This window comes from Cryptomeria japonica, chromosome 5 (genome assembly GCF_030272615.1).
Source record: "Cryptomeria japonica chromosome 5, Sugi_1.0, whole genome shotgun sequence".
Taxonomy (NCBI): Eukaryota; Viridiplantae; Streptophyta; class Pinopsida; order Cupressales; family Cupressaceae; genus Cryptomeria; species Cryptomeria japonica.
Window position 1 is genome coordinate 597,131,759 of NC_081409.1, and position 407,500 is coordinate 597,539,258.

General features: G+C 38.0%; 1 protein-coding gene across 5 annotated transcripts; it reads right to left on the bottom strand.

The window, feature by feature from the left end:
- Nucleotides 1-69,842: 69,842 nt before the first annotated feature.
- Nucleotides 69,843-368,456, bottom strand: LOC131068759 (uncharacterized). 5 transcript variants are annotated; one of them, XM_058004017.2, is made up of 14 exons: nucleotides 368,270-368,456; nucleotides 326,970-327,064; nucleotides 275,462-275,557; nucleotides 255,189-255,364; nucleotides 254,830-254,965; nucleotides 254,641-254,742; nucleotides 254,358-254,414; nucleotides 253,432-253,559; nucleotides 253,110-253,311; nucleotides 204,986-205,172; nucleotides 132,820-132,875; nucleotides 79,499-79,582; nucleotides 78,594-78,690; nucleotides 70,451-70,579 (listed from the first exon to the last, which is right to left on the bottom strand). In XM_058004017.2, the coding sequence occupies exons 1-13, from the start codon at nucleotides 368,358-368,360 to the stop codon at nucleotides 78,628-78,630; spliced, it is 1,473 nt and encodes a 490-aa protein (XP_057860000.2). In that variant the 5' UTR covers nucleotides 368,361-368,456; the 3' UTR covers nucleotides 70,451-70,579; nucleotides 78,594-78,627. The 5 variants fall into 5 exon arrangements, with proteins under 5 accessions (XP_057859999.1, XP_057859998.1, XP_057860002.1 ...); XM_058004018.2 differs by lacking the exon at nucleotides 78,594-78,690 and adding an exon at nucleotides 79,367-79,408 and having other exon boundaries at nucleotides 70,457-70,579; nucleotides 368,270-368,455; XM_058004015.2 differs by lacking the exon at nucleotides 78,594-78,690 and having other exon boundaries at nucleotides 69,881-70,579; nucleotides 368,270-368,452.
- Nucleotides 368,457-407,500: the final 39,044 nt, after the last annotated feature.

The window sequence follows — 407,500 nt, forward strand, 5'->3', positions numbered from 1 at the left end:
GTTTTATTCATGCAATTTGTAATTGTGGAATTACATTTTTAGTTTGGTGTAGCTAGTAATAAAAATATTGTGGTTGTACCTTGTTTTTGTTTATCATTTCAAACCTAGTATATCATCATTCATTGAGTTTTGGTGTGTTAAGTGAAGTTTCATTAAAAAATAATGTAGTTTTGTAGTGCCTGCTAGCACCCTGTTTGAGAATATTTTGGGTTTTCTTGTAATATAAGTTGCAAGAGCTAGATATATAATTCCATGCATGATATCAATAAATCAAGATTTTGGAAGTTTGGTTAAGTTTGCTTGAAAATATTGTTGGTTGGCAATGCCTGATAGCACTATTTTGCTTCCAATTTCTAAATATTTGATTGTATAATCTTATCTTTTGTGTGAACCATCTTATAATACAAAGCAAGAGTTTATTTTTTGCTGCAAATCTGTACAATTATTTTATTTCAATTTGTATGAAGTTATTTGTGTTCTGGTGTGATTGTTCAGTCACTTTCTTTGGCAATGTTGAAGCAATTTCAAAATTTGGCAAAGATAAATTTATTAAGGTTTTAAAAGTATTTTTCAAATCTGATACAAATTATTTGCAAGCAATATTACAATTGTATCAGAGCCTTGATTCTACCAGCTGAGGGTTTACACAATTTTAAAAAGAAGATTTTGCTATCAGAGCCTTGATTCTACCAGCTGAGGGTTTACACAGTTTTAAAAAGAAGATTTTGCTATCAGAGCCTTGATTCTACCAGCTGAGGATTTACACAGTTTTTAAAAGAAGATTTTGCTAGCTTGCAATTTTTCTAAGTTATTGATTATTTGAGGTTTTCTACAAATATATTTTCAAGGGTCTGGAAAATGATATTTTAAATTCCCAAATGTCTAATTGGCTCAATGTATATTTAATGGAACCTAGAGTTTTTTAGGAAGCCAATACATCTAACATATTTGTAGAGCTTATAGAAAAACTCATGCCTCAATAAGGAGAGGTTTTCAAAACTTTTGAGTACCGTTTTGAGGGCGAAGTCGCTACCTGACATAATAGCAGGAACTACTCCTTTCCAAAGCATGAAGAAACCAAAGAAATAAGACTTGTGTGAAGCGCCCCTAAAAGTGAGTTCTAGAACTCAGAGCGAAGCTTGAAAATACATTTGAAACTCCCATAAATTAACATGATGGTGCAACCTTTCCAATTTCAAACTCAAAACATTAATTGTAGGAGATGATATAGGTGTGCAGATGTGCATTGATTATACTTACAGTTATGTATCTCTATTTTGGCCCTTAAAGAAATCATTCAAAAGATCAATTGTGATCAAAAGGAGAATTTGAAAAGGAGTAAATTCAACAACTCGAACAATCATTTCCAAAAAGGTGAGTAATCTGGAACTAGCAAAGTGCTTGTATTTCATTCAGAATTAAGGCGATATAAGGTAGTTGCAGTTGAGAAATTTTTCAGTTGATTTACATGAAAGTACTATATTTTGAGAAAAATGAAGTCTAATTACATACATAGGATATCAACATTAAGATGGGTTGGCTAGCTTGTTACTAGCAAATGGAGATACGAAGCTCATGCAAGTTAATTTAGATGAATTGTGGTAGAGAATGAGAAACACTAATAGACATGTAATCACACATAGGTTAGCAGAGAGAGGATAACTCGAAGCAGCTACTTTTCCAGTTGCTACACAATGCGCTGATAACAGGGTTCACATAACCCTAGACTGTGCCACCATACAAAATTATTTTCGGCTCTTGAATATAGTAGAATAATCCCATTGGGACTTCACCTTATCATGGTGTGAGTTCAATGAGAAGAAAACTCATTGGAGAAATGTGATTTGAAAGGAATGGTTTGTTGTACCTAGGAGAGGGCAATCAAAGCTTCCCAAAACCATTCACAAGCCTTAGCTCAAAGCAAAAATTGTAGACATTATTGACCTTCATAAAATGGATTTTCTTCTTCATTCAAGTTATCTATGCTGGGAATAAGTCTTTCTACATATCATTATATTTGTTTTATGCCTTAGCATGCACTATATTTTGGTCAAGACTGAGCTATGTCGAGGAATATGAGGATAACATTCAAATCAATGATTTTTATCTAGATTTTTAGTTGGAGAAGAGCCAAGATAACTTTAGAAGGGTAAATAATGTTTTCATAATGGGCTTGGTAAAGGATCTTTAAGGGCACCCAAAGTGGAGAATCTCACTTGAAGATGCAACTCTAATAAATACATATGAGAGATTCTTCATACGATTCCCTACCTTTACTTACATCCGAGTTAGAGTCTTTTATGGCTTTCCCTTGAAGCTACCTATGCATGTCCGAGACAAATGGGTTATTATCAAACTTTGTAGATAATTTTTTGAGTTGAATAAAAGTTGCACTAAGATGAAAAAGATAGGTATTGTAGGACTCCAACAATGGGTAATAACTAGGCATAACACCTCAACTTAGAGACCAGATGTCCTCACTAAGTAGCCATCAACCCCATTATTAAATCTCATTTACCTACCAACCTAGGGACTTAAAATTTAAAATGGGACAACACTGTTTGTGCATTAAGAGTTTCTCAGACTGTTCTATCCTAATCCTAATGATAGGAGATATTAAATAAAATAACATGAGGCAAAAAAAACTAATAACCATTAACTACCTCCAATAAAAGAAAATGTTGCAAAAACTTGTCCTAGAATAACAAAACTCTTAATAGTAGAAAAAAACTGATCTATTCTATCTTGGTTGCAAGAACAATCACAAAATAAAGTTTTCGTGGCTGCAGGAATAGTCAAGCACTTAAAGCTATATTATGAATAGAATTGAAAACAACTAAAAAACTAAATGAATGGAATCATCACTAAGTTGGCCCCCTTGGATGATTCTTCCCAACGATTAACTTGAGGCTCAAATACTATGTGTTCATAATTTCACCATCCACTCATACTGATAACAGAGATAACATAAACTTGTTCTTTATTTCAAAATACACAATTCAACCAAACAATAAATTGCATCTCTTTTTCAACCAGACCTTTTGAGGAAAGGCTTACTGAATTTATAGAAAGGCAAGGCTATGATTAAGTAAGTATTGTAGTTGCTCCACTCCTTATAATCAAGAGGATGGCTTTTATTGAAAGCATGAAAACTAGGAACAAAAAGGTTGAAACAGAATAGGACTTTGCTTATGGTGATTAATCTTCATTATATTGTCCTCCTATATCTACTCTTCCAGAAAACATGGTGAGTAAATGAAAGGATAACTATTCTTCAACTAAATTAAAGAGTCCTTGATTGCCAGTTGGTTTATTTGTAACTATTTTGACTCCTTCCAAGTATGATTTCTTTGATTTTTTCAAAGCTCTAAAACATATTGACAAATGTATTTAATGCTTCTTCAACAACCTAAGACACCTTCACGATAGTTGCATTCAAGACCTGTTAACGTGCAAAGATCCTTGTACATTCAAAATCACTTAAAACATAGCATTTATCATCATTCATAACCAAAAACACATTCATTTGGCATTCATGACATTCATTAAAAAAGGCTTCAAGACATAACAAGTTTGCTCAAGGTTGTGGTTTAAAACATATATAAGTTATATAATACAATGTCTTTTAAAAACATGAAGGAGTCTTAAATAATATAAAAGGTCTAAATAAAACATCTAAAATGGAGCTCATCACTCCCCCCGACTTAATCTTTTGTTGGTCCACTAGTAGGAGGATTCTAATTCTGCTACCAAGTTGAAAGTCTAAAGTCCTCCACAATTGCTTCCTATGTAATCTTTACAATGGGACTCCAATAAAATCCTTTATCTTTTCTGATTAACATCATAGGATGTAGGATCCTACCAATATGGAATTGGCCACCAAAGCAGTGGTGGCTAAAAGATCAAAGGTGTCCATTTTTCTTGCAATGACCTACCCAAGTGTATGTATGTGGCTTCCCTTTGAAGTGTTGCATGATAGTACTATAGAGAGTGAGGCTCTACTCGCTTCAATTCATTTGACAACAAATTCCACCTCCAAGCTAGGTGGCCAAAAACTGTTATGGTTGAAGTATCTACCATTGCTTCATATTCCTGGTGAGCCTCTTCTCTCAGAGTCATGACTCTGCCCTTCTCTTCAAGATAATAGATTATTTAGTTCCATTTATAGAATATCCTATTAGGGTCGCCTACTTTAGCTCGCAAGGGTAGTGGAACAATTTGTTCCATCTTCTAGTAGTCTCTAAATTGCTTGCCCCTGCTATTCTCATTATGAATATAGGACATAAATGCCCTCAAATAAATATTCCCCATAGTAAATAATGGGTTTCATTGTGGATCATATGGGACAACATAATTGTGCAAATGAATTTCACAAAGAAGGTTTCTAAGTTGAGGAATGGAGGTTTTATATGCAAATAGGAAATCATCAAGGCTAATAAGAGATAAATTTAAACTTGAGAACTCCTAAGATAGTTTGTAAGAAAAGTATAACTCCCTTAGGTATAAGGTATAGACCCGAAGTGGTGGTCTACATTGAATAAGTTATGGAAAAAGATTAGTTACCTTTTCCGTTCTGTTTTTCAAATTGTTTTTTTCTGCATTTTTCTTCACAAGCTCTTTCTGCAACTACTCATTTTATTCCTTTCATGCTATCTCTTTATCCTCCATTAGCTTCGATAATTTCATTGCAATTGAAGCCCATGAAAATGGAGGTGGCATATGTATTGCTATCATGATTATGTTTCCCTACTATTGATTATTCCCTCATTTATTACCAGTTGCTACTTGTTTTGATGTTGTTGAAATACTTTCTAAACCATTAGCTAGTTGTTCCTCATTCTTATCTTCTTGTAGACTGCTTTGCCTCTGATCAACCTTAGTATCTGGCTCATTGTTAAGTTCAACTTGTATCTCTCCAGAATGGACTGACACTTCTCCTACTTCCTCTGATGAACTTTCCTTTGCACCTTTATCTCCCTCAATATGATGAGAAGATGATGAGGTTGAAGGTGTTTGAAATAATGGAGAATATATATTAGGGAATTGTCCTTCCTTTCCATTAGTTGAATGGTCTCTTGTGTCAATACTCAGAATAAGAATTTCCTTAGTTGTCTTCTCCTTACTCTTAGACATCTTCCTAAGCCTATGACTTCTCCCTACACCCTTCTTAACCATTATTTTTACATTCTTTGTGGGTTTCTTTACTGGTTTAGTAGCCTTCTTCACTTTCTTAGTGGTTTCAAGTTGCTCATATTATTTGGCCTTCCATTTTTTATGCTTAGGACTCTTAAGAACAAGAGTTTGAGTTTTAATTTTCTTTTACTGACTAAAGGCTTTGGATTTACTTATGAGAAAATTAAAAAAATGTCCTTCTACTATATTCATCAATGAATGATATGAAATACATATATTTTGAAGTTGAAGGAACATTAACAAGACCAAAAATATCAAAATTTATCAAATCGAAAAACCCAAAAGATTTGTGAGAACTAGAGTAAAACTAAACATGATTTTGTTTACCATAGATGTAATGTTCACAAAAATCAAACTCAAGATTACAATCATCAAGCCCCTTTACGAGGCATTTATTTTTTAGGGTTTTGAGTGCAATAACATTGTCTTCTATGCAAAGAGTTTCATCTCCAAGGCATTGACACTCTTAGGTACCGAAACAAAATGACCATTAGAAGTAGAAGCAACAATCCTCTTCATAGCTTGAAGGTGAGGATGAAGAATCTAGAGCCCTCTTCTTAGACTCTATAGACTCACTATTGCACTATACAGTGCATGCATCCACACTTATACAAGGTTCCCATCTAAACACCCTTAGCAAGCACCATAGAGCCTCTAGTCATCTTGCATCCACCTTGCAAGAAAAAAAATTGCACACCCACATCACTCAACTTACTTATAGAGAGGATATTTTATGCCAAATTTATGCATTACCTTTCTTTGAAATTGTTGTAACAATTTTTTCAAAATCTTTCTCTACTACAACACTATTTTCCTCTTTCTCCATGTCTTCTAAAAGGCAATTTTCAGCTACAGAGTCTTTGTCCTTTGCATTCACATCAATATTAGAAAAAAATATAAGAGATTCATCTTTCCCATCCTACAACAAACTAATTGCCGTAAGATTTTATTTAAAAAAATTTCTTTACCACAAAAGAGATCGTCAAACAACTCAACCTTCACCTGCTCATTCTCTTCCTACTTTCAAATGTATCTTAATTTTCCAATGTGTTCATTGCTACAATATCCTCTCCTATGCAAATATTATCATTCTCAAGTAAATTAGCTTTAACAAAATTCTCACAAAAATCAGATTTTACCTCTTCTTTCTCCACCGAAACTTTCATTCTACCCACCTTGAATGCATTGAACACTACAACAACTTGCATGAGTAAAACATCATATTCATTCTCATTCTCTTTTACTAATTCTTTAAGTCCATTATTCAAACAATTTCCAGTGCTACTAAAGACTTTTCCTTCTTTATTCAAAAGCTTCAACCTGTGACAAACTTCATCCTTTGTCAAGGTATATGTGTTTGCATACCCATCATAAAATTCACACCTATCAAACTACCATGGTCTTCACAATTACATATGACAAGCATCCATAGACATTATATCACATAAAACCTCACCATGATAATCTCCAATCTTAAATTTAACTAAACATTATTCATTTACCAAAACTTTACAATCACCTTACAACCAAGAAATCCTATATGGAGGTTTTGGCCTTCTCCTTTCTAACTACAATTTACTTACTATTTATTCAAAAACAACAGTATATGTTCTTCCACCATTACTAATAAAATTGCATACTTTACCTTCACACTTACATATTGATTGAAATTAAAATTTCCTTTGAGTTGATTCTTGCATTCCTTTGTTCATCAGGACCTTTTTTGCAACACATACTTCTCTACTTTTCGCATCTTCATAATGCAATGATTTTGCATCTTCTTCATTTACATTTGTTTCTCTTGGTTGATTTTTAGATATTCTACATATTCTTCCTTCTTCGTGATGGCATTCATAAGTTCTATGACCCTCTTCTCCACATTTATAACAAGTTCCATGGAAGCCACCTCTTCTGAATCCTCTAATTGATATTACTTTTCCTTTGAAACGCTAATCATGGAAATGATTTGAATCATTAACTTTATGATTTTTTACTACTACTAGAGTCTTCATTATTTTGAATTTTTTAGTTTTTATCTCCATTCTTCTCTTCATATGATGAAATAATATGAGCATCAAAGTCCACTTCAAAGAACTCTAATGGAATCTAAAATTGCAATAAATGAAGAAACTAGCACAAAGGAAGAGTCTAGAAATAAGATGTTAGTACCATAAAAAAATGATGATGAAGATATTTCAAAAGAAACTATAGAAGAAGAATACTTGATCCCTCTTGAAGAAGATAACATAGAGCCTCCTTGTGAACAAGATCCAGATCATGGGAAGAAATGCCTAAACAAAAAGTTGAAAGTAACTTTCAATTTTTATATTAATCCACTCTTTGAGATGAAAGATATATAATATGATGACCCACTTTATGAGGTAGAGTTGCAAGAGATGTGTAGGAAAAGGGTGCCTCATTTAATATTAATGATGCTCTTGAGTACATTGAGATTTTCAAATCAACCATCATTGATAAGTCATTTGATCATTTTGGAGGTGTTTATCTAGGCAATGAGAATATTTTTTTGAGTCATAAAAAACATATAGGTTTGGTTTATAGAAAAACTTTGTTGATTAATATGCACTTGAGAAAAAAGTTTGGTTTGATCCTGTTGCAATTTTCAAATCAACAACTAAAGGTAACTGATTTGAAAATATTTTGTCTTACTATACAAAGCATGAAAGTAATCATGTGAGTAGAAAATTGATGTTTTATACTTTTTTATCACAAAGAGGCCTTCATCAAGAAATGCATCATAATAGGGTGAAAGAACCCATCCATGTCCATACACAAGAGTACAAGATCTGGGTGATTCGTTAAGTGATTGGATATCGAGAATAAAGGGTTGTCTACCATACAAGAGTCACAGTTTGCAAGTTAAGACAACACCATATCTCTCATCTTGTCATGGCATTGAGTTCAATTTAGGTCAACCTTGGAAGATATGTGATGTTGCATTTGGTATAAGTGGAATCACTAGTATAATAGCTCCAACAATACCTTATGAGGAAATCCTTTTAACTAATTGTAGAGAATTTATAGGGGTTGGATCATTTCAACAATCCATTATTATTTAGAAAGGTAACTACACTTGAGGTTTTTGCAAAATTCAATTTTGGTTACATTATGCTTGATACTACGAGGAAACAAAGTTTTTTATGTTTCAAATCTTCCAGGCTACCATTAATGATGTTCATACCAAGGCTATTATAACCTCCATACACTCCATCATGTCATTAATTCTAAAGTTGTTTTTCATGGGATATTATGTTGTGCGAAGACTTCATTGTCTTGAAAACATCACCACTAGATGGCCCATGGAATGAGATCATGATACATATGATAGATCTAAGTACTCTATTGTGGAGCATTTTTGCAAAGGTTCACCAACTAGTTATATTGAATGTTAATAATGACAAAGGGCCTATTCTATGGAGATCTATGGGACAAAATTTCAAATTTGGTGTAGGTGTCATCCTTTCAATCAACCATTACATCATTTTAGTTTCTTGCATACAAGTGGATTAGCAATTTTAGTAGTTAAGGAATGGGGAATTTATTTGTTGGAGTTTAGAGATAAATAATTTTTTATTTTTGAGGGATTTTTTCAATCGTTTCTATGCTCACATCTTCTATGCATATTAGAACTATTCATTATTGTAGTTGTTGTCCCAATTTTGCATTGTCGATTTTCATGAAAGTAGCCAATGAGCTGATTTTTTTAGGACATAAAAGTAAAATGGCAAACATTGGTGTACAAGGTACTTGGCTCAAATGTCATAACACTATTGATGAGTTTTATAAGAATCATTAGTAGGAGGCATTACCTAGTTGATATTTTAGTTTTCATAACTAGGTATGGATGGTGCTTGTGATCACCACAAGAAGAGGAGTACTATTATAACTTTGAGGTTGATGGGCATTAATGTGGTGAAGCCACTTTGGAGGGGAGTTTCTATGCCCAAGATCATACACATAGGTTGTTTAAAATTAAAGATGATAGGAAAGGCATACCATGGGAGATTATGGATCAAAAAGGTGAAAGGAATGTTGTTATTACATCTCTTTATAGTCATCTTGTGAGTCCATTTGTGTTCACACAAGTGGATTGGAGAGAGATTTTGAGTAAAATTTGGTATGCCACTGAGTTGATGACTCTTGGGAATGCATTTTGAGGTAAGAGAATGATCAAAAAGTATATTTTGGCTAATGATTTTGAGTGTTGTAGAAATTTTTCTTTTCTTTGAGTGAGGAATTTTTAAAAATTAGACTTGAACAACTATAGGCCTAAGCAATTTCAGCCCATTCATCCACTTGACTGGGTTGATTTATGGCCTAAGTTGGAGGGAATGACAAGTTTTGCCACCCAAGTTTGGTGTTGCATGGGTGTTTAGGCACCAAAAAGTTGTTATTTTTTATTATCATCTTGCACTTATGGTTGGGACAACAAATTAATTTATAGTGACAATCATTATGTTGAAGTGCAAAATGTGGTCCATAATGAGTTAACATTAACTTTCTCAATCTTACTCCTATTGTGTGACAAATTTGTAACTACCGTGATAAATTTTATAAGGAGATGAAAGAGATTTTCTAATGCTTGATTGCTCTTCTTATAGGAGGATTTCAAGAGTTTAATTATGCGCTTTTGCCCAGTTGTGTAATGCTTTGAGTAGATGAAGCTACGAACCATGTAGCCTTATTTGGAATCCTAGAATCACATAGATATTTATCCTGGATCATTTTGTTTATGAGATAACATTGCTTGAGGACAAGCTAGATCATTTTGTTTATGAGATAACATTGCTTGAGGACAAACAATCTTTGAGGAGGGAGGACTGTAATATCCCTATTTTTATGTCATACTATTTTGTGAGCATTAGCCAATTATCAATGTTTCTCAAAGGTCTCCAAGCGAACTGGGAGAGTTCTAGCTTTTTGGGAGAGCTCAGTATAGGATTTTCTTGGCATCCACTAATGGTTTGGAGTTTAGTTGGGGCTCTAGTTGCTGACAACACTCTTTGTATAATTCTGGGTTTTTGTAGGTTTGTTTTTCTAATTCCTTAGAGAAAATTACTAATTATAGTAAGTTCTTGCTTCTACACTAGTCTTTCTGGGTTTTTTAATGTTCTCCTTAGTCCTTTGAGAACACTACTATTAATAGTCACTACTCATTTTAGCACTAGTCATCATCCTTCAACATAAGTCATGTTTTGACAATGATCAATTTCAGTTTCTTTTGTCCTGGTGAGTTTTGTGTAAGGTGCTTAATAATATTTTTAATATTTACACTACAGTAACAAAGTGATGTTTAACTATTAAGTCCAATGTTTAAATATTAAAAAGGTATTTTTTTGTTCCCTAAGTTGAATGCCTAGGAGATGTGGGGGACTTAAATTGTTTTAAAATATTATGAAGTCTTTTTTAAAGAAACTAAAATATCTAAATTTTAAAATGTCCCAATTTCCCCAAAATACTATAAATTGAAGTTTTAACTCTCAATTTATTTAATTAAAGTTGCACACAGACTAAGATGTTGCTAGAGTGAACAAAGAAGTTCTCTCAAAATTGGTTTAGGATGAAAACCCTCACCAATATTCATTAGTTTTAATGGTGAAAGATCCTTCCTAATTGATTTGGTGTTTTCATAGGAAACACAATTTGTAGAAAAAGAAAATATGCAAGGATTTTAGGATGTAGATTTTAGGTTTGTTTGTTGATGTTTGTAGAGGTTTCTTCATGCAATTTCAAGAATTGTCTGTACATCTAAAGGTTACAAGATCCTTAAGATTTGATGACAAATGCTCATATATTATGGGTATCAAATATATTGATTTCAGTGCATTGGGCAACTTGTTTATGCCTAATTTCAAAGTGATAAATAGCAGATATAATTCCTTGTAGGGTTCGTACAGGCACAATAGTTTGTTCATGGTACTTTTGATGCATGGCATGAGGGTCTTTTCATGTTTAGTGCTGAGTTTGGGGCTTATTATCTCTCCCAGGGTGGCGCCTAGCCATTAGTTATTGATTGCAGGTGTTATATTGAATATTGGATGGTTGACAATGGAGATATGAATTTCTGAAACCGATCGCTCATGTTGGTAGGTGTGTAAGTCCAGATTTGTACAACTTTTGTTCCCTAGCTTGGAGGCGTCACTTTTGAAGGCGGACTGATAAAATTAGTAGTTGTGGGTGGCTCTTATACCGTTTGATCTGCTACAATAGACCTGTAACTAGTTGTTCATGCTTTGTTTAAGGTATGAAACTAGAAATTAACCCTTTCCTTTCATTTTCATTAACAATAGAGGGGAAATTTAGGTTCTTGAGTATAAAGGATGGTTAAGCTAGCTTGCTTACAGCCTTCTACTTTGCATTTCTATATATAGCAGACTAAGCCATCTATCATGCTTTAATATAAGTTGTTTGTGTATAATTTTATTGGTTCTCTCTTTAATGTCATGTTATATCATTTTTATGTTTTTATTTTTCCAACATGTATGAATATGCATGGAAATAACAAATTTATCAAATCTATGAGAGAACAAATTTATCAAATCTGATAGAAACTAACTTGTTACTTGTTGCATGTGCATTTGTTGGTCTCATTTGGAAAAGAAATAAATGCAAAACTGTAACAATCCTCATGCAAAAAGTGTATGTTGTGGTTTGGTAAACAATTTCAAAAAAAACTAAGGTGATGTTGTTACACATTATCAAATGAATAAATTATGACAATCTTTAAATTGATAGAAAGATGAACAAAACCATTCCAAGAACATTAGTTAACTTATATCTTGCTACCTTTGTTTAATTTATAAGTGAAAATATAATTAATTTATCGATAGAGATTCAAATGCTTTTTTGTAACCTTACTATATAGTTAGAGTATTATTAAATATGAACAAGATAATGACATGTTGAATTATAGAATCAATGTATATTTTAAATATTTAATTATCAAGTGAAATGATTCTTAAAGTAATCCTACCATTCATATAAAAAATAAACATTAAAATAAGAATAAAACAAATTTGAATAATGTTGCTAGGTAGTTATATAATTATCTAGTCGCAATTAATTAGAATAATCATAGATTTATATCATATTTTTAAGTGATAGAAATTGAACCACGGTTGCATAGTCTTATGTATTCTAATGGCAATTTTATGACCATGATCTATTGATCACGTAGACACTTAAAAATGTCTCATAAATCATGCACTAATTATTCGTCTTATTAATTAAATAATTTTTTAATTTTTTCATTAAACTAATTAAATTCTTCTGAATTAATTTTAATCATTATTTCATTTTTTTTAATTATTCTATTCCTCCTCTAATCACCTAATCAATTAATCCCCTTTCTTACATTAATTAAATATTTATTATTTAATTAATTTTGATTTAATTCTTTTAATTAAATAATCTTTTTTATTTAATTAAATTCAATTTCAAAAAATTAAATAACTTCTTTAAATTATTTAATTAACTCTCTTTTTCAATTTCAAATTTCAAATTCTCCCAAATGCCAATTTCATCAAATTTCAATTAATTACATGTGCATTTCACTTTTCAAAAATCAAAATTCAAATTGAAATAAAAATGAAATGTGAATTTCATTTCAAAATTGTATAGCAAATGTTGAAAATCATGATTGATTAATCAAATCAGTTAACTAACCAATTGACTCTCCAATCTCTCCTTTTCACTCTCAATCAACTTTTTCTGACTAATCAATCTATCACTCTTCTCTCAATCAATTCAGTTAACTAGCCAGTTTATCTAGTTGACTAATCAATCAATTGAGTTATCTTTCCAATCTATCCTATTAACAGATCAATCAATCACTAAAAAAATCAATCAAAACCAGTCAACTATCAATTAGAACTTTAGTTCTATTTCCCACCCAATCTGTCCCAAAAACCTATAAATTAAACCTCATTTCTCCTGATTTCAATTGAATCACGATCTTTGAAATAATTGTGTCAAATCTATGTAGGTTATAGTTGCAATATCAGAGAGCCAACCACAAAATTTTGGAGAAGAACAATGGAAGCTAAAATGCGGAATAGGGGGTTTATAATCATTTTGATTATTTGATTCTATTTATGCATTTATTTCTATTGCTTTTGTTTAGAATTAGCTTAATTAGTTAAGGGATTTCATGATTGTTCCTTATTTCCTAATTAGCTATATTTCCTAATACGATTTTAAGCATGAAAACAAATGGTGAACCCAACATAAACAATAGCTTTTTAACCTCTTTGGTGTGATTTTTCTGTTTTGTAGGTTCTGTATGAACACAGGAAGTGCTACGCATTTGACCACATAAATTCGCTTTCACTCACATCACATCGCATTCGAGATGACAAAAATTTGCATTCGCATACACACCACCAGTTCGTATTCGATGAGAAGATTATACACATTCGCAAGGATTAATTGCATTCTCTGTTTCATTCATCCTTTTTGTTTCCAATTTGTTTTCGCTTCTAAACCACAAATAGTTTTAAATTCTGGAAAATGTAATTTTTTTCTCAAAAATGCATTAATTCTCATGGCAGGAAGGGTAACATACAAGATTTCTGGTGTAAGAAGAAGGTTAGAAGACAAAAGACAATAGAAATCCTATCAACGAATACTCAGAGCAGAGGAAAGGATCCAAGACCTAGAAGATGAGGCTTCCATATCCAAATACTATACCATTGTGCACAAATACTTATTGAAGTATAATGTATTTGATGAGATTGAAGTAATGGCCAATGTCATTTTGAGCTAATCATTTATTTTGCAGGTTTCTATCATTTCACAAACTTTTTTTTTCTTCACACATTCGATTTTACAGAAAATTCACATTCAAGTAGAAATCATACTGGATTTGCCAACACAAAAATTCACATTTGGTGACACATAAATTTGCATTCGATCTAAACCCGATTTGCATTCGTTAACTATTTTTGAACCTTCTCTGCTATGTAATATCTAAAATATCTCTAATATTCTGGTCCTGCTAATGTTCTGTGTTTCGACAAATCTGTCACGGACAAAGAATAAAATCTTTTGTAACCCGAAAGGAAATATAGGCTTGTTAGCCCACAATGTTGACTAATGCTTTTCAAAGGGTTTTGCAGGTGCTAACACTTGTTGCAGGTTTGAGGAGTTAGATTCAATTTCTTTTATATCTTGCAAATGGTTTATTATTGCGATATTGGGGCTTAAAAAGAACATTCACATATTGCTATTTGGGTTAAAAAGAGCACCATGTCTATTGGAGCAATACCTCCAAATAGCAGTTAGATCACATTGTGATGATGGGATAAAAGGAACAACTTTGTCTATCGCGTTTTGAAAGTGATAGGTATATGCTCTCCCCTTCAGTGGGTGATCAAAAAGCCAAACTCACTCTTTATGCTTTCTTTATTTTATTGTAATTAGGATAAAACCTTTAGCGGGCATGCCCTCCTCAGAAGCCCATAAGACCGGTGAGAGGGGAACGACTAAACCCAAGTAATCCAACCCACTATAATCAAATGTGGATGTAATAAAAATCATGTTCAACGGTAATTTTGTATTGATAGCCTTCACCCAGTATCCTTGAGATACGTAAAGCCTTTGTTCTACAGGTTGGGAAGCCTCCTAAGGGAGTTTATCTTTGACGCACCGAATGAAACCCTTTCTAAGAACCTTAAGCATAGTAGCCAAGATGAGTCAGTATCCAAACATTTGTAATATCATAGTGCAAGAGTGGGGAAGAATCCGCCCCTAAGGCACTCACCATACATCTCCCAAGAAAATGATCCAGTTGAGAAGAAATTTTCTTTGGTTCAACTTTTGGCGAAAGGCAATAAAATGGGCGCACCTTAGGGTGTGACAGAGTTGTTTGAGCTGAAGGAGTATCAAGATGTGGGTTTAAAAATATCCTAGAAACAATGGGAATTTGAAAAGATCCTATAAACGACATACACTCTTTTGTTGAACACAAGATGCCATTGAGAAGGGGGGGTGGGTGAATCAGTTATTTCCAAACTTAACCCTTTTCAATCCTATTTGTGTATATCGCAGGGATAACTTTAAGAAACCCCCCCCTGGGCAACTGTGTAAAATCCAAGCGAATCAGACATTATTTTCAGGGGGAAATTTTCATATCGATGGTGAAATTTTATTTTTTAAATGATGAAAAAATTATTTTGTATTGGTGAATTTTTTTCTAGTGTGCGAAAATGCCATAAATTTCTGGTGAATAATACCTTGTTCTATGGGGAAAATATTTATTGTGGGAGGCGAATAATTATTGTTAAAAGGAACAAATATATAATTGTATGAGCGAAAATTTTTACTCCGAAGGAAAAATTATTTAAATGTATTGGCGATTTTTATCCACCACTTGAAAATTATTTAAATGTATTGGCGAATATTTTGTTATTTATGGTATAATATATAATTCATTGGTGATTTCATAAATTCATTGCCATTAATAGACAAGGCACATCACATCACATAATACATTGAGTCCGGACTCTGCACAATGTATCAATAAGCGCGGCCTCTTTGACACGTAAAGGGTGACACATACCTAAAATCTATCAATGATTTTAAACCGTTCGATGATCGTATATCAATGGGTGAAGTTTTATTTTGGCCCAATTTTCTGAAGAGAACATAGCTCACCAGAAAGTGCCCGAAATGGAATTGGATTCAATAGACACGTATCAAATGTCACGAATCATGATCCATAATTTCATTCATTTAATATATATCTTTTCACTTACGGCAATCCACTCTGTCCCCACGACTTCCAATGTGATACTTGCCAATTTGGTACTAGTTCATAGTTGTTTCCAATTTCGCACACTCGTGCATTTATGGGAAAGATTTGCAGAGATACGAAAAATTTAAATTTTTTTATAGCAGTTAATACTATTAAAGAAGTAATTATTACAATCAAGAGCTTCAACAATTTATATACGATCTTTGCTTCTTTCATCTTCAATTAGCCTTTGCCATTTAGTAGATAAATCGTCAGAGCTCATGGTATTTTAGGTTTATAGGCTCACTGCTTAGTGCTCAGGTTGTTTAATTTGTTAATCTATTTTCTCAAGATGGACACTCCCATCTTCTTGAGAAGCATTTCTGCAGAGGACTAGAGGGCCTTTCTAGGCTTTGTTAGAGACCCAACCCTCCAATTAGTCTGCAAGGAGGTTGGGTCATTCACCAATGAAGTTGTGCGGATGGTGTTGGGCAGAAAATTTCTGCGAAACGAAAATAGGTACCGTGTTAACATAGACATTACATCCCGCTTCTTAGCGTCTCTTCTGGACTTGGGAGGAGACAAGGTGGATATGCTGATGCTGTTGAGGAAGGTTTTTAAGGAAGACTTCCTTAGAGACGACATTACTCTTGTCGTTCTTGCAAAAGTAGGGGTGGGGATCCCTTGGGCGAGTGATTTATCTAAGCTTCTCCTCCCTGACCAAACACTGCCAGTGGCCAGGCAACTGTTTCTCCTAAACCTGAATGCGGAGCAGCTGACGCGTCACAGAAAATGGGTGCAAATTGGCAGGGACTTCCTCCAGAAATGGCTCCTCCTGGATGACTTTCCAAACTACATGTGGCTTGAAGAATTCTCTCAGCTTATGCTGTCTGAAGAATTCTACGTGGAAGGAGGGCCAGATTCATAGGGAAAAATTGTAAACAATTCCACTACCTGTAGTTTTTTTTTCCTATGTCCTTGAACCCTAACAGGCTGAGTGCCAGAGGCTCACTCATTTTGGCTTTTAAGTTTTTGGGGGACTCAAGTCTCTAACAAAAAAATTGTAAATTTCAAAAGCATAAATAATTTAATGATAATTTTTCAAATTCCAGTTTGTTTCACTTTGCCTTTTACATTCTTATGGATATAAAAATGCTTTCTATAATTCTATTTCATTTTTATTAATTAATTTCTTTCAAATGCTTTTTGTATATGAGCTACCGGCTACGTTATTTCAATTATTTGTTAAACAATGGAAATAAATTTAATACCGTGATCTTTTTATGTAATGCTATAAAAAAAAAAATTCAATTCGTTCCATTAATTATTTGTACATTGATTATGGTTGATTTTTATTTTATAAATATATACTATTACTATATAGTCATTCAAAATACAAAATTTCAAAAGTTGCAAGATACAAAAGTTTATCGGTCAAGGTTTTTTCATTCAATTAATTAAAATGTTTCAAGATACAAAATTTGTCCACAGCTTATAGCAAGCAGACAAAAAAACTAGTTCATTGTCGATAGGCCGCTCACTCAGTCTCACTATCCCCCTAGTCCTCCCAGTCCCTTCCCTCCTCAGAGGTCGATGCTTTAGCTTTCCCTTTTGCCGCTTCAGCTTTCATTTTTGGAATGCAGTTTAGGAACCCGAAGTCGGGGTCGCACTCCAAGCTTGCCAGTAGCTGTATGGCCCTTCCTTCTTTAGCCCTATCTCTCAATGCCCCACCAACCTCCATCCTTGCCACCACATGCAAAGCATTCAGGACTTCATCCACCCTCGTTAATTTAACAAAGAGTTTCATCGCTTCCCACCCCACTCGGGCTCGTTCACGGCACTGGTATTTGATTTAATCCTCTGGGCCACAAATAAAAGGAAGCAATTCCTCCTGGTCATCCCCTTCCATAATTCGAATGCCAACTCCCGACACCACCCACTCCAAGATTGAATCCAGGTTAATCAAAAACTTCCCATCAATCAATTTGACCAATGTGAGTTTTACCTTTTCCAGCTCCGGTTCAAATTCACAGGCCCATGCCATAATCAAAGAGTAAACCTCCATGTTAGTTCGATACCGGTGACTGATATGTGCCACCTCCTCCGCAAGCATCAGTCGAGCTGCCGCCCACAACTTCTCCTCCTTAAACCTGAATAGTCCTTGCATTCGTTTATCAGATACTTTGCCCAAAAAGGGCACCAACTTCTTGTCTGTTCGAAGTGTGAAATTGGCCTCCATTGTCTTACAAAAGGTATGATTCTACGAACTATGAACTACAGATTTGTTCTGCATTTGCAGCTGTTTCAAAGCAAAAAGTGGTACACAGATGAAAAGGTAAAAAAATTTGCCTCCGTCTTAACTCTTATAGGCCAGGTAATGAATGTGCACAATAAGACATTAATGCCATGAGATCACGAAAAAGATTTCCTGCCATCCTCCCCTTCCTCCTTTCGTGCGGCATGCCATAGACAACTCCTTTTGCAACAATTAATCGCCACCTTGGCATTTTTACTTTCCAAATTTTCTCGCCTTAACAAGTTGAGGACTGCAGTTGCACATTTTTTTAAATTAATAGACTAAATTTATGTTGAAATTTTATATATATTTTTAAACTATTTTTGAAAATGATATATCGCAAACATATTTTCAAAGAATTTTGTTAAACGTTAAATTAATATTTTAGATTTAATATTGAATGTTTTCTTTTTAATATTAAACTTTTACCTTTCAAATTGCAGATCAAAATTTATATTTTTATTTAGTTATTTGTTTTATTCTAGAAACTAAGTTTCATGTTTAATACTATTTTTGAATTTAAAATTTTTACAAATAATATTAACATTATTTTTAATAGTTATCTCAAACTATTGTCCAATGCCTGGAATTGAACATTTTAAATTTAATTAAATAGAATTAAGTGAAAGTCTATACTTAATACTTATAGTCTATGACTCTATAGACTATAAATCTCTTTTTCGGGAGGAATTTTAAAATGATTTAGTAGACTTTAAAAACAGACCAGAAAAGTAACGAGTATGGTGACGTGCTAGAAAAAAAGGCAGAAGTCATGGGACCCACTTCATCGAAAAAAAGGTACCATCGACCGTTGGATGAACAAAGATCAACGACTAGGGTGGATTTCGGCTCGAATGTGGGAAGCGAACACCTTTATGAGAACTTCGCCTGGAATTGGACATTTTAAATTTAATTAAATATAATTAATTCTAAAAAGCTCTTTTTCGGGCGGAATTTTAAAATGATTAAATAGACTAAAAATCAAACCGGGAAAGTGACGAGAGTATGGTGATGTGCCAGAAAAATGGCAGAAGTCGTGGGACCCACTACATCTTAAAACAGGTAAGATCGACCCGCAACCGTTGGATGAACAAAGATCAACGGCTAGGGTGGATTTTGGCCCGAATGTGGGAAGTGAACACATTTGGGAGAACTTTGCCCGGAATTGGACATTTTAAATGTAATTAAATACAATTAAGTCTATAAGGCTTTTTTTCGGGTGGAGGTTTAAAATGATTAAATAGGCTAAAAATCAAACCGGAAAAGTGACACGAGTATGGTGACGTGCCTGAAAACTGGCAGAAGTGATGGGACCCATGACAACTGACAATAGGTACCATCGTCTGTTGGATGAGCAAAGATCAACGACTTAGGGTGGATTTCGGCCCGAATGTGGGAAGTGAACACATTTGGGAGAACGTCGCCCGGAATTGAAACGTTTTAAATTTAATTAAATTTAAGTAAGTCTGTAAAGCACTTTTTCGGACGGAAGTTTAAAATTATTAAACAGACTTAAAAAACTCACCCGTAAAGTCACAATAGGTACCTTGGTCCCTCGTCCATTGGATGAGCAAAGATCAATGACTTAGGGTGGATTTCGGCCCGAATGTGGGAAGTGAACACATTTGGGAGAACTTCGCCCGGAATTGAACGTATTACATTTAATGTCCTTAGAAATTCAGAATTTATACTGAAGTATTGAATGTTTTGTCCTTCGGCATCGAATAATTAATAAAATTACAACATGATTCTTAATGTCCTCGGAATTTATACTGAAGTAATGAATGTTTTGTCCTTCGGCATTGAATAGTTATTAATAGTAATTAATAAAATTACAACATGATTCTTGATATTTTGTCCTTTAGGTTTTACTTTTCTACTTTTTAGAGTTTTGAAAATAAGAGACTCGTAAATCATAATCGTCTTTCATTTCTTGGATAAACTTGTAAATCGAGGGAGATTCATAAACAACTACTAGATTGAGGAATGCAAGTTGCAACAGAGACGGTCTGTGCCAATCTAGTGAAATAGAAATTCTAATTTTTGGGTAAAATCTAGAACACCTACATCCCACCTTTTTGCTTTTGGTAATCTCGTGGTCCAATTTGAGGGTTAGCATTTTCAAGTTTTTATCTAGCTGCCTAGCATTGTTTTGAATTATTAACAATAATAGTGATGGGGAAAACGGGAAGTAGTAGTTCAACAAGAAGCCAAGTGAAAAACAAAATGTACCTAACCAAACTGGTTAAAACACCAGGTTTCACTGATGAATACCATGATATTTATGACCCTGCTATCCATGGTGAAAAGCGTATCATAGATATTAGATATACATTGTCTAGTAAGGCGGCAGATGCATCCAGGGCAAAATTTTCTGTTTTCAACCCAATGTTACAAAAAATAACAAATAAAATTGCATCGTGGGATGTTGGATTGGGAAGCATGGTGTTACCTGAAGTATTCCCTTGCCCTGATTTTGTCATGGTCTGTGCCAAAAATTATGATGAAGATAAAAAAGCAATTGTCAATAAAAATACAAAAGAGGAAATTCTATCCATAAACGAGGGAGAATTTGCTCGTTTGTTGAACCTAGAATTTGAAGCCCAAAATTCAAACATCCAAATTGACCTTGAAAAGCTAGTAGGGAATTATGAGAGTCTCAATCCAAGTCACAAAGATTCATTTATCAAAGGTCTAATAAAGATTGGTACTGGTATTGTGCTGGATCAGAATCATAAGCCTCCTTATGATTCTAAAATTTTTGTTCCATGGGTTGAGGACAGTATTTCCTTCTTGTCATTTTGCCTGGGATTGGAAAATGATAGGGAAGTGGGTGCAAGCCTTCTTGAAATGATTTATAATATCCATTGTGCAAGTCAGCTAGTAAGATATAATTTTATGGATCACATTGTAAAATCCATGCAAAAACAATTACTTATGATCAAAAAAGGTTCCTGTAAGACATTTAGGTTCTCATCCTACTTGTGCTATCTCCTTCTATCCAAGTATCGTGCAATATTTGAGACCAACAAGCTTCAAATTGTGAGCTATAAGATTGATGAGAAGACTGGGAAGAGAACAGACTATCCAATATATGATTGGAGCCCAAAGATAAGGATGCATGATAATAGAAAGAACTACAACCATTTTGTAGACTTCTTTTTGGCACCAATGTATAATGAAATTACAAGCACTCCAATGCCTAGGTTGCCTATGTCTTGTAGAGATTGCATTCAACTCGGAAGTCAAATAGAATTGGCTGATTGGTTCTTCATGGAAGAATTCACTATGTTAAGGTTTTACGGATCGACAATAAAACCATACAGACTTCCAATACATGTGACAGAGAGGGTATTTGTATTAGAGTATGTACAGCAATTGGAGAGCACAGATAGGCACTTCCATGGTCAACAAAAGAAGAGCATATTTCCTTCCTTGCCTTTCTCATGTGGAGGGTTCACATTTGAGAGAAAAGCATTCATTGTGGCACATGATTTCTTGACAGTTTTTAACTTTGGTGACGAGGGTCTCTAGCAATATGATCCAATTGGTGTAGTTCAAGCAAGGCTTAAGAAAAATGGGAACTCTTCAGCGTTATGTCAACATGAAAGTAAACCATTGCTAGAAAAGCTTAGAAACAAGGACTCCTGGGATGAGGTTAAAAAAGAGATGGAGAAAATTGTAGCTGACAATAACATTTCAAATGAAGAAATTTCATCACAAATTATGGAGGGCCAGGGCAATGAGGGCATCCAAAATAGGAGGTCCTACAATTTCTACATAAAATCTGCTAATCCATCTAAGAAAACTATTCCCAAATCAATTCTGCATGAATGTAAAGAGAATTGCTGGACTCAAATGAAAATAAATGATTTTTGGACTATGAGGAGGAATCTTGGTGAACCAAAGACAAGTGCAGAATTTGAGAGCATCGACGAGGATGCAGAGTTTGGCAAATTGTGGGATATGGAGCATGGTGGGACTGAAGGTGATGATGATGAGCATGAGTTTGTCATTGAGCCCCCTCCAACAACTACTATAGTGCCTAAAATATTAGGTGGAGTCAATGAGTCCATGAAAGACAAATATAGAAAAGGGGCAAACCTTGTGGAAAAAATGGGTTTTGAAGTTGGTGGTCTAGGTCCCAGAGGAGAGGGCATTTGGTATCCACTTCAGGTACAACTTCCATCACAGTTAAAATCAAAAGGTCCTTATAAACCAGTCATTGGACTTGATTCTTCAAATTCATCAGGGATAGGTACTACTCATTACCCTCAGGGTCCACCTACATTTGTTTCTGGTTCAAATCCACAACCACCACCACATCATGGTATTCCCATTGGTGGTGAATTAAGTGCCACTGCCATTGGTGGGGAATCTGGGGATAGTATTCCTATTATTGTTCAGTCAAGTGCCATTGTGATTGGTGATGTTGGCATGGGTACTACGACTGATACTAGTTGTCTTGGTGTTGGACAAGGGCAACAACAAAATATCTCTCGCAAGAGGCCACTAGAGGTAGATACTCAATCTCATACTATTGAGAATCCTATATCAAGTGCCACTGACACTACAAATCAATCATTTGCAGCTTCAGATCACACACCTCAAAAGACTATGAAAACTACACATGAAAGTGTCAGTGGGAGTGGGAAAACATTAGGAACTGTTGTTGGTAATCCTAATCCTGGTCAAGCATTAGTTAAAACCACAGGAATAAGTGGAACTGGAGCCTATGGTATTCCTATGTCACCTTTCAAACATTCAATTGCTTTAGCAAGCCCAGATTTTCAATTTCGTGATTACTATGAAAAATATGAACACACAACAAAAACAAATAAAGAAAAAAAGAAAGCATTTGATAGGAATTCCATGTCTGAAGTTGTAAATGAACAACCTGCAAGGAACAGGGTATTTCCAACATATGACCCACAGAAAGATATGATGGAGTTCATGGTTGTTATGCCCCCAGACACATCTAAAGATAAAAATCCACCACACAGTCAGATAGATCCCTCTCAATTTCAAGTTAGCACCCTCCAAATGGATTTTTCCAAAGTACATAATGTGGACAAAATTAGTGTGTCAAAAAGGACTAACGAAGTGGTCTACACTTCACTGCTAAAGGTGGAGAGAGAAAAAAATAACTTGGAGAAACAAATAGAAAAGTTACAAGCAGACCTGGAAAATGAAAAATCAAGGAGGAAAGCAGCAGATAGCAAGTGCAATGAATTACAAAAAAGGATAAAAAATTCAGGCTCTACAGTAGAAATTGCAGAGCAGGACAAGAAGGATGCAGAATTGAAGGACCTGACAGAAAAACTGGCTAAAAGCGGTTAAAAAATTATTGAGGAAAAAGCCAGTTTTCAAAAATTATACAGAAGTTATGAGTCTGTTGCCTCCAAAATGAAAAAATTACAGGACCTATTGGATCATGGGAAGGAAAAAGAAAAACATTTGCAAGAGGAAGTAGAGGAAGAAAGAAAAAAATGTGCACAAATGAAAGAAGACCTGCACAATGCAAATGATAAAATAAAAACTTTGGATGATAGATTCAAAGATAATATGAAAAATACAACAAAGTATATACAAGAAAACATTTGGCGGGAAATAATGCAGATGAGTGAGAAGCTATGTGAATGGTTTCAATTGACTGAAAGTATGAGACAATTTTTTATAAAAATCAAACGGCACTATGAGAAGAGCACACATGTTTATTCAAAAGAGGAAATGGCAAAAAAGATTCTGAAAGTAGTCTACAATTCCTGTGATAGCTACTTAGCATCTAAGGGAATTAAGAGCCGCATTGATGCCACAGTTAAGACATCATCTATCATTCAAAATTGCCAAAAGCTAAGGGAAACATCAGAAGTTATGGACAGTTGTGGACAAAAGATAATGAAGCTGCAAGAAAAGAAAAATAATTTGATTAAACTTGGTTTGCCTAAGCTTGTTGACATAGAAAATAAATTCATTGGAGAAGAAGCTTACAAAGAAATCATGGAGAAAAAAATGAAGTCTGATTTAGACTTGCTTCCAAAGGACACAACTCCCAAAAGCTTTCTGGAATTCATCCAACCATTTACAACTCTAAATTCGCTATTGGATGAAACAGTGATGTCAAGTAAATCTTCTAAATATGGAATGTTGACGAAGTTGGAGTTGACTTTCCATAGTTTACAGAATATTGACCTTCCATCAGACGAAGAGTGGAGCACCCTACAAAAACTGGCACAAAATTCTTAAGAATCATAGTATGTATTGCACAATTTTCTTCTTTTATTCTTAATTTCAAGGTTTTTTTTTTTTCCTGCTTGCTATTTTGCTAATCCAGCCTATGCATCTATGATGCACACTGCAAAACTTCAGCCAGTAAATTTGTATTCTCAAATTCTCCCTTGCTTTAACATTTATGCATTTCTCTATTTCTGATTAGTAGGTTTTAGGCACTCCTATAGCTAGTATCTATGTTTAATTTGTCATGACTCATGGCGTGAATTAATATTTAATTTTGAACTCTATTTTTTGAATAGGAGACATCAAACATGTAGCAGATGTTAAATTGCTAATACGGCCTGTGATGGCCATATAAATATGTGCTGAGTTTGTGATTTTGATGTTCAGTGTTCACATGTTGCAAATTTGCAATTTGACCTGAAGCTGTTGTTGCTCCCTTGTTTCTATAAAAGGGAATTCAGGGTCATTTGCAATTTTGCAAAGGGTTCTGAAACTTTGTATTCACTTTTGCATGGACATTGGAGAATCACACAGGAGTTGTTGTTTCTCTCTTGTTTCTATAAAAGGGAATTCGGGGTCATTTGCAAAGGGTTCTGAAACTTTGTATTCACTTTTGCAATTGGCATGTAGAATCACACAGATTGGTGTATTACTATTGAATGAAATGTATCATATGGCTATATTTTGAAAGAATTAATGAAAATCTAAGTTCTCGACATGTGTATTACTATTGAATGAAATTTATCATATGGTTCTGAAATATATCACACAGATTTGAGACTCAAACATGTATAAATAAACAATAAACATCTCTGTATCAATAAACACATTATGGTTTTTTTTTACTATGCTATTTTAAATCTGGAAATAGAAAGTTGAAAAATAAAATTACAAATCAATATTAAATTCTAATTGCAAAAAGTAATATGCTTTTGTAATATGAATGATGAGATACAGTAATAAGATTAATAAATACCAATCTCTTACAGTTGCCATTCGTCCTCATCAAATTCAGTGCTTTCTTGATTCTCGTATGTGGTTTCTTTACTTTGAGACTGAGTCTGCATATCTTCGCCGAACAGCATCTCAATGCTACCAGTAGGTCCACTAGTCCCACTGGCACTTTGGTTTGAAGTGTTGCCCAAACCTCTTCTTTCACATTTGGACCTCCAGATTTGCCGTGCCCTATCATAAGGAAAAGTGTGGACATCATACCTAGATGTATAGAGCCTCAAGCAATTTTCCAAATTTTTGTCTAGTTTGTTTCTTAGCTTTGATTTTAGGAACCCCAAAGCATTGAAAACTCTCTCATCTTCCATTGAACCCAATATCATGGTAAGGCATAAATCAGCAAGCTTCACATATTCTGGCATTGAATCACGCAAGGATGCATTCTCAGCTATATATTTCCAAACCCTTGTTACCGATCCCTCTTCGCGGGGGTTCTCCATTTTGGCATATTGTTGTTTCATAGTGTATGCAAAATGAGATGATTGCTCTCGAAGATGAGTTTCGTCTAATATTCCATTTATAGTTACTCCATTCAATTCTCTGGATGTGCAAAATTGTTTTATCAAAGTCAGTAGCTTAATTCGAAAATCAGATGCACTGTTGAGGCTCCAATAATGAGGAAACACAATAGACATGGCTTCGAGTAGGTTGTCAAGAGGGAATCTCCTTCTAATTTCTAAGGAAAGATCATATGCAATTTTCTTCACAGAAGTAGTTACAATCTCAACAATCTTGTCGAAATATTCCTTTGTAACTCTTGCTAGTTTCTTCCTAGGGTGCTTTCCTAGTTCCTCAGGGTCAACCATGGCATAGAAGTGCATTGGTATCTCAACTCCCCGTACATTGGCACATACCTCCCAGTATGCACCGATTTGTAAAAAGTTATCAGGATTGTTCAAATCTGTGAGTGTCCGCCACTTAACAAATTTTTCATCAGATAGTGTTGGTTCATTTCGATAGAGATTGTCGAGGGTCATGCATGTCATCTTACACATCGTAGCATATTCTGCAATATACAGAGCTCTTTTTTGGGCAGCCTTCATAATATTCCTCATTTCCTCTAGCATGGGCAGAAGAGCTGCTAAAGTTAAGAGTGTCTCTAAATTACTTAACTTGCCAAGAAGTTCAGGAAATTTTGGTTGATCTGATTCGTCGCGAGTTGTGTGAAATAGTCCAATCAAGGATGGATATTCTGAAAACACTCGATGTGCTGGACCATCCAAAGAGATCCATCTGGTATCATTATCCTTGAGAAGCTTGTTCCCATTAGTTAATCCATCAGCAAAGTGTTGAAATTCCATAAATCGCTTGGGACTTCGACAGAAGTGTGAGTAGAGCTCTCTGACTAAAATTTCAATTTTTTTAACCAAAGCAAACTTGCTCACAATTCCAAAAGCTAGATTCATTCTGTGAGCCATGCAGTGAATTGCAGTAATGTACGGTGCAAATGAAGTTTCAATCTTTGTACAAAGACCGTTCCTGTGACCTTGCATTACTGAAGCTCCATCTGCTCCAACACAAACCAATTTTTTGGCTACCGTCATGTCATCCATACCTCCATATTCAATTAAACTTCTCTTTACTAGTTGAAATAAATTTTCCGTTGTAGATGAGGTTGGCAGGTATGATTCTCTACAGTATAAACATGCATGCATACCCATGAAGTATTGTCTACTGCCGTAACTTCGTCTAAAGAAAATACAATGAAGTTTGACTCTCTTATTTTTTCTTGTACATCTTCTATTTCAACCTCAGCAAGACAACTTGTCCATTCCCATCCACTGTTTACTATTAGGATAGTTAGGAACTTTCAAAAAGTGTAATAAACCACTAGTTGATGGGAAATCTATCATAGAACGCCCTCTGCTCAAAATATGAAAAACAACGCTTAACTGAACAACTTTTCCCAGTTGTTCTATTTGCATTGCTTTTCCAAAAATAGCTTCAATAGAACCTTTAACTTCAGAAGGCTTCGTCTGTAATTTCTCATGAAAATAATACTCTTCGGCATTCCTCACATGCTTACATTCATTCTTTGTTTTCCATCTTATCACTGATTTTTCAACCCTGTCTATCATTTGTTTTTCATAAACTTTACCCATATGCTTTTCTATGGTGTCAAATTTTAGCTGCAACCTAATTTCCTTCTTATTTTTCCAAGTGCAAATCTTACACCTGCATTCTATTGGAGGCTTGCCTTCAATTGGATTCTCCACTAGTTCAATGAATGGATACTTCGATGCCCAATTAATTTGAAAATTCCTGACTGACATATCCCACTCTCGATCCTTTTTTGATTGTGGTTCACCATTTTTTGATATGGCTTTTCTTTTCCCCTTCCGTGCATTATCATCAATGGAATTATCACCCAAGTCGATTATATCGTTCCGGCTAACTTGGGTATCTACCAGATAATCTTCTTCAAGATCATCCTGATCTGAGATATCAGGTTCGCCGCCATCTTCAACATGTGGTGCAGGTGGCAAATTTTGTACTTGTACTTGTGATGATGTACCTTCCTGATTTTCACCAGTACCACAATCTTTTCCAATGCCAAAGTATGAAGACAATGTTCTGCTTTTTGTTGGCCTCTCCTGGCCTTCCCCACATTTAGGTTTCCTACCCCTCTTCCTCTTCGACATCTCCAATGAAATAAAGGCTGCCAAAAAAATATCAATTTGTTGAAGAAGCAATAATAGACTATAATGTATAATATACCAGTTCAAAAATATGATCACTCACCTTTAGGCTTTAGGTAACAGGAAGTCGCCAATATAGTCAACAACAATGATTTTCCTTGGTCTGAAACTTCGCTATTGATCAAAATTCAGAGCCTAGAACCCACCAGATTGTGTTGAGATAGATTTGATCTTTGCATGTATTTATACCAATCCTTATATGGTGAATTCCGCGGGAATTTACCAGTATAAAAATATTTGGCGAATCCTATGTAATTATAACATGACTTATGTAATTTTTGAGGTGATTATAGGTCGTCCAAATATGACTTATGTAATTTTTGAAGCGATTATAGGTCATCCAAATAATAGGCGAATAGCGAATACAATATAGTTGGCGAAAGTTGGGGTGACTGGAGACACACGTCGGCAAGATGTCGGGCGAATTGGGTCCCCCCGGATAACAAATCTTCACATTCCTATAGGCGAATTAAGGTCATCTATTAAGGCAACCTCGGAGAGTGTAGGTGAAATAATTAAATTTACCGTGCGTCCACCATATATTGTATTGGCAAAATCATCGCATAGAAACATTTAATTGCATAAAACATATGGCGATTGGGCCGTGACGTTGACGGAAATTGATAATGTTCTAGCAACATGGCCACCCCCATATGGTACAAAATATTCACCATTTCCGACAGGGCCGACATGAAAAATTCACCATTGGCGAATATTCGCCACTAAAGTAATCGCTCGTATATTGATTAACTAATCTAACATAAAGTAGACATATCAGTTAGATGAGAGAAAGACACAAAAGAAACCAAACATAAAAGGGACATCTCATAACATCAGATGTACGAGGAAACCCCAAGATGGGAAAAACCTTAGTGAGAAATGCTGCTGGAGACTACTGCTCCAATCTAGCCTCACAATGAAACATTCAGTTACAATATTTAGGGAACCAACCCCTGCACCAAGCTCCAACTCAATTATATATAATGAACACAGTCAATTACAAAAGTAATAGCCTTGTTACAAAAGAACTTTGTAACTCTTATGTAAGTCTCTTCACTGATTCTCCTCTATCTAATTCACCGTCGGTTCTCTGCTCACCTTCTCACTATTGCAACCTTATCTCCTACTGCAACCTTACTCTCTATTACAACCCTTATCGGTTCATCCTCTTCTTCTTCTCTATCGGTTCTTTTTTCTCTTTGTCACACTGTTGCTAGCCACTATCGATCTTCTTCACTTAGTTAGTTGTAAACTATCTGATTATTTTCAGTTCATAACTTACCGATGCTTCATTGCAATATTCTCTGCAATCTTCTATGGCTCTTCTCTATCGGTTCAGTCACCACCGGTGTACTCCTCTGTCTGACTCAATGATATTTTACCGGACACCTCACCCTTGTCAGTTTACCTCTTCTCACTAGTTCTTTCTCATGCACACAATCTCCTCTGTGATTGTTGATGGATTCTTTGCTGCTCTTTCACTCACTATCTTTCATCACCCAGCTTGCAACATCATCAATCATCTTCAGTCATGGGTCGACATACTTATACTTGAGTTTTCCTGCCATGGGCGACATTCAAACTTCTGGCTCACTAGGGTTTCTTCATCAACCATGAGGCAGACCAAATCCAATTAGATCTTCATCCAAAGATCGACCACCTGCAACAAATCAATCACACTCTGCTAATCCTGTTGTGTTCAGAACACATTTGTCCTATTTGGAAAACACTACACCATCTTCAATCTGCACTTGCCAAACACCTATGAAGTGATCATATAGATAGCTTCACCTACCCTAATGAGCACCTTGACACTCAGCCTTGACCATGAAGTCATCAAATCAGATCTTTGTCCTTTGATCAGTCTCGAGCTGCACCCTTCTTCTCTCGACCTGTGAAACATGCTATTGACATTAATGTCGACTAGTCACCACTTACCTCATCGACAACTCATCACCAACCACCATATGAATGACACCTATCTCCTATGTGTCATCATAGTCGACATCCACCTCTACTAAGTCTTTTCTATCGATCAAAACAAGATTGATGGTATGATGAAAGAATAAGGATCCGGTCAACTACTAAGAGGGGGGCTGAATCAGTAAATAGAAAATTGACATAAACTTTCACCAATCACTAAAATAACCTCTCAATGCAAACTCTAAACTGGCTAGTTTAAATACTGAACTTCGAATGCAATAATACTGACAAGTTAAACCGGTTGACTGTTATAACAGACTAACAGTAAAACAACTCGAAACTCTCAAAACCTTTTAACCAAAATATCCAAATACTTTACTGACATAAGTAAAACATATTTCAAATTGTTTCTGGTTAACATAACATATCAAAGTGGATTTAACAGTTAAGAAATTCAACCATAGTAAACATAACCACAAAAACATTCACCACTTGACACAATATTTTAGACATGGAAACACAAATGGGAAAAACAATGGTGGGGATGAATACCCACAAGTATTTTGAACTCTTCTAAAGCTTGCTCTGTTAGGAGCCAAGTCTGTTAAATCTTTACAATAAGTCCTATTAAGAACAGATCCTGTTAGGGACCACCCGGTTAAGGGATTGACTATAATGCCCTATTAGAAGCAATACCTTGTAAGGAGTAACCTCGGTAGAGGATTTGAAATCCAAGCTAATGGACCACCTGGTTAGAGGATTTGAATAACACTAATCTTGTTAAAGCTTACTCAGCTAGGGGATTTAACTGTTGTAATTGTTAGAAAACAATAGGGGTTTGCTGATCTGTTTGAATAGCACTACACTTGCTTGTTCAAATCCTTTTCATGCTCCTATCTGCCTTTACACAAATTGCAGATACATCATCTGGTTCGGCAACCACACTCTCTTACTCTCAACTACAAATTGCCAACTCTTCAACAAAACAACTCATCGACCTTATAAACAAAACAATAGGTCGATAACACATCATAAACCTAATTCTCTCATAGAGATACAAACAAATCGGTTCAAGTATGACCATTGGATTACATAACAATCACTAAACATCATTCAAGATATCCTCGACCGCTCCTTGATCACCACTTCATCGAACTCTATAACTCATCATGTGGTTTACATTACATGCAATGAACTTTCTCATTCCCAACATAAAAACCATTATCTATACACACCAAAAATCATTTGAAACTCTTCTCATACAACATGCATGCGTGTCATAATCATTACCGCTCAATATTAGATCATAAACCAATACAACTGATTCACCAAAGTCCATCAGTTAGGGTTTATCATATCAAGAGGTAGCATTTACCAATTGATCTCACTTCTTCTCTAGTAATATCGGTTTCCTTCACAAGCTCACATACCAGTTGCAAAAAATATTATAACATCATTACCAGTTATAATTGACATCAATGACAACATAACATTTCATTAATGCAATCTTCATGCAAATGCCAACAAAGATCATCGACCAGCCACACAACTGAGTTCATCTACTGGTTTACAAACCCTGTCGGTTATACCCCAACCGGTCTATCTTCACCCTTACACTTTGCTTCTCTTTCAATGGAACACTTAGACCGGTCAGCACACTTGCCAACCTACCTCATGCACATCTTCAATAGATGGGAGCCTTTCACTTCTGCACCTTGTCAGCATTGTCGGTGGACATCCTTACCAGTAGCCACCTTGACGACACCATGCCATCAATATTTAACAACCTCCATCTTCAATCCAGTTGCATTCTCTATGTGCAACTGCTCAACCTTTCCTTCTTCATCATTTGACTAGTTCTCAGATAAACTAGTTTGTCAAAGTGACAAAAACATCCTTCAATCTTTGTACCCGTAACTCATCATGTCTACCCGACTGATCCGATGCATATCTTTGATCTCATGCACCTAAAGAAACTTAGTATTTCATTCGTTGATCTGGTGTGAGCCTTCAATCACTTGTCTTTAATGCTTCTCTCTTATCTCAGAGAGATATGTTACATTCCATACATATTTGGAGATAAGATCAGTATTACCACATACCGGTGGGAATGGATCCTTGTCATCTCATTTTTCTTCCGACATTGCACTGACAAGCCTTAGCTGACATTGATCATATACATCTTCAATCAGACATACATGATCTGATTGAGAACATTCACTATTAGACATCTCTTCATTCGGTGACTGCATCTTTATCTGGTGGGAGTCATGTTGTTTCACATCCACACATCATATCGGTTGACATTTCTGCATTAGCTCACCCTGTAGATCCATTTGTTGATTGACAAAAATGCACTACCAACATGTCACTTACCGATTGTTATATCATATCGGTCTCCAGTCCATGTCTTCAACACAAGTCAACACTAACTTGTATATCGGTGGTTCCAATGATCATTATGTTGGATGACATTAATGACACCATTTCCGGTATGCATCAATGACAACAATGCTCATCAATCTCCCATACCAGTTGCCACCTTATACTAGTTGACATCAATGACAACACAATGCCAACAATGTCCCCCTTTGGCATTGATGTCAACACATGTAGTATCTGACATACTATAGATTCTCTCTCTCCCCCTTTGTGTGCTCCATGAATTATCACACATGCAGTATGCAGCATACTACAAAATATCTCTCCCCCTTTGACAAAAATGGCAAAGGGCACTGACAGGGTTTCTCTCCTCCTTGTGTGTATCGGGAACTGACATATTTTTCTCTCCCTTTTTCTTTACCAGATGCTTCTCCTCCTTTTACCTTCATACTTTGCATCCTCTCATATCATGACACTTGAGATGGAGGGCTCAACCACCAACTGACACCAATTTCTCAGCAACCAAGTGTACATACAAACTAGATGCCAATTGCATATACACGACTGAAACTAATGGAAGGAACATGTGTCAGTGAATAAAACTTACCTGTCGATCAGACTCTGTTATCTCCCCTTGATATAAAGAAGCCATTCTAACCTCAATTTTTTGATATCAAGTGTGGGAGCTAACATTGATACCAATTGCATCTTCTTTGATACCAACTGTATGTTCTCCTCTGCAGGCAACTCTCCTTCTTTTCAGGCAACTCTCCCGATGGTCCAGTTGTAATTTCAATTGGATAAAATTGAAATATCTCACAACCCCAGACACTTCCAAAGACACAATCATACTAGTACAACCATAGAAATTTTCACTCCCTCTCTGTCCAGCAAGTCTGATAACAATCAAAAGATATGGCTGTCAACTCCTCTCGAGTCATACGTCTTAGGTTCTCATTGTCTATCAGGTTCAAAATAAAAGCTCCAATATGCACCATATACTAGTTGAGTTGTGCATATTTGATCAAGTGATGATCTATCCACCACATTATATAACATCATCCTAGATGTACACAATGCCATACTATATCATTATCATGCCATATATCAACCAAGTTAGCCCAAAAAGATGCATGTATACATGATCAACTATCGGGCCAACAAATATCATTCAAGACTTTTTCAGTACCACCTGAGACATATAAACTTCAATCCATGCAACCGGAGTTACTGCAATGATCCTAGACCTCATTGACTTACATAACCCACACTACCGGTTACATACTACACATACCGTTTTCCTACACCAGTCCATTATATCTATCAAAGCATATTCCTATAACTCCTATCCTCTTGTGTCAATTTTCTTATGATCCCAAATGCAAACTAGCCATCTATAGACACATGCAGTAGTGATCCATCTCTCATCTGTAGGTGTGTAGCCAAGGCAACCACTACACACACATGTCATCTCATTTTTCTTCTTTCTTACCGACAAAAACCTATCTTCTCTTTTGTCCTTATCAATCATGGGGGTGAATGATCTGATCAATATGTTACTCCCCCTAAGGTCCTACATCTCCTTTAAGCCTTAGGAGATATCACCTGTGCATTGAATGCATAGTGTTGATCCATGGTCCTACTCTCTTCCTTCTTCTTCCATACGTGCTTGATCTCTTTCTTCTTCCCATTTGTTGTCCTAGGAGAAAGTATTACCTTCTTTTGTCGATTTTTCCTTGCTCTATCGGATTCTGCCACATGACAATCACATGATTGGAGGACCTTTTGTTAAACCGGTTAGACCATCTTCTTCTAATCATGCTATTGTAACCAGCTACCAGAACCGGTGGACCACTTGATCTTGCAAGAACAAAACCTCTTCTCCTTTTGTTCCACTTGATTTCCATATGCTCTATATCCATTTCTATGTTGAGCATATCTGCTATACTGACTGCCATATGATTGCACGTTCATCCTTTTGCAATCATGACTTTTACGCCCAAAACCATTACACCTCCAACAGACAACAATATTGTCTCTAGGAAGAGCAAACTATTTATTCCTATACTTCATTTAGCATTCATCTACCCTATGGCCATATTCTTTGCATGCAAAACAATAACCAGAGAAAGGAGGCTTGTGACCTATAATTTTTTTTTCCATGCATGAGGAGATCTTACCGGTTTAGTATTTTCATTTTTGCTTCTCCGAGGATGGATCTTGGATTGTCCATGCTCTACAACTCTTCCATCCAATCTCTCCTTTTTCCACACTTGCTTTGTCTTGTGGGCAGTAGAATTTCCTTGTCTTCTACCAGTAGGAGGTCTTCTTTGTTGTCTTCTTATGTTCTTGCTTGCGATGAAGCTGCCTTCTCCCATCTTCCCTTTTCCTTTGGGATCTACATTGTTTCTCCTTCTTGCAGCACTAGTCTTCGTCCTTAGCTTTATGTCTTCACTAGTAGTGGTTAGATCAACCTTCTTCCAGGGAGAATTTCAGACATTGAAGGTACGTCCCTTGTTGTCTTCATTTGAGGAGACAAACAAAATATCATTGTGAGGGACATTCTTGCTAGTGGAGCATTCATCAACACCACTTCCCAATCCTCTGATATCCTTGGAATGCTTTTTCTTCTTCAACATTTTTTCCAAGGCATCATTGCTGCCATCAAACCAAATTCTTACCTTGAGCTCATCTTGACATTTCTCAAGGTCATTTTGGAGATTCTCCATTTCTCCTTCTAGCCGTCGAAACTCTTTATTCTTGGCCTCTATCTCAAACTCTTGGTCTTTACACCGACACTCATTGGTGTCTTTATGTTGAGTCTTCAACTCTAAGATACATTTCTCAAATTCTTCAAGGCATCTGATCAATCAGTTTTGATCCACAACTACAACATTCTTGAATAACTTGTATTCATTCCTCACTCTACTAAGCTCTTCGAGTGCACTTACAAGTTCTCCTTCAAGGTCAACTTTTGCTTCATCTTCTTCTTCACCTTCACTATCACTGCCAAACACATCTTGCTAGTAGGAATGATATGCATGATCATTCACAGATGTGTGCTTCTCATGATCTGACGCTTGAGCCATGAAGAGGTTGGTTCCTTCTTCATCATTGTTGTTGTTGCTAATAGATCCGCCTTCATCACCTGCAGGCACATGAGTTGTATTTCTCATCTTGTCTTCACAAACAAGTTCTACAGTGGTAGACTCATTTTCATAGAATTTCTTCAATCTGTCCCATAAACTCTTTGCCTATTTGCATCTGTCTACCTGTGAGGAAACATCATCTGATAACCCATAGAGTATAGCCTTCATTTCTATATCATTACACTGGTATCTTCTTTCTTCTTCGAAATCGATGGGAGGACTCACTTTACTAGGGCAGCCATTTACAACTAGCATCCATACATCAAACCCAAGGGAGGACATGTAGACTTCCATCCTATGACTCAAAATAAAAAAGTTTGAACCAACAAACACTGGAGTAGGGGGTGACACTAAACAGGCCATTGTGCTCAAATACTAGAATCTACCCAAGCTGGAGAAAGCTTATCAATCGGGAACTTGGGCTTTGATACCAATTGTTGAACACAAGATGCCACTGAGAAGGGGGATGAATCAGTGATTTCCAAACTTAACCCTTTTCAATCCTATGTATGTATACCAGTTAACTAATCTAACATAAAGTTGACATACCAGTTAGATGGGAGAATGACACAAATGCAACCACACATAAAAGGGACATCTCATAGCATCAGATGTACGAGGAAAACCTCGGTGGGAGATGTTGCTGGAGACTACTGCTCCAATCCAACCTCACAATGAAACATTTGGTTACAACATTTAGGATACTAACCCAAAGAGTACCACTCCTGCTTTAGGGCACCAACCCAAGGAGCACCAACCCCTGCACCAAGCTCCAACTCAGTGATCTACAATGAACATAGTCAATTACAAAAGTAATAGCCTTGTTACAAAAGAACTTTGTAACTCTTATGTAAGTCTCTTCACCGGTTCTCCTCTATCCAATTCACTGTCGATTGTCTTCTCACCTTCTCACTTCTGCAACCTTATCTCCTACTGCAACCTTACTCTCTATTGCAACCCTTACCAATTCAGCCTCTTCTTCTTCTCTGTCGGTTTTTTTTTCTCTCACATTGCTGCTAGCCACCACTGGTCTTCTTCACTCAATCAGTTGTCTACTATCTGATTACTACCAATTCATAGCTTATGGGTACTTCACTGCAATCTTTTGTGGCTCTTCTATGCCAGTTCAATCACCACCGATGTACTCCTCTATTTGACTCAATGACAGTTTACCGGTCAACTCACCCTCATTGATTGACCTCTTCTCATTGTTTCTCTCTCATGCACACAATCTCCTCTGTGATTGTTGATGGATTCTCTGCTACTCTTTCACTCACTATCTTTCATCACCCAGTCTGCATAATCATCAATCGTCTTCAGTCATGAGTCGACATACTTATACTTGAGTTTTCCCGTCATGATCGACATTCAAACTTTTGGCTCGCTAGGGTTTCTTCATTGACCTTGAGGCAAACCAAATCCAATCAGATCTTTGTCAATAGATCGACCACCTACAACAGATCAATCAGACTCTGCCAATCCTGTTGCGTTCAAAACATGTTTTTCCTATTTGGCAAACATGACACCATCTTCAGTTTGCATGTGTCAAACACCTATTAAGAAATCATGCAGATAGCTTCACCTACCCTGATCAACACTTTGACACTCGACCTTGATCATCCTCTAATCAGTCTCGAGCTGCACCCTTATGCTCTCGACCCGTGAAACACACTATCGACATTAATGTCAACTAGTCACCTTCTACCTCACCGACAACTCTTCACCGACCATAATATGCATGACACCTATCTCCTACGTGTCATCATAGTTGACATCCACCTCTACTTAGTTTTTTGTTTCGGTCCAGATAAGATCACCAACCAACCACACAATCGGGTTCATCTACTAGTCTACAAACCCTGCTAGTTATACCCTAACCAGTTTGTCTTCACCCTTGCACTTTGATTCTCTTCTGGTGGAACGCTTAGACCAGTCAACGTGCTTGCCAACCTACCTCATTCAAATCTTGAATAGATGGGAGCCTTTCACTTCTGCACCTTGTCAGCATTATCGGTGGACATCCTTACTAGTAGCCACCTTGACGACACCATGTTATCAATTTTCAACAACCTCCATCTTCAATCTGGTTGCACTTTTTGTTTGCAACTACTCAACCTTTCCTTCTTCATCATTTGTCCGGTTCTCCTATCAACTAGTTTATGAAAGTGACAAACACATCCTTCAATCTCTGTATCGGTAACTCATCAAGTCTACCAGGTTGTCTGGTGCATATCTATGATCTCATTTACCTAAGGCAACTTAATGTTTCATTGGTTGATCTAGTGTGAGCCTTCAATCACCTGTCTTTAATTATTCTATCTTATCTCATAGAGATATGCTGCATTCCATACATATTGGGAGATAAGCTCAGTATTACCACTTATTAGTGGTAATGGATCATTGTCATCTCATTCTGCTTACGACATTGCACTGACATGCCTTAGCTGAAATTGATCATATACATCTTCAATCAAACACACTTGATCCAATTGAGCACACTCACTGTCAGACATCTCTTCATTTGGTGACTGCATCTTTATCCAGTGAGAGTCCTATTGTTTCACATCCACACATCATACCAGTTGGCACTTCTGCATCATCTCACCTTGCAGATCCATTTGTCGATTGGCAACAATGCACTGCCAACATGCCACTTACTAGTTGTTATACCATACAGGTCTCCAGTCCATGTCTTCAACACAAGTCAACACTAACTTATGTACTGGTGGCTCCAATGATCATTATGTTGGATGACATTAATAACACCATTGACGGTATGCATCAATGGAAACACTTCTCATCAGTCTCCCATACCAATTGCCACCTTATACTAGTTGACATCAATGACAACACAATGCCAACATCTTTTGTTTGGATTATATCAAACTGTCTTCTTACTTGCTGTTGTGTTTTAGTCATATTTTTCAAGATCAGCTATCAAACAATCAAACATAGGTCAAAACACAACCAAAAAATTAGTCAAAACATAATCAAGTTTTGTCAACAATAACCCAACAAGTTGGACAAGTTTATCACTTTCAGAAAAATGGAGGAAACATGTTATCCCTTGTGATCTTCAATCTCTTACTTTTGCATAGTCCATGCCTAGTCACAATTTGTGTCCTCATATTGCACAAGTCTTTGCACAAGTCTTAGACATTCTCGGTCTTAGTCCAAACCAATAAAGAAAACATCATGGAATGGCATTATGCATTTCATAGGGAAGGTGGTGAATTCATCCCTTCCATTCCTATTCCATCATCATCTGTAGAAATTTTATCTCAAGAAATTAAGAATTTGCAACAACAAACGATAGACATGACTAGTCCTAACCACCATAGGGATTGGTTAGAAAAAATGATGATGGAAGTGATAGCCACAATACCTCTAATCAAAAGGGAATCATTATTAGGCCAACCTTCCTTCTCTTGTGAGACTGTTCAAACATGCGAATCTTCATTCTGCAACAAAATTATTCCTACTTCAGTTCAACCAACATTAGAGTCATGTCAACCTTATTTTTCTTATGAGACTATACCATCCTATCAATCACATCAACCCAACATTCAAACCCCTTTCAACCAAAATCAAACCCCATTCAACCAAAGTCCAAATCAAAAATCATTCAACCAAACCCAAAATTAAAACCCAACCATGTCAAAGCCTCAAAACAATTCATATGATCATCCAAAGAAGAATTAAATACTAAAGATTCTCACAAGAGCTTCCCAAGTCATGTTTTCCAAGCAATATCAAAATCATATACTAGTGCCTAGCAAGGGAGTGCCCTTTCATGAAGAAGTTGACCCTCAAGTAGCCTCCATATCTTCCATCATTTCATCATCCCTTGAAGTCACACAAGAGAAGTCCACACCATCTCTATCCAATAACACAATCTCCCAAGGACTATCCATGGTACAAATCAAATCTAATCCAAGTCATGTTGTTAGTCCCTTCTATATTTCAGAATTTCAAGATTCAATACCACCATATATTCCATTTCCAAGAAAACCCAATTCAGAGAGTCTCATTAAAAGTCATTTCTCAACAAGACAAAGTGTTGAAACCTTCCAAGAATCTCCCATGCATATCCAATATCCTTCCCCATGTCAAGAAGATAATCCAAAATTAGAAGAAATGAGTCCTGAAATAAATCAAGATCAAGATCAAACCCTACCATCCTATCCAATTTTTGATCAAGACCCACCTATCAAGAATCTTATGATGATCCCCTCATTCTTTTCTATTCCATTCATAATGATACCCTTTTACCTCAAGAGAAAAGTGTCCTTTCAAGTCCCATCCAACATCTACCTCCTAAGAAAGATCAAGACATCCCTTCCATCCTTCCTTATAATCCCTTTCCATGTCAAGATCAAAGTATCCCTTCACCTTCATGTCCTAAACAAGAGCCCATTATTTCTCTAGATCCTTAGCAAGATACATCCATCCCTTCATCTCCATGTCATAATCCTCCAGTTCCCTCACAAGATTCCTTCTCACCAAATGAAATTACCATTTCTCCTAGTCCCCCTCATGATTCCAATGCCTCTACATAAGTTGTTCATGAACCCCTTATCAATGAAATCACCAATATAGATCATACTACATAGAGTGATTTATCAATGATTGTATGTGCATCATCATCACATACCAATGTTGTAACACAAACAAGAGTAGCACCAACTAATGAGATCAACACCTGGTTGGCTTCATCATCATCTTTGAGTGCACCAACACAAACAAGAACAACATCAACAAATATCACAAGGCTAGAATTCATCATTTAAGGAACGAGCGACATCTCAATAAATGAAGTAGGATCAACAATCCAGGCAAATATTACACTCATCATCAACACTGTGAAATTTCCTCTCACTCCAATTGAGGAAACATTATATGATGAGAGATCAGATATATACACCTATGTGGAAACCATAACTGATTCACATGAATATGAATTCCTATCTCTTCACAACAATAACACTAGAGACATAGATAGATCTTATGGCTTTCTCCCACCCGTTGATGATGGCATCGCTTACGAAGATAAGGAAATAGATCCAAATTCCTTGAAAATTTGTTATGATAACCAGGCTTGTATGATATCAACAACCTCTCCTTCTAGAGAGGATAGAGATATTTGCCCATACACTCCTACTTGATAGACTGGGGGCAAGAAGATCTACCACAACTGGATTGGTTTGAAAATAATGAAGCTATAACAAAAACTGGACATGAAATACACCCAATTGAGTCTTTATATCCTCTCGAAAAAGAAAGGTTTATCCAACTCTTCAAACACAGACCAATGAACTACTCACAAAATGAAGGAGATCCACTCTCTAATCCTATGAACAACATGCATCTTAAGAGATATTACATCTAAGGGATGGGTTAAGTTTAGACTTTACTTTCTGCACTTGCATATCATTTTCTTTAAAAGCATTGCATTTCATATAATTAATTTCTTAACGCATCGCATTGAAATCTTCATAGCATATAGTTTTTGCTTGCACATATAGTTGCATCAATAAAATAAGGCGATTGTCTGAGTCATTCACCTGTCTACACTGAAAGGAGCGAAGGTTGTCTCATTTCATAGATACTCATGCATGAAGTTTTTAGGAGGTCTTAGGTCATTCATCTTCAACGTCACCTTGTGATCGATCTTTATTCATGGTTGGGTAAAATTTTTACCATTGAGTCTTGTTAGGCAAAATCTATCAATTGTTATATCTCACACATTAATCAAATTCTCTACATCATTACGGATACCTAGTTGGTCATGTGGCTAGTGAAAAATCCAAAATTCTACTTCGGCGTCATTGTAATTGTCACACCCAAGTGAGTTTCATTACTTAGAAGCCAAGGCAAGAAAATAAAGAAAGAGAGAAAAAGAGAAAATAAAATGGCTATGCCTAATCACAATATCAAGGTAAAATAGCAAAATGATATATATCTGAAATATCATGCATACAAGTGCAATAAAGCTTGGCTATGGGAACATGCGAGTAACTCCATCAAGGCTATAGATGCCTACTAGAAATGGAGCAATATTCAAGAGATTATAGTGTATAACCTCATCAAAGCCCTTAAATAATATCAAAGTTTTGTACCTTTATTTCCTATTGAACAAGGATGATTGTAAGCGCTTAATATTTTGTACTACACTAATTGAAATAAAAGTAGGATTGAACAAGGATGATTGTAAACACTTAATATGATGCAAGATGAGGATGAATTTTCTATTGAACAAGGATGATTGTAAGCGCTTAATATTTTGTACTGCTCTAATTGAAATAAAGGTACGAAACTTTTCAGAGATAGGAGTTCAATCTGTTCTCAAAAAGCCCTAGGACCATCCAACTTAACACACTATGTAACTAAGATTTATAAATGGAGACGCGAAAAACTTCCCCACTGATTCTTGAAACTTTGATATTCTTTTTCTCATATGTGTGCAACTAAATTTATTCTGACTCTTATGTTCGTCAAAGATCCTTGGTATCCTATATGACTAGCTACGTGGGTTATTCTAACTTCAAAAGCGTCTTGGATAGAGCCTCACTGTCAGGTACAAAACTTTGAGATTATTTAAGGGCTCCGACGAGGTTATACACTATAATCTCTTGAATATTGCTTCATTGCTAGTAGGCGTCCATAGCCCTGATGGAGTTACTCGCATGTTCCCATAGCCAAGCTTTATTGCACTTGTATGCATGATATTTCATTTATACCCACATGCATTATGTATATCATCATATCATAACAACTTTGCATACTAGGGTCATGGCTAAAAAAATCCTAAAAAACAGATAAAGTCCTGAAAAATCCTAAAAATCAGATAAAGCCCTAGAAAATCCTAAAAATCGTAAAAAGTCCTAACAAATTCCTAAAAATCAGACAAAGTCCTGAAAAAATCCTAAAAATCAGATAAATTCCTAAAAAATCCTAAAAATTAGATAAAATCTTGAAAAATCCCTAAAAAGTGTAAAGAGAAAAACCAAAAACACAAAAAACAATCAAAAACATCGAAAAAGCTCTTTAAAAAGAACTAAAAATTGAAAAATCAATCAATCAGAGAAATTAGCAATAAAATGTCTCGCAAGAATCAAACACCTTGGCAGATATCCAACAAACACTTCGCACGAAGTTTGCAAAGGATAAAACTATCTTATCCAAATCTGCAATCAAACTGACCAAGTTGTCTTATCAATCGAATCAATATCCATATCAAGTGATCATTATCATGTCTTAAACATAAATGGATACACTTGAAACCAGATAGCTCAGTCTTAAACGGGGTCCACACTTTGTGAGATCAAACATTATTAACCATCACATCAAACAATCAAAGCAAAGGCACATATCAGTATGGCTTCTGAATTTTGTCCTAGTTGGTCTTTATTTTTTATCAATTGGCGATAGATCATGTTACTATGCTACTCAAGAATGTCCACAAGTGACTAGAGAAGCTATGATGGGCATGATCATTTTCTTTGTTTTTTGTTTGCGGTATGAACCAATGAAGTTCTAGGACAATAGTTCCAATGGGTGTCTATGATTGGTACGTTCATTCGGCAAGTATCCTATGCAAAAATGAAGTCATGAATAACTATGCTTGTGACTACCACACATACCTCGACCCTTGGTGTCATTCCCAGAATGAAGGGTTAACTCCTTTTCTGCTACATGTTTGTTCTTTGCAATGAGATATCTTTACATCTTGGTTCCTAATACCCTGATGTACACAACTTCATTATTACATAATAGGGCTTCGAGATGAATATATATTGTGCTATGAATAAAGGCACAAAAGTTCATGTATCATCATCAATCATTTTATTTCAATTTCTACTCACATCTTTCTAGTTCCATCTCAAATTTTTTTCTCACATCAACTATTCTATCCATCAATCAATTCTATTCCCTAGAATTCTTCACTTCTTACTAGTCATTCTTCACTTTCATCATATTTCATCTCTCATCCAACTTTCACCTATCAATTGTCTTATACAGGATGTGTCCTTCCTGAAACCAGACGCAGTCATCTATCTTCGTCTTATACAGGATATATCCTTCCTGAAACTAGACGGTTTGATCATCTTTGTCTTATACAAGATGTGTCCTTCCTGAAACCAAACTTGATCTTTATCTTATCAATCCGATCAATCTTATCAATCCCATCAATCCTATCAATCTTATCGATCAATCAATCTACAAAGCACTCTAGCCATTTCTTCTATCCAATCAAACCCATTCATGTTATCAACTAGCCATTCTTCCTTTTCTCATATAACATTCTTCTTATTTCGAGAGATCATTCATGCCTTTAATGCACAAACAATCCCTCAAGGGGGCATCCTACCTCCATTGTTGGGGCATGATTTTTTTTTCATTTTCTTTGAAACGACGTCTTTCAGACATTGTCTCAAAGAGGGGAAAATGTAGACACCTAAAAAATGTCTCATAAATCATGCACTAATTATTCATCTTATTAATTAAATATATCTTTTATTATTTAATTAAACTAATTTAATTCTTCTATATTAATTTTAATCACCATTTCATCTTTTCTAATTATTCTATTCCTCCTCTAATCACCTAATCAATTAATCCCCTTTCTTATATTAATTTTAAATATTTATTATTTAATTAATTTTGATTTCTTTTAATTAAATAATCTTTATTATTTATTTAAATTTAATTTCAAAAACTTAAATAACTTCTTTAAATTATTTAACTAACTAACTCATTCTTTTTTCAAATTCAAATTTCAAATTCTCCCAAATGCTAATTTCATCAAATTTCAATTAATTACATGCACATTTCACTTTTAAAAAATCTAAATTCAAATTGAAATAAAAATGAAATGTGAATTTCATTTCAAAATCATGACTGATTGATCAAATCAGTTAACTAACCAGTTGACTCAATTAACTCTCTAATCTCCACTTTTCACTCTAAGTCACCTTTTTTCAGACTAATCAATATATTCAGTATTCTCTCAATCATTTTAGTTAACTAGCCAATCTATCTAGTTGACTAATCAATCAATTGAGTTATCTTTCCAATCTATCATGTTAATAGATCAGTCAATCCACTTAACAAATCAATCAAAATTAGTCAACTATCAATCAACACTTCAGTTCTATTTCCCACCCAATCTGTCCCAAAAATCTATAAATTAAACCTCATTTCTCCTAATTTCAATTGAATCACGATCTTCGAAATAATTCTGTCAAATCTATGCAGGTTACAACTGCAATATCTGAGAGCCAACCACACAATTTTGGAGAAGGACAATGGAAGCTAAAATGCGGAATAGGGGGTTTATAATCATTTTGATTATTTGATTCTAGTTATGCATTCATTTTCATTACTTTATGTTTAGAATTAGCTTAATTAGTTAAGAGATTTCGTTCTTGTTCCTTATTTCCTAATTAGCTATGGTTCCTAATACGATTCTAAGCATGAAAACAGATCATACTAGAAAATATTATTCTTCAAAATATAACTCATATATTTTTATCTTAATAATAAAACTAAATAATTTTTGAAATGCTATCAAATCCTAAATGAATTATGATACAATACATTTGAATAGCAAAATTTGATTTTTATTAATTGAGAAAATTCAAAATATAAATATTTAGTCATCCTGAAAAATGATCGAGGGTCATTAAAAAGGTGCAAATGAGATTAATATTGTTTCAATGCAAACCCTATTTAATTTTGGCATTGCCACTAGTTTAAGAAACTTGGATTCCAACGTGATCTATTTTATTTAGGGCCATTAGATGGATTTCCAAGGACATCTTAAATCTTAGATTTATGAAATTCCTTAAGATAAAATATAGGCTACTGCTATATGTGACTTAATGGGCATTAAGGGAAGAGTTATTGATCACAAACCATTGGTATGGTAAACTATAATGTTTCCTCTATTGTCATTAAAATCATGTTAGACCTAGGTGAGAAAAAATATATGTTTTGTGATTTGGTCGTGGAAGTAGTAAATAAAAATTAGTGGCACGTTTGGAGGACCACTTATTGGTGGGGTTTTTGGGTTTTCCTTTAATATGGGGGATATGCCACATAATCCAATTACTCTCCCATCATAGCTTGGAAGACATCAATTCTCACAAAGAACCCTACAAGAGAAAAATAAGAGGATGCGCAAGGAAAAGAAGGCAATTAACTTCCTCAAGCTTGTGATGGGATTGATAGAAGGGTTTGGCACCAAGTGGATGCTACCACTATTGACAAATAGGTCCAAAAAATGAGGAAAAATGGTATATTGGTAAATTATGAATAGAGTATTTTTTACTTATTGTTGTAGTTAAAATTGCTACTAGAGATTTTGAAGAAGGATAGTAGAATTGGGGGAGCACTCTGTAACTGGTACGATTCCATGAATTTTGTCTACTCACCTTCCTTGGTATTTAGACCTGGCTTGTTGGCACTCATTTGTTATCCTTGGTGTCCTGCATCATCTTCTTGTGTGATTGATGTATTTCTCGTGTCTTTTCCTTGGTGTTTGATTGTTTTGTTTGGTGACTTCCTTGCTTGTGTTTCTTTCCCTTCCTTCTTCTTGCCTTTGTGCTTTTTCCATGTTTTTCGACAGGTGCTCTTGGGCTTAGGTGGTTGTGACCCCTCACTTAGGTCGCTTGTGTGAAGGTGGATGGGTAGTGTTAATGATGACGAACCTAGTTGCAAGAGTGATAAGGTGCATATAATTGATAATAGTGGGAGTTTGGAGAATGAGATTGTTAATCCGCAGAAGGGAAAGCATGAAAAACCCTCATACAAAGCAGTGGTCTCGGATCAATCGGCCATGGTTTTCCTTCCTTCTGCTAATTTTGATGGAAGATCGGTCTAGGAGGGCCCCTTAGCCGATGGAGATAGATTCAGATATGGTGGTGGCAACACAATTGATGACCCTGGAGGGGGAGGAAATGGTAAGTCTCGTCCTCTTGGGTTAAAGACCCTCTCCTTGTCTCCTAATGAAGATATGATTAAAGCCATTAGATCTAAGCAATCATGTTTAAGAAATATTGCAATTTTCTTCGTTTGTATGGACAGAGAGTCTTTGCCCTCACAAAATTTCTTTGATGATTGGATTACTAATGTCTGGGGTAAGAAGTTGGGTATTCATGTTAACTTTTGCAGAATGATTTAGAAGGGATTATTTGTGGGTTTTTTTGAAATCCCATAATATGCAAGATAGGGTTTTGAAGAAATGTTTTTGGAATGTGGCACACTCTTTGTTTAGGGCATTTCCATGGTCCCCTAAAGGGAATGTCAAGCAGGTTATTGCCCATTCCTCCCCTAATTGGGTAGAAATTAAGAACCTTCAGCCCGAATTTTGGCCATTCATTCCTCAAATTTTGAAACCTTTGGGTTTGGTTCTGCAAGTTGAGGAGTCAATAACCACTCTCCCTCACTTGAATGTCAGGGCTTTTGTAGTGTTTGATCCTCAAGTTATCTTTCCTAACATTATTTCTCTAGATTTTGAAGATGAGAGATTTTCTTGGGAACTGTCCATGTTGGGCAATTTGGGGACCTGTTTTTTCTGCAAAATTAATGGGCATATGAGGAAAGATTACCCTTCTTTGAAAATTCTCACAGTGCTAACTATAGACGTATAAAAATGACCATATTCCTAAATGAATATTTTATGTTCATTTCTCTATTTAATTAAATCCAATTTAATTAAATTATCCACATTCCTCTATTTAATTAAGTAAATTACTCAATTTATTTAAATTAAATTCACTATACCCATTTAATGAATAAATCATTTTATTCAATTAAACCCTCCCTGTCCACTTTTAATTAAATAGTTATCCTAAATTAAATAAATCTAATTTATTTAATTGCAACCAAATTGAATGAAATTCATTAAATTTAATTAAATCCTATTATCCCTCCATCCACTTGCATTTTCCTACATCTCCCACTTGCCTTCCTAAACCTATTTCTAATCCCTTCTAGACTCTTCTAATCATTTCTAATTAGCCTAACCCATCTTCTAAACTTTGTCACATCCCTAAGCAAGGGGAAGTCACTTCTCAAATCCTCAAAGTCTTTGATAACCATTAAAGGCTTCAAGTCTTCAACCACTTAAATCCCCAAAGTCTTCATAACCATTAATGGTTAACTCAAACCCTCTTACATGGTTAAAGAATTTCTTTTAACTCAACCTTCATCCAACCCAAGGGTCTCATCAAGCCTTTAATGCTTTGACCATGATTATCTCTTAATCATTTGCACAAGGGTTTATCCTTGGATTAACTCTTAATTCAATGGGTAATCTTAGCTTAAGCTTGACCCTTACCCTCTAGATAACCATGAGGTCTTCTCAGGCATTTAATGCCTCCAACCCCTTCTCTCAACCCAACCCTATGTTGACACTTGTCACCATTTCATTGGTGCCAATTGCAAACATGGATCCCCAACTTTCAAACTCATCCCTTGATTATATCTTTCAATCCTGACCATCCATTGCTCTGTTTTTGCTATAAATAGAGCTCTCATTCCTCCATTTTAGATCATCCTCCAAATTTGTAGTATCACACTTATGCTCAAATACATTCAAGCTTTCATATATCATTTTTATGCTCATCATTTTAGCCTCTTTTAAATTAGGAATTAGTCTAAATATGCATGTTTAGAATATTTTCTTTATCATTTAGCTCAATCATAGACTAATATATCATGTTAGGATAGTACTCATACTAACCTTGTCATCTTATCATCTAGTTTATTGCATTTCTAAGATCATGCATAGCTTAGGATGCATTCCATTCTAAAAATCTATCAAAGCATCCCTTGTTCTTGCATTTGCCATCCCAAAACCATTTTGCTCAGTGATCTAAGAGCAAAAATATTGGTTTGAGGGACATTGTAAGATAGAGAACCATGGGACCCACCTTGGGAAGCCGAGTTATACTTTATGACTCCATAGCTTGCACCAAGAAGTCCTGTGTGTGTGTGTGGACAAGTCTTTTGGAATATTTTCACATATTGAGTTCTATCGACCCGCTTTTCCCGCATGCACTAACTTTAACATTGCTTCGAAAGGCAATATGCGAAGTGATCCTAGTAAAGTACATAACTTTGTTAATAATACTAAAGAAGGTAATAATTTACCAATGGACAACACCTTTGATATTGGCATTGAGAAGGTTAAATCGGGTCTTGATTTCCTGACTGATGATACTAATGGTAACAGATTTGTTAGCCTCTCTAATCCTTTGACATGGATGCCCCTTCCAACATCCTAGTTGGGTGTCATTTAGTATAGGCTAATCCTTCTAATTGTGATCAAGTTAAGGTTGATAATCTCCCTCCCCCCCAGACTGAATGCTCAACAACTTTCTCTTGCAAGTATTAAGGAGAAAGGTGATTTAATAAGGAATGCCTTCCAAGTCCCCTCTGAGTTGAATATGAGTAACTACTTACCTAGTATAATGGATTCCATGGTGGATGCATCTTCTGATAAGCAGATTGTGCCTTTTGGAGCAGATGGTATGGCTATCAGCAATTCTGAGCAGTTTATAGAGGTTGTTAGTAAAAAGGGTAGGAAGAAAAGGAAAACATCAGACAAATAATCTCTCTCTAATGATAATATTAAATAAGATAATGAAGTGCTAGAATGTTTTAATAGGTTGTACAAGAACCAAAAACCCTCCACTAAATAAATTTATGATGATGCACATTCATAGTTGGAATGTTAAGGGTTTGGAGATGCCTGATAGAAAATATGTGGTTAGGAAATGGTGTAATATTATCAAGGAGAAAGGTATTATGTACCTCCAAGAAATCAAAGTGGTAGGGTTCCATGCTTATACTATGTTGAAATTTTTGTGGGGTCAGGCCATTGGGTTCCACTCTAATCATGATAGGGGTAAAGGTGGTACTGCCATTTTGGTTGGTCCTAAGTGGGCAGATAGGATCATTGATAATGGTGTATCCCCTTTCCAAAGGGCTTTGTGGGTCACTTTCAAAGAGAAGGACTGTGTTTTTGGTATTTGTAATATATATGTTGCTAATGACTATAGAGGTAGAGCTAGTATTTGGGATTGGCTGACAACTGGCCTCCCGAATGCTCATTGGAGTTTTGTGGGTGATTTTAACATGATTGAGCATGGTGAAGACAAAAGTGGTGGCAATAAGTATTGTTGCAAGGGTAATGAACACTTCTTTTGGGACAAGTTCAAGAGGAGATTTAATTTGGAAAATCCTTTGGAGAGGAAAAAGATCTCCTTTTCTGGTATTTGGTTCACATGGTGTAATAATCAAAGTGGTAGGCAGAGAATGTATTGTATATTGGATAGATGCTATGCATATACTTCTCTTTTCTCCTTTTCCTCACAGGGAGGTCAGGCCCCTATTTGTGTTTCTCCTGCTAGTATTTCAGATCATTCTCCTATCTCTGTCATTGTAAATATGGATCTTTGCCCCTCTTTTGTGATCAGGCCTCAAAGGGAGAATGGATTCAAGATTAATGTTTCCTTACTTAAGGATGAGGACTCTGGGGATTCTATTCAGATGGTTTCCCATTTGGCCAAGCTTTGTAATCCCAATCTCAAACCTAGGGAGCAATGGGAGGCTCTCATTGTTACTTGGAGGAAAATGTTCAGATCATTGGTAAGAAATATGCTACGGATAGGTCTAGGGAGGAGTCTTATCTACATAATAGGCTCAATGGTATTGAGAAGGAGCTTCAGAGTAAGGGGCATGACTTGGCCCTAGAGGGGGAGCTATCTTCGGTCAAAAATATCTTAAGGAAGTTACAACACTTCAAGATCCAAGGGTAGAAGGCAAGAGATAAAATGAATTGGCTTAAAGGTGGTGACAAGGGAACCAATTACTTCTTCAATATATTTAGAGCCAAGAATATAAGGGAATTTATTGAAGATTTTCAAGTCAATAACACTCTCACCAATGATCAGGTGTCCATTAAGGAGGCTTTCTTCAATTTCTATAGTGGCCTATTTTCTTTTGAACATGGTGTTATGAACCAAGAGGCTCTTGAGAAATGCTTACTGTTAATCCCTAAGAAAATTTCCCGTGAGGAGGCCAAGGATTTGGGCCAAAAGATCTCACTTGAGGAGATTAAAGCTGCTATCAGTTCACTGGCCAATGGTAAGTCCACAAGGTTAGATGGGTTACCTGTTGAATTATATAAGATGCACTCAAAATGGATATGCTTGGAACTATTTGCCCTATATGAAGATGTGTTTAATGAGGGATCTCTTGGAGAAAACATTAATAGAGGTGTCATTAAACTGCTACCTAAGGGTGGGGATAAGACTCTGGTTAAAAATTGGAGGCCTATTACCTTACTGAATATCTCTTACAAGATTGTTGCAAAAGTCTTAGCAAGGAGGATTCTTGGGTTATTAAACAATTTCATTTCTGCTACTCAAGCTGGATTCAATAATGGTAGATCTATCCTAGAAAATTTGGTTACTAGTTGGGAGGCCATGCATTGTGCTAAAGCTGACAAGCAAAATGTTGCAATGATTCTTCTGGACTTTGAGAAAGCATACGACAGAATTGAATGGCCCTTCATTAGAGGGATGTTGCATTCTTTTGGATTTCCCTCTTATTTTTGTAGATGGATTGATATTCTCTTTAAGGACTCTTCCACTGTCGTTGAGGTTAATGGTGAACTCTCTGAACCTATCCCCCTCAGAAGGTCTATCAGGAAAAGTTGCCTCATTGCCCCGACCTTGTTTATCATTGTCGCTGATGCACTTTTCTACATTCTGAGAGCTCCTGCCTCCGCTCCTTCTATCAAAGGGGTAACCTTACCAAATTATGAAGATCTGATCAATGCCCAATTTTCTAATGATAGTACTTTATTTTTGGTTTTGAATGAGAAAAAACTTGATAATGTTATGAATACATTGCAGTTTTTCCGCTTGGCTTCTGGAGAAAAGGTAGCTCCCCACAAATCTATAGTTCTTGTGTTGGTCCAATGTTCCTCCAAATTGGGTCTCTTGCAAAGTTTGGCAGTGGGTCGGACCGAACTCTATTGTTAGATATCTTGGTATTCCTTTTGCTATCAACCCTTCTATTCAATATATGTAGCTTTGGTTATAATTTAAAATTGAGAGGAAACACTTAAAATGGTAGACTCATCTTCTCTCTTTGGTTGGAAGAGTGCAAATTGCGCAAAAGTTCTTTCCTCTCATCATATTTATTGTGCCTTTGCATGGTTGTTTGTTAACTATCAAACCAACAATATTGAGAAGATCACAAGGGACCTTCTATGGTTTAATGGGATGGGTCATAATAAGAGACATTGTGTGAATTGGGATTGGTGCTGCAGACCAAGGATTATGGGTGGATTGGGTATCAAAGACCTCAGGGCCCATGGCATTGCTATATCTTCTAAATGGATAGTCAAAGCTCTGAATGGTAATGAACCATGGAAGGTGCTGATCATAAATAATTTTGAAAGGTTTGTCATTAAAAAAGGCAAAAAATGGAAGACCATCCCTTTATGTGATATTGTTTTGGGGGACTATAATATGAAGGTGTTTGGTTCTAATGTATTTGATTCACTATGGAAGGCATGGTCATAGGTAAGGATTTTACTCCCTTCTAAGGATGCTACAAGTAATTCTCCTTCATATGTTGTTAGGGGGGTGAGTTTAAATAATAAACCTCTTGCTCTGACTCAAAGTTGCTCTGCTAAAATTTGGAATGATAAAGATATTTCTCTAATTAGTAATGTTTAGTTTGACAATTGGCTAGGGTCTTGGGCCGATCTCAGCTCCAAATATAGGATTCCTCCTTCACAAAAGAAAACATATTCTCTTATTGTTAAAGCTACTAGTTGTTTTTTCTTTGAAAGATTTTGGATACTGATTATTTTTTGAAGCAACTAAAATGGTTGGATGGCTCTCCTTTTTTGGACATATCTACTAAGCAGATCTACATGACGTTGAAAGATGATTACTCTATCTTTACTCGAGTCAATCAGTGTTGGGGTCTCGACTAGCCTAAGTCCAGGTGGCAATTTGGTTTTGATTTTTTTTGGCACTCCCCCATTGATCCTAAGAAATCTTGTTTTAGATGGCTTTTACTTATTAAAAAGTTAGTTGTAGGTTCTTTTTTATCTATCGTGGATCCTAAACCAATTAGGTGTAGAGTGTGCAATGTTCAGGAGTCTTTTGAGCATTTGTTTTTTGAATGTGATTTTTCCTATGGTGTGTGGTCCATCTTCCTTGGTTCTCCCATTGTTTGGAACCATCGGCCTGGTCCTTCTTGGAATGAAATCCTTGTTGGTTTTGTGGAGTCCTTTGATCTTAGTTTGAACCGGTTCTGCTTTGTTTTGTCTTGTGAAATCCTTTGGTTTCTGTGGAAAGAAAAAAATGGAGAAGTATTTCAAAACAAGAGGAGGAGGCTTATTGGGTTTAATATTAAACTCACACACTTTTACATTATGTCTCAGGTTTTTGTTGTTCTAGAGATCTCAAAAGATAGGTTCATGATTCTGGTCTGCGAGGGTGTTCTTCAGATTTGCAAGGCAGATATCCAATCTATTCAATATTTCAAGAAGCACATGGATATGTTACACCCAAAGGAAATTGATGCATTGGTACAGTATATGCAGAGACTCAAAATTGAAGATGCAGACGGTCCTTCTTCTAGGACTTGGGAGAACTAGCATTGTGGGCTATATTTATACTGACACAGGAGGCAATTTTGTTGTACAAAACCTATTCTATATTGTATATGATGTAAACCTAAGCGATATGACATAGGGCTATGGCCATTTTTGAATTACATGTAATGACACTCTAGATAGTGACTGCATGACACCAGTCTGATTACATCATCGAAATGGAGATGATGTATATGTTTTGAACTATTTCAATAAAAAAAAATTAGTACTAGATGGAATTTTGAATAAAAGACCTTGTAACCATATGTAATATTGCAGTTAAAAGGTTGAAAATATGCACATTTTTTTTTTCAAACTCCTTAGTATTCAATGTCAAGAATTTTTTTATAGACCAAACTCCGAATATATAAATTTAATCACAATATATAATAATAAAAGAAGAGGTCCCTAAATCATATTTACCTAGCAAAATAAAATAAAATATTTTATTTATTTGGTTATTTAAATGGATTTGAGTCAATAATTTAAATAAATCTTATGTATTTAATTAACCATACCTAACATTTCTTCTTTAATTAGATTAATTAATTAGATGAAATGTGTGCATTTAATTTAATATGCTAATCCATTCCTCTAATCTCTCCTACTTTTCAATTTAGTAAATTATTTTATCTTCTTGTAACCTTGACTACCCATTATCCTAATAATATCCACATCTCCACACAAATTCCCATGTTCTCTCAAATGTATGAGACCTTCAAATTATTATTATTGAAAAAATCATCATATTCCCACATGTGGAAAATATTCCACTTTTCATTGTCACACAAATACCCACATTCTCTCACATGTGTGAGACCTTCCATTTGTTGTTTCATAATACATTCCTACATTCTTTCACATGCGCGATTATTCCATTTCTTACACGCATCCTCCCATATTTACAAATATTCACCATCCACCCTAGATCCTAAATAGATCTCCACCCTCCATGCTCACACATTTGTGAGAGCTTTTAATTGTCACCATCAACTTAGTCTCCCTCCACTTATTGAAAGGAAGAAAGGTAAGTGGAAATTAATTCCTATATACATTGATTTAAGAAGGGGGGTCTGCAAATTTTATAATTATTAGACAATTATAGTGAGAAGATGCACATTCAAATAAAATAAACAAATACAATATATAACCTAACACTAGATTTACATAAGAGAATTCCTTTTAGGAGAAACCCCACTTCAAAAGTACAACTTAATGAATTATTTGTAAATAAATACAAATTTAGAGAAAAGCACTTTTCATGACTTCAATAATGACAATATTTTTGGAGTAATTTTAACAAAATAACAACACCAATAAACAACTTGATATTCTATACACAATTGCACAAGTATCCAATATATAATATTTACATTGCAATGAGATACATCTAGAAAGTGTATGCCAAGGATCACCACATGACAAAGACCCAATGATTGCATGCTAATTAGATTTTTTTCTAATTTCTTCACTTAACAAGATATCAATAATATATTCTAGTTTTATTGACATAGCATTACTACTAATAGACATAATCAAGTTTTCCCATGAATCTAGTAAATAACTGATATAACACAAAGAACTTGTCCTGTTCATAGATATATTGATGGTGCAAAGGACCTATGTGGATCAACAAATCACAAACCAAATATCAAGGCAAGTTTCAAAGGCTCAAGGCAAAATACACCCATTCATCCATTCACTAGGCAATACTTCCTCAACCCAGTTTGTACCAAACTTAGCATAACTTCACAAAATGACCAAGGAACCTCGGGGAAGGATTATAAATTTTATTTTGACATAAAATACACTCTCAATGTGTAATGGTTCAGTCCCAAAACACTTCCCTATGAGGGTTTTCCTTGTAATGGCTCTTATACTCTACTAGCCCTACGATGAGGGTATTTTGGCAATAACCTACAATCCCTTGATCACAGACACAAAATGTAATCCTTTTTAGATACCCTTTTCAGAGTTACAAAAAATATGTCAAAACCCCTATAGGTTGTTTTAGTACATAGGGCTCAAATATTGACTAGTAATTTTGTCCTAAGGCCTAATTAGAGCAGCAACAAGTGTATTTTGGCCATAACTTTCAAATAAGAATCGATATCCCAAAAATTAAACTTTATTGAGATACCCATTTAGACTTTATAAAACATATATCAAAATGGGATATGGTTTATTTGGAAGGTATGCCTCAAAAATGGACTTGTCCTAGTCCCAAATAAGCCTAATTAGGTCACTTTTACCAAGCAGGTGCCTCCAAAAAATTATGAAAACAATAAAAAAATGGATCCAAAAAATTTATTATGTATCCAAACCATCAATTCAACCAATTTTAGGTTCCCAAAAATTCAAATTTGTCCCATACCTACTTCAACCCTCACTTCCATGCTTACTTGGCCTAACACATGAAGATGTTAGGAATTCATTGCTCCAAAGATACATTCAACCTTGGTCCCTCAAAAAATGAATAAAAAACCATCTGTAAAAGACCTATCTCTACCATTCCACCAATTTTCATTAATATTCCTCAATGGAATGGAGAGATTTTTACATTTCTTTGATCAAACCCTTAGAAGTAGGGTTTCAAGTCAGATTTTAGAAAAACGTTCACCAAATCCACAATAATCAACCAAATCTCACAAAATAGGTATTTAATGAAAGCTGGTTCACATATATTTCTGAAAGTCCAACCTTACATTCCTATCTATTTGGACAGATAAGTTATGACCAAAATAGCAACAAATTTTCTGGAAAATTGTAGAGAAAACCTTCAATTTTTTTTTGATTTCTTCCTCCAATTACCACATACAATGCCAACCACCCCACCTAGACCAAAATGGGGGTATTTAAACTCCTAAATTCCAAAAATAACTTCCACCAACATACTTTTGAAAAGGGATAACCATTGGAAAAACAACTTTCATTAAAAGATATAAAAGTTGCTTAAGCAACTTTTCCATCTTTTTGACAATTTTTAGATCTACTCAACATATGAACCTAAAATTTCACAAATGACTTCAAAACACATTCAAATATACCTTAGAAAAATTATTACACCATTTCCACTCATGTGGATACATTTGAGTAAGTTTGACCAACTTTGACCCAACTAGAACCTTATAGGCTTACATGACTCAAATGGCACCAATGGCCTTACAAATTGATTTGAAGTGATTACAAATGATTGGAATTGATAAAAAATAGTCCTTAGGACCTTATTATTCTTCCAAAAGACACATTTAAAGAAACCATTACAATAAAGCCTTCATGAGGCATAAGAGTGACTAGGTGCTCTTGCACCAATTGATTCCTATTTGATCTAAACCTCTTCTAGTTAAATCTATTGTATACTCCTAAAAATATTTAAAACCATAGAATTTGATAGACACAAATAGATAATGCTTTTTATTTTCTTATACAAATTCACTTAATCTTTATTAAACATTCCTAATAATCTGATCAAAGATGATATTGTAGTTCACTGATCTCTTTCCATAAGATGATCCCTTATCTTCAACTTCCACAGTCTAAAGTCCTACTCATTGAATCTCAATTTTAGATCTCAAGATGCAAGCCATGTATTTAATTTTTTTTTCTTTCTCATTGAATATTTCAGTCTTCCTTTCAATCAAATTACACATAAACTACAACAAACCAATTCTTATGTGGTTTGTCACTACACATCCTAGGATTTGGACTCTTATTAAAGTAATAACCACTAGAGCATCAACATACACTATGACACATGACATATAAATAACAATGCTAAAAAAATTAAATCTCCCACTCATGCTCGCAAAATTGTTTTGAACTCGGCTCCTACCCATGCATCAAGTTTGAAACGAAAACCTTTGAAACAGATACTTCACCTCAAAGGTGTTTTTTGCCTTGGAGATGTCTAGTTTTGTGTCCCCTATGTGCTCTACCTCTCATTCTAGCATTTCTATGCCCTCTAGTTCAGTTGTGTCATGCCCAAAATTTAGGGCAAGAATGGAATAATTTTTTTTTTTTAAAACCATAACTTTTAAAAGCATTAATTCAACGAGTATAATATGCTACAACGTGTTTTGTCTTAACTATGTTTAGAGTTAACTTTATCTACTATCTCAAGTAAGTAAAATTAATTAAAATTGAATGCGGAATTTTAATTGAATGGTTTTATTGTCGCATCGCTCCTAATCGATAATTAAGTCAGTTAAATAACGTGGAAAAAGGTAAATCTCCAAATCCATTAATTGTCCTTAGGACCTAGTTAAGCTAGTCCTAGCACTTAGTATTATAAGTGTCTATATTTTACTTAACAATAGTTAAATAGTAGATTAAACTAAACCAACAAATAGGGTCAATTTTATTCACAAATGGATATTTCTCTACCAGGTTGAACCACATGCATCTATGTTAAGGAGAGTCAAAAATTAAACCCTTTAGATCAATAAAAATAAAATTCCCTTATTGTTTAATTTAAATCGTCTAAATTTAATAAATTAAAATTTAATATTATTTCTCAAAAATTATATTTAAATCATCTCCATCTATTTAAATTTTAAAATTAAATAATTTAATCCATAACACCTTTAATCTATTTAAATTTCAAAATTAAATATTATCCTTACTAATATTTAATTTGGGACAACTCCACCTATATATATATATATATATATATATTTCATCATATATATATTTATATAATTATAGAACACAATATATTTATATATATATATATAAATATTACTATATTTTTAAGCTTTAGGGTTCTACCCATGCAAACCCTACTCATCATTTTATATTATAAAATAAGTCTTCTATTTTTTTTTTTATACCACTATTTTCCCTAGCCCTAACCGGGCTAGGGTTTTCTCCCTTTTTTTTTTTGTTTTTTGTTTATTTAATAAACAAAATATATCAAGAAAAAAAAAGGGGGTTTCTAGGCTATCGGCGTAGCACAGTGGATGGCGCGGCCGGGAGCCGCCACTGTGGGCGACCACAGTGGGTGGTGCCACTATGGCGTTCCATAGTGGACGACCCAAGGGCTGCCACTATGGGCGTCCACAGTGATGTTGCCATTGTGGGAGTTCACAGTGAGCGGCACCCGGGGGTTGCCGCCCGCCGAGGTTGCAACCTCCGCCCCGCCATAAAATATGGTCGTCGCTCCACCCATAAACCAATTCGCCCCCCCCCCCCCTCAAAAAAAAAAACAGAGCAACAAAAAAAAATGGGAGAAAACCCTAAGCCCGGTTAGGGCTAGGGAAAATAGTGGTATAAAAAAAAAATAGAAGACTTATTTTATAATATAAAATGACAAATAGGGTTTGCATGGGTAGAACCCTAAAGCTTATATATATATATATAGTTGTATAAATATATTGTGTTCTATAATTATATAAATATATATATATGATGAAATATATATATATATATATATATATATATATATATATATATATATATATATATTTATATAGGTGGAGTTGTCCCAAATTAAATATTAGTAAGCATAATATTTAATTTTGAAATTTAAATAGTTTAAAGGTGTTATGGATTAAATTATTTAATTTTAAAATTTAAATAGATGGAGATGATTTAAATATAATTTTTGAGAAATAATATTAAATTTAGACGATTTAAATTAAACAATAAGGGAATTTTATTTTTATTGATCTAAAGGGTTTAACTTTTGACTCTCCTTAACATAGATGCATGTGGTTCAACCTGGTAGAGAAATATCCATTTGTGAATAAAATCGACCCTATTTGTTGGTTTAGTTTAATCTACTATTTAACTATTGTTAAGTAAAATATAGACACTTATAATACTAAGTGCTAGGACTAGCTTAACTAGGTCCTAAGGACAATTAATGGATTTTGGAGATTTACCTTTTTCCACGTTATTTAACTGACTTAATTATCGATTAGGAGCGATGCGACAATAAAACCATTCAATTAGAATTCCACATTCAATTTTAATTAATTTTACTTACTTGAGATTGTAGATAAAGTTAACTCTAAACATAGTTAAGACAAAACACGTTGTAGCATATTATACTCGTTGAATTAATGCTTTTAAAAGTTATGGTTAAAAAAAAAAAAAATTATTCCGTTCTTGCCCTAAATTTTGGGCATGACAGCCCTCTAGTTCAGTCGTTGGGTTTTTACTTGCCCCCTACTACTCCTACCTTTTTGGTGGTGGGTGACACTGCTACTTGTGAGGGTGCTTTTCCCTCTGGCGTTGGGGTCCCTCCTCCTCCAGGGCCTTTTGTTGTTGCTGGTGGACAAAGATTTTCTTGTGTTGCTAGATTTGTTGCTACCCTTCCGCTCAAGGGGAAACCTTGTCCTCTTGCTCGTGCAAAGACCTCCCCTATTGTGGTTTGTCACCAAGATGTAATGGAAAATGTGGATTTCTACCAACATTATGGGTTGGTGTGTAGATTTGTTGGGTTTTGGATGCCTCTCCAAGATCTTCATCAATGGGTGACTGTTTTTTTGAAGTGTTTAGTTGTTGATAACATTGAGCTTTTCCCTTGTGCTAAAGGCTTTTTTGGTGCTTATTTTGTTTATTTTGATGACTATGATTTGGTTCTGATCAAGCAATGGGCTTGGGGTGTTCACTCTCTTGCCCAAACCATGGACAACCTCCTTCAATCCTCTTACTGAACCACTTAGTGTACGTCTAGTGTGGTCATCTTCCCAACCTTCCCCTTCATTTTTGGGAGAATTCTTATTTTGAGGCCACTGGCAACTCTATAAGCCACTTACTAAAGGCTGATGATACCACTTCCTCCATGGGTCTTTCTACATTCACACACATTCTGATTGACATTGACATCTCCATACCTCTTCTTGGGGATGTGGTTCTTATAGTTGGGGATAGGCCATGGAATCAAAAAATGGATGCGAGGGCCTCCCCTTCCTTTATCATTGTTGCTTCTCTATTGGCCACTTTACCACAAATTGTTCTCTTTCATGTTGTAAAGGCATTGTCACTTGGTGGGGTGACACTCATGGTGATCACCTGATTGTCCTGGCTTCTTATTCTTCCTCTGATAAATCTTCAAAGGATGGTGATGATTCCTCACAAGATGATCCTCCTACTAGTGTGTCCTCTGTAGACCTTATGGATCCCACTTCACCTCGTGCTACTGGTGTGTTCCCATCTAGACCTGTGGACCCTTCTCTACCTATTGCTCCCATTCTTCTCTAGCCTTCAATGCTAGATTTGCCACCTGATCAACATCCTACTCATGGTGCTTGCAGTCCCACTAAGGGGATTCCTCCCCCTTGGGTGGGTGTTCCAAATGAAAGTGTTGTGTGGACTATTGTTCATCAATGAAGAAAATATCGTTCTTCCTCTTCTTCCCAAACTCTTCCTTGAGTTGTGGACGAAACTTCTACCCACCCTTGATGTGGGTTACTAGTTTCTATGCTAGCGTGTTGTAAATGAGTCATTTTGGCCTTTTCTATCAGAGGTCTATTCTTGATCAATTGTATGTAGCCTTTTTGGCTTGACTTTATATAGTTTCAGCACCCTTGTTTTGTTGCTTTATTAATAAAAACATACACTATGATAGCAAATGTTGAATATTTTAATCCCTGTCATAAACAATTGATAGACTCAAATGAAGAAAACTAAAAATTGTATATTCAAATAATAGTTAAGAAAATAGAAAATATTCTAACATATTTAGAAGCAATTCGAAAAACATGCATACATGAAATTGCACAAGACACAAATATCTATGTGGGATATACTTTTAGGAGAAAACACACCACCATAAGTTATTTTTTGTTATATTATTTATAATCAATAAATATCTAATACAAAAAGGTCTTAAGAATTTTACCAAGTCCCAATCTACATCATACTTCTTGTATAGTTGCTCTAATTACACATGAATGATATGTCGATACAACTTATACATAGTCTAACCTTCCTAACTTGAAAAATTCATAAGTGGCACATATATGCTTTCACATGTGAACAACAACTATATAAATACCCAACCAAATTGAGGAATACAAAGAGTCATGTGGCTATAATCTAACCATAACATGACGTTAGCCTACCACATAAATCACCAAGTTAGAAGTCTTCATATGGATAGTCACATTTGACACTTTGCCACTATTGTACATTGAATCAATAGTTGCAACCTTAACACTGTTGATATATATACATCTTTCTAGTATAACCATCATTATCAACTCCTTACTCATGTAGTAATCGATGCAACCATAGCACTGCATCTAACTGCTTGTGGTAGCTTGTTTCATCTTCCAAAACATTATCCGTGTCTCAAATGATGCTACATGAATTAGCATGGTTGCACAAGTACTCCTTAATCACTATTCATGCTTCCAACAATCACTAATTTCACATGCGGTTGTGAGTTCTTCCAAATAACTTGTGATTACCATCATAACACCACTAAAAGGAATCAAGGTACATGGAAACAATTCCTAAATTAATTTTAAATGAGAGTTTATGCAAATTTTAGATTTTTACAATTATAAAAAAGAGAGACAAATAAAACATAAATAAAATTACATGTGTACATGGGAAAAACCCTTTCAAGAGAAAATTTCCACAGGTATAAAACATGAATCAATTATATTGTTGACAACAAAGCTTACAATATAATTTTAGGGTCATATGCTCTTATAGGAGTATCATTGACAACTTTGGAGTAATTCCAACAACATAACAATGCCTACAAATTAACTAGCAAAGTCTCTATCTCAAGCGCCTAGTAAATAAGAAAGACAATTAAAATAAGCTATTAAATGGTGATTAAATAATCATGAACTAAGATCACTTAAAATGTGGTGCAAAAATACCTCATGAGAAATCCAATACCCATATCCCAAGATGAGTCCATAGGCTAAAGATAGCACATTCCTTCTACCTACCATAAGCTCATTATAATCCACTCACCAACTCAGATTCTATTTTTCCTTAATCATCTCCATTAAAAAATGTCTTATGGTTTGTTGTGTCACACATCATAAGTTGGTCAAGTTCTTAAAATTCTCACGTGTCCTAGAAGTCTTTACATTTCTAATATAGGAGGCCCAATTTCTAGATTTCATATTTTTTTATTCAAGATGCTGTTGGGACTTGTTTTTTTTCTTTTCAATTATATAAATTTTAAATATATACACAATATGACATTGGGAGTGATACCAAAAAACTGAAAAATAAAAAAATTGGGCAAAAAACCAACTCTTTAGTCCAAAAATTGAGTTCTTTTATGTTTCATAATCTAAAAAATTACATATTTACATTCTTAACATTAGAAGAAATTTTGAGACATCTTTTCTAGTATTCTATGTTACTTGTTCAATAACTTATAAGAGCTCAATACTATTAAGTAATTACTAGAGGCTAAGAGACCCATAGACTCGTAGAATCACTTACACTTTTATGTGCTCACTAGCTTGATCAAAACATTTGTAATACTCTACAAATTGTCAACTTTCTTTACCATCACCCTCGTATCCTCTACCATGTAAGAAGTAAAAGAGTATTGAATATCAATACACTTTCTCCTCAAAATAGAAGGTTGAGTAATTTTGGAAGCACATGTCACTCTAACTATCACATATAACTATAATAGCTTCTACACTTATCTCCACACCTAAACATAATTGTTTTTACCAAATGGCCTCCTTATAGTCATGAGTGGATGCAATGTATTCTAATTTAGTAGTGGATAAAGTTACCACATCCTATCACTTTCTCATCAAGCTAATGGTACAACCAAACACAAGAAGAACATGTCCACTAGTGAATCTCATCCTATAAAAATCTCCAACCCAATATGAATCCACAAATCCAAGAATAGTCACTAGTATTAGTACCTTATACAATTAAGTCATGATAAATAAAGGAGAACTTGAAAGTACCCCACAAATACCTAAATACCTTTACTACATCCCAATGTACTCATCACAAATTAACCATGAATGAAATAAGAATTCCCACTACTTGGAAAATGTTTGATCTTGTGCACACTATAACACACATGAGACTCTCAACTACACTAGCATAAGATAATTCAACACTATCATCCATCTCACTAAGACAAGTCCAATAATACCCAAATAATAAATTTGATAGGAACATATGAAAGTTTGCAAACTAACATGATGAATTTCTCCAACACCAAGTTGAAATATTTATTCTAGCCGAAATAAATATTTATATTATCTCTATCTCTTGTGATCTCTAATCCAAAGATAGACCTTATACCACCCAAATCCATTTATTTCAAAATGTGATAAAAATTGACACTCCAATTCATAATTCATACTCTTCTTGTTATTGAATAATGTCATATCGCCAACATATAATGCAATACTCAGAAATCAATAACATCTACCTTATAAATATGCAATGATCTAATTTGGACTTTGAAAATCCGAATCCCGACATAAATCATGAATCAAACATTTGGTAACACATCCTAGGAATATACTTAAGACCATATAAAGATTTCAACTTACACACCATTTTTTCTTTACAAGTTTCAATGTATTTCTTTGGTTGTAACAAATAAATATTTTCGTCCCGACTATTATGAAGAAAAGTTGTTTTCACATGCATGCATTCAACCTCAAGATTGAACACAATTGCAATAGATAATAGAAAGTAAATGTATGCCATCTTACTACTTGGGGATAAAATATCACCTTAATTGGTTCCCTTGACTTAGAAATATCCATTTGCAACCAATCTCATCTTGCACTTCTCAACATTGTCATTTAAAATAATTCTCTTTTTGAACACACATTTACATCCAATGGGCTTATGTCCATGAAGCAAAGGTACTCATTCCCATGTGTCAATTTTATTTAATGCAACCATATGTTCATTCATGACCACTTTGTAGGACCCTACATCACTCATATCCATAGTCTCCCTTATAGTTCTAGGTTCACAAAACAAAAGTACATCTCTAATCAAAAGTGTATACATGTTTGGTTGTTGCCTTTGCCAAGCAAATCTCCTCATCGAATTCTTCATGAGCTTCCAATTCAACTTTCTTGGCATTTGGAGGTACTTGAACCAAATCTTTCTTTTCACCATTTTCTGGTAGCCCAATAGTGGGAAAAAGCTTAAATTCTCTAAGTACAACACTTATATTATACAATCTCTCTTAGTCATACAATCTCAAAGCCTTTAGCCTTTTACACCAAAATTATAACCAATGAAAATATTTTTTATAGCTTTCTTCTCCAACTTTAACCTCTTCTCCCTAAGCACATGACCATATGCCTCAACCAAAACCTCTAGAATATCTTAATAAATATTTTTTACCAACCACGCCTCTATAACTATCTTACCAACAAGAACTAATATAGGAGATCTATTTACTAGGTGACAACTTGTAGCAACCAATTCTGCATAAAAAAAATGCCATGTTGGTCCCACTAAGCATACTCTTGGCCTTTTGCATCAATACACTATTTATTATTTTTGCAACTCCATTTTGTTGAGGGGTGTAAGGAGTTGTCTTATGTCTTTCTGTTCCATTATCCTTATAGAACATGTTGAAATTTTCCAAACAAAACTCACCACCATTATTAGTTCTCAAAATTTAATCTTTTTACCAATTTGATTGTGTACAAGAGCCTTAAACTTTTTAAACTAGTTGAAAACTTTAGATTTAATCCTAAGGAAATTACCCATGTTCTATTGTAATCATCAATGAATCAAACATAATAAACAAATTTTAAAAATGTAACAACAATAACAAGACCAAAAACATCAAAACATATCAAGTCCAATAACCCCCAAAGAAGAATAAATTAACCATACTTATTTTTCCACACAATGTTCACAAATATTGAGCTCAAGGTTATAATAATTTAGTCCTCATCAAGTCTTTTATTTTTCAAGGTCCTTCGCCATTTTTTACCAATGTAACCTATCCTTTGATACCATAATATAGTTTTCTCTATAGGAAGCTTAGTCTCCACAGCATGAGCAACTTTAATTACCTAGAAAGCATGACCATCATAAATGGATGCAACAGTCATCTTTGCTAATAGTTCTAATGGTCGAATGACAAAGATTCGATATATCTCTTCAATGCAAAAATAGAAAACTTACTGTAGTGAATCATGCTTGCATCCAACTAAAATAGTGTCTATTTAAATACCTTAGCAAGCACCATAACACCTCTTAACCATATTACACCCTCATTTTGAGTGAACAACATACACAAATCATTCAATTTAATTAAAGAAAGTGGGATCCATGTCAAACCAAGGATATGAGTACAAAATTTATCCCCTTCACCTATCCATTAAAGAATTGAATCAAGAATTTCGATGGCCTCCTCACCATTATATTCTTCATATTTTATCAATCAAACTAATGTGAGTTCATGAGAAAAGATGCATTGAATTTATCCACTATGCACCTTTTGATGCATTTGTAGACGAGGTCATGACAAAGGCATCACCATCATCCTCGAACTTTTTGGACTCATCATTAGAATCCCTTTTTAAAACTTTCCTCCTTATAGTATCTTCTTATGAAATAGAAGAGAATGTATGAATAGGACATATAAACATATGTATAGTCTTCCAATAAGCGCTTCCTTGCACACATCTATTATTTTAGGGATCAAACACTCCGAAAGGAGATTATGAGGCTTCACACTTATATCCACTAATTCATTTCTTCCTTTTGCTGCTAGAAGCTTTAATTATAGGTAGTGGATCTTAAGTTTAATAATGACTCATCTCAAACATGTTAATACTATATCTCATTAATACTTTCAAGAAATAATGACATCTACTATACCATGATTTAGCAAATGGACTACAACAAGCTCCACTCAATAACACATCTAATTGACTTTTTGAACTACTTGTTGAAAGCAAAAGGCATAACTATCAAGCCATTAAAAACATGTAACGTTAATAAGAATGACAAGAATGAACAAATATGATTTTCAAATTTTTGTTTGAAAGTGGCTAACTAGGTTGCTCCATGGCATCAAATTGAGGACCACCTCAAACATTTATCTTAAATTTCTAAAGCCTTCAATAGTATCATGAACTAAGCCAAAAAAATGTTGACTCTGTTGAACAGACCAAAGTACTGAGAGTGGGGGTAAATCAGTATTCCCTTTAAAAAATTATAATTGTACTTTTGAAACTTGGCTTATTATCAATTAACTTCAACCCAAAAGAAATGTGTGCAACATAATTGAAATGCAAGAGATACACAACCATAAGAGAGATGCCATATTTTTGTACATGGAAAACCCAAATGGGAAAAATCACAAAGAGGGTTAACTCTCAAGATTACAACAATTTACTAGCAAAAGTCTCACTGCCAAGAGATAGAGACAAAAATGAACTGAGAAAATTGCATCTTCATATGCATGGGTTCAATTCTTGATAAGCTCAGATATCTAAACAACTGCTTGCAACATATCCAGTCAAGAATCTCTGCAACTCTATTACAATCCACCTGCACCAATCTATTGTCGCACCAATTTTGCCTTTCTCCTTCAACACCTGAACACACTCAACAACCACGATACATTTCACACTCTCTCACATTTCACACACACTTCTTATCGGTTTTCTAAATGATTTCTTTCAAGAATCTTCCAAGAATCAGATCACACATTACAAGCACCAAAGCAAAACATGAACAAAAACATTCAAGGTCGGCTAGATCCAGAATGATCATATTCTCGAACTTCCACATGAACATTTCCAAAGCACAAAAACATGTTCCAACTTGACTTAAGGAAATTAAGATTGTAAACAACGTATTGGCAAAAGATCATCATTAGAAACCAAAATGCCACAAATTTCGAAGCACCAAATCAATTGCCACAACTGAATCCAAAACTTGGTAAACATGAAAAACATATCCACATACCAACAACATACATTTTTGTAGCAACAACCTTTCAGAAAACACATATGCAACAACTGTAACAAGCTTCCTGATATAACAATAAGGTTCCTCATCTTCATACATACATGCCTATCTTCCAATGTTCTGCAACAACTTCATACATACATATCACTACTTTGCAACACCTATACACACTTCTCTGCAACACCTTTACTCTATACACTAACTTACTATATCCAGACCAATCTGGATCACCGGGTTTGACATCAATGACAACCAAACATATATTTCTAATAGACAACAATTTAAGCCACAAGGTTCCTCGACCTGCATGTTTGACTTTGGTCGCATTGAGTGCTTCCTCACAACTCTTAGTCTTGTCTTGAGGTCGCTAATAGTTTTTTGCCTTGTCATCTTGATGTCCCCCTTTTAGTTGTTGTGGATACACTGGTGTGAGGGGGTGAGGGGGGAGGGTGTGGTCACCTCTTGTTCCCCCTTGCAATGGGGCCTTGGATTATAGTATTGCTTGGATTGTAGTTTGTAGGAGGAAAGGTCCTTCTTCATCACCCCATATTCCTTTGGGTGTTGTAAAAAAGAAGTTTGTTGAATAGGGTTGGGACACATGTTTCCCATCGATTCCTTGCTTAGGTCAAAAATATTTTTTGATTGTTTTTCCTTTTTATTTTCCTAATCTCATTGCTTGTGAGATTTTCTCTTTTTGCCTTGATGGTTGCTATGTAATGGGATCAAGCTCTTCTTGAGATTATCTAATACAAACATTTTAAGCCCTAAGGCCCCAAAAACATTAAACAAGCATAAGGGAACACCATTGCTTCACAATCCATCTTTTCTTAGTGTATTTTTACATAACATTGAACACACAAGTCAATTGAAATGAGATAAACTATTAGGCTCTACCCTGGTTTGGTTAATTCATTACACCCAAATCACAATTGTTTAATAATATCATATAGTCCAACTTATAGTTTCTAAGCTCATAGAAATTTGAAACATCAAGGAGATTCAAGCCCATCTTTGAATTTGTTAGCTATGATCCCATCCCTAAGACTAATGTTTACTTTATCAACCATTATTTTCCAAGTTCTTTCTACCAAAACAATGTCTTTGTTAAAGAAAAAAATTATTTATTGCATTAATAAAATAGCTATACAATGCATTTGTTAAATTGAGGAAACTATTGATACAGTGATGTTAACCTTGTCTCCCCTTGGTGTATATCTCTAAGTTCTTTTAAAACAAGCTACCCATGTAATCCCCTCCTAAGAATGTTTCTTGTACGCAATGCTTTAGTTCAAACAATCCTATTGAACAATACTATATCATTTTTATCCATTTACATGACCATTAGAAAAGCGAAATATCATTATTTTCCTTCATGCACATTCAATAAGCAGAGTTAATATTTCTATTCTACTTTTGAACATGTCAATGAATGTTGTTTTCCTCTTCCATAAAATTAAAAAAGAAAACTGCTATCAAGCTTAAGAACTATTTTCAAAACAAGGTCATATACCAAAGGAGGCCACTTTCTTTGCTTAAGTACAACAAAAATATAAAATCTAGTAATAAATCAAGACTAATTATGAGGTCCTCATAATCCTCTAATAGAGACCTACCGACCACATGATAGATGTGACTCATAACACCTATGTTCTCTAGTAATTTGACCTCTTTTTATTAATATAAACCTCCTTTTGATGAACATAATTTGACCTCTTTTTATTAATATAAACCCTCTTTTAACAACCATTAGTAACTATGTACTATTGTTCCTCATATATATATGTACACATACATGCATACATATGCATGCATGTGTGAGCTCACGTGCATGGATATGTATATATAGAAAGAGATACTTTTACTCTTAACCATAAACACAAAAGGACTACAATTAAACAAAAGTTTGAATATGAAGCAAAAATAAGCATAATCTAAAGAATTTAATAAAAGTAATTATATTAGACCTTTTCGGTGCTAGTGAAGATAGAAGGCTAGTTCAACATCCTAGTATCCTCCATAAAATGTGATCTACATGGATAGCACATAAGCAAATTCTATAAATAGCACTTCAAGAACCACTTGATAGTGGTTGGATAATAGGCATTTATCTAATTTTATATTTATTTACAATAAAAAAAGTTACACTTACATAACAACAAATATTATATAGATAGCACTTAAATAAATTCTATAAATAGCACTTCAAGCACCACTTGATAGTAGCTGGATAATAGGAGTTTACCTAATTTTATATTTATTTCCAATGAAAAAAAATATTTACACTTACATGACAAATAACGAAAGATTATCTTAAATAAATCAGAAAATCTAGGTTCAACCTTATCTCTCATATGTGAAAATATGGAGGAAATATTACAAATATGTCATTCCTTATTGCAAACATCAAGAGAACATGCTGCACAAATGACTTTTGAATAAAGTCATTACAGAGCATATATAAGGATCGTTGGAAAATATAGCTAGTTTAGAACATTCAAGAAAGTGACAGCAAATCTACATAGAAAAGATTAGTAGAAGTTGTACATAAAATAAGTAATTCTTTAAAATTCTTTCCATTGCATGAAAAAAAAACCAATGACTCGTTAAAATCCTTACATGTATGCTGGTCCAATAAGTAAAATCTTCACATGCCATCACATATTAGAGCAGAAAAATGGAAAATAACAAGGGCATGGCTAAGAGAATGAGTATCACCAAGCCACCAAGGACAACACAGAAGTTACTGAGTAAGGTTGGGTTGATTGTTAGAAGACAAATAAGTAGCCTGGTAATTAGGTGTGTTCTATGCCTTGAATGGTGGCTGTCTAAATAGAAGGTGTATTTAAAATTTTAAATGGTTGCGTAGTCCCAGAATTAATGAACAAAAATGTGCTTCAAAGAGAATCGCCTTGTTCAAAGAATGATATCCAATGTTCAGTTTAATAAAGGTAGGAGTTACAAGGGTGCAACTGCAAACATATGTGAAATTTATAATGTTTAGCCATCAAATGAGCACAGGTCATGAATAACCAAAGAATACCTAATTAAGGGTATGAATGCCTAAATGAACTTCTTCATTACTTATTGTCCCCTTTAACCATGCCATTTCCAGGAATTTCTTACTCTTTTCTTATTCCCTCTGATTTTGAGAGCAGTTAATCCAAATCAATACCCATCCCACAAGACTGAAACTTGGTGAAAGGGATACCACTGATGGAGAAGCGAAGCTGTAACTTCATGGTTTGCTTGGCCATACGCTTGTGAGAAACCATAAACATGTATAACTTTCTGTTCAGGGTGATGCTCGATTCGTCCCCCACCTAAGGGATCAGCCTGCCAAGAGAGAAAAAAAACTATTAGCATCTATATAACTCTATCCTACGAATTTCTAATCATGCTGCCATTATCAAATTATAAATTACAAATTTTCATTAGAAAAAGTAATCACAACATAGAGGGGTGTATCCAATCTAACAATAACGAAGTGTGGGATATCAAAAAAGCATGGAACATATATATTCATGAGTTTCATATTGTAAAAAAATTTATGAGAGGCTTGGAAGAAAGAAGAAAACTCAGGCTACCCATAGAAGATGGTGGATAGCTGGTGGTAGGCGTTGAAGGAGCACATAGAGTGTATCCAACTTGGGGTATAGAGTACATTTAAGATTGTCATAACCAAAGCTTTGTGTTGAGTGTTTGCTTTGTTATATATGAGTATGTATGCCATATCTACTGAAATAATTCCTCCTAGAGTGCAGCTATGTATGCCATACCTAAGGGATCAGCCTGCCAAGATAGAGAGGAGTGCGCATGCTGCCAGTTGAAGAAAAATCTACACAAAATGGAGAGGTAAGATCTAATCTAGAAATATTTTCATGAGCACATTTTCCATTCTAGATCACTATAATTTTCATGTTTTAAAAATAGGCATTGCACGCATGTGTACCAATGCAGTTGCAACTCATCTATATGTCAAATTCATTTTCCATTCTAGATCACTATAATTTTCATGTTTTAAAAATAGGCATTGCACGCATGTGTACCAATGCAGTTGCAACTCATCTATATGTCAAATTCTTCTATCTTTAAATGTTTTGATGGATGTTCATACCGTGTGTACACCTGCTAAGTTGTTTTGCTTGAATGTTGCTTAAATATTTTTAATCAAATCCAATTTCTGCTTTCTTTTGCTGATCATAACTACATGAAAGTTTCCAAGGCCTTTAAATTTGAGTTGTTCTCACACTGTGCTTTGGATGTCATAATTGCGGTTGCATTCTGGCTTTGCCTCGCATATTTTTCTTCCTCAAGTTTATTGCTAGCAGGGGGTCCATGGCCAAATTTCTCTTAATTTAAAGCACTCCATGTGTAGATAAAGGTACTAAGAAATGGCTACAATAAAGAACATTTTATTCAACCCCTGGGTGTGAAGCCTTTGAAATGTATTGGAATGAAATTTTATGCGCTGAAAACAGCTTGCTCAGAAATAAGCACCTCAACCCTCGAAAAAACATATACTGCTCCACCTTATAAACTTTGATAGCTGAACTAGCAGTTGCGTCAATGGTTCCCCCTTTGTTTTAACTTTGAAGTTTCGTTTAGTAAGTAGTAATTGAATGTCTAGAAATAATGGGATGCAGGTATGGCAAAAATTTGGTTCAGATCTCTGTAAATGGAGATTTTAAACATTTTGTTAAAGCTAATTTCACTGGACCAAACGATATCCTTCCGTTAGGCTTATGAGAGGATCCTTCAAAACCAAATAATTTTAATTTTCCCATGAAAATAGATTTAGATTAGATATTTTGTAAGTTAAGCTATAATTGAGTTCTTCAGCCTCATATTGCTGTTTGGATTTTCGAAAAAGCACACTCAGTTTTTGTCATATTTTCTATTTACTATTTCTTGTGATTTGGGTTTCTTATATTTAGGTTTTTCTTGTTCCATAGCTAACAAAATCCTTTTTCATTGGTGGTTATACGGTTTGTTGTAGTATTTGTTTACAAACACAGTTTCTATGGCCTTGGCTCCATGTTTACTAGCTTCTCTCCTTGCATCTTGCATTCTTGTTCTACTCTGTTTGTTTCATTGATTTGTTCAGCAAATGGAGATGGAAATGATAGATCAGTTTAATTTTTTTTTTTCTTAAGTACTCTGTACTCTATAAAGTTTGTTTTGTCAAAGATTTATTAATTACTGTATTCATCTTGTACCTTAAGTTTTAAGTGCTTGCTTTGTTACAATTAATTGATTATATAGAATCTTCTCATGTTTATTAAAAATAATTAAGATTCAAAATGCAAAGTACAATAATTGGTTAATATTTCTGATACAGAACCAATGATTGAGTTTGGATGACAAACCTTTGGGTTTTCTCAACAACCTCTTACTGCCAAGAGATGCTATGATCAGCTTGCAAGTATTCAAGTCATTAACAACTCTAAAACCCAAAGCATTCCTCAAGTAGTTATTAGAAGAAATAATTGTGACAGTGATGGCATTTATCACAGACGTTAAGCATAGAAGGTAATTAAACTTGTGTTTTAAATTTTTTATGGAAGTCAAGTTCAACTATCTTCTTATTCAGATTATCAGAAATGTTAAATTTTTTCATAAACTTTGACTTCATCAATTTGGCTCTTTTTTTTAATAATTATTTAAATTATAGAATTATTTTATAATACTCTAGTTGGACTATGTTTTTGGGGTATGCCGAATGTTATCTATTGCAACTGACCAAAATGAAGATTCACAAGCCTTTTTAGGCTCTAATATATTATGTCAAGAGCTAATAGTTTTGGATTTTACCAATGAGTCATATCATTATGTTTGACATATATAACTTCAAATATAACATACTTAAAATTGAAACTGCTGTGCGGACATGTTGGTGCCAATGACAGTAAGAAAGAATTAATAAAAATTATTCGTACTTTTTTGGCCTCATTGTTACACTAAGATGGTGTTATGTTGTACACATACTTCAAAGTTCATGGAGACACCATTTACTAGCATTGTGGATGACCATATTCTTGAATATATCATAGATGGGTTCCCCATAAATAGACTTATTTTGGATTATTATGAAGTATTTGTTTAACTCTTCGAAATGAAAAACCCAAAAGTATCTCTAAGGACAAGAGCAAGGATGATTTAGTCTACATATTCTTGAAGTTGATAATACAAAAAAAATTATGTTTTTAAATTTTGACGAGTATATGTTGTGACATCTCATGTCACTAATTGTATTTTGAAAAAAAAAATTAGAGGTCAAATCAAGTCAGAGATTGAAAAGAGAGTTGAATGGATACCAATGGACTATCAAAATTACAAGGGTGAATGACCTCAAAGAGAGGATGTTAAGACTTGAAAGCCAGCAATACAATCTAAAGACTTTCTTAGAACATTCATTATTATTTGTGTATGATGGCATTCTCCATCCCTAGTGGAATGTTACTTAATGGTTGTTACTCCTTTGGGGCTTTCAATGATGTTTGGATTCCCATTGTAAAAGCGTTTGGGCCCCTTCAAAAACCCATCTTTTCCAATAATATATGAAATCTAAAAAACCCACGTTTGGATTCCCTTTTCACAGTGGGAATCCAAACATCATTGAAAACCACAAAGGACTAACAACCATTAAATAACATTCCAACATACAAATAATAATAAACGTTCTAAAAAAGTCTTCAGATGTATTGCTTGCTTTCAAGTCTTAACATCCTCTCTTTGAGGTTATTCACCCTTGTAATTTTGATAGTCCCTTGAAATCCTTTCAACTCTAAATGGCCCTCTTTTCAATCTTTGACTTGATTTGACCTCTACTTTTTTTTGAAAATACGATTAGTGACATGAGATGTCACAACATATAACTATCAAAATTTAAAAACATAACAAAATTTTGTATTATCAGCTTCAAGAATATGTAAACTAAATCATCTTTGCTCTTGTCCTTCGAGATCTTTTTGGGTTTTGCATTTCGAGGTGTTAAATAATTATTTCACTATAATCCAAAATAATTATATCTATGGGGAACCCATTAGTGACATATTCAAGAATATGGTCATCCACAATGCTAGTAAATGGTGTCTCCATGAACTTTGAAGTATGTATACAACATAATACCATCTTAATGTAACAATGAAGCCAACAAAGTATGAATAAATTTATTAATTCTTTCTTATTGTCATTGGAACCAACATGTCCACACATCAGTTTCAATTTTAAGCATGTTTTGTGTGAAGTTATATACGTCAAACTTAATTGACCAACCATAATGATATGACTCATTGACAAAAGTCAAAACTCTTAACTCTTGACATGATGAAGAAGCAATGGTGAGATAGAGAAATGGAAGTAAAGAGTGAGGTCATCAATAATGAGATTCAAAAGTTGATCATCAAAACCAGAAGTGGAGGAAGTTTGTCATTTCCAAGTATCATGTAATCTCTATGGCATCACGACACCTAAAGTTTCCTTGAATCTCTTTGCTTCTCCTCTAGGTCAAAGAATTCCTCAACCTTAATATTAGCTAGGGCTCTCTTAACTAATTGGCCCATTATAACTAGTCATACTTTTTCTTTCTAAAACACTAGGAACTCTCTTGAAATAAAATCCTTAATAATATTCATGAAATATTCATTTCGTGGAAGATTTTAGAACTGTAACACATTTTTCATTAAAGCATCAAGGGAGAAAGGAGATCTAGACTCTAATCTATGCTACTACCATTTATCCTATAGATGTTCCATCTCTATAGTTGTACTAGATTGTGTTTAAATAGACTTTTATCAGCAATTCTGAGGTCAAAAAAGTTACAAGTACTAGATTGAGAAAAGATACTTGTAATGGGTATCAAATTTAGGATCTGATAAAGCATGAGAGATAATGACTTTGAGGATAATATGCCAACTACAACACTAGCAGAGGTGTTTTAACATACCTTGGTATGCATAGACATGTTTTTTGTCAAAGAATGACATTAGACCACCTTTTCTATTGTGATATTGCTTATCCTCAACTGTGACCTTACCTAGGCATGAAACACTAAAAAATAAAACTCAATTTGCACTACTCAAGAGATTGGTACGGAAGGCTGAAAAGGGCATAGTGTAGTGGTCAAATCATAACATTGTTGTGTTGGCCACCCAAGTTCAAACCCACACTGGTCTACTAAGATCACACACCATGTGCCTTCACTAGGTCATTGAGCTCACAATTTGAACGTGCTGATAATGTCTTGAGCTAAATTACCGATTCGCATACAGGTACAAGTATGGAATCAAGTACAAAATCGCACGTACAACAAAAAGAATTCCTTGAGTGCGTCTTTATACACACACATACATATATTATATATATGTTCAAACATCAAAATTATAAAATATAAACTACCACTCCCATTATTACAATGATACAATCCATACAATGTAACTTTCCCATACATAAATCTATAATTGCCAATAAATGTTCATAATATCGTAAATGTATTATCATATTCATAATTTGCAAAAATGATAATATTCAACTTTTAAGTCTCTAAATGTCATGACACAATGAAAATTCAAGTTATGAGCCATATGGGATTTAATCTCCATATTCATCTTCATCTGAAGCATCAAGCCCAAAGCCCAAGGTCATCATTTGGTTCAAATTCAACATCATTTGAACCACAATCCATTGGAATACCACTCCCACTAGCTATGTCCGTGTCAAGCACCATAGCTGCCTCATCTGTAGAGAATTGGGCAAGCTATGCAACTGCAGCATCTAAATCAGCACACTTAGGGGCTACATCCCAATTCCTTGCTGCACCCACATTATATTCAAGTTTCTTATGTGACAATAGACGAAGGTTGGAGTGTATGTAAACCAAATCCCCTACTTTTTTTACACCCAAAAAAATAAGCTTGATTGAGCGGATGGAGTATGTACTCCAATTCTGCTCAGCTAAAGAAGAACTTGCAACTTGTTAAAACATAATTATAAATTTATAAATTATAAAATAAAAATATTTTAATATGATAGCATCGAGTGGAATTGGAAAACGATAAAAATAAAAAATAAAAAGATACATACTTGGGAGAGAAGTTTAATTGCAAGAGGCTGCAAGAAAATGTAGCCTTGACCATGTACATACCACCACTCATCAGCATCCATCTTATATCTAGCTTGAAGAGCTATAGCATGACGATATTTTGTAGATACGAATTGACAAAACTCCCTCAAGACAATAATTCTAGTCTCCTCATCTAAATATATCTTTTTAAATCTAGCCCTATAGCCCGCAACAACCTCTATATCTCTATATGGTGGTACCCTCCTTAGCGATGCAAGCATCTTTGCGCTATAAAACTTTGGCGTCAAAGCAAATTCTAAGAGATGTAAGGGGGTGGTCATCTTGTTCCAATGGTCAACAACAATTTGTTGCACAACTTTGAAAAATGTTTCCATTTGGTCATTTTCCTTTTTCTATAATATTTCTGTCATTTTCTCCACCATGCAATCCATGCCATCATAAATTTCACCCAAACATGGTTAATCTGTATTGGCATACCTAATCATGCTCATGGTGGGCTTAGTGAAACTCAAAACATATTCCACACCACCCCACCATTCATCATCAAGGATCAATGCTCTTACTTTTTGAGCTCTTTCGATGTTTGATTGCTTCCATAAACTCCACAAGGTGTTGATGACCATAGCACTCAAGGCCTCTCGCACCTTCACAAGTCGTCTTAAGATGAGTGTGTGAGATGCAAATCATATTTTGGAAACCTAACATGTCATAAAAAAATACACATTATATATTAGCAATAAAAAATAAAAAATAAATAAAAAAGTAATAAATAAAATTTAAATTACCTTCAACTCCTCCAACTTGGAGAAGGTCTTGAATATGGCTTGTGGCATATGATGATTACTCACAAACATTTGAATCTCCTCGCCTCTGTATACACTTGTGTCAACCAATCAATTTGCATGCCAACCTTTTGCATGATTAAATTGAGTGGACTGCACATGGTGTCCAAAAAATGTGACCATATGTAGCCTCCACTATAGTCCCAGATGCCCTACAATTTTTAGCATTTTCCATTATGACTTGGACAACATTTTTAGGCCCCATCATGTCAATGGATTCTATGAGGATACTAGCAATGAAACTTGCATCTTTCACTTGCCCCTCACAATCCACCACTTTAAAAAACATCGCCCCTTTAGGGCACACTGCTATAACATTGATTAATGGCCTATTTTTACAATCATTCCATCCATCAGAAATGATGGACACACATGTTTCCGACCATGTATCTTTGAAGACTTTCAATTGTGTCTCTATAGAAGCTTTCTCCTTTGTCAATAAGGTGGTTCGCACCCTTTCATACCCAAGACAAACATAATCAGAAGGTGTATTGGAAAGGGTATGCACCATGTCCTAAAAAATAAGGTGATCTAACAATGTTGAAAGGAAGCCCATTGCGATAAATGCAACGAGCAACTCTTTGATTGACAATCTCTCTAATTTCATTTTTGAAGGCAATCTCCAATGGGCCTCTTTTTCGTGTAACCACAACATGCTCTGGTTCAAAAGGTGGTGGCATTGGCATGAAAGGATGTGGGCTAGCCGGCTTGTGGATCCACTACAACTAGAAGGCCTCTTCGAGCTTGCCTTGGCAAGAGGATGATCAATCTTTGGTTTGTTTCTTATCCTATCAGCTTCCTCTTGTTCTCTTATATATTCCATAACTAGAGCTTTTGGCAGCCTTTTGCCATTTGACCCCTCACAAAATTTTATTCCACATCCACGGATGAGGCAAAGGTGACATTTCACTCGATAGTATGAGTTGGTATGATCTTTGCCACAATGGTTACACCACCAAAGATGACTCCCACCACCAGACATTTGCTTGAACATTGTTGTATAATGCCAAAGTGGTGAATCGACATAAATTTTCAAAGGGTTTTGTTGAGTTCAAGGCTGGGCAATTGAACTAGAGCTTGCACTTGCACTTCCAAACTGAGCCATTATGTATGAATAATGAACCTAAAATAAAAAATGAAAAACTCAACAACAAAAAATTTTAAAAAATTCGGGCTTGCACTTGCACTTGAACTTCTAGATTAAGCCATTATGTATGAATAATGAACCTAAAATAAAAATGGAAAATTCCACATTATTGACAATATTTTTTTAAAATTGGCATTATAACCCCCTATTATGCATAAAAAGTGTAATAGAATATTCAAAACATAAAAAAGTAAAAAAAAATTGAAAATTAAAAAAAAACTTGAAAATCTTGAAAAAATTCTTGAAAACTTGAAAAAAAAGAGAGGAATCACTCACCTTTGATGGCTAAATCTGCCTTCTCCAATGATTCCTAAGCCTTTGATGCGTGTCTCACACCTTCATAGCCTTCACCTTTGAAGAAAAATGCAACCACCTTCAAAACAAGATTGGAAGAAAAAAAATGGTGAAAAATGCAAGTAAAATCTAGTTAATGAGAAAATAGAAGGTGAAAAATGTCTCATATGGGCAAAATTAGGGCTTCAATGGTTTTGAAAAGCAAAAAAACAGTTTTTTATTATTGGTGGGGCCATTTTTGGCTGCACATGCATCTAGGTACGTCTGGGTTCTCTGTGGGTCTGGCTTAGCCAGACCCACAGAGAACCTGAGCACCGGGGATGCACTTGAGACAAACCCGGGTGCGAGCCTGGCTAGCATTGGGACTCGGCTCGTACCGGTATCGGAATCTAGGGAAAAATGCAAGAACCCAGTAACTTAGGTCTTAAGGATTGAGGCCCCCCAGTAGTGGTTTTGGTGACAAGGCCACTGGGAAGAGACTCCCCAAAAGGTGGTCTCTCTGGGCTTGGACTAGGCTAAAAACCTGATTTTACCAAATCAAAAACATGTTACAAAAGAAAGACTTCCAAGTAGCAACCAAGCAGCAGCAGGAATTCTTCTCAAAAACATTTGAATAATGAATAAAAAATCAAAACTATAAATGAGATCCCTGCTGGTACTCAAACAACAAATGGTGCATAGAATTCTCTAGTCTAACAATGCTAATAAAGATAATAATACAATAATACATGGCTGTCTTAAGTTCAAAACCTTACCTAATGTATAACTCATGTTGCTTTAACACCTTTCAATCTCATCTGAGAATCAATTAACTGAAGTAAAAATCTAAGCATTTGATTTTGGAAAGAATTTCCTAATATATTAGAGGTCAAGATAAATTGGCATACATGAAATCCTAATGATCCAATTTTGTCCCGTACTTCCTTCAGGATATCAGCATGATATGCTAAAGCAGAATTTCCTCTCACTATCTGATAAGTGCAGCACAAAATTGCATCCAAAAAGAGGATCATCAGTGAATTATGACTGCCAAATATAAAACAAAGAAAACAAATTACAATATTAGAAAGTCAATGTTACAATATAGAAGATAAAATCCCAACACGCATAAAAGATATGCTTTCAAGGTTGTTCCGCAGCATACTCAACAACATGCAGTGGGCAAATTTGAATTTTATGTGCAAAATCCAAATTATAGCATAGGCATGCATCAAAATTTTCAGTGAGAAGCAAGATATTTTCATTGGTATTCTCTAATTTACTCTAAGTCAGGATTATCCCTCCAGTACCAACGAATCTAAGGACAAAGGGAAATGTCCAATACAAGAAACAGAAATAGAGCCAAATATTAGGATTCCAAGATATTTTCATTGATAACTTTAAGAAAAAATTAACCCTCCAATCCCAACGAATCTCAGGACAAAGGGAAATGTCCAATAAAAAATGGAAAAGAGCCAAATATTAGCATTCCAACTTGAAATAATGCAATGCCTCCAAGCAGTGTTTCAGGTGCTTCTACATGTATGGTTAACGTGGTTCCCAGTCTTATCAAACTAGACCAAGATTATGTCTCAGATCATCCGGATCATCCAGAAAAAAAAATGATTAATCTCCAGAAGCACGTTGACTGATTGCTAGCCATCTTTTACCATTTAGATATTCTTCACACATCCCAACCAGAATGGTGAACATAACTGACAATCTCAAGAAACTATGTATTTTATATAATCTGTGTATTCAAAGTCAAACTATGATTTTTGACTAAGTTAAGACACGTCAACAGATCATAGCAGAATCTAGTTCATTTGTCTATTTCCTAGATAAGATTGATATGATGTATCAGCAAAGCTTAATCTGCCTCCTATTGTGATTTATTTTATGCCAATATATATGTTCTTTTTTCTGATAACAAGAATCATAAATGAAGAATTGTGCTAACTTCTAGAATATTATGTGTTTCTCTCATGTAGTATAAGAGCAATCAAACATAAACAATAGAGGTTTCATATTTGAGAAAGTTAAATGAGCTTTACTCTAGTCAGTCAACTGTTATCAAATTTTATATCATGAACTGCACAGCTTAGCACTTATGAATATATTCATGCCTCAGTATAATATGCTAAAGCATGCCCCAAAATTTACAACATTCATTATTGTTATGAAGTTATCTTAATTGAGAAAGCTTCTGGAAATTGTTGCAGCAGTTTTTGCAACAATAATATTTAGATCACACTTTATGATACATCATTAGGATGAAGAACAAATTAAGTATTGGATTGCAAACTTAAGTTTCTAAAGAGAAGGGTAGTGGAAGAATGAGAAAAGAGGTAATGGAGGACAAGAGAAAAATGAGAGGTTAAATGAAAGAAAATATAATCAATCTTCAAATACTAAACCAAACAGAGAATAAGCGCAATAAATGCAAAATTGCAAATATACAATACACAAATGCTCAACATTAATCTATGTTCCCACTACTCTATCTAAATAAATAAATAAATAAATTCTATCTAATAAAAATATTATAGTGAGCATATTGTGTTTGGGAAAGTGAATATGTTAATTAATGTAGATTCTAAACATTGATAAATGCTTGCTATAATTAAAAATAAAATATAAATGAACAAATGTTAAGTGATAATCTATACTTCTATTTAATAAAGGTAGTGTCTGTGTATAAGTGAATAGAGAAAGCTAATAAAAATATAATAGTAAATATTATGTGTATGCACGAGTGAATATGTTGATCTGTATTATGATAAGTGCTTGTTATAATAAAAGAGAAAACATATATGAATAAATGTTATATAACATATATCTTTATTTTTTCTAAATACAAAGAGAAATTATTTAGTTAGTGCATACAATATCTATACAAGACTTGAGTAAATATATAAAATGTGTGTGTGAAAATTATTATTAAGGATGAGATACAAATTATTCATACAGTTCATCTTCATATTATGATAATATATTATAAATATTCAACTAATAACTATATAAATAGAAGCCCCCAAGGGTTAGCTCAAGTGGTGCAATCACCACCTGTTATGTGTGTGATTGTCTGCCCAACCAAGTTCAACTCTCGCCTAACATGTTGCATTGAGAGTGGAGCCTCTCCAAGAGCTGTTAAAAGCTTATAGGGGCTCACCCTATAGTTTGAGCCATTGTTAAAAAAATTGCTCAGAACTCACAAAACTTACGAGCACTCACGTGCCAAAACTAGCGGTGAGTCACTCACCAATACACTGACAAGTTATGTTGTGAACTCGCAATGATTTATAGTAAAAAAATCGCTCAAATCGGCCAAAAAACTTGGTAGGGAAAACCCTAAACTTATAAAACCATTTTGATGCGATTTTGGACTCGATAGAGAGCAAGGTTGCACGACAAGACGACACCATTTTGATGCGATTGTTCCACGTTGCAGAAAAGAAGGTTAATCCCATGTTTATTCTAGGAGGAAGAATAATAATTGTAAGGTTCATCCCACATTTATGTCACCTATCAATAATATTAATATTATTCTCACCTATTTTTATGTTGATACTAGGTGTATAGTTCTTATTTTTAATAATAAATGTCATTCCTTTGAGAATAATAATATTAGGAAATTAGGAGTTATAAATTTATGTTGATAATATCAATATTGTTGGCAAGAATAATATTAATCTCAATAATTAAAAATATTATATTAAGAGTAATAATATAATTGATGATCGTTTATTGGGAAGGGTGGGAAACAGGCTGAGTTAGATAGGAAGCTAACAAAATGGGCTCCCCCCCGAAAGGGCTGGGCTAAGCTAAACTTTGATGGCGCTTCCCGTGGGAACCCTGGTGTAGCAGGTATTGGGTGTGCTATTCATCAAGATAACGGAGATCTAATAGCTAGCATTAATAAGCCCATAGGTATGGCTTCAAATAACATGGCTGAGTTTTCAGCGTTGCGGGAGGGACTGATTATAGCTAAATCACTCAAGATTAAATATCTGGAAATTGAAGGTGATTCGACATTAACTATAAATGCAGTCAGGACTAAGGAAGTGTCTAACTGGAGATTGAAAGCGGAATTAAAAAGAATTCTGGATTTGATCAAATACTTTGAGGAAACTTCGGTTAAACATATTTATAGGGAAGGTAATTCTATAGCAGACAAGTTAGCAAATTTAGGGGCAGATGGTAATTCGTCTGTCTTTAGGAAGGATACTCCCTCGGATTAATACTTTGGCGTTGGCCATGTCAACAACTCATATCACTCCTCTCCAAGTCCTCTCCTTGGCCCTCATGTATAAATTCTAGGATATGCGGTCACCGTTTCCTTATAACAGCATTTTGGTATACTAAGTTTCAGATAAATATATATATATATATATATACAGATATATATATATATATGCTCACATATATATATCTGTATATATTTGTAGTTAATCCCATATGGACTGATTCATGTTATATGGTGTACTCATATAAATACAAATATATACATATATATATATATTCATATATATAGATATATGTATATATATACAATCATATATATATACATATATATATATATACTCATATATATATATATATGTGTATGTGTGTGGGTGTAAATAGAAACACATACAATTACACACACACATATATACATATATATATATACAGATACTATATATATATGAGTATGTGTATATGTGTACAAAAAGGTATTCATTGATATCCTTATTCGAACCTTCATATATGCTTGTATTAATCTCTCCTCACCTGACCCTGTGTGTGGGTGAAAGGGGTGTTTCAGGAGTGTTGAAAGGAGATTGGTAGATGTCGGGTATTCCTGTTCTGGCTCATGCAGGTCTCCCCTCCAATGCAAGTTATCTGTGTTTAGACTGTCCTGGGCAGCGAGGGTATTGACTTCAATATGGCATATATGATGTCTTCTATTGACAATTAGAGTCTGCCAGGCTATGTGTATTCATGCTAAGGTTACTCGCTTTTTGCATTCTGATATTCTTGATTCATTGCATCGGATAGTGATTGATTTTAGCCCTGTGTTAAATAGGGGACAGATAGCACTGGTTTCTGTTGCGATGATTGTGGTACAGCAGTGGATTCTATAGAGTATCATAGTATTGGACTTATCTTGGTTTTTAGATACCCCTTCTCTATCGGGTGGGGTTCATTCGGGTTATTACAATCTACTGAGAAATGGATGGAATGTTTTTTTTGTAGTGGTTTTGTGGAGGGAAGTAGAGGTCAGTCCAGGCTTAAGCATTGATTCAGATTTGTAGAAGGTTCTATTGGATTAGACTCTGTACAGGTCCTTTGCTCTTTTGTTGTTTCACTCCTATCTCTAGGCATATATATTTCTGTGTGCATTTGTATATATTCATGATCCTGGCAGACTCTATGATAATCTCGCATATTGACATTTAAATGTACATACATATGCATATGAATTTATTTATGTTATGGAGTATCAGATGTCTGCTGTGTTAAAAGTAATTAAGGAACTGTTAGAAATTGATCCTTTCCATTAGTGTAGGCAGAATTCTAGCTTGGATAATCTCTTAAATTGAAACCTAAAAGGTTAAGATGGTTTCAAGCTAAGGGATATCCAGGCTACAATCCTCTTACATAAAATAGAAAAGATGTTATTATTCATTGAATGATTGTTACAAATTATCTTGTTTACTATGCTACTAACAGTCTGGCAAAGTGAGTTGCAATAAGGTTTTGCAGATTCGGGATACAGGACATAAGTTAAAGCTCGAAGTATTAGTGGATTCGCCATATTTGTGAAGATGGATCCAACCAGAAAGTGTTGCAAGATTTTATGTACAAAAAGAAACTAAAATGTCTTAATAAGACAGCCACCATCCTCAGATGAGGAATTGTAAAAATTTACAGTTGTTTTTGTTATCTGATCCCATAAGGGATCTGGGCTAGACCGGAGGTTTTCTTATCTCCATTCTTTCCTACCGGTGCCCACACTGAATGGAGATGTAATAATTTTATAAAAGAAATAAAATTTGGCTTCGGCCTTTTATCAATCAAAAAAAAATAATATAATTGATGATATGTATTTAACTCAAATTATGATGTAGTAATATGTATTTAATAATAATATTAAGGTTTTTAAGAATATTTAAAAAAATATATATATTTTCAAATGTCCAATAAACTTGCCAAATTATTACCGATTTTTTCCTAAGTTTTTTGGCAAGTCCCAAGTTTTAAAAAAAATTGGGCTAGCCGAGTCTTTGCCGAGTCTGAGTTTTTCAACTATGGTATGAACCATAGTTGAAAAACTCAGACTCGGCAAAGACTCGGCTAGCCCAATTTTTTTTTAAACTCGGGACTAGCAAAAACTTGGGGAAAAACTCGGCAACTTTATCAAACATTTGAAAATACTTTTTTTTTAGATATTATTCAAAAACACACATTTACACCAAATTTATAGAACATATACTGATTTCCATGACATATAAGTCAAAGTTTGAGTTCAATACATAAGCATAAAGCCAAAAACAAGTGGATTATGCATAAAAAATAAAAAATGACTTATATTTTGTTTAAAATTTTAATTATAAAAAAATGGCTGTCAATATTAGGCATGAAATGGTTGTGCATTTGATGAGTTTTATATTGATTAACGCTGCATACATTATTCTTATGAAATAAATCGATGCTATTAAGGATAAGTATATAGTTATCGGGTGTTGCGCTAAACAACCAAAAATGTCTCCGTAATGGGTTGAAAGGTGGGTTAAATATTAGGTTTTCGCAAGTTTGTTGTTTTTTCCTTTTTTTACTGACGTGTTTTACCCCAGTTTCATGCGAGTTTTGGCGATTTAAAGCACAAAAAATCGCAGCAAGTTATTGGGCGAGTGATTCGCGGTGATGGAAGACCCGGGAGTACTCGCGAGTCTTTGAAAAAAGCGCAAAGTTTTTCATCTATGGTGCATACCATTTGGAATTTGTTGATTGCACGTTGCAGTGTATGGTTAGAGTGAATTTATCTAAAAGCTTAACTTCAATTGCTTTATGCTCATTGTTCATGGTGTTGATGTGCATGAGTGATATGAAAATCATTTGCTTAACCTTAGGAGATTGCACCATCTTTGTGTAGTTGTTTCCTCATGGCAAAGCAAAGCTTGGTTAGCTTAGATTTTCCAAGTGAGTTAGATTGGATTCCACGTTCCAATTGTTTTGCAAAATGTAAGTCTCTTTGTGTTACTAGCATAATTACATCATAAACACTGAGTCTATCCAAAATTTAAAGTCAATTGTTCACATTGTAAACCTTGGAGTTGTCTCATTTGATCATATTATTTAGCATACGAGGTGTTGTGACCTTTTCACACATTGCCCCATTGCAAATGGGGACCCCTCATTTTCACTCACCTGATAGTTTGCTTTGAATCTCTTGGTAGTGTTGTGGTAGCTCTCCCAATTTCAAGTAATAAAGGGTAATGCAAATAAACTTAGTCTCTCCAAGTTTAGAGCGTCATCATAGGGTTTTTGTCCTACCAATTCTAGAGGAAAAGTCTTGCATTGAAAAGAGAAGCTTTCAAAGGGCTTATTAGTGAAATTTGAACGTTTTCTGAGAATGTTTCACTATGGACCCAATTGGTCAAATTTTGCATTTTGGCAAACTTTACCCTTCAAAAGGCCTCCCGGTAAAATTTGAGCGTTTTCTGAAAACTTTCTATTTTTAGAAAGTTTCACTATGTCCCCAATGGACCCAATTTTGCGATTGGACAAACTTTCTATTTTTAGAAAGTTTATTTTTAGAGAGTATATTTTTAGAAACAAGTGAACGTTAACTACAAGTGGAACAAATATCCAAATTCAAGTCAAGAAGAATGAAGATGAAGTGCACGAGTGGAAATTCTCAGCAAAGGAGGAATTTGGTGAAAATTGAAAATCCTCGTCCAAGCCAAAACTCCACCCACGAGTGGAAATTCTCAGTGAAGGAGGAATTTGGCGAAAATTGAAAATCCTCCTCCAAGCCAAAACTCCACCCACGAGTGGAAATTCTCAGCGAAGGAGGAGTTTTCCGCAAAAAAAATCCTTCTCCTAAGCAGAAATGCACCCAAGGAGAGATATTATGAAATTGTTGCTGAAATACTGCCAAGATAATAATAATTTATTCGTTGACTCTATGGTGAATATGTGTTGACTTGTAGTCGCATGGTTCCCTATCCTTCAAGATAGAATAGAATTTGTTTCTTTCGAAGTCATTAGTGAATGAAAGATCTGATAGTGTTGACTAATGGTGAAATATTTAGCTCATACCTTTAATGAATAGATGATTTCATTTCATTGCATAAGGTTAGTCCGAGCCTGTTTTGTGGATGTTTAACTTCTATCCTTTGATAAATATTGTTCATTCTAATAGTAATTACTCAAGGTATGAAAATCATAAGCACAACCTTTGAAGATATCACCCATTTAGTCTAGTTGTTTCTTTAGGTGAACCTAAGTGTGGTTTGATTTCACTCAATCATTCACCGTCTCTTGAATTCCTAGGAGTAGAATAGAATTCTTAACCCAAATCCTTTTTCCATTTTTTTTAGAATCCCATGATCCTAAAATCCAGAAAGAAGAACCTTCATTGCTAAATCTTCCATAGCATACATTTCATGAGAGCACATCATTCCAAATCCTCATTGTGATCGAAGAACAACAAAAGCATAAGTTCCCCTTGAATTACCAGCATACATCAGCCAAACGAGCTATATCTGTCATAAAGTCACAAGTTCGCATAGGAACCTTGGAATCAATTCTATGAACTTTTGCAATCTTAGCATAAAAGGTGATTTTGCTCAAGAGAGGATAAAGTGTCTTTGGCATTTTTATTTTGTGTTGGTTTGGTCATAAAACACCCATCAACACGAGGTTTCTTTGTTCAAGAGAGGATAGAATACTTTGTATTTTATTCTATGTTTGAGGTGTCCTAAAAACACATCAACACACCCCAGACTCAATCCTATTAAGGAAGGCAGGGAATCAGATCCGGATGATTGATTACTTAATTAATGGTATATGGATAGCATATATAACACATAAAATTGAGAGCAATTTTTTTTTGTATTGATTGCATCCATATAGTATATCATTTACACCCTTATATCTCCTTATACATTCAAATTATGTCCTCTCATTTTGATACATTCTATTTATTCTTCTTCCTCTTGTATATCTCCCTATGTTTACTCTTACTATTGGTGAATCATGAATGTATCTTACAATATATTTATAGCTACAAGATGAGACGTCACTTGTACATTGTACCCCTAGCCTATATGCTATGTTCTAATTCTTGTGCTCCGCGGTCTTGATGTAGTGAGATGTGGTATGATTCGCAAAAGTTTGTCTAGCTATCTTGTTCCTGCCTACATCATATCCCCTTTTGTACTTTGACTTGTTTGCAAGTCAACTTTGTTGTGCCAAAAGGGTATCCTTGTATATTTCCTAGAGGCTCTTAACATTATTCTCCCGCTAAATTGAGGCTAACTGGAGCTGATGGATGTGGGTGTGGAGCAGCAGTAGTTGTTCTACTTTTGCAATGGTCGTGAGAATTTGGAGGGTCTAGGAGAAGTGTTGGGCATCTTGGAGTATGTCGGTGATATGCACATGTTGTAGATTAATGACTTCCTATAGCTGATGAAACCTATGTCAAGTCTTATCCTTTTGTTATTGTAGGTGTTGATATTGGCCATGCAAGGTTTCGATGTCTACTTAGGCCTTCCCTTCTAGATCATGTAGCATAGCATAGGTAGTGGATTTTTTTGGTGATCTCCAACTCCAATTTTTCCATCTCAGTTTTGAGTGGGGCCACTACTATTGGCCATTGTAAGCAAAACTAGTATAGACTACTTACATCCCCTTCGATGTTCTTCATGGTGTTGATATGACTCTCCAATGTAGACTAAGAAGTGACACACTGTTGTGCGTATTGCACACCCCACCTTGTCGTTGACAGGAGACACCCCCCCCCCCCAATTTTGTGTCTGGTCTGTCTGCGTGACAGATAGGAGGTCCCAATTGTGCAGAGTAATTGTTGCTAAGCATCCTTTTAAAGCCGTCAAAATTCGCCGAAGGAAGTCCCAAATGCCAACGCAAAGGGCAGGAAGGAGTCTTGGGCATTTTTCTCGTTAAATCCAAAATAAATCCTCCCATCATGCCTTCGAAATATCGAGGACGGCTCTAGACTTCATGCAGAGGTGATAGGGCAGGAATCTAAAATGGAACTTCCGACACTTTCACCAATTTGCCCAAAGTTTGAAGAAAGCTTCAAAGGGAACATCACGCATAATAAGCCCATGAGCCAAAAATGAGAAAGGAAGACTGAAGTTCGCTCAATTTGCCTTAGTTAAGCGGAAAATGAAGCAAAGATCTAAGTCGTGCAAAGTTACCCCAATCAGGCCGATAAACCAAGCCGTCTAAATTCACACAAGGCATCCTCATTTGCTCGAAAGTGAAAAAGAGGTGCAAGCTCACAACTCGGCTGAGTAGGCCGAAATGCAAGCAAAGATTCACAAATTGACCTAAAAAACCGAAAACTTTAAAAAACCTTTTACATCGTGCATTTTGGCCATAGAGGCCGAGAATACCCTGATTTTTTATAACTAAGCGCAAAATCTTCCAAAAACCCAAATTCACTCATAAGCTCGAACTTTTGCAAAACAAAGTCGACATTTGTCCAAAATCTCGAGTGTGATGAGCAAGACGAAATCAAAACATTTTGAAAGTTCACGCAAAACACCAGGCGATACAACTTAAGTCAAATTCGCACATTTTGGGCAAAATGCTCGAAATTTGCAAGAAAGGACGTTTCGACTTGAAATCAAAGAAACTAAAATTGGGCCAATCGGGTAAAATACGTGAAATAGAGATGAAGTTCGCACTTTTTTAAATGTGGCCGAAGTTGCAGAGTGTAAATAGGATGAAGTGAGGAATCAAACAAGTCGCGAGTTTCATAAAATGATTTCGGCAACTCCCAGATCATCCATTTGGCCCGAGGCTTTAAATTAGAGCGTTTTCAACTTAAAAGAATCTCACATGTTAGCTACTTTGCCAAAAAAATTTAAAGCACGACAAATGGAGTGTAAAGCCCAAAACGTCTCTCAAAATGTAGATCCCGCTCAAAGTTTGAAAACCAAGGTAAGAGTTTGACTTAAACAAATCTCTCCAATCACCTTGCAAGTCCAAAAACTCAAAGGAGCTAGGCGTTTTAAAATTTCTCCCAAAACGTTGAGAGGCTCGAAATTCGACTATGAGAGAAAGTAAAACATGAAATCAAGTCTCTCAAGATGCCAAAGTCGGCCGAAAGTGAAGGTGAAGACATTTTATAAACTTGGAAACATCTCTCATTTCAGCTCCAAGGGCTGAAAGTTAGGAGAGCAAATAAACATAAGTTAAAGATCATCTCTCATTTCACCTGTTGAACCCGAAATTGCCAAAAGGGGGGGTTGTAACCTAAAATGTAAATCTCTCAAAACCCCCAGTATGCCAAAAATTCCAAGACTTGGATGATTAAAAAGGTAAAATCACACGAAATTTCACAAGGGTGGTGTTCAAATGGAAAGCCCAAATCTCACATTTTAGGTGAAGCGTTCGAAATTGGATATGCTTCTTAAAAAGGCTCGAACTTAACATCTCGCAGTTCACCTCTCATGCCTGAATTTCATCTAAGTTGGAGAGTGAATCAGGACAGAGGATCCGATTTCACGTTTGAGGAGAAACATTTAAAAGATACATTTCACAAAGAGCTTCTCAAGCTCGAACTCCACCGAGACAAAGCTAGACATTAAAAAAAATTTAATATTTGTCAAATTAATTTAATTATTTTTTTTCAAATTGATTGATTAAAGGTAAAATTGATTGTTCGCAAGAAAAAGACATCGGGAGGAGCTAAAGTGACAACTCAACACAAGATCAAAGCCAAGCGTTGGAAGCTAGAGAAGATGCAGGAGCGCGAGATCGGAACCTAGCATTGGGAATCGTGTCGTTGAATCAAAGTTGAAGTCCACCAGCAAGATTGAAGACAAAAAGGCAAAATAACACTCAAAATGTGCAGAGTCAGAAATGCAAGGCTGGAAGTAATTCCAAATCAGTTTAAAGTTTAAAAACTGAAATACTTTATTGTACATGATTGCCTGTGTGCCCAACCTAATGAATTTAAAGTAAAGCGACACAGGTTGGTTATCTCTAGCTAGCTAATTGACCAAATTGATGTCAAATAGTGGTCGATAGCTGAGGAGAGTGGTTGAGGGGATAACTGAGAATTGAGTAGGCATGGATAAAGGCTGCCAAGGTTCTAGAAGGTAGATTGCAGCTGTTTAATGCTGCCCATCCTGGCCTCTAATTTAGTATGTAAAATCTATAAAAGGCAAAGGCCTTTCTTTTGTACAGGCTTAGATTTTTAAACAGTTAGACTGTTAGATTTCAATTAGAATAGGTTAGAGTTTTGTAGAAACTTAGATTTTAGGAGTAGCATAGAAATGCTGCAAAAATTGTTGTAAGGGCAATCAAAATCAATATATAAACATTGAAGAATGGTCTTTGTTATCTTGGTTTTCTTCTGTTTGCATGGTTTTCTTCAGCAATTTAGAAATACATTTTTTTGGTGTGCACGTATTTGATGGATTCAAGCTCATACCATTGAGGATATGTTGATGTGTATCCTTGTGTATGGTTAGCCTAAGCCTTTAAATCATGCTTAGTTCAATTGCAGGTGTCTGTCTGAGGTATGTCAGAATTGGGTGCTTAGCAAAATCTTCCAAGTACCCTTGAAGATTGCACCGTTCCTACGAGCTTGTGAGTTATTCTGGCCAAGCAGGGATTGGTTATGTTGAATCTGTCTACCCGCATACCAGTCTTATTAATTTTAGGTTTCCTAAACCCTTCTCTTTTTCTTTTATTTCCCAGTTCGAGAATCAGATACAGACTATCTTGTTGCAAAACGTAATGCCCCTTGTGCTCCCAACAAAACACATCAGACCATTGAGTTATCCTGCAATCAAGGACTGACATTTGGAACCTTGAGGTTGTTCCCTTTGATCAACTAAAACAGCATTATGGATTCCTTATACAAGAGAGGATAGGACGCTCGGTGAGTAAATTCTATTATGTGTTGGCCGGATAGAGTTGCAGCGATGCGACTTTAGACACGTCAACACACACTTTCACCACTCTTCGTCCATTCTGGCTTTGGTAAGCTCAATAGTCATGTGTTCTCGCAAGATATCCTTTTGTGTTGTGGTATTCTTAAGCACTTCCTCCATTAGGATCCTTATCCTTTAGTGACCAAGTTGGTCACTCACATTCGGCCCAAACCAATATATCATCTGGAAGCACAAAAGTGCATCATAGCAGCATAAAATGAACATAAGGGTCTGTGCCACGGTAGCATAATATGAACATGAGCATCAATATCAAAGTAATATATTACTGAGGATACTACAGTAGCAAATTAAATTGCATATCAAAGCCAAAATTGAAGATTCATCAACATTTTCAAATCTAATTGTTTCAATCTTCATCATCCCCTATCTGTTACGAATCTTTCTTTCCACTGTCTTGGTCATCAACATCCTCTTCATTTACCTTTGATTTACCCTTTTCTTTGTCCACCACCTTTGACTTTGTCCTGCTGATCTGGAAGGAATCAAATGCCTAAGTGGAGGAGAGATTTTCTAGTGGTTGACTTCAAGGCCTCTAACAGCTTCATCTCTCATCTTTTCTTATTGATGCAACTTGCAACATTTGTTTTGAAAGTCAATATACTCCTAGAACTTTTTGTCAATCTTCCTTAGATCTTGTGGCCAAAAATCAGCATCTTGTATATCCTCTTTATATATTGAGGTACCTCATTCAATCACCTTCATAAATCTTTCAACCGGTTTTCTTAGCATGAATGTAACATATTCAACAATCATAAGCACAATGAGTCTACAACTAGACTCGTTAAGAGTCTTCTCCTTCTCTTGGTAGTTGGTACACATGCTCATTCCTTCTCTTCCATAACAGCCAAAGGATATTAGTAAATAACACAAGCCAAAACATATTAGAGTTCTTACACAGACCCGGAACAAAACCAGTAAGGACCTCTGGCCAACAAGACACATTCATAATATCCCAATCCCTAATATTACCCATAAACAGAGACCAGACACTTTTAGCATACTGACATTGAAAGAAAATGTGAAGGCAGCTTTCTATATCACCACAAAAAAGACAATGGACAGGAGTAGGGCTAAAAACAAGTTTTTGGATAAAGAGTTGCCATCTAAAGCAATTCTTATTAGGCTCAAGAAAATTACACCAGCAGGTTTTAATTGATTTCTTCCACATTTTATTTGTTCAGATTTAAGTTCCATTTCCTATTGACATGCTCAATAATGCTCTATGTCTGAGTGAGAATCTTATACAGACCCCTAGACTTGTTGGTGAGAAGAGGGGTCCCATCAGCCCATCTTATTCTTGGAATAAGATCATCTTCTTTAAGTTCTTTAATGGGTTGCTAAAGAGGAGTAAGGGACTTAGCCATAACAGAGTGTGTGCTCTTATTGATGTTTGACAGTCTAAATTCTGCCTGTAGCAGATCCCAACCCTTAAGTTGGTTATTGCTAAACAAGTTTCCAATATCAGTTAAGCCTGCTAGGTTCCATTTCCTAGTTGAACAACCTTGCAAGAGAGCAAGTCTTTTACCTTTATGATCAATGTTCCACCAAATAAATCTGTAACCAAAGACTTCACCTTCTTCATAATTAGTGGCTTCAGCTTGCTTAATGTACCTCTTACATTTTTCCCATGCCCTCCATATACTGCAAAACACACTAGATCCTGTTGGAGTAGCACTTAAGGCTACTGAACAGGATGTCATGCATATGCCATCCTTTCCATTTTTTGGCACCTCTGAGACTGGCATCCTGAATGTTCCTCCTAATTAGGATTTTCCAAGGCTCCTTATCCTCAAGAGCCTTAATGATCCACTTAGTTGCCAATGCCACACCCTGTTTTCTAAGATCGTTTAATCCTAGTCCTCCTAACTCCTTACTCACACAACACCACTCCCAACACACAATATGCCTCCTTTGCTTCCCTCTACCATCCGACCACAAGAGATGTCTAATTACTTTCTGAATTTGGTTAACTTGATGCTCTGCAAAATACCAGGCTAAGGCATAATATATAAAATAGGATGATAAGATCTTCTAGCACACCTGAAGTCTACCAGCCAATGATAAGTAGTTCCTATTCCAGTTATTCAATTTCCTATAGAGTACATCCAGTCCCACATTTTTGGCAATGAGGGAGACACCAAGAATGGGATTCCCAGGTATCTAAGAATCTCATCCAGCCCACCCCATTGCCATCCAAAAGAACTTATCCAATCAGATTTCTCATCAATCCACCCATGGAGGATAGATTTGGTTTGAGAGACTTTAGAACCAGATGCATTGCAAAATAGTTCAGGCCTATTTACCATATTTTCTACATAGTCTTTATTAAGCACAAGGAATAATGCAATGTCATCTGCAAACTGTATGTTGAGGAGAGATGTAGAATTAGGTAATCTAATGCCTTGTACCTTGTGCCCAACTAACTCAGATCTGAGAGCATAGTATAAACCTTCAAAGGCAATCACAAGTACAGCAGGAGCTAGTGGACAACCATGTCTAATGGACCTGCCTAACTAAAATGCCTCACAAAGTTCTCCATTAACGTCAATATGTGCATTAGCATCTTTAAATAGTATGTAAACCATCTTGCAATAAGCTTTTGGAAAGCCCATAGCTTCCATGATAGTTGTAACGAAAGACCACTCAACCCTATCATATGCTTTTTCAAAATCTAGGAGCAACATGCCCACTTCCTGCCCACTCCTTTTGGCCAAGTGCAAGCTTTCCTAGCTAGTAAGTAAATTCTCAAGGATATATCTTCTTTTGATGAACCCTGTCTAAGTCTGATTTATAATGTTTGACAAGATGTCAGTGAGTCTTCTAGCAAGCACCTCTGCAAGAATTTTATAAGACAAATTTAGCAATGTTATAGGCCTCCAGTTCTTACTATCGCTTCTATCCCCGTCCTTAGGTAGCATCTTAATGATGTATCTGCTAATTTCCTCTCCTAGAGATCCATCTTCAATGGCTTCTTGGTATACCTCAAATAGATCATCTACCACCCAGTCAATATTAGTTTTATAAAACTCTGCTGGCAGTCCATCAGCACCTGGGGACTTGCCCTTATCGAATGCAAGAATAGTCTTGTGTATTTCATCTTTAGATATCATTTTGGCTAACTCCTTAGCCATTGCTTGGTTGATCTTTTTTGGGACAATTTTTCTAAACACCTAAGCTTGTTTGCATTTACTATCCATGTCTCCAGCCGTGAATAAATTTTTGTAGAAATTCAGAAATACTTCCTTATTTTCTACATTGTTGAAACACCATTTATCCTTTTCTTGAATTGATCCAATGGCCTTTATGCTTTGGTTCTCTTTGAGAATATATAAGAAATATCTTGTCCCTCTATGTCCTTCAAACATCCAGTTCATCCTTGCTCTAACTCTAGCCCCTTGGGCCCTGTTGCTTTGAAATTTTCTAAGATTGTGCTGAACCACTTTGATCTGATTATTAAGGTAAATGTTTCCAGGTCTTCTTAAATTCTATTTTCCACTGCAATCAATTCTTCTTGTCACTTACACTCCCTTCTCCTCTTTCCAATAGCTTCTCTTTTCCCAATTGTTCTAAGAAGCTTCTATAGATTGTTGGTTAGAGAGTTCCAATATACTCTACTTCCTTTTTTGCCATTCACTGCTTTTGTTATACATCTCAGGGTGTGTATCCCATCAATATAGTATTGCTTCTTTAATAGTTCTATGTTTAGTTTGAGTAGACCTCCTTTGGATATTTCTCTATTATGATTGCTCTTACTAAACATGATAGTGGTTTTAATGGGGTGGTGGTCTGAGAGTACCCTAGGTTCCACTTGAACACTGTTGTTGTCTTCCCAACTATCAAAGCAAAAATTGTCTCTATGACCATAGAACCTGTCCAATCTGCAATACACTCTCCTCCCATCTCCTTGGTTGTTACACCATGTATACCAAATCCCTTCGCTCTCCTTCCTTTTCCCTTCTATTGGATGAAAGAGTTTGAGCACTTCTTCATCCTCATCCAAAAAGTCTCTTCATTGCCTTTGCATCCCCATGGATTACCACCCTTTTATCCTCCCTGCTTTCTATAATGTTTAAGTCTCCACCTATCAGCCATGGTATCTTAGGCAGAGTATCAGCTATCCACTTTCACGGGACAACTCTATCATTATGGTCATTTGGAGCATATACCAAACTTTAAATTATCTTTAGCAACTTCCACCCACAGACATCTGTTACAGGGAGAACTACCATCTTTTGTAATGAATTCGGCGCAAGCTTGGCTTACTAGCATAGTTATTCCCCCTCTACCTTTCTCATGAGCAGTGTGGTACAACATAGCCTCTTTATAGATGAATTTCAAGTTGTTGATTAGATGAAACCCTATAGATTTTACTTATTGGAGAAGAAGAAAGTCTATCTATTTATTCTGATTACAAAGAGATTTGACTACATGTTGTGACGTTTCACACATCACCCCATTACAAATGGGGCAATGGGGACCCCCACTTATTTGCTTTAGGCTTAGGGTTTTAGCTTAATTGTCTTAGTTAGGTGTCGCTCTTAGTCGTTAACCTTTGCTTATGAAGAGGTTGGTTATGTTGTATTGAAGCTTGCTCGATTAAGTTGTTTTGATGATTAGGTCATCAAGGTCTCACTTACATACATGAGGTAGACCCAAAGGTTTTGGGATGTCAAGGGTAAGTTTGAGAATGGTGGTCATAATCACCCCTAATGCTGAAGTATGAAAACATTGAGCTCATCAAAGTTTTAAGGTAAAAATTTGGCTAAGGCAAAACTTTGCTCAAGGAGTGGTCTTGGCACAGGCTTGCTCATAAGGAGGTATTTGTGCAAATGAGAGGTGAAATTGCACCTAGGATAAAAGATGAGTTCAGGCAAAGATACATCAGATTAATCATCTAAATGAACAATTGGTCTAAGGCGAGGAGGAAATGCAAGTATTGCTTTGTGCAAATGGATAGTGAAAAACCACCTTGTTTGTACAAACAAAGGTCAATTTGCTGCCACCCTTGTACAAATGGAAGCCAAAATACCACCAAGGTTGTGCAAATCAACCACAAAATGCTGACCCCTCCAAGACATCTTCAAGCCTTAATGCAAAGTCGGCTATGCCATGAATAAAGATGAAGCTATAAATGCCACCTAGCAAAGTAGGTTTGTGCATGTGAAGGATAAAATTGCGCCTAAGTATGAGTAGGAAAACAACATCCAAGCTAAGTCATTTGTGAATACAAGGCCTTAAAAGCTGACCAAGCAAGTTTATCTTGTGCAAATGAATCATCATTTACCGCCACCGTTGTGCAAATGGAACACAAAATGCAGCCACACTTGTGCAAAGGAAAGCCTAAAAGCTGCCACACTTGTGCATAAGGGACCTAAAAATCCAACCTATTTGTGCACACAAGGACTAGATTTCCAGCCTTGGCAAAAAGTTGTGCAAGCACCATCATGGTGACCGACTAGCAACATCTTGTGCACATGAAGCTCAAAATGCCGACTTAAAAACTTGTGCATAGAAGACCAAAATTTCTGCCAAGAACATTGTACATACAAGGGCAAAAATGCCGACTTGATTTGTGCATGGGAAGCTAAAATTTCCGATCAACTGGTGCATAGAGAGGGGTAAAAGCCGCCATCCCTATGCAAACCAACATGAAATTGCCGCCATGCTTGTGTAAACAAGACCAAAATTACCGATTTCATTGCGTAAATGAGGGCTAAATTGCTGACTTGGTTGTAAAAGGGAGCCTTACAATGCCGATTCAGCTGTGCATGCACACCCTAAAATGCCGCCAAGGAAGATAGGGGTAAGGTGGCTAATTTAGTTCTGATCTTCAAGCATGTATAATCAGGTTCAAAATCAGACAAAAGGCAAACAAAATCAAGCCTCACAAACTCAGGAATCACACTTAAGTAAGGGTCTCAGACCTGCAACCAAATGATCAGACCTTAAAACATAAATATCGGATCTAGAATCAGACCTTAGGACATCATAAAATCAGATATAGGAGAAGCAAGATCAGACTTTAAATGTCATCTAATCAACAAAGAATCAAGCATATAGGGATGGACAATAGGCGAAGTAAGTGAGTTTTATGATGTTTGATATCTCCTTGTTTATTTTGCAGGTGAATGTTAAGGGGCGGTTTGATTGTGGCAATATCATATCAGCACTTCAAAGGAGGACTCCACCACGTTAGTGATACAATCACAACAAGGATTAATCAATAGGGCAATAGCACAAAAGATGGAGACTACATTGAAAAGGAGCTTTGCTAATTGGGGCGGAGGTCAAATTATTCCAAGAAAGTGGATGGGTGACTCACCAACAACATTTCAAAGGGAAAGAGTTCTACTTGATCTAGGCATCATCACGCCATGATGAAGATCATGAATTCAAGTTGAACGAGACAAGTTCAAAGACCTTCAAGAGGAAAATATGAGGATGAAAAGGGGAACTCAAGCAAGATCATCATCGGGGATCTTTACTTCATCAAGGCTCTCACCACATCAATGGCAACAAAGAGGACATTCAAGGTTAGCATTACAACTTGAAAGGATCTATTCAAAGCTTTCCTCACATCAAACTTATATCATCAAGGTCTCTACTTGATCAAGATATCATCTCGACACTAGGAAGTCAAGGCCTTAGGGCATTAAGGAAAGATAACTTACATGATGAAAGGATGTTTTACAATCTTGAATTCCCTTCGGGAATCCAAGAATCATAGTCAATACATTGAGGAGTTAAATCCAACTGGGTGTATCATTCATCAAGGTAGAATCATGAACAAGGGAAGATCAATCGAGGGCATCACATAAATTACATCTAGTGTGATCAAGGAAGCAAATAGTGTCAGAAGAGTTAAACAAGGATTGACTTGATCATGATGATGCTTCCCTTCCTCATCATACAATTACAATCAATCAAAAGGCTAGAGATGTTGACTATCAAGAGATATTGCTCGAAGCATCAACACTCGCTTGTGGTGAGGTATTGAGCCTACTTCCATCACAAACACTTTGTGTTGATCTACCAAGTACAAGCAAGTTGAGGTGGCATCCCAACCATCACTCAACCAATCAAAGGGTTCCACATCAGCATGTCCACATGTATTGTACTTGACTTACCCATGGAGGCACAACTTTGAGATACCTAATCTCATATTTTATTGGTTCACATTTAAAGATGGACATGTGTCCAAATATTGTAATTATTTCATTGGCCATCTTGTAATCTCAGCCCTTGATCATGAATCAATATGACCCATTCACTATAATGAGACCTCTACATAAGGCTCAGTTTTCTCATTTGTAAGGGGTTAAGACAAAGAGTAGTAGAGTAAGAAGAATAGAGTAGAAGATAGAATAGAAGTTAGATTAGGAGAAAGAAAAGATTGTTGCCAAGACTTTGTTGTAAAGGGCATATGATTTCATTGAAGCTATGGTGAATTTGATGTGTTATTTCAACAAGTTGCATGGTCTCTACTTCTCATTTGCTTTCATGTTGATTAGATAAATGAAAGGAATTGTGAATGATTAATGGTGAAATTCATATATCCATACCACTAGCGATTTGCTGATTGTAAGTTTGCCTTGTGTGGTCAACTGGGATCCTTAAATGAACTTAACTTCAATTGCTATTCATACCTCGATATGCATCACCTTGATGGCATCCTTGTTGTTAATAGAGATTACAACATCACGTGCTTACCTTAGAAGATCGCACTAGCTTTGTGTAGTTGTTTCTTGATGGCGAAGCAGAGCTTAGTTGAATTTCACCTAATCGTTCATTGTCTCTTGCATTCATAGGAGTAGCGTAGTCTTCTTAAACCCTTATCCCTTTTTGCTCTTTTTCCCAAATCAAGTAATCTTCCACATTCTAGCAACATCCAAATGTTCAGCATTCAAGACTCAACGTAAGTTCCCCTTGTGATTCCAGCAAATCACATCACAACCATTGAGCTAACCACACGTCAAGACTTGACTATAGAAACCTTGGAGTCATCTTGGTTGATCATATAATTCAACATCCAAGAAGATTTTGATCAAGAGAGGATAGAATACCTTTGGTATTTTATTATGTGTTAGAGGTGTCTAAAAAGCACATCAACACTACATATTTTTCGTCAAGGGACTCCAAGCCCCTAATGTGAAATATTCCCCTTAATTTTTTCCCAATTATTTCTAGTTACAAGCACCACAAGCACCCGTTAGGATTAGAAAATGATAATCAGAAACACTACTGAAAGTAACCCTTCCACTTTCTGATCACCAAGAGCCCAATGTGGAAAGGTGAGAGCATATGGTGATAAGGGGATCGTTAGCTCAATGATCTGCTGGAAATTACAATACAAAGCACAATACTAGGTGGCAAGCCATCCCCTTCTGCTTATCCAGCGGGTGATAAAACTTCCACAGCAGTTTGGCAGTGCAACCAGCCAACTACAAGATTACCAGGAACAGAAAATACCAACAATCACTCGACCACTTATCCAGTGGGAGGACTGAAAATGGAATTGCAATCTACTCAACCGCTTATTCAGCAGGAGGACAATGTTACAATAATAAAAGAAAGGTGGCAAGCCAGTCTCTTCCACTTATTCAGTGGGTCCTGAGCAACAATCCAGAAATAGATAGCTTTTAGTGCTACTAATTAGCTTTACAATGCATAATATGGATTTTCTGATTATGAGATATCGCTGTCCAAAAGATAGGCAACAAAGCCAGCCTCTTCCACTTATGCAGTGGGACTAAGAGTAATCGAGAAACTTGTTGTTAGTACTACTAAACAGCATTACAAGATGAATATGAATGGTAAATCAAGTGTTGATAATAAGTCCAACAGCTGCAAATAATAAGGTATACACTCCCAGAACCAACATAGACCTACCACACCAAGAACACTCTCCACACTAACAATTTTCAGACTCTAAAATGCAAACCACACGCTGGAAAAACGCTGACTAGCAACCTAAGAACTCACCAGAATGCTCACAATATTGCCCACACTCAACGAAAGGACCCCAAAACAGTTGCAAATGAAAGATATAAGACATGCGATTAAGCTAGACCAAACAAATTGCATCGAATACCCCCAAATCAATTCTTGCACACATTCCCAAGGAGCCTAGCATGGTATGGCTAGGGCAGAAGTACGATTTGCATTATAAAAATGAATACACAAAATTAAGCACTATAAACTTACAAGAATGATCGCCTAGGACATAGGAAGAGAACGAACCACTACCCAGAATGAGCAAGCACCCAGACAGAGAGATATGAATGAAAATAAGCTACAGCCATACCAAAACCAGCAACCCGCAACACACACACCACGCTCCAAAATCAGGAAAACTCGAACACACTTGCAATGAAGCCATTCATTCTTCTAAGTGAAGAATAGTCCCAAATCTCAACTAGTCGCTATCTTTCAAGCAAGAAGCCAAGCATTTAATCTAGGAGGAGACAATCCTCGAAGCATTCAATCAGCATTCCAATAGCACTTCGTTATAATATTCATGGATACCCAAAATGAGAGCCTATTGACGTGCGTTTTGTACACAATCAAACACAGAATAAAATACCCAAGGGTACCTTATCCTCTCTTGAATAAAGCCTCTGATTGCTGAAGATGTCGCAAAAAAAGGATCAATCAAGATGACTCCAAGGTTCTTTGATGTAGGGTCTCTACGTGTCGATAAGCACCAGTGGTCATTGTGAATGTTGTTTCATCAAGGGGCCTTATGTTTCCGTATTGCAGGAACAAAATTTCCTAAAACTAACAAGTTCTCAGAAAAGGATCAAAAGGTGGGGTTTACAAGAGATGAATTCTAATCTAATCCTAAGAATAACTTAATGTAGGCTAGCTTTGGTAAGATTCTACCAATTTCAGTATCGCCAAGGAATAACAACTCTACTGGAATTGATGTGATCTTCTAAGGTGACTAATGATTTTTCAATTCATCAAGAATCATGGACACTACCATGAAGGTACATATCAATAGTTCAATAATGATTGAAGGTTAAGCAATCCAAATATCTCCAGTTGACCACACAAGGCGTCCTTACAATCAGCAAGAAGCTAGTGGTTTGGAACGTGAATCTCACCAAAGATCAAGCTCAACACTTAGTCCTTCAAATTTAAATACTACTTCGACCAAGAATGATTCAAGAAAGTAAGCAACCATGAAAGTAGCCACAAGAATTGCAATAAAACACCATAACTTCAATATTTTATTGATCTCAAAGCCAAAAATAGACAACAATTGCTTAAAATTCTCTCTTCAATGCTCAATCTTGCTACAAAATAACTTTCTTCTCTCCAAAAGCTCTAATCTTCTAATTTCTAACTTACTATCCCAAAAATGAAAATGAGTGAGGGTATATATAGCATCCTCAATTACAATGAACGGCCCAGATCAAAAGAAGATCAACGGCTGAGATTCTGACACCTAAACCCTAATTAGGGTTTATTACAAAAAGTTCCCCTTTTATTGAACAATATTAAATGCATAGCCAAATATTTAATTGGCACAAAAATCTAGGAAACATAGACCAATGATAATTAAGGTGCCACATCATCTATAACAACCTCTCTTCTAGAACCTTGTTCCCTTTCCAATGCTCCTTCTTAGCATATGCAATGAATCTGGACACAATTCCTTCAATCTCAGCAATAGGAATCTCGGGAAGATTCCTCATTCGTTCCTCCAAGTGGATAACTTGATCGAAGGCCTTGAGAAGAGCTACATCCCATCCAGGTTCGAGTTCCTTGATTTTCTCAATTAGGAGCATAGTAGCGAACATTTGATCCCTTTGCTCATCTGTGATAATATTCTCATCTTTGCAAAAGATGACTTTAACCTTCTCTTCCAACTCTTGAAGATTCACATCTGTCTCATCTTCAATCCTTCTGCCAAGAATAGAACATAGCACCTCAAACACCTTGACCTAAATTGGATGGATGACCTCCTCAACTTGATTGCATTTGGTGCTAATGTCTTCGAAAAGAACTTCCTTCATCTAGAGTAGAGTTGACCACTAGAGTAAATTATGAGCTCCTCCATCCATTATCTTTTCTTGTGCTAGGATCTTCCTTGCTGTTTGCCTGATTACTTGCAGAACAGGAATGATAACATCTCTAGTGTGGGCAAAGGCGGCTACTGTTATCATTAGGTTGTGAATGATCTCAAGGACCTGGATAGCTCGATGGGTGGTCTGCATCATTCTTGTTGCAAATTCAACGGCTACGGTATGGGATTTGTCAATCCAAGAGCTCATAAGCTGAACCAAGCTCTTAACTCTTTCTGCCTCGCCAACCGATTCAAGGGGAAGTGCTTGCACGGGAGACACTGCTGGATCCTGACGTCCCAAACGCTGATTGAGATGGCTAAAGTAGCCTCTCCAAGCACCAACCTCTCGCTCAAGCCTTCTATTCTTTTCCATTTCTTCTTTAAGCTTGTCTTTAAGTGCCTCAAATGAATCAGTTGCCTCATCCAGTGTCTGCTCGGCGGTGAGTGGACCAAGTTCAAATGTTTCTACATCATACTCCTCTGCAAGGATTTCGCCTTCATATTTGTCCACTGTCGGTGTAGCTATCTGTAACTTCCTGGACCCTGTTTCATCTCTGATCATCTTGGACATCTTGGTGGCCTTCTTCCTTTCTGTTACTCCCTGAGAATTTCCTACAAGGCTCTCTAAGTCAATTACATTATCTTCATCTTCGATCACAATCACCCTTGTTAGCCTCTCCTTCAACCAATCTGGAATGGCGGATCTTGTCTCTCTAACTTGTATCTCTTTAGGCAATGGTTCTTCTTCTCGGAGAGGAGATGTCACTTCATCATTATTCTTGTCTTCATGTAGCTCATTAACTTGAGGAGATTGACTTGATGAACGTTGAGACGCCTGCCCTTCTTCGTGTGTATCATTCTGTACCATTGATTCCATAGATTCCTCAACTTCAGGTACCCTCTTCTCTTGTCCTACATTCTAACTTGTCCTTTTTTCATGTCAAGAAGATGTACCGGATGAGCGATCTCGATTGGCCTCTTGTTTCTTCTTGGAGGGTTCTCTTTTCTCAGGTCTTTCTTTCCTCTTCGCACCTCTAGGATGAGGATTGCCTTCACTTGCGCTTCGAAGATTACCTTCACTTGTGCTTCCAGGATGAGGATTGCCTTCACTTACACTTGCTCTTCCTTCCCCTGGTCTTTCCTCCAAAGTAAAAGTCATAGGTATGTTCTGTTCTCTCAACTTTTGATGTTGCACATCAACCCATCTGCGAGTACAAGACAAAACTGAAGCCATCAAAGCTTTTAAGTCAAAAACCTTAGGCTCATTCCAATCTATCTTCACTGCTTTGTCTTCTCGGTCATAAGATGATTGGAGATGTCTGCCACTGTCCTGAGCTTGATCAGCCACTCTGTAAACTTTGCATTTCCTGATGAGATCTAAAGGTAACCTGGAATGCATCTTTCTTTTCACTTCTAAATCATCTGAGAGATTCATCCAAAAGTCCTCTATCTGAAATTCGTGCTTGTACTTTCTACCAACTGTTTCTTCTATATACCCATAAGGATCAAAATTCTCCCTCAAGGCAAAGAATGAAAACGAATATAAGGCCAACTCCTTCTCTGCGTCATCCATGGCTAGAGCATTAGGACATACCTCAACTGAATTCCCTAGTATGATAGGCACAGGAATTCCATTTCCATGCCTGTGTCTAAATGCCTTTGCATAAGCTGCCAACTGCCTAGTCACCACAAGTAGCACTGTCCTGTCTGTCGGATATCTTGGCAACATATAGGGAGGCGAAGGACACCCATGAACTCTAATATATGTAAATTTTTGGAATTGGATGAACCAAGCACCATACCTCTTCACAAGCTCCTGTGCATCTTGAGATAGCCGATTGTGAATCCCGCCTTGCAATGTCCTGGTGATGTTCATCGTGAAGGTATCATTGACTAACTTGTAGTCACTTCCAGGTGGATGGTGCAAATGGACATAAGAATCACAAACTCTGACTTCTCCGGGCCCTCTTCCGATCACTCCTCTGTGAGGTAGTCCTGCATATTCAAAACTCCTGATCAAGGCATATATGATGTATGAGCTCATGTAGAATGACTTGGTAGCCTTCAGTCTTCTTAACTGCACATCCAAGCAATGGCTAATAATTCTAGCCCAATGAATTGTTCCTTTTCCTTGAACTATCACTTGGATGAAGTAGAACATCCACTTCTCAAAATAGAAGGCTTGAGGAGCCCCTGTAACTCGATTGAGCAAAGTTATCAAATCTCTGTACTCCTCCTGGAAGTCGATCCTACGTGGTGTGTTAGGAATCTTGCTCAGGCGAGGACGACTTTTGAGTAACCAATTCTTATTGATGATGCTCAAGCAAGTGTCTGAATCATCTTCATACATGGACCTTGCTCCTTCTAAGCTTTTGTAAATCATATCCCTATGTTCTGGAAGATGAAGAGCCTCACTTATAGCCTCCTCTGAAAGGTAAGCCAAAGTGTTTCCCTCCTTGGACACGATCGATCTTGATTGTGGGTCATAATGGCGTGCACACTCGATCATCAGCTCATGGCACTGGACTGCTGGAGGGAAACCGGCCGCCTTGATAATGCCACTTTCAATTATTCTCTTTGCGACAGGTGATGGCTTTCCAATGTAAGGGACCTCTCGAAACTTCTTCACACTAAAGTTTCCCAAGTTGGTATCTCCAATGTTGCTCCATTTTGACACGATCTTGGTCTCCAATTCTTCATTCCTTTGATCTTCCTTCATGAGAGCTGGACGACTAGTGGATGCTCCTGCCTTTGGGGTCGCCATCTTGACACCTACACAACATTTCATAATGAGTAATATATTTTGCAATTTAAACATATAGAGTAGAAAGGAAGATTGAAGCTTTTAATTTAGGAAACTTCATGATAAATCTTTGAATTATCATTTCCTAAATAACTACACCATTTCAAAAAAAACTTGAAGTTCAAAATCAAAATTACAACGTTGGGACAAGGATTATCAAGTCATACCTTCACTTGAGAATTAATTATAAGATATGATGCAAAAAAAAAAGGCGAATTTGCTAGGCAAAATGTGGGTCGAGGCTCTCCCTTTAGCAAAATGCTCTTCCTCTAGACTTCGCAAGTATTAATTCTACCACCTTTATCCTCCAATAAAATTCGCTCCTCTTAAATCATATTTCGCGCTCCTCCTTGTTCTTCCAAATCGCACTTGAAACAATAAGTGAATGATTTGAATAATGAAAACACACCCCAAATATATAGAGCGCTCACCATTTCAATTTCCCATAGGCCGACTTGGAAAATAGGCCAAAAATAAATAAAAATTAAAAAAGAAAGAGGCCGACTTAGCAAAAATATTAAAAATGATACCTTAAGCGCTTTGTTTTTTTTAAATTTTAATTTAATAATAATTAATTTTAAATGGTCTTAATAATAATAAAAATCGATTTTCCAAGGCTTAAAAAAAAATTATTAAATACCAATATATCTTTATTATATGCCAATTTAATTAAAATATTTCAAGGTTTTAGTGAATTTGGCATTTAATGCGATTTGTTTGAAGTAAGCGCTCAAGCCTGGGGAAAATAATGGATATCAATAACATCGCTCTGGTCCCTTGGAGAGGGACAGGAGCGCCCATGCATTTTAGACCTTGCATTTCTTATTTTCACGTTCAAAACCTCACCTTTGGCGTTCAAAATGGCATTTTTATTGGGAACTTTGAGTTTAATTCATTCGTTCTTCAGGAGGAGCGTACCTTAAGACATTTTTGCCCTGGTCCCTTGGTGAGGGACAGGAGCGATCTCACCCTTTGTCCTTGGTCTTTGTCTTTCAAATCGCCAATTCAAGTTTGGAGGTAAACAATGATCTTCATTCGTCCCTTCAGTGCATGTTCAACTCGTTTTCTCAAGGCAAAATAGACTCTCCAAAGATTTTCGCCCTGGTCCTCCAGTGAAGGATAGGAGCGATTTTTACACTTGAGCCTAAGATTGTCGATTCTTGGGGGCAATTCCTTGTTCATCATCTTTCGAAAGATATTTCTCACTTTGCACAACCTTGTCCTGGCGTGGTTTTGGAGGATATTGTTGATTTTATAGAAAATCGCCTTGGTCCTTCAGTGGAGGACAGGAGCGCCTTTTAGTTTATTGTACAAATTCCTTGACCACATCAACCTCCAATTACCCTCAAGGCATAAAACATGATTCTCCATTCTATCTTGAGTCCTGGAAACAAGAAATAGTATTTCAAACGTTAAGTGTTTAGGCATACTTGAAGATTTCGCTCTGGTCCCTTGGTGAGGGACAGGAGCGCCCTAGCCCATTTTCATCGAATTTTGTGGTCCTTGCAACTCCATTCTTCCTTGAAGCATTTTTAAATATCACTCCAATCTTGTGCCTTGACCTGGATTCGTCCCAATTTGGGGAGGAAGGCTTGTTAATGTGTTTTTCGCCCTGGTCCCTTGGTGAGGGACAGGAGTGCCTTGGCAATTATGAGCTCACTTATGTTTTGCTAACTTTCAAAATTATCTTCAATGGACCGATTATGCCTCCCTTCATTCATCTCAAACATGAAACTTGCTTTACCTTTGCCAGAAATTTGTCTTGTGAGAAAATCGCTCTGGTCCCTTGGAGAGGGACAGGAGCGCCTATTGCCATTTGGGTTGATTCTCTTCTTTGTACTCAAGTTATATTCAACGGGCAAAACATACTTCCCTTGACCTCTTCAAATCGCGAAATCACTTAAATCTTGCAAGGATAATGCAAATTTGGAATTCAAGCTCCAGTCCTTCAGTGAGGGACAGGAGCGCCTTTTGCCCTCTAGGCCAAATCATTACAATTTTCATCTCAAAATTCCTTCGCCGAAGAAGATATCATCCTTTTACAAGCCATGAACGAGAGCCCAAGTCCAGGAAAGGTCCCAAAAGGTGTGTGTAAAGAAAATCGCCCTGGTCCCTTAGTGAGGGATAGGAGCGAATTCATCTTTCTAGGCAAAAGGTCCAACCTTTCATTACTTTTAACTGAGTCTGGATGCTCCATTATGCTCATTTCATCCTTCATTGTGTCCTTAATGCTTCAATCTGATCAACCAAGGCCAAAAATGACCAAAATAAATCATTTCGCCCTGGTCCTTCAGTGGAGGACAAGAGCGAATTTATCTTACTCCTTCAAATTTCATCATTTTCAAATCTTCAAAATCCTTAAAATCTTCAATTCACGTCCAATCATCTCCCCTGGAGACCCTGCACAAAACAATTTAAACAAGTCAGTAACCAATATGCACCAAATAACATTTTCGCCTTGGTCCCTAGGAGAGGGACAGGAGCGATTTCACCTTTATAAGCCAGAATATCCACAATTTAAATCTTCAATCACTTCACCAAGCAGGGTTAGGTCATCTTCAAGGCCAGGGACCAGTTAGCAAGCCTTCAACAAAATTTTAATCAAAACTTACCTAGGCAAGAATACACAATTCCATCATCAAAATGCTAACACTTAGACATAGCTTGAATTTGCCTCAAAATCCTGATTAGACCTAACCTGAGACATACCTGACTTCCTGACAGGCTCATCCTATTTCAAAAATTGCAATCTTCGAGAGGATGCTTAATAATCTTCAAAATTTGACTGGACTCGGCTTGAAAATATCCAAAAGAAACCCCTAAAGCTTAACCCTAGTCCAGACAACTCACTCACTTACTCAAAACCCTAAAAGCAGAGAGAAGAACAGGCAAAACAAAAGCAAAAAGAGGGGGGTCCCCATTTTAATGGGGCGATGTGTGAAATGGTCACAACAGAGCCCAAGGCCTTTATTTATAATCTTCTCTCCAAATTGAACTTTCTTTCCCTCCAATATGGGATTAAATACTAACATTCAAATTTCTTTTAATTTGCCTTTCATTTCATTTCATTCCATCTCATTCCCAAATCACCCAAGTGCATAGATGAGTCATTTTATTAAAATTGCCAATAATATAATAAGTGAGCGCTCAACATAAACTTAAGGAAATGACTTTTAAATGTTTTATTTAGCAACAATGTATTTCTCCCTTAAGCAAATATCGAATATACTATGTCATAATCCCTTTAAATGAAAAATACCTCCACGGGCATCCAAACTTGGGCTATAAGTTGATAAATTAAATATCAAATTGACCCCCTTTATACCATACACCATTTACGCCTAGGCCAAGGGGAAAATAATAAAGTATTAAAAAATACTTTAATTGTCATATACCGAATACTGCTCAAAATAATCTGAAGGTTGGAATCCTAAAAACTGCACTACCTACCTGTTGATGTGTTTTTTATGCACATAACAATACAGAATAAATTACCAAAGTAATTTACCCTCTCTTGAACAAAATCACCTCAGATGCTAAGAATGAGATCAACTAAAATGATTCCAAGGTTTCTACATGTCAGGTCTTGATGAGTGGGTAAGTTCAGTGGTTGATGTGAATTGTTGTGTTTCACTTGGGGACTTACGCAAATGTTTGGATTATCATGAATGATGTGGAATAGGTGTGCTGACAACTTAAGATTTATCAATATGGCTCTGGATTTACTTCTTACTAAAAAAGGGGGAAAAAGAATAGGGTTCAAGAAATCTATTCTAAAACTAGGAATGTAGGAAATGATGAATGGATCTAGTGGAATCAAACCAGGCAAGGTCTCACAATCAGGTATTGACACAAGCTTAGTGCAATCATCTAAGGTATACTTAAAGATTTTCAGACTATTACCATCAAATGTAGACACCATCCAAGTTGATGCTTGTCAACGGATGCATAATAGTTGAAGTTATGCTTACTCAAATTCCAGTTGACCACACAAGGCGCACTTACCAGTGGCAAGAGGCTAGTGGTATGGTTTAAGGATTCCACACAAATTAATTCAACAAATCTTTCACTCAATCTAACATACATGAAAATAAATTCCAATCTAAATTCTAATCTAACTTGGAGGAATTGAGAACCATGAATGTAAATACAACACTTGAAGAGCAAAATCACCAACAATTGAACAATGATTAGGATTCAAATAGCTGTAGCATATACCAACAATTCTACAAAAACTCTCTCTTACAAATGAGAGACAAAGGGGCATATATAGAGTCTCTTACAAAAATGGATGGCCCAGATTGATCTAAGATGAACGGCCGAGATCATGCCAACAAAACCCTAGAATTGCCCTAATTAGGGTTACATAAAAATTGGTGCCACCAACATATGGCCCAATGAAAAGATACCTAGTCATCATATAGGGAATCTTCTAGAAGATTCCTTCCTACATCTTTCTCTTTCCTAGCATACTCCAAGAATCTAGCCAATACTGAATCTAACTCCTCCATGGAAATGCTAGGCAAGGTATCCTGCTGTAAATCAATCACATCCAATGAATCCGAGCAAGCATTCAAAGTGTTCTCCCATTCAAGCATGAGCTTCTGCGAATTATGAACATGAATCAACAAAGAGACCAAGTCATCAATCTGACTCTTCTTCAAAGAGTCCAACTGGCAAAAATACATAAATTTCATCTTGTCTCTTAATTCGGCTAAGTGTAAACCACTAGCATCACTAACATCAACACCCAATAATTCCTCAATCGAGGCAAGGATCTTCATCTGAATGTCCTGAATTAATCCTTCCATCTCCATACAACTCGACTGGGCGTTCTCATAAGCTGATTTCTTCAAGGCTAATGCACAATACCAGCCATGGAAATCGTATCTGTCTCCACTGTGCATAATGTTCTCGTTGACCAAGGTGGAATTAGGAACCTTCTTCAATGCCAGGAGGCGTGGAATAGTCTTGTCTTGAATAGGCCGGAATTCTTCCCAAACTCCCTCCAAATACTGGATTCTGAATACAAGTGATGTTGTCTTATCATATGCTTGAACAAACTGAGTAAGGAAATCATCTGCCTGTTTTCTTGTGCTTTCAATCCACTTTTCCACCTCCGAGTGTGTGCCTCTCACTACCTCGCAGTGTGAATGTATTCATGGTCAACTGCAATAGGGGAAATAAGGGTGGGATCCCCACGCCTTGTCCCTGCAATATACTCTCTGAGTCTAATATTTTCTTCTCTGTACCTTTCATTCTCCGCAATCGCTCTGTCTAACCTTGCATTGATTGCCTGGAGGTTGTCACCAATCTCCTGAAATTCCTGCCCTCTGGATGGACGACCAAGGCCGACTGAAGTGATCTGGAAATCCATGGGAGTAGCAGTGTCCGCTGCCACGCCGACTCTAGGAACAGCAATCTGCGCAATCCGCATTCCTGTCTCATCTCTAGCTATGTGCGACAAAATCTCCGCTCTCTTGGGCTCCTTCTTCTTAGCACTCCTAGTTAGGTAGTCATCAATATCATCAATAAGTTGTACCTCTATCATTTGTTTACTTTTCTCCATGCTTCTCCTCAGCCATTCAGGAATAGCGGTTATCTCCATACCATCATCGAGACATATTTCTCGATCAAGTCCTTTCAATACCGAGATAACATCCTCATTGCCATCAGGATTATTCCTGGTCCAATCATATACCTCATTTCCCAAGCTAACTTCCAAAAGGACAGAAGGGGATTCCGGCTGATCATTATTCTCATCAGGAGGTACAAATGTTGTTGTGGCATGAAACTCCTAAATATTCTCTGGTAGTATCACTGTGTTGGAACACTGCTGAGTCTCCTTATTCTGTTTTGTTACTTCAATCACTTCGATTGATGAGACACTGGGAGGGGTGAAGGAATGATAAGTGGAGTGATAGTCTTTTGTTTCTTCTTCACCTCCTCAATCTTCTTCCCTCTAGCCTTGACTTCTCCAGGCATGTTCTTCCTTCTCTCGAGAGCTTGACTCTCTTTGTCTGCATGAATCCTGACATCATTGACAGTCCTCTGATCATCCTCGGAAGTAGATTCTTCTAGCTTCATCCTTTCATAAGTGAAGGGAACACCCATGTCAACTAATTTATTCATCTGCATATCTACCCGTGCGGGAGAAATTCAAGACCTCTCTCATCAATACATTCAGGTCAATCTCTTCTGACTCTGACCAATTTGGCAATAGGATTGCCTTCTTCATTTCCTTCTCATAATGTGGGTGTGTATGATCTCTATCATCTAATACCTGATCAGGGATGAGGAAAAGTCCACACTTCCTCATGAAATCCATTGACATTCTGGACCACATTCTTCTCTTCACTGCTTGTTCGTCCATCAAGTTAGCCCAATAATCTTTTATGTCAACCTTATGAGTGAACTTCTCTCCTCTGATCCTTCCGACCTTCTTGTCTGGATCGAATCTTTCTCTTTTCTTGTATGTTGCAAATCTGTAGAATGCAATCTCCTCACCTGCAGTGCTGGCGGCTATGGCGGATTGGCAGACCTTTGACGTCTTCCCAACTGAAATAGGGAACGTCATTCCTGTCCTGTGCTTCTCTCTTTGGATAACATCGAACTCTAGAAGCTGTCTTACCACTTCCAACAATATCATTCTGTCGGTTGGATACCTAGGAAGTCTGTAGGGTTCAAATTGAAACCCATGAATCCTGAGGTATGTGAAAGTGGGGAACTGTATATACCACGATCCATATTTCTCTATTAACTCTGTTGCCTCCTTGGACAATCTTCTGCGGATTCCGCCCTGCAGCATCCGTGTGATGTACATAGTGAATGCATCATTCACTCTCTTATAGTCTTCAATTCTGTGCATGCTCAGCTGGGGGAAGCATTCATAACTCTTAAACTGTCCTTGCCCATTCCCGACTTCACCTTTGCATATTAATCCTCTATATGAAACAAATCGTGGAAGCAGGTACACCAGGTAGGAAGTCATGGCCAATGACTTGGACCGCTCTACATTTCTCAGCTGGAAATCCAGGTTGTCACTTATGATCTTGGACCAATTCACTAGTGTTCCTCTAAGACAATCCTGGATGAAGTAGAACATCCATCCATGAAATATTGCTCCCTGCGGCATTCCCATCACTCTGTTGAGTAGGAATATCAAATCACTATATTCCTCCTTAAAATCGATGCACATAAGTGTCTTGGGAGCCTTGGAATGATGAGACCTAGGTTCAATCATCCACTCTTTGTTAATTAAATTCTTACATACACCCATCTTCTTCATGTATCTGTCCGCATAATCCTCCTTGGTCATGTTCTTCATGTCTGTTCCGCATGGAATTCCGAACACCTCAACAATGGCATCCTCAGCAAGGTAGGCGATGACAACGCCCTTAGGACTCTTGATCATTCTTGTGAGCGGATTGTAACATCGTGCACATTCCAGGATCAACTCACTACACTGTATGGATTGTGGAAACCCAGCAGCATGGAAAATGCCACTCTTCATAATATTCGCATATGCTGGAGAAGGAGCCTGATCTCTGACTCCGAACATCTGACGCTACATCTGGTCGAAGTCTAGGAAATGCATGTTTGTATCAGCAATCTCCTTCCATCTGGATGAAATCTTAAACTCTAGATAAAATCCAGTCTTCAGCAGTTCTTTTCTTTCCTTGTATCCTGACTTTGACATCGCACCTATACGAAGCTCGAAGTTAGACTTAGGAAAATATCCGTAATAAAATTCCTGACTTTTTAAAGATTTAGTTAATTCAGAGCATGGAATCAAGAAAATAATCCATACACTTGGTAAATTTTAGCAATTAAGTTCGAAGTGTGACAACACTAAGGCATGGAAGCCTTCCATAAAATTCATTTAATACCTCCTTACGCTTAGAAAATATGCAAGCAAAAAATGCAAAGGAGTATACAGGATAAGTGATGACTAAGGAAAGGTGTGAAAGGTTGTGTTTTCACACAATGAATGTCTGAAGACACCTTCCGTAGGCAACAATGGAGGTCAAAATTCTGAAGACAACCTGAAAATTCAGACTTTCAAAAACATGTTGTAGTCTTCAAAATGTGCATAAAATCAATAAAAATCAGTTTTATTGATGAAAACAATCATTTTCTAGAATGTAAGTATGGCTGGTAAAATTTAGTTTTCTAAGGACAAGTCTGAAAATTGAACACTTCAGACTTACCAGCACCTTGCAAAGTGGTTTAAATCCCTGAAAATGATGAAAAATTGTTAAGGAAACAGCCCCAAGCAAATTCGCCAAAATTGGTTAGGGGGCTGGAAATGAAAATTTCTGAGGACAACCGCCTAACAATGGTGTTTCAGACCTGCAACAGCGATAAAATGGTCTAAAAAATGCATAGAAAACTTCATAAAACACCTCCAAATGCTAAATGTTTAAGTTGGAATTGGCTGGGCAATAAAAACTTAAGTCTGAAAATTAATGGCAGCCATTAATGGAGGTCAAAATCTGAAGCAAACCTCAGATCTGAAGCGAATCAGCAGGCTGGAAGTGATGGCAGCCACCAAACATGCATGAAAATCATCAAAATATGGCACCAAAACACCTTCCAAGCAAAATCGAATTTTTCCCAAGTCTAGCGCCAAAATGGAAAATCTGAAAATTGTTGTCAATGCCAACAATCTGCAGCAATGAAGGTTTGAACAGCAAGCACAAATGGTGGAGGAAAAATCACCCAAATCTTCAATCATGAAATTGCCAACTTTCACCAAAAAATGTTAAATTTGGAAAAAATCGCCAAACTTAGCAAAATCGAAAATCTGAAACTGGTCTTTAATGGCAGCCAAGAGGAATAGATCAGCAAGCTAGGAAAAATGGAGGAAAACAAATCCTCAAGACCACACTTCACAAAAATGCCTTGCTAAAAAATTCGCCCAACTTGGAGAAAAATCACTTTCATGGAGACACCTGGCAGAAATAATAATAAAATAATGTTGAAGTTCCTCTCATATACTTGCTTTCACCTCTCACTTTCACCACACAAGCAATGTGGGATAAAAAACACTTGTATAAATACTTGCTTGATGAAACCCTAACTTGCTTCTAGAAGGTTCAAACATTTAATAATTATTGCAAGTTATTAAATTTGCTTTTAAATTTTAAATAATCATTTAATAATTATTTAAAAGCAATCAAAATGGGGCTTATTTATTAAAATATTTCAATTTAAATCCAAAATAAAGCCTTCAGGGGAAAATCGCTATAGGTTGGGATTGAAAAATCCCTTAAAAAATCACTTAAGTGTCAAAATTTGCCCCAAGGGAAATTCGACCCATGCTTGGATAAAAATCCATGCTCAACTTCATCAAAATGCACATAAAAACCCTCCCAGGGGAAATTTGATGTGAGTTTGGACAAAAATCCAGACAAAAATGCACTCATTTTGCAAAAATCACCCCCCAGGGGAAATTCGATGTGTGTTTGGACAAAAATCCACACTCAAAACTCACTTAACTTGAAAAAAATACCTCCTTGGTGGAAATTCGACCTTAGCCTGGATAAAAATCCGAACTCAAAACTCTCCATAATGTTCCCAGTGGAAAATCGATCCCTGTTTGGATAAAAATCCGGACAAAAATCCTTACAAAAATCCTCAGTTGTCACAAAAATCCTGGTGGAAAATCGACCCAGGCATGGAATTATCCTTGCACTCCAGTCCGCACTCCCAAGGGAAATTCGATGGCAGTCTGCATAAATCCTGACACTTAGCCAAATTTTAACACTTCCAGGGGAAATTCGACCCAAGTGTGGATAAACAGTGGGGGAAATTAGTAGCCAGTTTGGATTTCAGGGGAAACCCATGTGTAGTATGGATTTTGAGTGGCGGAATGGGTTGGGTAGTCTGGAATGTGAGGGGAAAATTACCTCTAGCATGGATTTTGACCCTTTAACCCTTGGAATAAGGATTTCCCTTAGGCTTTTATTATTTTAACCATTTAAAAATCACTCAGCGACTTTAAATTTGACTGGACTTGTACTAATTTTCCATAAATATGAGCGAAACGCTAGGAAAATATTGGAATAAAGTGCGAAACCAACTTAAATATTACCTTAGGAGTGAGAAAACAACTCCAAAAGGTCTGTGAATACCTTGGCACTTTAAAATCATTGATGTGCGTGTTTAAAAACACGTTAACGTTCAATAGGTCGAACACTTAGCAAAACTTAGGATCATTAAAATATCATCTTTTGCAACTTGATCCTAACACTTAAAAAACCCTAGACGGCACTAGGCATGATCAAAATTCCGAGACTCGAGCACGGGAAACGCAAAATTGCCCACTAAGCAGCCAAAACCCTAACCTAACAACGCAGGAAGTTGGCAAAGAGGGGGTCCCCGTTAGCAATGGGGCGATGTGTGAAAAGGTCACAACACTACCATAGCTTCTGAACTAGACCACAACAACCTGCCAAAAATAGCATTGCCAAAAATAGTACTTACTATACATAGCACGTTGCTAAAAATAGTAAGTGTTTCCAAAGTGATTTTTACCACATTCTGAGTAGTCATCGCAACTTACTAAAAATAGTGTTTGGAAAAAGTCTTCAGATTCATTTGCATGTTACACTATCACGAAGCTCTCTGAAAACCAAAAAAAAACCTAGAGAAATAAGCTGCTCTCGCCTCCACTTACTAAAAATAGTAATTTTTCCCAACTCTGTTGCTTGCTATGCATGTATCATCATTGTGAAGCTTTCTAAAAGCCCAGAAGGAATCCAGAACCCAAACTGACAAACTCCAACATGCACGCCACCAAAAATGCCGAAACATCCTCCTAGGAAATAGGAAACCCTAATTCTGCCTCTAACTGATCAATGGGTCTCAGAATTGCCCAACAAACCCCAAAACAAACTAGAGTGGAAAAGGGGACATTACATAATGTTCCAGCCTATACATCTAATCATGGTTGACAGTTTGGTTTACTATTTTTATATAGATTATTGATGTTTGCCACATACGAGTAAATGATTAAATGCAGAAAGTAAATGCACAAAACATAGTGGAAATATATTAAATAACCAGTCTCTGTATTAATTCAACAGTCCATGTACATCAAGTGCTTATAACATTAAACCCAGATGCAACTATCATGATGATACTTCGAAGGAAAGGTATGCAATATATAATACCCGAAGGGGTGCGACCAACCGTCGCGTCCAACTGCCCTTTGGGACAACTAACTAACTGCCGAAACTCATAATTACCGATGACAAAATAACATAATACGACAACATGACATAATGATTATTCCCGGCAACATCATCCCCCCCAAGAAAAGAAGTCGTCTCCGGACGACTTAATACAAAATAGAGATGACATTAAACAAAACCAAGGTAGAGAACTGTAGGAACTGCGAACGCTAGTCAAGCGTGGAACTCATACATCTGCTGTGTCCTCGCCTGAAACCCTTTTCTGCTACCATCTGATGCTCAAGTGCGGATTTCACCATTAGTGCTTCCTTTGACATCACAGTCCTCCTGTGCCTAAACCAAACTTGTCTGCAAAACATGCTTTTCAGCCTCCACCAACTGCTACTCAAATGACACTGGCTCCCTAGCCAATTTGTCCTCGATAGCCACCCGCGCTCCCCTCTGGGCATCCAACTCTTGGGTACGCTAAGGTAAGTCTCACGCTACTACTGCCTCCAACCTAGTGGTTAGCTCCTCCCGAGCCCTCTGTGCATCCACTAAGGCAACCTCTCGTCCAGCCGAGACATACTCTGAGTTCCTCAAAGCGTACCATTCATGCCGGGAAGGGGCCACAACCTTCGGCCACAAAGGCTAGGAGACGCCTCAAATCCTCCATCACACTCCCCAAAGGTTGATAACTGAATTGAATAACTCCCTGGTGCCGTATGACTTCGCGTGCCTACAATGCCTTCCCTCAAACTGTGTTTGTTCGCAACCTCCAAATCCATCTCCCTCTACGGCTTACAGCTTCCCGCCAATGCTAAGCTTCAGGCTTCTTTCTCACAGTACGGGACAACCCAACACTTACCTTGCCTTCTCTAATGCCCTTTGCCCAACTCAAAAAGTGTATTGTAGCTCAAAAATAAACTGGGGGTCTGGGGGCAATGCCCCTAGCGAGGTTGAGGGGCAGCGCCCCTCACGGGGTCCTGGGGCAGCCATGGCGCACATCATTTTTGTGATATTTTAAGATACCAAAAACCTTCTTCTCCACTCTAAGTTTCCAATGTCCTGCTCCAGACTCCATCGAATGATTTTAAATCTGGTTGTTTTTTTTTGTTTTTCTAACGTGCCAGCACCAATGTTTATCCCTACTGTGCCATGGTATTTTCCCTTTCACCCTCTTTTAAACCGTCGCCGCTGTGCTCCTTCAAGCCTACGGACTGTAATATCCCGAGCCCGTACAAAGGTTATCTGTCGTACGAGGAAGTGGTCTGTCGTACCATGGCTGAGCCGTACGACGACTGGGGTCACCCGAAGCTTGGTGTCGTACGGTGTCTGGGAAGGTCGTACGGTGGATGCTGTTTGGCATACGGTAGATGAACACCCTATGAGGCCAGTGACCTCCGTCGATGGTGGTCCACCGTACGGTGTCTCGCCGTATGGTGTTCCACTGCACGGTGGTCCCACCACCTCTTCTTTATTTTTCTAGTCTAATTGTCGAGAGAGTCTTCGGGTCAGGTCCCGTGTCACTGGAATCGCCCTTCATCCTTCTCGGTTTTCCCCGCCCAAGAGTCTCTCGCTTTGGTCCCATGCCTCTCGAGTTCCCTTCCATCCTCTCGGGTCCCCCTCCGGACTCTTGGGTGTCCTTCTAGCCTCTTGGGTCCCCCTTCAAACTCTCGAGTGTCCTTCTGGCCTCTCGGGTCCCCTGCGCGCTTCTCGTGGTAGGGTTTCTATTTGGACCCATTGGTGGCAAGCCTGTTTTCAATGGCCATCCAAAGACCTGGAACCATAAATTATATAGGAACCACGGTCTCCTTCCCGTACATAAGAAGAAGAATAATAAAGATTTTGAAGGTTGCGGCCTTCCACACAGGGTTCCAATCGTTGCTGACAAGAATGATCTTGGGATTATCTACGTCACCAAGGTTTGGGGCGTCTCCCTTCCAATATTCTCTGTATTGTGGCAAGTACAACTCCTCTGTTACTTGCTCTGGTTCCTCTACTTCGAGCCTGTAGCTCTGGAACATTTCGTAATCCTCCATCTGCCAATGGAAGAGCCCGTTCAATAACCCCGTCTCATCCTCGGAGCACTCTCCTAGTTTGAGAATCCCGTCGTCGTTGGGCTCCCTGCAGCCCCGTCCTTCGTCCCTTAGGTCGCCTTCTCCTTCACCCGAGCACTATCCTAGTTTGAGAATCCTGTCATCGTTGGGCTCCCTGCAGCCCCATCCTTCGTCCCTCAGGTTGCCTTCTCCTTCACCCTCCGATTCTGAAGATGATGCCAGTTCCTCACTAACCAACTGCGTCCCAAGGTCTATGATAAACTTCCTTCCTCCATTTTCCATAGACAGAGTGTTCTTCTTCCTGTTGTGGGTGGCCTTAGCTGCCACTAGCCACCCTCTCCCTAAGATCGCATCATACCCTTTTTTCCTTAGTGGGATTACCACTAAGTCCAGTATGAAGGGTTGCGCCCCGATGGTAACTTGCTGGCCCATCAGTGTCCCGATGTGTTTGATTCCATGTTGATCTGCTCCCAGCAGATTGAATGTAGATGGCCACAGTGTTGGCTTCCCCAGCTTCCGCTAGGTTTCTTCTGGAAGAGCCTTCACTCCTGATCCACCATCAACAATGGTATCGATTAGAATGGTGCCAAGGATACCAATCTCCACAATGGTCGAGTTCCTTTCAGTGTTAACTGCCAACAGCATGGGGTCTATTGCAGACCCCCCAGGAACATTTGTGCGGTGGTTGGTATTGGTGTGTGGTTGGGAGAGATTATTCAACAACGTTGTTCGTAATTGAGGCATCGTCTGGAGGAGGTCGTGTACCTTCACAGGCACCTCCAGTTTTAAAATTTGATTTAGTATAGCCTCCTCCGCCTCCGGTTGGCTGGAAGTACCCGCCGTACCCTTCGCCTTTGCTCTTTCTCGTATCTGTTTCTCAATTTCTTCCCGTGCTTCCCGTACCCTTCGCTACTCCGTCTCCGGGTCTAGGCACATTGCGTGTCTGGCTTGGGCGCGGGTTACGACCAGCACTTCTTCTTCTTTGGTTTCCTCAATATTGAGCAAGTTGACGTCAGACTTCGGGCAGGTGGCGTCTTCGTGGTCTCCCGGTCCGCACCATTTGCACAAATATTGTGTGGCCTCTCCCTTTGGGCAGTCTCGGGCGAAGTGCCCCCACTGGTTGCACGCTCTACATTGTACCATCGGTTGGCCTTTGGAGTCGTATTGGATCCGACTCCTTGTGTTGTTATTGTTGTTTCGTCCTCCCCACCGGTTATCTCGGTAGCCTCTCAATGTTGCATTGTCGTTCCCCTGGGAGCTACCGGTACCACCCGATGTAGTTGGTTATTCCTGCGTAACCAATACTTGTTGGTTTCGTGTTTTCATGTTTTAGGGGCATTCCCTGGTGGGATGCCCCATCAATTGGCATATATCACAATGGGCCTTCTTTGGGCAGGAGCCTTTTGTGTGGTCGTCCGTCTTACATTTCGTGCACTAAAGCTCCCATTCGTCGGTCTTGCTCGGACCTCCTTTCATAGCCTTCAACTCTTTCATCATCCTCAGCATGTCCTTCTGCAGGGCTTGCACCTTTTTGCCAAACTCGCCATCACTGTTGCTTCCCTCGGAAGAGTCATCATCCTCGGACGAGCTATCCTTCTTCTTTTTCTTCTTGGATGTCTTGGTCTCGCTCTCGAGATCCATTGCTCTATTATATGCATTGTCGTACAAGGTTGGTGGAACAATTTTCATCTTCTTCCGGATGGAGTGTTTCAGTCCCTCCACGAACCATCTCTTTTTCAACCCATCCGTTAGTTGACTCTCCATTTTCCCCAACAGTTCCTTGAGACGCCGACTATAGGCTCGGATAGTCTCGTTCTTGTTCTGCTTTGTGCCATAGATTTCGGCTACTATTTCATTGTCGTCTCTGAGGAGGCGAAACTCTATCCCGAACTCCTCCTTCAGGTTGGGCCATGTGCCGACTTTGGTCTTAACCATATCGGAGTACCAGTCGATGGCCACTCCCCTTAAGGTTGCTGGAAATTGTGTTACCCATTCATCCTGGTCAGTAACACCATTCGTTGACCATATGGTTTCGCAAGTGTGGCAATGGCGGACGGGATCTTCCTTCCCGTCGCCATTGAACCTTGGCAGCTTCTATTTACTTGCCATCCCACCGCTGGGTCTCGCTCCTCTAGTGCCTTGTGTGCTTGTACCTGGTGATCCTCCGCCTCCGCCTCCTACACCTAACCCTCCACTCATGGGTCCTCCAGAGAAGGTTGTTGACCCCGAACCAAACAAATTGCCTCCCGTACGGTACCCTTGTGCTCCCTCGGCACCATCGGCCATACCGTCACCTTCGCTCGTCTCCCTCCGGTTGTCCTCCGAAATGGACAAGTTCTTTAGTAGGTCTCTGGTAGCGTCAATTAGGTTTAGACTTTGCCTTGTTTGTTCCACCAACTCTTCACGACTTCTTACCCTATGGTGGTATTCTGGCGAACTGTAGAGTTCTCCTTCGGCACCCTTCGTGACTCCTAGGTTCCCTTCGGGCAACCCTACGACAGTGTAGAGAGTGTAACTCTCTCCATCTATCTTTGCCTCCACAACCTCCGTCACACCTCCCGAGTTCCCTTCGAGCAACCCCTCGGCTGGTCGTCCTTCGGCAAGCTGTCTTAGCCTACGCCTTCGTTCTATTTGCTATCTAAGAATCAATGCTCTTTGTGCCACTTCCCATTCGTCACTTTGTATCTTTTTATTTTTGTCCTTATTTAGTATATTTGGCATAAATCACTTCCGTACATAGCAAGCACACACCATGTACACAAAAAAAAAAAAAAAAAAACTTTTTTATTATTTTCCCTTTCGGCCACAATTTATATCAACATTGTGTCGGAATTATTACAGGGTTCAATTTCCCCTTTGCCTCTTGCCATCACGCTCTACATCCCAATGACGATTGTTTTGTTTGTGCGTCGTTGGCCTCTGGGTTAATCTCACCGACGGGTAGGCCCATCGTGTCCGTACGCCATCCGCTCCTTCCTTTCCCGAGTATGTCTAGGCAACGACGCCAAATGTTTGCCACATACAGGTAAACAATTAAATGCAAAAAGTAAATGCATAGAACATAATGGAAATATATCAAATAACCAGTCTCTGTATTAATTCAACAATCCATGTACATCAAGTGCTTATAACATTAAACCCAGATGCGAATATCATGATGATACTTCGAAGGAAAGGTATGCAATATATAATACCCGAAGGGATGCGACCAACCGTCACGTCCAACTGCCCTTCGGGACGACTAACTAACTGCTAAAACTCATAATTACCGACGACAACATAACATAATACGACAACATGACATAATGATTATTCCCGGCAACAATTGAAACATTTAGGAAGGTCCTACCCTTTCCCTTTATTTCCTTCTTTAAAAGCACTATTAAACCTGCTTACAACTTTCCTTTTCCTCCTTCCCTTACCAAAGATACTTCTTTTTCCTTTTCCCCCTTCACCCTTGTCCAAAGATATGGTGAGTGGGTTGGGACATTCTAAATCTATAATCATCTCTTTCTCCTCACTATCTCTTAATCCATCTTCAGTCCAAAGGATATGTGGAGTTTGTAAGATCTGAGGCAAGGCGTTAACATTGGTAGGCTCATTGTTACTAATGACCAAATCAGAGAACTTCACTTCTTCACTTAGGGTTGAGTTCCCATGGAGATCTTTCTAAGGATTCACATTATTAATGACTTCATTCACATGATCCAACTAGTTAGCTTTCTCAATTTCTGTGCTAAGTGCTATCACATCATTATCCAATGTGTTCACAGCATTTGAAAGGTATGGGAAATATTCTTTAATTCTCTGTCTAGCCTTATTCAATTCCTTTAATTTTTCCAGAACAAGCTCTTGAGCACTTATCTTACGAGGTAGATCAGTTTTTCCGTTCTGATTGAAACTATCTTTATTGTTAGGGCTGATAGAGAGTTTGAAGGGCAGCATCCCAATTATGTTGTCTTCCTCCTCTTAGCTGCGTTCCAACATAAAGCTATTCTCGGAAATCTTTCCCTTTAGGCTTGTCACCTTCCTATTGGATATAATCATGGAGTTGTCTACCGTATGATGTTAGCAACCTTTGTTTGATGTGGTGTAAACCATTCATAGAGGATAAAGGCGAACCATTATTCCAAACATCATCCGAAAAAATTGTTTTCCTCCCATACCCCACTCTTCTTGCTCCTTGCCTCCAAATATTTTGAATTTATAAAATATTATTCCACATGACCAAGCCATAATGTAAGTCAGTGACAAAAAGAAATGACCCTTTGATCATCATTATTCAAGTATTTAGCTTTCAAATTTTTAACCCAATCTTAAGCTCCTAGAAATTGCCATCCAATTTTAGTAAGGAGACCTTTATCAAAAAATATTTCACCTTCTAATACCAAGACCCCCAAGCTGTTTTGGGACACAAACATTATCCCAAATAACTAATGCAATCCAAGAACGCTCTTCAATCCCTATCCACAAGAATTTCCTTTCTATCTACTCAATTTTATCAGCTATAAAAGTAGGAATTTTAAACAAAGATAAATAATAAACCGGTGCATTCTGCAATGAAGACTTTACTAATTGTAACTTCCTTGTTTGACTAAGAAGTTTTCTTTTCCACCCTGACAACTTTTGAAACTTTTCAATAATTTGATTCCAATAATTATTACTTTGTTTCTTAGAAATTAAAGGAATGCCAAGATAGGAAGCCGAAAGAACAACAGACTATACGCCACAATACTGATAACTCTTTCTTTTAATAAAAGTAGGAGTTTTAAAACAAAGATAAATAATAAACCGGTATATTTTGCAATGAAGACTTTACTAATTGTAACTTCCTTGTCTGACTTAGAAGTTTTCTTTTCCACTCTGACAACTTTTTAAACTTTTCAATAATCTGATTCCAATAATTATTACTTTGTTTCTTAGAAATTAAAGGAAGGCCAAGATAGGAAGCCGAAAGGACAACAGACTATACGCCAAAATACTGAAAACTCTTTCTTTTATCAACTAATCCGCATTACTTTTGTTATAATTAATATATTGACTTCAAGCCTTTACATAATCCTCTCGAATAGTCTTCTAATTCTTAGCTTCAATAAATGACGCTTCTCGAAAAGAATTGTATCATCCACAAATTGTTGGTGAGATTCCATAGGAAGAGAAGTAGCAACCTTTATCCCTTTAAGTACCCTCTAATCTAGCATCTTTTGAATATTTCTCCCAAGAACTTCAGCCACAATGATAAACAAATAGGGAGAAAGGGGATCACCCTATCTGGTGCAGGAGCACCACCTATGAAGGTATGGATCAAGGTCATGTTTGTTGTCAACTAGTCTAGGATGAATGTAATGAGACCCCATGGGTCATTGATGTAATCAGTGTAATAGGAGTGTGACAAGTTTTGTCCAAGTGTGGGTCAAATTGTCACTTAGGGTCTTGTAGAGCAATTTGGGTCAATAAGAGTCACAATGGTCTAAATTGTGAGACCAAGTGACCAAAGGGTTATTTGAGTCATTTTTTATGAAATCAAATCATATGTGATAGCTTTAGGGTCCTAAGGTAGTCCGGAGTCTAAGTTGGTTACAAGTTGCAAAAGTTGTCCATTTGTTGTCATGACAATTTTGCAACTTTGGTTGGTTTTGTACTCCAACGGTTAGTTCACTTGAAAATCAGTTGGAGATGGTTGTGGTCGTTGGGGAAGACCCTATAAAGGTCCCAAAGACCGAAATATGTAAGGTTGTTGTGAGTTGGAGCATAATACAAGCATCAAAGTGTTGGAAATTTTGAGAACTGTTTGATTTTATGTTGATTCCGCATTGAAGGTGGATTGGCAAGCATGATTATGATATAGATCTTGAAACTATAGTGACTTACCTTTCTTTTGCAAGTGGTTTGAAGTTTTGAAGTGATCTTTGTTCTGCTGGCAAGCAATACTTTATCGGGTGGTCTGAAACCCTTAAAACCCTAGGTTTTGACTAATGTAATGGACTTTGGCCTATCAATTCTCAGTCAAAACTCTTGAAACTAGAATATGATAGGCCTCTGTATGATAGGTCAAAAACTAGTGCCCAAAGGTTGCTCCAACATTTTGGTGTGTTTGATTAAGAATCCATAGGTCTGGCATCATCATGTGATAGACTGGTTGAATGAGGACAATAAGTGTGAATTGAGTTGTAGAGCACAAGGAAGGGGTTTGAATGTTGTAGAAGAGTGATTTGGAGGTTGATTTAACATTCCATGGTCAGAAAAAGTCATCAAGCAGGAGGATCATACAAGATTTTGGAATGTGTCCAATCAAGAAGGCCTAATAGCCCTATTAGGTCAGTTGGTGCAGCATATGTTGGGATATCTGCAAATCGGCTTGGAACCTGAAAGTGAGATATTGTTGAGAACTCCTAGAAGGGTGTCAGGAAATACAATTTGTTTGTCTAGATCCTTTGGGAATCAAAAGTTATTACCCGATTACCCCAAAAGGGGGCCTAATTGCAATTAGGTCTGTCTATGAGCAAGTGAGTCAATATTGATGGTACGGAGAGTCTAGACCATGGAATCCTATTTCATTTGTGTCAAGATGTTGTAAGAACACCCCTCCAAGGGTTGTTGTGTTGAGTTGGTCAAGTGGGCCCTTCAAACCCCTAAATCCTAGTTGTAGCCCACTCTTGTAAGCAAAGGTGTGTGTAGTCACTCAAGACTTGTGAGTGTTTTGTTATTTGGAAGGGGACATAGTGGAGCCTTTGAGTCTCCTAAGGTATTGTAAGGTGACATGGAACTATAGATTGACTGGGTGTTGTGTAGGACCCTTTGGTAGTAGGGTTTAGGTTGAGTTATCAACTTTAGAGGTTGATTGGTTCAAGGTTGTCCTTTCAATCTAATACCTTCTCGTCACTATCTTAACCCATGACCACAAAAGAAAAATCCCCTAGAGACTCCATTAACCAAAACCAAACATCTAGGATTGCTAACCCAAGTAGTTATCAACTTACGAAATCTCCCTTTAAATCCACATTTTTACAACACCGCTAGGATGAAAGGTCATAACACCCTATCATAAGCTTTTGAAATATCCAATTTTAACACAATGCCTAATATTTTACTTAATTCTATAGAGTGAATGATTTCATCAGTGGTTAAGGCAACATCCAACATATGTCTTCCTTTAACAAAACATTTTTGGTTATCTGCTATCATCTTATTGAGAACATCTTTTAGCCTTTACTATAAGTTAGAGAAAATCTTGTACACCATATTACATAATCTTATAGGACGATAGTCTTGCATAGTGGAAGCATCTTCATGTCTAGAAATTAAAAGCTATGAAAGTAGAATTTATTTGATTTAGCGAACGACCCGATCTAAATAAATCTCTGGCATCTTTTAGGAGATCTAAGCAGATAATATCCCAGAAGTCTTGGAAAAAAGGCGAGGGAAATCCATCAAGCCCTAGAGTTTTAAAAGAACCAAATGAGAAAACAACATTTTTCATTTCCTGAAGAAAAAGAGGTTTCACCATGTCCTTGAGGTCCCAATTAGTAATAACCTCGAGAATGACATCAAGTAGGTCCTCCATCTTTGGAACTTCAAAACTTGAATCATTTACTTCTTCCTCCATTTTGGCCTGTATCTTTTTAAGACTAGCTGAGATAAACTTTTTTCCATGAAAGATGTTACCAAAATAGATCTTATTCCATCCTTTAGCCTTCTCTATTATCCTCTTTATTTTTGAGTTAAACAATACATAAGTGTACCATTACAAAGCATATTCCACTTATTTTCAACCAAACCTCTAAACTCTGGCAGGAAGGTCCACATAATTTCATACCTGAAAGGAAAAGGACCTTCAATAGCATTGTCTTCCCAACCAAGAAGAAGAGCATTATGATTTGAGCCAAATCTAGTCAATAAGGATAGCTTAGCCATAATATCCCAATGAGATCAGGAATTTGTCTAGTTTTACTTGAATTAAATGATCTCCATGTCTTCTATTGGACTAAGTAAAATGACACCCTAACAAATCAATATCAATTAAGCCAGTAGATGAAATAAAATCAATAAGATCCACCATGTTATCAGTAAAATCCTCCAAACCTCCTAACTTTTTAGAGGGAAACAACAGGGAATTAAAATCTCCTCCAAGCATCGAACAATCATTTTGTCTCCCCAACAACCTTCTAGCCAAAGAATACCACAACCCAACTCTAGCAGCACAAGTATTAGGGGCATAAGTATTAATAAGGTTCCATCTTTCTGAGGTAATGACATCTTCCATTGACACCATAAGGCTGTTCTTACAAGAAAAAACTTTTATCCCCTTAAACCTTGCAGGATTCGACGGAGTTGCAATACCACCAGATGCTCCATCAACATCACTAACAAAATAGTACGCCGTAGGCCAAACATTTTAACAATCTTATCAAAAGTCACTTCTTTCATCTTAGTTTCTTGAATTAGCAAGATGTCCACTTTAGAATCCATCAGACAACTCTTCAACAAATGTTGTTTGAAAGGACAATTCAGCCCTGGAAATATTCTAAGACAAAATCTTCTTTTTCACTCCAACATCAGCTTTTTTCTTCCTTTTTTGTCTTGCATTAGCTTAGGTCCAATCTTCTTCTAACGAGTCCTATAATTCTTAGAAGTAGTTTGAGAAGTAGTAATACCAAATCCCAGCAATTCAAAAGATTCCTGCAAATCTTTTCCTTCATTCCCTTGAATGTTGAGGAGAATTGAATCTCCTTTAACCCCCATAACTAGAGTCTTAATCTCATCTTTTAAAGTAATTAGAATAAATTCTCCTTCTTCCCAATCTTCCAACAACTCTTTAGGCCAATTAATTTATGAGATCCGTTTCCCCTTAGTCTTCATAAATTGCTGTTTTTAAATTGAAGATCAGCATCTAAATATTTATCCTTTCCCTCTTGATCAAATACCCGTCCAATCTCCTTAACAATAGTTTGGGACTCCTCTAGTGGCACTTCCTTTACATTTTCAGAAATAGCTTTGTCTTCTTTAATAGATATTTCAACTTCTGGCTTGTCACCCAAACCAACTTCAGATACTTTGGCCTCTTTTGTAAACTGTCTTTCTGCATTAAAAAGGCCTTTTTTCAGTCCTTGTTCAATTTGACGATCAACCATAGATTTAGGACCCAAGACATTAGGGTTTACATTTTCCTTACTAGCTTCAATGGCCAGAGGTTCTTTCTGCTTGCCCAAAACAGTTCTACTACTTCTTGAAGGTTGTCTTTACAAGTATCATTGAAATGCCCACAAAGTCTGCAATTTTGGCAAAAGGCATTTGCATTCTCATATTACATTGGCTGGATCCAACTCAGTTATGTTAATTTTCTACAGCAGCAAGTATATCAGCAATAAATGAGATTATAAATGCAGGAAATAGACGACTAGTTTCAACATTAAATATAAATGCATACCTTGCAGAATACTTGCGGAAGGAGGATCTCATACACCATATTGATGTCTCACTTGTAAATAACCTAAAAACCTACCTTTTATATTTTCCATTTTGTCACTAGTACACAAAGTTCTTTTCTTAGATTGTCAAGTTGGTCTTATGACAATATCTTGCTGAAGATATTATTATATCACTAGCAATCACAAGTATAGACAAGGATGGGACTATGTAGTCAACATCATCTCTCATGATGCCTATCACCTCTTTCTCATAGTTGTTGGAGCTAATCACACACGAGGTTAATGATTTAGTCACACATGAGATTACTCCAAGGTTGCATGGGTACGGGGGTTCTTGGAGACGCCGGGTACTAGTACTAGTACTGGTACGGCTATTTTTTCAAAATAGGAGACGTGGGTACTTGGAGACGCCAAAAAAAAATTTTTTAATATAATTTAATAATTTATAGAAAATCTGAAAATCTGATGACATTGAACTTTCAAAACAAGAAATAACATTAAGTATTAACTATGACGTTTAGGATCAAAATGCCATACAATCATTGTGTCATAGTTTCAAACTGATTAGTGATACTGATTACATATTGAAGATAGCTTGATAAACAGCAAGCTGATACGCAAACCAAAAACTGAAAGCAAAAATCAGAAATTTTATATTTATAATCTACTCTTCTTCACCATGATCATCCATATCAAGGTCATCAGCTATGAGGCTCTCCAAATAGTCATCACTCTCGAATTCAGGTTCCTCTGATGGTAGAATAACAAGGGGTAAATCAGCTAGTCCATCTGCTTCAACCACTTCATCTACAATGGCTGCAACTTCTCCATCAGGGGAAATTTGATCCCATTTTGCCGAAGGACTCTCATTGTATCCAGGATCTACACGAGAGAGAAGATGAAGTGAGCTATGAATGTACACTAGGTTCTCTGCTTTCTTTGATCCTAATCGGTTCCTCTTTAGTGAATGAATGAACCCATAAGTTCTCCAATTTCTCTCACAAGATGAAGAGCTAGCCACTTGTGAGAGCAATCGTATTGCAAATGATTGCAATTCAGGGGCTTCACTTCCATGATTCCACCACCACTCTATAGGATCTTTCTTTACTTCCATATCATATATAGCTTCCACGGAAGCAAAATCACCTTGCGCACGTGAAAAACTTATTCCATTGAGTCCTCATAATTGAAGCTTCCTCACCTCGGCCATAGATCTTTTTAACCACAACCCAAAAGTCCTTCATTACCTCTCTATCCTGATGTGGAGCTCTCTTTTTGGTCACTTCTATATCATACCATTTAGGATTAAGGGCATAGGCAGCACAATGAAGAGGTGTGTTAAGTTTGTTCCACCTTCCATGTAACTTTTCTTCTATCAAAGGATATAGAGAAATATCTTTTGCATCAGTTATCTTCTTTACTCTTTCACACATGGAATCTATTGCTTCATAAACCTCTCCCAAACATGCCTTATCTGAATCTGCAAATTTGATAACCTCACATATGGGCTTAATAAAGTCCACAACAAACTTAACATCAGCCCAAAAATGCTCATCAAGGACCATAACTCTCACCTCAACTGCAATATCTGATGTAGATTGTTTCCAAGCTGCCCATGCATCACTAACAACCGTGGAACACAAAGCTCCTTTGACTTCACAAAGGCGGTCCAAAAGAATGAAGTAAGAAGCAAAACATGTGTCAGTAGGTTTGAGAAGTTCCACCTTGGCAAATTTACGATAAATGGCTTGTGTGTGGTGATGGTTACATATGAACATTTGTATCTTTCTGCCCTTCTCTATGGGATCTGAAATCCATTGGAACTTGCCAATATCCTTGAGAGCATTATTTAATGAATGCACACAACATGGTGTCCAAAATATCTGACCATACCTCTTTTGCACCAACATGCCTGCTGCTTTACAAACAGGGGCAGCATCAGTAACAACTTGGACTACATGTGATGCCCCCACCTCCTCAATGTTGTCACATAGCTGGCTATGAAGAAATTTTGCATTTTTTCTTGCCCAGAACAATCTATTGCCTTCAAAAAATAAGGCCCTTTACTACATGTTACCATGATATTGAATAGTGGACGATTCCTAGCATCTCCCCACCCATCCATCACAATACTACATCCTTCTTAAGCCCACACTCTTTTCAATGGTGCAGTTTGTTCCTCTAATCAACTTTTTTCTTTATCAACAAGAGTGGTGTGAAGCTTCTCATACCCAGGTGGTTTATAGCCTGCTGGTGCATTATTGATAGCATGAACCATCTCTTCATAAAATGGAGAGCGAGCAACATTGAATGATATTCCATTTGCATAAAAGAATCATCCAATGGCTACATCAACTGCTTCTCGACCTTGCACATCAAACAATCTTCCAATGGGGTTTGAGCTGCCAATGTGTGGTCTTTTGTGAGTCGGTTCAGTTGCTACACCTCTAGAAGTCACATCCACCTCTGACTCTATATTATGACTATAAGCTTCAGTAGTTGCCCCTGTTGTTGAAGCATGAGAGCTTCGCATAACAACTTTCCCATCAGCCCTTTCTTGTTCTCTCACAGCATCATATCTTTCACACTCATTTGTACAACCTTCAACACCATTACATGGCAAGTGAAGGAAATGAGCCTTCACCCTCGTGTAGATATCTTTCCATCCCAAATTACAAAGTTTGCATTTGATAGTGGTTGTTCCGCATGATCCTTTCGGCCCTGGAACACGATCAACATACTTCCAAAGTGGGTCCAACACTTGTCTTCCTCCACCCAAAATCTGAATAGAAATTTAAAATTTAAAACAAAATAATATTAGATTTTTTATTTTTTTTCTTACTGCTCAATGTTCATACTTCATATACTTGAAAATAAAAAATAAAAAATTAAAATATTATTATTGCCCTAAAAAATGAAAACAAAATTGTACTCACAGTATATACTTGAAAATAAAAAATGAAAAATATACTGCATCCAATGGCGACTCACATTCACATTTAGTAAAATTGAAAACAAAATTGCACTCACAGTATATTAAGATTGGACATTCATAGTTAATAAATTAATAATATTAACTGTGAATGTTCGATACTGATACACTCACATTCACAATATATAATACATTAATAATTCGATAATTTAATTATTAATATTATAAATATAAATGCATATTGATATAATATATTAATAATTTAATAATATATAATAAATATTAAATATATTATATTATAAAATAAAAATATAAAGTTAAACTATACAAATTAGAAACACTACTTTGAAATTTGACGGAACCCCAAAAAATGCCAAAAACACAGACTATGAAACCCAGAAAAATAAAATTCGAAATTTTTTAGCCTATAACATGAAAAATATAAAATCGACGAAACCCAGCAAAATGCCAAAAACGCAGATGAAACCCACCAAAAACGGTGAAAAATTAAATATTCAAACACCGAAATGGAAGGCGAAATGAAAAAAACCTGTTTTTTTTGCTGCAAATGCCAAATATTAAACGGTAAAAACTAAACCCTGGCTGCAAATCGACGATATGTTCGCGCAACGTAGCAAATCGACGAAACCTGTGGCTGCAAATCGACGATATCTTCGCACGACGCTGCAAATCGACGATATCTTCACTCAACGCTGCAAATCGATGAAATCTGTGCTCGTGGCTGCAAATCGACGAAACCCGTGTTCTCATGACGAAAATTTGTTCGCGTTAGGTTTTCTTTGACTTTTTGGCTGTCGTATGTGTTATGACGTCACGACTTTTAGGGTATTTTTAGTTTTTTTTTGCGTTTTTTGATTTATTTATTATTTTCGGCCTGGAGACATCGGGAGATGCCTTGCCGACTCTCGCCCACGTCTCCTGTAACTGTAAACACGTCCAATGGGAACTCCCACGCGGGATACGTGAACCAATATCCGGTTCGGGTCTCCAAGGGTCTAGGGTACGTTTCCCTACAACCCTGGATTACTCACATAATGGATTTTTTATGGTTATAGAATTAATTTACTTTATATGGTTAGTACAACACCATACTAAACTATGAGTACAAAACTTGTAGAGTTTTAAAATTAGTTTTCACCATCAGTTCTTTAGTTCAAAAATTCAATTGATATAGACAAATACTCAGGTTCTAAAAAATCATTCACAAGAGAAATAAGAATTTTAAATTTTAATTATACTCAAAATATATCAGACATACTCAGTTTTCAATTATGCATAAAGATGTCCTAATGTCATTTAACTCATTTAACTAGTAAACCTTTAAATCATAAAAAATGTGGAAGCATTGTGGACTTCTCCAAAAAGATTACAAATTTGGAATTCACTCAGTCAACATATATTTCATATTCAAAATCATATTTCCAAGCAACGAGCACATAATAGCTAGCTTTCTACTGAATTCAATTGGCATGCATTTTATGAACCGACTCCATTTTTCTGTCAAAATATAGAATATTTGAATTCAACAGCCTAACCAGTTTATTGTGTCCCTTGTCATCATGTATACGGATAAGAACATACTTGAAGACTCCTGTGAAAGCAAGTGAAAAAAAAAGGCTCTATAAGAAAAATTAAGAGAAAAAGAAATCATAAAGAATGATAATGCATCAGAAACATCAGAATGTCAATTTTGAAATTTTCTCTCATCAATAGTCAAATATTTGACAGTAAGTTTATCAAAACAAGAAACATATGTATTTGTGGGGATGAGTGCTTGACAATTACCATTTTAGCTTAAAGTATATTACTAAAAATTTAAACAAAACATTGACGTAAATTTACATTCAAAATTATAATAGGAGACTTCAGCAATATATTACCAAATAAATAGTATTACAAAAGTATTTTAAAAAAAATTATAAATGGACAAACATGAAAATATGTAGTGAGTAAGAATAAAAGATAGATTCTCTTATGATGCTCAGTACACACAAAAGACTGTAATTACGAAGTAAATCAAAATCCTTTATCACTTCTGCTACAAGCTAATTGATAGAACTAAAAATGATGAAGTCTGCAAAGACTTTTAGATACTGAGCTCCAGTTTCTATTTATAGAGAAAATATTTTATAACAAAGATGAGAAAAACAACTTGTTTTTTAGGACGGTGTTATCAACCACAATATAGAAAAATAAAGAGGCACATTTATATTTTTCAAGTAGTAACCAATGCAGCCTGAAAATCAATTGTCAACTTTCATCATATGCATGACTACCAATCCTTACGGTTTCGCATTAAGAAAAATAAAAAACCCATTGAATTTTTTTATTTGTTTTATAGAATTAATGCAAACCTTAAAGAAGAACTCAAGGAATTGAGGCAAGAGCAGCAACACAGACAAGAATGCAGGAATCAAACATAGCAATATATATAGCTAGGGATACTTCAAGCATTCTTTATGACATAATAATCCACACCTCACTTAAAAAAAAATTTAGAATTCCTCCTTTTAAATATGCATGTAACAAGTATTTCTTTGGTTCCAAATAGAAATCCAATTAGTTTTGGTTATCCAAGCTTTATTACTACTATTAGATGTTGGCAATTATATAACGATAAATTACAGTACCATCTAGCATGTTTTCTCAAATCAAATGTAACCAAAAAGCATCTACAATGTAGAAAGAAATGAAAACCAATTAAAGTGCAATTACTATTAACTTATAAACAAGATAATGATTGTATGCATATAAATTATCATAGTGAATGATGATATGACTAGCTTGTCACTCCCTTTTAACTTATATCAAGATAAACTTTCATCTTAATAAGATAATTTTTTATTATTGTGGTGCTGGGAGTTTCTGTGTCCACCAATTGCTGTTTTATTCTTTTTATATCTTAGATTGATTACATATAAAGTTCCTCCGCCATGCTTCCCATCCTCCATCCCCTCCCATCATTTATACTTCAAATTATGTAAAATACTGCCCCAAAATATTCTACCAATATTTGCAGTCTTTCACAAGATTTGCTATGTATGCATTTCGTCAATTCTTTGCATATGTCATAACCCAATTTCAAAACATTTTTAAAATATTGAGAATTGTAGAAATTTAATTAGCATTATTTAGTGATTTGACTATAACAGAAAATTTAAATGAATTGACAAATTTTAAATTAGAGGTCAATATATTTGATATGGATTTTATTCTGAAGGGAGTGGAGTCATGGAGCCGCCCCACTCTCTGAACTAATCTGGCTTAGTAACTGAACAGAACACATAGCATTTGTCACCTTCAAGGCTTCAAGATGCAATTATTGAGGGAAAAGGCTAATTTTAACCATGTGATAAGGAAGATTGCAGCCCACTCACTTGGAGCATTAAAAACGCATTCTCGATGAGGAAGGGGTGCAGCCATTTTTCTAGAAGTACGAATGCAAGGAAGAAGGAGGTCGACAGAGGAGGAAGGTATCAGCGTGGAGATTAGCTTTAGAACAAGGATGCAAGAGCCAGACTTGGCTTAGGCAATGTTTGCAGGAATAAGAAGCTTATAGTTGGTATCTCATTCAATCATTTCTTTCCATCATGTGTCACTGAACCAATCTACTTTGTTTAATCTTTTTAAAACTCTGCCCATCTGAAAGATAAAGGAGTCATTGATATTCAAAATGAGTTCCTGTGCTTGAATGATAGATCTGAGATATGGAGATTAATGATTGAACGAATCTCTTCAGACTCAATTCGAACATTAGTTTATAACTCTCTCTTTTGCATCGGTTTCAAAACATCTCAGGTCGGGTCAACTTTAACATACTACGAGAATTCAAATCGCATGTGCAAAGAGCCTCAATTCGTTGCTCCTTAATTTGTCCAAATCATTAGATTATCTATAGTGTTATGACAGAACGTGATATATCAGCTGCTGAGATCATCCTCATAGTCTGTTAAATTGTAAAATTAATGAAGTCTCTAATTCTATTATGATACAGATTTGTGCATACGTAAACCATGGTGACCTTATCCTATAGAATAATGCTGAATAGTTCATCGGCATTAATATTTTTGTTAGATAGTTAAGTAACTATTTATTTGTGCCTTTTTTTATTATATGCATGGTATTTAATTTATAGAAAGATCAATCAACTAATACAGTGAGTCTGAAAAGAGAGCCTTTCCGCTTAGAAAATGAAAGAGCTTTGCGCTAGGATTTTTTACTCACCTTACCAAACTCTATCCTGTCCCAGATAAAAAGGTTAGTCTTGTCTTTTTGACCGATAAATTATGCGTAGGAAAATTTTAACCTTTTCAATATTTTGCTGTGCACTTATCCATTTGTCAAGTTAGTATTGGAAGGAAATCAAGTTTAAGGATGAAATTTGGAGTCAATTGAATTAGAAATTCAGTCGATCTTTAATAAAGAGTTCATTCCCCTTTAATAAAGATCTCTTATTAACTGAAGTAAGACCCTTTAAGAAAGATCTCTTATTAACTGAAGTAAGACCCTTTAATAAAGATCTCTTATTAACTGAAGTAAGATATAAGGTAATTAATGATAATATTAGGAAGAATTGACAGTTCCAAGCATAGCAGCATTAATCTTTTGGGGAAAAAATGGGCAAACCAAAACTATAAGATTTTTTGAAAAAATGGGGAAAAAATCGACAAAAAAGGGGGAAAAAATCAGATTTATAAACAAACAAAAAAAATTGTAGAAGAACAATCAAAAACTACTTTTTTAATATATTTAAGGGCATTTCTATAGCATAGAGATATTCAAAGCAAATAAAATAGAGAGTTCAACCCATGAATTGTAGAAAATAGATTTTCGTAGTTTATTATTCAAATTGCTGATTACATTGCACAAAACATACCACAACGGCATAAATAATAACTAGATAGTGACAGTTGTAAAAATGTCAATTATAATATACTATAGTTGCTTCTGGTTTTGATTGTGTGCCTTTTTTTACATCAATGTTTCGGACAACACTCTGTGATTCATCATCACATGATGTCAATTATAATATAGTTTGTGACTTTATAAAGTCACAAACTAAGTACAATGTTTGTGGTTTTTCTCTATGCATGCCTTTTATGTTATGAACATCTACAGACTAGACTAGAATAGATGACTTTAGGAGATGGCATACTATCAAGTTTGAGGTTACATTTATTGATTTAGTGATATGTCAATCAGTTAATCAACAAAAGTATTATAAAATAGCTAAGTTGCTAGTGCAGATACAAGTACAAGATCCCATAAATTAAGTGGGGGTTTGGGAGTGGAGACCTTAATGGGTTTGAGAAGTAGAAATGATAATTTGCACAGGGTATTAGATGTGAGAAAAAACCCAACGATAGAAGAGGTGTGGGGAAACGTTATGTTTCCCCATGGGCCGGAAGTGGGGGTAGCCCCCGAAAAAAATATTTAGACAAAATGATAAAAGAGAGTGGAGAGAAAAATGACATTTGTATTGAACGAAATGATGCTTTTAGAGGCATTTAAGAGTTTTTGTACACCAAAAAAAAGTAAAAAATGATCAAAATTGGACGACAAAAGATAGATGGCAGGTAAAATTATATCTAATATTACAAACTTATGAGTTTTGCTATGAATACTATCACGTACAAACATCAAAAAGAATCTCATAAGCTGTTGAAACCAATCATTTTCAACTAAAACTATTGATAATGTCTAGCCCATATTAGGCTTTAATATAAACACTTGGAATGTTATCGTGTTTTTTGGCGAAAAGAACATTCGGGTATTTGTTGGCCAATTAAAAATAACCATAGAAAAATAATAGGGCACAAAATAGAAAAACAAGGGATCCTTCAACTGAATAAATAAATCATAGAAAAATGCAACAAAGAAACAGCATTGACAAATAAGAATACCTGGAATTTCTATCTATCGTGTCGCTAAAAATCCTCTAATTTTCGTCAATTCTCTACTCTTCCATGACCAAGAACGCACTGAAGATGTCACGTGACATCATTTATAAGGCATTCACAAGGCTTTTTCACTATTTTGAGGGTCTTTTGTGGGTTTCACGCCGATTTTAGATATTTCATGATTTTTTGCAACCGGTTATACTCGGAATTTAATCGTGATTTGAACGCAAGAAATCGTGGAAAATCATTGACCGATTTTTCAACGATTTTTTGGGGAAACAATCATGCCTTTGCTCAACTCACGATTAATCGTGATCAGTCGCGATGTTTTAGTGACTATTGCTTCTTTGGTATCAATTATAAACTATAGGGGTTCACTCTTTCCCCGTCAAAGTGACATCTATAATAGTGCATAATAGTAAATTTTAAAGCTAGTGTACAATATTAATTATATACTTGTTCACAACAGAATCCATGGGGTGGGGTATGCAAAGAGCTTGAGTCATACCAAAGCCGCAATTTAGAGCAGATTTGCCAGCTATTTCAACACTATCTTATATGCCCCACACGATTTAGGATGATTGAGGCCCTTTCAAATTCGGTTGGTGACCACCATTGCTCCTCCCACTCCTTTATTTAAGGATTTTCAAAGGTCGAAAAGAAAACTAAGGGACAAAACAACAGACTGTTTCAACATTGATTCCACATTGACTTTGATTTCGTCCCGGATCAACTTTAATTTTTAGTGACTCAGTAATTTGACGAGGTTTTCTAGGGTTTTGCGAGTTTTAACAATTTTTTTCACTTTTTTTGCCATTTTTGGGGGTTTTTTAAATGACTTAAATGCGAAAAATTGTTCAAAATTGGGTCAACAGTTTTTTGGTGAAAAAGGATTTTTTCAAGGAATAAATCGGCTAGCTCCAACATTCAGGATTAATCAGGTATAATCACGATTTTTTGCAAACTATTGCTTCTTTGGTTCCAAGTATAATGGATAGATTTTAAAAAGGATATTGAAGTAAAGTGGAACTATGTTAGTATTATTAGGGAAAATTAAGCCAAAAGTGTAGTTTGATTTAAAAAATCTCTAAGACTTGAATAATTATCCATTATAGAAATTGGCTTTCGTAATATATATATATATATGGAGTTTATGATGTGTGTACTTATTTTCAAACTTACATTAAACCCTAGTGCCCATTTTGATACTATTTCATGCATATCTTAGTAAAGAAAAGTATATTTAACATCAGCTTTTACACTTTGGGTTATAGATAACTTATAGCCAATCAAAGATGTTTAGTTATCATGAGATTTTAGCAACAAAACATAAAAAGAAGCTAATAGTTGTTTAACCTTTGGCGTTATGTTGTTACGAACTAAGTCAATTCTATTTCGTGAAGACAATGTAAAAATTTAATGTTTTGAGTTTATGAGTTGAAATTATAAGCTATCTTCGTAATTAAGTAAATATTATAATAACTTTGTTGATAAGATGAACAAGAAGTAATTGGGCCATGTTATTCTTTAATTAATTCATAGTATATCTTATTCTAGATAGTTTGTATTTCATCTCAAGGGCATTATAGAAATGCATTTGGCATGTTTAATAGATTTATGGATAATATAATAGTTTTATTCTTCATTTGAAACCTTCAAGTAGTTTGCATATTGAAACTAGGAAGGTAATCATTAGAGTAACATATGCTTAAGTGTGTCTTCTACATAAGAGTATTATATTGTGATCATTGTTGATATTTAATCTTTATCTTAATGATCCTAGATTTAAAATTGTACCAAGGGAAAGCTATTTAACCTCAGTGTCTCAAATGTAGGTCATTATCACAATAACTTTGATGAATACTATAGTTTATTTTCTTTAATGTATTTAGTAAGATAATGGTTACCCTTATCCTATCTTGTGGTTTTCAATTATTTACTCACATTTATTGGTTATGAAAAAGCTCTTGGAACTTGTGTGAATGAACTTTGTAATGCAAGGTATATGCTTATGTGAATGTATAATTGCTATTAGTTTACTTTTGTAATATTGTGCTTGAATTGAAAATCCTGTTTGTTCTTAATTATCGAGAAGATATGCATGGTTGTATTCTTGTGTCTTCTTTTATTCTTTCATGTGAGATTGGACAAGTGCCAAATATGGTGGAACAAAGAAAGATGGATATCCACCCTAAATCTATCTGCTAACAAACAATGAAAAAGATGTTTCGACCAAACCTTGTTTGATCAATTTTTTAGTATATGCTTACTAAGTTGATCCTTATGTTTCATACTCTTTGTCATATTATGATATTGTTACATTAGCATCTAGAATGTAGATATATCATGTTGCACCAAATTCCATTACTCCTACAAGTTTCGGATTGCTAGCTAACCTCGTGCAAGGTAAGTATTCTTCATGTTAGGAAGGATTTCGAAGAAGTGTACAGGTTCCAAGTTGGGTTATAAAGCATTTCGACGATGTTCTCACCCATTGTGTGCTCAAGTGAAGATTATATATGGAGAATACCTCTCAAGGTTATCTTTAGTTTTGTGCTCTAAGTACTCTTTGTATTTGACCTTATGGTCTCATGTAAAGAAAATAATTTCCTTATTTGTTGCATGATCTTTGGGCTTATGTATGCCTACATTATGTTTAAACCTAATATCATGTCTCTATCCTTATATATTTGAGCATGTCGCATTAATTCTTGATTAATTATGTGTAATATGTTATTTACAATTATGGAAGACCTTAGAGGATATAATCAAGTATGAGGTATTTCTATGTGAAAATGCTAGGAGTTGTTGATAGTACAACTTAAAACTAAAAACATATCATAAAATCATACCATTGCTTATAGAACTCACATGGAATTTCATCAAATAGTTTGCAGTCAACAGAGTTTTAACAGATTTTCACAAATAATTACAACAAAAGAAGATCCCGCAGCTCCAATTGCACAAAACAACTTTTCTTTACAAAAAGCATTGATTGATGACTATTCGAGCTACAAATGACAAATACATATACTATTGTTGTGAAATATAATATTGAGATATAACAAACAAAATGTGTTTGTATTCACGAAATTACAAATTTTCTTTTTTTTCTTTTTGCTGATCTCAAATAAGCTGATTAGCAGTCTACATAAGAAATGAACATTAGATTTGATCATCCTTGAATATATTTGGCACCCCAAACCATAGTACAATAGGTAGAAGAAACGTATGCAGCCTTGAATTAATATGGCAGTCTCAAAAAGAGTGGCGCCTCCCTACAAAATGTTACAATGAGCTTCGAAAAGCCTTAATAACGCCACATTTGCATGAAATAAAGGCTTCTAATCCTTCAACAATATGAATTCACCCTCTTTCACGCTGCCTAAAATGTATCAATGGTTTGATTTCTTTAGGTTGTGCAATGGTACGGCTGAGTACCAATAAAGCCTATGAATTTTCTATTTTATTCACTTCTCCACTGCACACACACCACTAGAATGTTTGCATTTACCCACTTGCACGCACAACACAAATTATTTCATTTCACCATTTGCACACACCACACTACAATTCTTGGTAAATAAAATTGCTTGCAAAACTTTTAAAAATTTATCACCTCTAAATTTGGCAAACCCTGAAAAGATATATCACTTTAACTCGATCTTTAACATTCAGCACATTTATGAATCCACCTTTGAATCCCTTGTTTAGTCCTTAATGTGAGGTTGGTAAACTCACGGATAAAACAAGGATTTCCCACACGTACCAACTATTCATGTAACAGAACATTCATATATCAAAGCATAAGTAACAACAACAACAAACAGCTATACCAAAAGAATGATATCTTTATTGAATTCTCCCGAATATGTCAGTACAATACCATCCATGCCGAGGTTCCATCCGAATCATATATAGACTCGACGGTTGGCCAAGTTGCCAACCGTCACTAACTACCAACTACCCCATGGGAACCTCTCGGCGACTCAAACATAAATATAAACATAAACACCCATCCCAACTACAAACTAGCATGTGTTATTGACCCCTAACATCAGACCCCCCAGAAAAGTAGTCGTCTTCTAGACGACTAAGACAATAGGAGCTGGAATAGAAAACAAAAGACTAGGACTGAGAAGGGGGAGGAGGCGTCCCTATAGTGGTCGAAGAAGAAGGTTGTTGCCCTGTGTGGAGTGTGAGGGTCTTCTCTGCCATCAGCTGCCGTTCCTGTGCCTTCTTCACCATGTGTGCGGCCTCCAACAGTTTTTAGTCTTTTTGCTCCATCTATAAGGTAAGCTCGGCCACTTTTGTTGCCAGTACTTGCACCTCCTTCTTCTGCATGCTGCAATGGGCCTCATAAGTAGTCACCTTCCTTTCTAGCTCAACCCTCAAGTTCTTCTCTACTGCGACTAGCTGTGCACGCTTCTCCCCTTCCTTCTCTAGTTTTGCCACATACAACTGCTGAGCCTACTACTCTATCAGATTCTATCGCATCTGCAGGTACACATCCCGAAAGGATCCTTCCATACTGCGCAAGGTGGCGCCCAAGGTGCCCACTCCTTCCACTAGTCGCATGCGCTTCCATTCCTGTACCATCTCCAGCATACTACTGGCTGGCCACCCCTGCTGCTCGAAGTGGCGCGCAAACTCGTATACACATCCAGAAGTCATGAAGTGGCGCAGTTTCTCAGCATCGGCGGAGTTGTCGGCATCAATCTGCCCAATCAAGCGTGCCATTCCACGTGCTACATCTGAAATCTCCTGTAGCTCCCCAAAGACCGCTGGAGTGAGCCTGTTGGACAACTAGGATCTGGTGGAGTGAGGTGAAGTCCTGCCAGTAGTCCTTCCAGCCTGCTTTCCCCAACATTGAGGATCCTCGAGCTCTATCTACCACTTCCTGTTGCTCTATTCTGCTCCTCAGCAGACATCCTCTCATCCTGATTTGTGATAGGGGTGGTCCTGTTTTGTGTCTAGTTCGGTCCAACGGCCATGGCGTGTGGTGAAGGCGAGGGGGGAGGGTGAGGTGTGAGTGCAAACTGCCCCAGCCACCCATCCAACGATGCATCTATACCCTCATCCGTCAGTGTCTCCAGTACTGCCAACTCCTCCAGACCATCTCCCATCATCGATACATCCCCTAATTCATTTTTCTTCGCTGGTACCATACTAGTACATGTCGGTATCGTACTAGTACATGTCGATAACGTACTAGTACCTGCTAGTACCATACTAGTACATGTCGTACTAGTACATGTTGGTATCATACTAGTACATGGTGTACTAGTACCCTGCTGGTACCATACTAGTACCTATCGTAATAGTACTTGATGGTACTGTACTAGTACATGTCGTTCTAGTATTGTACTAGTACCTGCAGGTATCATACTAGTACCTATTGTACTAGTACTTGTTGGTACCATACTAGTACATGTTGTGCCAGTACCTGAAACTATCGTACTACTACCAATTCCCTGTACGACTAACTCTTCTTCCCCTGGTATAGCTGTCTCCTGAGCTATTTTATTCGGACTATGTTGTAAGGCCTCCTCTGCCATACTAGTACGATACGCGGCTGGTACAACTTGCGACTCAAGTACAACAAAACTTATCTGCGGCATTGACACTCGCCGTTGTGCCGGTGGTTTTCCTTCATTGATTTTTCAGAACAACACCCCTACTAGTCATACGTCTCCGACAGGACTGGCTATTGTAAGTGCTTCCGATGGTACCAAGTGTGCTGAAGAGGATAATTTTGAGGGTGTAAATTTCACCCACATATTCTTCCACTGTGCCAGTAGCCCTCCATGTTGCTCTTCCTCTTCCTCCTCTTCCTATTGTTGTGATTCCACTTCCCCTTCATCCTCTCCTGTTGTGTGTGGTGCCATACGGAACCCATCATCGCCACTCTCCTGCTGCTCAATCTCTTTAGCCACTTCCTCAGAATCTTCGGTATTGTTGTCATCTTCAACCTCTACAGATACATCCAACTTCCTCCTCTTTGTCGGTTGCGCGGTGTCACCAAGTGTGTCCAGATGGGCATAATAGTACATGGTCGGCTTATTAGGTTCCACCCTTCCATGCGGTTCGAAACTCCCCCACATTTCTGGCAGTACTTGCAAACGTACGGCATCCAAGAATAGGCTAATGGCATGGTGGCACATGTAAAATGTCTTGTTTTCCAGCTTGAGAAAATCATGAATTCTTTCCACCAAAAGTTGCCCCCAATTGTACACTTTGCCACACTTAATCCCGTTCATTAACCCTATCATCCAGACGGCTATGTCGGATGCCCGGTTGGCTCCTGTGAGGCGATTTTTTACCAAGTCCATCAACATTCTCCATTCTCCTGGTGCGATAAATGCACGCTTCAACCCCCTACTGTCAGACCAGACACTTTTCCATTGCTCTTCTTTGAGGTCATCTCTGCATACCAAATCGAGCAACCACTTCTTCTTTTCCTTGATGAGATCCTTGGCTAGTTTCGCTGCAAATGCTCCCTTCTCGGGTATACCCAATACCCTCCTGAAATCTTCCGGTTTAAATGAAACTCATACCATGCAACCCTGGAACTAAATGATGGAAACCCTTTCCTGGTGGTTGTATCCGGATACCATAGTCCGTAGCATCGGCTCAAAATCCTTAATGTTGAATGTCGACATCTGGATGGCATGGTCTACCTGAGCTTTTCTGAGGGAGTCCTTTATCACATTGTCGGGGGAAGTTTCCTCCCACCAAATACGACATTCACTGCCAGTCACACTCTCAAAGGCTACATTCTCTATCGTGATTCCCTCTGGATCCTTCTGTGCTTTTGGCCTCATTTTGGCCTTCTTGCTGCCGCTGGCTAGATCTATAGCTATCATGGTTGCACTGCAACTGCTTTGCCATGTTGTCCTGTCTTTGTCTCGTCCTTGACCGTTATTATAACGGTCTGCAAGTGTGACCTGCCAATTGGTACGGACCATTGGACCAACTGCTGCCTCTACAACATACGAATTAACTCGTGCACTTCCATTCCCTGGTCGTACAGCCTCTTCAACCTGCGCCAACTCTTCACTCAGCTTCACATGGATGGCACGAAGCTTTGCACAGATACCCTCAAACTTTTTATACAACTGCTCCCTGTGTGTATGGACGCCGTGAAGGAGGGGATTGTATGGATCTTGCACGTACGATATGTCCATTTTCTAACCGTACAGTCTTTCTCCTTTATCCGCTAGTAACCGTACAAGATCGTACGACTTAGTTTCCTGTGGGTGCAATGTTCCACCGTACGATATTCCTCTTCTGCGTACGGATTCCTCCCCTCGCAGGTCGTACACCGTATGGGCTATGCCAGACTCCCTTCTTTGTCAATCGTACATCGTACGAATAACTCAGACACTCCCTTGACTGTCGTACGTCATACGGGTGATCAACATACCCCCTGTCTGCAGGTCGTACTTCATAGTGCCTTTTCCCTATCTCGCCTAGTCGTACACCGTACGGGCTATCACCGTCGCACGGACTCCTCACTCTTCCTTCCTCGAGACGTACGTCGTACGATCTGTCCAGGCCATATGGATTTTCTGGCTTTATCTTGCGAATTCCTTCTGCCTCCGCCGTCCATACGGTTTGTGCTTGTACTGGCGTGATGTGTACAAACCTGTACGACCCTGCTTGGCACCTGCTTTTTTCTCTGCAATTTTCTCTTCGACAAGCTCTTTCTCTATCCCGATTCTGCCTATGTGCTATGTACAAATAAGCTCTATGGGGTTTTAAATAATCATTTGGTCTTTTCAGGGTTAGGGTTAGGCTTCAGTATTTCATTAATTTTTTATAAAACAATTAACTCGTTATTAATTATATTTTTTCCTTACTTATTTCCCTTACTTTTGCTTTGCACTTTAATTTTCTAATACTCGCCAACCCTCGCCTTTTTATCTCCTTCATATGCTCTTTTCTTCTTATTTTTAATATCCCGTCTCTTATCAATTGTTTTAATTCTTTTATTTGACAGCACTTTTTAAATGTTTCCACTTTGAATATGATCCCAGCCTCCAACATTTTGTTGATTTCCTCATTCACCTTGGTCGCATAGTTCTTGTTCATCCTGTACAGTCTCCCCCGTACGGGTTGGGCTCCTAGTACGAGGGATATGCGATGTATGCACAATTCCGGTGGTACCCCCTTCAAGTTCTTGTAGGTCCAAGCAAAGACATCCTTGTACTCCAAAAATATCCTGAAAGCCGTCGCCTTCAGTACAGGGTTCCAATCATCCCCTACGAGTATTACCTGCGGGGCCTCGTTCTTGCCTAGATTGATTTTTTTCACATCCCTTTCCTCATACTTGATGGGTTTGTCTCGTTCAAACTGGTGGGCTGGTGTGTCATCCACCCGTGCCATTCCGTCCTGGTACCTTTCGTACTCTGGGGGAAATGACTTCTCTTCCATACCGCCATTTGATTCCCCAATCTCGCATATTTGCAACATGTGGCACGCCAGGTGGAAGACCTCGTAGTCCTCCATCTGCCAATGGAAGAGTCCAGCCAGCGAACTAGTTCCATCTTCAGAGCATCCATCCAGTTCCAACACTCCTTCGTTGGGTTCCTTCCCTCCTTTGTCTCCTAAGGAACCCCACTCCCATCTATTTGAGTCATCCGATTCGGAGTCAGACGACGCGAGCCCTTCACTAACTGACTGATTCCTCAGGTCAATCACATACTTATGACCTTCACTCTCGATTGAGAGTGCATTCTTCTTCAAATTATGATTGGCTCTAGCCATGATCAGCCATCCCCTTCCCAGGAGGGCGTCGTATGCTTTTCTATCCAGTGGAATGACTACAAAGTCCAGAAGGAATTTTTGTGTCCCGATCACCACCTTTTGTGCCATGAGAGTCCCGAGGGGTTTGATGTCGTGCTGATCCGCACCAACGAGATGAAATGTTGGTGGCCAGAGGGTAGGCTTGCCCAGACCTCTCCAAGTTTCTTCTGGTAGCACGTTGACTCCAGACCCACCATCCACAATGGTGTTTGTGAGCTTTTGTCCCATTATGTCCATCTCCACCACGGCAGGTTTCCGTCCAATGCTTACCGTGAGCAGCATAGGGTCCCTAGCATCCGTACCAGGTTCCTTCACCGGAGCCGTACTATGTGGTTTTGTCATCATCCGGTGTTCCTGGCCGACAGTAGTGTCACCGGCTGCATTTGTCAGGGCCATCCTCAACTGTGGAATGGTTTGTAGAAGGTTGGATACTCGTACGGGTATAGTGGTCTGTAAAATTTGTTTAATGATAGTTTTTTTTGGTCCTAACCGGAGTGGGGTACTGGCAGCCGGGTGCGAGGCCCTCCGTTCTTCGGCCATCGCCGACTCAATATCTACCCTGGCTTCCTGGAGTCTTTCCTTCTCCGTGCGAGGGTCAGGATACATGGCTTTCTTGTTTTGCAATCTTGTGATTGCCAGTACGCCTTCACCTGGTTCTTCTACCTCCAGCATATTCACCCCTTTTTGCTTTGGACACTCTATGTCCTCACGATTCCCCGAACCACACCATTTGCACAGCAAACTTCCTGCATCATCTCCATTTTGACATTCCCGTGCAAAGTGACCCCATTCATTGCATTTTCAGCATTGGATCATGGGTCATCCCTTTGCGTCGTATTGGATTCTACTCCTCGGCATGTTATTATTGGACCTGTTGTTACCCCGCCGGTTGTTTCAGTACCCTACAGGAGAGGCGTCAGAGTTTGTTGTCGGCTTCGAAGGTGTCGCTGGCAGTGTGACTTGGTCGGGTTGGGCGTAGAGCACTTGTGTGCTCCATGCTTTCAAGTTGTACGGGCATTCCTTAATGGAATGTCCCATTACTTGGCAGATGTCACAGAAGGCTTTCTGAGGGCAACTCCCCTTAGTGTGCCCTTTTGTCTTACAGTCAATGCACCATAGTTCCTTCCCTTCCTTGCCACTTTCTTTATCAGCCTTTAGTTCTTTCATCATCCTCATCATATCCCTTCAGAGTGCTTGCATGGTTTTGGACTCCCGATTGCTATCTACATCCGTACTGTCACCATCACTCACCCGACGCTTCCCTCAGGATGTCTTATTTTCACTTTCAATATCGATCGCACGGTTGTGTGCTTCATCATACAAGGGCGGAGGGACCACCTTCATCTTCCGCCTGAGAGACGGTACCAGTACTTCAACAAACCATCGCTTCTTGAGGCCATCAGTCGGCTGGTTCTCCATCTTGTTGAGCAGTTTCCTCAACCCTCTATTATATGCCTACACACTTTCACTTTTTCCCTGCTTGGTATTGTAAATCTCGGCCACAATTTCATTGTCATCTCGTAGGAGTTTAAACTCCTCTTGGAAAGCCTTCTTCAGATTGTTCCAAGACGTTTTATACTAGGCATCCAGGTCTGTATAGCAATCAATTTCTATTCCTCGTAGAGTGGCTGGAAATGCCTTCAACCAGTAATCCTGGTCATCCTGGCCATTTGCCTCCCAAATGGTCACGCATGTGTTACAATGTCGTACGAGATCCTCCGACCCGTCGCCCATGAATTTTGAAAGCTTTTGTTTCTCCGGGGTGTGTGCCATTTTTTTTGTCTGGAGGGTTTTATGTAGCGCTTGGAAGTTACTATATGCCCGGAAGGTATTATGTGTGTGGAAGGTACCGTACGCTCTTGACCTGGTTGGACCCCTGTCCGCAGGGCTTTGGTCACCCTCGCTCCCATAGTCCCTCCTTCCCAGGGTTTCTGGATCTGACCCTCCTATTTGGGTTTCCTCTGACAAGGACAAATTCCTGATGCCGGATAATGTTGCTTCAAAAATATTGGCGACCTCTTCGGGCAGGTCTCGTACCGCCTCCTCTCCTTGTTCAAAATACTTTGACGGGTTGCTTTGCAACTCGGCTCTAGAGTCTTCTTCACTCAACGTCGAGTGTGGGGCCTGGTCAGCGAGATCTTCCTCCGCTACGTTTGGAAGTGGCAAGTTCCTGGCAACCTCCGCCAACTCCTTCCACGTACACGGCCTTTGTCTCTCCCGACTCACACTCCGACTTCTGCTACGTTTCTCAGGGCTCTTCGATTCAGCAACCTCCCTTAGTCGTCATCTCCGCTCAACCTGTTCTTTTATACGGAGAGTTCTCCATACAATTCCCTCATCTACTCCTTCATTGGCAGTGGTACGTTTGTCTTTGTTTGGCCGTAGGGGCATTAAGTGCCAGAGGTACGACGTCGGCTTGTCTCCCTCTCTTGCTCCCTACGGTTCCACTCTTCGTACCTTTGGAGTACTTGCCGACGGATTTCCCGTGCAATTTCCTCCATTCGGTCTTGAAGTGCAATCAGATTTCTGGCGAGTAACCTTGGAATACTTCCGAGCAGGTCAAAGACGGGAGTGCTGACAATGAGTTCACCACGTATCGTGCCTTCAGAGATGGCTCTCTCTTGAGCCTCCCTCTCACGTACTGCGTGACCGACACGTCCCACAACTCTACCAAGTTTGTTGTCAACTGATCCTCTCATGCCTCTTCCGCGGTACTTTCTTCGTGTGTGTCGTTGTCCACGACAATTAATTGTTGGTTGAATGACCGGCCCATTAATTCCTTCCACCTGCCGCCATAGTTATCTCCAGGTTCGTTCAGGCAACGGGGCCAAAATGTTTAGTCCTTAATGTGAGGTTGGTAAACTCACCAATAAAACAAGGATTTCCTACACGTACCAACTATTCATGTAACAAAAGATTCATATATCAAAGCATAAGTGACAACAACAACAAACAGCTATACTAGAAGAATGATATCTTTATTGAATTCTCCCGAATATGTCAGTACAATACCATCCTTGCCGAGATTCCATCCGAATCATATATAGACTCGACGGTTGGCCAAGTTGCCAACCGTCACTAACTACCAACTACCCCACGGGAACCTCTCGGCGACTCAAACATAAACATAAACACCCAACCCAACTACAAACTAACATGTGTTATTGACCCCTAACATCCTTTTTGCACACATTGTGACTTCGAATGAATCAGACAGTATTCAGTATTGGCTAGGAAGGAATCTTTTGCAATCAAAAACAATCTACCTTAGGGTTTCATCTAAGGTGAAAGAGATCAACAACATTCAACCTGGAGTAAAATGAAGTATCCCTAATGAGCTTCGTCTCTTCTAAATTCCCTTTATAAGAACTTTTGGAACTTTTTCTAAAATTTATGATAAGAAAACACTTTTTAATAATACTCCTTCAGCACCATAAAGTGACTATATTTTATTATTTGTTTTTTCGAGCACTTAAGTCACTTCTTATTCACCTTAATAAATAATTAATATAAGATGTCTTTTAATTCACCCTTGTGACAACTTAAATATTAATTATTGAATGTGACAACTTAAATATTAATTATTGAATGTGACAACTTAAATATTAATTATTAAATATTTTAATTATTTTCAACACATCCACCCAGAGTTGTAGAAAATATAAAAACAATCCAAAAGTGAATTTTGATATCGCCCAACATTTTCTAAAGCTCACTTAAAGTCCAGCTTAATAAAAATTGGTACTTCCCAAAAAGAGAATACTTGTCTAAGAAGTGGGAAAGCACCCTAAATGTCGAAGTGCTCTCAGAAGGAACCAACAAATTCAACTTGATGTCCCTACACAATGTCACTATTTGAAATCCATTCTAAAAGGCTAGCACTCTCCATGGAAGTTGGAGCTTCCAAAGATGTTGGAAAGGCTATAAGAAAGGGACATTATAGTCTTCCCTCCCCAAGATTGCTTGTCTTCAAACCATGCCAACTCAATCATTGATTGGTCTTAGACAAAACTCAATATATTAGACCTTGCTTTGCTGTACCACTCTAATTAAATTTGGAATACTAATGTGTAAAATCTCCATTTTCATTTTTTGTAGCCCAACATAATAGCCATCCTAAAAATAACCAAGTTGAGATACCTGCAAGATCGAAATTCTTCCTCTATGAAATAGAACACCTCATACAATAGTGCTCAATGAAATCCTTTTCCTACCATATCCAATGCAACATTTGGAACCTGCTCAAATTACCTTTAGGTGAGCAATAAATGAAGAATTGTGTATCACTCACAATTTTATTAATGAGATATTTGTTGAACACACCATGGGACTAAGAGGGGGGACGGGGGAGTTGAATCAATCCGGACCTCAAAAGTAATTAATGCCTGATCTTCGAACTTTTAACCACAAGCACATAGTCACAACATAAATAAATCATGTAAGCATAAAGCACAACAAACATATGAACACCAAATTTGAGTGGAAAACCCAAGCAGGGAAAAACCATGGTGAGAATCAGACACAATATAAATCATAGTTTTAAGACTCGTGCGACTCGCCATGGACTTGCGAGTCCATTGGCGGGCCAAGTCGACTCGCCTAGGACTCGCGAGCCAAGTCCTGGTGAGTCTTACCAGAAGACTCGCGAGTTTTTTACATGGACGCGATTTTTTTACAAAGACTCACGTCACCTAGCATGCACGCCCAGCCACGTTTTAAAGTGGTTTTTTTCATTTTTCATTTGGCATACTTGCTAAAAACAGGTTTGTAGGGTTTGAAGGAGAGGAAACATATCAAAAACTTATCTAATCTTTTTATTTCAAGTCAATCTAATTCTCTCCATCAGAATATATACATAAAATATAACATTTAAGTATAAAAATTCTTATACTTTAAGTTATATTTCATGTATATATTGGCAGGATGTTTGAGAGTGGTTTCAGATCTCTAGGAGTTATAATGCAAATTCTAGGTTTTAGAAGATCTTTTAAATTTCCAGACTTGGTCAAATTTTAGTAATCGATAGGCTCCTATTAGCATTCTCTTGCTCAATCTATCTCACTCACTTTATCTACCCCGAATTTGAGACCTATCTATCTCCCTATCACTCTTCCTCTATCCCCTCTCTCCCCCAAGATCTAGACCTATCTCTCTACCCCTCTCTCTCTCTCTCACCCTCAAACCCTAGCAAGTGGTGCTACCCTCAACCTAATTTTGGCGAGTTGGAGAAGCCACATCGGACTCCTAGAACTAGACCCTCTAGTTCTATCTCTCCCTTGGTTTTCACTAGAGCTAGACGAGGAAGATGTAGTCTTCTCTTTAGTTTGTTCATTGTTGTTTTTCACATTTGGACAAATCATTATAAGTAATTTCGTAAACATTTATAAACTTATGCTGCTATTATACATTTTAAAGTTTGAAACTATGCGTATAAATTACGAAATTTCAAATATTTAGTGTTTGGAGATCATATGACTGTTATGACATGTGTAATGTTTCAATTATGGCTCTTATGTTCTCTAAATGCATTATTTTTTTATTTTTTTGTAAAACTATGGGTTTCTTTTTTTGCCGGGTCCTTTCACAAGTCCATGGCGAGTCCAAGTCCGAGTCCGAGTCCAAATTTAGGGCTGCCAAGTCCGTGGTTAGTCCGAGTTTTCAAACTTTGATATAAATATAATATGTTACAATGTTGCCTCTGGAATCCACTGCTTTTGAGAGGACTTGCAAAACTAAGGCGCACAACCTTAAGGCAAGATACAAATGACTTGCAAAGCTGAAACACATTGTTTCGAGGCAAGATCTAGAAAGTTGCCAAGAGACTATCTTCTGGTAGAGAAAGGAATAGCTGAATTGAAAAGAACAAGATATCCTAATCATAAAATTGTCCTTAAGCCACTATGTCAAGCGACCAATATCATAGCAAACATATCTAACATCAAACACTATCTTTCAACACTATCACATTGAAGATATCATCATCAAGGTTCTTCACAACAGTCTTTCGCACAACTACAATACCAAATCTACTTGCAAATCACTCACACCCCCTTCACATCAATTCACACACATTATGTACCTTCACTCATACATCCACACTCCTTTATATACAAGATAATCATCAAAACCCTTAACTAAGTCGGCAACAAAAAGAATGAACAATATTACATAAATTTGGCCACCAGACTAATAACAACCATTGCGGCCCACTCCAAGAGATAAAGAGGACCCAAAAACATCGTAACATATCCCTTTCAAATGATTCCAATGAGCCGTACATGCTAATACATCTTCCAAGGTTGGCATCAAATGAAACGTGTAAATAAGCATTAAAGCATGTTAGTTAGTCAGCCAAAAAACAGATCTCCAATGCAAGTTGCACAATGTGGATCTACACACGCCATGGTAAGACCCAAAACACTAACCATACTCATCCTCCAAAAAAAACACTTACCAGAAGAATATGATCCAATTAGGATACAACATCACAGTCAATTGAAACCAGACTAGCTAACACCGAACTCAAAACATTATAGCTCCACTTGCCAATCAAATTATCACCAGAAAAACTCAACTGGAACACTACAAAGACCACATGAACAAATCCTCCAAATCATAGGACATGAATCCACATATTTGAAAGCCACAAGGCATTCTCCGGACCTATTCTGACAAACAACCTTACTATCAAAAACATCAACAACCAACTTTGCCAATTAAGCAACAAAAGACCTGAAAATCTAATAGTGCAATATACACAAAACATAAACATTATTCAGAACCATAGCACATAATCTTCACATACCAAAGGAATGCAAGTCATTCTTCCATTGGGACATTGTTTCCTACATATTGAAAATTCCGTTTTACCACCCTTCTAGAAATACTTCAACATCTCCACAAGACAATTCAACAATATCAAAACACATAAATACTCTTTCCTACATATTGACACTTCCACTACACCATCCTTCAACATCAACGGCAACACAAGCATCAATATCAAAACACATAAATACTCTTTCTTACATATTGGAACTTCCACTACACCAACCTTCAACATCAACAACATAGGATAGGTTAACATCAATGACAACAAGGCACAACAACTTCCATTTCCAACAAGATTACCTCCAACTCTTCTATCAATCATGATCCTTGGCATTTGGAAAAACAAGTCATTTATCGAATGAGCATAGTACTCAAAACAAATCAGCTCATATTGATCTTTATCAAGAATGCTGAAAATTGTTCTCTCAAAGAAATGACAAATCAATTTGAACTGAAAAATACATTTTGATAGCCATAGTTCATTTGGATCTCTATCCAAACTAAGGTATGTGAATTGGAAACTTTATTTTCTTCAATTGAAATTGTTCACCAACATGAATCCATGATATAAAAATTTAAACATTGCATTTGTTCAAAACTGAAATCAGCAACTCATTGGTTTTGAAATTGAAACAGCAACTGCAATAATGAGTTATTCTTATTTGCACAGTAATTGTGAGCATTGAAATGAATGAAAATGATCAGAGACTGGAAACGCTTTACAACTAATCTTCAACTGAAAAATACTCCATTCCTTGACTGAAAATATTTGTCAATCCACCCATATGCAAGCAACTAAAATCATGTAATGGCTGTTTAAAATTATGACAGCTGCACCAAATATGAAATTTAGTCCCATATGGAACAGTCATTTTGCCATCATAAACCTGCAATATACGTAGCACATGAACTTCTATATAAATACTCCACAATAAAGTAGCTCCACAATGAAAATATACCTTACTAGATCCAACATATTGCATGCCTTAATTTCATTCCATGAGTTATCTAGAGGCTGTCTTTGGAAAGTTAGGAAAGATGAAGCCTTCATGTATCATCATATTCCATGTGGAAACTTCATCTTCAATCTCAATTATGCACCCTTTATGAGGTGATCCATCTGGAGGATTACGAACAAGAAACTTCTCATCCTTGACCACAAGACTTTGCATTTCCTCATGATATGATCTCTTGTCCTTAAAAGGAAAACCTGCTGTAAATAAATTAATGGATCATGATGGGAAAATCTCTCCATTTACATAGCAGTAGCAACCTCTGATGGTTCCTTAACCATAACACAAGCCATTATCTTAACTCTAAAAAATTTCACCTGGATCCCATATTTTTATGTGCAGATATGCTTGAATTCTTTCACCATTCTTATGATGCTTCCTTTGATGAAAACAAATTTGCAACGAAAAAGTACAAAGCATCAATTCTCTCCTCTCATGATCACTTTCATGCCTTAGGTTATAGTCCCAAAGATAATCAAATTGCTTACCTTCAATTACCAGTTTGAGAATTGCAACAAGCTTAAACCCAACATTCTGCTCATAAATTATTTTATGCACATTCACCCAGACTTGCAGAAAATATAAAAAATAGCCTAAAAGCAAATTCTTATACCACCAACATACTCCTAAAAAGAACCAATGGATTCAACTTGATCTCTTGAACAAAATGCAACTATCTGAAATCCATTCCGAAAAGGTTGTCACTCTCCAAGAAAGTTGGAGCTTCCAAAGATATTGGAAAGGCTATAAAAAGGGGACATTACAAATTAGGACAACAGTCACTATATCAACTTTTACATTTCAGCTTTCATACTGTTTGTAAGCTAATAACTTGTATTCCATTTTAGTGGCCATTCTTGTTAACCAAACAACTTTCCACTCTTCACTCCTTTCAACCCACATTTCTTTGTAAATTTTCATCATATCCATCCTCACTACAATAAGAGTCACAAATCTTCTTTGCCTTCAAAAGGGCTTCCGCTTCTTGACTTTATTTAATCTTCATCCATCAATTCAGTATTTTATATACAAGAATTTTATTTAAGGGTGCAACCAATTCTAATATATTTGTGCAACAAAAAATCAGTACCTTGTGCACCATATATCTCAGGAGTCTAAATCCATCTACTTAATACCCCTCAATGTGGATCAATGCTCCATTTCTTCTTTTGATTTAGCATCTCAACCAAAATTTCATTACAACTACATACAACTTTCAATTAAAATCTTTTCTTTATGTTATCCTATTTTTAGAATTTTTAGCCAAAACCATCTATACCACCGTTGGTGGGCTTTTACAATGTAACATGAAACGATGGAAGAAAATATTTTGACCCACTTCTTTGTTTTCCATCTACTAGTTTCACAAGCGTTTTCATGTCTAAAGGAATTCTGCTTTGCAGTTTCTGTGAAAAGTGGGTAGCCTCATTCTCATTCTTGGTAGCTTTAGACTTTTCCTTATTTTTATATCGAACTCCACCTAACTAGAACTTTGTCTAGCAATTGTTTGACTTCTCAATATGTCTTTGCCTCCACATGATATTACATATTGTTCTCCTCATAGCATCCCACAATCAACCTTTGAAACATGCCTTACCTTCTATTTCATACTGACAAACTCCACAAGATGCATTTTCAATAGATATGTAATTCATTCTTCATCATTTTCCAATGTAAGAACCCCTACCACATGTTATAGCAATTTACCATAGTTTGACAAGGTTTCTTCACTAAGAATTGTTGTTCTATTTGCGCAAGTTAAAAAATAACAATACAAAGCTTCCAAAGCATAGAAATTTTCAAAGTAATCGACTCAAAATAATTTTAAGTACAAATTTTGTTTCATAAATAGAGCATATAACCATATTCAGAAATTTCAACAAGCAAATATTTTAAGTCTGGCCTAAATCTGGAAATCTGATTGACAACAATGGTAGGGAAGTACATACAAATCTAGGCAAACCATTGGCAAGCAACAAGGCATCAATGTGTTGTCTCAATTTTTGAAAATTCAAAAATTTGACAACCCTTACCAAATCTTGGTTTAAAAGTGTCGTTTTTGTCTCCAAGGCAAGTTTTACAAGGTGCAAAATTCATAGTTGATAGTATCAAATCATCAAGGGGTGTGTTTGCCATTGTTGTCCAAGTTTTGGTGAGTTTTGGCCTTCATTTTCCTAGCTTTTTCTTTTATTTCGAGTTTCAGAGCAGTCACTGCAAGTAGGAGATTTTAATACAAAATTAGTGATTTTAAGGCCCTAGGGCACTGATGCAGGAGCATCCTCGGTTCATAGCAATCATGCATCAACCAAAAATATTTCCTTTTTGTTTTGCTTTTTGTTTGCAGTTTCAGCATTTCTTTCTGTGTTCCCCAGATTTGGCTCACCGAAACCTGTGGAGTTGGATTTTGTTTGAAGACTTGATCATCTTCCTTATTCCCAAACCATAGAGCATTTGGATCATTTTCCGACAAGTTATCGCTACTAGTTTCCGAGACAGTTTTATGTTACTGGTTGCTTGGACCTATTTGCATTGGTGATCTACCAGATCCTTATTGTATCTTGCGGAGCCCTGAGCGTTGATTCCGATGTTCCTTAGCATGTGGCTGACCTTTCCCCGTGATCTACACTTCATCCTTTGGGTTTTCCAGAGGAATTTCTTTGGCCGACCTTGTTGGTTTTACACGTTAGGTCTTGTTCTTCGGGTTTTGATCCCTTTCTGGGCCGGCCGGATCCCCTTGGATCATATAAATCATTGTAATAGAGCATTAGAATACATAGGAGTTAGACAGAGTATAGAAGATATATCTTAAGATTTGAGGTCTCGGTTGTGACATATTCTGTATTTTGAGCATGTTTTAGCAAGTCTGTGAGCCGGTTACTATAACCCAGTTGTTACCGATTGTTGTAATCAGTTTTCATGATATAATTTTCTGCATTGCTTTCATCATGTCCTTGTGTTTCCGTTGTGTTTACTCTTGCTGACCGATCTGGACTGATCTCTTTGAGGTCCCTGCTAGCTGGTGACTGCTTCAAGTGGTATCAGAGCGAACTTTCGTTCCGAAGATTGCCTTGTCTTGAAAAATTTTTGTTGTAGGGTGGTGGACTGTGGATCCGACCTGCAGCTGCAGAGGCCTAGCGTAAAGATGGTGCAAAGAGGAAATAGGAATGGTGGAGTGCGTGGGAATGCAAACCTTGGTGTGATGGAAATATTGAGAGGAATTGCAGCCCGGTTGGAAGCTGTGGAGACAACCCAGAGAAGAGGCCGACACATTGAAGATGTAACTGAAGATGAAGGAGAAGAAGCCCTGGCAGAACAAGTAAGCCCACCAACAATTGATCCGGATGAGGAAAGGTTTTTGAGGGTTTTGAGTAGGGCGAATACTAAACCTCATTTTACCCCACCGGAATATAATGGAAAGTTGGATTCAAATGAATTGATGGATTGGATCTCAAAGCTGGAGAAATATTTTGACTTTGAAAACACTGCAGAAAAAAGGAAGGTGAAATATGTCTGTACTCGATTGAAACGTCATGCATCTCTTTGGTGGGAGCATTTGCAGGTTGATAGACAGAGAAGAGGTAAAGACAAGATCAAGACATGGGATCAGATGATTGCTAAGTTGAAATTGAAATTTATGCCAGCTGATTATCAAGTAAATCTGTTCCGGAAGTTGCAAAATTTGAGACAGAAGGAATCTAGTGTGAAGGAGTACATCGAAGCATTTTACAAGTTGAATATCAAATCCGGACATGTTGATGATGAAGTTGAACAAGTTGCAAGATATTTGAATGGATTGCGGGTGTCTATACAAGATGAACTCAATTTGATCAAATTGCAAAATGTTGAAGAAGCTTACCAGTATGCCTTGAAAGCAAATGAGAAGCTAAACAAAAGACATGAGAAGAGGCAGACAGGCAGAGGTGGAAGGTTTTCTGGAGGAAGATTTCAAGGAGCAAGAGGGGATATACTAGAGGTAGAGGAACCTGTACAGATCAAAACAAGGACAAAGAAGTGAGCAAAGAAGGTAATTCATACCACAAAGATGAAAGAAATTTCTACTGGAGGAGAGAACCGGATGGCTACCGGAATAAGAATTTTGGAAAAGATGACAGAAAACGAGACAAGAGAGTGTTTAGAATAACTTGCTATAAGTGTGGAGAAGGACATCGTTCTTTCGAGTGTAAGAAGACAGAGAATAGCAGAAGAACAACAGTGGTGGAAAAAAACCCCATCGGATCAGCTAATAAACCGGAAGATGGAGAACTGTTGATGATTTGGAGAGCTTTGTGTCATACCGAGAGAGATGAAGAACCCTTGCAGTGGAAGAATTTGTTCAAGACCAGAAGTAAGGTATCTAGTAAGTGTTGTAAATTTGTCATTGATAGTGGTAGTTCAGATAATCTTGTTTCAGAAGAGATGGTGAATAAATTGAAATTGGAAAGATTGAAAAACCCTAAGCCTTATCAGATAGCATGGATTCAGGATGATCATAATTTGTTAGTAAGTGAGCAATGCTTGGTGAAATTGAAAATTGGGAATTATCATGATGAAGTCTTGTGTGATGTTATGCCTATGGATATTTGTCACCTTTTGTTGGGTAGACCTTGGCAGTTTGATAGACAAGCAATACATGATGAGAGGAAAAATACATACACTATTGTGGCCAATGGGATGAAGCAAACCTTGTTGCCCTTGGAGGAACCTTTGAAGAGTGAAGTCTGTACAAATGCTAGAATTTGTTTGGTGGATGGAAGGAAATTCCGAGATAGATTAAGACATGAGAATGTGTGTTTTGCCTTAGTTCCTAAAAAGACTGAGAATCCGGAGCATGAAAAAGAACAACCGGAAGAGATAAAAGATTTGCTGACATAATATGAAGACATCATTTCAGATAATGTGCCTGATGGATTACCACCTGTGAGAAGTATCAGTCATTGCATGGACCTGGTTCCCGGAGCTAGTTTGCCTAACAAAGTTGCACATCGAATGACACTGATAGAGAATGAAGAGTTGAATAAACAAGTGCAGGAGTTGAGAAAGGTTTGATCAAAGAAAGTTTGAGCCCTTGTGCAGTACCAGCAGTATTAGCACCTAAGAAGAATTGAGAATGCAGGATGTGTACCGATTCCAGAGCAATAAACAAGATCACAGTGAAATACCGGTTTCCTTTGCCTAGGATGGATGACATAATGGACTGTTTGAGCGGAGCCAAGTACTTTACAAAGATAGACTTGAAGAGTGGATATCATCAGATCAAGATCTGAGAAGGAGATGAGTGGAAGGCAGCATTCAAGACAAATGAAGGACTGTATGAATGGTTGGTGATGCCTTTTGGGTTAACTAATGCACCGAGTACTTTCATCAGGCTAATAAATGAAGTATTGAATAAATTCTTGGGTAAGTTTTTTATTGTATATTTGGATGACATTTTGATTTTCAGTAAGACAAAAGAAGAGCATTTGTTGCAATCGAGACGAGTTTTGCAGAGGTTGAGAGAAGAAAAGTTGCTAATAAATCTTAAGAAGTGTACTTTCATGAAAGAAGAATTAGTCTATTTGGGATTTGTGATATCTGAGGATGGTTTGAAGATGGACCTTGAGAAAGTAAAAGCAATTGTTGAATGGCCTACACCGAAAAGCATTGGAGAGGTCAAATCATTTCATGGATTGGCTAGTTTCTACCGGAAAATCATCAGAAATTTCAGTTCAATTTGTAACCCTATGACTGAGACAATGAGGGGAGATCGGAAGGAATTCAAGTGGACCACCGGAGCAAACAAAAGTTTTGAGCTGTTGAAACAAAAAGTGACTGAACAGCCTATGTTAGCTTTACCAGATTTCAATAAAGTATTTCAAGTATATTGTGATGCAAGTGGAACAGCAATAGGAGCAGTCTTGAGTCAGGAAGGGAGAGCAATAGCTTATTTTAGTGAGAAATTGAATGATGCCCAGAGGAGATATTCAATGTATGATCAAGAATTTTATGCCATAGTTCAAGCCTTGAAGAAGTGGAGACATTACCTATTGCCTAACGAGTTGAGGAATTGAAGGAGTTTGTGTTGTATTTGCTGACAGAGATGAGAGTAATAGTATTAGGATTTGAGGAATTGAAGACCTTGTATGATGATGACCCAGATTTTACAGAACCTTGGAGAGCATGTAGAGAACCGGTCACGATAGTGTTGTGACATATTCACACATCGCCCCATTGCAAATGGGGACCCCTACCTTTTTTGCTTTCTAGGGTTTGTTTTCTAGATCTTTTGGGTTTTTGTCTGTTAGCCTTTGCATGGTGAGTGCTGTCAGGGGGATCATTGGATAGCAGGCTTTGCTTAAGTCAGGGTGAGTCCACGATGCTCCAGAATTAGGGTTTCATTGAAAATCTCCCTTAAGCTTAGTTTCTGCTCTTGTTACTTATGGTGTCAGGAGGTCATTGAATCTTCATTGGGGAATTTTGTCTTTTGAGGGTTTGAGTTGAGAAAATTGGCGAAAGACATGGAAGGAAATGTGTCTAGGATCATGTCCAAGGCAAAGATAAGTAAGTTTGAAGGAGAATCAAGCCTAAAACATGATTTTCACTCCTGACCCTTCCAAAGGGTCCAGAACGAAATTCATTTTTCTCCACTTTGCTCTTGATGTGATCAAGTTTTTAGACTTTTGGGGCATAGATGAAAGAGTTTGATGCATGTTTGCCTTAGGGAGGAGGTTTTAGACCTTGGGAGAATGAAAATCAACCTAAAAGAAGAATTTCGCTCCTGACCCTTCCAAAGGGTCCAGAGCGAAATCTTCCTTTTTTGCCTTCCTTTGGCCTTAAAACCTAGTTTGACCTTGCCTAGACTCAGTTGGATGGAGGTTTGTATTGATTGCGATGAAAGGAAGTTGAATTGACCAAGTTTGTATGAGAATGAGTTGAAAGGAAGATGAAAATCAACCTGGGAAGTGATTTTCGCTCCTGACCCTTCAAAAGGGTCCAGAGCGAAAATCCTTGGAGACCTCAATTTCTTCCTTGTCTAAGCCAAGTTCTTAGTTTCTAAGGCATGTTTGGAGGTGTTTTTGAATGTTCTATCCTTGGGAAGTGAGTAAAGGTGGAAAAAATGAAGGATTCTAGCCTAAAGGGTGAATTTTGCTCCTGACCCTTCCAAAGGGTCCAGAGGGAAATTCTTGAAAACACTCATTTATCCCTTAGCCAAAGTCAGGATCTTGGTGGAGATGCAAGAGGAAGGATCTATATTTGCCTCCCAAAGAGGAATGGAGTTGGAAAAGTCAAGAATCAAGCTTAAAACATGATTTTCGCTCCTGACCCTTCCAAAGGGTCCAGAGCGAAAATCCTTGTAGGTCTTATTTTCTTCCCTGTTTTGGCTAGACGTTGGCATGGAGGATGAATTGGTGTGTTCTTGCCTTGAGAGGGAGTTAGACGTTTTGAAAGATGAGGATTTAGCCCAAAAGGTGAATTTCGCTCCTGACCCTTCCAAAGGGTCCAGAGCGAAATTCATTATATACTTCATTTTTTCCCTTGTTTGGGCTTGAAACCTTGCTCCTTAGGTGATGAATGATCTATGTTTTTTCCCAAAATAAGATTGAAAGTTTGAAAATTGAACAAGCAAGCCCAAATCATAATTTTCGCTCCTAACCCTTCCAAAGGGTCCAGAGCGAAAATCTACCTAGACCTCATTCCCTTCCTTGTTTGACCAAATTTTGATTTGCAAGGCATGTTGAAAGGAAGAATGGACATATTTTTGGCTTTGGAAATGTTTGGAAGCATTAAAAAGTGAAGGATTTTAGCCAAGGTGAATTTCGCTCCTGACCCTTCCAAAGGGTCCAGAGCGAAATTCCTTACAAACCTATTTTTTGACCTTGCTCAGGCTTAAAACTTTGTTCCTTGGATGAGAAATGATGAAATTTATCTTGTAAGGAGGAATGAGATTGAAGAGATGAAAGATCAAGTCAAGAATGAGAAATTCACTCCTGACCCTTCCAAAGGGTCTAGAGAGAAATTTCACTAAACCACCTTTTTTCCTCAATTTTATGCCAAGGCAATTGCAGACTAAAGTGATTTGAGATGGGAGAGGTCCTTAGGAGTGGCTGCAAGTTGCTAGAAATCATTGAAATTGAAGGAATTGAGCTAAACCAAGATTTTTGCTCCTGACTCTTCCAAAGGGTCCAGAGCGAAAATCCTACAATCACCTACTTTCTTTGCAAGACTAGTCAAATTTTAGGTTTTTATAGCTTGGATGGGTGCGAGGAGACATGTTCTTGCCTTTTGAAGTTAATTGATGTTGAAAGAATGGAGGAAGAAGCCTAAAATAGGATTTTCGCTCCTGACCCTTCCAAAGGGTCCAGAGCGAAAAACCCTAAAACCATCCTTTTCTCCAAATTTTGAGTAAAGTCAGGCCTAGACTAGGGTGAGAGAAGCCATTTGGAATGCCTTGGAAAGATTTTTGACCATTAAAAATGCAAATTTTGAGCTAAAAGGTGAATTTCGCTCCTGACCCTTCCAAAGGGTCCAGAGCGAAATTCCTAAAATCCACCTATTTCCTTTCATATTTGTGCCAAGCCAGGCCTAGACTAAGGTGATAGAAGCCCTTGAGATTGCCCTTGAATAGATTCTTGTCTCCAAAAATGATGATTTTGGGCTAGAGGAAGAAATTCGCTCCTGACCCTTCTAGAGGATCCAGGGCGAAATTCACCAAATGTCCTTTTTCTTCCAAATTTGTGCTAGGCCAAGACAGTGATCAAGGTAGATTGGGCTTAAAGATTGCCACAAGCATGTCTTAAAAGGGGTTGTGAGTGAAAGAAGTGAGTGTTTTGTCCATGATCAAGAAATTCACCCCTGACCCTTCCAAAGGGTACAGGGCGAAATTCATTATTGGTCCTGTCCCTAGCCATGATTTCTAGCGAAATTCTCTTTTCTAGTCATTTTAAGGTCAAACAAAATGTTGCAAGCATGGGAGAGGGATCCAAGGATGAGATTCCAAGTATAGAAAGTGAAAAAGATGGACCTTGGTGAAGAAAAACAAGCAAAGAGAGAAATTCGCTCCTGAGCCTTCCAAAGGGTATAGGACGAAATTCTCCAAATCAACCATTTTCCCCTTGAGTGAAGCTAAAACTTTGATACCTATGGCATGGTTGAAGGTGGAGTGAGGTATTCTTGCCTTGTAGGGTGAATTGAGGTAAAGGAAGTGTAAGATCAAGCCTAAAACTTGAATTTCGCTCCTGACCCTTCCAAAGGGTCCAGAGCGAAATTCCCAATTTCACCTAAATTGCTCATGATGAAGATCAGGAGAGGGAGTCCCAGACCTTGGTGGAGAGAGGACTGGTGTATGCTTACCTTGGAAAGCATTTTGGAGTAGAGGCATGATAGATTTTGTCCTAAAATGTAAATTTCGCTCCTGACCCTTCCAAAGCGTCTAGATCAAAATCTTAAAACCTCTCTTTTGCCCCAAATTTACATCAAGCTTGGTGTTGGTTGAGAATGAGGACATCCTTGGGCATGTATCTAAGCAAGTAAGGTCACAAAGTGAGAAGAATTTGAGCCAAGAATGCAAAATTCACTCCTGACCCTTCCAAGGGGTCCAGGGCGAGATTCTTATAGAGCCTGTCCTTGGAGAGGATAATTAGCGAAATTCCATTTTGATGTCTTCTCACTAATAATTTAAGGTGGAAAATGCTTTGTTGAAATGAATATGTCATATGTGCTTAATCACCTTTGGTTTATTTTGCAAATGGAGAAAACCAGGCCAGGGCAAGGACGACCTCTTCCAGTCCATCATCATCAAGGACGTTCCACGTACAAAAAGGGAGGATTCAAGGCACTTTGAAGCGTTGGAAGACTCAATGAGATCAAGGAATTGCCAGCTACCTCCAAAACCTTCACTTCGCCACACCAAGGAACCACAAGATGACAATGAAAGGTGTTGCCAGCATTTCAAGGAAAGGTACACCACCCATCCATCACGTCAAAGACAGAGGAGAATCAAATAAGGTCAGTGCAAGAGTCCGTTGAAGAAGCAGATAGTCTCAGAAGAGTTAATCAAAGTTAGCTTCTCAGTGTCATCAAATTCAACATCAACCAAGTTACAAGTGTCAAACAAGGTAGCATCTCAGTCATCACTCCTCCAGTCGGATTGGTCCACCTCAGCATGACCAAATTCAATGTAGCTAATTTACCGGAGGCGGCACAAACTTCGAGGCATCTACCCCTGCTTCTTATTGGTCCTCACCCTTGGAATGTAATTTTCTCATTGGCTAGAGGAAGTTTGTTGTAACAAACCCTAATTAGGGTTTTTATCTTGTAATCCTAGCCATTGATTCTAAATCAATTAGAGTCATCTATTTGTAAAGGGCTCCCTATATAAAGCCTTGGCTCCTCATATGTAAAGGTTAATAGTTAGTTCATAGAGGTTAGAATAGCTATTGATAAATAGTGAATAGAATAGAAATTAGGGTAAAGTAGGAAGAGAAGGCAAGAAATTGTTGCCTTGATTGTAAATGAACCCCCTTTTCATTGAAGATATGGTGAAATGTGTTGTTTCTTTGCAATACGCATGGTATCTTGTTGAATCTTCATTGTAGATGATAAATGATTAGATTGAATGAAAGAATTTATTGAATGTACTTGCATGGAATCTACCTAGTCCAAACCACTAGCCTTTTGCTGACTGTAAGAGCGCCTTTCGTGGTCAACTGGCATAGAACGAGCTTAATCCCGAGTCATAACACTTCTATTGTTCACGCATTATCTTGAATGGTGATCAGTATCTAATGGTGTACGATTTGGATATATTTGAAACATCCCTTAGAAGATCGCACTGAGTTGGTGTTGAATTGTTCAACCTGATGGTGAGACCCAGCCCAGTAGGACTCCACCTAGTCATTCATCCATCTTCTCGCATTCTAGGTAGTAGAGTAGACTTCCTGAACCCTGTATCTTTTGCCATTTGTTTGTCTTCCAGTTAGTAAATAGGACTTGTGATTCCAGCAAATCAGACGTTCAGGTCATTGAATGTAAGTCCCCTTGTGATTCCAGCAAAATCACATCATACCACGAAGAGCTTATCCACGAGTAGATATCCTACATAACAGAACCTTGGAGTTACTCCGACTGATCCTTCGGCGAGATCTTCAGTAGTCAGGAAACTTTTTCAAGAGAGGATAAGGTACCTTTAGGTATTTTATTCTATGTTTGGTCGTGTACAAAAGACACATCAATAGGTAGATAGAAGCAAGTGGTTGGATTACTTCATTCAGGATGGGATGTTATTCAGAGGAATGCAGTTGTGCATACCTAAGAGTTCTATGAGGGAGAATCTGATAAACGAGAAACATACTGGAGGATTTGTTAGACACTTTGGTGTTGACAAAACAGTAGCAGTGGTGAGTGAGCATTACTTTTGGCCCCAGATTCATAAGGATGTTAGGAAATATGTGCAAAGTTGTAGAGTTTGTCAAGTTGCAAAGGGTAGTAGTCAGAATGTGAGACTGTATAAACCTTTGACAGTACCGGTAAGACCTTGGGAGGATATAAGCATGGATTTCATACTTGGATTGCCTAAAACGCAGAGAGGGAATGATTCTATATTTTTGGTAGTGGATAGATTCTCGAAGATGGCTCATTTCATACCTTGTAAGAAGACATCAGATGCATTACATATAGCAGACCTATTTTTCAAGGAAGTAATGAGATTGCATGGACTACCTAAGAGCATAGTTTCAGACAGAGACACTATGTTTGTTGGCTATTTTTGGAGAACACTTTGGAAGAAGATGAAGACAGATTTGAAGTTCAGTTCTACTTTTCACCCACAGACTGATGGACAAACAGAAGTAGTTAACCAGAGCTTGGGAAATTTGTTGAGATATTTAGTTGGAGACAAAACCGGAAGTTGGGATTTGATTCTTGCACAAGCAAAGTTTGTCTACAATAATTCAGTAAACAGGAGTACTGGACAGACACCTTTTGAGATTGTTATCGGAGCACACCCTAGAGGTATATCAGAATTAAGAGATATTAACAGTGAAGACCGGAGAAGTTCAGAAGCAGAATAATTTGCAAAAATCACAAGGACTTACATATTCAAGTTAAGCAACATTTGGAGGACATGAACAAGAAGTATAAGGAGAAAGTAAATGAGAAGAGAAGACATAAGGAATTTGAAGTTGGCGATGAAGTGATGGTGTATCTGAGAAAAGAAAGATTCCTGGTTAGAACTTATAACAAGTTGCAGATGAGAAAGTTTGGACCTTACAAGATTTTGAGAAAGTTCAGTTCTGGAAATGCATATGAATTGGAGTTACCGGATAGTCTGAGTATTTCACCTGTGTTTAACATTGTAAATCTTGATCAATATCATGAACCAGAATTCAATGAGAACAGTATTGCAGACTTGGAGAAACAGTTGCCTCAGAAGGAACCGGATCAGATTGAAGACATTTTGGATAGTAGGATTGGACGTAGTACCCGGAGCAGTCAGTATAAGGAGTATCTTGTGAAGTGGAAGGACAAACCAGTTGAAGATTCATCTTTGATTTCTCAAGAAGAGGTACACCACCTTGGTTTTCCTCTAACCCCAGCAAAGTGAGCGACTCACTTTTTCAACAACCCTGGATGTTTGATGCAGGATCATCCCTGGTTCATAGCAATCTTGCATCAACCAAAAATATTTCCTTTTTGTTTCGCTAACTGTTTGCAGTTTCAGCATTTCTTTTTGTGTTTCCCGAATTTGGCTCACTGGATCCTGTGGAGTTGGATTTTGCTTGAAGACTTGATTGTCTTCCTTATTCCCAAACCGTGGAGCATTTGGATCATTTTCCGGCAAGTTATCGCTACCGGTTTCCGAGACAGTTTTTTGTTACCCGTTACCTGGACCTATTTGCATTGGTGATCTACCAGATCCTTTTCGTACCTTGCGGAGCTCAAAGCATTGATTTCGATGTTCCTTGGCATGTGGCCGATCTTTCCTTGTGATCTACACTTCATCCTTTGGGTTTTCCGGAGGAATTTCTTTGGCAGAGGCCGACCTTATTGGTTTTACAAGTTAGGTCTTGTTCTTTGGGTTTTGACCTCTTTCTGGGCCGACCGGATCCCCTTAGATCGTATAAATCATTGTAATAGAGCATAAAAATACATAGGAGTTAGACAGAGCATAGAAGATATATCTTAAGATTTGAGGTCCCAGTTGTGACTTGTTCCGTATTTTGAGCATGTTTTAGCAGGCTTGTGAGCCGGTTACTGTAACCTGATTTTTACCGGTTGGTTGTAATCAGTTTACATGATATAATTCAATTTGTTCTGCGTTGCCTCCATCATGTCCTTGTGTTTCCGTTGTATTTATTCTTGCTGACCGGTCTGGATTGATCTCTTTGAGGTCCCTCCTAGCCAATGACTGCTTCAAGCACGCTTCCCAAGGTGGAAAGTCTACATTTCTTAATGATAAATCAATCACGAGCTACTCTAATCACATTAGTGAAAACATCATGCCAAAACTGCACTATCCTCCCTTGTGACTCCAAAATGTTACCATCCATGATACTCAAACTGAAAAATCTTGAAGGACTGAAATCAATATCATGCAGCATCTCATGCCCATAAAGCTCTAAGTAATCAATATCAACAATGCCACTGTCTATCACGAGCCTGGGCAATAGGAAATAAAATCTACTCAACTCACGATCAAACTCCACAACATATCTCCCCAAGGTGTCAAGCAGAGCCATGACTGTAAATGTGATTTCTCGAAATCTTCCTGCAAGGAGAAAAACAATCCTTCGCAGGAGCTCAACGAACTCATTCTCATAACTCCACATGAACCTACTAAGCCTCAATTGAATTATTCTAATACAACCATGGAGACTTCTGAAATCTCTTATAGTTCCCACTCCAAGCACCTCAAAATGATGAACCATAGAAAGCAAAGGTTCGTTGTCCCAATCATAAGTAGAAGAGAGGGCATAAGAATAACCACTAGTTAGAGCTTGAACACTTCCCATGCACAGATACTAATTGCCCCAACTCGCCATACCTCTCATCGAAGACCATAAACCCGTCCTGCTAGGAAACCGTGAAGTTTGAAAAAGAGTACACCAGCAGCCCACCAACTCTAAAATGATTGACTTGAGATTTGATTTTAGGAAAACCAGCATCCAAGAAGATGAACAATTGCTGCAACACAGAAAATCATCATCCAAAACAACAAATCTGCTCACATCCAAGGCTGGAAATTTCCTCTCTAGTGACTCCAACTCTACATAGAACCATCCTTTGCTCAGAATATCTTCCCAATCCACTAGTTGATGAGCAAAAGGAACCATCAAATGGCTGGTAAAGAAGGGAGCAACACCATCAAGACTGAAAAATGTGCTCCTTATCCCTCCAAAGATCCTTCTTTCCACATGTAATAAGCTCCATTAGACCATGTTGACGATCTCGAGCCTGGGTACCCAACCAAAAGTGATCTTCAACACACTGAAAAGAAAACTCAACACATCCCCAAGTGCTAGTAAGGACCAAGTGCATACTTAAGAAATTGATGTCTCCTCTAGTAAACCCTTGAAGCCTAACCATGAAAACTTCAACAACTTTAGAGTATGGGACAAATGTTGTCCTCAAATCCAACTCCCAAAATGGACTAGTATGAGCCTTATTATTATTCAACCCAAGGAATAGGTTATCAAGCATGCAATCACCACGTTCTAGTCCTTCTTTCTCCCCTACTTCATGAGTAACAAGTCTGAAATCTTCACTCCTTTTTGCTCCAATGAAACCATAGACGGCTACTAAACAGTGTTTAGACAACATCTTGATGCCAAAGATGTTGAAATCATTCGGATACAACACTTCCCAAGTGGAGTCTTCATCCTCAACCCCACTTATGCATTCAGTATGAAGGAGCTTCGGAAGATTACTATTCACAAAACGTGGCACATCCTCATGGTTTAACATCACATCATCCATACTCTGGAAACCATACTCAATCTCATGTTCGATCACTTCACCACATGTTTTATCATCCATCACGAAGAGAGGGTTTTCATAACTTTTCTCGATACCCACTTCAAAGAGAGGGTTGTCAAGAACTTGGAAGCCATCCCTTTCCCCTTGCTCACTTCCATCTTACTGATCCGAATCTACACATGCAACTTTTGTTTTTCTTGTGAAGTTCTCGAGATCAAACTCTTCTCAAAGACTATCAAGCTCACCAATTACTTGCTCAATTTCTTCAGCTCTTAGTGCATTCTCTTGCTCCCTAAAAAGTTTGAAATCAACAAACTGACCTTCTACCTCCCTTAGAGCCAACTAAATGTTTTCTAACATGTAGTTTGTTGATTCAAGCTCAAGAGTAAGCTCATTAACCTTTCTCTCTTTACCTTGCAATGCACTAGTGGTCTTCCTTGCAAGTTCGAAGGCATAATCTCGATCTTCAATCAAGTGTATGAAATCTGATTTCAATATATCTAAAGAATCTTTGATAAGTTGCAGATTAGGGAGACTAACTTCATCTTTAACCCCTTTCTGACTCTCATCCATTTGAGCCTTCTAATAGAGTTGTTCAATCAAACTATGTGTGTGATCAAATTGGGATAGAGCTTGCATTTCTTTTTCAACGGACACCTTGAATTGACCATCCCACTCATAAGAATGTCGAGATGGTGTACTACTGGTAGGCAGCAAGAAAAAAACATAACTTTGTTTCTTGCAATCGCTGCCCCCATAGCTGCTCCAAGACTCTTGTCTAACTCCACCAACTAGCTGAAAATGCTCAATATCATTAATAGGATTAGACTCCACTAGTTCTTCTAGATGAGTTTTATTGAGTTTTGAAGTTTCCTAGTGATTTTGAGTAGAAAAATCATCATTTTCTAGATGAAAATCCATATTGTAAGGGTTAAAACGTCAAAATTCCACACTAGAGGTACTTTTCCCCTCATATAGTCACCCATGGTTTTTCCCACTCAAAATCCAAACTGGACATGGATTTCCCTTGGAATCCAGACATGACCCATTTTTCCACCATTGAGAATCCAGTGCTAGGAATTTTCCTGACTACCTTCGAATTTCCCTTGGGGAGTGTCGATGAAGTTGCGGATGACTTAAGTGAGGATTCTTGATGACTATCGATTTTCCACCAGGACTTTTGTCACGAGATTTCATGGATTTTAATGTGGATAGTGATTCCATACTTTAGGCGAATTTCCACAAGTGCTGATTTTGACAATTTTGAGTCCGGATAACTCTCCAAACAAGGGTCAATTTTCCCCTAGAGGCAAATTTGTGCAAGTTTGCTGAACTTTTGTCGGGATTTTTATCCCACATGGGGCGAATTTCCCCCAAGAGCATTTTAATGATTTTAATGAGTTTTTATTAGGACTTTTATCCCAACATTGGGTGATTTTCCCCCAAGGTTTAATTTTGATATAAATTATGGAATATTTTAAATAAATTGACCCAAAATTTAATTGTTTTACAAGTGTTGACGGTTATTTAAAAATTAAAAACAATTATTTAATGACCTGCAATGTTTTAAAAAATTAAAAAAATATTATTTCCAAGGCAAGTTGATTTTCCCACAAGTGTAAAAGAGCAAAAGTTTCATCCCACATTGCTTGTGTGGTGAGAACTCAAGGTGAAAATATGTTTAAAGAGAGGTGACCAGCATTAAAATATCATTATATTTGCTAAGTGTGATTGCTAAGTTGCTGATTTGGGTGATTTTTTCCAGCAGCGTAATTTTGGTGAAGTGTCTACTTGACACATTTGGAGCTGAAAGTTAGTTTTGTTGTTCATTTTCTATCTATTCCCAGCTGGGCGATATTTCTTGGCAGCCATTGGAGCAAGTGTTTTAGAGTAATTTAAGATTTGGGAGGCGGCAACATGGCTGAAGTTGGGCGATTTTATTTGGGAGGTTGATTCCTCCATATCTTGATGAATTTTGGTGATATTTTTGAGTGTTAAGGGGCTGCCATTATTTTCAGACCTTGTTGGGTGCCATTCCTGGGAGTGATTTGACCTCCATTGTTGGCTGGGAACACATTTTCAAAATTATTCTTCATTCCCCAGCTCATCCACACTAAGGCGATTTTGGTTAAGAGTTGTTTGGAGGCGTTTTCAGTGCATTTTCAAGGCCCGCCATTGTTGTGACAGTCTGAAACTCCATAGTTGCAGGTTGTCTTCAAACCGATTTTCATTTCCCGCCACTTGCCAACTTGGAAAATTTTCTTTGGGCATCATTTCTTATGAGGTTTTTGGGCATATGGTGGAACTTCCATTGTTGATCTAATTCTGAAACTTCACTTTCAGATTTGTCTTCAGACTTATAAAAAATTTTACTAGCTTTTTGTTTGTGTCCAGATTTGACAAACTTCACTTTCGGAAGGTGAAATTCATCAAATACAGGTGTTTCCTATACCAGGTTGTCTTCAAACAGAAACTTCATTTTCAAGGACATAGTTGTGTCCAGATGTGACCATTTCTAAGTTTTGAAGGTCAAAATAATTCAAATGCAAGCATGTGACAGGGCTGTGACCACTTCCAGCCATTGATATTCATCATTTTCAGTGTGTCTTCAGACTTTTTGGAGCCATTTTCAGACTTTCAGAGGGTGTATTGAGACTTAAGAATCAGAAAATTAGACTTCAATACACCATTTTCTGAGTATTTTCAAGCATTGGAGGGCATATTCAGACTTTGTCCTCAAAAAATCAGACTTTTATTACAACTTTGATATAAAATATCAGTCAATTTCTGAGTGTTTTCAGACCCCCAAGTGATATCTCCAGACCTGGACATTTATTTTTGGGCTCCAAATGCTTGATTTTCTGAGTTTACATGGGTGTCTTCAGACTTAGCAATTATGATCAGACTTATCATAAGTCTGAAAATCGGGTTTTCTTGAGGAGAATCTTCCATCTTTCAATCTGGACCATTATATTTTGCAAAATTGGTGTTACAATTTTCTAAGATTACCTATCACATGTTCGGACAAATGTCAGGAATAAAGTCCCTATGAGGTTCTAATTTCCACTCAACACATGATGTTCAACGACAGTGAGTCTGGATGAGAGTCGGATTTCCACTTGAGTACAGAATTACAAAGGAAGGAAGTTGTCCAAATAGGCATCAAATTTCCACCAAGTGAAGAATGGACAAGGATAATGCAGATGGTTTTGAGGAATGATCAGTCCATATGAAGATAAATTTCCCACAAAGGTTGAAATTAAGATTATCATACTAGTGTTTGATTCAATGATTATTTGTTTTGCAGGACTGTTATGAGAAATTCAGGATAGAGATTTCAGAAGGTGAAGATGAGGACTAGATCAATCATGAAGAAGACTTCACTTTGATGGTGAACAAATGAAGGAAAGAAAGTTCAAGACATGAGCATAAGGGATTTCACATCAAGAAATCCGGAACTAAATCAAGGAATTCCAATATCAAAGTACACCAAGGAAGAAAATAATTCAAGATTCCAAGATTAGAAAATTTTCCAAACATAAGGAGGGAACAGTTCATGGAATTCCTTAACATAAGGATGGAATGTAGAGTATCATAAGGGATTCCAAACATTGTGAAGATGAAGAGTGAACAAGGCAAGAAAAGGTGGTATCCTAGTCACCATTCGTTCAATCAAAGGGTACCAAGTCAACATTCATTCAAGGAGGGAATAGATCACACATGGGGCTACATCAAATATTATTTATCTTACCTACCCTCGTTTCTTATTGGCCAATGTAATGATGGTTGTACAAACCCTACTTAGGGTTTTATCTTGTAATCTTGGTCGTTGATCTTGAATCAATCTGGGCCATTCATTTCTTTTGAGGCTCTATATATACCTCATTGTCTCTCATTTGTAAGAGAGATTTTTTATAGAGTTGTTGGTATATGCTGCAGCTATTTGAATCTAAATGATTGTTCAATTGTTGGTGATTTTGCTCTTCAAATGTTGTCTTTGCACTCATGGTTCTCAATTCCTCCAAGTTAGATTAGAATTTTACATTAGAATTTGTTTTCATGTTTGTTAGATTGAGTAAAATATTTGTTGAATATATTTGTGTGGAATCCTTAATCCATACCACTAGCTTCTTGACGCTGGTAAGTACACCTTGTGTGGTTGACTGGAAATTTGAGTAATCTTAACTTCAACTATTACGCGTCCCTTGACAAGAGTCAACTTGGATGGTGTCAACGTTTGATGGTAATAGTCTGAAAATCCTTGAGTATACCTTAGACGATTGCACTAAGCTTGTGTCAATACCTGTTTGTGAGACCTTGCCTAGTTTGATTCTACTAAATTTGTTCATCATTTCCTACATTCCTAGGCCTAGAATAGATTTCCTGAAGCCTATTCCTTTTGCCCATTTTTTAGTAAGAATAAAGTCTGGAGCTTCATTGCCAAATCCTAAGTTATCGGCATACCTATCCTGATCAATGATAAGATTGAGCATTCATGTACAATGTAAATCCCCTTGTGATTCCAACATTATCACATCAAACTACTGAACTTATCCACAAGTCAAGACCTGACATTTCATAACCTTGGAGTTGTCTCATTTGAATGCGAAGCATAGCATATGAGAGACTTTGTTCAAGAGAGGATAAGATACCTTGGTATTTTATTCTGTGTTTGCATGTGCATAAAAAACACATCAACAAGACCAATCTTTTTTTTTTTTTTATCAGTAAAAGGCCGAAGCCTAAAAAATTTATTAATTAAAGAAAATGATTACATACTCCATTCAATGTGGGCACTGGTAGGAAAGAATGGAGGAAGAAAACCTCCAGTCTCGCCCAGATCCCTTAGAGGATCGGAATTTAATGATACAGTTAACAAGAATAAGAACAAGATACAATAGTCCTTGGGAAAATACCAGCAGGCTGAGCTATATGACAGAGAGATATCATTCTAAAATTTTGAATATCTGAAATAACTGCTCATTCCTAAAAAATGATGTCTGCATCACCCTTTATTGCCTGGATCTAGTCTCTCAGAAGCAAGTTACAAAATGATCTCCTGATCTGCAAAAGATCTTACGGCCAAGATCAGTATCATGAAATACACTACAAAGCTTAAATGAAAGAACAATGTCAAGAGACACCCTGAATGAATAATAAAGCTCCAGAACCCTCAAGGGGAAGTCCTTGCAAGGCTAATCATGACCAAACCTGCATAAAACCTTCAGACTTATCCTACATCAATCACTCCAAGAGATGTTAGCCCGGAAAAACCGCACAACTGGTGGTGCCAAACCTTCATAATTAATCTACAACATCCTCAAAGACTATCAATAATGTTAAGATTTTTTGAAGCCCAAATCATAGAATAGCAATATCATAGCATTATATTAGGAGATAGAGCCATTCGAAAAGGACAATAAGACCAAATCTTATCAAAATTACACCTGATTTAATGAAAGTAGGTCTTTGTGTTTTGAGAAGTTTATCCATTTTCTTGGTATTGTCTTCAAATTTCTGAAGTTTCTCCAAGTCTTGTTTTAAGGAGACGATTTATGATTCTAATTTACTGCATCCTTCCTCTTTACTTTTAAGCTGATCTTTTATCTCTCCCTCATTCTTCTTTGCTTCCTCTAATTGTATTTTTAGGTCTTCAATGAGCTTGCTTGACTCTTATAATTTTGTCTTATATTTTGAAACCCTTCCTTTTAGCTTTTTATTTTGTTCATAAGCATAATGTAACTCTTCTTCTAGATCTACATCTTCTTCATCACCCATAGCCTCTTGTTCTTCTTCTTTTTCATCTTCATCATCCTCAACTTTCACTGCCATGAAAAGAATTTCTTCTCCATCACTGTTGGACATATCTTCAGAGCTTTCTTCTGATGAACTAGAGCTTTGTTTAGAGTAGAAGCTTTTCTTATGCTTTGAGTAGTTCTTCTTGAAGTATTTCTTTCCTTTTTACTTTGGATAGTTCTTCTTTTCCTATTCACTACTATCGCTTTCATTTTGAGGACACTTTGAAGCATAGTGCCCTACCTTACCACAATTGAAACATTTAAATGGAAATTTGCCTTTATATTTGCCTTTGCCCTTTTTGAATTTCCTCATGAAATAAGCTTCAGCCTCATCTGATTCACTACTTGAGCTCTCCTTTAGTGCATGGTTTTTGTTTTTGCCTTTCTTCGATATTTTGAAAGTTGGTTCCTTTTGAGAGGGTTTGTCATCTCTTCTCATTTCATAGGCTGTGAGAATTCCAAACAATTCATCTTTTGTCAATGTTTTCAAATCCTTCATTTCTTCTATAGCTGATACCTTAGGATCAAATTTCATTGTCAAAGTTTGTAGCAATTTCCGAACAAGGAGTGTGTCTTCAACTTCTTCTCCCAATGCTGTGATTGCGTTCACAATTTCATCCACACGCAAGAAGTAGGCAGCGATGTCTTCATCTTCCTTCATTTTAAGACTTTCATATTTCATTCTAAGTGATTGAAGCTTGGCTTCTCTTACTTTTTCATCCCCTTCATGGATACCTTTTAATTTGTTCCATATCTCTTTGGCTGATTTGCAATGCATAACCTTCGTAAATTCAGAATCTGCCAGACTGCATAGAAGGGCATGTTCTACTTTAGCATTATTCTCACTTTTCCTCTTTCCTGTTGTATCGGTGGGAGGAGTTGACGGAGGTGTGTACCCATCCACCACGGACTGCCAAACATCATAACCAAGTGCGTTGAGATAGGCTTTCATTTTAATACTCCAAAATGCATAATTTGTCCCATCGAAGATTGGATTCCTAACTGCATAGTTATCCACCATTGTGCTCTTTTGGGGATCTACCTTCAAGTAGTAAGGCTATCTCTGAAGGAACCTCGCTCTGATACCAATTGAAGAGCACATGATTATACTGAGAGGGGGGGGGGGGGGGTGAATCAGTATAATGAAACTTTTCAATTTAATATGATTAAGTTATTCAAAACAATTATGCACATAAATACAATAACAAAAGAATTTGAGTGGAAACCCAATGAGGGAGAAAACCACTAAAATGAATATTGTATATTTATATTTCTTTTACAATGTTTGTAAGCACCAACCCACTGGAAGCACCAACCTCCTAATTCTGTTTTGTGAGCACCAACCCACTGGAAGCACCAACTCCCAAATCTAAACTTTGTGAGCACCAACTCCCAAATCTAAACTTTGTGAGCACCAACTCCCACTTTTGTGAGCACCAACCCACTTCACATATATCTGATTTTCACCTTTACAATGTTGCTGTACCAACTGATGATGGATTATATTCTTCTCAAATTTCCTTTTTCAAACTGTTACAATGCTAATCATGAATCTGTCACAAAAACTGATTATAAACTCTTATAAATCTAAATGCTTCATAAGTCTGCTAAACTCTGCTTCATAAAGTCTTCACAAATATACTCATAGAATATTCACAAATCTGTACATGGAGTCTTCATAAATCTCTTTTATATCTGCATATACATATTCATATATTTTCCTGTGTATAATTGATCTTCACACGATCACTCTTGTGTCTGATTATATTTCCAGAATTACACACTCTATTATGTCAGTAACTTATTATATTTCCAGCATCATACACCTTGCCAACGCTACGACACACTTATTCTTTCCACCCTCTATATTTTTCACCATAAATCTGAAATAGCATTCATACAATTGTCTTACCTAATCCGGTGCACATATTATATTTGATTGTCTTCTTCACACAGCACACCTATAAGCAGCACTCTACACACATCCACCTTACACACTTAACATATTCTTCATACAGATATAGCGATATTCCTCCTTATAACATTATAAAAAAAGATTCTCCTCTATTCTCCTCTATTTTTTTTAGTCACACTTATTTTTCCAGCATATATATTTTCTCGCACACTTTCACAAGAGGTGTGAACTCTTTCCAAAGAGTGATCCTTATTCAAAACAAATTTAACTTTATTTAATATCCTCTAAAACAAATTGCACCTCTTCATACGTATTGTTGCCTTAACCGAATGGGTTGTCCTTTTAGAAGCTTGTTTATATTATTTAAATCGCTGCTTCTTATAATGGCTATTAAAATAACCAATACCTTTTCATTAAGCGCTGCCTCAATAGGATTTGTTAATGCTTTTAATTTTAAATTCAAATCACCGCTTTGTCTTTGCCTTTGAATAAGACAAAATCTATTTTGTCTTTTAGGAAACTACATTTGCCTTTATTCACAAGATAAAGAGATCGTAGCTTTCTATTTTTACTTAATCGCACCTTTTACAATTTCACTTATTTCCAATTTCGTCTCATGTGCAATTTGTCTTATTCTTTCTTTGTCTTATTCATTTTTTGTCTTGCGTTGAATTAAGTCACCCGACTCCTTGGCCATGTCAGCGTTATCACTTGATGAGTCGGTTGTGTAAGACATATACACATGACTTGATTATTATCGGGTTTCTTCTAAACACGATTTTTATTATAGACGTATCTATAAAACAAATTTAAATCACATTCTCCTTTACAAAAATTATTTTTTCTGTTTCATACATGTTCAATGTAAGTTTGAATCAAATCATATCTTCTGTTTCTACAAACTGCTGGGCATTCTGTATCCATTGTTCGAATACTCCTTCTATAGATATCGATCATACATATAAGTTAATACACCAGTATGCATCATTGCTGTGTGAGTCCCTTCTTGATATGCTGTCATTGATACAGATTGAGACTGTATTATAATCAAGCCATACACAGAAATACAGTCATTGATAAGTCACTGATACACAGTTTCTGAGAACATTGTGGCTTTATCACTGCACACAGTATAGATTCATTAAATAGCCTGATTGCTGTTGATAATAATCCTTTGTTTTTGCTGCATATTCATATCTTGAGAGGATGGTTGAACATACTATAAAGTATAAACTAATATGTAATGTACAACATACTTAATTTGATCATCATCAACCGGCATAATAATTCAAACTTGTATAAGTTAACAATCATCTAAGCATCATCCAATATGTTCATCATCCTCCAAATTCCTTTGACATCAATGACAACATTTCTATCAAAATCAAGATGGCTTCCACCTTTCAAACATAAACAAACATCCTGCGCAAGAGAGGAGGAAGAAGGAGAAAACCCTGAACCGAATGACAGAAAGAAGCTTGCATAATCAACATAGAAGCTTACAGATGAAGTAGAAGACAACCACCTTACTGAATCATCCATCATCATTCAAAAGAAAGCAAAGGCCAAACACCGTTTAAAGGAAACCAGACAGATATCTCTATACAACTAGATAAGAAATTTTACTTTTATATACCCATATATGTGTATATACATATATATATATATACAGATATCTCTCTCTCTATATATATATATACACATAGAAAATAAGATAGCAACTGAATAAAAGCTTGGAACGAACTAAAACGTGTTTCCAGTCATAAAGGACCATCAATTCACACAAGATAAATAAATACTACCGGAGTAAAGACGATAAGCTTAATATACTTAATCCATAAACACTTTCAAAAATCTAAGTCCGAGTTGCGAAGGGATGACCCAGCTTAAGGGATAGAAGCAAAACTAAAGTTAGAGTAAAAAATCCTACTTAACAGCCATATGTCTAAAGATAGATTTGACTAATCTAGGTCAAAAACAAACTATAAACAATTGAGAGTCATAAAGAGCCGGGAAGCCTGAAACAATAATGGACCCCTCTAACCAGCCCGACATCTCCTTACCCGCTCTTGTGGAGCCTTTTCTCCAGAGCTAGCTGGCAAATTAGCAGGGGAGGAAGCATGGGATTTAGGGATTTCCACATCGTCTGAAACCACTTCAATATTCTCCGCTTCTAGATAGTTAGCCAACCACCTATTGCACGTCGCTTTCCTAACCTGCAGAAGCCACATGAGGAAGAAGAGATTCCTTCACCTAATTGGGTTGTAGACTTCAAAGGCTATCGGATCCTCAATTGACAAAATTGGGTATATAGGCACCTGGTTATTCATCCTGATGAGAATATCATAGTCATGAGACTTCGGAGCAGAGAGCTCCTCGTCAATATTAACCACCACCCGGTCCAATTCTCCAAGTAGTTCCTTCTTGAAGAGCTTTTTACAAAGTTTCATTACCACATTCCTGTCATTCTCAAAATGCATAGCCACTACCAAGAACATTGTGGCAATGTTTGAATTGGCTTTGGTGCGGTCTTCATTCATAATATGATCATTCCCGAGCATTTTCATAACCGCCCTAATGACCATGGGGTTCGGAAAGACCATGATGCCTTTCAATCTCTCCTTAATTTCTCCTACAAAAGCCATTTGCCACTTGAGCCCTATTAATCTTAGCAGGGTATCCATAGGAGCTGCTAGAATATCAAATAAGCCAGAGCCCAAGCAAGTAAAAACTTAAATAGAACTAGTATTAAAAGGCATCATGAAATACAGCTCATCTTGCCTAAGAGGGACGATAGACACTAATGGATCACAAAGATCGAAGGGCCAAGATGCAATTGAAACAATCTCTAGGATCAAGGTAATTAATATCACCGCCTCTCCACGAACGGGATGCTAATCAATTGTTGGCTATTGCAGTAAGGGAAGTCACATCAACACCACAAGTATGTCGCCAAGTTGGTACTAATCGAGGGGAGTTACTGACAAAAGATGTCCCGAAAAGGTATCGACTGCCTCTAAAATATGGCTAAAAGCCATAGAGAAATATGGTTTAAATCGTAGCTATAAAATGCATATAGAATATAAAATAAATTAATAGATAATTCTAACTCTTAAAGCACCATAATCTCTTATTACTATTGGTGTACGATATATATATATATATGCATGTCTATATAAATATGCATATGTATACCAATAGACGTAAAATCTTATAAGGCTCTAAGAGGAGATCTAAAGAAGATATATGAAAATAAGTTGTCCACGAAAAAAGACCAGAGAACCTGTTGTGATGTATTCACACATCGCCCCATTGCAAATGGGGACCCCTACTTTTTTCCGCTTTGTGGAGTTTTGCTTTCTAGGTTTTAGAGTTTTGTTTGTTAGCCTTTGCTTTTCGAGTGTCGCCAGGGGGATCACTAGGATGGCAGGCTCTGCTTGAGCCAAGGTGAGTCTTTGGGCCCCCGGAATTAGGGTTTCTTTGAAAGTCTTCCTTAGGGCTTGGTTTTTCTCTCGTTGCTAATTGTGTCTTGTTTGAGTTTGAGGAGGTCAATGAAGCTTAGTGAGTGAATATCCTCTTTGAAGGTCTGAGTTAGGTCAAGTTGGCGAGTGATGAAGTCTAGAATATCATCCTGATCTTCAAATGCCCTGAAATTTGGCTAAGTCTGGAATGTCCTGATCCTGAAATTTGACTAAGTCTAGAAAACTGAAGAATCCTCCAAAAACTAGATTTTGCAATATAACTCCTGGACGTCCGAAACCACTCTCAAACATCCTAACAGTATATATGTTCTTTCTTATACTTAAATGTTATATTCCATAAAATGATCCTGACAGAGAGACCAAAATGTCAAATTTTGCTCCTGACCCTTCCAAAGGGTCCAAAGCAAATTTCGCTCCTGACCCTCCCAAAGGGTCCAGAGCGAAATTCTCCATAAGACATTCTACTTTGACCAAAACCTAGAACTAACGTATTCTCAGGCTTGAATGGAGGTAAAAATGCTTGTTTGAATGAGGAAATGTGAAAATGAAGTCAGGATTTGAGCCCAAGGATGATTTTCACTCCTGACCCTTCCAAAGGGTCCAGAGCGAAATTCATTTTTCTCCACTTTGCTCTTTGATATGACCAAGTTTGTTGACTTTTGGGGCGTGATGGGAAGGTTTTGATGCACATTTGTCTTTGAGAGGAGATTTGAGGTGACAAAATGATGGAAATTAGCCTAAAGTAGGAATTTCACTCCTAACCCTTCCAAAGGGTCTAGAGCGAAATTCTTGAAAACCTCATTTTCTCCCTTGTTTAGACCAACGTTCTAGTTTTGAGGTGATGGTATGTGAAAATGTGAAGGATTTTGGCCAAGATTAGGAATTTCGAGCCTGACCCTTCCAGAGGGTCCAGAGCGAAAATCCTTATACACCTAAATTTCTCACATGTCAAGACCAAATTCATAGTTCCTTAGGCATGTATAGAGGTGTTTTGACATGTTCTAGCCTTGGGAGATGAGTAAAGGTGAAAAGAATGAAGGATTCTAGCCTAAAGGGTGAATTTCGCTCCTGACCCTTCCAAAGGGTCCAGAGCGAAATTCTTGAAAACACTCATTTTTCCTTTAGATAGAGTCAGGACCAAGGTGGAAATGAAAGGAGAGGGATCTATGTTTGCCTCCCAAAGAGGATGAGAGTTGGAAAAGTCAAGCATCAAACCCAAAACATGATTTTCGCTCCTGACCCTTCCAAAGGGTCCAGAGCGAAAATCTTTGTAGCTCTTATTTTCTTCCTTATTTTGGCTAAGCTTTGGCATGATGGAGAAGGAATTAGTATGTTCTTGCCCTGAGAGGGAGTGGGATGCTTTGGAAGATCAAGATTTTAGCCTAAAAGAGAATTTCACTCCTGACCCTTCCAAAGGGTCCAGAGCGAAATTCACTATAAACCCCATTTGCTACTTGATTTGGGCATCAATCCTTGTTCCTTAGGTGGAGAATGATCTAAGTTTGCTTCTTGAGGTGGTTTGAAGTTTGAAAAGCGAAAATCAAGCCTAAACTAAGATTTTCGCTCTTGACCCTTCCAAAGGGTCCAGAGCGAAAATCCTCCTAAGACTCATTTCCTCCCTAGTTTGACCAAATTTTGATTTGCAAGGCGTCTTGAAAGGAAGGATGGACATCTTTTGCCATTGGAAATGTTTGAAAGCATTGAAAAGTGAAGGATTTTGAGTCAAATAGTGAATTTCGCTCCTGACCCTTCCAAAGGGTCCAAAGCGAAATTCCTAAAAACACCTATTTTTCTATTGGAGGACATCAAGTCCTTGGTTTTTTGTAGCATGGATGGAAGTGGGATAGCATGTCTTTGCCTCTTGAGGTGGTTTGGAGTTGGAGAAATGAAAAAAATCAAGCTCAAATCATGATTTTCGCTCCTAACCCTTCCAAAAGGTCCAGAGCGAAAATCTTCATGGACCTCATTGGCTTCCTTGTTAGGCCAAGTTCTTAGTGTCCAAGGCATGTTGGAGGAAGGATAGACATATTCTTGCCTTGAGGAATGATGGAAAGTAATAAAAGATGAAATATCAAGCCTAGAATGTGAAATTCGCTCATGACCATTCCAAACGGTCCAGGGCGAAATTTCACCAAAACCACCTTTTTTCCAATTTTGTGTCAAGACAATTGCAAACTAAAGTGAATTGGGATGGAAGAGGTCCTTAGGAGTAACTTCAAGTTCTTAGGAATCATTGAAATTGAAGGAATTGAGCCAAATCAAGAATTTTGCTCTTGACCCTTCCAAAGGGTCCAGAGCGAAATTCTAAAATCCACCTATTCCTTTCACATTTGTGCCAAGCCGGGCCTAGACAAAGATGATAGAAGCCCTTGAGATTGCCTTTGAATGGATTTTTGTCTCCAAAAATGATGATTTTGGGCTAGAGGAAGAAATTCGCTCCTAACCCTTCCAAAGGGTCCAGAGCGAAATTGTGCAAAACCTATCTTTTCCCTCAAATTTATGCCAAGTCTAGTGTGGGTCAAGATTAGAGGTGTCCTTAGGCATGTCCTTGAATTGCCAAGAGTCATCAAATATGAAGAAATGAGCTCAAAACAAGAAATTCACTCCTGGCCCTTCCAAAGGGTCCAGAGCGAAAAACACTAAAACCATCCTTTTCTCCAAATTTTGTGCTAAGTCGGACCTGGACTAGGGTGAGAGAAGCTATTTGGAATGCCTTGGAAAGATATTTGATCACCAAAGATGCAAATTTTGAGCTAAAATTGGAATTTTACTCCTGACCCTTCCAAAGGGTCCAGAGCGAAATTTTGGATAGGTCTTGTCCCTGGCTAGGTTTTTGAGCGAATTTGACTTTTTAGGCCTTGTGAAGATCAAACCAATGATGCCAAGTTGGGAAGGGGATTCAATGTGAGGGAGTCCAGATGAAGTGAAGTGAAGAAAATGAAATTGGGTGTGGATAGGCAAGCAAAAAGTGAATTTCGCTCCTGACCCTTCCAAAGGGTCCAAAGCGAAATTCCCATTATCACCTAATTTGCCCATATGAGAAGCTAAAAAGTTGAATTCCTAGGCTTTGTTAAGCCAAAACAAGCATATGCACACCTTTAAGAGGATTTTGGAGTAAGAAATGAGACAATTAAGGCAAAATCAAGGAAATCGCTCCTGACCCTTCCAAAGGGTCCAGGGCGAAATCCTTAGGGAAGCCTATTCCTCACCTTGTTTGGGCCAGGCAAAGTGCTAGTTGTGAGGTAATGTTAAAAAGAAGTCTAAATTGGCCAAGAATGCAAATTTCACTCCTGACCCTTCCAAAGGGTCCAAGGTGAAATTCTTATAGGGCCTGTCCTTGGGGAGAATCTTGAGCAAGCTTCATTTAATATCTTTTGTTGATGATTTAAGGTGTAAAATACTATGTTGAAATGAATTTATTATGTCCTTAATCATCTTTTGGTTTGTTTTGCAGATGAAAGAAGACTAGGCCAGGACAAGGACGACCTTTTCCAGTCCAGCATTTCAAGGAAAGGTACACCATCCATCCTGCACATCGAAGACAAAGGAGGTTAAAGCAAGGGTTCGTTGAAGAAGCAGACAGTTTCAGAAGAGTTAACTAAAGTTAGCTTCTCAGCATCATCAAATTGAATATCTACCAAGTTGCAAGTGTCAGACAAGGTGGCATCCCGGTCATCACTCCTCCAGTCGGATTGGTCCACCTTAGCGTGTCCAGATTCAATGTACCTAATTCATCAAAGATGACACTAACTTCGATGTACCTACCCTGGTTATCCGTTGGTTGAATATTCCAGAGAAGACATGTGTCCAAATAATCCAATTATTTCATTGGCCAGAATTGAGTTGGTTGTAACAAACCCTAATGAAGGTTTTCATTGTAAAATCTTGGCCATTAATCTCAAATTGATCTGAGCCATTGAATTGTATTGAGAGCGCTATATAAGCCCTGGCTCCTCATTTGTAAAGGCTAATAGTTAGGAGGTTAATAGCTAGTTGATAGAGGTTAGAATAGCTAATGATTAATAACAAATAGAATAGCAATTAGAATAGAATAGAAAGAGAAGGCAAAGATTGTTGCCAGGATGTTGTTGTAAAAGACTTGTAAACTTCATTGAAGAAATGGTGAAATCTATGGGCCGATTCAACAATTTGCATGGTCTCTATACTTCTCAAATTTGATTTCAAGTTATTAGATGAGTGGAAGAAATGTGTTTGATTGATGGTGAAATTTGTATATCCACACTACTAGCAGTTTGTTGATTGCAGACTTGCCTTGTGTAGTCAACAGGAATCATTCAGCTTAAGCTTAACTTCAATTGTCACTTCTTCATTGACATGCATCAGCCTGATGGTGTCTATGCCTGTAGCGATGGTTTGAACATCATAAAACTTTCCTCTGAAGATCGCACTAACCTTGTGGAGATGGTCCTGGGATGTCAAAACAAGACTTAGTTAGAATTTCATCAAAGGTCATTCATTGCTCCTACATTCTTAGTGTCAGAATTAGATCCTTTCCTCGCCCTCATCCTTTTTTCAAAAATCTAGGCTAGTGAAGTCCTGTGTTCCAGTAATATTTAAAGCAAATCAGACATTCAGGTCGTCAAAAGTAAGTCCTCTTGTGATTCCAGCAAAATTCACATCATACCGCGAAGAGCTTATCCACGAGTAGAGATCCTACATAACAGAACCTTGGAGTTACTCCGACTGATCCTTCGGCGAGATCTTCAGCAGTTGGGAACTTTGTTCAAGAGAGGATAAGGTACCTTTAGGTATTTTATTTTGTGTTCGCATGTGCATAAAAAACACATCAACAGAACCATAAATATATTCTGAGAGCTTAGTGACAGACTCACTAAACTACCCCAGCTTAGAGCGATGATAGGAACACTTCCTTCCATCTTCAATCTAGGATTAGCCCCCTAAGGTAGCAAAGACTCACCTCCTTCAGAAGAAGGGGATGGCCACATTTTAGAAAAAAAAAAAGACCCCAGGGGGACCCCAAGCCAACCTGAACAAGACCAGAAGCCTAGGATAACCAACCAATTAGCTAAAACAGAGGAGGAGGACTCCCTCCTAACTAATGAACAGCCAATCAGCTCCTGCATTAGCTAATTCATCTACCCTAGAGTTTCCTTCTCTATAGATATGGTTGAAGGTTGTTTTCTTGAAATCTTTAAGGAGACCAAGAGCTCTAGACGAGCGCATTCAGCTTCCAATTAGGTAGAAAACCTTTTCTAAGGCCATTGATAATAATGGCCGAGTCTCCTTCAATGGCCAGTTTGCGAATACCCCTATTTTGACAAAGAAGGAGACCTTCAATTAGGGCTAAGACTTCAGCCTTGTTATTGGATTCAAACCCTATAGGTTTTGCTAGCCTAGCCAGTTCCCTCCCACCCTCATCATGCAGACAACATCCGATACCTACAGGACCTAGGTTCCCTCAGGAAGCTCCATCAAAGTTTAGCTTGACCCAGCCCCTTATAGAGGCTTTCCACATGCAGGCCTTTCTCAGCTTCTGTTTGTTAGAGTTGCCATCTCCAACAAAGGGAGGGATCCTCAAATCAAACCACAACCCCCTCATCTTCTCATCCTAGTAGGTCATCTCTGAGAGATTACTAGGAAATTTAGAAGTTCTACTATTTAGAGTCTCCACAATTGAGGCTTCTATTTTATTCACCAAAAGGGTCCACTCCATCTTCTCCTCTTTAAAGAGTCTCCTATTGTGTTCCTTCCAGGGTTCCCAGATAACCAAAGAAGGGGCCAGGTTCCAAACACCTCCATATAGGGAGTTCTTGAAAAGGATTGGCCATGCCTAAAACATCCCAAGGATGGAATTGGGAAAGGCTGAGTACCACCCTAATTTGTTGCACAACCAAAGCCAACACTTAGAGGTATAATTCCAATTGAGAAGGATGTGGTCTTTATCTTCTTCAGCCTCTTCACATAAAGGACATCTACTAGGGCCTTCATAGCCCATCTTTCTAAATCTCTGTGTTGTTAAAATCTTATTCTGGAGAGCAAACCACGAGAACAATCCTGCCTTTGGTAAGCACATATTATCCCAACATAAGGCTGAAGGGACAGAAGTGGAAGAGGAGAGATGCTGACTCAGGAGGAGATTATAACCATCTTTTGAGGTATATTCTCCCGATTTCGACCCATCCCAAACAAGAGTATCTGACCCTAAGTTGAAAGTGACCATCCACTTATTAAGGATGTCTTGAAGCAACAATTTCTCCCTTGCAGGGATGTCCACCTGATCAAGGGATCTCCAAAACCATCTCTTGGCTAAGTCTCCCTCAGAAGGTGTGATGTAATCCTTAACATACCTACCCCAAACAGATTCTACCACTACTCTCAATGATTCCAGGTTAACTTTTTGCTAAAGGACTGGGAAACCTCCCCAAGAGTCTGACCAAAAAAGGGCTTTATCACCCTTGCCCAGATTCCATGATAATTTGTCTAAGATGATATTCCTAGAATCCAGAATAAAGTTCCAAATACGCGAGCCTCTCAGCGGGGAGGAGTCCCTGAAGAGGCTCATATAGTCCCTGCCTCAGAGATATTTATGGTAAAGGATTTGGGCCCACTTAAGATGAGGAGATCTAAACATTCTCCATACTAATTTGGCCCCTAATGCCCTACTCTGAACCTTAATATTCTTAATCCCAATACCCCCTGCTGACTTGGGCCTACAGATCTTATCCCAGGCCATAAGGGAGATTTGTTTCTTCTCTTCCGCCCCTTGCCAAAAGAAAGATCTTAGATGTCTGTTTAGCATTTCCCTTTTGGATTGGGGCAGGTTAAAACATGATAGCTGATAGATGGGCATAGCAGCCAGAACCAATTTGACCAGAGTAGCTCTACCCGCAGAGGATAGCCACTTACCCTTCCAAGTTGCTACCCTGCTTCTAATCTTATCTACTACATCCCACAGATTTGACGACGCAGAGCCCTTATCCAGGGGCAAACCTAGATACTTACTGGGGAGACTTCCTAGATTGAAATTCAAAATGCCACAGATGTCTTTTTGTAAGCTTAACTTAGTGTTGAAAAAGAAGACTTCAAATTTAGTTGGATTGATTTCCTGACCCGAGGCCTTAGAGTAGGAGTCCAAGATTTGCTTAAAAGCCCAAGCCTCACCTAAATCACTAAGCCCATATAGCATAGTGTCATCCACAAATTCCTGATGCATTATAGGGTCAAGGTTGCTGGTAATTCTAATTCCTCAATCTGACTATTCTCCCTGGCTCTAGAAATCGATCTCCCTAAGGATTATGCCATAATGATGAAGAGAAAAGGGGATAAAGGATCTCCCTGCCTCAAATCCCTAGAGGAGCTACAAAAACCTTCAGGCGTACCATTGACTAGCACTGAGAATTTAGGCATAGAGATACATTCAAAAATCAAGTTAATCCAGGCAGAGGGGAATCCAAAAGCTTCTAAGCATCTACGTAGAAATATTCAATTCACCTTGTCGTATGCCTTCCTAATGTCTAACTTTAAGAGCATACTGGGAGTTCCATTCTTCTGGACAAAGTGGATAGCCTCCTGAGCTATAATAACTCCATCGTAAATAGATCTTCTTGGAACAAAACCTGTTTGTTCCTCGCCGATCAACAGGGGAAGGAGTTTTTGAAGCCTATTAGCTAGAGTTTTAGAAAAAAGCTTATAGATAGTGTTGCACAAGGCTATGGGTCGAAACTCATCTAAACGCTCAGGTTTATCCTTTTTTGGGATAAGGGCCAAAAAAATGTTATTGATTTCCTTGAGGATATTACCTGAGTTCCTCATCCCTTCAAGAGTTGTCGTCACTTCCTCACCTAAGAAGGGCCAACATTTTTGAAAGAAACTAGTCGGAAAGCCATCCGGCCCAGGGGATTTGTCTGGGCTCATCTACATAAGAGCTGCTTCTACTTCTGCTAAAGAAAATTTAGCAATCAGAGAATCGGTTTGGTCCTTACTCAAAAGCTTTGGGATACACTTAATAAACTTGTCTTGGACAGAGCCATGAGGGCTCCAGTCAAAGTTGAGAATAAGAGAAAATAAATCTACAGCCTCCTTCGCAATGAATTTAGGGTTAGCCACCTTAGAGCCATCACTCAACTTAATCTTGGAGATATGGTTAATGACTCTTCTCATCCTCACACTACTGTGGAAGAATTTGGTGTTCTTATCACCCTCCTCCAACCAAGTTTCTCTAGATTTTTGTTTCCAAAAGACTTCTTCTTTGGCAAGAATAGATTCATGATCCGCAAGGAGTTTCTTTTCTCTCAAGAACAGGGCCTCATTCATCCCATGTCTCATCACTTTCTCATTAACTTCTGCCAACTCAGCTTCCACTTGGGCCTTATTGTAAAAAATATTGCCAAAGTGCTCCTTATTCCAATGGATGAGATTTTGCTTAATAATTTTAAGTTTGTTCACAACCTTGTAGATCCTAGACCCAGAAACCTTGGCCGCATTCCACCATTCCTTTAGAAGCTTAAGGATATTGTCGTCCTTTAGCCACATATTCTCGAATTTAAAAGGGCATCTTTTTTGGCCAACCTCACCCTAAATGCCAAGTTGAATAGGGAAGTGATTCGATCCTGAGAAAGGTAGAATAGAGGCATCCAAGGTATAGGGAAAGTTGATGAGACTACCCAATACAAAGAATCTATCAAGTTTCTCTGCAATGCTGCTAAAACCTAACCTCCGGTTATTCCAGGTAAAGGCTTCCTTTACCATATTGATCTCTATCATGCCACAACGATGGATCCAATCTGCAAAGTCAAGAGAAGCATGGGAATTTTTACATAAGCCTCCTTGCTTCTCATGATGATGCAAAATTGCATTAAAGTCCCCTCCTAAAATGCATAACTGATTAAGGGTGCCCATGAAATTCTCAATTTTCTCCCATACTCTCTTTTTATCCTCATTAAGGATTGGCCCATACACATTAATAATGACAAAATCTAGACCGTTTTTCAAGCTAGTAACCCTCCCGCTCATCCAATTGTTATGTGACTCCATAAGTGAGAAGAGGGGATATTGCGTGGGTTCCATATTATAGCAAGTCCTCCAAAGGCCCCATTGGTTGGATCCCCTTTAATCTGTCTGAAGCCTAATCGCTTGCCAAAGGAGGCTAAATCCTCATTCCCTAATTTGGTCTCCTGTAACAGAGCTAATTCTTGACTATAAGAGGATAGGCATCGCTTGACTATCCTTTGTTTGTTAGGGGCATTTAAGCCCCTAACATTCCATGAAACTACTTTCATGATGCCTTGGGAAGGAACTTTCCCTTCCCTGCATGAAACATGTCCGTGAGTTTAACCTGACCTTCCGTAGTAACATCATTAGCTCTTAGCTCCGATAAGGATTTCCTGCCTCTCTTTTTGCAGAGCTTGGCACACTCTGGAGTAGATTTGTCATCTGCCCAGAGTTCGATACCCAAGATTTTGTTTTCCTTGTTGTCTAAATCTAAAAAAAGTTCCTCCATGTCTGAGACCATAGGGGGGGGGGAGAAGCCCAAAATCTCTTTTCTAAGCATATTTTTCTGAAGATCGAGCTAATCCTTGCCTATTATTTCATCCAATAGTTTCTCCATAATTTCCTCGGTAACTGAATCACATAAATAATCTATAATGCAATTAACCCCTTCCTCTTTGCGGGCTTGATCCTCCTCTTGATCAGCCCTTTCCGATCTAATGGGGCCTTCCCTCAGATGGGGAGAGCCATTAGAGTTGCTCTGACCATCCAAACTAGTAACCTGATCAAAGGAAAGAGGAAGGGCTTCCTTCTCCCCACCCTTCCCATCCTTAGAAGCCGGAGAAAGTTCTCCCTTCTTGACAAGGGGTATCTCTGGATAAGCAGTCCTACCTAGCTTATCCAACGACATTTCCTCAAGGGTGTGAAGAGAAGAGGGGATCAACCAATCATCCTTGCTCCGGTCTGCTATAATTTCCCCCTCTTCTACCTCCTCAGGTTGCCTAGTTGGCAAAGAGACTTCCTTGATCACAAACCCTCCTTGCTCCATATTGAAACTAATGTCTACCTCAGGAATCGTTCTAGGTTTTGATTGAGAAGAGAGGAATTCTAAGATCGGATCAGGAGCAAGGTCTAAATCCAGAAACCCTTTATAAAATTCAGGGTAGATAAGGAAAGACAACACCCCTATTCTAATTTCAATGGGCCTTAAAGATTTAACACTAATATCCATGTTAATTGTCATTACACAGTTCGAATAATTCCTATTTTTATCACTAATCTCTATAGATTTACCCAAGTGATTACCTATTTTCCTAATTATTTCTCTGTCCATTAATTCTACTGGTAGGTTAGGGATCATAACTGGTCTATCTACCTTAAAAGATTTCAGTTTATTTAGGTTAAAATCCGATTGCCATTCTAGAAAAATAAAATCAAAACCTTTGAAAGTTGGAGATTTACCTGTTAAGAATTCCTCCTTATGCCTCGAATTTCCACAATCAATATACAAAAAACCCTTAGTGAAGATAGCTATACTTACTATCCATTTGAAGGAGGACTTGAAACAGTCTACAATAGCCTCTGATGGAATTCCAAGTCCCCACCATCTGGCGAAAACCCCAAAATCCTTGCAAGATTGTTGAATCCTCTTAACCAAATTGTCATTAATCTCTAAAATATTTGCCAAATCTGAATTAGGGCTTATATTTGTGACCGGCTCAGCCCCTGAGGGTTTCGGAGGCATAGAAAATTTCTTGCCCTTACCCTCAAAAGCCTTAGGTCTGGTTTGAATACCAACCCACCTTCTGTAATTCTTATTTCCTCTACTTCTAACATTATCGGAATGAGATCTGACCCAGGGAGCTGGTTTTAAGAAACCTTCCTGAAGATTCTGCAAATGGTTAAACCTATTGGAGATGACCGGCATAGTGCCTTCTTGGCAGCGGTTCCTCATTTTACTCTGCTCGCCAATTCCAGCCATTGGAGGCTTTTTTATAGCTGCCATGCGAAACCTCCTAGGTTTCACCACTTGCCATTCCGAATTAGCCTGAGGCAGGGGAGCCCTATTCCCCGAGTTGCAGACCATGGGCGCATATTTGGTTCGTTCGAAAAACCACCTCTGTTGAACAAGGTATGGAGATTTCCACAGAGGAAATCGCGATGACAAATTCGCTCGGTTCATTCGCTTCATTTTTTCATGAAATTAATCTCTAATTAAATGTATCAACAGGACCAATCTTAATTTAATGAGAATCTTCTAAAGTTAAGGCATAAGAGATATTCGATTTTTGCTATTGCCGTGAACATTATGTTGAATTCGATATATTTCTGGAATGGCTCTGCAAAATTACGGGAGTCCTGTCACTGGGTCATTCATGTTCGTCGGTGTTTAACATTTCTGGTCGCCATTTAGTCATCTACTCCTCCAGGCATAAGATTAAGTGTTCACACAGAGGTTTAGACTACTATAGCTAATGTAACGAATGAATTTGAGTAGTCACAGGCATTACTGAGGGACGTATGTCTGAGTTATTCCCTTTCTGGGTCTCAAATCAGAAATTTTGAGTTTACATTTAATATTGCAGATTCTGACATTATAAGTTTGATATAATTACACAGATCTGCAAATAAGTTCAGATATTCTCATTATTGGTTTGTAATCTGCATATATGTTATATCTGCAGCCACTATTATTTCAATATATTTATGTTCTCTCTTAAAATATTGCGAGGGCAACAATGTTTCCATGAAATATGAAAGGTTGTTGATTGTGGACAGCATAATATTTATTTTCTATGCATTTCTATCTGAATTGGCAATGGATGTTAGCCGCATTATTGTATACGGGAATAAGAATAGTTAATTGAGTCGTAATTGGGTTTGTTAGTTGGCACCCGAGGGGTGGCAGTTGCGATGCGACGGTTGGCGCTCACACCCCCTCAGTGTCTTTATATACTCCTCATTGTAACTTGTAAAGGACACACAAATTATGAATGGAATAGCATATCTGATACTTGTCTGATATTTATGCCATTGTTCTGCATTACGTACTTTATGCTTTAAGTATTCACCTGAGAGGGCAAACATTTGGCGTCGTTGCCTAGATGTACTCGGGAATGGAAGACACGGATGGCGCACAGACACAATGGGCCTACCAGTTGGTGAAATAAACCTAGAGGTGGACGATGCGCAAACAGAACTTTACACAAGTGAAGACACGCCAACGAGAGAATTTTCAATTCTAATCCAGGTGGCCATTCAGACCTACGTCCGACGAGGGGCGGCGAAGGTGGAAATCCCACCAAGTGTCGTGTGGATAGCTCTAGAGGTTAGCCCGGTAGTAAACCGGTTGATGAACCACATCCCCCAGTTGCTTGCACAAGCATCACTGGCACAACAGGCGCACCTGGAGGAGATTGCCCAGGAAGAGCGACGCCAACAGATCCTTTGCAACTACGAAGAAAACAACAAACGGGAAACGGAACGGGATGGTGCCAGGACAGGAGGGAATTGAACATTAAACTTTTTATTTTCAAATAAAAGTGTCATTGACACGAGTTGTACTTGAGCAGATGAATCAATAAAGACATTTTGATTTATGAAGTGTGAGTTATGGAAATGTGAGACAATTAATGCCAAACCTATTGAATAAAGATAGAAATAAAAAAGCAGAAACGGACGAGTGGGAGGCTGCGCAGAGGGCCTTGATTCTAGAGCAGCAAGTAGAACGCAGATGGAGGCTGAGGCAACCTGCCGAAGGACGACCTGCCGAAGGGGGGCCCGAGGGGAACCAAGGAGGAGTCACGGAGGGTGCAGAGGCCGATGGAAATTTCTACACATCGCCAGATCATCGTAGGACGCGGAGCCACGAAGAGTTTCTGGAAGAAACAAGGATACGGTGAAATCTAGTCGAGGAGACTCAGGATCACTTCAGAAACTTATCCCTTACGCCACGGAGTGAAGATCACCAACAGGAACCAAGAGTGGGCATGTGTGAGAGCGAAGGGGAGGGCAACTGTACGGGTGTAGGTGCCACACACGACAGGCAAAACACCGTACCTCCACTCGCCCACGTAGGACACACCACCAACGCCACCGGAGGAAGCAGCACAGAGCCACAGACAGAGACAAAACCGCACCCAGGAAGACGACCCGGGATGGCGAGTAAACAAAAATTACCAAAGTTCACAAGGGACGGCAAGGAAGACCCCTTACGGCACAGTCGTACATGTGAAACCATTTGGCCTACCAACGAAGTGACAAACCAGAATGACTGGGTACAGCGGTTCCCAGCCACATTACGTGGAGTTGCCATAGATTGGTACTCCGATGTAGATAAGCAAAAAGTGGCCACGTGGGCCAACCTACAGAAGGAATTCACGGAGGAGTTTCGGTTGCTCCGTGATGACAACGAAATTGTAACAGAGATATACAGTACCAAACAAGGTACCAAGGAGACAGTACGAGCATACAGCAGGAGACTGAAGGAATTGTTGGATAAAATGGAGAGCCAACCGGCTAAGGGCTTGAAAAAACGATGGTTTGTGGAAGGATTGATATCCTCCCTACAGAAAAAAATGAAGATTGTACCCCCGACGTCATATGACGATGCCTATAACAGGGTGATGGACCTAGAGAGCGAATACAAAACATCAAGGAAGAAGAAAAGTAATCAATATTCATCCGACGATGATGAAGATTCAGAGTCGGAATCAGACGGCAAAGGTGGAGTTGACAGAGGAAAGTACGGAAGGGAACCGAACGAGGAAGGCGTTCTCGGAATCCAAGGATGTTCTGAGGACAAGACCGATTCCCTTAATGGGCTCTTCCACTGGCAAATGGAGGACTACGACTTGTTGTATGGGTGTAACATGTTGCAGGTTGACGAGGATCGGGATGAGAACGAATTTCTGCCAGCGTACGGGGAATACACCAAAGGGGATGCCCCGGTCAACGAAGTACCAGCACACAAGTTTGACATGACAAAACCAATCTGATATGAAGAATTCGTAAAACCTACAAACCTCAGCACGTAAGCAGAGCCAAGAAACATCCTGGTTGGCAATGATTGGAACCCAGTCCTGAAAGCCGCTGCGTTTAAAATATTCATGAAATACAAAGATGTATTCGCTTGGACGTATAAGGACCTCAAAGGGGTGCTGCCAGAACTGTGCGTACACAAAATTTCACTCGTACCTGGGGTCGTACCTATACAGAAGAGGCCATACAAAATGAATAAAAACTATGCGGCAAGAGTGAATGATGAAATTGAACGTATGCTCGAAGCCGGGATTATCTTTAAAGTGCAGACCAGCAAGTGGGTATCGCCCATAGTGATATCCCTTAAAAAGGAGGCAAACCAGATACGAATCTGCATGGATTTCAGATGCCTTAACGCGGTCACCATAAAAGACCCGTTTCCAATACCATTTACAGATAGCATCTTGGAAGAAGTGGCCGGTCATGAAATTTATTCATTCATGGATGGATTTTCTGGGTAAAACCAGATATCCATCGCCGAAGAAGACAAATTAAAAACCACCTTCATAGTGGAGGATGGCGTGTACGCGTATAATCGAATGTCGTTCGGATTATGCAACGCACCAGCGACCTTTCAACGGATAAACCTTCACATATTTGAAAAGATGTCAGTAGGGAACTTCAGGGCGTTCCTGGACGACTGGTCCATCTACAGTAACCAAGATACACATATGGCCGCACTTGGCGAATGCATGGAGAGATGCAGGCGAGCTCGCCTAGCACTCAACCCCAAAAAATGTAGATTCATGGTGCCTCAAGGGAAGCTGTTAGGACACATAGTGTGTAAGGCTAGACTCAAGACTGACCCAGACAAGATTCGGGTGATAGTGGAAATGGAGACACCCACAGATGTCACGGGAGTCAAATCCTTCCTAGGACACATAGGGTATTATAGGCGATTTATCAAAAATTTTGCTCGAGTATCCTACCCTCTGGACAAGCTGACAAGGAAAGGTGGACGGTATATATGGGGGACGCCTCAAGAGGAGGCCTTCCATGAACTGAAGTCACGGTTAGTGCGTGCGCCAATCCTAACATATCCTGACTGGGACAAAGAGTTCCACGTACACGTTGACGCATCCAACTTTGCCATAGGGGCCACACTGGCACAGGTTGGCGACCACGGGCTAGATCACCCCATCTACTTTGCAAGCAAACTCCTGTCGAAGGCAGAGAAAAATTATAGCACCGCAGAAAGGGAAGCAGTCGGGATGGTGTACTCCGTCCAGAAATTTTGACATTACTTGCTCGCCACCCCATTCACATTTTATGTGGACCACCAGGCTTTAATGTATCTGGTAAACAAGCCAATTATCCAAGGACGAATCAGCCGATGGCTGCTATTGCTGCAGGAATTTACATTCAACATTATAGTAAGACCTAGGAACATCCATGTGATAGCCGACCAGCTGTCGAGAATCCAGTCAAGAGAACCAGCCGAAGGAGTGAACGAAGATTTTCTAGACGCTCACTTATTTCGCATCGCGGTTCTCCCCGCCTGGTATGCAAGCGTGGGGGAATATTTGTCGACATCACAGTTCCCGAGGGAGATGCCACCAGGAGAAAGGAGGACACTGGTACTGAGGAGCAGGACATTCCAACTCATTAATGGCCTATTGTATAAAATGGGGCCTGATCAGATCCTACGGCGATGCGTCCTAGAAGAGGAAATTTCGGGCGTCTTAAGGGAAGCACATGAAGGGCCCGCAAGTGGACACATGGGGCCCAACACCACGGCGACGAATGTTCTGTTGGCAGGACTGTGGTGGCTGACACTACATAATGACACCAAGGAGTGGGTAACAAGCTGTGATACATGCCAATGGGCCGGACAGCCATTAAAAAGGGATTTTATGCCCCTCAACCCATCAAATGCCCAGGAACTGTTTGAGAGATGGGGATTGGATTTTGTCGGACCGTTAAAACCAAGTAGAGCTCGACGATGCAGATACATTGTAGTGGCAACAGAATACTTGACCAAGTGGGTGGAGGCACGGGCCTTACCCGACAATTCGGCGGTCAATACAGCAAAATTCATCTATGAACACATCATTACGCGGTATGGGATTCCAATCCAACTGACGAGTGACAGAGGAGGCCATTTTGTAAATCACATAATCCGATTGTTAACAACGGAGTTTAAAATCTTCCACTCCTTATCAAGCCCCTACTATCCACAGGCAAACAAGCAAGCCGAGGCGACCAATAAAATAATAATGTCGGTGATATATAAGTCTTGCGGAGTGGAGAAGGATGACTGGGAGGAGCGCCTACCGTCAGTACTTTGGGCATACCGAACAACTTACAAGGTAACTACTGGACAGACTCCCTTCCAGCTAATGTATGGGCAAGAAGCCGTGGTGCCAGTTGAATTCATGGTGCCGAGTCTCCGAAACGCCATCGATAATCGACTTGGCGGCATGTAAAGCCTAAGGGAGAGATTGTACGCTTTGAACAAATTGGACGAACGAAGGATGATGGCTCAATGGGCGACAGAGACAACCCAGCAAAGACGGAAGGTTTGGCACGACAAGCATCTCCGGCGAATGAAGTTTACTCATGGGCAATTGGTATTGAAATTCAACGGAAGGAACGAAATCAAACCTGGGAAATTCAAAGTGCATTGGCTAGGACCATTCAAGGTACGCGAGGTCAATACCAACGGGGCAATTAAGTTGTGGACGCTAGACGGGGAAGAGATACTAGATGCCGTCAACGGGTCGAAATTAAAAATCTACCACGAACGGAGGGAGCCCAGACCATGACGAATGCTTAAAAGACTGAAAAAGAAAAGTGGGCCCACCGTACGGTGGAAACACCACTGACGGTGGAACCACCGTGCGGTGGGGCCACCGGCAATGGATGCCATCGTGCGGTGGTCACCCCCAACCGCACTCAATAAAACCCCACCCGCACACTTGCGCCAAACACTTCCACAGCCCGCACAACTCCGAAGCCGCACACTCCCGCAGCCCGCACAACTCCCGCAGCCGCACAGCGAGCAGCCCACAGCCGCACAGCCCGCAGCCCACAACTGCACAGCCCGCAGCCCGCAGCTGCACAGAGCCGCACAGCAGCGCAGCCGCACAACCGCGCAGCCGCATCCGCACAACCCCCTCACGCGCAGCCGACACAAGCCGCACGAGTCTATGCCGTTACGGGCAGACGGTTTTCATTTTCGAAAAAAAGAGGGGTTATAAAAGCAGAAATGAAGAAGTAATCTGTACTAATGGACACAAACAGGAACAAGGCAGATTGGCGGAAGCGGTTGCAGCCGTTAGAAGACAAGTTGCAGGGAGGGCAAAAAGGAACCAGTGCAGAGACAGGCAAACGGATTTTACCATCTAAAGTGCGCATTGCAGGTAGTCTCGGTATGAGCAGCAGTCAAAAAAGCAAAAAGCATCGTCCCAAACCCTTGGCAACAAATGACAGAGATGAAATAACCGCAGATAATATTATGTTCGAGGGTTTGAATGGAATCGACTGTCGAAACTGGTGGGCAAAGACACCTCAGGATGATTTAATAAAGAAAAGCCTTCGCCAAGCACAGGTACACTGGGCCGTCCAGATGCCAGTTTTTTCAATAAAGGACTTTGAGGTGGTTTTGCGTGCCATGATTGGCAGCTATGACAGACATCACCACCAGTCGGTATTTGATTATCAACATCAGAGGATAACAGTGTCATTCACGGCAGCCGAGTTCACTAGGGTATTTGGCATACCAAGGATAAAAGGAAAGAAAATAGACACTTCACAGAAAATATCCCCAGAGAATCGTGCCACACTGCTCCAGTTGATGTTGCACGATAACCTTACCCAAGGCGAGAAAGATAGCCTCAAGAGTGCAGGCAAGAGTCGGGGAGTGAAGAAACAATTTTTTGCCAAGGGAGTATGGCGATGCCTATTGTCGATGGTGAAGAGTCGCCTCACAGGTGCCACCCGCGCGTCGAACATAGCCATTGCACAGATAGTGCTAATGAACGGGCTGCACAATGGAGTGGTATACGATTGGGCATCACTATTGGCAGATAGGATGGACGAGTTCATGACGCCGCAATACAAGAAGTTCTACATGCCGCATCACGCCATTGGATTATTCCTGGACGCAATCCGCACACAGATCACCCCGAGCTCACAGCCATTGGAGCCACCAGGTCGTGTTGCACCAGACCAGCTGCCCATATTCTATTGGTCACACTTAGACGTCTTGGCACACGGCACGGAGGCACGTTTGGGCACAAAACGAAAGAAGGCCGCCATGTCCGATACGGAGTCCGACACGAAAGAGTCTGAGGCTGAGGATGCAGACAATGGCAGGGAGGAATCCGCAGACACCTCCCAGGTAAGCGGAGGGAGTTTTCGACTGTCAGGGAGAAGGGGCGACCAGTTGCCTGAAGAAGGGGTAGTGGAGTCTGCAGGTACAGTAGGGTCTACTGTAGCATCACAGGTGCAGGTCCACTTTACACCAGCCCGCTTACCAGAGACTTGTCAGTTGGCGGTGCCGCAGTCCTTCGGGACAGTGAGTGTAGTTACCACGGTACCAGTTCCTAGTTTCGGGCAGCCTCGGGCGACGATAGCCATGACACCACCACGGGTGGAGACCTTGGCGAGTGCAGAGGCTTCCATGGTGCACAAGGTGCCGGATGTGACAGGACAGAATGTGCCAGGGTTACCGGATATATGCAGGAGGCAATGATGACAGCAGGCACTCTTCATGATGACCTCACTAGCTGGTTGAGCCGTTACCAGATGGCACCCGTGGCACCAGGAGAGGCCACTCTATCCCCAGGGCGGACCACGTATTCCTTGGATGTCATTGATCTCGAGGAAGGGAGTTCCCCGAGCAGCAGGGCAGTTCAAAGGGTTGCTTCACCCCCTGTGGTGGCAGTAACCAATCCGTACAGAGCAAAGGAGGTGCCAGTGGGAAGTGAGCAGGGTGGAGAGTTGGAGCAGTTTATTACTGAGATGACTCTGGGAGCACAACGGCTTGTGTCATCTCCCACCCTCCAGGCCGATGCGACCATGGTTGAGCGGATGGAAGGGTTGTTGACCTTTGCTCGCACGGGACGCCGAGCTGAGTTTGAGAGGTGTTTTGAGTGTGCCGGGTGGCCAGACACGGAGAACTTGGCGATGCTAGAGGCTTGGCACCTCACTGGGGGGGTTGGCGAGACCCAGATGCAGTCGTTGGTGAGAGAGGTAGAGCAGGCCTTCCATGAAGGTTATCTGGAGCTTCGGAGGTCACAACAAACGGCAACTGCAGTTGAGGCTTTGAGGGTGGTAGCAGTAACAGCTCGGGAGGAGCTGGCTACCAGGTTTCGCGAGCTAGAGGCTACCATGGCACAGAACCAGGCAGCGGTGGACATTTTAGTAGCAGAGAAGTCTGCCTTGCTGATACAGTTGGAGGAGGAGAGGGCCTCGAGGGAGTTGTTGGAGACTCGGTTGGTCAGTGCCCTGGAAAATGTGGACAAGAAGGATAAGGAGGTGCTCGAGGCAGCCTACATGGTAAAGACTGCTATGGAGCGGCAGATGGTCGCGGAACGGGATCTCAAGAGGAGGACGGAGCAAGTGTATGAGCTCCGTGGGCGCTTGGCGTCCACTGCTACACCACCACCGGCGACTTCTTCATCAGGGACGCCTTCTGCACTTCCTTAGTTTTTTTTCTTCTTCTGGATTTTGCGAGCTCCATGTATTCTCCATTTTGTTGTAAGTCGCCTGGAGATGACTTTTCTTTTTGGGGGGGATGATGTTAGCCGAATTATTGTACACGGGAATAAGAATAGTTAATTGAGTCGTAATTGGGTTTGTTAGTTGGCACCCGAGGGGTGGCAGTTGCGATGTGACGGTTAGCGCTCGCACCCCCTCGGTGTCTTTATATACTCCTCATTGTAACTTGTAAAGGACACACAAATTATGAATGGAATAACATATCTTATACTTGTCTGATATTTATGGCATTGTTCTACATTACGTACTTTATGCTTTAAGTATTCACCCGAGAGGGCAAACAATGGATACAAACCCCAAAACATAAACTATAATTAGAAATCAGATAGCAGTGGGTTGTGGGCCAAGTGTTTGGCGAATGTCAAACCTACCTATCTGAAAAATTAAGGGCAGAATAAGAAGGGATTCTTACAATAATGGACCCCTCCTTACAAGATTTAATTTGGTATGTATGCAAACCATTGTTAATTTTTGGCATTGGCAAGCATATTGTTAAGATACCATATTCAGCATAACCTTACCAAAAGTTACATACAAAGTATTGTCTAATCAAATCTTCATTGTCAAAATTATTGTGATTACTTGAACAGAGATTTTTGTATGTTGTTAGTTGTTTTAAACTGAAGGTACATGTGTAATACTATTAGGAGAATATTTGGTGCATTTTAAACCATTCTGAACAGTTTGTGTTATTTTTCAGTCCCCTTTCAATATGATTTTTTCTCTTTGCTACAGTTGGATCGTCTATTTTGGAGATAATTATTTATTTTATAAATACACTCAAGTAGACATACGCACAAGCACACAGACACACAAACATACAATCAACTATACCATAAAGGAACAGACATCAGTGTACATCAACTTGAGAGTTTGGCTCATTCTGTTTGGTTATTTAGGTCATTTAAATCACTATATTTGGAGTTGTTCTATCAGATGAAGGCTACCCTATCACTGGTTTGAAGTCATCTTCTACTTCCACTGTTCAAATACTTGTAAGCCATAGTCATCAAGATACATGGGTATGGATGTGGGTACACAGATGGGAAAAACAACTTCAAACTAAACCCTCACCTGTACAAATTTTAAATTTTAGAAGTTAAAATGAACTGTAGCAAATTGAATTAAAAATGAAACCAAGGTTGTTAGTCTCAGTTGCACTATAAATTTGATTGCATTGTTGCAAGTCTATGCTTGCCAAATCTGCAATTTTTACTTTTTAATCTTCCTTTTCCGCCAAAATAGGAAATTTTACAAGTTAAATTGAAGAGATAACATTTTTGTTAATCTCCTACTTTAATTGATAATAGGAGACTACAATTTTTCAAGACATTACTACTTTGCAGGATCTAGCAGCGTATGACAATCACAGGAAGCTTACTCACTTCAATTACAATATGCTTATGTAGTGGAGTAATAATTTGAAGCATAGTTTTAAACCTCACTAAGCACTCACAAACTCAAACTCAGGGAGTACTTGCAAGCATTTCTTGAAACCAAGTAACTCACATACAAACTCACCACTCAGCAAAAATAAGTTTCCACAAGTCCATGGTGCAAACTCAATATCAGTACTCAGTGACTTTGCCACACGGACTCACTAGCAGCAGGAAAAAGTTTGATATGGTGGAAAAAGAAGAGAGAAATCACTGCAAATCCACAATTATTTGGTCTTTTGAAGCAGCTTCACCCATATCATACCCTTACAGAGAGTACAAGTTGCATGATAATGTCAAATAGATGGACATATAGGAGAAATTATAATCATCAAATCTAGGCACTATGATTTTGAAATCAATGGATGAATCAATTAGAATCAAATCAGTGCAAGCACCATTCACTTTGATGAGGTGATGGTTGAAGTGGGGCCACAACTTATGGTCCAATTTATTAAAAGTGATGTTGTTGCTTGTATTCCTCCTAAGAAACATTGATAGACAAGTATTCCACTTTGTTTTAGAGCCTATGTGTGGCTCATTGTTTCAATTTAATCTTAAAGACATTAGGAAAACTCAATGGTTAAAATCCATATTGGACAAGGCCAAAACCATCATGAAACTCATCTAGAATCACACAAACTTCTTCAGCTAGGGTTGACAAGATTTGCCACCCACTTCCTTGCAATATAGACTCTTTGTAACCAAACGATGAATTTGAAAAGATTGTTTGCTTCAAATGAGTGGTTAGAATCTAGCTTGTTAATACCATTAATGGTCAAATTGTGGCAAATTATGTTTTTTCCACAATTTCTCGGACTGAAGTAGAGGATATTTTTTAGAGCTTTTAGTTAGACTTTTGTGGCTAGTCAATGGGAGAAATTCCCATTGGGCTACTTGTATGAGGCCATGAATAGGGCCAAAGAGGACATTAGGGTGAGGATGACCATAAGAATGACAAGTACATGTCAATATGTGAGCTCATCAATGCAAGATGGGATCAAATGATCGCACCCTTGTAATGTCCCCATTTTTGTGCCTCCCTAAGCATCAGTCATTCATAGGGGTTAGCCAATGACTTTGGTCCCCATAGGCTAATGAAGTGTTTAGGGGACCCTTTGTGGGTGTTCCAGGGTTTTCCAGCTGACCTTTGGTTTGTTCATTTTAGTACGTTCCATCTCAGAGATTCAATTTTTTGGTGGACATGCTTGCTATTTTTAGTAAGCCTCTCGAGCATTTTGGTCCCCTACTTCCTATTTATAGTAAGTTATTTGGAAGGTTGGACAGTACCCCAGCTATTAATGGGTAGTGTGCAGAAAAAATTAAATGTCTCGATATTGGTATTTATTGGAGTTAAGGATTAATATTAAATTATTAAAGCCTCCACTTTAATAATATTAATTAAATGATTAACTTTATATTATAAGGGGATATAAGGGGCCTTTACTGCATAAATTATATTAATGATATAAAGTCAATTATTAAGCCTAATTGGGATGCCAACTTTATTAAATGCCATTAAGTGAAATGAAATGCAATTTATTAATGCATTTAATTGCCTAGGGATCATGGGTTTTGAAGAGGCATATAAAAGATTAATTGAAGCCTTTTTTATTCATTCATTCACTCATTCATTTTGAAGAAAATCGTTGGAGAGCAAGGGTTTTTGCTGAAGCTTCAAGCTTTTTGAGAACGGAAACTCTACTTTTTCAAGAGCTGGTTGTATATTCCAAGGCTGTGTGGGTTTTTTTGAGGTGAGTTTCAGATCTACCGTGGACTCCAATAATCAGCAAATTCCATCATTCAAGGAGGCAATAGGATTTGTGCATTTGATTTGTATTTTCATAATCGATATTATTATCTGTAGCTGATAGGAGTATGTACTGTTAAATTATTAAATGCAATTTGGAGTAAGGGTTTAAAGTAATTAAATTGTTAAATCATTTTGAAGTTTTTTTTTTTCATTTCATAGCATTTCTCTTTCAGTTTATATACCAAAAATCAGGAAACTCAAAACAAAATAGAAAAAAGCAAAAAGATAAAATATTCCAAAACCCAAATCCAAAAGTAATGAACAAGGTAGGATATTTCAAACCTCCATGTCATTAGATACTACCTAAATGCAACGTTATTCAATAGTGGCTCATTTAAACTCACTAAACAAATTAATGAAGGCATCTTCCAATACATTGAGAGACTCTCCTTGAATAATAGGATTTGTGGGCCATCATCACATACCGACAAGGAAAGGATTTTTTGCCACTATTTCTGCCATAGAAGGTAGGACCAATTTGAAACAAGGTATTTGGAAATTTGCAATCAGCTTTTCCTTTTCTATCTCTAACAAACTTTGAAGTTTTGAAATTCTCTAAATAAATGGAATGCTGATAAAATTTGTTTTTCGCCAGCTGACTTGGAATTATTTTGACAAAGATGCCAAAAAACTCACAATAAAGGGCAATGTGCATTCAAAGCCATCCCTGTAGTCCATCTAGTTGTGAGTCTTCTTAGACTGTGTTTGAACACATAAACTCCAAGAAACACAACTAATTTGTCTTAATATTGAAACAATGATTTAGTTTTTGTCCACAACAGCCTCTACATTGGACAAATAAAATCTTCAAAGTAAGGAAAATTTGCATTTACATTTGTCAATTCTAATTATCGCTTTCCTACAATTTGCAACAAGAATAGTTATTTTCTATAACTAATAAACTAATGGGTTCAATTTTATTATCTCAAGAAGCATCATGGGCAATCAGCCAATTGACCTTAAGAGACCATTCCAAACTCTAAATTGATCACAGATGAAGAGGAGTCATTTTCTGAGGAGGAAAAGTTTGATGTCTTGTGAGAGACCAAGGTAATTGATGAAGAACACTCAAATCAAATTAGGAGAGAGCAGAATGCTAGAACTTCATCAGTAGAAACTGCAGTCCCTAGTGGATTGTATTTCGTAGCAGCTAGCTTTCATTGGCCCCATCCACTGTGTTATATGGTAGTTTGTTGTAGGTTGACACTTGTTACCTGAAGTTTCTAATTGAGTTTGAGGTTCAAATTTTGAAGTTGAACCATAAAGCAATGCACTATGCATTGCACACGCTAATCAGCAGTCCTGTAATTAATGAGAAAAGTCCATATTTTAAAATTCATGGCATACACTCATTTATTTTCACTCTCACTCTAGGCAATCAGGATGGCTTTATATATCAAATAATCTCAGTTATTTCTCTCTTTTTTCAAATTTTCTACATTTTTTCACTTACCGATTTTTTTCTTTTTCAATCCTGATTCCTGATTTAATTCCAATAAATTGGAAAAATCTCTCTTTTGGTTTGCCAAGAAATTCCTGGAAGAGATTTTTTTACTTCTGTGCATTAAACACTTAGCAGAAAAACAAATTTGAGGATACAAATGCTTTAATTTCCATAAATATTGCAGTGTACCATGTATGTCAAATGCAACTTAGGAACAATAGGTAAGCATCATCTAAAAGACTGAGTTGATTCCTTCACCAATTTGGTAGCTTTTACCCAGTTAGTTTCAAAATTAGATTTATAAAATGGTAAAATATCCTCAAAATATAAACCAATTATTTATGTTAAATTTGCCAAAATTTAATATAGTTAGTAAAATTTATATGTAATAGCAACTGTCAGTAAAAATGAGTCATCTGAACTTCTCGATTGCTATGATAAGTTTGTAACCCTAGATAAAACTTGATTGGATTTAAGGTTGAAACCAGAAGCAATAATTCCAAAATTTCAAGAAACTTACCCTCCACAGATTCAACATAACAGCATCACAAGAAAAAAACCAAGAAATATGTAATTACCTTTATCAATCTCAACAGTTTCTATATCATCTCCTGCCCATTCCACACATCTTGTTTCAGTTATCCACTTTTCCATCAAATGATTAGCTATTGCATGTTTTCCTGGAACATGAAACTCTACGCCAAAAGGAAGAACCTTTCCCAAAAGTACCGCTCTAAGAAAATCTTTGTGTATCCATCTTGCATCCTGTTTGCATGCACAATTAAAATTTCCAGTTACACATGGTCATATATAGCCTATTATGTATTAGGTCTTAGTTTGTGTGTGATTTCCCAAATGACATGAATATGCATGAAAACTTTAAATAAGATATATAGCAATATCAATATTCACAAATAGAGAAATAAACTCAAGAAAAAATTTGTTGGCACATCTGGATAGAGTTGAGCATCTGGTATGTATATTCTAGTCAATCTTTGGCATTTTCCATAATCAGTTTGAGATGACATCATTTCACTAATAATATCAAGTTAAATAATATCTCTTAGTAACTTCATTGCACGAAAAAAAAAATGAATTCAACTCACAAACTTAAAAATACATGTTATTATAACACTTTCAGATAGTTATTTGATACATAAATGCAAAACTTCAACATAATTAAGGCACTAAGGAATAGAAGATAGCTACAAAATTTATAGTTAGAAAGCAGGTGAGAAAACATAACATACTAATCTCCTTGAATGGTCAACAAGAATGGAAATTAAAACATGTATACAAAAAGAAAGAGGCAAATCCATCTTAGTTTAAAGGAAAGAGGTAAATCCAGCTTAGTTGAAGTTATAAATCCTAGAACCATAAAGTAAAAGAACAGATCTAAATACAATTGACAAGGAATACAAAGTTGACTCCCCATCTCAAACTACTATATAAACTCTCACAAACTGTCATAAATCTCTCTAGCCCGGTTCTTAGAAAATATATGTATATAAAAAGTTTGTTATTAACATTGAAAAGAGGAATAAAATATTTAGGCTGAGTTACTGGTTCACTGCCAGGAGACTCCAGGTCCCAATCTGGTTCGAACCTAGTTCAAGGCACGAGTACAGTCCATTGTGGGTCCGGACAAGGTTCCGCCCACAGATTGTGAGTTTGATTTCGATAGACCCGAGCAAACCCAGAACATATTTCACTTGTACACTCGCCATTACGCCATATTCAAAGATTTTGTTATATTTTTTAATTTTGTTAACTTCCTTTTTACTCCAAAAAGCTCTATTTGCCCCCCTAACCCTAAAATATGACATAGAAAACATCTAAAAGGCAAAAGCCAGACTCTTTTTTCATATTGTGAATGAAAAAATGAAAATATTTTCCTCCATTGCTGAACTTATTTTCTTGCTTGCCATTGTAATGAACAGAGACTTGTAGAGTTGAAGATTGATCATTGAACTCTCCAAGCTGGTTGTTGTGCTATTCCTACGCATTTGCAAGTGTTCATTTGTTGTCAAGAAGATCATAGAGGAAGATTTCTTCAAAGGAGGTAGGTCCTTTGAAGTTTTTGATTTTTTTCCATACACCTTTTTTTAACAAATGAACTCTCTTGTTTTGTTTTAAAGTGTTTGGTTTTTTTTTTCAGTCTTCTAGGTATCTATAAACATGCTTATTTCTTAAAATGAATTAACTATTAATTTGTTCTTGTATATTTTTGTTTTCAAATTTCATTTGTTCAATTCTCCAGATATGTTGTTTATTGAACTTGTCGCCTTAGGTATTACAACAGTAACCTTTTCTAGCTCCATGAAACAATCCCAATTCAAAACAGACCCAAACTCTCCCCTCTGAAAATATGTTAAAATGTATAACTTTCAGATGGTGGAGGTTATCTTTGGATTTGTGGTCATTGTAAAGTTATATATTTGAGCTCATACAGTTGAGTGAAAGGCCATCTGTGCAAGATTATTGGACTAGGTATCAAATTTTGTCCAAGTGAAGATGATAAACACCTTGCAAATGCACAAGTCTTGGCATATGTTGAAGTGAAAGAAAAAGAAAAGCAAGCATTAAGCCATAAATCAAATCATCCTTCTGTAAAGAAAGCATTTCGAGGGATCAAGCCCCCTCCACCATCTTCTCAATTTAAACCTACAAAGAGCCATCCATTTTTGTCTATAGTCGGCATAAAATGCCTATCGTTATGTTTGATAATACTTGTTGTGTGTCAATGAATTAATTGTTTGTATTAAGTGGGATGTCACTCTCGGGTAGTTAATGTGTCGGTTGGTTGATGGTTTTTGTACCTCTCGGCAACCATCGAGTCCTTTAAATATGTTGTGTTTGCCAAGGAAGGGAGTAGGGGATAGTCGGGTGAATTGAAATCCTTGGTCGACCACCTCTGGTATTCTTCTCTGTAATAATTGCATGTGTGAATAAAGATATATTTTATTGTTGTGTCTGGTATGCACTGCCATGTATGTTATTATGTCATGTATTTAATTTATCAGATATAACAGCAAACATTTTGGCGTCGTTGCTTTAAAAGAAATCGGGTCAGCCTTGAGTGATTCATCCCCGTAGACCCCATTAAAGGTGAGAAGAGGCTACAAGGTGGTCAAGACCAAGCGATTAGGTGATCCGTCAACCCTTGGCCGAAGGGAGCACAGGGACGAAAGGGGAGCCTGGAAGTACCCAGAGTGTTGGGAAATTGGAGGTGGACGTGTAGAGGACACACGCATGGCCGAGAATGCACGGAAAGCACCGAAACGTAGCGGTTGGAAAGGTCCACCTAGGTCCGACACACCTGTAAGTACTCAAAGTGTTGGGGATGCTAAAGGTGGACATGTAGAGGACGCCTAAGTGGCCGAGAGTGCAGGGAAAGCACCAAAAAAATAGCGGTCGAAATAGGCCACCCAAGTCCAGCACACAAGGCAAATACACATGGTACCTTTCGAGTGAAAACAATGATGAACACCCAAGAGAAGTAGAAACTCCTGAAGTTTACAGGGGATGGATCAGAGGACCATGTATGCCATTGCAAGACATGTATAACGATATAGGAGGCGAATGGCCAAGATGAAAAGGACTACTAGCTAAAGGCATTTCTCGCCATCCTTCGGGGGATTGCCATTGATTAGTACATAGACCTCAACGCTAAGAACAAGGCAACATGGACTGATGTAAAGAAGGCATTCGAAAAGGAATTCAAACTCTTGAGGGATGACAACAAGATTGTGGCCGAAATCTACATTACCAAGCAAGGGAAAAGTGAGAGTGTATGGGCTTACAATCGTAGGCTCAAAAAACTGTTGAACGAGATGGAGAACCAACTAGCCGACAGGTTGAAGAAGAGGTGGTTCACTGAAGGATTGATTCCTTCACTGCGCAAGAGGTGAAAGTAGTGCCTTTGTCCTCGTACGTCGATGCCTACAATCAAGCAATGGACATCGAGAATGAAAACAAAACATCCTCTCAAGGGAAGAGGAAGACTGATGACGAGAGCATTGAAGGTAGCATTGATGAAGAATCCAAAACCGTCCACGCCCTTCGTCAGGATATGTTGAGAATGATGAAAGAATTGAAGGCCAAGACGGGAACCAATAAAGAAAGTAATAAACTATGGTGTACAAAGTGCAAAATTGAGGGGTAGATGAAAGATAATTGTCCTAAGAAAATGTTTTGTGAGATTAGCCAGGTGATGGGTCATTCAATAAATGAGTGTCCATATAATTTGAAGACTAGAAGTACACAAGTACTACTCACACAGGGAGAGTCTAGCCCATCGACACCACAAAATGTATCGCCTAGTGGCAATGGAAATCAACGAGGGCGAAACCAAATACAACACGACTCTAGAGGACATCCTATCATACAATGTCGACAATGTAGTGAATGGTGACACTTTGCGAGAGATTGCCAAGAATAAGGACAACATACAACTATTGCGCAAATGGTGTGGACCCGAGAATCATGAAGACGCTGTCATAAACCCTCCTTGGACATTGGATTAAATAAATACGATAATTAAAACATTTATTAATTAACATTTAATAATATTGGAAAATCGTCTCATTTATGAGACTTCACGATTTTCCTCTAATATATAATTATTAATGTTTATTATTATTTGTTATGATTATTATTTATTATTATTGTTATATATGATTATTATTTATTATTATTTATATAATAACTACCAAACAATTATAATGGAATAAGGCAGCAGTCATCAAAGATATGAGGAAATAAACATTAATGATATTAATTAAGATTAATAAATTAGTAATTCGAATAAGACACACATAATAATTAAGACATAAGACATGGACAACATCCACGATAACTGGTGATAAGACACTTGTTTTATTTTATTTAATTATAATCCTCGTTTATTGTTATAAACTCCTATTATAATTCATTAATATCTTTAATTATGTATCCTTCTTTATATCATCAAACACCATATGCAGACTCAAGGATATCGATAATGGGAAGGAACGATGAGCATCATACACCGATCTATATTCAAGAAAAGTAATAAGGAGTGAGTACGATTGCATACATTCAAGATATCTAAATATTAGTGTTGACTAATAATTCCCCATATTGATCAAATCATAAGATAATCTGCTGTTAAGATAGTGATTGGGGTGATTAATACTAAACAACGAATACGATGAGACAAAACTGGTTGCTACGAATAGATGTGACTTGTTTATGGAAAGGCATAATTAAGAAGGGACATGTCTCTTAGAATGCCACCCTTTCCATTGTGCATAATACTTAAATGAGTTCGAACTCAGTCAATCAAGGGGGAAAAAGGTAGGAAAAGGGGGAGAGTCACCAGCAAAAGGAGTCTGGAATAATTCCGAAGAAGGGCAATACAGAATACCCCAGCGTGACTAAATCTAATGGTACGCATAATAATAATAATGCCACGAATAGTGGTAACAGAACTCGGTGTATGATCAATTAGATTCACATTCTGGATACCTGGTAGACAATCATATATGACATACAATTATAATGAAATTATGATCTGTTAATAAATACTTCTGGCACACTGTTAATACAACCTGTTAAAATACACAATAGTCTCCAGCAATATAATGAACACTGGAATAAATAATTAATAAATTGCAATACAGCAATTGGTGAAATTATCGTAGAAATAACATCTGAACAAATGTAATAATCTGTAAATTTGGAAAGAAGGATGGTAGATAGGTAAGAGGGTTAAGGTTCACCGTCTTAGTAGACCACTTATTGATGACAAAGTCTGCAATAAGCCAGGAGGGCTGAGATTCGCTCCTGGGCTTAGATTGGTGGAACTGAGAGCTCCACTATGCTAACCATACCGTTTCCACCTTAATAACTTATAAGGGTAAGAGTATGATCAGAAGAATAAGACCCACGCCAAGTAAGTAGGCCAAGAGGGCTTAGCATGGGTTGGATGGGCAACCCAATCATGACTCAATTCCCAAAACAAAAATCTGCAACGAATTCTTACAATTTAATCAAACCATAAATAACCAAACTTAATATGTAAATAAATTATGTACTCTTATTTATGGTATGGGAGAGGAGGCTCTAACGTACATACACCAGCCAATGTGTATATAAATTATAAAGAGAATAAATAATTCAAACACAGATTTACAAAGGGGATACATATGATGGGGAACCACCAATCAGAACACATCAGAATAGTATTGACCTTGATGGTATGCGTGGGGATATACTTTTACTATATGAAATAATGTTTCCATGCAGAGGTTAATATTAATGAAAATATTAACATAGAGTGCAATATATTTAATAAGGATATCAAGTCAGTGGCAGACCAGATCTGACATGCATCAGATCTGTCTGCCAATATCAGCCCCTAAACACATTACTAATTAGGATTGTTTATGTGTGTTGTGACCATTTCACACATCGCCCCATTGCAAATGGGGACCCCCTTTTTTTTTGCTCGTTCCTTTGCTCGTTTTTCGCTTCGTTTTTAGGATTTTGTTAGTCAGTCAATTGTCTGGATTTAGGGTCAAGCCTTAGGGTTTTAATTACCGTCTTTTCAGGTTAGAATCCAGTCAGTTTTGAGAGCTTTTGAGCTTCTTTGTAGAATGCAAATTTTGAATGCAATGATTTCGCCAAAGTGGTCTATTTTCAATTGGAATTTTTGAGTGCTGAGCTTAAATTTGTCTAAGTATTGATGATGAAATGTGATTTTTGTCCAATTGAGTTTTTTTGGACCAAATTTTGAGTTTTTTGATTTTGATCCCGGGCATGGGGAATGATTTGTTTTCGCCTTGCGAAGAGATTAAATGTGCAAAATCATGATATTTTGGCCTGTAGGAGCAAAATCGCTCCTGTCCCTCAGTGAAGGACCGGAGCTCGTTTTCAAATATCTTACCATCCCTGCAGAGTCAAGATGAATTTCGAATTGCAAGTGATAAAGAATGGCGTGATCTTTCCGTTGAATATAAATTGAAGAATTTCACGAACACGGAAGTACCTCCAGGAAGCAAAATCGCTCCTGTCCCTCAGTGAAGGACCGGAGCTACAAATCAAATATTGCTTTGTCCTTGCAGGATTTTGACGACTTAACAATTTGAAGATGTCCGAGGAGATATGTTTTATCAAATGAATATAGCTTGAAGTGTCGACATGAAGGAGAGTGGTCCAGAATGCCAAAATCGCTCCTGTCCCTCAGGAAGGGACCAGGGCGAAGTACATTGTAGCTCCCGTCCCTCTCCCAGGGACCAGAGCGATATTCTTCATAGGGCATGTTCTGGACGAAAATCAAGCAAGTTATAAGTTTGAAGGCAAGAAACAGGGTGAAATGAACTCATTGAAGATAAATTGAAGATTACCAAATGTCAACAAAAGACCTAAATGCCTAAGTTCGCTCCTGTCCCTCTCCAAGGGACCAGAGCGATTTTTGTCTAAGACAAATTTCTTGCTAAGTTACAATCAAACCCAAGGCATGGATGAATGGAATGGAATGTTACGAATCCGTTGAAGATAATTTTAGAGGTTAGCAATGTGATGTGGAGCCTACAAGAGCAAGATCGCTCCTGTCCCTCTTCAAGGGACCAGGGCGATATAATGGTTATATTGTCGTTCCTCCAAGTTCAGGACACTCCAAGGCGAAGAACAAGGTGGTGTGGACATTTTAAGACATCTCCATCAAGCACAAAGTTACAAAGGTCGCCAAGTTAAAGAATTTGCATCAAGACACTTAATTCGCTCCTGTCCCTCAGGAAGGGACCAGAGCGAAATTTGCATAAAGGCATAGATTTCGAAAGATTAACAAACACCAAGTGATTAAGGAAGATCAAGGGATCACGTTTTACCCGATGAAGACAATTGCAAGTTGAAGAAAGCAAAGACAAGTACAAAACCTTGAAGTTCGCTCCTGTCCCTCAGGAAGGGACCAGAGCGATGTCTATTATATTGGCCAAATCTCTCAAAAATCACGTAAGGTCAAGGTTTTGCAAGGTCGTAAGGGGTCCAAGACATGATTAGAAGGTGATATACAAAGACTTCAAACGTTAAAAGATCCTCAAATTGAACAAGGAAGCTATATCGCTCCTGTCCCTCTCCAAGGGACCAGGGCGATTTGTATGGGATCCTTCATTTTCCTTCAAATTCATGCCAAGTCAAGGTTTTTCGAGATCACACAAGGTATAAGGTGTCTTTTGAAGATGATATGCAAGAATTTTGAACGTCAAAGTGTTACCAATTTGTGCAAGGAACTCATATCGCTCCTGTCCTTTGGACAAGGACCAAGGCGATTTCATTAAAACACTCATGATCCTTTAAATGCATGTCAAGGCAAGTGCACGTGAGATCAAGGACGTCCTTCAAGAGGCAATGAACGAAGAATCAAGGTTGAAAGATCACACATTTTGGCTAGAGCTTCCAGGTCGCTCCTGTCCCTCTCCAAGGGACAAGGGCGATAATTTTTCTAAAGTCTAAATGCCTTGTAAAAATCAAGTGGAACCAGCATGGAATGAACAAACAATGTTATTATTCGCCCTACAATGAAGATTAGAGATTAAAGATGCCAGGTCAAGGAGAAATTATTAAGTTCGCCCCAGTCCCTCTCTAAGGGACCAGGGCGATATTTGCCAAAACACATGTTATCCTTTAAAGATCACCGCAAAATAAAGTTGCACAAGGTTTGAAACGTCTTCTAAAAGGTGATGAAGGAGGAGTTGATATCAAAAATGGAGAATTTCAAGTGAAAATATTTGGATCGCTCCTGTCCCTCTCCAAGGGACCAGGGCGATAATACATCCAAAGGCACTCATGCACACATGCAAGTCGATCTAGTTTGAAGGACCTAGCGAAAATGGTAAATCCAACGTGGGGATGGAGACCTTGGACGTAAAAATTGCAAGAATCAAGACAAAAGTGATGGATCGCTCCTGTCCCTCAATCAGGGACCAGGGCGATAAGGTTAGTATTTTCCATATTCAAAAAATTTGGCGCTCAAGCAAACATTTTTTTTATTTATTTTAAATGCTAAGATCGATAAGTTTGAAAATCCTATTAAATTAGCATTTAAATATTGCTCTTAATATTTATTAATTATTTTGCCTTTAAAAAATCGAATTTGATAATTTAAAAACAAAGGCATTTAATTAATTATTGATTAATTAATAAAAAATCAAAAGGAGCGCTAAGATATGGAGGTCGGCCTTTATTACTTATTTAAAAAGGTCGTTTAAAAATTGCTTTATTTCACAAAAGTCGGCCTTGGGGTGAATGGTGAGATGAGCGCTATAAAGGGAGAGGTGAAAATCATTATTTTCACATTATCATTTTTCCATCTCATATGCGATCAAAGGGAGAAGTGCGAATTTATATCCAAGGAAGTGCGAAATTGTGTTTGAAAGTGCGATTTGGAGTTTACAAAGCTAGGTGGTGCGAACTACTATCCAAAGTGGTGCGAGTCCAAGTTTCCATTTGTGCGAACTTGTCAAATCCATTGGAGATCACGTCAAAAACTTGAAGGGTGGCGAACTCGATAAGAGGAACGCGGCTTTGAAGATCACATCGAGGACATATCAAAAGGTGGTGAAATTGATATTTTAAAGGAAAGATTGCGTTGAAGACTATTTATACGTCAATTTTGCCTAGGCGAATCCTTTTTATTTTGCATTCTAGAGTTAGCTCTCGATTTGAGGTATGGCGATATTTGCTTTATTGTTTTATTAGTTGATCGTCATTACCTAGATTTTGAAATTTTGAATTTTGAATTCCTAGCTCAATCGTTTTATTTTAGGAAATGATAACTCAAAGACTTATCATGAAGTTTCCTAAAATACTCTCTAATCCATGTTATTTATTGCAAAATCTAGCTTCTCATTATGAAATGTTGTGTAGGTATGGCAACCCCGAAGGCGGGAGCATCCACCAGTCGTTCAGCTCTCATGAAAGAAGATCAGAAGACCGAAGAAGTGGAGACCAAGATCGTGTCGAAGTGGAGCAACATTGGAGATACTAACTTAGGCAACTTCAGCACGAAGAAGTTTCGAGATGTCCCTTACATTGGTAAGCCATCACCTGTCGCCTGGAGAATAATCGAGAGTGGCATCATTAAGGCGGCCGGCTTTCCTCCAGCTATTAAGTGCCATGAGTTGATGATCGAGTGTGCTCGTCATTATGATCCACAGTCCAGAACAATCGTGTCCAATGAGGGAAACACTTTGGCATACCTTTCAGAGGAAGCTATAAGTGAAGCTTTCCATCTTCCAGAGCACAGGGACATGATATACAAGAGTATAGAAGGAGCCAGATCAATGTACGAAGATGATCCAGATGCTTGTCTAAGCATTATCAATAAGAACTGGCTACTTAAGAGCCGTCCCCGTCTGAGCAAGGTCCCGAACACACCGCACAGGATTGATTTCCAGGAGGAGTACAGAGATTTGATTACCATGCTCAACCGAGTTACAGGAGCCCCTCACGCCTTCTATTTTGAGAAGTGGATGTTCTACTTCATCCAGGTGATCGTTCAAGGGAAAGGTACGATACATTGGGCTAGGATGATTAGCCATTGCTTGGACGTACAGTTGAGAAGACTCAAGGCTACTAAGTCCTTCCACATGAGTTCATATGTCATCTATGCCTTGATCAGGAGTGTTGAGTACGCAGGACTACCTCACAAAGGAGTGATTGGAAGAGGACCCGGCGAGGTCAGAGCTTGTGATTCCTATGCCTACTTGCATCATCCGCCAGGGAGCAACTACAAGTTGGTTAATGATACTTTCACGATGAACATCACCAGGACGTTGCAAGGTGGAATTCACAACAGGTTATCTCAGGATGCCCAGGAATTCATAAAGAGGTACGGTGCTTGGTTCATTCAGTTTCCCAAGTTCACTTATATTAGAGTGCATGGATGTCCTTTACCTCCATACATGTTGCCGAGATATCCGACAGACAGAATTGTGTTACTTGAAGTAACGAGACAGTTGGCAGCATATGTGAAGGCATTCAGACACAGACATCAGAATGGAGTTCCAGTACCTATCATTTTGGGCAATTCAATTGAGGTATGTCCTAATGCTTTAGCCATGGATGACGCAGAGAAGGAGTTAGCCTTGTATTCTTTTCCATCTTTTGCTTTGAGAGAAAGCTTTGATCCACATGGACATTTAGAGGAGACAGTCGGTAGAAAGTTTAGGCATGAGTACCAAATAGAAGATTTTATGATGAATCTCTTAGATGATCTTGAAGTGAAACGGAAAATGCATTCTAGATTGCCTTTGGATTTCATCAGGAAATGCAGGATTTACAGAGTGGCCGACCAAGCTCAGGATAGTGGCAGACATATCCAGTCTTCCTATGATCGAGAAAGCAAAACAATAAGGTTAGATTGGAATGAGCCCGAGGTCATGGATCTAGATACTTTGATGGCACCAGTCTTGTCTTGTACTCGCAGATGGGTTGACATACAACATCAGAAGTTGAGAGAACAAGGCATAGCTATGACTTTCACTTTGGAAGAGAAACTAGCCGAAGGTGGAGCTAGTGTGAGTGAAGGCAATCCTAATCCTGGAAATTCAGGTGAAGAAAACCTTCGATGTGCCAGTGAGGGCAATCTCCATCCAAGGGGTTCGAAGAGAAAAGAAAGAGTCTTCCAAGAGGAAACAAGAGGCGAACAGAGATCGATCATCCGGTACTTCTTCTAGACCTGAGAAGAGAAAAATTCAAGTGGAAGAATCCATGGAGTCTATGGTACAGAATGACAGGCAGGAAGAAGGACAGGCACAGCATGGTTCACCAAATGGATCTCTCCAAGATTATGATTTAGATGAAGATAAAGAAGACAATGAAATGACATCTCCTCCCAGACAAGAGGAAATAGTGCACAAAGAGATTCAAGTTCAAGAAACAAGGTCAGCTATCCCAGATTGGTTGAAGGAAAGATTAACCAAGGTGATCGTAGTTGAGGACGAGGCTAATGCAATTGATTTAGAGAGCCTTGTTGGACGTTCACACGAAGTAACAGAGAAGAGAAAGGCTACCAAGATGTCCAAGATGATTCGAGATGAGACTGGATCCAGAAAACTGCAGATAGCTACACCGGCAGCAGACAAATATGAAGGTAAGATCCTAGCAGAGGAATATGATATACAGACATTTGAGCTAGGACCATCCACAGCAGAGCAGACTTTAGACGATGCTACCGACTCATTTGAGGCATTGAAGGACAAGCTTAGAGAAGAAATGGAGAAGAATAGAAAGCTTGAGAGAGAGGTCGATGCATGGAGGACATATTTCAGTCACATCAATGAACCTTTGGGACGTCACGATCCAGCTAGATCACCAGTGCAAGCACTTCCACTTCAATCAATCAATGAAGCAGAAAGATTCAGGAACATGGTTCAACGTACAAGTAATTGGATGGATAGATCTCATACAGTGGCCATAGAATTTGTAACAAGGATGATGAAGATTATTCATCAAGCTATCCAGGTTCTTGAGATAATCCACAATTTGATGATAACAGTAGCTGCATTCGCCCATACCAAGGATGTTATCATTCCTGTCTTGAAAGTTATTAGACACACATCAAGAAAAGTTTTAGCGCAAGAGAAGATCTTGGATGGGGAATCTCACAGTTTGTTTCAGTGGTCAACCTTACTCCATATGAAGTGTTTTCTTCAAAGACATCAGTGTTAGATGTGGCCAAGTTGAGGAGGTGATCAATCCGATCCAGGACAGAGTATTTGAGGTACTTCGTACCATTCTTGGCAGAAGGATCGAGGTTGAGACAGATGTGGATATGCAGGAATTAGAGGATAGAATCAAGGTCATCTTTTGCAAGGACGCAAATGTTACAGATGAGCAATATGATCAAATGTTTGCCACCATGCTCCTGATTGAAAGAACAAAGGAACTTGAATCTACTTGGGACGCAGCTCTTCTAGATGCATTCAATCAGGTCATCCACTTGGAAGAGAGTATGAAGAATCTTCCCGAGATTCCAATTGCAGAAATCGAAGGAATCGTGACAAGATTCATTGCATATGCAAAAAAAAAAAGAACATTGGAAAGGGAATAAGGTTCTAGATGAAAGGTTGTTATAGATGACATGGCATCTTATTTGTCATTGGTTTATGTCTCCTAGATTTTTGTGCCAAATTTAATATTTGGATATGTATTTAATATTGTTCAGTAAAAAGGAGGCCATTTGTAACAAACCCTAATTAGGGTTTAGGTGTCGTGATCTTGACCGTTGATCTACTTTCGATCTGGACCTTTCATTGTAATTGGGGATGCTATTTATACCCCCATTTTTCATTTCATTTGGTAATAGTCAATAGTTAGATTTCAGAGAGTTTATTGTATTAGAGAGATTAGAGTTAGAAGCAATTTTATTTTGTAGCAAGATTGAGTTTTGAAGAGAGGAATTCAAGCAATTGTTGTACATGATGACTTGGAAATCAATGAAATATTGAAGTTATGGTGTTTTGTTGCAACTTTCTTGGTTATCTTCATGGTTGTTTAATTTACTTGAATCATGCTCAATCAAAGTAGTGTGTTAATTTGAAGGACATAGTATGAGACTTGATCTTTGGTAGGATTCATAATCCAAACCACTAGCTTCTTGCTGATTGTAGGAACGCCTTGCGTGGTCAACTGGAGAATACCTTGAATCCCTTAATCTTCAATCATTATTGTATCTTGGATATGTACCTTTGTGGTAGTATCTTTGACCTTTGATGTATTGAATATCATTTTATTACCTTAGAAGATCGCATCAATTTCAATTGAGTTGTTATCTTATGGCAAAATTAAAGTTGGTTGAACCTTGCCAAGTCTTGTCCATACGAAGTCATTCTTAGGGTTAGGTTAGATTAGACCTCTTTCAAACCCTACTCTTTTGTTATTTTTGAAAAGTTTCTTTAGTTTAGTAAAACCTTGAACTTTCAGAATATGTAAGACCCCTTGAAGGAAACAGCAAATCACATCATACCGCTGGAAGCTTGTCCACACGTAGAGACCCTACTAACAGAACCTTGGAGTCTTCCTAACTGATCCTTTATGCGAATCTTCAGCAGTTAGAGACTATTTTCTCAAGAGAGGATAAGATGCCTATTGGTATTTTATTCTGTGTATGATGGTGTATAAAATACACGTCAATAATGTGGTAATAGTACAGTAATAATATAAAAGGATACTAGTAAATCCATAAATAATTGGTAATACTATTTAGTTGTATAGTAATAATATAAAAGGATACTAGTAATCCATAAATAATTGATAATACTATTTAGTTCATATATATACTCAAATCAGAATAAGAGTAATATAATGATGAGTAAATATAGATATTGATAATAATAGATATTAATAAAATAGTTAAGGTTACATAATACTTTAGAAATTACTTTATATCATGCAATAATTTATACAAATAATAATTAATAGATGCGTAAAGGATTTATATGAATCAGAATGAGATTGGTTATTTAATATGGTAAGTTAGCCAGTACTTGATAGACTAAAGAAAGATTAAATATCACAGTTTTGACTCGTGTAAGATAGACTTGATTCTTAATCAAGTTAGTTTAAGTCATTAGTATTTTGAAAATAGATTGATTATGGTGAAATTAGACCAAATCCGATTAGGGGACATCACAGACACTAACTTCCCGAAGCAAAAGGGTATTAATATGTTGGATGTAGAGGAACAAGATGAGGCAGTTCTGGCAATCACAAGAGCACAGATGAAGAAGGCGATGTACTCAAACACTTGTACAGAGAAGGAACAACTTGAGAAGCCAGAGCCGAATTAGAACAAGTGTTGGTGAAGGAACGAGTAACCTCCAATGGAATTGCAAGTACGTTATTGCGGGAGTCAGAGAAGAACATAGTTCGGCAGGTGCTACAAACAACCATAACCATCAAGGTGGCAGACCTTCAAACTATGCCACAACTGAGAATGGCAATTGCCAACACAATAAGTGTCGACACAGTCATCCAAAAACAATGTAAGCCACAAGGGGAGGAACTGACAGGAAAACCACCACCCAAAGGGAATGAGGCCAGTGATCCAATGTTGTTGACAGTGAGCATCGGGAGGAAGCCGGTTGTTGTCAAGATGGAAATAATGGGCCAAAAGTTGGCAAACATCATCGTTGACAGGGGCTCGAGAGTTAATGTGTTGTTGGAGGACACTTGGAAATGTCTAGGAAAGATGACACTCTGGCCGCCAACCTTCCACTTGGTAGGCGCCAACCAGCACGACATCAAGCCATTGGGAACATTGATGGCACAAAAAGTAATGATTGGGACAACAATTTTCCCTGGACTTCATAGTCATCCCATTGCAAAAGAAGGCATACGACGCACTCCTCAAAAGGGGATGGTTGATTACTGCCAAGGCAAATCATAATTGGAAGCGAAACACTCTCTATTGAGAGTGACAGGAGGAAGCATGTCATCAACTTGAGGAACCAGGCGGTGAGTGAAAAACTAGCATCCTCCGACCTAGAGTTCGAGAGTGGAGAGTTAGGTATGACCAAAAGGAGGAAAGACATGGAACCCAACGACAAAGGGGTGCTCAAGTTGGAAGACTACTCTGACAATGAGATGAGTACCTTGAATAGATTATTCCATTGGCAAATGGAGGACTACAAGGTATTTTTGCCAACATGCAATTTTCTTGAAGCCACAACTCTCAATGAAGAGCAACCGACGAAAGTATGTAAATTTATAAAGGATACATCCGATAGTATGAAGAGCAAAATATGTAAAGTGGAGTGTACAGATACTTGTCAAGGAAAATCAACGACAAAGGAAATTAATGGGGATACTTGTAAGAAGATCAATCATACTCCTAACTTCCTCATATGACAGTTTCAGTTTGCACCCGTACGATAGTTTCAGGTTGCATCCGTACGACAGTTTCAGGTTGTACCCGTACGACAGTTTCCTTTTGCACGTGTATGACATTGTGTATGATGGTTTCATCTTGCACCCGTACGAACTCCCTACTATTCCGTACAATGGTAGTTTGTTTCATTCCACACCTTACGGTGGTGGCATGTAAGCATACGGTCACGTCCATTGAATTTTGTACAACTTCATTGGTATTGTTTCCAGGTACGGCAAGACGGTCATTTCCAAGCTAGGCAAGATATTACTAAACCCATACGATAGTCTGACATCTTGGCACCTTGGCATCCTCTTGGCATCTATCACATACGACATAACTATCGCGTACGACATGCATCACATACAACATCCCCATCTTCTGTACGCCCATCCCATCCTCCCGTACAAACCTTGCAGGGACTATCCCGTACGATCAACAGTCAACCCATGTGTACGACATTCTACTTATAGAGTACAGCATTCAAGTGTACACACCGTACGACATCTTATCCTGCAATCCATACGGCATCACAGGTCCATTCATCCTGTACGGCACCAGGTGCATTGTTCCATACTGCCAGTGCAAATTTTGAAGTTCCAAGGTGTTATTGCCATACATCGATTCGATCACGTAGGAACAAAGCATATTGTCTACACCATATAGCAAAATCTTGCACAGCCTGAACATTTCGTTATCATCGTACGACAGTGTTTGCCTCCTATATAGGCAAGCCAATCAGCCATATGCCATCAGTATTAGCCAGCATGTAGAGTTCTCATCGATTGTTCCATACGAAAAAAGTTGTTTCTTCACAACATGTTGCATACGTTGGTTAAAGCTCTTCTTTGGCTTCATCAATATTGCTTCTCGCATCTTAAAAAATCAGAACACATAAGGAATAAACGATAAATGAAATTGGGTATATGTTATGTGTTTGATACCATATTTATTTTGTTTTGCAAATGTGAAAGGAGGATGATGCAAATTGCAAAGAAATGCTGTGAAGGAATAAGAGGAGGATTGCAAGACCCACACCACCATGCAACTTCAAGGGGAAAACTTCATCGGCAAACACAAAGGTATCAAGGAAGGTGACTACACAAGAAGAATTCACTTATATGAGAACATGATCCACACATCCAAGGATGTGGATGAAAGAATCAACAGCATGAAGGGAATCACAAAGAAAGAATTTCAAAGGAGAGAAGAAGCAATTATGACATCAAGGGCTCATTCCAAGGCAATGTTAGGATTCAAGACTAAAAGGGAGTCAACATCTACACCTTGCACCTTCATGGCTTTCAACATTGAGATATTCAAGAAGATAGTTTCAAAAGAGTTAATCAAAGTTAGAAGATTAGCCCAAACAGCATGATACAATTTGGAAACATGCCTCCATCATCATCACCACATTAAGCAAGTGACTAACGTTGAGTATCAAGGGATATTGCTTGTAATGAGATATGAGATCTACAAGTGTAAATTGAGTTGGCATCCCAGTCACCACTCCACCAATCAAAGGAGGTCCTAGATCAGCATGTCTTGATTCAATGAACCAAACTCACCCATGGGGGCACAAACTCTAATGCACCTACCCCCACTATCTATTGGTCGAATACTCCATAGATGACATCTGTCAAAATGTTGTAATTATTTCATTGGCCAAAATAAAGTTTGTTGTAACAAACCTTGATTAGGGTTTCATTGTAAAATCTCGACCATTGATCTCAAATCAATCCAGGCAATTCATTGTAAAATGAGCTCTGAATATAAAGCTCAAGCTCTTCATTTGAAAAAGTTAATAGTGAAGAGAATAGTTAGTAGCAGATAAGTTAATAATAGGAAAAAGATACAAAATAGGAGGTTAACAATAGTTATAAGTTAGATTAGGAGAAGGAGGAATTGTTGTTAGAACTTGTAAATGGAGATACTCTTTTCATTGAAGTTATGGTAAAATGCGTTATTCCAACAAGTCCCATGGTTTTTACTTCCCATTTACTTTCATGTTGATTACATTGAATGAAGGAAATTGTTGAATGCATTTGTGTGGAATCCATTTAGTCCATACCACTAGCCTCTTGCTGATTGTGCCTTGCATGGTCAACTAGAGTTATATGAGCTTCACTTCAATTGTTATACATCCATTGTTTATGCATTAATTTGAATGGTAATCAATGTTAGATGATAATAATCTAAACATCTTTGAATTGCACCTTAGAAGATTCCATTGAGCTTGAATCAAACTGTTCAGTTTGATGGTGAGACCTTGCCCAAAAGGATTCCATCAAATCATTCACTCTTCTCTTACATTCCTAGGAGTAGCGTAGTCTTCCTAAACCCTTCTCTTTTTCTCTTTTTTTAATTCTCCAAGCAAGTAGATAGAATCGAAGTTCCAGCAATTCAAGTATTCAATGTAAGTCCCCTTGTGATTCCAGCATTATCACACCAAACCATTGAGCTTATCCACACGTTGTGACCCGGCATATTAGGAACTGTTATCACAAAAGCTTGCACCCTTGTTGAACTATCAACTCAGCAACCTCGTGAAACATGGAAACAACCCCGATGTGTGGGACCTTGTGCAAGGGGGTTGAATCTCCGGAGAAGGCCGACTTCCTTCTCAATCCAGGTGTAGGTGTTGGACCAACTCAACACTTCAAAACTTACTCCTAAGCCTATCCTAACGACTTGCAAAGGAAAAGGGAAGAGAGAAATGCTTTAAATAAAAGGAGGTGATGCACCAAGAAGAGATTGTTTCTCTCCCTACCCGAAATGACACAAAGAATCAACTAAAATACCCAGGAGATGCACAAACTTCAATTGTATGAGTGACCCCAATGCATGTATGGAGGTTAGAATTCGCTAAATGTCAAGACGGGAGAAGGTTCCCACAAGTCACACTCAGAAATAGATTAACACAGCATATATGAGAGAAGAGCCACAAAACATACACCTATGATGAAGGTAAGGAAATACACACAGCATACATAAGTTGAAGGAAAGCAAGAATGGTGATTTCAATTCATTATAAGGCCAATGGCCAAACTTACAATTGCAAAAATGCAAGATAAATACAAGAGAAAAGAAAGAGCATAGAATAGCTCAATCCAGTAGGGAGAGAACCCTTTACAATGAGGCTTAACAACCTTTATATAGAAAATTGGTTACAAGAGTGATCATGACCCCAGTGTGTGCAAGGAAATGTCAGTCTGGGAGTGCAGGGAAGTGCAGGCACTTTACTTCTGTACATGCAAGCAACCTAGCCATACCCTGAAAAGGCAACCCTGAGAAGGGTGGATTGACTGAACTTCCAAAGTCAAAGCATGTAGACATGACATAAGTCACCACAACAAGCATGGCCCCGTACCTCTCTTGATGGAAATTCTGCCAAAAACATTAAATGCACCCCTGTGGCTCCACAAAAGAAGGTGCACAAGTCACAAAAGTTGTCAAAGCTTTTAAAGCTTTGAGTGTCGATCACACCATCCGGAAGTGTTGCCAGCTGGAAAGAAGTCCAAGGACTTCGGAAACTCGGGTTCCCGAAGTGGGGAAGAAAAGGAAAGAACTTCAAAACCTCGGGGTTCCGGGAAGGAGAAAGGAGAGCAGCAGGGAACCCCGGGGTTCCGAAGTTCTAGGAAAAGAAAGGAGAGGAAGCAAAGGGAAGGAACTTCAGTACCTCGGGGTTCCGGAGTTCCAGGGAAGGGAAGAAAATGAAGAGGGAGGTTCCGAAGTTCTGGAGAAGAAAAACAAGAGAAGGCAAAGAGAAGGAACTTCGAAACCTCGAGGTTCCAGAGTTCCGGAGAAGAAGAACAAGAGAAGGCAAAGAGAAGGAACTTTGGAACCTCGGGGATCTGGAGTTCCGGGGAAGGAAGAAAAGGCTAAGGGAGGAACTTCCTCTGGGCAAGGCAATACCTCACACTTCATAATTCTTCTGCTTTTCTCCTTGATCAACTGGGGTAGTGTTGGTCCATGGATCGTATCTCTAATCGGTTCTTATTGATGGACCAAGGGTGTCATAAAATAACAACAGGAACCTTGGAGTTGTCTCAAGTGATCCTTATGCGAATCTTCAGCATTTGAGAGACTTTGATCAAGAGAGGATAAGATACTTTTGGGTATTTTATTCTGTGTTAGATTGTATCTAAAAAATACATCAACAAAGACAAGCTTCCATTACCCTCTAACATCAAAGGTACATGTGGCTTCTTCTGGAGTGAGGTTCTCAGTTGGATAAATGATGTTTGGGTTTATAACAACAACGCATGCCAGATCGGCATGATTGGTTATGCACCTAGGATAATTTGGGATCCGGGCATTGACATGACTGGTGCATTGTTTCTTATGGATCATGGTTAGTTGCCTCACAACTCCAATGATAGTGAAGTTGATATCAAAGTAATGCAGCAGATTGGCAGAGCAACATTCTTGCAATTGATATGGGATACAGGTATTTGGGCTTCTGCATGCAAGTGCAGATTGCTTGAGGGCAAGCAATCTTCAGGAAGAGAGCACTGTAATGTCCCCAATTTTAAAAGTGACGATTAATAAATTAAATTTATAAAGTTGTCCAAAAATAAATATTATTTTAAAGGATGACTTATTATCAATTAATTTAATTAAAAAAAGTAAAATTAAATAATAAATGTCACTTTATTATTTAATTTCCCTAAGTTCAAATTATTATTAGATGAGGGGAAATTTCACTTTATTTTCCTGAAGCTTCCCGAGAAAATTAAGGCATTTGGGGCCATTTCAAATAATATCATATAGCTCACTTTTTCTTCTAGGCGATTTCATGAATGGATGAATTAATTATTATAAGCCTGTCAAAAGTTTTAATGTCACATGAGGCGACTTCATGGGGGCGAATTGTTTTTACTGGGCAACTTGATGAGGGTGAATTTTACTAATGTGGCGGAAAGCAATGAAATCGAAAATTTATTAAGGAGGTCGAGGGTCATTTTTGGGAGAGATTCAACTATGTTCATTTTTATCATATAATTTCCAAGGATTCGCAATTGTGCGTGGATACCTTCGAACCCTAGGACGTAGCACTAGTTGGTTTCTCATGGTCTGGACGAAACCCCAGCACCATTATTCGGTTGTAATTTCAGAATCATCTTCGATTGTTTGCTTCAGAGATTCCATCGACATCTCAAACTGAGGACATGGTGGTATACTTGATATTGAGTGGAAGCAGTTAGAGGTGCCTTGAATATTTACTTGTTTCGATCTTTATCTTGACCTGCTAATCTAAGGATTTTTAATGTGGGTCTAATGTAGATTACCATGAAAGAGTTTTTGTAATTTGTATGGCAGTGAACTATTGGATTGCATAACTATTTGGATGGGAGACAGCATTGAAGACCAACAAGTATGAAAGAGGTGACTTGTTCGGGATTTCTGGTTTCATTACAAGCATCGCTGGGTCTTCTCAAGACATGGGGATTGCGTTGTTTCGGTTAAGAACAGAGCATATGGGGTGTAACATCCACCCCATAATCACTAATAACCTATGGTAATTGTTGATACATGATAGCCTCGGTAAGATAAATGATTGAATGAGAGATAAATGAAGTCTCTAACTCAATCATCTATCTCATAGATAGACTATGATAAGACTTCAATTATCATTCCTTTATTTGATGATTAGTCTTCGATTTATATATATATAGCCTTGCATGTAAATTCCGATCAACATCGGGTCCTTAACTGATGCCTAACTACCAATTAATATCCATTGCAAATCGTAAAGCACAGAATACCGATTGGTATTGGTTTTACTTGTTAATTATATGCACACCGATTGGTATCGTTTAAACTTGTTAATTATATGCACACAGATTGGTATCGGTCAAACGCGATTATGATTGAAGAGGTGCGATCAAGTAATATCTTGATCAGTCATGTCTAATAGACATGACCGGTCAAGGTATTGCTTGATCCCCTTATTGGCATATATATATATATATATATCGATCGGTGATTGTGAGAAGAATATTGAAATTCATAAATGCTCTTTCTCCATCTGCAACATACCAGATAATAATCAGATTTATTATATTAAAAAATAACATATACTTGAAAGGAAAAATAACCTTGAATATAACTTGCATCTTGAATTGAAAATTGAATTACATTTAACATGGTATCAAAGCTAGAGTTAAATCGAACCTGAGGCTATTCAATTTTGTGAAAAATTCAAGACAAGCATATATTCAACATCACATTTCTCCAAATGGCTAGCATCATCAGATTCGAAGATAGACTCAGAGGAGGCAATGACTTCTCAGCATGGAAGTTCAAAATTAAGATGATTCTAAGAGAAAATAAAGTCGAATCATTTGTAAAAATTGAAACTATAGTTGCTGAGACTGAACCTGACAAAGCAACTTGGATAGAGGGAAATGAAAAGGCCATCAAAATCATAGTTGATGGGGTGAGGAATAATAGTATGCCCATCATAAGGAAACATGAAACGGCCTAGAACATGTTCAAAGCACTTGAAGATGCATTTGAGATATCCAATGCTAGTAGAACCTTGGCTTTAAAGAGAGAAATAAATCATATAGCTATGATCAAAGGGGACTCAGTCAATGCCTACTTCATGCGAATATCAGCCCTAAGGGATGAGCTGGCAACCCTTGGATATGAGATCCAAAGCAAAGAATTAACACTCATTGCTCTAGATGGGTTGCCTAGTATATGGGAAACATTCGTCCAAGGCATCAATGCAAGGGATAAATTTCCAACTTTTTTAAAGGCTAAAGACAGACTGTCTCCAAGTAGAATCAAGGTTAAATAAGAAAGAGATCAAACAAAAGAATATAGATGAAGATCTTCAAGTCCTAAATACAAACTCCAATAAGAAAAGCAAGCAGAAACAATTTAGGAAGTGGAAAGGTCGTCATGGCAAGAACGCCTTCAAGAAGGATCTTTCACAGATTCCATGTTACAGATGTGACAAATTCGAACACTATGTTGCCAAATGTCCGAAAAGAGCCAAACAACAAGCCACATTTGCCAAAGCAGGAAAATCTAAAGGGGAAGATGACTCCGAGAAGTATGTACTCTACTCAGCGCTTACAAACCAAGCATCAAACAAGGTTAACTCCTAGGTGATCGACAGTGGCTCATCCAGACACATTCCAGGATTTAGAGAAGTGCTAGACTCCATGATAGAGGAGAATGATGAGGAAGTGACTATCAGAGATGACTCCACACATCCAGTCAAAGGAGTTGGAACCTGCACCATCCAATTGAAGTCAGGCGTATCATTGCAACTTAAAGGAGTACTATATGTCCCAGGCATCAAGAGAAATCTAATCTCCATATCAGCACTAGAGGATAATGGGTACAGAGTGACCTTCATGGACAACAAAGTGTTGGCTTGGCCAAAGAATTCATCTATCAAGAAAGCTAAAACCATTGGTCAAAGACAAGGCTACTTGTATAAGTTGTGCACAGAGACCAACATAGCCATAATCCATGAGACTACAGATGCTAATGAAGTTTGGCATAGAAGACTAGGTCACCTGAATTTTAGAGCTTTATCATCAATGGGAAACCTTGTCACAGGCCTACCTAAGTTAAAGCAATATCATTCAAGGGCATGCAAAGGATGTGCCCTAGGTAAAAATGCTAAGGGTGTTTTTCAAAATATTACTAGGAAAACAAGCAAAGTTTTAGAGTTAGTTCATTTTGATGTATGTGGACCTATGTCCGTACCTTCTTTAGGGGGATTTTTGTATTATGTAATATTTGTTGATGACTACTCTAGGAATACTTGGATCTACTTTTTAAAATGTAAAGAATCAGAAGAGATCCTTAATAGATTTAAGAAATTTAAATCACTAACAGAAAACTACCCACGAAATAAAATTAAAACCTTAAGAACTGACAATGGGGGGGAATACACCTCAAATATGTTTAAAGATTTTTGTAAAAATGCTGGGATTAAGAGGGAGCTTACTATACCTTATAATCCTCAACAAAATAGAGTAGCTGAGAGGAAAAATAGGACAATTGTAGAAGCTGCCAAAGCCATGATTCTTGATCAGAATCTAAATACCAATCTTTGTGCAGAAGCAACCAGCATTGTTGTATATATACAAAATAGATGTCCTCACTCTCATCTTGAAGATAAAACCCCTGAGGAAGTCCAGGGGAAGTCTTTACTAAAACAAAGCCAGATATCAACCACCTTAGAATATTTGGGTGTCCTGTCTATATGTCTATATTCATGTACCTAAGGAGAAAAGATTAAAATTAGAACCTTCTGGAAAAAGGGGAATACTAGTAGGATATAGTGAAACCTCCAAGGCCTACAGAATCTATATACCTGGTCAGAGGAATATTGAACTGAGTAGGGATTTAATCTTTGAAGAAGACTTAGCCTTCAAAAGAGCCCAAAGCTCAATAGAACCTGAAGTCTATGTCCCTACCCCTAGCATAGATGAAGACCCTGCTCCTAAGCTTCAAAGGGAGAGTCTTGAGGAAAATGAAGTTGAAACTCAAAACCCACCTAGAGAAAATTTCAAGAAAAGACGACTATGGGCCACCAAAACTGTAGAAGAAGCTCAGATGTATGCTGCCCCTTCAGGAACCTTCAGAGAAAGCAAAAGGCCTAACAAACTTACCAACTATGTTGCTCTCATGAATGATCTTTCAAAAGATGAACCTACTACTGTATCAGATGCACTTAAACATCAAGTATGGAAGAATGCCATGTCTGAGGAATACCGGTCCATTATGAAAAATGATGTTTGGGAGATTGTTCCTAGGCCAGCTAGAAAATCTGTTGTCACCTCCAAATGGCTCTTGAAAATCAAACATGCTGCAGATGGCAGCATTGAGAAACACAAGGCTAGATTTGTAGCCAGAGGGTTCTCACAAAAGGAAGGAATTGACTATGAAGAGACCTTTGCACCTGTAGCCAGATATACTTCAATAAGAACAGTCTTAGCCATTGCAACAGCAAAAGGATGGAAAGTACATCAGATGGATGTAAAGACAACATTTCTTAATGGAGAGATTGCACAAGAAGTATACCTAGAGCAACCTGAAGGGTTTGAGATTCATGATGTAGAATCTCATGTATGTAAACTCAAGAAATCTCTTTATGGGCTTAAACAAGCTCCCAGGGCCTGGTATGAAAGAATTGACACTTATCTCTCAGGGCTAGGCTTCTCAAAGAATGATGCAGATCCAAATCTCTACTATAAACAAGACAAAGGTGATATGCTGATATTGATTTTATATGTTGATCAGTGTAAGAAAGACCTTGCTAAAGAATTTGACATGAAGGACTTGGGACTCCTTCATTACTTCCTAGGTTTGGAAGTATGGCAGAATTTTGATGGCATTATACTAAACCAGGGTAAATATACCTTGGAAATTTTGAAGAGATTTGGAATGCTAAACTGCAGACCCATGACCTCTCCAATGGAAACAAACCTTCATAAACTTAAGGAAGCAGCAGCAGAATCACAACCCTCAAATCCTACTCTATACAGGCAAATGATTGGGTCCCTGATGTATCTTTGTTGACGTGTATTTTGTACACTACCTAACACAGAATAAAATACCCAAGGGTACCTTATCCTCTCTTGAATAAAGCCTCTGATTGCTGAAGATATCGCGAAAAGGATCAATCAGGATGACTCCAAGGTTCTTTGATGTAGGGTCTCTACGTGTGGACAAGCTCCAGTGGTATGATGTGATTTGCTGTTTCCTCCAAGGGGACTTACATGTGATGATTGAACTTCCGATCTGCTTTGCTGGACACAGGCTCTTACTAACTTAGATTTGAAAAATGAAAAAAGGATAAGGGCGAAGAGAGGATCTAATCCTAATACTAAGAATGTAGGAGCAATGACTTGATTTTTGATGAAACTCTAACTAGATCTTGTTTTGACATCAATGGAACATCTACACAAGACTAGTGCGATCTTCTAAGGGAGCTTTATGATGTTCAAATCATCACCGCAGGCATAGATACCATCCAAGTTGATGCATATCAATGAAGAGGCAACAAATTGAAATTGAGCTTAAGCTGAACTATTCCAGTTGACTACACAAGGCAAGTCTGCAATCAACAAACTGCTAGTAGTATGGATATACGAATTCCACCATTAATCAATCACATTTCCTCCATTCATCTAATCATCTACCATCTAGGATTGAAGACTCAACAAGAAACCATGCAAATTGCAAGAAACGACACACTTCACCATTACTTCAATGAAAATGGAGTTTGTTTACAATCAATGGCAACAATTTCTTGCCTTGTCCTCCTATTCTACTCTAATTACTATTCTATCAATTTCTAACTACTCTCTATCTACTAACTGCTTTCTATTACTTACAACTCTCTCTAATTATTGCTAATTAGCCTTTACAAATGAAATGCCTGGGCTTATATAGTGCCCACAATACAATTTGATGGCTTAGATCAATTCAAGATCAATGGCCAAGATTCAACAATGAAAACCCTAATTAGGGTTTGTTACAACCATTACATAACATTTAATGCTTGACCAATGATAAAATTGTATTGCTTGGACACATGTCCTTTCTAGAAAAATCGACCAATGGATAGCCGGGGTAGGTACATCGGAGTTTGTGCCACCTTCCATGAGTTAAGTACATTGAATCTGGACATGCTGAGGTGGACCTCACTGACTGGAGAAATGATGACTAGGACGCCACCTCATTTGACACTTGTAACTTGGTAGATATTCAATTTGATGTCGTTGAGAGGCTATCTTTAATTAACTCTTGTTCTAACTCCTTTTGTCCTTGATGTGCAAGATGATGATGTACCTCGCCTTGGAACGTTGGATTGAAAGAGGTTGCCCATGTCCTTACTTGATCGTCCTGGCGAAGACCGTCCTGGATCCGGCTTGATTTTCCTTGAAGAGATCTCCATTTGATGCCTACACAACATTTCAAAATTAGTACCATGATTTTGCAATACATAACATAAATTAGAGAGTAAATTTTAGGAAACTTAATGATAAGTCCTTTATTAATCATTTCCTAAAAACGACTACTGAGCTATGAATTCAAAATTTCAAAATTTCAAAATCTAAGCTATGACGATCAAAAACTAAAACAATAAAACAAATATCGCCATACCTCAGTAGAGAGCTAACTCTAGAATGCAAAATGAAGAAAATTCGCCTAGGCAAAAGTGATATTAGATGGCATCAACGTGATCTCTTGTTCAAATTAGGAACTTCACCACCTTTGATATGTCCTTGACGTGATCTTCAATGTCCTTGGCAAGTTCGCTCAAGTGGAAAACTAAGTTCGCACTCCTTTGATGATATTAGCGCCTTCCTTTGCTTGAAATAAAATTCGCACCTCTAACACACAATTCGCACTACTCCTTTGTCTTCCTCAAATCGCACTTGAATGATAAAATGGTAATGTGAAAATAACAATCTTCACCACCCTTTATAAGCGCTTACACCACCAATTCACTTAGGCCGACTTTTATAAAATAAGACAATTTAAATGATTTTTAATAAATAAATAAAGCCGACCTTCATATCTTAGCGCTCCATTTGATTTTTTATTAATTAATAATTAATTATTAAATGCCTTTATTATTTAAATTAATAAATTTTGATTTTTATAAAGGCAAAAATAATTAATAAATATCAAGCGCAAATTTTAAATGCCATTTTTAATTAAATTTGCAATCCATCGATTTTAGCATTTAAAATAAATTTAAAGAAATGTGTTTGAGCGCCAAATTTTTGAAAATGAAATAATACGTACCTCATCGCCCTGGTCCCTGACTGAGGGACAGGAGCGATCCATCATCTTGGTCTTGATTCGTGCAATTTTGACGTCCAAAATATTTATTTCCACGTTGAATTAGACATTTTTGCTAGGATCTTTGAGCTTAATTGACTTGTTTGTGCGAATGAATGCATCTCATGACTATTATCGCCCTGGTCCCTTGGAGAGGGACAGGAGCGATCCATCAATTTTTACTTGAAATTCTCCTTTCTTGATATCAACTTCTCCTTTATTACCTTTCAAACAACGCTTTGAACCCTTTTGCAAGTTTGTTTTGTCATGATCTTCGAAGGAAAATGAGTGCTTTGGCAAATATCGCCCTGGTCCCTTCCTGAGGGACAGGAGCGATCCTAGTGTCCTGGCTCAAATTTGCAAACTTTTGATCTTTGTTCTTCGTTCATTGTCTTCCAAAGGACATCCTTGACCATGCCTATCTTTGCCTTGTCTTGGTTTTGACGGAACATAAGTGTTTTAATAAAAATCGCTTTGGTCCTTGTCCAAAGGACAGGAGCGATATAGGCTCTTTATACAAATTGGTGATCGTTTAACGTTTGAAGCCTTTGTATATCATTCTTCTAATCATGCCTCGGACCTTTTACCACCTTGCAAAACCTTAACTTCACGTGATTTTTGAGAGATTTGGCCAATATGATAAACATCGCTCTAGTCCCTTGGAGAGGGACAGGAGCGAACTTCAAGATTTTGAGCTTGTTCTTGCGTTCTTCAACTTGCCATTGCTTTCGATGCGTAAAATGAAGTCCCTTGATTCTCCTTAATCACTTAACACTTGATAAACTTTCAAAATCTAGAGCTTCATGAGGATTTCGCTCTGGTCCTTCAGTGAGGGACAGGAGCAAACCTAGGTATTTACGTGCAAATCCTTCAATTTAGTGACCTTTGATGCTTTGTGCTTGATTGAGATGCTTTGAAATGTCCTTGCCACCTCTCTCCTTGACTTGGAGTGGTTTGAATTTGAGGAAAAGGCAACATAACTAAGATATCGCCCTGGTCCCTTGGAGAGGGACAGGAGCGAATTTGTACTTGTAGTCTCCATCACACTTTGCCAGCTTCCAAATTTATCTTCAACGGTCTCGTAATGTCCCCTTTCATTCATCCATGCCTTGGAATTCATTGTATCTTGGCAAGAAATTTGTCTAAGACAAAAATCGCTCTGGTCCCTTGGAGAGGGACAGGAGCGAACTTGGGCATTTGGGTCCCTTGTTGACATTTAATAATCTTCAATTTGTCTTCAATGGGTTCAATTCATCTCCTTTCTTGCCTTCAAACATAAAACTTGCTTGATCTTTGCCCAGATCGTACCTATGAAGAATTTCGCTCTAGTCCTTCAGTGAGGGACAGGAGCGAATTTGACCCTCTAGGCAAAAACTTCATCATTTCATTGTTTTTGATCAAGTCTGGATGCTCTATCATGCTCATTTCGTCCTTCACCATGCCTTTGATGTCTCAATTCGTCCAAACACGGTCAGGAATAGCTCAAATAAGTATTTTCGCTCTGGTTCCTTGGAGAGGGACAGGAGCGAAATTCGCCCTGGATCCTCAGTGAAGGACATGAGCGAAATTTGACTTTTCGCACTCTCTATCAGGATAATTTTTATGGAATATAACATTTAAGTATAAGAACTTTAAGTTATATTCCATATATACTTTCAGGATGTTTGAGAGTGGTTTCAGACCTCCAGGAGTTATATTGCAAAATCTAGTTTTTGGAGGTTTTTTTTTTTTAGTTTCCAGACTTAGTCAAATTTCAAGATCAGGACATTCCAAACTTAGCCAAATTTCAGGATCAGGACCTCACTCAAGCCGGACTTGCTTATCCATGTGATCCCCTGGGCGACGTTCAAAATGCAAAGGCTAGCTAACAAAACCCTAAAAAACCTAAAGAACAAACCCTAAAAAGCAAAAAAAAACATGGGTCCCCATTTGCAATGGGGCGATGTGTGAAAATGTCACAACAATCTTGTAAATACGAGACCAAATATCTATTATGCAGTTAATGCCTTGAGTCAGTTTATGTGTGAACCAAAGGAGATACACCTGGTAGCAATAAAACATATCATGAGATATATACAAGGTACCCTAAAACTTGGTCTCAAATATGAGAGAGTTGAACTAGATTTACACGGATTCACAGATTCAGATTGGGCTGGAAGTGTAACTAACAGGAAAAGCACTTCAGGACGCTGTTTCAGTTTAGGTTCAGCCATGATATCCTGGATTAGCAGAAAACAGTCATCAGTAGCACAGAGTTCCACTGAGGCCAAATACATTGCAGCCTCCATGGCTACTTGAGAGGCAGTATGGCTTAGGAAGCTGCTTGTGAGGTTATTCGGTGAACCAATGAAGCCTACAGTTATTCATTGCGACAACCAAAGTTGTATAAAACTTTAAGTGAATCCGGTGTTTCATGACAAATCCAAACATATTGAGATTCCATATCATTATGTACGAGACATGGTAGATAGGAATGTGATCCAGTTGGAATACATTTGTACAGGAGATCAAACAGCAGATATTCTTACCAAACCACTTTCAAGGATGAAAGTTGATCACTTCAGAAAAGGTCTTGGTATGATTGAAATTTAACTTGCTTTGTACTCCTATACTTATTAAGATGTTTTATGTGTAAACTTCTTTGTCATGTTAGGACTTTTACGGGTTTAACCCCCTGTGTTCATGTCTAAGAGGTGACAATCTCTCAGATAATGAACACTTGTATGTAGACATTATAAGGTGATGATCTTATGATGTTCAAACCAGTTATCATGTTGGATCTCTGGTATGCCATGGATGTGCCATGATTGTGTTGTGGTAAAACATTTGGATAAAATGTTAGTGCACATACCACAACTTGGATAAGTTGAGAATTTAACTATTCTCATGTGCTTATTCTTAAAGTATTGCGTGTTTAGGCAATACTGATATCACGTGCTTAGGTGATATCTTGTCATCACAAGTTGATGTGATGAACTTTTGTATCATGCGTTTAGGTGATACTTCATGTCACCTGCTTAGGTGATGTGATTTCTTGTATCAGATGATTGATGATACTTCATGTCACATGTTTAGTTGATATGATCCCCTAGAGAGTAAGATTACGTAAGGAATATTGACCATCATGAGAAATGTGATGCTAGATATGTTGTCCTTCATTTATCTTCCCTAGCTAAGAGGGAGTGTTGATACATGATAGCCTCGGTAAGATAAATGATTGAATGAGAGATAAATGAAGTCTCTCATTCAATCATCTATCTCATCGATAGACTATGATAAGAATTCAGTTATCATTCCTTTATTTGATGATTATTCTTCGATTTATATATATATAACCTTGCATGTAAATTCCGATCAACATTGGGTTCTTAACCAATGCCTAACTACCGATTAATATCGGTTGCAAATCATAAAGCATAGAATACCGATTGGTATCGGTTTTACTTGTTAATTATATGCACACCGATTGGTATCGGTTAAACTTGTTAATTATATGAACACCGATTGGTATCGGTTAAACTTGATTATGATTGAAGAGGTGCGATCAAGTAATATCTTGATTGGTCATGTCTAATAGACATGACTGGTCAAGGTATTGCTTGATCTTCCTTATTGGCATATATATATATATATATATATATATATATATATATATATATATATATATATATATATATATATATATATATCGATCGGTGATTGTGAGAAGAATATTGAAATTCATAAATGCTCTTTCTCCATCTGCAACATACCAGATAATAATCAGATTTATTATATTAAGAAATAACATATACTTGAAAGGAAAAATAACCTTGAATATAACTTGCATCTTGAATTGAAAATTGAATTACATTTAATAGTAATTAATGAATAAGACATTAGTAATCCAAATTCAAAAGAATTATTTACTGGCTAATTTATATTTCTTTTGAAAGACATTTAAAAAAACGATTCTCTAAATATTACAACTTGTACAATTCCATTTGCCACACTTAGCATAACTATAAGAAACAAATATTTTTATGTTACAAGTACTCACATACATCATCATGAATTACACCCAAGTCTGCAAGAGATGTAAGAACCCCTTCTAATTCGGCCCTTAAAATTTTCAGTTTATTGGGTTTGACATTTCGTCAAACACTTTGCATGAATGGTCTGGTTGACTGGTTTCTTGTTTGCAGTTGGAGTTTGAGAGTTTGTATTTGATTTCAACCACATAATAATGCATGGAAATGGTAACGAATACTTGCATATGTTTTAGACAATAGAAACTCAAGAAATTTACATCATAAGAAGCATTAATCAGAACTTATTATTTACTAAATTGTAACTGTTGCACTTTGTTTCAGACAGTAACTTCATGCAAAAGAGAGCTCATCACACATCAATATAAATTCTGACTCCAAACTTCCAATACAAGCACAAGAATTCTGGACATACATTTAATCAAACACTTCTCTGATCATAATTTTCAGGAATAAACATTGATTTCCTCAGAGGCATTACTCCAATTACTTTGCTCACTAACTTCAATCAATAGATCGATTACTGTTTTAACTGAGATTAAAAGCCTTGCTGCTACAGAACTGAAATATACATAATCACTTCTTTACATACCCGAGACTTGCTTCAAACATAATATGGAAGGAAATGATGAACACCTGGAGATTTAACGTTATTCTCTTAGTCCTAAAGCACCACATCCTTGTTGCCAGCGATGGAAGAGAGCGAAAAAAAGATTGCTTCAGTGTTGGAAAGTGCTTCAGCAAACAATAAGAACCCGTTGGTATTCTTCACTCCTTGTCTGATAGCCAATATGTTGATCTTCAAAGCTTTACCCAAGTTCACTGCCGGATATAGTACTTCACATAAATGTTAAAAATGGACCTAGAACTCCATGTTGAAAAGGAATCATCAGAGATACCTATCCAGCCACGATCTCCCATATTATGTCAAATAAGTGCAATGGCAATATTCCTCCAGCAGCACTTCCCTTCGAACATTAGACTTCACGGCTGATAGTTATATTTGAATTGACAGTGTTTATCAACAGCTGAACCTGCAAAGATTAATAAATCATTACTTCGAACCTTGATATGTAGTTCGAGTTGACCACTGCCATTGAACCATAGACTAGTATTTCGTTCTGAGCAAGAGCTGCCCTGAGGGGTTTCGTCCTAGGGTTTTAAGAGCTCGTCCTGTCACTTCAGAGAAAGGGGTAACATTCCAAAAATGTAAAATTGTGAATGAAGAAAGGCTTCTCAAACCCACGATTTTGACTTATACTTTGCCTTTCTTCCCTTCCATAGCATTACTAATTTACTCCATGTATTAAAAATATTTCACTTGAATAAGGCACTCCCATAAATATTTGATATTTCCCACTTAAATAAAGCCGCCACACTAGATAAGTCGGGTAACATTAAAGTTTTCATGAAGGCATTAAAATAATTGTATCACCTTCTTTTAAAAAAGAAAACCATCGGTTCACAAACATTTTCCAAATTATGAGTGACATTGGCCTCTTTATATTTAGCCTTATAATGTTTAATTGTCCCATATGGAAGTCGCATCCCAGACACATTAACTTAGGCGCTCATGACATAATAATTAACTTAGCCATTATAAAGTGTCGCCCAAAATTTATATTTCCACCTTCATAAAATAATTGACCGAAAATTATTGAAGTCATTTTTAATTAAATTAATTAAAATAAAGTCATCCTTTTTAATTCATTGGGACAACTTTAAAATAATTAATTTATTTTAGCAAAATTTGAGGACATTACAAGAGAATAGTAAGTAATCTATAAGAATCTTCTAGTCTATCAATCAGTTGCTCGTATGATGGGAAAATGTACTAACACTTGCATTGCAAACCCTCCTCTGTTCCCTTCCTGCAAGTGCATTTACCATATTTGGCATAATTAAAAAATACAACATTTTATGTTATAGGTACTGCAACACACTTCATGATGGCACATTCAGAATTGGCATGAGCAGAATAACAATCTATAAGAGTTATATACTATGTCAATCAGCAGGTCACAAGATAGGTAATTACATTAACACTTGCATCACCGAACATCTTCCATTTTCATCCTTCATGACCTGAGTGGAAGAGAGCGAGACAGACAGACAGACAGACAGACAGAGCATCATCAAGGTGATATCCACCCTGCCATGAAGCAATAAGCTTCCCCGTGCTACTACACTGGAGAGCCCAACCCATCACAAATGGTCTAGCAAGGTGTGGTCACATGCATGATGGAATTTAATCCATTATGTGAATCACTATTAAGCTAGCATACCTATATGCTCATGTAATGTATATAAAATGCACACGCCTATTGATAAACATATTGTGAGATCAAGTAACACACATATGCATATAAATCAACGTGACTAATGTTTAAGTATAGAATGTGCCAATCATCTCACTATGTCATCTTGAAATTATAAAAGATGGATAATGCATTATATAATAGATAAGCCCATACTCGTAGTAGCTCAAATATTCTATACCAAGGCAAAAATATTTAATAGGTAGTTAACCAAGAAAATAGTTCCAATTCTAAATGTAATTCTCTAATCCATTCAATACTAACCGGATATAAGAGATGGGGGTTTAACATCTTTACTTGCTATTTCCCAAGTATATAACTCTTCTAAAATTGGTGGAGGGTTAATACTTATTACTAACTAATGGATTCTTTAAATTTCCTTGTAATACTCTCATGCCTATTGAAATTAGGTATCTTCAATACTTGTCAATTTTCACTTTGCTGATTTCAGTGAAACGGGTCAGTGCTTAAACCATCATAACTTCCACATGCCTTGGCCAAAATCAAAAGTTCAATATGTTTCGGAAAGGGGAAAAGGTGAAGAATAAAAACCCCTATATAGTTTTGCAAGAAACCCAAACATATGTGAGCAGATTTTTCTGCAAGCCTGTAGACTACTTCACCCAAATTCTGGTTTCTCAACAAAATAGTTTTAAAATTTTAGATATCTGTAAAACTTTTAAAAGATGTTTTAAATAAGCCAACTCAATCTTAATAAAATATTGCTTCCTCAAAACATGTGCAATTGTCATATACTCAAAAGGTTGATTTCTCTACTGATGCTGGGAGAAATACCACTCCAGAACTGAGTATATCAGCTGCACCCACATGCTGGTTAAGTTCATTGGCCAGAACGAAGTGGCAATGAAACCTATATTTAACCCTCTATATATAATTCAATCAGAAATTACTACGAAATTAATTTTAAACCCTCTAGTGTGCACTAAAGCAAATGAGTGATTCATAGAAAGCAATGATACAGATCCATTTGGAAACCTCAATGAAATATCAATTCAAACTTTGCACATTTGTCTTAAATTTCTCTTTTTATTCAAACCTAGACTAAAATATTCTTCAAAATGTAAAGCAACAAGTAAGAACACCATTTTACTTTCTTAAAAATCAACTCAAGCTTGACATTAATGCATTTGGCAATACAAAAAGAATGGATTCTTGCTTAAACTGTGTTAAAGAAATTGATTGAAGTAGTAATTACCACCTTCATGATATTCTAAGTAGTTAAGTAAACCTTTATGTTGTATTTGTAAACCTTGGAATCCATTATAATTTTATGTATTTCAGTCATGTCTGAATTTCATAAATTAAATTTGTTCTTCCTTAAAAGGAAGAAAAATTAATAATTCCTGGTCTGATTTCCTTTACTATAGAGATATATGAATAGAACCCATGCAGAGGGTTTTCATTGCTCATAATTAATTGAAATAATTGAACTTACTTGGTAGGAAAAGATTAAAATGAACTAAATATGAGGTACTTATAGAATAAGGAGTGTAGAAGCATTCTATAATAATTAGATCACTTTTATTTTAAATCATAAAGCCTGATTATTTTCTCAGGGAATATGTTAGTAAGGTTGTATTTATGACATTTCATTTGAAGTAGAGGATGAACTCTATCAATGGATAGCAAAGTCCAAATAACAATTAAAAAGCTAATAGTATTTCAGCACTGCTAACACATCTCTTATATGTATTGTGAAGTAGTCAAATTATATGATATTAATTTGGTGATAAACAACTATGTTTAAACCACAAGATTGAATGAAAGGGGATTCATTGGCATGTTTGCTAGAGACATTGCATATAATGCTCTTAAATAGGTTAAGTATTACTCAGGAAGAGAGGAAAAGACAAATTTAAACTAACCTACCACTGGGCTTTACAATCTAAATTTATGCCAGCAATTAGTCATTCTCTTAACTAAGGATGAGATGGAATTTTTGGTCAAAGATTTCACTTAAGGTATCCACTAATAACAATGGAACCCTACCTCTGTGAAGCATACCAATCAATTGGGCCAAAGAATGCATTTCCATAAAATTGAGATGAAAGATTTGGAATCCTTTAATGGTTACCAAAAAGAACAATAATAAAGGTCAAGCAAACAACCATGATCTTAATAGAATTATACTAAGAATTAAAGAAAGACTCAACATACATGCAATCACCCAAGTCCTCAAGAAAACCTCTTGATTGCCTTCTCCAAATGCATGGGTGCCTCCTGCAATACATAATAGGCAGTTCCTTGCCTGGACAATCCATGCTGTTGGATTCAATATATGGCATGGCATTTTATCAGCTTGGCCCCAAACATTTTTGTATGCCCTGCTTCTTCCCTCTTTGCATTCCCTCTTCCCCCTTCGTTTTAGAGTCTCCAAAAACTATATATTTTCCTCTTTTTTTTCCAGCCTAATGTAATTGGCATGTGTAAAACTACACGTAGCCAGATTTCTCGATCTTTTGCCAACTTCTCCACGTTAACTTCACATGCAGATTGTGTGAACATCTTCAGGCACGTGGAGGGGAGAAGTTTATTTTCGTAATAAGGTAATACATACTTTTAATAGTATTTTTTTAATATTTTGGTTTATTTTATTTATTTTATTTTTTAAATAAAATAAAATAGGTTATAATGTCTTTATTAAATATAATTATTTTTTTAATAATATTATCTTTAAATTATTTTTAATAAAATAATATTTAAATAAAAGGGAATGCTATTTGTATTCTCACACCGATTCCCACTTAGTTTGAGATCTATTTAGATGGAATTTGAAACATATCTACATATTGTGAATAGCACACTCTTGTGTTAAGTTTGGTTCTTGATGTAATACTTGCATGAGCTTTTCTAATTATTTAATTAACCTAGAATTATATAAAGAGGTTTCATTCTTTATATACACACACACACACACCATTTACAAGGTAATACCACTAATCCTATGCAGAAACCTAAATGTTAACCCTAATCACACACATGCAACCTAACTACATGAGTCTAAGTGAGTGTGTGAATCGATCCCATCATGATAGGTTACCTTTCACCGGCTAGAACCTTTCTTCTCGATGATGCTCTCTCTCCAACCTAAGAGAGTGTCATTAGTACACTTACAATACTCCAATCATATTTCCTAACCATTTGCTTAACAATTAATACACAATAATTCAATAATCAAACTAGGCTAATTAAATGGATGTGACATGGGGAGCTTCACTATTCCTTGCGCATTAATCTCAGGGAGTCATTCAGTAATATAACTCATACAAATCAGTATACTCACACTGACCACAAGCTATCTGCAACAATCAGTGCAGATTTCCAGCACCAATATGGCTATACCTTCAATGGAATCTCCCACTAGTAGCAAACGTTGATATTGTAGTCATACCAGCATTCCTCTTCATTCTTGCATGGTATTTTACTGTTTCATAATTTACAGACTGTTTCTTGTCATTGGCACAAGTCCAAAGTGCTACAGCAGTCCATTCTATGATCAGCTTTTAATACCAGTTTATATCATCAAACATACTTCACATATGGTGTTTATATCATAAGTTCCAAATGATCAAACTATCCATATGGCGTATGACAAGTGTTTGAAATTGCCCTATCAATTTCTTCATGGCATCATGCATAAATTACACTAGTTTGGGAATGTAACCTTTGTTTGTAAACAAACACACTCAGAAAAACAAGGAGACAATTTGCATCCAAAGTGTTTGTCAAAATGTCAATATACAAAATATCTGAAAATTCAGGAAGATTAAGGCTATATAAGACTGGGATTATCATAGTGCTCTCATTATATACTATGATTGTGGCTTGCTCAACATCTATAGATAATAAATATATAACCGGACTCAAACAACAACTCACAATTCAAGAATAAGTGTTTTTCAAGGTCAGATGTTGAGAACTTGAAATAAATCTGAACAAAGTCATAATCTTTAGCCAATGATTCAAGCAATATGTTTGATAAAATGTGTATGTGGAAGAATGCGTAGATGTGTTTGATGACTCTGAAATATTTGGAAATAGCAAATCAGTAAACTGTTTGACACAATTACAAAAAAGTTAAACTGTATTTGAGCAAGATTCCTTTAGGGGTCATTACACTTTGTGATCAAACAAGGTGAACCCAAGGATTACAATGCGAACAATTGACTTTATATTGTGGATAGACTCAATGTATATGATGTAATTTGTTGGTAACACAAAGGGACTTACATTTTGCTAGAACATGGAATCTAAACTGACTTTGGAAAACAAAGGACAAAAGATGAATGGTTAAGGAAATCTAAGCTAAGACCTATGAACAATGATGATAACGGATAGTGGTAAGATAGATGGATTCCATAATCAAGCCTTGCTTCGCCATGAGGAAATAACTACACAAAATTAATGCAATCTACAAAGGTAATGAAGGACTTACATATTGTAAGCATTCATCAAAATACCCAATACTGGTGCAATCCAAACGAACATCTACAATTGAACTAGTGCTAAATTAGGTTCAGACTAACAATGCATTGCAATTTGCAATCAACAAACTACAAATGGTATGAACCGGAATTCAATCAAACATCTTCACATTTCTCCATTACAATCAATGAACTTCGACTAACTTTGAGAAGTAACAAGAAACCATGCAAAATGTAGAAACATAACACAAAGATCCACCATAGCTTCAATGAAAGTTATGTATTGATTTCAATAGAGTCTTGGCAACAATCTCTAGCTTCCTCCTCCTACTTTTACTTCTAACTCCTAACTATCAACTATTGACCTTTACAAATGAGAAGGCAAAACCTTAAATAGAGGTCTTGATTACAAATGAATGGCCAAAATTGATTTGAAACCAACGGTTGACATAATTCAAAGAAACCCCCTTGGGGTAGTTACAACAACCACCTACATTCATTTAATACTTGACCAATGAGATCATTACAACATTTTGGACACGTCCATTGAATGTGGACCAATGAGAAATGAGGTAAGGTATAATAAATAATATTTGATGTAGTGCCACATGTCACTTGCTCCTCCTTTTCTAAGTTAGGTTCAATGCACCTAGACATGTTGCCTTGGCATCACTGGACTAGTCAATGATGATCAGGGCCCACCTCAACTTGTACATATCCCTAGCAATATTTCTTGATACTCAACATCGTCCAACCGCTTGATGTGATGGCTCATATTCCCAAATTGCATCATCTTGATCAAGTTTCTATCTGTGATTAACTCTTTTGAAACTATCTTTCCTACTTGATCACCTTTCACTTATCCATCTTAATGTTTGGGAATCTTTCTTCTTGTGATGTTTTGCATTTCATTCTCATGTTTGGGAATTCTTTGTCTTGAACGTCCTCTTGCCTTCATCTTCATCGTGTCTTGAACTTGTCTTTCCTTGGTGCGGTTCTTGACTTCATAATGCAGAATCCTTGTATTTGTAGTTCCTTGATGTTGTGACGATCTTGTCTTGCTATGTAAAATGTGGATCTTATCTTGTATAGTTGAATCCTTCATCTGCATTATGCAATCACTTAAACTTTGATTTCTCCTTGTTGTACGTTTAGAGTTCTCATGTTGATCATGGATTTCCAAGGAAAATCCAAGGTCATTGTAATCAGCTTGTTTTCATCCTTGTAGAATAGTCCTTTGGTAATTTTCTTGAACTCCATTTTTGAAGTGTGGGTGTTGTCTGCCTTCACATTGTGGAATCATCCTTCCATCCACTTCCTTGATCTTGAACTAGTCTCCCAACAAGTTATGAAGTCCTCCTTACCTTCATCTGCATGGTTGAGTTCCTTCATCCCTTGGATTGTTGTGAAATCCTTAAATGTCTTGGTCTTGATGTGATGTCCCCTCCTAGCTAGTGACATCATGCTAGCCAATGATTAGCCTATAATTGGACCCTCGTAGGCTAATGTGGATGGTTAGAGGGTCTTCTGAGGATTGATTCTTCTCCAACATTCAGGGAATTGGCCTTTGTTCGATATCATTTGGACTCCATTTGCCATACTTACTATGTATAGTAAGTCGGGGGTAATAGAGATGGACCCTTTCTATTTTTAGAAAGTGTGTTTGGTCACATGGGGAATTATGAGGAGAGATTCCTATTTCAGACGGCATAGCAATCTGACAAGTATTTCAAGAGATATTAAAGTTTAAGTGACTTAAGTGATTTATTTAAATATTTTAATGTTATTATAAAGTTATAAAGTAACTTATAATAATAAAGTCACTTTAATATTATAAGGTGCAAATATAAGAAAACCTTTTATCCCACATTGGGAAGAAAAGTAAGTGAGCTCCTACAAGGAAAGAATAAATTAACATGAGAGGTTCTTTCTTATCATCGGATTATTGTCAATTGCATTTGATATGAAATTGGGAGAAGAAGCAAAGGGTTTCTGATTTCAGTTAGCCATTGGAGAACGTCAATTCTTCAGTGTTGCAACCATTTGAGGTGGTGAAATATCCACTGAATTTGGCAATTCAGGAGAGCTTCACTCTCGAGTTCTATTTGTGCTTAAAGTAAAGGAATAACAGAAAGGGTTTGAAGAATATTGAGGACTATCAAGTGCAGACCTGAAGATTCATTGGCAGCCATTAGTAATCGTTCTTTTTAAAGTTTGTTCTTGCTGCTACAGTGCGCATGAACAGTGCGCGTGAACAATGCCGCGCTACAGTATTTGTGCTTGATTCTGATTGCAACTTTCATCTCCATCATTGAGCATCACTATTATCAGGTTCCTCTTGCAACTATTAGTAGTTAGTATTGAAATCTTAGGCATATAATTTTGCTGTTGTAAGTGATAACTTAGAATCAGATTTGGCATTGCTGTAGTCTTTTTGTAAGCCAATTAGTCTTGGCAAATCCATAGCAGCATTGTAATTAGGAATGAATTCAATAAAGAAGATATATGTTGCATACCATTTGTTTGACGAAATGTCCTTTTAATAGCATATATGATCAGCATAACAGTTGCATGCCAGTTGTTTGTCGAAATGTCAGTTGGCTGTAGGTATGCATTCCATATCTAGTTTTCATGTATATGCATTGAAAATACCAAAAAGAACTGCACTCGCATACTAGTTCATTGTAAGAGGTATTGTCAACATCATTTGTGAACTTCCTAAATTTCTTGGCAACTTTCAAAGTGTATCAAACAATCTGAAATACAAAAATCAGAATAGAGAAAGACAGCATACAAAGTGTTTGACAATATTCCTTGAGCCAAAATCAGTCAGTTTGGGCAAGGGATATTACACTTGATCCTCCCCTTGCATTGATTCTCTCATTGTTGTAGTGTATTCCATGTAGCTTTCCTCCTTTACATTATTGTGTTCCTTCCTTTGATCTTGGATTTGCAAAGGATATCCAAGGTCGATGTAGAGTCTTCCTTGTGATCCAATGTCTCAAAACACCTCCTCGCATGACTTGATCCTTGTGAATATCTTGAAGTCTTTATAGGGACTTTCATTGGATGTCTTGATATTCTTGGATGTCTTGATATTCTTGAATGTCTTGATGAAGTTTAGATGTGTCGGTCCACCTTCATGATATTGAGTTCTCCTTGTGTGGAACAATCCGCTTCCTAGCCTTATCCGCTTGCTTTGAATTTGAACTCCTTGAGCTGGTCCTTCTTTTTGCATTGATGTCATCCTCGAACATGTTGAAGAGAAATCTCATATGTTGTATTGTGAAGTCCCTCTTTCTACGCTCCATGCACCTCATTGCTTGCATCAAACCTGAAAAGAAAAAGAGATTTTGTATCAAAGCACCATGGAATATATGATAGTAATACTAACACTTCAAAAATCATGCCTCCTAAAACCCTTCCCAATCTTCCAATCTCGAAATACAGCTTTCAAGTTGGAAAATATTCTGGAAATGACCTGGAAATCTCTAAAAACCACCCCTAAACAACTCTACCTTCAGGTTTAAATGATACTCTGCTTGCTCCTTAAATCTGGAAATGATGGTCTGAGTCTGGAAAATGCACCTTAGGTCTGGAAATTGCTCAAAATCGGGGTGCAAATCAGTACCCTTTGCTGTAAGAACATCACTCCAGCTCTCAATTTCTTCTTCCAAGTCTGATTTTCTTTAAAACTTGATTCTCTTAATCAAAAATCGCACCACCTAAAGACTGATCTGCTCCTTCTTAGGTCTGCTTCTGATTCAGATCTGCTTCTGATTTTGATTTGCTCTGCCCTTAATTTGCTTTAGGTCTGCTCCTTATTTGCTCAGGCCTGCTCCTTGTAATCCACCTTAAATGCAATGAATTGATGTTAAAATGAAACACTTGATCTCCTTATAGCATTCAACTAGTTTGAATTTGTAATTCCCACACTAAGTCGACCTAGTCCTTAAATTATTTGCAATTAATTGGAATCACTTCCCAAGTCAGCTATGATTATGTGCTTTGGCATTTACAATTTTTAGATTTATCTCCAAGAAGGACAACTTGGGCACTTATCTGTCTAGGCAGGTTTGAGGGTTTATACATATGAGGTCTAGTGCTTCACTTTCTCCAACACAATTTGCATTGCATTTAATGTTAATTCTGCTCTGCTCCTATGCGAATTAGACCTGCATTTTTTAGGTCTGCCCTTTAGGGTACATTTTCTAGGTGTAGAAAGACTCAATGCAAAGCGGGTTTCAAGTGTAGTGAGGGACTAGATGCTGGGCGGATTCTACGTGCACTTAAGGATTATGTAAGGCGGGATTTGAATATGCTTAAGGACTAATTGAAAGCATGGATTGATGGTATACATGAAGGCGGATTTTGGAGGGAGTGGAGGACAAGGATGAGCGGCTTTTTTGCCCATGGAGGGACAGGGACTAAATGCTGGGCACATTTGAAGTGGTGTTAGGGACTAGGGATGAGCGAATCTCCCTCCCAGTCAAGGACAAGGATTTTCCAAGCATGAAAAAGAAAATCAGGTTTTATATGTTGTTTTGGACAAGGTAGGCACTGATCCTAGGTGTACAAGGACTTTGAAGGGCGTGAATTCCATGTGTACAAGGACTTTAAGACAAATTTCAAGTGCAATCAAGACCTAGACACGGTTTTTGATCAAATTTCAAGCCATCATGAGGGAAAAACAAGGACTTTTTAAATTTTCCAAGAGCTAAATAAGGATTGTCAAGGAATTTGAGGTGGACTTCCAAGTTGTGCATGTATAAGAAAATGCAATGATCAACTTGTCAAGGACATCCATGAATTTGCTAAGGACAAATGAATTTTAAATGAGAAACCATACTTGAACTTTGCACTTTGCATTTTAATTTTGGAATTCCATATTTTGAATAAGGACTGAATTTGATTTTTGCATTTTGTCCAAGGATTTTATAAAATTTCCCTAGTCTCCCCTCCTGTCAAGGTCGGAAAATAAGGAATTTTCCTTGTCAAAATATCATATCCTTTAAATTTTCCTCATTCTCAACCCTTAACCATTTTTCAAGCCTCAATCCTCCTCACAACTTTCTTAACAACTTTTGCAACATTTCTCGCACCTTTGACAACATTGACAATATTGACAACTTTGAAAACATTGACAATGTTGACAACTTTTACAATCTCATCCTTAATTCTCAATCCTAGCGCCTATTCACGGACCTAGACTTGAATTCCTAACCAGATCATACCCTAAGGATGAAGTTTACACTCTAAGTCATTTCAAGGACCGATCAACACAACCTTTCCCGGATTGACAAGACAAAAACCCCTTCTCACAAACAAAGGTCAAAGACAAAAACTACAGCCAAGCTAAGCAAAACACTAGCCAAAAAGCGAAAAAACTGGGGGTCCCCATTTGCAATGGAGCATGTGTGTTTACAACACAACAGGTCCTACAATTTGTGGCAGAAATGCAAGGTTGCTTTGCACTGTAGGGTGGAAATGCAAGATCGTGTTGCACAATTGTTGATCATAAATTCTAGGTTGTGCAAAAAAAAATTTCAAGTTTCCCCAAATGCTTTGCAATTCCCACTTTAAAAATGACCTATAAGCAAATAAAATTTCCCCTCCAACATAAAATTTACCCTACAACAAAAGTGCTTCCATGGCTATACAACTCTATTGAAGATTTCATCCTTATCTATTAATTTTCACCCCTACTAAAATTGAACTCACAACATTTATATCTCCACATAAAATGGCTTCAAACCCCTTCCTGTTTCCAACATGTAAAAATAATTTCACTCCTTATATTTCAAAGTCCCATGTTTCAACTTTATAAGGAGCATTTTCATTATAAAATAAAAGATTGAATAGTGGTGGCCATCAAGGTAATAATTTAAACCTTCAAGTTCTAATTTTCCCTATAAAACTTTATGGTTTAACAAAACAAGATGTCTTTGTCTAACCATTACCATCTTCCCCATAACATAATAAATTTAAAATATCATAGCGCCTCACTAGTTAGTACAATATCCACAGGCCCATGTAATGTCCCCTTTTTCGGGTTCTGTTGGATTGTGGTTGACATTGACCTTATGGGTGTGTGTCATCTTGATCAAAGGGGTTATTTGATGTTACCAGTGAGATGGTTTAGTGAGTTATTTGATGCTTTTAGATGTTATTTTCAACTTCTGATGAAGTTTCCAAGACTCTTGGAAGGAGCATCTATTTTTAGTGAGTCACCCGATCGGGTTTGATTATCATCATTCGTCATCGATATCACTCCTGCACAATCAATTTTCGATTCTGATGCATTTCAACCATTTTTGCTACTTGGGTGTAATTTTGAGCTACATTTGATTACATTTACTAAGGTTGCCATTTTGATGAAAATAATGTATTGAACACCTCAAAATTATAGCTCATTGAAAATAGAATGGAATATTTTAAATGTTGGGATGCTAAAAAGTGTTTTCAAGTGCCAAAAATATTTTCAAAAAGAAATGAAATCACTTTTTGGGGTTATAAGTTATAACGCTTAATAAATTAATAAAATGATTTTGTATAATTGTTTCCTGAAAAGTTCTTAGAAAAGCTTATAAAAAGGGGTTTGAGAGCTCATTTGGTATCATGCAAATTGTTGTTTTCTCTCTAGTGAAACCCTTGGGGTTTTGGGAATTGGACTTGGTTCGAATTAGCCTTCTGAAAGACAGAAACTCTTTTGGAGAAGAATAAATGTGGTGGTGAAAGATCCACCCTGGTTATTCCAGTGAGATTCACACTAGTCTCAGCTTGTGTGGAAAGGTAATTCGGGGATTTAGATTTGAAGAGTTGTTTTTTGTTCAGTTAACTGGTTTGCGAGTTCAGATTTGAGGTAGTCCTTGAGCTGCTTGTGTGTGTTGAAGACATTGAATAATTTATTGTGAACTCTTCGGTTCATAATATTGGCCGACTTTATCAGTTGATGGGTATAGAAAATTACAAGGGGGGCTTTCTTATGGTATTTAAATCTGAGTTTATGGAACTGGGCACTGGAGGTTTATATTCCAATGGTGTTTTGAGTATTTGCTGGGCATTGAATCATAAGAAGACAAATTAGAGAAGAGACAAAAAAAAGTTTGTTATGGGTATGATTCATCTAGGCGTTGAATTTTCTCAGTTGGGCACTAGCAAACAAGGATATAGGATATAGGCGATGTGGAGCTGATTATTCATTCAAGTTGATGAGTCATGAGCTGTGGGATTTTTGGAGTCTTTTCTGGGCAACTAACACCAATTGCCATTTCTGTTTTAGACACCATTTTCCAGTTGTATAAGGGATAGGGATTCTAAAGACTTTTGAGAGAGTCAAAAGGGGAGTCAAAATTAAGGTAAAGGGACTTGAGTGTAGTTAAATCAGTATGCTTGGTGTTAGAAGGATAAAGGAATCGTGGATGATCATAATTATCTCCAGCCACTTCAAGAATTAATAAGGAAAGGCATTGATTATAGGAGTTGACTTCAAGAAGAATCGATAGGCAAGGGAGTCAATATTTCAAATAAGACAAAGTTTGATGTATTGTTGTTGCTGAGTGTGGCGTATATTCATTATTCCTCCTGGACATGTGGTCTTGGTCCTAACCGCTGGGAATGATCACATTGAATGCTCATTTTCTGCTGTAGTAGACTTCCTTTGCTAAATGTGTCAGTAATTCCTGCTGGGCCTTGATTTGGCTGCTGCTGAAGCTACTTTGGGAGGTCAGATTTGATAAGTATCATTCATGTAATCTGTTAGTTGATGCAAAATTTAATTCTCAGTTTGGTTGTGTATGAAAGCATATGTGTCTTAATATCTGATTATTGTTTGAGGTCTGTTTAATTAATCAATTTATGCATTGTAACTTTAATATGATTCATGAATAAGCACCAAGCATTATGGATGAATGTTAAAACTCTGCACCAAAAACACCTGCAATAAACATTATCTTCAGCAAATCTGAAAACCATATCCTGTATGCAAATAAGCTGTTCGATGAAATATCCATCTACTAAGTTCGGGAAAAAGGTGCAAAAAAATTTGGTAGCAAACGGGGCTGCTCGCTACAGCCCCGCACACTTCAATAAATGAAATAAAATTATTTGCTTTCTCCCTCTAACAATGCCCATTGCACAGCATGTATGTCATCGTCAAATGATAATAGTAAGTTGGGAGTCACTTCAGATGTAGAAGAAGGCTTGTAATGCAATCATTTTATGCCATGTCACTTGACTTAAACTTGATTTATTTGTTTTCCATGTAATGGTCTTGAGGCCATTTAAAAATTACTTGAAACAATTAAAACACTTGTAGCTATATCTGCTTTATTTACAAAAAGATAAAATGATTTTCCAAGTTCAATTCTAACAACACCTCCAATACATGACGCCACTCCTCCAGCATGGCCAAAAAACCACTAATATTTGCTCAATACAATAAAGTTGATGTAGCTGCACTTTACACTCCAACATGGCTACAAAGAATGGCCTTAAAATGCCCAAACACTAATTGGGGCCCACCTCCAATTGAAATAGAATGAAATAAGTTCATTTGGTATGCTTTTTATAATGCCAATCGCACTTCCCGCAGCCATCAACAAGTGAGTTGTAAAGGAAAGGTTTTATTTCACACTGTGCACTGTAGTAAAAGCATTCTGTTTATTTCTACCTGCCCAAGACATATACGTCATTGGATGCTTCTTAGGCCCACCTCCCTCAATACAAATAAAATGGAATGAAATAACCTCAATTTATGAGCCCGCATTACAGTAATCTATCAGCAAGTGAAAACACATCAGAAAGGAGCAGTTAGTGATGTAAAGTATTGTGATGCCGAGGAATAGTAGGTTAACACATTCTAGACATTAGATATTTATTCTGCCACACATATGGTTTCCTTTCCACTCCCCAATAAAATCTCTGCCGTCAAATTTACATAATATCCTGTGCAATCCAGAGGCCAATGCTTCATGAAGCATTTTGTCAAACAATTCGCTTGCATCGTTTGTGCTGGGAGATCTTATTATTTATCTACGCTTTAATTTACTTTACTGCTTGTGCTTGGCATACTTTACTTCATTCCAGGCCACATATGAAGTAATATTTTATTTCCAACACATCAGAATCATGCTTACATCCTATTTCTGCACAATTATCAACCATGTCGCAGTCCTTTCCACTCTTCTCCAAAGTCTTTCACCTTCTTGTTCCTGTAAGCTGCACACCATACAAATTTACATGGAAAATTCACCTTTTGTGCATACTTTTGACATTCTTGCATCCATTATTTGCTGAGCTGGAGCAAGCCACTTAATGGACGAAACAATGCAAGATTGTTGCTGCTGTTTATTACCTTAAATGTGGCAGCCAATATATTTGATTTTAAACATTTGAACAATACAAAATTGCCCCAACTAATATAATGTTGCTGCTACTCTTATTTATGCCCAACAAGGCACTTGTAACTTGAATTCCACTAACATGCTGCACCCCTGTTCTGTCCAAACGTTGAGCTATATTACTATATATAGTTCTTCATTTTTACTGGCTTTTTAAATTGCTCTATATCACTTCCTACCCCTAGTCTTCATTATAGGGCATATTTTAATTTTTCCCAAGTGAAAAATTCTCATAAGAACTAACAAACCAGAAGTTTATGTCTGCAACAGAGGGACACACCACAATTCAAGGATAAAATAACACAGCTGATTTAACCCAGTGCACAGTGGTAAGTGAAAGTTAAGAGGAAAGAATGAGTTGCTGATGCACAGAGTCCCAGCAATGTAATAGAAAAAAGATACATCATTGTTTTATTTGCTTCTCCCATCAGATTTTTAATCTCCCTTATACCTTTAATGTTTAGCTTTTCCAATTTTCCTTGCTACCAAATGGTTCATTTAATTAAACTTTGTTGCAGCCTCTAAGCCTTCTAGCAGAGTTTTGGCATTAAAAAAATCTGTTGTCCATCTAGAAGTGCCAAATTATTGCATGCATAGTACTCCATGAAAATATAATACATTACTAATTTGCCAACTTACTATGCACCTCCAGTGAAGAGAGCTAAAATGTAGATGTGCATAGCTAGAAACTCTATCTAGTAGACTAATCAAGTGTATATTAATCAAATTAACAATGCATGCACATACTTTAAAATTAACACAAAATAATACCTCTAATTCATTTCCATCTACAAAAAGATTTTGCAAGGAATTGATTCCAAGAATAGCAGAGAGGCTTGAATTCTCAATTGGCACTACATGTTCACGTGGTAATGGTGAACCTTTTGAAGATGAAGTTTCATTTTTCTCCACACTAGCAATGAATCCAACCATAAGAGATGATGGAAAAGGCCATGGCTGGGTAGAAACATATCTACAAAGAACAACAGTGCCAAGCAACGACTAAGTTCAGTATTTTATAACAGGCTAAACAAAATAAGCACTTCAGCATGTATATACAACACAACTAAAACATTTTGCATATCATGAGTACCTTATGCTGTTAGTGTCTACAATTATGCCAGCCTCTTCTTTTACCTCCCTTGCTATAGCCATTTCAAATGTTTCTCCAATTTCAACAAAGCCTGCCAATACAGAATATCGACCTGATTCCCATTTACTCTGCATTAAATCGAAACAAATATCATTAATTACTAATTAGTAACAAAAGCATGTCCCCATCAATATCCACATGAATCTAGCAATGGCTCTTCATAGGAAAGTATATTAATCTTGCTAAGATAAAATAGCCTACACGAATAAAGTAACATCCATCTAAAGAATATATTAAATATCCTCTATCATGCAAAGAAAAATCATAGGATATGCTATAACAATCAGATATATTAAATATCCTCCATCAAAAATTTGCACATAAAAGCAAAACCCTAGGATATGCTATGACAATCATGCCAAAAACAAAATCCAATTACTTGGAATGGAATTGTTAACATGATCATGTTTACCACAAAATCTGCCTGTCATAACAACAATCTTTTCTGTGAAGAAATCCAACTTGTTTTATGCACAGCTTTCCCTACACCTACATACATGAGTTGAGACAACATATAGTTTCCAAATTGTCACACGAAATGGAAGCCTAATTGAACATTATAAGAGGTTGCAATAGTTGAAGAGTTACAAACTACATATAAAGGACGAGAAGAATCCAAATCTTGTTTCTTGCAATGAGTAATATAATTGTCTCTCCAATTATTCAGCTAGCTACAGAGCCATGGTTCATAGATCAGATAGGATGCCAGCATTTTGATAATTTTCCCCAAATATTACCACTATCCTTGTATCACACTACAACCATGGAACATGGGAATAAATATTTTCATACCAGACTCAAAAAAATTGAAATGGTGCAATTTAACTATTAAAGGAGAAATATATATATTTCTATTTGATCCTCACCTGCCTTCCAAGAAGAGCATAATCGCCATCAGCAACAAGCATTATAACAGCGGGATCCTGCATAGCAGCATCCATTCCATTGATGAATGCGAACAATCCAAGGTTCTAAAGAATAGATTTAATATGGCATAGTTCTCTTTAATGCTATTTATATGACACATGGGTAAACATCTAAGCATTTATAGTTACAATAAAATTTGAGATCAAAATTTATAACATTCGTAAACATATAAGTCAACCAGGTTGTTTGCACACTGTTAACCACTAGAATATATACACATACCAGACGTGGATATACCACAGTGCTACACGATTCCAACGAGCATTTCAAGCAATGCCCACCATCTTTTGAGACCATCTTTGTACCACAACAGCCACAGAATCTCTAATAAAAAGAAAAAGCAAGTCAAGAGAAATTTCTGAGAAATAAATGATAGTAGATGGCAATAGAAGCAAGAAAAATCCATCTTACATTTTTATTATGCCACTCAATCATTCCCCTTGCATAAGCAAGAAGCCCTGCTTCAGATGTCTTCAGGTTGGGTCCATATTTACGAAGGTCCACCAGTTCTACCCCTTCAAACCAAGCAGGTTTACTTCCTTCTGCACTGTTGAAAAGTTAGCAATTTCTTCAATGGGAGCTATCTAATCTTCACCTTTTATTCTTATAGTATCAACCAATTTGAAAAAACAGGAACGAATGTTGGGACCATCAGGCTAATTACTAAAATCTGAGCTTCTAGAATGATATAGCAATAAGCATAAGTGTATTACTCTATTATCTAAGCAGATATAAATGAATAATAAAGTCATTACTGGCAATAGGATTACCTTAAAACATCAGCCACATCAATTGCAAAGACAGGAGTGTTCTCATCTCTTGTTAATCCAAGAAAAATGGAATCACACAACTTCAAATTCTCTTTTATAATATCTGTTTTGTGAATTGGAACTATCAGTGGTTGCCCATTTTTTACCATGTTTTTATTCTTCATAACTGGAACCACCTGAGAGAATGACTTCATATATCAAAACTAAGAATACTCGGTACTTTTCTTGCTAAATTAATAATATGTATCATTTGGACAATCCCTTGTCTTAACCGATTGTACTTTGCAGTCTTGTTGACTAAATTTGATCATTTGTGGAAGTTCACATATATTTTTTCTCCTTTCTTTATTCCTTAACTAATATAGAGTAATTAGAAATAATGAAACAGTCAAAAGTTGCGAAAGGAAAAAAAAAGGGGGCTTAGCAGAAGTCGTGGCACATTTCCTGAAAACATTCTACAAGAAGCAATCTTAGAGAAGGACAACTGAAACTAATCCTAGATAAACATAAAATTTATGAGTAACAGGCCTAAGAACACTGAATGTGGTGTGTAGGATATTTTTTTCTCATTCCGGCATAAGTCAGTCTAATTCAAAAATTCCAACAAAATGTGTAATGTTTGTTCGGAAAATTTCATCCCAAATGCAAATGAAGAGCAGCAGTTACCTATTACAGAATTTACATAGAAATTTCTAGAACATGGACCATTATTAGTGAGAATGAATTCCTTTATCCACCACTATGCATCCATATCTCTATGCAATTAAATAGGGGCACTGAGATTGAATTCCTTTATCCACTACTATGTGTCCGTAGCTCTATGTAATTCAATAGAGGCATAGCCTGTGATACATACTTGTGTAGAGTAAATAAACAGATTCCTCCAGGTGAGATTCACAAACTAATCACAGAAAATAACCTGGACACTTGCAATGGGTTGATATTTTTGCCATTTTGAATAGAATGCACAACAAACACATTGCATTTAGTAGGTTCCCTTCTCTCAAATACCAACTGATTACCACCCATTCAAGTAACAAACACAACCATTGCCAGACATTTGGATCAATATCAGCAAGCCTTGGTTTAGATTGTCACTAATGGTGAATCACAGATCATTTTCCAAAACAATATTTAAGAGGTGATATAGGAAATTGCTTCACATCTTAGTATTCACAGAATTACAACTGCTTGAGAATTCCACATTAAGTGATGAGGCATGCTATCTGAGATTGAAATGCCCATGAATGTCATTTCAGGCAATATTACTTCACCTTAGAACACAACAGTGACTTACTCCACCAGCCCTATGCAACTCATCAAGCCTGTACTATGGTCATTGCCTATTTATATTGTCCTTGACATCAGTATCCCATCCCACATCCTGTTGTTCTGATTAAGTAAATAGAGAATTGGGCCCGAACCCTATACATAACAGCTATCAGGCAACGAAGAGGGGTTTCACAAGCAATGAGACAACCAGACACAGCAAAAAGACCAGCAACCAGACAAAAACAAACGAGGACAAGGAAAAGACCAAAAAGAACCACAGAAACCAAAAACTGATTCCTAAAGACTAGGGCCCTTCACGGCCTGCCACTCCCGATTCAGAATATTCAGCTTCTCCAGAAAAGACAGCCCCCTAAAGGAAGAAATCTCCTTAGAGGGGGTAGCTTCCACAGAGAGTATCCCACATCCCGTTGTTACCATGGTTGCCAGGAAACTCAATTATGGGAACATGGACTGCATACCTGGCCCCATAACCATAATTTCTGGAGACTACATTTATATATAATAAAGCCATCTCTTTATTCATTTGCCTGCAAACCTTACTTTTATCGGTATCCCCATTGCTGTACCAGTACTGGTAGCCCTGTCTCTCAGAGTAACTATGGTGTTTACTGATCTTGAGCTCATTCAAAGAATATATGAAATGTCTGTTGCACAGCATGAAAATCACTTTAAATTTGGTGTAAGATTGCTAGGCCTTATTAAGTTGGAGCCATGGATTTGCATGAACCCTCTTATTTTTCTAGAGTCTCGCTATAAAATTATCATGGCAACATTATCAGCAATTTGACCACCTATGCTTAATCTTATTTTGAGCTAGTGAGGCTCAAGGCTCAAAAACTAACAATTCTTATTAGGATGTCAAAACTCTCACTAGTGAGACAAGAGTTGTTACTAGTCCTGTAGTCATACTCGAGGCAAAAGACAAGCAATTATTTTATTTATACAAAACCCTCTTAAAGAAAATAGTGTATATTCTTCAAAATTGTGTATTTTGTCTAAAACATAGTAATTTGGGTAGTTTTAGATCTCGAGGAGCTTTCCCATATAAGCTAAAGAGAGGTTTTATCTCACATATTATTCCAGTTTGAGTTGCCTATAATGTAGTACGGCTAGTGCTGATCTCTAGGTTGGCACCAACATGGTTAGGGGAGTATTATGATGCTGCAAGACGGGTTAGTGGAGATAAATGACACTTTCTAGGGTGATTTTGGACAACTTATCCAAAACTTACTATTTATAGTAAGTCACTATTTTTAGTAAGAGTTAGTTTCAACGTCGATTGGTCAATTGGGAAACTTACTATTTTTAGTAAGTTACTATTTTAGCAATTAATATTTATAGTAACCACCATTTTTGGCAGTTGGCCATGGCTTCAATCTCCTCTCAGCTTTGGCATGCAGCATCTTCAATTTCAAAGCCTGAATAGTTGGGCCTATGTTTAGCACATTACTATTTAATAATTTATATTAAATGCTATTTTGGGAGAATTGACCTCAAACTCAGCTTCAGTTCTCCAGTTGGTTCATGGTTTGCCTTCTAGGGATCTTTTAGAGGATTTTTACTGCTATATTTGATAAATTAAATACAGGAATAATTCATACAAATGAAAATGCATACTAGACACAACAGTAAAATGTATCTTTCACATGAAATTATAACAAAGAGGAAGACCAGAGATGGTCAGCCAAGGATTACAATTGATCTGACTATACCATACTACCTTCCTTGGCAGTACACAACATATTTAAAGAACCCGACGATTGTCGAGAGGAACACAACCGTCAACCAACGGACACAACTACCTGAGAGTGTGTTGTGACGTATTCACACATCGCCCCATTGCAAATGGGGACCCCTACTTTTTGCTTTCTAGGGTTTGCTTTCTAGGTCTTTTAGTGTTTTGTCTGTTAGCTTTTGCGTGCTGAGTGTTACCAGGATGGCAGGCTCTGCTTGAGCCGGGGTGAGTCCACGGGGCCCCAGAATTAGGGTTTCTTTCAAAGTCTCCCTTAGGCCAAAGATTTGCTCTTGTTGCTTATTGTGTCCGGAGGTCATTGAATCTTGGTGAGGGAATATCATCTTTGAAGGTCTGGGTCGGGCAAACTTGGCTAGGACATGGGAGGAAATGAATCAAAGATCAAGTCTAAGGCAAAGTCAAGTGGAAAAGGAGGTGAATTGAACCTAGAAGAGGGATTTCGCTCCTGACCCTTCCAAAGGGTCCAGAGCGAATTTCTCCACAAGACACTCCACCTTGACCCAGACTCTGAACTAACCCTTTCCTAGGCTTGAATGAAGGTGAAAACACTTGTGTGAAGGATAGAAGTATGAAGATGAAGTCAGGATTTGAGCTCAAGGAGGAATTTCGCTCCTGACCCTTCCAAAGGGTCCAGAGCGAAATTCATGTAAAACCCTATTTTTCACAAAACCTTGAGCTATATGTCAACTTAAAAGAGTAAATTTGCACGATCATGATGGAAGGAAGCCTAGAAAAGTTTGCCCAAAGGCATGAAAAGGAGGAAGCAAGTGAAAGATTAGCTCAAAATGAGAATTTCACTCCTGACCCTTCCAAAGGGTCCAGAGTGAAATTCATATTTCCTCTATTTTGCTCTTTAACTTGACCAAGTTTGGAACTTCTAAGGCATGGTTTGGAAGACTTGGATGCATGTTTGCCTTGGAGAGGAGGTTTGAGGCGATGAAATGATGGAAATCAATCTGGAAGGAGGATTTCGCTCCTGACCCTTCCAAACGGTCCAGAGCGAAATCCTCAATTTGACCTTCTTTTTTGCCTTAAGCCTTAGGTTGACCTTGTCTTGAGCTAGTTTGATGGTGGATTGCCTTGATTATGGTGAAAGGAGGTTGAATTGATCACGTTTGAGGAAGAATTGGATGAATGAAGTAGAAAATCAAGCCAAGAATGAGGATTTTGCTCCTGACCCTTCCAAAGGGTCCAGAGCGAAAATCCCCATAGCGAAAATCCCCATAACTCTCATTTCCTTCCTATTTTTGGCCAAGTGTTGGTTTCTAAGGCATGTTGGAAGGTGGATTGATGTGTTCTTGCCTTGAGAGGTGGTTGAAAGCATTGGAAGATGAATATTTTGCCTAAAGGATGAAATTCGCTCCTAACCCTTCCAAAGGGTCTAGAGCGAAATTCATTATAAACCTCATTTGCTCCCTTGCTAGGGCTATAAACCTTGTTCCTTGGGTGGAGAGTGATGTATTTTTGCTTTGCAGAGAAGATTGGAGTTGAAGAGATGAAGAGTCAATCCTAGAGTAGGAATTTTGCTCCTGACCCTTCCAACAAGTCCAGAGCGAAATTCCACAAAACCACTCTTTTCTCCAAGTTTTGTGCCAAGTCAAGTGTGGGTCAGGGTGAGATAGGATTGGATATGTCCTTAGGAATGACTTTGAGTTGCTAGTGATCAATAAATTTGAAGGAATTGAGCAAAAACTAGGATTTCGCGAAATTCCTAAGATCACCTATTTCCCTTGCAAATCAAATCAAACTTTTGGTTTTTATGGCTTAGGGAAGAATGGAGCAATGTTTCCTTGACCTTTGAGGTGAGTTGAAGTGGAAGAATGAAGGAATGAACTCAAGAGAAAGGATTTCGCTCCTGACCCTTCCAAAGGGTCCAGAGCGAAAATCCTAAAACCTATTCTATCTTCCAAAATTTGTGCCAAGCCAAGCCTAGACCAAGGTGAGAGAAGTTGGGAGATACCCCTAGGATTGCCCTTGGATGGATTTTGGCCACCAAAGATGAAAATTTTGAGCTAGGACAAGGATTTCGCTCCTGACCCTTCCAAAGGGTCCAGGGCAAAATCCTAAATAGGTCCTGTCCCTGGCCTTAATTCTTAGCGAAATTCTCCTTTCTAGCCATTTTGAATTTTTGAGGGTCAAGCAAGTTTTGTCATGTTCAGAGAGGGATCCAAAAATTAAAGTCCAGGTATGAAAAGTGAAAAGAGTAGACTTAGGTGAAGGAAAACAAGCAAGTCAAGAATTTCGCTTCTGACCCTTCCAAAGGGTCCACAGCAAAATTCTCAATTTCACCTAATTTGCTCATGATGAAGGTCAAGAGATGGATTCCCAGGTCTTCGTGGAGAGAAGACTAGTGTATGCTTGCCTTGGAAGACATTTTGGAGTGGAGAAGTGATAGAACTTGAGCCTAAACAAGGATTTCACTCCTGATCCTTCCAGAGGGTCCAGAGCGAAATCCTTAAAGACTCCATCTTGCTTTAATTTTACCTCAAACTTGGTATTGGTTGAGATTAAAGGGATCCTTAGGCATGCATCTAAGCAATTATGGTCACAAAGTGAGAAGAATTTGAGCCAAGAATGCAAATTTTGCTCCTGACTCTTCCAAAGGGTCCAGAGCGAAATTCTCATTTCCACCTAATTTGCTCATGATGAAGGTCAAGGTATGAATTCCTAGGCTTTGGCGAAGAGAAGGCTAGCATATGCTTGTCTTGGAGGCATTTTGGAGTGAAGAAATGATGCAATTTGAGCTAAAATGTAAATTTCGCTCTTGACCCTTCCAAAGGGTCCAGAGCGAAATTCTAATAGGGCTTGTCCCTAGAGAGGATATTGAGCGAAATTCCATTTTGATGTCTTCTCATTAATGATTTAAGGTAGGAAATGTTATGTTAGAATGAATTCGTTATGTGTCCTTAATCACCTTTTGGTTTGTTTTGCAAATGGAAGAAGACCAGGCCAGGACAAGGACGACCTCTTCCCATCCATCATCATCAGGGACATTCTGAAGGCATAAAGGTGGACTCAAGATGTTTGGAAGCATGGGAAGACTTTAAGTGTTCGAGGAATTGCAAGTTAGCCTCAAGACCTCATTCTACTACACAAAGAAACCACATGATGACAAAGAAAGGTTTTGCCAGCACTTCAAGGCAAGGTCTACTACCAGAGAAGAAGGAAAGACTTGACAGTAAGGAGACATCATCAAGCAAGCAAGAGTCAAGGAGGTACATCATTCATCATATCAAAGATAGAAGAGGATCAACCAAGTCACAAGCGTCAGACAAGGTGGCGTCCTGTTGACGTATTTTTTATGACCGCGCCTAACACAGAATAAAGTCACCAACGGTCACCTTATCCTCTCTTGATCAAAATTAGTCCGTATGCTAGGATTACTTAAAGTTCAAACGGCTAATTTCCAAGGTTCCTTCAGTGCATGGATGTGACTCAGTTGTTTGATGGGTTTGCTGATAACCCAAAGGAGCCTTACATTTGTTGAAGAAAACTTATGCAAGCTCAAGGATTTTTGTACAGATGATTTGCAATGAAAGCTCTAGTTTTGGATCTTTTGGATTTTGAATTATGCGGAAAGTAAATAAGAGTAGGGTAGAGAAAAACTAGACTAAAAGTAATCTAATCCTATGAACAAGGAGACGGGATAACTTGCGCAAAATCCAACCACGCTTCGCTTTGCCAGCAATGCACAACTACACGAAGGCGGTGCAATCTTCAGAGGGTGTGTTAAAGATTTTCAAATCATCAAGAGAAACCATCAAATCGAGCAATCTCTTCTAATAATCGAAGTTAAACATACACATATAACGGAGGCTCAAGCTAACTTTGCACAGTATGCAACAATCAGCTGCACACCAAAAGTATGAGCACGAATTTTGAAACAAGAGATCCTCTCAAATCCAGTTCGTCTAACAACATGAAAGCAAATCTAATTTATGAAGAGAATGAGACCATGCGAGCTCCAAAACAACACAAGAACGCACCAACAATGGAACAATGTATTAAGTGCTTGCTTCAAAAACTCTTAGCAACAATCTCTGACAATAGTCTCTCCTCCTTTCAAATGAAGGGGTCACCCCCTTATATAGGCCTCAAGCCACGGTTACATGCAAAACCCTAATTAGGGTTTTCCCTAAAGATTCCCCACTCAAGGTGCAACAAGGTGGGAATCGGCAATTAATAACCCATTATGCCCATGTACAATCAATTTAAAGAGCCTAAAATAGCGCCCACTAGCACATTAAACGTGCCCCATGATGTTGATTATGCTCAAAATATAACTGACACCATCATAAATGCCCATCATTCTCCTAGTGACGGCGACATGCACGAAGAATTTGTCATAAAACCATAATGAGAAGGCCACATGCAAGAAGATTCCCTATCTGATGGTGACATGCATTGACTGGGCCCATGCCTAGTCAATATTCCTTCAGCAATAAGTACGCCACTACTATTCAACCAAAAGACTTTCGTCCAAAAATGGACGACCATTATCTCGTTCATTTATGGCGTATGCTATGAATCTGCCGATGACAGCTTCCAGTTCTTCGATGGAGACACTTGGCACATTTTCAATGTTAAACTCCATCAAGGCAATTTCTTCTTTGCCCCTGGAAAAGAAGCTTTCCCACTCTACCATGACTTCCTGCGTCTTCTTCATTATACCGAAGAACGAAGAAACATTTGCAAAATGTTCCTTAGGGAACGAACCTACGAAGAAGAAGTCGTGCAACTGGGATTTTAGGGAATTCACCGTTATTCCTCCGTCACTGAGTTTCCTCGCAAACAAAGCTTCCATTGCACTAAGGATTTCTTCCTGTATCCATCTGATAGACTCCTTCAAGGTGACAGAGTCAGTGCTGAATTTGTCAAAGGTGTTCCTTCTTGAACAAATGGCGTAGAACCATTGAGGAAAGTCATAAGCTTCATTTTCTTGGATCACTTTCCCGTCCACCAAAGTTTGCCTTAAAGTCTTCGTCAGAGCCCTGAGTCGCAAATGGTTAAATCTTGGTAAACGTCTACATCCTCCCATAGTCCTTCTGTTGTCTCTAATCTGTTTAGGAGGGCCACGAACTTCGGATGAAGCTGAGCTAGATCCTCAATGAATTTTCCTGCCTCAGCATAAATATCCTCTACCCATTCCCTGGAATTTTGCGCCATTGCTCTAATAAGTCTACATCATCAACCACTTCCTTGGGAAGGGAGGGAGGAGGAGTGAATGAAGGACCTGCTTCCCTGAGGGGTCTTTTGAAACTCCTGACATATTCGCATAGGACTCTGTTTTCCTCCCTCAGCCGCTTACATTTTGCTTTTGATTTCAGCAACTTCTCCTTTATGGCTAAGGAGGAATCTTCAAAGTCTCCCACTACTTGACCGGTGGAAGCATGGCCAAGATCAACTTGTCTGATGACGTAATCCTCCTGTCTAATCTCACTCCTATCTTTATCCACTGCAGGTTCAGCAATGTGCAAGGTCCGGGATCCAAATTCTTCCCTAACCACCTTGAAAAACTTCCGGGGAGCCTTTCTTTCTACTGGCCGATCCATCCTCCTCAATAATTCTTCTAACTCCTAAGTAGGATTGATTCCTCCTTCTGCTTCATTCCCCAACCTGCCTATCAACCAGTCTGGAGCGGGGATGGAATGGTTATGATCTTCTACATGCTCTTGTTCTTGACATTCTTCCTCCATTTCACCAGGGATAGTCTCCAGGAATCCATCCTGGCAAGCCTCTTCCTGGTGCGGAGGACTTTCTTGCCTCTGACTCCTCGATCGAAGGTGGCCTTGTGAAGCATTGATGCTGAGTATATCGGGTGCTGGAACGTTCCCTGGAAGTGGACCTATGGAATGTGGAAACATCTCCACTTCCTGTATGCTCGAGGAACTAACTGGTGAATGCTCCCTTTCTGTCCTTACTCTCTTTCGTGGAGGTTCCTCTTGTTGGGCTTCCTGTTGAACCTTGTGTGGGATTTCTTGTTGGATATCCTTCTTCTTTGTTGCCCTTGGCCTCTGTGGGCCAATTTTCCCTTTGTCCACCCGGGCTTCCCTTCTTGCCTGAACCTGTGAAGAGCTTTCAGTTGCCTCACTGTGGGAGTCCAGACTTCCCATTAGTTGGTATGTTAGATGAACATTTTCTTCCACCAACTTTCTTGTCTGCCTATCAATCCAGTACTTAGTGAATTTCAGCACTGGTCTACCTAGGATACTCAAATCATCTACCTCAGGCTCTGACCAATCTGGCAACTGGATAGGTTGATCCTTTACTTTCTCGAATTCAGGTTATGTCAAATCTGCATCTTCCTTCACCTAATCTGGCACTTGATAAATTTCACTTATTCTGATGGTGTCGAGGGGCAATCTGGAATGCATTCTTCGGACCTCAAGGTCATCCTCGACACTTGCCCAGTAATCCTCCAAGTGAAACCTGTGTATGAATTTGACACCGGCAACCTTCCTAATTTGGCTGTAAGGATCATATTGGGTCCTGGATGTATAAAATGATAGGCGATAGAACGCCAATTCCCCTGTTGCACTTTCAACGGCTTCCAAACCTGGGCATATTTCCATGAAGTCACCCAAGACAACTGGAAATTCAATTGATTGCTTCTTCTTCTTCTTCTGCAGCTGATCATAGGCAGCTAACTGCCTCATGAGGTCAAGCAATACAAGCTTGTCTGACGGATATCTGGGTAATTTGTATGACTGGAAGGAGAATCCTTGCGTCCTGATGTATGTGAACTTAGGAAATTGCAAGAACGCAGCTCCATACTTCTGGACCAAGGCACTTGCTTGTGGTGACAACCTCACGTGCAACTTATTCTGCATAAGTCGCACCAAGTACATGGTGAAAGTGTCATTCACCAGCCTGTAAGAACTAACACTGGAGAGATGCAGTTGGGGATAACACTCAGGTACTTTTAACTGAGTTGGTCTGCAGCCCATGATTCCTCTTGCTAGCAGCCCATCGAATCCTCCCCTTCATGCAAGCATATCGAACAGGTAGGAGCTCATAAAAAAGGACTGGGACCTTTTCTCTTTTAGGTTCTTCAATTGTTCATGCAAGTAGTGACTGATCAATCTAGCCCAGTCGATCAGCGTATTTGAATTCATGATCTCGCCTATGTAGAAGAACATCCAGGCCTCAAAGTTCACCGAATGTGGGCATCCCATTGCTCTGCTTAGCATTTTTATCAAGTCTACATACTCCTGCTTGAACTCGAAGATTGTGAGAGTTTTGGGCATCTTGGAAGCGAGCACTCTAGGTTTTAGCAACCACTGCTTATTGATCAAATCAGCGCACCTGGCAGGGCCTGCTTCATATACTGCTTGAGCTCCGTTGCTGGTCCTGTACGTCATGGAATAATGTGAAGGGATTCCGAAAGCTTCACCAATTGACTTTGGAGTCAATGTTGCCAGTAACTTGCCATCTGGCGTTGAGATTGTTTTTCGCTCCAGATTATAATGTGTTGCACATTCCAAGACCAGGTCTGGGTATTGAATAGCAGGAGGAAAACCAGCTGTTGCAACTATTCCACTTCTCACAATTCTGACAGCTGTCGAGGATGGATTGTGCCCTGCATTCGGATCTTGAATGCAACTAAGTTAAATGTGCCTAGGTTGGTATCGCCGATTTCATCCCATCTTGAATTCAACCAAGAATGAGGAAGAAAACTTTTCATTTCAGCCTTGATCAATGCCTGCCTGGAGATAGTCGCTGCCTTTTTTGATTCCGCCATCCTGGAAGCACCTTGGAAATGATGAAAACAAAGACTATGTATGAATATTCTTCACTTCTCCACTTCTTCTTTCCTGAATCTTGCATATGAGAAATGAAATGCCTTTCCAAACTTATATAGAATTCTTTGAAATGTCTTGCTAAGTCAGGAGGCATTTAATTAGTAATTGTATTCATGACGCGTCATACTTTCCCCAATCACTACGCCATGCAAACGCAACTTCCCATGCGAATGAGTTCAAATTTAGAACTTTCCTTAAATGCTTCAAGTCATGCGTCATACTTGGAAGATTCCTTCTGCCAACTCATTTATTTCACTCTTTCTAATTTTGGAGGGAATTGGAAGGATTCCCTCAGGGTTTGCTTGATTCCACTTTAATCTAGTTGTCTCTTGCTTTTGAAGGAATTTCCATGTCCTTTTTCAACATCCCTATTTTCTAGGGATCCTCCTAAAATTTAGGAGTCAGGTTCATTGGATGGAGAATTTCATCCCGATTCCGAATCTATAAAATTTTCCATACTCCGTCGAGATTTGAAGTCTAAAAATAGCAAATTCAAAAATTTGCCCAAGGGGAATTTTGCTTTTTATTCCTCCTTGGCTCCTTGGATTCCATGCCTTAGGCAAAATTTCAACTTTTAGCTTGGGCGGAATTTTCACTATGCCAAGGATTCATGGAATTTTCCACCTGTCCTTGCTTGACCCATTTTGGCGCCCAACTGCATACTTGGGCGGAATTTTGCTTGTGTGAAGGATTCATGAATTTTATCCATCCATCCCTAACCTCCTTTGTTCAGCGCCCAACTGCATGTCCTGGCGCAATTTTGACTAGGGGAAGGAATTCATGGAATTGTCCTTCCCTCCTTGGGTATGTCAGTTTGGCGCCCTTCCCCATGTCAGGGCGCAAATCACACTTGGCCAAGGAATTCCATTTTTTCTTTGTTATCCTTGGACATCCCATTTTGGCACCCTCCACCTTCCTTGGGCGGAATTTTCACCAAGAGAAGGATTCATGGAATTCTTCGTGAATCCCTGGGATCTTCATTTTGGCGCCCAAGCCCATACCTAGGCGCAATTGTGACTAGGAGAAGGATTCGTGGAAATTTCCTTCTCTGCTTGCTTCTTCCATTTTGGCGTCCCAATCCATATTTGGGCGCAATTTTCCTCTAGCCGGGGATTCACGGATTTTTCCTCTATCCTTGGCTTCTCCATTTTGGGGCCCAAGTCCACACTTGGGTGCAATTTTCATCTAGCCATGGATTCACGGATTTTTCCTCTATCCTTGGCTTCTCCATTTTGGCCCCCAAGTCCATACTTGGGCGCAATTTTCATCTGGCCATGGATTCACGGATTTTTCCTCTGTCCTTGGCTTCTCCATTTTGGCACCAAGTCCATACTTGGGCACAATTTTCATCTGGCCATGGACTCACGGATTTTTCCTCTGTCCTTGGCTTCTCCATTTTGGCGCCCAAGTGCATACTTGGGCGCAATTTTCATCTGGCCATGGATTCATGGATTTTTTATCATTTAATCTCCCAAACTTAGAATATTTTGACCTCCTGTGACTTTGAAGTGTTTTCCCGAGCTTTCCATTTTAGGAATGGATTTCCAGCACTTGACCCGTTTTTGGCTCTCTTTGTCTACTGTCTGACTTTCCAGAATTAGAAATGTCTGCGAACGTCTGATCCTCGTCGCCTTGTCTGACTGACCCTGCCAGTAATGACTTTCTAAAAATAGAAACCTTCAAGGTGTCAACGTTAGATCCCTAGACAGGGTGCAGGAATGACTTACTATAAATGGAAACTTACTAAAAATAGAAATTACTAAAAATAGTAAGTTTCATTTTTGGCAAAATGACGACATTCTGGGACTCGATAAAATCCCTAAAAAATAGGGACTTTCTAAAAATAGAAAGTTGCTTCATTTGGGCTCAAATTTTACTGGGAGGTCCCTAACAAGAACCCCTAAAATCTAGTACAAAAGGCAGAAACCCTAAAAAAGGACAAAATGAGCCCTAGACTTCATAGAATTCGCTCAACAGAGAAGCAAATCAACTCTAACTGACCCCTGAACAAACATCCGCAAAGCGGAGAGATTGAAGAGATTGCCACCGAAACACACAAAAAGAACAAGACCAAACGACCAAAAGGGGCAAAAGCTAGGGGGCCCCTATCTAGGATGGGGTGATGTGTGATTAGGTCACAACACGTCCTAGTCACTTTTCCTCCAATTGGATTGATCCACCTCAGTAGGACCAGATTCACTGTACCTAATTTATCGGAGGCGGCACAAACTTCGGTGTACCTACCCCTGCTTCCTATTGGTCCTCACTTCTGGAATGTAATTTTCTCATTGGCTAAGGAAGTTTGTTATAACATCCCTAATTAGGGTTTCTATCTGGTAATCCTAGCCATTGGTTCTAAGTCAATCAGAGTCATCTGTTTGTAAAGGGTTCTCTATATAAAGCCATGGCTTCTCATTTGTAAGGGTTAATAGTTAATAGTCGGGGAATAGTTAGAGATAGTCAATAATCAATAGTGGTAGTTCAAGAGCAATTAGCTTTTAGGGTAGAGTAGAAAGAGAAGGCAAAGATTGTTGTCAAGACATTGTTGCAAAAGACATGTAAACTTCATTGAAGAAATGGTGAATTCTATGTGTCGATTCTACAATTTGCATGGTCTCTATACTTCTCAAATTTAATTTCATGTTATTAGATGAATGGAAGAAATTTGCATATCCATACTACTAGCGGTTTGTTGATTGCAAACTTGCCTTGCGTAGTCAACTGGAATCATTCAGCTTAAGCTTAACTTCAATTATTGCTTCTTCATTGATATGCATCAACCTGACGGTGTCTATGCTTGTAGCGGTGATCTAAACATCATAAGCTTTCCTTAGAAGATCGCACTAACCTTGTGGAGATGATCCTAGGATGTCAAAGCAAGACTTAGTTAAAGTTTCATCAAAGGTCATCCATTGCTCCTACATTCTTAGTGTTACAATTAGATCCTCCTCCTTATCCTTTTCCCTTTTTAAAAAATCAAGGATCAGTAAAAAACCCACGTTCCAGTGATATCCAAAGCAAATCAGATGCTCATGTCATCGAATGTAAGTCCCCTTGTGATTCCAACAAAATCACATCATACCGCAAGAGCTTATCCACACGTAGAGAACCTACAATCAGAACCTTGGAGCTACTCCGATTGATCCTTCTGCGAGATCTTCGGCATTCGGGGAAGCTTTGTTCAAGAGAGGATAACATACCTTGGTATTTTGAAACTTTGTAAAACACAATGCCCAAATGGTGATTTGTAAAATTGTCTTATTGCAACAGCCCTCACGTTTTGAAAACAATTTTTTTTCCTAATGGCTCATCCTAATCCTCCACAACCTAAGCCTAGGAAACATGGTCAAAAAGATGAGGCATGGAAATACACTGAAGAATTCCCTGGTAGACAAAGAAATCAAACCAAGTGTATTTTTTGTAAGGAAATTAACCATGGGGGGATAAATAGATTGAAATATCATATTGTTGGCATACATGGTCATGATATTAAGCCTTGTACCGAGGCACCTTCCGAAGCAGTCCGTTTTTGTTACGTCCAATTAGAAAATTTTGAAATACATAAGCAAACAAAAAAAAGACAAAGAGAGGAGTTATGTCATATTGGTTCCCCTCCACCCACATCCGCATCCGCATCCACAGCTGCACCCAAAGGTTGTGTTGGAGAGGGTTCTTCTATGCCTCCCTTTCGTCCTAGTGCTTCTGCTAGTGCTAGTACTTCTATTTCTGCTCCTACTAGTCACACTTTTGGTCCTAGAGTGCGACAATCCAAGATAGACAATTTTTTTGTACCACGCACTACTCTTGGCGCACAGCGCTCGCTTGAGAGCATGTCTTGGAACAAGGAGGTCCATGATGCAGGAAGAAAAGCAATTTGCAAGTTTTGGTACTTCTACAACATTCCATTTATTGCAGCCAGGTACTTTTTTATTTGATTGTTTTAAATTAAAATTTAAAATTTTATGGTTTGAAGTTGAAAATTGAAATTGAATTTGAACTTTTCTTATTTAATCTATTTCAATTTGTGACAGGTCTCCTTATTGGCAAGGCATGATTGATGCAGTAACCATTTGTGGGGCGGGGTTTAAAGCTCCTAGTGATACTGAGTTGAATGGCCCTCTCTTGTTGGAAATGGTGGAAGATACGAAAGTTGACCTAGAGGAGCACCGCCAATCTTGGAGCCACAAGGGTTGCACCATCATGACAAATGGTTGGACTGATAGGAGGAATAGAACACTCCTAAATTTTCTTGTTTCCAGCGGAGGTGATTCATCATTTTACTTCTCTAAATGCATTGTGATTGAAATTGAATAATTTACATTCTAATTTATTGATAATAAATTTGTTTGATTTTCAAGATCCACCATATTTTTGAAGTCCATTGATGCTTCCTCACATGTCAAAAATGCGGCATACTTATGTGAGGCTATTGAGGAAGTTATACATGAGGTGGGGGAAGAAAATGTGGTGCAAGTGGTGACAGATAATGCAGCAAGTTATGTTGCTGCAGGTAAACTTTAAAAGTTTTGTTTGAAGTTTTAACTTTTAACTTTTAAACTTTTAAGTTTTAAACTTTTAAATATTAATGGTAAAATTTCTTGATACTTATCACATCTAATTCTTTAACTAATTTAAAATTATTGCAGGAAAACTTTTGACGGAGAGGCACCCAAAAATCTTTTGGTCTCCATGTGTGGCCCATTGCCTTGACCTCATGCTAGAGGATATAGGTAAGCTTGGATGGGTGAAAGAATGCGTTGAAAGGGCCAAGAATATATGCAAATTCATTTACAATCATGCATTGGTCCTTAGCATTATGAGGCAATACACAAGGGAAAGGGAGTTGGCTCATCCTGATATAACGAGATTTGACTCGAATTTCCTCACGTTGAAATCCTTGATAAAATCAAAGCCATCTTTGAGGCGCATGTTTGTTAGTGAGGAGTGGACTTCCTCATCCTATGCTACGACCACTACAGGGATGGATGTAGCAAATTGCATTTTTGATGAGCCAGGTTTTTGGACCCCTTGTGCAGAGATCGTGCAGGTAATTTTATAAATTTATATGCATACTTTTGTTTTGTTTGCATTGTGCAACTTTGCAATTTTTCTTATTTTCATGAACACTTGTGACTTAACTATTTTTGTTTAACATTATTTGCAAGTCACTGAGCCCCTTGTAGTTCTCCTATGAGTTGTTGATGGGGAGAAGCCCGCTATGGGCTACATATATGAGGGCATGGATAGGGCCAAGGAGGCCATTAGATCTATATATGCTAGAGTTGAGGATAAGTATAGGCCCATTTGGGACATAATTAATAGAAGATGGCATAACCAGCTTCATAGGCCCATCCATGCAGCAGCTTATTACCTCAATCCATCATTTTGTTTCCGTGCTGATTTCAAAGCGGATGAGGAGGTTCTTAGCGGGCTATATTTAGTAGTACAACGGATGGGCACTGATACCACAGCTACACTGCTCGAGATGGATGCATTTAATAATGCAATAGGGGCGATCTTTGCCAGCCAATTGTGCAAAGAGGGTCGGACAAAATTGCAGCGAGGTAGAAAATTCTAAAGTTTATGACTTATGCATTTTAATTTTTCATTTTATAATCTACCTTTAAAGTTGGAAATGAGACTAATGTTTTTTTCTTTTCCTTATCTCAGATAGATGGTGGCAAATGTTTGGGCCTTCAACCCCAAACCTTCAAAAAATTGCCATCCACATATTGAGCCAGCCATGCAACACTTCTGGATATGAGCGCAACTGGAGCATGTTCGAGCACATCCACTCAAAGAGGCAAAATAGATTGTCTATGGAGAGGTTGAATGATCTAGTCTTTGTTCATTACAACCTCTGTCTCAAGACTAGACATATTTTGGACGCTGACTCCTCTCCGATCACTCTAGAGAAAGTCGACCCCAAGTCCGATTGGCTCATTGAGTCCACTGATCTAGTCTTCACTGATGAGGACCTTGAGTGGGTTGACCAAGCAGACAGAGAGGTTGAGGCTGTGGCTATGGCAGAGGAGGCATGATCAGGCACAGCACCTATGGCTACTCAGACTGGCACATCACAAGCAAAGACTATGGCTACCTAGTCATCCAGGACCTACCTTAGACACTTTTCTAGGAGGCAGATAGACGAGGCTAAGCCAGAGCCTAAGCCATAGACTTGTTTTTGTTTACACTTTACAGTTACATATATGTTTGGGAACATTTGAAGTCATGGATTTTATATACATTGGACAACATTTATAACTCTATATATCTATGTTTTCTAATTCCTTCAGCTACAATTTACATTTCTACGCATGTGATGGATGTATGTTTATGTATGTGATCAAATTAGCTTCTATTTGATGATGTTATAGTGTCTTTAAGCTTAATTCAATAATGGGTGTATGAAACAAGTTTTAGATCGTTAAAAATCTCTAAATTTCAAGGGTTTTCTTATTTTGCCGAGTCATTGCCGAGTCCGAGCCGAGTCACGAGCCGAGTCAACCTTACCAAGTCAGAGCCAAGTCTGAGTCTAGGAACTTTGGTTTCAAAGCACATGCCACAAACACGGATTTTGCAAATTTTTCAAAGTTAATTCATGATTTGAAGAAGAATTAAAACATAAAGTTGAGAACTCCATTTTCTAACTCTGGCTTTTATATTTCAATTTTAGATTTCCTTATCCCAAACAAGGATTTGATATTTCAACCTTAGGTATACACATTTCAAACAAGGATCTCACACTTTAAAACAAAGATTTTATATTTTCATTTTAATTTCCCTATTTGAACATAGGATTTCATACTCCAAGTTTAGATTTCATGCTTCAAGTTTCGATTGCAAAGGGGAAACTCGATTTGTTGAAGAATTTTAAGTGAATCATCCCTATTTTCCTTTCCTTTCAAGGTCAAAAAATACGACCTTGACAAGGATTTTTCCTTGTCTAGGCATTGAATTTCATCATTGTTCCACACTAAGCAGCATTTTCCAAATTTTCAATTTTCTTGTCAACTTTCTTGACAACTTTTGCAACATTTTTTTTTTCTGCACTCTGACAACATTTGTCAACATTGGCAATTTGACCTCAATTCTCAATCCTAGCGTTTGTTCATGGATCCTAGATTTGAAATTTGAATTCCTAACTTGATCACACCCTTGGTCTTGAATTTGGACAACTTCCATTCTCATTCCTTGGAACAATTGCACATTATAATCTCAAGTAAGGAATTTTCCTAGTCTAGAAAGTGGATAGCACATTCAGTTCCTATCCCGGATTTGGAATTCTTGACTCAACTTACCCATTTCTGACCTTAAACTTATTGAATTTCTTAACTCAATCTATCCAATTCCAAGGACAAGGTGTTACACTCTAAGTTATTTCAGGGGTTTCTCAACATTCATTCCAGACTGACAAGACATCACCTTCCTTAAGAGCTAGGAGAAAAAATTATTGCCAAGGTATGCAAAACTAAGCAAACGACTAACACTAACAAGCAAAAAAAAGGGGATCCCCATTTGCAATGGGGCGATGTGTGAATTTGTCACAACATGAGGAAAGAGCTATTAGCAGCCTTGTGTTGATACCTAAGGCAACAAAACAAGTGGATAGTGAATTATTTTATTTATAAAAGCCACCTAAAGAGATTTTTTTTTATTGACCAGGAGGAATTATTTAGACTGGCCTGACACCAATGAAGGTCACAAGGAGGACCTCTTCCCCTTCAACATCTTCCACTTAGAACCACTTAATCATCCTTATTCAAATAATAAGCCACAATGGAATTCTTGAGAACCCTATGGCGTTGCCATTTAAGCACAACCCCATTGAACCCTAAAGAGAGTATTGTATACTATCTATAATTGTGCATTATTTCTATATTTTAATGTTTAGGACAGCTTTAGATCTCAAGGAGCTTCCCTTATCATTTGAAGAGAAGCTTACCTCACGTCATGTTCCTATTGGAGTTGTCTCAACACAAATTAAATTCTAGTACACACTATATCAAAATCCTTTCTAAAGTCAATAATTTACCAATATACACAACTCCAATTTCCTGTTTAACTAAGACTTATTAGTGATGCTTTAACAATTATCAAAATTTCATAGTTGTCAGCATACTAGTCATCAGTAGTTAGTAAAAAGAGTGTTCACTGTTAAATAAGAGTATATAAGGTCAAAAAATATATTTGTCTAGCAGTTGGAAACCTTTTAAAGCCATAAGATTACTGCAAGGATCATAAAAAGTGACTCAAAGATATCAAACCTGGCAATCCTTGGACACTAGAGCAACATATAAACAAAGTCAATCCTTACTAGAGAATCAATGCTGGAAAAAGTATTTAAAAACCACGACAATTGGGTGTAATACTCGTAAGCATGCTTAATTCTCACAATAGAAAAGCATATAGACTTTCCAAAAAGAAAGAAGAGGAAATTAATGAAAAAATAAATTTAATGAAATTCTAAATTCTATAAAAGACAAAACATTATTACATGTACAATGCAACAAAACTCTTTGATCAAAGTCAATCACAAAAGAAAAAAATATCAGCTGCATCAATTATGGATTGTTATTTCTGATCTCATAAAACACAACATAGTTACTGAAAATAGAAAAGCTTGTAGGATCAAATTAAAGTTAAACAACAATGTCAAGTTTTGTATTGATGTCACTTCTTCATGTAAGTGGTAACTTTGCATGCAACTTAATTGTTTAGTCTTTGAAATCATGTGGCATCCTGTGTTGAAGATGTTATTTCCTTTGAAATTTCATTTGAATCAGATTGTTGGAATTATTTTGACTCAAAGAAGATGTCATTTATGTGTTTAGATTAGTTGTGAAGCAAGAGCTGTTACTAGTCTTGTGTCCATACCTAAGGTAAAAAGACAGGTGGATAGTTAGTCATTTCGATTATGTAAAACCCCCTAGGGCTAATATTGTATACTATTTATAGTTGTGTATTATATCTATATCTTGGTGTCTAGGGCAGTTTTAGATCTCATGGAGCTTCCCCTTATAATTTGAAGAGAGGTTTACCTCACATAATGTTCCACTCTTAGTTGTCTCAAAAGAGACAACTCAAAAGTAACAGAATATCAAAAGCCTTACTAAAGTCAATAAAGCAACAAAAGATTTGTACTTCAAATATGTACAACTCCAATTTCCACTTTAGATGAGATTTATTAAGTGCTGCTTTAACAGTTACCAAAACTTCATAGTTGTCATTATACTAGCATCAATAGTTAGTGAAAAGGGTGTTCAATATTATATAAGAGCATAAAAAGTCGAAAAATATATTCATCTAGCACTTGCAAATCTTTCAAAACCATAAGCTTTTTGCAAGGATCATAAAAAGTGACTCAAATATATCATACCTAACAAACCCACCAGAGCAACATAGAAAAGAAAGTTAATCCTTACTAGAGAATCAGGGCTGGAAAATGCATTTAGAAGCCAAGACAATTGGGTGCGGTACTCAGGAGCACGCTTAATCCCTGCATCAGAAAAGCATATAGCCTTTCCAAAAAGAATGTAGAAAACATTAATGAGAGAATAAATTGTATAAAATCTAAATTCAATAATAGCAAAGTATTATTGCATGTACATGCAACAAAACTCTTTGGTTAGAGTCTATGGCGAAAGATAAAACCATCAGCTGCATCACTAATGGATTGTTATTACCGAACTCATGAAACACAAAATAGTTACTGAAAGTAGAAATGCTCCTAGGACCTGAAATGCCTTATTTATTCTAATACATGTCAATTATCAGAGCAAATGATCATTTTAATTTGTAAATATTTGTATATTTAATATGTGGGTGAGTACTATGTCATATATTATGTGTTATATTATGTGAAACAGAAATGTTAATGTCCATAATGTAATGTGATTAATTATTGAGTCAATAGGAAATCATAGGGATTTAAACATACATGAATGTCTAAAATGTAGAGGTTTCTCCAAGGCATAATAACCTATTGCCCCACAAGATTTGGGGGCAGGGTCAGTGGGAGACAACAGGACATGCTTCTAGTACAGGGGTACTTTTGGGCCATTTTTGGGGGGAAGGTAGGAGATGGCTATTAAAAAATAGGAATTTTTTTTAAAATATAGAGAAATTTCAAATATTCATATCATGACATCGATAAAACATTCATCATGGACATCATAGTAGCTTAATACATAACATTAGATTTGAATTGAGATTTCAGATGACAATTGGCAAACAATTCAGAACTTTAGACTACAGTTCATAATAATTGATGGTTGATTACACGAGGGACTGTCAATGTGCAATCTAAAATCATATACAGAACTTAAGATTATCATGTATAACAAACAAAGATCAGTTTGAAGAAAGTGTGCCTCTCCTATCTTGATGAGGACTTTTTGTTCCAAAACCAAAACATTCACAATATCTTAGATATACGATACATTTCTTAAAGGACCAATTTTAGGATTTATCATTAACACCATCTAATAAAGGAATTCTCTTGTTTCTATCAACTCTCTTCAACATATTTCAAACTGTATTCTGTTAAGAAAATTGGATCAGAAGATACTAATATATAAATATATTATGTATAGTTGATATTCGCTGATCAATGCAATTGCAGTTGTGATTAATTGATTGACCAACGAAGATCAACTATATATATAAGTTGAATCGATGTAAATGTCAACAGTCACGTCTTTTGAATACCGACTATTTCCTAACAAACGACATAATAATAATATAGTCGCTGTTTTATAACCTGTCGGCATTAACTAATTGTAATAGGACTGTCACGATAGTTATCGTGACTGTTATACATGAACAGTCACGATAATACCGTGACTGTTTATGTATAACAATCACGATAGTATCGTGATACATAGTTAACTTATGAATTGTAGATTATACCATTCGATTAATATTTAGTGTTTTATATATATTATGATATATATATATATATATATATATATATATATATATGTATAACATAATTAATTAATGATTGATATATTATATTAGTATATATATATATATATATAGTTTTACGTCATTTTCGTAAACACGAACGAACATATTTTAACACTCCCTCTTGAGAGAGAGTTTACCAAGTTTGTAGAATTTTCACATCAAAATATATGACTCAATTCAAAATGTCATATCATGATAATTTATCACTTATAACAATATACATATTTGAGATGTCCAGACCAATCCGGCTCAACCCCTTTCGGGAGTCTATCTTAAATAATTGTTAAACAAGTGATGATTTTGGTAACAAGATGTCCGGACCAATCCGGCTCAACCCCTTTCGGGAGTCTATCTTGAGACCTGGTTTCTATTGTCAGGATCGTCACCCTGAAATAGAAACGATAAACAGAAGATCGTCATCTTCGCACAAGTTTGAAATATTTCAAAGATTATATATATATATATATATATATATATATATATATATATATATATATATATATATTTATGAATGAAATGTACATTAGTAGTTCATATTTTGATCAAACCAATTTTGTTCCTGAAGAATTCTATCTTCACCCTTGCAAGGGATTTAGTGAAGATATCAGCATTTTGTTCCTCAGTGCTGATGTAGACTAGTTTAATAATTTTCCTGTCTACCATATCTCTCACATAGTGATATGGAATCTCTATGTGCTTTGACCGATTGTGAAAAACAGGATTTACAGAGAGCTTGATGCAACTCTGATTATCACAATGAATAATGGTAGGTAATAGAGGTTTACCAAATAAGTCAAAAAGTAATTTTCTTGACCATACTGCTTCTCTAGCTCCCATAGATGCAGCCATGTATTCTGCCTCTGTCGAACTCTGAGCTACAGCTGATTGCTTCCGACTAAACCAAGATATTACTGCGGAACCCAAACTGAAACAAACTCCTGTGGTACTCTTCCGATCAGTGGTACTTCCTACCCAATCTGAGTCTGAATAACCTTGAAGTTGAATTTCAGTCTTGTCATATTTTAGTCCAAGATCACTTGTTCCTTTTAAATATCTCAAGATGTGTTTAGCTGCCACTAGATGAATATGTTTTGGTTCACACATGAAGTGACTTAGTACATTTGTGGCATAGCAAATGTCAGGACGTGTATTCACCAGATACATGAGGGATCCAGTTATCTGTCTGAAGAGTGTCACATCTGCAGGTTCTGAGTTTTCTGCTTCATCCTTTAATTTCTGAAGATTTGTCTCCATAGGAGTAGCAAGAGGTTTACAATCTACCATACCAAATCTGTTCAGAATATCAGAAATATATTTCTTTTGACTGAGGAGAATATGATCTTTGTTTTGAATAATTTCAAGACCTAGAAAGTAGTGTAGTAGGCCCATATCCTTCATATCAAATTCAGCTACTAGGTCCTTTTTACATTTATCTATTAGATTGTCTTCTCCTGTAATGAGTAAGTCATCAACATAGAGAACAAGGATTATCATGTCTCCTTTTTCAATTTTGAAGTATATATTAGGATCTGCAATATTTTTGGAGTACCCCAATTTGCTCAAATATTGATCTATTCTTTCATACCATGCTCTGGGAGCTTGTTTGAGTCCATAGAGTGCTTTCTTTAACTTGCATACGAATTTATTTTTGTCATGAGTGAGAAATCCTTCTGGTTGTTCAATGTAGACTTCTTCCTCAATCTTACCATTTAGGAATGCAGTTTTGACATCCATTTGATGTACTTTCCATCCTTTAGAGGCTGCAATTGCAAGTATGGTTCTGACAGATGTGTAACGAGCTACTAGAGCGAATGTTTCCTCATAGTCAATGCCTTCTTTCTGTGAAAATCCTCTAGCAACAAATCGGGCTTTATGTTTATCAATACTGCCATCTGGAGCATACTTGATTTTGAATAGCCATTTTGATGATACAACTGACTTATGTTTAGGTCTAGGGACAATATCCCATACATCATTTTTCATGATGGACTGATATTCTTCAACCATTGCTTCTCTCCAGGCTTGTTTTGATAATGCTTTCTCAACACTGACCGGTTCTGATTCTGATAGTTCAGTTAGAAGTGCAGTGTAACATTTTTGCGTTCTAGTTCTTTTGTTTTCTCTGGAGATTTGTGCTGGTTCCATATTGTTTTCTTCAAGCATTTTCCTAGCCCATAATGGTCTCTTTTTGTTGTTTACATTTTCTACACAAGAAGGTTCAGGATCAAGGATTGCGTTTTCGTTATTTGATAGTGTTGAATTCATATTTGAATTGTTATTCTCGCTTTCTTCCTCAAGTGATAAATCTTTCTCAAGATCAAACAAACTGTTGTCTTCATTATTAGTGGATGAGAAGTTTTCTTCAAATTTGACATCTCTGCTTATTTCTACTGATTTTTGATTAGGGATATAGATTCGATATCCTTTAGAGTCTTCACTGTAGCCTAGAAAAATACCTTTCTTACCAGAAGGTTCTAATTTGGTTCTTTTCTCTTTTGGTACATGTATATATACTGGACATCCAAATACTCTTAAATGACTGAGATCAGGTTTAACTCCTGTAAATACTTCTTCTGGTGTGGTATTTTCAAGTATTGCATGTGGACATCTGTTTTGAATATAAACTGCAGTGTTGGCAGCTTCTGCCCAGTATGATATATGAATATTATGGTCATGCATCATAGCTTTTGCTGCTTCAGTGATGGTTCTGTTCTTCCTTTCTGCTACTCCATTCTGTTGAGGGTTATAAGGTACAGTATACTCCCTCTTAATCCCAACAGATTTACAATAGTTTTTGAAGTTGTCAGATGTGAATTCCCCACCATTGTCTGACCTAAGAGTTTTGATTTTCTTATTGGTTTGATTTTCTACCAATGTTTTGAATTCTTGAAATTTGGCTAATACTTCACTTGACTCTTTAAGTTTTAAAAAATATATCCATGTTTTCCTTGAATAGTCATCCACAAAGATTAGATAATACAGGGCACCTGAAAAAGAAGGAGTGGACATGGGGCCACACATATCAGTGTGAATGAGTTCTAAAACACTATTCGTCTTGTGTTCACTTGTTGGAAAAGATCCTTTAATGTTCTTTCCTAATGCACATCCCTTACAAATGCTCAAGTGTTCAGATTTTAGGGAGGGTACCCCAGAGGTGATTTTATGCAAAGTAGGAAGAGCACTATATCCAATGTGTCCTAGTCTTTTGTGCCAAATTTCATTATTTTGTTGAACATTGTGATTTAGGGCTACTTTTTGTTCATTACATAGTTTGTATAAGCTTCCATCTCTGGACCCTATGTACATTGCATTTTTGATGTTTGTGTTTTTGGTCCAGAGAAGAACTTTTTCTTCATTAAATGTTACCCTATATCCTTGATCAGCTAACCCTGATATTGAGATTAGGTTTCTCTTTATTCCGGGCACATATAATACTTCTTTTAACTGTAGAGTGACTCCATCTCTTATCTGTATCAAACAGGTCCCAATTCCTTTTACCGGATAAGTGGAGTTGTCACCAATGGTTACTTCTTCTGTAGAGTTTCCAGAAAGGGTTTCGAACTGATCTCTGAATCCAGTGATATGTCTTGATGCACCGCTATCTATTATCCAAGTATTTTTATTGGAATTTAATTCACTTGCTAAGGCTAGATAAAAAAGAGAATTTTCTGTTCCTTTAGTTTCTGCTAAGGCTGCTTGAATTTTCTGTTTTTCTGGACAGTATTTGTGAATATGTCCAAATTTGTCACATTTATGACATTTTATTTTGGAGAGATCCCTTTTGAAGTGATGTTTTCCATTACTTGAATTGTTGAATTTTCTCTTCTTTTTCTGAGAAGTTTTAGTATGAAGGGCTTGTACTTCATTTTCATTTTTCGACCCTATTCCTCTGGATGCTAATCTCGATTCTTCTTGAGTACAATCGTTCTTTAATTGTTCGAACCTAGGTAAAGGTGGTCTCGTACTTATGCACTGAATGAAGGTTTCCCAAGAGATGGGTAAACCCTTTAGGGTGATAAGTGTAAGTTCAGTATCTTCTATAGTATTTCCAATACAGAGAAGTTGATCTCTTATTTCAGATATCCTTAGGAAATAGGAGGTGATTGTTTCCCCTTTGTTCATTTTCATGTTGAGAAGTTGACTCTTCAATGTTAAGATTCTACTGGCATTGTTTATCTCAAATGTGTCTTGAATGATTTTAAACATTTCAAAGGCACTGGTAATTCTCGATATGCTCGGGAGGATAGAATCTTTCACTGAATCTATAATCAATTTCCTGGCTTTGTTGTTTCTCCTTTTCCATGTAGTTTTCTCAGTTTCTTCTTCCGGCATTTTCATATCCTTCTCAATATATTCCTCTAGTTCAAGTTCCATTAGAAGAGAAGTAAGTCTTGTCCTCCAAGATACAAAGTTTGAAGGACCTTCTAATCTATCTTCCATTCTCATACAGTGAGCCATAATTTAATTTATAATTTAAAATATTCTCAGCTATATGTTAGGTTTTATATATATATTTTCTTCTTTATATTCCTTACAGCTCTGATACCATGTTAAGAAAATTGGATCAGAAGATACTAATATATAAATATATTATGTATAGTTGATATTCGCTGATCAATGCAATTGCAGTTGTGATTAATTGATTGACCAGCGAAGATCAACTATATATATAAGTTGAATCGATGTAAATGTCAACAGTCACGTCTTTTGAATACCGACTATTTCCTAACAAACGACATAATAATAATATAGTCGCTGTTTTATAACCTGTCGGCATTAACTAATTGTAATAGGACTGTCACGATAGTTATCGTGACTGTTATACATGAACAGTCACGATAATACCGTGACTGTTTATGTATAACAATCACGATAGTATCGTGATACATAGTTAACTTATGAATTGTAGATTATACCATTCGATTAATATTTAGTGTTTTATATATATTATGATATTGATATATATATATATATATATATATAACATAATTAATGATTGATATATTATATTAGTATATATATACTATAACTCATTATATATATATATATATATCAATCATTATATTAGTATATATATACTATAACTCATTATATATATATATATATATATCAATCATTATATTAGTATATATATACTATAACTCATTATATATATATATATATATATATCAATCATTATATTAGTATATATATACTATAACTCATTATATATATATATATATATATATATATATATATATATATATATATATATATATAATGAGTTATAGTATATATATACTAATATAATATATCAATCATTAATTATGTTATATATATATATATATATATATATATAGTTTTACGTCATTTTCGTAAACACGAACGAACATATTTTAACATATTCAATATTTAGACTTTAAAGCATTGTTACCCTAAACTTTCTAGCATTACGTTACATAGAACAATAAAGACTTCATTTGAAATCTATGTCAATGCTAACAGTATAGGTTTATTATACCTAAAATCCTATATACTCTCTGAAATATTTTCATGTTAAAAAACTCTCCAAATTTTAGTAGACACCAAACATATTTCAAGTTTTAAATCATATCTATAGCAACCCAAGCAGTGTTAACCATGTATGAGCAACATTAAATGCTTGAAAGATAGTTATATGCATCTTAAAGATGAGGGTGAAAGAGCTTAAAAATGTCAACGATTATCTAGGAACCTTTGAAGATCAAATCACCAGCACCATCCATAGAACATATGTTTGCTCCTGCAGAAAGTCTGCTCTAAAGTTTAGAACTGGAATCAGTTCACTTCCACACAAAAAAATTGGGAATTAGAAGGAAAATCAAATTTGTATACTACAACAAGTTGTCTTGTTTTTCACACAAATCAATCATTATCTGCTCATTTACAATGTTTATAGACCAATCAAAAGAAAAAGTGGGATGAATATTTCTTGCCAAAAATATGTGTTTTTTTCCTTAAAGGCAAGTGAATTTGCTGCTGGGCCATAGGTGATGGTAGCAGGACACCTAGACATCCCCTGGCCATCCCCTGTCAATTTTGGAACTTCTCAGGGATGTTTCCTTTTCTTGGCACTGATCGGGGACAGAGGCAGGGGGGGTAGACATTTCCTATGCATCCGGAGTCCCCAAAACGTCCTCTTTAGGGGAGGGGACACCAGGGAAGGCGACGCATCCTTGGGGAGCACTGATAATAACAGATCAATGCCCACTTTAATTTGGTTCCCAATTAATCAATGTCTTGTAAACTTGTCAGTTACTTAAGATGTTCGTATTTGATATAAATTAGTATTAAAGGCTATTAAAGTGAGAAAATAACAACCAGATGACCCACATTCCTGAGATTGTGTCATTTATCAGTTGTACAAGAAAATTAGGCTATTGAGAAAGCAGAATTCATTCGGAGAATTAAAAAAATATATTATAATGTCCATGGAAGACCAAAGTAGGTTGACAGGACTCAAAAGTACAGCAAGTAAAAATGCTAATCAGGAGTACTAAGGAACTATAATTAAAAATACAAAGTATCTAAGAAGAAAAATAGAAACAACAAAACCAAGTAAAGGTGAGTAAATCCAAACAGGTAAGTCACAGACAAGTCAGTACATTTGAAGAACTTGAGAGGAGGCGACAGGAGGCTAATCATATAAGTAAGAAATGACAATAACACAAGATGAAGAAGAAGATATTGATAGAAAACTGGCGGCAGCAAGGAAGCCCAGAAACTAAACATTTGATACAAGTTCTCTTAAAGATTTTGCATATATACAAAAAATTGTGAATGCCAGATAAGGTTTATATCAGCACATAAAAGTGAGTCACATAAAGAGAACGAAAAGTTTTAAGTAATTTATATCTAGTTGGAAAACCATACATACACAATATGGTGCTGAAGAATATACAGTACTTTGTCTAATGAGCTGGAGGATTAGAAAAAAGCTGCTATTAAGCATAACTGTATGTTTTCTCATTCTGCTATCAAGTGGGGCTTGGCAGGCAACATTTTCCAGCCCCCCAGCTGAACTTGTAATCAATTTTGGGTAGTGTTGTGACCATTTCACACATCGCCCCATTGCAAATGGGGACCCTTGCTTTTTTGCTTTTTAGGGTTTGTTTTTTTGGTCTTTTAGGGTTTTGTTAGTTAGTCTTTGCATTTTTGAGTGCTGTCGGGGAGATCAATAGGATAGCAGGTCCTGCTGGAGTGAAGTCTTGATCCTGAAATTGGCTAAGTCTGGAATGTCCTGATCCTGAAATTTGACTAAGTCTGGAAACTGAAAAACCTCAAAAAACTAGATTTTGCAATATAACTCCTGGAGGTCTGAAACCACTCTCAAACATCCTGAAAGTATATATGGAATATAACTTAAAGTATAAGTGACTTATACTTAAATGTTATATTCCATTAAAATTGTCCTGATAGAGAGTTCAAAAAGTCAAATTTCGCTCCTGTCCTTCACTGAGGGTCCAGAGCGAATTTCGCTCCTATCCCTCTCCAAGGGACCAAGGCAAAGCGCTCCTGTCCCTCACCAAGGGTCCAAGGCGAAAAGGCTTATTTGAGTCATTCCTAGCCTTGTTTGGTCAAATTGAAACATCAAAGGCATGGTGAAGGACGAAATGAGCATGATAGAGCATCCAGACTTGATCAAAGACAATGAAATGATGAAGTTTTTGCCTAGAAAGTCAAATTCGCTCCTGTCCCTCACTGAAGGACCAGAGCGATTTCCTTTATATACACATTTTTAGACTTTTCTTAGACTTGAACTTTTATTCATAGCATGAAGTAAGGTGAAATCTTCCCTAGCAAAGGAATTTCGAGATGAAAAGTGGAAAGATTTGGCCTAGAGGGCAAAATTCACTCCTGTCCCTCACTGAAGGACCGGAGCTTGATTTTCAAATTTGCACTGTCCTTGCAGGATCAGGACAATTTTATGATTGGAAGAGATCGAGGAGGGCATGTTTTGTCCATTGAATATAATTTGAGTGGTCCACAAGCAAGGAAATATACCAAGATGACAAAAGGCGCTCCTGTCCCTTGCTGAAGGTCCAAAGCGATTTTCTAAAAAGTGCAATTTTCTTGCAAGGACGAAGCAAGTTTTGTGATTGAAACGAATGAAAGAAGGCATTTTTAGCCCGTTGAAGATAGTTTGGAAGCCTAACAAAGGACGGATAAGCTTGGATTTGCAAAATCGCTCCTGTCCCTCACTGAAGGACCGGAGCTTGAATTCCAAATTTGCATTATCCTTGCAAGATTTAAGTGATTTCGCGATTTGAAGAGGTCAAGGGAAGTATGTTTTGCCCGTTGAATATAACTTGAGTAGGCTACAAAGAAGAGAATCAACCCAAATGGCAATAGGCGCTCCTGTCCCTCTCCAAGGGACCAGAGCGATTTTCTCACAAGACAAATTTTTGACAAAGGTAAAGCGAGTTTCATGTTTGGGATGAATGAAGGAAGGCATAATCGGTCCATTGAAGATAATTTTGAAAATTAGCAAAACATAAGTGAGCTCATAACTGCCAAGGCGCTCCTGTCCCTCTCCAAGGGACCAGAGCGAAGTTATCAACATTCGTTATTTTCTACCATGCTTGGGCGTTAATATCCTTCAAATCGCATCAGATGCCAAAATCATCAACTTCGAAATATTTGAAAAATTTAAATTAAATTGGCATTTAGTAAAGGCGCATGGCATTTAATAAATTAATTTTAAGCCTTAGAAAATCGAAATTTTAATTATAAGGGCATTTTAAATTAATTTTTGTGAAATTAAAATTAAAAGATGAAGCGCTTGAGGTACTATTTTTATTCATTTTATCAAGTCGGCCTCTTCCTTTTTTTTTTATTTTTTTTTATTTTATTTTTTTTTTTTTTATTTTATTTTTTTGCCTTCACTTGCAAGGTCGGCCTCATGGGTAAGTGGAAGGTGAGCGCTCTATATATTGGAGGTGTTTTTTCACAATTCAAATCATTCTTGCATTATCTCTCATGCGAACTTGAAGAGCAATTTGAGGAGGGCGAAATTCATCTTGAAGGCTATTGGAGAGGAGAATTTCTTGCTAGATTGGAGGATAATTTCCAGATTTTTGAAGACATTTGAAGGCGAATTTCCAGATCTTGAAGAAGCTAGTGGAAGGTGGAGTTCTTTTCCAAGCTAAAGGAGGTGCATTTTATCCAAGGGAGAGCTTTGATCTACACTTTGCCTAGCAAAATTCTCCTATTTTTGCATCATTTTTTTAGAATTAATTCCCAAGTGGAGGTATGGCGTAATCACCTTGGCACCATTTTTTTGAAGATTTAAATTTTGCTTTGAAAATCCTAAATTAGGAAATGATAACTCAAGATTTATCATGAGGTTTCCTAATTAAAATCTTGAATCTTCCTTTTAAAGTTTAATTTTTAGATTTCAAGATATATTATCAATTGTGAAATGTTGTGTAGGTGTCAAGATGGCGACTCCCAAGCTCGAAAGATCTACAAGTCGGCAGGTTCTCATCAAAGATGATCAAGCAAGGACAAGGGCAACCTCCTCCAGCCTAGCATCGACAAGGACAGCCTTCTTTGGACTAACGTCATCAAGGGCGACTTCTCCAATCCAGTATTCCAAGGCGAGGTACATCAATCATCCTGCACATCAAGGACACAAGAAGTTAGAACAAGGGTTCGTTGAAGAAGCAGATAGTTCCAGATGAATTAATTAAAGCTAGCTTCTCAACAACATCAAGTTGAATATCTACCAAGTTACAAGTGTCGGACGAGGTGGCATCCTAGTCATCACTTCTCCAGTCAGTGTGGTCCACCTCAGCATTTCCAGATTCAATGTACCTAACTCATGGAAGGTGGCACAAACTCCGATGTACCTACCCCGGCTATCCATTGGTGGAATTTTCTAGAGAGGACATGTGTCCAAGCAATACAATTATTTCATTCGTCGAGCATTAAATGTTATGTAATGGTTGTAACAAACCCTAATTAGGGTTTTCATTGTAAAATCTTGGCCATTGATCTCGAATTGATCTCAGCCATCGAATTGTATTATGGGCACTATATAAACCTCGACTCTTCATTTTGTAAAGGATAGATAGAGGAGATATAGTTGGAAGCAGTTAGAAATTAGGTAGAGAGTAGTTAGAAGGTGATTAGAATAGCAATTAGAGTAGAGTAGAGAGAGAAGGCAAAGATTGTTGCCAAGATGTTGTTGTAAAAGACTTGTAACTTCATTGAAGAAATGGTGAAATTTATGGGTCGATTCGACAATTTGCATGGTCTTTATACTTCTCATATTTGATTTCATGTTATTACATGAGTGGAAGAAATGTGCTTGATTGATGGTGGAATTCGTATATCCATACTACTAGCAGTTTGTTGATTGCAGACTTGCCTTGCGTAGTCAACTGGAATCATTCAGCTTAAGCTTAACTTCAATTGTCGCTTCTTCATCGATATGCATCAACCTGATGGTGTCTATGCCTACAGTGATGATTTGAACATCATAAAGTTTTCCTTCGAAGATAGCACTAACCTTGTGGAGATGGTCCTGTGATGTCAAAACAAGACTTAGTTAGAATTTCATCAAAGATCATTCATTGCTCTTACATTCTTAGTGTTAGGATTAGATCCTTTCTTCGCCCTCATCTTTTTTCCTTTTTTCAAATCTAAGCTAGTAAAATCCTGTGTTCCAGCAAATATTCAAAGCAGATCAGACGTTCAATCATCAAATGTAAGTCCCCTTGTGATTCCAGCAAATCACATCATACCACAGAGAGCTTATCCACACGTAGAGACCCTACATACAAGAACCTTGGAGTCATCTTGATTGATCCTTTTTCGCAATATCTTCAGTAATCAGAGGCTTTATTCAAGAGAGGATAAGGTACCCTTAGGTATTTTATTCTGTGTTTGATAGTGTACAAAATACACGTCAATAGGTAGGCTCTACTAAGCTACTATTGGTGTACGTTTTATCATATACCGAACATTAAAATAAAATATCCATGGATACTCTATCCTTTCCTGAACAAAATCACTACTTGTGCCAAGATTGTGAGAAAGACCACAAGGTGACTCCAAGGTCTATATGTGCGAACGGGCGACTTTGTGCTGGATAGCTACCTTGGTTATGTATGTTGAAATACAAGGGGGACTTACACTTGACCAATATCATTCACAAGCTAGGACTTAGATGGATTTAACAATAACTGCTCTCCTTTTTTTTGTGTGTGTTCTGAATTTTCAGACTTTGGACTCCAAAAAAAAGGATAAAAAGGATAAAGGTTTAGAAGTTCTATACTACTCCTAATGAACTTGAGAGACGGTAAAGACTGGGTGAAACCAAAAACGACACTTTGTTTTGCTACACTTGGACAACTACACAAAGCGGGTGCTATCTTCTAAGGTTGTGCTTAAGATTTTTATACTTGTGAATAATACCATCAACCGAACAATATTTACTCCAAGTAAAAGTTAAAGCATCCACATCATAAGCTCAGGCTAACTTTACACATTGAACGAAAATCATCCATCCAAAGTGTTAAATTTAAGCAATCAGATGTGAATCTAACTAATTAAATTATAATCAGACTGTGAATGAGCAGTAATAACAATAAAGCACAAGACACAAGACACAAATACCCTGGGAAAACCTCCCTCTTGGAGAAAAAACTCAGCATCAAAGATTTAGATCAGATCCTTTATTTATAAGCAGATTACATGAACAGTATATATTAGATTGCTTATCTGATTGTAGTGTCAATCTAGGGCAGATTCAAACCAAGTATATGCAACTGCAGTATATCAATCTTTAGAGGGGGCAGAATATCGACATCACTTGGAAAATAAGATCGCTGAAGTATGAGGACACCAATTTTCCAGCAAGCTGCCCAATAGATTCGCTCAACGATCAGATAAGCTCGCAGCAGTATGAAGACTTAGATCGCTTACTATCTTTCCAAGTTCGTTGATTAAATTCGCATAAGGCTTATAGTATACTTGCTTTATGGAGATGATTATATTTGAAGTGTGAAATGAATCTTATTTATATACAAGATTCATGTTCATGTTTTCCCCCAAGTCGGCTTTAACAAGATTGCCGCCATTTTACATAATTTGGAGTTTGCCTTTTAGCGCCCAATTTGGGGCCTACATAATTTACAAGTTACACCACGTTTAGTTTTGGGCCCAGCCCCAATAGACATGTAATCGCTTAAACTATTACAATATGATTAATATTTTAATTGTCACTAGACAACATTAAAATATAATCCGAACTTAGCTATCCATTTCAACACTCCCTCTTAGCTAGGGAGGATTATAACAAGCAATCACATATTGTAATAATACATCATGAACCTCTTCATCTTACATTGCCCGCAAAGGATGAAGGGTGACCTGCAAGAAACTAACAAAACTTCCCATCTTGCATTGCCCACAGAGGATGGATCCCCCTTGCATTGCTCGTAGAGGGTGGAAGAGGTCTTTCACCTCAACCTTCTCCCAGAGAAGGAAATACTGTCACCTTGCATTGCCTGCAGAGGGTGACTCCACCTTGCATTGCCCGCAAAGGGTGGAGGATGCAAACTAAATTGCATTACTGAGATTGAGACTCCCTCTCAATCAAAGTTGTGTTCTCCACAATTCCAAGCTTCTCTCTAAAGTACTCAAACTTCACTCGAGCTAGAGGCTTGGTGAGAACATCTGAAACCTGTTCATCAATGCTGATATATTTCAGCTAGATGGCACCTCTTTGTGCCATATCACGAACATAGTGATAATGAGTTTCCATATGTTTTGACCTATCATGAAACAAAAGATTGCTAGACATTTTAATACAACTTTGATTATCACAGAAAATAACAGTGGATTCCCAAGGTTGCCCAAACAACCCAGCAAGGAGCTTGCGAAGCCAAACTGCTTCTCTAGTTGCTACACTTGAAGCAATGTATTCAGCTTCTGCAGTACTCAGTGCAATTGAGGACTGTTTCCTACTAGCCCAAGAGATTATAGCGGAACCCAGGCTGAAACAGATTCCTGAAGTGGTTTTCCTGTCAGTAACACTTTCAGCCCAATCAGAAATAGAGTAGCCTTCCAAATTGATTAATGTGTTGATTGGATACTTAAGCCCATAGCCAATTGTTCCACGCAAGTATCTCAGGATGTGCTTGGCTGCCACCAAGTTAACATGCTTTGGTTGGTTCATGAATTGGCTAAGAGCACTCACTCCGTAGCAAATATCTAGTCTAGTGTTGACTAGATACATCAAGGATCCAATCAACTACATATACTCTGAAGGATCTGCAAAATCAAAGTTAGCTGCACAAATACTCAACTTCTTCAAGTTAGTTTCCATAGGAGTAGACATAGGTTTACAATCCATCATACCAAATCTTTTCAATATATCAATAGTATATTTACCTTGACTTAGAATAATTTCATTAGGTCTTTGCCAGACTTCTAGCCCTAGAAAGTAATGCATTAGACCTAGATCCTTCATTTCAAATTCAATAGCTACTTCTTTCTTACACTTAATGATGAGACTATCTTCACCAGTTAGAAATAAATCATCAACATAAAAAACCAGTATTAGCATTTCACCATTAAATACTTTAAAGTAAATGTTAGGGTCAGCATCATTCTTATAAAATCCTAAACTAACTAGGTACTTATCAATTCTTTCATACCAAGCTCTAGGGGTTTGCTTGAGACCGTAGAGAGCTTTCTTCAATCTACACACGAGTCTCTCTATTATGAATCTCATAACCTTCAGGTTGTTCAATATAGACTTCTTCCTCAATAACACCATTAAGGAAGGCAGTCTTTACATCCATTTGATGTAATTTCCAACCTTTGGCTACACCAATAGCTATAATAGTTCTAATAGAAGTATATCTAGCAACAGGAGCAAATGTTTCTTCATAATCTATGCCTTCCTTTTGAGAAAAACCACGAGCTACAAATCTAGCTTTATATTTCTCTATACTACCATTAGCAGCATGTTTAACTTTAAACAACCATTTGGAAGAAACAACAGACTTACCTTTAGGTCTAGGCACAACATCCCAGACATCATTCTTGATGATGGATTGATATTCTTCGTCCATAGCTAACTTCCAAGCTTGCTAGTTCATAGCTTCTTCTGTGCTGGATGGTTCAGTCTCAATGATGTTGCACATCATTGCAACATAGTTAGGGAGCTTATGAGGTCTCTTACTTTCTCTGAAAGTGCCACTAGGAGCTGCAAACTTTTCTGCATCTTGAATTGTGCTTCTAACCCAAAGTGGTCTTTTCTTGCTAACTGCAATATCTCTAGGTCCATCAGTTGGAACCAGAGGCTCAGGAGGATCATCATGCTCAATAGGTTCAGGAGGCTCAATAGGCTCCCTCTGAATCTCAGGGTTAGAATCAATATCCATATCTTGATTATCATTAACTTCTTTATCATTATCAATAAGAGAACCTTTAGATTTCTTGAAAGCAATATTTTCTTCAAAGGTGACATCCCTACTTACCTCAATGTACCTTTGACGAGGAATGTAGATGCGAAATGCCTTAGAAGATTCACTATACCCAACAAGGATACCCTTCTTCCCGGAAGGCTCTAACTTAGTCCTCTTTTCCTTTGGCACGTGAACATAGACAGGACTCCCAAAGATCCTTAGGTGGCTGATATCTAGTTTGACTCCTGTGAAAGCTTCCTCGGGAGTTATGTTCTTCAGGACACGGTGAGGACATCTATTCTAAATGTACACAGCAATCTTGGATGCTTCAGCCCATAAGAAGGTCTGCAAGTCCTGATCATGAATCATAGCTTTGGCAGCTTCAACGATGGTTCTATTCTTTCGTTCAGCTACACCATTTTGTTGAGGATTGTAGGGAACACAGAACTCCCTCTTAATTCATGTTTCTACACAAAAGTCATTGAAGCTACTTGAGGTGTATTCACCTCCATTATCAGATCTTAACACTTTAATCCTTTTACCAGACATATTTTCTGCTAGAGCTTTAAATTCTTTAAACCTACTTAACACTTCATCAGATTTTAGATTTTAGATTTTAGAAAATAAATCCAAGTCTTTCTAGAAAAATAATCTATAAATGTAACATAGTATAGAAATCCGCTAGGTGAAGGAACAGACATAGGTCCACATAGATCAGAACGAACAAGTGCTAATTTTTCTTTAGCTCTACTTTCACTTTTATGAAATGGACTTTTAGTGTTATTACCTAATGCACAACCTTTGCAAGCATCATCATGAGATTGATTAAATTTAGGCATACCTTTAACCATCTTTTCAAGTGAAGGAAGTCGGATTATAAGGTCTCTTTAACTGCTAATTTTGACTAACGATGTCAACTTATTCTTTAAATATTTCCACCAATCAATCACCCTTTGTAAAATACTCACTTTGGAGATAATGAGATCTATCAAAGACAAATTGCAAATGACATTTTATGCATTGTCTTGACCATAAAATCATTATAGAAAAGAGGAGAATCATAATATTGGCTGAGAATAATTTTCTTTGCTACATAAAAGAGATTCATCAAAGAGACAAAATTAATTATCCTCATCCACTTGAAAGAAGTCCTCATACCACTTCCACGCATTTATCCTCGAAATTTAATCGTATCTATATCCTTTTCACACTCTTGTTTCAAATCCAAATGATGAATAAATTCATCAAAAGAACTATCTAATGCATTCAATATTTTTTCACCTTCTTTCCTAACCTTGTTTTAAAGAGACTTATTATTTCTCTTCAATATTTTTTCAAAGCTAGGATTTCAAGGGCAAATATAACATTCAGCTTTCTGAGTTAATTTATCTTAACATAATTTATTAAAAATCATGAGAACAATGATTTGAAAGTTGACAAAATCTATTTTCTAGTGTTCCACCAAGTTTCATGACATAGGGACGAGGGGACTGAGGGACGTCTAATGAGAATGAGTGCATAATAAGAGATAAGTTAAAAAGGAATGCAGTTGTAGCAAGAGCAAAGATGACAGGTGTTAGGATATTTCCTCTTCATTTCACTCATGGAAACCAAGCACTAAGGTCTAGAGAAAAAGTAAAATTGGCACAAAAGATATGGTCACCTCAATTTTAATGGGTTGATTTTATGCAAAAGATTAAAAATGGTTGAAGGTCTACCATTCTTTGAAAATACAAAAAAGGTGTGTGAAAAATGTACTGTTGGCAAACAACATAGGGTAAGCTTTCCTATTGGAAGATTAAGTAGAGCTAAGCAACATCTTGAGATAATCCATACAAATTTGTGAGGTCCTATGGAAACAACTTCTTTGAATAAATCTAAGTATTTTCTAACCTTCATTGATGATTACTCAAGAAAAACTTGGGTATATTGTTTGGCTACCAAATCAGAAGTGTTTGACAAATTTGTAGAGTTCAAGAGGTTGGTTGAAAAACAAAGCGGTAAGTACATCAAAGTAATAAGGTTGGATAATGGAGGTGAGTACAATAAAATCAGTTTCCAGATTTTTGCAAAAATCATGGAATCAAGAGAGAGTACACTACTTCCTACACTCCACAACAAAATGGAGTTGCTGAAAAGAAGAATAGGACAATTGTTGAAATGGCAAGATATATGATGAAAGAGAAAAATTCGGATAAAAGTTATTGAGCAGAAGCAGTATGCACAACAATGTATCTACTAAATAGAAGTCCTACAAAAGCAGTTAAAGGAATGATTCATGAATAAGCATGGTCTGGGATAAAGCCAAGTGTTGATCACTTGAGAGTATTTGGTTGTGTGGCTTATGCATAAATACCAAAATAAGAAAAGAAAAAAAGGCCTAAAATGCATTTGTATTAGTTATGGAACTGTTGTGACACCCCTACTTTTTTTCCTTTCTGGGGTTTAGGGTTTTTTCTGTTAGCCTTTGCAGGATGAGTGCTGTCGAGGGGATCGTTGGATTACAGGCTTTGCTTGAGCCAGGGTGAGTCCATAGGGCCCCAAAATTAGGGTTTCTTTGAGAGTCTTCCTTAGGGCCTGGTCTTGCTCTCGTTGCTAATTGTGTCTTGCTTTGTGAGTGAGTATCATCCTTGAAGGTCTGAGTTAGGTCGAGTTGGTGAGTGATGAAGTCTGGAATGTCATCCTGATCTTCAAATGCACTGAAATTTGGCTAAGTCTGGAATGCCCTGATCCTAAAATTTGGCTAAGTCTGGAATGTCCTGATCCTGAAATTTGACTGTCTGGAAAACTGAAGACTCCTCCAAAAACTAGATTTTGCAATATAACTCCTGGAGGTCCGGAACCACTCTCAAACATCCTGAAAGTATATATGGAATCACTTATACTTAAATGTTATATTCCATAAAATGATCTTGACGGAGAGTCCAAAATGTCAAATTTCGCTCCTGACCCTTCCAAAGGATCCAAAGCGAATTTTGCTCCTAACCCTTCCAAAGGGTCCAGAGTGAAATTCTCCATAAGACATTCTACTTTGACCAAAACCTAGAACTAACGCATTCCTAGGCTTGAATGAAGGCAAAAGCACTTGTTTGAATGAAGAAATGCGAAAAAATGAAGTCAGGATCATGGCCTAAGGTGAATTTCGCTCCTGACCCTTCCAAAGGGTCCAGAGCGAAATTCATATTTCCTCTATTTTTCTCCTTAGCTTGACCAAGTTTGTAGACTTTTGAGGCATAATTGAGAAGGTTTGATGCAACTTTGCCTTGGAGAGGAGATTTTAGACCTTGGGATGATGGATTCTAGCCTGGGAGAGGAATTTCGCTCCTGACCCTTCCAAAGGGTCCAAAGCGAAAATCCTTATAACCCTCATTTTCCTTCCTTGTTTTGGATGGGCGTTGGTTTATTAGGCATTGTGTGTGAGTCTTGATGTGTTCTTGCCTTGAGAAGTGTTTTGAAAAGTGAGGATCTTGTCCAAAAATAGGAATTTCGCTCCTGACCCTTCCAAAGGGTCCACAGCAAAATTCTTCATAAGCCTCATTTGCTCCCTTGTTTTGGATACCAACCTTGTTCCATGGGTGAATTTGGGAAGGAAATAACATGTCTCTGCCTTTTGAGGTGATGGAACGTAGAAATGTGAAGGATTTTGGCCAAGATTAGGAATTTCACTCCTGACCCTTCCAAAGGGTCCAGAGCGAAAATCCTTATGCACCTCAATTTATCACTTGTCAAGACCAATTTCATAGTTCCTTAGGCATGTTTGGGGGATTTTTGACATGTTCTGACCTTAGGAGGTGAGTAAAGGTGGACGAGATGAAGATTTTAGCCAAGAATAGGAATTTCGCTCCTGACCCTTCCAAAGGGTCCAGAGCGAAATTCACTATAATCCTCATTTGCTACCTTGAATGGGCTTAAAACCTGGTTCCTCAAGTGGAAAACAATCTATATTTGCCTCCAGGAGAAGATTGGAGTTTGAAAAATGAGCAATTAAAGCCTAAATCAAGATTTTCGCTCCTGACCCTTCCAAAGGGTCCAGAGCGAAAATCAACCTAAGACTCATTTCTTGCCTTGCTTGACCAAATTTTGATTTGCAAGGCATTTTGAAGGGAAGAGTAGACATGTTTGGACGTTGGAAATGTTTGAAAGCTTTGAAAAAATGAAGGATTCTAGCCAAGAAGGCGAATTTCGCTCATGAACCTTCCAAAGGGTCCAAAGCGAAATTCCTTGCAAGCCTATTCTTTTGACCTTGTTTTGGCTTAAGACCTTATCCCTTGGGTGAAGGATGATGTTTAGTTACCTCTTGAGGTGATTTTGAGTTCGAAAAAGGAAGAATCAAGCCCAAATCATGATTTTCGCTCCTGACCCTTCCAAAGGGTCCAGAGCGAAAATCTCTCTAAGAGACATTTCTTGCCTTATTTGGCCAAAATTTGATGTCCAAGGCATGATGAGATGAAGAATGAACATGATCTAGCCTTTGAGAGTATTTGGAAGTTGTAAAAATGAAGGATTCTAGCCAGGAAAGGAAATTTCGCTCTTGACCCTTCCAAAGGGTCCAGAGCGAAATTCCTTATAAACCTACCTTTTGACCCTTTTTTGGACATGAAACCTTATTCCTAGGGTAATGAAGGATGAAATCCTACCTTGCAAAGAAGTTTCAAGTTTAAAAATGATGATTTTGGGTCAAAAATGAAAATTCCGCTCCTGACCCTTCCAGAGGGTCCAGAGCGAATTTTCTCAAAACTTCTTTTTGCTATCAAGTTTTTGCTAGATCAAGTGTGGGATAAGGTAAAATCAAGAGAAAGTTGCCCTTAAGAGTGACTTTAAGTTGCTAGAGACCATGAAAGATGAAGGAATTGAGCCTAGAGGTGATTTTCGCTCCTAACCCTTCCAAAGGGTCCAAAGTGAAAATCCTTAAAAACATCTTTTCTTCCAAATTTTGAGCAAAACCAAGCTTGGACAAGGGTGTGAGAAAGCATTTGGATTGCCTTATAGTGGATTTTGGTTGCCAAGAATGCAAATTTTAAAGCCTAATGAAAATTTCGCTCCTGACCCTTCCAAAGGGTCCAGAGCGAAATTTCTAAGATTCACCTTTTTCCTTGCAATTCAAGACAAGATTTTGGTTTTTATACCCTAGAGAGGAGTGAGACAAGATGTTTTGTGCCTTGGAGGTGATTTGAAGTTGAAAGGATGGCAAAATAGCCCTAAAACAAGATTTTCGCTCCTGACCCTTCCAAAGGGTCTAGAGCGAAAATCCTAAAATCTCCTATTTTGCCTTGCAAAAACAAATCAAACTTGGATTGGGTGAAAGAAGAAAACTATTTCCTAGCCTTGTGAGGTGGATTGAAGTTGGAATGATGAAAAATAAGCTACAAGCAAAGAAATTCGCTCCTGACCCTTCCAAAGGGTCCAGAGCGAAAAACACTAAAGATACCTTTTCCTTCAAGATTTGAGTAAAACTAGGCCTGGATTACAGTGAAAGAAGCTATTTAGAATGCCTTGGAGAGATTTGGACCTTCAAAAAATGTGAATTTTGAACTCAAGAGAGAATTTCGCTCCTGACCCTTCCAAAGGGTCCAGAGCGAAATTCTGGATAGGTCCTGTCCCTGGCTAGGTTGTTGAGCACAATTGACCTTTTTCGCCTTGTGAAGATCAAACCAATGCTAGTAAGTTGAGAAGTGGGTTCAAACTGATCGAATTTTGATGAATTGAAGTGAAGGAGATTGGAAAATTGGCCTGAGAGGTGAACTTTGCTCCTAACCCTTCCAAAGGGTCCAGAGCGAAATTCTTAAAACCTCCAATTTTGCCCCAAATTTACATCAAGCTTGGTGTTGGTTGAGAATGAGGACGTCCTTGGGCATGTATCTAAGCAAGTATGATCACAAGGTGAGAAGAATTTGAGCCAGGAATGCAAAATTCACTCCTAACCCTTCTAGAGGGTCTAGGGCGAAATTCTTTTGATATTGCTTTTCAGTTCCGTCAATTCTTTGGCTCGTGAGTAGTAAAACTCACTAGGGTTCGAGGATTGCGGTGGCGCTGAAGTCAGATTTTAGATTTTTCACCGATCACAGCTTTGCCTGGAAAACACAATGACTCGGAGATTATAAGTATGAAAAGATATAATAACTGGAGGACAAAAATACGTGAGTTCAATAGGCTAATCTTGTTTCATTGCAAATACGTCCTGACTCAAAGTTTTACTAAAAGAAACTCCCTTTGTAGTTCCAAAAGACCTCATGATTGTCCAAATGCAACCAACAATCTAGCGGGAAGTCAGAGTGTTACATAACAAAATCACCCAATTTCAAATGGATACCCCTCAGGACAAAACAACTAACCTAAGACAAAACACCTAAACTACGAACAAAAACAAAGCGAAAGGCAAACCAAAACGAAAGAAAAGAAAACGAGAAACAAACAACGAAAGAAAACTAAACTAACTATGTACAAGGGAAGGCCTTGGGCATCCTAGGACTGGAAGTAATGTTTGAGATACCTCCCATTGACAGGCAATGGGATGTCTTCTCCAGTTAATGTCTTCAACCTAAATGCATTTTCTCCCAAAATCTCTGAAATTTGATAAGGGCCTTTCCAGAGCTTATCAAACTTGTCATGTTCTCCCCTTTTCTCGTGTGCTTTGTCCCAGTATAAGACAAGATCTGAGATCCGGAATGCCTTGACTCTAGCTTGCCGATCAAACCATCTTTTCACGACTCCTTGATGTTTTGCAAAATTCTCCAATGCTTGATCTCTCTTCTCTTCCAGATTCATTAATTGTGTTAATCGGGGCTTGAATAGCATCAGTGTCTTCCATATATTCCTGAATAAACCTCAGGGTCGGGATCCTGAGTTGCATGGGGAAGACTGGGTCTTGGCCATAAACCAAAAAATAAAGCGAAATTCCTAAGGCGTTCTTGGTCCTGATTCTGTCTGCCCATAGAGCAAATCTCAACTGAGTATGCCATTCTCTCGGACTTCTTTCTAGCAACTTCTTGATAACACTGAGCAGGTTCTTATTAGTTGACTCAGCTAACCCATTACCCTGAGGATAATAGTTTGATGAAAATTTGAGGGTTATTCCATATTCAAAAGCCCAATTCGAGAATCTCAATGATGTGAATGCCGAGCCATTGTCGCAAACCAAAGCATAGGGACATCCAAACCTTGTGATGATGTTTTCTTCCAGGAATTTGATTACAGCTTCAGTAGTGCATACTTTGAGAGCCTGTGCCTCCGACCATCTGGTACAATAATCAGTAGCTGTGATGATATACTTGTGTTGTGCTGAGGATGCGGGGTTGATAACACCAATGAAATCCATTCCCCATTTAGCAAATGGTCTAGCTTCAATCACTGGATTCAGTGGCATAGCCGGATTTCTTTCTCTGAAGGCTGCGACTTGGCATGTGTGGCAAGTCCTGATATGATTAAATGTGTCTTTGAAAAGTGTAGGCCAGTAATATCCTGCCCTTAGGATTTGATGAGTTGTTGCGAGGTTGGCTCCATGTCCAGTCCCAAACTTGGAATGAAAATGTTCAATTATTTGTTTGGCCTCATCTTTGCCAACACACCTCAGATATATCCCTTCATGATTCTTGCGATATAGAACGGATCCTTGAAGCATATAATGTTGACACTTCATTCTTAGTGCTCTTTTCTGCGTGGGTGTCATGTGAGCAGGACATCTGTTGTTAAGCAGGTATGTCACAATATCTTTGTACCATCCATCGGGAGTGACATCCTCTAATTCATAAATCTGCTGGACTAATCCTGGTCCGTCAATTGCCAATGTCTGCGCCAAAGCTTGTCCCCGAACAAGTTTCATGGGCTGGATTTCGATATCAAACTCTTGGATAATGGCGACCCACTTTCCTCTTCTTTCTCCTAATTCACTTTGCATGAGGAGGGTCTTGACTGCTACATCTGGTACTATTGCATAAATCTTGGCCCTTAGGAGGTAATGTCTGAATTTTTTAACGGCCTTCACCAGCGCGTATGCTTGTTTCTCAATGTTGGGATATCGGAGTTCTGCATCTTTCAGCGGGGTGCTCCTGAATGCTATTGGATTCTCGTCTCTTTCTTCACTTCTCTCGGTGAGAATAGCAGCACAAGTGTAGTCAAAAGCAAAGGAATATAGATAGAAGGGCTTGAGGTAATCAGGACTGATCAATACTGGCACTTCTGCGATTGCCGCCTTTATCTCCTCGAATGCCCTTTTGGCTTGGGGTGACCATTCAATCTTTGCATCTTTCTTTAGCATCTCATTCAAAGGTCTGACTATTTCAGCAAATCCAGTAATGAATTTCCTGACAAAGTTAATTTTGCCAAGGAACGATTTGAGTTCCTTCTTACTAGCCGGCAAATTGATAGTGGATATAGCTTTTACTCTTTCAGGATCAATGGAGATTCCTCTTTCTGAAATGACATGTCCTAAAAGTTTTCCTTCCGTTACCCCAAACATGCATTTCTTCGGATTGAGAGATACACCATATCTTCTGCACCTTTGGAAGACTCTTCTTAAGTCATCCACATGGTCTTCTCTTTGCCTGGAGAAAACTGTGATATCATCCATATATATAATAATACATTTTCCAATTAAGTCCCTGAAAGCGATATCCATGGCTCTTTGAAATGTGGCCCCGGCATTGATGAGTCCAAAAGGCATTCTCTTGTATGCAAATGTTCCCCACTTGGTGGTAAATGCAGTCTTTAGTCGATCTTCTGGTTCGACCAGAACTTGGTTATAACCTGAGTATCCATCCAGAAAAGACATCATCTGTGACCCATTGACAATTTGCAATACTTCATCTAGTGATGGTAGCGGATAATTGTCCTTTTTTGAAGCTCGGTTGAGATTTCTGAAATCAACACACAATCTAATTTCTCCATTTTTCTTTCTGACAGGTACCAGGTTGGCGACCCACGTCGAATGTCTTACTGGAAAGATGATCTTGGCTGAGAGCAGTTTCTTTACTTCTTGATATATCAGGGGTTCCAACAAAGGATTAACTGGTCTCTGCCTCTGCCTAAATGGCTTACTTCCTGGCTTCAAAGGGATTGTGTGGGTAATAATTGCAGTGTCATAAGTCTTGAGATCTTCATAACTCCATGCAATGACATCTAGAAAATCTCTCATGTTTTTCAGGATCCCGTTTCTTTCAGCTGCGGTGCAGGACTTACCAATAAATACATTCTTAGTTTGTATGTCGTCACCTACGTTGATCGTGTCACACATATTTCCTTCCATGCTGTGGTTCTTCATTTCTTTCAATTTGTCAGGATCAAAAATTCTTTCTAATTCTACCATTCCCTTTGGAATAGTGTTTGTCTTTAAATTCAGAACTCCTTCGGCATCAAATTCTGCTTCTCCCATTTCTTCTTCATCAATGATCTGGGCTAGGAAGACATCTGTGTTGGTTAAGAAATCCAGTATGTGCTTGTCGTCTTTGAAAACTTGAAAATTGGTGATGTTATCTGGGACCGAAGGGACTGATGTTAACTCAACTGTGAACTTCTTCAATCCTTCCATTGCTAATGCTATCAACGAGCTGGCGGCTTGCGCAAGGGAATTAGCCACTTGATTTTGATGCCTGTATATAGAATTGATATTGAAGGCCTCAAAACTTTCAATGAGGTCCCAGACTCGGTTTCTGTATCTGTTCAACCTTTTGTCATGGCAAACATACTGCTTCCTGATTTGCCTTATAGCTATTTCTGAGTCCCCATACACTTGTAGTATTTTTGCCTTCTTTCTGATGGCTAGCAGTAACCCATGAATCAAAGATTCATATTCAGCTACGTTGTTGGTGCAAGGAAATTGTAATCTGTGAGCGGCAAGGTAGGTTTCTCCTGTCGGGCTAATTAATTCGTAACCGGCCCCAGATCCTTGTTTAGACTTAGATCCATCGAATCTTAATGTCCATATTGTATTTCCTTGATCTTTCATCTCTAGGTCTCCTTGACTTTCAGTTGATGTGTCGGATAAAGTCTCATCTCCTGAAGAGCTTCCCACCTCTGAATCTTGAACTTCTTCTATAATCAACGTCTGCGGGGCTCTTTTGTATACTTGTTCTAATGCGGTCTGACATAAAGCACAAGACAGTTCTGAATGGACGGCATTATGTATCCTACACCAGTTGGGAAGGAGCAGATCTCGAACGAACGCCAAGTTACCAAGTTGCACACTTTGTTGTATGTTTCTTTGTACGAATCTTCTGAAATTTTCGAACATTCCATCATCCTCTTGGTCGGATCCTTGATCACTTTCGACGACAATTTCTGTAGACTCCATCACCTCTTGTTGGCCATATTTATCTTGGATATCTTGTATCATCACGACCTCACCTACTTTAGGTTTGTATGTCCCTAAATCCGATTCTAAGAACAGGACTTCATTATCTTCCCCATACTCGGTTATCATAAGTCTCAATCTTGGAGTGCTGTCGATCTTGATTTGGTTTGGGACTCCTCTCCATGGTAGCCACATGTGTGCGAAATCAGTCGACACATACCCATTCAATTTTCGTGACCAATCTCTACTCAGGAGCATCCCATATGAATTTGGAATATCCACTACTGATATGTCTATGAAATTTTGACCCCTCGGGTCCGCTGCCAATTGCATGTGGATGTTGTTCAATTCGCCCATGACTGGAACTTCTGTCTTGTCTAGCTGAGTGACCTTTCTTTTGGTAGGAGCGGGAGTTATACCTAGTCTTCGACAGACAGCCAGGGGCATCACGTTACTGGAAGCTCCTGAATCATAGAGGCAATTGTGTAATAGTTTCCCAAAAATTCTAACTGATAACAGGAACGGGGCTGGTTCATCTTTTCCATGGGAAAGGGCTGAAGAATCCCCACTGTGTTCTTGATGTTTCACTTCATTGACCTTCGGATTGTCGTTCTTTACTAGACCCTCTTCTTTTGAGTGATCAGTTTTGTTTGGAGATTTTCCTTTCTTGACCACATCTTTCTTAATGGCCACTTCCTTTTCTGGAAGGATCTAACTAGTGGCGAGGCCTTCTTTGATGGTAGGTTGAGTTTTCTTAGTCTCACCTCTTTTGAGTAACACCTTTCCTTCTAACATGTCTTCCCTTTTGGCTGGGTAGGTTACGGTTTGGACCATGCATTCATCTTGTTCAGATTGCCCTTTGTTATCGGCTTCCTCTTGGGTCACATTGATGGTAGCTTGAGCTTTGTTGGCCAAGTCCTGAACATTTGACCTTACTGTACTAGATTCACTCAAGCTATTGATCACTGCATCTTTGATTTCTGAAACCTTGAGTAACTCGTAGAGCGGCAAACTAACTTTAACTTTCTTGAGTTCTTCTAATACCAATGTGGCCAGTCTTTTCATTTCATTGCCCATGGGGGGTGCAATATTCCTCTGTCTGTATCCTTGCGTGTGTTGTGGATATTCTGGATTGTTGCTAGCTTGTGGATCTGGAGGGGTAGAGAAATTGTTTGGAGGGATCGATGTAGTTAGAGGTTCTTGATTCCTCTGATTTCTATGATATACCCTTTGGTTCACACCTCCTGAAGATTGGTGAAATACCTCCTTTATCCCTTCGACTAGGACACTGTTGTTCAAAGGTGGAAAATAATACTCTGAGTCTTCAACGGGTCCATTTGCGGATGCTGGTGGGAACTGGGAGCCTGGAGGTACCATTGGTCCATTAGCAAACTCTGGTGGAAATCTCCCATTTTGAGTCTGACTATTTTCCTCTTGTGAATATCCGTAGCTTTCCACAATCATGGCTTGATCATACCGTGTACTTGGGACCATTTCATATCCAGTTGTTGGTGGATTTTCAGGTGGATCAGTGCTACGCATTTCCTGCTGGAATATGTCGGCTGCGATCTTGAATTCAGGACACTGTAACTCAGAATGTTGGTTCGTATTGTGGAGTCTACACCAACTGGACAAGGCCGCCTCTGCTAGAAACACTTTGTTGGTAGAATGATTTTCTTGATTCTGAGAATTTGGTGGGTTATCTAGTGGCGTCACCACATTTCCATTATTGGGGGCCGTATTCCATGGTCTCTTCTGAAAGCCTTGGTTATTATTTCCTTGATAATTATTCCTGAAACCTTGATTGTTGTTTCCTTGGAAATTTTGATTGTTCGCATGTTGGCCGTGGTTGGCCCTCTGCATACTTTGGAGTTGATTATTCTGATTTCTTAGATGGGTTACTTCAGTTGACAGTTTCTTGACTTGTTCAATCAACTCTTTCATTTCATCCTTTTCTTCCTGTGTTCTTGACGAGTTTGTTGCATTTTGCAGGTACACAGGTTGTGCTGGTGGAGCTTGTGAAATCGGGACTCCAGGATGAAGGACCAACTGGTTTGTCGGCTGCATGCTCGGATATGTTGCTTGTGGAATCAGATTCATAACTGGAGTCTGGTTAGCTAATGCCATTCCAACTGTCTGCATTTGATTTGGTGCTGCGACCGGTCCCATGTGTAGTAGTGGTCCAGTGATGTTCTGTCCCATGTGCTTACTAACTTCAATAGCCTTTGCGTATGCTACGTTTAGATCATTTGGGATAGGATGTGTCCTTACAAACATAGCAGTGAGATGATCCAAAGCCCCATAGTAGATTTCCCTTGGGTCCGCAATGAGATAAGGATGCCATAACATCGTGTATGCGTGGTGAAACCTGTCGTTAAAGGAAGTGATGGGCTCATGTTCTCTCCTTCGGACCTCAACAAATTGTCTATACAACTCAGCTGGTGTGGTTGGTATACCAAACTTGGCAATAAATGCATCTTTCATCGCGTCCCAAGTCCTAATTGACCCTATAGGCAAATGAATGAACCAAAAGTATGCCTCTTCTCCTAACGAGTAGGGAAAAAGCCTACATGCTACATCTCCATATTCGATTTGTCTGTTACAAAGATGATCTTCGAACATCTAGATATGATCCTCTGCTTTACGATTGAAATCACTGACATTGAATTTGGAACAAAAATGTTCTGGATTCTTTGGCATATCATGATAGACCGCAAATTCCAATGGTGATGGATTGTTGATTAGCCAAGTCGCGCCATTAAGTGTATGAGGAGGAGGAGGAGGAGGAGGAGGAGGAGCACGGTGTGCCATCGTGTTCTTCGAGGCTTGGAAGTTTGTCGAGGGGCTTGATGAACTAGCCTGGCCTTTTGTCTGGGAAATTGCCTGGATACTTGCTTGAATCGCCTCTTGTACTTGTTCTTGAAGGGACGGAGCTTGTGATGACTCAGGGGATTCCTCCAATCTTAGTTCAAATTCCTTGGGAGTATCTTCTCTTTTGACTCGCTTCGCCTTTGAAGTAAACTGAAGCTCACTTAGATTCTTGATACCTCGTGTTGACCTTAATAGTCTTTGATGTTTCTCGGGTGAGAAAGAACCAATGCGATCCAGTGTGAAGTCTTGCGAAGATTATTGTAGGTTCCTTTGATTGCGAAGCTCTCTAGATGCGACTCTTCGGTGTTCTTCAGCCCTATCTTCTTCTTGTTCCAAAATAATTCGCACTCTGTTATACTCAGCTTCACTTCTCCTTACGTTCCACGCTAAGTGATTCAATCCCGAAACAATATCTTCTTGAATGTCGCCTATCTGCAAATTAGGTTGCACTACTTGATTCAACCCTTCATGTGGCAACACCATCGTGATTCATGATCATGCTTGAAATGTGTTCTTCTTTTTTTTTTGGTAAATTTTCTGGATAGTACTGTCCCTTCGGATTATTTGGTTCAAAAAGGCCCTCCTTCTAGCGCCAATTCTGTTGACGTGTATTTTGTACACGATCATACACAGAATAAAATACCCAAGGGTACCTTATCCTCTCTTGAATAAAATCTCTAACTGCTGAAGATATCGCAAGAAGGATCAGTTAGGGTGACTTCAATGTTCTTTTAAGTAGGGTCTCTACGTGTGGATAAGCACCAGTGGCCGTTGTGATTGCTGTTTCATCAAGGGGTCTTACGCCAAATCCGAACTGCAGGAACAGGGTTTCCTAATACTAACAAGCTCTCAAAAAAGATCAAAAGAGTGGGGCTTGCAAGAGATAAAGTATAATCTAATCCTAAGAATGACTCAATGTGGACGAGACTTGGCAAGATTCTACCAACTTCAATATTGCCATAAAGTAACAACTCAATTGAAATTGATGCGATCTTCTAAGGTAACAAATGATTTTTCAATTCATCGAGGATCATAGACACTACCACGAAGGCACATAACCAAGATACAACAATGATTGAAAGTTTAAGTGATTCAAGTTGATCCAGTTGACCACGCAAGGCGTTCCTACAATCAGCAAGAAGCTAGTGGTTTGGAAAGTGAATCTCACCGACGATCAAGTCCAACACTTTGTCCTTCAAATTAAAACACTACTTTGATTGAGAATGATTCAAGAAAACGAACAACCATGAAGATAACCACAAGAATTGCAATAAAACACCATAACTTCAATATTTTATTGATCTCAGAGCCATCATGAACAACAATTGTTTGAAATTCCTTCTTCAAAGCTCAATCTTGCTACAGAATACTTGCTTCTATTAAATTGCTAATCTCTAATCACTAATGCTGATATCTAATCTCTAGTTTCTAGTTTTTCTAGTTTCAAAATGAAAAGAAATGAGGGTATATATAGCATCCTCAATTACAATGAACGGTCCAGATCAAAAGAAGATCAATGGCCAAGATTATGACACCTAAACCCTAATTAGGGTTTTATTACAAAAATTCCCCTTTTATTGCACAATATTAAATGCATAGCCAAATATTAAATTTGGCACGAAAATCTAGGAGACATAGACCAATGACAATTAAGGTGCCACATCATCTATAACAACCTCTCATCTAGAATCTTATTCCCTTTCCAATGCTCCTTTTTAGCATATGCAATGAATCTAGACATGATTCCTTCGATCTCAGCAATTGGAATCTCGGGAAGATTCTTCATTCGTTCTTCTAAGTGGATGACCTGATCAAATGCCTTGAGAAGAGCAGCGTCCCATTCAGGTTCAAGTTCCTTGGTCTTCTCAATCAGGAGCATGGTGGCAAACATCTGATCTCGTTGCTCATTTGTAATAACATTCTCATCTTTGCAAAAGATGACCTTGACTCTATCCTCCAATTCCTGCAAATCCACATCTGTCTCAACTTCGATCCTCCTGCCAAGAATAGTACGTAGTACCTCAAACACTCTGTCCTGGATCGGGTGGATAACCTCCTCAACATGATTGCATCTAGTACTGATGTCCTCGAAGAGAACTTCCTTCATCTGGAGTAAAGTCGACCACTGAAGTAAATTATGAGGTCCTCCATCCATTATCTTTTCTTGCACTAGAACCTTCCTTGATGTTTGTCTGATTACTTGCAGGACAGGAATGATAACATCCTTAGTATGAACAAAAGCAGCTACAGTTATCATCAAGTTGTGGATGACTTCAAGAACTTGAATAGCTCGATGAATGGTCTGCATCATCCTTGTTGCAAATTCAATAGCAACTGTATGGGATTTGTCAATCCATGAGCTCATAAGCTGAACCAAACTCCTGACTCTCTCTGCCTCGCCAACTGATTCAAGGGGAAGTGCCTGTGTAGGAGATACTGCTGGATCCTGACGTCTCAAAGGCTGATTGAGATGGCTAAAGTAGCCTCTCCAAGCACTGACCTCTCGCTCAAGCTTCCTATTCTTTTCCATTTCCTCCCTAAGCTTGTCCTTAAGTGCCTCAAATGAATCAGTGGCATCATCCAACGTCTGTTCGGCTGTGGGTGGACCAAGCTCAAATGTCTCTACATCATATTCCTCTGCGAGGATCTCACCTTCATACTTGTCCACTGCCGGTGTAGCTATCTGCAATTTCCTGGATCCTGTCTCATCTCTGATCATCTTGGACATCTTAGTAGCCTTCCTCTTTTCTGTCATCTTTTGAGAATCTCCAACAAGGCTCTCTAAATCAATCACACTGTCCTCGTCTTCAATCACAATCACCCTTGTAAGTCTTTACTTTAACCAATCTGGGATGGCCGATCTTGTTTCTCTAACCTGTATCTCATTGGGCAATGTTTCTTCTTCTCTGAGAGGAGATGTTACCTCATTATCTTCCTTATCTTCATGTAGCTCATTAGCTTGGAGAGACCCACTTGGTGACCTTCGAGGTGCCTGTCCTTCTTTATCGTTCTGTACCATTGATTCCATAGACTCCTCTATCTCAAGTGTCCTCTTCTCAGGTCGAGAAGATGTGCCGGATGAACGATCTCGGTTGGCCTCTTGCTTCTTCTTGGAAGATTCTCTTTTCTCAAGTCTCTCTTTCCTTTTCGAGCCTCTTGGATGGGGATTGCCCTCACTTACACTTCGAAGGTTGCCTTCACTTGTGTTTCTGGGATTAGGATTACCCTCACTTACACTTGCTCCTCCTTCAACTGGTTTCTCTTCCAAAGTGAAAGTCATAGATATACCTTGCTCTCTCAACTTCTGATGCTGCACATCAACCCATCTGCGAGTACAAGACAAAACTGGAGCCATCAAAGCATCTAGATCCACAACCTCGGGTTCATTCCAATCTAGCCTCACTGATTTGCTTTCTCGATCATAAGATGATTGGAGATGTCTGCCACTGTCCTGAGCTTGGTCGGCCACTCTGTAAATCTTGCATTTCCTGATGAAGTCTAAAGGCAATCTAGAATGCATCTTTCTTTTCACTTCAAGGTCATCCAAGAGATTCGTCACAAAGTCTTCTACCTGAGGTTCATGTTTATATTTTCTTCCGACCGTCTCCTCTATATACCCATATGGATCAAAGCTCTCTCTCAAGGCAAAGAATGAAAATGAATATAAAGCTAACTCTTTCTCTGCATCATCCATGGCTAGGGCATTAGGACATACCTCAACTGAATTCCCTAATATGATAGGGACAGGAACTCCATTTCCATGTCTGTGTCTGAATGCTTTCACAAAAGCTCCCAACTGTCTTGTTACCTCAAGTAACACTATTTTGTCTGTCGGATACCTTGGCAACATGTAGGGAGGTGAAGGGCATCCATGAACTCTAATATATGTAAATTTCTGGAATTGGATGAACCATGCACCGTACCTCTTCACAAGCTCTTGTGCGTCCTGAGATAGTCGATTGTGAATCCCGCCTTGCAATATCCTGGTGATGTTCATCGTGAATGTATCATTGACTAACTTGTAGTTACTTCCTAGCGGATGATGCAAGTGAACATAGGAATCACAAACCTTGACCTCGCCAGGTCCTCTTCCAATCACTCCTCTGTGAGGTAGTCCTGCATACTCAAAGCTCCTGATCAAGGCATATATGATGTATGAACTCATGTGGAAAGACTTGGTAGCCTTCAATCTCCTTAACTGTACGTCCAAGCAATGGCTAATCATTCTAGCCCAATGGATTGTTCCTTTTCCCTGAACTATCACTTGGATGAAGTAGAACATCCACTTCTCAAAATAGAAGGCTTGAGGAGCCCCTGTAACTCGGTTGAGTAGTGTTATCAAATCTCTGTACTCCTCCTGGAAGTCGATCCTATGTGGTATGTTCGGAATCTTGCTCAGGCGAGGACGACTCTTGAGTAACCAATTCTTGTTGATGATGCTTAAGCAAGTATCTGGATCATCTTCATACATGGACCTGGCTCCTTCTATGTTTTTATAAATCATATCTTTATGTTCTGGCAAGTGAAGAGCTTCACTGATAGCTTCCTCTGAAAGATAAGCAAAAGTGTCTCCTTCCTTGGACACTATCGATCTGGACTGTGGATCATAATGGCGAGCACACTCGATCATCAACTCATGGCACTAGATTGCTGGAGGGAAGCCGGCCGCCTTGATAATGCCACTTTCGATTATTCTCCTTGCGATAGGTGATGGCTTGCCAATGTAAGGGACCTCTCGAAACTTCTTCACACCGAAGTTCCCCAAGTTGGTATCTCCAATGTTGCTCCACTTCGACACGATCTTGGTCTCCAATTCTTCGTTCTTCTGATCTTCCTTCATGAGAGCTGGACGACTGGTGGATGCTCCCGCCTTTGGGGTCGCCATTGTAACAACTACACAACATTTCATAATAAGTAATAGATTTTGCAATGTATAAACATAGATTAGATTAGAGATTGAATTTAGGAAACTTCATGATAAGTCTTTGAGTTATCATTTCCTAAATTCGATTGAGCTACAGGAAATTCAAAATTTCAAAATTCAAAATTTAAGATCAATATTCAAAATTCGAGACAAGGGAAGACTTCGCCATACCTCACTTGAGAGCTAACTCTAAAAATGCAAAATAAGGAAATCGCCTAGGCAAAAATCGAAATTTGAAGTATCAATGCGATCCTCCTCTAGCAAAGGCGCCTTCCTTGTCAACTTCGCCAACTTTTGGGGTCTTCAACGTCTTGATGGCAAATTCGCTCCACTTGAACACAAACCAAGTTCGCACTCCCCTTTGAATGGAAATTTCGCACCTCTCCTTGATGAAATTCGCACCTTGTAATTGGCTTCTCCAAATCGCATGCAAAGGATGATTGAATGATGTTTTAAAATGCCATATCACACCCCCTATATATAGGCGCTTACCTCCTTAATTACCTCAAGGCCGACTTTGGAAATAAGGCAAAACAAAAACAAATTTTAAATAAAAATCAAGGCCGCCTTTTTTTTTTAAAATATGGAAAATAAAACCCAAGCGCCCCAATTTATTTATTTAAAATAATAATTAATTAATTTAATGCCTTCGTATTTAATAGTTTCGATTTTTAAAGGCAAAATTAATTAATTAAATGTCTTGTGCGCACTTATTAAATGCCCATTTTATCGAAATTTAGCATTTGAAATAATTTGAAAATGATGTTAGCGCCAAAACATGGGAGATGTAAGGGGTACAAACCACATCGCTCTGGTCCCTGGGAGAGGGACAGGAGCGATCTAGCATTTTGCTCTTGAATTTCTTGCCTTTTACGTTCAAAACCACTTCCTCTACGTTGAAACTGGCATTTTCATTGGGAATCTCGAGCTTGATCTATTCAATTTTGTAGATGAATGCCTCTTAAGATCATTATCGCCCTGGTCCTTGACTGGAGGACAGGAGCGAACTTTGAATTCTAGCTCAAATTCGTCATCTTTTAACCTTAACTCTTTGTTCATCACCTTTCAAATGACATTTCGGTTCTTGTGTAACCTTGCTTTGATGTGATCTAGGAAGAAAAATGATTGATTTCATGAATATCGCCCTGGTCCTTGACTAAAGGACAGGAGCGATTTTAGTCTATGGTGCAAATCCTCCATCATATTGATATCAAATTGTCTTCAAGGCGTAAAATGATGTCCTTTATTCCTTCTTGAACATATGAAATGGGAGTGACATTCAACATTTAAGCACATTTAGACATTTCGCTCTGGTCCCTGACTGAGGGACAGGAGCGAACTTGGGTAGTTTCATCACATTTTGCGGTCTTTGCAACTTCATTTCTCTTCGAGGCGTTCCAAACATCATTGCCCCCTTGTACCTTAGTCTGGAGTGATTTAAACTTGGAGGGAATATTAGATAGCTTTGATTTCGCCCTGGTCCCTGGCTGAGGGACAGGAGCGAACTTTCACTTATAAGTTCATTCGTGCTTTGCCAATACTTAAAACTATCTTCAACGGATCTGCCATGCTCCCCTTCACTCATCCTTGACATGGAATTTGTTTTACCTTGGCGAGAAATTTGTCTAAGGAAGAAATCGCTCTGGTCCTTCAGAGAGGGACAGGAGCGCCTAGGACAAAATAGGCTTCACTGGCGTCTTGCATTCTTCAAAATTATATTCAATGGATTCGTTACGCTTCCTTTGCTTGCCTCAAACTTAACACTCACTTGATCTTAGCCCAGAACTTATTTTATAAGGAAAATCGCTCTAGTCCCTGGGAGAGGGACGGGAGCTATCACTAAACTTCGCCCTGGTCCCTGGCAGAGGGACAGGAGCGATTTTGCTTCTAGGGCCAATTTTCCTCATTATGGTACTTTCAAGTTATATTCAACTGATAAGATGTACTTCCTTTGTTCTTCTCAAATCGCGAAATCATTCAAATCTTTCAAGGACAAGGCAATTTTGGATTTCAAGCTCCGGTCCTTCAGTGAGGGACAGGGGCGATTTTTGTTCCTGGCACATTTCCTTGTTTGCAAATTTCTTCAAATTATATTCAATAGACAGAACATGCCTCCCTTTATCTCTTCCAATCCAAAAATCGTCTTGATACTGCAAGGACAGTGAAATTTTGAGAAACAAGCTCCGGTCCTTCAGTGAGGGACAGGAGCGATTTGTCCTCAAACTTCAAAATATTGCCATTTTGAGTCTCAAAAAATCTTCAAAACTTTCAATTCGCGTTCAACTGCATCTCCTGGCGACCCTGCACAAGACAAATGAAATAAATTAATAACCAGGATGCATAAAATATCATTTCGCCCTGGTCCCTGACTGAGGGACAGGAGCGAACTTGCTTCCACAGGCCAAAATATCAAGTTTTTAAGACTTCAGTCACTTCACAAGGCAAAATTAGGCTATTTCCAATGCCTGGGATCAATTATCAAAATTTCCAAAATTTGGGCAAAATCACTCAAACAAAAAATCACAATTCCATCATCAACACTTAGGCAAAAATTCGGACTTGCATTCAAAATTTCGACTGAACCTAGACAGACCTACTTGACCCCTTGACAATTCACCTTACTTCAAAATTGCATCCTACGAGAGGAAGCTTAACAATCTTCAAAATTGGACTAGACACCGGCTTGAAAACATCAAAACGGAAACCCTAAGGCTTAACCCTAATCCAAACGACTGACTCACCTACTCAAAACCCCAAAAGCAGAGAGAGAAACAGGCAAAACCGAGCAAAAAGAGGGGGTCCCCATTTTAATGGGGCGATGTGTGAAATGGTCACAATAGGCACGTCCCTGGAAAGAGTCTTGAACTAACTTCATTTTAATATCTTTTGTTGATGATTTAAGGTGTGAAATACTATGTTGAAATGAATTTATTATGTCCTTAATCATCTTTTGATTTGTTTTTGCAGATGAAAGAAGATCAAGCCAAGACAAGGATGACCTTCTCCAGTCCAGCATAGACAAGGACGACCTTCTCCAGTCCAGCACCAACAAGGACGACCTTCTCCAATCTAGCATCATCAGGGACGACATCTTCCAATCCAGCATTCCAAGGAAAGGTACATCATCCATCCTGCACGTCAAAGACAAAGAGGTTAATAAAGCAAGGGTCCGTTGGAGAAGCAGACAGTTTCAGAAGAGTTAATTAAAGTTAGCTTCTCAACATCACCAAATTGAACATCAAACAAGTGTCAGACAAGGTGGCGTCCCAGTCATCATTCCTCCAGTTGGATTGGTCCACCTTGGCGTGTCCAGATTCAATGTACCTGACTCATCAAAGATGGCACAAACTTCGATGTACCTACCCTGGTTATCCATTGGTCGAATATTCCATAGAAGAAGTGTCCAAATAATGCAAATATTTCATTGGCCAGAATTGAGTTTGTTGTAACAAACCCTAATTAGGGTTTTCATTGTAAAATCTCGGCCATTGATCTCAATTTGATCTTAGCCATTGAATTGTATTGAGGGCACTATATAAGCCCTGGCTCCTCATTTGTAAAGGCTAATAGTTAGTCAGTAGTTAGAAGGTGAATAGTTAGCTAATAGAGAATAGTTAGTCAATAATAGCTAATAGTTAATAGTTAGTAATAGAGGCCAGAATAGTAGAATAGCAATTAGAGTAGATTAAGAAGAGAAGGCAAGACATTGTTGCCTTAATTGTAAAGACTTCTTTTCATTGAAGATATGGTGGAATATGTTGTTTCTTTGCAATTTGACAAGGACGACCTTCTCCAGTCCAGCATAGACAAGGACGACCTTCTCCAGTCCAGCACCAACAAGGACGACCTTCTCCAATCTAGCATCATCAGGGACGACATCTTCCAATCCAGCATTCCAAGGAAAGGTACATCATCCATCCTGCACGTCAAAGACAAAGAGGTTAATAAAGCAAGGGTCCGTTGGAGAAGCAGACAGTTTCAGAAGAGTTAATTAAAGTTAGCTTCTCAACATCACCAAATTGAACATCAAACAAGTGTCAGACAAGGTGGCGTCCCAGTCATCATTCCTCCAGTTGGATTGGTCCACCTTGGCGTGTCCAGATTCAATGTACCTGACTCATCAAAGATGGCACAAACTTCGATGTACCTACCCTGGTTATCCATTGGTCGAATATTCCATAGAAGAAGTGTCCAAATAATGCAAATATTTCATTGGCCAGAATTGAGTTTGTTGTAACAAACCCTAATTAGGGTTTTCATTGTAAAATCTCGGCCATTGATCTCAATTTGATCTTAGCCATTGAATTGTATTGAGGGCACTATATAAGCCCTGGCTCCTCATTTGTAAAGGCTAATAGTTAGTCAGTAGTTAGAAGGTGAATAGTTAGCTAATAGAGAATAGTTAGTCAATAATAGCTAATAGTTAATAGTTAGTAATAGAGGCCAGAATAGTAGAATAGCAATTAGAGTAGATTAAGAAGAGAAGGCAAGACATTGTTGCCTTAATTGTAAAGACTTCTTTTCATTGAAGATATGGTGGAATATGTTGTTTCTTTGCAATTTGCATGGTCTCTTGTTGAATCTTCATTCTGATGATAGATGATTAGATTGAATGAAAGAAGTTGTTGAATGCACCTGTGTGGAATCCGTCTAATCCATACCACTAGCCTCTTACTGATTGTAAGTGCGCCCTGCGTGGTCAACTGGCATAAAATGAGCTTAATCTCAAGTCGTCACACGTCTATTGTTCAGCATTAACTTGAATGATGATCAGTATCTGATGGTGTCCGATTTGAATATATTTGAAGCATCCCCCAGAAGATTGCACTGAGTTGGTGTTGAATTGTTCATCTTGATGGTGAGACCCAGCCCAGTAGGACTCCACCTAGTCATTCATCCATCTTCTCGCATTCTAGGTAGTAGACTTCCTGAACCCTGCATCTTTTACCATTTGTTTGTCTTCCAATTAGTTAATAGGACCTGTGATTCCAGCAAATCAGACGTTTAGGTCGTCAAGTGTAAGTCCCCTTGTGATTCCAGCAAAATCACATCATACCACAGAGAGCTTATCCACACGTAGAGATCCTACATACAGAACCTTGGAGTTACTCCGACTGATCCTTCAACGAGATCTTCAGCAGTCGGGAACTTTGATCAAGAGAGGATAAGATACTTCGGTATTTTATTCTGTGTTCGCATGTGCATAAAAAACACATCAACAAGAACTGAATAAAGCATATAGGTTGTATGATCCAACATGAAAAAAGCTTGTGATAAGTAGAGATGTGGTATATAATGAAGCAGCAGAAAATACCAATGAAAATGAAATAAAGGGAAAAGAGAGAGTGATTAATGAAGTTGAAAGGAAGTAAAAGAAGAAAATGAACTTAAATCATCTAGTGCGGGAGAAAGAAATATCAAAGGACAGAAAAGAATCATTCATTAACTGTTATTTTGGATTCAAATTTTAAAAAAATGACAAAGTCACAAGCAAAAGTGAATTTTGCATTGATGACTCAAATCATGAAAAATAATGAGCCACAAACACTTTTAACAAGCTCAAGAAAAAGAGGAGAGGATTGAAGCAATGAATAGTGAAATAGAAACAATTGAAAGGAATGACACATAAGATTTGGTTCAATTACCTCCTATGTAATATCCCCACAATTTTTTTTTTGAATTATTTCAGTTTACAACCAACACAAACACCCGTTAGGGTTAGATAATGATATCCCAATACTGCTGAAAGTAACCCTTTCCACCTTTTGATCACCGAGAGCCCAATCTGGGAAAGTGAGAGCATACAATGTACAGGGGATCGTTAGATGCAAGAAACTGAAATTGAATACAATACTTGGGCAGCAAGCCAACCCCTTCCACTTTTCAGCAGGATAATGAGAACACTGAAAGATCACTCGGTGGTAAAACAGCCAAGGAAAAACCAAGAAACTGAAGCAGCAATCACTCAACCACTTTTCAGCGGGAGGACGATTATTACAACAAGAAAATAGATCACTCAACCACTTATGCAGTGGGAGGACTACAAATTAAACAACAATCACTCTACCGCTTGTGCAGCGGGAGGACAGTATTACAAAATTCCAAAAGTAGGCAGCAAGCCAGCCTCTGCCACTTTTCAACGGGATTTGCTTTACAATCCAGAAATGGTTGATGGTACTACTATCCAGCCTTACAATGATGAGATATGAATCTTAAAATAGAGAGAAGATACAGTCCATTACAATGAATACTTCCAAGCTAAACACACTTATCAAACTCAAACACACCCATATATAAATAACACACCACTGACTCCTATTTTGAAAATGTAATGTGCAGTAGGCATAACACGCAGAAAACAGTCACTACCTAAATCACTAAAAAGCTCATAACTCGCCCAAAACACCTCTGAATGACACAAGAACAGATGCAAATGAAAGATAAGATAGTGGAGATAAGACTAGAACCCCAAACCTGCAACATAGACGCCAAAACCAAACAGCATGCAACCCGAGGCAAACAAGGAATGGTACAGCCTAGCTGGGAAGTATGATTTGCAATATAAAATTCAAATCAGCAAATGAGGATCTACAAATTGGTAGACTCCATCGCCTAGGGAAGAGAATTAATCAGAGCCAATACCCAGAATGACTTGGCGAACACACAGGGACCCACGAAGAGATTTCTACTTCAACACACACACCAAACAGCAGCATGAACACTCAGAAAAACACTCCAAACATCTGAAATTGAAACACAAATCTGCAACATTGTTCCTCACATCTACTCCTCTGGATGAAGAGCAATCACAAGCTCAATTAGTTGTTGTATTGCAAGCAAGAAACCAAGCAGTAGCTAGGAAGTATGCATTCCCTGAAGCTTCACTCCAAATTTTGGCAGCACTTCATTATATTTTTCTTCATAGATGACAAATGAGGAGCCTAGCTCTCATATTTGTAGATTCAGAGATTCAAATTCACATTCAAATGGCGCACAAATTCCTATCTTCTCATTTGAATTTCATTCCAAACATGTCCATGACTTGGCAATCCCCTCCTCTACGCAAAAGTTCGAACTTTTTCCTTGGTATACAACTTGCAACATAAACATCATAAACATGAAGTGTTTTTTCACCCTCAACGCCATCTGGCTTAGGAAAAATCATAGAAACGGGACTCGCCCAGACTCGGCGAGTCTGAGTATGAGTCAAGCCCGGCGAGTCCCAGGGACTCGGACTGGGACTCATCCGAGTCTAGCGAGTAAACTCGCCAAACTCGCCGAGTTGGCGAGTTTGGCCCAAACTCGACGAGTCCCGAACCCCAGACTCAGCCGACGTCAAGCCAAAAGAAAAAAAAAAAAAAAATTATTTTGCAATGTTTTTTTAAGTCCGTTTTTTTTTGTTAATTATCTTCTATCCCTAAAAGTGACTTTCATTTCATTCACTTGGCAAAAAAGGAGGAGTAAAGTGAGTTGGGAAGAAAAACAAGGGTGCATAGAAGAAAAACCAGCAAGGAGGAAGCTCAAGTTTTCTTCAATTTGTCACATTGGAGCTGCACTGTGTTTCGATTTGGTGCATCAAGAGTTGGATAGGAAGACTTTGCAGCTCATTTCAAGCTCGTTGTAAGAGGTAAGATTGTTTTTTTTTAGATTAGTTTGTTTCTTGTATGCAAAAATTCCATTTTCTATTCATTTATTTTGAAAATTCCATTTTCTATTCATTTATTTTGAAAGTTTTACATTTTCTTTCAAAATATTTTGTATGTTTGTATGTAGCATGAGTTGTAGTGTTGTACTATGTAGGGTTTGTAAATTTCTTTTTTTTTAAAGTAGGGTTTGACAAACCCTACTTTAGTTTTTTTGAATGTATGTAATACGTATTAATTTTATTTTGTATTTGTAATGTTTTATTGCAGCAAACTTCACTTTACTATTTGCCTCAACTTCAAGTTTCACAAAACTATCCTAAAATGTCTACTTCAGCTTCTAGACCCCCCATTAGAAAGGACCCTGCTTGGAAATATTATGAGGATTTTCCAAGGCAAGGAAAGGGGCAAACAAAATGTATGTTTTGCAAAACAATATTCCATGGAGGTATATATAGGCTGAAATACCATATTGCTGGTGTGCGTGGACATGATGCCGAACCATGCCTAAAAGCAGTCCCTGAGGCCGTACGTGAATGTTATGAAATGGTTGAGGAGATTGAAAGGAAAAAGAAACAAAAGGAGGATCGAGCAGCCATTGGGAGAGAAACAGTTTGAGGAAGACGGACACAGTTAGGTTGTGTTGGAGGCCCTTCTTCCTTACCTCCATATCGTCCCACTCAGTTTGCTACTGCTGGTGCTTCCGTTTTTGCTTCTGCTTCTATAAGTGGCAGTGCCACCGCCACTTCTCATGCTCCTAGCACTAGTAGTTGTAGTGGGAGTGTTACCATTGGACCTAGGATTCGTAAATCTAGGTTGGATTCCTTCTTTGTGCCTCGCACTACTCCTGGGTCCCAACCGTCGCTTGAGGGCATGGGTTGGAACAAGGAGGTCCATGATGCTGCTAAAATGGCAGTTGGTAGGTTTTGGAGCTACAGTTGTATTCCATTCTTTGTAGCCAGGTGAATGTTTTACTAACTTTTATGTTTGATAACTTTGATTGTTTTAATTTTTATACTTAACTTATCTCATTGAATTTTTATACTTATCTCATTGAGTTTCTTTGCGACAGGTCTCCTTATTGGCAACAAATGGTTGATGCCATTACCATATGCGGGGCGGGGTTCAAAGCCCCTAGTGAGAGTGATTTGAGGGGACCCATTTTGTCTCAAATGGTGGATGATGTGAAGAAGGATTTAGATGAACAACGCCAGATATGGAGCACTAAAGGTTGCACCATCATGACTGATGGTTGGACGGATAGGAGAAATAGAACTCTCCTTAATTTTCTTGTTTCTTCCGCAGGTGATTGATTAATTTTAGTTTCATATAGTCTTTAATTTTTTATTTTTATCTAATGGTTTATTGAATGATCATTGACCTAGCTTTATTTTTTTATTTCAAGGGGCACCATTTTCATCAAGTCCATTGATGCCTCCGCCCATCGCAAGAATGCCACCTACCTATGTGAGCAGATAGAGGAGATGATTGAATATGTGGGTGAGGAGAACATGGTACGGGTGGTGACCGACAATGCAGCAAATTATGTTGCTGCGGGTAAACTTTTGATAACAAACTAATTTTGTTTGCAAATTAATTACTATCTTGTAGTTTGTACCTCCATTAATTACAATTTACAATGCAACAAATTATGTTGCTGCAGGTAGACTATTGATGGAGAGGCACCCATCTATAGTTTGGACTCCATGTGCTGCTCATTGCATTGACCTCATGTTGGAGGATATTGGAAAAATCCCATGGGTCAAGAGATATGTAGAAAGGGCAAGAAATGTCTGCAAATTTGTATATAATCACTCATGGGTGTTGGCTCTTATGAGACAATACACAGAGCAGAAGGAGTTAGCTCGTCCAGGAATCACAAGATTTGCCACAAACTTCCTCACATTGCAGTCCATGCTTAGGTCTAAGTCTGCCTTGAGACGTGTGATTGTTGGTGAGGAGTGGTCTTCCTCATCCTATGCTACCACCCCTGAAGAGAAAGATATGGCAGACTGCATTTTTGATGAGCAAGGCTTTGGGGTCCCTTGTGATGAGATAGTGAAGGTAATTTTTTTATAAATTCTACAATTTAAATTTTAACTTCATGTTTTATAACTTATTATATGTATTCTCTTATTTGCTCATTTTTCTAAATTACACAATATTTTCAATTTTGCAGTTTGTTAAGCCCTTGGTGTTTTTGTTGCGAATTGCGGATGGAGATAAGCCCGCAATGGGCTATATATATGAGGGCATGGATAGGGCAAAGGAGGCCATCAGATTCGTCTATGGAGGAGATGACAGCAAGTATGGTCCCATTTGGGAGATCATTGATAGGAGATGGCATCATTAGCTTCATAGGCCCATCCATGCGGCAGCCTATTATCTGAATCCGGCATTCCGTTTTATCCCTTCTTTCAAGGCTAATGTGGAGGTCCTTAATGGGCTATACGCAATCATGGAGAAGATGGGACCTGCTGGTACTTCTCAGATAGACCTTTTTCGAGAGCTACAGTTGTTCTCGGGTGCACAAGGGGAGACCTTCTCTCGTCCTGTCGCCAAAGACAGCAGGACAACTATGATGCCAGGTAAAAATAAATTGTAAGGCTTAATTTTAGTTTTATTCAACACTATATTGTAACTTGTTAAATGAGTTCATAAGTGAGATTGATTTTATTTATTTTTCTCGTTTCAAACTCAGATCATTGGTGGAGCTTTTTTGGCCCAGAGACACCAAATATTCAGAAGTTGGCCATTCGCATCTTGAGCCAACCATGCAACGCATCAGGTTGTGAGCCCAATTGGAGTATGTTTGAGCACATACACTCCAAGAGGCACAATAGATTATCTGTGGAGAAGATGAATGATCTCGTCTTTGTTCACTACAACCTCCGCCTGAGAATGAGAAAGAATGCATTAGTTGACATCTCTCCTATCATTCTAGATGAGGTTGATCTTGAAGCAGAGTGGGCCAATGAGAATCAGACAGCTCCTGGGACTCCTACAGTTGTCTTTAGTGATGATGACATTGATTGGATCGACCAGGTAGATATAGAGGCTGAGGCTGTAGCCATGGCAGAGGAGGAGCAGAGAGCACGAGCAGAGACAGGAAATACTGAGACTCAGAGTGACACAGTTGTTCCTGATGTTGGTGAGCATGGCATGGTGTCACGGGGAGCGACTATGGCTGCTGAATCATCCAGGACCTACTTTAAACGCCTTCGCAAGGGGCCAGGGCGAGGGTGCACAGCCCTCTGAGCAATAGGCTTGTACACTTGTAGTTGTATTTAGTATTTACTATTTACCTTTGGTATTTGTATGAAACATTTGATGATGATCATATGATGACATGGATTTTTTATTCCATGAGTTTTGTAATATTGTATACAATTGACAATATTTATATATCTATGTTTGTTATTTTCTTCAGCTACAATTTGCGTTTATGCTTATGTGATTGATGTATACTTGTGTATGAGCGGAGTTTGATGATGTTTTTGTGTCTTTAAGGTGTATTCAATAAAGGGTGTCTGAAACAAGTTTTAAATCTTTAAAAATCTCTAAATTTCTTGAGTTTTTCACTTTCCCGAGTCCAGTCGAGTTTGACGCCGAGTCCCAAGTCCAAGTCCGAGTCGGCCTTGCTAAGCCCGAGCCAAGTCCAAGTCCCGTTTCTTTGGGAAAAATAATAAGATTTTAAGTAAAACTATATTTTTCCCTTTCTTAAGTCACCCAGCATAATAATTAAATATTAAACTTACGATAAAGTATTAATATTTAATAAATCACTTTTTTCAAATCAAGACTGATCAATGCCAAATTGAACCGGAAATTGAAGTGTTGAAAACCAACAAAACTGACTAGATCAAAGCTGTGCACTAAACTGCTAAAAATAGCAGAAATGGCACTTACTAAAAATAGTAAGTCCTGAAAACAACTCCAAAAAGATTGCTCTTTGAACCCTAAAGATGAGCTCAGAAAACCCAGAAAGACTTAGAAATCCCGCCAACTGCCACCAATGCATGTTACACCTCTACGAAGCTTTCGTAAAACCCAGAAGGAATCCACAATCAGAATCATAGAATTCCGACTAGTCAGGCATCAAACAGCTCACACAACCCCCTCAAAAATTGGAAACCTTAATTTCTGCTTCCAGTTAGCCTATGGGTCTCCAAAATAGGCTAATGGCCCACTAAACTCCACCTCATTGAGAAGGGGACATTACATCCAAGCAAGCAAATTATTGGTACAAGGTGGGTGTACAAAACTAAGTATAAATCCGATGGGAGCATTGATAAGCATAAGGCTAGATGGATAGCCAAAGGGTACACTCAACAGGAAGGCATTGATTACACTGAAAAATTTGCACATGTAGCATGAATGGATACTATTAAATTGGTTTTGGCTTTGGCAGCTCAGCAAAGTTGGACAATTTATCAAATGGGCGTAGAGAGTGCTTTTTTGAATGGGTTTATTGATGAGGATGTGTATGTTTCACAACCTAAAGGTCTTGAAATACCTTCTAAAGAACATTATGTTTGCAAATTAAAGAAGGCCTTGTATGGTCTCAAGCAGGCACCAAGAGCATGGTATTCGAGAATAGACTCATACCTACAGCAAAAAGGTTTTTCAAGAAGTTGGTCAAATCCAAATCTAAATCTTTACATTAGGACCTCGGCTAAGGATATTTTTATCTTAGTTCTCTATGTTGAATCTTGATGCTATTATGATTATCTACACTAGCAACAATTCAACTTTATTTGTAGAGTTTAGAGCAGCCATGATTCTTGAATTTGAAATGACAGATTTGGAACAAATGCACTACTTTCTTGGAATAGAAGTATGACAAAACAAAGATAAAATTTTCATGTCTCGGAAAAAACTTTGCTTCAAATATCCTACAAAAGTTTCAGATGAAGAGTTGCAACACCCATTGAAGTTGGACTTAAATTGTCTAACTTAGATGTGTCAGATCCTATGAACCCCACTTTATACAAACAACTAATTGGAAGTTTGATCTACTTAACTACTACTCAACCAAATATCACATATGCAATGAGTTTGGTATCTGGGTTCATGACTAAGCCTAAGCAAACACATTGGAGTGCAGCTAAGAGGATTCTCAAATATGTTAGAGGGACACTAAGTTACAAACTCAAATTTCAGAATTCAGAGGATATCAGGTTAATTGGATATACAAATTCAAATTGGGTAGGTTCCACAGATGATGGAAAGTCTACCTCGGGTTACACTTTTAGTCTTGGTTCTGTAGTATTCTCTTGGAAATCCAAGAAACAACCAACTGTATCACTTTCTACAGCAGAGGTAGAATACAAAGCTACAACATCAGCAGCTTGCCAAACTCTGTGGTTGAGAAGACTACTAGAAGATTTACACCAAGTACAGACTGGACCTACCTTATTGTATTGTGACAACAAAAGTGCTATACAAATGACAAAGAATACAATATTTCACAGTAGAACCAAACATATTGAGATACAACATCACTATATCAGAGAATTCGTGCAGCAAGACTTGATTGAGATTGTGCACTATAGTACAAGAGATCAGATAGCAGATATAATCACGAAGCCTCTAGCTCACGAAAGGTTCCAGAAGCTCAATGATCTACTTTATGTTCTTCCCAATGGTCATTATGGGGGAGAACAACAGCAATAATCCCCATTGGGGCAGTCTATTTTGACTTTACTGTTCCTTATTAATATTGTTGTTGTATGTATTTGTTAGAGTAGTTAGATTATTGGTGAATATGGTTGTGTGTCATAATGTCACCTCCCTTCTGAATCTCTATTTAATAGATATCTTGCCTCTAATTTCATCAAAGGCAATTTTGGGGCTTTTGTATAATGCTTGTTTTGTGATCAGCAAATCACCATTGTTGTGTGTTTGTGCCTTCATTATTGTCAAGGAAAAGTGCCTCAATGTGGATACATGGTTTAGTTGTTTTGTATCCCCTACAAAGAAAGGTCTTCTTAATATTACCATGACACAGATCCATTTTGTCAATTCTAGAGGCTTGGGTGCTAACTTCACAGTCGATTACCCATGCAAGGGCTAAGGAGGAAGTTGAAATATCCCTTTAAAATTTTTCCATTTTAAAACACAAGGATTTGCACCCGTTAACATTAGCATAAGAAAATTCAGGAAACTCAACCGCTTATTCAACGGGAGTATTAGATAGCAACTTGTAAAAACATTGAAAATGAAAGGGAATACAACTTGGTGGTGTAACCAGCCACTTCCACTTCTCAACGGGCAATACAAAAACTGAACTCGGCCACTTATTCAGTGGGAGTGCTAATATCAAATGCTGGAAAGCAATGAAATAAGAAATTATCGGTGAACTAGCCACTTCCACTTGTTAAGTGGGTAACAAGATTAGCTTCAAAATCTGAAAATTAAGGAACGGTGTGTAGTACTACTAAATCAGCGAATTACAATAAGGCTAACATTGAAGCATCATGAGAAAACACTGCTACTATGATTCAAGAAGTTAGAGAAACAAATCCAAACTCAAAGTTGATAAATTATGATGAAAAACGGGAGTTTAAAACAGCGATACCCAATCTGATATGCAACAGTTGCAAACTGATCTTTTCAACCAGCAACCCATGAAAGCATCAAATGATCATATCTCCCTTAATTCTTCTCCGAAATAGTTCAAACTGAAAGCAAAGACACCATAAAGGCTAGGCATCCAACCTCCATCCAATCCCAAGTCCCAACCAGCAACTAGGGAGATGGCATGAATCCCAATTCAGCCAAGGCAAGATAGTAAGGCCAGCTAAAAGGTACAACCAGTAGCAAAAATCAATGTCTTCATTAAAAATTATGAAACCTTGGGCATAGAAGCGCCTAGATCTCTGGGAAAGAATGAGCTAGTACCCACAAAAATTGGACCAAATCTCCAAACAATACGAGTATAAACTTTAATCAGCAACTAAGGTTTTTACACTCTAAAAACAACAACACCACTCACACACCAACTAGAAAACATCAAATCCACTCAAAACTGAAATCTCCATTGGAACATCTTGGCAACCTTTGGATGAAGCTGCACCACACTCAGCTAGGAGTTATCATTCAAACTCGAAACTAGAAGAAGCTAGGAGGCACACAACCCCGAAGCAAGAGTCTCTAAAAATATTTCAGCAGCACTTCGTTATCAAAATAATAGCATACCCAAATGAGCCTCTCAAACTTGCTTTTATAGCTTTTCGCAAGGAATCGACCCTCTTCTCCAGGCCATCTGGGATTAAAAGTTTTACTTTATTTTATTTTATTTTTTCATGTGCACCAATAACTTAATAAAAATTATTAATAATTCCCAGCTTGGATGACCACATGGGAACATCTTTTAAAAACAACTTAACATCATTGAGCCTAGGCGTGGAGGTCAAAAAGCAACTTGAAATTATAAAATCACTTCAGTTATTACCTTCCAAAAATGAACTCCAAGAAACTTGAATAAACCACCCCTCAAACTGGACTGCCAGAAATAGAAACCAAGTGCTACATCATACAAATAAATTTAGTACTTACTAAAAATAGCATACTGCTAAAAATAGTAAGTGACTTCAAACACCTTTTAAGCACAATCCGGATAGCCGTCATAACTTACTAAAAATAGTAAGCTCAAAAATCTCTTCTAATGGAAATGCATGTCACACCATTCTAAAGCTCTCTAAAAACCCAGAAAGACCCCAAAGAGCAAACTGCCAAACTCCTGCAAACACCCCTTTGAAATCCACCCTAATTTAGTCTCTAATTAGCCTATGGGTTTCCAAAATAAGCTAAAGATCCATCTAACAGTCTAGAGCTAAGAAGGGGGCATTACAGAAGTCAACATGCTAAAGAATGAATATTTTCTTGGGGAAGAAGAGAAAAGTGGATGAACAAAAGGGCATTGCTCAAGATGTGAACACGCAATTTTATGAAGGTAATAAGATTATTTGAGAATGATGATAAACTCAGTGATGCACAAAATACCTAAACTTCACAGAATGGCCCAAATGAATCTTTGGTATACACTTCAAAGTTTGCAAGAAGGAAATTGCCTCATCCTAAAAGCAAGTACCCTTATGGCACCTTGCACTACTTCATAAGAAATTAGAGCCTATGTCCTAGGTTATGTTGAACATTGCTAAAACTGCAAAGGAATTGGAGAGGGCGGTTTGACAAAGGCAAGGACCTTTGATCATAAATAAGGTAATAAATGGAGGAGGATTTTCATATACAATTCACCCAAGTAAATGATAACCTGTGGTGGCCTGAGAAGTATACTGTGGTAATGACTCAGCAATGGCTTGCAACAATGCCATATCTCATTGTGTACCCCTCAGTGCATCAAGTAATCAAGTAGCTACATGTGATCAAGCATAACTTCATGCTCCAATAATTTACAGCTAAGAAGGCATCATAGAAGCATGAAAGATTGATAGAGGACCAAGAGAGATCTATGAAGAAAAACAACAAACTGAAAACTATATAGGAGGAGTAATGCTAATGATTTTAGGACCAGCTCCAATAACTAATGCAAATCACATAGGACAAAGAGGCCCACATGTGTGGGTTGCATGAGGAAACTTCTCACGTTATAGCACATAAAGGTCAGCTAGGTAGGAGCTTACTACAAGATATCTCAATTATCAGAAGTAGTGAAAGAATGAGACCAAGTCATAGCTATCAATGGAAAGCTTACAAGTTGAAGTATGACCAACAAGAGAAATTGAGATTCAATTGCCATCTAAAGAAATGAACAAAGGAAGTTCAAGCACTTCGAGCAAAGATAATGCAGTATAATTTTTGTTCAACAAAATCTTCAAGGTCCAATTCTACCAAAGCTGCAGCAAGACCCACAAAGTCATCTACTACAACAATTGTACCCTCTACTTCAGCCCCTCCACAATAAAGGGTGTCTTTCTCATTCCCCCTTCCCCCACATAGAATTTTGATCTATTGTACTAGACTTGGCTGAATTCGATATAGAGAACCGGAATCGTATGATGGGAAAAACTTTCAGGTCCAGTCCATGGAGCACGTTTTTCATAGATGATGACATAAGGATGCTAACTTTCTTAGAGAGGGGAGTAGATGTAATTAGGGACATTGTTATCAATTGTTACAAGTTATGTAATTATGATTGAACATAATTCCATAGAATTACACAAGTTGTATAGTGTGCTTAACTAGTTATTGGTAGTCCAATTAATTCATTGCCTATTGTGGCATAAACAACACATCCCTTAATGTATGTCAAACAATGAAGGTCAAGGAAGGGAGCTCTCATGTTATCAAATTCCCCGTGTACCATAGCCAGTTGATGTACACTAATTAAAGCATCACAATACTCAATTTCTACAGCTATCCCAGATGTTCTCTCAGTTTCACATTTCTGTACCATTTCAGATTGAGATAGTGTAAAGTTTAGAGCAGCTCCAGCAGTTTTGAGCTAGGAAAATAATACCGTGATCTGCACCTACCAGAGAGTCATGAAGTGTCCCAAGGGTGGCTTAGCTGTTATGGCAAAGATTGGGATAAAATAGTGGAGTGCAAGGAAACAGAAAAAGTAGGCATGAAAAAAAGAATATTAAGGCACCCAAACAAACAAGCACTAGAATAATAACATAATCCATAACTATGATAAATGAGTGAAAGGAAAAAATGATCTTTTATGAGTTAAAACTCAACAGATTAAACATGTAAACTTAATCTCGATACAGAAATGCAGCAACACCAACAACTGAGTTGTGTAAAGTAATATATAGAGTGAAAACTTACTTGTTTTGTTATTCTAGTTTCTGTTGTAAAGCAACCAGCTTGCTTCTTGATGCCTCTTGACAGGGACCATTGTCTATTCAAACAGAGTCGATTTTCTGATTAGAGAAATATGCTAGCAAAAGTTAGTATTGTTCTTGCTTTCTTTATGGTCACTAATAATGAAGTAGTGGGGATAAAATATTAGTTTAAAATCACAAAACAAAAAAAGGGGGGTTATGCCAACGTACACCCACACAAAATATATGCCCTTTTTAATTTCAAAGACAACAAAATAATTTGTTTCCTATTCCAGAAATTACAACAAACTACAATTAAAAGTTCGAAATGATGAGAAATTTAAAATAATCACAATAGATATCTCAATCATACAATTAACTTCAACCAGTTAGTAATCTTATTACATAAAAATAATCTCCCGTGGTTACATAATATTCAAAAGTCACGAGCACAATTTCTTAAAAATGATTAAACTAATAAATGGCTACTCATATATAATTTATAAACATTTTTTAGTTAACATTGTTGGCAGTAATTTGTTGACATATGAATAATATTTTGGTTATGTTAGTTGATAATTGGTCATGTAAGGTTCCTGGAAGGATTAATTGGTAGTTGGCAACAGTTGGTATCTCCACCAACCGCCGAGTAGTATATATGCTATGCTGTAATGGGAACAGGAACATTATGATTGTTGTATCCAGTTTTACATGATGAAATAAAGCTCTATCTTTTTGCCATATGAATTCTTCTATGAATGATATATGTTGTAGTGTTCATGTACTTGTATTCCGTTTACTTCTGTAATCTAAAACTGACACGGTAGGGATTTAACATTTTGGTGCCGTTGTCGATACGAATTTGAAGATCAATATGGCGGCAGGCGGTAAGCACGTATAATGGGCCGACCATTCGACCAGCAATTGATAGTAACTAAAAGTGATACACAAGAGGAAGTGACGCAGGCAGAAGCACGGTAGGATCAAGTAATGGAAGATTTGGTGGACCTGTGGGAGGTTTCGGTCACCCAATACATGCAGAGGGAAGCTCGAGAGAGAGCTATCCCTGAAGGCACGGTGCATGGCGAACTCACGGTCAACACTGCTGTCTTCGATCTTCTCGAAAGTCTTCCGAGGTTGTTGGCACGGAATCTCATTGAACTACAAGACTGAAGGGAGGAAAGCAATCATGAACGTCACCAACAGCAAATATTGCAATGGTACAAAGAATGAAACCATAAGGAAGAGGAAGAGAGGGATAGGAGCAAATGCCATACCCTAGCAATTAATGCCTCTACAACCGAACAAGAAACAATGGCATACTAGAACCCCCCGAGAGGTAGGGGAGGGATTAGTACGGAGATCTCTCTGTATAAGAGAACAAAGTGAGCCGAGACAGCGACTACGGGAGATTGCTAAAGGCTTAGAGAGTCCGGAAAAGAGAAGCAAGAGTCGGAGTGTGAGTCAAAGCCATAGTCGAGAGAGGCAAAAACCATGTACATGGAACCAGTTGGTAGAGGTTGCCAAAAACCTACCACTTCCAACAGTCAATGGAGCTAAAAAACTTAAGCCCCAGTTTTATGGGCCATACAAGATATTGAGGACGATAGGAGAGGTGACTTAAGAATTGGAACTTCCTCCCAATAGCAGGATTCACAATGTATTTCATGTATCTCACCTTAAAAAGTTGTTAGGACAGCATACCATCCCATGTCACGAATTGCCACCCTTGGACGACGAAGGGAAGTTGATCTTGGAACTGGAAACTATCCTCAATGTAAGAGAAAAAAGGCTAAGAAATAAAACTATTGAAGAATATCTAGTCAAATGGAAAGGCCTACCAATGGAGGATGCACAACTTGGGAGGGACCCGAGATGTTTGACCATCCTAACTTGAAATTGCTTGAGGACAAGCAATCTCGGGAAGGGAGGACTGTCATATCCCCCATTTATAATAAAATTAACTTTGTCTTGTAATATATTAAAATCATATTAAATTCAAAAATCGAAAACATTGCCTTATAAATTCATAATATTATATTACATTGGAATTTACATTTTTTATTTATAGGCAATATTATTATGTTATATTGTTAATATAACTAGGTTTACATCCTAATAACTAATTAAACAAATAACTAAACAAATCATGGCATTTATATGAAGCGGTGTTCTTTTAGAGAGGAACCGTAAGAGATAGAAGGACAATGACCCTTTAGAAAGGGGGCACTGCCCATTAAGGGAACATCGTGGCTTTTCAACACGATATGGGGATGGATAAATACCCCCCGTGCCAATGTGGAAGATAGGAAAAAGATCATCAAGACTGCCAGCAAGGATGGGAAGGAAAAGTCAGAGCAAGTACAGGTACGTTAATGAATATCTTTCTGAATTAATATTAAAACATAACAGCCAGTATTTTACATTTATTAAGATCTTATATGTACATTATTGAATATAAACCATTGTGGATAATCTTAAACAAACTGATGACAATTAATATGATATAAAGTTGAAAAGGCAAATAATATATAATTATTCAAACAGCATTGAAATGATTATACATATATAATCCAGAAGGAATAAGGCAATCAAATTCAGTTTTTATAAATTGTTATAATACTGTAAAATTCGTACGGTGCTAATAATATAAGAAGCAGCAATGACAAATAATGAATAATTCTGATTCAAAGTAGTACTAACAGAAAGCATTGATGACAATCTAATATAAGACACTAATGCAATATAATGTAATGGAAATATAAAAACTATGTCAAGTACAATTGATTGTCATAATGGGTTGAATTGAATAACAAATATAACTTCATTAGAATATCACAAATGGTTCATTGTATATGAGGGACTCTCTCTTAAGTACGCCACTCCATCGTGGATGCCTAACACCTACCACGTGGAGCCAAGGGGGATGTAGCATCTGCTCTTGGGCATAAGAGAGGGGATGGTTGAGATAAGGGGAACGGCAGTAGGACACCTCACTAGGTAAAAAAGGATGTGGCATTTGCTATTGGGCCTAGGGTGGAGGGTCTCTTAGACACCCTATCCAGCTAGCATACCCCGATGCACTAGGATTTGGATAATAAAGAAAGGTGATTAACCTACAATCTAATTTTATCAAACAAATATAATTGAAACACTAAATCTAATACAATAGCATATGTTTCAGTTTATGATTATTACTTCATATGTGTTCTCTAATTTGTGTTGCAGGAAAACAGTATACAAAGGTACTCCCATAAACTTAATTATCTATTTTAGAATTTGGGCAAGTTTAGGTTACTTTAAAGTATAACTAATTAGGGGACATTACAGGAATGGCAGATGGATCAGGATACCTGGTAGCTCATTAAGAAATTACAGCAATACCCTAGCATTTCCTACTATAATCCTTTTTTACCTCAAACATTGCCTCTGTTTGGACTATGATAAATTACATGACTAACACCTTGAGCAACGATGACAAAATGTAATATTTCAAGATGGTGTTGGAGGAATTTATTCCTCTATTCATAACCTGCAATCAAATTATCAAAGCTTAGAGTATCTATAATGTCCCCATTTTTGGGTTCCCTTTTAGTGCAGTTGGTGTTGGCTCTCTAGGTTGATGTCAGCAGGATTAGAGGAGTATTTTGATGTTGCCGGTGTGTTCAGATGGATTAATGGAGATCAACGATACTTTCTGGAGTAATTTTGGTCAACTTGTCCGAGACTTACTATTTTTAGTAAGTGTCAGTTTGGACAACAATTGGTTAGTTGAGAGTTTTGGTTGACTTATATAATTAATTACTATTTTTAGTAAATGCTATTTTGGGTACTTGCTATTTTTGGCAATTGGTCATGGCTTCAGTCTCCTCTCAGCTTCAACATGTAGTATCTTCAGTTTCAAAGTTAAGATGGTTTGGGCTATTTTTAGCATATTACTATTTATGGTAATGTTATTTTGGGTAACTAGTCTCAATCTCAACATTTCCTCAACTTTTGAGTGTTGAGTCTTCAGTTTCAAGATTTGGTGAATTTCCTAAGTTTTAGGACATAACATTTTATTATTTCACTTAAATATTTAAATATAGTGACTTTATCACTTAAGTGAAATAAAGTGGGAGACAAAGTTAAGGAGGTAAAATAATATTTTAAAATCATTTTATGTGGCCTCCTAAAGTGAAAATTAAATAAAGATTTAAATGATACTTTATGAGCAAAAAGATGGATGTCCACTTGAGGAGAGATAAGTGAAATATTAAAAAGGGCAATGTTGCTGGGAATAATCATTATGTTATGTTGTTATATTATGTTTATGTTGTCGTCGGTAATAATGAGTTACGGCGGTCAGTTAGTTAGTCGACGGGTAGGTAGTTGGAGTCGCGACGGTTGTGTCGTACCCCTTCGGGTATTATATATTGTGTACCTTTTCTTCGAAGTAGGATCATGATAGTCGTGTCAAATGTAATGTTATAAGCACTTGATGTACATGGACTGTTGAATTAATATAGAGACTGGTTATTTAATGTATTTCCATTATGTTCTGTGCATTTACTTTCTGCATTTAACCGTTTACCCGAGAGGGCAAACATTTGGCGCCGCTGCCTAGACGAACTTGGGAACGGAAGACACGGATGGCGCACAAACACAATGGGCCTACCCGTTGGTGAAGTAAACCCGGAGGCCGACAATGCCCGAACGGAACTGTACACAAAAGAAGAGACGACAACGCGAGAATTTTCAATTTTGCTCCAAGTAGTCATTCAGACATACATTCGACGAGAAGCGGCGGAGGCAGAAATCCCACCAAGTGCCGTGTGGACAGCGTTGGAGGTTAGCCCGGCAATAAACCGGTTAATGAACCACCTCCCCCGGTTGCTTGCACAGGCATCGCTGGCACAACAGGCCCGCCTAGAGGAGATTGCCCAGGAAGAGCGACGACAACAAATCCTGCAACGCTACGAAGAGAACAGCCGACGGGAAACAGAACGAGATGGCGCCAGGCCAGGAGGAAATTGAACCTTGTAATAATCCCGACACACTGCTGATATAAATTGTGGCCGAAAGGCAAAATAAAAATAATAAAAGTTTTTTTGTGTACATGGCGTGTGTTTGCTGTGTATGGAAGTGACTTATGCCCAATAGACTAAATAAGGACAAAAATAAAAAGATACAGAGTGACGAATGGGAAGTGGCACAAACCGCATTGAATCTCAGACAGCAGATAGAACGAAGGCGTAGGCTAAAGCAGCTTGCCGAGGGACGATCGGCCGAGGGGTTGCCCGAAGGGAACCCAGGAGGTGTCACGGAGGTTGCGGAGGCAGAGATAGACGGAGAGAACTACACTGTCTACATTGTTGTAGGGCTGCCAGAAGGAGTCACGGAGGGTGCCGAAGGAGAACTCTACAGTTCGCCAGAATACCACCGTAGGGTAAGAAGCCGTGAAGAGTTGGTGGAACAAACAAGGCGAAGTCTAAACCTGATCGACGCTACCAGAGACTTGCTAAAGAATTTGTCCATTTCAGAGGACAACCGGAGGGAGACAACGGAAGGTGATGGTACGACCGAAGGTGCCGAGGGAGCACAAGGGTACCGTACAGGAGGCAATTCATTTGGTTCGGTGTCAGCAACTTTTTCCGGAGGACCCACGAGTGGAGGTTTAGTTGCAGGAGGTGGAGGATCGCCAGGTACAAGCACACAAGGAATTAGAGGAGCGAGACCCAGTGGTGGGATGGCGAGTAAACAAAAATTGCCAAAGTTCACAGGGGAGGGCAAGGAAGACCCCTTACGACACTGCCGTACATGTGAAACCATTTGGTCCGCCAACGGAGTAACAGACCAGGATGACTGGGTACAGCAGTTCCCAGCCACGTTACGAGGAGTTGCCATAGATTGGTACTCCGATGTGGACAAGCAAAAAGTGGCCACGTGGGCCAATCTACAAAAGGAATTCACGGGAGAGTTTCGGTTGCTCCGTGATGACAATGAAATTGTAACGGAGATATACAGTACCAAACAAGGTACCAGGGAGACAGTACGGGCATACAGTCGGAGGCTGAAAGAACTCTTGGGTAAAATGGAAAGCCAACCCGCAGATGGATTGAAGAAACGATGGTTCGTTGAAGGGTTGAAATCCTCCCTACGGAGAAAGATGAAAATTGTACCCCCGACGTCATATGACGACGCTTATAATAGGGCGATGGACCTGGAGAGCGAACACAAAACATCAAAGAAGAAGAAAAGTAATAAATCCTCATCCGAGGACAATGACTCTTCACAGGAAAGCAGCAGCGACGACGAGGCTGGCAAACGGGTGCAAGCGCTCCAGAAAGACATGGAGCGAATGAGAAAGGAATTCAAAATAATGAGAAGCACTAGTCGGAACGAAGGGGACATATGGTGCACTGAGTGCAAAGAGGAAGGGCACACAAAGGGTACTTGCCAAAAGAAGGCATTCTGTGAGATTTGCCAAGTGATGGGACACTCCACCAAGGAGTGCCCATACAACACGAAAACCCGAGGTACGCAAATGAACCAGGTGTTGTTCACGGAGCAGGCCACAACATCCGCACCAGCGGGTACCGGCCAACATACTAACACAACGGCATCATCTGGAGGATACCGGGACAACAGACGCAGCGGCGGAAGGAATAGCAACAATAACAACAATGGAAGCCGTATCCAGTATGACGCCAAGGGCCGGCCAATTATCCAATGTAGGGCCTGTAATCAGTGGGGGCACTTCGCCCGTGATTGCACAAAGGAAGCCACCCCTCAGCACCTCTGTCGTTGGTGTGGGCCAGGCGACCATGAGGACGTAAATTGCCCGCAGGCAAGGGTTAATCTCCTCAACATTGAGAAGGCTGAGAAGACTGGTGAGAAAGAAGTACTGGCGATCACCCGCGCCCAGACGAAAAAAGCCACTTATCCCGACCCCCGTACGGAGAAGGAGAGATTACGGGAGGCAAAGGCCAATATTGAACGTGAGATGATGACCGAACGACGGGACAACGAGGTGGCGAGTACATCATCCCGTACGGAAGCGGAAAATAACATCATTGGGCAAATCTTGCAGATGGAGGTGCCGATAAAGGTGAAAGACCTTCTAGACTCTATGCCACAATTGAGGACTGCCATCCTCACCAATGTGCAAAGCACCGCAGCGTCGAGGGCACCACAGGTAGGGGTTCCCGCCACCGCTTCGAAGAGTGCACCACAGGTGGAGGTTTCCGTTAGCCCTTCGACTAACCCGATGTTACTAGCCTTGAGCAGTGGTAGACACCCAGCTGTGGTAGAAATGGGTATCCGTGGGACCATTCTGAAGGACACCATTGTGGACGGGGGATCTAGGGTGAATGTACTACCAGAAGAAACATGGAAGCGGCTGGGGAAGCCCACCCTATGGCCACCCACATTCAACCTGGTGGGAGCGGACCAACACGGCATTAAGCCACTTGGCCTGTTGATGGCCTAGCAAGTGACAATTGGTACGCAACCATTCTTGTTAGATTTCGTGGTTATTCCCTCGAAGAAGAAAGGCTATGACGCCATCCTAGGGAAAGCATGGTTGATCAATGCGAGGGTAAACCACAACTGGAAGAAAAATACACTTTCCATGGAGAAGGGAGGGCGGAAATATACCATTGACCTACACACCCAAGATGTTGGCGAAGAGCTCGCCTCTTCCGACTCAGACTCAGAGGACTTTAATAAAGGGGAAGGGGGTCCTGATGAAAGCAAGGGCAAGAACGCGATGGAGCCGAATAGTGAAGGGGTGCTCGAATTGGAGGGATGTTCTGAAGATGAGGTATGCTCACTTAACGGGCTCTTCCACTGGCAAATGGAGGATTACGAAATGTTCCAAAGCTATAGGCTCGAAGTAGAGGAACCAGAGCAACCAACAGAGGTGTACTTGCCGGAATACAAAAAATATTGGAAGGGAGACGCCCCAAACCCTGGCAACGTAGATAATCCGAAAAGTGTTGGCAACGATTGGAACCTTGTATGGAAGACCGCAGTCTTCAAAATCTTTATTATTCTTCTTCTTCTTATGTACGGGAAGGAGGTCGTGGTCCCTGTAGAATTTGTGGTTCCAGGTCTTCCGATGGCCATTGAAAATAGATTGGCCACCAACGGGTACAAATTGAAACCCTACCACGCGAAGCGCGCAGGGGACCCGAGAGGCCGGACAGACACTCAAGAGCCTGGAGGGGGACCCGAGAGGATGGAGGGGGACTCGAGAGGCCAGGCAAGCGACTCAAGAGGCACAGGACCACAGCAGGCAACTCTCGGGCGAGGAAAACCGAGAAGGATGAAGGGCAATCCCAGAGACAGGGGACCCGAGCAGACGACTCTCTAAGACAACTAAATTAGGAGATGAGAAAAAAAAAAATTGTGAAAAAGAAACACCACCGTACGGCAGATGACCGTACGGTTGGAAGAAAGAAAGAAACGTACGGTCGTATGACAAGCGACCGTACGATCAAAAATTTATTTTAAAAAAAATTGAAAAAAATTGCACGGTCGTACGACAGTGACAGTACGGTCAAAAAAAAAGAAAAGAAAGAAAAAGGGAAAATGGCCACCGTATGGTGGGACCAAGGTGACACCACCGTGCGGTGAAACCACCAAGGTGACACCACCGTGCGGTGGCACCACCGCACGGTGGAATCACTGACACCACCGTGCGGTGGAATCACCGACGGTGACACCACCGTGCGGTGGAACCACCGACGGTGACACCATCGTGCGGCGGTCACACCGTGCGGTGGGAGCCACCGAAGGTTGTTGCCGAGACATGAACCCACCACCGCACACCGCACAGCCCGACCACCACACACCGCACAGCCCGACCACCGCACAACACCGAACACCGCCGCACAGCAAGGGATAAAGGAGGAGGAAGACGCACCGCACGGCCCGATCAACACGCACAGCAAGGGATAAAGGAGGAGGAAGACGCACCGCACGGCCCGATCAACACGCACAGCAAGGGTTACGCACACCAACGCGCAGCAACCGCAAAAGGAAAAAGAAAAAAAGAGACCAAGCGCGCACAATCCACACAGCCACGTAAGGGCAAAACGACCGCCACAGGTAGACCAAGCAGCCGCACGATTGGAGGTGCCAGTGCTGTTGTTGACCGGAGGTGTGTCCGTACGATAAAGAAGGGTGTCGACCGCACGGGAAGGTGGCCGCACGATTGGAGGTGCCAGTGCTGCTGTTGACCGTACAGGGAGGTTGTATGGCCGGGCTGCCATCGAGGACATTACACTGCCTAAAAAAAAAAAAAACGACGACGGATTGAAAAATGATTCGATGACATCTGGAGCCTGGACACTAAAAATATTGGAGTGTAGAAGAAGGGTTTTGACATCATAGAATATCACAGAAATGATGCGTGCCATGGACTTTCGTGGGGTTCTGAAGGTTGTAAATTGGTGTTGGCGGCGGGGGCGCTGCCCCTCGACCCCGCTAGGGCGCTGCCCCAGACCCCCAGTTTATTTTGAGCTACAGAAGGCCACGAGAAGTGTTGTGGTTGTCCGTATTGTGAGAAAGAAGCCTGCAGCTAAGCATTGGCGGGGAAGCCATAAGCCGTTGAGGGAGACGGATTTGGAGGTTGGGAACAAACAGAGTTTGAGGGAAGGCATTGCAGGTCCGCGCAGTTGTATGACACCAGGGAGTTATTTAGTTCAGTTTTTAGCCTTTGGGGAGTGTGATGGAGGATTTGAGGTGTCTCCTAGCATTTGTGCCAGCGGATTGTGGCCACCTCCAGGCATGACTGGTACGCTTTGAGGAACTCGGAGTATGTCTCGGTTGGACGTGAGGTTGCCGTGGTGGATGCACAGAGGGCTCGGGAGGAGTTGACCACCAGGTTGGAGGCAATAGTCACGTGAGACTTAGTTCAGCGTACCCAGGAGTTGGATGCCGGGAGAGCAGCACAGGTGGCTATCGAGGACAAATTGGCTAGGGAGACAGTATCATTTGAGTAGCAGTTGGTGGAACCTGAGACTGAAAAAAGTGTTTTGCAGACAAGTTTGGGTTAGGCACAGGAGGACTGTGATGGCAAAGGAAGCAATATTGGTGAAATCCGCACTTGAGCATCAGATGGTAGCAGAAAAGGGTTTTCAGGCAAGGACGCAGCAAGTGTATAAGATCCGGGCCTGACTGGTATTAGTAGTTCCTGCCGTTCATCTCTATTTTGTATTAAGTCGTCGGAGTCGACTTCTTTTCTTGGGGGGGATGATGTTGCCGGGAATAATCATTATGTTATGTTGTTATATTATGTTTATGTTGTCGTCGGTAATAATGAGTTACGGCGGTCAGTTAGTTAGCCGACGGGTAGGTAGTTGGAGTCGCGACGGTTGTGTCGTACCCCTTCGGGTATTATATATTGTGTACTTTTTCTTCGAAGTAGGATCATGATAGTCGTGTCAAATGTAATGTTATAAGCACTTGATGTACATGGACTGTTGAATTAATATAGAGACTGGTTATTTAATGTATTTCCATTATGTTTTGTGCATTTACTTTCTGCATTTAACCGTTTACCCGAGAGGGCAAACAGGCAAGGATTATTATTTTATTATGTCTAAGTTGTCCTAATCTATTGTTGCTCTAATTTCTCATTGAGATTCTATATATTGGGGTTTTAGCCTTCATTTGAGATATGTTGATTTGGTGATTTCTTATATTTCTCTCTGAGAAAACTTTGCATGGTTTTGGATATTGAGCTTGGTCCATCTCAAGCTTTATGAGGACGAAAACCTTTGCAAAGAACATCTTCTACATTGGTGAAAGATCTAATCTGGACAATTTCTTGGCGGTTTCATATAGGAATCACAATTGAACCTATTTGTGGAGTTTCATATTCAGTTTTGCCAGAGATTATTGCACATCAAATTTGTGGAGGTTGATTGAAGAGAGATTTTGAGGAATTGTTTGCTATTTGTATCTTCCTTGGCTGGTCATACCATCCTTGCAACTGGCCATAACACTCTTGGGTGTGGCATTGAGTTTCTAGAGCTTCCGATTGCGTTTTCACATTGATCGTTTGGCTTGAGAGTGGCGCCTAGGATTCCTTCTGCATTGTCTTTCAGTTTTATCAGCAAAGGAAACTCTTTCTGTCTGTGGCGTCCATTTCTGGGAGCTTGATGGAGCTGGTTGCAAGTACAGCAACTTATCAAAGTCACTCAAATTTTCTGGGTATGTTTGAAATGGTTTTGTAATGCACTTTTATGATCTGGTTAGTTCATATTTTCATTGTGAAACATTGTAATTTCAGATCTGAAATTAATTCTGAAAAAAATTATGGTTGAGGTTTCCTGAAAAAGTATTGTTTGGAAAGTTAATTATGTTATTTCAATTGCTGCAATCTATTATTGTTGTGAAAACTAATTCAACATCTCCATCTATTTCTCTGAACACTCAAATTGAAAACAATACATAGCAAGCAAATTGTTTGACAAAATTATGGTGTGGAAAAGGCGAAAAAAAACACTATGGCAAACAAGGCTGCATGTTACAGTATCTTTAATCTTATCGAGAGCAATCTCTATGCAATGTCCCCTACTAGGTTTAGGCTTGTTTAACCATAATTAATCGATTTCAATATACTTATGACTTAAACTAAATTGATTAGGGGGCAGTTCTATGAAATAAATCAGTGATATTCCATAGTTCAATCAATTAATTAATGAGTAAATTATTCATCTATCATACATCCATAATTCTTAATGCAAATGTCAACCATTAGTACTCCTTCAGTTTTAGGGAGAAGGGTTTATGTATGTTACCAAAGCGCTTAGAGACCAAATACAATAGGTTCCCTCAAAGTTTACAGATCCAAGCCCTTACCTGTCTTGGGTTTATACCCTCAAGGCTTATGGGTCATTAATCCCCACCCTGTCTTGGGACTTAACCTATTGATTGGATTTAGACCACCCCTCTTTGGAAACATCTCATCCCATCTTCTTAAATACTAATAGTAGCAGAAAAAGTTATATATAAACATATTCTTCTTACTGTTTAGTACCTTATGAGCTTTTTCTGATTTACAAACTAATATTGTTATTTATCTGATATTAACTTAAGAATTCTTCCGATTTATATCCTAATATATATTTGTCTGATCTAAATAATATATATATATATATATAATTATTATTATTATTATTATTATTATTATATAATTATTATTATTATATATATATATATACATATATATATAATTATTATTATTATTATTATATATATATACATATATATATAATTATTATTATTATATATATATACAATTATTATTATTATTATAATATACAACTGCAAAGCAGTTCTGAGAAGATCACTGTAATAATTATAATTATTATATTTCTATCAAGTATTATTAAATTCTTATAATTATTAAATTATTATTAGATTCTTATAATTATTAAATTCTGTATAAGATCATCAACGGGTTTCATAGATTAAGCATACATATTAAGCACGACCCTATGCATACCACCAAGGACAAGGATGTTACCGCCTGAAACTTAATGACCATTCTGATCTGGTCTATATTCCCGATTGTTTGTTGTCATGCCTTATTATTCCTTTCATAGATGTTGACTAATGAAAGATGGACGTAAAACATTCCCCATCCCCTGAAATAATTCCCATGAACTCCTTATATTGTGGAAGAGGAATCATTCAAAAGACATGTTCACTTCTCTTAGGAATAGCTGCCTTTAATCCAAAGTGCCTTTTCATAATATAATCGATGAAGTTTGTTATCTCAGTAACAACCACGTAACTGTTGTTAACATTAATATGTTGATAGGACACATCTGACCACCTTCATAATAATTGGTTTGCTAACCAGATCATGTCTTTTGGGTTATTTAAGATTGGTGATTAGTTTGCTTGTGTAGTCATTGTCTCCCATCGGAACTTAGTAAACTACTGCCTGTTATTGCTGATGATTAAAATTAGACTTAACCAATTATGACTAATTATCATTTCCTACAGCTTAGGGGACAACTCTGACACCTGCAGTCCACTTAGTCTTTATTTATTTTGCAGGTTATTAATGAGGATGAAGGCAGTTTTTATATTATTTTTTGTTACATATATTTTCTGAATTTATTTATTATTATAATAATTGTTTCATTTAGGTTATAAATAACAATCAAGGAGGGGACATTGTAAATGTTATTGCAATTTCCAATTTAATGAACAAGTTATATGCAAGATTGTGTATTTAAGACTTAGGTATTATAACTATGACAATAATATTTTTGTCTTACTTTTGCTGCAGGTATGGAGGATGAACATGTATCGATTTCAATGTCATCCCCTTTCCTTTGAATGATGCATATATAGTAAGGTAGACACGATCAAGTGGCACCTTGATCGGACATGTCTTTTAGACATGTCCGACCAATATGTCACTTGGTTGTGACTCTTCCAAATGGCAACCGATCCATTCGGTGTCTACGATAACTAATCGGTGTAAATGATAACAGATCGATATAAACACACCCGATAATGAATCGGTATCAAAACAAACAAGCCCGATAACTAATTCAAGTCAATTCTAATATAACCCGATTATATATCAATAATGTTTTGGACATGTATTAATTGCAATTCGATAGTGAAGAGGTTCGATATATAAATCATTCATATGAAATATATATCTGCATTACCGTCTTTCTTCATTTGATGTAAACAGATAGGTATATGGTTTTATCTGATCGATGCTACTTGAATCAACACTCCCTCTTAGCTAGGGAAGATAAAGTTACCATATCTATCATCTCATTTCTTATAATGGTCAGGATTCCTTATGAGGTTTCATAATCTTACTCTACATAGGATTATACCATTCAATTATGAAGTATCACTTAAACATGTGATACAAGGGGTTAGTCAATTTGTAATGATGGGATATCACCGAAGCACGTGATATCAGTATTGCCTACACACGCAATACTAAGGATAATCATATGAAAATAATTAAATTTTCAACATATCCAAATTGTGATAAGTGCACTAGCATTCTATTTCAAATGTAATATCACAACACAATCATGGCACATCCATGACATACCAGAGATGCTATCACGATAATTGGTTTGAACATCATAAGATCGTCACCTTATGATGTTCCCATACAAGTGTACAATATTTGAGAAGTCGTCACTTCTTGAATATGAACACAGGGGGTTACACCCATAGAAGTCCTAACACGACAAAGAAGTTTACACATTAAACATCTTATTGATATGCAAGTATAGGTTACAAAACAAATTACCTTTCTATCATACCCAAACCTTTTCTAAAGTGATCAACCTTCACTCTGGAAAGGGGTTTGGTCAGAATATCTGTAGTCTGGTCTCCCGTATTCACATACTCCAATTGGATCACATTTTTGTCTACCATATCTCACACGTAATGGTATGGAATCTCAATATGCTTGGATCTATCATGGAACACTGGATTCAATGAAATTTTTATGCAGCTTTGATTGTCGCAATGGATAATAGTAGGCTTCATAGGATCACCAAACAATCCCACAAGTAACTTTCTAAGCCACACTGCTTCTCGAGCAGCCATGGAGGCCGCAATGTATTTGGCCTCAGTGGAACTTTGCGCTACAGAAGACTGCTTTCTGCTGATCCAGGATATCATGGCTGATCCCAAACTGAAGCAGCACCCAGAGGTGCTTTTCCTGTCAGTCACACTGCCAGCCTAATCTGAATCTGTGAATCCGTGTAGATTAAGATCAACTTTCTCATACTTGAGACCAAGATTTAAGGTGCCTTGTAAATATCTCATAATGTGTTTTACTGCAACCAGGTGTATCTCCTTTGGCTCACACATAAACTGACTCAAAGCATTCACTGCATAGCAGATATCTGGCCTTGTATTTACCAGGTACATAAGAGAACCAATCATCTGCCTTTATAGAGTGGGGTCAGTAGAAGGTGATTCTATTGCTGCTTCTTTAAGTTTATGAAGATTGGTTTCCATTGGAGCGGTCATGGGTCTGCAATTTAGCATTCCAAATCTCTTCAGGATGTCCAAGGTATACTTGCCTTGGTTTAGAATAATGTTATCAGAATTCTGCAATACTTCCAACCCTAGGAAATAATGAAGGAATCCCAAATCCTTCATATCAAATTCTTTGGATAGATCTTTCTTGCATTGATCTATAAGGTGATCTTCTCCTGTGATTAATAAGTCATCAACATATAAAATCAATATTAGCATATCACCTTTGTTCTGTTTGTAGTAGAGATTAGGATCTGCATCATTTTTAGAGAAGCCTAGTTGTGATAGATATGTGTCAATTCTTTCATACCAGGCCCTAGGAGCCTGTTTAAGCCCATATAGAGCTTTCTTGAATCTACACACATGAGACTCTGCATGATGAATCTCAAACCCTTCAGGTTGTTCTAGGTATACTTCTTCAGAGATCTCCCCATTAAGAAAAGTTGTCTTTACATCCATTTGGTGTACCTTCCATCCCTTTGTTGCTGCAATGGCTGGCACAGTCCTTACTAAGGTATATCTGGCTATAGAAGCGAATGTCTCTTCATAGTCTATTCCTTCCTTTTGAGAGAACCCTCTGGCTACAAATCTTGCCTTATGTTTTTCAATACTGCCATCTGCTGCATGTTTGATCATAAAAAGCCATTTAGAAGAAACAATAGATTTCTTAATTGGCCTAGGAACAATCTCCCATACATCATTTTTCATTATGGATTGATACTCTTCAGACATAGCATCCTTCCATACTTGATGTTTAAAGGCATCAGTTACATTGTCAGGTTCATTTTTAGATAGATCATTTATAAGAGCAACATAGCTAGTAAATTTATTAGGCTTTTTGCTTTCTCTGAAGGTTCCTGAAGGAGCAGCAAACCTCTAAGCTTCTTCTACTATTTTGGTGGCCCATAGTGGTCTTTTCTTGAGATTTCTAGGTGAGTGTTCATTTTCATTTTCAGTTTCATCTAGATTCTCCCTCTGAAACTCAGGAGCGGGATCTTCATCTAAGTTAGTAATAGGGACATAGATTTCAGGTTCTATGGAGCTCTGAGCTCTTTTGAAGGCTAAGTCTTCCTCAAAGATTACATCCCTACTTAGTTCAATATTTCTTTGACCAGGTACATAGATTTTGTAGGCTTTGGAGGTTTCACTATATCCTACAAGCATTCCTCTTTTTCCAGAAGGGTCTAGTTTTAATCTTTTTTCTTTAGGTACATGGATATAGACAGGACACCCAAATATCCTAAGGTGGCTGATATCTGGCTTAATTTTAGTGAATACTTCTTCAGGAGTTTTATCTTCAAGATGGGAGTGTGGGCATTTGTTCTATATATATACAACGGTGCTGGATGCTTCTGCCCAGAGATTTGTGTTAAGGTTTTGATCTAGAATCTTGGCCTTGGCAGCTTCGACTATAGTCCTATTTTTTCTTTCAGCTACCCCATTTTGTTGGGGGTTATAAGGTATAGTAAGCTCCCTCTTAATCCCATTATCTCTACAAAATTCTCTAAACGAATCTGATGTGTATTCTCCCCCATTGTCAGTTCTTAGGGTTTTAACTTTGTTTCCTGAGTAGTTTTCAATTAGAGATTTAAATTCTTTAAACCTAGAGAGGATCTCTTCTAATTCTTTAAATTTCAGAAAGTAGATCGAAGTCTTCCTAGAGTAGTCATCAACAAATATTACATAATACAAGAATCCCCCTAGAGAGGGCACGGACATAGGTCCGCATACATCAAAATGAACTGACTCTAGAACTTTACTAGTTTTCCTAGTACTATTTTGGAATGTACCCTTGGTATTTTTACCTAGGGCACATCCTTTGCATGCCCCTGAATGATCTTGTTTTAACTTAGGTAGACCTGTGACAAGGTTTTCCATTGAAGATAAAGCCCTAAAATTCAGATGGCCTAATCTTCTATGCCAAACTTCATTTGCATTAGTGGCTTCATGGATTAGGGCCAGGTTGGGTTCTGTGCACAACTCATACAAATAGCCCTGTCTCTGTCCAATGGCCTTTGCCTTCTTGATGGAAGAGTTCTTTGGCCAAGCCAATACTCTGTTGTCCATGAATGTCACTCTGTATCCGTTATCTTCCAGTGTTGATATAGAGACTAGATTCCTTTTGATGTTGGGGACATATAGTACTCCTTCGAGCCGTAAGGATATGCCTGTCTTCAATTTGATGGTGCAGGTTCCCATTCCTCTAACTGGATGTGTGGAGTCATCTCCGATGGTTACTTCCTCATTACTCTCCTCTGTCATGGAGTCAAGTACTTCTCTAACCCCTGTGATGTGCCTGGATGAACCACTGTCAATCACCCATGAGTTGATCTTGTTAGAAGCTTGGCTTGTGAGTGCTGAGTAGAATACATACTTTCCAGAGTCATCTTCCCCTTTAGTCTTTCCTGCTTTGGCAAATGTAGCATGTTGCTTGGTTCTTTCCGGGCACTTTGCAACATAGTGTCTGAACTGATCACATCTGTAGCATTGGATGTGAGATAAGTCCTTCTTTGAAGTGTTCTTGCCTTGACGACCTTTTCTCTTCCTAAACTGCCTTTTCTTGTTTTGCTTGGTGGAGTTAGTGTTTAGGACTTGTAAGTCTTCATCTATATTCTTATGTTTTATTCCTTTCTTATTCAATCTAGATTCCTCTTGGAGACAGTCATCTCTTAGTCTTTCAAACTCTGGATATTTGTCCCTTGCACTGATGCCCTGGACAAATGTTTCCCATGCACTGGGTAACCCATCTAGAGCAATGAGTGTTAACTCTTTGCTCTGGATCTCATATCCTAGAGTTGCTAGTTCATCTCTTAGAGTTGAGATCCTCATGAAGTAGGCATTTACTGTCTCTCCTTTGTTCATGGTTAAATGATTGCTTTCTCGCTTCAAGGCCAGAGTTCGACTTGCATTTGATATCTCAAATGTGTTCACAAGTGCTTTGAACATTTCAAAAGCCGTTTCATGTTTCTTTATAATGGGCATTATGTTATTTCTCACCCCATCAACAATAATCTTGATTGCTTTTTCATTTCCTTCTAACCATGATGTTTTGTCAGGTTCGGTCTCTGGTTCCGTAGATTCAGTCTTGATAAAAGTTTCGACTATGCTCTCCCTTAGAATCATCTTGATTCTAAACTTCCATGCGGAGAAATCATCACCCACACCAAGTCTATCTTCGAATCTCATAGCATTGACCATTAGAGAAATAGAATGCTTGATATAAACTAGTTCTTAAATTTTCCACAAAATTGAATAGCCTCAGGTTCGATAACTTGGCTCTAATACCATGTAAATGTTATTGCAATTTCCAATTTAATGAACAAGTTATATGCAAGATTGTGTATTTAAGACTTAGGTATTATAACTATGACAATAATATTTTTGTCTTACTTTTGCTGCAGGTATGGAGGATGAACATGTATCGATTTCAATGTCATTCCCTTTCTTTTGAATGATGCATATATAGTAAGGTAGACATAATCAAGTGGCACCTTGATCGGACATGTCTTTTAGACATGTCCGACCAAGATGTCACTTGGTCGTGACTCTTCCAAATGGCAACCGATCCATTCGGTGTCTACGATAACTAGTCGGTGTAAATGATAACAGATCGATATAAACACACCCGATAATGAATCGGTATCAAAGCAAACAAGCCCGATAACTAATTCGGGTCAATTCTAATATAACCCAATTATATATCAATAATGTTTTGGACATGTATTAATTGCAATTTGATAGTGAAGAGGTTCGATGTATAAATCATTCATATGAAATATATATCTGCATTACCGTCTTTCTTCATTTGATGTAAACAGATAGGTATATGGTTTTATCTGATCGATGCTACTTGAATCAACAGACATGACACTCTATTTGGAGGATAACAGGCTTAGGGAGAGATAAATTGCTTTCCTCAACTCTGGACTAAGGTTACTGATCCAATTGTGCAATGGATAGATAAGAAGTCAAGCAGATCATTCATCTCTCTTGGCAGTGGTTCTTGAAGTTGTTTGTACAAATCCAAGGAGAATCATTTGGACAATGTCAAGAATGAAAATACGTTACAGCAAAAGATAATGGCCAAGGGCTATCAACGTTGAAACTCGTTTCTTAAGAAATTGATATTTTCTTACACAATTTCTTCCCTATGACAAACAGTTAGCAAAATCAGCCAAAACATTAATAAAAACCATTGTAACTATTTCAACATCTATCCAAAATACTGATGCCTTTTGATCTGTCACCTTGAGCTCTCGATTTAGATGGACCTCTGTTCAATCAATCTTCTATTGAGATATCTTAAAGATTTATGTTGAATATATTATTTTTATATTCTGGCTATAGGATTTCAGCTAGTTAAACTAAAAGCATTGTCAATCAACATCTGTTTTGTGCATTAAAAAAATTTAAAATCAATCTCTTGAATTGAACTTAAAAGCATGTAATGTCCCCAACTAGGAATTTTGTCGATTTTCTAATTTTTTTGTAATTTTCTGAAACAAAACATAAACTAGAACAGCTAAATCAAAATGAAAGCAATGATCAGAAACTTGTTGTCGAACATTCTATGGCTATGAAACAACTTTAGCTTCACCCCAAATTAGCAAGATTCACTAACAAATAATAAGTAATCCAAATGAAAGTGTCAAATAAGGTCTGATATGAGACAGACAGCCAACTTTAAACCCTCATATATGCTGTTAAAATCAAATCTAAGTCGTCAATGCTCACAAACTTCAATAAAAAGCTGGTAGGACTGAAAATAAATGAATTAATCCTCAAATGCCAACAAACATTCAAGAATGGAACCCGAGGGCATTAAACTTGTATGGATCTCAAATAAACACCAATTTATCACCTTCAAAATGCCTTTATTAGATTTGCAAAATGTTGGAGCAACTTGCAATGACTTATATGCACAATTTTGGACTTTCAATAATTGAATGTCACCAAAAATGATGAATGTACAGCTGTAGGAGCCCTGTATGGTGAATATTAGATAATTTCGGTGGCTGGATCTGGCTATAGGAGCATTGTAGTAGCAAAAATGGTGAGGCAAATGACCTGGAGGGTTCAAGTGGCAGACAATCAATTAGAGCCTGTGCAGTAGTCCCAAGCCTTCCAAAATGCTAACAACATGCAATAAAATGTCTACAAATAGCATAAGATGCTGATGCCACTTGCCCAAAATGCTGGTGTGACCTCCTACAATGCTTGTATGCCCAAATATAGCTTGGAAATTGATTTTTTTAAAAGCAATATTTAGGGAAGATCTTCCCTCCCAAGCAATGACACTATGGAAAGCGGTGGCTGGATCTGGCTATAGGAGCATTGTAGTAGCAAAAATGGTGAGGCAAATGACCTGGAGGGGTCAAGTGGCAGACAATCAATTAGAGCCTGTGCAGTAGTCCCAAGCCTTCCAAAATGCTAATAACATGCAATAAAATGTCTACAAATAGCATAAGATGCTGATGCCACTTGCCCAAAATGCTGATTTGACCTCCTCCAATGCTTGTATGCCCAAGTATAGCTTGGAAATTGATTTTTAAAAAAGCAATATTTAGGGAAGATCTTCCCTCCCAAGCAATGACACTATGGAAAGCGGCTGGAGATGTTGTGAGAATAACTAAAATAAGTGATGACGAACCCTCTCCCAAAACCCTCTAAAGTGATGGCATTGCCATTAGACCTATGAAATGTGCAACATATGACGATGAATTTGCCTCCTCAATGCTAACATACTCAAGTTGATGGCTATATATGTTGGTTGCTCCACTAATGATGAATTATCCCAAATAATGTTAATTTCACTTTAGATACACCATAACAACAACAAAATCTATCAAAAACCTTCAAAATTTTGACATTTGCAATGAAACCCTGCCATTCATGAACCTTGAAATCTGAAAGTAATTTAATCAGTACAAATAAGTCTCAAATGGAATTGCCAATATTGAAGATGAGGATTTTGGTCCCCAAATCCAATTGTTTAAAATCCTATAGGTTTTTCTTCCTCCAAAATCCTCAAATGAACCAAGAGTTATCATTCTTCGAAACAAACACAGCGTTCAAATTCTGAAAATTGAATCGCAAAATGATGACAAAACTTGATAATCCAAATGAAGCCAAGCATCCTCCTTTTCTAGCATTCCAATTGGGACTCTTGTGACCAATTTTCCTTAAGTATCAATAAATGTTTCTATTTTATTGTATAAGTGTTAAAAAAACACTTTTTCCTCCAATAAGAATATTATTATTGTTGCCACTTAAATTAAAATTACAAAGCCTAACTTAAAATAATATTAAAAATTATTTTTCCTTGCTTTACCCTTTAGCCTATGAAGATAGGCTAAAGGTTTCCTCTATGGCTCTATTACAAAAAAAGGGGACATGATAGTTCGACCTTAATGAAATCTCTTGCCCTCGAGAAATTGTCAATTGGGATGATCAAGCAACACCTTGCCCATGCAATGGATCTTGATGTAGCACCTATAGAGTTTGAATATCATGCCTATCCAATGAAGCAACTTGGGCCAACAAGAACATCTCTCAGCTCCATTACCCACAACAATCATATACAATCCTTACAACTTAGAAAACAATTTGACCAAGAGATGTGCATGACCCACAACACAAACCTCTAGAAAATCCATGATGAGATCCCAAAAAGTCTCTTAATTCCAAATAGCATTAGACAAGGAATGCAACTCACTCTCAACATGATCCTCTTTGAATTGATGATGAATGATATCTTTATCATAATTGATGAAAACACCCATAAACTCCCACAAGGCCACGGGTTGCCTTATGTGCTCACCATCAATTTTTTGTTTCACCACTTGGATCTGTTTGCCCTTTCGGGTGAATATCTTAAGGCATAAAGAACATAATGCAGAACAATGCTGTAAATATCAGACAAAGTATATCAGATGTTCTATTCATAATAAGTGTATTTTACAAGTTACATTCCGAAGTATAAAAAGGTACCAAGGGGTTGCGAGCGCCAACCGTCGCACCGCAACTACCACCCCTCGGTTGCCAACTAACCAAAACCATTACACATAATTAACTAATGTTATTCCCGTGTACAATAATGCTGCCAACATCATCCCCCCCAAAAAGAAAAGTCGTCTCCAGGCAACTTACAAAAATGGAGATAATGCAACCTATACAATATACATATCTGAAAGACTAGGGAGGGGGCTGAGAAAGCGTCCCTGAAGCAGAAGGGTGAGATGTCAGGCTTGGAGCTCATACACCTGCTGAGTACGTGCAGCCACATCCCGTTCCGCCACCAATACTTTCTCTAAAGCTGTCTTCACCATGTGTGCGGCTTCCAACAACTCCTCTTTTGTATCCGCCGCCTCTGTCGTGCAAACCAACTGAGTCTGCAACAGGCTCCTCTCGGTACTGACGGCCTCCAACTCCTGCTGCACGTGGCTACGCACACTCTGCTCAGCCGCCAGATGAGTCTCTACCTCGGTCTTCTCTGCCCGGGTCTCAGCCGTCTCTGTGTGGGCTACCTCAAGCTGTGCCAACAACTGCGCCCATGAGGCCTGCTGACTGGCCACCTCCTTCTCCAACGCTACTCGTGCAGCTTCCTTGACTGCAAACTCCTGCTCTGTACGCCTCAATGTATAATAGGCATCCCGGTAGACCTGCTCGATCTCGCAGACAACTGCCGTCACCCGACTCCCCACAACGAGCTGACGCAGCCTCCAAGCCTGGAGCATCTCCTCTGTCTCCGTAGTCGGCCACCCCTAAGACTCAAAGCAGGTAGCAAAGGCTGTCGGGCAGCCCACCCGCATAAACTGTAAGACCTGCTCTAGCTCCACCACCACCTGCTGCAATGCTTGCGTCTAGGCAGCGGCCACCACCCGCCTACCCTGTCACCACATCAGCCATGTCAGCTAGATAGGTCTCAACATCCTCCCCCGTCTACGCCGAAGGCTGTGAAGTCCCTGGTGGAACGGCCACGACTATATCCTGCTGTGAAGGTACCTCCTCCGCCACCGAAGGTGTACCATCTCCTGGTGCCTGCCCAGCAGAGGTGACCTCCCCCGCCTCATTCCCAACTGTGAGTCCATGTGCCTCCCCTGACGAGTCATCCAAGTCGACTACCTCTGCTCTAGTCTCTCGACACGGTGAGAATACCACAGCTCCCTCCGGCTGTGCCAGTGTCATCTGAAACCGCTGTGTGAGCCAGCTCTGCATAGCCTCGAGGTCAGCATGCATCTCCGTGACCGGGGGATGGTTCGCTGTCGTCGGCTCCTCCAACAAGGAAGCAGAAACAGTCACCAGTGCGTCACTACCCACAACGTCCAACCGTACGTGAGGCTCGGTATCCACCACCTCCGTCAACCCCTACTCCTCAGCGACCACTACCCGATGCGGTGACTCCTCCATCCCTGACTCTACCATGTCCTCCGTAAGTGTCGCCGTGGTTGGGCCCGGTGATACTCCTTGGTGCTCGTGCTGGAGGGGACCAAGTGTAACAGGTGTATGGCTCTGCCCGAAGGCCGGAATACAAGTGCCACCCACTCTAGATGATGGCACGGGCGTGCCCATCGGTAACAGGGGTGGGGCAAACAAGACTCGTACAGGCTCCTTCGTCGCCTGGCTGCTATCGTCCTCCTCATCTTCCGCCTCTGAATCCTCCGCGCTACTGGAATCCCTCCCGCTGTCAGGCTCCCCTGAGGCCGAGGCCCTATCTACCGCCCATTTCCACTTCGCGGAAGAGTGCCCAATGTCCAAGTGTCTCCAATACATTATTGGAGGCTCTCCTGCTATCAACGGTCCCTGCGGCCGTACCTCCAACTCGTCCTCTGGCACTGCTTCCCGCGTGGCCTCCAGGAATAACCCTATAGCGTAGTGAGGCATATAGAATGTGCGATGCTGGAGCGTCAAAAACTCATACATACGTTCTGCCAGTAACGAGGCCCAATCATACACGATGCCATTCATCAGCCCGTTCATCAACATAATCTGAGGGAGGGCAATGTCCGATGCCCTACCCGACCCTGTCAATCTGCTCTTGATGACATCCATAATGCATCTCCAATGGCCCTCCGCAACAAAAGTCTTACAGATTCCGCGACCCTTCGTGGCTCTAGCCACGCTGTCCAACTCTGTTGTCGTCAAGTTCCAGGAGACTAATTTAATCCACCGCTCCTTCTCCTCCCGCGTCATCTTTTTGGCCTTCAAGTCTATTTTCTTGCCCTAGCTACCTGGAATGCCGAATACCCTCGTGAAATCCCTACTTTGAAGGATATAGTAACATCCCTCCGGAGGTATTCAAACGTGTTGGTGCATGTGTGCCTGTCGAAGGTGTCCACCATGAAGCGTAGGGCACCCTCGTACTCCCGGATAGGGAATGTGGGCATCCGAACAGCCCACTCTACTTGTGCCTTACGGAGGTTTTGCTTCACCAGGTCATTGTCGGGGGTGTCCTGCCACCATTTCCGACATTCCGATCCATTCAAGCCTTCAAAAGTAATATTCTGTGGTGTCACTGTGTTTTTCGCACTTATGGCAGCCTGTGGTGCTTTCTATTTTTGCTTTTGTCGGGCGCTGGCATCCATGGTGCCACCTGCAACACGTACTCCTGACGCTAAAATCCTAATATTGCTATCCCTATCCCTCTAGCTGCTACTGGAAGAAGCGTGCAGCTGTTTCTTCCAACTTCTTTTCCCTGCTGAATCCATCAATCTCTGTATAATTGATTGCCTGTTAAAATAAAAATCGTACACCTTCGTAACGGCCCTCTTTTTGTGTATGGTTGCCGCTGTGTGGGCTGCTTCTTCTTTTTCTCCCCTGCGCGCAGCCTGCGTGGTGTCCTTATGTGCTGGTACGGTTTCTCTTGCCTTGCTGTGCGGCGTGCTTTACCCCTTGTTGTGCGTAAACCTTGTTGTGCGGCGTGCTTTATCCCTTGTTGTGCGTGTTGTGTGGTGGTCGGGCTTGTGCGGCATGTGCGGCGTCTTCCTCTTCCCTCGCGTCGCGTGGTGGTCGAGCTATGCGGCGTGTGCGTTTTAGTGTTGCGCGAGGGTTTTATTGCCAAGGTGGGGAGGTGTTTTAATGTTGCACGGCTGTGTGCGGTGACCACCTTTGGTAGCTTCCACCGCTGGTGGCCCCACCGTCGGTGTGACCACCGTACAGTGGCCACTTTCTCTTCTTTTCTTTTTTTATTTTTTAATTTTTTTTTTAATTTTTTAAAAAAATAAATAAATAAATTTAAAAAAAAATTCCAATTTTTAGCGAACTGACTGACTGGAGGGTCCCGGTTCCCTCCGTTCGTGATAGACCTTTAATTTCGACCCGTTGACTGCATCTGGTATCTCCTTCCCGTCCAGCGTCCACAACTTAATCGCCCCGTTCGTATTGACCTCGCGTATCCGGAAGGGCCCTAACCATCAGACTTTGTATTTCCCAGGTTTAATTTCGTTCTTCCCATTGAATTTCAAAACTAGCTGTCCGGGAGAAAACTTCATTCGCCGGAGGTGCTTGTCGTGCTAAACCTTCCATCTTTGCTGGGCTATCTCTATCGCCCACTGAGCCATCATCCTTCATTCGTCCAATTTGTTCAAGGCGTACAGTCTCTCCCTCAGGCTTTCCATGTCTCCAAGTTGATTATCGATGGCGATTCGGAGACTCGGCACCATGAATTCAACTGGCACCACAGCTTGTTGTCCATACATTAGCTGGAAGGGAGTCTGTCCAGTGGTTACCTTGTAAGTTGTTCGGTATGCCCAGAGTACTGATGGTAGGCGTTACTCCCGGTCATCCTTCTCCACTTCGCAAGACTTATATATCACCGACATCATTATTTTATTGGTCGCCTCGGCCTGCCCGTTCGCCCGTGGATAGTAGGGGCTTGATAAGGAGTGGAAGATTTTAAACTCCGTTGTCAACAATCGGATTATGTGATTTACAAAATGGCCTCCTCTGTCACTCGTCAGTTGGATTGGAATCCCATACCGCGTAATGATGTGTTCATAGATGAATTTTGCTATATTGACCGCCGAATTGTCGGGTAAGGCCCGTGCCTCCACCCACTTGGTCAAGTATTATGTTGCCACTACAATGTATCTGCATCATCGGGCTCTACTTGGTTTTAATGGTCCGACGAAATCCAATCCCCATCTCTCAAACAGTTCCTGGGCATTCGATGGGTTGAGGGGCATAAAATCCCTTTTTAATGGTCATCCGGCCTGTTGGCATGTATCACAGCTTGTTACCCACTCCCTAGCGTCATTATGTAGTGTTGGCCACCACAGTCCTGCCAACAGAACTTTCCTTGCCGTGGTTCCTCGCCGTGGTGTCGGGCCCCATGTGTCCACCTGCGGGCCCTTCATGTGCTTCCTTTAAGACGCCCGGAATTTCCTCTTCTAGGACACATTGCCGTAGGATCTGATCGGGCCCCATTTTATACAATAGGCCATTAATGAGTTGGAATGTCCTACTCAGTACCAGTTTCCTTCTTTCTCCTGGTGGCATCTCCCTCGGAAACTGTGATGTCGACAAATATTCCCCCACGCTTACGTACCAGGCGAGGAGAATCGCGATGCGAAATAAGTGAGCGTCTGGAAAATCTTCGTTCACTCCTTCGGCCGGTTCTCCTGACTGAATTCTCGACAGCTGGTCAGCTATCACATGGCTCTTCCCCGGTCTTACTATAATGTTGAATGTAAATTCCTGCAGCAATAGCAACCATCGGCTGATTCGTCCTTGGATAATTGCCTTGTTTACCAGATACATTAAAGCCTGGTGGTCCACAAAAAATGTGAACGGGGTGGTGAGCAAGTAATGTCGAAATTTCTGGACAGAGTACACCATCCCGAGGGCTTCCCTTTCTATGGTGCTATAATTCTTCTCTGCCTTCGATAGGAGTCTGCTTGCAGTAGACCGGGTGATCTAGCCCGTGGTCGCCAACCTACGCCAGTGTGGCCCTTATGGCAAAGTTGGATGCGTCAACGTGTACGTGGAACTCTTTGTCCCAATCAGGATATGTTAGGATTGGCGCACCCATCAACCATGACTTCAGTTCTTGGAAGGCCTCCTCCTGAGCCGTCCCCCATATATACCGTTCACCTTTCCTTGTCAGCTTGTCCAAAGGGCAGGATACTCGAGCAAAATTTTTGATAAATCGCCTGTAATACCCTATGTGTCCTAGGAAGGATTTGACTCCCGTGACATCTGTGGGTGCCTCCATTTCTACTATCACCCGAATCTTGTCTGGGTTAGTCTTGAGTCCAGCCTTACACACTATGTGTTCTAACAGCTTCCCTTGAGGCACCATGAATCTGCATTTTTTGGGGTTGAGTGCTAGGCGAGCTCACCTGCATCTCTCCATGCATTCGACAAGTGCGGCCAGATGTGTATCTTGGTTGTTGTAGATGGACCAGTCGTCCAGGGACGCCCTGAAGTTCCCTACTGACATCTTTTCAAATATGTGAAGGATTATCCGTTGAAAGGTCGCTGGTGCGTTGCACAATCCAAACGGCATTCGAATATACGCATACACGCCATCCTCCACTATGAAGGTGGTTTTTAATTTGTCTTCTTCGGCGATGGATATCTGGTTATACCCAAAAAATCCATCCATGAATGAATAAATTTCATGACTGGCCACTTCTTCCAAGATGCTATCCGTGAATGGTGTTGGAAACGGGTCTTTTATGGTGACCGCGTTAAGGCATCTGAAATCCACGTAGATTCGTATCTGGTTTGCCTCTTTTTTAAGGGATATCACTATGGGCGATACCCACTCACTGGTCTGCACTTTAAAAATAATCCCGGCTTCGAGCATACGTTCAATTTCATCATTCACTCTTGCCGCATAGTTTTTATTCATTCTGTATGGCCTCTTTCGTACAGGTACGGCCCCAGGTACGAGTGAAATTTTGTGTATGCACAGTTCTGGCGGCACCCCTTTGAGGTCCTTATACGTCCAAGCAAATACATCCTTGTATTCCATGAATATTTTAAACGCAACGACTTTCAGGACTGGGTTCCAGTCGTCGCCAACCAGGATGTTTCTTGGCTCTGCTTTCGTGCCGAGGTTTGTAGGTTGTACCGATTCTTTGTACCGGATTGGTTTTGTCATGTCAAACCTGTGTGCTGGTACTTCGTTGACTGGGGCATCCCCTTCGGTTTATTCCCCGTACGCTGGCGGAAATTCGTTCTCGTCCCGATCCTTGTCAACTTGCAACATGTTACACCCATACAGCAGCTCGTAGTCCTCCATTTGCCAGTGGAAGAGCCCATTAAGGGAATCGGTCTCGTCCTCAGAATATCCTTGGATTCCGAGAACGCCTTCCTCGTTCGGTTCCCTCCCGTACTTTCCTCTGTCAACTCCGCCTTCACCGTCTGATTCCGACTCTAACGCGAGTTCTTCACTCACAAGTTGTGCCTTCAGGTCGATAATAAATTTTCTCCCCACTTTCTCCATTGACAACATGTTACGTTTCCAGTTATGATTCACTCTGGCTACCACCAACCACCCTCTGCCTAGAATGGCGTCGTATCCTTTCTTGGCTAGCAGGATCACCACAAAGTCGAGGACAAATGGTTGTGTCCCAATGGTCACTTGTTGCGCCATGAGCGTTCCAAGAGGTTTGATACCATGGGTGCTCCTTTGTGCCAACATTTTCTTAGCCACTTCCACCTTGGCCTCCAGCACCCGTTGCTTCTCCGTGCGAGGGTCCGAGTATGTGGCCTTCTTTGCCTCCGACCGTGTGATTGCCAATACCCGTTCCTCCGTCCTGTCGATGTTGAGCAGGTTTACTCTAGACTTTGGGCACGTTCCATCATCGTGGTCTCCAGGCCCACACCATTTACATAATTTTTGTGGAGTTTCTTCTGAGGTGCATTCTCTAGCAAAGTGGCCCCATTGATTGCAAGCTCGGCACTGGATCATTGGTTGTCCCTTTGCATCATATTGGATTCGGCTCCTATTATTATTATTGGTCCTCCCCCCTCGCCGGTTGTTCCGATATCCGCCAGATGATACATTATTGTTGGCGGTTTGCGAAGTTCCGACGGCCGGCTGCTCTTGCGTGAAGAGAACTTGTTGGTTCCTGGTTTTCATATTGTAGGGACATTCCTTTGTCAAATGTCCCGCAATCTGGCAAATGTCGCAGAAAGCCTTCTTGGGACAAGACCCCTTGGTGTGTCCGTCACTCCTACAGTCGGTACACCACACTTCATTTTCTTCCGTCTTACTTGTACTCCCTTTCATGGCTTTGAATTGTTTCAGCATTCGTTCCATGTCCTTTTGGAGCGCGTGTACCTTTTTACTCGATTCGCCACCGCTACTGCTTTCCCCGTCAGAATCTTCATCATCGTCAGATGAATATTTATTACTTTTCTTCTTCCTTGATGTTTTGTATTCGCTCTCTAGGTCCATTGCCCTGTTATAGGCGTCGTCATATGACGTCGGGGGTACAATCTTCATTTTTTTCCGTACGGAGGATTTCAATCCTTCCACGAACCATCGTTTTTTCAAGCCCTCAACCGGTTGGCTTTCCATTTTACCCAACAATTCCTTCAATCTCCTGCTGTATGCCCGTACTGTCTCCTTGGTACCTTGTTTGGTACTGTATATCTCTGTTACAATTTCGTTGTCATCACGGAGCAACCGAAACTCCTCCGTGAATTCCTTCTGTAGGTTGGCCCACGTGGCCACTTTTTGCTTATCTATATCGGAGTACCAATCTATGGCAACTCCACGTAACGTGGCTGGGAACTGCTGTACCCAGTCATTCTAGTCTGTCACTCCGTTGGCAGACCAAATGGTTTCACATGTACGGCAGTGTTGTAAGGGGTCTTCCTTGCCATCCCCTATGAACTTTGGCAATTTTTGTTTACTCGCCATCCTTGGTCGTCTTCCTGGGGGCAGTTGTGTCTATGTCTGTGGCCCTGTGCTCCTTCCTCCGATGGCGTTGGTGGTGTGTCCTGCGTGGATGACTAGAGGTACGGTGTTTTGCCTATCGTGTGTGGCACCTACACCCGTACGGTTGCCCTCTCCTTCGCTCTCACACGCGCCCACTCCTACTTCCCGTTGGTGATCTTCACTCCGTGGCATAAGGGATAAGTTTCTAAACTGATCCCGAGTCTCCTCAACTAGATTTTGTCGTAACCTTGTTTCTTCCAGAAACTCTTCGTGGCTCCACGTCCTTCGATGATCTGGCGACGCGTAGAAATTTCCATCGGCCTCTGCACCCTCCGTGACACCTCCTTGGTTCCCCTTGGGCCCCCCTTCGGCAGGTCATCCTTCGGCAAGTTGCCTCAGCCTCCGTCTGCATTCTACTTGCTGCTCCAGAATCAAGGCCCTCTGCACGGCCTCCCACTCGTTCGTTTCTGGTTTTTTATTTCTATCCTTGTTCAATAGGTTTGGCATTAATTGTCGCACATTCCCATAACTCACAATTCATAAATCAAAATATGTCTTTTATTAATTCATCTGCTCAAATACAACTCGTGTCAATGACACTTTTATTTGAAAATAAGAAGTTTAAGGTTCAATTCCCTCATGGCCTGGCGCCATCTTGTTCCGTTTCCCGTCAGCTGTTCTCTTCGTAGCGTTGCAAGATTTGTTGTCGTCGCTCTTCCTGGGCAATCTCCTCCAGGCGGGCCTATTGTGCCAGCGATGCCTGTGCAAGCAGCCGGGGGAGGTGGTTCATCAACCGGTTTACTGTCGGGCTAACCTCCAGCGCTATCCACACGACACTTGGTGGGATTTCTGCCTCTGCCACCTCTCGTCGAACGTAGGTCTGAATGGCTACCTAGAGCAAAATTGAAAATTCTCGCGCTGTCGTGTCTTCTCCTGTGTAAAGTTCTATTAGGGCGTCGTCGGCCTCTGGGTTTATTTCACCAACAGGTAGGCCCATTGTGTCTGTGCTCCATCCGTGTCTTCCGTTCCCGAGTACGTCTAGGTAACAACGCCAAATGTTTGCCCTCTCGGGTGAATATCTTAAGGCATAAAGAACATAATGCAGAACAATGCTGTAAATATCAGACAAAGTATATCAGATGTTCTATTCATAATAAGTGTATTTTACAAGTTACATTCCGAAGTATAAAAAGGTATCGAGGGGTTGCGAGAGCCAACCGTCGCACCGCAACTACCACCCCTCGGTTGCCAACTAACCAAAACCATTACACATAATTAACTAATGTTATTCCCGTGTACAATAATGCCACCAACAGGATCCTCCTATGTCATGAAGAAACTAGAACACTTATTCGAGTTCCATAACAAAAACCTTGAGTTCCAATAGGTCTTCCATTGGTCTTAAAGACTATAACCTTCAAAATGCAACATAAATCAGATCATATATAGGCTGAAAACAAGTTACAATAACCACAAAAGACCTAGACGATCACCCAGATCAAAATTATGGTGGTTGAAATGATTGTTCCCATTTATTGAAATCTTCTAGCCACATCGTCAAGCTATGAGAGTTCCTCAAAATGTGCACACTTGCAACTTGCCATTACAGATAACAGCGGTTCTAGGTCTAATATTTCCAAAACCAGCAATGTGACAATTGTACAACAGCTGCAAAATTGAAATTTCCTGACAAAAATAAAAAATGTGAGCAATATAGGGTTTGAGAATACCCATACAAGAACTGAAAATACTTCATTAGCAACCACAAACTGAAAATTCCTCCTTCTTGTGACTTCAAAGTTAAAACACCTGCAACAGCATTTGTATGAGTGCAACCGAAGCAATGTGGTGGCTAATAATGGTTGTGACAGCAGCATCAAGGCTGGAAATTAGATTCATAGCTATCCCAATTGTGTTCCCCCTATTAGTTGATGGTAGGATGCTATCGCCACTTGCTTCCTTCAACCCTTGTTGGTGATCCTTTGCATAAATATCCAAAATTGAAATTACTCCACCAGGCTCATGCTGTACTACTATGATATTCATGTAAAACTATCTTTGAGATCATTTCGTACTCCCAACTTTCTCAATAGGAAGAACGTATCCAATGCAATTCCTCCTTAACTCTTGATGGTAATCTTTACTCGAAGGCAAACTTGGAAGTGCAAAATCAACTACCACGCGAAGTTAATCCCAAGTACTCCAAACACCATCATAAGAAGATCTCTCACCTATAGATGTAATCATGGTTTGATGCTCCATCCTCTTAGCCATGACAGCCTTTAGAGCTCCCTCTTCTAATAACATGAAGCACTACCTCTTTTCCTCTGATTTGCATTTCAACTCGATTGCTTGATACTTGAGGGTGAACTCTCCACGCGAAAACAGCCAATACACACCCAAAACCATGGTCGTTTCTCCCAATCCTGTAACATATAATTCATCACGCACTCCATGCCTCCCCAATGTGATGTCAAGCTATTGTATCTTCTTAGTACAAGTAATGGTGAAACCATCTACAACTATGACATAGAACCACTCAAAAATTTATGTGCCTAGTCCTCTCTTAGAAACCAAATCCTCATAAATTAATTAAGAGTGGTTACACTATCAATCAACACTATAATGCTTTGCCCAAGAAATCTCCCACTAACTGAAAGGATGGTACTTAGGTGCAACTAAAAGTGAAGCAAGGGTACCCTCCCAAGTCTTTTCCTCTTGTACTTTTCTTTCAATCAATGATTCCAGAGCCTATTTTCTAACTCTTCAGCCAGAAGCACCTCCATGTAATGTCCTTGTCGACTGCCAAGGCATTGAAGACCTGGTCCCCTTGACTCCTTGCAGGAAAAACACATTTCCTTTCCTCCTAGGCTCATTTTTGGTGTCTTCATCTTTGTTGATATTCTTGGAAAAATTATTCAGATGAAAAACTTCCTTCACCAATGATTTCTTCAATGGTGCTAAAAGTGGTTCCTTATACTGAAATTTATTATTAGCAATTGAAGTCTCCAAGTTCAATGCTCTTCGATGGCTTCAAGTAAGGATACAAAATCAAAAGCCCTAACAAAACCCTTGAGAGGTTTAGTTAGTCCTTCTATAAATAACATTTTCTGTCACAACCAATACCATCACAAGTAATCTATAAAATTCACCTCCATAATTTTCCACTCTTCCATGTTGCTTCAATTGTGCTAGCTCTCTAAAACAAACTTCTAGGTACTTCCTATCAAATCTCTTTATTAACCTATAACTGAATTCTTCTAAAGTGATGATGTAGCTATGCCCTTGTACAACTATGTCATGATAATACCACTCATGAGCTACACCCTCTAAATGAAGGGTAGCAAACTTAATTGCGTCCTCTTCATACATAGGATTTAATAAAAAATATGTATCCAACTTCTGCAATCAAACCTTAGCTGAACATTTGTTTGACCCATTATATATAGAAGTATGGTAATCTTACCCAATCAATATTGTATGTCCTTTTGAAATTTATCATGATGATATCTTCATCTTCTGTGTCCACTCTTTGTCCTTAAATCATAGAACTCAGCAAAGGATAGATCATTAAGGATTGCTTAACTTGGAGCATTATATTCTTCATGATACCATGCCATATCATCTTCCATTATGAATTAGCTTAAATGTAGTATAGTGATTCAACTCCCTCAAAGTTCGAGCTATATCTGGCATGGACTGTTAGATTCTGCAAGAAAAGAGAATCGATCCAAAATCTGATGTTGATCGTAGATCACATGCAACTCCAATCGATAGATGATCAAAGATCAAAAATAGAAGAATGAAGAGAAGTCTGAAATGAGAGAAAAATAGAGGCCATGCAAGAGAAATTTGAGAATACTCTCATTGAGCTATCACTAAACTAGAGAAGGTGAGAGGAGAGTGTTGCAGATATATACAAAATGGGGCATATACATTCAAGAGGTGCATTAATTCCTACTTCCCATAAAATATGGGAGGTTTTATCTACTTGGTAAATGCCAAAACATGTGGCATAATCTCCTTAGATGAAGACAGAAAGGGAGTTATGAAAGATGGGACATAAAGCCAAATGAGGGTGAGAAACCCAACTACACCATAACCTAATTAGGTAAGGACAGAATAGTGGTTATGAGAGGTGGCACAACAAGCCAAAAGAGGGTGTGTACCTCAACTACCCATGTGTGGGAGAGTGTGACACATGTAGTTGATGTATTTCGCCACATGTACTCATATTAACCACTCCTAATAAACCTAAGAAAGCTTAAACAATATGTGAAGGGGAAAACAAATACCCCCTAACATAAGGAAATAAAAAACCTACACTAACATGCCCTCTCTCATGGAAATTTGGATCTCCTTGGCTGACTCCTTGTTACTTTGACTGATAATTTCCTAGAAGCTTGTTTGTTCTCTCCTATCTCAACCACCCTTGATTTCCACTTTTCTTCTCTCCCTCTATGATATCTAAATTCTCTTGTCACTTCTATTCATCAAAAGATTAGTTCTTCTCCATATAGATTAACAAGATTAATGCTCTAGTACCATTGTCATGTCCCCAACTAAGAATTTTGTCAATTTTCTTTGTTTTGTTTTTTTGGTAAGTTTCTAACTTTTTGAAACAAAACACAAATTGGAACGACATAATTATAGTGTTCCACGGGGATGCGTCCCCCCCCTTTTTGGGCGCGTCCCCCCGTCAAGGACGTCTTGAGGACGGAGGGACAGGGACGCGACGTCCCCCGCCGTCCCACCACCGCCACCCAATCGCCACCGGGATGTGGAGACGTCTCCGCGTCTCCTAGGGAGACGTGGAGACGTGGAGACGTCTCCTCGGAGACATCTGGGCGTCTCCCGCGTTCCCACGCCTAAATAAACCAAAAAAGCCATTTTTTAGAAAACATGTGCCTTTTGGGGGGGTTAAGGGGTAACCCTAATTAGACATGGGCCCCACCCAACCCCCCAAAATAACACAAAAGCATGTTTCTTTTAGATTTAACTCTCATTTTGGAAAACTGATTTTTTTTCCAGCAAGCTGAAGAGGAAAAACTTGAAGAAGACTGATTGAAGGGGTGAAAAAGCTGATTGCAAGCGTGATAGGAGCTAGAAGAAGCAAGAAGAAGAGGAAGAAGAAGATTCTTCTACATTTTGGAGAGATTTTTTAAGCACAAGGTAGGGTTTTTCAACTTTTTCTTGCTTTTTTTTGTTTTATTTTCTGATTTTCATTGTTCTATGTCATTTTTGGATTTTTTTTCCCTATTCATCTCAAGACTCAAAATGAGATTTTATGTTGAATCTTGAGGGCAAAATGATTTTGCCCTCAAGATTCAACATCAAATCTCATTTTGAAATGAATAGGAAAAAAATTTAAAAATATATTGTTAAACTAGGCTGATTTTATTTTTATTTTTATTTTGTGAAATGCAATGTCAATTTCACAATGAGCTCCCAAGGCATGAGTGAAGATGACATGGAAATCCATTCTCATAGTGAGAATGATTCAGAATATGAACCTGAAAATGAGGGGGGTGACCATGGGGCTGATCCTGGAGCCCAATCTAGTTCTATGGCAAGTGCACCAACTAGTACAGGTTGCCCTTTAGAGTTGTTGGCACCATATGCTAGGGGTCATTTTGATCCTAAGTCTCCTCTAAAACAGTTTGCTTCACGAATATCAGTACAAGGCACATCACATTCAAGTGGGGGAACAAGGAAGTGGAAGTGCAATATTTGTGACACAGAATGGTTCGATAGCATTAGTAGGGTGAATGCACACTTTCTGTTTTGGAGAGGAAAAGGCGTGAAACATTGTAAGTTTTTGGAGGAAGCCAAAAATATACAGTACAGAATTGAGTTTAACAGGCTTTGGGGGGTTCCAGATGACACAAATATTTCAATGCCTACTACTTTGTCTGCTAGGGCAGCACTTCAAGGCAACTAGAATGTGCCACATACTTCTCATGCTTTGCAGATGGGAGGAATGATGTTTGGATCTCCATCCACTTCCACTTCTACTGCCACCAGGGCTGGGAAACGTAAGTTGTAGACACCACAGAGCAACCCCATTGCTGATATGTTTAATGTGCAGCTGAGAGATGAGATAGATGAATCCATTGGCAAGTTCTTCTTTGCCAATGGCATTCCATTTCATGTTACACGGTCTCCTTATTATAGGGAGATGATGGCTATGGTGGCCAAGGGAGGACCATCTTATGTGCCACCAGGGGAGACGAAAATGAGGACCTCGATCTTGGATAAATGCTATTCCAAGATCAATATTTTGATGGAGAAGATGAAGGCATGTTGGGTGGCATCGGGGTGCAACATAGTTAAGGATGGGTGGACGGACATTAGCCATCGTCCACTCATCAACGTCATGGTCACATGTGCAGAGGGCCCATACTTCCTTAGAGCAGTTGATTGTACAGGGCATCGTAAAGATGTTGATTTCCAGTTTCAGGTCCTCAGGGAGGCTATTGAGGAGGTTGGGCCACAAAATGTGGTCCAAGTAGTGACAGATGCAGCCCATGTGTGTAGAGCAGTAGGGAGACTCAGTGAGCCAGCCTATAGACACATTTGGTGGACCCCATGTTGTGTGCATGCCATGAACAATGCACTCAAGGACATGGGGAAGATAGACTGGATTAGAGGAGTGGTCACCGATGTGAGAGATGTGCAGATGTTTATCTGCAACCACCACACTTCACATGCACTCTTCAGGACCTTCGCGATGCATCCTATTTCATTCTCTTGGAGAGAATGATTGAGTTGCAAGAGGCATTGCAACTCATGGTTATGACTAATGAGTGGAATAGGTGGGTTGAGGCCAAGACAGAGCAGGGGAGAAGGGTGAAGGAGATAGTGAAGAGTGATGTGTTTTGGACTGATGCGAAATACATTGTCTCTATCATTTCTCCAGTATTCCAGGTGATCAGATATGGGGATGAGGATGCACCTAACCTTGGAGAGGTGTATGAGTGCATTGACTCTATGCTTGACCAGATGAGGGCTGTTGTGCGAGTGAAGGACCCCTCTTTAGCATTCTACAATGAGCAAATCCAACCTATCATTCAGCGTAGATGGGACAAGTTGAACACTCCTTTGCACATGGCTGCCTTTGCCTTGAATCCTAAGTGGTACAAGGCTAGACCGGGTAGACTGACACCGATTCAGGATGATGAGGTGAAGGTGGGTTTCTTTAGGTGCATAGAGAAGATGTTTGATTCCAGAGATGCCGGCACAATGCGCACTGAGTGGGGAAGATTTGCCACTCTTAGAGGTTATTCAGATGCGGCAAAGATGGATATAGACAGCATGGCACAGGAGGACTCACTTTTATGGTGGAATTGTCATGGCCCGAAATCTTTGACCACCACTCTAGCCATCAGTCTGCTATCCCAGGTTTCCAGTTCTTCAGCTGCTGAGAGGAACTGGTCTATATATAGCTTCATCCACTCTCTTAAGAGGAACAGACTTACCTCTAAGAGAGCAAAGAAGCTTGTGGTTGTACACAGTGCTTTGTGTCTCATGGACCGCAAGACACTTGTGTACAAGGAGAGTCCAGCAGCACGATGGGATGTAGAGCCAGAGGAGCCTTCACAGAATGATGAGGATGATCCTACCACTTCAGATGTAGGGCTAGTTGGTGTGAGCTTGAGGGACCTTGATCCTCAGAAGTCCAGCAGTTCCAGTGAGGAGGAGTTCGCAGATGATTAGAGGCCTCCATTAGCTACATTTTGAGTTTTCAGTTTTGTCATTTTGTATTTGACTCTAGTCTCTTTTGTAATGCTATTGCTACACGTATTTGTATTTGGCTACTCATTGTAATGATGAATCATGTAATCATCTTTATTATTATAGACTTTGCAATAGCATCAGATATTCATATTTTCGTTTTCCTTTTTCGATATTCATATGATAGAAATGAGAAATCTCCAATTTGACAATTTCATTTGTCAAATTTTATTTACTTTTAGCAAATTAGTTACGTATTACTAATCTAAGTAATCTTGGTATTTCCTATAGTTTCATTTGAAAATTTGAAAATTTGAAATCTAATTCTTATACTGTTATACTGTTATACATCTTTTCAAAACTAGTTTTTCAAATACTATATGTATATGTATAAGTATATGAGCACCACCACCACCCCGCCGCCGTCCCCCCGCCGTCCCCAAATTTAGACCCTTGGTCCCCCCCATCCCGGAGACGCGTCCCCCCGTCCCCAATGCCCGTGGAACACTGCATAATTACAATGAAACCAATCGCTGGAAACTTGTTGTCAAACCTTCTATGTCTTAAAAACAACTTCAAATTCACCCCAAACTAGCAAAATTCATTTATAGATCATAAATAGCTCAAATGAAAGTATTGGTTTTGGTCTCATATGAGACATATAACCAACTTAACTCCCACTTATATGCAATTACACTCAGATCTGAGTAGTCCATGCTCAAAAATTTCAAATAGAAGTGCTGATATGACTAAAAATAAATAAATTAAACCTCAAATGCCAACAGACAATCAAGAATGGAGCTCTAGGGTATTATACTTGCATGGATCTGAATTAAGCACCAATTTATCACCTTCAAAATGCCTTCATTAAATTTACAAAATGTTGGAGCAACTTACAATAACTGATACGAACAACTTTCAAACTGCCAATAATTGGATGTGAACTGAAAATAATGAATGTACAGTTATAGGAGCCCTATAAGGTGAAACTGAATATTAGGCAAGTTTAGAGGCTGGATATGGCTGTATAAGTGTTGTAGCAGCAACAATGGCAAGGCAAATGACCTAGGGAGGTCACATAGCAGCTGGGAACAGTCAATTAGAGGTTGCAGAGCAGTTCCTGAGCTTCCAAAATGCTAATAACAGTCAATAAAATGTCTACAAACAACATAAGATGCTAATGCCGCTTGCCGAAAGTATTGCTGAAACTCCAATGCTGGTACACCAAATATGGCCTAGAAATTGATAAAAACATCAATAGTTAAGTTAGATGTGCCCTCCCAAGCAATAACATTGCAAAGGAAAGTGGCTGGAAATGTTGTTGTGACAATAAATGATGACAAACCTCTTTGGAAACCCAACAATGCAATGGTGTTGTCACTAGATCTATGAAATGTCCAACATATGATGATGGATTAGCCTCCTAATGTTAGCATAAACAAGTTGATGCTTGTATATATTGGTTGCTACATTAATGATGAGGAATACTGAATTATTCCCCAAAAATGCTAATTTCATTGTAGCAACAACAAAAAGTGTCCAAAACCCTCAAAATTTTGAAATCCACAATGAAGCCCTCTAATTCACAAACCTCAAATTCAAAAGTAATCTAATGAGCACACATGCAACTTCCAGATGGAATTGCTGAAATTGGCAATGGCTGTTTTTGTCCCCAAATCCAATTGTGAAAGTCCTAGAGGGCTTTCATCCTCCAAGATCCTTACATCAACCAAGGGTCTTCATCCTCAAAAGTAAACTTGAACACAAAGTTCAAATTCTCAAAATTGAATGGCAAAATGATAACAAGACTAAGTTATACAACACTAAAGTTGAGACCTCCTTTTGTAGTTCTCCAATTCAGTCCTTGGGACCAATTTCCTTAAGTATTAATAAATATTTTTTGTTTCTTTTATTTTAATTATTTAAATACTTTTTTTATTTTATCAATATAAAAAAACACTGTATTTTAATAATATCATTATATAGGTTGCCCCTAACTTAAAAATTACCATGCACAGTTTAAAATAATATTAAAAATGATTTTCTTTGCTTCACCCTTTCGCTCATGAGAAATAGGGATGGACTACAGGTCTTCTCTTCATGGCTCTATTACCAAAATGGAGCCTGACGTAGCATTCTAGTTTTCAATTAGTCATACACAGACAAAATAATGTGTGATCAGAGCAAGAAATCTGCCCTCCTCTCTCTAAGTTTTGTCTTGTTTCTTATGTGTTGCATCTGCAAATTTGTCATCGTGTGGTTGCATGGGTGCTTATTAGAAACTTAGTAATTGCATTATCAATTTTCACCTATGTAGTGGTGTCACTGTTTATGTACCTTTTGGAAAGTTAAGAAGCCTTATTGCCTGGAAACATTTTATAGTTGCAATATAGTACAAAGCTCATCAAGTAACATGGTAAAATGGCCAGTTGATTTCCCGTGATGCATGGCAACACTTTGGCGAAGCTTGCATTCCTCTTCTACACTTATAAGGTACGAAATTGTGAATTGGATTCTACCAATTCTCAGTGTCTCTGTACCACAGTAACTATATTTCAAGTTCTTGGGTATGCCAGATGAATAGATAATCAGGAAATTAGGCACCTTGCTGAAGACACTAGTTCTGTCTTTTAATTAAGGACCTGTATCCACAAGTAAGAAGTTAGGAGTTATATTATCATATAAATTGCAGCCATGTATTCTTTTGTTTTTGTGGCTACAATATACATTGTAGACATCTTTTTCTTCTGACTACCTAAATAAGTGAGTAACAAGTTTTATAGCGGATAGCAAGTTTTTCAAAATTTCTTCTTACTCACATAACGTCCTTGTCCAAAAGTAAACTACTCATTCAATCTTCCATTAAGACAAAAGAATATTTTACCACGTTTATTATTTTCTTTTTATTTTGAAAAATTCTGATAAATCTTTGTCAGTAATCTCTTCGGGAATCTGTTTAACAACCAGAGATATTAGAAATTTTGGGACTCTAGTCAATTTCATTAAAAACAATGCTCTCAAAGCAAATCCTCTTCGTAGTAAGGACAATAAGAAGTACCCGTAGTGCTCTATCTTGGGCGAGGTTACAGGCTAACTTTAACTCCAGGTGGAGTCAGCGAGAATAATGTTCTTAAGATTTATAAACATAATTTACACTCTCTACACCCCAAGACTTGATTTCAGACCCGGATATGCCGACTAGACTTGCAAAATGCCTTATTCCAATGAAGAAAATTCGCGCTTAAGATCAGCCTTTCCGAGTTCCCAACACTATTACACCACAACCCTTTGAACCGTAACCATAGATGTTTGCAAAGTGATTTCTAGCTCAATTGCATGAGCTTTTCTGCTCATTGTCCATGATTGGGTGACACTTCAGCAAATTTTTAGAATGGGTACAAGTATCATACAGCCTGGATGGGCTCATTATTGAATTCGATTGCTATATATGTTACAACTGCAAAAAAACACATTCATGCATTCTTGATTGGACACAATATTGGCATTGACTTGGTCTCTTTCTGAAAGGTGCTACTTCGTATGTAGAGAATCCTGCTTCTGAATTCAGTGATCTACATACTATTAACAGATTAAATTTAAACGGGTATCTCACTATTGCGTAAGTCGGACAGTTAATACTTTACCTGCCATTGATCGAGTAGAAATTAGGCTTGCGCAGGTGTGCAGTTTGATGGTTGGTTGCAAAACCGACCTAGCCAGAGCTCCCCCCACCATGGCCACTGACAGCAGACTGGGCTACCACTCAAAATGTAGAGGCATTGTTTTCTATTTAACTTTAGTGTTGTATAGCTTTGATGGGAGCAAACACCGTTTACATAAACACCGATCTAATTAAGTAAATAGAGCATTAAAACTGCTTACATTGTTATTAGTCCCGCCTATCTATAGGCGGAGACTAATGTTTTCGTTTCCATCGCTTTTTCAATTTACTTTGCTCCGAAAACCGTGTCATACATCTATCCTATAGTTTATCCTATAGTTTATCCTATAGTTGACTTAATTTATTTAATAATATCATTTTTCTCATATTTTTTAGATTTTACTCATTGGCTAGTGTACTTTTTCCCGAGGTTTTTGTTTTTTTCTTTAAAATATAAATAGAAGTAAAATATATGACCAATCAAATGTCAAGCAGGGAAAAAATTAAAATGATTTTCCAATGTCAGTCATGATTTTTATTTTATGATTGTACCAAAAAGAGTTTAATGATTTATGGCATACATTACAAGTTGATCCAATTATTTAATTTTAATATGAAAGATTTTTATTTTTATTTTTTTAAGATACAGACCTTAAAAAATCTCATATAGCTCACACACTTATTTTTTAAAATTTGTAAAAGATTAATATGTTTGAGTGAGCAAATGAACTTTAAATAAAAAATTCCTATAAAATATTGATTATAAAATTAAAAAAATTTAATGTTAAATTTTTTTAAAATAATATTTAACATTATTTTTTATATCAAAAGATAATTAAAAAATATCAAAAGATAATTAAAAAATTATATAACCAAAACTAATTTCTTAAAACTATTTAAATATGCTTTTTTGTATTTTTTGTTTTTACTGTGATTTTTTTTTAATATTTTTTTGTATTTTTAGTTTTTTATTGTGATTTTATTTGTAATTTTAAATGTAAAATAAGTTCTTGAATCTAATAAAAAGTCAAAGAAAGAGACTATTTCGAACAATCAATAAAAAAATAAAATGAGAGTCTATAGTCAAATACAATCAGATAACAATTACACCCCAACATAGTGAGTAATCATAATAGAAACATATAAATACATTGAAAAATGATAGATTATATCAACTCAAAAAATCAATGAAAGCTAGATTATATCAACTCAAAAAATCAAAGAAAGATACTCGCCTTCAAACATAAAAAAAATTTAACAATCAAACAATCAAATTACAATTAATAGTCAAACAAATATTAGCAATTACACCTTTTACAATGTAGTCATTAATTTTTTAAATCACATAAAATACATGAATTAATGATAGATAAAATCTATAAAAAATAAAAGAGAAAATGTATAAAGACCTTTGGACATATTGTAAGGGAATATAATCCAATGTTGAATGTCAATAATTTTATTTTATTTTATGTTACAAAAGTAATCAAATACGATATATTTTATTTTGAACCCTAAAGAAACCCCTTCCAAAAATAGATTTGTTATCCATTACTCCTGTAAACATGTCTTTGATGAGAAAAAAATCCCAATGAGTAATTCAATCACCAAAAGAGTTTAGGATTAGTTGGTAATCCTGATTAACTAACTAAATACTTAATGAAATTAAAACCTCCATGATAGAATTTCCAAGCCTAGAAGACACGACGTCTCATTCAAATCATTATAAAATTCTTGAAGAGGATAAATCCATTTGTATATAATGTCATGAAAGCTTCTCCAAATTATTATTTTTAATTACAACCATCGAAGTATAAACTAGAACTTGAAACAAAAATCATGTACAACATATAATTTTTTACAAAAAATTGTATTTATAATCACTGGCTATAATCCCAAACAAAACATATACCACTAAATCCAAAAGTCCTAAGACAAAAATCAGTTAAACAAAGCAGAAATTGGAGACACAACTCATTCTGATCAAAGCTCCTCAAGCTCAAAACTTTGATTATTTTTTCCCTTGTATTTGCTGCAGACTCTCCCTTTCTCATAACTCTTAGAAATTGAGTCCTTCACTACTTTTCCTATTTTCTTCCTAAAAAAACAAACCTAATATCTTACCAACACAATTATACAAGACTTATTCACCAGTACCACTTCATTGTTACTACCATGTATTATCTTAACTAGCTACAAATATAGAAGGGTAATTTTGTGTTTATAGATGTTGTTTCCCAAATCTCTATTTTAGCAATTAACACAAGAAATATTATTGGCCTAGAAGAACACGGTACATGTGCAGTAACTACGAACAATTTACATGAAATGTTCTTTTGAATACATGATGTATCCATGTTGTTTTATCCTCTCTATTGTTACAAGTTTTCTTCGTATACAGCTGCAATGCAAACTTAACCATTAAGTTCTACACTTTCATAGTATATACAAACTTAACCATTAAACTCTAAATCATGAAAAAGTTTGAGTAATTTTAATTCGGCTATGTCTTTACAGTATAGTTAACTATCTCTCACAACAAACATTCGATATTATGCATAGTTTTTGTAAATGCAAATTTTGTGCAATGTTCAGTTACATTCAGAACATGCATAGTATTAGACACCATACTTTCCAAACTATAAATTTAAAAATTTATCATATATAATATTATTTATTATATACATTTTTTACATGCTCAAAGTAACTTTATACTACTTAATTGTTCTTGCTAGCATGTTTTTAGCTAAAGGCAGGGACTCATGTTGTCTCACAGCTCTTGTTATTATTAGTTGTTGTTAAAGAAATACTAAGCATCATCTAGTGTATTTTTAGGAGAAGAAGAAGATGACAATTTTAATTTGTACTAGACTAAACATGGTTTATGGGACAGCATGTTCAATCAAATCAATTTCTCCATTTCATATGCAATTTGATGATGAGGGCCTCAATTTCTTGATGTACTCCTCACGGAATAAATTATACCACGAGCTAGTGGTTAAGATATTAACAAACTTATGCATGTTGTCCTTAAAGGCCTCACATACTAAAATAAAATGCTTTCCAGTCTCCACTTTTTCAGAAGTACAAAAAAGTGCACATTCTTTCTTTCCAAGCCTCTTTTGGCATTTTCCAACATCAAGTCTCACAACTGAGTTGATGAGAGTTAGTTCTAAGCTGAGCAATAGGAATCTAATCTCTCCATGAGATATTGGCCCCTATGTAAGCTTTTTGTAGCTGATCACACATGGGATTGAACTCATTGACATATTATTTTTTCTTTCTTCCTAGCCCTATATCGCAAATACTCTTGTAGAACTTATCCATCACGAAAGTCTTTATCTCTTTGTTATTTGTGGGGCACATATTCAAATAAATGTTCCATTTACTCATCCATTTGATGTTTTGTTGCATCCAAGTCTTCTTTCTTTTGCACAACATGTCATTAAAGACAATCTTAGGCCATCTACCTTCCTTCATTTGCTCGGTTATTTTTAGATAGCATATCAAGCACACCATAGTCATTGCTTAGCTCCTATTTCACTTAGCATGATATCATAGGGAACTATACTTTTAATTTTGAACTTGCTTGTGGTCAAATGTTTTTGAATTTTCTCAATTTGCTTCCATTATGAGACTAGGTATTGTTGGGCCATAATTCACATCCATATAGAACAACTAGTGGCACTAAGAGCCCAGAAAGAGTTTGGATAGTTTTCCAATCCCATAACTCTACCTCTTTATATCTATTTTGAAAAGCATAAATTCCTTTTCAGCCTCCTAAAGTTCTTTTCTTTCTGCAACCTTCCCAACTTATATTTTTGTTGAAGTCAATTTTGAGATATTTGTAATTTGTAACTTCTTCAAGAATACTGCCTTCAAAGTAAAACTTATGTTGATTTTATTTTCTTCTATTAGAGAAAGTCATAGCTTTCATCTTGTTCATATTAACTTGCATCCCCACCATGCTACAAAAATGTTCAAGGGCAAATAAATGCTCTTGCAAACCAAGAGTCGATTTAGCAATCAAAATGAGATCATTTGCATAAAGAAGTAGCCTTATCACAAACTCTCTCAATTGAATACCCTCACCATTTTGCAAGTTTAACCACTCTTAAAGCTTGTCAATATATAGGACAAATAGGGTAGGAGATAGGGGGCACCCTTGTTTGACCCCAATATCACTCCTAAAACTTTTTGAAATGGTAGTTGAAGTTCTAATTTTGACTTTAATTTCCTCATAAAGCCTATGGACAACCACTCTAAGATGCATAAGAATCCCAATTTCTTTCATTATGTGTCAAATCTTATCCCTAGCAACCGCGTTGAAAGCCTTTTTGAAAGGAACAAAGCAACAAAAGACTTCTTCCTTTTTCTCCCAAGCTTTTTCAATGTTGTGCCTCAAAGCAATACAATGATCAACTATGGAATGCTTAGGTCTGAACCCGCTTGCCCTTTTGCATGTTTATGTTTTTTTTCTAACCATTTGCTAATTCTATTTTCTATGATGCTGCCAAATAATTTTGGAAACAAAGGATTAATCATTATCATCATGTAATTGGAGGGGTTATTAACATCGTTGCTCTTGAAAAGAGGCATTGCTAGACTAGTAGTCCAATCTTTACGGAACCCTTGTTGGATGATGTTGTTGAAGATTCGCATAATGTGTGGTGCAATGGTGTTCATGCCCCACTTCAGATACTATGTTTTAAGCTCAACCAAGTGTTTTTCTTTTCCAACACCCAACTTCTTAATACCCATCTTGATCTCTTGGATGGTGAAATTTTTTGTAGTATTGTTGACCAAGGGTGGGGGGTCCACCTCAAAATCTTGCTCATAAAGTTGCCTTGCAGAATCAAACCATTGAGTAGTGGTAATATTGTTTTCAATTTGTTTCTTTATTGGTCGAAGTTCTTTCCAAAATAATGTAATGTTCCCTAACGGTACGGTGAACTGGCAAAGACTGTTGAATTGGTAGAGGACGGTTGCACAGTGGATAGACCGTACGGTGGTAGGAAGAGGGGGCCATACAGGGGTGAAGACCGTACGGTGGAGTGAGGGTCCGTGCGGTGGGCGAAACAAGTTGTACGGTGGTGTGTGGTAGGTCGTACGGTGGAGCCAAGCAGGCCATACGATGGGAAGAAGGCAGGCCATACGATGAAGGGGTGTGCTGTGGTATGGGGATGGAGTGACCATACGGTGAAGGGGTCGTACGGTGGTGTGGGGATGCAATGACCTTATGGGGAGAAGTCATACGGTGCTGTGCAGAGGGAGTAGTCGTACTGTGGACCCGGAGGGAGGGGTCTAAAGTGTGGTACAGTGGTTCAATGGACTACCTTCGGTGGTTCAAAGGTTGATCTTCTATGCGCATATCAAGTATTGACCTCCAAATGATAAGAATCCTTAATTAAGCATGTATACCAGAAATGAAGCTATTTGATTCAATAATGATGAGTTTCTAGAAGGTCTAGAACAAGTACACAGAGCAGAGTAGGGTGAGGGTTGAATCCCATTGAAACTGCGAATACCAAGTAGGGAGGGTCTTTCACCTCCGAAATGGCGAGTAACAGAACTCCAACTGGAATTCACACAAACAAGAGAAAATACCAAATCGCATACCTCCCTATCACAAAGACTAACTCGGCCATGTACATGGGCACCGAGAAACTTCCCGAAGGGTTACAAACGAGCTGACGCGTCCAACTAAGACTTACCTAATCTAATTAAATAAAAGGGCCCGAAATATTTATTATTAAGTTTGGGGCCTTACAATAAAGTAATTAAATTTATTATTTAATTATATTAGGGACATTACAAATCCTCACCGCCCAGCAATTGCTTGCCCCAAAGCAATCCATCATCAAACGGTTTGCCCACTGCAGAGGTCCAGGGTCCCAAACCGAGCGCGAACATCGATATTCGTATCTGAAATCTCCATGCCGCAACATGACCATGTGCATGTACATCGAAGTAAGCAAGAAGAGTAAATATCCCTCCAGCTTCAGTCGCTCCACTCTGATATAATTGTTGCCATGCCCAAAATCGCCAAGATTCCTTTGAAGCCAATCATCAAACACATCGATGCCCGGATCCCAAGCAATCATGTCATCTTGCCAATCAGTCATTTTCCCATGATGGTCTAGAATCTCGAAACTCATCTGCAACAGGTTCTTCTCATGTAGATGTTGCTCCTCCTGAAAAGTAACACTCATGTCTATCACGTGTTCTTCATACCACTGTGGTGTTCCAGAATCCTTGTCACTCACTATGTTCTGCGGAATACTATGCAGACATAATACCTCACAGAAGAACCACTCGGCCACTTGAGCTACCTGGTATCCAATGGAGATGGAAAATAAATGGGCATACTTGGTCAAATGATCTGAGATGTAATCCTTTCTTTGCACTAGGGGAATTTCGGTAATGAAATCCATCGAGATGCTATCCCATTTCTAGTCAGGGATTGGCAATGGTTGCAGCAGTCCCGCGGGTAAGGTGTGCTCAGATTTGTTTTGCTGACAGGTGGAGCATTCCCGCATGTACTGTAAAACGTCATTCTCAAGTCCCTTCCAAGAAAACCTCTCCCAATCCTATCTGTAGGTTTTCAAGTATCCGGGTGTCCGGCCATGGGAGAATCGTGCATTTCCTTCAGAATCGTCTCCTTTATCTTAGACTCGGGCACCAGATAGATTTTGTCCTTGTAGTAAATGATGTCGTCAGCCACCTTGTATCTGTCATCCTGCACTTGACCATCCATCAGCTCGCACGTGAATGTATTCTTGGAGTATTCAACCAATAGATGTTCCTTCCAATCAGTTGAAATCTGGGATAGAGAACATATGGCAAGCCTTCTAGCGAGGATCTGACAAAGCTCTTGATGACTTCTTAACTCCTTCAACGCATCTATCAATCCTTTATTCGACGTCATGATTCTCCCAACAGGCTGGCAGAATCACCAACTCTGATACCATTGTAATGTTCCCTGATGGTACGGTGAACTGGAAAAGACTGTTGAATTGGTAGAGGATGGTTGCACAGTGGATAGACCGTACGGTGGTAGGAAGAGGGGGTCGTATAGGGTGAAGACCATACGGTGGAGTGAGGGTCCATGCGGTGGGCGAAACAGACTGTACGGTGGTGTGTGGTAGGTCGTACGGTGGAGCCAAGCAGGCCGTATGGTGGGAAGAAGGCAGGTCGTACGGTGAAGGGGTGTGTTGTGGTATGGGGATGAAGTGACCGTACGATGAAGGGGTTGTACGATGGTGTGGGGATGCAATGATTGTGTGGGGAGAAGTCGTACGGTGTTGTGCAGAGGGAGTAGCCATACTGTGGACCTGGAGGGAGGGGTCTAACGTGTGGTACGATGGTTCAATGGACTACCTTCGGTGGTTCAAGGGTTGATCTTCTGTGCGCATATCAAGTATTGACCTCCAAATGATAAGAATCCTTAATTAAGCATGTATACCAAAAATGAAGCTATTTGATTCAACAATGATGAGTTTCTAGAAGGTCCAGAACAAGTACACAGAGCAGAGTAGGGTGAGGGTTGAATCCCACCGAAACTGCGAATACCAAGTAGGGAGGGCCTTTCACCTCCGAAATGGCGAGTAACAGAACTCCAACTGGAATTCACACAAACAAGAGAAAATACCAAATCGCATACCTCCCTATGACAAAGACTAACTCGGCCATATACATGGGCTCCAAGAAACTTCCCGAAGGGTTACAAACGGGCTGACGCATCCAACTAAGACTTACCTAATCTAATTAAATAAAAGGGCCCGAAATATTTATTATTAAGTTTGGGGCCTTACAATAAAGTAATTAAATTTATTATTTAATTATATCGGGGACATTACAAATAACTTAGGGTTACTTTTGCCAAGAAATTTTAGTTTTTCTCACCTTGTGATCATAAAATCAACTTTTTTCTTTCTTAAAATCTACTTGTAAGCTTTAATGTGTATATTTTCCTTATTTAACTCTCTCAAAACTCTCCTAGCTATTTTACATTCCTCATCAAACCATGCATTAATTGGAAAGCAATTTGTCTCAATTTTTATTTTTATTTTTCTTTTCCACTTTGCACTTGAGCCACATGGATCAAGTTTGTTAACTCATGACTATTGAGTCCATGTAACAAAATCTTTTCCTTCTTAAAAATCCTTTCAAGCATTACCTTAAAGGTACTACAATTTTCTTGAGTCAAAATAATTCTACCCTTTGAATGTGGTTGCTGAAAGTACTAAGTTTTTGCCCTACGCTGCTTCTTTTCTACCCATAAAAAAAAGTGAATTGGTCTATGACCTAATTTTAGATCCCATTTTATGCTCATCAATCACAACTTCCTTAATTTTCTCATAAAAGTTATATGAGAAAATTGCATAATCTACCACGCTTCTCCCATTATAAGTGTTGCAAGTGAAACTACCCGACTTTGCCCGTCTAAACAAATAGTTGCAAATTATTAAGTCAAAAGTACCACATAGAACTGCAAGCAATTCCTCCCCAAACTGGTTGTATCCTTTGGTATCTTATGAAATTCTTTCCCACTAATTCTTCCTCTCTTATGTGTGCCAAATAAGATTACAATCTTCTTTACAGTAGAGTATGTTAGCGTGTTCACTTGTGGTTTCGACATTGAAATCCCCCACAAGAAGGACATCACCTTGCTAAGGGAACACAACAATGTCTTTGTTAAGGCTACAAAGGGGTCTTTGTGATATAGACCACATTTTTTATAAGTCTTGGAGACTTGAGGAGAAAAATAGCATGCTGCAATCATAATAAGATTACCATTTTTTGAGATTTTGAACCATATAAATTGTTTATTAGGGTCTTATTTTCAAGTTGAATGAAATAACCTTCTTTTTCTCTTACTAAAACCATTATACCCCATGGCCTTTTCCATTTCTCACTACCTTATTCCACATTACCAACTTGAAATACTCTTCAAACAAGAGAGTCTTACATCCTTTATGCTCATGAGTCTGAAAGAGACAAATAATGTCTCTACCTACCATAATAGGCTCTAACCCTGGCCCACATCTTCAAGGATAACCTCTACAATTCCAACAAACTAAACTTAAGAAATTCTAGGTAGAATTTGGTTGCTATTTGTTTTAGCATGAAAGACTCAAAGTTGAATCTTCATCCCTATGTGACCATATTGCCCTTGTTGCATTGTTTCCTACAAAAGAATTTGTTGCCACTTCTTTGCTACCCACTTGATGTTCTGGCTTAAAATGAGGACCAAAATAAGCAATGATGATTTTGCCCTTGAACAACCATGCTCTTTTACCCTCATCCCAAGTTGCTTTAATCTTTGTCACTTTACCCTTTTATCTTCTTATTGCCTAATAGTTAAATCTTCATCTAGAAAAAGAAGAACCCCTCAAGAGTTTTTTCTTGCTTAACAAATTTTGCTTCTCATGAACACTTGACATGATAACTTTTATGGGCCTATCTTTCTCGTCACACAAGTTACCAACCCTCCATGCTTGCCAAATTAGACGTTGCCAATGCAACATATCTCTGAAGAAGTATCTTGAAAGATCAAGAGTGTGTTCATTTTTTCAATAGTCTTTCACTCCTTTGATAATCACAGTTTCTATTCTATCTTACCTTTCCTTGAGCACTCTATCTTGCATTTTATCAACCCAAGTATTTGGTTCTTCCTCCATATTCACATAATTTTTACTAATTTTGGCTCAAGTTTTGGTAGCTTTTGGGAAACTTGTATTATCTTCTTCATTTTCTATCCCTCCAAGAAAGCTTGCTTGGTGCAGTAATTTATCCTCAACATGAAATTATTTCTCATTTATCGTATATTTTTTTGTTGATGTTGAATCTTTTAAAATTTGTCAGTCATCCTTCATACTTTGTCTCTCAAACTTCCCAACTAAAAGTGCTTCTTACAATAATGACATTTATAAGTTAGAATTATAAAATATATTAGTGGGTGGTTGGGTGCTCCTCATACTGTATTTTATAAGTTAGACTTATAAATTACATTATGGGATGGATGCATTCTAGTGGTCCCATACTCATTTGCAATACTATGGCATCTCAATGATTTATTTTTATCACAAAATAAATAAATGACATGTTAAAATACTTTGAGCAATGTATTTTTTTATTTATTTTTAAATATCAAATTTAATTTATCTAGCATTTTGTTGAATAATTGTTGTGAAATAGACTCTTTTAAATATTTTATTTTGTTAATAAAAAGTTAATAGTGTAAATTTATTTTCATGTCGTTATGAGTTACAAAACTAATGAATACAATTTTTGAATTTATTTGACATAATTTCAATTTATTGAAAAGATGAAATAGAAAACATATAATAGACTATGATTAAAATAATTAATAATATAAATAAAATTTACATATGCAAAAACTGGTATTGGTTTCAATAATATAGTCCAAGGTATATTTAATGGCAGAGCAAAGCAGGGTGGAGATTCGCGAGAAAAAATCATGCTTCCAGAGAAGAATTTAGGCATCATTGAAGAAGATTTCGAGATCAACTATGTATAGAAGGACATTGAAAACAACTATGTATAGAAGGACATCAAAGACAACTGCTTGACAGAGGAGACTTTAGACAGCATGGAAGAACCATTTCGTGGTAGGGGAAGACAATTGTTAGACAAAGGAGATTTAGCAAGAGTAGTCAAGGTCATAGTCCTCCTATAGTTGGAAAGAATTCAACAACCTTCCTGAATAATATTTCAATTTTTCCACTTTGGCCTTCCGGGATTCCAGTAAATCCTCTCTTGTCGAAGAAGGCATGGCCTCCAGAATATTGAGATATTTTTAAAAGAAGAAACAAAGCCCTGAAGACGTTGCATGGGAATTTGAACAGGGCTTTCAAGAAGGAATTAATGAATGCGCATCCTCTTCTTGTCGCTAATACGTTTAGGAGATCAAGTGACTTCAACTTCCAACTCTCATTTCCAAATAACATCCCATTATTTCATAAGGCTTCTTTAAATCCTCATATAAGTTTAGGAGCAAGGGAGATAAATCTTGGGAGAAGATTCAATATGGGATTCCCAAGAGAGAACCAATCTTGGATTTTTCCGATCCAAAAGGTGTGGGTTCGAAAGGATCAAAGTTTTATAGTAGAGAAAGCAACAAAAATAACATCCCAAACAGATCCTCCACTCGACTAAAGATTCTCCCTTGGACAGAAAAGAAGTGGAGGAAAATAGCTCACAAATTGAAGTCCATAATCTTCATTTAAGTGAGGTGTCAACGGAGCAAGTGATAGGGGTTTCGAGAAATAGTAAGGACTTGAGCATTGCCTTTTCAGAAGAAATTATATCTTCTCAAATTTTGGATCTCCGACAGTGAGCAATAATATGTAAGTATTGAAAAATCTCTATTGATAAAAAAAAGTTTATTCAAATGGGTAGATGAGAATTGGTCCAGAGTATCAGATGTTTTCCTCATAGATCAAGGGAATGGTTTCTGTGTGGCTCTAATTGAATCTAAAGAAAGGAGAGATTTTATATTTCGAACCAAACATTGGTTTTTATAATAGTTCAGGTCTTCGAATGCAAGCTTGGCATCCAAACATTAATCCAATTTCAGCCCCTATAAAGTTCATCCCTATATGGATCCAGCTTCATAATCTCCCGCTTGAATACAGGGAGATTGAGATTCTAGAATCTATTGGAAATAAAGTGGGTGTCTTCATAAAAAATGATTTAATCTTTAATGAGAACCCAGATCTTCTAGTTTGTTTATGTTTTCTTATAGACTCTACTAGAGCTTTCCCCTCATCTTTACAAATCCATTTCAGAAAGGATGCTGGAATAAAAAATTATTTTATGAAGAGCCTTCTTCGGTATGTGATATATGCCACTTGTCAGATCATGCTTCTTCATCTTGCCCTGATTTATATTGTTCTAGCAGCCATGACCATTATAATCCAGACCCCTTTATTCCCCTTTTCCCTATTCAAAAACTTTCTATTTTAGAAAGAATAGAAGTGTTAGATCTTTTCCTGGAAATAGACTCAATATGATTTCCCAAAAAAAGCCTTGGGGCTTCAGTAAAGATGACCCCATGGATGGCTTCTATGAGTAATGGTTCATCAAATTGGAATGTTTCAATCAAAGATACGGAGTTCTTTGTCCAAGCTTGCTATGAAGAAGCTCAAGACAAGCTCATTGAGGAGTTGGCAGATCAAGTGCTAAGGGAAGACATGGAAAATGATGATCAAAGTATTGGATTCTAGATAGTTAAAGAAATGATTCTAGAGTGTCCCTATGAGGCCCCTTCCATTTTGATTCAAAAAATAGGATGGAAAAGGAAAGAAATTCTTTGTATCGTCAATCTCGGTAATGTATTTAAAGTTATTAATCTACCTCTTTCATCTAATCAGAGTAGGTGGAAAGTTTCATGAATGAAATATGGTAATATGGCTAGTAAGGGTTCTCCAAAGAAGATGTTTGATATCTTAATCAATAAACGTGACTCAGTTATAAGTCTAGAAGGTGCAACTTGGAACTCAGAGAACCTTGAGATTAAGGAACTAAAATTTATGATCAAGCAAGAAATTACCTTGTGGAGGGAAAAGGTCATAAACATTGGCAAAGTAAGGATTATCATTTGATGTCTAGTATTCAAGGTAGAGAGATGAACTTCAAAAAGAATTTGAGATTTCTTCAAACAAATTTTACAAAAAGAATGGTTTCAAAGATAGATATGAAGCCCTTTAGCCAAATGTATGTTGAGGAAGTTCAAGATAGACCTATAGAGATTTGAATGAGCATATTTCATATGTAGATAGGGAAGAAGTATTACCTTCTAAAACTTTTGAAATGGGATTGACAGGGGATGAGTTTTCCACTCCAGTAAGGGCCAAATGAGGTAGACCACTGGGAAGTTAAAAAAAGCAGAAGGAGAAGCAATGTATTGTAGAAATGTCATAATTAGTATTATTTCAAAGCCTAAAAATAGATAGATGAAGATCTCTTAGGTTATTGAATTTTTTTTTTGAAAGGATCTCAATCTGTGTCAATTAGGAAGCTTGAATCATTGTCCTCCCCTATTACGACAATAAGGAAAGATAACAAACATCCATCAGTTGATGATGTGAAGCAAAAGGAAACAAGAGATTTTAAGGTTGTGGTGATCATTTCTTGCTACAAAAAATTTCACATTTAGACCATAGGGAGTCAGAGTTACTAGAGGAAGAGATTTCAATTCTACTAGAGTTGGTAATAGTTTGTGATCTCTAGGTATGTCAACTCCTCAACCTACAAAAAGTGAAGACTCTCAAAAACAAAAGCAAGTCTTAATCAATAAAATTTTAGATCTTGATAAATTAGAGGAGGATGATAATAGGATGATATGCGTAGAATTAGAGAAATTGGAGGAAAATGTATGTTTTAAGGAAAATGAAAATTTGGATCTACAAGAAAATTACTCCATTAAAGTTAAACTAGATTATGGACAATTCCCAAGTAATAGGAGACATAGGAAATCCTTTGTGAACCTCAGGAAACTAGACGGTGAAGCAAAAGATCAGATGAAAATCATAACCTTATGGAGCTCGGGGAAGGGGAAGGTCCTTCTACTAGAGCAATGAAATTTTAATCATGGAATGTTAGGGGAATGAATGCCCCTAACAAATAGAATTTGGTCAAATGTTGTATAAGGTCTTCAAAAGTAGAAGGTGTTATGCTTCAAGAGACAAAACATAGTGGAGAATAGATGATATCCTTTAAAAAGAAGTTAGGATTATGGGAGGTCAAATCAGTAGAAGTAGTGGGATCTTCAGGGGGTTTGACTATCTTCTAGAACCCAAGGAGAGTGTCTTTTGAGAAGATAGTAGGTAATAGACATTGGCCTGGAGGCTCTTTAAGAAATCATAGTGGAGATCTCAATCTTGTAATTTTGAATGCATACAAGCCAACTTATAATAAACAAAAAATGGAATTGTGGAGGGAATTGGAAAACTTCCTTCAAATTGTCCCCACTGAAAACATTATCCTAAGAGGAGATTTCTATGCTATTCTTCACCTATCAAAGAAGAGAAGGGGCATCCAAAAGGAGTCCCAGTCTCAAATAGACTTCAAGAAATGGGAAGCCAGGAATAACCTAATGGCTATAGAAAGTGAGAATGTCATCTTTACTTGGAACAATAAGAGACTAGGCTTCGACTATATAACAAAAAAACTAGATAGATTTTTTTTCAAAGGTCACCTCTCCAAGTTCCCTTTTGATTTTAAAGCCCATATCAAGCCAGCCTAGGGATTAAATCATTTTCCAATTTAGCTTGAAATCTTGGGGGAGAAAAAACCTTTGAATTGTCCATTCAAGTTTGAGAATATATAGATGAAGGATCAAATATTTCTTGAGTTGATAGAAAGATGGTGGAAGGAAGATCACTTTAATGGTTCTAAACTATTTTTATTTGTGTTCAAACTAAAATCAATAAAACAAAAGTTATTAAAATGGAATAAATAACATTTCTTAAACATTTTTTCAGCTAAGTCAAAAGTAGAGAAGTAATTGGACACTTTGAATGAAGAAGTAATTAGGCAGGGCATGGATCAAAATAGGTTTGTCAAAGAGAAGCTTCTTAAAGAGTATGAAGAGGTTTTTCCCTTGAGGAAGAGATTTTTTGGAGATAGAACTCTAGAGAAGTTGGTTATCTAAGGGAGATAAGAATTCTTATTTTTTTTCATAATAGCACCAAGCAGAGAAGGCTTATCAATAAGATATTTAAAATTAAAGATGATAGGGAAATATAGAAGATCCTGAGGAAATATTAAGAGAGTTAATGTCCTTTTGCACTAAGATCTTAAATAATTGAAAAGGGTATGATCTTAAATCCCAAAATGCATTATTGAATAACATCTCAAGGTTGATTTCGGTACAGTAGAATAAGATGTTAACATACAAATTTTCATCCTAGGAAATTGAAACAACCCCCTAATAGCTGCATCCAGATAAATCTCTAAGTTCGAAAGGATTCCCAACAAGTTTCTTTCAAAAATGTTGGCATATATTAGGAGAGGAGATGACCGAGGCCTTAGAAGTTGCAAGGAACAGCAAAGTTTTTAAGGAAAATCAACAACGCCTTTATTGCATTAATTCCCAAGAAAGAGAAAGTGTTGAGGCTGGATGAATATAAACCTATATCCCTTTGCTATACTATCTATAAGGTCTTGACCAAAGCTTTAGAAAATAGGCTAAAGAATGTAATCCTAGTCATTATATCATAAGAGCAAACCAAGTTTGTTCCAGGAAGACCAATTCTTGATGGAGTCATTAAAGTTCAAGAAGCAATCCATTCTATTCAAATTAACAAAAAACCAAGCATGTTGACTACGTTGGACATTAAGAAAGCATATGATGAGGTCGATTGGAGGTTTTTATGCAAATGTATATAAGCTTTTGGGTTCTCAAAGGAATGGATAAACCTAATCTCTTACAACATCTCTAGTCCCGAATTTTTAGTTCTACTGATTGGATCTCCTACAAGTTTTTTGAGATCTCCAAAGGTCTTTGTCAAGGGGATCCCATTTCCCCTTTCCTTTTCATAATAATGGCAAAATCTCTAGGAAGATCTTTGAATAGAGCTCAACAAGATGGCCTTCTCAAAGGTATCAAGATCACCAAAGTAGTAGAGGAAGTAACTCACCAACAATTTATAGACAATACTATGTTCTTTGGACATGCTAAAAGAAAGGATGCAAACTGATTTAGAAAAATTCTCAGAATCTTTTCTAAATCATCAGGCCAGTAGGTAAATCAGCTCAAATCAAAAGTTTTCTTCGTCAATGTTAAGTCTATAATAGAAAATGAGATATTATCCCTCTTGGGTTATAAGGCAGGGAAACTTCCTTGTTCTTATTTAGGACTACCCTTAGATAATGGATCGAGGACAACCAAAGTTTTTGTCCACACAATTGGTGAAAAATAGATTAAAAAATGGAATCATGGAAAACTAAATGACTCTCATGGGTAGGGAGAATCACTATGCTAAAGGCAGTCCTCTCAGCTCTTCCAATCTATTTAGTGTCATTTTTACCTATCTCAATAGGAGCCAATGCAAAGATAGTGAAGAAAATATGATCCTTTTACTAGAAAGGTGTGACTGAAAAAAAAATAACACTGATTGCCTGGGATAAGATCTGTAGACCTAAAAATCTTGGGGGAGTCGGCTTGAGAAACCATTTGTGGCAAAATAAGGCCCTAGGAGCCAAGCTAGTGTGAAAATTATATAAGGATTCACATTTAAAATGGGTCAAAATTCTAAAAGGAAAATATTTAGAAGATATGAGTCTGGAAGGTATCTTCAGGAATCAAAATCCCCCAAAAGGGTTAAGGGTATGAAACATTTTATTAAACTGTAGAGATTTGATTACATAACATATATCTCGGGATGTGGGAGATGGTCAATGGTCTCTTCTTTAGTTAGATTCTCGGAGAAGGTATCATATTTTAGATAAAATAATGAATGCCAAAAACATTAGGGAAATTTTTGAAAGAATTTGGGGAACTCATGTTAGAGATTACATTGAATTTCTTGAAGGGGATTCCTTTTTGGGATAGAAATGAAAAAAGTTTGGGGATCTCCTTGCTAAGAGAGAAGACATATTTCATTTAAAGGAGATCTTACATAATAGATCCATATCATTTTGAATTGGATCAGATACTTTGATTTATACAGGAGTGAATTCAGGAATCCACAATTCTAGAGACGGATATAGATTAATAACTGAGAAACAACATCTTCAAAAGACCGAGATTTCGACTCAACTTTGTTGGGATAAAATGTGTCTACCTAAAGAAAGTTTTTTTTCTTGGGCAGCCCTTCAAGCTAGGGTTCTAACAACACACTGGTTTAGGAAGATAGGATTCACTGGTTCTTCCATTTGTGTCTTATGTGAGTAGAGTGAAGAGTCAATTGATCATATTTTATGGAGTTGCCCTTTTGCTTATTGATGTTGGCAATGGTTATGCACAAGATTGAGATGGATAAATTCTCTTCCCAATGATATAATGAGCATAATTAAAAGTTGGCCTAGATTATTGTCATCAAGCTTATTTGTCATAATGTGGATACCCTCTCCTTCTATATTAAAACTAGCAATTGCACCTTGGTGTGCAATGGGTACGCCGAATATGATTAAAATGTCAATTAAGAAATATTTTGGTCTATTTTTGCATATATTTGTGTAGTTAAGGAGGTTCCATTACTAATATAGTCTTGTTATGTTTGTAATAGGGAGAAAGGGAGAGAAAGAGGAGGATAGAAAGAGGGATAAATAGAGGGGAGGGAGTAATGGAGATAGAGAGGAGTAATTAGATAGAGATAGACAAGAAGATAGAAATGGTGTTGGAGAGAGAGAGAGAGACAGAGAGAGAGACAGAGAGAGAGAGAGAGAGAGAGAGAGAGAGAGATGGATATATATGGGTAGAGAAATGGAGAGAGAATAGATATAGAGAGGTAAATAGGGGGATAGAGAGGGAGGGAGATAGGTAGAGAGGGAGGGAAGGAGAGAGAGTGGGGGAGAGATAGAGAGAGATGGGAGAGATAGAGAGATAGGAATAGGGAGGGAGAAATGAAGAGTGTATATGTGAGAAAGTGATTATATATACACACACACACACACACACACACACACACACACACACACACAGAGAGAGAGAGAGAGAGAGAGAGAGAGAGAGAGAGAGAGAGAGAGAGAGAGAGAGAGAGAGAGAGAGAGAGAGAGAGAGAGAGAGAGAGAAGCATGGTGTCAATTTCTATTTAGTTTTAAATTCATTTTAAGATAATTACCTTATTATAATATTCTAGTAGTATTTGGTATGTACTTTTGGTTAAGTTTGGCTTCTTAATCTTTGTCTTTTTACATTTATTATTGCTCATACATATTCCTATTCTTGTTCTATCTATATTTGTTTGCATATATTGCTATCATTTATTAGTTAATGTGAAATGAATCAATATAGTACTAAATCGAAAAGAAAGTAAGTATTTTCCTTCCTATTAAAATTTGCTTCATCCAATGACTATGTAAAAAATTCTTATGGAAAGTAGAGAACATCTTTTTCTTTCTTCCCTTGTCTTCCTTAATGTGTGTAATCTATCGCTAAAATAGATTTAAAAACATGTTTGCAATAGTTAATGAGAATTAATAGGCTCTCTTTATGATTGAAAATTGGGTAAGTTTTGATACCATTTATGGGTTACATTTGATTACAAGTTGTGCTTACAAATCTTAGGAATGCAGGATGAGCCGTACTATATCAATTATGGAGTGTATTTTACAATATTATCTACACTTATAAGTTTTAAGACAATAGAGCATAGTGTATGGTACCAATTTAACTATATTAGACATTTTAAAAACTCTAGAACATGACAACAATTGTATGGTATCAATGATGGGTTATATTTGATCATGTTCCATGTTAACAACCCTCAAATATGTCAAGTGAATTGCAATATGCCTATTATGCATTACATTTTACTACAATCCATAGTTACAAGATTTAAGAATGTGCAGTGAATTGTCATGTGCCAATTATGGGTTAAATTTATTGTGATCCATGTTTACAATTCTAAATAATGTGAGGTAAATTGTAAGTTATATTTGATCATGTTCCATGTTAACTAACTTTTTATACGTTAAGTGAGTAGGATTGTGCCCATTATGTAGTACATTTGTATATGATCCACAATTACAAATTTTACGCATGTGAAGTGAACTATCATGTGCTAATGATGGGTTACATTTAAATGTAATCCATGTTTACATATATTAAGAATGTTGATTTAATTCTAGACTATCCACATGAGATTCAGTTTTTTAAAATGTTATACATGTTTTAAGATGATGTAAGAAAAATAATAAATACATAGATATTTAATATTTTCATCTATTTATTAATTAATTATAAATATATTTTATTATAAAAATTATATTACAATTAAATGTAACTATGTATCATTTTTTAAAATATTTTTTATATATTATTAATATAGTTATATATTTATATTATTATATTTATTTTATATACTAATTTTTAATTATAATTATTTTTATTATTTATTTAATATTTATATAATTTAAATTATTTAAAAACCATGTCATATTTAATAACTAACTACATTACACCAAATTATTGATTATACTCAATGCTAATTTTTGAAAAACTATTTTAACCTACCGACAAAACCTTGCTAATATAAACCATGTGCACTAAATGTTGGGAGTGGGGAGCTCGCAAATGGTTAATTTGGTGGTCTTTGCTAATATAAATTATTGTTAGCCATAATCATTCCAATTCACTGTCTAACTAGTGGATATGACTAGTCATTGGATTACTCAATTTCCTCCTAGGCTTGATATGCTTTGGTTGGTAATACATAGCAATAGTTGATGTTGATCAGATGCTTAATGATCATTTATGCCTTAATCACAATATGAGTTGATTCCTGTTTAATTAATCGAACTCCGATGGATTTTCCTCCAACGATTCTTCCTTGGCTAGTGATAATGTGTTAGACTTCATGTTTTTAAAAACTATTGAAAGTCAAATAAAATTAAATGCAAGCTATATAGTATTGTGTGTTCACCATATTGCATGAGAAGTGGTACGTACTCCAAATATTTGTGTGAGATTTTCTGCATGGAAAGTGGTGATGACTGAGAAAGGGTGAAGTGGTGTGCGGGATTTTTTTGTACGAAAACCGGTGACAAAGCGGTAAAATGATAAAAAATCGCGAGTAAAAACGATCAGAAAGTAGCCTCCCACATGCTTACAAGTAAATGGCAGTTCAATTTTTGCAAGTAGGCAACGTACGAAACTGTGTCGAAAATTAAGACCTTACAATGTATTTGTAGTTCTCCTCACTTGCACGTACAACCAACGAGAAAAATCTAACAGAGGAATGTGTTTGAATCGCCTTACATTGGCTATAATGTATTTTGAACCATCAATTTGAAAAATGAGGTTGTCCATTCTCAGATAGGAGACGCCTTCAGCGTAATAAGAATTATGGAAGGAAAGAAATAGAAAGAATTTTTAGGGGAAAAAATTATCTTGGGAGGCCCTAACAAACAAGATCAAATTAGCTATTGTGGAGGTAGTGAATAGAAAATTATCAACACATGGATCAAAAGAGTCTCAGTTCTCTAATTGGGATGATAAGATGAAGGGCAGATGGTTCAAGTTGAAGATCCCTCCATATGTGGGTAAAGGGGGAGAATTATCTTATAAAGTTAAAAGTTGAAGTGTGTGGACCCTTCCTAAATTAAGATGGTATAAGTTAAATTTTGATGGAGCTTTTGAAGGAAATTGTAATATCCCCCTTATTTTTTCCCAATTTTTTTGCACAATTACATTCAACACAACACTTGTTATGGTTAGGAAATGAAAACCAAATGCTGCTGAAAGTAACCCTCCACTTTTTGATCATCGAGAACCCAATCTGGGAGGGTGAGAGCATACAACGTCGAGGGGATCGTTAGATGCCAATAACTGAAAATGATTACAATCTTTAGGTAGCAAGCCAACCCCTTCTACTTTTCAAGTAGGATAGAAACTGAACTCTTGGCGGTAAACCAACCAAGGGAAATAACAAGAAACTAAAACTTGATCACTCTATCATGTATTTCAGCGGGACGACATTACATAAAACTTATCACTTGACCACTTATTCAGTGGGAGGACTGAGTACATAAACTAAATTACAAAGCAAGAAGGTGACTAAGCCAACCTTTTCCACTTATGCAGTGGGCAATCAACACATCAGAAATGGTTAGTAGTACTACTACTTAACCTTACAATATAGGAATTAGAGAGATTGAATAGAGAATTAATGTTGTCCAAGCTGATAAATATTCCCAAGCAAGTGCTAACTCCCTCAAAGCCCTTCAACATGAAATTATGAAAGTCTAAGAGCAATGTCACGCAGACCAGCAACTTCAAGAAGCTATTACACACTCAAATTTCTATCCAAACTCACCCAAATCTTTCCAAATCACTCCTCAATCAACTAATATACTCACTCCTAAATGCACACCCAAATACTAACTTCTGGAATTCAGTATTTTTTATAGCAAGCTGGAAACGCATAACCATCAACACCAAGACACACTAAAATGCATATAACACTCTCAGAACTCGCTCAAATCACTCCAAACCAAACCCAAACTACTATTATATCAATATTAACCAAGAACAACTAATAAAATGACCACAAAACATACTACTTAACTCAACTCACTTCCAAATGCCCACACAGAGAAAAATGCCATAGCTGGGAATTTTGATTTGCAATATTAAAATGAATACTCAGAGATTAGTGTTGGAAACTTACAAATACCTTCACTTGGGACATGGAAAATCAAAGAACCAATACCTAGAAGCAGCAAGCGATCACATAAAGACTTATGAATGAAAGTATGCTTCAGCCATGACTTTTCCAACAACTTGGAAACGCACTAAAATTCAGACCACAACAAAACCAACAATACCACACTTCAACAAACTCACGAAGAACACTAAGAGAACACGAAAAATAGCTAGGTATTGTCTTGCAAGTATGAAACTGCACTTATCTAGGAAGGCTCACTTCGAAGCTCAGATTTCTATTGCCAAACCAATAACATAACGATGCAATTTTCAAGATACTCAAATGGGAGGCCAAGCACCTATATATATATAGTTTTTTTCTCTGAAATTAAAATGTAAATGCTCCCAAATTCACCTCACCAATTTGCATTTTATTTCACTCTCACATGGCGTCCAAATGACATTTCATTTCATTTCCCAAGGTGGGTGCCCAAGTTGCATTTTAACTAATAATTTAACAAGTTCGAACTTGCCTAAGTCTTAAATAATAACTCAATGCATTATTCAAATTTCAACGTCTAACTTTGGAAAATATAACATTGATATTAGATAAAAATATGTCTTTTTCCTAAGTCGCCCAATATATCATTAATCAGTAATAAAATAATTAAATATTAAACCTTAGGATAAAGGAATAATATTTAATTAAATCACTTATGAATCCAATACTGATTATCAACAAAATCCAGGATGAAGCCGAGCAATGAAGACCACTGAACTTCTATAGGATCGGGACCCTGTCCAAACTACTAAGAATAGAATTGCTCAATACTGCCACTTACTAAAAATAGTAAGTCATGAAATACTCCTTCTAAAAACACGATCTTCGCACCTGGAGAAAGAGCTTGGAAAGCTTAGTAAGATAACATCATCCAAACAACCAAACCCTAACTTACTACAAATAGTAAGTTATCACTTCACCAAAGAATTAAATGCATGTTATGCCACTTTGGAGATCATGAAAAACCCAAAAAGAAACCATAGATAGAATTGAAGAATTCCCTCCTGGTGAACCCTAAAAAGCTCGAGACTCCACAAAAGTTGGAAACCCTAATTCTCCTTTCTAAATAGCCTACGGGTCTCCGAAATAGGCCAATGGACCACTGAACTAATCACTGTGGAGAAGGGAACATTACAATCCGTCCTTCCTAAAATTGCTTGTCCTCAAGCAATGCCATCACAACTCCCAAAATTTTTAAACTGATCCACACCAAAGTGAGTACGATCCCAGGGTCACATGCCCGTCTCAAGAAGAACCCACCATGTTGATGTTGCGCCACTCTAATGAAATCAGTGGAAACATCATGCCAAAACTGAACTAACATCCCTTGTAACTCCAAAATGTTACCATCCATGATGCTCAGATTGAAAAATCTTGAAGGATTGACATCACTATCGTGCAACATGTCATGCCCATAAAGCTCTGAGTAATCAACATCAACAATGCCACTGTCTATCACAAGCTTGGGCAATAGAAAATAAGGTCTACTCAACTCACGATCAAACTCCACAACACATCTCCATATGGTATCTAATAGAGCCACGACTGTCAATGTGCCATCTCCAAATCTTCTTGCAAAGAGGAAAGCAGTTCTTTGCAAGAGCTCAACAAACTCATACTCATATTTGCATATGAATCTACTAGGCCTCAATTGAATTATTCTGATACAACCATGGAGATTTCTGAAAACTCTTACAGTTCCCACTCCAAGCACCTCAAAAAAGTGAACCAAAGAAAGCAAAGGTTTGTTGTCCCAACCATAAGAAGAAGAAATGGCATAAGGATAACCTCTAGTTAGAGCTTGAACACTTCCCATACATGGATACTGATTGCCACAACTTGCCATACCTCTCACTTGAGACCACAAACCCATCCTACCAAGAGACTGTAAAGCCTGAAAAAGAGTACACCAGTAGCTCACCAAGTCCGAAATGATTGTCTTGAGATTTGATTTTAGGAAAATTAGCATCCAAGAAAATGAACAGCTGTAGCAACACTAGAAATCGTCATCCAAAAGAACACATTTGCTCATGTCCAAGGATGGAAATATTTTCTCTAGTGACTCCAAATCCACATAGAACCATCCTTTGCTTAGAGTATCTTCCCATTCCACTAGTCGATGAGCATAAGGAAGCATCAAAAGGTTGGGAAAGAATTGAACAACACCACAAAATTTGATAATTTGGTCCTTATCCCTCCAAAGATCCTTCTTTCCATGTGTAATAAGCTCCATCAACCCAAGTTGAGGTCTCCAAGCATGGATAGCCAATCGAAGGTGATCTCCAATACGCCAAAGAAAATACTCAACATATTCCCAAGTGCTAGTAAGAACCAACTGCATACTCAATAAATTGGTGTCTCCTCTAGTGAACCTTTGAAGCCTAACCATGAAAGCTTCAACAACATTGGAATATGGAACAAATGTTGTCCTCAAATCCAACTCCCAAAATGGACTAGTATGAGCCTTATTATTATTCAGCCCAAGGAATAGGTTATCAAGCATGCAATCACCATGTTATGGTCCCTCTTTCTCCCCTACTTCATGAGTAACAAGTTTGAAATCTTCACTCCTTACTGCTACATTGAAACCTTGGATGGCTACTAAACTGTGCTTAGACAAAACCTTGATATAAAAGATGTTGAAATCATACCGATTCAACACTTCCCAAGTGGAGTCTTCATCCTCAACCCCACTTATGCATTCACTATCAAGTAGCCTCAAAAGATTACTATTCACAAACCATGACACATCCTCATGGTTTGATGTCACATCATGCATACACTGGAAACCATACTTAGTTTCATGTTTGATCACTTCACCACATGCTTTATCATCCATCACGAAGAAAGTGTTTTCATAACTTTACTCGATACCCACTTCAAAGAGAGGGTTATCAAGAACCTGAAAGCCATCCCTTTCCTCTTGCTCACTTCCATCTTGCTGATGAGAATCTGCATGCAAATTTTGTTTTTCTTGTGAAGTTCTCAAGATCAAACTCTTCTTGAAGACTATCAAGCTCACCAATTACTTACTCAATTTCTTCAGCTCTTAGCACATTCTCTTTCTCCCTACAAAGTTTGAAATCAACAAATTGACCTTCTACCTCCCTTAGAGCCAACTGAATGGTTTCTAACATGTCCTTTGTTGATTCAAGCTCAGGAGTAAGCTCATTAACCTTTCTCTCTTTTCCTTGGAATGCACTAGTGGTCTTCCTTGCAAGTTCAAAGGCATTATATCGACCTTCAATCAAGTGTATCTAATCTGATTTTAATATATCCAAAGAGTCTTTGATAAGTTGTAGATTAGGGAGAGTGACTTCATCCTTGACCTCTTTCCGTCTCTCACTAATTTGAGCCTTCCAATAGAGTTTTTCAATCAAACTATGTGTGTGATCAAATTGGGATAGAGCTTGCATTTCTTCTTCAACGGACACCTTGAATTGACAATCCCACTCATAAGATTGTAGAGATGGCATATTGATGATAGGTTGTAAGAAAAAATCAGAACTTTGTCTCTTGCAATCGCCACCTCCATAGCTGCTCAAAGACTCGTCTAACTCCACCAACTAGCTGAAAATGCTTAATATCATAAATAGGAATAGACTACACTAGTTCTTCGTGGCTTTGATTACAATCAAAATTTCCATTCTTGTTTTCAACGATTCCTGGGTTGTTCCTGGTCTCACACCTCACATCATCCACGTGATGACATTGCTCGACGCCAAGATGATAATCAACTTTGTGCACTAATAAATCTTATTTATGTTCAAGAACACCATCAAACCCTTCAATATCAAGAGCCTTATAGACTTTTAAATTTGCTTCACGTTGTTGTGACCATTTCACACATCACCCCATCAGGATGGGGACCCCCTCTTTTTTCTTGGGTTTTGCTTTCCCTTAGCTAGGTTTTTTCTCTACTTGCTAGGTGTTTTGAGTGAGTTAGTGGTCGCTTGGGCTGGGTAGATTAGGGTTTCCTTCGAAGAGCTCATCCAGGGTTTCTTTCAAAGCTAAATTTGACTTGGGCTTGGGGAAGTCATATGTTGTCTACCTTGAGCCCTAGTGTTATCTTAGAAGGATCTTGCCTTTCAGGAGATGGAAAATGGATAAAATGTGCAAAAGGGATAAAAGTCATAAGTCAAGATAGGTCAGGGTTGTTGGTTTTCAAGTCAAAATCTTGTCTTCTGCTGAGTCAGAGTTGATTAAACAGAGCCAGTGGCAAAGTAAGAATTCAGGAGGAGATTTTAAGAATTGTTGAGCGAATTGGCAAGGAAATGGATAAGTTATGCATCAAGGGATGATTTTGGAGGTAAATTCAAGTCAATCTTGGAGGAAATCATTCCAAGACTAGGATTTCGCTCTTGACCCTTCCAAAGGGTCTAGAGCGAATTCCTCCACAAGACACTCCATCCTGACCCAAACTTTGAGCTAGACCATTCCTAGGCTTGAAGGAAGGTAAAAACACTTGTTTGAATGAGGAAATGAGAAAAATGAAGTCAGGATCATGGCCAAAGGATGAATTTCTCTCCTGACCCTTCCAAAGGGTCCAGAGCGAAATTCATGTAAAACCCTATTTTTCAAAAAACCTTGAGTTATATGTCAACTTGAAGAGCAAATTTGCATGATCATGATAGAATGAAGCCTAAAAAAGTGTGTCCAAGGCATAGAAAGGAGAAAAGACGTGAAAGACTAGCCTAAAACTAGGATTTCACTCCTGACCCTTCCAAAGGGTCCAGAGCGAAATCCTCATTTGACTCTCAATTTTGGCCTAAGGCATTGAAAATGAAGACTTTGGAGCCAAGTGGATGGCAAATGGACTTGGATGTGGTGAAAGGAGAGCAAATTTGACCAAATTTTGAAGATGGATTGGATGAAAGAGGTAGGAAATCAAGCAAAACTAGAATTTTGCTCCTGACCCTTCCAAAGGGTCTAAAGCAAAATTATTAGAAGAGACCTTTTTCCCCTTTGTTTGCACTAAAAGTCTTGTTCCTTGGACATGGAGGGATTAAATGATGTATCTTTTTCTTTTGAGGTGATAGAATGTGAAAGAGTGAAGGATTTTTTACCAAGACAAGAATTTCGCTCCTGACCTTTCCAAAGGGTCCAAAGCGAAATTCATACAAGACCCCTTTTTTTCTTCACAAAACCTTCAAGTGAATGCTAACTTGGATTGGAGGATGATCAAGAGAAGCCTAATGAGTTATATCCAGGCCAAAGAAGGGAGGAAAAAAGTGGAAGTGAGCCTAGAATGAAAATTTCGCTCCTGACCCTTCCAAAGGGTCCAGAGTGAAATTCATATTTCCTCTAATTTACTCTTTAGCTTGACCAAGTTTGGAGCTTCTAAGGAATGGTTTGGAGGACTTGGATGAATATTTTCCTTGGAGAGAAAGTTTTAGGAAATAAAATGATGGAAATCAACTTGGAAGGAGAATTTCGCTCCTGTTCCACAAGGTCTAGAGCGAAATCCTCCATTTGAGCTTCTTTTTGCCTTAAGCCCTAGGTCGGCCTTGTTTTGAGCTAGTTTGATGATGGATTTACTTGGATATGATGAAAGGAAATTGAAATTGATCAATTTTTAGAGAGAATTGGATAAATGAAGTGGAAAATCAACCAAGACTAAGGATTTCGCTCCTGACCCTTCCAAAGGGTCCAGAGCGAAAATCCCCATAGCTCTCATTTCCTTCCTTGTTTTGGCCAAGTGTTGGTTTCTAAGACATGTTGGAAGGTGTATTGATATGTTTTTTCCCTGAGAAGTGGTTGAAAGCATTGAAAGATGAAGATTTTTCCTAAAGGATGAATTTCTCTCCTGACCCTTCCAAAGGGTCCAAAGCGAAATTCTTTATAAACCTCATTTGCTTCCCTGCTTAGGCTACAAATCTTGTTCCTTGGGTGAAGAGTGATGTATTTTTTCTTTGAAAAGAATATTGGAGTTGAAAAGATAAATAGTCAAGCCTAGAATGAAGATTTCGCTTGTGACCCTTCCAAAGGGTCTAGAGCAAAAATCCCCATAACCACTCTTTCCTCTCAATTTTGTGCCAAGTCAAGTGTGGGTTAGGATAATTAATATTGGAGATGTCTTTAGGCATGAATTTTACTTGCTATTAATCAAAAAATTTGAAGGAATTGAGCAAGAACTAGGATTTTTCTCCTGACCCTTCCAAAGGGTCCAGAGCGAAATTCCTAAGATCGCTTATTTTCCTTTCAAAACAAGTCAAAATTTTGGTTTTTATGGCTTAGAGAAGAATGGAGTAGCGTTTAATTGACCTTTGAAGTGAGTTGAAGTGGAAGAATGAAGAAATGAGCTCAAGAGAAAGGATTTCGCTCCTGACCCTTTCAAAGGGTCCAGAGCGAAAATCCTAAAACCTATTTTATCTTCCAAAATTTGTGTCAAGGCAAGCCTAGACCAAGGTGAGAGAATTTGGGAGATTCCCCTAGGATTTCCCTTGAGAAATCCTAAATAGATCTTGTCCCTGGCCATGATTTCTAGCAAATTTCCCCTTTCAGACCTTTTGGGGGTCAAGCAGATGTTGTCAGGTTGAGAGATGGATTGAAATGAGAAATTCAGGGAAGAACAAAGTGAGAAGGATGGAGCTAAACAAGAGAAAACAAGCAAGGAATGAATTTCGCTCTTGACCCTTCCAAAAGGTCCAGAGTGAAATTCTTCAAATCAACTATTTTCTCCTTGGGTGAAGCCAAAATTTTGATCCCTATGACATGATTGGACAAGGAGTGATGCATTTTCACCTTTAAAGATGAATTGAAGTGAGGAAGATAAAGGATCAAGTATAAAACTTGAATTTCGCTCCTGACCCTTCCAAAGGGTCCAGAGCGAAATTCACAATATGTCATTTTTCCTCTCAGTTTGTAATAAGCTAGGACATCAATCAAGGTGGATTGGACTTTAAGATTGCCACAAGCATATATTTGAGTAGGTTATGAGTTCAAGAAGTAATAATTTTGAGCTAAGGGATGAATTTCGCTCCTAACCCTTCTAAAGGGTCTAGAGTGAAATTCTTAAAAATCACCTAATAAACTCATGATGGATGATAAAAAAATGAATCCCTAGGCTTTAGAGGAGCTAATACTAGCATATTCTTACCTTAAAGAGCAATTAGGAGTGAAGGAGTGAGACAATTGAGACCTAATCATGGAAATCGCTCTTGACCCTTCCAAAGGGTCCAGGGCGAAGTCCTTAGAGATCCTCTTTTTTCACCATAATTAAAGGCAAAACTCATGATGGCAAAAACATTATAAGAAGGATAAAGATGTTGGAATAATAATGAAAAATGGAAAAAATGGCAAACATTAAAAAGCATCAATATCTCCTAGGCTTGCCTATACCCTCTCAAGAAATTCACAAATAAAGCCACATTCTAGATACACTTTTTATGAGTTGCTAATCAAGCATCATTAGGGTAAACAATGCAAATCTCCCTTTATTAAAACTTGTAAAATGTGTTAAAATTTTAACATTTCACCCTTGGCCGCCCAATGTTTTTTTTTTAAAACCTTATTTGCTAGGTCGGCCACCTCAAGGATGAGATTTTTTATTTTTTTTATAAACCAAGAGGTCGGCCTCTTGAGGAAATTAGGAAGTCGCCATATAAAGGGAAGGAGTTTTGTGAACTTTTAATCATTCATTCATTTGTGTCTTTCCTAAAGCGAATTTTAGGAGCAGAAATAGCAGAGCAGATTGCAAAAAGGAAGGCGAATTTCTGATCCATGAAGGCTAGTTAAGGGCTGAATCAACAAAGGCAAACCTGAAGTGCAGATCAAGGAATTTCCAAACCATTTGAATAACACTTGGAAGGAGGGCGAATCCAGTAGAAATATTTATTTTTTATCCATCTTTTCAAATTAATAAGTGGAAATCGAAGGTAAGGTGTTTAATCTGATTTTTTAGGCAAGGTATTGAAAATCTAATTCAAGTTTCTATTTTAAATTTTCTTAAGGTTAGGTCTTCTATATCTAGTTTAATTTCTAAGTGATGCCTAGTTTGATTTTTTTTTAAAAGGTTTCATCTTTTAAGGAATCTCAAGTCACCTAGCTAAGATTATATACTTAAACCTAACATAAGCTTCTTTTTATAGGTAGCAAATGGCGACCCCCAAGGTGAGTGGATCCCCTACTTGACAGGCTCTCATCAAAGAAGACCAAAAGAATGATGATTTGGAGACCAAGATCATGTCCAAATGGAGCAATATCGGAGACACCAACTTAGGGAACTTCAATGTGAAGAAGTTTCGAGAAGCACCCTACATCAACAAGCCATCACCCATAGCCAAGAAGATAATTAAGAGTGGCATAATCAAGGTCATGGGCTTCCCTCCCATAGTTAGATGTCACGAGCTAATGATTGAATGTGCCAGGAACTATGATTCACATTCAAGGACAATCATAGCCGAGGATGGAACTATCCTAGCCTATCTTTCAGAAGAAGCTATAAGTGAAGCCTTTCATCTCCCGGAGCTAAGAGATATGATCTATAAGAGCTTGGAAGGAGATAGGTCTATCTACAAAGATGATCCTGACACCTATCTGAACTTCATCAATAAGAATTAGTTACTCAAGAGTAGGCCTCGCTTGGACAAGATACCTAATACGCCACATAGAATTGATTTCCAAGAGGAATTCAGGGACTTGGTAACCATGCTCAATCGGGTTATAGGTGCCTCTCAGGCCTTCTTATTTGAAAAGTGGATGTTCTTCTTTATTCAAGTGATCATCCAAGGAAAAGGAATGCTCAATTGGGCTAGAATCATTAGCAACAACCTAGATGTGCAGTTGAGGAGGCTAGTCCCTACTAATATGTTATATATTCTTTAATCAGAATTTTTGAGTATACAAGGCTACCACATAGAGGAGTTGTTGGGAGAGGGACATGAGAGATAAGAGCATATGATTCTTATGCTCAATTGTATCATCTGCCTAAAATGACTACAAGTTAGTCAATGACACCTTCACAATGTATATCACTAGGACATTGAAAGGAGGGATTCACCATCATCTATCTCCGGAGGCACAAGAGTTCGTGAAGTAACATGGTGCATGGTTCATTCAATTTCCAAAATTAACCTACATCAAGGTCCATGGATGTCCTTCACCTCCCTATATGTTGCCAAGGTATCCTACAGACAAAATAATATTACTCGAAGTAACTAGACAATTGGCAGCTTATGGTAAAGCATCAAGACATAAGCATGGAAATGGTATCCCCGTACCTATTTTATTGGAAAATTCAATTGAAGTGTGTCCTAATTCTCAAGCAGTCGAAGATGCAGAAAAGGAATTATCTCTGTATTCATTCACACCCTTTACCTCAATAGAGAATTTTGATCCTCATGGTCATATGGAAGAGACAGTTGGGAAGAACTACAAACATGAGTTTCAAGTAGAGGACTTCTGGATGAATGTTCAAGATGATGTGGAGGTGAAAAGAAAGATGCATTCTAGATTACCCTTGGATCTTATCAGGAAATGTAAATTTTATAGAGTAGCCGATCAAGCCCAAGACAATGGTAGATATCTCCAATCATCCTATGAGAAGGAGGATAAAGAAGTGAAGATAGATTGGAATGAGCAAGAAGTTGCAGACCTGAGAGCATTGATGGACCCTGTTTTAAATTGCACTCACAGATGGGTGGACATACAACATCAAAAATTGAAGGAGTGGAATATAGCCATGACATTCACCCTAGAAACAAGAACAAAAGAAGGAGAAGAAAGTGTGAGTGAAAATACTTCTCATTCCAAAGGGTCAAAGAGAAAAGGAGGACCTTAGAAGAGAGAACCCTCCAAGAAGAAACAAAAGGTGAATCCTGAACGTCCACCGAGTACTTCTTCTAGACATGAAAAGGAGATAAGTCAAGGAGAGGATCAAAGAGAGATATTGTATGAAGTTGATGAGTCTATGGAATCCATGGTGCAGAATGATAAACAAGGCAAAGGATGAACACCTCAACACTCATCAAGTCAATCTCTTCCTCTCCAGGTTGGTGCTAATGAACAACAAGAAGAAAAGAATGATGATGAAGCAACATCTCCTTTCAGAGATGATAAACTTCTGCCTAAGGAAATACAGGTAAGGGAAAGAAAGTCTTCCATTCCAAATTGGCTGAAAGAAAGACTGACGAGGGTAATTGTAGTTGAGGAGGAAGAACAAGTATTCGATTTGGAAAGTCTCATAGGAAATTCCCAAGAAGAAATCGAAAAGAAGAAGGCTACAAAGATGTCAAAGGTAATTAGAGATGATGCAGGATCCAAGAAGATACAGGTAGCCACACCAGTATGAAGATGAGGTTATGGCAGAGGAATATGATTTAGAAACATTTGATCTTGGTCCACTTACCTCCGAGCAGGCCATGGAAGAAGCAACTGATTCAATGAAGCACTCAGTGACAAACTCAAAGAAGAAATGGAAAATAATAAGAGGTTAGAAAGGGAGGTTAGTGCTTGGAGGAATTATTTTAGCCACCTTAATCAACCTTTAAGGCGATAGGATCCAATAATATTACCTTTGCATGCACTTCCTCCTGAATCAATAAATGAGGTAGAAAAGATGAAGAACTTAGCCCAACTCATGAGTTCTTGGATTGATGAATCTTACAAGGTAGCCATTGAATTTGTAACAAGAATGATGAAGACAGTCCATCGGGCTATCCAAGTCCTTGAGATTATTCATAATCTAATGATAACTATAGATGCATTCACTCACACTAGAGACATTGTCATCCCGGTCTTACAAGTGATAAGAAGGACGCCAAGGTAGATTTTAGCACAAGAGAAGATAATGGATGGAGGAAACCATAACCTTGTGCAATGGTCAACTTTGCTCCAAATGAAGGAAGTTCTATTCGAGGACATCAATAGTAGATGCAATCGATTTGAGGGCACCATCCATCCTATTCAAGATAAGGTGTTTGATGTATTATGCACAATCCTTGACAGGAGGATAGAGATCGAAACATATGTGGATGTCCAAGAATTGGAGGATAGGATCAAGATTATATTTTGCAAAGAGGAGAACATGGTCATAGAAAAGCAGCTAGATCAGATGTATGCTACTATGTTCCTGATTGAGAAAACAAAAGAGCTAGAGTCAGGATGGGAGATGACCCTTCTCGCATCTTTTGATCAAGTCCTTCACTTGGAAAAACAAATGAAGAACCTGCATGAGATTCCCATTCCTGAGATTGAGGGGATTGCATCCAGATTCATTCAATATGCTAGAAGAGAACATAGAAAAGGGAACAAAATTCTAGATGAAAAGTTGTTATGAAATGATGTGGAAATTCAATTCCTATTGGGCTATGTTTCCTTGTTATTTGTGCCAATTTCTATTGGCTATGGAATGATAATGCTTATCTGATTAGGGTGATTTTTTTGGCAACCCCTAATTAGGATTTATGTGTCAAGATCTCAGCCTTTGATCTTCTTTAGATCCAGGTCATTCATTGTATTTGAGAGTGCTATATAAGCTCTCACTCAATTAATTTTAGAAGGTTAGAGTTAGAGAAAAAGAGAAAAAAGACTAAGATTGTTAGCAGCTCAGAAAGAAGTAGTGAAGAAAGAAAGTTGAACGATTGTTGTTTTATTTTGCTATGAGATCAATAAAATATTGAAGTTATGGTGTTTTACTGTAATCCTTGTGGCTATTTTCATGGTTCTTTATCTTCTTGAATCACTCTTAGTAGAGAGAGCACTTAAGTTTTAGAATTAGATTGAAGGACGAATGTTGTGTTTGATCTTTGGTAAAACTCATAGTCCAAACCACTAGCTCCTTACTGATTGTAAGCACTCCTTGTGTGGTCAACTGGAGATATTAGGATTGTTTAAGAGTTCAATCATTATTGGAGATATTGATATGTATCTTAGTGATAGTATCTATCCCATTGATGATTCAAAAATCATTGAATCCCCTTAGAAGATCGCACCAATTCCAATAGAGTTGTAATCTTTGGCAATATTGAAATTGGTAGTTTTATCAAGACCAGTCCTCATTTAGTCATTCCTAGGATTAGTTTAGTATCGCCTCCTTAAAACCCTTATCTTTTGCCTTTTTTTGAATTATCAGTTAGTATTAGGAGAATTTAGTTTCCTCATTGAAAATTAGTTGCAAGAACAAGCTTTCCTAGAAAGTACGTAAGACTCCTTGTAAAACAACAAACACAACGACCACTGGTGCTTATCCACGAGTAGAGAACCTACATAACAGAACCTTGGAGTCGCTCTGATTGAACCTTCTACGAAATATTCAGCATTTGGGGGGATTTATTCAATAGAGGATAAGATACCTCTGGGTACTTTATTCTGGGTTTGGTCATGTACAAAAAACACATCAACATGACCCCTTTTCATCTCTCACCGATTTGAGCCTTACAATAGAGTTTTTCAATCAAACTATGTGTGTGATCAAATTGGGATAGATCTTGCATTTCTTCTTCAACGGACACCTTGAATTGACCATCCCACTCATAAGAATGTAGAGATGGCATATTGATGATAGGTTATAAGAAAAAAATAGAACTTTGTGTCTTGCAATCATTGTCCCCATGGTTACTCCAAGACTCTTGTCTAACTCCACCAACTAGCTGAAAATGCTTAATATCATAAATAGGAATAGACTACACTAGTTCTTCAAGGCTTTGATTACAATCAAAATTTCCATTCTTGTTTTCAATGATTCCTGGGTTCTCCCTAGTCTCACACCTCACATCATCCACATGATGAAATTGCTCCACGCCAAGATGATAATCAACTGTGTGCACTAATAAATCTTATTTATGTTCAAGAACACCATCAAACACTTCAATATCAGGAGCCTTATAGACTTTTAAATTTGCTTCCACCTCATTTTCACTTTGATCAAACAAGAAAGCAGACCCAAGATCAAGTATAATGTCACCATTGTTTGCTGATATAGAATCCTCATCGAGTTCCATTTCATCATCCAAATCAAAGGGAAATTCATCCCACATAGGTTCCTTGCCATCGCTAGGTGCCATCACATTGGGATCCCAAGTGCTAAGGGGTTGATTGTTCCGATCAAAAGGAAAGTTCTCATCACACTCCTCTTGGATTCTTGACTCATTGAATAAGTCACCTTCCAATCCACTTAAACTGATATCTTCATAAGTATCTTTCTCCAAAAGCTTAGTTTGATAATCAAACCCAAGACCACTCATGTCACCAACACTATAATAAAGCAAAGAGTCATCAATTCTAGTTGTTTTGAACATTTTATCCATGTTTCCTTCAATGAGCCCATCACCTATAGGTGTATCTTTAATCTCATATTTAGTAGTCACATGCTTACCAAAGAGGTCTTCTTGATCACTTGTCATAAATTCTTCTTGTGAAAACCCTTAGGAAGTTGGGGCAGCAACAAGAGGAGGATCATTTTTCACCAAATCTTCAACATGATTATGTACAAGCACATTGGAATCATCACTTTGGTACTGGTCATAAGCTGGTTCAATGGTGGCACCCAAATCATCCCTAACTTGCTCTTCTTTAGCAAACCCAACCCGCACAATAGTTCTACTTACATCTTCTGTAAAGTCATTAGTCTCAAGATCTTCATTGGATAATTCCAAATGAGGTTTCCAGACTGTTGTTTTGTTCTTATTGCCAAACTGATCCTTATCACTACCAACCACATGGAAGTCTAGAGGAGTAATTTGGGGCTCTAACACACACTCCTCATGTCTCAAGGTTTCTCCTTCAAGATCATGGTCATCTTGATGTGTCATGTGCACTCATCCATTAAAACCTTTGGATTTCGCAATAATCCTTGTATATTCCCTTTTAATGTTAGGATCTCTCATATGCATGGTCAATTCTTGTATCAACTCATATATAGAGTTATCTATTATAGACATTCTTGCAAACTCTGATATGCAACCCAAAAAATCAGGACCCAACAGGATGGTAGGGAGAACTTGTGCACTGATCAACTGAACACACAGATTGGCAGGAAAACCAACTCTGATACCACTGTAATATCCCCCTTAATTTTTCCCAATTTTTTTCCACAATTACATTCAACACAACACTTGTTATGGTTAGGAAATGAAAACCAAATACTATTGAAAGGTAACCCTCCACTTTCAGATCACTGAGAGCCTAATCTGGAAGGGTGAGAGCATACAGTGTCAAGGGGATCATTAGATGCCAATAACTAAAAATGATTACAATCTTCGGGCGGCAAGCAAGCCCCTTCTGCTTTTCTAGCAGGATAGAAACTGAACTCTTGGCGTTAAACCAGCCAAGGGAAATAACAAGAAACTAAAACTCAATCAGTCTACCACGTATTTCAACGGGAGGACATTACATAAAACTTATCACTTGAGCACTTATTCAGTGGGAGAACTGAGTACATAAACTGAATTACAAAGCAAAAAGGTGGCTAAGCCAGCCTCTTCCACTTATGCAGTGGGCAATCAACACATCAAAAATGGTTAGTAGTACTACTACTTAACCTTACAATATAGGAATTAGAGAGATTGAATAGAGAAGTAATGTTGTCCAAGCTGATAAATATTCCCAAGCAAGTGCTAACTCGCCAAAAGCCCTTCAACATGAAATTATGAAAGTCTAAGAGCAATGTCATGCAAACCAACAACTTCAAGAAGCTATTACACACTTAAATCTCTCTCCAAACTCACCCAAATCTCTCCAAATAACTCCCCAATCAGCTAATCTACTCATACTCCTAAATGCACACCCAAATACTAACTTTTGGAATTGAGTAATTTTTGGTAGCAAGCTGGAAACACATAACCAACAACACCAAGACACACTAAAATTCATATAACACTCTCACAACTCGCCCAAATCACTCCAAACCAAACCCAAACTGCTATTATATCAATACTAACCAAGAATAACCAATAAAATGACCACCAGACATCCTACTTAACTCAACTCACTTCCAAATGTCCACACAGAGAAAAACGCTATAGCTGAGAATTTTGATTTACAATATTAAAATGAATACTCAGAGATTATTGCTGGAAACTTACAAATACCTTTGCCTAGGACATAGAAAATCAAAGAGCCAATACCCAGAAGTAGCAGGCGATCACACAAAGACTTATGAATGAAAGTATGCTTCAGCCATGACTTTCCCATAAGCCTGGAAACACAATGAAATTCGTACCACAACAAAACCAGCAATCCCACACTTCAACAAACTCACCAAGAACACTAAGAGAACACAAAAAATAGCTAGGCACTGTCTTGCAAGTACAAAACTGCACTTAGCTAGGAAGGCTCATTTCGAAGCTCAAATTTCTATTGCCAAATCGGCAGCATACCGATGCAATTTTGAAGATACCCAAATGGGAGACCAAGCACCTGTATTTATAGTTTTTTCCTCTGAAATTCAAATGTAAATTCTCACAAATTCACCTCACCAATTTGTATATCATTTCACTCTCACATGGCGTCCAAATGACATTTCATTTCATTTCCCAAGGTGGGCACCCAATTTGCATTTTAACCAATAATTCAACAAGTTCAAACTTGCCTAAGCTTCTAAAAATAACTTAATGTATTCTTCAAATTTCAACGCCTAACTTAGGAAAATATAACATTGATATTAGATAAAAATATATCTTTTTCCTAACTCGCCCAATATATCATTAATCAGTAATAAAATAATTAAATATTAAACCTTAGGATAAGGAAATAATATTTAATTAAATCACTTATGACTCCGATATTGATTATCAACAAAATCCAGGATGAAGTTGAGCAATGAAGACCCTTGAACTGCTACAGGATCAGGACCCTGTCCAAACTGCTAAAAATAGAATTGCTCAATATTGCCACTTACTAAAAATAGTAAGTCATGAAATACTCCTTCGAAAAACATGATCTTCACACTTGAAGAAAGAGCTTGGAAAGCTCAGTAAGACAACATCATCCAAACAACCAAACCCTAACTTACTAAAAATAGTAAGTTCTCACTTCACCCAAGAATCAAATGCATGTTATGCCACCCCGGAGCTCATGAAAAACCCAGAAGGAAACCATAGATAGAACTAAAGAATTCCCTCTTGGTAAACCCTAAAAAGCTTGAGCAAAACTCCACAAAAATTGGAAACCCTAATTCTCCTTTGCAAATAGCCTATGAGTCTCCGCAATGGGCCAATGGACCACTGAACTAATCACTATGGAGAAGGGGACATTACAGAAATCTAGGAGCCTCAGGAGTAGGTTACATTATTCATTTTTGGGAAGGAGTTGTAATAGCCAAGCACGCTAAACCTTTAGAATTAGATACAAATAATATAGAAAAACTCAAAGCAATAATTGAAGGGTTGTTAATTTGCAGATAATTAGGAATCAAAAAGGTGGAAATTGAAGAGGACTCGACAATAATCATAAATGCTCTTAGAACTAGAGCAACCCCCAATTGGAAGTTGAATTCTTTCCTAGGCAGGACATTAGAGCTCATAAAGCTCTTCAAATCTACAACAATCAACCACATTTATAGAGAAGTGAATTGTTTAGCTATCCAATTGGCAAACATGAGGGAAGATGGTATAAATTATAAACAAATTAATGGGACTGATCTAAGACAAAATCAGTGGGATTCCATTTCATAAAATTTCTTGACCGTTTTAAATGTTAGAATGTGATGGAAGTCAAGAGTTTTGTAGGTGATTATATTAGAAGGAACCCAATTTTTTAAAATTTTATTGAGCAATTGGAAAGTAATTGGAAAGCATTTATAAAAAAGAATTTAGTAACTGGAAAGCATTTTAACAACATGTCAATTCCACCAATTTAATGAAATCTAGGTAGATTGTCCCAAGTCAACAGTGGATAAAAGGATAGTTTAGGTGGGCACTTCACACGATAAGGTTTTTGAATTTTGAAATTTGATTTTCTTAAGCTTTAATATCATCAAGAAGATTTACCAGAGAATTTTGAGGTTGGTCAAATATCATTTATCGTGGAGTAGAGTTAAGGCAAGCAAAGAGTGGTGTATTGAGGCCAAAATTGACCTCATCATAAGTGGTAGGTAGAGTTAGTAGTCTTGATGAGGTTTGTACTCTAAAAAATTTCTTGAATATGAAACTTATAAAAAAAGCTAAGCTAGTGGGGAATGCTAGGGGTTAAGACATTCTCATTGAATGCTCTTCGGGATTGCAGTAAAGCTTGCTATTTTGGTGGAAGTAGTAGATTGCCTTTTTCTTTCTATGCAAGATGATAGCTAAAGTTAGCAGAGGGTGAGATTTTTGTGTTATTAGTTAAATTGCTTGACATAAAGTTAGAGGATTTTATTTGGAAAAGTTGGGAGACAAATTTGGCATGAGTGCAACAGATACGGATGCAAACATGAGTAAATGCAGTTAGTGGCTTCTATCATAGGTTTTAATTCAATTTGCTTCTCCTTTTTTTAGTATCTTCTTTATTATTATGTCAGAGTCTTCAAGAAACTTCAAGGAGGAATCAATAGGCTAAGGAAGAGGGCTAGATTTGTGTAGTGGGGATAAATTCACCAATTCGTCTAATGACCTCTAAAAGACAGATGGCTTTTTTCAGTGAAATCAAGGAAAGAAGGACGCTTAAAGTTTTGAATCTCTCCCAATCTCTCCCACTCTTTGGTTGTTAGGGTGGTTAAAAATATTTTAGGAAATGAATTTCTTCTGGAAAATCATAAATATAGGGTTAATATGGAGATTCCAATAGTGTTTATTGCTCCTCTTCTTCGTGTGGGATTATCATAAGATAAAACACAAAAGCTTTGTGAGAAGTTTTTCAAGGTAGGTTTGTTGGGTTATTTGGGAAGGGTTCTTATAAAT

Bases quoted from the DNA above. Each gene is read 5' to 3' on its own strand.
- LOC131068759 (XM_058004015.2), bottom strand. From the start codon at position 368,360: ATGGTGGGGGGAGCTCTGGCTAGGTCGGTTTTGCAACCAACCATCAAA. The intron at 253,312-253,431 runs GTACTCATGATA...TGTTCTTTGTAG, and splicing joins GTAGACACTAACAGCATAAG to ATATGTTTCTACCCAGCCAT. The intron at 205,173-253,109 runs GTATTATTTTGT...GCATGCAAACAG, and splicing joins TAGATGGAAATGAATTAGAG to GATGCAAGATGGATACACAA.